The 576,716-nt window shown below is 39.6% G+C and overlaps 3 protein-coding genes and 2 pseudogenes across 11 annotated transcripts; 4 read left to right on the forward strand and 1 right to left on the reverse strand.

Annotated features, from left to right (window-relative positions):
• The first annotated feature begins 14,688 nt into the window (after nt 1-14,688).
• On the forward strand, nt 14,689-292,461 carry RAPGEF4 (Rap guanine nucleotide exchange factor 4). 3 transcript variants are annotated; one of them, XM_019727445.3, is made up of 31 exons: nt 14,689-14,969; nt 65,792-65,934; nt 68,527-68,615; nt 83,557-83,703; nt 170,390-170,462; nt 174,728-174,747; nt 208,782-208,835; nt 209,128-209,234; nt 213,148-213,269; nt 215,139-215,322; nt 230,202-230,286; nt 232,099-232,159; nt 233,857-233,933; nt 234,350-234,496; nt 236,247-236,362; nt 241,668-241,756; nt 245,516-245,594; nt 257,421-257,571; nt 258,859-258,947; nt 259,702-259,732; nt 259,953-260,031; nt 261,197-261,343; nt 263,360-263,457; nt 268,462-268,587; nt 268,994-269,172; nt 272,123-272,213; nt 275,764-275,814; nt 276,572-276,659; nt 277,314-277,378; nt 288,167-288,221; nt 291,177-292,461. In XM_019727445.3, the coding sequence occupies exons 1-31, from the start codon at nt 14,905-14,907 to the stop codon at nt 291,302-291,304; spliced, it is 3,036 nt and encodes a 1,011-aa protein (XP_019583004.3). In that variant the 5' UTR covers nt 14,689-14,904; the 3' UTR covers nt 291,305-292,461. The 3 variants fall into 3 exon arrangements, with proteins under 3 accessions (XP_019583004.3, XP_019583005.3, XP_019583012.3); XM_019727446.3 differs by lacking the exon at nt 208,782-208,835 and having other exon boundaries at nt 14,690-14,969; XM_019727453.3 differs by lacking the exons at nt 14,689-14,969; nt 65,792-65,934; nt 68,527-68,615; ... (1 more) ...; nt 170,390-170,462; nt 174,728-174,747 and adding an exon at nt 179,335-179,451.
• LOC109445227 (DNA sliding clamp PCNA pseudogene) lies at nt 58,213-58,987 on the forward strand (annotated as a pseudogene).
• Nucleotides 292,462-309,426: 16,965 nt separating the features above from the next.
• On the forward strand, nt 309,427-473,772 carry MAP3K20 (mitogen-activated protein kinase kinase kinase 20). 4 transcript variants are annotated; one of them, XM_019727457.3, is made up of 20 exons: nt 309,427-309,691; nt 321,769-321,961; nt 387,031-387,118; nt 392,108-392,209; nt 396,757-396,822; nt 400,274-400,302; nt 400,420-400,557; nt 407,758-407,844; nt 414,036-414,110; nt 418,997-419,103; nt 425,965-426,100; nt 437,704-437,748; nt 439,695-439,725; nt 439,819-439,958; nt 443,986-444,048; nt 444,988-445,080; nt 462,495-462,611; nt 465,240-465,314; nt 467,995-468,145; nt 471,809-473,772. In XM_019727457.3, exons 2-20 carry the CDS (start codon nt 321,803-321,805, stop codon nt 472,507-472,509), a joined length of 2,403 nt encoding a protein of 800 aa, XP_019583016.3. In that variant the 5' UTR covers nt 309,427-309,691; nt 321,769-321,802; the 3' UTR covers nt 472,510-473,772. The 4 variants fall into 4 exon arrangements, with proteins under 4 accessions (XP_019583016.3, XP_019583014.1, XP_074194266.2 ...); XM_074338165.2 differs by lacking the exon at nt 309,427-309,691 and adding an exon at nt 321,391-321,607; XM_019727455.3 differs by lacking the exons at nt 437,704-437,748; nt 439,695-439,725; nt 439,819-439,958; ... (4 more) ...; nt 467,995-468,145; nt 471,809-473,772 and adding an exon at nt 429,653-435,168 and having other exon boundaries at nt 309,441-309,691.
• Nucleotides 456,758-465,231, reverse strand: LOC109445248 (transcription factor BTF3 pseudogene; annotated as a pseudogene). Its single transcript, XR_016019743.1, has 3 exons — nt 462,920-465,231; nt 459,942-460,704; nt 456,758-458,033 (listed from the first exon to the last, which is right to left on the reverse strand). The product of XR_016019743.1 is annotated as a transcription factor BTF3 pseudogene (transcript).
• A 39,019-nt stretch (nt 473,773-512,791) lies between the features above and the next one.
• CDCA7 (cell division cycle associated 7) lies at nt 512,792-524,411 on the forward strand. 3 transcript variants are annotated; one of them, XM_019727458.3, is made up of 10 exons: nt 512,792-512,966; nt 515,900-516,025; nt 516,444-516,680; nt 519,277-519,513; nt 519,849-519,926; nt 520,797-520,994; nt 521,376-521,513; nt 522,078-522,227; nt 522,652-522,788; nt 523,134-524,411. In XM_019727458.3, exons 1-10 carry the CDS (start codon nt 512,946-512,948, stop codon nt 523,162-523,164), a joined length of 1,353 nt encoding a protein of 450 aa, XP_019583017.2. In that variant the 5' UTR covers nt 512,792-512,945; the 3' UTR covers nt 523,165-524,411. The 3 variants fall into 3 exon arrangements, with proteins under 3 accessions (XP_019583017.2, XP_019583020.2, XP_088650333.1); XM_088794207.1 differs by lacking the exon at nt 512,792-512,966 and adding an exon at nt 513,920-514,333; XM_019727461.3 differs by lacking the exon at nt 516,444-516,680 and having other exon boundaries at nt 512,803-512,966.
• The last annotated feature ends 52,305 nt before the right edge of the window (nt 524,412-576,716 follow it).

Genomic DNA, 576,716 nt, shown 5'->3' on the forward strand with positions numbered 1-576,716 from the left:
GCGTGTGAACACCCAGTCTGAGGAAGACCAGGAGGAGCAGCTGCCGGAGACCTGGACCCCCGTGGAGGGGTGGGAGGACGTGGACGGTTCTCCCACCAGCACAGGAAAAGCCATGCAGCTGCTGGAGAGATGGAGCCCCGTGGAGAGGTGGAAAGATGTGGACGGTTCCCCAACCAGCACAGGCCGGAGAAAGCGAAGGTCGTTGCAGCCCTGTGGGCCGGGAAGTTCCTGCTCAGGCAGCCCGGATGCAGGACTTATAGTCCCAGGAGGTAACGCTTGCTGAGTCCTCCACGGGAGATGTGGGTGAGGTCACGGTCGTCCCTCACTCCCAGGACAGCCCTGGTGAATGACTATGGACTATGGGGAATTGCCTTCCATCCCTAATTTAATGGACCGCTTGACTGTTTGTTTGGGAACTGTTGTTAGTGGAACTGGGGGATATTTGCTTTTGTCTCTTGACTGGCCGCCATTGAGAATATGTAAGCACCTTGATTGTGAGTCGCTGTTGTTCCAGCAGGGTACCCTGAGAGGCACAGAGAGAGTGGCAGTGCCCTGAGAGCCCTGGCTGAGTCCAGGAAGTATGGCTGAGCCCTGAAGATACCCTGGCTGTACCCAGGAAGTCGGGCTGTTCCCAGAGAGAGTGGCAGTGCCCTGAGAGCCCTGGCTGTGTCCAGGAAGTGTGGCTGTGCCCACAGAGAGTGGCAGTGCCCTGAGAGCCCTGGCTGTGTCCAGGAAGTGTGGCTGTGCCCACAGAGAGTGGCAGTGCCCTGAGAGCCCTGGCTGAGTCCAGGAAGTCTGGCTGAGCCCTGAAGATACCCTGGCTGTGCCCAGGAAGTCGGGCTGTTCCCAGAGAGAGTGGCAGTGCCCTGAGAAATCCTAGCTGTGCCCGGGGAAACTAGTGGTACCCTAAGAAGTCCAGGAAGTCTGGCCGTGCCCAGAAGCACTGGTGGTGCCCTGAGAAACCCTGGCTGTGCCCAGAGAGCCTGGCTGTGTCCAGGATATTGCATTCACCCCCAGGCTCCTTGCACAGGTCCCCTCGCGGAAGACGCTTGTCGCGTAGATTGTGAGGCGAGAGCCTGTAGGGGTGGAGTGTGGGGGCAGAGCCCCAGAAAGAAGTTTCCAGGCTCTTGGCCTCACATAGAAAGGTGTTGGCTCAGGTAGTAAATGGCCAACTGTGATTGCATGGCCATCAGCTGTGGCTAGTTGGCCGTCAGCTGTAACCAGTGAGCCATTGGCCACTAATATAACTGCTGTGGCTGTGCTAGCAGAGAGAGAGGAGAGAGGAAGAATGGGGGCTAGCAAGAAGATGGCGGCTGGGCTGGCAAACGTGGATGGCGGTTTGCGGACAGTGTGAATCCAGCCTCCAGTGAGAGTATAGTGCCGCCAGAGAGAATATAGTGGTATGACTCCCCCATCTATGGCTCCGTGGGTGTTCCTTTTTGGCCTCACCATATCCTGCGTTCTTGTGTGGGGAGCGGGAGCAGAGACCCCGCAGGCCGCCCCGCACGACACTGACCCTTAGAGATTATGTGAGATAATGGTTTATTATTTGTAGGGAATTTGTTAGGCAGCAATAGAAAACTAATACTACCTAATGAGACGTGGCCTTAACAAAAACATAAAATGTGGACAAAAGACTTGAGCAAGTACGGTAGTACCTCGGTTTTTGAACGTCTCCGTTGACGAACATTTTGGTTTATGAACGCCATAAACCCAGAAGTAAATGCTTCAGTTTTCGACCATGACTGAGAAGTCGAACATGTCACATGGCTTCTGCTGAGTGCAAGACCCTGAGGCCTCGCTGTCGGCTGTTTTCGAACGTTTCAGGACTTGTGGATTACATTCGAAAACTGACATACCTCTGTACTTCATAAAAGTAGATATTTAGGTGATTAGTGAGCATATGAAAAGGAGCTCATAATTAGTCATCTGGAAAATGCATATTAAAACCACAGTGAAATACCACTTCACATACACCAGAAAAGCTAAAATGAAAATGACTGACAATTCCAAGTGTTAGTAAGGATGTTGAGTAACTGGCACACTCATACATGGCTGACAGGAGTATAAAACGGTGCAACCATTTTGAAAAACTAAGTTAACATAAACCTACCCCTTGACCCAGAGAGCACACGACTAGGGCTATACCAAGGGAAATGATTACACATGTACAAAAAGAAGCGCAGACAAACGTTCTTAGTAGCTTTGTTCATTATAGGCCTAAATGACTAATAACCCAAATATTCATCAGTAGGAGCATGGATAAAAAAATTGTGGTATATACAGGAAATGGAATACTATGCAGCAATAAAAATACATGAAGTATATATACACAGCAACTTGGGTGAATCTCAAAAGTGTTATTTCACATAAGCAGTATATAATATATGGTTCCATTTACATGATGTTCAAAAAGAGGTGAAACAAATCTGTGGTGGTAAAAGTGAGAGTAGCAGTTACCTCAGGGTTGGTAAATTGTATTGATTGGAAGATGGGAGGGAATTCTCTGGGGTGATGGAAATGTTCCATCTGTGATCTGGATGGTGGGCTATACATATGTGTCTTAGTCCATTTGGACTCTATAAGAAAATACCAGAGACTGGGTAGCTTACAAAGAAGAGAAATTTATTTTTCGTCGTTTTGGAGGCTGGGCCTCTGAGATCAGGGTACCAGCATGGTGAGGGCCCACTTCTGGATCACAGCCTTCTTGTTGTAGCCTCACATGGCAGAAGAGGGCAGGGGAGCTCTTTGGGGCCTCTTTTATAATGGCCCATCCTCATGACTAATCATCTCCCCGAAGCCCCACCTCCTAATACCATCACCTTAGGGGTAGGGGTTAGGTTTTAACATATGAATTCTGGGGTACACATTCAGACCATAGCAATATTTAAAAAAAATTTCATAAAACCATATCCTTAAGAGTTGTTCATTTTACTACTATATGTAAATTATATCTCAATAATGTATCGTTAGAAAAACCCAAAGTCCTTTATGTGGTCTTTAAGGCCCTAGGGATGGTAGCTTTGGCTCCTTTGACTTCACCTCTTGACGCTCTTCCCCTTGTTCAAGTTCCCTGATTTCTGACCTGTTTCTCTAACACATCAATCCTGTTGCCGCCTCAGGCAGGGCCTTTACACTGACTCTTCCCTCTGCCTGTAATCTCTGTCCTCAAAAGCCCCACCTCCTAATACCTACTACCTTCTTTACTTTATTCAGGTCTGTGGTTGTCACAGTCACTGTTCTCTGGAAAACGGAGCCCCAGGCAGGGACTATTAGTGCCTTCTTTGGGAGGTCAATCCAACACAGCTGGTCACTGAGTGTATTAGTTTCCCAGGGCTGTAGTAACAAAGTACCACAAACTGGGTTGTGTAAAACAATAGGAATTTATTGTCTCACAGTTCTGGAGGCTAGAATTACGAAATCAAGATGTTGGCAGGGCCACATGCCCTCTGAAATCTGTAGGGGGATCCTTTCTTGCCTCTTCCAGCTTCTGGAGTTGGCTGGACGTCCTTAGTGTCCCTTGGCTGGTAGATGCACCACTCCAATCTCTCTCTGTCATCACATGGCCATCTTCTCCTTGTGTGTCTCTGCCTTTTCTTATTTTTATAAGGACACCAGTCATATGGGATTAGCGCCCACCCTCATGACCTCATTTTAACTTGATTACATGTGCAAAGATCCTATTTCCAAATAAGGCCACGTTTACAGGTACCAGGATTAAGACTTCAACATATCTTTTTGGGGAACACAATCCAATCCATAACGCTCAGTGAGCACACAGGCTTGGTCACACAGGTCGACTCCACGCAAGCCGTATGGAGAAACTGTGTACTGGGACAGTACATCGGAGGGAAAAAGGGAGAGGAAGTTTATCTGCCCAGTATTCTCCAATCTCCTCCAATGACCAGTCTCCCACTGATCAAAGTTCATTCAGGGGAATTAAATTCTCTGCATTTCTGAATTGCATCATTCAGCCCCACTCGCAGTTGCTCGGGAAACAAGGCCCTGCAGTTTGGCATTTGAGCTGAGTTTGGGGAGAGGAGTGGGGAAAGGAGCCAGATATCCTAGACCTATGGCAGGCAATTGCAAGGGGCGGCATGGAGCCTGTTAGCAGCCCAGGAGGAACACGAGACTCAGGATGAGACAGGTGGTGTGTAGATGGGTCCCATGCTCTGCTCAAATGTCACCTGATCGGGAGGCCTTTTCTCACTACTTCATACCAAATAGAAGCCCCTTCTCTATCTCTGTGTTCTCTTAATTGGCTTAATTGTTCTTCATAGCATTGATCCTCACTGGACATATGATATATGTATGAGCTTGTTTGCTTACCTTTCATGTTACCCACCACAACAACATTCCATGTGAGTGGGAAATCTGTCTCTTTGTTCTCTGCTCCTTCTTCCGTGCCTAGTACAGTGCCTGGCCCATGGTAGGAGCTCAATAAACATTTATTGAATTGCATGACTAGATGAATTAATTTGGGTGTAAGCAATGAAAAAGTCTGAATCTCCACAGTCTGTTGGGGGCGGGGGGGGGGGGGGGCATGCGTAGCTGAGTGGAGGGCAGTGGAGTTACCTTCAGCACAGACCAGCCTAACATAAGCAGGTCAGAGCCCAGGCTCTCCTGAAGGGAAGGCTCCATTTCCAGGGTTTAAATTGTGCAGCAACCAGAGGAGGTGAGGAACTGCCAGAATCAGGGCGGTGAGGCCTCTGGGTCATCAGGCAGAGAGGAAAGAGCGGACAGAAGAGGAATCTCACGTGAATGTGGAGGGCTGAGGGGTGTGGTACCCCTTGTGCTCTTGAGTCTTTGTTAGTGACCTCTTCCTAAACCTCCAGAGTTATTTTCTGCCTCTGGAACCCAACTAGTTCTTTTAATCCAGAAATGCCAGTAAATGTATCTGCTTTAGTAGTGTGGCACCACCATATTTTTTTATGTGAAAATTGGTGCCACCTAAGTAAAAGACTGCAACTCCTTTTTGTTTTATTGCCCAGCCAAGATTTTTATGTCGGTCTCACTTTAAATGACAATTCTGTTTTACTTCCTTCAACTTCGGCATGCTCTTCGCTTAACATCAATAAGATTTTTAGTCACATTCTCTTTTTTCTGGGCTTATTTTTCACTGTGGAATCCACTACATAAAGTAATCTATTTTTGAAATACGTAGGAGACAATATTGGGTTAGAGTTGAAAAGGACATTGTAACAAATGCTAGGTGACTGTCATTTACTCAAAATTGTTTTTTATGGCAATCTTCTCTATTAATGTGAAAATGTGTGTAATAACATAGCTAGAGAGTTTGAGTTGAGTAATATACTATGCTACTCTGACACAATATTAAAAAAGCAATGGCAGCTTGTTGTTTCACCAAAATAGATACACTCTAGGAGAAAACAGGCCTAAGACAGTGGTGATCCAGTGACATTTACCTCATCCCAAATTATTTACCTAAGTTCATTACTGTCACTTTATCAACTTGAAGAGGTGGCAGACAGAACACTTTCACATGTGGAGCAGACTTCCTTTGGGTAAGGAAGACTTTGGCACGGGTGGAGGGTAGAGTGTTGAACTTGGTTCACACCTACTTTGGATCAGAGTGATTTGCATATCAGTGATTTTCACCACTCTTGGTTCCCCGGAGGAATTATTCCTTCTGGAAAGGTGACCAACCAGGTGAAGCATTTAAGCTCTTTCATAGCCAACTCCCTGCTGCGCAGGGAGTTCATATGTTGCATGAACTAACACAAATAACTACCAGTTTTCTTTATAGAGGTCAGTATGCTTCTCTAGAATACAATTTTATTTCTGGAGCAAAAGAATTTTCTTTTCTTTTAGGATGTGTTTCCATAAGTTAAGTCATAAATTTTAACTCTGAGTAATTTTTGAGGAGGGAGAAGTTTCGTTTTCACTATGCCTCTTGACTGTTTAATTTACTTTTCTGTAAACTATAATTGCAAATAGCCTCTTTACAGGAAGTATAAAAACTGACAACGTAAACTTTTACATTATTCCTTTGTGAATGTGGAAATTGGAAGGCAGTCATTAGATAACCCCAAACCTATTTCTTTCTTGTTTCATGATGTTTTGTTGTTTGTTTTAGTTCCAGTGCCCCAAATTGAATATACCGTGTTTCCCCGAAAATACAACCTAGCCGGACAATCAGCTCTAATGCGTCTTTTGGAGCAAAGATTAATATAAGACCCAGTCTTTATAACATAACATGACATGACATGACATGACATGACATGACATGACATGACATGACATGACATAACAATATAACATAACACCGGGTCTTATAGTAAAATAAGACTGGGTATAATATAATACAATGTAACACCGAGTCTTATATTATAGTAAAATAAGACCAGGTCTTATATTAATTTTTGCTCCAAAAGATGCATTAGAGCTGACTGTCCAGCTAGGTCTTATTTTCGGGGAAACACGGTAGCTAAAGTACAATTAAAACTACATAGCTAATTCCTCTCTAATTGATTTTTCCATTCCATCATGATACAAATATCAAGACAGACAATTCTGCTTCTAAAACTCACAGAGAAATGTAATAATACCTAATTTAGTAATGTAAGTATTGGAGTTCTAAATATGGGTCACTTGTGACTTTGTCTTACTGATAAAATGTTAAAAAATTTGTTATTGTAAACAAAATTTTAGCTTTCCTATCTCCACTTTTTGTTGTTCTAAGATTTTAATCTAAATATAGTCTCCGCAAGTTGACACGTATTCAAAGTATTAAATCAAAACCGCAAGATTTTTTTTTAATTATAACCCACAAATTGAGCTTCTTCTGATCGGGTTTTTTAATTATGCATTTCTTCTTTAGAAAGCTCAAGGGACCACGTGAGCTCTAGTACTTTCCTAATGATTGTGGTAGTATTCCTTACAACTCCCAGGCGAATAGCCCTGTCTGGTATGGCAGTTGTCTTGGTTGAATAAAAATTAATGCCGAGGGTATGGCAAAGGAAGTGGACTTGACTCAGTGTTCATGAGCCTATCACAGATGCTAAATTGCAAGTTTCATCTGAGGCACCAAAATAATAGATACGAAATTCCAAAATGAGGTGCCAAGATGCAGACTTTCAACCAAAATACCAAAGACCAATTTTGTGAGTCTATCACTCCTCACCCAACAGAGGAAATAAAAGTGTCTAGAAATGGACACCGAGGGAGGATTTTGTGAGGAGTATTTTCTCGGTGAGAGCTGTGCTATGATTCTGCCCACCAAAGGTAGGGAAGGGAAGGCTTCAGTTGGTCACTCAGAATGGTACCTATGGTCGGGGCACATGGGATTGATTTCTGATTCCAGCCCTGGAAATCTAAAGATTAGGAGAGAGGGAATGGTGAGCTTCTCTGGCAACGGGAAGAAGTGCTGTTATTAAGACTGGTCTGCACTCACGTTTATTGGAGCAAAGTGGGCATGAGTGTTTCTATGGACTAGGTGTGGACACACAAGAGAGAATCTTCCTGAAGCCCTTTTAGGTCCTGCTGGAGAAGACAGCTGGGTATGTGGGTAGAGGAAAACATGGGATTCCTACAAAAAGGCAGTTTGGAGGGGACCTCAGGAAAGCCACGTCTGAATGGAAAGCAGGTAGTCAAAAGAGTAGCACTTGCCTATGTTAGAGGGCCTGCAGGGAGGCTGCCCAAGAATCCTTGAAAGCACCCATGAGAGAAAGAGCTGATTTGACACCTTTACCAGGCCTGGGAACTTTGATGCCATCTTACAATTGTCCCAGTCAAAAAAGATCTTTCCCGCCTTCCTTTTCTCTGCCTTCCTTCCCTGCTCCTCTGATCCTAGAAGGATAAAAACCAGCAGGTATTGAGCAGGGGCAGAGATGAGCAAAGAAAAGAGAAGCTGACAACATCCTTTTTTTCTAAAGGCTGGAAACCTGCCTCTGACCAGCTCTAGATGGGGGAGGAGGAGAGAATTCTTACCTTTGAATAAAGATTAAAGTATTTGGTAATATATTGGTTTGGACATTCTAATAAAAAGACTCTAGTGCTTTCTATTACCTATAAGTGACCAAAAAATCTATATCCAGTTGCAGGGGTAGAATTAACTCCACTGAGCAAGTTTGAAGAAACAGTGAGAGAAAACATTAAAATTGCTTTTATAATTTTACCCCGGAAGTACTGCTTCATCAATGAATTGGTTATATCACCAGTGGGAGCGATGGATGTGCTTTTATACCCTGCTTTCCAGTGAGGTACCTAAAACATGGTGAAGAATTCTCCCCCCACGCAGATAGGAGTAAATGCCCAGTCTATGACAGAATTCCCAGGGATGGAGAAATGTAGGGGCCTATCCTGCTTCTGTCACTGTGCTGTTTGTCTATATATTGTAATAACTACCCAGTAGTGTGTGCTTGTAGCTCTCACATGAAGCATGACAGAGCTAGACATATAGTGAATGGAGAAAAGATTATGAGAGCAAGTCTAAAATAGTCCTTGGAAAGCTTTAGTGTTTCTCAGGGAGGCAGACCCATCCCTTGTATCCTACACAGTCAAAATTTTCAATTTACAAATGCCAAGGCCCTGTAGTGTAAGTGATCTAGATGGTCACTAGGTCTCTACGACATGCAGAAGGCAGATACTATTTATCTGCATTGTGCAGAGAATAATAATAACAATAGCTAAGAGTTACCATGCACACACTATATATCTGGCACTTATGCTAAATGTCCTACCAACATCATATTCATGTGTAATGCCATTAATTTCTCCACTTGACAGGTGATGAAACAGGGTCGTAGGCTAAGTAACTCATTTAAAGTCAAACAGGAGAAGATGAAGCTGCAATTTGAATTCTGCTGTCTGTCTCCAAATGCTGAACTTTGAGACTCTGCTCTGGTGAACAAAATGGAACTTGGACATTAAGGAACTCATTCAAGACTCTACAGCCAGTAATAATGGACATTAACAGCCCTGGGTCTTGTAACTTCTCATCTTCACCTCATTGGAGATCTTCAGTGGAGATCTTTAGCTCTCTCATAGAGCAAGAATACACTAAACTAGAGAAGGGGCTTAAGCAGAAATATTTTTGACAATGAGAAAAATAAGCCTCAAAAGATAGTTTACTATAGTTAATGATACTGTATTGCATGTTTGAAAGTCATTAAGAGAGTAGATCTTAAAGGTTCTCATCATAAGAAGAAAAATTCGTAACTATATGTGGTGACAGATGTTAACTACACTTATTGTGGTGATCATTTCACTATATACACAAATGAATATGTTGTACACCTCAAATTAATATAACATTATACGTCAATCATTTCTTAATAAGATAGTTTAAGTAAATTTTATCCATACCTTATAATATTTTGTAGCCAGTAAAAGTTTTAGTTAGGATTTTTAAACACATAAAGCATTTTTTCCCTCCCAGGTAGAAAAGTATTAAAATATTAATGTATTAAAGTCTATGAATATAGTAGTCCCTCCTTATCCATGGGGTATAATTCCAAGACCCCACTGGATGCTTGAAACCACAACCACAGATAGTGCTGACCCCCCTATATATACTGCTTTTTCCTATACATACGTATCTATCATGAAGTTGAATTTATAAATTAGGCACAGTAAGAGATGAACAATAATAACTAATAATAAAACAGAACAATTATAACAATATACTGTAATAAAAGTTATGTGAATGTGGTCTCTCCCTCTTTCAATATCTCACTGTACTGTACTCGTCCTTTTTGTGATGATGTGATATGATAAAATGTCTATGTGATGTGTTTGCAGTTTGAGGTGTGACAGCAAAACTAGCACAAATTTCTTTTTCCTTCTTCACCATTTCATGGGTTGAAGATTTGTTCTTACTGTAGATCTTACCAACTTCAGCATACAATCTTTTTTTTTTTTTTTTAAGTCAAGAACTTTCACCTTTCCACTTTAAAGGAAGCACTTTATGGCTTCTCTTTGGCGGATCTGAATTGCCTTCATCTGCATCCCTACTCTTGTACTTTGGAGCCATTTTAAAGTAAAATACAGGTTATTTGAACACACGCACTGTGCTACCTCAAGCACTCTAGTGCTTTCTATTACCTATAGAAACCAACATGGTTACTAAGAGACTAATGGATGGCAGCGCGGATACACTTGACAAAGGAATGATCTACATCCTGGGCAGCATGAATCCAGACATTTCATCGTGCCACTCAGAATGGTGTGCACTTTTTTCTGGAGTTTTTTTTTTTTTTAAGTGTAATTACTCAGCTATGTCTAGTTTTTCAATTTTTTAAATTAGTTTCAGGTGTACAAAACAACATAGTGATTAGACATTTACACACCTCACAAAGTGATGACCTCAACAAGTCTACTATCCATCTGACACTGTATAGCTATTGCAATACTATTGGCTATATTCCCTATACTGTACTTTACATCTTGTGACTATATTTTTAAAATTATAGTTGACATTCAATATTACTTTATATTAGTTTCAGGTGTACAGCATAGTGGTTAGGCATAATCACTTAATTTAATAAGAGATCCACTGGTAAGTCTAGTACCCATCTGACACCGTACATAGTTTTTACAATATTATTGACTATATTTCTCATCCTGTATTTCACATCCCTGTTACTATTTTGCAACTACCAGTTTGTACTTCCTAATCCCTTCACCTCTCTCATCCACTCCCCCAAACCCCTCCTCCCTTCTAGCAACCATCAGTTCTCTGTACCTATGAGTCTATTTCTGTTTTGCGTGTTCGTATATTGTGTTCTTTAGATTCCAAATATAAGTGAGATCATATGGTATTTGTCTTTCTCAGTCTGACTTATTTCATCTAGCATAATACCCTATAGGTCCATCTATATTGTTGCTAATGATAAAGTTTCATTCTTTTTTATGGCAGAGTAGTACTCCATTGTATAAATGTACCACAATTTCTTTATTTGTCTATTGATGGGCATTTTGGTAGTTTCCATATCTTGGCTATTGTGAATAGCGCTGCAGTAAACATAGGGGTGTAGATATCTTTTTGAATTAGTGTTTTGGATTTCTTTGGATAAATACCCAGGAGTGGAATTGCTAGGTCATAAGGTAGTTCTATTTTTAATTTTTTGGTGCACCTCCATACTGTTTTCCATAGTGGCTGTACCAGTTTGCAATCCCACCAACAGTGCACAAGTGTTCCTTTTTCTCCACATCCTTGCCAGCACTTGCTGTTTGTTGATTTATTGATGATGATTTATTGATTCTGACATGTGCGAGGTGATAATCTCACTGTGGTTTTTATCTGCATTTCTCTGATGATTAATGATGTTGAGCATCTTTTCATATATCTATTGGCCATCTTTATGTCCTTTGCCCATTTTTTTATTGGATTGTTTGTTTTTTTGGTGTTGAGTTGTATGAGTTCTTAATTTTGGATATTAACCCCTTATCAGTTGTATCATTAGCAAATATCTTCTCCCATTCATTAGAATGTCTGTTTGTTTTGTTGATGATTTTCTTTGCTGTGAAAAAACATTTTAGTTTGAGGCAGTCCCATTTGTTTATTTTTTCTTTTGTTTCTCTTGCCTGAGGAGATATATCAGTGAAAGCATTACTAAGGGTAATGTCTATTTCTGGAATTTCCATTTAATATTTTCAGTCTGTGGTTGACCCTGGGAAAGAAACTGCAGAGAGAAAAACAGCAGATAAAAGGGAACTATTGTACATGTTTCTATACACATCTATACAGAACTGAATGTAAGTAGTTAGTTATATACACGTGTTTATGGGTTTATGTGTGATTGTATCTTTTTAAAATAGAAAATTTAGAATGAAATGCACTAATATATTAGCAGTGATATGTCTAGGTGGTAGAACTATGGATAATTTTCACTTTTTCCTTTATTTCTCCCCAAATGATCAATACATGTTCTTTGTTTCCCCATGATAGGTTTATTCTTCTTTTTAATTATTATTTACTTTTGACAGTTTTATTGAGATGTGGTTTGCACACCACAAAATTCACTCATGTTTAAATATGACATTTGATGATTGTTGTTAAATTTAGAGTCGTGCACCATATCACCACAATCCAATTTTGGTACATTTGCATCACCCCAGATATATTTTTTAGGCTCCTTTGCAGTCACTTCTCATTCCCACCCCTCCAGAGCTAGCCAATCCCTAATTAACTTTCTGTGTCTATAGACTTGCCTTTTCTGGACATTTTATATAAACGGAATCATTCGATATGTGATCTTTTTTGGTCCAGCTTGATTTAAGTTCTTTTAAAGAAAGTGAAAGTATAAATATTCTTTGGTTCTTTGCCTTTCCCTTCAAAACCAAACAAAATCCCTCATTTTCTTTTTTTTTCATCATAAGATTATCATTAACAGCTTCTCCTTTTCTTCTGTATTTCCTGACCAACAATGAAATCCCTTTCAGGCCACAAGAATAATTTGTACAACAGTGTAGCTATTCCTGATATTTCAAGGATCCCATCTATCCTTATTCCTTTCAAGTTTTCCTATTTTTACATAAAAAAGTTATAACCGTTTTGTCCTTATCATCTGGGCAGGCATTTTTGGCATGCCTTCTACTTTCATTCTATTGATCAAACCAGTGGAGTTGCAAGGACTTTGGACTCAGACCCGAATCGGGTTCAATACCCCTCCACCCCTACCCAGCTCCAGTAGCTGGGGTCTTGTGAGCAAGGTGTCAATCTTTCCTGAGGCTTGGTGTCCTGGTGAATATATTGGAGTTACTAGAAGCTACTTCCAGGGCTCGATGGACACATGTATGGGCTCTGGGTGAGCTAATGATCATTGGTGCTCTTTCAAAAGGATATTCTTTAAATAATTTTTCAACTTCTATTTAGAGGAACGGCAGGATCACCACACAGCAATACAAAAATAAAAAACCCTTGCAGTTCATTAGACCTACGCTTCTTAAAATACACATTGGACAATTTGGGGTCTTGCTCCCACTCCGAGTAGCTCATCAGAATCTTCTTTCCAACGCAATCAACACTCCTCTGAATGTAATGATAAACATAATTTTCTCTATTCCATTACATTTTCAGAGATATTTGTCCCTTCTTGTGGAGTAGTGCCCTGAATATCTATCCTATTGGCTCTTTTTCATAGACAGTTTTGAAGAGTAAATGAGATAACATATGCAGAGAACTCTGCATAGTGTCTGACACTCAGCTGATGTTCAATAGTTGGTGACTATTATTAGCATCATGGCCAAAAAACTATGGGCAACTCGGAGCCTCTGGTAGTGACAGGTCATATGCAGTCCCCTTTTCCTCTAGCTCCTTACCTAGAAGCATTCTCTGAGTAAAGGCATTTTGAGAAAGCATTTGGTGACCTTGAAACATTCTCTGATGGTCTTTGATGTCTTTCTACATTAATTTTAACAAATATGTGAGACTCATTTCCTCCTTCATACCTCTATCATAAAAAGCAACAACATAAATGCTTTTGATAATCTTTATATAGTGTAACATTTCAAACATTATTTATCTTAAACATGATGCAAATGAACTGGATAGAGGGCAACTGGGGGACAAGCACTGAGCAGGGAGGTATTTGTTGCTGAGGGAATGATGGCAGGTCTTAAACCAGATCCTGGCTATGGAGCAGAGGGAAAATGGCAAATTCTTTGGAGGAGTTTTATTAGTGTACAAGCATGCCAGAATGCACATGCTGTTTCTTTCACTCCAGTCTCCTTGAACCTCCTGTAAACAGGGGAGTGAGAGAAGGGTAGGAGAGGGGAAAAAAAAAAAGTGAAGAAAGAATGCTATGTCTCTTTCTCCATTGTATATCCCCAAATGCACACCATAAATACCAAAACAGTGCTTGGTAGTAGTCCAAACAATTTAGCTTGTCCCCAAATTTCCAAACAACCATCAGAGCCTAATTTGATTTTTGGCAGAGTATAACGAAACAACTTCTTGGCATAGCATTTGTTGTGCACACCTAGTAGAGGCAGACAGTAGATAGACCATTCAATACTCAAGTCATGGAAAGAATGGCACATAGGGCCAAACATCCAAGTTAACCCAAGTCCCTTGGAATCCTAAACCTGTTTGGTTTGTGGCTCTACTACTCCCCATTCCTTTGTGTTTCTTTTCATCATGCAGGTGATGGAAGCCCCAGCAGGTCCACGGCTCAAGGCCTGAGACCAGTCTGTCATCCCCTCACTCAGCAGCAGTCACGATTCTGGCCCACTGGCCAACCTTTCCTGTTTCCATCCATGCCTGGGCTGTGGGTCCATTCCATCCCAGCCCTTCCTCACCCTTCAGGAGAAGTCCCCTGGATTCCACATTCAGAGACCACTGTGGGTATTTCCATCCCAAGCTATCATAGCCTTCCTCTCCATCCCCTTTTAAAGGGGAAACAGGAAAGGTGAGCAAGAAACCACCAGCAAGTTTTGACAGCTGCTGAGGAAGACTAATGGATTTCTAAGGAAGCAGAGGCAGCAGCCATTTTAGTGGCATTTGCTGTATGAAAAATATATAGACACTGACATCTTCCCCACCACCCTCCCATCCTCGGCGTCTTGTCTCCCTTCACACTTCAGAGGCCCGAGGCGAGGGGTGGGGCTCAGGTTTCCGAGATGCAGCGGCCACCTGTCGCAGGTGGCCAGCCACTCAGTCACCACCTAGCCCCCTCCCCGCGGTAGGCGGGACCGCTGGATTCCCCACCCCCGGGCTCCGCAGTGCAGCGGCAGGAGGCGAGGGCCCTCCCTGTCCCCACGTCCCGCCCCTCTGGTCCCCTCCTTCCACCCAGCTCTGCAGGCCCCGAGCCGGCTGTTGCAGCCGCACGGGTTGCGGGTTGCGAGGCGGGCCGGGAGGAGCGGTCCGCGCGGCGGGCGAGGCAGAGGCAGAGCGAACGCGGGAGGTCGCTGCGGCCAGGGACACGCATACTGCTGCCCAACATGGTCGCTGCGCACGCTGCCCATTCTTCCTCCTCCGCCGAGTGGATCGCCTGCCTGGATAAAAGGTAGCTCGGGGAGGGCCCCCACTGGGCTGGGGCCCTGCGGTGCCACCCCTGCCGGGAGACCGCCGTGGGGACGGTCACCCAGAGCCGCAGCCCCATACCTGGGCGCAGCCTGCCTGGCTGCGGGGAAGAGGGTCCCCCAGGGGGGAGGGGGCTGAGGGGCCTCGTCCGGGATGTACGGGGACTAAGATCCCTCCTTCTCGTGGGGCATCACCTGCACGAAATTTTTACGTGAGGTGGAGAAAATGTAGTGCAGTGCGGGCGTGGGTGGGGGGGAGAGCGCCAGCCTCTCCAGCCCCCCGCCCCTCCCTCAGCTGTTCCTGCCTCCCCCTACCCACCGCCCTGAAACTCCAGGCTCAGCTTTCCGCTGGGGGTTATTTTCTCTTGGGATCAGCGGACAGAAGAATAGATTCATACCTTCGTCTAACTGTTCAGACCACTAGGAGTAAATGAAATTTAAGTTTTAAGGCGGGGTGGGGGGAAAGGCAGGTGCAAAGTAACATTCCTTTTTTGTTCCTGAAAGCAAAGTGTGAGGGACCCAGTGCTGTCAGGTGCCTTCTCAGCCTGTGCCCCCGCAATCACTTTTTCAAGGTCTGTGTTAGGAAGGTCACTCTGGAGACTGCTTTCCTCTTATTACTTGCTTCTCAGGAAAAGACCCTTACTCTAAAAAATCAAAACCATAAAGCATTTTAACTTCCCATGACAGCTCTATATAAGGAGGTGCTGTGTGTTACAACAGACTGTAAATGTTTCCAGGCTCTGGCAGCATAATTTTCTGTTAGTCCAGATTGTGGGTTTAGCGGTAAACATTACATACCGTAGTATGTTAGCAATTATAGTTCATTACCCTAATTAGAAGGTGATACATCTGAACTTTTAAGAACTGAGCAAGAAATCTTGCACAGTGAACTGCCTCTGCATTTCCGAGTTTGATGCAGCAGGGCAATGATTCATAGCTTGCGGTTATCTGCATGATATCTCTATATGCATTTGTGGGGAATATTTTGCACTCTGCCATATTGAGATTTTTACAATCAGCAGATTCGTAGCCAGATCAAACTTGAAAATCTTAAGTATGATGTGCTCTGCATACTCTACTATTATAAGCCTTTGTTGAAAAAAAATTAATTTGAGAAAAGCTAAATGTGGCTCATTTGAATAACTTTATATATCTGAAAATAATCTTTACTTTCAGTTATCACACAGTAGCAAGATTTTTTGGCAGGCAGTGCCCTATTTATGTCTAAAATGATATATACTAATATTAGAAGAGTTACGTGCAAGAAATAGTAAGAGAATTGAAGTGATGGTTAAATCATACAGAATGACGTATAAGGGAAGAGCCTGCTAATGTCATAAGTAATCTAAATTTAATAGTTTAGGAAAGGTGAATTATAAAAGAAGAGAAAATCAAGCCTCTTGTACTTAACCTATAAATAATAGTACTTCCTCATGAGTGAATTTTTAAGATAATAGATTCCATATTTCTATTTCCAGAAGTGCATGGCAGGCCATATTTGGAACAATCAGTAATTCACTAGAAACCCTTTAGTCAATAAGTACTCATAGCAAAATCATAGAGCAATAATAACACAAGTGGGCATGTTTGACTCCATCTTTTCATAATGTGTATCTGCCCAAATGGTTTTGTTTGGAGTGAATTTTTAGAACATAGTGCCACAATCTAATACCACCATTCATAATGGGGAGAAACTCTACCAGGGGACAAGAAACAACCCTCCACAAATACTGAGCCTACCATTCGTGGAGTGCAGGAGAATGGACAAATCAATAAGTTAAAGTTTTCAGGCCCAGAACTGTCACCAACTCTGACATGTTACTTTTATTTCCTGAGTGTCTGAAAAGCAAGATTAGAGCTGTCTGTCTTACTAAGGATTAGTGGATTGAATAGGGAAAAAAATGATGAAAGTTCTTTGAAACGCGTTAGGTGTCATGTAGGTATTGGTGTTGAGAACCTTGCATTTTCCATAGCATTGAAGCTAGAATTCAGTTTAGGACTGGCAATGTCATTGTAAGAGGGACTTGTTTTGAAGTTGCATTTTCACTTACATTATCTGTTAACTTTTTAGAGAAGGGTGAAGATTAAGGGTGCTGATGGGCTGGGAAAGCCCCCTGAAGTCCCTCCTTAGAAGTACACTGCCCTTAATATTTCTGAGAAATGCAATCTTGATGCCCTATTCCAGGCACTGTGTTGGGCCTTGGGGATGCAAGAAAAGAAAAAAAAAAAGATGAGAGTTGCTTATTGACTTGGGGGGTGAGTGAGGGTGGGTCAGCTACATAAACAACTAACCACAATGCAATAAGTGCTTTAATGGAGATGTATGAAGTGCTTTGGGAATGCAGAGGAAACAGTTGGCAGCTCTGCCAGGGATGCTTCCCACAAGTTCTTGCCTGGACCTTGGAGTTTGAGGGGAATTTTATCAGGTGGGGAATTTTATCAGGAAGGGAATTTGGGGAGGTCACACAAGGCAGAGGGAGCATTGTGAACAAAGACACACAGGAGTGGCATATAAATGCGCTAACGTCTTCCCAACCAACAGTCCTCTTGTGACCAAATCTAGAGTATAGGAAAATATGCTCTATTTTTCTAAACTTTTAATTATGGACATTTCCAGGCATACACAAAAAAAGAGGGAATGGTACATCGAACCCCTATGCATGACTTGGAGATATGATGCTGGGACCTTTTCCATAGCTGGGAAATGTAGTTTAGATAGATGCATCATACAGGTAGCAACTGTTGGAGACAGCTAGAAAAAGAGGGCCCAGAGGTTGGATTTAAGGAGATTTAAGGTAGAACAGCTGCAGGAGTAAAGAAGTATGCAATTAAAGAAACAAACAAAATGAGAAAAATAAAGCCTTAGAAGTGATTGTCAGGCGTGCCAGGAAAGTTATCATAGACAGGACAAATACTATATAAACTTGCATGTGGGAAAGGGGGTTGAAAAACATGTAGATACCTGGATTAGGATGAAGAAAGAAAATCCAAAGCTGCTTATGTATCAGGCATCCAAGTTCTTGGACGATGGTAGGGTTGAGGAGACAAGAGTGTACAACTACTAATCTTAGAAAGGCATTGAACAATTGGATAGATAAAAAGATTGAAAAAAAGTCTCAGCAGACATATTGCTAAAGCAAAACAAACCTACCACTATCTTATAGATCTTAAAATTCTTCCTGAGCAGGGATGGTAACTAGAAATGTATTACATAGTAGCCACTATTTCAGATTTAAGATATGTAAAATGTCTTTTGTTTATTTATTTATTTTTTTGGTGTGTTTACCATTGTTAATTTTTTTTTTTTTTTTTTCCCTTACCCGCCCACCTCACCTCTAACCAAGATGGCCAGAAACTGAGAAAAAACATAAACAGGGATGGCCACACAGGAAACATATGAAACACCTCCTGAAACTCAAAGATGTCTTTCAGGATCCCAACCCTATCACCAGAAACTTCTCTCATAGACCTGTAAGCTGTCAGTATATTGGCAAGAGCGTTGCACTGTTTGGGTCCAGTCAGGAGACAGAAACCACACAATAACATGCATAGAGAAAGTTTAAGAGAAATTATTAAGTCTAACAAGGAATTTGATTAATGAAAGTGTATTAGTCAGTGTTCTCCAGAGAAACAGAATATATAGGATAGAGAGAGGAAGACACTGGAAGATTTATTTTAAAGAATTGGCTCATCAGATTGTGGGGAGTACCATATACAAAATCTGTAGGGCTAGCCCATAGGCTGGAGATTCTGGTAAAGAGTTGACGTTGCAGTTTTGAATCTGAAGACTGACAACTCAGGCAGAATTCCTTCTTCTTCAGGAAAACCGACCATTGTTTAAGTTTAGTGAAAATGTTTTTACCATAGATTTTTGCCACCTGTGAATTTAAGAACCATTTATAAGTAATAATTCTTATGGTTGGTAAGGGAGTATTATAAAGGGACCACACATATTCACATATGAAGTGTGGTCAAACAATATGGTGAATGTTTAAATTAAAAAAAAAAAAATTTATTACAGTGAAAGACAGATTGCCATTAATCCCCCTCAAAATACTCACTCTTGCTTCGAACACACTTACCGTATCATTCTTGCCACTTTCTGAAGCAGTTCTGGAAGTCCTGTTTCATGAGTGTCTTTAGTTGCATTGTCATGGCTGCCTCGATGTCCTGACTCATTTTAACTTTGGGGAAGAGCCAGAAGTCGCACGGTACCAGATCCAGTGAATAAGGTGGATGAGGACACACCGTAATGTTTTTATTTGACAGAAATTGCCATACCAAAAGCTTTGTGTGACACAGAGCGTTGTCATGACGGAGGATGATTGACGGCACACTTTAAAACACACCTTCTGTCAACTGTGGCTCACACCTCACTGACCACACCGAACAAGTTGAAACTTGTCACACACTGTTACTAAGGTTCGATGTGCCGCTTCCCATATTGAAGATCCCTGCCTTTCCGTTGGATGGCACTGGGCGGCAGAATTCACCATATTTTGTGATCACAACGGGAAAGGCTCTGTGTCACACATCACTTTGGGTATACGGCAATTTCTGTCAAATAAAAACATCATGGTGTGTCCTCATCCACCCTATTCACCAGATCTGGCACCATGCGATTTCTGGCTCTTCCCCAAAGTCAAAATGACGAAAGGTAAACATTTTGAATCGATTTAGGACCTCAAGGCAGCCACGACAGTGCAACTAAAGACACTCATGAAAGAGGACTCCCAGACTGCTTCAGAAAGTGGCAAGAACAATGGGATAAGTGTGTTTGAAGTGGGGGTGGGGGGGTCTGTTTTGAGGGGGATTAATGGCAATGTGCCTTTTACTGTAATATATTTTTTAAAAATTTAAATAGTCACTGTATTTTTTTGTCACACCTCATATGCATAGTGAATGATCATCAATATTCATGAGTATGAAGCAAGAGATGGCAAATTATAGCCATGGGCCAGATCTGACAGTGTGTCTCCTGAGCTAAGAATGCTTTTTACATTTCTGAATGATTGGACATAAACCCAAAGACAATGAATATTTCAGGATTCAGTGTCCATAAGCAAAGTTTTATTGGAATATAGCTACACTCATTTTGGTTACATATTGTCTACAGCTACTTTCATGCTACCGTGGCAGGGTGGAGTAGCTGTAACCAGCAGAGACTGAGTGGTGATTACAAAGCTCCATAAGGATTTACTATGTGGATCTTTGAAGAAAAGTTTGCCGTCCCGTTTTATAGATGAAAGAATTACCTAAGTGACTGACAGAGAAACCACTGGAAATGAAAGAAATTGTCTTCATTTAGGAAGGAGTGCACAGTGTTTGGTTTCTTGTTTTTCCATAGCTGAGAGGGAGGTCCTCAGTTGATTAGCTCATTTGAGGACCACTTGTGATCACAGGCCAAAGCAGAAAATGAGGTTAACACGCTATGGATATGTTAAAAAAAAAATAAAAAAAAAATTGGTTGACGTCTTTCGAAACACCTGAGGAATTTTAAAAATTATTAATGTTTCATTTTAAAAATGCCCCTAACAGTGTCCTTGCATTTGACTTAATCCCCAAATAAATGTTGAGTTAGCTATTTTGATGTGATTGGCAGAGAGTGAAAGAAATCAAGGAACAAATTTGTTAAAAACCAAAATGCTTTGTAGCAGACATGGTGAGAGAGAATGACTAAGACATCAAAGAAGCATCAGACATGATCCCACCCCTGAGGAACAGAGAAGATCAAAGAAGCATGCAGAGCAGAAGATAGGCTGGGGAAGGCTGGCGTGTCCCCAGGCAAGTCCCAAGGGATGACATTACTCTGGTGAATTCTCAGCATTCAGGTCTGGTCTTGTAAGCTCTGAATCCTGATTTGTCAGCACATCAAGAATTAATACATTGTTCAGGGACAGATACATAGGCAGTAAACTCTCAGAGACTGTAAACATCAGAAAGACAGTTCATGAATTTGAAAATAATGTCAGAGAAGTGGACACACGTACTTTGGCTAATGCATTCCTTCTAGGCAAGCTGTATGGGAAACCCAGTTATTATGAGAAGTCCGTATTGTGCATTTACAATGAGAAGCAAAGCTGCCAGGAGATGAGGACACTTACAACTTTTGGCCAGCTCATTCTCTTCCTAGAGCGACAGAGCCCAGGAATTGAATTATAATTAGAAGATAGTTCTGGGAACACTTTCGGACACCTTGGCTGTTGCCTTTTCCAATTAGATGACCACTACATGTACTCCTATAGCACACTTTGCCCAACACCATCACCACACAAGTCAGACTCCATTGCAATTACTGATTTACTTTTTATTTTTGCATCACTCGATGTCAGTCCCTGTATTTTATTCATCCTTTAATCGCCAGCTTCAGTGCAATGCCCTGACATAGAAGGTGCTCATGGAATCAGGGTGAGAGCCAGATGCATCTTCCTCCTCACGGATGGAGTGGCATCTGCAACCTTGTAGGCATGTCCTTTCACTTGTCCCCTTTCCTATGGAAAGTGTGGGAGTGGGCACTGTCAACATCTGCCTCTGCTGTTCCTTCTGTGTGAATACTAATTTTTTTAAAAATGACATTGCATGCCTCTATTCTAATCTATCATTTAAAAATACTTTTATTACGGAAAATTTCAATATGTACAAAAATAAGAGAGACCAGTGTGATAATTCTGTTGTACCTCCCCCTCCTCCCTCCAACAATCATCAACTTGTAGCCAATCTTGTTCTATTCATACCCCAGTCACCTCCCACTACCCCCAGGATTATTTTGATGTAAATCACAGTCATAGTATTATTTTATCTGTAAATATTTCATTATATATCTCTAAAATGAGTCTAAAGGAGTCTTTATAAAGAAAACAGTATTGTTTTCACATATTAAAAATTTGACATTAGTTCCCTAATATAATTAAATATCCAGTCAGTGTTCAAATTTCTCCATTTATCTCATAACTTTCTTCTTTGTAGTTTGTAGCAGGATCCAAATCATGTCTTTAAGTCTTTAAAAAAATCTCTGTGTTCTCCTATCGCTCTCTTTTTCTTCCTTATAACAAGTTTGTTGAAGAAACACATATTTTTTTTTACAATCTGAATTTTAATTATACCCCATGGTGTCTTTTAATATGTCTGTTTGTCTCCCATATTTCCTGTAAATTTGTATTTGGATTTAGAGTTTGATCAGATTTAGATATGATTTTTTTGGTAACAATACTTCCCAGAAGTGGTATATACTTTCATCACGAGGCATGTAACATCAAGCGATCTCTTTTTGTGATGTTACCAATATATTTTTTAACAGATTTTATTTTTCAATTAAAATTGACATATAGTGTTATATTAGTTTCAGGTGTACAACACAGTGATTAGACATTTATATAATTTGAGAAGTGATCACCCCAATAAATCCAGTACCCATCTGACACCATACATAGTTATAATACTACTATATTTCCCAGGCTATACTGTACATCTTCATGACTACCAATTTGTACCTCTTAATCCCCTTCCCCCTTTCACCCTCCCCCCCAAACCCCCATCTAGCAACCATCAAAATGCTCTTTATATCTATGAGCTTGTTTCTGTTTGTTCATTTATCCTGTTCTCTAGATTCCACATATAAGTGAAATCATATATTTGTCTTTCTCTGTCTGACTTACTTCACACTGCACAATACTCTCTAGGTCCATCCATGTTGTTGCAGATGGCAGGTCATTCTTTTTTATTTTTTCATGCTTTTTTATGGCTGAGTAATATTCCATTATATATATATGTACCACCTCTTTATCCATTTATCCGTTGATGGGCACCCAAATTGCCTCCATATCTTAGCTATTGTAAACAATGCTGCAGTGAACATAAGGATGCACATGTTCCTCCAAAGTAGTGTTTTGGGTTTCCTCAGATAAATACACAGAAGTGGGACTACTGGGTCCTTCTTTGTCTCTTGTTATAGACTTCGTTTTAAAGTCCATTTTGTCTGGTATAAGTATTGCTACTACAGATTTTTTTTCCTTCCATTTTCATGAAATATCTTTTCCACCCTTTACTTTCAGTTTATATGTATCTTTTGATCTGAAGTGAGTCTCTTGTAGGCAGCATAAGTAAGGGTTTTGGTTTCTTATCCATTCATCAAATGCTTTTGTTTGAAGCATTTAATCCATTTGTATTGAAAGTAATTGTTGATAGATATGTAGTTATTGCCATTTTATTCATATTTTTGATCTTTTATTTTTCTTGAAGAAGTCCCTTCAACTGGTTTGGTAGTTATGAGCTCCTTTAGTTTTTTTCTTGTCTGGAAAGCTCTTTATCTCTCCTTCAATTTTAAATGATAGCTTTGCTGGGTAGAGTAATTTTGGTTGTAGTCCTTGCTTTTCATCACTTTGAATATTTTGTGCCAATCCCTTCTGGCCTGCCAAGTTTCTGTTGAGAAATCTGCTGACAGTCTTATGGGAGCTCCCTTGTAGATAACTGCTTTTCTCTTGTTCTTTTTAAAATTCTATCTTGTCTTAACTTTTGACATTTTAATTATGATATGTCTTGGTGTGGGCCTCTTTGGGTTCATCTTGTATGAGACTCTGCACTTCCTGTGCTTCTATGTCTATTTCCTTTGCCAGGTTAGGGAAGTTTTCTGTCATTATTCCTTCAAACAGGTTTTCAATTTCTTGCTCTCTTCTCCTTCTGGTACCCCTGTGTTGAAACACTTGATGTTGTCCCAAAGGCCCCTTAAACTATCCTCATTATTTTGGATCCTTTTTTCTTTTTACTGTTCTGATTGGGTGTTTTCTGCTATCTTATCTTCTAAATTGCTGATTCAATCCTCTGCTTCATCTAATCTACTATTGATTACCTCTAATGTATTTTTCATTTCCATTATTGTATTCTTTATTTCTGACTGGTTCTTTTTTATGTTTTTTTTTTAATCTCCATTTTAATGCTTCCTACCTCTTTGTTAACGTTCTCACTGAGATCACTGAGCACCCTTATAACCCATGCTTTGAACTCTGCATCTGGTAGATTGTTTATCTCCATTTTGTTTAGTTCTTTTTCTGGAGCTTTGTTCTTTTCTTTCATTTGGAACATGTTTCTTTGTCTTCCCATTTTGGCTATATCCCTGTGTTTGTTTCTATATATTAGACAGAGCTGCTATATCTCTCAGTCTTGGTAGAGTGGTCTTATGTACCGTGTTTCCCCGAAAATAAGACCTAGCCTGACAATCAGCTCTACTGCGTCTTTTGGAGAAAAAATTAATATAAGACCCGGTCTTATTTTACTATAATATAAGACCGGGTCTTATATAATATAATTAATATAATATAATATAATACAGGGTCTTATATTGATTTTTTGCTCCAAAAGACGCATTAAATCTGATTGTCTGGCTAGGTCTTATTTTCAGGGAAACACGGTAGTAGGTGTCCCATGGGACCAGTGACACAGTCTTCCTGGTCACCTGAGCTGGGTGCTTTAGGTGTGTCCCTTGTGTGGGTTGTGTGTGCCCTCCTGTTGTAGTTGAGCCTTCGTTGCTGTTAACATGTGAATGGAAGGGACTGACCTTCAGGCTGATTGATTGTGAGGACTGGCCATGACTGCAGTGGAGGAGCTGTTGTTCAGGGGGTTGATCCTATGGAGCAGGATTCACTTTAGCAGGGCTCTGGTTCCTGCCCAGTGTGTCTTTTTGGTGTGTCATTTGTGGAGGTGATTAGATGGTGTTCTGGTGTGGTCTGAAGCTGGCCACTGGGTGTGTTGGTTCTGGAGTCTCTTAGGAGGGGCTCTGTTTCAGGCCAAGGTTGGCTGCTGCCTGTGCCCTGCCTGGGGCTATTTGGTATGAGCTATAAAGTGATCTGCAGATGATTGCTACTTGTGCTGTGTGTGCTTAGAGGTTCCTGGGAGAGGCTAAACTGTGAACCAAGGCTAGCTGCCTCTAGTGCCAGACTTGGGACTGCTTAGCATGTGGTATGTGACATGCCAGGCCAGATGCTGCTTGTTTGGGGTTTGTGAACCTTTGAGAGACTTTTAGGAAATTAGCAATATTTTTAAAGTTTAATGCTTGGCAACTATCTTATCTGCAATTTCTTGGGAGACATCATACTATATCCCTGAATACATGGCAGCACATAGCATATATTTGTGGAGCAATTAGAGGACAACATAACCTAATATATAATCAGACTTAAATTTCGTGGTGCTGATTCTACCTGCCCTAGGATTTTTAGGACAGGCAAGTTTCAGCCAGGCTGGAATCCCTCAGATGGGAGGCACATGGAGGGGGGTGTACCCATGGAGCAATGGGCCAGAGAGAAGGGTGACTGGTCCACTACATGCTTTTCCCTGCAACATGGTCTCCTAAACACAGCCCTGGAACATGAAAGAGTCTTTAGATGAAAAATAGTCCTTAGCAAAGGAGATTTTGCCTGCTTGTATTACTTTGGGTTCCCCTAAATGGACCTCTGGCTCCTCCAATGAGGGTGGACTGGCAGATCCCTTTCAGTTCCAATTTCCTAGGAATTTATAAGATTTCATAGCCCCTTCCATAGTAGCTGCTTATTCTCCCAGACCACCTTCCCAGATCCAGGGCAGCTAGGTTTTCTTTAGTCAGATTTAAAACTATCTTCATGCATTTTGGACAGTGGATGTGAAGAGTGAGCTTTCCCTCCAGTATCTTCAATTCTCAGACAGATAGGAGACCACCTTGGGAGTACTAAAATACTGAGGAAAGAGAAAGAGGATAGAAATAACTGGGTGGGGAGGATGATGGAGAAAGTCTCAGCCAAACAGATGAAATCACACAAGCTGACTGGTTAGAATGGAGGCACCGGGGTACTGTGTTTACTCAGCTGAATCCATGTGCTTCCGCTGCAGAATAAGAAAAACAAAGTGCTGTTACTATCCTCCTTTCTCTTCACACGTGCTCTTTCTTGGAGCACCCATCCATTTTCTGTGCTTTAATTAAGCAGATTACTTAAACTCTGTATCTTTGGTTTATCTTTTAGACCAGATGCATTTTTGTCTCTGTTGGATATTTCCACATCAATGTCCCAATAATATTATGGAGCAGATATTGTTTTCCTTCACCTACCGCTGCTATAGAGGTTGGGAAAAAACTCTTGAGGCTAGGTGTCCATGTAACACAATTCTGCCCAATGAGACATAGCAGAAGTCTACTAGAGGCTTCCGGCAAAGTTTTTGCTTTACTAATAAAAGACACATGTATTTGATACCCACTTCTCTTATTTCTGCTTGGAATTACTACCCGAGACCTGGGCCTATGGTCACCATATTGTAATCTCACAAGGAAGGGCTGGGAAATACACAGACTCCTGTTCTGACTTTGTGCAGCTGCTGAATTTAGATCAATAGATGCCTACCTTCAGATTTTTTGTTTTGTGGAGAAAAAAACACACTCAAAGACACTACTCTTTGCTAGATTTTCTATCATTTGCTGTCAAAACTATGCGTAATCCAACAAGTCAATACTCAAGTTGTCGAAAACTGACTTTAACTCTCCTCTCCATTAGTTTCTCCTCTTTATTTTTCTATTTTATTAATGACTCTGCTACCCTCATTCTCAAAACTTTGATATTACCTGTGTCTTCCCTGTCCTGTGTTCCTTTTTATACCTAACCCGTCACCAAGTCTTCTCTTGGCCTTTATATTTTACTGCTTTATTTCAGGGCTTTATTTATCTGGATCTGGATCTTCTCATTGTTTTCTGCTTCCAATCTGGAATACATGGTGTCTGAAAGATCAGCTTTGTTTTCGGGTCAGCCAGATCTGGATTCAGATTCTGTTACCTCCACCCCTTAGCCATGTGACTTGACAAAGTTAAGTCACCTTAACTTCGAACCTCTCTTTCCAAATCGTCTGATGAGGCTCCAAGGACCTACTGTAATGGCTGTGTTCGTGGGCTAACGCAAGTATAGCTACATCTTCTTTAAGCAGAGAGCCTAGTATAGGGGTTAAGAGTTTGGGAGCCAGACTGTTCTAGTTTTGATTTTATTAATGGTGTAACTTTGGGCAAGTTATTCAGTTCTCATAGTTGTTTGGTCGATTCCTCAGGATTTTCTATATAGCGATCTTGTCTGTGAATACTAGAAGTTTTACTTATTCTTTTGGATCTTGATGTCTTTTCTTTTTCTTTTTCTTGCTTTATTGTATTGGCTAGAATTTCCAGAACAACGTTGAACAGAAGGAGTGAGAATAACTTCCTTGAATCAGAAAACTTTTTTTCCCCTCTATTTTTAAATTTCCTTTATTTTTAAAAAAGCTATGTGATGTTGATGTTATTTAAAAACAAACAAATACTTTTTGTAGCTATCATCTGGTGAGGAGTTTTCTTCGTGGGAAGTTTTTTGATGACAAATCCAATCTCTTTAGTAGATAGAGGATTACTCAGATTTTCTATTTCTTGTGTCAGTTCTGATAAGTTGTCTTACGGAGTTTTATCCATTTCATCTAAGTTATCAAGTTTGTTGGCATAGAGTTGTTCATAGTATTCATTCCCTATTATCCTTTTAATGTCTTTAGGATATGTAGTGATGTTCTCCTTCATACCTCATATTAGTAATTTGTATCTGCTCTGTTTTCTTCATCAGTCTTGTTAGGAGCTTCTCAATTTTGTTAATCTTTGAAAAGAATCAACTTTTAGTTGATTTTCTTTATGGTTTGAGAAATTCATTGATATCTGCTTCCCCCTTCCTGCTCTCCCTTATTGTACTTACTTTGGGTTTAACTCGCTCTTCTTTTTCTGGCTTCTTAAAATGGAAATTTAGATAATCAATTTTTTTTCTCTTTTCTAATATGAGCATTAATGCTATGATTTCTTAGAAGGAAGAAATCCTTAAGAAGGAAGCACAGTTATTCAGTATTCAGTGTTTACAAACAAAAGCTATTTTTTCCAGAGAAGAATAATTAAGCTGATACTGGGATCTGTTAGCCTCATGGAGAAGATACTGTGCAAGTGACGAACCATATCTCAACAGTGAATTCAGGAATGGGTTTCATAGGACTCTCAATATATCTTAATAGCATAATGCTAAAGAGACATTAAAGGAGAGTATTTCTCCAAGGGGGCCAACATGATGGAAAGTTTTCTGATTGAATCCCAGGGTATATTTTAGGGTATTTTAGAATTGGATGGATTACTTTTATTTCAAGAAAACCTTCATAAATATTGTTTTCCACATGTGAGCTATTAATAATTATTAAAATTGGGCAGCAATGACTTTCAAGTAATATTTTCCAATAGATACGTGGAGTGCTGCTATTCTGTGTTGTTGGCTAAATAAAGAGTAATGTGACTTTGGACTCAGCCAAACTGGGGGGAAATTACATCCTCATTTGATAACCAGAGATGTATGTTTTAATGGTGGTCCAGCCTTTCTCTGTGAGGATGTGGGGGCAAGGATTTATTCTGAAGAAGGAGTGTTGGTGCCACTCTAACAAATGGTGATCAAGAGTCCATAGGTTATGTCACAGAGCATGGCCCCTATAATTGTTACCAAGGTAACCAAGAAATGTGTGTCAGTTGTACCTAAGCAACCTTAAAATGTTTAGCTTTGAGTAATATAATTTTCTGAAAAACCTTTCATGGAATAAAATTGTAAAATGTAAGCTTATCAGGTAGGATGACTTGATCAATAGGATTATTACGTGTAAATTGGTCAAAAGTTCAAGAATCTCTCATTTATTTAAATAAACGGGGAAATAATATTTAAAGGCCCTTAGAAAAGACTTAATTTTTAGACATGTTGAAAACAAGTAGAAAAGACCTTTGATGGGAAGCAGACATTACTTGGAACTTAAAATTTTGATTCTTGATTTTGTACATTAAATTTTAATTCTGTTAAAACCCCAAATGAAGGCATAAATGTCTTGCCTGGTGTTCAGGCTCTGCAGCCTTATTCTTCTAGTCATTGATTAGTTACTTATTGAGCATGTTGCAGAAAAAGTTGAGTTCTTGAATCTTACACGTTTTCTTTATCAACTCTTTAAACAAACTTTTGGGATATAAGAAAGTTCTACCTTCAGCGTCCCTTGCCTCTCCTTTACTCACTCTACTCTCGTCTCTTTCTCCCTGCCTCATGCTCTTTTCCTCCATCCTCAGCCTAGACATCTGTAGGAAAAGGATCAGATCTTGGTCATCTACTTTCCTTCAGTTTGTTCGTTCATTCATTCATTCATTCACTCATTTATTCAGAGATTTTACTCTCTGTTTTCTATGTGCCAGACACTTTTGGTCGGGAAGGTTAGTGTGAAGAACTGAAAAGGCCCCTAACCTCATGAATTTAAATGCTAGTTGGGAAGACATAAATTATTTCAGTTAGTCCTTCAAAAACTACTTATTGAGTAACTACTATTCCATGTGGTAAGGAATACGGTGGGGAACAAAACAGGAAATGTTAGGTGGTAATAAATGCTAGGAGGCCAAAAGTAGAAGGATGTGCACTGATGGAGTAGGGGGACAGACAAATCCATACTACAGTGTCAGAGAGTGATAAGACCAATGCAAGAAAACAAAGTGGAAAAAAGGAGAAGAAACTGAAGGGTGGTCTTATTTTAGAGAACGTGTCTAAATCTTTCTGCAGAAGTAACATTTGATCAAAGTCCTTAAGTGAACTGAGAGGTATGAATTTAAATCAGTGTTATTCACACTTTTCTAAATCGGCAGATGAGATATTTTAGAGAACATGGGGGGCTGGTGCCTGCTGTGAGGACATGGGCTGAATAAATAGGGTACCATCCTTTTGTTTGTTTAGCCAGGTTAGTGTTTATCGATGATGAATTTGGCACGACTGTGGGGCAGTGTTCTTTAATACAGCCATCTCAAATAAATGTGCCAAAGCAAGAAAATGGTCCAGGATACCTAGAAACTCCAACAAGTCCTCACTTTGAGCATTTGTTCATTATCTTTGACAAAATTTTTCTATTATTACTTCACCATCTGCCTTTTGATAATGTTTTTATATTGAATTCATATTCTCCTCATCAACTCATTAAATGATATGGCAATGTGTTTATAAATTTTTTCATGTCAAAAATTGAAGACAATTTGAGAACAGTTAAGTCTCTGTGGAGATGTTACTGTACCATGCATGCAGCAGACTCATTGTGAATATTCCCTGGTGGAATTTAAAGATCGGACTTGGAGAGTTAGAGCTATTCTAGTCAGTAACCAGGTTTTACATTTTATTTACCGAAAACAGTTTAAATATGTAGACCAGGAGTCCCCGTTTCATTATCCAGGTCATCAGAGCATAAATAGGGGGGCTCTTTATTGATACAAAAGGATGCAATTACAGAAAATACCAATGGGATTGTATAATAAGGCAGCTTGCTATAGAAGGCAGATCTCCGAAGCGTGGCCACACTTGGGTGGCATCTGGTTGACTGGGAATACAATTTTATTGTATTCCCATCTCATGGGAATAATGCACACCTCATCTCCTTGTGCATTATCAGTCTGTGACTGCACCTTATCTGTTCCTTGATTGAATTTTATGTTATCTCTGTTGCTTTGCTTCTTACCTTTTTAGCACTTCATTGGGTATTTACCAGAACACTTTTAGAGGTTCATTTTAGAATTCAACACTCAACAGATTATGGATATTAAAGTAAAAGTCATTAGAAAAACCTTTGTGTTTAGATGATTAATTTTTTTGTTTGTTTCTATCATTAGGAGGCCTAACCCTAAATATCCAAATTGCCCAAGTGAGCAAGAAAACTGCTCCTCAGAGGAACTTACAGAAATCAAGTGAACATTACTTAGGCCTGGTATCTGTTGTTTTGGGTTATCTGAAATAGAATCATAAAGTAGTCAATTGCAAAATTGAAGTAATTTTAAAATATGTATATTTTATTCAACACCTTTTAAAGAAAGAGTGTAAGTACTGGGGAGAACAGAGAGTGGACAGTTATAAAATAAACCATAAGATGGAATGATTTAAAAAGTGCTGGAAAATTGTCTGAAAGGGAGCTTCTCTTTTTTCCATTTTAGTTGAGCTAAACTTGAGTTTTTTCTTTTATTCATTGATGTTTCTTTTATTTATCACCTACTATTGATTTTTGTCTGTCTGTAAAGAGTTTTGCAGTCAAATTCTGCCATGTAAGAATGCCTCTCCAAATAGGATAGCATTTGAATCTATTTCTTTTGTGTCTGGGCAGGCTGCACAGGCATAAAATTGATTTTATGTGCTGAAATCTACTTATTTCTCTAATTATATAGCAGGAACTTTATTGATGGGAGTTTTACCTCAGAATTTATTTTGAAGGAATTTAAAACAATTTTTAAAAATGAGTAATAAAGGAAATTATAGGGGAAAAGAAAAACATTTTTAAAAAAGCTCACTGATGTTTAGATGCTAAAACAGTTATTGGAGACAGCAGCACGACTCTTGGAAGTGACACATGACATAGTAGCTACCACCGCAACCCTTCCTCATCTCTTGGGTTGTGAGAGCTCTTGCTGGCTTGCAGCTGAGAGCTGACAATGTCACACCCCCTACTTCCTTCTGAGAGTGTTACAAGTAGACATGTATTTACATGTCTTTCTCCTCCCCAGAAGGAAATGATAGGAGCTTGTGAAAAATAATGGACTATGATGTAAACTTTATTTTAATTGGGACCAAACCAAAGAATTTCTGGCTTATGCTTGCTGTATTCCTACAAACCCTGTCACTGGGAATAAATGGCCATAAAATTTTAGTGTGTTTTCTTACAGTATTTTTTTCTCCTATTTGAGTTCATACTTTAAGACTTCATGTCTCTTAAAATTAACATTGTAGGATAATCATTTTCCTAGGTTATTAAAAATTATTTGTAAATTTTTTTTTTTTTGGCTGAAATCATTTGGCTCCTATGGGTTAAGTTTTTCCTTGTTGTTGGACAATTAAGACATTTAAAAATGATTGTTGCTGTTACCGATACTGCTATAAACTTTTATATTAAGTTTTTCCTGTTTTAGTTTACTTCCTTTAGGATAGAGATATCTATAGAACTAAAATTAGTTCATGTGTGTGAAGAGATTTAAGATTTTGGCACACATCTTCAAATAACTTTTCATCAAGACAGTAAGACAGCTGCTGTTATTTATGTTTTTCAAATGAGGAAACAAGTTTGAAAAAGTTAAATTATTGGTCCAGGGTCACACAGCTTGTAAGTGCCAGGCACCAAAATGGGATAAACCCCATTCCTTTTTCACTATAACAGTGTTTCAAGTATGTTCCTTGGAATATTAAGGGAAAAAAAGGCTCATAAAAAATTGGGGAAATGTCAAGTTAAAATTAAGTGAAATCTTTCTCAAAAGTCCTCAGAGCCCTGGACGTCACCACAAAGACGATCTGTGGCTGTAGACCACAGGAGAACTGTGTGCTCCAGTCCCCCTCCCGCAGCCCTCTGCTGTCTTACTTCCCTCCACCCCTCCTCCCTGCACACTGTTTGGATACTCAAGTGCCCCAGGGTTGCCAGCATGGCGGTCTCCTCTGACTCTCACCCTTAACACTGCACTTCCCACTCTGAGTGAGCTTCTAGGGGCCGTTGTAAGGAGCCATTGTCAACCCACTTGATTTGGCCAGGTATCCCTATGGTTGTGTCTAGTCTCCCTCTCTGTCCAGTCTCTTTGGGTTGATGTTTCTTCCCTGAACACTGCCTTGTACTTGTCTCAGAGGCCAGTCTCCTAAAGAGGACAGGTAGGACAGACACGTTGGCCCACACCTGGTAGGGCACTGCCCGATACTTCTCTATCTTGCATCTGTTTCTTCAGAGCCTCACAGTCACAAACTTCCTCACCATTGATAAAGTATCTTGAGCTAATGTGTTAAAGTTTAATGTGCTGTGCCTGACGGAAATGTTTGTGTTTTAATAAAGGACTCCTAGAGGTGTCAAAGCCTTAACCCAAAGGAAAGCAGGATGAAACTTACACAATAAGAATATCTGCCTGGTGGCTCTTTCGAGTCACATGGTACAGATGTGTGCCTTCTAACCAAGCCCTAATCCTACTACACCTACCTAGGACATACCGCTTCTAAGCATTTTGACCAAGTCAAGAGTGTCTTTGTACATAGTTTCTAAATTATAAGCACATCAAGTTACCTAGAATGCTGAAAACATGCTGAAACCTTTCATTTGATCATGCGACTCTGTTTTAGAATACAAGACTAATTTCTGGATACACAACAATAAACAAATGGCTGAAAGCCGAACTGTATAGTTATGTACATGACTCTAGTTATCCAACATCATAGAGAAGTTAAATTCATACAAATATATCCCAATTAATCCTCCAAACTTGATGTAATTTAATAATTCTGGTAGAAATGGTATTTATAAAGCACACTGAGTATCATTTTCCTTTTACTTTGTGATTGAGGCTCAGTGTATTGAACATAAAGTAATATCCTGGGTTATAATATGGTAATTTTGAAGTATGTGGATGATCTGTTTCAACACCAAATGACCTCGGTATTGCTTTTTTTTTTTAAAGTTCTGCTTATTTTTGTTTTATTTGCCTGACTCTTCTCTACTGCCCAGAAGCTGTCGCTCCTAGCTTGCTGCCCTCTAAATGTCTGTCCTGTCTGTTTCTCTTGCATGAACATAGTGTCTGCTTCTAATCCTTTGGACTTAGAATCCAGGTTAACCAAGTTTATTGCAGCTGTGTGTGTAATATGACTGCATGCATTTTGTCCCTGAGGATTCCTCTTCTGATTAAAGTGTATGAATTTCAGTTTTAGTATATTAAGGCCTTCCTTTTGGTCATACAAAGCCTTGTAAACTTAATTGCTACATTATCTTACTTCTATGATTTTTTTTCTTAATAACTGAGATTTCCAGATAAATATCCTCTGAATAGTTGAGGCATTACTGTAATAAGATTAATTCCTTTTTTGAAAAATATTTACCGAGCACTTAGGAAACACTTTCTGATGATTAAAATTCTTCACTGAGTAAAACAGAAAATTCCTGCTCTCCTAGAGTTTACAGTCTAACAGAGGAAATAGATAAAAGATAATAGACATATAAAGAAATGTTACATGTTATGTTTGAAAGTAATATGTGTTGTGGTGGGGGGGACCCAACCAAAACAAGTAGAGTCCAGTAAAATATTAGGGGTGCCAATGGTCGTGGTAAAGACTGTAATATTAAATAAGTCGGTCAGAATATGGTTCCTTGGGGAAGTGTGATTTAAGCAGAGAGGTGAGGGACTTAACCAAGCATAGATTTAGGATAGGAATATCCTGGCACAGGAACAGCCAGTGCAAAGACCCTGGAGTTTTTGCATGTATGGATTGCTCAAGGGGCAAGATTGTGCCTAGAATGAAGTGACAATGGAAAGATTAGGAAAGGAAGTCAGACAGAGAATGAGGGCAAACCCATATTAGGGACCTGGCGACTGTTATAAAGGCCTTGGCTTTTACTCTGAGTGAAATAGGAAGCCACTAAAAGGTTTTAAGCAGAGGAATGGCATCGCCTGACTTATGTTTTTACAAGATCACTATGATAGCCATGTTGAGAAGATGCTGTGGGGAAGGGACGCATGTGGGGAAGGGAGACCAAGTAGGAAGCTATTGTAATGACAGGTGAAAGACGATGGTGGCTTGGATCAGAGTGACAGCAGGGGAGATGGTGAGAAGAAGTAGAATACATTTTGGAGGTAGAATCAATAGGACTTGCTGGTGAATTGCATGTGGGAATGTGTGAGAAAGAGTAGTCAAGGATAATTCTAAGGGTTTTGGGCCTGGGCAATTGGAAAGGTCATGAGGCCATTTGTTTTGATGGGGAAGGCTAGAGATAGGACATGTCTGAAGGGAATGAGTTCAATTTTGGACATGCTGAGTTTGAGATTAGACATTCAATTAGAGATGTTGAGTAGAAAATTGGATATGTGACTCTGAAGTTTGGAAGAACAGGCTGAGTTGGAGATATAAGTTTGGGAATTCTATACATAGATGATATTTAAAACCATGAGGTTAGAGAGCATCAAGGAAGTGAGTGTGAAAGAGAACCAAGGATTGAGCTCTGCCATCCTTCAACAGGAGTTCAGGGGGAGGAGGTGTAACTAGCAAGAGAAGCTATGTAGGAGTGACCAGTGACATAGGAGGAAAACAAGGGAATGTGGAACATGTCTTGAAAGGCAAATGAAGATGTTTCTAAATATTCAGATCATATCATGTTGACAAAACTTCAGGAAGAAGACCACAATCTGGGTTTGCATTTGAAGTTTTATATCTTACAGATGCCATAGCTAATAGGTCTACTTTTCCATCCTGGTTAGCTGTTAGGTGGGTTGTAGACTCTGTTCTACATCTTGGAATGCTATGAGGAAGACAGCAGGACTGAAAACAAAAAGAAATATTTCACATACAAGGTGCAGGGCAATGCATAACCTGTGGCTTTAAACTAGAATGAGATCATCCACCTAAAATGTGTGTAAATGGGAAAGTCCAGGTATAGAAAAATGGAAAATCAAGGTATTGAGGTGCAGAGGGCAAGAGGTGGGATGAATGAATACAATTATGGAAACATAGGGTGTTATTTCTCCATAACAGATGGAGAGAAGAACAGGGAGTCAACATCACCGTGATAAATACTGAACAGCAAGGAAGCAAACTATCACAGCTGAAGCATGAGGGCTGCTGTGAAACTCAGAAGTGATATTATCAATAAAGTCAGAGTTGGCAAGTGATTAACAAATAAACAACATATGGCTCGTTGGTTGCCATGTCCCTGGAAACATCTCTCAGGAAATAATGTGCCTCTGTAAATGAGTTTCTGGTTGGTGCACATTTGCTTTTGATACATATGGCAGTTGTGAAATTGTAACTACCCAGTTTACCTAAGGAAAAATGCTGCTAAAAAGACAACTGTAGACTTCTGGTTTTGGACAAATGGAGTTAATTCTCCCCATTTCTCCTACTAAATACAACTATGAACCCTGGACATTACATATGAAACAAACAGAAAAAAAATTCTGAAAGGTGGAGAGAAGTAGACAGATTGGCTTGGGATTTCTCTCTGAAGAGTGACATAGCAGTGAGTTCCTTTAGTTTTCTTTTTGCTTTATATATCCCAGACTGGATGCTGGGATGCATAGCAACCCAGAAATTGCAATGGGCACAAACAAACAAAATGCCTCAAGAAAAGCCTGCTCTCTTGAGGACAAGCAAAGAGGCAGCCTAGCAAGGTGGAAAACTTTGAGATAATAACTGCTCTATTTTATCCAAACACCACAGAGAACACGACCAGCTCAATTCTACCTCCATCAGCAAAGACTGAGTATAGAGCCTAAAATTTCCCCCTTGCCTCATTGTAATGAAGCAACCCTTTCCACCTAGATTTTAACTCAGCTATCATAAAATTGCTTCAGTGAACAATTATGAACATACTTGAAACAAAGGGAAAAAAAATAGAATATCTAAGCAAAAAATAGAAAGCCTTAGCAAGGAAATACAAGAAATAAACAAGAACCAAAGGGAAATTTAAAAACTGAAAAATAAAATAACTAAAATTAAAATCTCAGTGGATGGCTGAACAACAGAATGGACATGATAGAGGAGAGAATCAGTGAACTTGAAGATAAAACAATAGAAATTACCCAGTTTGAACACAGAGAAAATAGACTGAAGAAAAGGAACAGAGACATGGGGCCTGTGGGACTATAACAAAAGATCTAATAATACTCATGTCCATTGGAGTCCTGGAAGGTGAGGAGAAAGAGAGTGGTGCAGAAAAAGTACTAGAAGAAATGATGGCTGAAAATTCACCAAATTTGGCAAAAGAAACCTACAGCCTGCAAGCAGCTGAACCCTAAACAGGATAAACCCAAAGAAATACATGCCATGATAATCAAACTTCTGAAAATTAAAGACAAAGAAAAAATACTTATAAGCAGCAAGAGAAAAATGGTACATCACCTATAAGGTAAAAACAATTAGAATGACAGTGGATTTCTCATCAGAAACCATGAAGCCCAGAATGAAGTGGAACAACATTTTTCAAGCACTGAAAAAAAACTGTCAACACAGAGTTCTATACCCAGTGAAAACAGCCTTCAGGAATGAAGGGGGAAATTAAGATATTCTGAGATAAAGGAAAACAAAGAGGATTTGTCATTAGCTGATCTACTCTAAAAGAATGGCTAAAGGAAGCTGAGAAAAGAAGAAATCTTAGACTATCAGGAAGGAAGAAGGAACAATGTAAATAGTAAAAATATGAAGCAGAGGAGAGAAAGGAGATTGAATTAAAGTGCATAGCCTGCAAAACAGAAGTGCTCAAGGAGATCAGTGAATATTAGGATTATACCTCTCAATGCAGTTGCCCTCTTGTTTCCACCATCTTTGCAAAGCACACGGCTTTCTCCTATGAGCCAGAACTCCATCTTTTAACTGCCATCTCAAAATGCTCTTGCACTATCCACTTGGGGTACAAGAATGATGTTAAATGATGAGTTTGTATAGCCTTTTCTGTTTCCTGTCTTGTATCCAGCAGTTCTCCCTCTTCAGTAATCCAGCCACTCCACACATAAGCTCACCTATTGAGTTATAGACTGCCCTCACCTGGGCCCCGCTGTTTCTTCTCCCAGACTGTGAGGAAGGTCACACCTTCATCACTGTGAACTACATTCTTCATGGAATCCAAAAAGTGGTTAAAAAAATATCTTTGGCCAAGGGACATCCCTTCCATTCAGCCCTTTCTCACTCTGCCACTTCTGCTGGTAATTATTAATTATCTGGGATTTTTGGAATCTGAGAGGCTGAATTTGTCTATATAAAGAGGCCTTCTATCTGAGACTGGGGCTCCCCTTAGAGACAGAGGATTGAAGAAGAGGTAGCCAACAATGGACACTCCCAGCTGGTGACAACACCATCTTCCCCTGGCTTCAGGCTTCCCATATCCCTATCTTGCATTTGGACTCTATCACTGTTTGACACAAGGTCATAGATGGGAATCACATGATGTAAATTGGAGAGTGGACATCTTTGCATGTGCATGGATCCCGTCTTTGTTGATGTGCAGATAGAGAAGGGAGAAGTGAAGCAGTTACACAACATTAGTCTAGACCTGGGAACCTCTGCTCTGAATGGGATATATTACGAGATAGCAATGTACCTGTGGGACTATGGAGGACAGTACACTGTTATGCAAGTGGAATGTCAGAATTGCCTTCTGGTTATTAAAGAAGGAAAAGCTTTAATGTATTTATTTGAAGCCAAGATTGCCCATATAACTGTGTGAATGGCAAGGTAAACCTTTTTCTAATTGATCGAGCCAATCAGTTGAAGAGATCCTGGAAGAAAACGAAGGCCTCAAATCCCAGAACCTCACTTTTTCCTTGTACCTTCTTCAGTAATGTACACCCTTTTCTGCACCATCATTTCACTATCCAAACCATTTTCCGTGTCTTCATTCACGTAGAAATAAGGAAATCGTTTGTAAAACAATCCTTTATAAAACCTTCATGCATGCACATGCGTATTAATCCACTAACCTTACATCAAGCAATGTGCTAAGTGTGACGCTGATGCTGGGACTCATTGCTGAGGAGGAAACAGAGAGCATGCCATTATGGAACACAGACCCTGATCGAGTAACCAGCGGAGTGCTTAATATATTTTCATAGGTGCTCTGAAGGACCAGGTCAGGTTATGAGAACACATGCACAGGGGGTTCTGAGTTTGGGAGATGAGGTCAGATTTCCCTGTGAAAGAAGTAAACAGAAGCAGGAGAAGGGGAGAGAACAGCAGAGGGTCATATATAGTCAATACATTTGATTATTATCTCATCCAGATGATGAATTTCTTGCTCTTCAGAAGCCCTCATTTATCCAGGAATGCATAAATGGTGAATTGATTATTTTGACTTAGTGGTATATGGATTAGGAAAAAGTGACCCATAAATTTCTATGGCTAGATAATACAAGCAGATCTTTTGTTATAAATAATTTGTTATAAATAATTAATGTTGACTTTTCCACTTTTCTGTAAGGAAAATATTATCTAGTTTGTCCTTAAAAAACCTTTGTATGTTGGTATATGTTAATAAAGTTTTAATGTGTACACATTCATTCTTCCTATTTTGGTAGTTTCTGGTCAATGCTAATGAAGAAACTACACAAATTAATGGAAATACTACTCAACTTATGAAAAGTAGTACCAGCTGCCATTTCATGATTCAAATTTTTCTTGTTCACCAGTAAACACATTTTATCTCCTTATATACTTCTACACAAAGTAGGTGCCAAGTAAAATTTTATTTGATAGTTGAATAGACATGGAACTTGCAGAAGCACCATCCCCAAATCCTGTAGTCCTACATAGGTTGGTGAATTCCCTGCCTTTATTTTGTTTGGCTTTTCAATGGGATTCAGATGAGATGGGTGTGGCAGGATGTGGGTGGATGATGTGATCTCACCTGGCCAATAGAAGGGCAGCGTGGGTCCAGATCCTGTCAGATGCAGTTGGGACTCTTCTGTGGAAAGGACCTTAATTTAGAGCATCCGTGGCTGAACTCTGGAAAGCACTGACCTGCCCCTTTTGTGGGGACTCCTTTGGAGAGCCATACTCTATGATGTGTGGATGTAGCACATCTGTCTAAGGTCGTAGAGACTGACAAAAGGCTTATTTGTCCAGAAAGCTTTTCAGTGTCGGGGAAGAAGAAAATCCATGAAAACCTGGCACTCGGTAATTTGGTCAGCATTATTAAAGAGCTGGAGCCAGCACTGAACAGGGGCCTGTGAATTTGCCCTGGAATTTGACCTGAATTTCTATGTGACCATGTATTAGTAGTTTCCTACAGCTGTGGTAACAAATTGCCACAAACTAGGTGATTTAAAACAGCAGAAATGTATTGTCTCACAGTTCTGAAGTTTAGTTGTCCAAAATCAAGGTGTCAGCAGGGCCATGCTTCCTATGAAGACTCCAGGGGAAGATCCTTCCTTGCTTCTTTCTAGCTTCTGGTTGCTGGCAATCTTTGGCATTCCTTGGCTTGCACTGTGTCTCTCTAATCTCTGCCTCCATCACATCATACATGGCCTTCTTGCCTCTGTGTCTCTTTCTGTGTGTCCTTTCCTCTTCTTACAGGGACACCAATCATTGGGTTTAGAGCCCACCCTAATCCACTATGACCTCATCGTAACTAATTACATCTGCAAAAACACCATTTCCAAATAAGGTCACATTCTACGTTCCAGGTGGACACGACTTTTTGAGAGATACTGTTCAACCCAGTACAGACAGTGATAGAAAACTCAGAAAAAAGTTTACCTGTTCTATTTACCTGAACTATTTTGAAGACCTCTGTTTAAAATTCTGCAAATCTAACTTCTGCTTCATTTGTCTCAGGAGAGAGAGAATTAGGAGGGTCTTTTTGTCCCCATTACCCTGTCACCTCAGGTACAGAGGATCCAGAGCAACATGGCCCTGAGGACGCTGGTGGCTGAGATGAAAATGTTTATGCCAGTGCTGAATATGCAGGGCTGGATGTTCCAGTTCGATGTGTATATGAGTCTGGGTCCAGCTACAGCCAATGACTTGCTCATATTTTCTAATGACCCGAGGAGCGTTAGATGTGGGCATGTCTACATAGCAGTGTTGTCCAGGGAACCCAGAGATACTCGTCTTTACTGCTTGTGGACTGGGTTCCCTTCTCGTTGGTTCTGGCTGCCACTGTTAGGAGGTGGAAGTGGTAGAGACAGCTGAATGAGCCGTGGGTGTATGCAGAAAATCTGCATATTGGTCAGGAACTTTCCCTGTATCTTTCGAACGTGGGTTCTGGGTTGTGAGCCTTGCCGTCAGTTCTGAAGCCCGGGTGTAGCCAGCCTTGTGGAAGGTGGGGATTTTCCTGGACTGTAACCTGAACACCATTTTGTTTTTCAGTGTCGTATGTGAATTAGAGTTCTTGTCCTTTCATAGTGGGCTTATCATTTCTAATTAAACAAGATATTTTGTAAATTTGTTATGTCGAATAATATTTTTAGTTCAATTGAGGAACTGAATTTTTACTTTTATTTTATATGTTTATCAAAAACAGCTTTATTGAGAACATTCCCATCACCCCTAAATTCTCTAGCTCCCCTTTACGGTCTCAGCCTCTGGCCCATCCACACCCCCTCTCACCCCTAAGCAACAACTGATCTGCCTTTGTCACTACAGATTAGTTTGCATTTTCTAGAATTTCACAGTAAGTGGAATCATTCAATAGAAAGAAAAGTCTTTTGTGATGGCTCCTTTCACTCAGCATAATTGTTTTGAGATTTACCAGTGTTGCTGTATGTATCAACAGCTCGTATCTTTTCATTTCTGAGTAGTATGTCGTTCCATGGATATACAGAATCGGTTTATCCAAGCACCTGTTGATGGACATTTAGAGTCTTTGCAGTTTTTGGCTGGAAACTACTAGAACATTCATGTAAAAAGATGTAATAGACAAACTATACCATAGAGAGGTGCAAAAATAAAATACGTACATCTAAGAACCTATCCTATTCCACTTTTCCAGAAAAGCTGTTTTGGCAAAGGTTACCTGTGAGCTGGTTATTGTTAAATCCAGGCAACATTTTTAGGTCCTTCTGTTACGTGACCTCTGTAGCATTTGACCTGTTGACTCAGCTCTTGCAGACTCATGCGCAGCGTCCATCACTTTGTTTCTTCTAACTCTTCTCTGGGCAATACCAATTCATCCCACCTTCATGCTAGTGCCTTTATGGTGTGTGTTCCCTTTTTTAAATTTTATTTTAATAATTTCCTTCTTTAGTGTTTCAAACTTCTTCTCACTTATTATTGTATTCTCTTTCTCTTTTTCCCAGTTTGTGTTTGAAATTCATTGATAGCTGACTTTGAAATAAAATTTTAGAAATGCTTGCACTTTCCATGTATATGGACATGTATTTCTAAGGTTAAAAACTAAAAAAAATGGGAAAGTTGGCAACATGACCACTTGTCTTTGTTTTCTGACAAAGCGAAAAGAAAAAAGTGTCCATGGAGTTCTATTTTCAGCTTGTTTTTCTGATCAGGCAACTTTCCCTCTCTGAACAATCTCGTCTTCCTCATGGACTCAACTGGCGGGTAGGTGTCTGTTGATGACTCCTGAATTTGAATCTCCAGCCCAGCTCTGCTGGCCTTCATGCTTCCTGATAGTTCTGGTATCTTTTGTTAAGATGTATGCTATTTGAAATTCATAGCCAAGTTTTATTTGTTCATTCATGTATTTGTGTTTAACCCTCAGTCACTGTCCATTTGAATGTGTTTACTCTATACCATTATAAGTATTTGGGGGAAATCATTTATGTTCCTGATTTTATTCAACTGCTTGATAGAGTCATTTTAACCTCTGTCTTTCAGCCAATTCAGACATGCTTTTTTTGAGCACAGTACAATTTGTTTGATGGAATTGTTTGACAGGAGTATCTTTTCAGCCTGTCTGCCTCTTGTTGGCCAAAGAAAAAAGATTTGGACATAGCTATTGGGCAGTGTTTTTACCACATTTTCTTCTGAGTTTCACCTTCCATGACAATTCTAAAACCATCTTCCAGGAAAGCTCTAAGCGATTTCTGCATTTCCCATCTTAAAAAAAAAAAAATTGTCCTGCTTTTGCCAAGTCTGCTGTCTTTAGCTACAAAAGAAATTCTGGCAACTTTACTTCAAAATGTGCATAATTGGCTTTTGATATTGTTATAAGAGTCGTAGTTTTGTATAGTTGTAGCTCAGGATTTTCCCATTCAGGATATAAAGTGGTTTGGGCTCGTTTGTAGCTGCAAATCGATAAAACCTCTATCTGAAATAAACATATAAACACCTTCCTGTGCTTTTTCGATGTACTTTGTGCGTACCACCAAATAACTGTCTGTGGTTGGGGTCTGCCAGCATCTTCTCCATTGAGTTCATTGTGGGAAAATTAAACGGTGCCGCTAGGTGCCAGTCTTTAGTGATTCGTGTTTTGATGCATGAGTTTTTTTATTAACTGAGACAAAATGTATGCACTGCCTGTGCACAGACAGGTCCAAATCTCTACCTGGTGAAGTCTTGGATGCTGTTAAAGTCAGGGAGCTCAGGGTCATTGAAAGAATGAATTCACTAACAGACAGTTACCCATACAAGAAATGCATTGCTATTTTAAAATGTAGAAAGGAAAAATACATCTATCATTTAAAAACTCTTAATTTGGATTGGTGTTATGTTATAGGGACTTTCCCTAAAACAGAGAATGGAGCTATTGATAGTCTCGTGCTTGTAAACAAAACATATGACGTATCACATTTTTTTTTTTTAGCAATGCCAGTAGGACATTGCACTAGTTTGTGGGAGCCAGTAGATTTTTTGCAGCTAAAAGGGGGGGGGGGAGAAAGCTTCTATGGATTCATCAAGAAATCACACTTCCTGGCGTGAACACTCAGGCGGGAGAGTGCCAGCTGGCTGCGCTGGTGACGTTAGCACCACTAGTTCTTGCCAAACATGTTGGCACTGTCCGGCGCTGCGGTGCTGATGCTGGGAATTCCCACAGAACTCCAGAGAACCAAATGTGAAGTGTTTTCACACATCTGAAAATACGTATGGCCTCCTGTTTTGTATGAAAAAACCTGACTTGGACCAAGATGGAAAACCAGAGAGCAACTGTGTATCCATGTGATAAATTCTTCTGAAAATTCAAGAACGCAAGACTTCTTTTCTCAGAAATCTTTCTGTAAAATTGGTGCTCTGGGTGGAAGCATCCTGTTCACACCACAGCTCTCCTTGCCCTCTCACAGTCGTGAATACCACTGGGAAGGCACACGCATAGCGGTGAAGGACACGGGCTTTGGCTCACCGTTTCCGTTTCCTGTGTGTAAATATAGAACAAATCTTGGTATTGTGAATCAGGTATAACCTGAGCTGTGCTGAAAGGTGACAGTTGTCTTGGGCACCAATGTATAAGAGGTTCCAAAACATCAACAGAAAGAAGAGATGGAGAAAATTGGCCTCCCCTTGGTTTCTCAGATAAAATACAAGACACACAATTAAACTTGAATTTCAGATAAAGGACAGACCATTTTAAAATATAATTATGTCCTGATGATTGCAATGGGACATACTTATACTTGGCCCTTTACTTGAAATTCGAATGAATTTGTATTTGCAAAATCTGGCACCTCTAGGTTTACCACACTCTTCATACAACGAATGCTCTTTAGCGATGGGAGGTCTGCTTGAATACAGTGCTCTGAGCGTGGGTTTATAAGGCGCTCATGACTAACCACATGTAGTTTAAGTCCCTTCTCAAGAGGGTGGCACTAAATAAATGCAAGCTTGGTTTCTTTGGCGTTGGTGGTGGGGTGTGCATGCACAGCCACTTTTGTTTGTTGAGCAGGGTCTGCAAATCTGCACCGTGGCTGAGCTGCTTGATGGAATGGAGGAGCAGCTGAGGGTTGCCACTGGCTGGTCCTCCTCTGCTTTCCCTACTCTGTGCTCAGTCTCTCTGCTAAGTAAACAGTGAACCAGTAGTCAGAGAGCGTTCAGATGGCTCCCAGTTATCAGCCTGCCTGGCGCCTGGGGTACACACAGATCTCTGGCGGCCCTGATTAGAAATATGGTGGGTGAGAGTCTGGTTCTGGGCTACCCCCACTGACTGTGAGATTGGGGGACTTAGTAAAGCTCCGTTTTTCCATCTGGATGATAATAAAATACCTACCTTATAACGCTATTTTGAGGAGTAAATGACTTCATATATGTAAAGCAAGTACATTGATTGTCCCCTAATAAGAACAGAATAAATGCAGCTGCTATTTTTTTTTTTTACTATAATTTCCCAAAACATAGTGCAGCCAGGTTGTTATGGTTGTTTACCGAAGGGTCTTTCTTGTTTGAATGTACACAGTTTGGAGAGAGGGAATACCTCCTGTTCACGTACCTACAGCGTATGACATGCTGACATTCAGGAGGCGCTGCACTGGATGAGTAAGTTGAAGAATGTTGACATCTGTTGTCCCGTGGATTTAGGAAATAACGTCCTCTGGTTGGGCCCTGAGCAGTCACACTTACAGAACTGTTCTCTGGGTCAGAACTCCCCAACTGAAGCGCAGCATTGGGAAGCCTGAGCGAATGAGTCCCTCCGCCTTTGGCGAGGCCTGAGCTTCAGTGGCGGCTTGGGCACCTGTGTCAGTTTAGCCTAGTCATTTTCTACAAGTGTCATGACCTGAAAAAGGGTTGGGAGGCGCTGTTGTAGGTGGAAATGTAAAACAGTTCAGTTGTTACAAAATAATACATATAGTTTGGTACCATTTTTGCAAAATTAAATAAGTTTTAGCTAGGTGAAGAGTGGTAAAATGAGTGTATATGAGGAGGTTGTGATTGTGGCTGATTTTTTTGCCCAAATGTTTTCCCCAAATGCATTCTTTAATTAAGAGAGGATAAACCCTCATAAGTATTATTTCAAAAAAACCCACAACACTTTTAATGTTATTTTTAAAATGTTAATTTATATGCACCTATAAGCTTAACAAAAATGTAAAGTAGATACAGTTGTTAGGTTGTGAACAATAAGCAGATTTCTGTGAAGGTTAAATAAAAATCCACGTTTAATTCATGAAGAAAAATGTCTGTTTCTCAAGAAAAATAAAAAGATATCCATCTAGTAGAAAGTAGTAACTGTTGAAATTTGGACACTAATACAAAGATTATTTTTGAATTCAGAAAATAAAAACAAACAAATTTAAAATGGAGCAAAAAAGTTATTTTAAAGTTCATTTATGAAACAAATTTAGTGAATCAATGATTCATTAAATGCTTCATATGTTTGTTGAATGAATATGTGAATAACTAAGCACCTACTAGGTGCCAGGCACTGAGCTAGGCATCCAAAGTGTCAGGTGCAGTCCCTGAGCTAAAGTTGCTCATGGCCTGGGAGAAGAAGAGTCAAGTTTATTTTCTGATCAAACATTTTGTGTTCTTAATTTTTTTTTCACTGGTTGTGTTACTAATTCACCTTAAGCTCCTGCTGTCTGAATCTGTTCAGCATCCATCCAGGTCTTCCAGGAAAAGTCAGTAACCGCTTTTCGATCTCTTTTCTTGCATTTAAATTCATTAGGCTGATTTTCATCCTAGTGGGTGATTGTTCTCCCTTTCATTTAGTAATTTTGGCCCACTCAGAAGCGCAGTGCCACTTTTTGTACATTTACGTTGGTTTTTAAAGATCATTCCTGTTGGCTTGGCATTTTCTTTCCCACAAATGTTCATAGGTGCCTGAAAAATCTAGATCTTTACTGTATAAGATGATTTGTTAATATTAACAGGAATCAGTAATGTAAACAAGTGATCACGCCACGTGAGTAACAGATGATAATTATTCACATCTATAGAGTGTTTACTATTATAATTAAATAAAGCTATAATAAAACTGATCTGGCACCTTCCATGATTTACATATTTGTTCTGGGACAGCATTATAATTAGGGACAAATGGTTCCCATGATGTTCAAATAAATGACTGTAATTAATATTGCTTTCATACAGTCCAGCCACATTGTGAGTTTTCTTGCTTCCATGTACCGTTGCATCATCTTCACACACCCACTGATGCTTGCAGGTGAGAAAAGACAAAGGTCCTGGCCCTTGTCCTCCATCTCTCCCTGCCCTAGTCTTGAGGGTCCCTGTGCCCTCTCCCTGTGTCTCCTCTGCCATCCCAGCCCCGCTCTCCCAACACCAGCACCTTTTCAGATGGAGCTGCCTCCTGCTATGCCCCACTGTTCTGGAGCTGGGGAAAAAGACGCTCTAAAGTCAGAACAATGGGGACTACCTAGGTGACTTGGAGAGGGAGACAAATTGACTGCATAATCTCCACATGGTGTGTGGCGAGTGAGGGGAAAGGGCTGCAAACTATACAAATTGGCTCTGCACCCGATATCTAGGAGAGCGCCTGCAGAGAGGTGGAAGGAGAAAGGTTATCTAAGTAAGGTACGTGTGTAATTTATCATCCAAAGCAGGAGAACGAATGGCAGCACTATTAATAATGTCACTGGCAATGTAGGATAAGCTATGACTCCTGGGAAGCACTGGACTCAGTGTCACACCACTTCTCAGTGGGCATTGGAGAGAGAAGAAGAGAGTTACAGTTTTTGTCACACCTGTGGATGAGATTGTGGATGTTTTTGTAAGTGGCACGGAAGTGAAAGCTGCATGATATTGTGAAAAGTATGACCTCTGGAGCCCTAAAGCTCTGTCCCAATTAGTCACCTTTTGCCCCTTTCTCCTGTGTTTCATTTCCTGCTAGAAGACTAATTTTCCAAAATGATGGCTCTGATTTTTTTCAGTCTCCTTAAAATTTTTGCTGACCCCCATCCCATGATTAGCAGAAGATAGTCTGTCTCCGCACTGGCTCGCATGCCAGCCCTGCCCTCATGGGGTCCCAATCTTATTTCTCAGTTTTCCTCTTTGAGAAACCACCGGAATGGAACTTTGAACCATGGGAACTGCTGACTCCTCCCTCCACCCCTGTGCTCAGGCTCTAGGACCTTGTTGCCTGGGAACCTGCTACCCTCCCTTTGTGCTCATACAATTGCTGCCACCTCTCCATGACCTGGTTCAAATTGCAGCCAAAATGCTGTGTAAAGCTGAGCACTGGAAGAAGAAAGTTCTCTGTGAAACCTCTACTCATTCACGCCTCCTCTACCTCTGAATCCCCAGGAGTTTCTATTTAGATGTCTGTAGACCTTTATATGGACCCATATAACTGCTTTCATCCTCGCATTATCATTTAGATAGAAGTCTTAGATCCCCTTATTGATCAAAAGTTGTTTTAGGGCAGAATCAAAGTCCTTTTCATCCTGTGACTCTGAAAGAATTTTTCATTGTACATTGTACTTGGTAGACAAACAACAGATTTGTTGAATGACAGAGGTAGAGACTGAAATTAAGCATTGTGGTGCCCTTTTGTCTCTGCTTGGGTGAAGACAAGCTGTGGGACGAAGGTATTTCCTGTTTCGCTTCCTGGGAGACTTGGGCCTGATACGTGTGTGAGCATCTGTTTCTTGGCCCCAAGGAGAGGCTTCCTGTTCCTCCCAGGAGGACTAAAGGGTGGATCTGCTTCTGGCATTTAGGAAGTCTGTTACAATCTCTGAAGCTAGAGCTGTGTCTTTGACGTGGGTGGAGAGTCACACTATTTATTTAAATGGACCTCACATGACTATGGCAAGGTCCCTTTCTGATACTGGCTTTGGCCAGCTACTGGCCCTTGGGGAACTTTGTCTCTAAGCCTTTTATTGCTTAGGTAGTCAGAGCTGATGGATGTAATAATTCAAACCTTGCCTGACATTATATGCAAGGCCAGCATTCTTTTTATTAAATCAGCATTCTATGGACCAGCCTACCTAGCCTGGTTTGTTAATTCTGATCACTGTGCAAACCAAAATGACTAACAATAAAAGGAAAGACTGTCAAATTGAATCTCCATCCCTAACTAATCATAATCCCTGCCATATGTCCTTGGCACAGATCATGTTGCTGCCTGGGGCGTTTCATTCTCTGCAGTGAGGCGTGCTGGAAATTTGTGTCGGTGAAGACTACTCTTGCCATTTTACACCCTGAAGGGATACCAGAATGAAATTCTTAGCAGCTGTTTCCCATGGCATTTGCAGTGTTGGAACTATAGAAATGAGGTGTCTTAGTAGGTGGGCATGACAACAGGTTTTAGTGTGACAAAAATTTATGAAAAATCACATTTGATATTTTCTCTACTAGCCGACTCTAGTTTTATTTAACAGTCTACTCACTAGTAAAGCCTGAGCATTGTGAAAGAAACGAGAATTTGACAATATCTTAGAAATGTATCCTACAGTGCCTCAAATAATCATTCGTTTATCAATAATCTTTAGCTGATAGGACCTTATACTGTGTAGTTTTAACTTATAGGCCATAGTCATTTATACCGTACAGAGAACATTGTTCCAACCAAATTCCCAAGTGTATTTTCACTTAGCAATATAGATCTGGAAGGTCCTGGCTCATTTCAGTTAAGATAGTCGGGTTTTGAATTGCTAAATAATGATAAGGTAAGACTTTGACATAGCATCCTGATTTATTTTTATTTATTCCTTGGCTCAGTGTTTAATTCCTCTTAGAACTTAAGCTTTTCTAAAGATGGACAGGATCTCAAAGAAGATTTAACCCCACTGCTCCCTTTTGGATATAAGGCAGCCAATGCCCAAGGCGGATAAGGAAGGCAATGCAGCTTGTTAGTAGTAGTGCCAAACGTAAATCACATAGTATCACGTGACCCACATTCTGTGGTTCACAGGGCTAGCCTAGATTCATGATGAGGGGAAATAAATCTCACTTCTTGATGGAGATAGTGACAAAGCATTTGTGGCCATTTTTAATCCACTATAGTCAAAGCAGAAAATTTTGTTTCATAACATTTTAGACTCTTTGGGGTATTTACTGCCTTTTAGTTAGAAAAATTTTAGCCACTTATTCTTCAAATATTTTTTCTTCCTCATGTTCTTTCTTGTCTCCTTCTGAGACTTCAATTGTATGTAGATTAAACTCTCTTGATACAGTCACTGAGTCTCTGTTCATTATTTTATTTAACTTTTCTTCTCTCCATGGTTTAGTTTGGATACTTTTTACTGACTGCCTTTAGGTTCATTGATCTTTTTTTCTGTACTGCCGCGTCTACTCTTAAGTCCACCCAGTGAATTTTGTTCTTTTCGTATTTTTTAGTTTTCAGTTTTAGAATTTCCATTTGCTTCCTTTTTTAGTATCTATTTCTCTACTGATACTCCCCATCTGTTCACAGATTATGCTAATCTTTTCTTTTAAAATCCGTAAACATATTTATAATAGCTGTTTTAAAGTCCCTGTTTTATATTTTTGACATCTATCATGTCTGGGTCTGTTTCTATGAACTTTTTTTCTGGTTATGGGCCACATTTTCCTATTTCTTTGCCTATGTAGTAATTTCTGATTATGTGATGCTATGATATTGAGACTCTGGATTTTGTTCTTTCTTTAAACAATGTCAGCTTCTGTTTCATAGGCAGTTCACTTACTGGCTAATCAGCTGGTTTGTATTGAGGCTTATTTTTAAGCCTTGTTGGGACTGGTCTAGGTCTTGGGCTAGCATGGCCTTTTTGGAGTCTCAGGTGAATGTCCAGGATGATCAGTGAGGTCTGTCTACTCTGGCTGTCAGAGATACTCTATACTGTGTGACCTCTAGAATTTCCATTCAGCTTACACTGCCCAAGAACTGTTGTTTGCCAGGCCTCTTCATGAGTATTGGCCTGCACATTTGCAGCCAATGACTAAGAAGGCCCCTATGCTCAATTTGAGGCTCTTTCTATGAACAGTTCCTTCTGTCTGGTTCACTTTGCTGCAAATTCCAACCACTTCAGCATCCCTGACTTCTAATCACTGCCACACCAGCCCAGTGAGATTGTCATGCTCTGCTTGGGTTCTCCATCCCTACTTGTGTTTCAGAAAGTATCTTCAGGCAAAACACCAAGGCTATTATGTGGAACAACTCTTGTGTTTCCCTTCTTTCTGGGACCCTAGTCCCGTGTTATCCTGTTATCCAATTCTGAAGGCAGTTGCTTCATGTATTTTGTTCAACTGTAAAATTTTTTACTGCGGAGGGTTGTTCCGGCACTAGTTACTCCATCATAGCCAGAAGTGGAATTGCTCCATCTTTTATAATGAAACAATAGATATTTTTAATAAATAGAAATTTCTTAAATTAAAAAAACAACAAAAACAAATTGCCATTCTACATAGTACTTAAGTGACTGATGTGGAGCATTAAATAGAGACACGATTTTGCTAGTGAACTAAAGTCGCCTATAGGGCTTTTTTGACACTTGGCTAATATGTGTTGTTTAATAACACGTTATGAGCTGTTGAAATAAATTCTACTTGAAAGCTCTTGGTTCTCATCCAAATGATGCCTATTTTGACCTACCAAGTTCTTTGTTCTGTCCTCTCTTGGGTTCTTTGCTAGAAGTTCTCTTCCATTATTTAGTTCTTCTGCTTGAGTTCCACTTCCTCATGTGGACTGAACACTCGAACTTCCATAATCTCATCCCTAACCTAGAGACCTGTCTTCATCCAATGCGTCTACATACCACGATTGCTGTTCCTATCTGTTAGTTATCAACTAAGATAAAATTGAGGCCCATCTCCCTACCCCCATTTAAATATATTTACACCCATTACAAGTAATTTGGTTCAGGAGAGATTAGTTGCCACAGGAACATCCTAATTATCTCCACACAAGAATAATAACCCCCCTTGTAGTTGCTAGTGCTATATTATATATTCTAATTTAGAACCATTTTCAATTTGGGCCTAGTTTAATAGATTTCTTTGAGTACATCTCTTGAAAAAAAAAAAAGGTACCCGTCCCTTCCTGTTTCTGGGATATAGTTTTAGAGCTGCCTGGTTCCATTTCTCATACGGTTTTTACCTTCAGAAAAGGCTTAATACATAAATAGTATGATATCACACATTTTTTAATATTTAGATTTGCTAAATTAGTCATGAAAATTAGCATGGCCTAACAGGCTCATGTGAGGGAAAATATAAATGGATCCTACAAGAAATCTTACTATATAAATAAGCTGTTATAAAAAAAAATGATTCATTGTGCGTTTTTTCACTGAGAACATGAGTAGCCTGAGGAATCATTACTGCTCTGGTTTTGTAAGGGTGGTAGAAAACAGCAAAAATTTTGCTGTTTCTTAATGAAAAAACATCAAATTTTCTTTGAAATATTAACTTTTAATGGTAATACATTCTCGTGTACAAATGCAAAAGGCACAAAGGTATATCTATTCTTTTATCAATATTCATTGGGCACCTACTATATGCCAGATACTGTTCAAGGTACTGGAGATATAGCAGTAATTTGAACAAAACACCTGCCTTCATAGAGCTTCCATTCTAGTGCAGGCAATCGTCATCATAAATCACTTATTATTGTAAGTATTATGTGAGGAAGAGTTAAGTGCAATGGAAAAGAAGAATGCTGGGTAAAAGTGGCTTAGGTGCTGCTAGGAGGACTGTGGTTTTAAGTAGGGAAGTCAGGGCAGGCGTCCCTGAGAAGAGAATTTGTGCTCAGCCTTGCAGTAGGTGAGGGGGTGAGTCTTGCAGATACCGGGGGAAAGAGCATCACTGGCAGAAGGAATAGTGATTGCAAGGGCTCTGAGGTGGGGCAGGGGCCTCAAGATGCAGCAAAGACACCTGTGTGTCTCGACAAGAGGGAGTAAGAGGTAAATAGCAGAAGACAAGGTTCTGAAGAAATTGGTGACTGGAGTGGGGCGTGGGGTTCAGATGTGGGAACTTGGGGTTTACTCTGAATGCAGTGGGGAGCCACTGGAGACTTTAGAGCAATGACATGGCGTGATCTGGCTTCAATCAGGAAACGATCACTCTGGATCCTGCAAGGAGTGAGTCTAAGAGGCCACAAGGGTGGAGGCAGGCACTGCTGCTGCGAGACCGTCGCAGTAGTCGGGGAGTGATGGTGGTGGTGTGGCCAGGAAGAGTACAAATAAGTGTCTGGATTCCGGAAATATTTGTGTGTGTGTATTCATTCTAGGTAAATAGGAAAAATAAAAATATATGCATATATTTCTTCTCTCTGCCATATGTCAGAGACAGCACATTATATACACTCTTCTAAGCCCTGTTTTCTACTGAATGATACCTTGGATTTTTTCATATCCATAGAGCATCCTCATTCTTTCTAAAGTTTGCATACTATTCCATTGTGTGGATTTATCATTAATATTCATATATAAATATATTTTATATCACATCCTTATACATACAATTTTACATATGTGCAAAAATTTCTGCAGGAGTCCTATAATTGGAATTATTGCATTAAAATATTTTTAGATACCTCCATACTGATTTCCATAGTGGCTGCACCAATCTGCAATCCCACCAACAGTGCACGAGGGATCCCTTTCCTCCACATCTAGAGAACATTATGCTAAATGAAATAAGTCAGACAGAGAAAGACAAATACCGTATGATCTCACTTGTATGTGGAATCTAAAGAATAGAATAAATGAATAAACTCATCAGAGATAGTCCCAGAGATATAGAGAAAAAACTGAGGGTTGCTAGATGGGAGGGGGGTGGGGATCAAAGAGAAGGGGAGGGGATTAGAAAGCACAAATCAGTAACCACAACATTGCCACGGGGATATGAAAGACAGTTTGGGGAATAAATCAATAATGTTGTAAATTTTGTAGGGTATCTGATGGACGTTTGTCTTATTAGGGAGACCACTTCAGGGATGGTGTAGATGCCTGACCACTGCACTGTACACCTGAAGCTGAAGCTGAACAATAATGAATGTCAACTGTAAATATATATATATTTCATATTTCATTTCATTATTGACATTCAATAATGAATGTCAACTATAAATATATATATATATATATATATATATATATATATATATATATATATATATATATATGGAGAGAGAGAGAAAGAGAGAGAGAAAGTCACAGGATGTGGAGTACAGCATAAAGAATAGAGTCAGTGGAATTGTAACAGCTATATATGATGTCAGAAGGGTAGTACATTGGGGGAGGGGGTTATCACTTTGTGAGGGGTATAAATGTCTAACTATTACATTGTTTTGTACACCTGAAAATAATAAAAAATATTCTAATTTGTGGTAGATACTATCAAATTGCCCTCCTTCGGTTTATACCGTGTTTCCTCGAAAGTAAGACTGGGTCTTATATTAATTTTTGCTCCAAAAGATGCATTAGGGCTTATGTTCGGGGGATGTCATCCTGAAAAATCATGCTAGGGCTTATTTTCTGGTTAGGTCTTATTTTGGGGGAAACATGGTACCAATATTTACTTCTACATGCTATGTAGTTCTACACTTTAAAAACATGTAACTTCTTCCAATTCATAGCATCTATTGAAATTGACACTATTCATTCACAGGGTGAATTCCTCTAATGACCAAAGACATCTTAGGGAAGAAATGAGACTCTTCACCCAGTTATGTGTTGAAACCCATCAGTGTTTTAGTACTATTTCAGTATTGTATATTGCAACATATTTTTAAAGTGTTTTGCAATCTTCACTTCTTCCAAAAAGCCCATTGAGCTGGTCAGTGTTCTTAGAAAAATGCCATCGAATTGGGCCTGGCTCCTTGTAAATGTTTAGTAAATATTTGTTGAGTGAATGAATCAATGAATGAAAATGTGTATTTGATTCCTAAGGAGGCTTTTACTAGGGACACTTTCTAGATCACACAGCAACTTAATGTTAGTGACAGGAATAAGTGTCACCATTCCTGACTTCTAATAGGCACTCTTTGTTTAAACTGTAATAAGAATATCAGCATGATATCTGCCCTCTTGATACATGTTTAAGTGCCCAATACAGTATTGCTGACTAGAGGCATGAGGTAGTACAGCAGATCTCTAGAGTATATTCATCTTGTGTAGTTGAAACTTTATGTCCATTGAACAGTAACTCCCCATTTCCACCTCTCCCCAGCCCCTGGCAACCACTATTCTACTCTGTTTTTATGAGTTTGACTAATCATGTAGTATTTGTCCTCTAGTGACTGGCTTATTCCACTTAGTATAATGTCCTCCAGGTTCATCCATGTTGTCACATATGGCAGGATTTCCCTCTTTTTTAAGACTGAGAAGTATTTCATTGTATGTATATACCACATTTTCTTTACCTGTTGATGGATATTTATGTTGTTTCCACATCTTGGCTATTGTGAACAATCTAACCAGCGCTCTTTTCAATGCTATACTTACATACTACTATCAAACCAAGTCCCTGACAGCGTGTTTATGCACTTATTCTGTGGTTTCCTCAAGTTGTCCCCAGCAGGGGCTCCAACAGCAGAGACTGAGGTAGAGGACAGAGGGGATGAGGGGAGAGGGACAGGGGAAAACCTGGACATGCAGCAAGATGCAAGAGGTCTTCCATGAATAGCTGGGTTTAAAATAAACAAGTAAAGAAACAAGTGATTTATGAACCACTTCCTTCTCTCTTTTTAAAACTAGATTTGATTTTTCAGAGTAGTTTTAGGTTCACAGAAAAATTGAGTGGAAAGTCAGGGAATCCCCTTATGTCCCCTGCCCTCACACATGCACAGCCTTCCCCACCAGGGTGGTACCTTTGTCACAACTGATGAACCGACACTGACACGTCATCATCACCCTAAGTCCATCGTTTACATTAAGGCTCACTCTTGGTGTTCTACATTCCTTGGGTTTGGACAAATACATAATGACATGTGTCTGCCATTACAGTGTCATTCTCACTTCTCTTTGAAAGCCAGAGATTTTCAACCAGCGGATCCAGAGAAGGGAAGGCGTTTACAAAACTCCCTGCTAAAATGTACTTCTGTCTGCTGCTGCTCATGGGTGTGTATCCTGTGCCTCAGGTGGGTTGGGATGATTAAAAGACTGAGAATCCCTGTTCTAGGTAATGTCCTCGCCACCTCTCCCCTTCATCCTCAGTATTCTTCCTTTTTTCCACTTTCTGTCTCCTTCAAGGGCCTCTTTTTTGTTGCCCAGGAATAGGGAATGCTAAGAATGAAAATTATCAGAAGACTCTAACTCAAGAGGTTTTTATTCTCTAATCCTCACAACCTAAAGGCCCTTAGGGGGTTCCAAAAATTTAGCTATAGCAGTGGCAGTTTTTTTTTTTAAACAGAGTCATCTCAAATCTGAGTATAGCCCTAAGAACTGTGGAATGATTTTTGAGATCCTCTGCTTATTATGGTGAAAATTGCATAGAGAAAAAAACACACCTGATGTTCAAACTAACCTTGAAAGCATTTTAAAGTTATCTGAGTCATCCCAGAAGCCATTCTAAAATTGTAAGGAGCCAGAAGAAATTAGTTTTAACTTAGTGCTGGTAGAACAAGTGCATCACCTAGGGAAAACCATGACAGAGTTCTATTTTATGTGCTGGTTGCGCTCCGGTACGCATCCCATTTTGGCTGGGGCCTGGGGGAGGGTTGTGGTGAGACTTATGTCCATCCGGCCTGATGACCCTGCACTGAGTTTAGACACTTGTGATCAGTCAGAGAAGATTTTTGAAAACGCTCTGTTAAAATTGGGCAAGGTTGTACTTTGATTTTGTATTTTCATTTTAATTGTACTGAGACAAATGGCAACCCACTGAGCCGGATCAAAAAGGTTTTCCTCTCTCTGTCTATTCACAAACAAATGCAGGGTCAAGCATTATTTAGCTATTAGCAGGGCTGTTCTGGCCCTCTGCCTGAAGGTCAGTGTTTTCAACTGTCCAAATAGCCCTGGGTTCCAGAGCTGGTATCTCTCTGCCATGGGACAAATGACAGAGTGGTTGTGTGCGAAAGGGAGGTGGAGGTATTCTGATCCCTTCTGTTGTTCTGTTTAGGGCCAAAATGGAGGTCCACAGTGACCTGCAGTCACGACTCTCTGATCTCATTTGGGACCCTGAGGGGCAGTTTTCTCCTTCACTCTTTTGTAGAGACAACAGCAAGCAGGCATGATTTCTAAATAGGGAGGCATTAGGCCAGGAATTTGCAGACTTCACGGGTTGTGCTCCCTGATGGCAGGGGTGCAGGCGTGCGTGGAAAGGGTCACCAAGGTCTTGGTGTGTCTTGTGACAGTCAGTCTTAGCTGTGAGGATAAAAAGCTGCAGTTACGCTGGGGGTCTCAGGATCCAGCAGGGGGATTCTTTTGAATCTCTCTGAACACAAGCAGAATCAAGAACTGAGAGAGAATTTTGGCAGTTGATTGAGTTGTGGGATGTGTGTGTGCATGTGTGTATATGTACGAGTATGTGTGTATTTATGTGTGTGTGCATTTCTGTATGTGTGTGTGTATATGTGTGTCTGTGTATCTTTGTGTGTGTGTGTGTGAGTCTGTGTGGTGGTGGGGGTTTAGCAGGTAGGAAACTCAGGGAAAAGAGTCAGCAGAACAGGGGCCATAGTGATACACATTTTTAGGACTAAATGACCAAACAATGGTGTTATTAGTCATAAAAAGAGAAATGAGAAAGGACTGATTTTAGGGAGAATTACAATAATGCCTTTACGAAGTCTTTGTAGAACTTTCATCTGTAAGTGATGTCTGCTCTGAATTCTTACTCCCCTTAATTGTGCTTCTTACCACATTTCAGCTTGATAATTGCTGAATGTGTACAAATATCCTTAATTCAATTTTAACTTCCTGTGTGCTGGAACCATCCTCTTTGTATCACTCAAGGGCTTTATTTTCCTCATGAAGACACTCAGTAAATATTTGCAGATTAAATAAATACATTTTCAACACCTTCTTTCTGAATTTGGTTGACATTATTGAGAAAATTTGTAATTAGTCAAGAGTAAACATTTCAGTATTCTAAGTGGTTAATAATCGTATAATTACAATGGTAACATGATAAGTGGTAAGCATCTTGAGTTACAAAGACTTTTGATAGCTCCATGTCATCATTGGCGTTATAAATACACATGATTTTAGCGTACTAATACATAACCTCTGTGTCAAATGTTTTTGCGTGTAAAATGGGGTTCATGAAACCTGCTTCATTTAACAGGGCTGTGATGATCAAAATTTTCAAAGCCCTTGAAAAGTTACTAGTGTTACAAAAAGGCCAAGACTGTCAAGTATATAGTGTTTGAGATCTTACTGTTGTTATAATAGAGAAAAACATACATGCACACCTATCTATAAAACCTTCAAAAGGCACATGAGGACTCTGTTTTTAAGCACTTTATTCATTGCTTTCATTCCGTACGTCTTTTAAAAGGTCTTTGTGGCTAATGGTGATGGTGATGGAGATGGTGGTTCTAGTAATAATTTCTCTAGCCTTTTATAAACTATAGAGCTCCCATGTGTTATTTTGGATCTAACAGTTCATGAGGGGAGGGGACTAGCCTTTTTAACACTAAGATATGGGTAAAACAAAATGAACAAACTGCAAAGTCATTTTAATGCAGATGTTTTAGTTAACATTATACCTAATGTTCTGAAATATATTACTGATCTTCAAAAGACATCTGGAAATTTAAAAAATCACACCTGAAATTATTATAATATTGTCTGTCAACTATAATTGAAAATATATTAAAAATAACAAAAAAAACCAAGTGAAGTGAACTTCCTCGGTCTCCGGCTCTTACTGCTGTGTTCGCCCGCTTGCTCTCATCATCCTGTGAAGACTAAGCCAGCTACACCTTCCTCCTTCCCTTAGCTTGTAGCCACATTGTTGCGACACCGCCACCATGTTGGAGGTGCTCGTGGTCTAGGGCTCCATCCTGAAGAAGGTGCTGGAGGCACTTAAGGACCTCATCAGCGAGGCCTGCTGGAACATCAGCTCCAGCCGGTGAACTTGCAGAGTATGGACATGTCCCATGTCTCCTTAGTGAAGCTCACCCTGCACTCCAAGGGCTTTGACACGTGTCGCTGCAACTGGCCCTGGGTGTGAGCTTCACTAGCATGTCCCAAATATTCAAGTGTGCAGCATCGAAGACATCATTACACGAAGGGCTGAAATAATGCGGACACCTTGGCACTGGTGTTTGAAGCTCCAAATCAAATAAGGTTTCAGACTATGAAATGAAGTTCATGGATTTAGATGTTGAACAACTTGGGATTCCAGAATAAGAGTGTAGCTGTGTAGCAAAGATGCCTTCTGGTGAATTTGCACGTATATGCTGAGATCTCAGTCATATTGGAGAAGCTGTTGTAATTTCCTGTGCAAAGGATGGAGTGAAATTTTCTGCAAGTGGGGAACTTGGAAATGGAAATATTAAGTTGTCACAAGCAAGTAATGTCTATATAGAAGAAGAAGCTGTTGCCATAGAGATGAAAGAGCCATTTCAGCTAACTTTTGCACTGAGATACCTGAACTTCTTTACAAAAGCCACTCCACTCTTTCTTACAGTAACACTCAGTATGTCTGCAGATGTACCCCTTGTTGTAGAGTATAAAATTGCTGATATGGGACATTTAAAATACTATCTGGCTCCCACCATCAAGGATGAAGAAGGATCTTAGGTGGTCTTAAAATCTAAGAAAATAAAACTAAGCTCTTTGAGAACTGCTTCAGAGATTCCAGCATGTCCTTAAGTCTCCTGTCACCAAATTTGTACCTCTGAGTACATAGGTAGATAATGTTTTCTGTAAATAACCTATTATTTTTTTCTCCATTATTTTTTTAAAATAAATTTTGTTGGGGAATATTGGGGAACACTGTGTTTCTCCAGGGCCCATCAGCTCCAAGTCATTGTCCTTCAGTCCAGTTGTGCAGGGCGCAGCTCAGCTCCAAGTCCAGTCGCCGTTTTCAATCTTTAGTTGCAGGGCGTGCAGCTCACTATTCTATGTGGGAATTGAACCAGCAACCTTGTTGTTGAGAGCTCGTGCTCTACCCAGCTGCCCCTCCGGAAACTCAGTGGCAGCTCATTGTCTTCACTCTAAGTGTGAAGGGTGCAGCTCACTCACTGGCCCAGGTGGGAATCGAACCGGCAACCCTGTTGTTCAGAGCTCACGCTCTAACCAACTGAGCCATCTGTCCGCCCTGTCCATTCTTTACAGTTTGTTAAAAGGATAAAGTCCTAAGTCAAATCTGGTCTTGTTAACCTAGAACTACTTCTGACTTATATAGAAATACTCCTTAGGATTTTCGTATAACAAAGAGTTTTGACTATTAATGCAGTTTTAAGAATTGTTTTCAATTTAAATAAAAGTTATTTGAATTTAAAAAGATACAAGTGAAGTAGTTGAGCAAATTAAGCATTACATACATTCCCATGCGAAGACAGTGCCATTAAGTCTGTTGCTGCCCACTTCTTGGCTGACTTTATGGTCATGAAAAGGCAGCTGGGCAGAGAGCAGTCCTGCCTTCCCCTTTCCCTTCCCCTCCTCACCTACTTCCTGCACCCCCACAGCTCTGACTTAGGGTGTTGGAGTCCATTGTCCCATGAGGTCCCCCAGAGCTTCTGTAGGAGTTAGCACTAAACAATAACAGAGCACAAAATAATAACACATAAGCATTTGTGGGAAAACATGTACAATAACCATAAAATCAGCAGAAATCTCTCCCCTTAGGTGACCTGTTGTTGGGTATATGATATCAATATTTGTAAGCCCTTTCCTTGGGGAGGGCCACACACTCATTGGTCAGCTGAGTGAAATAGCTGAACCATGAAAAGAAAAAAACTGCTCTTGAATCAAGTCCTTGACTTAGCATCTTTATCCACTTATTCTGTGGTTTCCTCAATTTGTTCGCAGCAGGGGCTCCAACAGCAGATAGTGAGGTAGAGGGCAGAGGGGATGAGGGGAGAGGGACAGGGGAAAACCTGGACATGCAGCAAGATGCAAGAGGTCTTCCATGAATAGCTGGGTTTAAAATAAACAAGTAAAAGACCCCAAGATTTATAGTCATATAAAGCAGGAAAACACACTGATTCAGTGGTTCATAAAAAAATAAGACCCAAATAGTATATACTGACTGAATGAACAGATGAATGACAGTATCTCCAAGAAGACGAAATTTACATGCATGAAATGTGAAATAATAAAAATAATGAGATTAGATGCAAAAATAAAATGTTACCGATTGGATTTCAGAGAAGAGAGAGAAGGTTGTAAGGAAAAGCTCCATGAGGGAAGTGACCCCTAAGCTGGTCACAAGGAAATGAATTCATGTGAGAAAATAACTTCATGTCTGTGTTAGTTTTCTAGTGCCGTGTAACAAATTACCCCAAACTCAGTGGCCCAGAACAGCATACCTTCTCTCGCCTTTCCATGGGGCAGGAGCCTGAGCATGGCTAATCTGAATTCTCTGCTCAGGGTTTTAAAGGCTGAGATCAAGGTGCTGATTAGGCTGTGTTTCTTTCTGGAGCTCGGGGACCTCCTCCAAGCGCACAAGACTTTTGGTAGAATTCAGTTCCTTGAAGTTGTAGGTCTGAGGTCCCTGTTTTCTTACTAGCTGCCAGCCAGGTGCCTCACATGTTCCTTGCTACATGGCCCTCTTACAACATGGCAGCTTCCTTCTTCAAGGCCAGCAAAAGAATCTCCCACTTCTACCCTCTTTTAAAGGATGCACTTGATTAGGTTAGGCCCACCTGGAGGGTCCCCCTTTTGATTAATTTAAAGTCAACTGATTAGGGATCTTAGTTACATCTGCAAAATTTCTTTACCTTTGCCGTGTTCCAACATAATCATGGGAGTGATGGCGTTCCTTTGCCATGTTCTACTAACTACAAGCAAATTACAGCTCCGGTCCACACTCAGGGGGATTGTTATACAGGGAGTAGGTCACCTTAGACACCTGTCTACCACCGTGCCTTCTTTTATGAATGATTCTTTTTTGTGGTTGTTTTAAAAGTGAAGTTTTTGAAAAAGTGATTTAAAAAATGGGCGCTGGGTGTCAGATGCTTGGCTAGGGAAAATAACTCTGACTTGGAACTTTGACTTACTTTAACTTAGGAGACCAGCTCTGTGTAGTTATTAAGGGAGTGGAAAGGAGTCAGTTATAATTAGAGAAACTCACCTCATCATTTTGATAAGCTGCAGCAGCTTCCTAGCCAGCCTCTTGGCAGCCAGTCTTGACTCTCTCCCATCTGCCTCTACTTGCAGTCAAGGTGATCTTTCCAAACTGTGCATCCAATCACGTCACTACCCTGCTTAAAATACTTCTGCTGACTATGAGATGATACCCAAGGAAAGGACTGCCATGCTGTTCAGCTTCATGTCTTAACACACCTTCGTGTGCCCTCGTTGACAGTCAGCTGAGCCAGTGCCAGTTAAGAGGAGGGGATGGATTTGAGAGACACTGAGCAGGTAGAATTACCTGGATATGATGAGGGAGGACGAGCCTGCTTCCTGCACGGAAAGAGAGAGTACAGGTGCAGGGGCAGATGTGGGAGAGCAGGTGAGTTTAGTTTGAGGTCACAGTAGCACATCACACCCAGGGACTTGTTGTGTGCTTGGCCCTCTACTGTGTACTTGGGAGTCTATAAGGGAAGTGCTGGGTATGACCTCTACATAGATGAGAATCTATGTAGCATGGAAATTATAGATTCATGAGAAGTGGGGCAACAGAGTGATTGTCACCAGTAGTAGATTGCAGTGGTGGGATGGTCAAGATGTCAGGTAATAGCTGAGTGGAATTTTCCCCACTCAGTGAAGTAACCAATGACAGATAAACTGTTTCATTGTTTTTGTGGCTTAAATGTTTAAACAATGGGAGACATTATTAGGACCTAATTTGGGGCGCCCAAAGAAAATATCAGGAAGAGGGGTTCCAAATGTGTCCTGGTTATCTCAAATTAACTTTGTCTTTCCAAGTATCTGTACTTGGCCTCATACAGTCTGGTTACGAATCTTGGAAGTTCTTTTGTGCTTGTTTCAGACGGTATGGAAGTAGGAAAGTTTTTCTGCTACAGCTTTCTGTTTCTCCTGGAATCCAGTTTCTTCTGGACTATGGTTTCTTCTGGAGAGTGTTGGGCCCTGCATGTTTTTAAGCTGCCCTGGTCTTCCTTCCTAATAGGGGAGAAGCTCTAGGTAGAATAAACAAATGGGATGCTGCTTTCCTTCTTGATGGGAGATAGATTCTAATCTCTCTTCCTGTGTAGCTAAGTAGTATCCACTGTATCAATGTCCAGTCAATTTCCTGCTCATGTGGTCCTTGTCATTCCTCCTGTGGTCACCTAAATGTTGCCCTTGCTTTTGGTCGGCAGGTGAGTGCCAGGGTGGCTATGGCAGCGACTCATGGAGTTCACGTCGCTGCTTGCTGAGGCTGGTGTGATCCCCCGCTGGTGCCAACACTGCTTTCCACAGAGTGTGCCCTGCTGGCTTGGCTTCTCACCGAGAGGCACCTATGCCAGCTTTCCCACTGGGCACACAAAGACTCATTGAAAGTTGTCTACACCCCTTTATTAACTGCTCAAGATCCAGCCCCTCTTTCAAAGCCCCGTAACTTCTGGTAGGGAGTTTATAAAGCCCTTCCAAAGGGCCAAAAGGTAGAGTGGGCACTGATACTGATGAGCTGTACCTTCCTTGGTGAAGCCTGCACACCTCTCAGCTCTTTTGGTCATCTCGTAAACTGGGCACCAATGCAGCAGGATTTCCCTACCCCCTCTCCAGGAAGTAGAGTCCAAGCCCTTTCAGTAGAGATTAGTTGAGAGACTACCCGAGGTTGTGGGCATATTCTCTGAGTCTAGTTTTCTGAAAGTGTGATGGGGGCAGGCGAAGAGCCTCCCACCAAAACTCAGGAAAGCACGTGTCTTAGGTCTTCCCCTAAGTGGCAAGTCATTTGTGCACATCCTCCAAAAATGTTCATCTCCGTGGTGGGACCTGTCTTCCTCTGACAACGTCCCAAGTGCCTTGGAACTGTGGCACATCTGGTCCTGACCTCAGTATTAGTCTACGTGATGATGTGGTACTTCCTACCCCCAAATCCCAGTAGCTTCACACAATGGAGGTTTATTTGTCACTTACACAAAGTCTCCATCTTGTGGCTATGGCATCGGAAACACATGCCTGCTGTATTAGTTTCACAGGGTTGCCCAAACAAGATACCACAAACTCTGTGGTTTAAAATAACAGAAATTTATTCTCTCATGGTTCTAGAGGCCGGAAGTCTGAAGTCAGCAGGGCCATGTTCTCCTGAAGGCTCTGGGGCAAGAGCCTTATTTACCTCTTTCTAGCTTATGGTGGTTGTCAGCAATCCTTGGCATTCCTGGGCTTGTAGATGCATCACTCCAATCTCTGCCTCCACCTTCACACGGTCATCTTCCCAGTGTCTCTGGATCCAAATTTCCCTCTTCTTATAAGGACACACCATTCGTTGGAGTAATCTCTATGACTTCATCTTAACTTGATTACATCAGCAAAGACTATTTCCACATATGGTCACACTCACAGGTACCAGGTGTTAATACTTCAATATATATTTTGGGAAGGACACACTGCAACCCGTAACATCCTTCAAAGTTGTGGGGAGGAAGGCAGAGATGGAGGAGACACAGCCTGGCTCCTAACAGTCTCACCTCAGAAGTGATACATGCTAGTTTTGTTCACAGACTACTGGCCGGAGCATGGCTTCAACATAACTGCACGGGAGGCTGGGAAATTCAGGGGAGCACAGGGCCTCAGTGAGAACTACTTACCTCAGTCACATCCTTGCGCCGCTCATTTCTTCTGACCCCAGAATGCTCTAGAGCACACACAGGGTAGTTTCTATTTAATGTGAAATATCTATCAAGGAACATCATATGATCCGGCAAAGCACATTGAAAGCATAGACTTGGAAAACTGCTAAAAGAAAGAACAATTTTTCTATTATCTATAAAACTATCCAATTTTTATTTGATTATTTGGTTCCTCTTAATCCAGAGAATACGAATGGTGGTTAACAAATTGGATCCAGTCCATAGATATTTTGTGCGGGCCACGGAATGTTTAAGAAACGTGATCTGGATATCTATCTTTCCTTGAACAATGATAAGATCTAACATCTGGGCCAGTTTCCACAGAAAACCAGTAACTGAATAAAAGCTACTCCCTGTAGATGCTCCCACCTCTGCAGTTTGCTGTGGTTCCCACCATTCCCTATACTGTTCTCAACACAGGCTGAGTAGCACTTCTCTGTGTCTTCATGCTTTCACCATTGTTTTCTTATAGCAGAGATTCCCCCCCCTTATATTTGGTTCTTTTTACTTATATACCTAGCTGATTGGTCCCTGCAGGCATTTGTGTGCGACCTCCATTTTAAGTAAAATCTGTGTTTTCTTATATGTTATCATATCCTGGTGCTTTTAAAAGATTAAACACTACCCAAAAGTATCACTTTGAAGTCCTGGTTCTGAAGTTGATTCTTGCTATAGCACCTGCAAAGGGAAAACTCACTCCCTTTGTGTTTCCTTTACTCTCACACTACTACCATAGTCCAGACACTTCTGACAGCAGAGGAGCGACTCTCAGACACCAGCTAAGTGTCCTGCAATTCAACCCAACTCAATTCAATTCTGACTCTATCAATCTGAAGATAGTATCAGGTCCCATAGGTTAAGGGTTCAGTCCCACAAGCAGGCCCCCTAACCCCCCTTCAGATGCCAACCACAAGTCCAGGTTGTCACCTGTGCTATAAATGGCCTATGGGCTATAAAATCAGAAAGGTTTCTACCATTTCCTCCTTAGGTTTGACTAATTTGCTAGAGTGGCTCACAGAACTCAGGAAAACAGTTTACTTAGTAGATTGTCAGTTTTTAAATAAAAGGATATAATTCAGGAAAAGCCAGATGGAAGAGAGGCACAGGGCAAAGTATGGGAAAGGGCACGGAGCTTCCAACCCTCTAATCATTTGGTGGTTTCCCTGGCAACCAGTCACCATCCTTAGATTACTAGGGGCTTTCCAAAAAAATCACCTCATTAACATAAACTCAGTTGTAGTTGAAAGGGGCTTGTTAAGAATAATGAGACATCATTTCACCTTCATGGTTCTGAAGCATTTCAGTGACTGAGGACAAAACACCAAATATAACAAAAGATGTCCTTATGGTTCTTACATAGGAATTTACAAGTTGTAGGAGCTGTGTGCCAGAAAAAGTAGACAAAGACCAAATACATATTTCTTATTACAAATCACAATATCACACCATCTGTAATAGTCATGATTTAAGGTGAATAGCAGACAAAAGCTTGGAAACTCCTGTGATGGGGATAGGTAGATAAACGTTTACAACAAAAACTTGCAATGGGATAGTTGCACAAACTTGAATGTAACCAGAATAATGCATGTTGACTCAAGGAAATCCTTATTGATACAGCTTTTTGTGCCTTTTTTCCCCTTTACAGACCATTGGAACGATCCAGTGAAGATGTGGATATAATCTTCACACGACTGAAAGAAGTTAAAGCTTTTGAGAAATTTCACCCAAATCTCCTTCATCAGATCTGTTTATGTGGTTATTATGAGAATCTGGAAAAAGGAATAACACGTAAGAAATGCAACTCCAGTGGTATACTGCCATGTATGGTTTGTGCTTATTTGTGGTTGTCCTGTGGAATAGATAGCACGTGGGGTATTTATGTGCCAAATATTTGAGCTTCAACTGAAGGTATTAGGTTGACACATCCCTATGCTTTGTTTCTTCAGTTCTGTGTAGGCATTTCCTTAACATCTTTGTTCACAGCACGTAAAATGGTCCCTCCACGGCAGCCTACTTTCCAGGTGGAGCTGGAAGGATGTACTGAATCATATACTCAGCTGTATCCTTAGAAATTCAAATAATTATTTTCTCTGACCCAAGAAATATGTTAGCCAGTAGGATATTAAAGATAAAGGTCTCTTAACTAATGCAAATAGTAATGTTTTGAATTAATTTCAGTGGTATCATCTATTCCGGGTAGGACTAAGGGGAAGGGAGAATAAAATGAAAGGGTCATAGCTGCATTTAAAACAAGTACTTGCTCATTAAAAAATAATGCTTTTCTACCAGTTGGGATGCTTTGTGCTGAAGTCACAGAAAAATTCCTTCCAACTGGCTTGAATAATCAATTATTCATACTAGAGGAAAAATCAATTACTCATATACCAGAAGTCTCGAGGTAGGATGGCTTCAGGGTTGGTTAATTAAGTGGTCAGTGACATTATTTAGGTCCCAGGTCCACCTGTCTTTTCTGTTTTTCTTTTTTTGATATGCATTCTCAGGTGTTGGCTTTTTTCCTCAGACTTGTCCCAAATAATTCTTAGACAGCTATAGCAGTTGGAGACATTACATGCCATTACAAACACGTCCTGCCAAGGACTATTTCTTCTTGTGTCTGTTTTTCAGAAGTCCCCCAGCAGACTTCCTATCTTGTTTTATTGGCCAGAATTGTATCACATGTCCATGTGTAAACCAATCACTGGCAAAGAAAATGGGATCACTGTGATTGAATTAAACCAATCATGACTACCACAGTGATGCCAGGAAAGAAATTCATATGCTCAGAGCACTTGGCCCTTGAAGGAGCATGGAAATTTGTATATAATCCTTGTATGTATAATGTTCAGTTAGATAAGAAGGAGGGAGGGCATGATTCTGGATGGGAAACCAACAGGGTCTATCACACATTATAGAAAATTTAGAAGACAAACAAAATCAAAATGACCTGCAATCCCCAAACCCAGAGATTACTGTTAACACTGTGTGTGTATCCTTCAAGATGTTTTCTGACGTGTACACACTCACAGTCACACATCTATTTAAAAAATTATCCATACACTACTGTTTTCAAGCTAATACTTTCATTATTGCTATTGCAAACTTCATTCTCTTGGGAATGAGACTCCATTTTCTGTTTCTTAAAGCCATTTTCAGAATGGATCTATCATATGTAATATGAAATTGACTGGCAAATGGTAACGTCTTTCGGGGCCAGAAAGTTCGCAAAAGGCAAAGCTCTGACTCTAACCTAAGTCACTTCCAAAGGCTGGGAACAGCAGTGACTGGAGAGGCCAACTACAAACTCATCAATCCCCCATCCTAAGCTTATCATTGCACTTGGCAGGGCGCCATTGTCATTCTTCGCTTTTCCACTGCACGTCTTAGTCGGGGAGTTTAGAGCAGCTTGTAGTCATTAATTGTGGCTCCCAGAGGCTTGCTCTGATGCAGTGAGCAGTAGCCTGGCCGGAATTCAGCTGTCCCACTGGGTTGTCATGTAATTTCTCATTGAATCCCTACAACTCTGACTCTAACTGAAAAGAATGTTAAAATGTCAGATCCTTCCATCTAGTTATTTAGCTAGGATATTGAAAAGGATTGTTGGGTTTGCATGAGATTTTTGAACCAGTGTTTCAGAATGACTTTCCCAAGTACTGCTCTTAATGTGATAAGGGAACTGAGGTCCTATCTAACTGTATTTCTCTCTGAGATTACAAAAGTAAAGCAAAACGATGTTCAGAAACTTCTGATGAGAGCCATTTCCAAAGAGCAGTTAACTCCTAAAACCTAAAAGCAGGGAATTTATAAACCAAACAAGAAAATGGGCATGATAGTACGAGAGTTCAAACTTTTAAAGCAGATTTTGTTTTTCTTAATCCTTCATTGGTTAGCTTAAAAGGAGATGCTCTAGCCTAGAAAACACATTGCTTTTAATGTAGATAGACATAGGAAATTGGGGTAGTGGTCTGGTTTTATTGAGTCAAACCTTGTTAATATGTACCCCATCTAGAGTAATAACATTCCAGGAATCACAACACAATGAAGTGTGCGAGTATTTAAGATAAATTACATAGAACATCACTCAGTTTTTCTCAAATTTAAAGGTTCCTATAGTATTTTGGGTTACCGTCCTTTATTACTGCTCTGTAAATTTGAAAGAGTTCTGTTTCATAGAGTTCCAGTTCGTACAATGTTGAATAAATAGGATGTAGCTTTGTTGATAGATGAGGAAAAGAAAAATGGTTTTTGTGGGAACAGGTAAAGGCAGAGTGGTGAGCTTAGCTCGGTCCAAGTCATGCTTATAATACCAGTGAGAAACTTATCTGAGCATGCGGTAAAACCAGCTTATGTTTGGCTTTGTTTACATTCCTGTTTCTTTTTCAGTATTTCGTCAAGGTGATATTGGAACAAACTGGTATGCTGTCCTGGCAGGGTCTTTGGATGTTAAAGTATCTGAGACCAGCAGTCACCAAGTAAGATACCTTATTCTTTTTTTAAGTACGATTTATTATTTTCCTTTTTAAAAATACACCTTATGTCTTTTATGCCATAAAAATTACATTTTTTCAAACCCACTTCCTCTTTCCCATCGTAAGGAGTTCAAGTGTTTGATGAATTCCTTTATGAAGTTACTCAAGAAATATAGGTATTGAATGTTTCCTGTGATTTGAGTATGGTGCCAGCTGTTGGAACACGAAATGCAAGAGCACATTGCCTGCCTTCCAGGAGCTTGCTATCTATTGGGAAATGCAAACAATTCATTTGCACTATAATTAATGGCTGTTCATAAGGTGAAACATGAGCAAAGGGGGATGGAGAAGGAAGTCTCCCAAGGTTTCCCCTGAAATCCATCCTCCATCTGGTTTCCTGACTTTTCTGTGTCCTAGAAGTGATCCCCTATAGCCTGATGAAAAGGCAAAGAAACAGTTACAGGGACAAATAACGTACAGCCAAGTACCATGTGTAAGACAGTGCTTCTGAGCCTTTTTCATAGGTAGCACCCTTCAAATGTGAGAAACGTCCAGGATGTACAAAATTTGAGATTTAAGTTTTGTAGGAGCTTATGTGAATACTGGAGTTGTGGGCAGTTACTGTCTAAAAACGTAGAACTGTCCCAAACGATTGTTGGTAAGGTGGACATTTGGAGTTTGGAATATAATTGTGTGTGTTATACCCATTGTTATAGATGGTTAGAGTCTCAGGCTAGTGAGAAGTCCTACTTAACCCATAGTATACTTTTTGTATGTATCAACACATCGAAAGTTCCATTAGAAACTGCCTGGAACCTCCTAGTCTTGATGATCCTGTCCCATCTCTCACAGAGCCAGATTTCTCTTGGATTTCAGAGAGGGCCAAGGAGGGAGGTGGGTTTTGATTCTTGTAAGCTGCCTTAGTTTCCCAATGGGACTGAGAACAGCTAACATTTCTCAGATATCTGCCATGTGCTAGGTAGTGTTCTAAGCACTTAACAGGTGTTTCCTTACTCCTTTCCTCCTCACAATAACCCTATGAGGTAGGTCATATTACTGTTTTCATCTTATAGAGGAGGAAATGAAGGCTCCAAGTAGTTAAATAATCTGCCACAAGTAATGTTTCTCAAATTAGGGGAGCTAAGATTAACACCCTAGCAGTGAGGCACCTGATCATATGCTCTTAGCCACTGCTCTGTACTATTTGACTCAAAAGAAACATGATGAAGCTTGCAACGTCCCTCTCTCTCTGCCGTCTGTCATCCTTTCAGATTACCCCCGTCTCTCATCTCTGCACACCTTCTACCTGTAGACTGCTGTCCTGGTGGGTACTCTCGGGGCCCTTTTGCTCAGGGCTGCTCCTCTTGCTTACCTCAATTGGGTCTCGCTGGCATGGGTGTGCAGAGGGGACAGGGCCTAGAAAAGAATGATTCTCCTCATTCTCCAGGTGGTCCTGAATGAATAATGATGGAGGAAGGGGAGAAGCTGAAAAGAGAAAGATGAGGAAAGACAAGAAGGGAAGGAAGATGAGAATTAAGGAAGAGAAAGGAAAGGGAAGAGAGCTGAGGAAAGAATAATAATAAAAAAAGGCAGAGCAGACATAGCTAAGGAATGATAAATCACAGCAGCAGTGATGTGCTGACACGTCAGATGTTTAAAGCTAGTGTGAGATTTGGATGGTATTAAAATAGTATTTGACTTCGGGCTGTTGGAATATTGCCCTGGACTAATTATCTCTCCCCATGGGGTCCTAGCACAGAATAGCTGAGTAACACTTTGTTACTAGCCATGGGTTTTTAAAAATTTTAATAAACTTTTAACTGTATGTTTTAGCTGTGGTTTTGACCTCAAACCTAACGCAGAGAAGTTTCCTAAGCTGGGCTTGGTCTTCTCTTGAGTTGTTAGGAATTATTAGCTTTATAGCAAAGATGGCTTCCTGCCTCCTCTGTGTACTTCACCCCACCATGTGCAACCAGGGCTTTCTGGATTGATGAGTATAGTCACTAGGATATAAGGCTGAGAAAGCACATTGCCCTCTGTATCCTCCAACGCTTCAGGTAGTAGTCTGAGCTGCACAGAGGGCCCAGCCGTCCAGCGTGCTGTGACGGACTGGCCATGGTTCCAGCCATATGGGACGAAGACAGTGAGGAAGAGCAAGATGGCTGAGCCACCTTCCGTGGCCAATTGCTAGAAAGGGAATCAATAGCAAAAAAGCCATTTCTACTGCACTGGCTTTCTAATGGGCTCTAGGTCTCTGCTCACTAGTGATGTGGGCAAATCGGGGTTAGCCAGTCAGAGTAGTGCCCTATATAAGTCAGGGGTCACCAGAGAAACAGAACCAATAGGAAAAGATAGGTGGATAGAGATTTACTTGAAGGAATTGGTTTATGTGACTGTGGGGGCTGGCAGATTCAAAATTGGTAGGCAAGCTGGCAGGCAGATGTGAAAGTTGATGCCTCAGTCTTGAGTCCCAAAACTGGAAAGTCAGGCAGAATTTCTGTGTTGCAATCTGGAAGCAGAATTACTTCTTCTTTGGGAAACCTCCAGGGAAATCTGTTTGCTCTTCAGACCTTCAACTGATTGGATGAGGCCCACGCACGTTATGCAGAGTTATCTGTGTTATGTAAAGCCTGCTGATTATAAATGGTCGTCACATCCAAAAAAATACTTTTATAGCAAAATATAGACTAATGTTTGACTAAGGAACTGGTCACCATAGTCTAGCCAAGTTGACATATAAAATTAACCACCATATACTCCAGTGGGGAGCAAAATGGGGTTGAGTGATGGGCCATGGGAGGAGAAGGAAGGAAAGACTTGGAATTCCTACCCCAAGAGACCAGCAACAGCATTGCTAAGTGCCTTCACTGTGTCACACTGTGCTAAGGGTTCCACGTACATTAACTGACTTCATTTTTAGGCATTCATGTCCTATTTTACAACTGAGCTTGAAAACAAAGCACAGTGACATTAAGTACAACTTTCCTTAGGGCCAGACAAACGTACGTGGCGAAACTAACATTTGGATTCAGGTCTGACATACTGCAAAATTCATATTCTTCCTGCTACTCACATAGGAAAAAAGGTTCATAAGGGGCAGTAAAAGAAAAAGAAGAAAGTTAAAAGAGACTAAGAGAGAATTAGGGAAAGAGCAAAGAGGTAACAATACAAACAGAGTTAAATCATTAAAAGTGGGTAGTGAAGAGTTTCTTGTTAGCCTACCCCTCCATCTTTGTTCCTCAAGTCTTTCCCTGCCCTGTGTGCCTGTTTTCTCATCCGAGAGTCAGAGGAGATGGTGGTGATAAATTTCCAAACTTACCAGTTGCAGGCCCTCAGTGGAGTGGTAGCTGAGCCAGAGTGGTGAGGTACGTGAGAGCAGAGATAGCGCCCACTACAGGCAGCTAATGTGCAAAGCACTTTCCTGACTCATTATTTCACTGGTCCTCATTACACTGCCCTCCCCCATTTAGTGCTGTTATTAGTCTCATTTTACAGGTGAGATGCCATATAACTTGCCCAAGGTCACACAGCCATTAGGTATCAGAGACAGTTCTTTGTGATCCTACAGCTCAAGTTCTTGACCACTGTGCTTGTACAGTGGCCATCCAGGAGGAATAATGAATATGGGGAGAAGCAGTGTTTCCCTTGTAGCTCCTGCAACCACCCTGCTGCATTTCTATTTCCAGCTCAGAGTGCCACACCTCTTCACCTCTAAACTCACCACACAGGTGCTTGCTCCACTTGAGGCATGCAGGTGGGAAAGGCCCACTTCTCACACGCTACTGGGCTGCCCCTGAAATGCGGGCCCTCTTTCTGCCACCACCCCTTTAGATCGGGAGGTACACAGTTAAATGAGCATGACCCCATCCTTTCAAAAGGCTTCTAAGTTAGAGTGTGGGATAGATAAGTGTGGGTGATCAGGGAGGGAGATTGAGGTATAGTATATACCAGGTGGAGGTGAAATAGTTAGACTAGGTGTGGACGGGATGTGTGGGGGGTTGAGAGAAAGGGAGGATTCTGACTTAAATGAAGAGGTGGGTGGGTGGTGATGCCACTAATTGAAATGCATAATGAAGAAAACCCTTCACAGGTTCTGGTATACTATTTTTATATCATACATTTGTTAGGTATTATTGATTTCATGGAATTTTTTTCTGAAAAAAATCACCCTATTTCTTTTATATGGTGATAGGAAAATATAACTGTATATGACTTTCAAGAATACATAGGGCATAGATATTTTATTTGGCGCATAAACTCATAGGCCCTTCTTGCCTGTTTCAATACAATGCTACTTTTTCTCCCTTCCCTTCATTCCCTTATAGTTTTTTTTTTTGGTCACTAGGCTAAGAAAACACAGCTTCTTGCCCTCTGTATGATTGGGTTGGCTTTTGAATTCTTTGGACCCCAGGTTGAGGGGCATGCTTATTTCTCATTGATGAGATCCTACGAGCATAGCAGGAGTAACCCTCTCATCCTTTACAGAGCATTTCACTTGGCCTTCTTTCATTTGACTCACCCTAGTAGGTGGACCTAACTGTGTTGTATCTTGCTCAAGTCACAGGTCAGCGAGTGGTCTGCTCAAGATGGCATAGTGGTGACCCGTAGAGCTAGAAATCACCATGATTTCCTTACCCAATCCAGTGCCCTGCCATCCTTAGCGGTAACCAGCATGTGCAGCCATTTCCCTGGGGTGCCCGTAAGGGGTCTAGAAAGGGAGCTCCTGTAAGGGGTCTACGAAGCGTGCTTGCTCCCAACTGGTGTGTGGACCCTCCTTTGCCCCCTTGGATCACTGATGCTGTTGACTCCACATTTGGGAGAAGTATTAAATATAAACTCTGGTGAGTGGTAACATAAACTGCAGGCCCTTTCCTGGGCAGGGAGGATAGAGAAGAAAGCTGTTGGGCTGTGGGGAGCGAGAGGGCTCACCTCCAGTTTTGCTTGGGGTCAGCCCACCCGCTCAGTTTAGAAACACAAGTCTGCCAGCTGGGGAGGCATGACCTGGCAGGCTGACTGCCTCACCCTGTGGGTCTGTCTCTGGCTCAGGACACATCAGACAGTCGTACAAAATCCTGCTGAGTGCTATTTAGAACCTGCTTCTCTCCCTTTCATAGGCCAACACTCTGTTCTGCTTCCCTGCCTTCCCTGCGGCCTAGTTCCCCAAATCCCAGGCTTTCAGCGTGGACTAGAGTGGGGAAATCAAAGCCTCTGGAGGAAGAGGTGGATAATGGGCCCTGCCTCTCGGAGAGCCTGCCCAAGAAGCTGGTGCTAGGTTGCTTTCATTTATTTAGTTACAGCCTTGAACCATGTGTGTGCTAAGAATTCTGGGAAGTTATAAAGAGGCTATTCTGTTCCTGTGATTTTGACGAAATTTTAGAGACCGCTATCCTTACAAATATCTTCCTAGAAATTGTATTGATGCCACTACTCCATAAAACAAAACCGACTTCAGAAACGTTCTTATCCCATGTCCCTGTGTAATTAATTGACAGATGCACTTCTCCCAGCTTCCCAGACGTTTCTCCTGCCTCTTTGTCTTACTCCATGAAACTTAGCCCAGCAAGTGGACCTGCTCACAGACGACTTCCCCATCGCAGTGTCCCCAGCCTTACTCCCGTGCTCACGTAGACTGGCACTTGGCAGCACAGATCCTATCCAGGATTAATCCTTCCAGATCCCAATGACGCCGGTCCCCACACTCAGTCTCTTACCTAAGCCTAACCAGGACACGTACACCTTCCAGTGCCCGCAGCTGAAGTCTTGTGTTCAAGGACCTGTCTGTGTTGGGTGCCTGTTTAACTCAATGGGCTAAAAGTCAGAAATTTTACCTTCCCACTAGAATGAACAATACCATGGGTGTACTCTCTTCTCATTAATATTTGAATGGATTTAGGGTGAGAAGTGAAGCTTAGAACAAATAGTAAACAATAAACTTAAAAATATAAATTGGCTTATAATCCTCACTATATCAATAATACCCAACTCTGTGCGTATGTGTGTATGTTTCAGACAGAAAGAGAGAGAAAGGGTCCTGCTTTTCTCTGCAAATTTTATAGGTGAGGGGCCTTTTTGGCATGGTAAATATTTAAGTCATAGAAATATGTAAGATTTTAAATTAATCTTTGCACCAAAAAAATACAGTATTTCTCTAATCATAGCAAAGGAGAATTTCTGATTGCTGCTTAGTGAATAGAGGTTCGTGCTGCAAAATAGAGAATGGGATGGTGTATTAATTCATTAAAACTTCTACCGTGTTTCACTGAAAATAAGACCTAGCTGGACAATTAGCTCTAATGCGTCTCTTGGAGCAAAAATTAATATTAGACCCGATACTATGTTATATTAAAGTAAAATAAGACCAGGTCTTATATTAATTTTTGCTTCAAGAGACACTTTAGAGCTGACTGTCTGGCTAGGTCTTATTTTTGGGGAAACCACTATCCTTACAAATATCTTCAACAGATGTTTATTTAAAGTGTTAGTAAATATCTAATGCAATGCGTACTGGTTAAAAGCAGACCTCTTTTGAAATCCTCTCTGCCACTTAATTACTGTGTGACATTAGGCAAGTTAGGTTACCTATTAGTTGGGGATAATAGTTCCTACCTTAAATGAGTTAACATATGTAAAGCAATTAGTACAAAGCTTGGCACAGAGCAGGATTTCTGAAGCTTTTTTCTCACCATTTCCGGAAAGAAAAGTTGGTTGCCTAGAGTGGAATGCTGTTGGTTGCAGCTCCAGCAATGCTATCATTTTATCACAAGAGGGCAGTGCTAGCATAGAAAAAGCAGGAAATGTACTTCATGTTGGAAGCGGCAAGAAGTTTAACAATATTGTTCAGCCATTTCATGGGATCACGGAATCCAGGCTGCAGTTGGCCTTGGTCATCATTTTGTCCATCCTCTTGTCTGTCTCTGTGAAATTCTCTGGTAATTTTTAGCCCAATTTTGGAAAAGGATCTCTTTTTGGTTCTCCCCCAAAGTAAAATGTGCTTTTATTTACCCTCTCTTTGTCTCTATCTCAAAGATGTTTTTAAGCATTAAATGTTGTTTATAAAACGTAAAGGCTGAGCGTGTTTCTCCAGCATGTGGATCTCTCGTTCTCTGCCTTTGGCTGTCTGGTTCTTTCATTCACTTTCATTTCACCCCATTATTTTCAGACCGAGAACATCACCATCATCACAACACATTTTCTGAACACGTTTATTGAGCCCATAAAACGTGAAAGGTGCCAAGTCCACAGCGATTGTTTGTAATCTCTTAATACTTATCTGTGCTCAGGTCATGTCGTATGTTAGGAACTGATCTGGAGTTTATTTAGCATCTTGCATGAGGCATCACATACTGTATTTGGTTTCGTTGTCATGTAATTCTTTGGGTGGATGGAAGACTGAGCCATAGTGTAGAACAAACTGTTTCTCCCCTGAAATGGGGCTGGCCTCCCAGATTCAGTGATGAGAATGCTGATTCTCGCTCATTCTGACGGAAACTGCCTGCAGCCAGCTTGCCCGGTCTCCTTAAGCTGCATCTAGCACTCTGATTCCGGAGAAGTGCTCTAAAAGTAAAAAGTCTTGTCTATGTGTGTGTTAGGAAAAACACATTTGACTTAGAACTATTTTGCTTTTGTGCTTAACAATAAATCCTTTAGACAGCACAAACAGCTGAGTGTCTTGGCAAATTCAGCGATTAGGTTCCACTAAATTTCTAGGTATTTTTGGTTTGTTTTTTAATTGAGAAATATTGGGGAACAATGTGTTTCTCCAGGGTTGCTCAGCTCCAAGTCCAGTTGCCGTTTTCAATCTTAGTTTCAGGGGGCGCAGCCCACCATCCCATGCAGGAATCGAACTGGCAACCCTGTTGTTAAGAGCTCACACTCTAACCAACTGAGCTATCTGGCCACCTTAAATTTTTAGTTTTTAAAAGGACTTGGAGCATTGAATTAATTCCAGTACTAAATTCACGCTCATGGAACAAAGGCACTATCAAACTTAATGGCAAGTATTGCCTACAGTAAATATTTGCTTCGTAAGAATTTATGTTTTAGGGTCTATACACTTGAAGGACCAATTTGTTCCTTGATGTTAACCTAATGTGTATCCAAAACAATAAATATGCCGTGAGACAATTAACTATTCTTGATACATGTATATGCAAGTGAGGTAGGTATTCATAATTGCCTGGCAAAGAAACCATCAACAAAGTGAAAAGACAACCTGTGGAATGGGAAAAAAATATTTACAAACCGTATATCTGATAAGGGGTTAATATCCAAAATATAGAAAGAATGCATACAACTCAGTAATAAAAAAAACAAATAACCCAATTAAAAAATGGGCAAATGACCTGAATAGACATTTCTCCAAAGAAGATATATGAAAGGTCAGAAGGTACATGAAAAGAGGCTCAACATCACTAGTCATTAGGGGAATGCAAATTAAAACCACAATGAAATACCACCTCACACTTGATAGAATGCTCATCATCAAAAAAGATGAGATGACAAATGCTGGCATGCATGTGAAGAAAAGAGAACCCTTGTGCACTGTTGGTGGGATTGTAAATTGGTGCCACCACTATGGAAAACAGTATAAAGGATCCTCAAAAAATTAAAAATAGAACTGCCATGTGAATTCACTTCTGGGAATGTATCCAAAGGCAATGAAAACTAAATCAAAATGATGTCTGCACCCCCATGTTCATAGCAGCATTATTTACAATAGTCAAGACATAGAAACAACCTAAGTGTCCATCAATGGGTGAATGGATAAAGAAGATGTGGTATATATACCATGGAATACTACTCAGCCATAACAAACAGGGAACTCCTTCCATTTGGAACAACATGGATGGACATTGAAGGCATTATACTCAGTGAAATAAGTCAGACAGCGAAAGACAAATACTGTGTTTTCACTTATATGTGGAATCTTTAAAAATGCATAATAAAAAGATCTGATCCCCCTTGAAGTTACAGGACAGTTTTTTAAAAATCCTGATGCACTTACCAGAGAGAATTCTTATGTCTAATTTATTGAGTGTTAGTTATTTTAAATTTCATCAGACTATAGCTTGTGCAAGTTGGATTTCAGTGGCTGCTTATAGACATTATTTGCAAGGTACATGTTTATTGTCTTGGGTATCAGTGGCACATAACCATCGGCTTTCTTAACACCATTCCCATTTCCATACTATAGCGATGATTATAAGGAAACAAACAAATAAAATGCCGCATATGAGAATGCCTACTTTAAGAAAACCCGTATATCATAATACAAAGCACGTAAATGAAGGGGTGATTCGTAGCAGAAAGAAAGGATTCTTTGATTTCCAGCAGGATGTTTCAGAAGGGTCCCTTTGAATACAAGCTCCCCCAGAGAGCGGAAGTGTTTTGCAGATCATTCAAACCACTGACATCCAGACTGGGGGACAGAGAAGCTTGGAATCTGGAGTTCAGAAGCCATCATTAATTGGAGACTAACACGAAATGAATATAGAAATTCTCTGTTATTTAAATAATGAAAAATATAATTTGATTTTTAGAAACATACATGACCTATGGATGTAGGTAAATATACCTGAGTCAGAATAGTATTTTCCATTATTTATTGAGTACCTACTGTGTGCCAGGAACCACACAGAACTCTGTGTCTGTATTATTTATACCAAACCCTGCTAATAATCTTAGGAGAGAGATTGTGACCGTTTCGCCAGTGAGGATACTGAGGCTCCCGAGAGTGTTCTACCCAAAGCCACAGGGTTAGTAATTGGCAGAGAAGGGTTTTGAATCCAGGTCTGAAGGCCTGTGCGTCTCACTGTGCTGCCTCGGGGGGATTTTGCCCACTAGGCATGAAGTATGCTAACGCTGGTGCCTGCAGGTGTGTGACTTTGGCTGATGCTCCCTGCCTTCCATCAGGGCAGCTTTGTTGACATCTTTGTTCACTCATCCAATACTAACTTTTATGAACGGAGATAACCAGACCCTGCCTATCCCACCTAAACACATACCGTGGCAAAATTTGTCCATGACTTCAAGTTGGTGCCTCGCTGGGCAGAGGAGAACCTGGAAAATGGGGGCCGTCCAGAGGCATGTTCAGGCGGTGCTGGGAAGGACATGGAGAGGAAGCTGAATGTTGGAGACACACAGACCCTGGGTTTGTAGGGCGAAGGGCAGAGGCAGGTCTAGCAAGTGGTGACGTGATGGGGTGTGGCTTAGTAATGGGCAAGGAGTCAGAAAGCAGCCCCAGTGATGGAGTGGGCAGACAGGTGGGCTGACAAAGAGGCCTGGCAACAGCAGGAAGCCAGAGAGGACCTGGGGCCCAGGGAGGGCTGCCAGAGCAAGACCGTTGGCCACGTTGAGAAGAACTGGGATACCAGGCAGCTCATCAAAGCAGAAACACAGAAAGACAGAAACTTAGTGTCTCCAGCTGAGGTAGGAACTCTGTGATTAGAACTGGGGCGCAGGATCAGAGCAAGAAAAGCAGAAATACTGATATGATTCTTAGTGTCTGGCTTATGGTTGCTTAAATTTCTCTGAATGACTGAGAGGATTGGTGTCCCAGCCTGGAATGGATTTGATCTTCTAGGTGACGGTCAAGGGGGCCCCAATATTGCAGTACCAGGTGTTTTATATTTTTTCGGTGATTTGAACTTATTAGGTATTCAGTACATGTATAGATTGGCTGATTGAAAAAAGAACCTGTATAGATTAAATTAATACTTTAATTGATTTTCCTATTAAGCCTTGGCAAGAGGTGCTTAAACTTCATGACAATTTAAGAAGCATATGGGAGGTAATTAGATTGCCAAGTTTCTAGTCTCAGCTCTACCACTTGCTGGCCATGCTTTTGGGCAAATTACTGAGTATCTTTGAGCCTCATTTTTCTCAACCTATAAAATAGCGAGATATATATATATATATATATATATATACATACATATATATATATATATATCCAATGTTATTTTAATACTACCATCAATAAGAATACCCACAATTTATTAAGCATTTCTTTTGACTCAGGCACTATGTGAAGCCTTTAAATACATTATATTATTTGACTGTTGTGAGGAATAAATGAGGCGTCATAGCCAAGACACCTGGCCCAGGGCATGCCACGCAGTATGCCACTCCCACATGTGGAGATCTGCGTGCATACAGTAGGATATGTACTATGAAGGGGAAGTGGGGGAATTACGTGTGTTAGAGGGTGGGAGAAGGCGTGATCAAGTGGACTGAGATGAGAGAGAGCTGGATTAGATCGGAGGAAGAAAAACGTTGTATCAGTGACGTGCCATAGGCAATTCTTTTCTTGAGAGCCCATCACCCGTAGTTGTATAGTAGAATTGGCCACAGTGACCCAATATGCTTTATTAGCATAGTGCAGTCTTCCCCTGTGTCACCCAAGGGATATGGCACTTATGATGTATCTGATGCAAAGCAGTAAGCGACGAGCTGGTCTCCATCCCTGTTACAGAAGTCCCTTTGGGAATGCTGGTTTGGCTCAGTACCTCCCAGAGGTCTCGGTGGAAATTAGGACTCATCGCCATGGTTGAGTAACCCCCTCTCTGTTTCGGATTTTCCCAGAAGCCAGCCTGGAGTTAAGGATTTGGCTGCGAGTGATTTTTTTTGGAGATGACCCCAGGACGTGTTGTAAGGGAGTGGGGAAGTGAGACAAAGAATGAAGGAAAAGCCAACAAAAGTGTGTTGGTAAGAGAATTTCTACTGTGGGCAACTGCGCACACTCCTCCAGGAGAAACTGTGTAGGGTAAGAAAGCCAGGGTACTTAATCCTCCTACTCTCACGCCTCTGTGATGGAGGTTATACCTTACAGGCATTGACTGGCCAACACTCTGCCCTCAGGTGGAGCAGTGAAGAAGCACAGGGGTGCATGGCACAGTTGCTAAATGACTTGGGGGAGGAAAGGGGCTCGTAAGGGGGAGGGGGAAGCTGGCAGGACTCCAGCAGCCTCTGCTCAACTCACCTTCTTGTTTACTGAACACATTCAAGTCCTTAAATCTTCATTTCATATTTGGAAGTCCTTAAAATAAGTGGCCGTCTTCTCCCCAAACAGGGCATTCCTTCACTGTAGTTAGTCTTGTATATTCTCTGAGTGGGTACTGACTGCTTTCTTCAGTCTCTATGTCACTCTAAATATTTTCTTTCAGGTGGCCTTTCTGAACATTAATCTGCAAATGAGCACAGAATACAAGACTGAATAGTCTCTATTAAATAAGTATTGAGGCATAAGCAGATCTCTAGAGTATGTGTAAGCTTAAGAGAAATAGTAATATTACACTCAGAAATTGACCCTTTTCAGCCATAGGCAAAGGCGTGCTTTAAGCACATCTACAGAGTTTCAGGCTTTGAATTCTGACCAATAGGGACCTGGTTAGATTTCTGTTACCTTTCAAGGTACATACTGAGCAAAATATATTGGCTGTGATAAATGAAAGGACATTTGAATGTAAATTTCCTTATTTGATAATTATTTTCTAAGCACCATGCATGGCCCGGTCTGGAATTTAAATGCAAATAAGGCCTAATACTCATGGGCTATAAAGACAGTGATTAGTGTTTGGACTAAAAATGTTCTTCCTAGGACCTTCTACTTCCCCGGGCCCAGTTGTCCCAGTGCCCAATCCATACCTCCAAAATCCATTCAGATTTCTAAGTAAATTTGTCCTAAATACACTGAGTCTGCTGAAATGGTTGACCTTGTATGTAATACTCCTTTCAGGTGAGGTTTACAGTCCTAATTTCAAGATCATATCTTGTATTTGTGACTCCCTGTCCTTAAATTTCAGTGGATGAATTACGAAGGAGGAAATCTAGGGAGGATGGACCTACACTCAGTTCTGGTAGGAGAGTGCGGGTTCCTGGAAATGAGCTGGGTGCTTGACCAGGGCCGGGTGCCTCTCCTTACAGAGGTCCTGACACCGGGAGCTTCACTGAGCAGTGCCGTTGGCAACACGAGCATGACTATATTTTGTTATATGTGATAAGACATGGGTAACGTGAAACTCTCCAGGGGAAATCCAAGAGTAATTTTAATCTTTTGTCTATATCATAAGGGCTGTTCACTAACAAGGAGATGGGCTCATGTGACTTTCACAGCCTCTGTGTCTTTCTTTGCATACCTTTTGGTGACAAACTACATATATCAAGGGTAGGAGATGAGAAAGCAGAAGACTGTTCAAGCCGTAAAAATCTACAACTAGCTCAGGAATAATAGCTCTTCATTGTTCTTTTGCATTATATTTTGCATGTAACTTTAGTTATTTAAACTATGTGGATAGTGGCAGGAGTAATATTTATGATCCATCCCTCTCAAGTTTTAAAATAAAATTTAACACTAGAAAGTATAAATTAGGTAAAAGGATCCTTCTGAAGGGTTCCAGTGATAAAAAATACAAATGAAGTAAGCTCGTGGAATTCTCAAGGGAACCTGACATGCTAGAGCATTTGTGAAAGTCTGTGATGTATCATAATCCATCTTGTGTTTTTACTAGAATTTGAAAATTATTCCGAGGTACTTGTGACTGAGTTTTGATATTTCAGTTCTTGGAATGTGTTTCTGTCTGAATCTGTTTGCAACTGACTTTCTGGAAAATTTATTATTAATAGCAGACTGTTCTTAAATGCTCCCCTAATCTTTCATTCTTTTCTGAGATATTATTGATTTCATTTTCGTGAAGGAAATGTTATATGGTAATATCTGTGCAGAAGTAATTTGTTATGGTTCAAGGAACTGGATTCTTCTGGGCATTTGTCTTAGTAATGTGATTACAGAGTCACTAACTTGATCTTAATAACATTTGCCTATTATTGTGTATTAGATGCATGAAAGGAAAACTGTGCTTTCTGAGTCAGGATTGCCCTTGTGTATCTCTTTTAGTTGATAATGCCTGGCAGAATTAATGTCCAGGTGATTTTGAGTGGCTATTTGCATTATTTGAAACTAGTTAGGATTAAATCCAAATATTATCACCAATGTTGCATGCAGAGAGGAAATTACTTTTTTAGTACACCTTAAGAAACTTTTAAATCATTGATTCATGACATTTTATAAACTAGCCCTCTTGCACTTCATCAGATGCTGTTTTTACTCTGCTGTGGCTGCAGGAGGCAGCATGGTGCAAAAAGCTCAGACTATAGTCAGAGAGCTGTGCTTGGAATCTGACTGCATTACTTGTTATCTATGTGAACTAGGGCTGTGTGAATCAACCACTCTGACCTTCAGTTTCCTCATCTCTTCATGACAGACTGAAATAACAGCATCCCTATTCCCATTTTCTATTGAAATATTGTAACTGCACCTCCTCACTAAAAATCTCAGTACGTTTTTAAAAAGATTCCCCCTTTTTTTCTTAAAGCTGATAGCAGTCCTATAAAAAGATAACCCTGTCCACAAAAAGACTTGCATGAGATTACTAGTAGCTTTATTCATAAAGTCCCCAAACTAGAAACTACCCAAATGTTCAGCAATAGGAGAATGGACAAGCAAATTGTGGCATAGCCACGCAATGGACTATCGTCAGTAAAAGGGAAAAAAACCCGACTGATCCATGAACAACTTGGATAAGTCTTGTAGACATCATGTTGAGCAAAAGAAGCCAGGCACCAAAGAGGGCATATTGTCAGATTCCTTCCACATGAGGTGGTGAAACTGGCAAAACTCCTTTATGGTGATAGAAATAAATCGATTACCTCTGAAAGGAGGGTCTTGATGGAAAGAGGCAAGAGAGAACTTTCAGGTGTGGTAGAAATGTTCTGTCTTGATTTGGGTAGTGATGGCAGGGGTGTATGTGTTTGTCAAAACTTGTCAAACTGTGCAATTAAATCGAGTGTTTTATTGTGTACAAATTATACTTCAATTCAAAGAAAAGACAACTCATTCACCCGTTCAATGCTTAATTTTCTAATGGCCGGTTTTTGGGATTCTCAGGATGCAGTGACCATCTGCACTCTGGGAATTGGAACAGCCTTTGGAGAGTCCATTCTGGACAACACACCCCGCCATGCGACCATCGTTACCAGGGAGAGCAGTGAACTGCTTCGCATCGAGCAGAAGGACTTCAAGACTCTGTGGGAGGTGAGCCCCAAGGCTTCTTTGTCAATTAATGTGGTTGCAGAAAAGAAAAGGAGCTGCCACATGGATAATGGCATTACAGTCAGGCCTTAATGTGCTCTGTTCTGAGCCAGTGGATGAAATTTAATTTTCAAAACTTGTTTTTGAAATGAGTGAGTGAAAAAGCCATTTTGACACAAGACATCTTTAAAAAAAAAAAAAAAAATTAGTGCTTGCTCCGTTTTCTGTGGTTTGACGTACCTTATAATTATTTCTTGAATGACCATAGAGTGTTTTTACGTATTTCTTCCCTCCTATTGCACATATGTATTCTTAACCGGGGAACAAAAAACTTTGACATTTTCTTTTGCATTTGAAAAATCATCATTGCCTTGTTCCCTGGTAAAGTGGACGGAATGGGGTTAACATTTGCTTCATTTAAATGCTTTTAAAAATGATGTACCCTATAATAAAGTATGGGAAATGAGGGACATCAAGATGTCTGGTTACTTGCCAAGTTCAAAATGCATAGGTGCACAGCAGTGGATGGATGCAACTGGTCCTGGTGGCTTTTGCATTTACCGCTGCTTACCAGCGCCCCTTAGAGTACTGCACTCATTTACAAGAAGTACGGAGAATAAATCATCTTACATGCAGTAATGGCAAATGGAGCACTTGGAAAGGCCCAGCTAAGCCTTGCATCTTTCACGTGCATTCCTTTTCAGTTCTTCAAGCTTCTGATTTTAACCTGTGGTTGTTCCTTATCTTTGTCTGTGGCTCAGTATGTCCAAGTGTTAACCCATCGAGCTGGCAGTCTTCGCCACTTGTCCCAGTGTGGCTAAGATTTTAAACTTGATCTAAAAAGAATTTTGTGTAATCAAATAGTTTCCTCCAGAGCCAAACAAATGACAGATGCATTAAGGGAGCAAACCTGCCGGTGAATGAGTGATGCTTTGCCTTAAAAGTCCTTGGAGGGCCCTGGTGGTGAAACCTGTTACTTTTATTCTTGGCAGTGGTGAATAAATTGCGGGGTTACTTGTTTGAAATGTTTCTCTTAGAAAATATTAAAGAGCTCCAACTGCTCTGTAAAGTTCAGAGACAAAAGCTACTTTTAGGAAGGCAAAGCTAAAGTAGGTTTGCATGAGGTGTGTATGGAGAGGTTTCTGTCAATTAAAAGGAACCAAGCTTGAGGCAAATAAGCCGTTTTTTGGATCTTTCATTTTAAAAGGTAAATGGAAAAAGTCTTTTCTGAAAAGGAAATTTAGAAATCTAGTTTAAGAACAAAAAAAGATTCCTACCTGTGGTGTGTGTCATTATAGCTGCTTTTGTCTGTGATGACTGATTCAAGTTGCTGATAGAGGATGATTTGTGGACATATTAAAAACTTATTTTAATTAGGTGTTCTCAGTGCTATGAAGGAAGTTCCTGAGAAGTTGCTACCTGTGAATCATTTAAAAAATTATTATAAAAAAATTTCAATCATACTGAAAATCAAAATAATACAATGAATACCCATACCCCTGTACTTAGTTTAGCAGTTGTTAATATACAGGCATATTTGCTGCTTCTTTGTTTTTGTTTTTGTTTTATTATTTTTTATTTTTTGAAACCACTTTAATGTAAATGACAGACATCATGATATTTCATTCTAAATATTCGATATATAGCTCTGAAAAATTAGACTATTCTGCTATCTACCTATAATACCATTATTTCATCTACAAAACTAACGATAATATCCTAATATCATATGATACCCAGTCTATGGTTTAAATTTCCCCAATTCCCTAAGTATCTTTTATAGCTGTTTTGTTGTTGTTGTTGTTGTTTCAAATCAGTCTCAAAGAACCATGTATTACATTTGAATGTTACATCTGTCAGTCTCTCTGCCTCTCTCCCTCTTTTCTACCCTCCTTTCCTCCTCTCCCTGCCCTTCTCTTTTTCTCTCCATGGCACTGACTTGTTGAAAAGGCCAGGTCAGTTTCTCCCAAATTCAAGATTTGTCTGGTTGTTTTTCCTGGTGTCTCTTATGTACCCCTAGCCCCAAGTTTCCTATGAATGGAAATTAGGGCTAAAGACTTGATTAAATCAAGCCAAACATTTTTGGCACGAAAACACCAAAGGTGACACCTAGTACCTCAGGAGGCTCGTAATGTCTGGTTGCCTCATTATTAGTGACGCTAAATTTGATCCCCTGGTCAGATTGTATCTGAGTACATTTTAGGTCTAATTTTCCACAGGTATATCCCTTAGAGGAAAATTATCAAATGGGGGTATTGATATTGAGGGTGGTCCTTGGTATCCCAAACCTTGCCACATGATTTTGCAGCTCAGTGGATATAACCCCTTATCTGTGACTTCAGAGCATGATTTCCGATCTCCCCTGCCTGTGACTTAAGTGAGCTGAAAAGGATGGGTAGAGGTTTAGTCTGACCTCTTCTTTTATTCGTGGGGGACGGGAGTCTCATTGTGAGTAAGAGATCAGTCAGATACTTCATTGTATTTGCCTGTTCATGCAACTAAGTGCAGAGTTCAAATTAGGTGGTCAGTCAATGTTTTAACTGGCTAAAATGAAAATGCAAGGAACTCCATTATCTAGTAATCTACATTAATCAAAACTTTATTAATAGGCACACTTGTGCATATGCAGTGCATGATAATCCTAAGAAATTGTAAAATTCTATAGTACCTTTAGAACAGAAAAGATTGCCAGAGTTCCTGTTCTCCGGGTGGGAGTATCTGTTCTACTTTGAGGAGACAGAAAATCAACTAGCAAGTCAATAACATTATTTCAGAGTACAATATATTATTTTCATCAAATAAATCTTATTTCTCTTCTTTGAATGTGGGCGACCCACTGATGGCATGTGTAGTACTAATCTGCTAACAAAATATCTGATAACTAGAACCCCTATGCATTGATTATGTCAGATAATAGAGTTTATAATTCAGCCATTCATTCCGCTGGTAAATAATATCTGTTAGCAACATTAAAACCCAAGTTCATACTGTCAGTTGAAATCTAAATTAGATCTGTCAGCCAAATATCGAAAGGGAAAGATTATGAAGGGAGGGATTACATAACTTCAGGATTCAGGTAGAAGCCTCACTGAACCAAGCGATGGCAGGAAGCAGGCAGCAGAAAGGTAAGCTGGATGATGCCTCTCTCGTCAGCAAGGGAAGGAGAGCTCAGTGTTAGGCCATAGGTTCCGAATAGTGAAAATTAGATAACGTGAGTCATGGGTCTGAATGTGCCTGGGTCTATATTCACCTCATTTGACTATTTCCTTTTCAGGAATGCCATGGTGGGTGCACTGTATGACAAGCACCCTTATATTTGGCTTTGTCTCCTTATCTATGCCCTTGATGTCACTGCAGGGGGCTGAAGGGTAAATATAAGGGCCAGGATTCTGAGTTACTTCTTCTAACTCTGAAAATTATCAGTAGTCACTAACTGGTAGCACAGTCTAAAAATAGCTCTTTGACAGGCTAAGCAAATAGTCTATTTTAAATCTTACACGTGGACTTTAGTGGCGACACAAAATTAGGGAATCCTGCTTCCTTTCCTGATCTAAGGTAAATTTCCTGGCTCTCTGCAGGTAGATAACACACTCAGAGAACTACATGTGAGATTTAAAGAAAATTTTTAAAAATTTTTATTGGGGAACAGTGTGTTTTTCCAGGACCCATCAGCTCCATGTCAAATCGTTGTTTTCAACCTAGTTGTGGGGGACGCAGCTCACTGGCCTGTGTATGACTCTCACTGGTCACCTTGGTGTTATGAGCACCACACTCTAACCACTGAGTAAACTGGCCACCCACCCGAGGCTCAGCTCCAAGCTCAAACTGTTGTTTTCAATCTAGTTGTGCAGGGTTCAGCTCACTGGCCCATGTGGGAATGGAACCGGCAACCCTGTTGTTAAGAGTTCATGCTCTAACCAACTGAGCCATCTGGCTCCCCAGAGATTTTGAATGCTATTCAGTTTCATCCCAGATACATCTTGGTTTATGTTATCTATTATAAGTCAAATTGGTAGCACCTAAAGTATTAAAAAAATTGTTGTCATAAATGTGACCAGAAGAATTATTCAATAGTCTCTAGAAATACACCAAATAAAATAAATACTCCCGAAAATATAACTGAGGTAGCAGCTTAATGCTTTTCTTTGTATCCTATATCTTTCCTAATGAAAACTACTTTCTTTCCTCCTCCCTTTCCATGTTTCAGTTGCCAATTTACAGTCAGGTTTGAGGGCGCTGGGTTGCTGCTCCGTCTCAAGGTTAGGTCGTATTTTCCTAGTTTACGCAAATTACGGTAAATTTACTCAGAGTTGATCAATAACACTTCCCTCTTTTCATACTTCTTTGATATTAGCACTTAATAAAATATGTTATTCAGGGTTTGAAACATCTCATTTTTCAATAGCATCGAGAGAGAGAGAGAGAGAGAGAGAGAGAGAGAGAGAGAGAGAGAGAGAGAGATCATTATGTTTCTGGATTTCATTCAGAAGAAAATTAATTTAAAAGTCCTGGAATACCATTTTTAGTTCTTGAGACAATTATAATTTAAACTCTTTGACACTAGTGGCATTGTACACCCTCAGTAAGGAAGTTAAATGGCAAAATAATTAAGTGTAGGCTTGGGAGTTTTAAACCAGTTATTAATATTTGATCCAAGATTATGGGTATTTATGATTGTTAGTGGCTCTTGGAATAAATAAAGGGCTGATTTACTGTCCAATTCCATTAATTTCTTCTCAGCACATATAATATAAGAAGGTTGCCAGTGGTTGGAATGATAAACAAGGGTTTTTGGTTTTCTTCCTGACTTTCTATCTAATGTTGTGTCTGTATGAAGATGCTTTGACATCTTTATGTAAAATATTCCAAATACACGACATTGAATGAGGAGATGAGTCCAGTGTGTTCAGAGAAGTAGATTAGAGAGGCACTCTCAAACAAATCCATAAAAGATGCTACCGAGAGGTCTTTGCCCCAGTGGTCTACCAGCTGCCTACCTGTGTTTCAATTGCATGCACATCATTCCAGACAAAAACTTCCCTTTATCATGAGTCATGTTTGAGCATGTTGAAAGTAATAATACAAATTTGTGAATAAATTGTTTGAAAATTTAAAGATAGCAATAAAGCTGTAGTCTTTAAAAATAAAAACAACGTTTTATTTATTTTTTTGAAGTTTGCAGGTTTATTTATTTTTAACTGCATTTTTTTTATTATTGTTACTGTTCAATGATAGTTGATATTCAGTATTATTTTATATTGATTTCAGGCATAGTGATTAGACGTTTATACAATTTAAGAAGTGACCCTCCCAATAAGTCTAGTACCCACCTGGCACCATATGTAGTTATTACAGTGTCATTGACTATATTCCCTAGGCTGTACTTTCCATCCCCGTGACTATTTGGTAACTAGCAATTTGTACTTCTTAACTCCTCCTCCTTTTTCACCCAGCTCCCAAACCCCCTTCTATCTGGCAACCATCAGTTTGTTCTCTGTTATCTATGAGTCTGTTTCTGTTTTGTTTGTTTATTTTGTTTTTCAGTTTCCATATATAAGTGAGATCATATAGTATTTGTCTTTCTCTGTCTGATTTATTTCACTTAGCATAATACCCTCTAAGTCTATCCATGTTGTCGCAAATGGTACAATTTCATTTAAAAGCAATATTTTGAATTTGTAGTTTGACCCGTGTTACAATAAAAGTGATTTTTTAGCTGTAATTCTTACAAGATACTTGCACAGTCTTGTGATTTTATTTTAACCAGTGCATTGTCACAGAGAACCATTGCTCAGATGTAACGATTTTTAATTATTATTGTCTGTAAATAATTGACATATGACATTATATTAGTTTCAGGTGTACAATATAATGATTTGGTATTTGTATATATTGTAAAATGGTTACCACAATGAGTCCAGTTAACATCCATCACCACAGATCTTTACAAATTTTTTTCTTGTGATGAGTACTTTTAAGATTTACTTTCTTAGCAATTTTCAATATGCAATACAGTATTAACTATGATCACCATGCTGTACATTATACCTCAGGACTTATTTATTTTATAACTGAAAGTTTTTTCCTTTGACGCCCTTCACCCATGTCGCCCACCCCCACCCTCTGCCTCTGCCAACCACCAATCTGTTCTCTGTAATGGATTTAATGACTGATAAAGTAAGTTTATTCTCCAAGTGTGTCTGTGGCCTCAGTAAATATTGTCAACTGACTGAAAATCTATTTCATGCTGTATGGGATATAAAGCTGAATGATAAAAATAAGAAATAAATGCATGTTTCTGTCTTAGGAAAAGAAAGCAATTTGTAAGTAGGGATATTTCTAAGATTAATGAATATTCTTGAAAAAATATTTTTACATTTATCTCTATTCCTTAAATTTCAGAGTGCTTTATTGTCTCAGTTCTGCCAGATTGTGGGCAGTTGTGGCACTGAAAAGCTTTTTAGTTATTTCTGTTTACTGCCTGTTTTGGACTATTTAGGGAGAGAAAAAGCCCCTTTCCATTAATAATCTTTCCAGCCACTATAAGAATAGGAATTATTGAAATGACAGCAGCTTAGTTTTTTCTGGTATGCTTTAAAGACCGTATTAGAATAATGTACTTTTCAGAGGCATCTGCTCCTGTTTGAATAGACTTGATGTTCCTGTCTGTTCTGAGATGGGCTGTCAGAAAAATTAAAGCCAAATACTTAAAGCATAGTATTTCAGAACATAAAATACTCAGAGGTCCTTTGGGTGGCTTTTGTTACTTTATTTGGCATGTAAACAATGTCAGGTTGTTTCACTTTTACATCACTGGTAGGCTTTCCGGGTGGACCGGCACTGCAGGTGCATGTTTAGTGGTCCTGGGACCTCTGGTAGGACAGTGGGACCCATCCTCAGACAGGCAAGGCAGTCCCCTTGCCTGCCTGTGAATGCACAGGGAGGCTTTCCGAGAGCCTAAAAGTTGAGTGGCCTGCTCTCTCCGAAGTCAGAAGCCTGTGCTTACTTTTGGCAACTTTGGAACTTGTACTGTAGTGTTCCTTCCCAGACCAGAAATTTGCATCAAAAGGCTAAGAAAAATATATCCAAAAATAAACATGAAAGCCAAGACTTCATGCCAGGAACTCCAGCCACACACATCCTGTTGGCTGCTTCTTTTGCCTCTCTCCTCACAGTTCTGATTCTTTTAAACCAAGCGGAAGCCTGCTTCGATGAGTTGGACCTGATGTCTGCGCCAGGTCTTACTCCTCTGTCCTCAAGCTTTTCCGTGGAGTGACAAAGTGATTCAAATCCTGAAAGGAAGGGAGTGAAGTGATTAAGAGAGAACTAAAGTTGAAAAAAATATATATATATATAAACACATATAGGAAGTCTTTTCCTATTGCCTTTGACTGCCTGAGCTTTCCTGGACAACCACCCGCCCAGTTTCCTCTCTGTGGTCTGAGATCCTCTTAATAGATATGTACAGGGAATTATCGGCGATGAAGGTGCGTTTTGCTGTCCAAATAAAGGACAGATATTCACTGGATGTCTGAGAACTCTGAGAGACAGAAAAAGAAGGACGTATGCCCTACAAGGTCAGAACGGATCTTTTTTTAATTCTTTAGTGGGAAAATATTATGTTTGCATTTTGATCTGAGGAATTATACTCTAAGGCATCTCTGGCTTTTCTAATTATGTTCTACCAGATCTAAATATGTACCATGGCACTGACATTATTTGATTTCATCTTTATTTGTGGTCTGTGTGGTGTGTGTGTGGCTGAGTGGCAGCTCATCTTTGTCTGATTGTGAAGGATATGTTTGTTTAGCCTGATGATCTTAAATATGTTTCTAGAAAGTAAACAAAGATAGTTGTTCATAACTAGGCAGAGTTACATTCATCACATTAACATTAAATATATGTATCTGGTGACATACTTGAATAGAGTATATTAAAAATGAATTTGGGGCAGGAAAACAGATTGAGAGTGGTGATATTTCACCCTCTGGGCACCCAGTACCATGTTTCCCCGAAAATAAGACCTAGCTGGACCATCAGCTCTAATGCGTCTTTTGGAGCAAAAATTAATATAAGACCCGGTCTTACTTTACTATAATATAAGACCAGTTCTAATATAATATAATATAATATAATGACTGGGTCTTATATTAATTTTTGCTCCAAAAGATGCATTAGAATTGATTGTCTGGCTAGGTCTTATTTTCGGGGAAACAGGGTAGGTATCTTGCCTGAAGCTTTCAGACTATATGAAGTCCGTAGTGTTTGTGGGAATTCTGTTACATTATTGATGACTTGACGTCCTACCAGCTCTGCGAGCTATGATCTCACTATTTCTCAGAAGATGATCGGGGGTCTGAACAGATCAAGGCTTGGCTGGCAGGTGCCAGCAATGCCCAGATGCTGACGTTGGCAGGGTGCTGTAAGCAGTAGTCGTTCATTCCGCGCTGGTGCTCCTGGCTGTTCATTTCAGGAGTGTGCAGTGGATACTCAGGTCTTTTAGGAGTTGCTGTTAATAGGTTCTGAAATTCCTCCTGTCGCTGTGCATTTGCCAGTATGCTGTTGACCCCTCACCCCTATCCTCTCCCCTGCTTTTATCTTGACCCTCTTCCCTCTCTCAGCTAACCTACTGAGTTGCTTACTGCTTGGCTCAGTGTTAATTGATGCCACCGTGAAAATTTCATCTCTAAGAAGCTTCTGTCATGTTCAACAAATATATACTTGGCACCATGTGGAGGTGCAAAATGCTCCATGTCTGTCTTCCTGTGTTAAAATCTAGTGTAGAAGACAGACAAGCATAAACACAAATCACCCTGATCTACGAGTAAGACAAACTAAAAAGCACTGTAAGAGAGATCAGTGTGCTGAAGGACATATGGGGGCAAGCAGGGAGATAGCCAGGGTGTCATTTCATCCAACAACAAGGAGATTCTCAGTTCTTGTGTGGCTAACAAGGCTGTTTTTCAGCTTCCCTGAAGGATTGGGGTCAGTTAACCAAATTACAGCGTTTGAGGCAGCCTCATCCCAAGGGACTAACCACACAGAAGAGGCATGGCTTTCTCACTCTGCATTCTGCCTTCTCCTCATGGGGCGCCCCTGGTGGGTTCAGTTAGGCGTCCGTCCGCCTGCCCTCTGACAGTGTCATGTGTCTTATTTCCAGATGCCCGGCTTTGTGTTTTCTTTGTTGTTCAGTCATCATCTGGAGAAATCTGCGCTGAGGTTTAATGGGTCCCCCAGGCATAAGCAGTTCTAGTTGGGAAAATTTTAAGAACTTGAGACTTTCAGAAGGAACTCGTGGTGTGGACTGGGGATATTGTTAAGCTCTTTATGTGTAGGAAGCTCTGTGGTCATGGGACTTTCCTGCTCTCATTGGGCCAAATTCCACCCCTGCGAGGTCTCCAGGCTGCCACGGAGAGGTTAGGGGACAGCCACTGGGCAGGGCGTCTGACACCGAGGAAGAGGCAGCAGGAAATCCTGTCACAAAGTCGGCAGCTCCACATTCCTGCAGTCTTGCCGGGGTTATCTCACTGACCTCAATGTTTAGCGCTGTCTGGCCCAAACCAATAAATGGGAGGCAAACTTTCTAAAGGCTATTGATGTGGTCAGTGGTCTGGCCTGAAATTCCGATCTATTCCTGGTTTAACCCAACTTTGCTGGATAACTGTTTGGAAAGCTCTTCAGCTTCCTGGGCCATCTATTTGTAAAATAACGATGCTTTTATTTAAGACCTGCTTGTTTGACAGCAGTGATCCAAGTTAATGTTGATCAATTACTTAGATGCCTTATAAGTTGAAAAATTCAGTGTCCCCACCCTTGCTTTGCAGATTCAAGAAGGCAGAGCCACAAATTATGTGAATGGAAAGGATAAAGTGTAGGGCAACAGTTCATATTGTATCAAAATATATTATTTGAAAGACCAGAACTTTTTGGTATCTTTCATCATTTATAGTTGTAGTTCTTAAAACTAGTTCCATATTAGAATTACCTGGGGAGCTATTTTAAAAATTCTCATGTGTGGGCCTTCCCTAGACGAATGAAACCAGAATGAGGCCTGGGCATCAGTAGCTGCTGCTTCTTTCCTTTTAAATTTATTTTCCAATTATAATTGACATATATTATCAGTTTCAAGTGTACAACATAGTGATTACGCATTTATATACCTTACAAAGTGATCACCCCTAAATTTATATGGAACCACAAAAGACCCTGAATAGCCAAAGCAATACCAAGAAAGAAAAACAAAGTTGGAGGTGCCATGCTACCTGATATCAAACTATACTACAAGGCTATAGTAATCAAAACAGCATGGTACTGGCATAAAAAACAAACACACAGATCAGTGGAATAGAATAGAGAGCCCAGAAATAAACCCACATCTATATGGTCAATTAATCTATGACAAAAGAGGCAAGAATATACAATGGGGTAACGACTGTCTCTTCAATAAATGGTGTTGGGAAAACTGGACAGATACATGCAAAAAAATGAAACTAGACCACTTTCTTACACCATATACAAAAATGAACTCAAAATGGATTAGACTTAAATGTAAGCCCTGAAGGCATAAAACTCCCAGAAGAAAAGAGGCAGTAAACTCTGACACTGCTCTGAGCAATACTTTTTTTTTGGCTATGTCTTATCAGTAGCTTGTTAAAGCATCCCAGATGGGTCTACTGGGCAGCCAGGCCTGAGAACCTGTCTTTCAGCAGAGGGCTTTGGTCATCCTCTGTGCCCCTTTGCAATGGCTGCTTCTGCATATACGTAAGTCGGCATCTGGTCGAAGAATATGTCTATTCCTTACTAGTCTGTATTAAATTTCCCAGTGTGATTTTTCCTTCTCTCATGTAGACATTCTATCCCCAAATTGGGGTCTCTGCCAGATTTAAGTGACAATAGCAATTAGTACTTTAGAGATGGAGTGGGGTTTATTTGAGGCTTTGTGTTCAGAGGTTACCTATGTGGTCTCGTTATTGAAAGTGTGAGAATAAGGTGCAAAACCACCCCCCAATTCTGCCATCCTACAAGCACACATTTTCTTAGCTGTCAGAGCAATGGTAGCTCCTGGAAAATTCCACTGTACCCTTGTGAGAGAATAAGAGTGAAAACGGAGAGTAATATATGAGTGTTGTAGTAAAAAGAGTTTGAACTCATGGACCCTCTGGGAAAGTGGAGAGCCCCCAGCTGCCCCTGTACTATCCTTTGAGAATGACTTCTCTAGGTTAAATTCCCAGTAAAAGAATTACAAGTTTGAAGAGTATAAAAAATTTTATGACTCTTGATAAATATGATCACGTTTATATTCAATGGCTTTTATTCAGCCATCAAGAGTATATTAGCGTTATATGCAGCCTTGGCCAGCATAATCATTATGTGGTTGTTTTTCATTATAATAGGCACTGTTATTTTTATTGTGTTTTTTTGTCTACTGCTGGGATAATTGAGATTTTGTTACATATTTCTTTACTGATTATATTTCCTCTTTCTGATTATATTACTCATATACATACATTGGTATTTATCAATTAGTGTGAATGCTTTATTTGATCAAGACATTAACCCTTTCTTATAATTTCTGTAAATATTTTTATGTTGGTCTGTTTACTTCCCATTTTTTTATGGTATTTAATGTACATAAATTCTAAATGCATTAACTTCACCATAAATCTGGCTATTTTGTGGTTTAAAATTTTTTAAAGTTTGTTAAGACATTATCTTACTTTCACTCATAGTGGATTCAAAAAATAACATGATATAAGTGATAATGTGCCCTGTAATAATAGAATAACTAAGTAAGTTATTCTTAGTTATATATATTCTCAGGGCACAGGCTGGCAGGTCTGTGTGTAGAGTGCCAGAAAAGAGGACTGGTCCACGACAGGTGCTTCTAATCTGGGTTTCCTGAGTCTGGAGAGTTCATGGATGAGCTACCAAGAAACCCGCAAACCTCTGATATATTTATATGTGTGTGCATTTTTCTGAAAAGAGGGCCCATAGCTTTCCTCCTCACCTGAAAGGAGTCTGTTACCCCTAAAATGTTGAGGACCATTTTCTATAGCATCAAAAAGATACAGACCAGATTCTATAGCCTGTTTCCCCCTTCATGTGGGAGAATACTGAACATTTACTCTGAGTTTAACACATCTTTACAGAATTTGTGATGGTCAGAATGGAGACAGAAAACAATTTTCGTTGTGGGTTTAAGGCTTTGACGTTAGTATCCAGCACCCTTTTCGTAATAAAAAAGAAAGCGTTAGGGAAAATATCCAAGTCCCAGGCTCAAAACAAATGCTTTGCAGTAAGAGATTCTACCAAAGCTTGTTTTAAAATAGGTATTTCTAACTTATGTATCCATTGCCCCTCTAAATAGGACACATTTTAGTATATTGTACCCAGTTCCAAAAATGATTGGATTTTAATAACATGTTTTCATGGGAGTGTGGTTGTTTTGTATTCTCAGTTCCATATCCCTCCAAAAGTCCACATTTAATTATGCCCATAAAACTAACTGGACAACTTCAGACAATGTTACTTTTGAAAATTAGCTATAGAATGGCTCATCGTGAGGAGAAAGAATTGTCTTTGTCTTTTACTTTAAAGAAATTTAATTTATTGAGACTAGGTAATGCATGCATTTGGTAAAAAAAAAATAAAAAAATTAAATGCAACTGGGTGTATATATAATGAAAAGTATGCTTTTTTCCCACTCCTGCCCCCTAAAACCAGCTCCCCTCAATCCACTGTTATTGGCTTCTTCTGTAGAATGTGTTATGCACGTATTCTGTTTGATTGGTTATTAGGCAAGACTTCCAGAACTTGCATTGACTTTTCTTCTCAATCTTTCGAAAAAGAAGAAAAAAATTTTAATTTATAAAAGAATCACAATCTTCACACAAATTGACCCCAAGAGACCTATCAGAGTTTCGTTTACTTTCTCCTCTTGCTTTACTGGTTCATTAAATTCCAGCAACTTGAATCTCCTATTAGCATTATCTGATGTTTTAAATCTAAGAAACATTATTGCAAAATGTGACTATGGTTCAAATAGAAAATTCTAATTAATTAATATTAATTTTCAGTTATTACGAACTAATAAGTTTGTTTGAAAATTGAAAGTAATGTGCACAATTAGTAATATTAAAAGTAGAAGAGGTAAATATAAAACTCCTTCAATTTGAATAGAGATATTTAGTCATTGTAGCTATGCGATATCATGTGGATAACATGCTAGTTAATAAAACATGGGGGATTCTTTTGGCATTAATTTTCCAAGCAGTTATCCCTGTAAATAACGTCTACAATTCTTCCACATTTCCTGAATTGATGTATACGTACCCAGTCAAGGCAAACATCCCTTTGTGGTGTAGATGACCTTGCATCCATGGCCCTTGAGAGTATAAATATTTATGTTGACAGTGCAGCTGTCATGAATTGAGTTCATAAAATTGGATTTGGGCTTTTTAATCTGACATATTATTCTTGCTTAATTTCATTGTGCTGACTATGGTTCTAGTGCTATAAATCAGGGAGAATGTTTACCCACAAAAGAAAAAGAGAGCAGGAATAATAATATGAAATATTGCCTTTGTTTATTGAAAGTGTTTTTTCATTTGGGTTCCTGTCTTTTTTCAGCTGTTAATTCCCTGGACCTTATCATTATTTTTTCATAAGTTATGTTTTTAGCAGATCTATGATGATTTAAGGTAAGGGATAGCATAAAGCTCATAAAACTTAAAGGTGAAATAAAAGAGTGAGGGAATAGGGTAAAAAGAAACCTATCTTTCTAATACATAAAAGTAGAACATATATATATATATATATATATATATATATATATATATATATATATACATACACACACACATACATGTATATATATGTATGTATGTATGTGTGTGCATATATATATATATATATATATATATATATATATATATATATATTTATACATAAATTGAAACAGTACAGACAATGCCAACTACATAATTTGTGGGGCCCAGTGAAAAATGAAAATATGAGGTCCCTTGTTTTCCCCAGAGGAAAAAAAAAGTGTTATCAACAGTACTAAAATGTAAAGCATTTTTCTTTTTTCTCTTTTCTCTCTTTCAACTCATCATTTCTTATTTGATATTTAATATCATTCTAAGTGGGAAAGTACAAAAAATTAAATTAGCATAAATTTACTGTTTATCTTTCTATGGTACAATGTTAGTTTTACATGCAAATAAAACATTTAACTCATGTGGAATCAATGAAATGACATAATTTGTATTTCCTAGCTCCATACGTGTACATGTATTTCATTCTTAACAGAACAGTAGAAACTGTGCACAAAACTAATTCAACTGTCCATATTTTAGTTCTTGATGCACACACTGTCTACCTACACTGTATACCTTTGGTTCACAGCTGAGTAAGGAAAGACTGAAGGGAAAAGAACTATGGGTTGCCCTAGCCTTCTTTTTCCTTTATGTTGTTATTTTCAATGTAAGTGGTTAACTAATACAGGGAAGTAACATGAATAAGAAAGGATATGATAAAGTTCCTTCATCAATACCATTGCTTTCTTTCTGTGTTCAGGGTGTTCTGGTGAGAATAGAATATGGGGTCGCTGGGGCTGCCAGCCCTGAGTTTTCTCATTGGAAGATGTAGTGTGCTTACCTTGTACTTTGAGTCATGCTGAACTCCCATGCGTCATGAGTCCACCAGAATTCCGTCCTCCTGAGGTGTGAACACTGTATGTAAATGGGGCATCAGGGAAAGGTGGACATGCCTGTTTTCCTGTCTCATCTGCTCACACACACTCGATGCCCTATATGGATTTCACTTAAAAAACACAAGTAAATAAAAAATTAATTGAGAATTTCAAGATGATGACAGCAGAGCATTAAACTGAGTGCCTGGGCCTTCCTGAGCGTGGAGCCCTATGTGACTGCACCGGTCTCGTGCTCACGAAGCCAGCCCTGAGTACAGCAGCGCATGTGATGTAGTCCAGTCGTTTCACCCATATCAGCTGAAGCCCCAGAGAAGTGAGTCCATCTAGCCCCAACCAACCTCCCAGATGACGTGCAGCTGCCTAGGTAAGCCCAGGTGCTACCAACAGAGAACTGACCAGGAAACCCATAGAACTGTGAGAAATAATAAATAATCATTGTTTTAGGCCACTGAGTTTTGGGGTGGTTTGTAATGAGCAATAATGATGTAATCATATATATTAAAACATTTCATTTATGTAATTTCATAATTAAAATTACATTATTCATGTTGTCCGCATCTTGGTTTTTTTTTTCTCATTTAGTGTCTTAGAGAGCCTTCTGTCTCATTCCATTCAGATTAACTACACAATGCTACAGTGTTTTCCATTGGCTGGGTTACAATAATTTATTTGACCTATTTCCCTATTTGACAGACAATTGTTTTTTGTTCTTATCAAGAGTGCTGCAATGGACCTTCTTGTATACATATCTTTTCTTTAATAATTTTTAATTTTTCAATTACAGTTGACATACAATATATTAGTTTCAGGTGTACAACATAGGGATTAGACATTTATATAACTTATGAAGTGATCACCCAATAAATCTAGTATCCATCTGACACCATACATTATTATTACAGTATTATTGACTATATTCCTTATGCTATACTTTACGTCCCTGTGACTATTTTGTAACTACCAATTTGTACTTCTTAGTCCCGTCTCTGTTTTCACCCACTCCCCAACCCCCCTCCCATCTGGCAACCATTAAAATTTTCTCTGTATCTATGTGTTTGTTTCTGTTTTGTTTGTTCATTTATTCTGTTTTTCAGATTCCACATATAATTGAAATCATACGGTATTTGTCTTTCTCTGACTGACTATTTCACTTAGTATAATACCCCTGAGGTCCATCCATGTTGTTACAGATGGCAAGATTTCATTCTTTTTTATGCCTGACTAATATTTCATTGTATATATGTACCACTTCTTTATCCATTCATCTATTGATAGACAAATAGGTTGCTTCCATATGTTGGCTATTGTAAATAATGCTGCAATGAACATATGGATGTACATGTCTTTTCATATTAGTGTTTTGGGTTTCTTTGGATAAACACCCAGAAGTGGGATTACTGGGTCCTTCTTTGTCTCATAGCCTTTGTTTTAAAGTCTGTTTTGTCTGGTATAAATATTGCTACCCCAGCTTCCCCCGCCCATTTCCATTTTCATTAAATAACTTTTCCCATTCCTTTACTTTAAGTCTGTGTGTCTTTCAATCTAAGGTGAGTCTCTTGTAGGCAGCGTAAGTAAGGATCTTGTTTTCTTATCCATTCAGCCACCCTATGTCTTTTGATTGGAGCATTTAACCATTTACATTTAAAATAATTGTTGATAGATATGTAGTTATTGTCATTTTATTTAGTCCATTTAACTTTTCTTATAATAATGGTTTGGTGGTAATGAACTTCTTTAGCTTTTTCTTGTCTGGGAAGCTTTTTATCTCTTCGATTTTAAATGATAGCTTTGCTGGGTAGAGTAATTTTGGTTGTAGGTCCTTACTTTTCGTCATTTTGAATATTTCATGCCAATCCCTTCTGACCTGCAAAGTTTCTGTTGAGAAATCAGCTGGCAGTCTCATGGGACCTCCCTTGTAGGTAACTAACTGCTTTTCTCTTGCTGCCTTTAAAATTCTCTTTATCTTTAACATTTGGCATTTTAATTATGATATGTCTTGGTGTGGGCCTCTTTGGGTTCATCTTGTTTGGGTCTCTCTACAGTTCCTGGGATAGTATATCTATTTCCTTTGCCAGATTAGGGAAGTTTTTATTATTATTTCTTCAGATAGGTTTTCAATTCCTTGCTTTCTCCTTTCTCTTTCTAGTAACCCTATGATGTGAATGTTGTTACACTTGATGTTGTCCCAGAGGTCCCTTAAACTATTCTCATTTTTTAAAAAATTCTTTTTGCCGTTCTGATTGGGTATTTTCTGCTACCTTATCTTCCAAATCACTGATTTGATCCTCTGCTTCGTCTAACCTACTGTGGATTCCCTCTAATGTATTCTTTATTTCAGTTATTGTTTTCATTTCTGACTGTTTGATCGCTATTTTCTATCTCCATTTTTATGTTTCCGCTCTCTCTGTTGAACTTCTCACTGAGATCATTGAGCTTCCTTGTAACTCATACATATATCTTGATATACTTTTTTAAAAAAAAATTTTATTGGGGAATATTGGGGAACAGTGTGTTTTCCCAGAACCCATCAGCATCATGTCAAGTCATTGTTTTTAATCTAGTTGTGGGGGGTGCAGCTCAGCTCCAAGTCAAGTCATTATCTTCAATCTAGTTGTGGAGGGCGCAGCTCACTGGCCCATGTGGGAATCAAACTGGCGACCTTGGTGTTATGAGCAATGTGCTCTAACCAACTGAGCCAACCGGCCGCCCTTATTTTGATGTACTTTTGTGGAGTTCTTACCTATGGAATTATATGGACATTATGTGAAATTTAAAATTTGATAAATATTTTCTAATTGCACTCCAGAAAGTCTGTACCTATTTGCATTGCCCCAATAGTGTATGAGTGTACTTGTTTTGGCATTTCTTTAACAGTGGGTAATTTCAAACTTTGAAAATTTTGCCAGAAAGAAAAGCATTTTATTGTTATTTTGTTTCCATAATCATGAGTGAGGTTAAACATCTTTTAGAATATTTCTTGGCAGCTGTATTATTTATTTCTTTTTTTTCACCTTTGAATGGCTGGTTCATATCCTTTGTTCAGTGGTCTATTAGGTTGAGTCTACCATTTATAAAATTTTAAGAGCTTTTTGTAAATTAGAGAAACATTCAAGTTTTGCCATATGTAGTAAAAACATCTTATCCAAGCTTTTTTCTGAGATGTATTTTGTGATCAGGCACTTAGGACTGGAGAAACATTTCCTGACTTGCCTTATGGTTTACTTTTCAAGACATTTTATTCATTAACTTTTTTTCTCTAATCTCTTTCCCTTGAACTATGCCCCAGTTACAAATCCATAAAGACATACGAATATTACTATAAAGCAAAACTTTTTAAAGACATTTTGTTGTCTACTATTTCTCCTAGTAATTATTTTAATTTATCCATTTAATGTTGTTTTTATCCTTTTGCTACTGGAGAGATGCTACTTCAGGAGGCTAGTCCCAAGTTAGTGAGTTTCTGGATCTATTGGTTACAAAATACAGTTCCCAGCAATAATTCATCCTTATCTATTTGGGGGAAACTAAAAGGGAGAATGCATTTTAAAATATAGCACATGCTGTTTTTCTTGGCCAGATCAATGGTTACCCATTCAGTACTTGGTCCCTCATTCTCTTTAGAGATAAGATACTTGTAGTGAGACCGCCTTGCAGAGTTGAAGCTAAAGAATCCTGGATGCAGAGATGCAGTAATTCCACTTTTGTGTCTGGATCTAATCATTCCCAGGTGTTCAATGCATTGCCTTTCAGTGGTTTTGGAAATCAGGATATAACCATGTGTGGAACAAAGCAGAAGCAGCTTCCAAAACTTCAATGGAAGGAGATCGAAAGGAATGTCTAAGACTGAGTGTATACCATGTGTCCCCGAAAATAAGACCTCACCGGAAAATAAGCCCTAGCATGATTTTTCAGGATGACATCCCCTGAACATAAGCCCTCATGCGTCTTTTGGAGCAAAAAATTAATGTAAGATCTGGTCTTATTTTCAGGGAAACACGGTATATGAAGATAGAGGACGAGAACTACTCTTAATTTAAAACAATTTGGAGACTAATGCTAAAATAGTGGTGAAAGGTGCTGGTAAACAACAAAACAGAATTAGTGAGATCCTCTTCCAGAAAACTCTTTACACTTCTTTAAATATACAACATTCCCCTTCTAAATAGGTGTTTATTTGTAAAAAATAAAACACCAAACAAACAGCTTTTAACCTCTATGAGAAATGAGAAGCTCTTCAAAAGATTTGGTTTTCAATAAAGGGAAATATTCTTCCTTTAAACATCAAAATATTTTTGGAAGAAATTTTTAGAAATTATTTTATGTTCACCTGCTTTTTCTTAGGTAGAATATTAAATTTTGTTTTCCTCTAACATGACGACTGTGTATCCTTATGTGTTTATGATTTTATTCTGTGCTTCAGTTAGCTGATGCCCTTGGAGGCTGCAGAGCTGAGTAGTTTTTTGCCCTCATACTAAATGGCACCAATATGTTACAGAATTCTGTAGCTTTTCTGTTTTCCCTCTTGCTCCTAATTACCAGTTCTGACTTTTCACTGAAGTCAATATTCTTTCTCCAGAAACTTTTTTTTTTTTTGGCCTCCCTCTCGTGCTTTTTCTCTGTTAAAGCTTGGGAAACAATATGGATACCCTTTTTAACATGGTGTCCCTGAAGAAGTGAGTTGTGCACTTCTGTGGCAGTGTCATCTACCAGGTGTGGTGTGTGAAATAAATGTCACATTTATAATGGTGGCTTAGATGACTTATTTGCAGCTCTTAATTGTGTTCAGATTGATTAGGAGATCTGCACAAGAGGCCTCTGGATTAAGAGTATATTGCTGAAGGGATTTAAATCTTTATAAAACATTATTTCTAAATTGTTCATCAAGCTGAAAACATATCCTATAATTTGCAAGTTCATTAATAAATAGAGGGGACAGTTTCTAGAATGGAAAGTATACGGCCTGGGTGACAGACAGGCTTGAGTCAAAATGAGATTTTACTGCTTCCTTGCTGTGTTACATTGGACCAGAGGTTTGTACCCCACTCTTTTCACCTGTAAAATAAGATAAACTATAGCTTGTGTGGTTGTAGAGTATCCAAATGTCTAGCACATAGGTGAACATTGAGGGAAAGAATTTCATTAAATGATAACCATTTTAGATGGATATATATATATATATATATATATATATATATATATAAAACTTGATATTAACGTAAACATGTATTATAAATATAAATCATTAGAATACATTCTCAATATTTATGATAAATTTATCTCTTACCCTTATTGATACATAAATAAATATACAATTATAAATTACTAAAAAACCTCCATATAATTGTATAATAATAAAATCTCTTCATTATCCATTTCTAATTCAGAAGTCAAATTCTCAGTGGCAGTGGAAGATTGGGGTAATGAAAGAGCTAAGGCTACCCAGTTTTCATTCCTATACAATTTTCATTTTCAGATTGGAGTGTGAGTTTAGGGCTGGAGAGGATGACATTGAGCATCACTTTTCCAAACTCTCCCTGACCTTGAGTTAGGGTGATATTTCTGGCAACTTCAGACATTCTGAATATAAGTGGGAGGTGAGGTAATTCTTGACCCATTGTAATGGAAATATACCCTCTGTGCAATAAAAGATGTCACATCTTGGTGTAGACTCAGGCTTATTTTGAAAAAATGCAGGTTGATAAATAGCAAAGAATCTTGGCAACAAAGAGTTTCACAGTAGCATCCCTTGGGTGCCCCAAACTTCGCTTGTATGGACGTGTATGCCTACATAACTATGTGTAAAACACACCCACTTCTGTTGACCTACATGTGGTTCTATGTCAGTGAATATCATTTCCAAGAGAGATGCCAGAATAAACTGAAGGGGCTTAGGTCTCTGTGCTTTGAGGTTAGAGGTTTGGTCAATTGGGTATGGAATTGGTGGAACAGGGTCTTGGTTTTAGCTCTTTATCCCATGCAGTCTCAGATGTGAAACACTAGTGTAAACTCACAGCCCCGACCTTCCTTTCTGAGGGTGTGATTAAACATACTCTGTTTGGGTGTTGCCAGGTAGATGAGAATAATAACACTGCTTGGGTAAGAACGGTATTGTCCCGAGGTGTGGTGTCCTTTTGACTTCCTCCCTCAAATGGAGCACTTCCTGCTTTCCAGCTGAATGGTGAGTCATGTGAAGAGACTTGAGGATATGACACAGGAGATTAGTCAGGCCATAATTATTTGAGTGGCATGGATGACAAATCTGCATTCTGTGCATATCCTCCTAGCCAGGTAAAGCCAGAAAATGCAAGAAGGGCTGGAAATAGCTCATGGCTACGAGCAGCCTTTTGGATGCTCATGCTTTAGTGCTTTCAACATCCAAAAGTGCCACATCAAAGTAGTAATGTTTACCAGCTTTCTCATTGCAAATCAGAACATTCTGATGCATATTTCTATTTCTTGTGATTTCTGGAAACTGGGAAGCATTTTTAGAGTTAATTCTGAGTGAGAGATTCAGATATATGCCTGAGATAGGCCTATGTATGGCACATGGAAACATGTGACAGGGAAAACATCCTTCAAGAAATCTCCTTGGGGTGTGTAGGGGAGATGGCTCACATTGGGTGTTATATTGTGTACTTATAGAACATGAGCATTATTAGTATTTATTATATATCAAGAGCCATGTTAAGTACTTATTTTTGCTATTTTGTTTGTTACTATGACTCTATGAGGTAATAATAATAAACATAAAATTAGCTATATGCCTAATGCTTACTGTGGGGCTTGTCATTATGTTAAGTAGGCACTGTATGTACATTGTCTTATTTAATCTTACTAACAACCCGGACTAATAGGGACTATTATCCCATTTAATAGGTAAGAACACTGAGACCTGGAGAGACTAAGGAACTTGCCCAAGGTTGGATGGCTAGAAAAGTGAAGTAGTTAGGATCGAAATTAGACTTGCCTGACTTCAAACATCATGATTTGTACCATATTATTTCTTTCTCTCTCTCTTTATTTTTTTTAATTAAAATTTATTGGGGGTGACAATGGTTACTAAAATTACATAGGTGTTAAGTGTACAAGTCTGTAATACATCATCTATATATCACACTGTGTGATCAAGCAATGTCAGCATAAACCAGCCAACCAACCAAATAAACGTTGGTTTGATCATACAGTGTGATATATAGACAAATAAACCAACAGCAAAAAAACCAGTTTCAGCCTCCCTAACGGAATGTATGTGAGAAAAATTATTATAGTCACTTGGAGTGCAATAGCTTCGATAGGGAGCAGTGCTCCATTCTCACTAACACTTATGAAGAAATTGGAATCTATGACACTGAGTTAAATTCAACAGACATGGAGTACCGGCTGCATTAGTCATGCTTCTTATGACACTCTGAGGTGAAAATCAAGAGATACTTAAGAAAAGAATAGCCTCTTACATAAGAAAGCTGCTGTTCTTATTTTAGCCCCTCATGCTATTACATATAATTTCTTATAAGAGGTGACCTGTTGGAGGGCCTTCCTCTGGTTTCCCGAGAGATGAGATGTATTTAGATCTCTGTATGTATGATGACCTGAAAGAACATCCTAAAAAATGTCTTCCCCAAAATTAGTCTCAGCATACTTCACAGGGAGATCAAAGGCGTGGTAATGGCCCCTTATACCAAGATGATCAAATAATCCGACATCTAAGTGCACTGGGAAATCAAGGTGAAAGATAATCTACCATTTCCCACCTTTGTCTTCCCTGCAATTTGTTTTCATTCTAAAGTCAATGACTTAGGAAAAATGAAGTAAGATAATATATGAGTCAGCTCTTGGATATTTGACTTATGACCAATAGGAAAGAAGAATCCCGAGGTAGCTTTGTCTAAGGAAATCTCATGCATGGTAGAAAGTGAATATTTTAAATAAACTAGAGATCTTTCTTAGCATGCTGGTGAGGAGTTCCATGTTTAGCTCTTTTTACCACCTAGATGTGTTATTTATTGTGGGATCTCTCTTGGTCTGGAGGTGATTCTAGAAAACTATGTAATTTGAAGATAATCGTGCACCCCGGCACGTCTGCTGCTGTGGGCATTCTGTTTGCACATGTGCACATTTATCTCAAGTCGAGAATGGCATGACACATTCACAATGTATCAGCTATGCCATCAGGGAGAGGTCAGGAGGAAGAATTTCATGAAACGTATTTAGGAGAAAACCAAACCCCATTTACGTGTATCATATGTTTTTCTTTAGTGCATTTATTTTTTCTTAAGAACTACAGATTAATTTAGCCACAATTTCCAAATGTGGGTAATAAATAATTTTGCCTCCTAACCCTTCCCCGCTCTCTATATACCAAGGAGAGACTGGACACCTCCTTATATAGGTCTCCATGCCCCCACACCCAAATTATTAGCAACAAACTGAGGCTCTCCATTTACACTCTTACTTTTAATGAAAGAAATACACTGTGGATGTTAATTATGGTGAATTAGAAGAAATTTTTCAGCTTCCTTATAAAGCGAGGTCATTAGCTTTACCAGGTCATTAGGCTTTAAGGAGAAACTTTGATTTTTCATTCATATAATATTTATTGAATATTTAGTGGGGTACATCATCATTCAAATGACATCCAAAAAAATATAATATGTGGGCCTTGGGCTCAAGGAGGTGACTATATAATTCAAGAGATAAGTCATATGTGAGATGAAACAATTAAGTTTGCAAACTCATCCTAGAAAAAGTGCTACTTACCTCGTTGCTAAATATCACTATGGTCACCTTTGAAGGACTCCCCTTGGGAAGCTATGCACTGATGCCAGTGCCTAGTCCACCCTTCAAAGCGATTTTGGAACTCTTTCTGGAATGGCCTTCAGAGCTGTCCTGGTATTACCCTTAATGTCCTGAATGTCATTAAAATCTCTTCCTTTCAATATTCCCATTATCTTCGGGTAAAGAAAGAAGTCATTGGGGGCCAGATCAGGTGAGTGGGGAGGGTGTTCCAACACAGTTATTTGTTTACTGGCTAAAAACTCCCTCACAGACAGTGCCGTGTGAGCTGGAGCATTGTCATGATGCAAGAGCCATGAATTGTTGGCAAAAAGTTCAGGTCATCTAACTTTTCCACGCAGCCTTTTCAGCACTTCCAAATAGTAAACTTGGTTAACTGTTTGTCCAGTTGGTACAAATTCATAATGAATAATCCCTCTGATATCAAAAAACGTTAGCAACATCGTTGCAACAAGTTCGCGAACTAAATTGTCTGAACTTGTACATATGAAAGATTGAGGATTAATGTAAAAGTTTAAAAATACTACCATTAATGGGTACATTAATAGGCCAAGGAATGACGAAATGATCATTGTCATATTTTCTGTCCCCTTAAGTGCTGAAAACCCGTTTTCTCTTTAGTGCTTTGTCTTGTGTTTCTTCTCTAATTCAATGCTTTTGTAGTGTTTCACTTCCTCTATTGAAATCTTTCAGCATGAAGAGAATTAGGGTCAGCTTATCCTTGGGTCCAAATTATTCAGTCTGTGTCTTCTTTTCCATTAAGCATCTGTGTTTTCTTTTTGTTTGTTTATGTCTCTGTTCCTATGAGAGCTAGTTCAGAGGTTCTGAGCTACTCACATGTCTTTAAAGAAAGCTTTCCTCTAGGGAGGGAAGCTGTTCTCTTAGCTGAGCATGCCATTCTGGATGACAAAGGAGCAGTGGACGCCCACCTAATAGGACAGGTCAGCAAATCAACCTGGGTATCAGTGAAGTACCATATTTCTCCTCGATCACCTGCTCGACCCCTGTTCCACGCACTTCATGGTGAATCCCTTATTCTTTGGTCCTCTGTGCTGTTCTCTTAGTTTTTGATATTTTTACTGTCCATACCTCCCAACATTATGTGCAGTTTGGGGCTGCACTACTCAGTAAGGGGCAGGTGTGTAAGGCCTGAGTGGAAAGTTCATGATCAGTGACTGTCACTTTGCAGCCACTCAATATCTATTAAATAAACAATGGTAAACACTTAGATATAGATTTTAACCAAAGATAATGTTATTATTCTCTTCCAGGAAAGAAATATGGTGAAAAAACACCAAGTGAGGTAGCCCTCTCTTTCCTCTTTAGGGCCCTTCTCAGGAAAACTGTCCTGAGATGGCTTGGCCAGCCTGTCTCTGACACATGCTAGTATTTTTGCCACTGAATTGTAAATCCTTTCAAGGCAGGGTGAGTGTAGTATCTGTGTTATTTGCTTTACACATAGAAGAAGCTTAATCTTTGAGCTTCTTTGCATGCAATTGATATGCATAGATGTAATAGGTAAGGCAAAAACTCTCTTTTGTACATACCCCACATTAGGCTGTATTTTATGATTGGTCAGTACACACCGCCGGGTAACGCTGTGTGCTCTGTCTGTGTCCAGTTCCCTGGGAGACTTGGAGTGGGCACAGTCTCCTAAGGGCAGAATGGCTCTGGCCTCACCCTGTCCTCTCTTAGAAACCTCATGTCAACTTCCTAAGCTGGGTCTACAAGACCCGGGGCACAGGCCAGCATTAGGTGTCTAATGTCTATTGATGGTTTTCAGGTGCCACATGGGAGCATGGCCCTGGTGAGCAAGGCCCTCAGAAAATAAGGACACACTTTCATCTTGGACTTTTCTACTGTGAAGGCAGGCTCTGCTTTTCAGGAAAGAAAGTGTCTTCTGGACTTTTTGCCTCCTTCCTCTCCTGCACCCCACAGTGGATTAACTGTATGCTCTCAAGCATGAGATTCAATTACTTTTATTGTGAGCCATGGCTATGATTGTCTTTAATAGTCAGAAAATTGTCCAGCATCTAAAAAACACAATTAAAAAATTCAGCCACAGTGTGTCCCTGTGATTTTTGACTGGCAGTAGAGAAGTGTTTCCCTCTGAGGAGTTCTTTTTAGACATTTGGCATTTGGTACTTGCTCTCCAAATTTTAGTTCACAAATGGAAACCTGAGGGTTTTTTTTTTTTTAGTCTAGTCAATATCAGTCATATTTTAAGCAGTCTCAACATGCAAGTGTCAGTCAGTTTAATGTCCTCTTTGAAGTAGAAGCTATTTTATAGGCGATCATCCTTACTTTCCATGTGTCACATCCATCACGTATGTAAACACGGAGCATGTTCAGACACAGGTTCTAGCCCTAAAGAGATGGACATCCTTCGGCAACATACTAAATTCTTTAGCAACTTGTCTTCTTTTGGGGAGGCAGGAAAGAATATTTTAACCCATCTTAAACATTGTGTGACAGGAACACTGATGCAAATGATGTTGCTGACAACAAGTACTCCGGGAATCATCACTGATAGTGGCAACCTTGGACGTTTGCAATAGGGATCACGTGGAAGTGACTCCAGGCCAGGCTGGAGCTGCTTTGGATTACATGGAAAGAGGGAGTCCCAACGCTTTGTTGGCCGAAAGTATTTCTGACTGAGCAGCAAGTGTTTCATAATGTGCCATGGCTAAATACATGACAGGAGAAGTCGCTGCCTCCTACACTGTCAGGGAGCCAGAAAGCCACAGTAGCAACACTTAATGAGATGGCCTGACAGCTCAGGGAATGTCCCAGCGTGTGTTGTTTTGAAGGATGCCAGCCAGTTTCAAGTGGGCAGGATTAAAATGCAAACCAAGCCCAGATTTAAAAAAAAAAAAAAAAAGGATATCTAATGTTTGGCAATCGGGGGAAGGTGATAGAGCATAGCCCACAGATTGCTTCGAGCTATGTTGTTGCCTAGACCAAGACATCCTGACATGAGATGGCTGGGGACAGCAGGTAGCCTTTAAGTAGACTTAAAAACATTGTGGTAAAATACACATAACATGAAATATACCATTTAAACCATTTTAAGTGTATAATTCAGTGGCATTAAGTACATTCATAATGTTTTGCCATCATTACCACTATCTAGTTCCAGAATTTTTTCATCACCAGATAATGAAACCACATACCCACTGAGCAGTCACTTGCATTCCCCCTCAGCCCTGGCAACCAGTAATCTGCTCTCTGTCCACAAGCAAACTTTATGGGAGGGGGAATAGAAGGCACTGAGGTTGAGAATTAGGACGTGGGGGGAGGGTGTCTTTTCGAATATGGGCTCCTGCCTTTGTTTTTTTCTACAACATAGCAGCCCTCCGTATAGCAGCATGAAGGCAGGCCTGTAACTGTGACTCCTTTTGCAAAACTTTTAAACAACTTTATTGGTGTGTATTTTATGTGTTATAAAATTTACCCATTTCAAGTGTGCAACTCAGCGAGTATCTTTATAAGGTGGTGCAACTATTACCACAGCTCAGTTTGAGGAGTTTCATCCTCCCAATAAGATCCCTCATGCCTGTGTACAGTTCATCCCATTCTACCCCCAGACCCAGGCAGCCACTGGTTTGCTTTCTGTCTCTATTAATTTGCCTTTTCTGAACATTACTATCAATGCAATCATATGATATATGGTCCCTGTGTCTGGCTCCTTTCACTGAGCATGTTTTTGAAATTCTTCCACAGTGCAGTATATGTCAGTTGGTATTTGTTTTTAGTTTTAATTGCCAAGTAGGACTCCACTGACTGGATATACCACATTTTATCTATGCATTCGCCTGCAAACATTTTGCAGACCCAGCACACTTCCTCTGCGCAATGCTGTTACTCTGTGCAAACATTTTAGAAGTTTCTTTGTAAATTCTAGAGGGTTGGATTGTTGGGTGACTTCTAAGATCCTCACGCTCTAAGATTCTGCCCAAATAAAGTCTCAGAGGCAGACCCGAATTCTTAGGTCATTCATTTATTCAGCAAATATTTGTTGGGCCCTCATGGCACACTAAGCTCTGTGCTAGACACAGGGGATATGGTCCAGCACTCTTGGAATTTCTGCACTAATGCCAGAGAAAATGCTCTTTTCACACTGTGCACAGCCCCCCTTCCGGTGGGTCAAAAGAGTAGACACATTCTAATGGGACTGATATTCAATCACAGGCAGCTTTCTCTGTTCCCTCCCCCTTCTCACTCCACACATGCTCTATGTTTGTTTCCCACACATTGTTTTTTTGTAATTGCTTGTTTGCACATCTCTCCTGTCTCTGGAATATAAGCAACTTGAGGACAGAATGGTGTCTATTTCTATGCCCTGCGTTTAGTACAGGGTAAGGCATGTTGAACATGCCCCTTGGTCATTTGATGAATGGATGAATGAGTCCCACTCTGGCAGAGGTCAAGAGCAAATGGAAGAATTAGGGACGTCCTGGCCTCTTCCGGTCTCTTGAGTTCTAGACACACTTGTTCTTCTGTCTGTAGTTACAGCCAGCAGTTGCATGGTTGTCTCTCCAGAAGGAAGGCATAAGGACAGATGAAAAAATACAGTCATCTGAAGTTCTCTCTGCTCCTTGGAACACAGGCTTGACACAGACTTCTTACCACTGTCATTAGTATTTGCATGGTGTCCCTAAGGTCACTCTGAGGACAAACTATTTAGAGAAACAATATGGAAATGGTCTTGCGTGGCAGGGTGACAGGCCCAGATGCCAGAGGTAGTGACAGAATGGCTTCTCCAGCCTGTTTCTAGGCCCCTCCCTCCTGCATTCTGCCACCACCCGGCTCTGTTCTTAGCGTCCTCCTTGACTCTTGCCCTCGGTCATTCTGCCTGACCAGAAAGCCCAGAGCCGACGGGACAGGGCGTATCGTGGGTATTTCTGTGGGACACTGGGCTGAAGGTGGAAAACAGAAGACCCAGGAGGCTAAAACAGGAAAGGCGCTTCATGTGGAGAAGAAAACAGGTGGTTCTGAGGGCTTTACTGCTTTCCAGTGCTAGTGGCTGGGGTCTAATCAGAGTCCCATTAAAATGACTGGGACCAAAATTTTAAAAAGGAAGGGACATGGACATGTCCAGACTCAGAGATTACTTGAAACTTTCAAAATAGACTGTAATTATTTTTAAGATTATGTTATTCTGTAGGACAAAATATATATGTGTGACCTATTTTAATAAGACCATGTTTTAGCCTTGTCCATCTCAGGACAACTCTGGAGATTTTTCTCCTTCCATGGGCACCTTTATTTTTATGGTCATTGATTGGGGCCCATTGGTTTGATCTATCATACACATGTAGGTCATAGGTAATTGGCAGTCTTCTCCTGTGGAGGGTCTACTATGAATCACCATGTCCCCCTCCTATCCCCTGAAGAAGGACTCTTAGTCCCTGGGTGGGCATCAGCTTGCTGGTTTCCGTTTCTTTCTTTTGCCCCTTTGTTACTTAATGGTAGAGAAAGATTGAGATGCGAGTTGAAGAGAAATTATCTTGGGTTTGGGTTGATTCTATTTTCCCTTAGCATCTTTATCATTTAAAATGTGCTCATGCTTGAGGCACCCCAAATACATTCTATCAATTCCAAATTCATACACAGAGGTGCTTCTCTGTGAGCCAAGGTCCAATGAAAGTACAGTGACTCCTGGTCCTAATCTTGTGAATCAAAAGTCAGAGTGTATATTCTTTTTTCTCCTTCTTGACACTGCCTTTTAATTCACGCTGGATCTCCTCTGTTGAATTAGTAGTTTCATTTTTAGTGTGGAAATCAAGTTTAATTAAAGCTTACTTGCTATTTAAAGTAATAATTTGTTTGACTTAGCATTCTTAATTACCTTGAGTAAATTGCCTATAAAGGCTCACCTAATTCATTTGTTTGTTCAAATTATTACTGTCATTTGCATATTTTGAACGACACCACTTTAATGAAACACTGGGGTGGAGTCAGGGCAGATGATACTTGGTGTGGCAAATGCTAAGGAGATGGTCTCTCCGCCCTAATCTGTTTGTTCAGCTGGAAGGTTTTAATCATCCTACTGAGTTTTCACAAAAGATCAAAGTTTTTAAAAACCCTCAGTATTGGAAATTCATTAATAATGAAGTATTCGGGAGGGAGACATGTAATAAATGTGAGCAGCGTTCATATCTAGCCAGGGCCTGCCACTTATGTGCCCCCTTTAGTTTCTTATCATGAATGTAGGTACGCCTCTCCTTAACCCCAAGATGTACTCCTTGAGGGTATATGTGACGAGATCACATTTCTAATGTTATGTGAGGAACTTAACAATAATTTATTGGAAGGCTTGTCTGTTATTAGTGGAAAGTGTGATGTTGAATAAAGGCAATGATTTTATTATTCTGAGTGTATTATAATCATTAATTAGTGTTACTAAATAATCACCTATAGGAGAGTGCTTTAGAGAACTTATATTGATAAATAGGTAAGAATGATTACTTATTTGTGTATCAGTTATAGGTTTTACATATGGATTTGAGCTTAGAATCTTGAGGAGTGCTATCTTGATTGTTCTTTGGGAGCTTCTCTGTTTTAAGCAGAGAGGAATGAATGATTTCTTTGTGGTTCTGGTCAAGTTTGCAGGACAACTTGATTGAATCAGTGTTCGATTTATTGATTTTAAGTCATTGCAGAGCCTAATCATTGGTTTACCTCTTCAACTTTATAAACGGATTCATATTCTCCCTATAAAAAATAGGGAAGAGCATAATAGAACACATTGCATTAATTTAAATATCTCCAGTTTTACTATAATCAAAATGTGGAAAACATTCTACCAAGAGCCCTTCATTAGTTTTAGTTATATACTAAAAGCATCTCTGAATGATGTGGCCAGAAGGCATATCTCAAATAGGAAACATTCTCTGTTCTATACTAATGGATTATTTGTAGAGAAAGTGTGTATGCATCTTGTGGAACACTAGTAATGAAAGCAAATGAACAACAGAGTGAGTTTTTGATGTTTGCACTCCAGGTCGGGGCTCGATGATAAAGGCAGGAAGATTGCTCCCTTCCACGCCCGGTTGAGCCTGCATCCGCACGTAATCTCTTTGTTCACGAAGGCACAGCCCTGGTCCAGCATCAAGAATGCAGGCCCTTTTAGACTCTCTTTGTCGTGATGGAAAGGATGCTATTCTGAGACTCAAGAGACTTGCTGTGGTCACTTAATAATCCTGTGACCTTGGGCACGTTACTTCTCCAGACTTCATTTCCTTACCTGGAAAGTGTTGGTCTGAATTAGACATTTTCTAAGGTCATTCTAATTAAAATTATGTGCTTCTAGTGGTAATGAATTGTCTCTGGTTGATATTCCTCGTGGTGGTCTCCATCCATCCAGGAATGGAATTTGGGGAAACCTGGAGTCAAGGTGCAGTCAGAAGGTGTGAATTAGAGGGAAGGTGGGGACATCCAGCCCTCTGTCTCGTCAGAGCTCTGGGTTCTGAGCAGCCTAAGGCTGGTGATAGACTGAACCTTGCCTGACTGTGGGTTTTTAATTCTCCCCACTCCCTCTTGGGGTAGGAGGATGTGTGGGTGCTGGGAAGGGTCTTAGAGGCAAAAATATCCAGAACATGCCTTTGATGTCTAAAATAAAACTCTACCTTTGTTTAAAGAACACAAAGGAGGAATTCATTTCATCTTATTTAACTTAGAAAAAGACTATAAACATTATGATTTTTAAATGCTGATATAGTTTTTACATTAGTATGGGGTTTTCATTTTTCAATTAAAATGTAAAAATGTTAATAAATATTAAAAATTCAAACTATATACAAGAGATATTAACTGAAAAAAAAAGTTCTCTCCACTGTGACTATCTAGGGCTGTCTGCTATTAACACTTTTATTCATATATTTCCAGAAATTTTTCTATGCACATATCAACTCAATTATTATATATGCATGTCTTTTTTTGCCTTAAAAATTGAAATTATACTGTAAATTCAATTATGCCAACTGTTGTTGTTTTTTTAACATGTCTTTCATGGCTATTCTGCTGTGAGAATATTTATAGCTCACAGCAAGGTACGTGTTCATTAAAAACGACAACTGGATTTGTTTATGTAATTGTATAGACATTCGATCATAATCATATATAAAATATAGCTCTGTAGATAGTGTCATACTGTAACACATTTCATCATTCTGGTTTAGGAATGTTAGTGAGAACTGGCCATTCTCTAGGCATCCCAGTGTTACTTGCCCTGAACTCTTGCATAATCTGGGTCTCAGAATGAAGATAATTTTATTCGCTAAGGTAGCTCTCTATTAACTATTCTGACTAATGAACCTATACTCACTGTCAACAAGCTAATCTGTAACCCTTGCAGATTTTATATTTAGATGTATTTTTTTAATTTTACTTAATACTTATATAATGCTTACAGTATATCAAGCACAGTTCTAAACACATTTCAACTTTAAGCTCGTTTGATCCTTGTAACAACTATATGAGGTAGATACTATTATTATCCCATTTAGATTCCTGATGATTTTTCGATAAAAACTATCTTGTCACCTGCAAATAATGGGAGTCTTATTTGTTTCTTTCTAATCTTTATGCCCTTTATTTATTTTTCCTGTCTTGTAGAAGTATTGAGAGTGGACATTCTTTCCTTGTTACCGATCTTAGGGGGAAAAGATTCAATATGTCACCATTAATATGATTTTAACTGTAGACTGAGGAAATCTTCTATTTTTAATTCGCTGAGAGTTTTTTTTTTTTTTTATCATGAATTGGTATTGAATGTTGTCAGATGCTTTTTCTGCATGTGTTAAAATTCTACATGGCTTTTCTCTTTTATTCTGGTAATATGGTAAATTATAATGATTGATTTTTAAATGTTGAAGCTGTGTTACATTCCTGAGATAAACTCTACCTGGTCATAATATGAAAAGGATGATTATCTTCTTTATATAAAACTAGACTTTTTTGGCTAATATTTGTTAAAGATTTTTGTGCCTATACTAGCATTGGTTTTTCCTTAAATAATTAACAGAATTCACAACGAAACCATCTGTTCTGGGGTTTTCTTTATGGGAAGGATTTTGATAGTATATTTAATAACTTTAATAGATATTGAGTTATTAAGATTTTAATTTCATTTTTTGTCTAGTTTGGTAAATTCTATTTTTCAAGAAATTTGTCCATTATAGTTACTTATCACCCTTTCAATGTATTTGGATTTCTAGAGATATCTTCTTTATCATTCCTGATACTAGTCATATGTATTCCCTCTTTCAGATTTTTCTTGATCAGTCTAGCTAAGAATTTATCAATTTTGTTGCTATTTCAAAGAACCAATCTTTAGTTTTCTTAATTTTCTCTTGTTTTCCTGTTTCACTGATTTTTCCTTTCTTTCTTTTTTTTTTTTAAATTATTAAAACACATAGCTAACATACAACGTTTATCAATTCAGGTGTACACCACAGTTCTTCAACATTTATATACTTAAAGAAGTGATCACCATAAGTCCAGTAAACATCTGACACCACACCACACTATCACAATATTATTGATTATATTCCCCATGCGGTACACTACATCCCCATGATTTCTTTGTTTTATACCTGGAAATTTGGATCTATTATTCCCCTTCACCTTGCCCCCAATTAAAAAATTTTCAATTACACTTAACATTCAGTATTATTTTATATTAATTTCAAGTGTGCAGCTTAGTGGTTAGACATTTGTATAATTTAGGAAGTGATCCCCCTGACTAGTCTAGCACCCACCTGGCACTATACATGGTTATTACCATATTATTGACTATATTCCCTATGCTTTGCTTTACATCCCCATGACTATTTTGTAACTACCAATTGTACTTCTTAATCCCCCTTTTCACCCTGCCCTGCAACCTCCTCCTATCTATCACCCCAACAAATCTAGTACCCATCTGACACCATACATAGTTTACACAATATTATTGACTGTATTCCTTATGCTACACTCTACATCCCCATAACTACTTTGTAACAACCAATTTGTACTTCTTAATCCCTTCCCATTTTTTACCCACTCCCAAGCCCCCTCCCACCTGGCAATCATCAAAATGTTTTCTGCATCTATGAGTTTGTTTCTGTTTTGTTTGTTGTTGGTTGGTTGGTTGGTTTTGTTCTTTAGATTCTATATACATATGAAATCACATTGCATTTATCTTTCTGTGTCTGACTCTCCACTCAGCACAATACCCTCCAGGTCCATCCATGTTGCCACAGATGGCAAGGATCCATTCCCTTCCATGGCCGAGCAATATTCCATTGTATATATGTACCACCTCCTCTTTATCCATTCTTCCATCAACAGACAAACAGGCTGCCTTCACATCTTGGCCATTGTAAACAGTGCTGCAATGACATAAATGCACATGTCCCCTCAAAGTAGCATTTTGGGTTTCTTCAGATAAATACCCAGAAGTGGGACTACTGGGTCCTTCTTTGTCTCTTCTTATAGTCTTTGCTTTAAAGTCTGTTTTGTCTGATACAAATATTGCTATCCCAGCTTTTTCCCCCCCATTTCCATTTTCATGAAATGACTTTCTCCATCATTTTACTTTTAGTCTGTTTGTGTCTTTCAATCTGAAGTGAGTCTCTTGTAGACAGCATATGTAAGGGTTTTGTTTTCTTATGCATTCATCCACCCCATGTATTTTGATTGGGGCATTTAATCCATTTACATTGAAAGTAATTGTTGATAGATATGTAGTTATTGCCATTTTATTATTCATATTTTTATCTGTTTTTTTTTTTTTTTTCATCTTGAAGTCTCTCTAACATTCCTTATAATACTGGTTTGGTGGTGATGACCTCTTTTAGCTTCTTCTTGTCTGGGGAGCTCTTTATCTGTCTTTCGATTTTAAATGACAGCCTTGCTGGGTAGAAGTAGTCTTGTTTGTAGGTCCTAGCTTTTCATCACTTTGAATATTTACTGCCAGTCCCTCTGGCCTGCAAAGTTTCTGTTGAGAAATCAGCTGACAGATTTATGTGAGCTCCCTTTAAAGTTACTAGTTGCCTTTCTCTTGATGTTTTTAGGATTCTCTCTTTTGTCTTTAACTTTTGGCATTTTAATTATGATGTGTCTTGGTGTGGGCCTGTTTGGGTTCATCTTGTTTGGGACTGTCTGCACTTCCTGGGCTTATATGTCTACAAGTATTTCCTTTGCCAAGTTAAGAAAGTTTTCAGTCATTATTTCTTAAAATAAGTTCTCAATCCCTTGTTTTCTCTTTTCTCCCTCTGGTCCCCTATGATGTGAATGTTGTTACATTTGATGTTGTCCCAGAGGTCTCTTAAACTATCCTAATTTTTTTAAGTTCTTTTTTCCTTTTGCTGTTCTGATTGGGTGTTTTCTGCTACGTTGTCTTCCAAATCACTGATTCAATCCTCTGCTTCATTTAGTGCGCTGGTGATTCTCTCTAGTGCTTCTTCATTTCAGTTATTATCTTATTCACTTCTGTTTTTTTTTTTGTTTTTTTATGGTTTCTATGTCCTTGTTTATGTTTGCTATCTCTTTGTTGAATTCTCACTAAGTTCTTTGAGCATCCTTATAACCAATGTTTTGAACTCTGTCCCTGGTAGTTTGTTTGTCTCCATTTCATTTGGTTCTATTTCTGGAGTTTTCCCCTGTTCTTTCATTTGGGATGTATTTATTTGTTTCCTCATTTTGACTGCCTCTCTGTGTTTGCCTCTGTGTATTTGGTAGATCTGCTACGTCTCCCAGTCTTGCCAGGTGGCCTTGTTTAGTAAGTGCCCTGCGGGGCCCAGTGGCACAGTCTCCCTGGTCACCTGTGCAGGGTGCTCCAGGAGTGTCCCTTGTGTGGGTTGTGTGTGCCCTCCTGTTGTATTTGAGCCTTGGTTTGTGTTGGCATGTCAGTGGGTGAGATTGACCCTAAGGCTGACTGGCTGTGGTGTTTGGCCATGTCCTGCTGTGCAGAGGCTTACCACATGGAGTGGGATTGGCCCCAGCAATCTCTGGTGCCTGTTGAGACTGTTCTTTGGGTGTGCCACTTTTGGGGCTAATTGGGCGGGTGGTACTCTGCTGTGGTCTGCAGCCAACCTCCAAGTATGATGGTTCTGGGGGCTCTTGGGAGGCGTTCCAGTGCAGGCCCATGGCTGGCCCACTGTCTGTGACTAGTCAGGGACTGTCTGATAGGAGTTACAAAGTGACCCACTGTTGGTTGCTGCCTGTGCTACACCTGGAGGCACGTGCAAGAGGCCATACTGTGAACCGAGGACGGCTGCCACTGGGTCTGGGGTAGCTCCGCAAAAAGCCAGGACACACCAAGGCCTGCTGCCGGTTGCTGACTCCCGTGAGGTTCCCATAAAGCTTTAGTGCTGAAAATTTTCAGGACAATGGCGAAAAGTATAAGAAACACTCTGGGACCTGGGGGCCATATGGTGTCAATTCCTTATGTACTGGACCAGTCTTAAGATCTCATTACTCAGTGGATATTTCATACGCCTTTGGGTATTTACGTTATTTTATGTCCAAGTTTATATAAAAGTTGCATGAAAAGATTGTATTGCTCTTGGTTAACAGCAAGGTAGATCTTTAGTTTTGGGGGAAAAAAACACCCTTATTTTAAGGGTTCTGTAATATTGGGCTCCTTGGGCTATCTTACTTAGAAACTGGTGAAGTTTATCATGTGATTCTTTTAGTGATTAAAATAAAGAGAACTTTTGAAGAAAAGTGATATTACTCTTCTTTAAAAGTTCTCCTTATTTTAATATTAAAATGAATGCATAAGAGTTATTTACTGAAGAAACTCACAGCCATAATTATGAGACAGAGAGTTGCCTTTAAGAAATATAAGTCTAGGATTAATTTAGCTAATGTGAATAATAAACCTTGGACGCATAACAATAGGACCAAGCTTGAGCAATACTTGTTTTTAGAGTTTCTGCTCTTTCTTGAATGTTTTCCTTTTTATCCTCTAGCTTAAGTCCGTTTTAGTTAACATTCATCAAATGATTAATTTCATCTCATTCTTCCTACCCTGTGATTTTATCTTCAGTTTGCATTTTCGAGTCTGGCTTGCTTCATATTGATTTTGTCATAGTTCGTAAGCTGACTTGCAAAGTACTGAAATTTCTTCATGTGTGTTACTTTCAAAATAAAGGAAAAGGCCTATGTATTTGCTTTTGGAATTCTCTCAGCATACCACACCAGTGCTCAGATACCATACTCGAACTGACTGGCCAGTAAAGAGCAGGGGTTCAATACTTGATTGATTGATGATTTTGAATTCCAGCCAGTCATTTCTCGGAAGGTGGGCTTATCTTCCAAGTGAAATAAAACTGAGTCCTTGAAGGCCATCATAAAGATTTTGGCTTTCATCCTAAGAATAACGGGAAGCTATGCAGAGTTTTAACAGCTGAGTGACAAACCCAGATTTACATTTTTCAAATAATTACTCTGGATATTTGTGGAGCAGTTCAGTATAACCAAGTTCTATAGTATAGAAATTAACATTCAAACATTTCAAGTTTAACCTAGGGATACAATCTAGGAGGACTGATACCCTGGATAGTTTTCAAGTAGCCCTTCTGAGTATTATTTGTCCTGATTGCAATTTTGAAAAAAGTTGAGAATCAGAAAGTTTGATATTGATTTTTTGTTGTTCATTTCAAGGGTCTGGAATGTGAATATTTTGCATTTCTGATAAGAGAAATTTTATTTTTATAGTGAAACCTTGGAACAATATAAATACCAAGGAATTAGAGAATTGAATATTGTAAAGTACTAAAAATGGCAAGTATATATTTTATGCCTATATGGAAATGGATGTCATCATTTGTTAATTTTCAAAAGCAAAATTTAAAATGCAGTATACATGTTTAAAATTATTAAAACAATCATGTTTTCTCTTAACAAAAATACATAAAAATAGAGATGAAACTTGTTATACTTTATTACCCACCAAATTCTGTTGCTTAACAGCTATTAAAAAGTTTTGTTGCTAAAAGTGAGGAAACAGACCTGATATTATTTCAGTAATCACTGGCAATCTGAGTTAAAAGCATTGAGATACTGCTAAGACAGCAATATTTTCAAGAGATTACAAACTTTCATATGAAAGTACACTGATGTTTCCTTTTCTCAAATATTTGCGGAGATGGAGAAAATTGTAAACGTGTCTTTAAGAAAGGAGTTGACAACTCCTGAATTAAATAAATCCTTTTGCTCTTCCTTCAGCTGCTGTTTGTTGATAGGTTACAACAAGGTTAATAATGATTTGTTTGATTGATTCCCCCCAATTTTTACAAGAATGGGATTTTGTGCTTCTTCTTCGCAACTTGCTAAAAATCATAGCACTCATAGTTCTCATCAAAATAAACATTTAAGCTCGCGTAGGCAAAATGAACCTGGGTAGACAAAGGAATAGATTTCTCAGAAAAAAATGCTACTGAAAGGTACACTGCACCCAGAGCAGTAAGTGGAATATCAAGTTACTCTGTTTTTGTAAATAGTGTCAATTCTGTATTCTGGGCTGCAAAACTGTCAAATGACAGCTCTCTCTAGTATTTCCTGAGGCCAACTGTACCGTTTTAGAGAATAAATCATAAATAGACCTTTGAACTAAGACAGTCTCGCTGGACCTATCCTTTGGCGACTGACTTCCAGTCTCAATGGGATATTGAAGGGGAGGCTCACTAGAATAAACAGTGGAATCCTTGTCTGGGAATGACTGCCTGGCAATTGTTTCATGGAAAACAGGGAGGGGTGGGGGACAACAACCCTGCTCTGTTCACTGGCTCTTTAATTTAGATTACCAATGATAAAGCCGGAGCTACAGCTAAAGAAAGGTAGGATGCATACGCAGAAACATTAGTGCTAATATGCTGCAGAAAGACAAGATAAATCAGCCCAGCTCTCATACATCACTGAGGGAGAAGCTGATTGCAACTTGACCATGTGCCTGAGTAGTCCCATCAGTGAGAAGAGCAGAACATGGATTAAAAAACACTAGAATGTACCTTTAGGGCTACTGCCGTGCTGGACCTGGGAGAAGTGTCTGGTGTAAGTTTCAGCTTATTTTATCCACATATTTACCAGTGTGTTCCCACGCTGGGAGCTCGTTTCTCTTTCTGTGTTTTCATGGAAGCTTCAAGCATGTTTATTTACAGTCGTAGACTTCATTTTGTATAAATGTAATATCAACCTACTAAAAGTTCTTAACAGAAGACAGTTTAACTCAGTGTTTATCCAGGAGAGAAATGTGGAAAAGTGATGGTTCTCATTAATGTCTGTAGGACTGGCTGTGGGTGAGTTTTGTTTTTCTGTTTTTTGTTTTGTGGGGAGGTGAGGGATAGAAAGGTAGATTTTAAACTAAAAACTCCATTTTTTAGTTTTTATTTTTATTTTTGCCATTCATTAAAAAAAAATGTATTGGTAACCCAGCATTTCACTCCTCCTGTGGTCTTTTGTTTTGAAACACTGTTTGAATATGTAAGCCAGACTGCTTGAAACGCATTATATTTTATGACTGGGATGTTTGTATTGTTTCATATCTGTTATTAGACAAAATAATCATAAAGGATGTTTTCTAGGGACCTTTTTATATTCCAAAATTAAGTACAGATGGTAATTCCCAGCAGTTTTAAAATTTTGTCAATTATTTAATTTAGCATCACTTAAGCATCTGCACTGGGAGAAAGCTGAGATGGTACAGAAACTGAATAAGCATTGATTGCTCGTCTGAATTGCATCTTTAAAGTTTTTTGCCTCAAATCTCTGGTTTCACAGTTTATTTTTACCAAATTAGATTATCATATTTCATTACCAAGACTGTGAATGGGATGGGTGGAACTCTCTGAGATATCCTGCATTTCCAGTTAGAACAGCGCGCAAAGCGCCTGCTGACTGTGACTCTGGGGGAAATTCTCATGCCGGCTCCTGGAGAAGATTGCTTAAATAATGCATGGACAAGAGCTTGGCAAGATGGAATTTATGGTCCAGACACTGAGTTCAGGCTTTTGTTCAGAGGAGAGACTACATAAGGGTGAGCCCGTAACATACTCCAAGGCTCCAGAGAAAGGGCCATAACTGAGTGAAATTAGCGGCCACCTGGTGCTGTCTACATGTTATTTCAAAGGAGCCTTAAAACAGTCCAGTGAGCCTATCGTGTGGTGTGAGGGAGGGAAGAAGGGGACACTTGAAGTGTTCACTGCAAATAGAATCCCCCGACTGAAAATTCCAGGGGACAGACACAGGAAGTGAATGTTTCACAGGGAGCAAGGTGGCCCTAGAGAGAGCGGATGTTTGACTGATGCAAAGAAGCATGGCAGTCTTATTAGGAAAGGCTAAACCTTGACCAAATTGCAGCATTCTATGTACTATGTCTTCCATCTTGTCCTAATTAGAGGACGATGTCTGCTGAATCCTAATCTCTTTAATTGTTGATAGAGCAGGCATGCGATCTGCTATAAATACACATGAACATTCATTTCTGAAATAATGGCTGTTGCCAAATATATTAGACCGACAGGAGTGCTGGACTAGGGAAGGCTGTGCTGAATAGTTGCGTTTTGGAGGTAATGGACCAGTTGAAAATCATTGCACAGCTGGGCCAGCAGCTGCACCCAGTGCTCTGTCAAGTTTGGCCTCTAATTTCCTTGAACTTGTCCTTGTTTACCAAAATGATGAACATAGCAAGAACTTGTTTCGAATGAGCCCATTGCAAGCAAAAAAAGGACCCTTTCCAAGGAGTCTTTGTTGAGGTATTTAGTAAACAGAGCAGTGCCAAATGAGGTATTGATCCGTCAATGAGAAGTTTGAATAATCATAAAAATAAAAACCAAAGACAAAGTTGTAGAATGAGGTAAGCTGTCATGAGACCAGAGTACATTAAAAGGCTGCATTGGGTCATCACTCTCCTAACTAAAGGACATATGGAAAAATCCCATAATAATATCTAGCAATAATTATCTGGTAGTTAGGAAAAAATAAATAGGCCTGTGGGTTGGAAGGCAGCCCAGTAATCTCAACATCTTTTTTTCCTAGCAGTGTATTGTTCTGATAGTCTTTGGGACTGGGTCAGGAGGAAGTGCAAGAGAGAGCATTTTATATTAAGAAGTGTCCTATGACTTAACAATGCAATTAGTGGCAAGCCAAAATGAGAGCGTAGCAAGGACTCTTCTTCTATTCCCTGGTCCTGGCTTGAGCAAGTATTTATTTAGCACATAATCCACATCCAGCATGTTCTGGATACATACTCTAATCAACTAGATTATGAACTCTTTGAGAGCAGACACTTGAATTCGTACTTCCCTTGTATAAATCCCATGTCTTGAAAATCATTGCCCTTGATATGGTAATAATTGTAAGTCTGTCTAGTTCCTTGATTTTAAGGAGATTAAATATCGATTCTTTTTTATACAAATGCTTTATTTTCTCTTCTCTTTTCAGATCTGAGGTCCAGTGACTTAAACACTTACAAGTTAGGGGATTTGGGAAAAAATACTTAACCTCTGGCAGGGTTAGTTTCCTCATGTGTGAACTGAAGAAAAGTAACACTCATCATGTAGCATTGTGAGAATTAAGGGAGACATGCCTAATGCATGGGAGGTGCTTTCCTGCCCACACAGGAGATAAGCAGGATAATTTACTATAGGATTGAGTGTGTTATAAGGCTTGGGGGTTGAGAGTGGGGAGAGAATGAGCAGGGGTGGCAGGAAAGCTGACCAGAAGGGGGTAACAGAACCGTCAGTGAGAATGTGACGTGAGACAGACTGGTGCCAGTGGGAACATGGAGGAAAGGGTGAATCTGAAATAATGCTTTAAAGGGAAAATTGACAGACTGTGGCAACTGATTCTATTAAAGTAGGGTGAAGAAGAGGGAGATTATAAAGAAGAAATAGTCATGGTGCTGAGAGAAAAGATTATGAGTTTAATAATAGCAAGGTATGGTGTGTGTGTGTGTATGTGTGTGTGTGTGTGTGTGTGTATGTGTGTGAGGTGTGTTCTCCAAAACCTAAAAAGTTAAAACAATACAGTCCTTCAGAGACTTATAAACTAAGAAAGCATAAGAAGAGAGAAGAGGAAGTTGGAGTACCTAGTTAACTTATGTAAAGGGAAAGAAAAAAAATCAATAATAAACCAATAATATAAGACTATTGTTGACAATAGAGTGAGAATTCAAAGGAATTGCTTAAAATGGCAAATCTATGTTTGGATTTTTTCCCAGACAAGACCCACAATCATCAAATAATAAGGCTCTTTTGCAATCTTGGAGGTTATTTAAGTTTTCCTGAGTTAAAAAAAAAAAAATGCCACTGAAGGGATACAAATAGTGTCAGGGTTGGGAAGGAAAAGAGCATGAGGAATACAAATGCTCAAAATAGCTTGGTTTTAAAGAGGAGATGGGAGCCAAAGATGATTGGTTGACCTTTCAGAACTTAACTATTCATTATGACTTGTCAGAAAGTTTGGCAACTGTTATTCCTTAAATAACTTATTGGGATTTTTCAGGAAATTCAAGCAGGAATCAAAACTATATCAAACCCCCAACTGACAAATAGGTTGTGGTTCAGAAGCTCATTTGCATATCCTTTATAGAAACAATGTTGTAAACATCTTTGAGCTACTATTTAAAAGTCTACTCAACTCATCCTGTAGCAGAAAGCATGTACATTGGCAATAAAAATTTCATAGCAAAAGGCCTTTCTATGTTCATAATTAAAATATAAGCGTTAACCACAAGAATGGAAAATGTTTTGAATGCTAATGCTTGGGGAAATGCAGGTTAATTATAGGACGGTATGGGCTGTGGCTATTTTAAAATTTGTGTCCACTTTCACTGACTTTATGAGACTTTTTTTTTTTTTTTTGGAAATGTATGGATTTCCTTATCCTTATTTCAGGCATATCATGAGTTTTACCTTTAATGATATCTGCCATGACCAGGATTGTTTTCAGAAATTAAAAAGAAAAGGGAATGAGGATGAGAGAAAAGTGAGAGAGAGAGAGAGAGACCGAGACCTATCTGGGGCAAAAGTCAAAAGCGCGAAGGGAAAGCGCAGGTTTAAAGAATGAGTGAGAAGGATATTTCATGAAGGGAAATTACAGGAATTCTGAACATTGAACAGAGGAATATGTAAGACTGTGCATGCTGCTCTTGAGTAAGAAATAAGATGGAAGGATATGGGCCTAATAGCTCCCTGGATGAGCCCATATCCTTATAAACTAAGAAAGCAGAGGTGCTTAAGACTCAGAGAAATTGACTCTTGAGTAGGTGATGCTGCTCCCGTGACTGGTAGGCCTGGGTCATCTACTCGGAACCTTTGGTCCCCTTTAGCTTCCCCCAGTAGCCCCCCTCTTATCTTCATTTTCTTCCCTTATACAGTTTGGATACCACGGACTATCACTTCAACCACTCTCTCTTCAGTTCTCCCAGTTATCTATTCAATAAAGATTTATTGAGTGATTCTTATTTTCAGGCATTATTGTTTTGGGTATTTAGAAATGAACAAAGCAGACCTATACCTGCTCTTGGCTCCTACCAAGCCAAATACCAACCCTTACTCAGTCTAATTGTATGCTTTCTCCTGTCTCCGACTAGCCTGCTAAGCATGGCTAGAGAAAGTCATTCCACTGTCCAGGTTGATGCTGTGATAGATTTGTGACCTCCAGTCTCAACTGGACTCTCAGTATAGCTCAGCAATCCTTATGTTTTCCTAATATACTTCTGCCAGTCTCCCCAAAACCTATATGAAGACTTTCCCACTTTCCTCAAATCTTTGACCAAATCACCTCCCTTCTTACCTTCAGCAGACGCCCTTACCTCTTACCATGCAAGATTTCAGCTTCCTGCCACCAAATCTGTTATCCGTATAACCCGAATAAAACCAATTGCCTTGAGGACAGTTCAACATAGTCAAAGTCAAATCTGAGTCCCGAAAGCTTTTACTGAAAGGTTCTTGAGGAGTCAACCAAGACCAAGAAGGGAACTAATCTAATAACACATAGCCAAGTTTCCTAAAAATCGTCTTCCCACACCTTTCTCTCCGAAGTCTGGCTCTTCATGGCAGCTCTCAGTTTATTCTCTTTCTCTATCCTCCTCCCCTGCCCCCATGCTATTCACTTTTTCTTCTTACCTCTGTCTTCTTTCGCTCCTTCCTAGATAGAGCAAACTAGTCCACCTTAGTGTCTGCCTTTTTCTCCCAGCACTTACCTCAGGGAGCACAAGTCAGCAAGCAAATGGTCCTTTTTTTGAATAAAAGGAGGAAGGCGTTGCAAATATTGGTGATTTAATATATAATATTCCATCTAAATTAAATAAAATTAAATCTAATTTAAAAGCTAAATACAAATTTTAAATATATGTGTGTATATGTGTGTGTGTGTGTGTGTGTGTGTGTGTGTGTGTATGTTATATATTTTTTGTTGTTGTTGTTGTTGTGGTTAATTGGCCATTTGTGTTCATCCATTCCATCTTTGCTCAGGTTAAAATAGAAGAGGTTTTCTTCTTCTGATTCCTTCAGCTGTGTTCTGCACCCCATTCACTCCCATCTTCTTGGGGTGCCTGCTTTATGCACAGTTTCCTCTATTTCCTTTATCTTTCAGCTTTTTATTTCTAGTGGATTTTTCTCATCAGAGTGTAAATGGGCTCCAACCACTCTGATCTTTAAAAAATAGGACAAACCAAAACCTTCATCTTCCTCACTTTTATCTACTGTTCTAACTTGCTCTCCACTTTTATAGCCAAACTTCTAAAAGTTTGCTGAATTGCTCTTCTTTCCCGGAAACCCTCCTTCAAACAGTGTCCCTCTCCACTCCTCATTCTGTTGTACTGGTCTGTTGGGGGCTGAAACACTGACTCTTAAGCCTTCTACATTCTTCCTTACTCTACTGTGTATAGCATGAACTTCAAGGAATTTGCCCTTCTAATGAAACCAAAGATTTGAAACTCAAAAGCCTTTTCTGTCCCAAAGCTGGTTATTAGTAAATGGTTTGACTTTCTGTGCTTTGGATTAAAAAATGTCTATTTAGACACTCCATTGACTTCTTTGTTTCCTTCAGGCATTTTTGCATCCTTGGGGCAATTGAATGATCCTGAGGTAATGTGGGGGAAAGGGGTGGAGTATAAGGTCAACAACTTAGTTTTACTTGTGAGCCAATGAATCTTCCAAAGAGAAAAGAGTCTTGATCCTAAACACGAAGGTCCACAATAACTTCTTCGCTTATTGAAACATACTTTATCACCTGAAATATGCCTATATCACTTTAAAAGTAGAAATGATTGGAAAATTCTAATTTTTCAGTACTTTGAGTAAAATGGATTTATGAGTGAGGGTATGGCTATTTGTTGGGTCTTCATAATAAATTGTGGTGAGAGAACTAAATCTATTGGCATTGTCCAGTTGCATCCTGATCAAGTAGGCACGAACTAATGTTCCTCCAGGCCAATCTATAAAAGTGAAGGGGGTAGCATTTAAGAAATTGTTTTGAACCTTTGAGCTCCAGGTACATTTTGGAAAGGTTTCATGTGACACGGAAAAAATCTAGTAATTTCAGTCAGAAAATTGCTTACTTAACATCCTTAAAGCCATTTTTTGTTGGGGAATATGGAGACTATTTGAACTTTCAAGAGAAAAATGCAGTGGAATATGTTTCATATATTCAAATCATGTCATACTTAAGTTAATCCAAATTTTAACTATTAATCAATGACAGAGAAACTAGAGAATGTGTGACATGCTTCAGTTGTTGAGCTCTTATCATCCAGGCACGCAATTACATTTTGAACAGATTGGAATCAAATGAACAGATGATTGGACCACCTAACAAAACAACACCCCAGTAATCAATTTCTGGAATAATAAAAGCATGAATTAAATTTTTTTGATCAATATTATTCACACAACTCATATGCTTAATGATAGTGCTTAACTGAACAAAAGGCCTTTGCTTCAAGGTTCATTTGCAATCCACAGAGAACTTGAAATTTGTTTTGACATCCCAGTGCTTCTGGAAAACACAAGTCTTATATTTCTTTGTGTGGAATTAGAGTGGACTGCATAATAATGTGCTCTTATGTAGCACAGACCATCTCTACTTTTTATTTATTTATTTTTATTTATTTATTTAATTTATTTTTAAAATTTATTGGGGTGACAATTGTTAGTAAAATTACATAGATTTCAGGTGTACAATTCTGTATTACATCATCTATAAATCCCATTGTGTGTTCACCACCCAGAGTCAGTTCTCCTTCCATCACCATATATTTGATCCCCCTTACCCTCATCTCCCACCCCCCACCCCCCTTACCCTCTGGTAACCACTAAACTATTGTCTGTGTCTATGAATTTCTGTTTCTCATTTGTGTGTAAGTTTTAATAAGAGAAAACATAGGGATCGGAAAGGAACCTCCGGAATGGGGGAAGAACCTTGTGTATAATTCTCTCTCATTAACTATGCTCGCGCCTTCTTTCAAAGTGTGCCTCTTGCACAGATATCCAAATAAGGGACGCAGCTACTTGTCTGAAGCTGACCCTTCCCTGTTAATTCAGAGGACAGTTATAGTTCCAGCTTCTTCTTAATTAAATCAGGTTCTGCAGTTTTTCTTCTAGGAGAATGTTGAAAGTGCTTTGAACTCTTAAATGAAACCTGAAATTCTAAAATTCAGTGGTGGAACAATTAGAAGTTTCTATTAAGTCATATTTGGAGTACTGTAGAAGGAAAGATCCCTTGACATGGTCTTTCCAAAATACTATGTCAAGGCAAATCCATCAGCAGCCTCAGCTCTCTCTGCAGTAGAGTGACATGTGGCACTACCAAGATAAGCAACTTGTCTCCACCACTTACTGTTTCCAGCAAAACTTTGCAAGGTTGCAAAATGAGTCCTGTGGTATTCAGTCCACGCTAGGCTTCTGGTAAGGATGGCAATTCTTCTGGAGATCTGAGCAATGCTATAATCATTTACGTATGTCATTTTGCCTTTAGAACTAACTGTGACCCTCCACAGGAGTTTCTGATGTTTGTTCAGAAATCGGAAGGTAGATGGCTGGGGAACCATGTTGCCAAATCCATACAACAGTTTAGAGCCAGTCCTAAGTTTGAATAAGAGAGGCTCTTATCCTGCACTTAGTCAATCATATTTCATGGCATAAAACTGAAATCTTTCTTTTGTTTTGTGATTTTTGAGGCATAGCAAACTTAGTGTTCCCCAGCTCATAATATTAGCCAACTAATTTATTTCAAGTGTAAAGAGGGGTTATAGAATCTTTGTTCTTTGAGATAATCCTCAGTCTCGGAAGGATCGGCTTCAGTTACCTTGTATACCTTTAAGTTTTATTCATTTGCTTGTTTCCATTCACTCATTCATTCGTTCATTGACTCCTGCTGTGTGCCAGGCATTATTCTAGGCACAATCTTTAGAGCAGTGAGCAAGACAGATTTTTTTTTTTTTAAAGATTTTATTGGGGAAGGGGAATAGGACTTTATTGGGGAACAGTGTGTACTTCTAGGACTTTTTTTTCCAAGTCAAGTTGTTGTCCTTTCAATCTTAGTTGTGGAAGGTGCTGTTCAGCTTCAAGTTGTTGTCCTTTCAGTCTTAGTTGTGGAAGGCGTAGCTCAGCTCCAGGTCCAGTTGCCGTTGCTAGTTGCAGGGGGCGGAGCCCACCACCCCTTGCGGGACTCGAGGAATTGAACTGGCAACCTTGTGGTTGAGAGCCCACTGGCCCATGTGGGAATTGAACCGGCAGCCTTCGGAGTTAGGAGCATGGAGCTCTAACCGCCTGAGCCACCGGGCTGGCCCCAAGACAGATTTTTGATGATGTAAAGTGTACACCCAAGAAAGCCTCTTCAAAAGGCACTTTCATTAACACAAGAGCTCAATATTGTCATTTTGTATTGTCCATAGCTTTTGTGGGAAAAGTTTTTCTTTGCTTGAGTCGTGTACCATATAAGGAACAGGAGGTTTTGGATCCTTTGTTTATAAAATCCCCAAAATGCCTCTTCAACGTGGGGCTATGCAGGACATTTAAGTGGCACAACCTAGACCTCATCTGTCATTCTTTTCCATGAATGACACTTGGAAGAACTTAAAGTAGAGTGGCCTACATGACAAGGGACAGTTCTTTAGATAATTTTTTTTTACAAGCAGAGGTATCTGCTTTTGACCCAAATGAATATCATGACTCCTAAGTTTTTGCATACTTTAGAAAAGCTTGACTTCCTGATAAGTGTTTGCCAAAAGATAAAAAGTAACACAAGGAAAAACACCCAAGCAAGAGCCTGGAATCTTGTGGGTGCTTCATACGTGCTGTGGTACAGAATCTGAAGCCAACCAGAATCTTAATCAGAATCCAAAGTTTAAGTTAAAAAACAAAACTGGCTTTCCTCCCCTTTGAGTGAATCTCTAGAACGTTCATTTCCTTGTCTGTAAAATATGAATACTCATCCTTACCTCATGGGGTTGTTAGGGGGGTTAACATGGGAAAATTCTTCATAAACAAATTCTATTCACATAGAAAGTTTATCATGGGAAAAAAAACCTGAGGCATGATAAATTCTTATGTATCATGTTCTTGCTGAATAGCGACTCATTTTTTAAGGGGAAAAAAATATCTAATGCATACTATTTTGAACTTCTCAAATGAAAATTTTGAAGATCTTTTTGTTAAAAGTTCTTTCCCTGTGAGTAATTTTATACCTGTGTTTTTTGAGGAAAATAGTGGAAAGCAAAGGAAATCCAACATCTTGAATAGGATTAATGCTAGATTTTGTGTATTGCGAATCATAGAAAATTGGTTTCTGATATTTAGGTATCTTCACTAATGTTGTTCTGTGTGGAATATGAGGGTAGGAAGTGTATTCAAAACAACTTGACTTGATCTTCAGGTTTTCAGCCCAATCTCTAAGCCATTTAGCCTTTCACAGCATTTTGGTGATTTTTATTAAGTTGCACCATACAGAATTGCTGATCTTTAGCCACTTTTGACCTATAAAAATGGCAGTTTCGTACGTTCAGCCTAATATAATTATATTTCTATTACTGAACAGGCATTCACTTGTTCTTCTGCTCAGTCTGATATAGACATCTGGAGGGCAAGCATTGTACCTGCTATCTAAGCTGAAGTCCAGAAGCCTGAGCTCAGACAATGTAAAATACGAAATGGACATGTAAAATGTCTTCTCCTGTGAGCCACAGATGCTGTTACTGACACTCTCCATGGAGACAATGCAGTGGAAATCAGAGGTGCCTAGTAGTGGGGGATACCCTAAAGGTGAACTCCCCACTCCCAAGGAGTGTTCAACTCAAACTAGGTGCAATGCTGGCACCCCTGGCATCCTGGGTGTGCTGCATCGCCCGAGCTACCTCCTCATGCCTTAATCCCACTTCCCTCTCTCATTGCCTCACTTCCCTCTGCTGTTGGCACTGCTGTACAGTTACTGCAGCTTTTGCCTGCAGCTTGCCCAGCTGAGGGATTTAGGGGATTAAGTGCACTGCTTTCCAAGCCTTTTTTATGGTAACCCATAGTAGGAATGTATTTCACGTCATCACCCTGTACACTATACTGTATTACATATAGATGATGTATATATAGACATATAAGATATATACATATTTTATACAAGATATGAGATATATGTATAAGATATTATATACTGTGTTATATATGATATATACATATGACATATACATATTTTATACTATATATATAAAACATATACTTATTTTATACATCTACAAGATATGATATACAGGTATATATCCGTCAGACAATTAAGTTCGCAAACTCATCCTAGAAAAAGTGCTACATACCTCATTCCTGAATATCACTAGGTCACCTTCGAAGTACTCCCCTTGGGAAGCTATGCACTGATGCCAGTGCCTAGTCCACCCTTCAAAGCAATTTTGGAACTCTTTTTCTGGAATGGCGATCAGAGCTGTCGACGTAGTGCACTTGATGTCCTGAATGTCATCAAAATGTCTTTCTTTCAATATTTCCTTTATCTTTGAGTAAAGAAAGGAGTCATTGGGGACCAGATCAGGTGAGTAGGGAGGGTGTTCAAACACAGTTATTTGTTTACTGATTAAAAACTCCCTCACAGACAGTACCTTATGAGCCAGTGCATTGTTATGATGCAAGAGCCATGAACTGTTGTTGAAAAGTTCAGGTCATCTAACTTTTTCATGCAGCCTTTTTAGCCCTTTCAAATAGTAACTTGGTTAACTGTTTGTCCAGTTGGTACAAATTCATAATGAATAATCCCTTTGATATCAAAAAAAGGTTAGTGACATTGGAGCAACAAGTTTGCGAACTTTATTGACAGACCTCATATGTATGTATGATATGCATTGTATTATATATGATATATATGATATATACATATATGATATACACATATACGATATATAGATATCTTATGCATCTACCTATATAGTCAGGCCAATTCCCAGTTTTGAGAAGTTGTCCACCATGTCTTTTTCAGGAATGAGGGTCCAGTTAAACTTGTGGAGACTTTTATGCTTCGTGGGAGAGAGAAATAATGCCAGCTCAACCCTTAAGCCTTTTATCCCTCTTAAGCAGCTGTGGCCTGTATCCTTTTATGTCAGGATTTGTTTTTCTATTCCTGTTTGTGAGAGGCCACAACGTTGCAGACGAGCCCCAAGATGGAGCTATGGCTTCGGTAACAAAGTTCTTCTGAAGCCCATATAATTAATTCTAGGTGGTAATGGCTCGTTTCAGCTGCTATGAACTGTCTTAGAATGATCATGAATATCACCAGCTGCCATATGCGTGGATATAGCCGGGTGAGGAGATGTACCTTTATGCCTATTTCTTATTCCTAAAATGCCTTAATGATTTCATTCTATCTATAAATTGAGATTTAAGTTTATCAAAAATCCTATGTAAAGCTATCTGACTGACTGTAGACCAGCAATTATGCTAACGAAATCAGCAGCTTGGGATTATTTAGGTTTTGATCAAAATTTTTGAAATGTTTTGAAAAGATGTATAATACGCACCTTTTACTCAATTTTAAAATTTGGTATAAAACTTTTATATTCATTTCTATTAGAATTAAGAAAATTTAATACCACTTGCCTGCTTAAAGATTCAGATAACCTACTTAAGTGTGGCTTTTCTAATAGCCCACTGCTTTTAATTCAGTCACACATATTTTCTAGCAGGGGAAAAAAGAGACAGTTACTTCTCCCTATGGGGCTTCATCATTATCCAACTAGACTGTATGATATCTGAAACCTTGCTAATCAGGCAGGAATGAGAGGCATGAATATCAAGACTTTCTTATTCAGGTGACTTCAGAATGGGTTCAGAAAGTTGCTCAAAAGGGAAACTTGGGAATTCACTCGCCTTCCATTTCCCCTGATTTTTGAGGTGCAGAGGCTCTCAGCAGAGTGTTTTGATGGCTGTTGGCATGCTGTCTACTGATGAGAGAGCTGACTCAAGTGAAATGTGGCAATCATAGAAAATTTCTTTTCAAGACTCAGAGAAATGCCTCCTAGAGTCCAGGGTGAGGTGGAATGTAGTGGAGGGCAAGGCACAAGCCTAGATGATTTAGCTCAGCTTCTGACCCATTTTACATCCTTGAGTAAATCACTTAACCCCTCCGTGCCTGTGCTTTCAGTAAAGTGGAAATAAGGTCCCCATTTCCTAGACCTCACTAAAAGGGATAGGTATGCATTTTGACAAAAAGAAGAAACTAATAGTTTTTGGTATTGAAGGTAATTGTGAAGGGGAGTTGTGACAGTGTTTTGAGATGACAGTATTATCATAAGCAGATGAACATTCAAGGCAAATATATGTTAAAAATAGGGTAAGTCCTTCAGGTTCAAAAAAACATTCATTGAGAAGCTAGTATATTTTAGGCACTTTCCAATTTACTCTTACATTTAAGAGTAAGAGTACATTAAGATTATTTAATCTTTCCAGTAGTGCTAGGTGGCAGTTGGTTATTGTCCATTTATGATTTTGTGAATAAAAAAGCCAAGGTTCAGAGCAAAGAACCAACTTGCTTCAAGTCACACAGCAAGGAAGTAGCAGAGCCCAGGTTCAGATCTTCTCACGCTGGGTCCAGCATTCTTCTCATGATATATCACCTGCTTTTGATGTGGTATTAAAAGATAATAGACAACAAACAAACATAAAAACTCATAGACACAGGCAACAGTGTAGTGGTTATCGGAGGGAAAGGGTGGAAGAGGGGAGGTAGAAAAAGGTAAAGAGTGTCAAATGTATGGTGATGGAAGGTGATTTAACTTTGGGTGGTGAACACACAATGCAATATACAGATAATGTATTATAGAATTATACATTTGAAACCTATATAATTGTATTAACCAATGTCACCCCAATAAATTTAATAAAAAAAGAAAATTAGAACTATAAAATGAAATCAAATACAAGCTGCTAAAAAAATAAAGAACGATTTTGGTCTTAAAAAATATATATAGTAGAACTTCTCTATCTAAGTCCCATTTCTGAGAAAACTGGATAATGAGAGTACCTATTATTGTATTTCAGTTTCCAAACTTACTTCATTCTCTCCTGGAGTCAGCTCTTTCTCTTTAATGTATAGAGTATCATATTGTTTCAACCTTATTCTTTCTATCCAATGCATTTGTTAATGGTTTTTGGGTTTTTTTGTTAATGGTTTTTACTGGTACTTTCAGCACCTATTAACAAAACTCTCCAGAGGCTTCTATGTGCAATAGTCGTATTGTTTTTCAAAACATATGACTGACTGACTTCTGGTGAGTAGTATAGCAGCATTGTTATGCCTATTTTTATAATTTACAACGTTCAGGATAAGGAATGTTTGAAGCCAACTGGATAGCCTGCCAGTTGCGAAGCTCTGGTTGCATTTACTATTGAATACTTACGCTCGGGTTCTGGTGCCGCCATACTGTCACGCACCAACTCATAAAAGCTGTTAATTCACCAAACATGTCCTCCCTCCTCCATGAGTTAGATGCTGTATTTTTGAAATCTTGTCTGAGAGGATGAAAAGCTGAGCAAATACTTTTCCCTCCAACTTCACAAGCAGCAGTGGTGTTGCAAACCTCACCTCACTCAGGCTCTCTTTTGTCTATGAACAGTTCAGACTGACTGGAACACATTTATTGAATGCACATTACTAGGGTACCTTAGTCAAATGCAATTGATTGCTATAATACACCACTGGCTCAGGCGAGGTAATTGGGCTCTTTAATTGATGATGCTACTTTAAATCACTGAGTACCAATTCCAACAATTTCTCACAGTGAATACAATGTGTCTATGATTGCATCCTCTACAGCCAGACGAAAGAAAGATGGCTGATATTTAAGAATGGACATTGGGAAAGTCCTAAGAACCCTTTCCAAGGTTCATCCTATTTTCATCTTGTCTTGAAGTATTCTCATATTTCCTACTGAAACCTTGGTTCAGAGGGCTACCACTGTGTATGTACATACATGTGCCTATAAGATTACAATTAAAATATATTAGCGTTTATTATAGACTACTTTGGAAGCCAAGACTTCTCAATGGTCATTTATTTGTTACAACCTTGGCATAGCCTTGAGACTATCTTTGTAGAACATATCAGAACAGCTCCAACTCTCTCCTCCTTGACCCTTCAGCTGCTGCCCTCTCTTTCCTAATCCAACAGTAACATATCATCATTTAGCACAAACTAAAGATATGTACAAAGGCAGTGATTTAGACAAAGATTCCCTTGTTGTTGCCACTGAGCTTTTAGAAAGAGTTTCAAGTCCAGCCTACGACCTGCATGATGAGCTGTTCCCTGCTCCAGCCAAGCCTTGTTCTTCCAGGCTTCTTTTCACACCTTGCTGGGCAATGGCACCAACCAGACCCAACCCCTCACACACCTGGGACTGACCTCTCAGGTAAAAGAAACTCTCCCTCCTGCCCTCCCTGCCTGCACGCTGGGAAGCCCCCAGCCAAGCACTGGTCAGAAACCCGTTTCTTCATTACTGCTCTTAAGCCTCTGGACGGGATTAGACATGAGGGACCTTCTGCCTTGAGAGAGCAGTGTATATAATTACTTGAAAAGATGGTGCTGTGTGATTCCAAACATACTAAGAGTCTGCACTATGAGTAGATCCTCATTAATTTTTGTTCTCTCTAAGATGAGTCCTAAAAATAGAGGCAGATAGACTCTAAGAAACTTTGCCTGTGACCCCTCCGTGACTCAGCCAGCATTACTAATTTGCTGTGGGAGTCAGGCTTTGAATCTGTTAGAACAGATTACTGAAGTTAGTGCTCTTTGCATTAGAATCTGTACTTCAGTGAATTAGTTCTACACCCACCTCGTGTGGAAAACAAAGCCTAAGGATAGAGAGGCGGTAACACAAAGCTAGAGATTGGGAAGTGACGGTGGGGCTATTTTTCCTCTGTCATGTTTGTCTAGGTCCTTCCTGCCCAAACTCCTTTATTTGGACAAGGTTTCCTCCCCCAATCATTTTCTTTTCTCTTTGTCCCACTCACCCACAAAGTGTAATGATAATGGTTGTTGATGAACTCATTCACATTTTTCACCTTTTTCCTTACCTCCCAAGGTTGTATCCAGAAGGGTTCTGTATGCGCCAACTGCGGGAGACCTATTTCTAGTCTGTTCATTTTTAGGAAGGACTAAAACTGCAGCTGGGGCACGTGGCAACTTTCCAGATCACAGTATGTTTATACCTGTGGTTGACATCCAAATTTGTGTCACTGGATGAGAAGTCTTACACATTACATTCTCCTCTAAAATAAGAAAATCAAGAATCTCGTCAATCCACAAGAAAAGGCCACTAGCTAGAAAAATGGGCAAACTATATGTACAGGTAATTGACAAAAGAAGAAACAATAGACGGTGAATAAATATGTAAATATCACAGTCAGAAAAACATAAATTGAAACAACAATTAGATAGACTGTCTTTACCCATCAGATTTCCCAAAAAATGGCAATAATTAATCAATATCCAGTGTTGAGGAGGCTGTGGGGAACCAGATATTCTCATACTCTGTTGGCCGAGGTGCAAATATGAATCATATTTTACAGCTGACTTGGTAGTATTTATACAAATTTAAAATACACACACCATTTGGAACAGAGATATCCAGGTCTAGATAGTTATCCTCTGAAATACTGGCACATGTTCACAAAGACGTGTGTAAGAGTCTTCTGTTCAGTGTTGTTTGTCACAGAAAATCATTGGGAAAATCCTAACTGTTCATCAGTAGAGGACTGGTTTAATAAATTATAATTCATCCATAACTCAAAATCCTATGGAGCTGTTTCAAAAGCTAAGGGAGATCTGTATGTAGTGATATGGAAAGATCTCTGAGCCACGTTAATTCAAAAACAGGGAGCTGCAGGACAATACATATTGATATGATTCCATTTATTTTTAAAAATGAAACTAAAGCTGTGGATTCATATAGATACTTAGATATGCAAGTAAATGCACAAGGTTCTGGAATTACATATACCAAACTATTAACAGTGGAGAAGGGAGATAAATCGGAGTGAGGAGGTAAAGTGGAACTATTACTTTTTACTCTGCATACTGATACTCTTTGGACATTTTATAATGAGAGTGTATTATTTGTATAATTCATTAAACATATATAAAAATAGGAAAGTTACAGCTAAGCTTTCTGGGAAAAGCACCCTGACTTGCTTCCCAAAGAGACTGTTCAGGAAACCAAAGGTGGATGTAATGGAAGTTTTTCCTTTTTTTAGTTGGGTAGTGGTTGGTCTATTTATATAATGAGGCAGGAGAGAGGTTTTTTCCATATACTTTTCAGGAAACATACCTGCATAGCCTGCAGATGAGGTGGGCGTTATACACGACCTGCCGTGGCAGCCACTTACCAGCAGATTGGAGAGCGCGGAGGACGCGCATACCCACTACTGGCTGGAATTGAATTGTCCATCATTAAAGATGGGTAAACACAAAATGTTACTTAGGTCCTGTTGTCCACATCCCTCCCTGCTGACCCCAGAGCTTTGGTGGACTTAGAGCTCAGGGAGCTTAGGGAGGCTCAGGGATCAGGGTTTTTAATAGTTTTATTAGAGCTCACACTCTATAAAAGGCACTTCTCTAGGCTTTCAACCACCAGACATGACATCGCACCTCCCTTGACACCAGGGTTACCTTCCATAAGTGCACACTGTACAGCAGTTAATCGTTGATATGTCAGCCTCCCGTTTTTACCCTATCAGCTACTTCAGGGCAGGAGTTGGGTCTTGTTCATCTCTCTATCCCCAGCATCCAATACAGTGCCTGACACACAGCTGACACTCAAGAAATGACCTTTGCAGGAATGGTGTAAAGTCAAAACTCCAAACAACTGATTTATAAAGAAACTTGAAAACTGGGGTTTGCCTGTGGTGGGATATAAGAGAAAGACCCAGAAGCACAACAGTTATGAACTGGTACAGTTAAATCTTAGCTATATGGCTGATTGGTTCAGTGTTTTGGCTTTGGAGGGAACAGCTTATGTGCGAATCCTGACACCTTCACTTACTAGCTGGTGACTTTGACAAGTTCCTTGACCTCCCTGTGCCTCAATTCCCTCTTCTATAAAATGGAGATACCCAAATTATCTGCCTGATGGGTGGCTTGTTAGGATATAGTGGGATAATTAACGCAAAGCTTTAACAACAGGATCTGACATATAGACACGTTCATTCATTGGTTATTATTAGCAATTACTATTATCCAGGACCTTCAAGACATGAGTCAGTCTCGTTTTTCCAGTTTTCTGAATACCCCTTTCGACACCAAAGTGTTTCTTATTTAACTAATTTTGTAATATATCTTTTAAAATCGGATTCTATTTCCTGAAACAATATAATGAGCATTTTAATTTTTAACTCAGGAACATTATCATGAGCAGCCGTTGTTATCCTGTGCTTAACCTGGAAATACTGCCCGAGCTTGTAGACATGTGTGCGGTTGTCATGCTTCCCAGCTGCTCTGCTCTTTGCTGTCATCTCTCTGACTTTCCTAAATGATCAGCTGTCGTCTCTTACTACCCTCAATGGCCTGCTTTTGGTACCTTCACTTACCTTTATAATTTTCTAGTATGCGGTCCTCTTGGGAATCAGACAACCAAGCAGCTTTTAATTGTGTGTAAATGAGAGTGACTTGATGAGGCTCTTAATAGGCTCACACATGAATACAGTGTATAACTTTTTGCTATTTCTGTATTGGTTGAATTATCTCCTATTTGACATCAATAGTCCATATTTGTAAGACAGATTAATTCTTGCTATACACAAGGAAGTTTTATTCTATTTTCTGTTCTACAGTTTTAACTGGAATTCAACATCCTGCCCTTGGACTGGGCTGGAGCTTTTTAGCACTTCCTCTGAACAGGAGGCAGCCTGTGCTAGTGGGTTCCAGTCCCAGATTAGCTATTCAGTTTCTTCTTCGCTAACAAGGAAAATAAGATCGGCTCTCCACTGTCAGCAGGGCTTCCATGCGACAGTATATTTTAATATAAGTGGAAGTGCTGTGTTGTTATAAAGGGCTAACATTTTACTATCAGCATTAGTATTACTCCAACACATGTTTGTAGGTTTTTGGGGTTTTTTTTTTTTTTGTACTTCCTTGAATTTGATATAAGAGAGAATACTATGCGTGCCTTACCAGAGAAATTCATCAGTGGCCTTTAAATGAAGTATATAAAAAAGTAATGTTTTATATAAAACATATAAAACTGTTGAGAAGTTGCTGTCTGATGAGTAATGGAGGAAGATGAGGGAATGGGTAATAAAAAATGCCATTCTTTGGTATCAATGAGCTAAGACGGGGAGAAATCCCTTTTCCTAACAGATTTTGCCAGTCTACATGCAGATGGGAAAGCATTAAATGCAAAAGTGGTGTGTTCATGGGTTTTAATAGGAGCTATTGATAATTAAGTAGATCAAGTATTTTTCTTCTAAATTTATATTAAATTTCCAAATACATTAAATTTATTTCTGGATTGACTTTCTGCCCTGGTGTGCACAATATGAAATAAGAGATTATTTAACTAATGTTCTTTTTCTCAATTTTGAATTTGTTTTAACTACCACTTATTGTCTCCCTCATATTCGCTACCTAATTTCCTTAAACCTCTACGGGTATCCACCTGACATGAATTCCTCTTTGCAGTCCTATGTCCTCTGGGGCTAGCTAACATCATGAATTCCTTGAGTATGGACCCAGTTTTGCCTTCATTATACAGTGAATGGGCCCCACTTACGTCCTGTTTAACTCTGCTGTTTAATGGAGTCCAGGAACTTCAGAGGGATGTCTAGGACTAAGATTCATGTATCTGAAAGAGAAGGAGGGTTAGCTTCAGCCAGATTGTTCAAAATTCACTATGAGAAGCTGCCAGAAGAGGCGGAAGGAAGAGGTCATGTGATAGAAGGGAAGCATATGGAATCTAGAATCTCAAGGTCTGTGTTTATATCTCGGTCCTGCAATTTACAGCTGTGTGAGTCACTTAGTGTCGTGCAAGTCACCTCGTCGCTGAGACTCAGTTTCTTCATTGAGAAAGTAAGGATAACAGGGCTAGCTGTATCGTAAGGCTGAGTAAACTTTAAGATAATATGTGAAATGCTTTACAAATTGTAAGATGCTAGCAAATGTTACCATCATCACCATCAGCATCACCATCACCATCAGCATCACCATCGTCACCATCATCATCATTATCATCATCATTATCATTGTAGCTGTTATGAGACACAGTAGAGCCAAGGATTCTGAAGTGCTGGCTACTTGGAGCATCAGGCTGTTTTCCTGCTTTTAGTTGCTCTGAGTCAAATTGTTGCTCATGTTATATCATTAAATTTTAAACTCGTTAACATCTGATTATCCACAGATTTGGAAGGATAGAGTGGGGGCAGGATAGCAGATGACCAAACACATGGTGAGACCAGGACTAGGCCAGTTTTAAAGCAGTGTGGTTAATATGTCAACAGCATGTTTACCATGCATAAAAAATGAAGCTGACCCAAACCTGAGAACCTGAAGGATATACCTGCTTGCCCAGAGGTCAAAAACACTCATGTCAGAAATGGATGAAGACTTTTAAAGGAAAGACCAGCTCATTGGTCACACATCTGACAGAAGAAGGAAAGCAGGGCCTGACATTAAAAAAAAGTCTGCTGGGTATATACCTGGTGAAGTTTACCCAGAAGATGGTTTTACTTTCCTAGGAGATGTTTTCAGAAAAGGTGGGTTTGTTTGGAAACTTACTCCAGTTAACAGTGTCTGAGTGAGGACTAAAGCCGCAGAATAGCCTCAAGTGTGTTTCCCAGGACCACAGAAAGCCCAACCCAAATGAACTTAAGATAGTGTAAAAATGAGATGCAAAATACAGTGTGGTAGAAGGCCAGAGTATCAAGTTCTTCCTTAACTTATATTTAGGTTAGTGAAAAGAACCAACCATGGATAAGAGTTGTTTTTTAGTAGACAAGGGGAATGATATATATGTGTAGTCAGTGAAATAATTTGGACTCATGGAGTTGGGACAGCAGCTGTGGTACCAGACCAATTTTTGTCTGTATCGATTAGACTTCTTCTAGTAACTAAACTGCCACCACAGCAATTTTGTGACAACAGTGACCTGTGATCACAATGTTTAAATTCTACTATACCCATGTAACTCTACCCCATAACCAGGGAGCCAGCAGTGAGCTGTTAAAATGTCTGAAACCGTTCCTTGCTGGGAAACCACTCTGACAGCGGTGTCTCCAAGTTGGAAGCCGTGAAAATGATTTGAAATATTTTACCTTCAGATACAAGACCTTAATCTCACGTGGACCTTGGACTGTAATTTGGATAACCAGCACTTTTGTTGCCCATTTGCAGCAGGGAGGTAGATTGGTTAAAAAACCTGTGTTTGCAGTCAGTACATAGTCTCCATGCATTGGAACCTACATACCTGTCCTGGATTAAAGTTTGCAATGTCAGTGCTGAGTTTGCCCAGAAGATACACTCTTCCTTGAAGGAACTCACCTGAGATTGCCTCTAGCTGTCTCATGCCATGTCAGGTGGTACTTTCTTATTCGTGTTTTGTCTAGCTGTAGATATTGAAATGTTCCTCCTTACGTGGAACTTCTGTGCTTGCATTTAAGCCATGCCTGCTCCCTCCCAGCCATACTCCAGGAGCATGTTTAGAAACTCTGGCCGAGCTGGTGTTCAGCGTGTCCACCCCTGTATGCCCTGAAAAAGTTCTTAAGGTCAAGGTCCATTCCGAATGGGCAGTGCCTTTGCTGTTTCATTTGTTAAATATTTTGAACATGGCATGAGTTTGCCAGGTAAACTATAGATGAAACAGACTTCAGCTTAGCAGTCTTCAATCTTTGATAAAAAGGGAGAAATACAGAAATTTTGACAGAATTGGAAAACAAACCGTTTGTGTTTTTCTTGATTTATCTACTTTCTAATGAAACTGAAAAGTTATTAGTAGCAAACCCTGTGGGTACCCAATTCTGTAGACCCTTGGCCCATTTCTGAATTCTTTTGTAGCTGCAATGACCTGTTCCCTGCCGCTGGACATCTTCCCACCTCAAACACCTGTGTCTCTACTGCTGTCTGAGAGTTTTCTTTGATGCTGAGGGATCTTCACAACCAATGAGCAAGCTAGCTCAGAAGTGTCAGGGATTCAAAGCTCCTGGGCAACATTCAACCAATGAGGGGCAAGGTTGGTGGAGAAACATCCCAGCCCTCAGCATCCCTCCTAACATGTGGAGGTGCATTCTCCTCATTTCCTCAGTGGATGCCCAGCAGGACAGAGCCCCAGTTGCCCACAGCAGTAATCCATTCATTAATATGCCCATAATTGGCTTTTCTCTCTCTTCCCTGCCTCACTTTCCCCACTTCTTTATACAAGGTGTGATCAAAAGATATGGTGAACGTTTAAATTTAAAAAAATTGTATTACAGTTAAAGACATATTGCCATTAATCCCCCTAAAAATACTCCCCCTCACTTTGAACACACTTATCCCATCATTCTTGCCACTTTCTGAAGCAGTTCTGGAAGTCCCCTTTCGTGAGTGTCTTTACTTCCTCCTCTATCATGACAACACTCCGTGTCACACGTCGCTTCTGGTATACGGCGATTTCTGTCAAATAAAAACATTGCAGTGTGTCCTCATCCACCTTATTCACTGGATCTGGTTCTTCCCCAAAGTCAAAAGGACCATGAAAGGAAAACGATTTGAATCGATTCAGGACATTGAGGCAGCCATAGCAGCGCAACTAAAGACACTCACGAAAGAGGACTTCCAGAACTGCTTCAGAAAGTGGCAAGGACGTTGGAATGAGTGTATTTGAAGCGAGGGGGAGTATTTTGAGGGGATTGATGGCAATGTGTCTTTTACTGTAATAATTTATTTATTTATGTAGACATTCACCATATTTTTTTTTTTATCACATTTCTGTATGTGCTTCCTGAGATCACCTCCCAAATATTCTCTCTGAACCCAAGACCTTGTCTCAGGGTCTGTTTCCAGTGGAAGCCAAATTAAGGTAGGATTTTCACCTGACCTGTCAGTTTAGGTTCCCAGCTGCTCTCCCTACATGGCCTCCTGCCACCAACACCTCTAAATCTGTTAGAAATGCAAATCAGCCAAGTCCTGCTGAGCTCCAAACCTTAAGTGGTTTCCTCTTACCTTAGAATAGAATCAAAGATCCCTGCATCAGCTTAGCGCCTGCGCCTGTGAGTGGCTGGCTGCTTCTGCATTTCAGCTGCATCTGAGATGTACTATGCAAAGTGTTTTCCAGATGCTTCCACTGGGGCTTCTCTTCATTCTCCATCCCCCACCCCCTTGTCTCTGCTTCCCTACTTCCTCTGTCTGGGTTGTTCTTTCTCATTCTCTTTTTACCCACACTCGTCCTCACCCCCAGCCTCCCAGGAGCCTTCTTGGACCTTTCCAGCTTAGGCCAGTCATGCAAACATGTGGTTCTTAGACTGTACTTTTCCTTCATAGAGCTGTGATTATTTGCAATGACGTAACTTATTTTCAATGATGTATTTAATGTCTCTCTTTCTCTAGACTAGGGATCTGCAAACAATTACAGTTTTAGTGGAGCATGGCCATTGGTTTATGTATCATCTATGACTGCTCTACAACCAGAGTTGAGTATTTGCAACAGAGACCATACAGATCGCAAAGTCTCAAATATTTGCTATTAATAGATCTTTACAAAAAACTTTTCCAACCCTTCCTCTAGACTGTGAACTAACTCTTGGAGAGCAAAATTTCTTGCTCACTCTTGTGACCTGGCATCCAACACAATCCCTGACAAAAACAGCCATAATATAAAAAATTTTTTGCTGTCTGACTTGGAACAAAGTTTCTGCAAATGTTGCCCTTCGTCCTTTCTTATTATTTGCCCCTTGCGTTGTGAATTTTGCATGTGTGTGTGTGGCAGTGCTATTCATAGCGAGTAACACCTTCCCAGACTTGTAGATGAGTATGTAGTCCCACCTCCTTATAGCTCTTTATCAGACAGAAGTCACATTCCTACTTCCATTGTAATGTTTCCTAGCTTTATAGGCAGTGCTTTTACTAAAGATATAAAGGTTTTACTATATTTTGGCTAGGTGTTTTAGACCAAGCAGGACATGATGTACTGTGTAAAGTATTTTCTAGATGATTAGAAAGGTCCCACTTTTATATTTTCTTGGGAAAGCATGCCTTAGCTAGATTTAATTTTAGGGAATCAGAGTATAGTGAAGTAAAGAAAGATAATTCCTTTTATTTTCATAATACAGGGTGTGAAAATATACATATTCCATGCTGCTATCGTTTTAAGTGTACAGACTTTATCATTTCACTCTTTTACTTAAAAAAAAAAAAAAAGTAATAGTTCCCTAAGTATCTCTGTGATGCCCAGAGGAACTTCTGTGATATGGTTGCTAATTTGCCCTATAATCTTATACCTTTATGCCCCTATGTTCTGGGATAGGGACCGTAAAACTACGACCTGTGCACCAAACCCAGACTGCTGCCTGCTTTTGTAAATAAAGTTTTATTAGAACATAGCCACACTCATTTATTTACATATTGTTTATGGCTGCTTTTGTGTTATAATGGCAGAAGTGAGTAGCTGTGATGAGACTGTATAGGCTGCCAGAGAAAATAAATGCTGGTTCCTGCTCTAGGAACCCCTTTTATTAACCTTGACCAATCGCTTTCACCATTTCCTTTGCTTGCCGAACTATTCATGCCTCTGAGCTTTTGTACATACTGTTCCCTCTGCCTGGAAAAATCGCTCTCCCCTTGCCTGCTTAGAAAACTCATTCAAGCTATCAAGGCCCTGCTTGGTTTTCATCTCCTTTGCAAAACTTCTGAATTCCCCCAAATGTATTTTTTTCCTCTCCTGAGCTCCCATGGCACTTTGAACAGATGCGTATGAAAGCACTTACCAATGCTAATTGTATCATAATTCCTGGTTTTATGTTTATCTCCTACCACAGTATGAGCTGAAGAAGAGGGGGTTCTAGATCTTTATTTAATTTTGTGTCTTCAGTGCATTCCCCCCAGGCACCTGGCACCAAGGAGATCCCACGAAACGACTGATGAATGTTTGAGTGTTGCGCGTTACTAGCCAGTGCATAGGGAAGGTGATTAACCAGAGATACTTGCAGCAGTTGGAGGAATTATAGCATTTTTAACTGTAAAGTATTTGGGGATTATTTTTGTCCTACCTTTTCCCTGTCCTGCCCTTACGGATGGAAAAACGAAAGGTTGAAGCTGTAAAAGGGGACTTGCCCAGGCTGCCTGAGCGCCCCCAAATCTCAATCCATCGCTCTTTTTATTTGTGTGGCACCACCTCACAGAAACTCTTTGGTGGTTTTCACTAGAAATTGTATGCTAATCAGAGCGTTTACTGCTTAGTGAAATCGTTAAGACTTATTTCCATGGTGAAGGAAGCAGGGTCTTTATTGGTGGACTGACCTCCAGTTATAGGAAGCAGATTTGGAGAATTTTAGTTATTAGTTGTGTCTTTCATTTGCAGACAAATACGTTGATTTTCTATCTCCCTTAATTTTTTCCCTTTTGGAAAACAAGGGTAATTCTCAGTCCCTGATATTGTCTTGACCTTTTCTGAAAATGTTGATTGTTTTTAAAACTGCTTTGAATCCATAATGGCCTTGCCTATAGCAGCTATATGACCTGGCTTGTTACGGCCAACTTAATGTTTTTCTCCTTTTCCATGAAAGACCAAACTCCAAATGGAAAGCAGTGTTTTTCAAGAGTTTCCCATATTTATCCGATGGTGATGTCATGTTGCTAGAGCCAGGTAACTGCTAAGTGCTCCATATTCTCCAGCTGCTTAATGAGGGGAATTTGATCTGGCAAAGAGCCCAGCTATCTGTCTTCCTGGGCCAGTAACCACTTACGGGGTAATAAGGATGAGTTTTAATCGACTTCCTAGACACCTCTTCACCGAGGGAAAGAGGAGAGGAAAGGAAAGAGTGAGTGCTGACAAGCAATTCTGAGATTGATCGACAGTTTGGACCGAATTTTAAATACCAGGAAAATCGTATTTGCCATGTCCGAGGTCTATTTGAATGAAGACTCACAAACTAGAACCTCTGTTTTAATATTTATAAAGTCATGATTTAAGAGTTGTAGCACTCATTTTTCTTTCTTTACTGCTTAGCTTGAAGAGGTCACATGATCCTGTTCACTTTCAAGTTAATGGGCTTTTAACATCTTTTGGGTAATGTTTTATAACAAAAGAAATCCATTTTTGCTGGATTTCCATTGTTCAAGCTTTGGCAATAATACTTATGTATAGCAATAATGTCAGAAAGGAGGTCTTATTTGCTTACAGACAGATTTCAACTGTTGAGAGACCAAATTATGTCATGTTGCTAGAAACATGGGCAGTATTTGGTCTCTGTTCATCGAGCTACTTTGTAATTAGGATCGCATCCAAATAACAAGTGCCTCTTCTCTCATGGAGGTCATTTCAACTTGCAATTTCCACTGACAGAACAGGGTTTCACAAGAGGACATGTCTATACACAAGGTTGAGCTTTAATCAAATATATATATTTGATACACACACACACACACACACACACACACACACACACACGTATTCAGGCTAACCAGATAACCAGAGACTCAGGGCATCTCTGATTGTGTCTGGCTTATTGCTTTTTAATGTCAGTCAGCAAGGAAAAATTTCAAAATATGGATAAACATTGTATAAAATGAAGATCAAAGCCAATATTTAAACTTCTAGATAATACATGGATTCTCTTAGCAGATTTTGCACAGGAAAATGTACTAAAGCATGTATAGCTCTTTACGTTTGGTCTATATATCTGGGGTTATAGCCACCAGTTTTGGGGAATACCCCACGGTGAACTGGGTATTTTTCTGTAGCCCTAGGGAAAAGAAGAAGATATGCCTTAGTATTTTACAGCTGTTAAGCTAAAAAGCCATTAGGGCCAATTCCTGCAGGACTGAAAGCAAGACTTGACCAAACATAATGGTAAACAGTGAGCTGAGAACATGTAAGGAAGGAAGGTCCAACATGAACTGAAAGTAATTTAGAGGGTATTTATTTTGGCAGCTGAGGTTCTGACGCCAAATCCCTGATTTTGTCCTAGGAAAGCTGGTGGTGACATTTGGAATGGCTCTATTTAAGGAGAGGAAGTTTGATGACTGATAAGACCCAAGGCACAGAGTCAGAAGTTGGATGAGTGGTGACAGCCATTTCCACAGTTGTCCTTGGGGACCATTGGGAGACCTTTTGTTGCCACTCCTGCCCTTTTTTAGCAAAGTAGATTTCTAATCAGGCTGTATGACAGGACATTCTTGAAGCATTTTCTTCACAGTGAATTTAGGCTTTCTGTAAGTGAATCTTATTTTGAAGAGTGATCACTGGTTGTTTTGAGGTATTATTCCCCCAATTCTGCAAATAAGGAAACCAGTGAAGAGGGTTTAGACTCTCATCCATTTAGAACTTCATCCATAAGACTCCTTGCTCTCAGCACGAATCAACCAGGGTACTGATTCCCTCCTGCATCTCCTCTACCCCCCGTGTCAGTTCACTGGGTGCATGTGACAAGGCACATGGAAGTCTTACATTCCTAGTGTGCTCAAACCCAAAGACACCACTGAGCACGAGTCCATTAGACGCAGGGACAGAGTGCTTTGAGACTCCCTGCGATACTTCCTTGCTATGCTTCAGCCTGCAAAGGAACGCTCTCACAGTTCCCATTCTTTTATGCAGGACTGGATACCTAATTTGTGGGGATCCAGTACAAAATGAAAACATGGGGCCTTTGTTTAAAAATTGAGAATTTCAATATGGCAACAGCAGAGCATTATACTAAGTGCAGGACACTTCTGAACACGGGGCCTTGTGTGACTGCACAGACGGCACACCCACGAAGCTAGCCCTGATTTTGTTTCTTTTTTATTTTCCTTACTTAAGATCTTAACGTGAGCTTAACAAATATTGCCCTATGACATTTGACGGATATTAAATTTCAGGCATGTGTCCCAGTGCTTTCTGATTTCTCTCAATCTCTTGATGTATATTTTGTCTCCTTTCCCTCCTATTTCTTTTCCTCCTCCTTTCCCTCAATATATACACACACACACATAATGTATGTATGTATATATATGTATATGAATATATATGTATATGAATACACACACACACACACACACACACACACACATATACATGTATGGTCCTTTTTCCTGTATATATATACATACATTTCATTTCTTTTCCTTTCTTAGAGCAGTTTTAGTTGCACAGAAGAATTGAGGGGAAGGTACAGAGGTTTCCCATATACCCCCTGTCCCCACATGTACAGACTCCCCCACTATCACCATCCCCGACCAGAGTGGCACCTTTGTCTAAACTGATGAACCTACACTGACACATCGTCGTCACCCAGAGTCCATAGATTACATTAGGGTTCACTCTTGGTGTTGTACAATCCATGACTTTGGACAAATGTATAATGACCTGTATCCACTATAATGACATGTCTCCACTTTCACTGCCCTGAGCATTCTCTGTGCTGCTCCTTCTAAAAAGACGTTTTCTTTAGAAACCAGCTTTGATTTCTGCTTTCCTGTCCCTTTTCATAATCTCACTGCTATGACATCTGTTTATCTCAAAATTCTGGGCCAGTATTAAGCTAAAAGGCTCATGTTGGCCAAGTGAGACTGATTGCAAGAAACAAAGGGCCAAATTCATTGACAGTTGTTCTGTGTGGTGGGAGCAGAAGCAGATGGGATGCGTCAATGGAGGGTGCACGTGCATCGAGGAGCGATGGGCCGCGTGCTTGACGTCGTTCTTACTATAGAAACTGTGTAATACTGTGCTTCAGGTAAAAGATAACACAGGCACTGCAGTTGGTTGGTCCTTTTTCCAAAGGGCATAGCAAATTCTGGTGACAATGAATACAAAGAGCTTTATCCAATATACTTGGAGAAAGCTAGTAGTATAAGTTGCTGTTATTTGTAGTAAGTTCCCCTTACATGTAAGGTTGATAGGAATTCTTTCTTATCAGAGCTCAAGACAGGAGAGGGCAAGCTATCTTTAAATGATTGGATTTACTCAAATCAATAAGCCTCTCCTCCTCTCCTCTTTGCTGCTCTCTTCATTCATTTTTATAAAATGACCATCAAGACCAGTTTACTTGGTGAAAAGAACTCACAGTGAGTGCGAAAGGCTGTATGGCAATTCTCGGCCCCTTGTTTGCCCTGTGAATGGCAGGGGATGGACGGAAAGGTAGAGGATGGGAGTCAGGGCTGGTTGGGGTGGGGGGAGATGTATGCATCTTGGATATTACTGAGCATCAGCTGGCAAAGTCACCTGTTCTCCTGGGAAGTCTATCCCCCAGGTCCAACTAGGACATACTTCCTTATGGCCCCCATTAAGCAGTTTCTTTTCATTGATTAATGGATTATATTTTGGAAACAAGTTTTTTATTTGGCTGCATAATCCAGGAAGATAGGACATACGACCTGAACTTTTTACTCGTGTGGCCCTTTTCTTAGCAATAATTCAACGTGTGCCGTGGCCGACCTTCCCTTTCAGCTGCAGCTGTGATGGACAGTTCCCCGGCATTTCAGTGCCCCACCTCTACCATTCTCAGCCTCTTTCTACCATTCTCCGCCTCACAGGATGGCGCACAGCCCACACTCAAAACAGTTGGGAAGTTGGGAGGGAGTCTGTGCCCTCAAATAACAGGGGATGGGAGTCTGCAGATCAATGCCCCAGCCTCCTATGCTTTGGAGACAGAATTCTGAGATGCATTCCACAAGGGTCCCCAGTGGGATAACCAACTCAGTGACACAGCCTTTATCGTCATTTCCTCTTTCCTTGTCTCAGTTTTCCTGCCCTTCTCTCCTGCTTCCTGGGATCACCTTCCAAATGAGCTGCATCCAAGTCCTAGTTTCAAGCTGTGCTTTCAGAGGAGTACAAATGAAGAGGTACCCATAAAATGAATAGGATGCAGAGTTGGCCGAGCTGACGTGTATGTATGCCAGCCTTCCATATGACTTGGTTCATCTATGGCATTCTTTGCAAGTCTTCAAACTTTCAACGGATAGCTAAAAGAGTAAAATTGGAAAATTAAAATATTCTTATGTTGCAAATGTTCCTGTATATCAATAGCATCTCATTATATAACATCTATGAAGTCACCTTTTGAGGCCCCACGCGTTGTCAGGCGCCCTGCTACAGGCTGGTGCCAGAAGGAGGAATAAGGTACGGGTACTGCCAGTGGAGTGTATGGTCTGTCAGAGAGAGAAGGTGCTAGAAATCTGCCCAGGGTATAGTGAGGGCACAATAGCCATGGTCAGTTGTGCGTCCATCCATGGTGAGGAGATGTGAAAGTTGAGCAGTGAAAGCCAGCGGTACAGACCCAGCAAGAGCAGGACAAGGCAGCAGGAAGCCCAGACAAAGGCACACGCTTGATCCTGGGGGAGAACTGCGAGCAGCAGTTTGAGGTTCACTTAGAATCAAGTGGTGAAAGCATCAACCTGATGTCCAGTGTGAATGACGACGGAAGTCGGGGAGGCTAAGGAGTGTTCCTGAAACACCACGACGCAGTAGCAGCTGCACGCCTGTGGCAGGCTGCACTTTGCAAAGTAGCTCCACACACTGCTCCCCCGACACAGAGGCCTTGAGCACAAGGTTTTCGACAGGATTGTAGGCTCTTTTTCTTTTTCTTTTTTTTTTTTCATGTTATGACAACTTCACTTCTATTTTTTCAAAATGAATTTTTTGATTTAGTGAGGGTCTCTGGGGCATAGGGTGTTAACCACTGTCATATTTAATATGATGCATTTATTTGGGGCAAATCTTAATGTTCTGTGGCTTCTTCAGAAGAAAGGGCTCCAGGAATGCCTAAAAGGCTGGAAGAAATGTGACGCTAATGCATCTTGATGGAAACTTGATTCCTTTCGGGTGGCGTTGCCAGGTTCCCTGCCACCACCAGTATGCTTTTCACCTCCAAATGCACCTGCAATGTTAGCCCCACTCGTTGGAATATTGATGATTATAGTGCCAAGCCAGTGGAAGATTCTGCCCACATCCTTGGTAAAAATGCTGTTTTACTTCTTCATGCAAAGACCTCTTCTTTGTTCTTGAATTGAAAGCAAAGGATCAGAGAAAACATTTCTGTGTGTCCAAAAGATGCATGTGGGCAAGACATGTCACACTGGTCATTTCCACATAATTTCTGGGGTGATCCAGCCTTGCCCCCATAAACCCTTATGCCACCTTCTTTCTTCACTTTTCCCAGTGTTCCAAGGAACATGCTCAGTGCTTGTTCTGTGTGGGGTGGCCTGTAGAGAACATTAGAGGCTGAAGGGTTCCTTACACCGATCTGTGCATAGGTCTTTGTAAGTTCATTTGTACCTTTATCATGGATGTTTTTATGTGAAAATTGTCACCTCATGGCAATGCATGTCTGCCCAGAGATTCTAGGCTCTTTGCACTATGCAATATTGCTTTTCTGTAATGACTTCCAAATTTAAAACTTCCTTATACTGCAAGACTTACAGTAGAAAATCAGGGCTAAGCTTAATAAAAGTTCCAATTCTAGTTCTTATACTTTCTTTTTAATTCCAGAGGAAAGGATTTAGTGGGAGAGAGTAGAAGAGTTATTTTGTAAAATTCAATCAATAAAATTAAGATTTATTTTGGAATCACATATAAGTGACTCTGTCCAGAGCAGGAGGGAAAAAATGATACCCTTATTTTAATCTGAAGAGGAATAATTTTGTCTGCCATGAGCTTTCAGACTGACTGCAAGAATAAGGATTTAATGAGAAGAGAAAACTCGTCTGTGATTTTGTAAGAAGTGGGTGCTGAATCTGTCTTTGCTCTGAGGGGGCATTTCAGAGAAGCCCAAAATAATGGTATTGATGTCTTGCCATCTGTTTTCTTATTCCAGTTTGTCCAACCTCTTAAAAGATTCTCATACTTCCACAGGCATCTGCACACACTTTTTGGCCTTTGAAGTGGGCGGTGGACATTGCGTAATAATTATCGCAAAATTGGACTTGAACTGTCTTGAACTTTCTGCATGTTCGTTGGGTGATGGGTGCTTTGTACATTGAGCATCTTCAAAGAATACCAAACAGAGGAACTGTTTTTTGAATTTTCTTTGGAAGGCTCCCTATAGCTTCTGGTATGTGGGAGAAGGTGGTAGGGAGAGGAGCTATTTGTTGTTACTTTCTGGGTCTGTTTTAAATGCTCCCTTGGCAGCAACCCTTCAACCCTTCGCTTTAATGTTTTCTGCTCTTCTTTGTTTTTAATCTTTTCAAGACAACAGCTGGATTCTGCTTTTAGTACTTACTTCTGTTTCCCGTCCTGTTGTGAGCCATTCTGGTGGGCTTTTTTAAAAAGGCATGTGGCATCCTACTTTTCGATAGTATTTAATTAAAAGTTTGGCTTTTTGGAACTTATCATTGACAACTGCTAGAAAATGGAGCCAGTTTGTATACCCAAGGAGTCTGAGACACTCTTTTCCCCCTGCAGTCTCCCCATCCAAGGTTGAGTGCTTCTTGCCAACTCCCTGCTTTTGGGGAGAGTTCACAGGGTACCCTTTACCCGAGATAAATTACATGTTTTGATTTGTAACTTACATGAACATGCCCAAAAAGACATATTTCCTGAGTTATTGTTCACAGTTTTCTGTGATCTTATTTGCTATTCAAATGGTTTAATTTTATATACAGCTGATCTACTTCTAACTTGGTTCTCTGAGACTGTCAGTTCTGAATTTTATGCCAACGTAATTTGTCCCCAAAATATATATGCTCGGATCACCAAGGGCATTCAGAGATGAATATCTCATTTTTGTATATGGGAAGGAGGGAGTTGGGGAGGCGAGGGATAAAAATAACATGTTCTCAAAAACAAAACAAAACAAAACAAAAACCCAGCAAGTAATTGCCAAAGCCATTCAGAATAATTGGCTTGTTCAGATTATGAATTTTTGGATGAGCTATACATTTATGACAGTTTAAAAAATTAACCCACTTTTGATCAGATTTCTCACACTTTCCATTTCCTGGTTTCCCTTTTTCACAGTTTTAGTTAGAAAAATTATAGTGAAAATTGAGCCTTTTCTGGGAAATAACTCAGCAGTGAGAAAGAAATATCATGAAGACATTTTCTGAGAAATCAAAGTTTTAAACATTTTTTAAAAATCCAGTTTTTGTATCAGATTATATGAACTGCTGAACTTCACAAAGAACTTAAGATACAATAACAAAACAGAACCTATTAAAGCTTTTACAATTTATTAACCTTCCTTTTGGTGGCTTTGATTTGAAATGTCCTTTTTGAGATCAGAAAGAATGAAATTAGGCGGCGAATAAAGCATTTTAGGATTTCTGAGAAAAGTTATCTGAATCAGTTTTTAATCCCTTTTTTGAGATAACATAATTTTCATGATAAACCATTATAGCACACTGAATTATAATCTCCAAATTAGAATATAATTGTGCAATTTGTGTTTAATTCTCTTGCTCACATTTTATATTAGGCTTATTTCTTTGCAGACTTACAGTATTGTGAGATTTTCATAAACAGCTATTTAAAGCCATTCATATAATCAAAGTAATATTTATAGATATTCAGAAAATGATAAATGTTAGGATTGTGGCAAAGCAGAAAACGTTAGTGTGTGGGTTTGTCACCTCCCCCCAACAAAAATTCGAGTTTTGGTTAAGTTCCCTGAATGTGCGTAGTGAAAATTAGTTTCTTTTGGAATGATCATACAATTGAAAGACTAATTTAAATTAGGAGGGCACACTGGGCTTGGCAGAGGGCATTGCAAGAAAGCAAAGCATAATTTTCCTCCAAACAAAGACAAGCTTGTTGGAGAGCATGCTTTATTGCTTGGAAATTCTATATATATGCAAAGTTGCTCATCAGTTCACTCTTGGGTTTTATGTGCTTGGTTTCTCCTTTTGTTTGGAAAAATCAAATGCTGAGAAAAAGGAGGCGTAGCTCTGCATGCTATAGGCACCGAGAGACCTACACATGCCAGTTCTCCTGGTGTGCAGTGCTCTCGTGGAGGGAGCTGCCTGCAGGAGGGATGCCCAGACTTGGGCTCCATGCAGGTAAAAGCAGGTGTGTGCTTCAGCAGAGTCCACCCAGAATGTCCGGAAAAGGCCTTTCCTGCATCTTTTTCTGGTCCCTCCCTCTGCCAGCCAGGTGGATACACTGAATCAGGCAGGTTCACATCCAGACGTCCATTCAGTGTTTTCTCTCTTTTTAAGCAGCTTTATTGAGACATACTACACATACCATACAATTTGCTCACTTAAAATGTACCACTCAGTAGCTTTTAGGATGTCGTACAACTATCACTGTGGTCAATTTCAGAACATTTTTATTACTCCGAAAGACAGGCCACATCCCTGTTAGTATTCTCTGGAGACCCAGATTTAGATAAATCAATTCAGTAAAGGGAAGGAACATTCTCTAGACTGCTTTTATTTAGTTTTTAATTAAAATTTTTGGAGGTAACATTGGTTAGTGACATTATATAAGTTTCAGGTGTACAATTCTATGATACCTCATGTGTATATTGCATTGTACGCTCACCACCCAAAGTCTAGCCTTTTTCCGCCACCATGTATTTGGCCCCCTTTACTCTATTCGTCCTCCCCCCTCCCCCTTCCCCTCTAGTAACCGCCATACTGTTGTCTGTGTCTGAGTTTGTTTGTTTGTTTTGTTTGTCCATTTGTTGCTTTCTGTTTTATATTCCATATATGGCTTTTGTCTTTTTTCTGACTTATTTCACTTATCACGATACTCTGAAGCTCCATTTGTGTTGTCGCAAATGGCAATATTTCATCATTTTTTAAATGGCTGAGTAATATTCCATTGTGTATATACATCACATCTTCTTTACCTAGTCAGCTGTTGAAGGACACATAGGTTGTTTCCATGTCTTGGCCACCATGAACAATGCTTCAGATAACACAGAGGTACATATATATTTACAAATAAATGTTTTCAAATTGTGGGTGTAGATATCCAGAAGAGGGATTGTTGAGTCGTATGGGAATTCTATTCTTAATTTTTTGAGGAACCTCCATACTGTTTTCCATAGAGGTTGTACCAATTTACATTGCCACCAGCAGTGTACGAGGGTTCCCTTTTCCCCACATCCTCCCTAACACTTGTTATTTCTTGTCTTCTTGACAATGGCCATCCTAACTGGTGTGAGGTGGTATGTCATTGTGATTTTGATTTGCATTTTCCTAATAGCTAGTAAAGTTGAGCATCTTTTCATGTATCTGTTGGCTGTTTGCATGTCTTCTTGGAAAAAGTGTTCAGGTCTTCTGCCCATTTGTTAATTAGATTGTTTTTTGTTGTTGTTATTGAGTTGTATGAGTTCTTTATATATTTTGGATATTAGCCCCTTTGCAGAGGTACCATTTGCAAATATCTTCTCCTGTTCAGTTGGTTTCTAGGCTGTTTTTAAATGGAGTTCTCATCTTTGGAATTGCCTTCTTCACTCTGTGTCTTTGTTTCATGGCATAGCAACTACATTCAATACTCAGAATGGCATGTGTACAGCATTTTACAACATACAAAGCACTTTCTGTCAAACTGCAGCTAAGAGGCTCGGCTGGCAGCATGACAAGATTGGGGTGAGAGGTTCCCAGGAGCCCCGCCTGGAGGAGAGGAACCTGTTATTTGGCAATATCAGAGGGGGGTACCTGCAGGCTGGAACCCAGACATTTGAGTGACTGGCACACAACCGTGTGGGATCTGATCTGTGGCAGGGACAGCAGGAGAGCCTGTGGCCAGAAGGGGATCCAAGATGAGCAGAGGGGTGTGAGTGTCAAGAGGATTTCCTTACAGGAGGCTGTGGGCTTGGGGGTGACACATCACTATGGAAGGTTCTCAAATCAGGGGACAAAGATCTGAAAGAGAGGTAGACATCCAGGTGGGGGAGCGATCCTCACCAGAGGAAGAGGAGCTGGAGCGGGTGCAGGAGAGCCCAAAGGAAGTCTGGAGGGCTGCTGGATGCTGCACCATATGAATGAATCTCACCTGCCCACACGGCATAACTCCTCAGGCTCAGTGCCAGACCACGTCCTCTTCACTCTATCTGAGTAGCTCTGGTCCTTGCTTTTTTCTCTCCAACTGCTCTTCCCTGCAGCCCGTAACTTTCCCCAGGCCCACCTCCCTCTGTGTGCCCATTTGGACAGCTCTTCCTGTCAGCATTCTCTCTCAGACTCAAATCCCTCTTTGGCCAGCCCCTTACACCCATAGCTGAGGAGAAAAGTACTTGGACAGGCGTCTTAGCTCCCTGGGATGGAGATGGTTTGGACCAGCCATTTCCACTGAAGAAGAGAGCAGAGAAGGAACCAGAATGTCATCATATGGGGTGGGGGGGGGGGGTTGGGGTGAGTGGAGAAGGTTCAGACAAGATTTCCCCTGGGTCCCGGGGTCTAGATTCAGAGTTCCTCACCTGGCTACCCTCCTCCTGGGCTGTCCCCACATCTGTCCTTGAAAGTATAATTTTCAGCTTGACACTTTCCTGGAAGCAAGGAGAATCCTTTTTGTCCAGATTAGCTGTGTACTGTGTGGGAACGTAGTTGGCAATATTTCCTCTCCCAGTGAGGTCGCTATGGAATTTTTAATAAGGCACTCTTCTACCCCGTAACGTTTTCTCCTCCCCAGATTGTTCTAACTCCCTGATGCAAGGTGCTTTAATTCCCCCCCCCCCAAAATTAAATATACTTCACTGTATTCAATAGATGTTATTTTAAAACTATACATGTAGATATACAACTTTCACTCTCTATATATATTATGTATGTTGAATTGGACAAATATTATTTTGGGTGATATTATTTTGAAAACATCAGGAATTTTATTCAAACTTGCAATAAAATCAAGAATACCTGTATGTTACAAATATTGGAATACACGCATTCATGTTTTATACTTTGCGTTTTCACAAGCATAGCACGCCTGTATTATGTTGTTTAGATGTTTGTGTTGACTGCCACAAAGGTTGTTTCTCTCTTTCCAGCACTATAGAGATAATTTATAGGAAAGCCCAATGGAGCTATTTTTGAGCAGGGAATTGACATTTGAAGTTGAGTTTCTAGATTGCCACAGAAATGTGTTTTCGTTTGTGATCAAAGGTTAATCTGTGTGGGACAGTTAGACTCTTCAGCTCTGTTAACATTGGAGATGGGACATCTGCTGTCCTTGGGCCTCAAGGCAATACAGTGTGGAAACTGCAAGGAAGCCAGAGTGCACTTCCCAGAAAACCCAGTTAAAAAGCTGTAAGTCTGACCCCCGAGGGCAGTGGCCAACAATCAAAATGACAGTGCTAGCAGAGCCCAGAAAGTTCTGATTTGATACAGGACGGCACTGAGACCAAGGAGATCCTCTGGTCTGGTTGGGTGGGGCCTGGAGGAAAGGTTTGCCACCAGTGACAGAACAGAAAATCAGACCAAGTGATCGCATTGTGCTTTTGGGTCATCTGTAAAGGGTGGGTGGTATTTCCGGCTAGAACTAGAAGGATAAAGGACAAGAACGGCCCGCTAGGGAAGAGGGGCAGGCAAGGGCAAGACAGGCTGTGGAATGTGTTGAAGGCTGGGCTGTAGTTCCAGCAGCAAATGGACACACAGGAGTAAAGGCTAAAGCCCGGAAATGGGGGCCGAGTACATGAGGTGGGATTAGGGAAAAGCTCTGGCTTTGTAATCCTTTGCACTCCTGCACCCCTCCTCACATGCTGGATACCTGGGCACAGGGCACCTGGGGGAAACTTTGGCCCTTCCCTGCTGGTGGGGGCAGAATGCCCACTCCAATCAGGACTTGCTGGAAAGGCAGAGGCAGCTGGACCTACAAAATGGGGAGAGCTTGTCATTGAGCCGAGTTGGGAAAAGCAGATGTTGACAGAATAAATGAATTGAGAGAAATCATTCAAAGTTTCAACTCTGACTCCTTTTCATTTCTTGGCAACTTTTCATTTTGATACAGTTTTAAATATATTCAGAAAAGTTGCAAGACTAGTATAAATAATTCCCCTAGACTGTTTACTCTGATTCTACCGACTGTTTACATTTTGCCTCATTTGCTTTTTCCGTCTCTCTTATATTTTTCTGAATCATTTGTAAGTTGAGATATTTTTCTCCTTTACTGCTAAATATTAAATATTTCAGTGCATATTTCCTTAGAACAAGGACATTTTCTTATATAACCACAAGGCAGTTATCAAAATCAGTAAATCGGCTCCTTTTAACACTCATGGTATTCAAACACCATCCATAATGTTTTATAATTTCTGTTCTATTATTTTTGAACTGTCAGAGATTGAAATTAAATTTCTTTTTTCTTCTGATAGTGTTGGGGAAGAGAACACACACAATATTGTTTCCTCAAATGTATTACATGAGAAGCCTTTGCCAAGTTTATAGAAATATAGTTGGCAGTCACTGGAGTTACAACATAATGACACCAATTAGATAGAGCCATCAAAGAGATCAAAAAACTTTTCTGAGTAATACACTTGCATATTTGTTTGCCTTGGAATTAAATTTTTACAATGCTATCTCATTTTCAAGAATAACACTGAAATCACCCCTTGATAAAACCCACGTATGTGATCTTTATCTTTTTGCCTTAAACTCAGGGAAGATCTTTTGATGAGTAAATTCAATATATTTTCCAGATTTCTCTCAATTGTGTTAAATGGGAATATAGTAAAAAAAAAAAAAAAAATGAGGTGTCTAACAAGAAAGCAACAGTGAAATGTGCTCTGATAGCCAAAGCTGTCCAAGATATATTATTAAGGAGAGATTGAAAAAAAAGAGGATAAAGTATTGTATACCATACTATCCCATTGGTTTAAAACCAGTTGAAATTGTATGTTGGTGTGTGCATAGAAACATTTTGGACGTCACAGAGAAATGAGTTTTGGCAATGAGACTGGGTAGGTCAGTAGATGGAGGGTAGTGGAGGGAAACAATTTTCTTTTTTCATTTTATAAACTTGTAGTTTAAATTTGTTATCACATGTTTGTTTTATAGTAATGAAAATTGTTATTTTCATTACTATAATTGTTATTTTCATTGCTAAAAAATATAATTACTATAATTTTTCATTACTAAAATTGTAAGGGGGGGAGAGTGGAGGGTGGGAGGGGAGAGGGAAAGGGAACAAGATGGAGGGAAGGAGTTGGGGGGAGAGAATAGTACGTAGTTAGAACAAAACCATAAAGCAGTCATCAAAGATGACGTGGCTTAGAAAGGAGCAGCAATAGGCGGAATTATGAAAAAATAAGCCAGGTATGTAAAATGAATCATTTTCTACCTTCAACTATTTATATATGACTGCCAGTTTTTTTCAGCAAAATTCATGTATGGGTCTTTTTAAATGAAATTCTCACTAATGAGTGTGTTTCCGTGGTAATTCTGGTGGAGCAGATTGGCTGCTCTATTACTCTGTACTTCCTTTTAAATTAGAAAATTGATTAGTATTCAGTTTTGTAATTTAAATAGATTTTGATGTGTCAGATTTAGGTTTTGTTTTTATCAGCATCAAGTGATCTTCATGCTTCTCCTGTCCCTTCTCTGAAAGCAAGAGGCTTATTTATAAAGAGTGAACAAACATCACAGAGATATTTAACCATGTACATCATATGATTTCAATAGCTTCTTTCATCATATCTCCAAATCATTAGATTACTTTTTGTAGATTTTCATGCATTAGGCTTATTTTTCTTTCAAGCATTAGTTTTTTAAATGGAAATGTGCCCTGCGGCAGATTCGGCCTGAGAAGACATGATATGGAGGGAATGGGAACCAATATACCTTGCGTGCCAGGGTTGTGAAGAGCTGTGCATGGATTATTTCATTCAGTTCTCCCATCAACCATGATTGGGACGTGGTAATATTTCTGGTTTATTATTGAAGAACCCGAACCTCAGAGTGCTTAGGAAATTCTTTCATTTATTCATTCACTCAACAGTCACTGAAAGTCGGCTATGGCCCAGCCCTGTGCGAGGTTTTAGGTATGCAGTGGGAGAATGTCCTGTTAGCCTGTAATGGAGCAGAGGAGAAAGGCTTTGAACCAGCTCACACTCACATACGGTACATACCCACACGTCGCCTGGGCACGCTGATGGCAAACACTGATGACTCAGGCGTGATGCTGAGAGAGAGAATAAAAGAAACTCATATCAAGTGTGGCTCAGGGAAGGCCACTCCGAGGAAGTCATGTAGAAGTGCAGAAGTGTGGGAATTAGCGAGGCCAGTGGTGGGACGTACGTTCCAGGCAGCAGAAAGGACTGCAGGGGAAAGCTGAGTGCACTCAAGGGGGCCAGTGTGGTTGGAGACAAGTGACCCAGGGGCGAGTGTGAGAACTGTAGCTGTGGCAGCAAGAAGAGGGCAGCTCATGGGAAGGCTCGAAAGGCTTGTTAGCACCAGCAGATGTTTGCAGAACTGGATGGAACTCACATTTGCCTGGATCTTAAAGCTTTCTTTCATCCTTGCCCTCTCTCACGCCCCACCCCCTCTGACACACGGCACTGTGCAGTTCTCTTCTACACTTATTTCCCGGATGGCTAATGCACCACTTTCATTATTGACACCTCTTAGCGTTCATGCTGGGAGAAGAGGGGCCTAATCTGTTATTCGATGTTATGGAGGGGAGTTAGAAAGTACGGGGCATGAGTGAGGCCTCTAAGAACACACCATAGGGAAGACATACTACACTTCATGTTGTCTAGAGTAGAGAGATGGTAAAGACCAGGAACCACTCAAAGGATTCAAGGGGTGCAGTGTCCCACAATGACCAGGAGCTTCCCAAACCACACAGAGCTCCTGTACTGTGATTATCCAGTTGGTATGGATCTTGGAACAGAAATAATAGAAAGGATGATAATGAAGGGAGAGGAAGAAAGCAGGCACAAACAATGTGTGTGGGCAGAAAAGCTGCAGGAGTTTAGAATGAATTGAAGTAGAAAGTCTCCATAAGTCGAGAATAGTTGAAGCTAAGCAGTAGCTTACTGCAGGCTGTGGAGTTCCATTGATGTACAAAACACATAAAAGCCACTGCCCTTGTATAGTTTCCATTCTAGCGTCCAATGTGCATGACTATGGAGAAAGCTGGGGTCCTGAATGCCCACTGGGGGTTACAGGGTAGGATTGGAGTTAAGGCAGCAGGACAGGTGACTTATATGGATGCTTCTACAGAAACCTGGCCTGAAAATAACCAGAGACATGCATAGTATCTCTGGCCCAGTGGTTTCAGAGTTTGGGGGACAAAGCCAGAAACTAAAGGAACGTCTCTAAAGTGGGAAATTCAGATACCTGGTTGGGCCAGTAAAGTCTTCCTATCCCCCTGCCTTAGTCCGCGTGGGCTACTATAACAGAATCCCACAGACTGCGTGGCTTATCAACGACAGAAATTTACTTCTTACAGTTCTGGAGGCTGAGATCAGGCTGCCACCATGGTCAGGTAAAGGCCCCTTTCCAGATCCCACAGGGCAGAAGGGGCTAGGGAGCTCTGTGGGGTCTCTGCTAAGAGCCCTGATCCCATTCACAGGGGGTCCACCCTCAGGACCCAATCACCTCCCTAAGGCCCCACCTCCTAACACCATCACCTTGGGGGTTAGGATTTCAACCTATGAGTGGGGGAGGGGACACACTCAGATTATAGCAGCCCGTAAATCACTCCTCTGTCCACCGTCCGATCTGCCTACTACCCTTTGTGCAGCACATTGTAGAGCAAGAAAGCAAAAACAAAATGTTGGTAGATTTGCACTAATAAGCTATTACTTCCTGTGAAATGATCCTTTATTTAGCTTTTTAAATGATCCCTGCATCCTAATTCTGTCTTATCAGTATTTAGCACTTTTTTTGGAACTTGCATGTTTCCATTATATGTATTACTGACATTCCTATTAGTTTTCCAAGAGCTGGGTTTGAGCATTTTAATGCACAATAACTATACTTAATACCTATCACCCTTTGAAGACTGATATGGTTAAATTAAATGTCAATCAAGTTTTTTTTCTGTCAACAAGGAGGCAGTGGCTATTTTTTTCGATCTTCGTAGTCACATTTATTTGTTAGATGGACTGTAGTAGGGTCAAGCTTAGCAAAAAGAGAAGTATGACGACTTATTATGCAATAACAGCTCCAGAGGAAATTATTTTATGACTCTCAATTAAATCGCATTGACCTACTGTGTGTGTGTCTTGTTCTCAATTTGAGTTTCCCTAAGAGGAGCTCATAGCTAATTTAATTAGTCAAATATACAGAGTGTGCACTAACTTAAATTTTAATCATTTCAGTTAGCTCCTTGAAATCTCCGAACCTTTTAGTCCTATTAAAAGTACAGATGTGTTGAGTGTGCTTCAACGAGAAATCCGAGTCTTTAATATCATTACCTGTAAGTAGTTTGGCCTCTAGGAGTGAAGTGTTTTTACCACCCCCTCTTCCTCTTCCCCGGTTCAGGCTTCTTTGAGGGGCCACATCCAGGCCTGCCCTCCCCGTAAGGGTGTATGCCTTCCTTTTTTCCCCTTCAAAACCATTCTCCACTCATCAGCCAGAATGATCCTTTAAAAACACCTATCCGTTCTTGTCACTTCTCCCCTTAAACTGCTTCCCGTGATACTTAGATAGTGTTTAAACTCATCATCACGGCCTGCGACCTGCATGCAAGGTGTCACCTGTCAGGCCCCTGCACTGCTCGGGCCTCCCCACCTTCTCTCACCCACCTCGTCCTGACGCTCCTGCCAGACTGGTTGTGTCTCTTCACACCACATGTGTTCCCTCTCTTGCTGGAAGCCTTGTTCTTCCTTCCCCTGCCCCTCACGCCCAAGCCTCCTCAGCCTCAGATTCCATGTCAGCACCCTGACTCCCAAATCTGAATTTGTCCCACTTTCTACCACGCAGCCACATTTTCAGTACGCACTGTACTGTTTTCCTTTCAAGCCTCTGGCTCAAGTATGCTGAGATGATTGTTTGTATGGTCATGTGGGAAGGGCTGTCCCCCTCACTCGATGCAAGGTCTGTGAGGACCCCACTGGGCCACCCTTGTCACCTTGACTAAGCAAATGCATATATATTTATTCTCCTGTTCCTTCAGGGTTAACCTGACTAACCTCTATTATAAGTCTGACTGAATGAGAACTGGCTACACTTTTGCTCCTCACAGTAAATAAGTCTGCTCTCGCTTGAGGGTACATTAGGAACCCTACATCTTCACAAGCCAGTAGGACAGAGAATTTCAAACAGGTGCCTTTTTCAGAGAGACTTTATTTGCTCACTTGCAGCGTCATCCCACTCGGGCTTTAGTCTAGGATTCTTGGACAATTTGGGTTTGGAAACTTCCTCCATTAGCTACAGTTGTGATTATCACACTCCAAATTATAGCTCTTGCAGGTTGGTCATGAATTAAAAATGGCCAGGAGTTGGCAAGCAGAATTTTGCCTCCATTTAGAAATATCTACAATCGAGCCAACGGATGTAATTAAACATCATTGAAGAAGAAGTGTTGATGGAAGTGCTTGGTGCCCCATTATGCCAATGCTATAAAAATCAAGAAACAAAGAAACAGAATACTTTGGCATAAGGAGTGAACCCAGTCCAGCCAGTGATTTGCTGCGAGAAAAGCAGTCCATAGGGCTTTAAAGGGTAAACAGAAAAATTCCACTCGAAGGTTTCCATTTACAACTGCTTTGCTTTCCTCCTCTTTTCTACTCTTCCCATATTTCATATCTCTAGCTCTCTGAGATTTTAGAGCAATGTGTCATGTCCCTTTTCACATCATACATTATATAGCGTACAGAAGTTGTGAAAGAACTCTTGCCAAGAAACAGAAAAAAAAGGACCTAGACTTTATACCCCTATTCCAAGCTATTCCACCACATAATTATGATGCTTTCACAGAGAGTACAGGCGAACTGTTTGCCATTACGTTTTATGAACTCAGCTTTAATACTCTGGGAGAACGTAGTAAAGATGTAGTGAATGGGACATTATGAGACGACGGAGCCCCACACCCCTGGAACGGCCCTGTCAAGTCTTCCCCACTCTGGACACTGCCCACCCTGGGCTGTCATTAGTTGTCCCTGGACTGAGCACGTGCCCCTCCCCACAGGTGTTCACACCAGGGCCTCATCCGCGTGGCTTCCTGTTTTTAATGCTTCTCTAGTGCTGACATCCCAGCCTAAGGATACTGTTTATGTTTTCCCTGCAACCTGATCATCTCCTAGGCCCCAGGGACGGAAGGCGGGGGTACAGTTGCTGGGAAGGGGTGTGCCCAAAGCTCCGATTTCCGCCCTGCTGCTGCTGGCTGGGCAGGGATGTGGTCACCGCCATGTGCCACACTGGCCTCTCTCAGGGAGGCTCCTGCTGGTAGCTTGGGTGGACCTTGGCAGCAGGCAGCAGCTTGGAGAACATCCAGAAAAGGTTTCACAGTGTGTCAGCAACACGGTGACCTCCCGGGTGAGGAGTCCTGCCCCACTGAGACCCCTTCTTCTCTTATCATACAGGGTCCAGCTAGGGTTCAAGCTGCCAGCTTTCCTTTATTCTCTGCAAGTCCTGCTTTACAAACTGACATTGGCCTTTCAGAGTGTGGCATGTCTCTAGTATGCCTCCTCTCCCAGCAGATACCACCCAAATACTGTATTCTATCTCCTAGCCCACACAGAGCCTTTGTGCAAATTAGGGAGAGGTACCCCTGCTCTAAGGGGGAGCAGCCCCAGGCCAGGGCTTAAGGCTGTGGAGCAGATCTAGATTTTGCCCCAGCACCCGTTGGCCTGGTAGTTGCTCTACCCGCCTTCCTGCCAGCCTTTCTCAGTGGTTTGGTGGGGGCAATGGATTGGACAGGAGATGGGCTAGGTTTTAACCTTTCTGAGACTGTCATCTTTTGTCCCTTCTCAGAAAATATTAGTGTACCTGGTAGCACATTATCACCTCAGTTTAGGGACCCACATCTGGTCTCCTGAGCCCGAAGACATCTTCCTTCCCCTCTACTCTAACCCCCCACCCCCCATCCACCTTCCCTCCTCCCTCTGTTCTGAGCCACAGGAACTGACTTTACTTTACAAACTGGCCAACTGTCATTTACAGATTCACTTGTTTTTAAAGGATCCCGTTAATAAAAACAGTTCTGATGGCTAAAAGGCATTACTTACTTTTGTTAAATTATTTCTGACCTTGCTCTCTTGTGCTCTTCTTTTCTCCTTGGACTGTTTTGCATGTGAATATAAAAATAGGCAGTTTACTATAAAACTATTTAAGAAAGTCTGTTATTTAAATTCTTATTTCTCTGCAGCCCCATTTAACAGACAGGTCAGTAGATGCATTGTGAGTGTTTATACTGAGTGTGTATCCACAGCCTCAGTAATGAAGTTGTCATGTAGGGAATGTTCTTTCCTAAAACTGCTTGGGAAATATCATCAAATATTCTGTGGTAGCTTGATTGTCCTTCACTCATTATTTCTATTATTATTATTATTATTATTATTATTATTATTATTATCAGCAACCATTTATTAAGTGCCTGATATGCGCTTGGCACTTTCACAGATTTTATTTCTCATCCTCCCACTGGTCCTGAAAGACGGGTGTCATTCTCCCAGGTTCCTTAGCTAGAACACTGCGGTAGGTCACTTACTCAAGTTCACACACAGGTAGCATGGGGTGGAATTAGAATTAAGACCCCTTTCTTGGGTGATTGCAATGTCTGCCGCTTTCCATAACATCAGACGTTCTTAGTTTTTTTCCATTGAAGTTCCCCGAATGCAGACGAAATCAATATATTATGCCCTGGATCTAGACCCTTTGTAGCGAGACATAGCCAGCAGCAAGCTCACAATTTCTTTGAAGTCTCATGCTTTTAATCTTTAAAATGTATGCAAATTTAGCTTTCTACTCCATGTTAAAAAGTATAAAAATAATCCTCTACACTACTTGGCATGGAATAAAATTTAAGCTCCAGGAAGAGCTCCCATGAGCCCCTCTCACATGCCGGCCTGCCCTGCAGGATGCCACACTGGGGGTCTGCACTGTTCAGTTTGAGAAGGTCAGCCTTGCACTGTGGTGCATCTCAGATAAATTCTTAGTACCCGTTTTTTAAATAAACCTGTCAGGTGTGGAGCCACCTGTCTCTTGGCCAATCCACAACCACAGAAGTCTTCCTAACATAGTAGGGTCCCTAATACTTCCTAGATAAGTCCTCAATTGACCTTTGTTGCTTCTTCATGGATTTCTTTGAGTGACCTCTGTCTGGCTGGAAGTTTAGAGATTATTTAATTTGGGGGTTTGTAAACTTTTATTTTTTAGATGCAAATGCCATCTTTCACATGAAATTGGTCTTAGAACTCTAATTTATAAAACAGATAAAAGTGAAGACACTCTAGTTGCCATAGGGGCTGAGGGCTCTGTTTGCACAATGCCCTTGTCCGAGGGAACTCAGGGTTCTGCAGAATAAAATTTAAGAACCCTGGATCAAATTCAGAGCACCCATTTTACAGATGAAGAGACTGAAGCCAGAGATCTCGAAGGATGTGTTTGAGGTAACCCAGCTGCTTAGTGACCAAGCCAGGAGTAGACCCTAAGAACAAAGTGTACCAAACTCTTCTAAGACCCCTGAAGGCCCTTGTGGTTTTCTGGTCCTATGAATAACTGATTTCCTAACTGTCCTCATCGTTCCTGGAGGACTGGAGGGGGAAGGTTGAGGAGTCCTCCAGCCAGGGGCCGTCCACAGTGTGGGTCAGGGTGTGGGGCAGTTAAAGCTATAGCTCTGCCCAGTGCATATGGTGATTTAAAAATGATTGAGTGAAGCCATTTAAGTTACTGAGGTATCAGAGTATGTTGGGGTCCTGACAAAGGCTTTGCAGGGAGAGGTCCACCACGGCTCCCAAGAGGACGTTGTCAAGGGACACAGCCAGGCTACTGCACAGCCCTGCAGCTGGGGTGTGGGACGAATGTAAAGGTGACAGTAACCACCATAAAAATGTGCTGGGTCGCTTCTGAAAAACTGCTGACCTCAGGTTTAAGCTGGCCTTTGCTGACTTTTCATGTGGGGGGCTCGTTAACCGTGGCCTGGTGAATTGGTTAATTCCCTTTTGTTTTCTGTTTCTCAGAAAGCTTGAAGTGGCCTTTAAGTTTCTATGAAGACATGCACTGCGTCACAATCTAGAGTCACTAATAGAGTCACCTCTCACCTTTCAGGTCGCCCCTTCAGTGCCAATAAGCCCCTTATAAGGTAGCCCCATCCCTGCCTGCTCTCTCTGCGCCTGTTTAGTTCTGAGTCCAGCATAATGTCCTGCCGAGAAATGTGTTTCATCAACGCGTTCTCGTGAGGAAGAAGAGTACAGGGTGTCATCAGAAAGAAGTGAATCGGAAGTGGGAAGTTATCAAAGGAACTGTCAGGAATTCAGGGTGACAGATTGGTCCTGTGGGGATGTTTGAGTGATTAGTTCACTCAGAAGCGAGAAAATCATGATTTTTAATGTTTGCGTGCAGGTGTTAGTATAGTTGCCTCAGAATGAGAACACGAAAGGATTAAAAAATAAAAGCTAGTCACATCTTGATTAGAAGAAGGCTCTTTTGAGAAATCGTCAATGTTACATTACAAACACCATTCAAATCTACCAAATGGGCCAGATGGTTGCTCAAATATTACACGTTGCCAGCTGCCCATTGCTACAGATGAAGTCTTTTCTGCTGACGTTTGTGTATCCCACAAGCACATTCCAGAGTGTTGATTCTTTTGATGCTGTTTAATATTTATGTGTCATCATAATTATAAACCATAAATATACATGACACCATGCAATAAATAAAATTTCCCAGCTTTCATTCTGAAAGGGGAGGAGGCTATATTTATTACCTGAGAAGAGAGGATTCTCATATTCATTTTCCATTCTTTGTAAATGCCACTCCTCTCTTGCTGGAGGCTCTAGATTGCTTTATGCTCACCAAGCCTTATCCCTTCAAAACAGCACGGACTCCAGGGGCTAGTATATATTGCTGAGCTCCAGGTTTTAGAGCATTCCTGGACCAAAAGTCAGGGGGATACAATTCAGGGGAATCCAAATAGTTCTAAAGGAAGCCAACCCCTTCTATTTGACAACATACCAAAAGTTCTTTGCAAGTCACATATGGGCAGGTGTATAATGTAAAAGGAAGTAAGTAAATGGAAGCAAATCAGCTTCTTTCAAAACAGACATTTTCCAGAGATGTATTGCTTTGAAAGAAAGCTGATTCAGTGCCATTCACCTATTTATTTGTATCTGCATCTATAAAAACCAAGTGTCTTTTCCCTCTACAAAAACCTGAGCATTTGTTTGCGGGAGTGAGAAGCTGGGCAAGATGTGGAGGGAGGGTAAAAGCCCACACAATTCGGGTAATCAGTCACAAGTACACAAATGAACTGGCTGAGATAGAACCCCCTCCCTGGGCGGAGAAAACATTCAGTCTTATTCAGGAAGACCTCTTTAGAACACAGCATCTTTATTTTAGACCACAGATCCCAGACAGCACGTTTCATGGCTCTATAAATACAAGACTCAGATGCTTCCTGACACCCAACGTTTCTGCTTTTTAACGTGTAAATAAATGAATGCTCCAAGTGAGTAAATATCTGTGCATTGAGTTTACAATCTTGTCTTTCAGAAATATCGACAGTACATGGCAGGACTTCTGGCTCCTCCTTATGGTGTTATGGAAACGGGAACTAACAATGACAGTAAGTGAAAAATGTGAACATTTTGTATCTAAAAATTTGTCGTGTGGTGTGTGTTTTCATGTGACAAAAAAAATATGTCCTACACCAGCTTGACAGAATAAGTTTCCAGACTCCTTTGTGGATAAACAGACCTGACAGCCCACATGGGTAATTTGAAAAATTGTTAACACAGTATTATTTTGTGGTTTTAGCTGATGGAGGGAGGTATGCTTTGGTGCCAGCTGGAACTTCAGCATACTTAGGAAGCTCTCTGGGGATCTCTTCATTTTATAGTGAAATCCAGTGTTATTTCTGTGCTCTTTAAAAAAATGGAATTCATGAACTGTGTTTGTCCCAGTCAAGTCGAGACACCTGAGAGCTCCACCTCTTGCTTATTTTGATGTTATTGATGAAAGAGAGAAGCAGCACGTGTCACTATTCTTCTTAAATCACGGCCTCTCCAAACTCCGGGCCTTTTATAAGAGACCAGTCTCCGTCTGATCATAAAAGAAAGGGAGTTTTTCTCTTGTGATACTCTTTTCTAGTGAGTGCCCACTAGGCTCAAAGAAATCCTGTGTCCTGAGTCTATCTGTGTGTGCATGTTGGAAGCACCTATTTAGCACTGGTTACTATCCCTGGGCGATGCTCGGTGCATTGCTGAGTCCCCTTATGGCTCTTGCACATTTACATGTGACAAGGTACCAAGTACTGGGGTTTTTGAAGCGGTGGCACTTCAGCTAGACGCAGTGACGCAGCAGGCAGCACTTCCACTCGGAACATCTTCAGAGCCAGAGAGTCACCCTTCAAATCCTCCTCCTGTCTCCTTTCTAGCTCCTCTTTCTAGCTTCCTATCCACTGTTACTCCCAGACCTGTCACTCTCTGTAGGTGATTGTCCTCCCCACTTGACCACGATCTTAAGTGAGCTTCCTCACTTTCCTTCCCCTTGGGTGCACTATTTCTGTGTAGGCCCTGCCCTCTCTCTCTCCCTCTGTTTCTCTTCTGTCCTGCGGGAGGAGGGCAGATCTTTCTTTCCTTTCCTTTCTGCCCCTATTCTTGATTTTTCTCTCCTGGCTGATCTAGGGCTCACTGGCTCATGAGAAGTACCTGAGGTGAAATCCCAGCTGTGCTGTCTCCTAGCTGTGTGACCCTAGGCAAGGCACTTAGTCTCTCTGTGCCTTGGTTTCCTCACAGAATTATTGTGAAGATTAAATGAAGCAAAACGCGTCAAGTGTTTAGAAGGGTTCCAAGCATATAATGAACACCCAGATGACGTTTGTTATGATTTCCTCTTTAACCCCTCAAAGGCTGGCTTCTGCCCCATACTTCTTGACTGAAACCACCCTGCAGCTTCCAGTGACCAACCAATAACCAGACTCAGTTGTTACTGTTTCCCATTCTTTCTGAATTGAATAAGACTTTGGGTGCCCAGGCTCCACTCTCCCCTGATTCCCTGGCTCCACTGCGTTCTCCTTGTTTTCTTGGGTCTCGCTGGCCATTGTCTTTTTCACAGGTACTTCTTCCTCTCATTCAAAAGTCTAGGTGTCACCCAAACTGCCTTGGCTGTTTTTCTCTATACTTTCCTCTTGACCATTGCATCATTTCTTGCTATTAATATAAATACTTCCTGAACCAATACCTCTGATTCCTCCAAAGGGCAGCCTAGCTTTGCAAATGACTGCGGGTTCTCTTTCCTCCAGGGTGTCCTGCTGGCTTCTTAAACTCAAAATATCAGTAGCAGGGGTGGCCAGTTTGCTCAGTTGGTTAGAGCATGGTGCTAAGAACCCCAAGGTTGCCGGTTCGATCCCTGCATGGGCCACTGTGAGCTGCGCCCTCCTTAAAAAAAAAAGAAAAAATCAGTATCAGAACACATCCCAACCCCCACAAAACTGATCCTCTGTCCTGAAAGCTCATTTGCATTCTTAACTCCACTGTTCTGCTCCCATCTACCAGGCTCTAAACCCTAACCATTGCGGAGTCATCCTTTCTCTCACCTCTACCCACCGGAGTTAATCACTTGTCCATTCCTTGCTTCTTCCTTGGTCACGTTCATATTCTTTCATTTCTGTTTCCTCCACAGCCACCTGCTGAGGGCCTCGTCACTCTTGACCTGAGGGCAAAAATGACTCTGCTGGCTCTGAACCTTCAGTGTCTCACCCTTGGTCTACCCTACAGCTAACTTACACAGAATTGTTTTTTTGATTAAAGTTTATTGGGGTGACAATTGTTAGTAAAGTTACATAGATTTCAGGTGTACAGTTCTGTATTACATCATCTATAAATCCCAGTGTGAGAACTTTTTTTTATTTACTTTTTATTGTGAAAATTTTCGAACATACAGAATGATACAGTTAACACCCATGTTTTCATCACTTTGATGAAATTAATCTTAATGTCTAAATAGGATTTGTTTATGAACTTAGTGTGTATTGTAAAATTAATAATCCCATGCTTCTTTCTTTTGATCATATATACATACACTTCCCCCCAAAATACTTCAGCGGGTATTTTTGAAAATAAAAACTTTTCCATGCGTAACCACTGCGTCCTTAGCACATCTAGTAACTGGCGTGGTTTTCCTTACTAATATCTCCCACCGTGTTCATATTCAGATTTCCCCAACTGAATATGTTTATAGCTCATTGCTCAAACTGGAATTCAATCGAGGACCATGCCATTGCGTCTGGTTTCTATGTCCTAAATGTCTATTAATTATGAACGGTCCCTTCCCTCCTATTTCCTGATCGTATCACTCTGTTGCTCAAAACCTTTTAATATTTGTGCATGGCCTGCCATGGAAGGCACAATTCCAAGGCTGCCAATGCCTTAGCCCAACTTTCAAGTTCCTGCCTGGCCCCAAATCACCTTTTCAGTACTATTTCTCTAGAGAAACCTTAATTTCCAGCCACTGAGTTACGGTGATTTGTGCAACTGTGTATTTATCTTAAACCTAGAAAATAAGCTTTTGTTACGCCCCTGTATCTCCTCATTCAACCAACTCTAGTCCTTTCAAATGGTGGTTGATTGGGTGGATGGATAGATGAGTGGAGGGAGGGAGGGAGGGAGGGAAGGAGGGAGGGAGAGAGGGAGGCAGGGAGGGATAGATGGATGCAAAATGAGTTTCTGAGTGCTAACATTAGGCCACCCTTAGTCTTTCTGACAGATCTGGGAAGTGGTGGCAATCATGCCCATTAGTACTCTCTGTTTGAGAGAACAACCTTTTCTATCCCCCCGTTTCTTGCCTGAGATTTTATACCCTGTTGCTATCTAAGTTTGGAGCCAAAGTTTGATTAGGGAATGTTTCCAAATAGTCTCTTCCATTCTTATCCCTCCCGTGCACTGCACTGCTGCCTATTAGGATGTGCACTCAGTTCTTTTAATGCCAATATTGTAAATCATTGTAGCCCCTTATTAAACGCAGAATTTGGATATACTATATTTTTATAAACCACCTCACACTGCCTCAGTGGTTCAAAGCTGGGTGCAAGCCACAGATAAGAACCACTCGTGCTTTCATGTCTCCTCAGTATAAGGCTACTTATGCCCACTGCACAGGGAGCGTTAAGCTCTGCTAGGGCTCTGGGGCTTCCTGGATGGCCACCTTTACCCTGTCTATCAGAGTAGCAGCCCCAAAGGAAGTGCAAAGGACCAGGACATGCCTGTAGTAGGTGCTCATGAAATGTGTAAATGAATGCATAGATGGATGAATGTTTAATTTTTTTGCTGAGAAAACTAATATATCCCTGGAAACAGCCACTGCCCTGATCAGACCTGACTTGGAGGCAGCAAACGAAAGCCGTATTCTAGTGGGTTTTATGCGCAATGTGCCCCTAGGTTCCAATCCCTGTAGCAGTATGAGTTGGTTTGAAATGTAAAAATATATTATGTGCAACTTTTGTTGCTGATGTGTCTGTCTCAAATTTTCAGTGCTCTGGTGGCCAAGACAGAAGAATTAGCTGCTCACGTGGTATAAATGAACCAGGGATAGATTTTTATCTCTGGGAAGGTAAAGCATATGGTAGAAAATCTAAGTTGGCATGAAGTGTTGTCTGGCACACAGCCCTACTCCTGATTCATTGATTTATTTATGCTACAGATTTTGATAGATGCTGCTATTTTTCTCTAGATAGCATTGTGCAGGTTTTCTTTGTTTTGTTTTTTTGAAAACACCTCACACTGCCTCAGTGTTTTAGTTGGTTTGATTCAGGAAAGGATTTCAGTTCCATTTTACAGGTTGATCTTACAATTCATGGTCTCTCTCTCTCTCTCTCTCCTTTTCCTCTTCTAGGGATTCCTGACAAGGAGAACGTGAGTAGCTATTCTCTCTGCCTAGCTTCTAAAAACTGTCAAAAGGTAAAAAATAATTATGGTTACCTTGCCAGCAAAGAGAGTTCTTTATCCACACTCAACAGAGCAATAAATATCTTTCTAATCTTATTCTGGCATCTCTGGTGGTTCACTTTGAAACATAAAGGGCAGAAGGCTGATTGCTCTGACACGGTCCTCACATGTCCTTGACGTTAAGTAGTCTAAAGAATGGTTACGCTAGGGGGAAGCAGCACAGTTGCTAAGTGTTTTCTTTTTCCCCCTGATGTATCCACGGCAGTACAACAAGTCATTAGTTCAGCAACCTATAGAAAATTTGTGGTTTTTCCTTGGCAGGAATACAAAATACGCAATTCAGGGTCAAATGATGAATTTGCCTAGTTGTATCCCAGTGCGTTAAAGTCAATCTTTCTCTTTGGAAGCCAAAAATAATGAATTACTATAGTTGTTTAGGGAAAACAGGTGAGAGAGTGGAAAGCTTAGGATCAACCTTTCCTAAGAAATAGGATCAAGCATGTATTCTAAGAATGGGAGTGGTTTGTGACATTATCTTTGATGTCATAAACATGATGTAAATAATAATGATACCAGTTATATTAACTGGAATCTAAATTTAGACAACGTCATGGAAGGGTTACTGATGGAAGCACATAGTGATGAGTCTGAAGCGGTGCTTGGTGGCTCTCAGATGTGTCACATTGCTGTACCCAGGTGGCAATGTCACCCTTTTCTTTCTCTGCTTTTGGTCCTGTGTCTGTGGACTGAGATATCGTCTTAATTAAATTCAGGTTATTTTTCTGTTCCTTCTCGGCAATCTGACTCTAGCTTTCTTTAGGTCTTCCTCTTTTCATAATCTTGGTTTTAAAGGGCTGGTTGGGAATTCTCACCCACTGCTGTACTGCTACAAATTTGGGTCCAAGACCTAGCAACGTCACTTCAAATGTCACACCCAAATTTTACTTGGCTTGGTTCCGCAAAGGATTTTAGTTCCTCCTTGTGGGGCCTTGCGCAAGCTACCTGACTTCTCTAAGCCCCCCTCCCTCATCTTCAAAATGTGGCCACTAATCCTGACAACCCTAAAAGGCTGTTATGAATATTAAATGAGATAAGCTGTGGAAAGCATAGAGAGATACTACAATAGAGCTCAGTAAATGTTAGGACTATTATTGTAATTATTATTTTCTCAAGCCTTGTATCATTTTCTAGCTATCTTTGCTCTGAAAAGTGTTCTGCCTTTTAGTAGGTTGGCGCAAAAGAAATTGAGGTTGAAAAGGTTAAAAAAAAAATGCAAAAACCGCAATTACTTTTGCACCAACCTAATATAGAGTAACTATTCTTTTGCCTTTGTGATTCTTCTTAAAATACCTTTCTTCAGCAAACCTTTCCCTTGGTCTTTTGCTATTAAAAAATATTTTTGTTGTTGAGTAAAGCTCTAGCTAATGAGGTTCATGGAGAGTCTAAAGCCATGGCCTTTAGACTCTGAAGTGAACAAACTGATCCTGCCACCGTTTGGACACGGATGTCCCAAAGCACGCTACCACAGAAAATACACAGGGCATTAGCCAAATAAAGAAGATGAAAGAGCTCCTTGTGAAGGGCCTATCAGTGATGTGGAGAGCGCACACAGAATGGCCAAACCCTGGGGGGTCTAACATGTTCTAAGCTTCAAAAGGAAGCTCTGACTCTCTGAGGCCCCCAGTGACCTTTAGATTGGACCTCCCTGCCGTGGGACGCCAGCCACATCGTTCTAAGCAGAGAGTCTACCAGCTGTCATCATGTAGCTCACTTTGTGACAAAATAGGAATTGGAAGTTTGCAGAAAGTTGGATACAAGGAACCCTTCACACCACGTGGCCCTGAAGGATTTGGGGGGCTGGCCAGGCTGTCTCCCCAGTATTAGATGTCGTGTATGCTTATTTGCATTTGTTGGAGCCATTCTATGTCAAATGCTCTAGCAAACAGAAAAGCACACTTTTTCTCTATCAACAGATAGAGTGGATGTAATGTCACACTGTGCTATTAGGAACCCTCTCCAGTGCCATCAGTCTGAGTAAAGCAAATGAGATGAAAGACATTCATGAGCAGAGTTGAAGCTCCAGAAAGATAAAAAGAAGCCTAAGAGCCTTAAAGTGGTGTTAATTGAAGTTTTTCCTTTATAATAGACCAGTTGCGTTATGGTGATTTCTTTTATTCTTTACCTTCTTTAACTACATGCTGGATGATATTATATTCTCTTTATGTTTCTAAATAGCAATAATATGCCTGTGACTGAAATAAAAGCACTTAGACTATTGTTTCAGTGTCCAAACAGAGTCTTTGTGGAAAGAATATATTCTCCTTTCCAGCTCCTACTCTTGATTTTGTTAATCACCGTGTTTAACTTTTAATCAAGTATGCAGCTGTCAGTAAGTGGTGTTTTTATCTGCCTTGCCAGCTACATTTTATTTCCAGACCCAGGCTTACCTTACATAAAACGAACTTTCTTTTCATAAATTGCACTTGCGTAGAAACAAATGGGCTGGCCGTTAACTTGCTGGATTATTTTGCCTACTACTTACTGTAATTGGTAGAGACATCGTTTAACGTTAGGTACCACAGGACATTGGAACCTATAAAATAACTGATGAAAATATTAGAAAAATGACCATTGAGCCAATAAAGCAAGTAGACTATTTTGGTAGGGTTGCAGTTGTTTGGGGCTTTTGATTTTATGTAGAAGTTCTTCTCTTTGACCTGTGTTAAGTTGTATTTTTTCTGTCTTCTATATGTGCCATACCTGACTGACCATGTTTTTAACATAGAAGCTAAAGATCATAAGTAAAAGAAAGCTTTATAGTTGAACAGTACCGTTGCCCTTTGAAAGTATGAGCTTGTCTATAATATTTTTGCTACTTACGTAGGTTTTGTTGCTTATTCTGCTCCATCCTTTTGAGAGGCAACTGCTATGGAGTTTTATAGTTTTAGGAGTTTATACTTTTCTTCCTCAGTGTGGAGGAAGCCAGAAAATAGATTCAAGAAGAAACTACAAAATAATCCCATTGCCTGATTCACAAACACCTTGTTTCCAACAGGATCATTAGAGGTCTTCAGTTTTCAGGCCATTGTGATTAGCAAGCTTGATAGTGTGCTTAGCAAGCTTCTTGCTAAATATGAAAGAGTACTTTCCCAGGATAAAACACAATCGACGCAGAGGTCAAAGTTTCCCGAGCACTGCAAGAACTGATGCCACCAGTTAATACCGTGTTTCCCCGAAAATGAGACCTAGCTGGACCATCAGCTCTAATGCGCCTTTTGGAGCAAAAATTAATATAAGGCGTGGTCTTATTTTACTATAATATAAGACCGGGTCTTTAATATAATCTAACGTAATGTAACATAACATAACATAATATAATGACCGGGTCTTATATTAATTTTTGCTCCAAAAGACGCCTTAGAGCTGATGGTCCTGCTAGGTCTTATTTTCAGGGAAACACGGTAATGAGCAAGCTTTGGGGTCTTGGAAAACTATTTGATACGTCTCATTTTAAGAAGACGACTTCAATTTTCTCAAACTTTTAAAAATCACAGGTCATTTATAGGAAGACTAATTTTCAGAAATTATTATAAAGACAAGATTTTAAATGGCAAATGATAAGAAAATAATTTACACAGTTTGTGAAAATTCTCATTAAAAAGAGGGCAATAGAATAATAATAAGCAAGAAACTATTAGGTTCAAAGGTTAGGAATTATTAGAGACTATAATGACATTTATCTCTGTTGTTGCTCTTTTTCAAGGTTAGAGAACACAAATTAGAATATTTCCCACCAATTAAATGATGACATCTTATTTTACCATTATAGACTGGCTATTATTCTGGCCAGATAAAGAAAAAGGAAATTGTGTATCCTGATACAAACATAAAATATATTAAAAAAAACCTTAGATAATCCCATTAAACCCTGTAAAACCTTTCAACTCCAGCTTTAGAACACCTCCTGAATTCAAACCAACAGTTTTCTGCAGAACACAATTTTAAAATCTTGCTTTAAAACATGCCCAATGCTCATCCAGAGCTTATCAAGACATCTTGACCAAAGTTCACGGATTGACCCGGCAGCCATTTCCCTCTGTTCTGGGCTGAGAATGGTTTCACCAGTGCTGTCACCACCCAGAAACAACACGCATGTGATTGGCTGAAGGTGCAAAGCTCTCCACAGGAGAGCAAACCAATCAAATGCTAAAGACTTAGAAAATACTGAGCCTGCTTGTTTTGATTTTGAAGGACAAATTGCTTATCGTCCAAGAGAAGATTAGATGCAAGCTGTTGCTGGCCCCATTCTGTGCGTTGTGTAGTGTGTAAATACTCATTTCTTTAGCTGGCCTATTGGAACGTGTAGCTCAGTGAGCCAAGACTTACTTTGCCCCACCTCCTGGAGAGCCCCAGTGACTTCATGGCGAAGGTGCCAAGGGCAACTTCAGCTCTCGGGTCTCTGAAGACATGTTTGTTTTTGTGTTTGTGAGTTATGCACTTTATGGGGCAGAGTGCCCTTGCTGAATTCCTTTCTGCTTTTTATTCCGTCTGTTCCTCTAATCGCTTGTGAAAGCTGACTGTACCGTCTTCCACTCCAGCTTCCAGTTTTCGCTTCCAATTTTAAGATGATGTGTAGTTGTCCTTCATCTAAATAGTGACTGGTAAATGCAGGTAACACTCTAAAAACCTGATCTTCTGTTGTCCACTGGGCCAGGTGTTTGTTGCCTCTGCGTGTTCTCGGCCATGTTCACAGGACCTGCTCGCCGTGAGTTTGCTTGGAGAAAGGGCACATACTGGGGTATATTTGGGTGGTGACTTTGTTACTATATTTTAGAGTTATGTTTATAATATTAGGAATTACATTCAGTGATTGTTTTAATGTTCTAATGTTGGTGTCTCTACACTTTAAAAATTTCTTTGATGGAATAGAACTTTCTAATGTTGCTGCCCGGATGATGGTTTTCTAGGCGTGCCACCGAGTTATACCATGTAACCCTGCTCTGAATAGGTTCTTAATCTTTTCTGTAACTAGAATGTGACTTGGCCACATATCACAGAGAACCTGGGCAGCGTTTAATAGTTAACACTGATAACAAAAGAAGCAATGAGATTCCCCAGGCTCTCTAGCCAACAGCTTCTCTCTGCTCTCACTTTAAGAAATAGCGCAGGCCTGAGGTGAGGCTGCTCCGTACAGGCTGTGCTGCTGAGAATCAGTTACACCACCAGCAGGGACAAGGAACGTAAAGTCGTGTTGATAGTAAGGTACTAACTGCTGAGTCCAAAGTTAGGGGAGAGTGTATTGCTGTCTTCAGAAATATTTCATCCTGTGCTGCAGGTAATACGTTCATCACCTGTAACTCTGGGCTGCTAGCATGTTATCTCAACTGAGCGTGAGAATAAAATATGTAGTGTCCTTTATGTATTTGAATTTTTAATTTTCTTGTTTTGAGAAATTGAAACCAGACTATTTGCAAAATACGTCTCATGTTTCAGAGAGCAAAGTGTAGCAATCTCAGATAGGATAAATTAATCTGGGGATAACATGTCATTTAATATTTGGATTCTTTTCTTATAACAGTTGTGTATCAGACAGGCTCCCTTGAATCTACTGATGTTAAAATATTCTGTAGTCATTTTCCTTACCTATAGGTAAAATTACATTGAAGAGAGAGAGAGATGATAGATATTATCTATCTCTGATGTACATACACACACACACACATCTACATATATAGACACATACATATGTATGTATGTATAAATATATATTTAGCTATTTTCATTCTTTAAATTTTCCAGAAAAGAAAATTGTAAAATCATCTTTAGTAGTTCTGGTATAGTTCAGAATTCATATTGCCAGTTTTTAAAATTGTTTAAGTTCTCTGCACTTCAACTTTGCTTTATTTTCTATTTTCCTTCAGTCAAAGAATGATTCAGAAATGCCCATAAAATGTGCCATCTATTTGCTTGAAAACTTTCATTTAACACATGCGTATTGATTGATCCCAGGCCCCATGGAGGACTATGAAAACAAATGAAGCAGTTTATCTTCAGGGAGCTGTAATCAGTGGATAGAGGCAGACATGTGAACACATTAGTGCAAGGAAGTGTCGTGGACACATGTGGGCAGAAAGCGTGGCATGAGGATGTGGCCTAGGAGCTCGTCAGGCTTGAGTTAAAGCCCAGCTCTGCTACTTGCTACCCATGAGAAGGGTGGACAAGTCAGCTCCCCTCCTTAGTCCTCTGTTTCCTCATATACGGATCAGGAATAAGAACAGTGTCCTACCCCAGGGTGCTTCCAGGAGGATTAATGAGGTGCTGCATGCCAAGTGCTTAGCCAGGGCTGGCACCCACTCTGTACCAGGACACAAGGGGGCAGTGTGCAGTTCTCAGGGAGAAGGGAAGGGGCTCGGAGCAGGCCTCCCGGAGGAGGAAATGCCTGCATGCACTCTTGATGGAAAGTAGACGTTACCCAGGTAGAAGAGAAAGGAGGACATTGCATGAACCAAGGAACAGAGCCCCAGAACTTTATCTCTTGGGGCTAATTTCCTCAGGTCGAAAATGAAAAACTGTTCAGTATTTTGGGCATTCTGCTTTCTAGAAACCTTGTTAAAGTTGTCAAAATCTGGCTTCCCAGCTTCAGGCATTTCCAGGTCCCAGCAAAACATCATGTTTTACCCTTAAGCTTGATCTGTTTTGAATGTAGGTGAGGAATTAGCTTGCATTTTGCCCTGTATCATGCCTCCCCATAGCATGCCTTCTTTTTTAAAAGGACAGATCTAGATTGCTGAGGCCTCTGAAGCCGATTGTTCACTCTGATCCCCAGATCCTTTTCTGCTGCAATTGCCGACGAGTCAGTGCTCCCTCATTTCTGTTGTTCTCCTTTGTTTTTCCCCCCATTCTCTAGAATGAATCACTCTGCAAAGCTTTGTATTGAATTTTCCCCTCTTTTTCCTTTTCCATTTGCCGAGGTCATTTTAAATTTCATTCTAGTTCTCCGAGGTGCCAGCCACCCCCTCCCAATTGGGTGTCATTGTCACATTCAATAAGAATGCTTTTGATTCCATATTCAAAGCATTAGTCCACATGTTAAATCTAACAGCAGTCAGCAGGCAACCTAACCTTGTGGAAATTATTTGTTTGTGCTAATTTATTTGTATACATGGTAAAATTACCCCACCCAGACATGAACAAGAAACTTAAGGAAGCATGTCATGAGAATACTGGGTAAAAAAAGTGCTACATCGTTAAACTCACTTCATCACACTTGGCACTCACTTGTAATTTGGAAGCAAAGGAAGATGGTAATTTTCTATCTCAGAAGACATTAGTATAATGTCTTATAGTTCAACACTCATTCATTGTTATAGTTCAAGTCCCCCAAAATGCATCAATTTCTGTCCCTGACATTTAATAGTCAGCAGCACTGAGCAAGTCACAACCTCCAGAAGTTTCAGTTTCCTCATTGATAAGATAGTGATTCCTGAACTACCACAATGAAAGGACTGCTGGGAGATCAAATAAGGTAAAGCATGGGGAAAATTCTGAAACTTGACACTGCTCTCGAAAAACATTGTATTACGCTCAGTTCTAAATAGGGTCATTCCTTGGTGTGCAGCCTCAGCCCATGGATATGTTTCTAACCTGAGGGATCACTGAGGTTTGCCGGCGGGGTCTGGTTCACATGGTGATTGGGTCTGGGAAGGTTTATAAAGGTGCTCTTGCATCCTGTTAGGATTTGGTCCAGTTCTAAATTCTGGGAAGACTTCAGGATGCCAAATGGAAAGTCATTCATCTTAATGTCCATATGACTTGGCTTAGCCAGGAGAATGAAAAATTCCCAAGTCACACCAAGTGCTCACTCGGTGCTGTAATTTGATAACTGCATCCCAAACAAAGTGAGGAAACCACACCCAAAGTTGATTACAAGGATGGACCAGGATAGAGTCAGAGTAGGAACATGAAGATAAGCTGGAGAAGGCGCCTGCTTTGTCTGGGGGCCCCGCAGCAAGCCATGGATGCCATCACAGCAGTCCACCCTGGACCTCCTAGTTTTAGGGTATGTGAGGTTTTAATATTATGTTTAACCAATTCTCCTCTTAAAAGTGTCAAAGTATTGCAATGTACAACTGCCTAGTAAACAAATTTGTACCATAAATGCAAAAAATGGCTCTGTTGTCCCACAAGCTATTCTTATAAGTGAACGAAACAGGTCATGGTCCCTCCCCCTACCTACCCCTATGCTCCCACTTCCCCAGCTTTATATGTTGTACTGGTTTTCTTTTTCTCTTTGGTGTCTGGTATATTCAGAAAAACACTTGGGCTCCCTCTGGTGGCCACTCCAGGGTTTCTGCATGTCTAACCTTAAAGCTGAAGTTTTAGTTACATGGCACAAAAATGTTTGGATGAAAGTGGAAATGTTAATAGTAAATGTTATTTTCTTTTGTGAGATGCCTGGTACTTGGGAACCTCCACGTTAACCAAAATATCCAGTTCATTCCCTCATTCATTTTCATTACTTCATTCATATGCCTTTCGATCTAATATGTTATTGATGTTTGGCTTTCCTAAATGAAGGAGTACTTTTGGTCTGCCAGTCCATAGAAAGATATTTAGTTCCAATTCTTTAAGTCAGACAAATTTTCCAAAGAAGTGATTCTATTAATTAGCAAATTTTTATAGAATGCTTACTGTGTATTAGACCAGAGTCAGGCATTACGGGAAACAATTTGTTACTTACTGTTTTAAAAATATATGAACATCTCTGCTTTAAGTGTTCGCAATGTTACATTATTTCTTTTTTTCCTTTAAATCATAGTCCCATCCTATTTCCGCCATATAATTTTATTCCCTGCAATGATTTTGTTTCCAGGCCTGATTACTTTTTTAATTGTATCAATGTATTAGTATATACAGATTCAGCTACAATAACAAAGACCCAAACATAGCAGTCTCTTAAGTAAAATAGAAGATAATTTTCCTTCATATTACTTGTCCAAATGTGAACTGTCCAGGGTTAATCTTGCACCTCCAAGTTGTAATGTATTTTTATGATTGAAAGTGTCTTCTTGATCACCCTATTCTTATACTTTCATGTATCAAAAATGAGTATGTACGTTTAAATCTTAACATTATAAAATTTCTTGTGACCATGGGTCCCTATCAAATATTTTCTTCTGGATTGAATTATGACAGTTAGTAGGAATGCATAGTTGACAAACAAAATAAGTATTTTATAGATTTTTTAAAAATAATTATTAAATATTAAAGCAAATTATCATTAGAAATGCATCACTGAGTGACTTGGGTGCTTTTTAAAAATGAATTTGTTATCTATATGCAACAGGGGTTTAGTATCAATTCTATTCCTCTTCTTGGTTTTTAGGTATGTAAGTACTAGGAAAGCTCATTCACATAAATAAGCACATGAGAATGGAAATAGTTTTAAATAGCACTGTCACTAATGTCCTCGGCTCCTGGGCAGCTAGTGTGGTACCTCATGGAGAGACACAGAAGACGGCACAGTGGCAGTGGTGGTGGTGGGAAGTGGTACGTTCTCGGTGGATTTGAAAATGGAGCTCATAGGATTTTCTCATGGACGAAATGTGAGGGGAGAGAAAGGAAGGAGTCAGGAGGGCTTCAGGGTTTGGGGCCTGACCACGTGGAAGGGTACAGCTGGCAATAACTAAGAAAGGGAATGCTGACGATAAAGTGAATTTGGAGACGGAGTTTGAAGGTCGTTCTCGGCAATAGCCAGGAATAAGGTGTGATGAGACTTTTGTGCTGTGACTCCTCGATCCAGTCAATAGTTAATGATAATCAACATTAGAGAGTGATAATGAGATTGGATGTTGGGTTTTCAGACTAAGTAGCATGTGCCTGGGGCATGAATAAAATTGGAAAGTGTCTGAAAGAAATAAAAATAATGAAGCAAAAATCAGCAAGAATTTTATTATGTTTATCTCCTCTCTCTGTTATATTTTGTAGATTTTAAGAGAATTTATGTTTGTAAGTAAACTGTATGTAGAACTGCAAATGTCACCTTTTGAAATGGTAAAAGGTTGTTTTGTGGATATTTCAAGTACAAATAGTAAATGAATCAAGCTAACAAAGTGTTGCTTAATAAACATCCTCAGGGACCTAATTTAATGAATAGGTATAGGGGTATTATTTGTAACTTAGCCCACAGATTATTTCTATATGAGTCAGTGATTTTAAATAGCGATGGCCTACTTGAAACAATTTATTTTCTTAATTAGTTTAATCATTTTCTTTATGGTTTCTTGTACTACTAAATAGGATAATAACACCCTTTTTCTTAAATAAATTAATTTTTCTAGCCTAGTCACAAATTTCCAATTAATAAAGTTTGAAGGAGTGAAGTGATTCTGTAATAGGAAAAATGATCGTATTTTATTTAATCCTTTTTAAATCAACTAACATTGATTAAGTGGCCACTACGTGCCATGTAGGCATATACTTTGGCTCTTGAGATGCAAAGTCCAGTAAAACTAAGTCTTCAAAGACCAAACAACCTTACACCCTAAATAATCTAGCAGAGAGATAGATAAATGGATAATTATATCAGAATGTGCTACTGAGAAATGGTGCCGAAATACCTCACACATTGTAAGAGCCACATAACTTGAACCAAAGGATTTCTGAGAAAGGAATGTTTCATTACTCACACATACCCCAACATTCTCCCTCTTCACAAGATTGCAGAGTTACTAAGTTATTGTATAACTTCAGACTCTACTCTGTAGATACAGATGGCAGAAACTCATATCAAGCCACCTCAAAAGTAAACAAGACTGTAAGTTGGGGACTCATAGACCCAGTCCACAGGAAGAACAGGTGTGGAGTTGGCCTTTAGCTACTAGAAGCCAAGGGCTCTACTTTCTACTTCCCCCCAAGCCAGCAAACATGGCCACCAAAATGGCAGCTACAGTTAGAAAACCTTGCAGAAGTATACTTACTGATCTAGTGTGGGTCCTGTGGTCCCTCCACCCCAACTCTGAGCCAGTGTGGGCTCAGTTCTGAAGAGGAGGAGCAGGTCTATGCCCAGGAAAAGGGGGGACAGGAAATGGTAGATGTTTACTCTTCCTCCCCAGTGAGGCACATTTGGCTGACTGCTAACAAATCAGTCCCTTTCCTGTGGAGTACTCAGATAACATCATAATGCAATCAATATCTCATTTGGGGTTAGTCTTCATCCCTTGTTTATGAAGCAGTAGCACAGAAGCACTTAGGAGAATTATGTTGACATCACATTTTGCAATAGCTCTGATTGCAATAAGCATTGTGCTTTAGAAATTCCATGCGTTCCAATTCAATCAGAATCATAATTTCTTTTTCACTGTCTTAACATGTATGATGTGGAAATTAACAAGATTTGATCTTGTTAAGTCTTTTGAGCTCCTTAGATGTGGGTTCTGAATCAGTAGATGACATAAGCAATCCTATTTGTCCTAGAATACTATAGGAATGTCTTCTTTTTTATCTATTTGATTTTAAGTCTTTAAAGTCTAAGAGCCAAATTTACATTCAGATGAGTCATTGAAGCTTATATTGTGCGCCTAAGAGGAAATGTTTGTGCCAAGAGTCTAAAATGAAGTCTAGTAAGACAGTGGATTTTTTTAAACAATGGTTATCTTTTCTGCATCATAAATTTAATAGTGCTTGTGTTGAATATTTGGAAACATGAAACTATTTTAAACATCTCCCAAAATACCACCACCCAGAGCTCTGTGTATTTCTATATTTAATATATAGAAACACATTTAGTTCTCTTTCTATATATAGTTTCATAGCCTACTTTTTTCAATTAAGTTTTTAAAGGACTTTTTAAATTATTTAATATTGTTTCAACCATATTGGAGAATGAATTTCTTCTGCAATAGTTTTTTTTCAAACAGCAATCTATATATTGTAAAAGTTAGTTTTCACACCACCCCCTTCCCATTTTTAAAATTATTTTCAGCTACACTGCTGTTGTTCTTCCTTTATTTCTGACGTTCTAAGTTTCCCTCTGGTACCATTTCCCTTCTGTCTGAAGAACTTCCTTTAAAAGCTCTTATAAAACAGGTCTGCTGGCTATGAATTCCCCTAAATTTTCCTTCATTGGGAATATCTTTACCTTCATTCCTAGAGGGTATTTTCATTGGATAGAGAGTTATGGGTTGACAGTTTTTATCTTTCACCATTTTTTATGAACCACTACTGATATGTTATCATTAACCAAAGTCCATTCTTTATTCAGATTTCCTTTGTTTTTACGTGATGTCCTTTTTCTGTTCCAGCATCCCATCTAGGATATCACTTTACAGTTCTTGGTCCTGGCTCCTCAAGCTCTTAGGTTTCTCAAACTTTCCTTGTTGTTGAGGACTGACAGATTTGAGGGATGCTGGTCAGGTATTTAGGAAACTGTCCCTCAGTTTTGAGTCGACTGATGTTTTTTTTTCAAGACTAGACTTAGATTATGGGTTTTTGGGGAAAGACCATAGAAATAATGTACCATTTTTATCACATCATACTAAGATACTTACTATCAATATGATTTATCATTGTTGATGTTGACCTTAATTACCTGGGTAAGTGAGGTAGTATTTGCCCAGTTTCCCATTGTAAATCACTCTTCCTCACCAGCTTTTCCCTACTGAATCCGGAAGGAAGTTACTATGTATGCACCGCCCACACTTTAGTAGGGAGTTATGCTTCACCTCCTTGATAGTGAACATCTGCATAAATTATTTGCAATTCTTCTTCGTGAACAATTTGTCTCCTTCTGCCTTATTTATTTATTCATTTTAAAGCATTTGTTTATATCAGTATGGACTCATGGGTATTTATTGTATACTTTGGGTTATCATCTAATACAACTATATTTATTTTGTTGCTCAACTTGTTCCAGCTGTGGCCATTGGGAGCTCTTTTATTTCTCTCCTGTGTTTCTTTTTCACACCCCCATCATTGTATTTGGACACTTCCTCACTTTCTGACACAACCAGATGCTTGTACATTCCCTGTTCCTGTCTTAGCCACTGCCACTTTGCCAAGGATCCTTGGTTCCTTTTACTGAAGAATGGTGTGAGAAACCAAGATCCAGGTGGCAGGTGTGCTTGTTTCTACTGGGATGTTATTGCTTCTAAGCCCTTTCAGCTGAGAGAGCAAGGAAATATACATACAAGCATACTAATTTGAGCATATAAACATATGTATAAATGTTTGTTTATATATACTATCTGTATCTCTATTTAGCTAAATATGAGTTCAGACTGATTTTTATTTTTATAACTCTAATCCATTACCACATGGTTCACTCTAGCGTTTTCTCCATGTTTGTCTGTAACTTCCCACCCCGACAGTGAGAAATTTGACTCGTACCATCTGCCATCTATTTACTTGTCTTATTCAGTATATATGTATGGTGGTTTTAGATTTATTACCAGAACCCCCTTGAGAAACAAACTTTATCTACTAGAACAGCGTGCTTATGTACAGTGTTTTTTTGCCTTTAGTCTTACAGACTCCATTCATTTCTGAAATTAAGTCGACACCTTTCCCACCTCCCTCACCATACTCCCTTCAGTGAGATCATTTGATACGTTTGTAACATCGTCAAATTATCTTGTCACAAGCTGCATTCCATCCTGGGATCCCTAACCTCCTAAATGATCTTTTTAATCTGCATATATTGTTTCACTCTTTGTGCTGTACAGTTCTATGGGTTTTGACAAATGTATAGTGTCATATATCTGCATTTACAGTATCATACAAAATAGTTTTTTACTGCCCTAAAAAACTTCCTGTGCTTTGCCTATCCATTCTTCCTCCATATCAGTAACTCTGGCAATCACTAATTTGTTTGTTCTCTCTATAATTTCATTTTTTTCAGATGTCACAAATGACATGATACCATATGTAGCCTTTTCAGACTGGTTTCTTTCACTTAGCAATATCCATTTAAGATAAAATATTTTTGCATGGCTTGGTCATTCTTTTATTGCTGAATAGTGTTCCATTGTATAGATGTGCCACAGTTTGTTTATTCATTTTCCTATTTAAGGACATCTTGGTTGCTTCCGTTTTTGGGAATTAAAATAAAACTGTTATAAACATTTGTGGGCATATTTTGTGTGGACATAAGTTTTCAAATCAGTTGGATAAATACTTAGGGGTATAATTGCTAGACTGTATGATAAAACTATATTTAGTTTTGTAAGAAACTGCTAAACTGTCTTCCAAAGTAGCCATACCATTTTGCATCCCCACCAATAATGAATGATGGTTACTTTATTCTGCATCTTCACTAACAATTGGTATTATCTGTTTTCAGTATTTTTCTGTATTTTAGCCATTCTAATAGGTATGTAGTGGTATCTCATTCTTGTTTTGATTTTTGTTTCCCTACTGACAAATAATGTCAAATATCTTTTCATATCCTATTTGCCATCTGTATCTCTTCTTTGTAGAAGTATCTGTTAAGGTCTTTTGCCCATTTTTAAATTGGGTTATTTTTATTGTGTTAAGATGTCTTTGTATATTTTGGATATGTCCTTTGAGAGATATGTGTTTTGCAAATATTTTCTCCCAGTCTGTGGCATGTATTTTCATCTTCTTAATAGCATGCACACAGCGAAAGTTTTTAATTTCAATAAAGTTCAACATCAATATTTTCTTTTATTGATCATACTTTTGGTATTGTATGTAAGAACTCATCACCAAACTAAAGGTCATTTAGATTTTTTTCTGTTTTCTTCCAAAAGTTTTATAGATTTGCTTCTTATATTTAGGCGTATGATCCGTTTTGAGGGATTTTGTTATTGTTTGTTTGTTTGTTTGTGAGTGAAAGCTATATGGTCAATGCTTATGTTCATTTATTTATTTATTTATTTATTTTTTGGCATACAGGCATCTAATTTTTCCAGTTCTGTTTGTTGAAAAGACTGTCTTTGCTCCATTGAATTGCCTTTGCTCCTTTGTAGATCAGTTGACTATAGTGTATAGGTCTTCTTATGTATTGTGTTGGTTAATGTAGGTACTTTTCCTTTCCATAAATTATAGAAACAGTTTGTCAGTATCTACAAAGTAGCTTGCTGTGATTTTGATTGGATTACACTGGATCTACAGATCAAGTTGGGGAAAATTGACATCTTAACAATATTGAGTCTTCCAATCCTTAAACTTGGAATATTTCTCCATTTATTTAGATTTTCTTTGATTTCTTTCACCAGTATTTTGTAGTTTTCTACATATGTATCCTGTAGATATTTTGTTAGATTTATACCTAAGCATTTCATGATTTTTCTTGATAGTTTTGCAACAGGTATTGTTTTATAAATTTCAAAAATCCAATTGTTTGTTGCTGGTATATAGAAAGACAACTGGTTTTTTGTTGTTGTTGTTTGGTTTTTGTTTTGTTTTGGGGTTTTTTGTTTTTGTTTTTGTTTTTAATGACCTTATATCCTATGACCTTGCTATACTTGCTTATTGGTTCCAAAACTTCTTTTGTAGATTCTTTGGGGTTTTCTCCATAGACAATCATGTCATCTGCAAATAAAGACAGTTTTATTTCTTCCTCTCCAATCTGTGTACATTTTATTTATTTTTTCTTGATTCACTAGCTAGGACTTCCAGTATGATGTTGAATAAGAGTGATGAGAAAAGACATTCTTGCTGTTAGGTTTTTAGTGTAATCATTCTTACCATATATTTTAACTCTTCCATGAAACATTATTTGTAATGGTTGAAAAATGTCCTCTAATTTTTAATGGATCATCAGTTATTTTTAACCATTTGTATAGTGTTGCATATCTTAGTTGTTTCTAATTTCTCTATCTTTAGTTTTTTTGTCTTTGCAATAGAGAAGAAAAACATTCACCTCATGAAGTTAGAGTGAAAAATAAATAAAATAATCTGTGGAAAGTTCTTATTGCATGTCTGATGAAAAAAGTAAGCACTTGATTAAATGCTTACCTACTTCCTATTGTTAAGGCTTGTAAAAACTAAATGATTGGGGAATAAGGGTAGAGCCTGTTTCTGGGCAGAGATATCTCTTTATACAGTAGTCCCCTCACCCCCCCATCCACAGTTTCACTTTCCATGGTTTCAGTTATCTGGGGTCACCCACAGTCCAAAAATATTACATGGAAAGTTCTAGAAATAAACAATTCATAAGTTTTAAATTGTGCACCATTCTGAGTAACATGATGAAATCTTTCTCCATCCTGCTCTGTTCCTCCTGGGACGTGAATCATCCCTTGTCATGGGTATATGTATATAGGAAAAACCTATATACCTAGTATATATAGAGTTCAGTACTATCCACAGTTTCAGGCATCCACTGGGAGTCTTGGGAAGTATTCCCTGCAGATAAAGGGGGACTACTGTACATCTGTGCAAGCTGTATAACGGCAATATGCCATAGGAGTAATGTAGCTATGCCGCAGGAATAAACCAGCGAGGAGGCTGGGGCCACACTGCTTGAGTTCACATGTTGGCTTTGCTACTTCTTAGTTATATGGCCTTGAGCAGTTACTTACCGTCTCTAAGACTCAAGTTCATTCTCTAAAAATGAGTTGGTAACAATAATACCTACTTCCTGCATTTGTTGTGAGGATTAGATAAGAATCTATACGTATAAAGTTCACATAGTGTGCATGCAACAAATACTATATCGTTTTGATTATAAACAAGTGAAAGTTGATTTGCCTCACTTATATCTCTAGTAATATATTTTCAAATTCTCTTAGCCCAAACTCATAGGCACCATCTCCTTTCTTCCTTTCTCAAATCAAGATTTAAGGACCACATTCACATTTTGTGCTAAAGGAGATAGTGTTTTTGCTACTCTTCTTTTTCCAACTGGTCCCCACCTTTCATTAGCTTTCATTATTTCAACAATTCAATTTAGCCATGCCATGCCAGGCACTGTCCTCAGCACTGGAGCACCAGCGGGGATAAAACAGACACCACCCTCCCTCCTAGATCTTAGTCTGGTAAAAAGTCAGATAGTAAACAAGTAACTACAACTGGAATGTGTGTTACCAAAAGGAAGTGCAGGGTGCCTAAAGCAGCACTGTCCAACAGAAATGTAACACGAGGCACATGTGTAATTTAAATTTTTCTAGCAGCCACATTTTAAAAAGTAGAAAGAAAAAGATAAAATTAATTTTCATAATATATTTTATTTAACCCAGTGTATCTAAAATATTCCCATTTCAACATGTAACCAATATAAGACATGATTACCAATATATTTTACTTTATTTTTTTCTTGTACTTAGTCTTCCAACGCCACTGTGTATTTCACACTCAGGTCTCAGTTGAGACAGGCCACTTTTCAAGTGTTCAATGGTCACTTCTAGCTAGTGGCTATGATATCGGACATTGCAGCTCTAGAAGCATATAATAGAGGGCCTGGCACATTTGGCTGAGACTAGAAGGATAAGGAAGTCGGGAAAAGGGAGGGGAACGCATGTTATAGGCAGAGGGAGCAGAATGGGCAAAACCTCCAAAACAAAAGAGTCTGGCATATATGAGGGGCTGGAAAAACATTCTGAGCAATTGCACAAGCGGGCAATGGTAGAAAATGAGGCTGGAGAGGTAGGCAGAGGTGAAATTATGAAGAGTCTTTGTTTGTTTGTTTGTTTGTTTATTCAACAGATATTTGTTGAAAACTTATTATGTGTCAGTCCTATGGATGCAGTAGGCCTATTACAATGCTGACATAACACAATTACTAAGCTAATATCATACATTTTAAAATGAGTAGTGACAATATTTTGTTCACCCTAAGACATTTTTTCATGACATAGTATAATTCACATTATTTTAAAAATTAAATTTATTGGGGTAATGTTGGTTAATGCAATTACATAGATTTCAAGTGTACAATTCTGTAATACATCATCTGTATATTACATTGTGAACTCACCACCCAGAGTCAGTTCTCCTTCCATCACTATATATTTGACCTCCTTTACTTTCTTCTACCTCACCCCCATCCCCCTTACTTTCTGGTAACCACTAAACAATTGTCTGTGTCTGTGAGTTTTGGGTTGTTTGCCTTGTTTGTTTATTGCTTTCAGTTTTATACCCCACATATGAGCGAAGTCATATGGTTCTCAACTTTTTCTATCTGACTTATTTCGCTTAGCATGATAATCTCAAGATTCATCCATGTTGTCCCAAATGGCGGTATTTCATCTTATGACTGAGTAATATTACATTGTGCATATGTACCACATCTTCTTTATGTAATCATCTAGTGAAGAGCCTTTTAAATAATGTTCAGAAGTTTGGATTTGTTCCCAGAGGAATGGGGAACCATTAAAGAGTTAAATAGAAAATTAAATAGAATACCATTAAATAGAAAAGTGACTCGATCAAATTGGCTCTTTTAAAAAAATCACCCTTCCTTCAGAGGGAAGATGGGCAAGGGCATTTTCCATAGAAGGCCGTGTAGGGTAATGGTCGTAGTGGTTAATCAGAGGGTTCATGTGCCAGAGCTGCCACCTGTCAGCTATATGACCTGGGACAAAGGACTTAACCGCCCTTAGCCTCAGTTTCCTCATCTGTGAAATGGAAATAACAAAACTGCATACATCAAGGGGTTGTTGTAAGTATTAAATAAGATAATTCATGTGAAGAGCTTAGCAAAGAGCACTTAATACACATAAACGTTTGTTCTTATCCTCTCCAGATCCTGGAATAGTATCTAATAGGATGAATCCACAAACCTTCCTTCCTTCTTCCCCTTCTTTCCTGGACCTGTTGTGAGCACCCTAAACAGATGAGATGAGAAAGAAATGAACAGCTTCCCATAACTCCCCAACCCAAAATCAGACATGAAAACCACTTTCACTGCCTTGCTCTTCCCCACTCGTTTTTGTTTCCATATGTGTTTGCTTTTCATATCCTGAGAGTTTTTATGTGAACTATATAGTCTCAGAGTTTTCTCTATTCTATATATTCATAAAGATTCCAACTTGCTCCTTCTTTTAAATGTGGTAAAGTTACTTAGGTTTAAGCTCCTAATGATAATTAGAGAGAGAGAGTTCTCAAAATGGCTGCTTAAAGTAAGAGTAAAGCAATAGAAGTACCAACTAGTAATTGACCAATTATTTGTGGTGTTTCAGGCATAGTGACTCACCCAGGGCATTTTCTTTGTGTAATTTTGAAATAAAATAATTTAATACTAAGATTAAATCACATGGAGAGTGTTTCCCTCACCGATAACCCAAATATGTGAACTTCCGAGGCTGTCTCCTTCCTTCCCTCCTGTTCCTGGTAATATACCCTCATCTGCATTCTGGAGAAAACCCCATTGTGTAACAGAATGAAATTTTTAGTTCTCAAAATTTATTTTACAATACCATTGACTATCTTCACTTAAAAAAAAAACAAAAACTCTTTTAGGTTTAAGTGGTAAGACAGTAACATATTACAAGTTCAGTCTTTATTTGGAAAAGAGATTTACTTTAAAATGCGGCCTAGCATTTCTTTCATTTTAAGCTGCACTGAGCAGAGGTTTGTAGTGTTTCCAATGCCAGGTAGAGGCAGAGTCAGAAAACAGGAAAGCAGTGGGGTCCCTTCTTCTTAACTCAGGTACTGGGTGCCCAGAGTGAGCCTCTGTCACCACTGCAAGTCGTGACAACCTTCCCACAGTTAGGCTATTTCTGTTTCATGGCTGCAAAAGCCAATCCTTCCAGAATCTGGAGCCTCCTGTAAAAGCAGATGGGAACAAGATCCTTGGTGCTTTTTCTGAAAACAGCCAGTTCATCACCAAATCTTTTTTTTTTTTTTTAGGTTTGAATTTTATTTTCAAATATCAGCAATTGTGCTTTAAAGTATTCTTAATTACATAAGTGTACCATAAGCTGATAAACTATATCGGGTAGTTGTCATATAAGGAGTTCATTTAAAATTGTGAAATATACACAGTTTTTTTTTTTTGTTTTTTTTTTAAATTAAATTTATTGCGGTGACAATTGTCAGTAAAATTACATAGATTTCAGGTGTACAATTCTGCATCACATCATCTATAAATCCCATTGTGTGTTCTTCACCCAGATTCAGTTCTCCTTCCATCACCATATATTCGATCCCCCCCATCCTCATATCCCACCCCCCACCCCCCACCCCCGTTACCCTCTGGCAACCACCAAACTATTGTCCGTGTCCACGAGTTTCTCTTTCCCATTTGTTTGTCCTGTTCCCTTGCTGCCTTTGGTTTATATACCAAATCTTATAATGATTAGCCCCAGTCTGACTGAGAGCTTCAGTCAAGGGGCTGTTGTTGCTTTGTTATATGCAGCTGAACATGTCTCCTTTCTCAAAGAGATACTGTGAAAACCTGTCCTTAGGGTGAGCTGTAATCTTCATCTTACTTCCAAAAAAAATTATGTCCACAGTTAAAGTTTCTCATCAATAAAAGAATACAGTAACATTTGATTCCTTCTCTTTGTGCTTGCAGACGTTTCAAGTAGTTCTACAGCCTTTCAAATTACTTTGAATCAAAATAGTGCAACCCTGAGGTAGAATGCCATCCATCAGTGTATTATTCCTCCAGTAATAGTAAGGCTTTAAAAAATTGGTGGTTTTTCTTCTTACGCACACTCTAGAAAATTAGAAAAGTACAGAAAGGGAAAGAAAGAAAAATATGAATGCAATCAAAATTTAAAAGTGTACTATATCACACTACTTACTTCTTCAGCTTTTTAAAACAGTTGGCACATCTAACAGAAACCATTGTCTGCTCTAGTGCAATTTGATGGTTAAAAAAAAAAAAAGATTGTGTTTAGGGAACTTGGCCTATGAGCCAGATGTGTCTTGTGTAGTATGCTACTTTTCTGCCTTGTTTTCATGTTTTATATGATATGCCTTTTAGGATTTTCATCATTTTTGTTTTGATGAGCTTTGTTAAGGCTTAAAAGATTTCTTGAAAACATTAATAGGATTTTGCTATTCCTGGTATTTTGAATAATATAGGTTAAATATACTACTGCTCTCAGGTTCCTGAGTCCTTAAAAGCTAGCAAAGTCATTTGTTTGAATGGTTTTGTCCTGTATTGGTACTAAAATTGTATTTATTTCTGCTTTCGTGTACCAGGTTGTCTGAGGCAGAAAAAAAAAGTCTTTTAAATTTTTCAATCAATACGGACAAATACACCTACATGCAGAAGTCTGAACAAAAGTCAATTGAGTGCATGGTTTTCAATTCAAAGTGCAGGACAAAGATTTTTTTTTTCATGGTAATTATTTTACCTTTCCCAACTGGGAGTTACTATGCTATTAAAATAATGGCTTAGGGCATTTTGCAAAGCATGCATTTAAAAGCTAGGAAAATGTATTTGTGTTTTTCTCTTGGAAATTTTTGTCTTATGATTAATTTGTTCCACATTAATATTTATTAGTCTTAATATAGAAACCAATGGCTACATTCAAGAGGCCAAAGATAGACCATTTTTCGAAGAGTTTATCCAGAGGAAATGGTCTATCGAAATTGCCTTCAATGTAGGCTTCATAATTTATCAATATATATCAATAACCTGGACCCATGACCTGGGCGTTCTACTTCCAGGAATCGATTCTGAGAAGATAACTCCAAATATGGGTGGGGAGAACTTTTGCCTAAACTCACAGCATATTTATACTAGTAAATTATTAAAAACAACTTAAAGGTGCAACCACAGAACCATTAAATTATGGTTATCTACATTTAATGGAATTTTTACATGAGGGTTACAAAGAATTTGTAGTAATATGTGAAATTGTTTATGATTTAGTGTTATGTAAAAAGGGAAGATACAAAATTTTACCTAGAGTATTATCACACTTCCGTTAAAAATAAAATGAAATCCACACTTACACAAAAGGGATTAATATTAATACTCTAAAATACTAATCATAGTTATCTTTGAGTGGTGGTTTATATGATTGAATATGTTCATACTTTCTAATGAGCGTGCATTATTTTGTCATGAAAAAGAAGATGAAAAGGTAAAAACCAATAACTCAGTACGAGGTTTGACAATTAACTTCGTGAACTTGTTGCACCAATGTTGCTAACCTTTTTTAACATCAGAGGGATTATTCACTATGTATTTGTACCCATTGGACAAACAGTGAACATTGGAAGTGCTGTAAAGGCTGTGTGAAAAAGTTAGACGACCTGAACTTTTCGCCAATAATTCATGGCTCTTGCATCACAACAATGCTCCAGCTCACACGACTCTGTCTGTGAGGGAGGTTTTAGCCAGTAAACAAATAACTGTATTGGAACATCCTCCCTACTCACCTGAGCTGGCCCCCAATGACTTCTTTCTTTACCCAAAGATAGAAGAAATATTGAAAGGAAGACATTTTGATGACATTCAGGACATCAAGGGTAATATGACGACAGCTCTGATGGCCATTTCAGTAAAAGAGTTCCAAAATTGCCTTGAAGGGTGGACTAGGCGCTGGCGTCAGTGCATAGCTTCCCAAGGGGAGTACTTCAAAGGTGACCTAGTGATATTCAGCAGTGAGGTATGTAGCACTCTCTCTAGGATGAGTTTGCAAATGTAATCGTCAGGCCGCATATATGCCTTTAATACAATCTGACTTTCTGATGTCTTCTTAACAAGGCTGAACCTGTAATATCTTCACAAGTAGCATCTTCCTGCACATTTCCCCACCTTTTCCAACTCCAGCTCTATGCTACAGCCAGACTAGAAGACTCAGAATGCTTTAAATCCCCACCTCTGTGATTTGGGCTCTAGCCTACACTACACTGCAGCCTTTAGGTGGTTCGTCCTGAAGACTCGGGTCAAATGTCACCTCCTCTGGGAAGGCTTCCTTGAGCCAACCTAGACAACTGCTGCTATCCCTTCTCCCCTTCTCCTTGTGCCTCTATAAAATACTTGTGATGTGTATATAGGATTCAGCTAGATGGGACTTGCATTTGTTCCCCACCAAGGACAGCATGGGGTATAACTCTGACCTTGTGAAACCCACCTGCTGAGGTATTAATGCTGACACTAACAGGTGACAAATGGGTAAGGATGCCTACAAATCATATGCGTTTTCTGATTGTCCGTTACCTTAACTTAAAAAAGTCAGTTGAAGAACTTCCACAACATATAACATTAAATACGTGTCACTTACTTTGAATTTAACACGTTACCTAAAAGTACTTGTGAAACTTTCTGAGACTTTTGACAGATACAACATATATCTTCAGAAACTTATAGTTGGCTATAGATAACTACTTGTCACTTTCTCGAGAGTCAAATCATGGGGCTTCTTAAGCATAATATCTGAGGAGAATGTAATCATATTGTGTTTACAATGGAATATATGAATAAATAACATCCATTGATATTTTATTAATACTATGATCTGCTAGAAAAAGGTATCCTTTGCCAGATATAGCTAATATTTAAATCAAATATAGTAGCTATAAAACATTTACTTATACACTGACTTTAATGCTCTTTATATTTTAATTTTTCATGTATTTATATACCTTTGTGAGTTTTATTGGTATAGTAAGCAAGAGATGCATAACATTTGTAATCAGTATTCTAAAATTTTCCAGAATTACTAAATGAATGAAAATGTCTAAAAATGCTAGATGGTCAACTAGACTCACTCTCTTGCCCAGTGTCCTACTCCTGAAGCCCACGCTCTGGGGGGGTTGTTGGTAGTAACATTTTTGCTGGGTGTCTTTCATGCATACAGACATATATGCATGAGTCACCCTCAAAGGAAAATTGAAGGGTACAAATTGCCGCCTGTTGGGCTCTATGTCAGGATCACATACGACTAGGTGCCACTCAAATGTTAAGTTTCAAAACCCCAAGGTCTCCTTTACTTTTTTCTATGTATAATGAGGGTTAGTAAATAGCTTCTTAATATTTTTTTGATAAGGAGATTAAGTTAATTTATAAAATAGGTTTTTTTCTTTTAACTTTTTATTAAAGCCTAGCATACACATGTAAAAAAAAAAAAAGTTCATGTCATTTGTGTGAATTCATTTTCACAAGCACACTCATGTAAACAACACCCAAATCAAGACATAGAATGTCACTACCACTCCAGAAGGAAACTCCTTCTAGCTACTACTCCAACTAAAGGTAACCTGTTTTTATACTTTAGATAAATGCAATCGCCCAGTACATACCTCCTGTATATAGCTGCTTTCCTTCATTATTATGTTTGTGAACTTTATCCACATTGTGGTATGCAGTTATAAATTGTTTCTCTCATTCCACTATGGGAATATACCACAATCTATTGTCCATTCTGTTGGGGGTGGACTATTGTGAATAGCTGTTCTCTTAACATTCTAGTATATGTCTTTTGGTGAATGTATGTACATATTTCTGTTGGGCTTTTATCTAGCAGTGGATTTCTGAGATGCTACGGATATACATGTTTATTTTTAGGATCTGTGTATGGACTTCTGGAAGTCTGTTAATTATAAGCAGAATTTTTGGATGCATGTATGTATGTGCATTTTTAAGGTTCCATCACATGTATGAGAATTCTCATGTATGAATTCACATGTATGAATTCTCAAAAATGTCCAAAAAACATTCAGAGCACCAAAAACAGTGAAAACTCAAAACTGATCTCATGTCTGTCCAGGGAAAAACAAGAGGAACTCATATGATGAAGAGGGATGGTTTCATGTCTTTGGGACAATCTATTTTTGAGAACTTTCTTGATCTAAAGGAATAAAAAGGCATCAACTTTAATGTTTCTCCCTTGCAACCTCCAAACACTTTATTACAGATATGAACTGAAGGGAAATGTTATTCCCAGGAAGAGAGAAGTGAAAGTAAAATAATCTATAAATTATTTGCCAACATCCAATAAACTGAGCCTCTCCATATCTAACCAACAAGAGCAAAACTGGAATCTCAGAAATGAAAAGAGGAAAAATTCTTTCCATTCTTTTTATACCACTGCCAGGTAAAAGCTCCTCAGAGATTTTGCCACATATTAATCAAATAAATATTTAATGAATAATCTCTGTGAGCCAAACACCACAGGGATTCCGAGATAACAAGAACACAGTTTTTTATTTTTTTTTATTTTAAGGCATTCATATACTTGAAGAAAAAGAAAGGTAAATAGCTACGGCATAAGCAGGGAAATATTTGCAGTAATTGAGATTCAGGAAATGCAGAGGGGCCCAAAGGCAACTCAGGACACAATTGACGTCTATTGACATCTATTCCCTAGATCTCTCAAAAATAAGAAATCCAGGACTATCCTTACCTGATAACCAATCTCCCCAAAAGGTTCTTTGAACTGTTTCATCTAATGCATTGATTATGAATCTTTGAAGCAACAAGGATGAGAAAAATCACCTGGAGTGGGCTATTTTTTTTTTTTTTTTTAAAGCAGTTTCTATAGCTTCTCAGATGGGGCAGAGAGTGTGTCCCTAATGGGGCCAATCTCGTTTTAAACATTTTGTTGCCCAAACCAAGTATCTTAACCCAAATGTAGCATAATTTACCAGTGTAATCCCCTTTGAATTCTAGTGAATCAGCTTTAGCACAGCACAGAGAATATCCATGGAATAAGTTGATATTTACCCGTTTTTATTCAAGCTAGAATTATATAACATGATAATTCATTCTATTATGTTATATAGTATGTTATTATAACATGTTATGTTGGATAATTTTACATTTAGGTCTGTGATCCATTTTGAGTTACTATCTGTGTTTGGTGTAAGGTCCATATCCAGATTCATTTTTTTGCATGTGAATGTCCAGTCGTTCCAGCACCATTTGTTGAGAAGACTAACTTCACTCCATTGTAGTGCCTTTGCTCCTTGATCAAAGATCAGTTGACTATATTTATGTGGCTCTATTTCTGGGCTCTCTATTCTGTTCTATTTCTCTATTTTCTTCCAAAACCACACTGTCTTGATTACTGTAGCTTTCTAGTAAGTCTTGAAGTAGAATAGCGTCAATCCTCCAACTTTGTTCTTCTTCTGTATTGAGTCGGCTCTTCTGGGTCTTTTGCTTCTCTATATAAACTTTAGAATCGATTTGTTAATATCTACAAAATAACTTGTGAAATCCATTTTTTTAAATTTCTAGCTTTTGTTGGAGTGGAATCTCTGAAGAGACTGGGCTGCTCGTTCCAGCAGTGGGTAGAGGGTCATGGTCTGCTTTCTTCTACTCCCGCCCAGTTTCTGCCCTTCCTTCTCTGTTGTTGGTCTATGGAGGAAGGAGAGGGAAGGAAGACATTTCTTTCTTAGAGTTTCTCTCTCTCTGCTTACATTGCTCAATATATTCTTGCATATTGTCTACTTTTTTATTAGTATTATTAATGGAATACTCTTCCCTAGTTAACATATTAATCATAGGTCATTTAAATTTCCTGTCTGACAATTTCAAAATCTGTGTCATATCTGAGTCTGGCTCTGATGTTTACTTTGTCTCTTCAGACTCTGTTTTTTCTTGCCTTTAGCGCATCTTGTAACTTTTGGTGGAAAACCAGACATGATGTATTGTGTAAAAGGAACTGGTAGAAATGAGCCTTTCGTGTGAGGTTTTACGCTAATTGGGCTAGGAGCTGGGCTGGGCTGTATGTGGCTGCTGTAGCTGTAGATGCCAGAGGCTTCAAATTCCTCTGATGTCCTTGTTTTTGTCCCCTGGGTTGTGTTTGGGCTTTCCTACGAACCCCTCCTTGCAGTCTGCGTCTGGCAGCTGTAACCCACTATTTTTACACTGGCATGGTTGGAGGATTGTAGGGGAAGGAAAGTATCCTATAATCTTATGACTAAATCTCTGTCATTTAGTGGGCCTGTGTCCCTGCACTGTGACCCCCCCATGACTATTTTTTAGCTTCTTTTTCCTCCCTTAGGTGAGACAGGAAGGCTAGAGGGGACTAGAGTCAGAGAAATGCCCTTACCCCAGATGGGATAATACCTAGTAAAGTCTTTTCCCTGGAGAATAGGCCTTTGTCACGGAGAATGCTCTGGGTGTATTTCACAATGCCTCTTCCCCTCCCCCTGCCAGAGCCACCAGGAGATCTTTTTTGGCTCTTCATCAACAGAACCTGGTGGGGTTCCAGGATGCAACATCCACAAAAGTGTGGGGACCCACCCAAGACTGTCCTCCCACGGGAGTTTGTCACTCTCAAGCTACTCCACATTTAGCCACCAGCAATTCATCAAAATTACTATTGTTAAAAGATAAACTGAGGCATGTTAAAAATGTTAAGAGCTTATGTGAGCATAAATTGATTAAAATCTGGCAGCACCTCACTGCAAGTGGTTCAGAGCGAACAGGAGCTCAGGGAGATACTTTTATAGAGAAAAGGTAGGAGCAAAGTAAGGAAATTTTTGACTGGCAATAGCTTCCAGCCTAGTTGGCTATTTGTGATTGGTTGTTCTTGGGTTTCAATTTCATAACCGTGGGACATTTACAGGTTAGATTTTGGTTTGCTTACACCAGTCACCATCGCACGAGAGCCTCATCAGTGCAATGGCCTCCTTGTTTAATTCATTATAGCCATTTGAGTGTTCCTACCAGCTTGTGTCTTCTGCTCGTGGTAGGCTCCAGATCCCTCGTCTCTCCATATTTTGGGGAGGTAGTTTGCTCTGCACCCTCAGTTCTCTGACAGGCCCAAGAGAAGTCCTTGTTTTCACTTTGTTCAGCATTTTCTAGTTGTAAGGATGGGAGTGACAACTTTCAGTCTCCTACACGTGGAAGCTGAAACTGGACCTTTACAAGCCAAGTTTGACTTGGAAAACTTAAAAAAAAAAAAAAAAAAGCCTGCAGATGGAAGCCGAAGAGGTCAATAGATGATTTTTCCATTATTTAATAAATGGAAAACCTTACATAGTTATTTCAGAGTGGTGAAATCTGTCTATGAGTCTGACTCAGTCTTTAATTTCATCCAGTCAACCAAAGAGTGATGACATTGATGATAACTTTTACAAGAATGAGGCACACATTTCTAAGACCTTAGTTGTATTATCCCCAAATGCCAAAATAAGTGAATGTCACTCCTAAGAGTATATCATTTTCACTAAAAAACATTGAATAGTATTCTCCCTACCTCTTAAGGATTTCCTCACCTGAAATGAAAAAGGGGGAGTTCGAAATTCAGAATGTTGTTGCTTTTCTTTGTGGATTCATATTGTCTCACTAATGGTTTAACCCATGGAAGTTTTGCTTTCCCAATATGCTCAAGAGCTCGTTTAGACTGGGCACTTTATCAGCATGTTCTACTTTCGCCTAACACGTTGCTCTGCACATGATATGCCTTTATTAAATAGTTGAATTAAATTGGATGTGGACTTATATGACTTTTTACTGCACTGTGTTGCCAGAGTTCTGTCGTGAGCTTTGTGTCCCAATCCAGCTTGTTATTCTTATCTCTTGGCTTAAAATGTGGTGCCTTGCAAAAAGGCTTCTGCGAGCAAATACTTGAGTAAAAAGAATTATCTGCTTTCAAAAGGGCCTAAATATGGCTTTTCATGAAGCCTATTACAGTTCCTTATACCTTAATATAATCTACTGGGGAGTTATTGTGCATCTTGTAATGGAGGATAAATTCATTATTTTTCATCACCTGATTAGTATTTCTGAATTGGCTCTGGTGCCAAAAGGAATATTTCTCCTTACTGTGTCTCCTTTTCAGTAGTAATAGAAACATAATAAAAAGCAGTAGAATGCCTCCTCTCTCCAGAAACAAACAAACAAAAAACCAATTACGGTCAATCCTAAGGGAAGTCTTCAGTGGAGAACGCCAAGAAAAGCAGAGAGAAAGCTGAATACCTCTGCCCTTATCTGTTCTCTCTGCCTAGCTTTTTAGGATCATATTTTCCTAGCCCAATTTGGATTCTTTCATGCCCAGGTTGGGAGAAAGAATTTTTATCCTCCACACATGATTGACATGTTGAAATGTATGAAATTTAATTGGAGAAGAGTCCATTCCTTTTAGGGCCCACTTACGATATGTATTTTCTGGCTATAGGTCAAAACATAGGGCCACCCTAGGACACACACCAAGGCAGCATTAATGACGTCTCCTCTGTGCTCAGCTGCTGTCCTCATTCGTTGTCTGTAGCCCAACGGGGACAGTGCCTTGAGGGGGTATGGCATAGCGAGAGGGTGAGAGGGCTGAGAGGTAGATGCTAGACGCAGCAGCCCTGCCCCACTCTGTGTGCAGCCACCCTGCTCTGCCGTTCCTGGGCCTGTTTGTCCTCAGAGCAATTCTTTGCAAATTCCTGTGCTCTCCTGTGCCTCGCAAGGAGGCTGACTCCTGTCGAGTGTTTCCCAGGCTCATCTGACCTTGGTTTTGCTCTTAGAGCTGGTTTTCTAGCTTTGATCATCTCGCTAATATCACCATACTACTTCTTTTCCTCTTCTGTTTAAACCTAAGCATTTATAAAATTAAATTATTTTCCTTATTTCTCTGGCTTCTGGCTGGAGGGACATTGGATGTGGGAGGGTCTTGCCCCCCTCTCAGCATGGGAGGGAGGGTAGCATCTCCCCCAGGGGCCCTGTCGTTAGCACCTGGAGGCTCCCCGAGGTTCCAGCTTCCCCCGGGACACCTGGCTCAGGCTCTGGGAATGCCTCCTTTTCCCCTCTCCGTCCACCTGAGGCTTCTTACTTTGCTAACGTCTGGGTTACCTCCCGGTCGCCTGTTTGGCTTAGCTCTCCTACCACCCGCAAAGCAAGTTCCAGCATTAAACTCCCTCTGTGGGAAATTCTGAGTGGTTGGCATTTTCCTGCTCAGACTTTGACTGCTACCCATGTCCCTGGTGTATTTGTCTTACCCCTAGGAGGGCAGTTCCTCAGTACCAAATGTTTTATTGTCACAACGTTGCTTTTTAAAAAGTTAATTTATCCATTCATCCATTGATGGGTATTTGGGTTGTTTCCATATCTTGACTATTGCTGAGATAAACATGGGAATTAAAAAAATGTGTATATAATGTAGTACTTACTCAGCCATGAGAAAGGAGGATATCCTGCCATTCGTGACAACATGGATGGACCTGAGCATATTATGATAAGTGAGATAAAGTCAGACAAAGAAAGACAAAAGCTGTATGATATCACTTTTATGTGGAATGTGAAAAAGTTAAATCCATAGAAATCAGAGAGTAAAATGGAATTTACCAGAAGGTGGTGGGGAGGAACAAGAGGGTACAAACTTTTAATGAGTACTAAATAAACCGTAGGGATCTAACGCACAGTGTAATGAATATAGACAATAATATTGTACTATAACTATAAAAGGTGATAAATATGCTATACCAGCCATCATATAATATATAAATGTATCAAAGTAACAGTGCTGTGCACCTTAAACTTACACAGTGTTGCATGTCAAATTTACTCAAGTACAAAAATTAGTTAATTCAGACCAAGCAAGACACATGATGCTTTCATCTCCGTAGGTCACTGAATTTATTGCTGGAAACTCTTAAGGTCAAGTCTGATACCTGATAACCTAGAAGGGCTTAAATGCTTTTTTCTCAGTGAACTTGAGCCAAACAGAACACAAACTCTTCCAAAGGGTGAGCAAAGAGGCCTGTAAAAGAAAAGAGCACGTGGGATGGGGTCATTGTTTCTGCAGCTCAGGCACGGGGCTGGATCCAGCTCCCAGCTCTTCCAGTTATTAGCTGGGAGCTCGGTTCCCACCTGTCTCTGGCCTTAGTTTTCTCAATAAAAAACGAAAGTCATACTAAAATAAGGAGATGACACGTAGAAGGGCACATGTGCGGACAACATGTGTGGACAACATGTGTAAAGGTTCTGTTACAGGAAATGCTTGGTCCTGCCTTTAGGGCTGCTTTTCTTGTCTTGATTCTCACTAATATCACCATGCCGCTTCTTTCCCTGTGCTATTATTTGACCTAATCATTTATAAAATGAAATTCTTCTCCTTATTCTGTAAAGCAGAGCTACAGTGGTATTCTCAACTGTACGTGAAAGCCAAGGGAAACCAAAAAGTAAATACAAAAGCAATCAACTCATAAATGGAGGGGTCCCTGAAGAGGCATTAGCCAATGACTGTTTCCCACAACATATGGCTGCTACGCACCAACGTAGCTCTTAGAACACAGGAGTTTGCCTAACTGAATATAGCGTTCCCTACAAAGACAGATTTTTACTCCCCCAAAATAAAACTTTCCCTACTTTCACCCTGCATATGTTCCCTGGAGATTTTACTTAAATAAAGGGACTGTCTCCTTCTCAAAGCATCCATTCATTATGTTGTCCGCAAACTACAACCATTGAGTCAGGGAAGGGTCTAAGAATGCTGCCTTTCACAGATTCAACAGCATCCTGGTCCTGGAGCTGGTACGAGGATTATCTAGCTAAACGCCAACCTTGTGTACATTTTGCCCCTTTACTTGCAAATCAAAAGAACTATTCTGGTTGAAGCCTCATGCTTCCCCTGCTCTTATAATACTTTCTTTTCAGGTGCCAAGGGACCAAAAAAAGGAACTATACAGCAAAATAAACCAACCTCGGCACCACTTGTTAGCATTTTGTTAAAATGTTGACATTTCTGTGAAACAAAAAGATGGAATTTTCAAATAACGTTTTTTTGCACCTACTGAAGAATAAAACATTCATCAGTAATCCTCAAGCGTGGGCATCTTCTTGACCTGTGGCTCAGCCAGCCTCTCAAAGGCAACTGCAAAGGAAAGCAGCTTTTTAAAATAGGAAATCAAAGATTGTCTCAGAATCCCACATCCATCTACTCTGCACCACTTATACCTGCACCTCTTTCTTCCAAGACAAGAAAAAGAAACGGGTTTCTACTATTATTTTCAAGCATAACCAGAGGCTTCTAAATTTGGATACATAACCAGGCACCATCCTAGACATACAAACCCACCTGTGGAACGTAGAGAGACAGGATGCATGAGTCCTGGGGATTCACATACTCAGAAATAATCAGTGTGTTTTAGCTGCACACATTTCCAGGACCCTGGTGCGTGCTGGTCTGGTGCTTTCGAACATTTTTCTTTTTTTTAAGGGGATTCAGCATCACAGAATTCTGTCTTCTTTGAGGAGGTAATACAAGCACTGGGACTCCATGAGCTCATGGTCCTTCTTCCACCGAAAGGTCTAACAGAAGGGAGCATGGGCTATTTCTGGGCAAAGCTGTTTAAAGCTACTGTTGAATTGGACCAGGCTGAAATTCTTTGGTCTATGCTGATTGTAAACAGTATGCTGCTAAAATACTATAATATTGCTTGACAATTGTGCTCTAGTGATTTCAAGAGGAAATAAAAAAAACAAGGTGATAAAAATGTTTAAGCAAGTTCAGTGAGATTTCAGTCACGCCAAAATGTCTCATGTATTCTTTTCTTAAAGCTTAGGATTCTTTTCACTTTTTCCTTAATGCTATTATGATATGAAAAGCATCAACCCACCTGAAATTTATCATTGATAAAAAGGAAGGCATATGTTTACACATGTATATTTGTATTTAGGTACCCAAAGTATTTTAAATTAATATTGATGTTTATTTTCCCACTGATTATATATTTTTTTTAATTAGGACTAGAGGGAAAATCTGCCAATTTATTTTCAATGTAATGGCTTCTATTTGCAAAAAGTAGGGTTTTTAGTATGAAGTATAATAATCTCTGTATTAGTTTTCTGTCACTGCTATGACAAATTGCCACAAGCCTAGTGGCTTAAAACAACAGAAATTAATAACGTTAGAGTGCTGTAGTTTAGAAGTCTAAAATGGGTCTCACTGGGCTAAAATCAAGATGTCGGCAGGTCAGTTCCTTCTGGAGGCTCTGGGGAAAGCTCATATGTTGTTTTGCCTTTCCATCTTCTAGACAATGCCCTCATTCCTTGGCTCTTGGCTTCTTCCATATCAAAGCCAGCAAAATCAGGCTGAGTCCTATGCTCTCTGCTATTTCTTTGGCTCTAATAACTCTTCGGCCTCCCTCCTCCATCTTTTAAGGACCCATATGATTACATTGGAAGCACTAGAAAATCTCCCACTTTGATCCTTATTAATCACATCTACAGAGTCCCTTTCACCACAAAATCTAATATATTCATGGGCCCTGGGGATAAGGAAGGACATGGACATCTTTGGGGGAGCATTATTCTGCCTACCGCAATCTCATAAATACACCTGCCATCATTTCTTACCTTCTGGAAATGATATAAAGAGTGTAGTCTTGGTGGTTCGACCACCACCTTTGACTGAATCTAGCTCCTCTGTTGGAGAATGCCTCTACCAGATATTTCAGAGAAATAGAAAGGATTTTGGTAGGACTAGGGGACTCGACTGTGTAGCTGTGTAGCAAATCATTTCCCTGGGATTTCACTTCAGCACCTTCATCTGAAGAATAGGGATAGCGACAGAAGCTTTATCTAGATCCTAGAGCTGTTCTGACAGTCCCAGAATCCTGAAAACTGTACACCACCTTGCAAATGCAAGAGAAGGTACACAGCTGCACCATTGGGTTCTAGGAACTTGAATGCATACAACCACCAAAAAGCATCATGTAAAAATTAAAACTTTCTTTTTAAAAATGCAAATTGCAGAAAAAGAAAAAGAATCTTCACTATGTGAGGGAGGATGAAATTGCTCATTTCCATCCTAAATCATTGCTTTCTCCCTATCCCCTGAAGTAGGTCATTTTAACCTCTATTCATGTTTATCTTGTTTTGCTTTTTCCTCTGCTCTGATGTTTGTTATGCTTTGAGTAGATATCAATTCTCTTCTCATTAAGCCTACAAACATCTAATCATTCCTATCTGTTTTTTATTTCATTTTTAGTAATTTATATTTAAATTTTGGCAAACAGAATGTTTTAATTTTGCCCTTTGAATGCCTGTGCATTCAAGTCTATAGGCGGATTTTATGTCTTGTTTTTTAAATTCTATTTTGAGTTTTATAAAAATGGATGTTGTATTATCCCCCAACCCATAATTTTCTTTAGTGAACTTTTTGTTTAATTTTCTTTTGCTTTAACATTTTATTTTTCAGACACCTCTCATTGAACCTCACGTTCCTCTTCGTGCTGCTAACACCATTACCAAGGTAATGGGATGTAGGTGGGTTGATGATCCATCAGTAACCCCTGGAGGTAGTTCCTATGTCAGAGCATCACATCAGGCAACCTCACATACATTTTCTAGAGATGATAAATATTCAGTGTTACTCAGTTCTCAACAAAAACAGTGACATGTCACACAAGTGAACAATGTAAATGTCTGAGTTGTATTTTTCAAGCCAGAGTCAGATTGGAAAGTGGTTTAAGGATTCACCTGGTTTGTTTCCCTTCTATAAACTCTCCTTTCTCTTCCCCTCCTTCCACCTGATTAAAATCCAGGTCCCTTCAGAGAAGATCCTCAGGGCTGGAAAAATTTTACGAAATGCCATTCTCTCTCGGGCACCTCACATGATACGAGATAGAAAATACCACCTGAAAACATACAGGTATGTGCAGTAATTCCAAAGGGTGTGGCCCCCTGAGGTTCATGTTCAGTGAAATCGGAACAAACTTGCATTTCTCTGTTTTCCATCCATGGCCAGCATGTTTTATAATCTTCCAGGTTTTGGAAGATCTAAGCTTGTCTTGGATACCGCTTAACTTTAATTCCCCTCAATATTCTCAGTAGTTACACCTAAACTAATTTGCTTGGACATTGGTTTAATTGTGATGAACAAAGAAAAGAAAACTTCTGTATTTCTGTGTGTTTGCTAGTGTTTTTTAGGAAAACTATATTTAGATGAGAGTTAACTAACATGCTGAGCATTTATTTATGCTTGAAGCCCTGTACCAGGTCAGTTTCTATATGTTATCTCTTTTAATCCTCACCACACCCTGCTAGGTAGGTGTATGACCATTTTTCAGATGATAAAACAGGCTCAGGGAGATTAAATAATTTCCCTTGTCCAAGAAAATATATCTAGTGAGTGGCAGAGCAAGGATTTAAACCAAGGTTGGTTAATTTCCAAGTTCAGTTGATCTTTTCACTCATTCTATCATTTATTCACTCCACAAATTTATTAAGCACCTACTGGTCACCAGATACTATTGTGTTCCAAGCTCTAAGTACAGGAGTGAAAAAAGTATACGATGTCCTTTACAGAGTTTACCTTCTAATGTACATTTTATTCTGTTATGCGTATGGTAAATGTACAGCACCACGTCATACCTATAATTATATGGAATTAAGGATTCATTATAGCTGTTACAATTTAAAAAAGTGATAAAGACTGGAGCTGCACAATTTAGTTGAAGCTTTTGGGGTGACTGAACTATAGTGTGTGAACTATGAATTCATGTCTAATCTTTAATTTTTGATTTTATCAACTCAATAAGGGTTTAGGAACTAGAATGGCTTGTATATGGCACACCATTCAGTCTCACAGCCCTCTTTCAACAATCAGCCAGACACCCTTTCCCATTGAGCCTAGACATGACCTCAGAACCCATCAGACTTGGCATGAGTCAAAGCCCATTTGATTCACATGAACCAAGTTCATAAGACACAGTGAAAAGCTGAAACACACGTTTTAAAGTTACCGTGAAGGAGATATATATATATATATATATATATATATATATATATATATATATATATATACACATATCTCTTTTTAAATTCTTTTTTGTTGTTTATTTGGTTTGTTGTTGTTGTTTTAAAGAATATATATTTTTCTAGTGACTACCAACCTGTAAAATTACACCTGGCCCACCCTACAGCAAACCTTTGAGTATTTGTGCCTCAAGATCCAGTCTCTTGTCCAAGAACAGAGATGGAAAGACAAAGCAAATTCTTCCTCTTGGGATCACTTTTTCTGCACTCCACGCAAAGTAACCCTTTTCTGCTTGCATTTGTCATGAATATGTTTATAAGACCAAAATTGACAGTTTATTTGTTACTTTTCAGTTGGGCTCTTCTTGACAGAGTTTTGGAAATTAGGTGGGATTTGAGAAACACGTCATTGTTATCGGGAACACACTCCTCTTAGTACACAGTCCATCTCTGAGGCTGGATTGTGCATCAAGGCCTTTCAATGTTGGTATTTACTAGCCAGCGTCTTGGATGATTGCCATCCTCTCCTCACACCCTGGAAGCTCGTTCTTTTTGGAGTCTGTGGTCCCTACGCACTGCTATAATTTTAAGGGGAGTAAAGGTTTAAAAAAAATGTGATCACATGTCCCAGAGAGAGTTCAACTTCTTTAACTCATTAAGTGGATTTCAAAATCTCTTATGGCTAAAGGACCTTTCTCTTTTTAAAATGTTTTTATTATTTTTCCCCTTAATTTAAGATGTGATTATGCTTTTCCAAGTGTTCTTACATTAGGGAAATTCCATTAAAATCTGTCATCTTTGCTGACAGATAATGGAAACTAGAAGTGAGAAACCGTAATCTCTTTCTTGCTCCATAGTACTAAGATTCTAAACCCCTGAAATGTAGGTGTTATGTCTGTTCCACACCCTATGACACAAATTAATGATCTGTTGGTAATGACCCATGGACTCAACTGGAAGCCAGAGGGCATGATTTGTTTTTTCTGCGGTGCAGTTTGAGTTTCTTCTCCCGGGTCTTGTTCCCCATTCCATCCTCATCCTCCCTGCTGCTCCTCACCCCCCATTGTACCATTGCTGTCGTACTAGGGGATTCAAGTCTCCCCGTGGCACTGTCCTCCCCAGGGATCACTACACTAGAGATCTGCTGTCAATTGCAAAGTGGCTAAGGATCACTGACAGAGAAGAAACCTAGTGATTCCGTCAGCTGCAAGTGGGCAGCTGTGTGCTTTGGTTCTGTATTCTGACTGCAGGGTCCTTACACCCTGCACCAGGGCCCAGATGATCTGAGATCATCTCCATTCCATGTGCTCTGTTTAATAAAGGTAATCATTGGATTAAAAACCACATGGGATTTTTTTTTTTTAATACTTGACAAGACCTTCCCCATTAAGAAATTCTCACATTAGAAGAGGAATATTTTGACAGGTCATACGTTTGGTTCAGAATGGGTAGTACCTGGGTGCCTCTTTGCCCCTTGCAGCTCTCACGTGTGGGTATAGGCTGTAATCAGAGCAGTCCTGGGAATGGAGGGCTCCTCAGTACAGCCTCCTTGTGGAATAGTCTAGGGTCAGACCTGAATCAGGGCGTCCCAGGAGCGCTGATAGATGTCAGAGGTCCTAGACTGTTAGAACTGGAAATGGCCTGAGCGACCAGCTTTTCCTCCTCCTCTCTTTTACGGATGAGAACACTGAGAACCGGCGAGTTGAAACAGCCTGGCCAAAGTCACCTAGCTAATAGGTCGCGGATCTGGTGCTGTACCTCATGACTCCCCCCAGGCTAAGCCTCCTCCTAAAGGGCCACAGTACCAGGAATCTCCTTGTTTTACACTAGCGAGGAGCTCCCTGGTCTTGGCGCAGCCTCAGCCTGTGCCCCAGAGCTAGTGGCATCCTTAGCCTGGGAGGGAGCCTGCCAGTGACTCAGAGCCAGCTGTGAGCAACCCGCTGCTCTGTGACTTCCTGCCTGTCACACTGTCCCTTGGGATTCATCCCTAGGACTTAAAGTTCCATTTCCTCCCTTGAACCATCATGCCATGGACACATACCCTTCTCTCTCACCCCACTGAAGCTTTTAGTGTTTCCTAATGTGTGTGTATAATTACATGTTTCCTAACTAATGCATGTAGTTTGCCCATCCTGAGCAACTTACCACAGAGGGGCATCGCAGGGATGACAGTGTGACTACACAGAAAGCATTTGGAGCTCTGCAGATGACAGCCTCTGTAGAAGTGCTGTTGCTCATTACATAGACCTTATTTCTCAGAGATTTGCATCGCTAATTGCTTGTTGCTCCCAACACCCCTCCAAGGAACATCAGTAGTATTACTTGAAAATATAAAGTGCTATATAATTTTGCACTTATACAGCGGCTTTCATGGAGCACCACCGAGTGACTCACAAACATTAACTCATTCCTCACAAAGCTCAGGTGAAGGAATTTTGCTTTGCCCTCTTTGTACACTGAGACTTTTCTGGGACAGGCACAAAATGAAAGACTTTCTGGCCCCATGATCTTCAGCTTGCCTGATAATGCTCACTGTCTAGTGGTCCTTGGGTCTCCCCTGGTGCTGCAACTTGTAATGCTCTTTTGTTGAGTCAGCTTTGCTTAGAAGCTTCTCTCCTGAGTGGAATGATTTTATTGGTTCGTACAAGAGTTTGAGAACCCGAGGCCACACCATGTGGTGCTTTGTTCGCAGTGAGACTTCTTACGGTGGAAGAGCGCTAAGCTCTTTTGGAGGATCTCCTCTCAAAAGAGACCTCTTCATCGGCAAGGGGGTGATTTCTCATCCTTTGTGTCCCACCTCCCCTTAGACAATGCTGTGTGGGAACCGAGCTGGTGGACTGGATGCTGCAGCAGACTCCGTGTGTTCACTCCCGAACGCAAGCTGTTGGCATGTGGCAAGTCCTGGTAGAAGACGGTGTTCTCAACCACGGTAAGATGAGCCACAGTCCCTGGAAAACCCTCAAGAAATGCTACCTTGTTTCCCCCAAAATAAGGCCTAGCCAGACAATCAGCTCTAATATGTCTTTTGGAGCAAAAATTAATATAAGACCCAGTATTATAGCTATATTTTAATTATATTATATCATATCATATCATATCATATCATATCATATCATATCATATCATATCATATCATATCATATCATATCATATTATATTATAGACCTGATCTTATATTATAGTAAAATAAGACCAGGTCTTATGTTAATTTTTGCTTCAAAAGATGCATTAGAGCTGATTGTCCGGCTAGGTCTTATTTTCGGGGAAACACAGTAAGTGCGTTTCCCTTGGTAAGTTGTTACTGAACTCCCAAAGGGGCAAGAAAGAATTATGCTCCCTTTAGGGACTCTGTGCTAGCATCTTCATTTAGCAGTGCAGCGAGTGGATGCTATCGATTGCTGTGTTCCACCATTGTACCTCCCTAACTTGGAAGACTGTTATGAAGGGAAAATGAAATTGCAACCCGAGTGCATCAGTTCCAATTATGTTTATTAGTTTGCATTCACGGTTCATTGATAGTGTGATTATACTCTGAGCACTGCATAGCAACCCTAATGCAGGAGCAAGATGAAGAGCCGTGAGATGGGGGGCTGGGCTGATGACATGAAAGAAAGTAATGAATTCAGAAGCTGCCTTTTAACCATGGCGTTATCTGGGAGAGCCAATTTGTATACCCACAAGAGGACCATATTTAAAATCAGGAATGTGCTGCCGTTGCGGCCTCTGATATTCACAGGGGCTGCACTTGAGCAGAGTAGCTATTCAGGACTGGAGTGTCTCTGTGGTCGAATTGCTCACGCCATTTGCGTGAAGACCACTTTTCCAAACTGCCAAACCATTAAAATCATTCATTGAATTTACCAACACCTGGGAATGTGTGGATGGTTTTGTCAGTGTTTCTCAGACTTTATTGTGCACAAATCACCTGGGGCTCTTGTTAAAATTCAGATTCTGATTCAGCAGAACTGACCCGGGTCCTCAGGCTCTGCAATTCCAACATGCTCCCAGGTACTGCTGTTCTGGGATCACATTTTGAGTAGCAAGGATTTACCACCTCTCTTTACCTTTTGGCAGTGTTGATATTCCAACCTGAAAAGGGGCTTCAAAGCTTTAAGACATTTAGATGAAGGGTTCTGAGCCGAGTTTCCTGACTTTGTCCTTCTGAAATCGAGATCTTTTTGTTTAGAGGGAACAAGAGAGAAAACTTTTCAAAAACAGAACTGGAAGGAAATTACCTTAGATCCTCTTAGGGATCTTCTGACCTAGAAGCTTGATCTAGTCAGCTTTGTTCAAACAATTTTATTCTAACTTTTTTGAAGTGCAGACTGGCATGTTTATAACCAGTACATAGAGAAATAAAAGCATGAATTCTGATCCTGACAAAGTAGCGTTGTTGTTTTTTTAAGTCTGTACTTTCAAAAACCCTTATACAGCATGAGCTGGCAGTTAGTTATTTCCCAGTTTGGGACCTATGTTCAACATGCTAGAAAATGTCACCAAGGCAATTTTTGCTGGTCAAAGTGCTCCTGTCAGACAAGTTGGCAGGTTGTCATAAGAGAGTCCTGGGGCGGCCCAGGAGGGGGGCGGGTCAGAGAGAGCTGTGAGGTGTGTGACTGCAGCCGGGACGTCAATGTCTTCCAGCTGCACAGCCCTGGGCGAGGCAGAGCGAGAATGATGAGGAGTCTCACCACTCGGCTGCCACTTGACTCTCTTGCCCGACACCATCCGTTTGTTTCTGGTAACCGGGGCTGAGAGGCAGAGGTGCCACCGCTGACACTCGCCTCCATGTTTCCTGTAGTGGACCAGGAGCATCATTTCCAAGACAAATATTTATTTTATCGATTTTTGGACGACGAGCACGAGGATGCCTCACTGCCTACTGAGGAGGAGAAGAAGGAATGTGATGAGGAGCTCCAGGACACCCTGCTACTGCTGTCGCAGATGGGCCCTGATGCCCACATGAGGATGATCCTCCGGAAACTGTGAGTGAGGGCGCGCGGCCCGCCTGCGTGGTCGCCGGGGCCGTATGTGTCTGGGCGGGGAGATGAGAGGCTGCTTTCAAAAGGCCTGGCCTCACCTGGGGCCAAAGGAGAGACTGAAGGGTGACACAGCAGTGTTTGTCTCTTTTCTGTTTTATTTTTGAGCCAGATAACTCCATTTCCATTTTGCATGAGTTAAAACAGAGAATTTTTTTTCGTGGTTGGCTCAGGATGTCAAAACTGAGTTCATACGTGAAATGATCTTTGGTCAATGACAAACAAGCTGCTCTGTTTCTATGCCAGATTGCCACAGCTCTTTTGGTCCTTATGTAATCAAAGAGGTTGTCAGAACCGTAGACTTATGCCTGTGTATGTATTCATTCATTCATTCATTCATTCATTCATTCATTCATTCATTCATTCATTCAGTACACCTTTTCACTTCATTCTGAACCTTGTGCTCTTTAGATTAAAGACACATACTTAAGAGAACACCACTGCTCCGTTAATGCTTCAAGGCCTCCATTCAGCCGGTGAGACGCTCTCTCCCTTCCATCTCAGCGGAAACCCGCCTTACCTTCAGTAGTAGCACAGCAGCTGAAGTTGAGGACTCTGAACTCTTTAATCAGATCAATTCAGAAAGAAGGGCTTGAGCCCCTCTTTTTTGGGGGGAGCTCTACTAACTGTTATGAGGCATACAAAGAAGCGTATGTCATGGTCCCAATCTCAGGGAAACCTTTTCAATAAGGGATGACTTGACACTTGGTTATGAAACCACCCCACACGGGCTTATGTTTTTCCGCTGGAAATGAAAGCACCCTCCACCCTGCAGCCAGTGCCAGCCAGCTGTGGATGCCAACTCTGAGTCACTAGCTTGGCTGGCCTCCATTTTTTGGTGGGTCTCAACAAGAGTGTTAAATTTTACATGTCTTCTGTGACCACTGGGCACTTTCCAAAAATGAGGTGCCCTCAGACCAGTTACCCCAGTGTCTGCCCCTCACACCAACTCGCAACAGGCTCTCAGGGCACCTTTGTTTCCTTTCCACAGGATTCTTCTCCTTTCACTTACCCTCACTCAGTGCTGCAAAAGGCTTTTCAACATATTTCATTTTCTTTTCACACCAGTCCCCTTTGGCAAAACTTTCTCTTGGGTCTTAATGTCCCCCACCATTGGTTTAAAGGTCTTCCCCCATCCCAGTTGGCACCATCAACCTTAACCCTAGAACCATGGTTTTCAGCTCCTTTCGCCTCAAACAAAAAACTATTTTTGTGGTTTTTTTTGCCTCACACCAAAATTTTCTAGAAAACCTCAGATATCAAATGGAAAGCCAGAGCTTTGCTGACCTAATCATGAGTAGCATCCAAGAAATCTTCCCAGGCAATTTATGCTTTATCTGCCCTGAAGGATCATTGGGTGGGTGGCTAAGGGGACACCAGAGAATCCCCCGGGCTTGGGGAACTCCAATGAGCAGCACCATTCTAAGCCAGACGTTGTTTCCTGTCAGACTGCTTCCCCTCTCTTTTCCACACCATTTTTTTTCCCATTGTCCATTGTTTTTACTTCGTCATTTCCCGGATCTGTCCCCTTTTTGCTGTTCTTGCTGTCCCTTTCATTCAAGCCAACACTGTGCCACGCTTCTGAATAAGAGGTGGGGCAGCCCCCTCAGGAGAATTTGGAAATATGGAAGATGTTTTGGCTGTGCCAATGCATTAGGGGGCACACTGCTGGCATTCACTGGGCAGTGGCTAAGCCCAAGGGATTCCAAACACACCCCAATACTTACAACCCTACAAAATAAGGAGCTGTCCTGGAAACAATCACCTTGTTGAGAAACATTGCTGTAAACTGTGAGTTTCTTAAAGGCAAAAATATATTTCATTTTACTTCATTCATTCAGGCATTCAGTTAGCCAATGTTTATTGAACACTGTCTCGCTCTAGATACTATGTTCGTTGCTAAGACTGCAGCTTGCACCTCCTTCATGGAGCTTTCTTCTAGTGCAGGAGACAGACCATAAACAACTGGTTATGCGAGCAATCATTTTACCGCAGCTGCAGTATGTGCTACAAAGGAAAAGGTAGTCTGTGTTAATAGAATATAACATGAAGAGGAGACTTTAACCTGGTGCGGAAGTCAGAAAAGGCCGCATCTCTAGCTCTGTGCATTACACCAAGTAGACCATCAATAAATCTTTGTTGGGTGAATGAACAGATGAATATACGAGGTGTGATAAAAAAATATAGTGAATGTTTAAATTTTAAAAAATTATTACAGTAAAAGACACATTGCCATTGATACCCCCCAAAATACTCCCCCTCACTTCGAACACACTTATCCCATCGTTCTTGCCACTTCCAATTCTGGAAGTCCTCTTTCGTGAGTGTCTTTAGTTGTGCTGTCATGGCTGCCTTGATGTCCTGAATCGATTCAAAACATTTTTCTCTCATGGTCATTTTGACTCTGGGGAAGAGCTAGAAGTTGCACGGTACCAGATCCAGTGAATAAGGTAGGTGAAGACACACTATAATGTTTTTATGTGACAGAAATTGCCGTATACCAGATGCGATGTGTGACATGGGACATTGTTATGATGGAGGATAAGTAAAGACACTCACGAAAGAGGACTTCCAGAACTGCTTCAGAAAGTGGCAAGAATGATGGGAGAAGTGTATTTGAAGCGAGGGGGAGTATTTTGAGGGGGATTAATGGTAGTGTGTCTTTTACTGTAATACATTTTTTTATTTAAACATTCACTGTATCTTTTGATCACACCTCATATAGCCTCTGCTAATGTTCCTTCAGCTTTTAGTTGCTTCAGGGGAGGCAGATGCCATTCTATGCACAAAGATTTTTGAACATGTACCAAAGAGCTTTAAAAATAATAATAAAATGGTTCCTGCCTTTGGGGGAGTTTATAATCCAAAGGGAGAGGCACCCCCAAATTAGAGTCAGATACAACCACCATTTACTGAGTGCCTGCTGTGTGCTAGGCACCATTCTAGGAACATTCATGCTAATTGTTTCATTCACCCTCACAAGGAAGTGCCTGAGACACGGTTTCCTGAGTCACCCTTAGGAATGGGATTCTGTGCTTGCGCTTCTTTTTTCTCTCTTACCTAGCACTGAATTGCATGATCCTGGGCATCCAAAGATTCTTCAGAGAAAAGTACATTCCAAAGATTGGACTTTTCTAGCCTATCACTGGCTGGTAAAGTACAAGTTTCACCAGAATTATTTTGGGTGCCTTTGTGATTTTCCCGTCTTTCTAGGTTTTATGAAATTACAAACATTGGAACTGGGTTGGTAGTTCCTCTTTTGAGTCTGTACTCTTAGGTTTTCTTTATATTGGAATGACAATCCCCAAGTGATGGGAAAGTGAAAAAGAAGGAGTCTAATTTTATGAGACAGATTTTCAAATTACACACACACACATACACACACGCACATGCACCATTGTTTTGATCTGATAATAATTTTTGGAGCTTCTACTTTATTTATATGGAAGGAAAATAAGCTTAGTGGATCAAGAATTGACAGTATCACTGCTGTCCTTGAAGAGACCAGCTGAGCACTTTTCTCCTGGAAACCTGAGGTCATGTTGAAAAGTCCAAGAAATGTTGACCTTCAACTGCCAAATCTCTAAGAAATGTGGAGGTATGAGATGCATTGGCTCCATATCGACTAGGGCAGGACACCCCCAGTTTTTTCAACTCAGCACAGCTGCGTTTTATAACAGTCACCACTGCCAGAGAGGTTGCAGAACTCTGATAATTACTGGGAAAGAAATAACACAATATTCTTTGATGAGAAGATTACTTTGAGAATTTGATTGTATAATGAAGATGTTGCTTTGAAAGGTACTTCCTATTGTTCTGAATCTGAGACTCGCTAGCAAAAAAAAAAAGTGTCACTTGTTTTGACAGGCTACTTAGAAAAATTCTCTGTTTATTACATTAACTGCGGCATTTTAACTGTCAAACTATGAAAGAATGTTCTGTAGTTTAAAAAACAGAATAGAGCTTCGGGGGAAATTTTTTGGCACACTCTTGTTGCTATTGGTATTGGGGAAAAAACATACATTCTGAATGAGAAATTAGCTTTTTATGTGGTGGCAGGCAGAGTGACTCACAATGGCCAACGTGGTTTCACAGGTGCAGACCTAGCTGGCATTTGGGGTCAAGTGCTATAGAACAATGACAGTTTGACGCACTGTTATTGCAGCTAGTAGACAGGGCCATCAAACCTAAACTGAGCTCTCAGAGCTTATTGTTTTGATTTTGCTTTGTTTATAAGCCTAAAAACAAGAGGTTACCCAACAGCAAAAAGATACAACATCGACCCTTACCACTAGAAATGTCCGTTCTGTCTACCTTTGAGCAGATACTTTGGATACTTTTTGCCATGGGCAAAAAGATGTGAAATGACCAGGTCAGCAGAATGTTATAAACTTGAGGCCAGCTAGATAAAAAGAGGCTCTAGGAGACAAAGAAGGCTCTTGCCATACAATCCTCCCAATCTCTTTTTCCAAGTAAAGTGAGATATTGATGTTCCACTGTTTAGAATGGTCTATGAGAAACCAGCCTAAAGGTCGGAGGGAAATGAGGTAGATGCCATTTCCCAAATCTGGTTCCGGGAGGTCTGCAATTCTGAAATTCCCTAAAAGCTTACAAGCTTAAATAGTTGAGAAAGTGATAAGTCAGTTGGGCCTGAGCAGAAGGAAAGAGAGAGAGAGAGGGAGAGAGAGAGCGAGAGAGAAAGAATTATTGGCAGGTTCTGGAGTCTTTCAAATGGATTCAGAAACTTAAATTCATTTATTTCATGTAATAAATTAATGTTTTCTAACATATGCTATGGTGCATCAGGTTGAAAGGAAACAATTTAAGACGGCCAAGTAACATGAAAAGATACGTGGGGGAAGGGCAGGTGTTTTTTACCAGTCAGTTGGCAGTTAGGACAGCTGTTCCACACACTTGCTATAGAGGGCACTTGAGAGGCTGTGGTTTTCTCTTAATTAGCAGAGCCTGTGGTAATAGGGTATTTATTTGTCCAAGCAGTTTTTCAGGGTGTGAAATGTGAAATCCTGATAATTATAGGGAACTATGCTTCCTCAGTGGAACCCAGGTTAGGAAGCCTAAAATCAGTGGTGCCTAGGCTTTTGATTTTGGTTGGGATATGCCAAGAGTATGTTCAAAGTATGAAATCCATTCTCAAATGTAAATTGGAGGAAAAGAGAAGCATGACTGAAAGAGCCTACTCTTTATGAAAGATGAAATTCACTGTGAATGTTTCCCTTCACGGCATGACAAACTTTGCCATTGTTTTTCCTGGAAAGATTGCTGTGCCCTCAGTGAAAGCTTGTAGAATTTACCTGAAGCAATGATTGAATTAAGTGGGCCATTTCTTGGGGTTGGATTTGCCTCACCCCTGTAAAAGCAATTTACCACTTATCCTTTATGGTTACATGACCAAGAAACCAACCACTAGCTTGCTGCCATGTGGATTCAGATTTGGGAGAGGGGAAGATGATGTCACTGCCCATTTACCGCTTCGGGTTTATTATAAGATTCCCTCAAGACTTAATGACTTTATTGTTAAAGTCAATCTGTTCATTGTGGAAGTTTTGGAAACTACTGAGAAGAGCTAAAGAAGGATAAATAACACCTGTGCTCCATCTCCCTGAAATAATTATTATTAACATTTTGGTGCCTATTCCTGTGGTTATATTTCAATTCCTAACTTTTTACACTTCATAATATATCACGGCATTCTCCCTTAACCTTAAATATTCTTTAAGGATGGGGTTTTTAATAGGTACATAGTAGTCTGTCCTCTGAATGTTCCTTAATGCAATCAGTTTGTCATTGTTGGATGTTTAGGTTGATTCTCAAGCTCTTTCTTCTTAACAGCAGCAAAATATAATATTTTAGTGCTCTTTTTCTCAGAACAAAGAAACAACTCCTAGCCTGGCAGGGGAGCAGGGATGGGGGTGGGCCCAGAAAGATGTCAGGAAAGTTCCAGCAGGGAACAATAGTTGTTTCACACTGAAGGAGCGCCCAGACGGGAAGTGCTAGTAAATGTGGCTGGAGAGTCTGGCTGAGGTCAGGTTGAAGGGCATCTTCTATGCCCTTTATGTACCTTAGATATTTTTTTATGGCCATTTGGGACACCATTGAAGAGTTTTAAAGGGAGGTATGGTTGGTCGGCTTTGTGGTAGGTGTCTCTGCTCCCTGTGGAGAATGGTTGAAGGGACTGAGACTAAAGACAGATGCCAGATATTGAGTTTTATGAGATAAAAATTAATTATATTTTGAGAATTTAATAACAGCATTTGAGATACATCCATTCGACCCAAGAGTCTGCTAAATAAAATTGAACGTAATACTCAGCACAACAGCCCTGGATCCTAGTCTTAGCAATTTACCAATAAGTCACCCAGCAATTCCAGATTACAAACCTTTTATGCTATCACATGAGTTTAATCATGCCTGCTTATGTATGCTCTCCCAGCTTCACAAGGGGATTGTAAAAAACAAATGCAATTATATTTAATCACAGCCAAGATTGATTGAGCACATGTGTGCTAGGCACCGTGTTCAACAAGTATCTAATTCAGTTTTTTTTCAACAGAACTATTAGGTAGTTATTAATAGCATCTCCCATTTTATGGATTGGGAAACGCTTAGGTTAAGTCACTTGCCTGCATTTATCCTGAAAGTGGTGGACTCAGGATTGGCCCAGGTCTGCCTGACTCTGGCGCCTATCTTCTCTACTGTGGACCACCTGTTCTGGGCCAAAAAGGATTCCAAATGGCCTCCTGGGTTTGGTCTTTGAGCACTGGGAAAGAAAGATGTCATGGAAATCTGATTTAAAAATAATTGTTACAGACAGACCTCATCTCATTTAATTATTGCCACATAGACCTGAATGGAGTACAAGTGTACCATCCACTGTAGAAAAACTTCACATCAACCCACTAGCCGGAATTGCAAACAAAACTAACATATGCGTCACATTGTCTAGTTTATATAGTGACCTTCCATTCATCACCTCTTTGAACCTCAAAGTAACTCTGTGAACTGAGTAGGACTTGTGTTGTTATCCACAATTTATAGATGAAGAAATTAAGCCTAGTAGATGTCGCGTGTCTTCCTTACCATCACACAGTAAATATTCGTGGCGGAAGGAGGAACGGAGCCTGAGTCTGCTTACTCCAAATCCAATTTCATTTTGTCTTCATGGATAATATTCTTTCCTTCACACTAGGTTGCCTTAACTGTGTCCTTTCTGGTGGATTTACTGGACAAACAATGAAATCCAAAGGAATATGGATAATCCATCTGTCCCTGATTAAGAATTAATTTTTACAGGGAAAAGTCCACATAGCATCTCCTCAAAAAACGTTTGCGTTTTCTATCTGACATACATATGCCTCATACACAAAGGCGGGTAGCTATACTATTAATATCTGATTCCATCCAAATTTGTGTTTTTTTTTCAACTTGCTGCTAAGGTGTTTTAAAGGAAAATGTTTATAGTTGCACCTTTAAAAGGTTTAATGTTAAATGTCTATAATGTGTCCTCACAGTAAACACTTTTGCTGGAAGAATGTTGTTTCTAAACATGAAAAACCTCAAATCACATTGTCCCAAAAACATTTAGTACTCAGAGGCCCTGAATTATGGACCGCTTACCCCATGTCCTAATGGGGCTGACTTCAATTCTCACAAATATTCATGAAGCATTTGCCGTTTACTGCAGCTGTAAACTATTCATTTCTAACTTCGCAAAGAAGGAAAGAATTCCCATCTACACAGAACTACAAAATGCCTAAAAGCATCTGATAAACTTAAAATGCCCTTTTCTGGGTTAAAGATAAGGTGAAGGGGTGGTGTAGTGGCAGGGAGGTGAGCAGACATAGCTGGGCAGGACACTTTAAATGGCCAGTCACCAGGCTCCTGGAATGTTTCTAACACTTAAGGTCTCACTCTTAAGAAGCAAGGGTCCTGGAAGATAAAGAAAAGAAACACGTTTTGCTGGTTTGTTAGACAACGGTGGGAAACCACAGCAAACTTTTCTATAGGGGAAGTGGAAGAGGTGATACTTAAAGGTGTTGGAAAATGATCCAAGTTGGAGAAGTGACTTGTAAGCAGGAGAATCAGGTCCACTGAGGTGGAGTGTTTGCAACAAATAGAAAGCATTCTTACCACCACCACCTGCCCCCACAAAAAAGTAATAAAGCACTTTCCTGATTTTGAAGCTTGACTATGATTTATGGCGCTATTTATAGTGTTGACTTTTCTGGGTATTTTCTCCATGCACCACGGAGTAGCTCTACTAGGTGACGGGCCTAGAAGAACTGGGTTATCTCCTTTCTCACCTACATGTTTTACCACCGGCCATGCCATTGTACTGCTTGGTAGCTGGACAAATCCCTCATTTTAGCCACGTTCCAATAACTGAGGAGCTCCGTCTCTGACCTTGATAAATTCCGTGATAAAACTATATTTACCAGCAGCTTCCAATATCACCTGAGTCCGCCCATCCTTTAATGTATAAACTGCTTCTCCATCCATCCCCATTTATTATCTTGTCTGTAACTAGACATTGCTGCCAGAATGCATCCCCTGCAGAAAGTAGGCCTTTCCACAGCGGGATCCGACAAATCCACATCAATGTGGCACCACGCAGATTTGTGAAGAAGCAGGGATGCCTAATATCTCTCCCTGTGTGTGACATCTGGAGAAGGACAAGTAAAGACCAGGTACATTCACCGGCTGCCACTCATAGCAGCCAGAGAGTCAATTCACTTCCCCATCCTGTAGGTTACTCTGTGAAGGTGCTCGGGGGACAGTGTTCCCTTGACTCTTGAAAGCCACACTGTCTTCAGTCCTTGGGACTCTTTCATTAGTGTTTGAACAGGCTGGGGGCTGATTTGCAGAATCTCTTCTCCACTTTTTCCCTTTCACCCCCGTAAAGACCAAAGCACCAAAGGTGCTTAATGCCACTGTTTGCCACGAGAAACCCGCTTTTATAAAGTACCTTTGTTCAGTGAGTGTTATGGTGAAAGCTTAGTTTTAGATGTTATCAGGTGCTCTTTGAAGGGGTGGGGTAGATGAAGAGGACAATCTTTGTCAGATTCAAGAGTAGAGAGGTGAGTCTTCTCTGTGACACTAGATGGCACAGCTGCTCTGAGCTGGTGGCCTTGGAAGAGGCTGGGCTTGTTCTCTGGTCGCTGCTGCCACAGCCGTGAAGACCCACCTGGGGTGGGAGAGGGGCTTGCATTTTGATTCTTTCTGGTGGGTACAGGTTGCTCCATCTGGCGTCCTCCCCGGGACTTCCCTCAGCTTTCAATCCTAATGACATAATGAGGCCCCGGGCAACAGTGAGTTTGCTGGTAGCAAACCGCTCAGGAATGCTTTTGTTGCTTTGCTATCTATGAATATACTCATGTTTTAAAGTAAGTCTCTTCACACCTTGCAGTCCTGACTTCTCTCACCTCATTAAAAAGGTGCTGTAAACAGGACCAAAAAGTTCCGGGCTACCTGGGTGGATTGGCGAGTGATAGTGGCCTGCTCTATGATTATTTGACCACTTTAGACCTGACAGTTGGTTCTTTTTCTTTCTTTCTTTCCCCTTTTATTTTGAATGTTATTTAGGACTCAGACTAAACTGTTTTTAGGCTTTGTTCTGTTCTGTTTCAAATGGCTGCCATGGGTTTCTCCACAGGATCCAGCGAGTCCCTGTGGAATTCTTTATTTCTCCATCGTGGTTGTTGATGCATGGAGGACCAGGGAGTAGAATAAGCTGCCACAAGGGTCTCTAGACAGGTGTGGTGGTCACACCCCCAACAGAGCCTCCCCGAAGGCAGTAGGGGCCATGTTTTCATGCAGGCATTGCTGTATGAGAGGCATGAGGGGGTGCAGGCAGGCTGAAGTCCCACCGCCCCCTTCCTCTCACTAGTTGCCAAACTAAGGAGGATTTCCCAGGAATGGAGCCTTTCTGAGTATTTCCCTCCTGGGGGAACTGCCACTCCTTTTCCTCCTGTGGGTCTGGCGGGAGAGCCAACGCTTTCACATGCTCTGTTCTGCTTCTCTCTCAGGCTCCTCACTGGGCATTTGTCTTAGACAGCAGGTCTCAAGTTTTAGCCTGGCAGTAAACTCTGCCACTGCCTGTTGCTCAGTGTGGGGTGGGGGAGAGGGGGCCCAACTGCCCACTGACCTGAGAGGAGCCGTCATGTGACTAACCACTTGGACCCTCTCCTGCCCTTATCTTATCAGCAGTCGACCTCCTCCCATGGTGGTTTTCTTCTGTGAGTGTCAAGCTGTGGCTACTTCCAGTCATTTCTCAGACATTTTATTCCTATAAGTTTTCTGTCATTCAAGAAATCCTAGAACTCTCTGGTCAGCTGATAATACTATTTTGTGGTTTGTGGTGATGGTGGTACTTATTTGTTTTCAGTGCAGTCTTGGATTTTAAAATGTCTTTTCCATCAGATCTTGAGCATGGCAGACAAAAATCCAGCCAATAAAAGGGCCCCACCCAACAGGTGCTGCTTGGTCTTTGATGGTCATCTCTGTCCAGGCCCTCTCTGATCTTGATTGACTTAGTCTGAGTAACTTTGGCTGGTCTAAGATGGAATTTCTTCCTCACAACTAGATGAAGAAATCAATAATCCTTCAGAAAATACATCTTTTCCATCATTTTACAGGATTTGGGGTAAGAGGTGAGGTCCACCATTTTCATCCTATCGCCTCCCTCCATTAATAATTGATTTTTGCCATTACACAAATGTCTGCTGTATCAAAAGTGAGTAGTGTCATGGGCACCTTGTCTTACTTGACCTTTAATACCATGTTTCCCTGTCATGTCCCACGTGACGAGGGTCGTTGGCCCCGCTTCACCCTATTCATTGCTACTCTCTTTTCTTAAGCCTGCGCCACCCTCCTCGCTCCCTACGACCCTCATCACATGAGACGCGACATTTCCCCCAAAATAAGACCGAGTCATATTAATTTTTGCTCCAAAAGATGCATGAGGGCTTATGTTCAGGGGATGTCATCCTGAAAAATCATGCTAGGGCTTATTTTCCAGTTAGGTCTTATTTTGGGGGAAACACAGTAGGAAGGATAACAGAGCATAAGCCCTGTATGTCTCAGGCCACAAAACAAGAACTGGTCCATGGTATTGCTACCATCTCCCTTGGGAAGACCCTGAATTCAGCATGAATTGTGAGGATTCATCTGATGAGCCATATTAAACATCCACGCCGATAGTAATGCCATGCTACATTTGTGCCGTATTTCCGCTGTTTCAGTGTTCCATGGGTATTAACTCATTTGGTCTTTACAACAGTTCTGTTTATTACTTCCCTTTTATAGATGCAGAAACAAGGCATTAAAGCAACCAGGCACCTAGGAAGCTCATGATTTAGGTCTGAAATCCAGTTTCTGCCTCTAATCCAGTGCCCTTTGCACTAGCATACGCTGCATCTCTTGAGAAGAGCAGTCTAGAGTTATGGATGTGTAAGCAAATAACATTCTTCACAGTATATTGTAATTACCACAGCAGTAGGACCGTGTCCCATGAAGAATAAAGGTTGGAGAACTAGTATTACCCAAGAGAGATGACATCTGAGCTGGGCGTGAAGCAGAAAAAAATAATCAAGGCAAAGAGAAGAAGCATGTGAAAAGTCTTGGAGGCATGAAAAAGCCTAGCATGTTTGAGGAATGGAGAGATGTCTGGCATAGCTGGAGAGAGATCAGAGCTATGAAGGAAGGTGTGAAGAGAGGGAAGACAGATGAGTCTGGGAAAGCAAATTAAGATCTGCTTTTGAAGAGTCTTGTGTGATGACGAGGGAGTACTCCTAGACAGATTGAGTTTGTGTACTTAGGGGTTGTCTTGGAAGAAATGGCCAGGAAGCTCTTGGAACTCAGGAAAAGGATCTGTCTGAAGATAAAGATTTAGGTCTCAGCATAATATAAATGAAATTTGGGGATTTTTCCCAGGGAGAGAAGGCAGAACAAAGTGGAAACAGGGAAGGCAGAACCTTGGGGCACAGCACAATTCAGGAGGTGAACAAAAGAACAAGACCAAAAGAGACATTGGAAGAAATGTTTAGGAAAGCAGGAAGAGAGGCCAGGAGGGCAGCAGGATATGGGGAGAAGAGCATCAGGCAGTGCTCAGGGGTGTGGGGCAGTGCGAAGTTGAGTAGGTTTCCAAAACAGCTCGACTATTGCCGTCTTTGCCTCTGTTTCCCACACTTGGGTGCACGTCCTGAGACTGCCTATAATGGCTCAAAGCAGCCTTGAACCCCTACGTACAATTTTTAATATGCTGCATTGAGGATCTGACTGAGTTCTTTATCATGTGTTAACTCTTGGACAATATATAATCATTTTTTTAATATAATGAGATTTGTAGATTCTAAAGGCAGCACTCTTTTTAATCTGTAAGAGTTGATCAGTATGGATTTCATATTGATGTTATTATGTAAACACCCTCCCTAAACTCATAGAGATCTGCTCCCAGAATTCCAACTTTGAATCTGTTGAGATTTGAGAGCTAATTCTACCCTTCTTTTTTTTCTCCTCCCTCCGTAACAGCCTATCCCATGGAGGTGAGAAAGAGACTTGGCGACTGTTTTCTCTTTAGCCAGGCTTCTATGAGGGTCCATGCTATTCGCAGCTGATGTCAAGTGGCAAGAACAGCAGGGCAGCTCCTTGTGCTGAAGAGCCGTAATCCTATTACGCCTACCTGAGCCTTTCACCTCAGCTGCCTCTATTGTAGTAGATGGACTGAGGTGACTCAATTGACTTTTAAATCCCCAAGGATCCTCCTTCCAAACTCCCCATGTCTAAGTCAAGTAGTAGATTAGGCCCCTTGCTGAGAAAGCCTGGCTCCTTCAGAGCCCTGTGGCCACAGCTTTTGCTTCGGTCCGTGTCTTTTGGGGCCCATACTTTCTAGTTCCACCATTTAGCACTGGATTGACGCACAGTTGTATCCTTCTGTGGTGATCCTTGGCAGGAGGTAACCCTGGTTGGCATCTCCTTGGGTTATGGTCCAAGATTTAGTATCTGTCTTTGTATAGTCAAGACTAGGAAATATATCCTCCATTGATGCTATAAGAAAAGAATAGCTTTTGTTCATCTTAAAACTATCCTTGAGAAGGTAATGTGAAGGTGTACAAAGAGCTTCCTTCCTCCGATTAGCCCCCACTTGATCTGTCATCTCCCCCGAATTATAACATGGTTGCAAAATTATTTAATTACCTATTTTAGAATATTTACAATTCAGTTTTGATTGCTCAGAGTACTTATCTGAGTAATTAAGTAAGTTTCAGATGCAATTTGCTGGCCCAGATGTACTTTATTTGTGCAAGGGTTTGAGTTTTGAATATCACTTTGCTGGATTTTTTTTGTAACTTACGTGAATAAATATGCAAGTACTTTCACATTTGTTGCTTCCTTTAGCTCTCAGATCTCTCTCAGGAAGGTACTGACCTCAGTTTACAGATGAGACTACAGCTCTGATGTCACACAGGAGGTTTGAAACGAGAACCCTTGGGTATTTAAAAGTCAGTTGAGTCACCTCAGTCCGTCTCCCAGGGAGGGGTGGCACGAAGGTTAAAACTGCTTCGTCTTGAGACTCAAAATCCAGTGCCTTGTCAGTGCATCAACACTCCCTGAATTTATTTGACCAACACTTTTTAAATATAATTAAGGATGGAACACCATCAGTAGCTCATTAAGGTTTAAATGTTTAATATACAGTCTCATTGCATAAGACGATAAATTGTTGACATATTAGGACGAAATGCATAAAATAGAGTGGTGTGTATGTAATAGGTAACATATGCAGCTGCAACAATTAGCTGCCCATCTATCAACATGGAGATTGACTTCCTAGTACTCTAAGAATTAATAGCCAATTTGTTTGTTTTTAAGTTTCAATAACAGATTAGTCAGGGTTTCTGATATTGCAAAGAGATACAGAAAAATCTAAATTACTGACCAATCATATCTATTATGACTGATCTATAATTAAACACTATTAGTGATTACGGACTAATTATAGACATGAAAGATGATTAGGAATCCCCTCTGTCCTCCCATGCCAAAATGCTCATAACACCCCCATACCCCATCCTTGAGGACAGATTATCGGATACCAGTTTTATAATAAATTACAGAAAAGAAAACTTAACTAGTACACTGATTTACAGCTCATGGAACAGTATTCATCCATGGAGGAGAATTTGGAAATATAAGTGTATACCTCCCTTCCTACCCCTTCTTCCTAATCCCAGACACTGTTATTCCTAATCCCAGACACATGCCCTCACCTCCTCGGGAATAGGTAAGAAAATGTTGAGTCTGTACACATCCTTTATTTGAGTCCTGTGGTACAAGCATTTTACATAACCCAAAACATAGTGACAACAGCATTATTACCCTATTAGGCTAAGCTATCACGGAAAATCTCAAGGAATTTGGATCAATCATCCAGTAATGAAACCAATTGTTCCTAGTTGTGTTAAAAGATAAGTTTTGTTGTTATTAAGATGTTAATGAAAAGCAATTTTTTGGAGCAATTGTCAACAGAGTGAGAGATAAATTAGCCAACTACCGTGTGAGCGGAGTTCTTCCCTCTGAGGTTGGAAGGGAAGGGGACTGTGCACAATCTTCCATTAAGGAACACATTCATTTCAAAACTTCCTTCAGGGATTATAATGGCATAATCTCCCCTCTCTGCCAAGATCTTTTACTAGAGATTTCTCCTACGAAATCTGTGAACACGTTACTGACCCTTGAATCTATTTCTATATTGCAAGCTTTAGTGATGAGTTTTTCTCATTATTTCTTTGTTACCTTTTTCTTTGTAGACCTGGCCAGAGGACTGTGGACGATCTAGAGATTATCTATGAAGAGCTCCTTCACATTAAAGCCTTATCCCATCTTTCTACCACAGTAAGTGGTCTCTTACCGACCATGGTCAGAGGGACTTGGATTTAAATGCACTGTTGGGACTGGAGGAGAGTATTATGGCATGGGACAGGGGCAGGAATATCTGAATTCTACCTCACAAATCACCCCTACTCTTCCTCATGCGATGCTAAGGAAGTTATATCCGAGAACAATCACCAAAAAGGAATCAAGTATTGTCATATTATTAGTAGTTGCCCGTGAGCAAACCCCAAAGCAGTACAATGTGAGTAGGGGTAGCACATGCAATTCGTCCGTCCAAATCTGCATCTTGGAACCTGCACACTTAGGCAAGAGAGCCAGTCCTTAAAAGGGGCTCTGAAACCCTTCCATGAAATACAGAGCCAGAGGGAGGACGGAGAGAAATGAAGATGACCTGTCCTGGCCCAAGTGGCCAGTTTTGCCCAGGTTTGCTGCCCTATTGAGAAAGGAAGCAGAAGGTTCAGGGGAGCATTACTTTAGATACATTAGGACACATAGCAGTACCCACTAGTGAAAAATGGCCCAATAACTGTATCTGACTCTGAACTTTTATGTGATTAAGATATTTAGGAAGGCAGTGGACAGAAATTTGGCTTCTGAATAGGGACAGAAGCACCTTTTCCCAAAGAAGGAAAACAGGAATAGGATGTCCAGGCAACATAAGTCTCCTATATGCTAATAGTTCAATAATAACAATAAAATATTGTTTCAATAGTAACAATAAAAAATGTTCACAGATTATATACTGGGGCCCCTCAGCAATATCTACATTCCTAACTTGCCTTTCGTCCCCAGATGACTGGGTGATGTTATGCTCTCACCTGGTAGCAGTGTCTGTGATCCGGCTCTGCGGGGTGGGGTTCAGGTCTCTGCTGAGAACAGTAGGCATTTGCCACAGCCCCAAGCAGAAGGGTTCTGAACCCTTCAACCCACCAGAGCTGCCTTCACATTCCTCCCTGTGCACTGCTGGGAAGCTTGCTCACCTCCGTGGAGGGGTGTGGCCCAGCCCAGCCTCCCTGGCCGCCCACCCCTGCCCTGGCATCCTCACTCCATCCATGGTGGGGTATGTGTGGGGGGCGGTGGGGGCGGGGGGTCCTTGTGCCTGAGAGCCTCACCTGGGGGTGGGGGGAGCCCCTGAGTATATAGTCCCCACGAGCTCACACAGTAGAGGAAAGTGAGGAAAGACCCTTTTGCCTACCTGTGCTCCAGCTCCCAGCATGCCCCTGTTCAGATTTTCCCAGGTGGAACTGAGAGGACTGTAATAGTCTCCTCTTCTCCCTTCAACTCCAGGCATCAGGCACTGGGGAGAATTCTCAGGTTACTTGCTTCTTAGGGAGCTAGAGCCATATTTGGGACCATAATTTGGAATTAAATTTTTTTTTTTTTTTTTTTTTTAGCTATTTAGCAATATAAATCTGCTCACACATTTAAGCTTAATTATCCACCCTCAACATATCGAATTTTGTTGTGGCGTTACATAGGAAGAGCCTCTGATAGCAATAGAGTCATATGATGGCGTAGATGTTCTCACCCAAGACGGAAGTTGGCTGGTTATACATGTGAAACCATATTTTAAATAGTCTCTAGGGATGTTGTCTTGTCTGAATTAGCTTATAAGATAGCTTTTGTAAGAGCTTTAAGAATCTAGTGACAAATCCAGTGCAAGTGGTTCTAGATGAGAGTAGCAGCAAGCAGAGTCGGAGGTGGCTGTGTGGAAAGAAGGGCACAGTTAGGGTTAGGACTGTTCAGAAAGGGAGTGTGCCTTCCCCACCCCAAATCTTGCCTTTTCTCTTTCTTTCTCCTTTTTTTTTCTAGGTGAAACGGGAGTTAGCAGGCGTTCTCATTTTTGAGTCTCATGCCAAAGGAGGGACCGTGTGTAAGTGAAAGCTGTCATAGGACATTTCTATGATGACACGGGAGCCTGCTGGAAATGCTCCCGTCTCTTAGGCCTGGGTCAGACTTCGCAGGACATCCTGTGGCACTTTTGTTTTTGGGGACCTGTGATCACTCCCAGCACATGTTGTTATTCTGCAACATGGTGGTTTTCTGGTACCAACCTGGGAGCAGTTACCAGCCTGAGTCTCCACTGGCTCCTTACCTACCGGCTCAGGCAGTGTTTAAAGGGGGCGGGACGAAACTGCTGCCCTTCAGGCAGGGTCCTAGGCAGGACCCTTTCACAATGACCTCACTTCAGTTTGTGGCTTTGGTAGAACTAAGCCATCTCTGGAGATTGTTAGTTAGAATCATAAACTATCCTGTTTTCTTTTTCTTCTTCCACTTCCACCATCAGCTCCAAGCCTGAGAGAATTTCTTTGACCCAAATACTTATAAAGTACTAATATATAGGATCTCTCCAGAATCCAGGTTGTAGTTTAGTTCTATGCTCAAATCTGGAAGGAAGAAACTGAAACCTGATATTAATAAATGTGAACAAAATTATGTAGGTTAGCATTTCCCACTAATCTGCAAAGTCCTTGAAAGGCAGAGTTAGTTGTCTACTGAGGTCAGGAAATGCCACCTTCTCTAATCTTCCTTGGAGAACCATAAGATGCATCAGCGTGCTAAGGTTCTCAGTTCTGCAATGAAGACAAATGTTCATTCCATTTCAAGTGACACTTCCTATACCTAGTGAAACTTAGAACACTTTTTTAATGGACACCTGCTAACATTTCAAAAGACATTCTCTGGAAAGTCTTGCTCTTTCTTCAAACTGAGTTGTTCGTCAAATACTTAGGGAGCATGAATTGTAAAAGCAAAACCAGCTATAAAAATTATATTTCAAAACATTTTTCAGTCATCAAAAATGGTATTTCTAACATTGATATTTATTTTAATAAAAATTTCCTTCCTTGCAATGTTATAGGTTAATTTTTTTTATGATCACAACTTGTCTTTTATTCTTTTCATTTAAACTTACTGATAGTTTTCATTTTATTATGAAATATTTAAGTATTTCAAACAAATAATAGAGATTATGACAAGCACCTTTTTCATCTTTATTGAACACTAACATTATACCACTTTTTTCATATTTTCTAAAGAATGAAATTATAGCTACAGTTCAAAACCCCTTGTTCCCTCCTTTATCTTATTCTTCTCTTTTCCTCCCCTAGGTAACTCCTACCCCATATGTAGTGGTTATCATTCCAATCCACTTTTTAAAAAATATGTAGATATGCAATGCATAAACAATATGTAGTGCTGGTTTGCATGTTTTCAAACTTCCATTACTAATTAGATTACTTTTAAAACCTATTTTCTATAGCATAATAAGCTTTTTATGAATTGTGGGGGAAAGTGTATTGCTTAATGAAATGGATTGCTGGTGAATTGATATCTAGTGAAAATGGATCTTTCCAGGCCTAGCAAGTAGAGTAGTGTTTCTGTTCCTTTCATGTTCTATAGAAAAGGAAATAATATTCCACCTGAATAAGTTAGTATTTGCCAGTTATTTCTTTCCCTCTGGAATAAATGCGTAATTCTGGAAACTTAAAAATGGTGATTTGATAAGCTGTAATTTATATTGATGTGCTTCTATTCTTGTCATAAGTCTTTTTATCTTTTTGTATCTAGTGTTTAACCAGGGAGAAGAAGGTACCTCCTGGTACATTATTCTAAAAGGATCAGTGAATGTAGTCATTTATGGCAAGGTATATATGTCTTTTTCTTCTTGAAATTTTATTATGCTCCATTTACTAGTGTGGCCCTAAGTATCAACAATGTAGTGCTACAATTAGCCTTGCAACAACATTGTTACTCATTGTAGAAAAGACATTATAGCATCTGTAATCATAAATTATCTAAATTAGAATACTCAGAGTACTATTGAACTTTCTGGGGCTTATCTCCTTATAGATTATAATGTGTACATTTAAGTTAGGTCATAGCCTCTATTATCTAATGAAAGAAAACCAAAACATTATAATTTTAATTATGTAACTCCTATTAAGCATCCCTGGGTATAGCCCATTTGTATACACAGTGTTCAGTGACAAAGGGGTATGAGGTGGGTGGGTGTTTGCTCCGTTTCAGGACCATCCCCATCTGACTGTTCTGCTTTCTCCAGGGTGTGGTCTGTACCCTGCATGAGGGAGATGACTTTGGTAAGTTAGCACTAGTGAATGATGCCCCAAGAGCTGCCTCTATCGTCTTGCGAGAAGATAATTGCCATTTCTTAAGAGTAGACAAGGAGGATTTCAACCGGATCCTGAGGGTAAGTCTAAGGCAAAGTGACACGGGGGGGGGGGGGGGGGGGGGATCTCGTTTTTTGCTTTTGCCAGATAAGCAAAGAGTTGGGTGTCATGTTAATTGAGCAATGCTGTGAATAATGAATGCTCTGGGACTAAAGAGCCTTGGTCACAGACTTAGGATGTTCCACGTGCTGGAGTGCCTTCTGGGGTCCAGAGGGGTATTCCAGCAACTGTGACGTGCTATGCCAGAGCAAACAACTCTGCACATACCTTAGCCGGTCCATGAGAATTAAAGACAAAGAGGAACTGCCTTGGCAAATGTCAGTGTGAGACGTTTCTCTTTGCAACCCTAGGCTTCCACTTCTGTGTCGTTTCCCATTCATGTATTTCTCTATCCTAAACCGTCTTAGTCTCTACGTCCGATCTCCTCCCAAATCCAAACCTTTCTCATATCATCAGTCTCTTGATTTATTAAGTGATTACATTTTAGTGGGAATTAACATCAATTGTGGTTACTCCAACCAAGCATTTTCATTACAAGTGCTTTATGTCAAAATTGGTTCACACTCAACGAATTTCAGACTTCAGTAAGTAGATAAAGAATAATTGGGGTGGCAGAGGAAGCCATGAAATTGCACTTAAAGTTGGCTCTGCAGATGGGCCTGATCCAAGCTTGTTAAGGTACTTGTGAGAGTAGGTGATGTTTAGAAGAGATGGTCCCTGGTCTTTCCCCACCATGTGCTCTGTTGCCTTCCCTGCTGGCTCACAGAACAGACTCCCTTCTCTGCCTCCCCCAGTCTGAGCATCTTTCTCTAGCCTACCTGAAAGTCCTAAATGCAGCTTCTGTGCTTTCAGATATATTTGACATTATTTAATGATTATGTACAACATCATTTTCCATTCTTCTTGTAGGGACACCTATCCCTACACAGCCTTACGTATTTGCCTTCAGTGGCAAAATTTCTGACACCCAAGTTTGTCTGAGGAATGCATTCTCTTAAAGTAAAGAAAGTTAAATTAAAAGCTATACCATTGAATAATACAGGAAAAAAGTATCACATGGAATTTAACTTTGTTCTCATCTAATCTCTTTTAAAATGGTGACCAAATGATGAGAAAAGACACATTAAATTTTTACAATTATTTATTTAAGATGACACTGAAATTTAGAGGGAAACTTTAACCCTTTAAAGTTTACACACATGGAGTTTACACTCAGCCAAAACACAGTCTTTGAAAGAATCACATTATGTCCACTATCACTGACATAATTTATAAAATTATTCAAAATAACTGAAAAATGTTTTAATTCATTTCAAACTGATTTTTTAAAAACTAAAGTCTTTTGATTAGAGAGAAAAAGTGCCACTCCTGACAAAATTAAATACCCTCAGAAGAAAATCAGAATGAAAGTACTTGGCTGACACTTATAAAAATATTTGCCACATATTTTTATAAAGAGCAAATGCACCGCTCCTTTTTCTTCCTGCTATACCACCCTCCCACAGAGGTTTCTCAGAGCACAACCACACTCCTCTCCACTCTGCTGATTTTTTTGAATCTGGGGTAAAAATCAGAGCTTTGAAACCACACACCTCAAACCTCATCTGGTCCTCTCTCTGGCCGTTCCAGCCCATGACTTTGAAAATGACTTAATTTGTAGACACAACAATTAGCATCACAAGTCCCAAATGAGTTTCTGAAGCATTTGAAATGTTTTCCATTGTCTGAGAAAGCAGCAGCATCTGTATGTGGTGTAATTTGTGTTTGCAGGACGTGGAGGCGAACACAGTCCGACTGAAAGAACATGACCAGGACGTCCTGGTGCTGGAGAAGGTCCCAGCAGGGAACAGGGCTCCTAATCAAGGGAACTCACAGCCTCAGCAAAAGTAGGTTTGCATCCAACACTGCCATTGCCAGACTGTGATTAACCTTTTCACGTGGTATCATCATTTCTACAATAGCATGTTCTCCCTTTGTAGTGGAAGATGGCCGTGTGTGTGTGTGACCTTTTTCTCTCTATTGACTAATCCCACATTTTGCGGAGTATAATGTATCCATTTCTGGCACTGTGTAGAGCTTCATGCTGCCTAGCGTAATTCAGGGGAGAATGTTCCCCTACTCTAAAAGTGCTCTCTGTATACAGTGTTCAACTGTAATAGCTTTGGAACAGAAGGCATCAGAGAGAACGGTGGAAGTCAGAATGCCTAGCAGCTCAAAGGATACATTGGCCCCTAGAAGATGAGAACCTTTGGTATTTGAATTTCATATGTAGGATTTCTCAAGAAGTGTTTTCATCTTGGTATGAGAATAAGGATCTTTGACAGAAACCCAGGTTTCAAATATAAGACAGTCTGTTGACTGTAGCCCGGAAGCATCCATTTGGCCTGATCCACACTTATTCCTGCTAATGTCAAAAGGGTACTTGCTTCACATTTCTCAGGTCCCTGTTTAACTTGGGTCTTTACCGTCTATGTTCAGTTCCACCTTTTGCTGCAGCTTCCTACGTGAGACGTTTTTGTCAAATGTACCAACATTTGAATGGTAGGACAGGAGAATTGGGAAGGTAACTCTAAGACATTGCAGAAAGTTACAGCATCTCGCTTTTAAAATAAAGGTTAATTTTTCAATCTTAGAATAATAAAAACACCAATTCTGTAGCTAAAGAAATGTCACCAAATAACATGTTGAAAAAGAATGCATCCCAAGTCATTTTTGTTTATTCTCCACGTAAATGGGGTATTCCCTCTAATCAGAACACTCACTGTAACTGATGATTTTTTCTTGTTTAGGCTAAAAGCCTGAGGCTCAAACATTTTCGTCTGGATGAATCCACATATTTACAAAGAAGATGGGAAGACATATGATATTATTGACTGGCCATAGTAGATTTTGCATATTTTATGTACTCCTTTATTACACCCCTTTTAACAGACAGAAAAATTTAGATTCAGAGAAGCAAGTTACTTGCCCAAGATTACAAAGCATGTAATGGTAGAGCTGGGATTCAAGTCCAGCTTGACCAGCTTCAATGCCTTTTCTCCTTTAGCCTCGCAGATTACAATAGCAAAATATGCTAGATAAATACTGTCACCTCAACACTATCTAGTAAGCATTTCAAACCAATGTATTTCAAAAGAAACGGCATAAAATGGACTATATAAAAACTATCCTTTTATTTACAAACCGACCAAATGACCACCTAGAATTCTTTATTATTTTCTTATTTTTCACTCCTATCCATTTGTGAAAATGTTCTTGCTCAAATGTTTTTAATAGTCCTTCCAGCCTACAGAGGACAAGAATGAAAACATTTTTATCTGAAGGTTGGGACTATCCCCAGTGATTTTTCTTTAGTGCTTTTAAATGTAAGTAGACCATTTCATAGTGGTAATCTGCATTCTTTAATAATGCCTCAGATGTCTCAGGAAAAATTGGCCTCCTGAAAAATGAAACCTTGAAAATTCTCCTTCACCTTGAAACATTTGACCAAGGTCCCCTGGAGGCCCCTTCCTTCAGCTCTTCATAGCATGTCAGAATGATCAAAAGCATTTGCTTGTTACAACATCTTCCATTCAGAGCACCTTCCAAATATAGATTTTTTTTTTTTTTTTTTTTTTTTTTTTATGAAATCATACTAAAGGGAACAGAAAAGGAGAGGCCATGTGTATTAAACTTCTTTTAGGCCTGGATCTGATTTCTGTTATATCTTCTTATTTGTGTCTTTGTAAGCCAATCCAAAGTTCTTATATAATTAAAAAACTTGTGTGTGTTCACAGCACACCATTTAAGAAGTATTGTTGAGTACAAAATAATATATGCAAAATCAATTTCCTGAAGAATAAAATCCCACTCTCTCAAGGGGTATTTTCCATGTTGCGTTTTCCCAAGCCAGACCAGAGTTGAAAAGGCGAGGCCATGTAAGTGAATTTTGGCCTGATATTCTGGATAACTTCGATAAAATGGCAACAGTCATGTCTCTGCATGGACTTAAAATTTAGGAACCTTTAGGGCCTCTGTCTCCTCAGAAATTGTCCTCTTTGAGCTCAAAGAGGGTCGCTGTTGGCTGATAATAATGTTATTTTTCTAATTCATTTTTCCCCTGAGAAATCCAGAATAGTTTCAAAATTGCCTGATTCTGCCCAAGCCACTCAACTCTGAGGGTGATATTAAAATGTCAACAGCAGGGCAGTCTTTCTCGTGATGTGTAAACTATACGGAACCCTCAAAAATTTACCATGTTGGTTATCTTCTGCTCTGTGGTTTTGTGGTTTTAGTAAGAAAGACAGAATTTGAAATGACTATTCCTGTTTTCGTTACTGTGTTACTTTTTCTTTGGACTATCAAACCACCCTGTTGTTCAACTCCATCCTGTTTGCAAAAAAAATAATCTCTTTTCAGGCCTCTCCACCACCACCTCTTTTTTTGTCCTTATTTCCAGACTTGGTGTCAGGAAGAGATTTTCTGTCATAAGCTTATAATCTCACAGCTTGGCTAATGTAACCAGTTGGGGTTCTCTTTAACTTGGACTAGAGTAGCTCCTTCATGCAATAAACTGAAAAGAGCCATGCTGTCTGGTCTTCAAGTCCCTCATTTAAACAGAGGTCAAGCAGGAGGCGCCTGGCAGTGTCCAGCCTGAAACAAAGCAATAACGTGATGTTTCAGCCAGACCCAGAGCTGCAAGATCACAGACGGCTATGTCTGGCCAGAGGCTCCCTGGCCTTCCCTCTTAAAGAGTTCCCTGCCGTAAAAGAATGTCAACACCTGAACAGCCTTCTGTGGAGTTTAGCGAGCGGGAGAGAATGGGTAAGGCAGCCACAGCTGCTGTACCAGCAGAGGGAGCCTTTGGTAGAGAAAGAAGGATCCCCGGTGTCTGCGATTGACCAGATGGGCAGAGTTTAGAGGGACCACCTCTCTCTAGTGCTGTGATAGGATACCTGGCTTGCCACTGTGGTCTTTATTCTTTTTGGCCAGACATAATAACCTAGCTAAAGGATGGCCCAACAAAGAACGTCAGACTGTGAAGCCAACCTTCTATCAGAATTAAACTTTTGACGAGAGAACAAATTTCAAACTGATGTATCAGTTGCCCAATGCCACAGTAAATAACAAGGAACTGCTTTTTTATGTAATATATTTATACTCTCATTTAGCTAAAACTCGTTTTCAGTAACGAGCAAACAAGTTCTACTCAGAGGGGTTTTTCACTGCACAGCACACTTCCTGTCAGAATGACCTCAGGGGACCTAGATGTGGTGTCCACCAGAGAACCTTTTGCCGGGCAGAGCAGCACCATGAGATGCACTTGGGCTCCGAAGCCAGACCTGGGCTTGCAGCGGAGAGCTCACATTTACTAACTGTGTGACCGGGGGCCTGAAGCCTCCCCTTGCAGAGCAGTTTCTCCACCTGCAGAATAAAGATAATATTTAACCAGCAGAAATAAACATGAGGACAGTGTTCAGTGCCCACCTCATTGTCTGGGGCATAGTAAACATTTGGCAGATGCTAAGTGCCCTTTCCAACCCCAGTTCCTTATTATGTGGCCAAAGGCTGCTCCCCTTCCAGCTCATCTAAGCACTATCAAAGAATCATATATTTCAGGAATTACTGAATGAACTCAGCAATTTTCTCCGTTTAAGTGTCGTAGGTTATTTATAGATATGCCCTCTCCTTTCCTCAAATAGCTGTCGTCTACAAAAGGAAAAATCATTGTCTTCTACCTTATTTACTTTGAGAAAGGGGTCCTGCTTTTGAGATTAAAGTATGTATTTTTTCTATTCTCCCTTTCCTTTTCTAGTTTCTAAGGCCAGGTTTCCTCAGAGATTTAACTCTTCAGCTTCCTTTGGTCTTGTGTGTGCACATACAGAGAGAGGGAGAGAGAGAGAGAGAGAGAGAGAGAGAGAGAGAGAGAGAGAGAGAGAGAGATTGAGAGAGAGAGAGAGAGAGAGAGAGAGAGAGAGAGAGAGGTTTTAGCTAATGGTGCCTTCTAGGTAAACTGCATCTGTTACCTCGTTCATCACCGAGGTTGCTTCCTTACTCCATTTTCACATGCACAGGGTCACATGTTGAATTGCCTCGTCTTCACTCCCTCAGGCAGAAGGTTAAGACCTGGGGATTTAACGTGTTAGGGACATTCTTGGGACCTGCACACACTTCCTCCAAGGTCTGAAACAGGCAAGGAAAGGATGTTGGTGAGGAAGCAGAGAAATCTGGATTCTCCTGGAGCTGAATTCTACTAGTGCTTTCTGCTCATAAGAGAATTTTCTTTTCATTGCTGGTTTTCTTCCCTGTCACTTTGGCTTTATGTGAGATGCCAAGTAGAAAGGTAAAGTCTGAGTTTTGGAATAGGAGCCCCAGATCATCTTAATGTATTTTGCATATATTTTTAATAAACTGTCTTTTTGCCATCTTGAATATGACTTTTAAATAACCCACATTCAATCTGAAAAATAAATCTTTCTGTGTTGATTGAAGAGCTCCATGGACAGAGCTTCTGGAATAAAGACAGCCCCCCTCCTGCCAAATACTTGATATTTGACACTGAAATTAATTATGTGAATTTTTTTTATTGCTGGTTGATTTGCTATTCAGATGCTACTGGGGTTTGCTTGTTTGCCCATTGGTGTTTGGGTTTTGTTTTGTTTTCTTTTATTTTATTCTTAGCTATATTTCCAAAGCACATACCAGTGTACAGTTGGGAAAGACAGAGCATTCCAGAAATAGGCAGGGAAATCCAGTAAGGGACTGAAATCAGGCTACAAGTAACCCATATATGGATAATCTAGTTTACAGTCACTTCCCCTCATCCCCTAACCAGCTCCCCTTGCCTGACCTGAACTGCCCTGGGATTCACATGTGCCTTTGCATTCCCCGCGGAACAAGGCTGGAGTTGCTCAGTTCCCAGCCTGCTGGAGCCACTCTCCAAGAAGTTTACTTTAGTCCCATGTAGGGAAAAAAGAGTTACATTTTTAGTAATTACTTCAGTTTGCAGTTTTCCCATTATCTTCCTGTGTGACTTTGGCAAGGTACATGGTCTCTCTTACCATAAGGAGAATATGGTCCATAAGTCGATATGGTTCCCTGGGATCTCAAAAAAAAAAAAAAAAAAAAAAAGAGATCTTAGATATATGAAAGGTTATTTATTAATGGTTTGACCACTTTTGAAAAGTTAATAATGTTTTGTTTCTTATCCAGGTATACTGTGATGTCAGGAACACCTGAAAAAATTTTAGAGCATTTTCTAGAAACAATACGCCTTGAGCCAGCTTTAAATGAAGCAACAGGTAAATACCTAGAACAGTTTTGTGTGTCCATTTCAATGCAGAATATTGTAAAACCAAAATTCTGGATTTATTGTCAGTGTGTGTAGCCGAAGCAGTTTTAGAAGGGGAGTATGTGTAACAACTTGAGAAGAGCGTCCCTATGTGGCCCAAGCGGGGAGTAATCTTTCTGACCATCCTCTGACCGTCCTCTGACCATCTTCTGCCCGCTCCCATCCTGGTGATTCTTTGTGAATGGCTCAGTCTCATTCATACATATTAGGGTTGCCTTCCATAGGCATCTCTTCAGTTATCATTTAAATTCACCTTCCATAAGCATCTAGTAGGTTATAATTTAAATTCTACCTATTCCCGTAAAGGATTTGCTGCTGCTTACACAAAAGGCACAACCTTGCTCCAACTGGGAGTGAAATGGTTCTGTCTACAGTTGTAGATTCTTGGGCTGTCCCAGAGTGTAACTAAACACAACCATATTAGTTACCTAGGGCTGCTGTAACAAAGTACCACAAACTAGGCTGCTTAAACAACGGAAATGTATTGTCTCACAGTTCTGTAGGCTAGAAGGCTGAGGTCAAGGTGATGGCAGGGTCAGTTTCTTTTGAGGGCTGTGAGGGAGAATATATTCCATGCCTCTCCTGACCTCTGGTGGTTTGCTGGTAATCTGTGGTGTTCCTTGGCTTGTAGACGCATCACCCTGATCTCTGCTTTCACCCTCACATGTTTTTTTCTGTGTCTCTTCACATAGTCTTCCTTCTGTGATCTGTCTCCGTGCCCAAATGTCCCCTTTTTAAGGACACCAGTCATATCGGATTCATGACCTTAACTTGACAATACCTGCAAAGACCCTATTTCCAAATAAGGCCACGTTCTGAGGTTCTGGGGGTTAGGACTTAAACATTCTTTTGGAGGTGACAAAATCCAGCTTATAATACTGCCTTACAGTGCACCAGTCTTATTAAGTAAGACACAGATATTTGAGGTGAATCTCGCCAGTGAACTAAGTTATGATTCCGTTCTCCCCTTTGGGGGAACCATCTCGTACATGACTTTGGAACAGCTCACATTCAGCTTAAAAAAGAAAAAAATCCTATACTACTGACCTGTGTCTCAGAATAATGGGTTAATATTTTAAGTACTCTGAGCTCCACAGAAGAAGATTTTTCTAAGAGAAGTTCAAAGATTTATCTAAAAAACCTAGTGATAGTTCAAAGTCCATTTCCATCATCTTTGCAATATACTCAAGGTAGAGTTATTATTATTATTATTATTATTATTATTATTTATATACCTCCTGAAAGTATTTTAGCACTGATTTACTTCTTATTTCATCTCCTCATTCTAGTTTCTCATTTTATAAATAGATCATCTGAGATATTTCTTTATGTAGCAAATTAATTAGGGAGTAGTTGATATAAAAGCCAGGATCTCTGGCTCCAGGGCAATTCATTTTGGTTCCATATTTGCTGAGACTTATGTCGTCAGGCAAGCACTAAGCTGGATGCTGTAGTCTAGGCCGTGTGAACAAGAAAGCACCCTCCTAGCCTCAGAATTTTATAACCTACTAGAGGATGTAAAGGAATCTGCAAATAGCTGGAACATAAGGAAGAACATGATTTAGGAGCACCGGCTGAGGGCACTAGGCAAAGTTTCAGGGAGAATATAGCCTTTGAAGTGGCCCTGAAGGAAGGCTGGTGTCTAGTAACTAGCGACTGTGGACAAAGCTCTCCCGTTCTGAGGTACAACATTAATAATGACCTAGAAATGGGTAAGGAAGATCAAGCAGTCTGGGTCTGCTGGACTAGCGTATACATCAGTTAGTCTAATTTCCTGGACGTTTTACTTCTGTGACCAGCATGAATAATCAAGGGACTTGGGAAACCATCTTCTAGCAGGAAGTGATTTTTTAAAATAATCAGTTCTCACAAATATTTAGGAAGAGTTACTGCATATGAGTAGAGAACAAAAAAGCCATGGTGAAATGTGGGTGCTGGGTAGTTACCATGCTAAGTGACCAGCTCCCCAGAGGGAAGTACCCTCCTGAAATCTCCAGCTTAGCAAAATGTAAAGTGTTCTACAGCACAGACCTTCTGGGAGCCTTAGAAGCAAGCATCACCTCAGAGACTACTTGAAACATATAAAGGTGACCCTGGATGGTAGTAACTCAGACAAGCCAAAGTCCTTTTGTACTTAAGAAAAAAAGTTCCATACAACTTCTGTCTGGTACCTTCTCTGCATTTTCTCAGGTTCAGTGTAATGGTACTGAAACGACCGGGGACACTGAGTGATGACAGTTTGAGATTATATTCATCCCTTATATTTAAATGAGTATAATCGTATTAAGTGATATGATACCACAGTGGTAATCATGTAATATATAAATGTATTAAATCAATAAATACATCGTATACCTTAAACTTACATAATATGATATGTCAATTATACTCGTATCTCTGTTTTTTTTAAATGAATATAATTTTTCAACCTTTATAAAGTCACTGATTCCAATATTGCCAACATAAGTTAATTTAAAACAGACATTAATATTTATCTAATTTATACAGTTAAATTTTTCATATTTCTCACCATTTTCTATTTGAAACATTACATGAATTTCACAGATCTCAGCCAGTGTAGTTCACTTTTTAATTGAAAATCCCCATAGCATCTTGAATTCCAAGTTTCACCCTGCACACTCCAAGGCTTTCTGGTTTGTCTTCAGTGATTTCCTACCGACGCTGACTGGATAGCGGTGTCTTTGCAATGAAGAACTAGCATGAATTCAAAATGAAGCAAATGAAGCTTATCTTTGGGACTTGCCTTATTTCCCTTACCATCTCCCTGCTTACCTACCTAAAAAATATCTTCAAATATAGGACGTTCACCATTTTAATCTACTGGAGAGCTTTGTTTTGCTTCAGCTGCTGCTCAGAGCTTTTATCTTTTCTTTTTTCCTGCTTTTGTTTCCCTCACCAATTCTCTATTCTTATCACCTCCTTTGAGGGTAAGAATAATTCCATCATCCTCTCATCCTTCATTGCTCCCTCTGGACAAAGGAGGTGAAAAGGAGATAAAGAAAAAGCAATATTGACAAAAAAGATATGGTGTAAAGTTGACCAAAAAATGACCACATTTTAATTCTGCACACATGGTACTACCCATTGGTGGCTCTTTAAAAAAATCTATCTATCTATCTATCTATCTATCTATCTATCTATCTATCTATCTATCTATCTATCTATCTAGATATACTGGGGGTGCCAAAAAAATGTATACAAGTGGACACTTTGGTCAGCGTTGCTCAAGCAGTAGTTCACCATAATCAGAAGTGACTGGACGCTGATGGTAACCACTTTGAGCACCTCTTGTAATTGCAGGAGTCAAACGTGACTTGTATTCATCTTTTGTTATCGGTATATATTGAATGTTACATGTTTAATAGTTTTTTTCCTTTCTTAAAATGTGTGTACGTTTTTTTGGCAGCCACTGTGTGTATGTATGTATGTATATGTGTGTGTGTGTGTGTGTGTGTGTGTGTGTGTGTGTGTGTGTGTATATATGTATATATGTGTGTGTGTATTTTTATATATATATATATAAAATTATTTTTATATGCAGTGCTTTTATGTACAGTAAAACTACAATACTCTAAGCCAACGTGTGAAAACCTTTGGTTAAGAACTAATAAATAGATACTCTTACTTTCCTAAATATTTCTACAAGAACCTAATTTCCTGTTCTGCTTTGCATTTTTTCCCCTTCCAGATTCTGTTTTAAATGACTTTGTTATGATGCACTGTGTTTTTATGCCAAATACCCAGCTTTGCCCAGCCCTGGTCGCCCAATATCCTTTTCCTGTGAAGAGTCTCTATTCCCTTGAAGACACACTACAGGTACAAGGCCATTACCTCATCCCATTCTCTGAAGGTAAGTCACGCGCCAGGCTGAGTTATGCGTCCCACCCTGGTCTAACTCTAAATGTCAGCAGTTTTCCCCAGCGTTGACTCCAGCTCTCCCTGGCATGGTTTTGCCATGCCATATTTGAGGATTTCTTCCTCATTACCTGTGTAGAGAAATGTGAGCCAAGTTACCTCAGGAAGGTGATACCGGTTAGGAATATACATATGTGGGAGGTAGGCTAGAGAAAGTTATGGAGAAGAATCTGGGAGTATTATTAGGGATAGTTCCCTAACCTGGGAGGCAGGCTGTGTACCTCTGTCAGGACCTGGCAGGTGGGTTGTGGTCTGCTTGAGTTCTTCCTTCAAGCTGTAGTATTCATCAGACCACTAACCTGGCGACATAAAGACAAGTTATCACTGTAGGTAGCTTTTCTTTTACATTCGTCCTAGTCCATCCTCTCCCCTACGTAGATTCCAAAATTTATTCCTTTGCTACTATTATTATCATCACATTCACTTAAATAAAAAATACAAAACTAAAAATTCAAATGGCAGTTCTTCTAGGTAGCTTGAAAGCTGAGTTTGTTTGGGGCAGCTTTTCATTACTCTATTGAATTGACCAATGGGTATACAGTGTCTGGCACAGAAGGAACATTTGGAAAATGTAAGTTGAATAAAAGAAGTAAATATTATTGAGTCACACCCTCAAATTTGAGGGGCATGTAAAAGTATATTTTCTCATTCTGCTTTATTTTTCAAGCAACAAGAATTTAGACCCCAAAACACTTTGGCCTTTTGTGAGCAGTTAAATATATTGAAGGAGAATAGCTTTCTTTTTTCTGAGCAATCCAATCAATGTTGGCATGTTTTCCCTTTTCAGAATTATAATTGCCCTACCTTACTCTCATTTTTTTTGTTCACCCATAATTCTCTTTGAAGTCAACAGACTGTGAGGATAGGAGATTTGAGTTGAATGTGTTATTCAGAGGGAGCTGCAAGAGTGAGATTTCGGTGTTTATTTGCCTGGTAAATATCTTTCCAACTAAAGACAGCTTAATGAGACTTACATATATTATATATTCTTTCTGGCTCATATTCAGTCAAGTAAAATTAACACATTCAGGATCTCTGTGTCCTTTTTTAACTCCATTTATGGTAATCATTACTAGACGTTTGAGATTTGTTGGAAGGAAAAATAAAAACACCATTGAGTTTAAGACTTATTTTTTTCCACAGCACGTAGATAAGCTTAAGGCAAACAAAACCAAAAGAAGAGGGAGAATGAGTATGGTGAACCAAGTCATATCATCTTTACAACTCAAACCCCAAATACTAAGCTTCTATTTTTTTGCAAATTCTGATTTCTTCATTTATTAGCTTGTTCTCCTTCAGCGTTGATTAAGAACATCTGTATCACTGACCTCTGTTCTTAAAATAGAAGCTCCTAGAGTGATGTCCATGCCATCCCAGGAAAGGACATGTGGCAGTAATGACGTTGGTAGAGAAGAAGTCAGGTCTTAGTCTTTTCTCAGGAGATGGAGGGAATCCAGGATGGCCAGGTGTCATCCACACCACCCACTGCCCTCAGACCACCTTCTTCACTCCTGGCCCTGTGGGAACCTAGATTCTCTCCACTTTTCTATTTGGAATCAATTCTCTATGCCTCAGTCACCATGCTAAGAGCATTGGCCTTTATTATACCACTTACTTTACAGGAGTCTGTTGGGTTAGTATTAGCTTTGTTTCATTGTTGAGAATTTTGAAGTTCAAAAAAAATGGATTGACACGCCCAAAGCCAGTGACAGAGCCATGACTCATCCAGTTCTCAGGATTCCAAGGTGGGAGTGTGTCAGTTTTCTTCTTTACAACTTATTTCTTTAAAAGCTTATCCTTTAATTACAGTTTAAGAACATTTCTTGACAATGTATTGCACGATTCAGGTGGCTAAAACCAAAGTAGGCATAGTTTGTTGAAACCAAATAAATGAAGTCTCCAATGGCACATTTAGCAATGATAGAAATATTCTGTATCTGTGCTAGTCCAGTAGCCACTAGGCTTAAAGTTGGCTACTATGACGGAGGAACTGAATGTTTCATTTTATTTCATTTTCATTACCTTTAATAGCCACATGTGGCTAGTGGCCACCATCTTGGACAGCATAAATCTGGTTCTTAGGTACTGGGAATAAGAGCCTCAAACAAGAATTATTGTTCTGTCATGCTTAGGGAGGGTGTGCCAGAGAGGCTGGGAGCTTATCCTGTTAAAGCAAGCAAACGGAAAGGGCTCTATTCCTGAAGGTCACATGTGTGTAAGTGCTTCTATATTAAAATGACTCAATTATTAGGCCCTTTCCTTCCAGGGAGATGTTATATTGGCTTCTTATATAAGCTGTTGTTTTGATCATAAGTAACATAAAGCAGCTGTGACTGTCTTAAGGAATAAAGGAATTTATCAGAAGGATGTAGGGTAACTCAGAGAATTGAAGGAATCCTTGAAGAGCCCAGGCCTTAGAAAGGGGACTTGGGCGGGGGACTGGAGACTCTGCTATTGGGGTAAATCTGCTCCAACCGTCCTGGGCCTTCACCTCATTCCCACATCCCCAGGAAGAAGGGTCTAGTTGGCTTAGTCTGGGTCGCTGCTGCATCTTGGTCAAGGAAAGGCAAAGTACTTTATTGGACAGAGAGTTCCTCAAAGGAAAAGCACAGAAAGTGGAGAAATAGATGATGGGCAAGTAGAAACAACAGATACACATAAACTGCATAACACCACATATACAGGCAACAGGGAGATATAATATAAAACTGAATAAGCGGGTTCACCCCCATGTTTTTAACATGGATGTAGAGATATTAAAATACTTAGCCACGTTCCATTAAAGCACCCCCATTGAAGTGAGTTGCTTTGGCTGAGCATTTTCAAAGTACTTAAATGTGACTTTTCACTGTAGCTATATGAAGAAGTCAGTATTTTCACTGCTCTTTTTCCAAATCAATAAACTAGGATAATGAAAAATTATGATTTGCTCAGAGAAAGATAATTACTAGTACAGAAAAGATTTGAGCACCGAGCCACTGACACCTATTTCTGTCCTTAATCCACACTGTATGTCTCCTCCAATTTTGCAAGGTGGTAGAACTCTGTTTAACATTAATATTTCAGGCCTTTTATGTGCTAATGAGAGAGACTCTTTATTCATTAGATATGCTTGGGACATGATTTGACCTGATGAACACAAGTGCTTTATAATAAGTTTTTCAAATTATATTTGTTCAATTTCTGTGCTTTTCACTTCTGGTTTCTTTAGTCTTTTTTAAATCTGAACTTAAAATTCAGTTCAATCTCCCATTAGTCTTTAAAAAGAAAATTAAAACCACTTATAACCCTACCAGGCAGTGCTGTTGTTAACACATTAGTATGTATCCTTCCAGTCTTTTTTGTATACATATAGATTTATGCTGTTAAATATAATAATGGTATCATAGTATAAAAAATGTTATATCCTTTGTCACTAAACAATATTTTATGAATATTTTCCTCTGCCATTAAATACTTTTCCACACCATTTTTCTAAATGTAGATAGCTTTGTCATCCTTAAAAATAAAACATTCTTCTTGTAAAAGAAATTCAATTTACAGAAAAAGAGAAAAGAGCAAAATGTATCTGGTACTTCACCACTGTTTTATGAAAAACCTTCCAGAAATTTTATATAAATGTTAAATGTGATCGTGTTATATGTGGTTTTTAAATAATACATTCATTTCTTTTAATAATATGTTGTGGCTATCTCTTCAAACCAATATGTATAAATAAAACTACATCTTTTTTTTTTTCATGTAATCCCACAAACATTTATTGAACATCTACAATGTGTCATATGGCGCTAGGTAACAAGGTGACAAAGATGTGTGAGGAAAAACACATTATAATTTTTATTTTTTATTTTTTAGCTTTAGGAAGCGTATTAGCTTTTTTTTTTTTTTCTTTAGTTTCAGGTGTTAATGACTCAGAATATTACATGGCAGATATGTCATAATTTATTTTCTTAGCCTCTTCCTTTTGGATATTTAGATTATATCCACATTTTTCCCCAGAACAAACACAATAGGATGAATCAACATCCTTCCAGCTAAATCTTTGCCCATTTAGATGATAATTTCCTTACTTTAAATGTCTAAAAGTAGCAAAGAATATGTAATATTTTAATACCTTTGGTGTTCATTACCAAATTGCTCTCCTATTGTCTTAATTTTATGATTTATTAAAATCTGCCATGTTTTGTGTGTACAAATACAGGCAGACCTTCAATTCAGTAAGTGACCACAACTAAGTTCACATTATTTTGAATTTTAATAACTGCATCCTTGATTCAGAGCATTTTCACACCATTTGCTGTAACATTCCAACACCTAGCCCCTACGGGTGAGGTTAAAAAAGGACTGGTATGATATTTATTTTCCTTTATATGTAGGAGAAATTAAGGCACATGGAATCCAAATAACTACCTAAGATTCCACATTTACTGCCAGATGCTTGAAAAACTCCTGCATAGCACTAATGTGACTCTAGTTGCAGTGGACAATGTCGTTGATTCCCCAGCATCAATGTGGTTTCAGTTGGTCAGTCTTGCTACTTATAGTAATTGGCTTCCCTTGACCATGATTGGTTCTCAAGGCCCAAGGTAGACTGGGACAGTGAAATTCAAAGAGAGGCTTCCCGGGGCTTCTGGGTAGAAAGCCTATAATCCAATTGCCAGTGACAGCTCTTCTGCAACTGTTAGGGGAATGAGTCCTATGACAAACCTGAAATAAGTTGAGAGTGAGGAAAAAATGGAGTCTATGATGATATAGTTAGCACTTGAACCAATCCTGAAGCTTACCCTACTAATAAATTCTCTGTATGTCAACAAACACAGGTCTCTGTTGTTTATGACAGATTGTTCCTGCAGCTGAAAGACTATTCAGTGATATATGGCTCAAATTTAAATTTATAAAAATGTAAATACAGCAATAATTTTGGTCAAATATTTTCTCTTGCTATCCTAAATTCAATACAAACTCTGTGGTTTTGGCATGGAAAAAAATTTTGTTTAGTTTCTTGAATTAAGAAATAGAATATAGATTTTTCCACTAAGTTTTAACCAAAATTTCCTTTACATGTATTGTATCCTTTATAGGGAAACAAAATACAACAACATCCCTTACTGACAAGGTAGGGTCTCCATTGTTTATTACTCTGTGAAATTGACCTGACTTGGGGATGTTCCCTTTATAAGTCGACTTGGGTTCTCTAAAAGGAACATTTTTCAAAGTTTGCTTTTCCTGTTAATGAAACATTTACAAAACAGCAGCAGGTTCTTATTCTCTAGATGAAGCCAGATTTTTAGGAATATTCTTTAGATTTCTAAAGCAAATTGTCAGCTTAAATTTTGTTGAAGCCCAATTTTACCATTGCAGTCCCCAGTTGGTTCTGAAAATTGTTTGATCCATATGTAACTATAAGAGCAATTTACTTCTATAGCTATGTAATTTGAGAGTTCATTTCCAATAAGGAAGACTTGGTTTGATGATGAGATGAACATGATGTGCTCTTTACACACACACAAAAAAGACTATATTATCAGATATTCTACAAGTATTTTATGTACATTTTCTCAGCCTCATATCAACACTAGGTAAGAAGTGAGACTGAGCAGCTAAGTAATTTGCCCCAACTTACATAGCTGGTAGGTGTTAGAACAAGATTTGAACCCAGTGGGGGAAAAAAATATCCTGAGCAAGAAAATGGGAGGCATCTAATGAAACTGACAGCACAGAAAGTGCTTCTGTGAGCTCAAAGTTGATAGGAACCCACAAACACAGGAGCAACTATGTTAATCGGAATAGCATCACAGCGTTAAACCCAGAAATGCCAGGTCTTATGAAAAATTCCAAAACCGATCATTTAAGAGGTTTTAAATGATTCCCAGAGGTGGATCTATAATAATGATGGTAGCCAACTATTACTGAGCACTTACTATGTCTCAGATACTGTTCCACATGGCTTACCAATATTGTCTCATCCCATCCTTAACCGCAGTCCGATGCAGTTTACAGACGAAGAGACTGAGGCTCTAAATGGTTAAGTAACTGACCAAGGGTCTCACAGTGTATAAGTGGGGAAGCTGAGGTATGAACCCAGGTGATCTCATTCCAGAACTTGCCTTCCCAAGGGCATGCTGCATCAAAAAACAGACTCCATGCTTAGGATGTTGGGACTCTCCACCAAGGCAAGCAGGGTAGTGAGGAGGCCCCATAATATAGTGGGAAAAGCAAGAGCTCTGAAGTCAGAAGACCTGTGTTAAGACCTGCATCTCATAAGCCATATTACTTGGCAATTATCTTTAACCTCTCTGAACCCCATCTATATAACGGGGGTAGTTATACCACCCCACCAAGTTGTTGTGAAGATCAAATGAGGCTATGTGTGTGAAAGTACATTATAAACCTTAAAGCCCCATATAAATATTGCCTCATATAAATTAATATACCATTATGAGAGGAATATGGTGTGACGTAAAATATATACAAAAAGCTATGTCTAGTCAGAGGGCAGATGACCCCCAAAGTTTGTTTTCAGCTGCAAGCAGAGATCTTGTATGCAAAGCAGGGCTTTAAAAAACAACAACATTGAAGAGTATCAGTTTGAATGTTGATAAGTGTTTTATAAATAGCTGCATAATTAGCATGTACTTACTGCAAAAAGTATACATAATATTTTATTCCCTGTTGTAGGCTGTAATGAATCTGCTGCCTCTACAACCTAGGAGGTTTTCACTTACTTTCCCCATGATAATTTTAATATGTGGAACCATTATTAGCTGAATTAAGAATAAGTAAATGAGCAGTAAAAAAAATACAGAAAAATTACAGGTGCCTGTGGTGAGTAAGATAATAGCTAGGTAAAAATATATGAAATAATTACAGTGTTTGAACGGCAGAGCCGGCGTGAGGAAAATGACTCGATGGAATATTAAGCTTGCTGTTGGCGGGGTAGAAAGGCCGTAGCCTGCACTGTAGCCTTTACCTCCTCTGACTCTCAGCCCTAATAACTTACTGAAAACAGATCCAATCTGTCCTCAGCCACATTCATCTACATGATGCTCAAGGAGCTGGTCCAATTCAATGAAGATTTAGTCACTCTGAAAGTCTGTGGTCCTATAGATTCAATACCCGAAAACTAAATGATTCCATTTAAAAGATGTACCAGACGTTTTGGTGTTGGTGTAGACTTAGTCAACCTGGGTACATTGAGTATGAACTTGTTTAGAATGTATCTACAGTCTGTATTTCACATCTCGACAAGACAGAATTTCAGATAATTTAGACCCATGTTTTAACGAGCTGTGGCAATTAAGGTAAAACCTTTTTTTTTTTTTTTTAAGAAAATTGCATTATACACGTAGCACTCCAACCAAAGTGATTGAATTGTTTAAGGTAACCAGTCAATCAACAAACACTTGCAGCTTTTTATGTTTCCATATGGCCAGTCCTTAACTAGAAAATGTAGAGATTCACAATGAGTTTAAGACATCATCCTTGCTGTGAAGGATTCTGATTTAATTCTCCCAGATGGTGAGAAATCTTATTACCATAACAAGAGAAACCTCAAGTTAGGATTTGAATGGTCAGTAAATTTAAGAATGTTTGGTTAGTAGTGGTGAGCTGCTGCTTTCTAAATCAGCAGATACTAGACAAGAGAAACAGGTTGAAACTATAGCAGAGAGGATCTGTTTCAAACATTCGAGTGTCTGTGCCTCCCTCACATCACATCAGATTGTCAAAGCTGCAACAATTAAGTATTGATTTCCTGTATGTGCTTTGTGGTCTTTGAGAATTTGAGGAGATCAATTTCTACATTTCAGATTTCTCTGTTATCCAACCTAATTCTGCTGTATAATATATGTTAGCATAAAAGAATATTAATGTCAGACAAAACACAATGGCATAAACAGGTAAACAGAGTACTGAGGAGGGAGATAAGAGAACTGAGTTCTAGTCCCAAGAATTCCGTTGATGGATTTGGGAATATTGTTTCACTTCGTTCTACCTCAGTTTCCTTACCTCTGAAATGGTGGCGTTGAAGGAGCTATAATCAAAGGGGTTTTGCAATTCACAGATTCTATGATTCTGTGAATCATCTGAAATAAACTCAGTGTGTCACTGATAAGTTTGGCCACTTCAACTATTATGGCATTTTTAAAATTGTTTAAAATAACAATCCAGTGAATAATTCTAGAATCTCTTACAGACTTTTAACTAGCACTTTATGAGATGCCAGAACCATGTTATCTTTCTGTGTCTCCTTTCCCCCAGGAATTCAAGTAGCCATATTATTTCTTAACTGAATTCAACTGTCATGATATCAGGAGTCATGACCTTACTCAATGCAAGTATTTCCTGATTATTTGAAAAAAAATCATTGAATTATTATATATTTTATTTTCTCTACTAATCTACTCTTAACATAGACATTATCAAAGTATGTGTTTCAGATAGTATTCTTCAGACGTTAAAAATGTCTTATGTGTGGTGCTCATTGATAATCCTATCTAAATTATTATTCATCCTGGAAGAGTTAGATTTTTATTCACATAAGACATTCTCCATCAAATGGCTAATGCATTATTCCAGGTTTAGCCAGAGAAGCTAATGGTCTCTGCAGTCTTTCTGATGTTTTTAAATTTATGAACATGCTACATTTGAAATGTGACTCTTTATAGGTTGCATTTTTGACATCATACTGAGATAAGGGACCTGGTGGAATGTTCTTTATTCTTTGGCTGCTCTCTGAAGGGAATATAGTTTTTCCTCTTTCCCCACCTTTTTCTGTAGGAGTTTAATAAAATCTAAAAAAAATCACATAAATCTCCCAAAAGCATGAGAAGATTGTTATGGGAATAAATAGAAGCCCCAGCACCTCACCTGTAACCATTTCAGGTATAATCAATTACATATAAAGTCTTCTTTGTGTCCCTTAAACATGTGATTCGCAGACTGCTCAGGATTGGAACGCTACGTTGCCTAGGAAGGGGCCCAGTCCTTGAGCACATGCCTGGATTCAGCTATGAAAGTGGTATTAACCCCACCTCCATTTTAGTAAATAAACATCTATCTGTAAGGGGAAAGGCAAGACTTTGTGAAACAAATCAGTGCTTCCTTTTGTTTTTCCAGAGGCAAAAATGCTTAACTTTCATGAGAAAGGAGAAAGCCTCTTCCCCCAAATTCGGTCCATTCTAGCTCCCAGGAGGCTGCGGAGTTAGTTACTCACAAAGAGCAGCGGGCGCTTGCCCAGCCTTGGTTTAAGTACACAACACTCTGAGTCAGCTCCAGGAAACTTGAAGCTTCAGCCAAAAAAAATTTCCGTGAGGATTTTTGCTTCCCAGCTGCAATTATTCTTAATTTCATGAACGCAAGCATTAATGTCTTGTCATTATAACCACTGTTTGGGGCTGTAGGAGTGGCGATAATGGAAAGAGCCCTGTCTGGATTTGTAAGCCCTACCGTTTGCTCACTAAACAACGCCAGGCAGAACTCTTCTCTCTGACCCTCAGTTTCCTCATCTGTAAATATTTCCCCTTCAGGTGGGTAGAAAGCATTGTATGATCATGTGAGCACTTGAGCATATTTCCTATAAATAAAAACTGTCAAGCTCTACACACATTTGAAGTGTTATCATGCTCGTCCTTCCACTCAGGTGTTCTATCTCTCATTGTCAACAAAAGTCAGATTTCGCCAGCAGGGAAGAGGGTAAGAAAAAGCTTCGTCCTGACCTGCAAAGACAGTGTCGATTTAGTTATTCTGTAGGAGGGCCCTAGAGAATAGCCACAGGTGTGCACCTGATATCTCTGTATCCAACCCACAGGCATTGGCATTGCTTCCTAGAGTACAGATAGCTGGAAAGTTAGAATTCTAGCCACTTATTATCAACTTGGTATTTCAAACCGTTTCAGCCTCATACAAGTAGGAAAGACTCTCTCTTTCTCTCTCACTGACTCTTGGGTGAACTAGTACGTTTTTTGTTTTTTTTTTAATCTGTCAGGAATTACTCATTTGGTGCCCACCATGTGCTGACTATGCTATTTAGGTACCATAAATAATGGTTATAAAATATAGTGCCCAGCTTTGCAATTCTTTGGAAAGAAAAACCGAGTTATATGTACATACAAGCAAGAGACCAAAGGGTTAATCAGAAAAGAAATAATTTTCACATGAAGTGATCTTTCTTCCCCCCTTTTTTTTATTGTAAGTTCAGAGAGAATTGTAGCAATACAGGTTGAGCAATTTTCTTTTTTATGAATCCCGTGCTCAATTTATGAAAGCCATTTTGCAACCCATTTACATGCAGTAAACCTTTGCTTTAAGGTTCTGTCATTTACCTTGATCATGATTATTTATAGTCCCTTTAGAAAAGGCCCTTTACTGGTGAAGCTCTCAAGCACAGCCCTTCCACGAGGCAGACTTCTGCAGCGCCTTTTAAGTCATGGTTGAAAGCTAAGGCGCGGCCAGTCTTGTAGGCAGCTCTGGGGCACGGGAGTGTTGCGTAATGGGGAAGAAAACTGGTTGAAATTAGGAACCTTGGATTCAAAACCAACTCTGCAGCCTTGCTGTGTAATCCTGACCATTTATGCTCCTTTACTGTCAGTTTGCTCACTTGTAGAAAGGGAACGATACTTTCATCACAAGACTATAAAGTAGAACGTAACTGAGGAACTCTATGTGTGAGTTTCAGTGTCAGTTATAATGGGGAAATTGTTCTGTGAACTAATTGTCTGTAATACGAACTACTACAAATCACTGAAAAAGGAACAGCATGTCTAATTTAAAATCTTTCTTAACCACACACTATATTTTCCCTACTGTAAGCCACATGAAAATGTAAACTGAAAGCAAGAACCTTTACCTGACACACACAGTAGGTAATCAATTAAGTATTTGTTGTATTGATAAATAAACAAAATATCTAGATAAAAATCACTGTGCTAGGCATACAGAATATGAGACAAATAATCTATCACCCCAAGCCTCAAGGAGCTCAGAGTTTAATTAAGATGGCTAGCCATAAATTCACAAAAAGCCAGTATGAATTAAGTTGTGGTTCTAGACAAGAAAAGAAGAAATGGTATAAAAACTATGCCTGAGTCCCTCACAGGACGATCAATACAATAGGAACCTTTCCTCTTCCTAACACTGGGTGAGTTTATCTTCCTCCAGCTCACTTTCCATACCCGCACCCTTGCTCTCTGTATCAGTCACAGTTCTGGCATTACTAGATGTCCATTTGCAAGAGTTTGACTAAAATGCATATAATGAGTTATAGAGATGTGTGCAGAATTATGAGAACCAACAAGAAATGGCAAGGCACCCAAAGACAAGCAACAGTAGGAAACATTTCCGCCCCTAGAGGTGAAGGGCAAGGTGGAGGACAGGCAGGGAACGTGACGACAGCCTAATGAGAGCTGGAGCTAGGCACAGGCATCCTTGTCAACACAAGTCCAAGTGGAGCCATGCAAGTCTAATTCCTTGGGCAACTATCAGGTGAAAGACAACAGGTGTTACAAAGGTTTACATGCATTCGGTCCAGAACTTTTTTATGGGTGGGGCTTTTCTTGAGGCCCCAAAGGAAGATGTGAATCCATCCAAAAAACTGGCTGTCTGAATCTGGACTCTCTCACTCTCTACCTTTGCAAGTAACACAGTGAAATGGTTAAATGTCTTCCTTGACTCCTCGGCACTTACCACGCACAGCCTTCGCAAGGTACAGAACAGGAGAAAATGGATTATGCCCTCAATAATAAGAGGAGAGTCATCCGCTTGGTTCTACAGTGGGCCGCCATGTATGGAGACGTCCTACAAGAGGATGACGTGGCTGTGGCCTTCCTGGAGGTATGTGAGGTCCCCCTTCCCAGGATACGTCTCTGTCCTATAATGCAGGGACTACCCATAGGCACGGCAGCTTCCCTGGAGAGATTGTAATTGCAAATTCTAGACTTTCTTAACATGTTCATTCCTCAGAAAGGTACTATAAGTAAAGAAAAACATCACCCATTGTCCTGCCCCTCTAATTCAATAGCTGGTAGCATTTTAATGTGTTTTCATTTGGCCTCTTTTTCTTTGTCTGTTTTCCGTAGTTGTCATTACATGGGTTCACCACCCTTCTGTGCAAGGCAAAACACAATGTGGCGTCTATTTCAAACTTTATCAGTCTGTATTTTCAAGAATGAATTATACAAAAGAAACATACTGCTCTCCTTTTTAATCGTATCATTTGTCAGGCAGAGAAAAGTGAGGCTGGGAGGAAAGGTGCACCATGAGCGTCCCTTAAGGCTGTGGAATGACATCTTTTGAAATTGTAAAGGAATAATAGTAGCTTGGGGCCATAACTTGACTCGTGGCCTCTACCCATGGCGTAAAGGACCATTTCACAGATGAACCAAAGTGGTGGTGAAGCTGGCACTGCCACAGCTCTCCTCTTTTGCGGGGAGGCCACGGCCCCTGAACACAGCAGGGACTTTGTCCTTGTGTCCCTGCCGCTGCTCTGTGCTCAGCCCAGTTCCCAGAACCTCGGTAGAGAGATCCGAGTCCGTGACACAAACTCAGCATAAATTCAGTACAGTACTGAAGACCCTGCCTGCATTTTTACCACCAACAATTCACTACAACTAGTGGTAAATATTCATATACAACAAATACTAAAATGGTATCAAAAAAATATTAAAATTCTCCTGAAAAAAATATTGAAGTGAAAAAAAGTACTCTTAAAAGGTAGATTATGGAATTACTCCAAAACACTACATTACATCGCCTTTCATATAAACATCATATAAACAATTCATTTGCAATTAAAATTTTTAAAAAATTTTTTGTCGTAAAATATACCCAACATAAAATTTGCCATTTTAGCCATTTTTAAGTGTACAATTCAGTGGCATTAATCACATACACGATGTTATGCAGCCATCCCCTCTTACCCATTTATCCAAAATTTGTTCTCACTTGCAGTTTTGAATTTAGGCATATTGTAACATTTTCCTTTTTGTCTCTAGTCCCTGAAACCATGGTCTGGAGATACTAGCAAAACAGATAATGCAGGGACACATCTTTATTGCTCTTTACAGAATTGTGTGCCTTTTGTGGTTCTTGTTAAAAGCCTGTGACCTTTGCCAATTACAGGAGTTTTATGTGTCTGTATCAGATGATGCCCGGATGATCGCTGCTCTCAAGGAACAACTGCCCGAGTTGGAGAAGATTGTCAAGCAAATGTAAGGAAGGGCTTGGCTTTGGGGTGTGCTTCCATTATGGAAATGCCTGCTCTCACTAAAAGCATCTTCTATAAAGCCCTTTGCCCCCCAAAAGGTGCAAGCTAGATTTTCAATAGCTACAAAGTGTTCTGAGTCGAGTAGAATGGATCTCTGGTGTAGATGGTGCTGTAAGGCTACATGAACAAAAGGACTAAGATTTTGCTCGGCCACCTCTTAGGCTGGACAGCTGCCAAAAGAAAGCCTGGAAAGGCAGAATCCTCCTTTGGGGCATCTAATTCAATAAACTTGGGTCCCTGTGGTTCAAAGCAGTGAATCCAGCAATAAAATGGTCAGGGCATTTAAAGAAAGTTTCAGGGAGATTGCTCATGTGGAAAATTCACTTTCTGCTGCCAAAGCTGTTGATGGTGAATATTTGTGTCCTCTCAGTGAAAACAGAAGGTTTTCACGTGCTGTCCCTTGAGCCATAGATTAAATACTGGAGAGAACGCATGCTACTAGATAGACTTTGAAAGCTAGAAACCCTGGCTTTTAACATCAGTTCCGCCAGGGATCTGTCTGTGACAAGAATTAATCTCTTTGGTGTGTCCTCCATGCTTTCGTCCCTTAGTATTAAGGTGAGGAGGCTCCTACGGCCTCCTGAAGCATTGCTGTGATTTCATTTTCTAACATAAGTTTAAAGCTATACATAAATGAAGCAATTTCAAATAAATAGTACCAACGGTATTAAATAGTGTGCTTTCTCTGTTTCTCGTAGTTCAGAAGATGCAAAGAATCCACAAAAGAAGGTAAGTGGTGATGGATTAGGCTTCTCTAATTATCTGTGCCCTGCAGAATGATGGTTCTCCAGAAATATTATATTGCAATATATAAAAGTGATGTTTTTGTCACTACAACATGTTTTCTTCATTTCTTGACTCCGACTGCTTCTCAGGTATGTTTCCTCTGACTTGCAAAAGTCCATTAGTCATTCTCCCTTTAAGGCTGTGGCTGTTCTTATTTTCACAGCACAAAGTTCTGTTGCAACAGTTCAACACAGGCGATGAGAGAGCCCAGAAGCGCCAGCCTATCCGTGGCTCTGATGAAGGTGAGAACTCTCTTCCAATTTGGGATTGTTTAGATGGCTCGAAGTCAGAATAAAATCTCCCCCAGAGAATCATCACCTTGGACCCACAGAATAGCTTTCCTTGGGGTCCCCCTTTGCTCTCCAGATGATTCACTTGGAGGCACCCTTTTGCGTTCCAGTTATATTTGTGCCTGAACTCTGTGCCTGGAACTGACGTGCTCATCCACACTTCCCTGATTCTACCTCTCCTGCGCTAACCATCTGTCCTTGAAGGAAAGAAAGGTTATCTCAGGGACCGGTGGTCGAAGTTTTCCCCCCTCTGGGAAGACTTGGCAGGAAGGTGGCTGGCCCTTTGCAGATGCCCAGCAGAGGTGGGGTGCCAGTGTCATCTGCAGAGCAGGGCTCCTGCCAGGGAGTACTCTGACCCTGAGCACAGCCTCGTTAGCAGCCCTCAGGGAGGTACAGAGGCTGGCTATTACTGTTTGCTTGTTTAAGATTGCTCCAAAGACCCCCCCAAAAAATTAATAACAATGATAAAAATTTTATTTTAAGCCACAAATGAATCTTGTAATTTAGAAGTGCTTCTAAACCCAAGAATTACAGTAGCTGGAATTGCTTCCAGGTTTTGTGTGTTCAGAGGTGAGCCTGTGGGCGCACCCCCTACATGTCTGCTGACCTAAATGCTGCCCAAGCTATGTGGTCAGGCCCTGAAGTACACTAACCAGTAAACAAGAGAGCAGGAATGGCAACACATATTTGCTGCCCCAGGCAGAAGCACTGTTTACAGAGGTGCTAATGTTGGTTCCCCACGGCCACTCCAGGCAGCTGTCATCTAGTCATCAGCCTGCAATACAGCACGCCTGTATCATAGAAAAAGAAAGGCTCGCAAACAAGGGCAGACCCAGAAAATTGACCGAACCATGTTTCTCATTTGTGGGATTTTCACAACTATCTCTTGTTTTTTTAACTGGGGCCGACAGCCATGTGTGCACCTATTCTTAGATCAGTGCCGAGGTCAGGGGTTTTAGAAGGGCGGGCATTGGCATAGATGAGTGCAAATAAATACAATAGTAAGAATAGCAGGATGATGCCAGTACTGGAAGATATGCCATCATTTTGCACAGCTTATGGTTTTCTTAAGAACTCCCAAGACCAACTGACCACATTGTTGCTGCCTTCCCAATAGTTCTGTTTAAGGTCTATTGTATGGACCACACCTACACAACCATTCGGGTGCCGGTGGCCGCCTCGGTAAAGGAAGTCATCAGCGCAGTTGCAGACAAACTGGGCTCTGGGGAAGGCCTGATCATAGTCAAGATGAGTTCCGGAGGAGGTAAGAGCCTTACTTAGTCCTTTGGGCTTCTGCAAAATGGGATATCCCATCCAAAGAGCAGCTCCATCAAGAGTTAGCGTGTCCCTTCCAAGCCGATACAAATGGATAAATTAGGGCTGTGTGTCCTCCCATAAATAACAAATAATATGATTAGAAGTGAGCTGGGTAGGTGTCTGATATCCCCTGCCCTGTAGGTACCCACTCTAAAGCAGAAAGAGGTGAAGTGATCGACCTGAGGCAGCTGAAACTGAGAACTCTGGTGTGGATGTCAGCCTGGAGTTCTTTCCATAGAAACCCTTTAACTAAATAAAATAAAAAGCTTAAGGCTTCGGATCTCTGAGAAACATGGACACCAACAGAGCCTCTAACATGATAAGCCAAAGGCTGCAGTTGGAGGTGGTCATAAGCTAGTTCTCTTCAGCCAATGATGGTCCCCGTCCTTACCCAATGGAGAGTGCAGGAACCCAGCTCATTGAGCAAAATGAGGAGTATTTTCCCCACAGATCACTTGATGGCTCTGTGCTTTCCTGAAATGTCATTTATTCATTCATCATATATTTGCTGGCCACTTAGTGTGGCTCTGACCAAAGAGGACGAGTTGGACACAGCCCGCACCCTCACGTTGCTCCTAGGCATCTCGGTGAGGAGGAAGACAGTAAATAAACAATTACAATCCCTGCCAGCAAGAATTTAGAAACCGTCAGCACGTGTGGCAGGGAGAGCCAGGAGGAAGGAGGCAGTAAGGTTAATTTATCCAATAATGAATTGATAGCTATTTGGGGAATCTCTCAAGATCGGGTGAGCCATTTCTGCCATGTTTGAAGACAAATGATTCCTCTAACGTAGGATTTTAAAGTGTGTGTTGGACTCCCAAGACTTCTTCCACTTCTGTCCCTGTCGCACAGAACCCAGGATGTCTGCCCCTGCCGATCCCTCGGGCACATTCTTCCCATAGCTGTCCCGGGTCCCTCCCTCACTTCCTTCAGGTCTGAACCCAAATGGCAGTGTCTCACTGAGAACCTCCTACCTTTCCTTGATTGCCTTTCTAAAATTGTAACTGCTCCCCCTTAAACAAACTTGCTAGCCTCCTTCCCTGCTCTCATCCTTTCTCACTGTCCAATGTATTTATCTTAGTCACTGCAACCCTCTCCATGAGGTAAGCTCTTTTTGGACTGGGACTTAACTTTCTGTATCTTTCCCTTCTGTATCCTCAATGCCTAGAGCAGGGGTGTCAAAACTGCGGCCCATGGGCCAACTGCGGTCCGCAATCCATTGTTAATTGGCCCGCAAATTATATTTATATAATATAAAAAAATATATTTAGTTTACTTAAATAAACCATGTGAGGCAATACGTACTTTACCTCGAGTGAGTGGCCCGGCTGTTTGTGTATTTTACCGCATATGGCCCTTGGTAAAAAACCTTGAAAAAAGTTTTGATACCCCTGGCCTAGAGCAATGTCTAGCACGTAGTAAACGCTAAATAAATATGTATTGAATGAATTCATTTTTAAAATGGAGAAGGCTTTATCTAGGTAATGTAATTGCCCTCCAAATTAGGGAATAAGTGAAAAAATAATAAATTTTGCAACTAAAGTTATAGGGGATCTCAGAACCACCCCCCACCCTCTATCCTCCCACCCCCAAGTTTTCTAAAAGTGATCTTTCCATCTCCAAAGTGCTGGGCATGATTACCATCTGGAAAGATAACTTGTTATATAAATAGCAACTATGGCTTTTGTATATAATTACAGTTGCAGCACAGAACTGGGTGAATCGACCCTCGGGCCTTTCCAGACCTGTTTTGTGGTCATTTCTGATGGCATCCTGAGTGTCCTATGCCTGTATGAATGCTATGTCTTTTTTTATTCAGTGGGTCCCTTCAGTGCTGTATTTTATGCAGTCGCTCTGCGTGTTCCAGTAATTCACCAAGCTGGCAATTTGTTGGTGTGATTAGGGCAGTGCAGCAAATCTCAGATGCATTTAATAGGCAATCTCATGCTTTTTATGTTCACAGAAAAGGTGGTGCTCAAACCTAATGATGTTTCAGTATTTACGACGCTTACCATTAATGGACGCCTGTTTGCTTGCCCACGAGAGCAATTCGATTCACTGGTAGGTGTGCGTTGCCTCCTCGGAGCAGTGTCTGCAATCAGAAAAACTTGTCTGGAGCTTAATTTTGCAGTCATGTTGAACCCGGTTGCTAAAAACTCTCGAATGCTACTTGGCTTTTTCCTTTTCTGCGGTCTATTAGGTAAGCCTCAGGTGTTCATTTGAGACGCTCTGAGCTTTAGATTTTCTTTTGTGGAATTAGCCAAGTAGCACCATTACTGGGGCATAATTCAGCTTTCAGAACTCTTTGCTGGAATTCACCTCCTTGAAATGTCCCCAGTTCAAATATTAACATTAAAAATCTGAAAACTCAGACCAGGATGGAAATCATGTTAGGACCAGATATTCCCATTTATCATACTCCTTGGGGAGAAGTAGAAATGTGCTATGGCAAAGCATCTCTCCAGTCTGTGACAAATGCTGTTCCCTGAAAGCGTTCTGTCTTGTGTAGGAAATACCAGGAGCCAGCAGTCTTCCCTAAGTCTCCAAAATGCTTGTTCCCAGCCACACAGAGCTCTCTGTGAAGAAAGGACTAATCAGCCCATGCTAATGATGATTGAGTAGCCTACTCTCTTTTATGCAGGTGGTAGGGTTCATTTCTATTTATCCTATAAAAATTAGGCACAGAAGTGAGGAGCTATTAAAGTATCTTAGAAAGCCTGTGGGGCCAGTTCAGAAAATAGAGAACTTGTTTTTTTCCTCTTTGGACACACAGGGCTTCTTCACTAAGAAAAATGCAACACAGGAGCTGGAGGTGAACTGCATTGCATCTTGTGGGGAGAGTTTAACTGCTTAAGTGCTGCATGAGTATGTTCAAGTTTTATCAAAGTAGACATGATATGTAAATCAAGATTCCTCTCCTTGGACTTTCAGAACTTGTTTTAGCATCATCATAATTCCGATTTTCCGGTTTGGGGAGAGCCATTTTGTGCACCCTAGCACAATGAATTGGATGTTTGCAATGTCTTGAATTCACCCGGAGAGGCCCTTAGCAGATGCAGGATAGTTCTCTTACTACTCTCACCCATCATGGCCTACAAGCACCCCTGCCCTTCCTCAACCCTCAGTGCTGTAAGATCTAAGTCTGCTCACTGTAGTTTTCATATACTTTTTAGTCATCTACAGACATTGCTTTCTAAAAAGTGACTATTTCCCAGCATGGGGGGTTTAGGGAAAAAATAATGTCATAAATGAGTCTTGCTCCTCTCTCGTGGAAATGACAGCCATCAAAAGCACATTTCGTGCAGCCCGATTGAAGGTGCTGCGTGATGTGTTTGCCACGTGGTACTCAGGCTTCTCCTGCCAGCTGGTCTTGGCCACAGGGTGCAATTCCATGGTGTGTAGATGGAGAGTGTGGCCTGGCTCCAGCTCCCTGAGGGGCAGACACTGACTTTCTAAGCCTCTGTTTATTTGCACATCGTCTTGCAGCCTTACAAGTTCTTCGTCCTTGCCAGTCTTCCTTTTTAAGGCCTGAGTAATTGAAAGGAATTTACATGAACTTGTTTAACTGCTTCCCTCTCGGTGTTCTGCTGTTCACTGGGCTGTGAGTTGTTATGTCGTCATACTAAGGAGTGGTCCAACCACACCTGCCTCACGGAGCTGTAGACATGGAGCTCCTTTTCCAGTTTCCTAAAGATTTCTTTGAGGACAGTCCTTCTAGGAAGAGTCACACACAGGATGACTCTGCAGTAGAGAATGTTGATCCATCGGCACCTACTTATGAAGTGTCTGCTTTGAGCTCAGTGCTGTGCTAGCTTCTGTGTGACGCTAGACTGGCGTCCCTTACGACAATTACGGTCGAGTTGGGGAAACGAGACTAACACAAACAGCCTGGAACAGAACAAATTGTGGTGCTAAATTGTGTTGTTTAGAATTCGTAGAGTGTCAGCAACTTATCCTCGTTGCTTAAGGGCTTGGATTCTGGAGCTTTAAATGCTCTTGGCATAAATGTTAGTACAGAGCGAATTTCAACAAAATCCCATTGTACTGTGATTTGGTTCTACTTTTATCCGCTCATTGGTTCGTTCATCTTCTATTTGGTGCCTACTACATCGTTCCAGGCATTGTGGTTGGTTCCGGCTCTGGGATGGCCTTGCAGATGAATCCACCATGGTCTTTGTGCCTTGAGGACCGCAAAGTATAGTAAGGGACACCAGAGTGTAATGAGAATCCAATGTGACAAATGCCATTGCAGAGCTAGTGTCACACAGAAATTAGCACAGTGTTGTGGGAACACGAGGAAAGAAGGACGCTGGGGCAGCATCTCTTTGTCACTGACATTCAACACATCTTTTTTATGTCTTAGTTTCCTCATCTGGAAAATGGGAGGGTAACAGTGCTTTCCTCCTGATCACCACCATCCAAGCTTCACAAAGAAATCAGCTCCCCAGAAAGAACAGAGAGTCTATGGGGGTTCTGTCCCTGTATGTAGGCAGTTTTCTGATCTGTCTGTGCAGTGCAGACTCTATATAAACTCTGTTGTGCCTCATCTGTAGGAAGTTTCCACAGGGATATCTGTGAGAAAATGGCCCAAGTAGATTCCTCTATGGTGTCCTGGGTCAGCATGTATGTTCCCCACGTCAGACCCGTGGCTGCTCAGTTTGCCTCTTCAGAGGTTCCTGGAGGAAGTGGGTCTGCCTGCCCTTTGCCAAGGAGGGAGGAGACTGGGTGAGCTCTGCCCACTCAAAAAAAAGCAGAGGTTCAGTAGGGCTTTCTGTTAGTCTCGTAGAAGGGATGCAGGAATGAGAGACAAGCAACCACAAGTAAAATAATTTTAAGTATTTCTTAATATTAGCATCATTCCTGTAGTTGTTGGGTTAACTTCTCCCCTCTCTGAAAAGCCCTAAGGCCTCAAGGAAAAAAGATAGGCAGCTAGGTAGGCTGAGGGGAGAGCAAACCCACAGAATAGAGGGGAGGGCATTCCACAGAAGGGCAGAGGGCTCTGTTCACAGTAGCAGCTGCAAGAAGGAAGTGGGAATGTGGAGAGCCAGTCTGAGCCAGAGAGGGGTCCTCAGACGTAGCATTTAAAAACTTTCCCGCTTTTCTACCTAAGACCTATCCTGCTGGTAACCCTTCTCCTTATTGGCTTCCATAAGCTGTCCCATCGGCTTCAGGTGGGTTCCCTAAGTCTCAAAACTTTGGCATCATTGTTTTTATCCCTGCTCGCTGTCCCTGTCTAGAGTGAATCAGAAGCAACAGTATTTCGCTCGTACACCCAGGTGTCGTACTGACCACACGCTCCTGTGCCTTTGCATTGCTAGAAAGGGAACTCATTTAGCGGGAGGGGAGGATAGGGAACTCCTCTGTGCGAGGGCCTGTGCTTATGTGTACACTTAAATTATTAGCGTTCAATCCTCTTAACAAGCCTAGGTACTAGGTACCGTGACCGCATCTTACCAAAGCCGGAAACAGACACTCAGGAGAGTAGGGAATCGATCCCAGTCTGTACTCAGAGTGCGATATAGATTTAGTGCCATTGCGCTCTAAAGTGGGCACTAACCCGGTCTATTACAGAACCCCAATTCCTCACCCCGTACTCAAAGGCTTTCTAAAAGCTGGTCAAGCTGTCCATTTGGTTCCCCTGAGCTCTCTATTTCTGCCAAGCAAGTGTCATGACAGCTTCCCCACTTTCATGCTTCTCTTGCCGTCTTTCAACCTACAATGGACGGTCCTGGATGCTCAGGGAAATCCTTGCTGTTCTAACCCATCCAGAGTTTGTCTGCTTCATCTTTTAAAGCCCAGCTTCTTTCTCCGAGGAACTCTTCAGGCCATGCATTCATTCCAAATACCCACTGACTCTCCAAAAGCCCATTCATATTCTCACACCCGTTTATCTGTGTACCCTGGAGTCAGATATGTGTTGATGCCTCTGTCTGTCCCTTTATACATGCAAACGAGTGCTAGCAGCTGACTTCAGCCTTGTGCAGTGTGGTACTTGGTGGTCAGGGCTGACTCCTCGCAGACTGCAAACATTCGAATACAGGGACCGCCTACATTCTGAACGTGTGATTTCTTTAGAATGCAGTGGGCATTTATTTTATAGAACATAACAGTTGAGAGTGATGATTGTAATGATGATAGAACTTGCACAATATTAGTACTTCCAACCTAAATATTGAATATCCAAGTATGATATGCATGATATTAGGGAAATTCTCATTCAACTCATGTGACTTTCATCACTTTGTACAGATATTGTAGATCCATAGGTATTAATATTTTAGACATAAGTTTCCAATGTATGCAAATCATTCATCTTACTAAGGAAAGCACTATAAATCATTTCTCATAAATAAAATGAAATAAAATAAAATAAGCACATTGAATGGAAAGTTCTGACTGAGGGTCTTCCAGAGAGTAGCAGAGTTTGGTTTTCCAATGCCTGGGCCAAAACACCATGACTTTGTAAATATCATCCTTAGCACAACATCTCCCGGAGAGTGGAAGAACCAGACATCACATGTCATCTCAGTAGACAGAGTCTTCTGTCACCTAGTAATCCCAGGCAATGTGTTACAAGATAGCAGCCACTTTACCACCGTCACTAGCCCCTGCAGTAGTAGTAAGCAGTAATTAGCACTGTGACTAAATGTCCACAACTGCCATGCCGGTACCTGCTTTAGAACAGCTTCACTGGGAAATAAGAGGGAAAAAGTCTCCAAGAACTTCTGACGTCTTTACCAGGGAAAAGGAATGGATTCCAGGGAACTTCCAGACCCACGCAGAAGACAACCTCCACAGGTCACTCTCCTCTGAATCTTATTTGTCACGGTCACGTTTTTCAGTCAGTGGAATTGATTCTAGTGACGATGATGGCTATAAAGATGGCACCGAAGCAAGTGAGCTCATTTAGAGGAAAGGCATCTTTCTCCTCTGGGTAAAATCAAAGTTGCGACATATTCCTGAGCCTTTCCAGAATCCTTTCCCCTCAGCTACTCCTTAAAGCATTCAGCATTAAGTACTTGTCTCTTCTGAGATTCTGATATATTTTTGCATGATTATTCATAGACTCCCTTGCCAGAACAGGAAGGCCCAACTGTTGGAACAGTGGGAACTTTTGAACTGATGAGCTCGAAAGATTTAGCATACCAGATGACGATTTATGATTGGGAACTCTTCAACTGCGTGCATGAGGTAAGCTGCTTGATTGAGAGCATTAGTAGGTACCACAGCGATTCTTGCGTTGCTCAACTGCAAATGTTAGTATGCGCTGCAATATGGAAGCCACATGATCATTTTTTAAATACTGAGTTTATTAACAAAGCTTGTCACAGTCTTTGAGTGTTAAAGAAAAATCTCGATGATTTACAGTAAGCTGTATCTTCCTGAGCACATTTAGCCAACGGCACCTAGTTTATCGTTATATATCTAACAAGCCTCATTGAAGCCCTTCACATCTGTAGGGTAAGTCGACTCCTGGTCAGCGATTGCGTTCACCTTTGCTGACCCATGTCAATTTGTCGTGACCAAAATAAAGAAGGCTTGCTGGTGTTTTGATTGAAAAACAAAGAAGTAAAATTGTTTTCCTTTTCTTTTCTAGCTGGAGCTAATCTATCACACATTTGGAAGGCATAATTTTAAAAAGACCACAGCAAACTTGGATTTGTTCCTGAGGAGATTTAATGAAATTCAGTTTTGGGTTGTCACTGAGATTTGCCTTTGTTCCCAGCCCAGCAAACGTGTTCAGCTCTTAAAAAAATTTATTAAGATAGCAGCCCAGTAAGTATCATTAGCTTGGGAAAGGAAAGGGGTTTGAGCTGCATTTTCATTTTGTTCTCAGGCACCCCTTAGAAAGGAAAGCAAGACATAGATTCTTCCTTGTGCAGAAGGGGCTTAAGAATAACCAAACTCTTGGAAAAGATGAATTATGTCAATTCTACCTCTTGTAATATATGGCATCAGTATATAAATTACCATCTTACAGCACTGATGCTGAAGTCAAAATCTTGACTTCTTTTTGCTCTGAACTCCTCAGACTTTGTGTCTCCTTCAGTGTAAAGTGTCCTTCAGCAAAGTTCTGTTGCAGAAAGTTCTAAGAGGCTCTTCAAGTCGATAGCCAACATGACACGTTCTCGCCAGTAGAGGGCAGTGGGCACATATCCAACTCAGCCAGAATAAAATCAGTAATCTACGTAAAGGCAAGCCAGCCTGGTCCATGAAAATCATTTCCATAAACATCAGAAAAAGCAAGCATCTTATACATATTCCGTTTAACAGAACTTCATGGGAAACAATTTATTTACTGCAGGGACCAGTTAGATTTCTCCCTGACATGAATTTAATCTTCTCCTGCTACTTAGATATGCCTGACAACCTCCTGTTTACATCCGTGTTTTTGATATCACTACACTGCTAAAAATAAATGGCTAAATGCGGCCGTGGCTGGGAGACTTCTTTCCTTTCTAAATGCAGGGAGCTCGAGCACTGGAAGATGGGGAACACAAGTGACCTCAACTAGGCAATTTTCTTGAGCCAAACAGTTTAGATCACATACAGAGTCTGATTTCCAGACCTAAACAAAGAAGTAAATGCTGCTTGACATTTTATACCTATAGGCTTGCCAAATGCTTTGCGTTACTTTGCCAAAAATTTTAGGGTTCCACACGATATCCAAATCCTTTTGATTCAAATGTGGGTATCTCTTCATTTGGAAAAGCTGCCCTTTTGGAGAAAGATTTGGTAAAATGTTGCTTAGGAATTTCTGGTTCTGAGTATAGCCACTTCCCCGAGGAGCCTGAAGAGTCCCATTGCAAGGAACAAATGCCTTCACATATTTAGAAGGCGATGGTTATGGAAACTGTGACAATATGTGCTTTCCCATTATGAGGAGCACATTCTCTCTTCACCTCAGCCTGGCAGTGCCAAGTACAACAAGGGGATGAGAGAGGCAGGCTGCACACAAACATGAGAGATCAGAAAACCTGTGGGCCTAATCCTGTTATTTACCGAGGCAACATAGGAGAGGCTCTCAGAAACTGGAATTTTAAAAAAATGTTTTTGCCTTTCTTAATCTCTCTTCCTTCTGGTTATGTGAATGTGTAGGTGGATTGGGTTTCAGTATTAATTGGTTTATATTATTCAGGCATTATTAAGCCATGCTGTCCCATAGTGGCGCTGTTTGCACAGCCCAGCTGGAGAAGGTTGTGGACTTTCATGAACCAAGATCTATAAGAATGAGATCTAAACCTAGTGGCAGTCGCATGCTTTGTGTGGTATTTTCAGAGAAATTCAACATATTCTCTTTAAGCTCTTTGACTTGCCCAGAGCTTTGTGAAGTTGGAGCTCCAAATGTTATTGTCCCCTTTTACAGATGAACACACTGAGGCACAGAGAAATGTTGTGACTTACTTAGGGTGATAAAGTTAGCTGGTAACACGGACCAGAGCAGTGACCACAAAGGCAGGTCTGCGGTCCTGCATGTTTTCTTTTGAGATCACAGAGACAGGACAAAGGCAAACATGGGTACATGATCATACCCCCTGCCTTCAAGCCCCGGGGGTGTCTCTGAAATTGTTTTGAGCCCTTGTTCTGTGAGTCACTGTCCTTACACAGGAGAGGCCTCGCTTGCTTTCTCATGGGTGGGACCAGATACTATATAGCTTCTCAGAAATCTGTTTTCCCATTTCCACATAAACCATTTAAGAATTACTCATTGCTACCTTTGCAAGGAAAACACAGGCAGCAGATGCAATAATTTAATTAGTCTTTTACAAAAATGTTAATCCAAATAGGATTTAATTATGATATAGTCATCTTACATAACCACATTGATTTGGGGTAAAGGATTTGCGCTTATTGCAAAATGAATTCTTTCCCTTTTCAAGGAACTCGTATGAAGTTGGGTTTTCTCTCTCTCTCTCTCTCTCTCTCTCTCTCTCTCTCTCTCTCGTTAATCCAAGTACCTCGGCTAAATATTGCCGTTCTATTAAGAATCTTTGGAAAAAAAAAAAAAAAAAGAATCTTTGGTCTTGTTCCACAGTATTATTATTCCCAAATATATATTTATAAAAGCTAATAGTGGCATAAGTACAGATTCAAAATGATCAGCTTCGAAAACATCAGTGAAACACAGAGAAAATAAGGGTTTTTGTGGGGGATTTTTTGATCAGCTGCTTAGATTTTTTTTCTCAACTTTAAAACTCCTTGAGCCCAAAGGGATCATGACCTGTCGATTGTTATTTTTCAGCAGATTAGAAGCATTTGCATGGCAGGTAGAAGTCATGGTGGCTTCAGCAGTATGATTTCCATAGTTCCCTCTCAAGCTGCTAGAGGAGGTACCCAGCGTCAGGCTAAAATCTGGACGTCTTCAAGGACATTTTACTTTCTCTCTTCCCTTCCCATGAGAGATTTCCCTCCAGGCCCAACAAGGCTTTTAGCAAGCTTTGGGGGGGTCATAATAACAATCCCTGGGGTAGGTATCTTTCAATTCATTCTCAAAACCTGGACTTAGCTGGCCCAAACCATCACCTTTCTCAAATTACAGTGAGAAATCAAACAGCAGAACGTGGTCACCCAAGTGGAACTTACACAGTGCATTAAATCTGTCATTGCCCGTTCTTATAAAGGAGTCCTGACGAATATTAATGACTATCAGAAAATAGAACTCTAATGTGTTTTAATCTCACTCAAAAGTGGCGTTTTACTCAAACATGTGCCTCTTGTGTTTCAGCTGTAAGGAGTACAAAAATCTGAATTCCTTCTTTGCCATCGTCATGGGACTAAGCAATGTTGCTGTGAGCCGCTTGGCACTAACGTGGGAGGTAAGCTTCGGCTGAGATCCAGCTGTGACTTTTGCCTTAAGAATAAAAACACAGACTCACCAGTGAGCTTTTTGTATAGAAATATCACTCACACTAGTGTAACAATGGAAAAGGTGGGACACCTTGAGGGAGGTGACCTGTCTCCTTTTCCTAGTTGCCTCAGAGGGTGAATTTACAAAAGCATTGGCCTTTTGTTATATGGGGGAAGGAGGGAGCCTCACCTTCTTGGTCTATGCATTGTAAATAATAACAAGTCTAGTTCCTAGGTATAAGTGGGTCAACAACATTGCTTGGATACCTTCAAAGGTTTTGCTCATTGATTCTATTGTTCTCTGGAATGTCTGCTTATTGCTTTTGCAATGAGCTTTATCTATAATTAAGAAAGGATGGAAGATCCATTTTTATCCAAGTAGTCATTTTGCTCCTGGGAGAATAAGCCAGAAGGCCAACTGTTTGGCCCAGCCGAGTACTAAGTATCTCTTAATCTCCTGGCAGACTTCTCTGTGTGTGGAGGAATAGCAGTTGGCTAATATTCCATTGGAGGCAAAAGTTGTGCAGGTGTCTTGTGAATTTCTGTAACAAATATGATTAATAGCTTGTTAATAGTCAGTCATTCGTGCTGGAGAACATCTTCATTTTTCATTAGCTAAGTACTAAAAGTGCGCCTAACCCCTTACATGTGGTATATAGTCAAAGAAATACTAACCTCTAATAGAACATACACACCAAAATAGACTCTTACTAAAAATAAAAAAGTGTGTGTAAGTGGAACACAAAAAGAGGGCAAGAAGTAGATAACAGAGACTTAATTTGCCATGGCACTCCAAGGCAGCTGTTTACGTCTCTGAGTGTTTTCTGTGTAACATTTTCTTCCCCCATTTCCCTGCTGGAACTGTTTCCTTCAACAGAAACACAGTTTATAGGACAGGTCCTCACAAGTCCTTCTGTCTTGGTTTTTCTCTTAAAATTCTAGGCAGATACAGCACACAGCAGCTCATCCCCTGAGTATAGGAATGAGGGAAGTGGTGAGGCCCGTGTGCCATGCAGCTGTATCATCTTCCACCTACTAAAAGGACAGAGTTAGTGCTGCCAGTAACTGAGCACTGGAGCCATAGTACAGACTCACCTGTCCTGTCGCCCACAGCTCTTGGAATCTCTGGAGACCTAGGGTGTCCTCTCAGATAGTCTGCTTTCTGCAACCTGTTTCCAGTTTCTGATCTGCAACCCCTTCCCCCCGCCGCCCCCACACACAGAGTCCAAATGAGATGGCTGGGACAATCAAAGAAGTATGAAGCCTCATAAGGGTCCAGGAAGGCCCAGTGTAGGTACCACATGACAGCAGCCAAAAATTAAGGCTATAGCATGTGGGAAACACTATTGGAGTCCCCTCTCCTGGTTTAAAGAGAAAAATTGAGACTGCGTGGGGGTGGGGTACAGTCAGCAAAGGGAGAGCATTAACTGGCCAATCCTTCAGTCTTACATGGAATAGAAAAGCATCCATCATTCTGTGAGCTTCTGGTGACATCATTGCATGTTGCCGATAAAAGAAGATTAAGCTTTAATCATTCATAAGCCTTCATTTTTAAAGGTGAAATATAATTACATCATTCGGTAGGTGTAGCTTTCATTCATAAGATCTTTGATTTTGGTTTATCTACCTGTACTTGCTGAGTACCTCCCAAGGGCTTCGCTTCAACTCCAGTGAGAACCATGATGGCTGCATGAGCGGTGTGGGAAATAGTGCCTCACCTCCAGGAACTATAGAACCATGTGAAACTGTCCATGAAAATGGATCAAAATAGAAGGGAAAGACCAAGCTGAGATAGAGCAAATGGGAACGGTAACCTGGCTCGGGTTCTGAACCCCAGCAGTATTGGCAGTGTTGACATTTTGGACAGGATAATTCTTTGTGGTGGGGACTGTCCTGTGCATTATGGGTACTTAGCAGCATCCCTGGGCTCTACCTACCGTGTACCAGCAGCCCCTGTCACCTCATCCCACCCCAGTTGTGACAACAAAAACTGTATGCCCCGGGGGTACCGGGGGGTTGCAAATTTGCCCCCATTTGAGAACCAGCGCTCTGGAAGCGTGGGGTGTGGATATATAACAGTATTAGGACCCACGACGTTTTCTTTTTATTATAGTAGGCCCACTTGCTTTTGACCCAGCTAAGTCAAGAAAGAGACAGATCTAACCAAAACTGTAATTCACTCCTAATTTTCAAAATAGTCTATGTTCACGGAAAGTTATCACCTAACATGGTAATGTGGATACTCCATGTGAGATTAGATCCTTGCCTCTCTGATGCCCATCCCAGTTTTTACCCCTTTAAACACTCCCTCCAAGCAAGGACATTGGATTTCCCTGAAGCCTAACTTGAAAATAGGTGCTAGGAAAATAAGTTTGGCTTCCTATAAACAAAATAAGATATTTTACAGTGTTGACATGGGAGTATTTAAAGTGATTCATATCTGAGGGGCAAAGGAGGGGGGGGCTTTTCTGTGGTTGGCAGAGGTCTGATGGGTGAAGCAGTTGTTGACAGGACTTCACTGTTTGAGGCCGAGCTGAGCTGGGGAACTCGGAGGCCCGGGACTCCATCAGGATGGGAACCGTATCACGCTGCTCTGTCTTGGAGCAGCCCCGTCTGAAGAGAGAAGTTCAGCATTACTAAACGCTTAGGACCTAAGCAAAGTGAGACCAGTAGATTGAAAGATGTCTCAATATTGACCTATTGGTATAGATACATGGGTACGGTCAGTGGTGTTGAATCGTGTGCCAAAATATAAACACAAGAAATTACTAAATTGATGGAACTATCAATTTTTTGTTTTATAGCAGGGCAGAGAAATCCTGTGGGAGAAATGCTTGTGTAGAAAAGCACAGAGCACATAAGGAGAGGCAGTAGGAAAGGAGGCAGGTGATGTGGATGACAGAGACTGTGACCGTCATCAGCTGTGTGACTCTGGGTGTGTCACTTAAACTGTGAGACTTAATTGTTTCCATCTCTAAAACACAAGTTGAATCCATTCAAATAAATAGGAATTGAGCACCTACTATGTCCCTGACACTCTTTTAGGTACTAAGGCTAAAGCAATACACAAAACTGATGAAAATCCCTTTTCTCGTGTAGCTTGCATTGTAAGGGAGAAGAAGAAGGGTTGAAATACGAAATTTCTAAAACTTAATCCTAATATTCTCTGAGCTACATTCCTCATTGTGGGAATCAGAGAGTTTAAGATGGTTCCAAAACATTTGTAATCTGGCAGTGTCGTCTTCTTAGGAATAACCATTTCAGAACACATGATAAAAGCAGTGAGACCAAAGAATCCATCATTACTTTGGGTTCAACTACGTTAAGACTCTTAAAAGGTGAGTCCTCTAGAGTCCAAAGATTGTCCTCAAATGGCAGGACAGATGACAGTCTGGCCTGTCCTCGAGATGTCTGAGTAAGAGCAAAAAGAAATACGTTTCCCCTAGAAATGGTCACACGTGAAACCTCTCTAGATATTGAATCTGACATACGAGTGTGGCATTTTCATTTCATTAACAGAAACTTCCAAGCAAGTTCAAGAAGTTCTATGCGGAGTTTGAAAGTTTAATGGTAAGTGACAGTGGCTTTTTTATTCTGTTCACTGTCTGCATTAATCCAATTTCTGATGAGCTGAATTGAAGTTCTCATTTCAGAAATTTTATCTGTCCTTGTATGACTTTAAGAAGTTTATGATCCCGTTTTAGTGCTGCTAAAACAAGCATGTCTGACTAATGAATGGCACCCTCAGGAACTAACTTAAAGAGGACTTATGTCCCACATAAGGTCAATTTGTGTAACTAAGAAAAGCAGCGTAATAGATTCTTTTCCATCTAGCACGGGTTGGCTACGGATTGCAAGCTGCATTTTTCTTGGCTGGCCAAAATTATTTTTCCACCCTGGCTGGGAGGTGTTCACAGACAGAAAGGAGTGAGTGGGACTTGGCAGGAGCGATGGGATGGTTTCAGGTAGGGCAAGTTGAGACTGGCTGTGCGAGGCAGGAGGAGGGTGATCCGGCTCGCGACTCCTGTGGGTAGGGCTTGTTGTACACCTTTCCTATTTGCCGTCAAAGCAGTCTCAGGCCTCCATCCCTATTTGCAAAGCTCCCTTTCAAACGAGAAAGGAAACAAAAAGCAAATTGTTTCCATGTCACACAGGAAGTTGTTTTAAAACACATATCAATTTGTTCAACTAAGTCCTACCTTTGTTTTGTGGCCACACTTGATTCCAAACGACCTGGGGGTGGGATGACAGGGCTGGGTGTGTTAGGGGGTCAAGGGGGCGCTGTATGTGTCGTTAATTGTGAATCATTCTCTCTGTTTCTCTGAAGGATCCTTCACGGAACCACAGGGCCTACAGGCTGACGGTCGCTAAGTTGGAACCTCCTCTCATCCCTTTTATGCCTTTGCTCATTAAAGGTAAATCAGAAACAGTTTTGGAAACATGGAGGAAAAACAGAGGGTTGCTAGAGGGGCGGGGGGGTGGGGATAAGGGGAAGGTGAGAGGTTTTGGGAACGTACAGAGGGATAGTGGATGGGGGGAGGGGGGTTCACACAGTGTGAGGGATATAAATGATAAACGTCTAAGTTTTGCTTTGTCTTGTGCACCTGAAACTAATTTAAAAAATAAATAAATAAATAAATAAATAAATAAATAAATAAATAAATAAAAAAGGTAAATGTAAGGAAATGCGCAGATCGCCCGTGATGAGTGTGTGTGGGGGGGGTGAACAAGAGCCTACTCAGATCTGTCTCGTTGGGAAGAGTGAACCCATCCTTCCACCTTCTCCATCATCTCCTCTCAGCCCTGACTTCTCAGAGGGTTGGGAACATTAGTGGAAGAGCGGGAATCCATGATTGGGAAGACTTGAAAGTGAAACAGAGGGTTAGTTGGAAAATTGCACTAATCTCAGGTAAAGTGCTTTAGAAAGTTAAAGCGCTAACATAAAGGGAACTATTATCAGCTTTTTTTAACTGCAGTGTTATGCAAATCCTCCATCATAACCTAACGGTGCTATTGTGGTTTCTTAGTGTGACATTACTGATTAGGATGTGACTTTTATTTTTTTGCAGATATGACATTTACTCATGAGGGGAACAAGACTTTCATTGACAATCTAGTAAACTTCGAAAAAATGGTGCGTACAGTATTATAACCTTAACCATAATGTTTTTTAAAAATAAAATTTACATTTGTGCTATAAAGGAAATAATTTCCATATATGCTGCCATGTTAAAAAGGTAGTTCCACATAAAGGAGTTTGGAAATATTTGGTTCAAATTGGCTACCTATTTTAGTCTGTCAGTTCTCTTTTGTGAGGTTGAATAGTATTTGTGCCACGGCTCACAGCAGCAGCTAGCTTTTATGCTCTGCGTTTCGTCCCTGGCTGCCTGTTGCTAAAATGCACGAAAGCTCCAGAGCGACATCCATGATGTTATTTTGTTGTAAGGTTTGTGGAGCTAGACGGCCCCAGGATGCCTTTGAAATGTTTGTCTACTGAGCCTGACTTCGGTGCATGTAGGTAAAAAGCAACTCCATAGCTGATTTTTACTATGGTGTATTCATCTAAATGTGTATTGTTTATTCCAATAAAGTTCACCCAAGTTCAGAGGGGGAACTTGAAAAAAGATTCTTTTAAATAGCAGATGTGGAATGGGCACATATTCACAATTTTCCAGTGGTTTCCCCCACACCCCCCCTCCCAAAAGAGCTGTGTTTACCTGGCATTAGTTTCTTTGCTGTTTATTTTCTTATCTTCTGTGAAGCCGTAAAGCAGGTCCTGCCAAAACCTTTCTTTGGCTACATAGTGCATGTTCATGGAATGCCCCATTGTGTTTAATCATTTGGCTGCCCCGTGGATGAATGGGGTGTCACAGTGTCACCTCGGTGGGTGAGCATCCACCCGGCTGTGGTTGGTAGTGAATGTGGCACTTGCAGGAGACGCTCCGGACTTGGAGTTCAGTAGACACGAGGTTTAGTTCTCAGCGTCATCACGTTGCAGGTCCCTTAACTTCTCTGCAGGTCAGTTTCCCCAACAAAAAATGAGGTCATGCCTGCTCCATCCATCTCTGGAGATTGTTGGTGGTTCCAGAGTATATGAGTATTCCTATAAACCATATAGTGCTATAGAAGTCCTATCAGAAAACTGTGCTTCTGTTTGTTTCTTGAAATCCAGATAGTACATATGACTGCAGGAGAATTTGAAACATTCTGCAGTAATCCTATGAGGCTCACACCACTTAGGTTTGGGAATGAGCTTATTGCAAAGCCCAGCCTGATAAAGACGTACAGCAGTTGTTGGGTGCTAGGTTCCCATGTCTTAAGCTTCTGAAGAAATAGCACATGAGTCCGCATTCCTCAAAGACACTCTATACTAGAGGGCAAGTATTAGCGGCCCTAAAACCAAGGGTAGTGTAGGAACATCTCTAGTGGCATGTTAGTTTAATAATTCTTTGATCAAAGTAAAAAAAAACAAAAAAACATTCTTTGCTCACTTGTTAGTGTGGAGAATTAAACATATTTCCCTGATTTTTTTTTAAAAAAACCTGTTTTCCAGACATGAAAATTTTAGCAAATAGGCATAAAACCTTCTGGATCACTTATGTAGAAATGCAGACTGAGGGGTAGCTAAGCCAACCATTGGACTATAAAATATACATGTGCACAGACACATCAAAGTCATGTTTTCCTAAGGAGTTGACTGAGCTTTAGAACTTTTGATCATTAAAGTTAACTAAACAGAACAAACAAGAATCTCAAAAATACCCGTTGAGGATGAAAGTTGTTTCATCTGGGTTTTTAGATCTTCATGTCACACCCATAACCTGCAAAGGAAAAGTCAGGATTCAGTGTACAAGATTCAGTGTTCAGTGGACATTAAGAGGGTTCCCCTTCGCCATTTCTGCATTTCATGCCCACAGCAGTGGACTCTTATATGCCTCGCAGGGAGGACAGAGTCCCTTCACACCCTGCTCTCAAACAGAGTCCACTTTTGCTTGAAAGCTACAGGAACAGCTAAGATTGCAATTCAGCTACAATAACGGAAACCCAAATTTATGGTGGGTTAAGCAAGATAAATGTATTTCTATCTCACTTAAAGGTCCAAACGAGTATGGTAGCTCTGCTTCAGGAAGTGATCAAGGTTCCAGGCTTTTCTCTTGCCATTTCACCATCCACATGATCCAACATGGAGAATCACCAAGACCCCATTCCAGCCAGAGAGAAGGGGAAAGGGAAAAGGCGAAGACACTCTTCTTCCCTGTGAGGATATGACCTGAGGTTGCACTTACCACTTGGCTCACATTTGATTGGTCAGAAATGTAGTCATATGAAAGAAAAGTTAGAATATGTAGCCTTTATTTTGGGTATCCATGTGCCCCACTAAAAATTAGGGGGTTCTATTACTATGAAAGAGAAGGGGAGAAAGGATACTGATAAAAATACTGTTCTCTGCTCCAACTACTATACATTTTATTTCATTTGATAAATCAATCATACCATGAAAAAGATTAATTTTATAATTGCCCTGGCATAAGTTAGAAGTTACTGGAAAATGAAATAGAATTTCAAAACAGTTTGGTTATGTTTTTTAAACCTGGCTTTGACCAACCTGGCACTTATTGTCAACTGTCCAACCCCTTCTCCCCATAAACTAGCCCACCCCGTCCCCGTAGCACCACCACTACCACTTACAACTCCCACTCGTGGCTGCTGTTCTTACTGTGTGTCCTGAGGAAAGATACAGTTCCCTTTTCAGGTTCATGGCCATGCTGCTTCCCAGTCAATCATTGGCAAGGCTCAGGTGATGAGCAGAGCTGGCAGCCTTTGTGGGGCTGCTAGGCTGGATCCCCAGAGGGAGCCCTAGCCAGGGGCAAAAGTCACCAGGGTAGCCAGGAACACAGATGCCTTTTCTTGGTGGCAGCATTGCACAGTCACAGCAAACTACCACGCCAACCCTAAGTATTTTTATTTTGAACCTCTTTACCCTTGAGGTATGAAACCAGGATTAGAGAATTTGTTGCATATTGGTATTGGTTTTCAGGATGTATGAGTATGAATCAAAGAGAATTTACACACTGATCCTTATGGAAACAAACAAAAAAAAAAACCAGACATTCTTTCATTTGGGGGGAACATAAAGGAGTATTCAAAAAAATGTTTGAATAAAGCCCTTTGTAGTTTTCTATGGCATACATGAATATTTATAACATTTCGGAGGTAGACTAGCAATGGATTAGAAGATAATATGCTGGCCGGCTGCCACTACCCCAGGCTGCATAAAGCATGCTGATAGCCACAGTTGCTACTGTATTAGGAGGTTGGTTCTATTTCAGACATACCCATATTTAGGTGTATTTGTTTATGAATGTTATTTTAAGGTAGTCATTTTATTTGGAATGAGAAGCATGCTGCGAACTTCTGTACTTCTGGAAACATTAACAGAAGCTAATTCATTAAGAAAGAGAAATATTTTGAATCCTTTTATTTTTATATTATGGAGGAAGAGAAAATTCCCTTCCCCTCTTGATTCTTATGGGGGGGGGGTAGAATAATTAAAATGACAATCTTAAGAGGAGAAAATCAAATTTAATATGTACGTACGGGAATTCACATAAGCATGCCGAATTCCAAAGACAGTAAGGCACAATGAGGTGTACATGTCATTCTGGACTAAGGAGAAGGAGGTAGGGACCTCAAAGAGAAGTAAAACAGTTCACAGGGAGATGGAAAAAGTTCATGTTTAGCAAACAAATGTTTGCTGGTACCTCTAGAGACAGTGAGACACCAAGAGGTCTTCGATCAAACAGGCCTTGCTGGGTTTCTCCCTGTCTATCACACCTAGTTCAGATTAAACTGTACCGTTGACCCTTGAACAACACGGATTTGAACTGCATGGGTCCACTTATATGTGGATTTTTTTTTCAATAAACAGTCAACCCTCCGTATCTCTGGATTTCAATCAGTAGATTCAACCAACCACAGTTGAAACAGTATTTTTGATCTGTGGTTGGGAATCCATGGATGTGGAGGGCCAACTGTATGCATTGTTCTATATTATTTTATATAAGGGACTTCAGCGTCCATGGATTTTGGTATCTATGGAGGCCGTGGAACCAATCCCCTATTGATACCAAGGGCCAACTGTAGTTAAGTTTTGGGGGTTTCAAAAGTTATATGCAGATATTCAACTGCATGGGGGTCAACTCCTAACCGCCATGTTGTTTAAGGGGCAGCTGTGCTTATCCATGATAATAACTCCTTTCTGTAACAGGCTTTCTATCATAAACTCTTTTAGTCAGTTGGAGGGAAAGTCAAAGTTTCTTTCTGAGCCTTCTGGGCCTTAAAAATAACCAGCCTAAAATAATCAATATCCCAAAGAATCATATATTGGGGTTAGAAACTCTGTTCCCCTTCAGTGTACCTAATATGCCATTGCACAATTAGGAACAATATGTTTTCTGTCACCAACAATACTATTACAAGTTCATAGAGAGAGCATTGGACTTATATCAAGCTATGGAAAAAAAGAATCTCCAAATAAAAATCTAAATGTTGAAATCAATCTAATTCCCAGACCTTTCTAACACAATAGAAATCTACAAGAGGACTTTGAAAGTTTACTTCTTCATATAGAATTCACAGACTGGGCTGAATGAGAATTTTTCAAAGGGTATGTTTCAAAGCAATACAATATGTGTAAAGTGTTCAGGCAAAGAATTTGGCAGGAAGTATAAAGAAATCCCAAAAGTGATCCTTGGCCTTCAGGAGATTGTTGCAGTTGAGAAGATAAAACATAAAGATGTGAAATACTAAAAATCAACAAAAGATATAAAAATGAGTTCACAGTAATAATAAAAAAGATGTCAAAAAGCAAAATGGAAAGAGATAATTTCATACAGAGGAAAATAAAACCATGTTAAATACCACAACATACCATAATCAAATCCAGACCTCTTACCCTGAGCACCTATCCAGCCTCATCACATACGTCATCTTCTCTGTACTCAGTTCAAGTTGACAATAGCAACCTTCTTTCTTTTCCTTCCTGCCTCAGGGCCTTTGCACTAGCCATTACCTTTTCCTGTAACTGTCTTCCCATAGTCTTCACCTGTCTGGCTCCTTCTCATCATTCAGATCTTCACTCGTGTGTCCCCTCCTCCATGTGGGCTTCCCTGACCACCCTTCAGACATTCCTCTACCCTCCACACCCAGCACTCTCAGACAGATAACCTTGCCTTGACAGCTGGTTTCCCAATCTGAGATGATCTTCTTTATTTGCCTCTTAATTGTCTGCCTTCCCCACTAGAATGTAAACATCCTAGACCAGGTACCGTGTTTCCCTGAAAATAAGACCTAATCAGAAAATAAGCCTTAGCATGATTTTTCAGGATGACAGCCCCTGAACATAAGCCCTAATGCGTCTTTTGGAGCAAAAATTAATGTAAGATCTGGCCTTATTTTCGGGGAGACACGGTATCTTATCAGTTTTGTTCACTGATATTTCTCCAGCACCCAAAAAATGTGCCTGGCACATCAAAAATATGCAAGAAATATTTGTTGAATAAAAGAATAACCCAATCATATGCCAGTGCCCGACTTAGTGAGATAGGACAGTGCACTAAAGCATTTTTAGAGGATTCTATGTAACAAAGATTTAATCCCAAACTATTTTCTATTTTATTAGAAAATTTGATAAGGCCGAATGTCCCAAGCATTTTACATTACTGATGCTTTATGCAAGATGACCCCTTAGCCATCTGTTCCTAAGCACATTCTGTCTCCCATCTGCCCTGACGTGCTAACAGTGTCCATCCTTCAGCGTCCTTCCCTACATGCAGACATGCACAATACTCTTCATGTGCCTGGACACACCTGGAACTGCCACATCTCGTGGTCACATGTATGATATACCATCATGCGTGTTACACATCTGTATCTGTGTGTCACACACCTCTCGGGTATTAGAGCACCCTGGCCAGGGGACAGGGTGCAGGGTTCTTCCTCCATGACACAGATAGTGAAGGCTGGCTCAGCTCCGGGCCTTGTTATCTTTCCTCACTGGTCCTTCCTGTGTACTTATTAACACGTGGTGGCTATCATGGACACAGTCTTTCTGGTGAGAGACTATATATTTCTAGATCTTGTTGTGGAAAAAACCATGTATATCCCAAATAGGTGAAGGTCTGAGTGAAATCATCAGCTAGTGTAAAGGTGGTTTTGCACCTGCTAAGCCAGGAATCACTGACTGAAATTGTGCAGTTGATAGGCATACAGACGGAAGGCAGAGTCAAACCAGTCGGCGCAGAAATAAGAAAAGAGAGGGAATCTGGCCAACAGTGAGAACAAGGGTGGTAAAGATCTCAAAGGGCAACAGAAGGAAAGACATTGAGAGCAGGAAAACTGTTGAGAGCAGACGTTCAGAGGAGGCTAAAGTTGGGTGCAGCTCCCTGAGAGACCCAGCAGAGAGGCGGCACAGCCTAAGAAGAGGGGGTTTTGTGGTGTCTGCCTGTGAGTGGGAGGTCGAGAGAGTTTAACAGTGCAAGGTGGCCATGCCTGGAGGGCCTGCTGGTCTGAACTTGAAAAACCGACAGAAAGGTGTGCTCCTCCACTTCTGTGACGGAATAGCTAAGGCAGAGTTTGGATGGGGGACAAAAGTCAGTACAGAGCTGGCCAGAAAAGCTCGAGACAGCTGTAAAGCCCTGGTAGGTTATCAGCTCATCTGGATCGGAGTGAAGGTATAACTTGACCAGACCACTCCTGAAGGGAAGGTGCCACCGGAAGCTAAATGGGGAGGCCTGAGAAAAGGCCCCTCTGACACCTCATTGGATTTAAGTGGAGTTACTTGCATCAGAGCTGGAGGAAAATTTGTGTTTGGGATGGGAGCCTCAGTTTCTCTTGCCTGTGCCAGGCTGGGGTGCACACAGTTGGTCTCCCCTTCTTCTGGACGGCATCTTTGTTCCGGTCACTCTGCAACTCAGGCCCCACGGAGAACGTCAGCTTCTGAATCCCTCCGTTTTCAGCTAGATAAAGCACTAAATACATGAGGGTAGTTACAGAGTCTTGCATTTGCTGCCTCATTTTTCCTCTCTGAGCTTCCCTCTGTGAGTTCACGTCCTGAGGGAAATTCATCAGCCTTCAGTCAGGCCCATTTCTCAGCTCTGTGGGTGAGGAACTGTATGAACATACTAATTTTTGCAAGTAAGCTTTGAAGACCTATACTTAGAATTAGTCCCGAGAAAAAGTGATGGCTGTGTGAAATTTGAAATGTGGACCTCCCAAGGGGAGCCCTGGCCTTCTGACTATGGACTATTTTCTTGGTTAGAATCCTTGAGGACAGTCTGATGAGCAGACCCTCAGGTGGTGATTCTCTACAGGGGGTGGGGGTATATCTGAATCAATTCCGATGTGGAGAGGAGTTTCATGCTGTCCACCTTTATGATTCAGAGCGCCTTCTAAAGCATGTTCTCCGCACTTTGCCCCTGAATTACAAATCACTGTTTTAATAAGCCCATTTCTAATGGGAGTGTGTCATAAATTTCAGGTTTGCTTGGGTGGAAAAAAAAAAAAAAAAAAGAGGAGAAGTTCTGCTTTGGAGTAATCAGGTATTTTCCCACTGGCATTACAGGCAAGGTGCCTGGCCTGCTCCGGGCAAGCCAACCTGCTCTGACACGACCATGAGGCCCAGGTTATAATCTTTGGCTTTGTCCCCGCTGTGGCAGTTGGAAAAAATAAAGCCTATGTCTCTTCAACCTTAGTTTCTGCCAACCTTAACTGAGAACACTAATGAATCATGTGGGAGGTGTAAGTCTGCAAAAGGATAGAAAGACTCCAACTAGATGGCTTTCAGTGGCGGTAAATGCAAAAATCATCTGCTTTGTCACAAGAAATTAAACTGCACATCTACAGAGAAGGAAGCTGAGTCCACACAGCAGCTCCATGAAGTAATAGGAGAGGTTGAATTCACTATTAGTTCAACAGATCTCAGTAACGTGACTTTTTAAAAATTGTGGACTGAGAAGTGTAGCATCGTCTAGATCAAGGAAAGAAAACAGTATTTCTTCTGCAGTCTGTGATTTGCTCAGTCTGGGACACCACTCTAGAGACTGCCCAGAAGAGACCCAAACCGGCTTATGAAAAATGGTGGGAAAAGATTGGCAATATTTAGGCCGACCAGAAAAGACTCAGGGGTGGAGAGATGTCCATGATTGTTGTCTTCAAGTATTTGAAGAACTGTCTTGTTGAAAAGGAACTAAACATGCCTTGTTGTGGCTCCAGAGCTCAGAACTATAATCATTGGGTGAAAAGCAAAGGGGGAAAGATTTTGACTCAAAATGATAAAGAAATTGCTAATAAAAAAGTGTAAGAACAAAAGCAACCGTCCTTGGAGGTGATGAGTTCCTTCTTGCTGGTTGCATTTAAGGACAGAGAAGCCTCATGGTTGTAGGCAAGTTATAAAACGCATTATGTACCCTGGAGATTGTTGGGGACTTCTGAAGCCTCTTTCTGTAACTCGGGAAAGTGCCTTGTAGTTGGGTATAATTGTCGGTAGCCTATTAAATGCCGCATGTGGCAGTGGGTGCAACAGAAGGTGGAGTTAACCCTTCTTTGGCCTTGTAAAAACATTCTGTAGCTCTGCATTGACCAGCCATGCTAGTGGGGCAGACACACGGTTTCTGAGGGTTGTCATAGTACAACACATGGTGCCAGCAGACCTCACAAAGAAAAGAATGGACCTCGTTGCAAAGCCAGATTTAGATTTCAAAGTTAAACTGAAGTTATCTCTGAGTACAATTAAAAAGGATATGTCAAAATTAAAGCCATTGTTAAAATTAATCAAAGATTTGGAAAGGTAGAATGAACTCCAGAGCTGGAAATTACTGATTTAAACAATTGTTCTCACATTTTAAACTACATAATGAGCTAAAAATTATGAAGCCTCAGAGTATAGCTGTAAAGAGTAGTCTAAAACCAAAGTCAGAATGAAATGTTTTAGCTTTCAAAACTAAAAAGCAGAACAATTACTCCCTGCAAAATGGTATAGGAAGAGGTTTCTGACCCCTACTAATTGTTTTATTATTCTTCAGAGGGGCATACTGGCAGCATTTCCCAGGGTTCTCAGTAATTACACTCCATTCAATATCTGAAGAATTACAATAATTCTACATGGAATATACTTGTGCCCTTCGGATGCAAAGCCTTTAGAGAAATGAAAAAACAACTTAAAGTAAATTAGCAGGAAAATTATCATAGTAACTGTTTATTTCAGGGCTCCATATATCAGAGGCTAATTATACATTGTATGTCACAGTTTCTTGGAGTTATTTGTAATATATTTTTCATGCTGATCAACAGACGTGATGGTTTTTAGGATCCGTTATGAACGTGAAGTTTGAACGTTTTCAATTGCCTCTTTGTGTATGAGAAATTATCCAATGTAGACACGTGTCACTTAATGCTTCCCAGTCCGCAAAGATGGAGTATTCAGTGAGGTGTTATGAATGTTCACATACACGTATATATATTTCTAAAGCTTTGACTCTTCTAGGATTTTTGTCCTTCCAAATAAGTTGACATCGTTTTAATACTACATAAGCTTTCTCAAAATCGTTTTCTACCCTTTGGCAAGCCAAGGGTGCATGAGAGAAGAAAGTAAGGACTGGATTTATGTAGCCATTCAGAGATTAGAAAGTCTCTTTTCCAGGATGGAGCTTTAATAATTTTCTACTAGTGTTAGAATTAATCCACCATCTTTGCAGGACCCCCTTTCAAGTCTGAGCAGCAAAGCTGTCCTGAGACAATACACAGAGACTTGGATCCAGCTACTGTTAAAATAGCGTGAGCAAGAAATGTACATCTGGCTAAGAAATGGTGCTGAGATCTCACTGATGTTTTTTTCCTCATGTGTCTGTGCTGCACTTTTTTCTCCTCTCCTGTTTTGCTTTTAACTAAGTTGAGTGCTGTACAAAATGCTTCCTCGTAAGTCTTTATGGCAACCAAAATTTTATAAAGAAATTAAGAAGATTACTTAATGACAAAATTCAAAAAGTTGAATTAATTATGATCCATCAATATGATTGAATACTTACTCTCATTTAAAAAATGTTTTAAAGTGCAAATGGAAAGTAGTCACAATACCTACACAAAGAAAAGAATTCAAATCAAAAAAATATATAACTTCAATTTTTTGAAAAATATCCTGTTACTATTTAGTTGTAAAGGTTTAGAAAGAAATGTACCAAAATATTAGTGAAGTAAAAAAAATTAATGAAGTTACTCTGTTAAGTGATATTCTAAATGATTTTCTTTGCTCTTAACATTTTCTGTGTTTTCTGATTTTTTTTAAATGTGTGTATGTTAGTGCTATAGTCAGAAAGGAGGAGGGAATCAAATAATGATGATTAACATTAAAACACACACTTTTTCTGGACAATTAGAAAGGTCAGTAATACACAGTGTACAGAAAAATTTATAGGTAGAACTTTTTGACTGTGACTATTCTGTCAATAGAATCTAATAACTCATTACTGAGTCCTATTTACTGTGAGGAACTTGACAAACTACCCCTTCTCCAAATCTAGGATAGTTACAAGCTGTCTTACAAAACCACAGTGAAAGCTAGTCCTGAGGAATAAAGTACAGTCTCAGGCACAGCAGACTGCTTTTTATGTCCTGAGGAACAAGCGAACAATTAGACGGCAGTTACACCCTTAGTCTTCCTCACCTGAGAAATGCCTTGTGTGTGTGAGTGTGGGTGCCTCTTTGAAGTAATTCAATAGGTTCTACATCAACCAGTTGCTTCCAGATAGTCAATGCTTCAGAACAGGGTACCCGGTATTGCTAAAATAAACAGTGGTTTGTTTTCCTCTTGGGATATGCTCCAAGCTTACTTGCATTTCAGTCTTTCTCTTTTCTTTATTCTTTTCAGCGTATGATTGCAAACACTGCCAGAACAGTGAGATACTGCAGAAGCCAACCTTTCAGTAAGTTAACTGCCACTGCATGCTGCAATATGGATCTTGGTGATTGAGTCCTTTTTAATGAGGCTACTGAGACATTGTAGAAGTCTGGACAACATTTACTTGTGTCAAAGACACTTTGTACCATGAAATCCATGGGATAGGAGCCTTAAGTTTAACAACTAGTAAATCCTTAAAGTAACCAACCATAGGAATATTATTTTATGAATGAACTTAAAGAGAATGAATTTGCTTTTTCCAATGTGGCCAGAGACGACTAAGGCATGAGTGCCAACAAATCCTGCCTCAAACCAACTCTCTTTATGACTCACTGCATGATGTTGAGAAACTCACATCAACTCCTGATGACTCAGTCCTGTCATTTATAAACTGGGAAAGATAATATTTGTTGGAGTGTTGCAAGAATGCATTAATGTGTATAGCACATTTGTAAAAGGTCCCATAGCTGGGATTTATGTTATATTGCTAGTACTCCCCGGTAAATTTAAGGTGCTTTTCTTACATTTCAACTTATAGCACAATAACTGGTATACTACTATGCTTTCATATAAAACTATTGCCACAAATAAATAGGAATTTTAAACTGTTGGGAGTTAGGTTGCCTCATAGCACCAGATCAGCATGCCACACCAGTGCTACTGTCTCCTCTGGGCGGGGACTTTGGGCGGAGGTGGGGCTTTGGCTCCCTCAAGCTGGGCTGGGAATGAGAAGGTGGCCCCTGGGAAGTTTGGCTCATTAATTCAACACGATAATTTGACACAATCTTGACTGTGAGGCTACTAGTACCATCCCTCCAATAAACCTATTGCTAAGAGACTGAAAAGTTCTCGTTTTATTAATCAGGGCTATCTTTGCTGGCCCAAAGCAAGGGTTTGCTAACATGGCATGTCAGAACTGCTAAATGTTCGTTTTTTAAAATGAACAATGGAAAAAAAATCTTGGAAAAATAATTTTGGTTTGGGGAACAAGTAGACCTTTAAAAAATTGATTCAGATGATTGTGCCTTCTCGTCCTTCCAAAGTGAGAATAGTCTTGCACATGATCAACCATTCCTGTGCGGATTCTGCCAGAATTAAAGTGTCTCATATCTCTTCATAGTAATTTATGACATGTATAAAGACATGGTCATAAAGCAGTTACGTAAGTGAACATGAGAATATATAAGTGGTGCTAGTCTGCAATGAGGTTTTATAATCTAAAATCTGTGGCCCTTTGAAGGGGAGGGGGTCCAGGAAATTCCTGAAATTAAATGCCAAATTTTACATGCCTGACAGGGTTCGCAGCCTTGAGAAAGTTCTCAATGAGGTCCAAAGGTCCAAGAACCATGATAGAATATGTTTTGTTCCATAAGACTTTTTGGAAGTAAATCTACCTTCACCTACATCTTCTCCTAGAGCTCTGGGGGGAGGAAATTACATATATATATATATATATATATATATATATATATATATATATATATATATATATATATAAAACTCTCCACTGCATTTGTTGAAGTTATCAGTAACTACTGGTAAACAACAGCTGCTCAGCGCTGAAGTCAACAATCTATAGATAAAGCTATAGGAATAGATTCATAAACATTGCGGGAATATGTACAATGTAATTACAGTATATTGTATATGTAGAGTACACTGCCAGTGAGAAGCGAGGAAATGAAACACTGTGGTATTATTTATATGTGATAATTATACTGATGAGTTTCTCCTTAGAATGAGTAAAGGCCTTTGTATCTTCTCTCTGCTGTTCTGTGTTCAGACCTGCAACACTCCCCTTCACCCCTTAGGCAGATGGCATTCTAATTGTCTTTGGGAGTGGGCTGTGGATCTAAGAAGCATATATGGCCTGCAGACGATACTTGCTGTGGCAGAAAGGACACTGGTCTGGAGTCCAGACTCTGGCCCAGTCACTCCCTGTGTCCTACTAGACAAGAGCCCCACGCAGGTGATCCTCGGGCAGAGGTGGCCCAAGGACAACGACGGAGGTGTTGGGTCTAAGCCAAGCATTTTTTTCACCTTTTATTTAAAAATAATGTCACCATTTAAATTCCCAGGGAATTTCTCATCTCTCTAGAGAAACAGGGAGATCTGGCACTGGGGGCGCAGATGCCCACGTGGCAGCAGCATGCAGACGAGGAGTGGTCACTTCCGAAGGGACGTGTCCTTCCAGCTCGCCACTATCAAACTGGCCTTCCTCATTCATGTGTATTCCTTGCATAGGGCTGGGGGCATTTGATTCTTCTTTCAGCTTGGTTTTAGGGAAATAAGTCAATTCGGGTAGCTCCATGGCTCACGTGCTTGGGAGAGAGCAGGAGAAGAGAATAGTAGCTAGGATTTTAGCACTCATAGCATCAGAGAATCAAAGGTCTGACAGAAATGACTTCAGCCCATGAGTTGTGTTTTTTGCTGAATATGGACAGTCTTCTAAGAACACACAATCTATGCAGTAATTAATAGTGTATATTATATGCAAGTAAAAAGAGGAGTCAGACTTACTAGACTTACTGGCTGGCTTCAGTTCAGCCCAGGTTTTAAGTGCATTTTGTTAGGAGCTAATGACAACTGTCTTTTGCCATTAGTCTTCATCTGGGTCAGAGGGGTCAGAAATCAGAGTGTGAGAAACAGATGCGATGGTAAGGGGAAACAGTTCTAATGCATAACCAGGGACTATCACGCGATGCTGTCACTTTTTTTGGTGCCTTTTTGCTTTCTTTTTTTCCCCCTAAGAACATGCAATGCAAAGGAAAATTATCAAAATAGGTGATTCCAAGAAAGAAAAGGGTGGGAGGGAGGAGATGGACCATCCAAGTGGAAACATTTAAATGAATATGGATGTTGATGAAAGGTCTTGATAGAACCCAGGAATCTATGATAAATGTAATAAACAGTTGGAGAAAATGAAGCGGTGTCTTACATGCATATATTACGCAGTGCCAATTCTGCTCTTTTCCAACAGATCCTGATGCAGCTCAAGCTAATAAGAACCATCAGGATGTCCGGAGTTACGTACGGCAATTAAATGTGATTGACAACCAGAGAACTTTATCACAGATGTCACACAGATTAGAGCCTCGTCGACCATAGACATTTAAAGTACCCAGAACAATGGTTTGCCTCCAGTCCGCAGTCTTTCAAAAATGGCATTTATGCTACTACTGACTGTATTATCACTAGAGAATTCTACAAAACAAGCAAAAACACGTCCTGAGATACCTCAGGGCTGCATTCAGCTTACCAGCTTCATGACAAGAGAAGAAATGATTTGATTTGCATAAAGCTTGCACTCTCTAGCTTAGGAATCCCAAGTTTGTAGTCACCCAATTTCATTTCCAATTGTGCCATCTTTGCTGAAACATAAAATAAGACCCACCATGAAGAGTTTGGTAGAAATACCATTGTCAAGAGAAATATCAATCCCCTGACATCTTTTCTAAGAATGTTTACAGGGTGAGATGTGCAACAAATGGGTTTTATTTGGATACATCAGTGATCATCTAGTTTCATAATTTTGAATTCAACATCTTGATTTGGAGCATGGGGTTTGGGGAAGGTATTGAGGAATTCGTGTAAATCCAAATTTTAGGTTGTATTCGTCCATCTTCATGGTCTTACCTCTGAAGGAATTGAACCTGACCTTATCACTATAAAACATTATGGCTATTTATGTAATTTAGGGAGGACCAGTATGTGATTTCTGAATGATATATAGAATAATATTTATGTTTACAATGTAACTTTTTTAAACTTACAAATCAGGAGTACATACATAAGAATTCCACTAAGAAACTCCAAGGTTCTTAAAATTGCCAGCATTGAGATAAAAAAATAATAATAATAACATTTCAGAAGAGCACAATATGCACAAAACATTTTTCAGAATTAAAATATTTTCCTGGGCATTAAAAACCTTTACTATTGGCTAATTATTGTTACTGATTAAAAAACATATTTTCTGGACTTAAATGTTATTACAAATACCTTAATTTTCAGCAATTGTTTTGCACTTTCAAATAGATTGTAAATAGTTCATTCAATCAATGATATAGTTATTTATTTGCTGCATAATAGATATTGTGCCAAATAATTACTTTTTATTTATTTTATTTAGTATGTAATTTTGGAGTACATTTTTTTCCTGTTTTCACAATTAGGCTACATTTAATGTGTAGGAATTGTATGTATGTATATCTTCTGTAAATAACAGCTAGTTATCTTCATTAAATATAATTGTTGACAAGAAATGGCTGTGTTCTCAATTCCTATAATATGGAAGGGATAACCATTTAGTATGGTGGGGTCCTGGATTTTTAAAAATTGAAGTAAAATTCATATACTATAAAAGTCACCCTTTTAAAGTGTACAATTCAGTGGTATTTAGTGTATCCACAGGTTGTACAATTGTCATCACATTCTAATTCCAGAATGTTCTCCTCATCCCTTAAAAGAAACCCTGTACCCATCAGCAGTCTCTTCTTATTCTCCTCTCCTCTCCACCCCTGAAAACTACTAATCTGCTTTCTGTCTCTGGACTTACCTATTTAGGACATTTTGTAAAAATGGAATCATATCATATGTGGTCTTTTGTGTCTGATTTCGTTCAATTACCATAATGTTTTCAAACTTCATACATGTTGTAGCCTGTATCAGTACTTCATTACTTTTATGGCTAAATAGTATTCCATTATATGACTACACCATCTTTTGTTTGTCCATTTATCAGTTGATGGAGACCTGGCTTGTTTCTACTTTTTGGCTATTAGGAATATTGTTGCTATGAAGGATTTTAGAGCTGCCAGGTATGGGACGTCCTACCATTTCTCAGTGATTTAAGCATCTCGTAAATATTTGATGAAGAGATTTCCAAAATTCTTTAAGTTCCAGACATCTCTATTCCATAATGTATACATTATCCAGAGTATGTTCCAAGCTATACTAGTCTCACAAGTTCACACTCCATTCATCCAAAACCAGACACATACTGCAAAGCAAAAAACATAACCACGATGGTATCGTCAAATAAATTTGGGAACTACTGTGTAATAACACCCCATTCTTAGAAATGATTCCTAGCATTCATTAACATATTGAGAGATCCCACTCTAAACCTTTTTAACGTCCCACAGTCAAGCCCATTTTGAGAAATGCTAAAGCAGGCAAATGCTTTTTTATGTCAATTACGTAATAGTCCGAGGTCCTCTGGAGCAAGGATTTTATTTCATACAGTGTTTGCTTCCTACCCGAGTAAAGCACAATGCTAGGAATTTACTAGAGAAAAAAAAAAGTCACTGAATAAATTTTCTTGAAGTCATTATTGTTCAGCATTTCCCTATCTCATAGACCTCAATACCAGCTGTAAGGTTTCCACTTGTATATTTTCCCTTTTCTGGATCATTTTTTAAAATGACAAATGAAGCTGCAAGCCTATCCCTTGGGCATCCTTGCTCTTGTTTTACTCTACTTCTACCTCACTCAAAAGCTGGTATCCTATGTCTGACAGCTCCTTTCCCCCAATCCCATGGTGGCTGACATCGTATGACCTTATTTTAATTTAGTTTCCACATTATTCAAAATTAATACATATTCTCCCATGTATATTCCCCTTGGCCTTCCAAATGAGAATAACTATTGCTGTACTTAATAAAGATAAGAGATTTTTAATTATGTCTGGCTTCTTTGAAAATGCATTACACTCCATTATCCAAGGTAGCAATGTGAAGTAAAAGAATTCACACTCTAAAAATGGAGAGTAGTAGCCAAGCAACCCTTCCGGAAGCAGGAGCTGCAGTTAATATTTTCAAACTTGCAAACAAGCCAAAAGAAAATGAGATGCCTACGGGGTCACAAGAAGGATAATGAGGTTTGCTGGAAGACGTGAAAAAGAAGAAAGAATGTTTTTACCAAAAGCGCCTGTAGAAAATTATACATTTAAGTGTTTAACATACCTGCTTAGCAAGGTCATTTGTACAGTGTACAGGAGCTAAGCTTTTCCAGCAATTTTTGAATACCATGCAGGTTAAATAGATTTCTCCTGAATTCAATGGCATTTCCTCTAAAATGTGAATGCAGATCAATGACTACTAGTATGAAAAAATTAAAAGAAGTGTCATTCTGGTTTCAAACTGTGCTTATAATTTTTTTAAAAAACTCAGCGTAGAATATGCAGTGCAGTAAAATGAACCCCGAGCTTGAATAGCTCTTTTTTACTGTCAATCTAAAATGTGTTACATCTCTTACTTCAAAATAATCTTACTTTTCTCTATTTGTCTTACATGGAGAAGAGCGTGGTGTTAGGTGAGCCAGTCACAGCATCTCCGGAGAAGAAACTTTAATTAGTATTTGTTATCTTTCTATCCATTCATTCATTCACTAGCAAATCATGGTTGAGGAGCTTACTGAGTGCCAGGCCCTCTGAGCTCAGGATTCAATGGTGAGAAAAACTTGAGGGTCCCTGTTCTCCTGGAGCTTATCACTCGGTGGGAGAGACAGAAGATTAATCAAATAATTAAACAAACAAACACAAAAATACTTCCAAGAAATATATGGTGTCGCAAGAACATGTAATAAGAGGATTTAACTTGATCTGAGGTGAGGAAATGTTTCCTGTGGACACAACAGTTGCTCTGAACACTGCAGGATCAAAATGCTAACTCAGCAGAGAGAGGAGAAGAATATGTTCTAAGCAAGAAATAACCTTGACAGTGTGAAGGATGGAAAGCTCCCTGTGACTGCGCAGCGAGAATGGGGTGAGTGTACTCCAAAATGTGCTGGGAACTTAACACTGGCTCAGAGCATGCGAGGCCCACAGGCGTTTTTAAGGAGCTTCACCTTTCACCCAAGAGCAGTGGGAAGCCACAGGGGTTGAGTTTCTAATGGTAGCGCTTGGAGGCCAAGGTCATTGCTTTATTTTTGTTTGTTGCTTTTTGTTTGTTTGGGAGGAGTGTTTAATGGTGCATTTTTTTAAAATTTATTTTTAATTATAGTTGATATACAATACTATATTAGTTTCAGGTGTACGATATAGTGATTCAACATGTATATACCTTACGAAGTGATCACCACAGTAAGTCTCGTCACCATCTGTCGCTGTACAGTTATTATGATATTCCCGACTCTGTCCCTTATGCTGTGCATTGCATCCCTGCGAAGGCCCTTGCTTAGGATACCACACAGCAGATGACACGCGGTGTCATCCCCAATTCCTTAGTTATTTTATTTTGCAGGCTTCAAGGACAGGAAAACTGTGGGTAATGGCAAATATTAAAAAGCATATTAAGTTTAAATATTAAAAGTGCTGGGTCCAGATACCCCCCGCTCCCCAGAGTCAAACACCTTCCTTCCTGGTATATCAGGGACTTAGTCCACACTGGGCCACTTTTTAATTTTGTGTGGTGGTAAAATATACATAACATAAAATTTACCATTTTAAACCTTTTTGAGCATGGCATGAAGTACATTCACGTTGTTGTACAACTGCTATCCATCCCCACAACTGTTGCATCTTCCCAGACTGAAACTACCCATTGTACAATCACCCCACTTCTCCCTACACCCAGCCCCTGGTAACACAATTCTACCTTCTGTAGGTTTAGAGGTTACCTCATATAAATGGAATCATACAATATTTGACCCATTGTTTCCCGTAGCATAATGTTTTCAAGGTGTATCCATGTTGTAGCACGTATTAGAAGTCCCTTCCTGTTTAAGATGGAAAAATATTGCATTTCATGTATATGCCACATTTTGTGTATCCATTTATCCATCATTTGGTTTGTTTCCCCCTTTCAGCAGTGTGAATAATGCTACTGTGAACATGGGTGTACAAATACCTGTTCGTGTCTCAGCTTTCAATTCTCTGGATGTGTACCTAGAAGTGGAATTGCTGAATTGTATGGTGATTCTAGGTTTTGGAGGAACCGCCACACTGTCTTCCACAGTTGCCGCTCCATTTTATGGGCAACATTTGACATTTGACATGGCCCATGCTTACCTATGTCATCTTCTTGGAGACTGAAGGTGCCAGTGGATTGGATGGCTGCTGGAAAAAAGCAGTTGCTAACGGACCCAGGGCTCAGTGTGTGCAGGGAGCACGGAGCAGGAAGCCTCTATTTAAGCCACGTGCCCTCCTTTAAGCCATGACGGCACATGGGCAGTCACAGCCCCAGAACCGTGGTCTGTCCTTGCTGCTCTGTTGGTTAATGTATCAAACTACTATTGCCTGTTGCCTGACACTTAAGGCTGGGAGGGCTGGAGGAAATGCCACTAACCCTCAGAGAATAAGGGCGTGGGAATGGGAAAGCGCCTGCCTTGCTTTGACTCCTTTGCCTGTGCTAGTCTGGCAGCTAGGGAAGGCCAAGGGTGATGCAACAGGAAGCCAGGATCTTTGTTCTTGGGTAATTTAAATTTGGAAACATCGGGGCCAAAGCCCTGCTATAAAGGGAAGTTAGCATAAGTCATTGTGAGCTCGTGGGTGCTGACATGGGAGCACCCCCAGACTTGAGGAAGAGAGAGAGGCTAGGGCCAGGGCATGTGAAAGCTGCCCAATTCTGCAATAGTCTCCTCACTCAGCACCTGCAGGCAGGGGGAGGATTCAGACTCTTCCTATCAGGGAGAGTCAAGAAGAGAGGAATTCTACAATAGGAGGACCAACACAAGAGAATAATTGGAGCAAAAGTTGGCATAAAATTCTTCAAAACAGGTTTTTGCAGCACCTGACAATAAAAGTGAATTGGAAGACCCTCACGAGGTCCCCATCCACTTAGCCAGAGACCGGTGGCAAGAGTTGTAGCATGTAACAACAAGGGCCAGGCAGGAACGGAAGAGAACTGGTGGTTTCAGGAGGAGTCCTGCCAGTTTAGGGCAGAGGGATAGACTCTAATGGTTCAGCCTCCCCAGTAGGGAGAGGGGCTCAAAGTGAGGAGACATAGCAGCTCTGGGGGCAGTTCTGCACCAGCCAAGGTGCAGCAGCTTGAGAAGGAGGAAGAAAGAAGTGGCTCTGTGGAAAGATAAACCATTCGGCAAGTATGTCAGTGACTGTGTGTCTTAAACAGGCTTCTCCAGAGAAACAGCACCAATAGAATGTGTATAAATACTGAGGGAGATTTATTATGAGGTGTTAGCTCACAGTTATGGGGGCTGCAGAGTCGCAAATCTGCAGTGTGGGCTAGCAGGGGGGAGACACAGGAGGCCTGATGGTGCAGGTGAAATCCAAATCAGTCTGCCAGAGAATCTCCTCCTGCTTGAGGTCAGTCTTTTTGTTCTATTTGGGTCTTCGACTGGTTAGATGAGCCCCCCCAATCATGGAGGGCAGTCTGCTACTCAAAGTTCACCAATTTCAATGTTACTCTCATCTAAAACCACCCTCCAAGTTAACACAGAAAAGTAAAAGTAACCATCATGCTGTGTAACAAACCACCCCCCAAATTAGTGCCATAAAGAACAACAATGAATCTATGGGTCAACTGGGCAGTGCGGCCAATCTGGGCCAGGCTTGGTGGATTGGGGTTGGGCTCAGTCATGCATCTGCAGTCAGTTGGTATAGGGTGGCCTCCGATGGAATGGTTCATCTCTGCGTCCATGTCGTCTCTCATCCTCCTGCAGGCTAGCTTGGGCTTATCTACGTGTGGGCTGAGAAGGGTTCCCAGGCAGCAAGTGGATAAGCAAGAACTCTTGAGGCCCAGGCTCGGAACAGGCGTGTCATCACTTCTGCAGCACTCTGCTGGCCAAAGTGGGTCAAGAGGACAGCCATGATTCAAAGGGTAGAGAAATAACTCTATGTCGCAGGTGCAGAGCTTCAAAGTCACACGGCCAAGATTGTGGATACAAGGAAAGGAAAATTGCTGTCATTTTTGCAGTGTGCTAGTGACAGTAGCACAAAATGTGAGTGGCAGGAAGGTACACTGCTCTTGTTTGGGGGGCCTGGTGCTGCCAGGTGTTTAGAATGCTTCTCCAGGGTGAATCTAGCAGCTTTTGAGGAAAGAACTTGTAATAGCAGAAAGATAACAGGTTTTAAAATCAGACAGATCTGGGCATGACACTATCAGAGCCACCTTCAGTCTATACAGCTCCTTCATGTGTATTAAGAGAAAAGGGAACCCTTCTCTCCAGCTGGCACTGCCCCACTGGAAAGCTCCCCCTCAACCAGGCTTCCTTATGTGTGTATGAGGTGGTACCCAGGCCGCACCACTGCGTGGAGTGGCCCTCAAATGTGAACACTGGCCAATGTAGCTCACCACTGAGCTTTCATTTTCACATCTGCTGATGGGAATTACAATACCTCCTTCCCCAAGGCTGAGGATTCAATGAGTTAAGGTATATAAAATGCCTAGCACACCCAGTGCTTGGCAATCAAGAAATATTAGTGCCTCTCCTGCCTCGCTGCTAGGAGAGGCCACAGGAAAGAGTACTTTAGAGCGGTCAGGGATGCCTGAGAGTCTCCAGTCAAACCAGTTATGAAAGGATGGAAATGAAACCTATATGGGGGCTCTGAGGTATTTAAATTGACTTGGGATGGAGGAATATTGGGATAGTCCTGTCCTTTACCCTCATCCTTAAGTTTGTACCACAAACTTACACCAATTGTGCAAAGCTTTTGCTGCAGTAATTGAAACAGGATGTCATTATCTTATATAGATCCAACATAAAAGTTATTTACAGTGAAATAAGAAAGCATTTCAAATTACTGAATGAAAGAGAGGAGAGGTGAAAATAGAACAAAAGACTCATGCTTCTAACCGACAGATAAAATGTTCATATATAAAAGAGTAGATCAGAAATTAAACCAAAGTGTAACACAAGTCACACACACGTACATAGATCACACTAAAAGTTAGATTTCCACTTAACCTGGGTGTTCATTTACATGTCAGTCCATATAGCCTAGGAACAATTATGCACTGTTAGGAGATTCCTCCTAAGAAAGTAGCTCTTCATTACTAGTTCTAATCTTCTCTCACATGATGCTCAGAGGCCATTATAAAATCCATTTATATAGCTGGCTTCAGAAATTAAATTGAAGGTCTGAGCCAAAGTGTACATTAAATTAGGGATTATTGCCTGTGGCACTCTATGTGAGCCAGGTGACGCGGGGCCATTTTAATTAAGAATTCTTTTTCAATAACAACACAAGAAAATGAATAACATTATGTCAACATTGAAACAGTTGCAGGTGGGGGGATTAAGGGAATAAGTGAGATATGCAGTTGTATTTTATATTTAATGTGCAGAGTTCACTTATGCATTAGAAAAAAAAAGCATCTTTGGAGCAACTGAATAAAGTTGTAACAGAGCATGGAAATCTTTTGAGCACCAAGAGAAGATGACTGCAAGGGGTAAAAAGAGGAAATTCTATACTTCTATTTAAAATTAGAAGAAAGGCAAGGACACAAAGGAATACAGAGTGTTAAGTACAAAGTTTTCTTAATGTTGACTTTGGAAGAGAATTTTCTGGGATATACTGGTTCGATCATCAATGCTTTTCGCCTGTCAGTTCACCTACCTACTATGTGCCAGATTCATATATATGGTGTTTATTCTAAATACCTAAGAGATGAATAGTGTCACTATTTACTGATGGAGAAACAATGAGAGAAATTGTCTTGCTCAAGGTCCCATGCTTAGATTATGGCAGAGTTGGGGTTCCAAGCCAGGTATTTCTAATTCCAAAGCATATGTTGTAACTACAAGACCGCACTGTCTGCATCTCTTTTTGTCCCCAAGAGCACTGATTATTTAAGCTTTTGATGCCACAAACTAAAGATAACAGAGAAAAAGTTGGGGAACCAAAGCATCAGATTAATTTTGCCAAAATATTGCAAGTGACGTTTAGGCAAGAGATTTGGGGGTATTTTCTCTAAAGTTTTGTCTTTAAAATAGAAGTGTATGTGGGTGTGCCCCTTCATAAATGTCCCATATATATGTCATGAGAAACCTATATTTTTACAAGATATAACATTTCTCTGCCTTCATCATAAAGAATCCATTTATCTTCAGGAAGGGGTTTCCATTGTGTATAAGACACTTTATCTCTTAAGCTGAGTGGTTGTTTTCATATTATTCTCTATGCCTTATTTCATTAAAAATTGACTCCACTAAAATCAAAGCATTATTGAACTAGGTAGATTTACTGATTATTTTGTAGGAAAGATGGAGAAGGGGTTTTCATTACAGAACCCCACAGTATTTCTTTAAAAAAAATCCTCATTGGACATATCTTGTGTTCCAAATCTGTCTTCTTTGCTGCCAACCATATGGTCTCCTCTTTGACTCCCAATTCTCCCCACCTCCTCTAGTTTGCAGATCATCCTTGTGGACCCTAAGTCATGTTTTCTTTTTTATGCAAATCAACTTAATTTTCTCATAGCTGTAGCTCCAAACTAGCAAATCTCCCCTCTGTGTGAGGATGAAGATATTGCTTGTCCTGGGCAAACAGAAGGCCCTCCTCTTACCAGGGTCATTCTCTTAGGTGGATAATATAAATGACAAAAAAAAAAAAAAAAAAAAAAAAAAAGAAAGAAAGAAAAGAAAAGAAAAAAGAAAAGAAACCCACAAAAATTGTTATTATAGAAAATAGGAAAAATAGTCTTATTTAAAACCAAAACTGGCTACATCTCCTTCTGTCCCCTAAGGGTGGGGACATAATCCATATCAGGGAATGTAAATGTCTCTCCTCTTTTCATTTCAGTGAGGAAACAAAGAATGAAAGACTGACACTTTGAAGCCTCCCCTAGTTTTGCTGTCACTTAGCACACTTTCAGCGTGAAGATGCATTCACGGGAATAGGAGCCTAACCAAGTCGTCACTTTTCCATGTGGAGATAAATTCCCAGAATACACACTAATATCCCTCTTCCTTTCTCTTAAAATCCCCAAAGACATGTTAAGCTTAGAGGGTAGTTGTTTTCCCCTGCTATTTTTGACAAATCCTGAGAGACTGCAGTGATATTTTGAATGCCCTTCATAATATCAATGGACTTCTACGAATTCCTAATTTTTTCCTGATCTTTTACCTTCTTGAAAATTGGCCTCTCAAGTTGTAGCAAAGCTTTGATTTAACTATCCAGGTGGCTACTCTTCCTGGGTACTTATTTTTTTTTGGTCACCGCCAGCACTCGTTCACATTTTTTCATTAGCCATTATGCATTAACTTCCCAAAAGGAGAAAGAAAAAGTCCAAGGCATGATAACACTAATTCTGCTGTATTGGCTGAGTCAACCATGAAAGTATGTATGTAAGCTAACTGCATCCTACAGCAAGCCTGCTGGTCAGCTTATCTCTCCATGTACTTGAAGTTCCCATTGAGTCTTCCTATTCAGGAAAGTGTCTTATCGGAGAAAAATCTACTTCACAACAGCAGAGAAAATCTATTCCCGCTACTTAAAACAGTGAGCATAATGCTTCATTCTTAAATATAAAGAATATGATCACCAGAAATGTCTGAGACAACTAGTACTATAAAAGAGGAAAATAAAAGAAAATAAGGAGAAAAACTGACTCCAGAGGAAACAGAAATAATTCAGGTGACTGAATAATAATTATAATAGCAAATACTTAGCATGAGAAACATGACCAGTAATAACAATAATAATATGTAGTATTACTGAACACTAACGCTGAGCCAGATCCTGTTTTAAATACTGTACATACATTAACTTATTTAATGCAAACAAAAATTCTATTATGTTACCCATTTTACAGATAAAGAAACTGAGGCTCAGGCTGAGGAAAATGCCCAAAGTCACACAGCTCATGAGCTCAGTTCAGGTCTATCTAAGTCCAAAGCCCATGTGCTTAGTCTCTATGCCATATTGCACTGAGAGGCTTCATCTTTGAGTTTTAGACACTTTAAAGTCCTCATTAACATTTATCTCAAGGGATCCATCAAGTTATCAAGTTTTCATGTAATAAGACCATTCAAGTTCTATCCTGACTTGCCTAAGAGTCTGGGAAAGGGTAAAAGCTTGAATTTGGTTGCCATCTACATACACTTTGGGAGATAAGACTACTAAAATCAGGCCACCCACTTCAAGAATCCCTACGAACTTGATTCTATTATATAACAGGATGTCAACAATAAAACCTGTGGCATCCATATCTTTCATGACCAGAAATAATGTGAAAGACATCTAGAGATACTTCCTCCAGAGGCTGGGGGATGTTGGTCACAGATAGCATGCTGTGTAATCTGAAACACTGAAACTTGTTGGAGAGGTTTATGTAATTAATTTGCATGGCAAAATGATCCAGATAAACTGGTTGTCTAGTAAGACCAAGGTTGACTAAGTGAGGCTGGATTTTGATTACTCAGTATTTTGCAAATCTGACTTATAATTATTTTGAAATGTCTACCACAAAAATTTGGTAAGGTTTGGTTTATATTAAAGAAGTGAAACAATAAGACAATTATCCAGTTATTTCAACTCTTTTACTTTTTCCTGATGTCTGGTGGTAAGAAGAATTTTGATAAAGATATTTAAATAATTGAGCAAAATGTGTTTTTATATATGTGTGGGGGGAGGTTCTAGATATGTGAAGATGCTAGGTAATTATCTCTGCTCCCTACTTAGATAGCACATCTCTTCCCTTTGAAGTACTTCTGTATTAGTCATCTCTGACTGCCATAACGAAATACCACAGACTTGGTGGCTTAAACAACAGAAACTTATTTTCTCACAGTTCTGAAGCCTGGAAGTCTGAGATCAGGGTGCCAGTCTGAGATCAGTCTGATTGGGTTCTGATGAAGTCTCTCGTCCTGGCTTGCAGACTGCTGCCTTCTTGCTGTACCCTCACATGACCTTTCCTCAGTACACACAAGTGAAGAGAGGGATTTTTCCCCTTCCTCTTCTTATAAAGCCACCAATGCTACAGAAGTAGGACCCTACCCTTATGACCTCATTTAATCTTAATTACCCCCTAAAAGCCCTACCTCCAATCCAGTCACACTGGGGGTTACAGAGTCAATGAATTGTAGGGGGATACATCAGTCCACAGCAACCTTCTACCGTGCACTTATGTATATATCACTCTGATACTACTACATTCCTTCCATTGAAATACTTCCTCTCAGGTACCTGTAAGTGTTTGATTTTTCACTCCCCATCAGGGAAAAAAATCCATTATATCATTGTTGGAGATTAAGACCATTTCTAAAAGAAAAGTTGAAAGTGGGGAGAATGATATGGAGATTTATTCATTAAACATGATTGTTAATGAAAAGGATGGAATGTGTCAGGAGGATGAATTAGTGACAGGAGGAACTAGCAAAATGTCCTTCTCAAGAATGAACTCTCATAGAATCGCCAAAAATTTACATAAGACTAATTGCTCAGGATGGAAAATTAAATTAACAAATAAACCAATTAATGTTTTTGGTCAAAGTTCAACTCTGTGAGACTTTTTTTTTTTTTTTTTTTAACTCTGTAAGACTTTAAAAGTAAGAAAAAAGAATGAAAATGAGTTTCCTATAGGAAAACAAATTTTACTTGGCTTTTTTTGGTATCTTGTCTTTTTTAATTCAGAGGTCCACTGTGCAGTTATTTGTGAACCTGTAATATAAATTTGTATGTTGTTTAGTTAAGGAAATTCTAAAGTGCAAATGATATTTTCTCTTCAAATCTTAGATTTAATACTCAATTACAATGAAAGCGAATTATTAAAGGATAGCATGTCTTTTGCTATCCTGTAATGTCCATGAAAATGGACATTTACTGAAAGTTCAACAAGGAAAATCTTCTGGAAATACAGGTTTTATTTCTCAGTGAAAATAATATCCTGTATTTGCATTTATTATGTTTCAAGAAAAAAATAACTTTTATTTGCTTTTATATCACTTATAAAACACTTTGGCATAAATGATCTCATTTGAACTTGACAACAATCCTCTGAGATGGATAGGTAAGTTATGAGGGGACAATGCACAGATGGGAAAACTGAGATTTAGAGGTTAAATTTCTCAATGTGGAAAAGAAAGTTTACCAAGGGCATATACTCAGTTAACATTATAGGGGGGAAAAGAGATAGAGGTATTGATAATGAGGGGAAAGAAAATACAGTTCCTGGAAATATTATGTAGAAACATGAAGACTAACCTCATGCAAAATGATTTAAAAATGCAATCTATGAACATAAGTATAGAAATAAGTGGCATGTAAGAAGGCTCATCTCATTGAAAATGAAAACTGGCACTATAGAGGCCTGATAAGTAGGATGATATGTGACATAAAGTGAAGCAATGGCTTAATGAATTTCATTCTCTGTTTTGAAGGTGGCATGTCTAAGTCTAGTATAAAGAAACAAAGTCACCCCAGATTCTCTAGGAGTCAGGGAGTCGGTGAGCAGATTTGTTAGAAAACAAAATGCACAATAAAAATATAATATATTTATATAGAATATATAAATGTAATATACATATTACATTTACTTGCTTTAAAAAAGATCTAGGGCCGGCCTGATGGCTCAGGTGGTTGGAACGCCGTGTTCCTAACGCTGAGTTCACTGGTTCAATTCCCACATGGGCCAGTGAGCTGCGCCCTCTACAGCTAAGATTGTGAACAACAGCTCTCCCTGGAGTTGGGCAGCTGTGGACTGCTGTGGGCTGCTGTGGACTGCTGGGGGCTGCTGGGGGCTGCTGGGGGCTACCCTGTGCTGGCGAGAGCCCGCTGGCAGCCGGCATGAGCTGCTGTGAGCAGCCCACTGATCACTGGCAACTGACTGCCTGGGGGAGAGGGTGAGTGCAAGGCTCATACCAGCCTGGGCCAGGGAGCTGTGTCCTACACAACTAGACAGAAACAACGGCTTGAACTGGAGGGGGGGGCGGGGGGAGGTGGAAGAAGGGGACAAAAAAAAGATCTAAAATCTATTTCTGTTTAGAACACTGAGACCGTGCATAGGCAAATCAAATATTATCATTATAAAATAATTTTAATGTAAAATATTTCTTATATCAGTGGAAGAATAGCCACTGAGAAAAAAGACTTGATTTCCTTTTATAAATAACTATGGATTAGAGTACAACAATAGTTCTAACTCTGCTATTGCTGTGCATTTAAAGCCAAGATGATGACTGTATTGAAAAAGTGGGAAGAGAAAATCAATAGATTATTGCTTCAATGGAGCTCACAACAGTGCTGATTAGAGAACACAAATGGATTGCATAATAGTAAAATAACTGTAAACTGGGTATGGATTTAAGCCTATGTTAAGACCATTCTTAACTGCATTGTATCTTTAGAAAACATGCATTGAAATTACAACAACAAATTAAATCTGTTCGACCGCAAAATTTAATACATAAGAAATAGCATTTATTAATGATCTGGAAGAGGGAGTAAATAGCATGTTAATGAAATTTGCAGATGATACTAAATTGGAAGGTGTTACAAACAACAATGCAGACAGCAGCTTAATACAAACGAACCTTAAAAAGTTAGGGAAAAGCCAATGGTAGCAAAATATAAAAAAGCAAATAGAACTTATACAAGTATTCATTGGAAAAATTTCAACTTGAGTAAGAATAATACAAAAGAAGTATGGCTAGAAAAGTGACTTTGAAATTTGATCAGGATTTTCTAACTATTATGGACTCTTGAGAGGGCCTGGGCCAGCTACTGGGAAGTAGTCACTCCTTTACTCTGCTATCCCCTCTCTAGATGGACCAGAAGAACTGTATCTATAACTATAGCTTAGTTGTAGACATTTTGGAGACAAGCAGAATGAAAAAAACATAGAAATAAGGCATATCAGTTAACAAAACAAACAAACAAACAAGCAACATACCGAAGAGAAAGGAATGACTAATAAAGACACGCAATTATGTAGTGGCATAATCTAATGGAGTGTTTATAATAAAGAGGGACCTTGAGTGTAAAATTCTTAGCTCAGTGCATGGCACCTGAGTTCTCAGTAAACATTAACAATCACTATTAGTAGTAGTAACATTATTATTATTGTTGCTGCTGCTGTTACTACCACCCTGAGAATTATTACTCCCTCCTGGCAACGTCTTTACTCAGATGTTGAAGGGATTTATGCCTTGAACCTGTTAAATGCTCTTGGGCCTTTGTACTTCCTGTTCTTGCAGCAATACTTTTCCCTCCTTTTTGTCTAGCCAAATTCTCTTCATTCTTCTCCCAGGGACTTGGAAGTTCTTTGTCTTGGAAGCCTTCATTGACCTCCCAAAACTTTTAGGTGCCCTGGTGTAAGCCCCCATTTTGCCGCTTTCAGAGTACATTGGAGTATAATTGTGCGTGTCTTTTCTGGCTTTCCCATTACACTCTGAAAACTCCGTGACAGTAAGGACCCATCTGGGTCACTGTTACAATCACAAAGCTCAGCACCGCGCCTGCCATTCAGTAAATGTCTGTTGAATAAAGTTTACAAAAGTCCCCAATTTCTCTTCTTGCCCCACTGCTCCTTTCGTGCCCTACAACACCTAAGCAAATTTGGTACCCAAAATATTGTTGTGAATTCTTCAGTCCTCAAGTTAGATGTGAAAACTAAGCTCAAACAATGGCATGGGCTTCATTTGTGATTTTAAGGTAATGGCTACATATCTCAACTGATGTTTGATTGTGTGCTTTAATTTCCCAGGGATTCAGAGTTGTGCAGGAGGTAAAGCACCAACCTTTGTATAAAAGGTGGTTAATTCTTAGATATGATCCAGACACAGACTACTCACAATCTAAGATCGAGGAATGAGATGGCTGGAGAAAATGCTCCTGGATACCAGCTCTCACCATAGTTCTTATCACTGTAAGGTGGGGGAAGGATACTCAGAATGCTTGCTTCCTTTTAAGTTGCCTTTCCTTCTATCCTTAATAGAATTTACGTCTGCACTTCTCTGATCCACTGATAGCTGGTGGCAGTTCCAGAATTTCTATTTAAGAGGAGCTTAAGGACAACAATCTAATTGAATGGGAGACTAGGAGACTTTTTCTTTAAGTTAAATTTGTACAGAAAATACACTGTTTTTACCCTCATTGCATGTTCATTTTGGAGGGTGCGCTTGGATATACGTGGATGCTAAGGACTCCCCAGCCATCCCGCTCCTGAGAGTGTATCTATCTTTAGTGTAGAGACATTTGAAATAAAGGAATAGGAAGGCTTGATAAGAAAAGTTTGACTAGATCTCTTTTCCTATTGCTATTTACATTTGTCAACTATACAGGTTAGAATTAATCAATATGCTTTAAAAAAGATTTGAGTTTGAAAAAGCAGAGTCAGCCATGGGAATAAGCACTAGGCTATAGCATTAGGTCTGGGGCCTGAGATCAGTGTAGTCATAAGGAAACAGGCAGCTTGACCAAGGAAGAGTCATACTTGAGGTAACCAATGTATCACACAATTATTTATTTCAGCTGTGGACAGATACAGTGGCATATAAGATAACCTCAAGGAGTATGCAGCATAATTGGGAAGGCAAGAAAATGCCTACCAGGCTATCATTTAAGCATATTTGTGAGACTCCTCTTTGGTGTTCAATGTTCCTGATGGTTATTCTCTTAGCCAAATTATGAGGGGAAAATAGAATGAAGAAAAAAATGCATGGGAAGGGAGGGGCATGTAGCTAAAAATATTGACTCTTAAGGGATGTGCTCCAAATTTAAAGTAATACATTCATAGTTTTAAAGCTGGAACTGTAGGTAACGTCTAATTGGGGCCTCTTATTTTGCAGAGGAGACAACTGAGGCCTGTTTAGCAAAGTACCCAGCTCATGAGCAGCAGGATTAGGGCCACAAGCCAGGTCCTCTGACCACCAGTCCAGTGTCCTTTCTATTACAATGTAGTGTCTTTGAAGGTGAGGTAAAACTATCTGAGTCACCTTATGCCTAGGTCTATGTTAAAGAACCTTAGTTTTCCCTTTAATGTTTAAATGGTTTTTAGAATTATGGGTTACCCACATCAGGAAATTTTTTAGCATGACAGTTTTCATTTATCCTAATTTCTCTGTTACCAAAATAGAATCTATCAATGCTAAAATTGCTAGTCCTTATCAAAGGGAAAATTCAATAATTAATCTGAATAACAAACTAGAAAGCTGGTTTTTTTTTTTACCTGTATTCACCCATCCCTCCACTCTCATATCTTTAACTGTATGAATGATTTACAATTATATTTCCCTCCCAACCTCTTTTCTGAACCTCTGTTTCATATTTCAACTGCTGCATCTCTACCTGTTTTTCCTCCCATGACCTCACCTCAACAGGAAGCTGACTTCCACTCCATATGTCCCTATTTCTGTCAATGACCGCATCGTTCTTTCAGTCATCCCGGTATGAAATCTTGGCAGCATCTGGGACTCTTTCCTTCTTGTCTTTCACGTCTAATAGGTTACCAATTTCCTGGCTTCCTGAAACATGTCTTTCAATTCAGTTCCTTCTTTTCTAATTCTATTTTGTACACTCTAATTCAAGGCCTCACAATCTCATTTCTAGGTAGTGACAATATTTACCACTCATGCTGCTTCCCAGTTTTGCCCTGGCAACCATCCTACAACCGTGTGGACTGCGCGCTCTCTCTCTAAATAACCATTAAAATAAAAACGCAAAGACCTATTTGATCCCTTTGGTTCTCGCTTTCCACGTTTCCCCAGCATCCATAGATGACAAAATCCAAACTCAACCTCCTGAATAATGTTGCCCATACCTTTGCAACCTCATCTCACTTTTCCTCCACAGAACCATCCCTTCCAATCAACAATTACTTTTCTTCTCAATACCTAGTTCCATCTTTTGCTCACACGTGGAATGAATATTCTAGTGTCCTCATCTGAACTCAGCTTTGTTAAAATCAACAACCAAGGCAGCAGACCCTCCTCAAATTCCCTAGGTATCTACTGATGGTTCCCCTGAGGCAGCCTTCAGCCCTATATCCTCAGAAATATCTTTACAGGTCTGTCCCCTTCCTAACTAGATAATTAAGTCCCGCAAGGCCACAAAGCAGCCTCCTATCCCTTGTATTCCCAGCGCCTATTTCACAGGAAATGTTTCTTGATAAGGACTGAGTTGACGGGATAGATGGTGGTAACTTGTTAAAAAGATGTTAAGGTACAAAGGGTTGCAGAGGCACAGGTCCCCCTCCGCGTGCCCCACACAATAGGGCAGGTGGCTCCCGCTGAGCGACCACCGGCGGCCTGACGGGTTCCAGGGCGTTGGGACGAACGGTGCCCCTCAGGGTGCAGGCCGGGGAGTCCCAAGCGCCGCCCCACGCCCGGCTCGCCCGCGCGTCTGAGCTGCGGCCAGGCCACGGGCGTACAGGCAGGCCCGGTCGTTCCGCGCTCGGAGGTAGGTGGTGCTGTTGCCGTGACTGTCTTCCTCATTGGCGCGGGACGGAGAGGCGGAATGTTCAACTCCTGACTCTGGCGGAAGCGTGGAAGCTGCGCGAGCCGCTGTCCTCTCGACCCCCAGTCGCCGCTCCTGCCCTCGCCGCGCGCGGGGCCTCTGCGCCCCCGGCTGCTTCTCGCGCCCGGCCCGGGAGCCAGGTAAGGGCCGGCCGGAGGCCGCGGAGGGAGAGGCTGCGAGGGAGGCCCGCCGCGCTTGCGAGTCGTCCGGGCGTCTCGGGGCCGAGGCCCAGCTGGGGTCGGGGCCCGGCAGCCCAGCCGGCCGTCCAGAGCCACATGGGTTCCCCTTCCCGAACTGGGGCCCGCCCGGGCGGCGGCGGCTGGAGCGAGCGTTCCGGGCTCCCACGGGTTTGGCGCCTGATCTGAGCCGAGGCTCGGCCACGAGCGGCTCGGGAAGTTCGGGCCGGTCCCACGCAGAAGTTGGCACCAGAAAGAGCGGGGCGCAGCCTGGAGCGTCTCCGGCTTTCTCAGCCCTGGGAGCGCGGCGCAGGCTTGGGGCGCCTCCCGGACCGGCGCTTCCCCCACCCAAAGCCCCCGCCCACCGAGCCCACCACCCCAGGAGAGCAGCTCCGGAGCGCCGGCCTCGCAGTGGGTGACCGGGCCACTTTTCAGGAGGCAAACGCCAGTCTCGCAAATCAGGGCAGGGTGCAGGGTACTTCCCAGCAGAGGTCTGTGCATGCGAGGGGGACTGTGAACTTCTGCTTTTCTGCGGGGCCGGGCGCGATGGCTCCCACCCTGCCCTGGTCATCGGGGAGCTCGCGCCCACCCGCACCCCCAGCGTCCCCTTTTTCCTGCCACGGGAGCCGAGGGTCACCCCTTTGCGGACCCTGTGGCGTCCATGGGCTCGTGGGCTCTGAGACCAGCAACAGGCCCGGAGGGAAATGCCAAGGCCGCCGCCTCGCCTCGCTTGCTCCTGACAGCTTGCAGAAAAACTTTAATGCAAAACTGGCGAGATGGTATCTAATTGCCAAAAAAAAAAAAAGAGGGGGACAATCATTGTTAGAGTGCTGAAAGTGTATGTTTCTGATGCGGCTGATGCGCCTTGAGACCGTCTTCAAAAGCACTGTTTATGGAGAACTTAATTACTATTTTTGTTAGTTTCTTTAATAATGAAAGCAACACCATTTAGTGGCTCATTCCAAGTGATACTGCAGTAAGCAGCTTTCTCAACAATAATGTTGTATTAGAATCGACTTACAATTAATTCGAGGATATTTGAGCTAAGATGATTGTTAAAGTATATTCATATTTTAAACCTAAAGCTGTTTTAGGCGAGCCTTCTTGCTTTTCTGAACTCGGTTGAATTGAACAGCCAGGATTCATGGATCCAAATCTACAAATACATTTAAAGACAAAAATAAACAGGTGATTCAAGACAATTAACGTCTTCTTTGTAATAGGCCCATCTCCGGAGTGAAATTTCATGGTTTTTGATTTTCAAAAAAATAATGTGATGGCTGCATTTTAATTATGATTTTGGTCATTTGTAGAGCCTTTGTTTTAAATTCCTGCTACAATAGTGAGGGATTTGGGAGATTGTAAATGCATATGAATTTAGTTTGTTTGGAAAGAGGGAATTAAGATAAAGAAAAATGGTCTTTTAGAGCAACGTGTATTGTTTATTTTACTCTTAAACAACTTAATTCCTACTATAACTTTCTGGGAGTTTTTTTTTTAAATTGGAAAATACTATTTAAATCAAAGTTTTAGTGCTAATAATTCTAGTTTTTTCTTGTCCAGGAAAGCAAATTGGTGGTTGATCTCTTTTTTCTTAATCTTTTAGGGAACACGTAAGGACATATTAAAGGGGGGGGGGGGGAGAGAGAGAGAGAGAGAGAGAGAGAGAGAGAGAGAGAGAGAGAGAGAGAGAGAGAGAGAACCAAATATTAAGCACAAGGATTTGGATCTAAAAATGGATGGTTAAAGATCTTGGGAACCAAGGGACCTTCTTGCCAAATAAGGAAACTTGGCAAGCTGCACTGTGTATTTTAAGTTAGCACAAGAGTGAGTGTTATTGGCAATATATTGGCTGAGTGCCTATCTGGAATGAGCAGTGAAACTGACTGATAGGGCTACAAAATTACAAGCAGAGTTATGAGGGGCGTGGAGTGAATAACCTAGTCATCAGAGAAAACACTGGAGAAATTACAATGATGTTTCATGGAAAGAGGTCAGATGCAGAATGAAGTTATTAGTGTGGATTGAAAGAGAAAAATGGACAGTTGATTTTTAAAAAATTAATAGATTCGGAGAAAAGAGGAGAGAATCAATGAGTTTTTTAAAAAAGAAAACCAGGAAAAGGTGTTTGTGGCGATATAATACTTCTGGAATAAGATAGCCTTGTATCTGTATCCAGAGATGTTGGAAATGAAAATGAATTTGGATCATTTGTTTTCCATTTTATTTTACCCAGGACAGATTGATAGGGAGGGTGTCTTTTCCATCTAAATAATAGGAACCGCTTAGGCACCTTTTGGTCTTACTGCAGGGAAGATGTAGGTTACTTCTTTTGTGGCTATTAACCTTGGCCCGCTACATACAAATAAGCAGAGTTCCAGCTGTGACCAGAAGTACCTGTGAAGGAAAGAGAGCTATAAATGCTAGAGTTTAGATTGGTTTGACTGATACATGGGTGCTTTTGTGTCAGACCCTCCTACGGACAGCTGAAGCATCGATTATGCCCTGATAGCAGTTAAATAATCCCAACAAAGTAGAAGATTCTGTGAGAACAAAGTAGCCACACGTTTGACACCCTAACCCAGCATCACAATTGCTGATAGGAAATGAACGCCTCAGATTGAACTTCAGGTGGTTGGTAAGGAATCCAGTAATTACTGTAATATTAACAACAACAAAAAAAGAGTCTGTTTAAAGGGAATAAAAGGCACATTAGAAGGAGGAAGAAGAATTATGATATGGTGGAAAAAATGATATGACTTTGAAGTCAGATCTGAGTTTGAATCCCATTTGTGTCACTTACAAGTTAGGTAGTTGGCTTGGGCTACTTTCATGCCCTTTATCCTCAGTTTCCTTACATGTAAATTGGGGATAGTAAAACCTGCTTTATAAGCATGAGACAGCACATGGAAATGATTGGACCAGTGCCTGAAACTTCAGCTGCCATAACTGAATAATAGAGAAGGGTGTTTTTCCACTTTCTCAAGTTATACACAGAGAAAGCTGCCTGGCTCACCTATACCCAGCTAAGGCTTGCCCTTGGTAGCCTGCCCTCTTCCCAGATCATGCTTCCAGGTGGATGTCGGGCTAGGAGGTTTTCATGGCTACTTACCCTGCTTTGAGTATAAGGATTTCCTAAAGTAGCTTTGTGTACCTCTGTGTTTCTAGACAGCTTTGTAATGTTTTCAGGGGAGAATCTGAAAATTAATGCATTTAAATATCTATATGAGAAGTTTGAAGAATTGAGGATTTGCATGAATAGGGGAAGATTATGACCTAGAGACGAAAACCAAAATCATTTTTACAGCTGATTTTGAGCACAGCTTATCTCCAGGGACCAACATCCTTCTTTCTGGATTTCTCTGGATTTCCATATAGGAAAACCAAAGAGAGAAGGCAAGAATTGCTGTCTAAAAGTCATGGAGTAAAACATTGCTTATTAAACTTTTCTACCAAAGTAGGGGACCTGTAAATAGAGCCATAAATACCCCCCATGTAAGAAAGCACTTTCTTTAAAATGCTTTATTGAATCCTGAAAATTCATGTGAATTTTACATTCTCTTCTGTACTGTTTGACTTTATTGAACAAACCAATACAAATAGTTACCAAGCATATTTATTCTCCCAGATCTTAAAATCAGTGCTGTAGGACGTGTGTTTATTCATATACCTGCACAGTGCAGAAGTGGGTACTCCTATGGGAATATGTTTGAGGAGTGTGGGCCTGCTTCTGATAAATGGTACTGCACCATTAAGCTTCCCAGCCCAGCCCACTGCATGGGGTAATGCAATTCCTGAGACTCGTAAGACAAACTGAAAGAAATGAAAAGAAGAGCTTTCATTTCCTGTGGTTTTCAAGGTGAAAAGACCTCTTTGCCTTGCCTTCGAAGGAGAGGAGAGGGGAGAGGATAGTTGTAGGATAGAAATCTGGGATGTGGCTATCACCTTTCCAGCCAGTTTGGGAGGAGAAATTTGGGAGGATGACCCAGTCATCTCTGATATTTCCATCACTGGTGTTAATCATTGTGCTCTTCTATGAGATCTAGCGGCTCCTCTTAGTGTCAGGTTCGTGACTGTACCCCTAAGAAGAGAAGGGAGACTATCCGTACTTTATAGTAGGTTAATTAGTCATAGTTTTCTCAAAAGGTTGGAGTGGATCTTAAACAACATTCGTTCTGTTGTCTTAGCTGATCCAGGAGTCTCCTACTGCACATGCCTACTTCCCGTTGAACACCTTCGGTGATGGGGAACTCACTGCTCAACAGGGTGGCATATTTTCTTGGTAGGCAACTCAAATAACCAGGAATTCTTTCTGTAGCTTCCATTCACAGATGGCTTTTGCTCTGGATCAGTGATGCATAATTTACAGTCTTCGTTTGGTCTTCTCTAGTTTTAATATCCCCATTCCCTTCCATCTTACATCAAAGTCACCAGTTTTAACTCTCATATTGACCCTTCTCAGGGAACATTCATTCTAGGTAATTAGTCCAAAATTATACCTGTTTGTTAGCAGCCAGAATGGTCAGATACTTTCTGTTTGATAGGAAACAGTTCAAGGGGAGAAATAGGAGATGAGTAGCAGCAAGATCTAGGGATGTGGGGGCCTGCTGACTGAAGTAAGCCTTGTTTACTCATGAGCAACTGCTTTCTCCCCCACCCCCACCCCCAAACCCCTGTGGATTCCTCTTCTAGCCAATCCATAGAAATATGTCCTATCAGGGCTTCTGTATTTTATTCAAACGCTGAATTTCTGTTCCTCCTGCCTCTCGTCATTCAACACAAGCAGTCAGTGGTATGGATTGTGCCTACTTCTCATTGCCTGGTTGGGCTTCTGTTTGCGCAGACATATTTCCACAGTATTTCTGTGGCGTAAGTGTCCCTTCCCACTATGTTCCTGTTCTTCCTATATTTTGCCCCTGGCAAGGAAGTGTGTCATGGAAGTCTAGTTTGCATTAATTGAAATATTAAAGTATGACTAAGAATATTTCATTTAACTAGTTCATTTTTATTTTAACCCTTGCTTTACTAGGGAGTTGTGCTACTTGTATGGTAAAGCATAGAGAAAAAAATGAAACAATGGCCACTCTATCGTTTTAGACTTTTAAAGTCGGCTTCTCTCCAGTATCTGGGACCGAAGATCCTATTCACTGAGCCCAACCTATTCTATACAAAATGTGCTATTTTTCTCTGGTGGCAGCCTTCGAGGAAGGAAGATCTATAGTAGACACTACAGATGTCAGTACCAGTTAGTTAGTTCAATTCACATACCTCGTCTCCTCTAGCTAGTTGGATAGATCTTATCTTTTTCAGTGATATAAAAACAAAAACATAGTAGAACAACTGTCCTGTTCAGGAATAGAATCTTTGCATCTTTGACCTTGGTATTATGAACACCAAACCAGAGCTTTCCCCATTTTTTTTGAAAATAAGACTTGTAGGGAAAAAAACCTACACAACCGTAATCCAAGTGGAATTGTTTTAATACACATGATTATAAAGTACATTTTTATTAGTTGATTCACTCATCTATGTTAAGGACACTAAAATAATACCAGTATAAATTAAGTATTAGGGCAGCAAGCTTAGCAAAAGAATCTGAGGACTGTTTTCTAAAAGTTTTTTTTTTTTTTTTGTCATGCTCAGGTCCTGGTAAAATTAATTTTTATTTCTATGCTGCATTAAAAATAAACGTGTAACTTAGTTTTGTGAAGAAGGGAAAGGGGAAAGTGTAAATTAGGTTTATAAAAATAGGAAGGATCTGAATTCAGAAATAATAGGCTCCTATAAATCTGAAAGATAGAAAAATCCAGAAAAAAATCCCAAAGGCCTATGTTTCTAGTAAAGTGAATCCTTTTATAAAGTACTTTTAATTTTTTAAACTTATGATTGCAGTACTTAATGAAGCTGGTTGCAGTTTCCTGAGTCCATTTGCTGTGCAGTAGATAAGATCTAAAAGATGACAGTGGCCACCACAGGAAGTAGGTATCCTCGGGGTCCCTGCCAAAGTGAGTGCCATCATTGAAGAAATAGGTCCTAGAAACTCTAGTATCTAAAACGTGCACAAAAAAAAAGTATTGTCTTTTAATAATTTAAATATTATCCTTAGGGGAAAAAAATGTTTAAAAGAAAATTATAATTACTAGTAAGATAGATCTGGCAAAAATGGCCAAAACTACCCTGTTTCCCCGAAAATAAGACCTAGCCAGACCATCAGCTCTAATGCGTCTTTGGAGCAAAAATTAATGTAAGACCCGGACTTATTTTACTATAATATAAGACCCGGTCTTATAGTTAGATGAGACCGGGTCTAATATTAATTGTTGCTCCAAAAGATGCGTTAGAGCTGATGGTCCGGCTAGGTGTTATGTTCCGGGAAACACGGTAATAGCAGAAGAGTGAGAAAAAATACAGAAAGAAACACAGATAAAAAGTATTTAGGAATCAGTAGTACAGTTATCTATTAAGTGCTCTGCAAAACTAATGGAGATATAATATAAAGCCATTCTGAAAACAGGAGAGGAAAACTGTTGAAGAAATCCTACCCGACTACAAAGGCTAAAGAAGTAGATGGCTGCATGTGGTATTAAGACTTATGAAAGTAATTAGACAGCCCTAATCTCCATTTATGGAGTGTTCTATACTATGTGCTGGGCACTAGGCAAACCCCTTTCACAGCATCAACTATGCACAGTGGGTATTATTGCCACTGAGAAAACAGGTCAGAGAAGCGCAGTGGCTTGTCCAAGTTCTAACAGCTGGTAAGTTCAGATTTGCTATTACATCTCTCCACCTGGGGCCTTTCCCTAGGTCCATGCTGCTTCTGTGTTGAAATATCTGTTATTTGGAAGTAAGATTTATCAACAAAAAAAAACTAAATAAAATAAAAAAAAGATTTCTCAAAGAAGCCAAATAATACTGTGCAAACTTGATAACTTTTGGACTATCAATTTTGAGACATTTGACACAGAAGGAAAAGGATTTATAATTTTTTATTTACTGGTTCTGGAAATGCCATGATCTGAGAAAAAGTGATTGGTTCAAGGTTACTGAGAGGTAGACGCAGAAACTCACGTCTGTCTAATTCTAAACCTTGGTTTTTGTTGTTCTTTGTGTTTGAACTTTGGCGGGCTGTTTTTTGTTTTATTTTGTTTTTAATTCAGGGCAAAAGTCCATTTTTTTTGGACTGGAAACCTATGCTTTCAGCAATTTAGTTAATAGTTCATTCTGTTTTAATTTTAAGAAAATTAAAAACATTTGTTTTTAGTTTGTCTTGCTGGTCAGGTACTCAAATGATTGGATCCAACCACCAAGTTAGTTATTTTCAACATTTTCAGAGTTGTTATACACTATTAGGCTTTCATTTTTGTGATATCCCTGTTCTAACTTACCCTTCAGTGTTGTGTGGTAGATACTTATTAATATTTAAAACAGCTTTAAGAGTGTATAAAACAAAAGTTAGAATACTACAAAATTAGGCCTAGGAATTGTTGCATAGAGAAAAATTGCCTTGTGTAGAAGCAATTATTTTAACATGGTGGTATGGGAACATCATTTGATCGAGGATACTATGTAAATACATTTATATAGATGACGCTTATTATTAAATTCTGGTGTATTCACTGGAAAACATTGAAACAATAAACATACTTTGCTCATGTAGCAGTCTTCCCCAAGATGCTCTAAGTATGATTAATCAGCAACTCAGATTTTTCATCCTTCTGGTCATAGGTTGATCCTCTTAGAATAACTATTTTAAAGTTAAAGGAGAGAAAGCTCAAAGGGAAAAATAAATATATGTGGTCTGACACTCATGCAAATGGCAATGGGAAGCTCACTCAGGCTTTATAGCTAAACCCATGATGCTTTGCCTGGCTCACAGGAGTTAAAACCTGTACTTTTATACCCAGAATTGTTAGTCTCTTTGGTAATTGGATGGGACTTCATTTTTTGTATGGTCTCAATAAAACGTTCCCGTAATTACATTAGTAGTTCCATTCATACGCGGCCAGGTTCCAAATGGCAGGATGTATCACAAAATGAGTAACAGTGATTCTGGGAAGAACGTGACGAGTTGTCTCATCTGAAAGGATAAGATCCTGTGCTTTCAGAGGCCCGCCTTCCTCTGGCACCGTAGGCCAGTTTCAAATGTGGTGGATCCTACGACTCATCCGTATTCCCTGGACCTACTCCACCCCAGAGGGTCTTTTCGATTTATTCGTACTGATCTCATCTTGGCTCAGATTTCTTCATTGGTTTTGGAAAGGATTTCCCCACCTCCTCGCCTCCTCTTTTTCCTCCTCTCCTTTGGACTCCAAGACACCCAATCCTGGTCGTCCCAAACACACTCTTTTCAGTCTTCCAAGAAGCCTCGGCAGCAGTTTCCAAATCAGGGTTTGCTTTACAGTCTTCTTGGGGGCACGTGTGAAAACTATAGATCTCAGATTTTACTTAATCTGATTGGACTCTTTCCAACTGCAAAAGGTATAATGGACAAGTAGCCAGAAACTATATATTCATTTATTTGTTCATTCGACAAATATTTTTGAATGGAAAAGTGTGCCTGGCTGTGTCCTAGGTGCTGAAGAACCAGATGAAAATAGAAATGACTTTTGCCTTTAGGGAATTGATAGTCCAGTGGGAACTAAGTGGAAAAGATGAATGGATGAAGAAAGGTATTATGGCACAGAAGGAGAATTTAATTCTGCTCATCAGACTCAAAGGAGCTGGTCCTAGACAGGAGTTTGTTTCAGCAAAACAGGACTTTTTCTAAGCCTGTGCAAAGCAGAGGTATGGAGATAGGAGAGAGATCAGCATGGACTGGGAACTGCCCGTAGTTCCTCGTGTGTGTACGGGGAATGAGAAAACAAGAAGTAAAAGTGGCTGTACGTGGTAAAGGGAGAACACAAGAGAATGTCCCAGAATTAAAAGACGTGCGTAACCGAGTTCCCTACCAATGAATGAAAAAGACTCACCCCCAAGTAAATGCTTTTAATTTCAAGATTCCAGGAATGAATACAAGATCCTAAAAGCTTTCAGAAAGGAAACGATATGTAAAAAGGATTAGTAAGTAACCAGAGTAGCATCAGACTGCTCTACAGCCACATTAGGAACTAGAAGACTAGGAAGTAATACTTTCACAATTCTAAGGAAAATTATTGCCTACCTAGCATTGCACACCCAGCCAGGCTACCAATCAAGACATTTTAAGAGACACAGATTCTCCAAAAAAAAAAAAAAATTTATTCTGGGTACTCTCGTCAGGTAGCTAATGGGAGATGTGCACTGTCAACATACGAAAGGAAACCAAGAGATAGAAGCTGGAAGATCCAAGGGCGGGAGTTCTCACAGAGGACCATGTGGAGGGAGCTCTTAGGACGATGGGGAAGAGAACTCCCAGTGCAAGGCAGGCTTAGAGAGCAGCCCTCCAGCCAGAGTGAGTCAAGATGAAGGGTATAGGAGGACTGTCTCCAAGAAAAGAATAGAACCCCTCCCTCCAAAAAGTTCCCTGATTTTTTGCTTTATGAAAGTAGTTTTGTGGTTCTTGGGAGAGTTTGGTGAGGTTAATAAGTATTAGGTGTGTAAAAAGCTAAGCAAATAACAACAACTAGAACAGAGCAACTACTAATAACTAGGAGAAACAGAAAGTTATCTAAGAAAGGAAACATCATGGACTCCTACGGAGCACTCCTGTAGATAATATTACTTTGTTAGACTGTAAAGCCTGAATATTAGCTGTCACAGTATAGTTGGAAGCTGGGGGGATTTGGCAAGTGTGACATATTTGTATGTAAGGAGGTAAAGGGTGGTATATGAAAACCAAATCCTTATCTTCCACAGGGAGAAGTTAATAGATAATATCTAAAATGGAACAATCAAGGAATAGCAATATAAACACATTTTTTAGAACTATGGAGGTAAATACCAGAAGAAAATGCTAAAGGAGTTGAAATTAGTTCCCTCTAGAGAGAGAATTGGGTAGGGGAGCGGTGGGGCAGGGGAGTTCCAGTTTTTCTTATAAGCCTGTAGTTCTATTTTTTTATATTTTGATAAAAATAATGATTAATAAAAATATACAACTAGTATCTGTAACATGGAGCGAATCTTGCAAGTGGTGTTTTGCATTTTGTTTGACAAAATTTTTAGCTTGCATACCTACCTTTGACCTTTGGCGCAGTCCTAAATTTTAGCTGCACTTTCTTCTTTTCTATGATTACCTGAATAAGAATTGAAGCAAAAGTTAGTAAGGTAAATTGTTGACTCAAATATGTGTTTGCTCCATATTTGGATACTATGGTGTTTCACCACCACCCCCCCACCCCCCCACTGATTTTTTTGGTAGACTCTAAGCTACCTCACTGTCCTATCTCTTGCCTTCTCCTCAAAGTAGGGCAGAGTTTGGTTTCACATAAGAAATCTTCAGTGACCTGATGTTCCTAAAATGAGATTGCTCGTCAGCTGCACGGTACGATCTCTGCACTGACTGTTTGCATCACTCAGAAAAGCTTCGAGTTGTTTATAAAGAAATTTTGTCAATTTACATAGATACAAACTGTCCCTCAGTCTTTTTATTTTGAAAACAATCGAACCCCACAGAAAAGTGAGAAGAGTCCTAAAACGCCTATGTAACTTTCACTGAGATTTGTCAGTTTTTAACATTTTGCAACATTTGCTTTCTCTCTACACACACACACTTTTTGAGGGTGAGGGGAATTTGAACCATTTTACATTAATTTGTAGATACCATACTTGAATGTGTCTCCCCATATGTCTCTCAAGAACAGGGCATCCTCATAAAAAACCAAAATACCATTATTTGCTGTGGATAATTTCATGTTAGCTAACATATAGTTAATATTCAGATTTTCCTAAAATCCCAATAATACCTTCTATAGATTCTTTTTGATGCAGAATCCAGTCGGTAACCATGCATTGCATTTAGTCATATTTCTTTAAATCCTCCTCATACTGGAAGTTTTCCTGCTTTTTAAAAAATCGTTCATGACATTAACAATTATAAGGAACCTAGGTCAGTTGTTTTGGAGAACGTCCTATATATAGTTAGGAATTTGTCTCTTTGCTCCCTCATCATAAGATTCCGGTTTACAATTATGGCAAGAATATGTGTATAGACATTTTTTATCCACCTGCTTTTTTATGGTGGTTCAAAATTTTAGTCTGTTTTCTTGTTTCTGTGTTTTTGTTGTGTTTTTCCTGCTAATCTGTGGTTTGCCATGGGGTATGAAGGATGTCCACTTACCTGGGGAATAGTAAAGCACCTTAGACTGCAGAAAATATCTCTATAATAATCTCTGGAAGGGAAATCTGTTCCTCTGGAAACAAGCATAATATTTTTTAAAAAAATATTCCTGGCAGAGTCCTTTGGATGACTTAACATATTGTAATCAAGGGCAAATTTTCTACTCTTTAATTAAGTTTCTGCTACAGTATACAGTCCAGGGAACCACTTCAGAGAACTCTTGGCCCGTTTTTCTATCATCCCTAAACTGAACCTTTTTTCCTTTTGGAATCTAAATGCTGAATGTGTGTTTAGTTTGCGGCATTTTGGCTCTCTCGCGCCAAGATGCTCGGTTGCTTAGGTTATGTATATTTTGTGTGAAGTGAGCACAACGTGGGGAGGTGGCGTGCCTCAGATGCCAGAAGAGCTATGCAAGCTTGCTGTTGAAAGCATGCTTCCCGTTTGTCAGGGCTTCATGATAGCAGACCTGGTGACACAGTAGCCTTTAGGCAGAGCTCCTCTGGATGTGTGCAGGCTGTGCTGCTACAGGTTTTGTCGCGGGGGAAATCTGAGCCATTTCTCTGTGGACAGCTGTGTTTCAGAGTCTGGGCAAGTTGCTGTTGAATTTTGCACGGGCTGCCAGGGTAAGTGTTTTCATTTTGATTTGTTTATAGTCGTGGTTTTCCTTTCCCTGAGTCATCGAGGTTCTTTCTGGAAGTTTCACAGGACTCGCTATACGTTGTCTAAAGTGGGATTCAATCTAACATATTTGTAATCCAACTTTTCTTTTTCTTTCTGTCTGCAGATTTTGTGGAAGTATACTACTTTGTCATTATGCAATGTCGTCTCTCGGCACCTCCTTTGTGCAAATTAAATTTGATGACTTGCAGTTTTTTGAAAACTGCGGTGGAGGAAGTTTCGGGAGTGTTTATCGAGCCAAATGGATATCACAGGACAAGGAGGTGGCTGTGAAGAAGCTACTCAAAATAGAGAAAGAGGTAAGGTCTGTCCCCACTCTCAGAAATGGTCACAATAGCACTTATGTAAGCTTTTCAATCCCAAGTCAGAGGTCACAGGCTGCCAGGGACCTAGCAGTGCCTTTGGGGCTGATGCACAAGGCCCTTTCCCACTTTCCACGCCAGGAGCCCCATAAATAGAAATTATGGCCATGTGTGCTTTAGAGTTGAAGTCTACTAGGGGTCATCCGAACTGAGAGGATTCCTTTCCATGGCATGAAAGACCGAACGTTCTGTGAGCTCTCCTCTAGGGGTAAGATTTCAGACCTTTCCTTTTCCCTAGGTCAGCCAAAAGGGGTCAGCAAAGAGTACTGTGTCAAGTTTTCATCCTCTTTCCAGTTTTCTGTCCGTGAATTCGTGGTCATTAGGAGTTGTCTTTTAAAAAATAAAAAGCAATTCCTACTGAACTATAAGGAATACCAGCTTCTTGGATTTCACTTGCGTTTGAAGCCAAAAATGATGGACTTTGTTTAATAAAGAATGAACAGATGCCAGACTGAATAGCCCTGCTGGCAAAGTCAGAAAAGGGTGTTTGTTAGCTTTCAGCCTGGGATTTGTGCTGGTCTTAGTCAAGTGCAAAACTCATAGGCCCTCCTTTTTCTTAGGAATGTGATACAACATCACCCCCAAGTTCAGTTTGGTGCCTGGCAAATAAAGCTAATTGTGGAGCTGACCTGCTGGGGCTCAGTGGCATTGATAACTTTTAATAGCTCCCCTCTGGAGCTTGTTTTGGTCATTTCTAGTTATGTCCTGTTTTTGGCTAATTATTGTTCTTTTCAGTATCTTTTTAAAGTGAACTTTTCCATAAATATCTTCTAATCTCTTTGAACGATTTCAGTTTTTTCATTAATTGCTGCTGGTGAACGACAGCAATTGATTAGAGAAGGAAACCCAATGGTAACCCTTCGTGGCATCTCCTGCCAGCAGTGCTGTGCAATTGTGTCATCACCAGCTGTGTTTCCAGTTGTTGAAGTCAGGTCAGAGGACTGAGATACCTCTCGGCCTTGGAGTGTCTGTAGGTTGTGGAAAGCTTAGGAAGTAATAGCTTTTAAAGCCAATATGTGCACAAAACAGAAGGGTACTATACAGAGAAAGTTTCCTCCTCATTTCTTAATCAACACATTTTAATAATAGCCAAATAGTAAAACAATTTCTTACTTTGGACTGAACCTGCTTCTTTTATCTAGCAATCTCTTAAAGCCTTTATAGGCAAGCAATATTATATCCTTTGTACAAAGAGAAATAGAGCTTTGAGAAATTTTTGAGCCTGCCCTAGGAAGGGCAAGGGAAATCCAGGATATCAGACACTCTGTTCTTCTTCTTCTTTTTTTTTTTTTTTTCAACTCTGAGACCTCTGGTTGACCAGGTAAGAATAGAAAATAAACCAATTCCATCATATTTTAGCTAAAGAAGTATGTGCTAATATTTTTAAATATTAGGTCATGCAACTTCAGTACAATGAACATGTTCTTATATGATTGTTGGATGTGAGACTATGAAACATGAAACATATTTTGCTAAGAAAACAATAATTGCAACCCTTTCACTCTACCCCCACCCACACTTAATACCTTTTTTACCGTCTTTGAGAGCCAGGAAAATGACATAGGAAAGCAGAGGGGTGAAAGCAGGAGTAGGCATTTAACCTGAGTGGGTATGGTTCAGAAATTGAGTTGATTATAGTAAACTGCAGGAGCATAAGTCGTAAATTTGTAAGTAGAAAAAGCAGAAACTTCGTTTCCGCTTTGGGGCTTCATTTAGTCAGTGATTGTTACTGATAGAGACATGGTAAATCACTACAAAGCAATATTGCATCCCCATACTTACTGAATCAACATGAGTTTAAGATGTAGGAAATTTTGGCTAGGGCTTGGCAGTTATTGGAAAGGAAATAAGCGTTTCTTGTATAAATTTTTGTTGTACTTTATGAACTGTGTATTGGCTTGCTGGCTAGGTGTTTTCCAAGTGGTAAGATAAAGGTGACAAGTTCTGGATTCTCTTTTAATTTATAGATTCAATCCTATGTCATTTGGTCATTTTTGCCAATGAGTTTTAGAAACAGTGGGGCATTTAATATGTTTGTAGATCATTCATGTAAGTCTTTAAGAATGATCTGATTAAATAAATAAAATAAAATTAAAATAAAAATAATAAATCTAATTAAATATATGTTTTATAAACTTAGTGAAAGATAAAATATATACCAAACTCTTTAACTTTGCTTGTATGAGAGGATAGAGGAAGACTATTTATTTTCACCTTATTTGTAGCCTCTAGTTGAGTTAGTATGTGTTACTTTCCTCTGCTTTAGTGAGTATATATTACTTGTCTAATTTAGAAAAAAATAAAGACAATGGCATTTATTTAAAATCTTGATAGTTCTTATAAACTTTATTTTTAAAAATCTTTTACACCCAGGGAAAAACTGTAAGAACAGTACCATGAACTCTAATATATCCTTTCCCTAAAATCACCACTTATTAACATTTTGCAACCTCCGCTTTCTCTCTGTATAGTATGTTTTTGATTTATATGTATTCATATGTATTTTATTATTTTTGCTGAACCATGAGAGTAAATTGCGTGTGCTGTGTATCTTTATTCTTAAATACTTTAGCATCTTCCAAGAATACAATCACAGTACAACTATTAAATTCAGAAAATTTAACATTGATCCAGTAATAGTACCTGTTGTACAGTCTATATTCAAATTTTGCTAGTTGTTCCAACGATGGCTTTTTATGGCAGTTTTTTCCCAGCCCAGGATCTAATCCAGGATCACATATTGCATTTAGTAGGTATATCTGTTTAGTCTGCTTTAATCTGTAACAGTTTCTCTGCCTTTCTTTGTCTTTTAAACTTTGGAAGGCAGCTATGCTCACCACTATACCACCAACGCATCTTTTAAACTTTGACATTTTTAAAGAGTGCAGGAAAGTTTTGTAGAATGTCCCTCATTTGGGGTTCATCTGATTCTCCCTCCTTCTTGCCTAGTTTAAGGTTATGTAGTTTTGGTAGGAATTCTGCATAGGTCATGTGTCCTTGGTGTATTTTAATGAGACACCCACGTTGTCAATTTGTCCCATATTTGTGATATTAATTTTCAACACTTTAAGGGGGCTCACCCAATTTGTTCACAGTGAAAATCTACTTTCCCGTAGTAATTAATAATTAAGCTGTTGGTAAACACTTTGAAATTATGTAACTATCTTCCCTCAACAAATATTACCCAATATTATTAGCATCCATTGGTGATTCTTGTTTGAATCAAATGTTATTATGACAGTTACTGTGTAGAAAGCAAGAAGTTCTAGCATAAGTGAGCCTTCCTTTCTTCGTTCCTTCCTTTACTTATTTATTTATCCATTTATTCATTTATTATTTCATTGTAGACTAATGGATTCCTTTTCATTCATAATGTTATGGTCCACTTGATATTTTCCGGCTTTTTAATTTTTGACAATCTGGTGAAAATAAATTGTATTTAACCATGGGGGGAAAAATGTTATGGTCCAGTATTATTGGTTTTCACTTTCATGCTTAAATTGCCCCTAGTTTAACAAGTAAAAACACCTTCAAGTTGGCTCCTGTGTCCTTTTGATATGTCTTCATCATTATTTTTTAGCCTTTCCTTTCTGGCACAAAAATCTGTTCCAGGACCATCTAGTTGCTGCCCCACTCCTGGAGTCAGTCATTTATTTAAGAAGCCCTGATTCAGGGTACATGATTTGGGAATGTGATGTTTAGAAACCAAGATTAGGATATGAGGTTTGCTTACTGTAGTCTTTAAGAAAAAAAAAAGAGCCTTTGTTCTTTTGAGAGAAAGAATGGGTGTGGATAAATTTTATTTATGGAAGCATTTAATTTAAAATTTAATATCATACATCTGGTCCTGTTAGGAATGTAAATTGGTAAACGTTTTGGAGAAGAGTTGAGCAAAATGTATAAAAAATCTTAAATATTTACTTTCTTTGAGTCAGAAATTTTACTTCTGGGACTTTATCGTAGGAAGTAGGAAATAATCAGAGATGTGTGGAAAGATGGATATAATAGACTTTTCATCTTAGGTGTATAGTGGTGAAGAATTAGAAACAACCCAAGTGTGCTACAGCAAATTATCTTTTAAATTATGGTACATCACACACACACACACACACACACACACACACACACACCACCATATTGGGAGGTGATGGATGTGTTAATTCACTCAATAGTGAGAATCCTTTCGCAACATATACATATTTTAAAATCATCGTGTTATATACTCTAAATATGTTACAATTTTATTTGTCAATTATACCTCAATAAAGCTGAAAAAATTATGCTACATTTGTGTAACGGAATTCCATTGCATTTGGAAGAATATTTAAAGAGCTAGGAAAATACTCCCAATATACTCTTAAGTGGTAAAAACAATTTACAAAACATTTTAATATGATCGTAAGTGTCTGCTTGGTGTCTATATGGTATTTTTCTTTTTCTTATATTTTCCATATTTTTCAATGATGAGCTCATATTTCTTTTTTTCCCCAACATTTTATTATGAAAATTTTCAAAACTGAAAAAAAGTTGAAAGGATTTTATAGTGAACATCTGTATATCTACAATATAGAGTCTGTCATTAACGTAAATACTTGCTTTAGCACATATCTATCCAGCTCTGTATCCTTCTATCTCCATCAATCCACGTTGATGCATTTCAGACTAAATTACAGGTATCAATACATTTCCCATTAAATTTCCTTAAAGTATGCATATTCTTATCAGAGTTCAGTATGTGTTTACAGTTTTTTTTCTTTTGCCATACAATGAAATGCACAGATCACTAAGTTTTGACAAATGTGAACACTGTGTGACCTATATATTTATTTATATAATGAGAAAAAACTCAATTAAAAAAATTATAGCTCCAGTAATCTATGGCACTTTCTAAGGATGTTCAAGTGAGTTGAGTTTTATAAACCTCTTTAGTATATCACAAATCACTAATTTTCCAGTCTCACTATGTGCCTCTAAAATGTTTAGTTTTCCATTGCTTTTCCATAGCATTGTGCTATAGAATTTTCAGTGCTGTAGAATTTTCAGTGGTAATTTAGCTTGTTTGTGTTAATTGCAGTTACTTACAGTGCACTACTTATTTTTGTTTAAAAACAAAAGTTTTCAACAGGGAAATAAGTAGGATCTTAAGGAGGTGTAGGTAAGAGAAGAAACCATTATGGCGTCCAGTTGAGCTGAGATCCAACCTAATTGCGTAGGCAGAAATTGAAGCCAGGGGTGGGGCGGACAAGCAAGGACCTTGTGGATCAGTGTCCTCTATCCAGTTCCTACGGACTCAGAGGAGAACGCCCCCACACAACAAGGGGTTCATCAGCTTCACAACGTGGTTTTTAGAAAGGGTTGATCAGAACAGTTGCATTTCACTCTTACAGTATATTTCATGATGTGTTGAACGAGACGTGTCTGTCTGTACGTGGTGTTTTTTTCTGTCTGAGAGATGGAAACCTGGAAGCATTTGTGTTAACATGAGATTTGTTGATAGTCAACTGATAATAGGAAACCAGGTTTAAGTACAAGATATGAAAGAAAGACGATTCCTTTTTATTTCCCTGAAAAGAATGGAAAAGAAGCAGAATCCTCAAGAGGTGAAATGAGACCTTTTCTTCCCTTGCCTTGCCTTTTTCAAGGCACCATTCCCTTTATTTCAGAAAAAGTTTTTTCCTTCCAAATTTGACTGTTGTAGAAATGTTGAAAACCATAGAAATTCAAGTTTCAGAACTGTCTCACATTGTAAATATTTATAGATAAAGAGAGAAGAACAAAAGATCAAAAGGGGTCATAAGAACAGGAGCTATCGAGGGGAAAGCAGTGGACAAGTTAGAGCAAATAAAAATAACTTCTGAGTCCACCTTTACATTTCCCCCTTTACTGATTCTAGAATATTCATTCACAAAATGTTCTTTGAAGAGCCATCTTAAATATTTCGACAGCCCTTAGACTTTTAACTTCTCTAAATGATATTTGTATTTGCAAACAGTTGTATGATAATTATATAACCAATTCTATGTTAAATTTATCACTTTAATCTTTCATTTAATCATCTTTCATATTGTAAATATAGATTTTTATTTAATGATGTTTCCCTTTTTTAGATCATTCTGTTACTTTTACTCTTTTTTGAAAGAATTATTCTATTCGCATTAGTTTGATTAAAAGTGATTTTAAAAGTATGTAATCAGATAACTAAAAAAGAACAGAAGCTATCAATAATTTTTTTATAAAGGGGGAATATCCATGTTAAATAAAAAATACAGTCTTAATATTGACACAGAACTCAAAGAACTAAAAATAAAAGTTTTTATTATACAGTGTTTATCAACATGACAGCATTTAGTGCTTCATAGAAGGCGAGGTAATGTTATCACTTTATTAGTTCATAGGAGACCCTTTTTCCTCTTCTTTGTTCTTTGTTCTATAACTTACTTTTTATTAATGAATTATTTGCATTTGCTTTAATTGCAGGAATGCTCTTTTAATATTTTCCCCCTCCCTGAGCATACTAAAGACGAATAATACCACATTTACTTTCTTTATAAATCCTCTTAGTCTTTAAATACATTGGTGGGACCAGTACAAATAAAAATGAAATATCTTGGATACTTGATAGCTGCCATTGAATTCTGGCATAGTTTCTGTGATAATTTTTCCCAAGTGGTACTCAAGAATGACCACTTGGTATGTTTAAGCATCAAGGGGGTGGACTTAAGTCTAATACAGCTGACATTTTAAGTGTCCTTTCAAATGTCCATGCTATACTCTTATTGCCTAACTAGTTTGTAACAGCATCTCCACATACCTAGTCCCTTCCCCTTTGCTCAGGAGTCCCTTCATGAGTTATATAGGACAACCCCATTCAAAATTGTTCTCTCTGCAATCAGAATTTACCCATTCTGGATTCTATTCTTTTAGGTCAGTGGTCCTCCAGGTGTGGCCCCTGGACCAGTAGCCTCAAGCATCACGTGGGAACTTGTTAAGCACGCAGATTGTTGTGCCTCACCCTGCATCTTCTGAGTCTGAAACTCTGGTGTGTGGGGCCTAGCAATCTGTGCTGTGACAAGCTTTCCAGATGTTTCTGATGGCCCCTAGAGTTTGAGGACCACAGCTTTAGGTCATACCTAGCCGATCATGTGTCAAATACAGGTGGTCACTATGTTAACTTCAGTTTGGAATTTGAGGTACCTTGTCATGCTGGTGGTGGCGAGAGTATTGTTAGAGGCTTTGTAGACCCTTAAATTCACCGTATTCAGGTGGCCACTTGTGCATAGCCCTGCCTGCCAGTGTCACTGAGCGTGAAGAACTAAAGGTTGATTTGTGAATGGCAAACATACACGAAGCCTCAGGCAAATGCTTTCCAATCCCAAGCCTTCCTTCCCAACTCTGGTCGTTATCTGTCTTTCGTTTTCTGATCCGAATTCCCCACTCCTGTTCAACTGCTCTTCTGCCCTGCTTTCCCATTTCTGTAACCTTGTTCACATTCTTTCCTTCACCTGTGACACCTTTGTCGTCTCTGCCCAGGCAGATCCCACTCTGTCTTCAGCTTTAACTTCTTCCTTCTCTGTGAAACATTTTTAGTTCCCACAAGCATAATGGTTCTCCTTTTCTTTCTGAATTTATACCAATTATCACCCATACCCCTAATTTGATGTGTGATGAAAACTGCCTCGTGACTCTAGCATTACTGTAAGCTATTGCCACTTAAGTTTGCATGGGAATGTGACTTCTCCTCTGGAAAGTGGGGCTAATAACAGTACCTGCATCACAGGATTGTTGAGGAGATTAAATGAAATAACGTGTAAAACAGCTAGAGAAGTGCTTGACACATAGAAAAGACTTGGATAACAACTAACTGTCAGTTGTAGCTTCCCAACCACACTCTAAAGTCAGGGCAGCATACTGGTGTCACGTTTTGTAAAAACTTCAATTTGTTGGTTCCTAGAACCTTATGTTGAGAAGGGGTCAGAGGCCACATTTGCCGTCTAGGAAAGAGGCACGGCAAGGCTCGGCGTGAATGTGGAAGGACACGTACGTAGGTGGTGTGTTCAAAATCACTGTGAGCTCTCTGCGGGTGAGGACGGCCACTGCCTGTGTGGCTGATGCTGTCACGTCTCAGTCGTCATCACTGTACCAAGTACAGCCACCACTGTGAGCTGGTCACTTGGTCAGGGGCTTTCCATTACTGCCGTCTTCATCTGCATAGTCATGTTACAAGACTATAATCTCCACTTGACAGATGAGAAGTAAGGCTCAGAGAGGCTAAGCAACCTGGCTAATACAAACAGCACCCTTCCTGGCCTGCCTCCCAGCACCCAGGACTGTGCCAAGTAAAGCGTTTATTCCTTGATACATACCATGTCATCATGCCTTCCATGTCAGCCTCATCTAGGTACTTCAAAGTTACCTGTAGTGAAGTACCTATGTTTTCTTCATTGACTCTCTTGAGCTGTGAAGAGGATAGAACACATTTGTTCTGCGTGTATCACTGGTGGTGACTTGCCTTCAGCTACGTAGTAACAGAACTCTTAGTTATTACCTTTGCTTTACCTGCTGTGTGGTTTTCATAAGTGCCTTTGCTTTTGTGCCTCTTAGACTGACATGCCATTTCTGCTTAAGGAATTTTAAACCTTTTCCTGTGTCATGCTACATATATAAATCATTGCTTTGAATTAGAAAATAAGTAATTATAAAAGAATTATTTTCTATGATAGTTAATGTAGGCACCATCCAGAAGTCTATGTTAAACAGCTATCCATCACTCAGCTCTTTTCTACAAAATATTTCTATTACTGGGAGCTTACAATCTAAGACACTCCAAAATGAACTACTATAAAGAAATATAGAAAATTGGACACATCTTGAACAAACACGTAAATTAAAGGAGTAAGCTTGTATTCCTGATATTTCTGAAGGTAACACAAACCTTATGGGAGAGGTAACCTTACAGTGAGGAAAAGTTATAGGAATTATTCCTACTGGGACCAAGAGGACTTTAGAAAATTACCTGAATTACAAATAAAGTTCTTGTCATGTTATGTGAAATGCAGTTACATTAAGACAAACATAACTGTGATATGTTTCAGATCATTGATGTGGTCATAAAAATGTCTTATTTGCAAGAGAAAGCCTCAGTCCTTCTTATTTTAGTCATTTAAAAATTTTTAAATCCTTTCAAAACTTTGTTAGGTTACTTATCTACTTGCATGTGGAGGTTATTTTTTATTTGTCACATGAAGAACTTTATTGCAACTGTTATTTCAGTTTTTCCTGAAAGTAGTATTGATCTCGATATATTAAGTAATAAACAGTAAATATTTGTTCTCCAGCCATGCTCTAAATATTGTTCTGATAGCAAACCAATGAATGTATTCCAAAAAGACACCTATCCTGATTGATAGGTGTCATTCAAAGCCAGGCTCTTGCTGCCAGAAGAAAAATAGTATGAGGCACGAATGCAATTTCTGAGAAACTCAAAGCCTAATATAGAGACAACAATTGAAAAATTGAAGGAAGGAAAGAGCCACCCAAACTTCAGATAGTTTCAAAATAGGTATGACTGGCTCTCAGTCTTCAGAAGAGAATTGTCTCACTTGGGTATTAAAAAGGTGCCTAGAATTTTCTTCTCTGCTTTCTAGTGTTGGCAGGAAGGCACTGACAGGAAATATCCAAGATAGAGACCATCTTACCAATTTTTCTTCATTTTTCTCATGCTTGATCCCTACCCCTGGTTAAGACATCTACTTTCTGTTTGAACACAGCCATGGATGCAGGCTGTTCAGTTTTAGAACAGTTTAATTCCTTGAAAGTGCTTCATAATGTAACTTTCAGCCACTGGTACTGGTCTCTGTCTCCTGGGCCACACAGAAGAAATCTCACCCTCTTCCGTGTGTCAGCTTGTTGAGCACAGGATCTCTATCTTACTGAACTTTGTAAATACAGTCTGAGCTCTGCGTAGTACCTGGCCCACCATAAGCAATTCATAAATGCATAGGGCATAATAAATATAGTGATCACATCTCAACTTTCTCTTTTTTTGTGAGATTTGCAGACAGGTTTTGTTCTTCCTGAATCTACAGAAAATAGGTTGGCATTCCTAGTCTACTTCAGAGCCTTCTCTTCTCCATGTTTGGCTGACTTTTTGAGTTCTTAATAAATTAGTTTGTCTCTGAATGAAAGGTTCTGTTCCATAGCAGCTGGGAAGGATTTTCCTGGCCATGGTGTTTAATCTGGTTTGTTTTTTAAACGTTGTTTCCAAAAAAGGAATCCAAAATGCTTTTTCTTAGCTCTGTTAATATCAGATGTTCGCTGATTCATGACCTGAGAAAAATTAAGGTGTCCCTAAATGAAATGAGACTGCCGGAATTTTAATGACTTGAAAATGTGACTCCTATCCCTGGTACTGTTATTCAGGAAACAGGGCTTCATAAAATTAGCTGCATTCAAGCAGCTGCACTGATAAGGATGAAAATGTCTGGGGAGTGTTTATGCAGGGGGTGGAAAGAAGGAGGGGGCTCTATGGCTGCCGTGCTTTTGAAGAGAGATTATATTAAGCAATTAGTGTACAAAATCAGCTTAACTCACTAACTTTTAAAAACATGCAGAACAATGCTTCCTTTAGTAAAACTGAATTGCTTCTGTTATTGGAACTGTATAGAGTCTACCTTAAGAAATATGTATTCATTTTTATTTCAACCATTGGATGGGTATGTAAAATATAATACATAGTTTAGTTAGCATGTAAAGTAACGTCTCCAAAACTATGTAGCTGCTGATCAAATTTTACAGTTGTGAAAGTGGAGAACTTTTTCCCCTTAAATTTTCTTAACCACAAAATAAGGCCCCTAAGTGTAACCTACATTCTTCCTTGGGAAAAACATTATACTCAAAGAAACCTAAAATTGTGGCTAAGACTAGGGTGCCTCTGTCAGAACATTCAGCGTATGTGGGAAATTCTGATTTTAGGTAGACTTACCAAGAGTACTGATCAGACCGAGAACAGATTTTAATAAGAGATCAAAATATTAATATTAACTGGATTTGGGGTATGAAGTGTTAAAATTTTATACTCTTCTGGTTTTGAAAGCAATTTAAAATTGTTAGTAGACTAAGTATTTTTTTGAGGTTTCAGGTAAAGCCCTCTGTACCCCCTAAAATCTCTCTCACTTCGATGTAGGGTAAGGAAATAGAAGAAAATTTAACTTTTTTTTTTTAGTTCCTGTTATTTATAGCCACTATTCTAAGCAGTTTACATATATTCTCTATTTACTTCTATTGCTAATGCTTCAAATTTTAGCATTGTAATTTCATTCTTTTTTTTTTTTTAAAGTTTATTGGAGTAACAGTGGTTAGTAAGGTTACATTGGTTTCAGGTGTACAATTCTGTAATACATCATCAATATATCACATAGTGTGTTCACAATGTGTGTAATTTCATTCTTTAAGATAGTTTCTTCTAATAAAACTGCTAATACTACTGAGAAAGGTAACGCTACGTGTTAGTAATAGCTCCGAGTGAATGACATATGTGACTTTTTTCCTGAGCACATAGTTTTCTAGGTGGGGAGATGCATACTTGTTGCTATAGGAGACGATGACCTGAACAGGTTATAAGGAGACTTCCTTTTCTGTATTCTGTAATTCAACAAATATTGAGTGTTTATTACATACTAGGCACTATTCTAGATACTGGAGCTACATCCGTAAATAAAACAGACAAAAATCCACATCCTTTTCGAGTTGACCTACAGATGTGGGCAATAAAAAATTAGTTAAATGACATGTTGACACATTATAAAGACTCCTACCTGCCTTAAATGTGGGCTGAATTTAGTGACTCGCTTCTAAAGCTTATAGATAAGGAAAAATTAGTAACTCCACAGCAGATTAATTTGGCAGACCCGGCCTTGACCAAGTGAGCAGGGTTAATTAACATCGCTAGTGATGAGTCATGTGACGACCTCTGTCCCTAATACAATGTGATCAGAAAAGCAGCTCATCTTTGTGGTCTTCTTCCCCAAACCCATCACCTCAGTCTAGTCATGAGGATAACATCATATGAACCCAAAGTGATGGACATGCTACAGAATACCTGCCAGCACTCCTCAGAGCTGGCACAGTCTTGAGAAACAAAGAAAGACTGAGAATCTGTGACAGTACAGAAGAGATTAAAGAGACATGGCGACCCAGCACAATGTGTTCTAGAATCTGGAATTGGATTCTAGAACAGAAAAAAAGGACTGTGGTGGAAAAAAATGGTGAAATCCAAATAAAGTCTGGAGTTTAGTGAATATTCACATACTGAAGATGGTCTTGGTTTTGACAAACCTACCCTGGTGACGCAACATATTAATTAGGGGAAACAGGGTGAGACCAACTATCTGTAAATCTAAAATTACTCCAGAATAAAAAGTTTGCATTTAAAATGTAAGGAAAAACATACAGCAGAGTAAAGGAGATCAGGTGTGCCAGAATGGAGCTTGGATTGCAAGTTTAAATTGGTTCGTCAGTGTAGGCCTCATTGAGAAGGTGACATTTGGGTAAGAACTTGAAAGAAGAGAGGGAGCCACGTGCCTATATGGGGGCAAAACATTCCAGGAAGAGGGGACAGGCCATTGCCAGGTGGGAGCATGTCTGGTGTGTTGGAGAAACAGCAGGAGGCCACTTTGGCTGGAGTGGAGTGCGTGAGGGGAGGAAGAACAGACAATGGGTCCAGACCAAATGACATAGGGCTTTGTAGGCAATTGTAAGAGCTTCTCATTTAAATTGGGAGGCAGTGGAGAGCAATCAAATACTTTGGAGTAGATAAGTGAAATTATTTAACTTATGTCTTAATACGACCACTCTGGACACTCTGTTGAGAAAAGACTAAATGGGGCAGAGACAGGGGCAGAAAAACCAGTTAGGAATAGAATCCAGAGGAGATGTTTGTGGGTGGAGCTAGGGAGGTTGCAGTGGAGGCAGTAAGAAGTGAGTGAATTTGGGGTGTATTTTAAAGGTAGAGCTAACTAGGTTTGCTCACTGATTGGACATGCATGGGGAAAGTAAAATCAAGGAAGTCTCAAAAGTTTTGCCCTGGGGAGATGGAATGATGTGTTTGCCATCCTGTGAGATGAGGAAGAGCATGGGTGGGCAGGTGTGTGAGAGCAGAGCAAGAGTTCATCTTTGATATAAGCAAGGAACAATTGGAATTAACCATGTAAATAATTACCATTTACAATGCAATAAAAATATGAAATAGTTGGAAACAACCCAAATGTCCATCAGCAGATGAATGGATAAACAAAATATGGTATATGCTTATAATGGAATAATATTCATTCATTAAAAAGGATTGAAATTCTGATACATGCTAAAATATAAATGAATCTTGAAAACAGTATATGTGACAGAAACCAAACACAAAAGGGCAAATATGGTATGATATTACTATATGAGGTACCTAGAATAGGCAAGTTCAGATACAGAAAGTATAGTGGTGGTTGTCAGGACTGGGAGGAGTAGGGAGTTACTGTTTAATAGGTACAGAGTTTCTGTTTGCAATAATGAACAGATTCTGGAAATAGATAGTGGTGATGTTTGCACAACAATGTAAATGTACTTAATGCATTGTACACTTCAAGTGGTTTAAATGGTAAGTTGTTTAATATGTACCACAAGTAAAATATACATTTTTATTAAAAAATTTTTAAGGGATAAATTTAACAACTCAACTATATAAGACCTTGACACTGAAAACTACAAAACACTGCTGAGAGAAATTAAAGAAGGCATTAAAGACATACAGAGAGATATACTATGTTCATGGGTCAGAATATATGCTATAAAGATGTCAGTTCTCCTGAAATTGATTTGTAGATTCACTACAATAACAATGATAACACCAGCCAATTTTGGTAGGAATTGACAAGCAGATTGTAAAACAGATATTGAGGAACAAAGAACCTGGAATACCCAATATGATTTTGAAAAAGAAGAGCGATATTGGAGGGCTCATACTGCCTTATTTCATTACTGACTGTAAAGCTACAGTTACGAAGATCATGTCATATTCATGTACACGTAGACCAGTGGAACAGAACAGAGTCCAGAAATAGACCTACACGTATTTGGTCAATAGAATTTTTTTTTTTAAAGATTTTATTGGGGAAAGGGAACAGGACTTTATTGGGGAACAGTGTGTACTTCCAGGACTTTTTTCCAAGTCAAGTTGTTCTCCTTTCAGTCTTAGTTGTGGAGGGCGCAGCTCAGCTCCAGGTCCAGTTGCCGTTGCTAGTTGTAGGGGGCGCAGCCCATCATCCCTTGCGGGAGTAGAACCAGCAACCTTGTGGTTGAGAGGACGCACTCCAACTGAGCCATCTGGGAGCTCAGCGGCAGCTCAGCTCAAGGTGCCATGTTCAATTTTAGTTGCAGGGGGCACAGCCCAGCATCCCTTATGGGAGTCAAGGAATCAAATCGGCAACCTTGTTGTAGAGAGCCCACTGGCCCATGTGGGAATCAAACCAGCAGCCTTCAGAGTTAGGAGCACGGAGCTCCAATCTCCTGAGCCACCGGGCCGGTCCTGGTCAATAGATTTTTGACAAAAGCACCAAAGTACTTCAGTGAGCAAAAGGTACTCTTTTCAACAAATGGTGCTGGAACAAGTAGTCTCTGTGTGCGAAAATGAGGACCAATGGAGTAGGGGAATGTAGTATGGTAGCTGAGCAGCAATAATGGTGTGTGTTTTCTCCAGCCATGTTCAGGTGCAGGAGTGGAGTAGACAGAGAATTGGATTTATGCAGGGTTGTGGTTTTCCGGAGTACAGTGAAGTAAAAGCAAAACAAAGGAGATGAAGATGGAATGATGCAAAGGAAGGATGCTACGATTTGCCATGGAAGTTAAGCTAAGTGAAAAGGAAAGGAGAGACATCAGGGAAGGATGTAGCGCTGAATAGGCATAGGTCATTACAGGTTGAGGGATTGTTGAAATTCAGGTGCTAGACGGAGGGAGCTGGAAATAGAGGAGTTGGTGGTCGGCAAGTGGGATGGATGGATTTGGGATTAAGGAGGGTGCACTTTATTCGTAATGCAGGGTCTGGGCTGTGTCTAAGGAATGTACGACTGAGGGGTGTGGTGAAGGATTAGATCCTCGCAGAGACTTCACGGACTTGAGAGGACACGTGTCAGGCTCATTTATGTGCATGCAAACATTCCTGCAACGAAACAGGAATAGTAATTGGAGAAAATGACAGAGCTAGAAGCTAAAATCACCAAGAAATGAAGGGGAGCTATCTGGAACTGGGATATGTTGGCAGCAATGAAGGTTGTTAATGGATGACACAACCTAATGACATAAAATTCCAGCTTTTAGGCGGAGGGAGCACTGTCTAGAAGTGGTAACGAGGAGCAAGGAGGACAGCTTGCTCACCTCCAGGCCCGGTGGAGCAAGTGCTAAAAGAGAACAAAGCTGCCCTTGACTGGATTGCAGAGGACAGCTAGCTGCTGTCAGAGAAGATGAGAGGAAGTTGAGGGAAGAGGTTCAGGATAGAAAGGTCTAGTTGATGACGTGAGGACAGAGTGGAAGGGTTTCAGGAGTGGGGAAAAGTGTGAAATAGGGTGCAGCTGGAATATGTGCAGTCACACGGGTTAGCACGTGAGAGATGAGGGGGGCTGCCTGAGGCCTGGGCTGTCGTGTGTTGGTGACGAGAACAGGGATAATGGGCACAGCGAGATTAGTCCTGCAGTTCTCGAGGCAGATTGCCAGGCTGTGGGGGCAGGAAGGGGTGGGGGTGAGGGCTCCCCTGACCTCAGGAGTCGGACATAAGAGACCTGGGAGGAGCATATTGACTGAAAATCCGTTTAACGACAAAAGAGATTTTCCCTAACTTCAGGTTGTGTGATTTGTGTGATCTGGAAATTTGTCAGTGACTCTCTGAGCAGATAACTGTCTGAGAACAAGGCCATTGTAGAGAAACTAGGAAACCTAAACCCAGGAAAAACTTCTTGCCAGCATGTCCTTAAAAGGAAATCAATCTACTGGCAAAGATAGCAGTCAAAATATTTATGAACACTATAGGATGAATTTTCATTTGCAGGTTTTGAACAAAGTCTCTGTCTTTTCTTGAAAATAGAGGCATTAATTCCTGGAAGCTGTATAGCTTAGTGTTTAAGAGCTAGCACTCTGGAGTCAGACAGTGTAGATTAAAATGCTGGCTCCACGACTCATTAGCTGTATGGACAAGTTACTTACCTACGTCTCAGTTTCCTCTCCTATAAATGTAGATAATAATAGGGCCTGCTGCATGAGGATGTCGTGAGGACCAAATGAGGTAAGCATGTAAGTGCACTTAGCATACTTCCTGGCACCCAGTCAGCTTTCAATATTTGTGACTGTGGTTATTACTGTTATTTCAGCAACTTGTAGTCAGAACACACCCAATATTTATACTCTCCTCTGTGGCTTGTTGGCACATATTACAGCATAGCTTTCCTTTTTAAGACCTGGAGATAACTAGCTACTTACATCATTCTATAGTATAACGTTTCCCAATCTTTTAAGATCTATGTTTTCTCATCCTATTATTTTATCTTCTCACCAGCCAACGATACGTTGTCATTAATTTACTGTATCTTGTGTTATGAATTAGGATATTGTAACCTTTTTTTAGCTAACATGTTCCCTCCCCTTTCCCTGTCCTGCTCAAGAATCCCTGTCACATAGGATCCTGACGGTCGTATAATGGAACAATATGGCGATCTTTCCCCACGTATCAGATTGGTGGAGGTGAAAAGCAATGACACACTTAGTGCTGGTGAGGGTGTGGGATAATGGGCACGCATACTCTTTCAGTCTGTGGTGGCAACAACGAAGGACAATGAGTACTGCAGTCTAATGACATGAGAGTTCGTACTTAAGGAGGAGGGAAGGAGAGCTGTGTGGAAGTGAGAATGAGGAGCAAGGGGGACAGCTTGCTCACCTCCAGGCCCAGTGGAGCAAGTAAGTGCTAAAAGAGACGATAGACAGGCTGCCCTTAAGAGGGCTGCAGAGGAGAGCCAGCTTCTGTCAGAGAAGATGAGGGAAAGTTTAGGGAAGTTTAGATGTTTGATGGAAGTCTAAAATGGCACAGGCCTTCTGGGGGGCAGTTTAGGAGATTGACAGAAGCCTTAAAATGGAATGCTACAGTATTTGACCTATCACCCTCATACTTAAGAATTTGTTCTAAGAAGATAATTGGGAAAATGCACATACATATGTATTAGGAGTTGTGTATGGCCGTGAAAAATTGAAAACAGTGAGCATATGTTACCTTTATTATCAGAAAAAACAACAGAGCTAACCAAATGCATGGAATCTTACTTATGGCATGTAAACGGGAAAACCATCTTTATAATTAGTCTATTTTGTATACATAGGCAATTCACCCTCTGTTCAGTTTTGAATCATGCAAAGTACCTTGAAAGTATATTCATACGCTTTTGATATTTTCTGCTTCAACTCTCCTAGAATGTCATTGATGGCCCAGAATTTTAATCTCCTTATTTAATCTCTTTATTCTTTCCCCAGTTTCTTTGCTGTCATGAAGCTCTGCATACATGTGGTATAAAGTAAACATGAATTCTACTTAACAGTTTCTCCAGGTCTCAGTTGATAGCCAAAGAAACACTGCAGACAATTTAACTTAAATGTAATTTGCATTTATCTGAGCACGGGGGCCCCTTCTTTTAGTATTCTTTGGGAGTACAAAGAGAACATTTGGTTACCAACCAATAAGGCTTTAGAATTTTGCCTTTGTTTTTAGCTTGCTCCAGATCTGGTCATTGTAAGGGTGAGAAATCTGTGTTTACTCTGTAGGTGCAAACATAAAGAACACATAACCCAGTCCTTGGGTGGTATTTGAAATGTGTCTTTTCCTTTATTTTGTTGTATTATTTTTCCTTTTTATTTTAGCAAACCCATAAAGGTTCTGGAATGTTTACTCACAGCCATTTTTCAGGATGAGTGAGGAAGAAATTTTCCTTTTTAAGAACTGTATATAAACAGAGTAAAACATTTCACACCTGTTTATCTTAACAGGGCCTGCAGAGAGGGGGAGGTAGATTCTCCATTTAGAGGAGTTTAGAGAAGAGAGGACCTTGTCAACTTTGGATCAGAGCTCAGAGCTAGAGGGGGGTGTCCCAAAATTTGTATCTACAAGTAAAACCCTTCCCTATATTTCTCATTTCTCTTTTTGAGCCCATCTGTTTTCAGCTCATCTAGCTAAACTGTCTATGTTCATAAGATACTTTCATAATACATTTTCAGAAACACACTTTAGGGTTTACAATTTTTTCTTTAATGAAAACTACCTTTCAGTTTTGGGCCCCATTTGATACAGATATATCTCACTCATCCTAGTATATTAGGGAATCTAGTTGACGGGTGGGATGTCATTTATCTGTCTCCTCCAAAGGAATGTTTGATGATCTTCTTCCTTTTAAGATATTAATTCAGTTCAGTAATAAGTAAGATGAGGTAAGTAAAAATGTCTTTTTAACTTTAAAAAGCAATACAGTTTTTTTTTACACAACTTCTAAATCAAAATAAATGGTGTCCTCTTTGACCGAATCAGTTCATAAGCCATACAGCAAAGTATTTTCTGTTTGCTACCACCCCTTATCATGAACTTTCTTTTCACGCAGCTACTTAAACCACTGGCTACACCCTCACATCTTCATCTTGGAAATATTCCCACCTTCCTTGATTTCAGTACTTGCCTCGGTTGTGGTCTCCATCCTGTCTTTGACCATCGTCCTGAGTGAATTTGGTGTCCATTTAAGGACTTCTGAGCGACTGCAGACTTGTTCACTACCATTTCTATGACTTTCAGCTCCATTTCCCTTCAGCCCCTTCTGGGTAAAACCTTCAACATCTCATAGCTCAGAGATGCTCTTCCTTCAAAATAGCAAGCCTGAGCATCCCTTCTCTGCAAATCATTTATCTTACCCAGTCTGCCAACAGCTCTGCTTTTCTTCATCCTTATGGCATCTAGCTTTTCTTCTCCAAACCCAGCATTCGCTGTTGGATGTACTTGTGTCCAAGCCTGCAGGGTTCCCCCCGCGCACTCATTTCAAATCCTGTCAAATCCCTTTTTGCTTGCCTCCTTCATCGTCTAGGCCTAGAAAGTGGTTTTGTGCATCTGTGCTCACCTGGCTCAGTGTTCATTGTTTTCTTAATGGGTAAATGAATGTTAACATATCCATGCGTCGGTTTAGTTTTAATAACTTTTGAGTGTGTCAGAAATTAAACATACCATCAGAGGACAGATGTTTACAACACTGAGGAACCCAACTAATGGAATTACAGGGCCTGTGGTTTTAAATCAGGCCTGCAAACTCCAGAGTCTGTATACAGTGATCTAAAAGGGTAAAGCCACGCATCACACAGTGGGAAGTGGTGAGAGCTGTAGGGAAGGGAAGAGGGCAGCCTCCACTGGGTATAGCTGTGTGCTAGTCCAGCAGGGTTGTCATTGTTCAATACATGTTACAGACTGGTGGCTCATGGGTGTCTGTCCTGCAGATACGTTCAATTTGGCCCACGCAGTATTTTAATGTTTAAAAAGTTGTCATCATGTAAAACTTAAATGATTTTACATGAAAATTCAGATTTCTAGCTTCCTTCAAAAAGAAGCAAACCGAATCCCTGTTGTTGAGTGGTGATATTGGCGACTTCATTGATGAGAGCAAAGCTCGTTTGGAAGTATCAGTTCTAAGAGGTTTAGTAAAGATCGGTACAGTTGTTTTATAATTATGTCTCATACTAATACGAATTTTCATTAGTATTTAACAATGCAATTAATAAAACAAAAGAATTGGTCTTTTAAAAATATTGTTTGTGATGTATATTTGAAAGACAAGGAATATTAAGCTGAATCTCTTAAAAATGCTAAAAGAGTTCCTTTTATGAAGTAGGGTTATGTTCCTGTAAATTTTTTTTTCCGCTCAAAAGCTAATATGTATTTTTAAATAACCCATTATAAACAAAGTAAATAAACACACTTGGAAAATAGTATCAGTGCATAAGGCAAAGGATAAATTTTCTTGATAACCGCAGAGGTCTTTCAGGTCAATAGTAAGAAAATTAACAATTCTACTGAAAACAGGCAAAGGACATGGAAAGTTGCCTTGTAGAGAAAGGCGTACATAGTCATGAAAGAACCTGCAAGCACACAACAGTAAGACAGCATTTCGACAGTCAAAGTCTTCGAGGCTCGATGCATCCAATAGGATCCCCGTGAGAAGGAGGAAACAGCTGTCTGGAATCGGGCTGCCTGGAGTCCCAGCCGTGGCTCTGCCATGTTTAGCTGTATTCCTGTAGCCTTTAAACTTCTTCATTTATTATTATTTTTAATAGAATGTACTGTAATTCTTGGAATGGACTTTTGGCACAAAAATTATAAGTAGCAACACAAAAACAAAATGTAAAAAAACACGAGCTGGAATGTATGTGTAAGCAGGAAGCAGCTTTCCAAACTACAAATATCATGTCCATACTTCCTGAATTATTTCTGATTTGATAGAATATAATTCAGGAAGTTATTCCTTACCTCCGTTCGTTTTCCCAAACTACAGACATAGATAATTACTTTTATGTGCTAAAGTGTCAATGCACTGGTTCTTTTCTTTCATTCCTGCAGTGACCATAAAAGAATGAGACAAAAACCAAGAATGGTGATAATGAAAAGATCACTTGTCTCTTTTTCATTTTCTTTTTCCACATAAAGGTCTCTCTTCTGTCCCCGATTTTCTCTGTGAGGAAAGCTACTCTAGAAAAAAAAAAAAATCTTTCTTTGAAAATTCTAGAATGATCAGGCTGTGCTTGTTCCTCTTGTTTTTACCTTATTTGCTTCTGTGATAGTGAAAGGTATAAAATAAATAACATTTAATACGTAGTAGACTATTTCATTAGCAGACTTTTCCATTCCACTTAAACACTTCTCCTACCCCCCACCTCTTTTGGAGGTTTTTCCAAAAATACAGAGTGTTAAGTGCATTGGTACATTTAACTTTTTGTTTCATTGAAGAGAGAATTTTTTTTTGAATAATAAAGTTTGTAACAATGAAAAGATAAAATTTTATGAATTAGCTCCTCAATGATTTACCCATAAATGAAAATAATACCAAGGCTCTTATATACCTCATCTATTTTAATATTTTTCTTAATAATATTTCACTCTTTGGATTGTTACCTAAATATCCTTAATTGCACAAGAATTGGTTAATAATTTCCAAGATGACACAACACAGACTAGAACAAATGTTAGGATACTTTAAAGGAGTGCTCATCTAGAAATTGCATCTGAATGAGGCAAACAGACATAAATAATTTTTGGCTACAGAAATTTTTGTTAATCTCTTCTGGCACCTAATACCAGAAACACTCCTCATTCCTCCTAAGTAGGTAGAAAACTACCTAAGTTATATAAAGGCCTTCTCTGTTCAGTTAGAGGTCTGTACCTGCCATTTGTCAGGGTAGGGAAGGTAGGAAGAGGGTGGAGGATGCTTGAGGGAGTAAATGGAGAGATGTGACAAGAGTACAGTATCTAAACCTCTGGGATGGCAGAAGACTTAGCCCAAGGGGTTTTATGCTCTATATACAGTTATAACCAGGAAAATTTGGACCTGAAAGCACTTTATCTGAGGCCAGCTATTTTTCCTCTCATTGTTTTACAAATGGAGAAATCTAGCCATTTAGAAGACCTTCAGATTAATATGTTTCATGTCTAATTCCATTTTCCTCCCATCAAGGCAGAATATGTCTTAGTTTATTTTATTGTCTACATTTAAGGAGATAAAATAATTCTTTAAATACATGTGCCCGAAAGAATGAGATCTGAAGTTAGTAACATTAATGAGTCTAGTTGGGAGGCGGAGGGGGGGTGGGGGGCAAGAACTAACCACAGAGTTTTATGGACCTATTAATTTTTTGAAATTATTCCCAAATTCTTATCTCTGTGTTATGGGTTTGTGGTAAGGGAGCAATTGAGAAAAGCAGCAGGAAAAACATAACATATAAATATTTTATGTGTTGGTTACTTGGATTGACTGTGTGTTTAATTTTGATCCCTGTGGACACGAACACTCAGGAGCCACAAGCAGACACATATGTACACAAACACACCCACACACTTTCCCCTGTAGGTTTTCACAAGACGTTGTTCTGGATTCAGTGATTTTACAGTGGAAAGTTTGGAATGGAGAATGCATTTGACAAAGAGAGTTACTGGATTCCTGGGAGGTGAGAGAGAGCCCTCCATGGCAAGCCTGCCTTATAAGTTGGTAGTAATTATGTCAGTTCACTACCATTTGTTGCATCTACATCATCATGGCATATTGGACTTGACTTCAAACTATCTCCTTTCATTCTAATGACAGTTTATTCTTGTTATTTACTAAAGTATTATGAAAATAATGATTTTAGAAGTAACTGTGGTTAAGTTTTAAAGTTGTACAGTTTGTACCATTAGAAAATCCTGTTCAGTGGGTAATACCATGATATAGAAGATGCTTCAGTACGAAACAGTAGATTATATCAGTCAGGGTCCATTCAGGAGACAGAAACCACATCAGTAATTTGAACACTGAAAATTCAATATAAAAATTACTAACTAGCAAAAGGTCAACTACCATTAACTAGCAAAAGCCTCTAAAGAATATAGTAACAGCAAGCGGAGGGGTCAGCTGCCACCTTTAGAGCTTAGGGAGAGTACCAAAGGAAGGAACAGACTTGGAAGAGGGCCCCCAGCCCCCAGGCTGAAATTTAGACCTCACTGGAGAGCATGTGGCTGTAGCCTCCTGGATCACGGGTTTGCTGTGGTGGCACAGACTAGAGAGCTGGTTACAAGAAGCCATATGCTGGGGTTCCAGTGAAGTTCTCAGGGGGTGCCATGGTTTGGTGCTGGTATGTAGGAAGCCACCAGCTGGGATGCTGTCAGACTAAAGCTGGTCCAAAAGAACCTCCCCACTGACGTACCAATAACACACTGAGGGTGAGTAACATTAGGTGTCACACATGCTGCTGGCAGCCACAGCCGCTGGGGAGAAAATCACACAGGAAACGGAGAAGCCGCCTCCTTGGCTTTGCCTAACAGTGTCCCTCCAGTGCCCTTTGTTGACACAGCCTACCACGGTGCCAGCTGGCAAAGGAACAATGTTTATAGAGCTTAGCTCCAGTTCACAGGGCAGGGCATAAAACAATAGATATGGTGCTGAGGGGCAACAACTTGTTAACTGGCACAGTTCATCCCTTTGGCTTCTCAGCATCTGTATACACCCTCTACACACATTTTTGAATAGTTCCATTTTTGAACTATTAACGAAACAACTCTGTGCTTTAACCAATCGAGATCATACAAGTGAAGAAATTCTCATCCATTCCCCTAAATAAGGAGACAAATAGTCCCAACAATCATTGTATCTATTGCTGGCTTTCTTAAGTTCTCCTCAAATTCTATCACAGCCCCACTGACTATTCTGTTACGTAAAGACTGAATCATAACGTTAACCTCTAACGACTTGTATATAAAATATGGGGAAAATAGACATTTTTCCAAAGAAGACATACCAATAGCCAACAGGTATATGAAATCAGGGAAGTGCAAATCATAAACCACAATTATCTCTCACCTGTTAGGATGTCTATTAAAAAGTCATAAGATCTACTACCCCAATGGATAAAACTCTCATTTGTTTTTTAACTTAAAAAAAAAAAGTCACAAGATAACACGTTTTGGCAAGGATATAGAGACAAGCGAACCCTTAATACACTGTTGTTGGCAATGCGAATTGGTGCAGCCACTATGGAAAACAGTACGGGAGTTTCTCAAAAAATTAATACTAGAACTACCATATGATCCAACAATCCCACCTCTGGCTCTATAGCCAAAGGAAATAAAATCACTATCTTGAATAGATACCAGCACTCCCATGTTTATTGCAGCATTATTCACAGTAGCTAAGATGTGGAAACAGCCTACGTGTCCTAGGATAAAGAAAATGTGTGTAAGGTACAAATTTATAATAATGTGAAATTTGCTAACAGAGTAGATCCCAAGTGTTCTCATCACACACACAAAGAGGGAATTATGTGAGGTGATAAATATGTTAATTACATGATGGTGGTAATCATTTCATAATGTGTACGTATATCAAAATACTATGTACACCTTAAATATATACAATTTTTATTTGTTAATTGCACCTCAGTAAAGCTAGAAAAATACTAGCAAGGGGAAGGAAAGAAAAGAAAGAAATAGTCAATGTATAGTAATAAATGTTGTGTATACAGAGGGTGCCAAAAAATGTATATACATGTTAAGAAAGGAAAACTATATTAAAATTGTAATACTCAATATATACCGATAACAAAAGATGAATTCAAGTCACGCTTGATTTCTGCAGTTACAAGATGTGCTCAAAGTAGTTACCATCAGCATCCAGACAGTTCTGATTACGGCGAACTACTGCTTGAGCAGCGTTGACCAAAGTGTCCACTTCTTTACATATTTTTGGCACCCCCGGTACATATATAATATAGATAAAGATATATAGCAATTAAACAAAGGAAAAAAATACACAGACCTACTACCATCCTCATTTATAGTCCTCATTTTTGTAATTAGTCATGATCACTGGCTTTCTTCTTCCACTTCTCATTCCATATTTTTTTTTCCCTCGGCCGAAACCTCAGCTGGTCAGGGGTCTTCACCTAGTGGGGTGACCTGAACTTTCAGTCCTGCAGGTTCCAAATCTTCAGTAGTCCCGCCTGTTGTTGGTTGTCAGAGTGTTTCATTCACTTTTATTATTGGGCATAGAAGTACTAGGAGTCACCCCACAGAATCCTCTGGGTTACAGATGCAGACTTCCTTACCTCCAGTGAGTGACAACAGCCCAGTTTGCCGTTGGTAATTGGGATCCATTGCTCAGTCAGTAGAGGAACCTCTTTTTCTGCTGGTTCAGTGGCATAAAATAGCCCAATGCCAGTCTCATATTCCAGTTCAATGAAATCATTATTGTGCCCCTGGTGGAAAAACTTCCGTCGTTGGGAACTAAGACCTCCAAACCAATGAAACTCCAAGTTTCTGGGATGGGGGGCAAAAAATTCTTGAATGGATTAATAGGAGCTGTCCCATTTCTGTCTGCTGATTCCCAGATCCATGTATTCTTTTATAGGGAGAGAGTGGCCTCTGAATCAGAGCATAAACTTCATCCTCTAAGTCAGAAATGCTTTTAGGATGTCTCTCAACTGACGACATAACAGACTTCAGTAAGCCATTCCACCTGTCTGTTAGGACAGCTGCCTCTTAGAGAAGGGATGGGTGGTGAGACTAGTTAATTCCATCGGTCTGAGCCCATTGCTGCCCTTCCTTTGCTGTGAAATGGTTTCCTTCATCAGAAGCAGTGCCGTGTGGCATCCTGTAAAGATGAAGAAGGCACGCCATGAGGCAGCTGCTGAAGACGCTGTCAGAAACATTACAGGCATTACCGCTACTCAGCAGCCGCAGCAGATAGTTCAGCCTTGATAAGGTGAGGCCCATGTTGCTGAGTCTCCTTCCCGGCCACCCCGGCCACTTTGTTCACGAGCCCCTTGAGCTAGCATTGTGCTTGCTGGGAAAGAGGCTCAATGACATCTACAGAGCATATAATTTCGTTCATCTGATTATTATCATCCACCTCCCTCTGGTAGGATACCCTGTGGTGAGCATTCTGGGGGACCTGGTCTGTGCCCAATCCGAGGTTCATCCACATGCCTCTCCACCAGAATTCTTTCTCATCAGTCTCTTAGCCTGTTGCGTTCATGTCACTCATGATCCAGCCAAACTGTAAGCAATCACCCATGGATTAGTGTACATTCATACTTCTGGCCATCTGTCATTCCAGACAATGTAGCACTGCATGTACTGCTGAAGTTCTGCCTACTGGGGGGATTTCCCTTGAAAGCTCTTCTTTGGGGATCACCCCTGACTGGAGCTGCAGACACCTACTTTTAGTTTGTACCAACATATCCTACAGAACCACTTATAAATTGAACTTGTGTTTTTTCTTTCTCAGTTGTAGAGAACTTGGCATTGATTCAGAGCTAGTGTTCAGTCATCCCTGAAATACTGGGTGCTTCCTTTGTCCCAGGTACTGTCCACCTAGTAAATGGCAGCAGTTCCCTCTGGTGAACTCTTGGAGGGGATCAGTAAGGGAGCCTCATAATGACTTTGGGATTTGAAATGATCGGTTTCGTCTGGAATCGAGTCAGATGTAACCCTATCCAGGTTTCTTTTCCAATTAATGCACTTTCACATGAGATATTTGGTGAGGTTGTGACTTCAACTGATGTTGGCACTCAGCACCATCCACAATCAATTTTGGTTTTGATTCCTGGAAATATTAGCCCGGTGGCGATAGGACATAAGCTATCCTTTTAGAGCTGCGGTGGAAGCTCGCAGGTCCTTAGACTGTGACTTGGGCTGGCGATGAAAAGACCTGAACTTGTCCTTTTCTTTTGGCACATACCTCACTGCACTCAAAAGAGTCCACCCCACCCTGCAATCCTTCTATTCATCATTACTGCCATCGTGGTCAAGGACAGCAACCGTGTTCACTGCTAAGCCTCCTTTCAGTTAGCACTTCACAGAAATTAGTCACAGATGATAACGTGATACCACGTTATGCCATGGGTTACTAGCATCCCATTTCCCATTGACAGGGAACGTAGCACTGCAGTTCAGTCCAAGCTCATGACCAAAGAAACCCTAACATCCTATTTTTGAGGGTCTGTAACCTGGGAGCATGCCTGGTACCAATTCTGTATCAGTCCGGAAATTTCATATAGAGAATTACTAACTAGTAAAAGACGGTTAACTAGTAGTAAGCAGGCTAAAAGAGACTGATGCTAGGAGTAACAAGTAAAGGGAACAGCTTGTACCCATGTAGCTGAGGAAGAGTATTCAAAACAGGAACAGACGTGGAAAGGGCCCGGCCCCAGGCTGGGACTGAGACGCGTGGTAGAGGCTACAGCTCTGAATGGATGGCAGAAAAGTTTATTGTGGTTCTATAGGCTGGAGCTGGTTCACAAGAAATCACCTGCTGGGGTGCTGGTAAAGTTTGACATGGTACCATAGGCTGGAGTCGTTCTACAAGCAGACACTGTCTGGGTTACCTGTGGGCCAGAACTGCTGAACGTAAAGCTGGTGGCCATTACACAGACCGGAAGCTGGCAGGCAGGAAGCTGTCCAAGCGGGCATGGCATGCCAGAGCTTGTTCACCAGAGCTTGTCCAGCTGCTGGGGTGCAGAGAAACTTGCTGAAAGATGAGTCTCACTGGATGTCCTGCACACTGCTGGCAGCCATGTTGTAAAAAGAAGAAAAAGCACCAAGAAACAAAAAAACACTCTGCCTTGCAGTGACTCTCCAGTGCCTCTGTTAACAACGCCTAAAATTACACCCACTGACTAAGGAGAAATGTTTACAGGGTCCCACTCAAGAATTACAAAGGAGGACAAAGTGGAGGAGCAAAACTGAGAGGCAGTCAATTCATAACTGACACATATTTATAAAGTACTAGATCATTCTAAGAAGTGGATGTACCATTTTTTTTCTTCCTGCATTGAAAATCAACTGCCTCATCATCAGTTTATATATTTTGTGGTAGATGTGTATGTTCAATTCGCATTAAATATATCCCTTGTAGAATCTCCTGTATATTACCTCCTAAAAGAAAGCACTTTCTCAGTGCAATAAATTCTTGCCCATGTACTTCAGTCTTCAGATCACTAACATATCCATGCGTCCTGGGACTACAGCTAAAGAACACATATTGTTTCATGGCTTTTTGGCATAGTGAGAGATCTCCTCACAGCAAAACAAGGATCTCAAATTACCTTTATAGCAACCTCACTTATTTGTGTTTCTCTGCCTACAAGCCTCTACCTCATAGTTTGAAAATAGAAAGTGAAGTTAAATTTCAGATATGTTCTTTGAAAAAAGAACCTTACATTAGTAAGGTTCGCCTACCACTAAAAATGTCAGCAGACTGGGGCATAGAAGAGAAGATTCGTTTCATTCCAGAGAGGAGTTTTCTCAGAAACAGAAAAAAAGGCTTTCTGTTTTTTATTTCCGTTTAATTTCCTAAATTGAGGTATGTATACTTTCCAATTCTCTTTTGCAGTAGTCTGTACATTTATAAATGAGCAGAAAATTATACCATTAGAATGATTAAAAACAAACACTTTGAAGCAATATAGTTAAATTTCTTTAAGGGAACTTTAATATGTTTAATCCAAAGAATGAGACATATTCTCTCTCTTTCTCTCTCTCTCTCTCTCTCTCTCTCTCTCTCTCTCTCTCTCTCTCTCTCTCTCTATCTCAATCTCTATATATATACATATACATCTATATATCTATATCTATATAGATACATAGATATTTTTGCCCATGGCAAAAAAATCACGAAGAGCGATAGATAGATAGATAGAGCGATAGATGATAGATAGATAGATAGATAGATAGATAGATAGATAGATAGATAGGCAGGCAGACAGATAGCTATAGATAGCTATATCTATCTGTCTGTCTGTCTGTCTGTCTGCCTGCCTATCTATCTATCTATCTATCTATCTATCTATCTATCTATCTATCGCTCTTCGTGATTTTTTTTGCCCATGGCACTTACATATGAATTAAAGTGGGTACAGAATTTTGGGTTTCCTACTATATAGTTGGGGCAGCGATAAGAATGGCCTGCATAAAGTAAGACAGACAAATGCCGCAGTACTGCAGTGGTGGGATGGGGGGGGGGGGTGATGTCTGAAGTAATAAAGCATGCTTCTATACAAAGAGAATATTCATTTCCTGTTTTTATTGTCACTCCAGAGGGAAGGGGGTAAGAACTGCTGAAATTGCAGCATGCTCTTACAGACTATTCAGGGCAGTAAGGTTTGCTTAGAAAAGCAGAATCAGCATTCAGCCAGGCTGCATCCACACGTTTAACTCCGATGATGGCCACTGCAACAAGTAAGAGGTTTGTGTTTTCTGGATTTTAGAAAGTGAAATGGAGCTTGCAAGTATTGTTCACTTGTGTGACAGCATGCGGTTTTGGAATGGACATTTATTTTCTCGCCAAACCACAATCCTATCGAGGTTGGTTTTGTGGTTTTATGCAAACATGCAAGAGGAAGTAGGGACTAGCATTATGGCCAGTCAGTAAACATCAGGATTTTGATCGCAAAATGAATAAAACAGGAATACGAACGCCAATTTCCACCACAGAGGACTGCCCCCTAGTCATTTCCCTCTAATTATCTCAGTGAGTTTAAAAAAGAACAGGAAGATGGATGGATGGATGGATGGATGGATGGATGGATGGATGGATGGATGGATATTCACTAACTATAAAATCTCCAGATGTTAGGTTCCCATTCCCCCATTCTATTTCCTACCTCATTTAAACCTTCTGTTAATATTTAAATAACCATTTACTACTCTCTAACCCTTCTCTTATGACTTGTTCTGCTTTCGTAATGGAAAGAGATGGAAAATATTAGGCCGGTGTAAAAGTAATTGCGGTTTTTGCAATTTTTTTTTTTAACCTTTTAAACCGCACTTACTTTTACACCAACCTAATACTTTTATAGATAATTTGTTTACAAACAGAAATTTGGCTTTTCTCAGGATTCTGTTTAAAAAGGTGACTGCTAGAATTAGCAGCAGCTTTCAAATTTAACATGTTGACGTTTTGGAACGTTTTTGACAGGGAAGAAAGACGATGGGAACTGGTATGAGATAGGAGAAAAAAGCTGAAATGTACAATTTTAGTAAACAGTGCAGACCTTTCTTTTTAAAAAATTGCTTAATTCCTAAATGAGATGGGCGTAGGGATGGGGAGGAAGGGGCTAACCCCAGAAATGGATATGTTGGTTTGGAATATCACATTAGTACAATGTATCCTAAATTATTGCAAAAGAAGTAAGAGATGAAGTCAGAAGCCCCATAATTTACGCATGTCAACTAGTAATAATATTTGCAATTCTTTATTGAACTCTTCTGTGTGCCAGTGCTTTGTGTGCATAGGTAACACCCCAATGAGTTAGGTATTTATTGCCAATACACAGTGGAAAGCATGCAGAGAAGTTAACTTACCTGCCTAAGGACACATAGTTGGTCAATGTTAGATCCAGAACTTGAATCCAGGCTCCCAGGAAAAAATTCAGCTGTGCCTCTGCTAACTGAAGTGCACCGAGTTGAAGCCTTCCCACTCCTAGTTAAAAATTTCTTTTTGAGTCTAACAAGGAAAATAAAATGAATTCATTTTGAGGCAAAAAATAAACTGTGAAATGATTAAAATAACAGTAGAAAGAACATTATTCTTCCCTCTAATACTAGGTTGGTCTCACGCTCCTTGATGCCTTCTCCAGTATTTCTCATGGTCGTTTTCTAATTACAACTCCCAAGAAGCCGCGTTGGTTTGAGTTTATGCATCTGAGAAAGATCCCGTGGCAGAGCAGCAGATGGAAGACATTATGGTTACATGGACTTTAATTAAAAGTTTCCATGCTGTTCTTGGCATTATTTCTCCCATAGCTATATGGAGACTTTGCTTAAGATGATTTTAGGATTTTATTGAGCTGATTCTTTCCTGGAATTACAAAGTAATACATCACTTCTCACTCAAATAGAATTTCCTTTAAATTCCATTAAACAAGAAACTGGTTTTTTGGTCCCCATTGTCAAAAAGTATTTTTATTAGTTCCCTTTCTTATAGTTATTGTATCTTTACTTGCGGGGTGTGTGTGTGTGTGTGTGTGTGTGTGTGTGTGTGTATCCAACATTTATACAAAAAAATAAAAGAGCAACCTCCATTCAATTTTTCAGCAATTCAAAATGTGACAGTTCACCTGGAAGTTTCCAGTTTGGGTTTGTGTGGGGTGAGAAGGCTCTTGCTTCTTTTCCATACCTCCCTGATTGGTTCTTAGAAAGGTTTCAGAAGGCAGGAAAGCATTTCCACTGGACACTTGTGCATGGGCTTTCCTGGAGCTTTGCTGGAGGAAGGGTCTTCATCCTTTCTTTGTTTCTCCTATCTGTTTTATATATGAACCCGTGGGTTTTGCGTTTCTGTTCCTGGCAGGCTGTTTAGTAAGTAAAATGAGGTTAGCAGTGAGAGGGAGGGCGAGTGAGGCTGATGATTCTTACTGCTACTGCAATATCACATCAGTGTAAAACAAAAACTTTAACTGCACCAGGATTCAGTTTGACAGAAATTTAGAACCTGCCCGACTTCTACTGAGACATGTGGCTATGACTGAAACAAGATGCTTTCAAAGACAAATTTTGACTTTTCTATCTGCATCTTGGAAAACTGTGCATGTGATTTCTTAGGGATTAGAATTACTTCACATAGTAGTGGCATTTGTGCAGAGTTTTTGTCTGCCTGGATGAAACCCTTGGCTATCTCTTCTTACTTGGTGAACATAGCAGAGCCGGCAGCCGCCCGAAGAGCCAAAATCATCCTTGTGCAGACACTCATTTTGTTGATCTACTCTGGCTTTTATCCACTGGAGGGTAATGCACTGTCTCCAGGGAATTCAGAGACTATCCCGTGTGCCTACAGAATGGAAAGGTGGTTAAGTAATACACACACACATATAAAGTTACATGTATAGTAATTGACATTAGGGGCTCCATTAAACAATGCCATGGCACAGTGTACCAGTTCTTCAGGACATGTTGCCATGGATACCCAGTGTGATGGAGATGGGGAAAGAGTTGCTTAGGAATTCAACGATTTCATTCTGAGGTGGAGAGAAAAATAAACTGTCCAGAGAAAGGAACCATTAAACCAGTCACATATACAGATAGTTGTTTTCAAAATTGTCAGTTAAAAAGAAAACGTGTTTCAAAATGAATACCAATTAATGACAGTTATTTCATATTGTCTGTTATTTTGTAAGCCAAAAGGCTGGGCAGAATTCTTCATTTCAGCTAGACATTTATGTGGCATATGGATAGTGTTCGGAGAAAATTTTTTTAATCAAAGATGAATACACGTACAACTGAAAAAATCAAGTGTAAAAATACAGAAGGATAGCAGCAAGTAGGATCGTTGGAAAGTTCTCCTAGGATCTGCTCACGTCACTCAATATCGTGAACCATAAGGTCGTCTTTGGATTGATTACAAAGCAAAGATTTGGGAACGGAGCAAGTTTTAAGAACTAATAGGATGTGACGGAAGCAGTAGTAAGGATGACAGCTAACTAGTTTGATGTGATTTCATGTCCTCCCCTGTGTCTAGGAGTAATTTGCAACCGGGACGAATTCTAAGTCTTCAATTTCCTGGAGATATCCCTGATCGCACCCCTAACACTCCCCAATGGAATTCTCATCTCTAATCAAATGGATTCCAAAACAAGGTCCCTGAAATGAAAGAATAAGGCTCCATTCCTAAGTCAATGGGTGTTCATCTAGTTAGATTCTCAGCCATATAAATTTGGGTGACAATAGAAAGATATTTTAGAATTAGTTATCCCTTCTCTCCATGTCTGCTTCCCTTAAATTCAAGTCATCATTATCTCTCCTTCCACACCTGGCTTTTTCCCCTTTCGGATCCATCTGTCATCTGAACACCAACTTAAAAAAGAAAAAACAAATCAGATCATATCATTTCTACACCAGAAACGTTTGATGATTTTCCATTACCTATAGAATAAATTCGAACCTCTAAGGAGGCATTAGACCCTTTAAACAAATTTACTCTCAACAAGAGCTTTCAGCCTCTTCTCCTGCTATCTTCCCCTCCTGCAGGCTGTCTATCAGCTTCATGAGAGGACTGAACACTCTCCAGATGGGCTGTGCTTTCCTGTCTCCAGCGGAAATGCATTTCTTCAGCCCCAACCGGTCAGAAGACTGCTGTCCTTAAAATATCTCCCCTTAAAAGCTCTTCTGGCCCTCTTCCCCTCCACCCCCCCCCGCCCCTGCAGTTCAATTTTCCCTCCCTGTTTTCTTAGAACTCTATTTATACTTCTATCAAGCCTGTGCCTTAGGCTGCTTTTAAGACTTGTCCCTAGTCATCAGGATGTATATAGTGCAATGGTTAGGAGTACACGCTCAGCGCAGTGTAAGAAGCATTTAACAGTGCCAAGCGCATGGTAAGTGTTAAGCAAATTGTAAAAATATACACTGAGTATATCTTTTTATCTCTTCCACTTCCCAGCTCCCAGTGGTGCTTTACATACAGTAGATACTCAAAAATGTTTATTGATTAAAAACTGTGGCTCATTTCTGGAGAGTACTCAGTGTTTATTAAAGCAGGTGATGGAGATATGTAAAATTTAGGGAGCAATATTTTTAAATGCTTTACCCAAGTTTTCATGTATTTTAAGAGGGGAAGTGTGGTGAAGAATACATATTTTATATGTAAGTACTACATTTTAGAAGACCATATAGTTGCAACGCAATGTAAACATCTAAGAGTCCTTTACCAGAGAGCAGATGTCATTGTTTTTATCAATGGTAATAAAAGTGGATATGATCTGAAAACAGACTGGGTACCATGTAGAGAGATGACGCACAATTTGGAAGAGGCTCTCTCACAATAACTAACAAAAAGGACTGAGAGGAGTTTGATATAGAGAGTGAGTCATTCAGGAACTGTAGCGTCTATAGGACTTTAAAATTTTAAATACGGTCATAAAAATGAGACAGTTGAGAGCACACGGTCATAAAATTATAGGAACTTCAGGTTGAAAAGGACCTCACAAGTCCCATTTTCTGAATTTTGCCTGCACATCAGAATGACCTGGTGGGCTTGTTAAAGAGAACTTGGCCCTGCTTCCAAAGATCCTGATGTAGTGGTTCCAAAATAGAATCTAGGCACATGTGTGCACACATGTGTGCATGTATTTAACAAAACAAAACATTTATCCCTGACGTAGCAGGTCAGTGGACTGGCATTTAGGAGCCACTGATGTACCTAACCAGAGATTCTCGCTGTGGCATTCCTCTCTACATCATCTGGTCATCTGAACACTTCCGATACCTCTGATCTCAGGAACCTTATATTAAGACACTCTTTCTTTTGCATCGCTTTCTTTTAAAGGCCTTAGTTGGTTTTACTTAGAATTTTCTAACCTTTGACTCCCCTGTCCATTGGTTCTAGTACTACCCGCTGGAGCCACATAAATTGCGTTTGATACCTCTTCCATCTGGCATCTTTCAGATATTCGGAAATAGCTATGATGCCCTTTTTAACCTTCTTTTATTTAGACTGTAGAGCCCGCTCCATCCTGATTATGCTGTGGTTTCAACTTAATTCAGAAGCCGTTTGTTAAGTACTTCATATATGCCAGAACCGTGCTGAAAGTTGGAGGACCCACAGGGATCTTACAGTTGAACCGGGAGAGACAAACTTGTAAATAGCTTTGGTCCAGAGGCGGTGCTCTACCGGGTGGGTTCTGGACTTCGACCTGTATTGGGTGCCCTAGGCCAGGTACTTGACTCGCTTAGTCTTTAGGCAAGTTCTTTGTGCCCTAACCTCCTCATTTCTAAGGTGAAGATACTAATAGGACCTACTTCAGAGTAGCTTGGGGGGAATTAAAGGTTATCAGTACAGTGCTTGGTATGTAGTAAATGCTCAATACATTTGGGCTAAAAAAGTATGTCGAGGGTTATAATAGTGATAGGAACAAAGAGGAGGGGTTACTATTTGGAAGGCACAGTTTAGTATTAATATGAAAATACTTAAATACAGTTTTCATGTACAAATTAGGAAAATTTGTATGCACTTTCACAAGTGCATAAAGAACACAGTCTTTGTGAAATTAAATAATTTTACTCGTGTCCTATTCAACACATATTAATGATTTAGGTAGCATCTGATTCAGTTAATATGAGAATAGGAAAAGTAGTTGACATGTTAAAAGGTGTAATAAGAACAAGAACCTGAAATGATTTCGACAGATTAGAGCAATGAACCAACAGATGAAAATGGAAAATCTTATCCATAGACTCTGGAAAGCTGAATGTAGGTAAAAAATGAGGAAGACGTGGCTTAACAGAAGGACGGTTTGCATTTGGCTCATTCTGAGTGAAAACGTGATATCCATATTTGCCAGAAAAGCTAATGTGATTCTCATAGTGTGATAAGAGAAATGTGGGCTCCTGAATGATGTAGACCATGCCCTGTTCTTCTCTGTTTAAAGTTCTAGATCTGTCCTGCTTTACTCTTATTAACTGGGCTGCTGGGCAAGTCAGCTACCTTCTCTGGAACTCAGTTTTTTCACCTATAAAATGGGGATAGTTTCTGCCTAGTCGTATTTCCCTGGAATGGTAAAGATCAAGTATAATGAATACAAGTGGTATTATTGTCACTTTGGAGAACTTGGTCATGTTTTATTCATGTGGCTCAAAATCCTTGTTTCTTGATATGACTGACAATATCACTGGTTTTTATTCACCACCCAGAATTTTAATTACTAACTGAAATTTAAATGAACTAAAATCTTAGAGATTGTAGCATGTACATTATTGTTTGTCTTGCTTTATATTCAGTACAAATATAGGCATTAATCAGACTGGTTGGTAAATGGTAAATTACTTAGTTTGTATATTCACTGACCAATCTAATGAGCGGCTAAACTGACCAAGGCATTTCAGAGTAATTCGTACTGAATACCTTCACAGGATCCGTGCTAAGATCAGCTGTAGCAAAAGCAGCATGAACCACCTCATGGAATAAGCTGGTGTTCCACTTTTAGGGAAAAAGGATACTCCAGGACTACAGGAAAAGAACAGAGTGGTAGTTTCTTTTAAGTTGTTTGCTACTGGTGGCTTGTGCTTTTCGGGAGAGGGGGGAAGGAAGGGGGCTCCTTTTTCCAGTCCCCTCTGTCTGTCTCTCTATAATTCAACTGTACTAACAACAAAAATGCATAACGTGGGGATCAAGATCCTGCAGATTACAATTCTTCCTAAATATGTTTTAAAACCAAACATGAAAATTAGAATCCTTTTACACACAATATAACAGTTTTCCATCATCCTTAAATTGGCATTTTGGAATGTGTCCTCTGTAGCTACTGAAGAGCCTGGATAGAGAAGGAAAGAGACGGAGGGTGAGAGAGAAAGGAAGATTCTAAATGACAGTCTTTTGAATAGTGTAAGTTCAATCCCTAAAACAAAAAGCAAGATCTTTTTTTCCCCTAAATAATGTGCTCTCCAGCTTCACCTCTCATCCTGAGAAACATGAAAGAGAAAGTAAAAGAGGTGACCCAAATCACAGAGTGCCTTTGATAGGAGAAATTCAGCTGTTTTGAACACTTACAATCAAAGGAAGTGGTTTCCCTAATTACATGAACTATGTGAAATCTCTCAGAATAGCTCTTCCACCCCAGGATTCCTTGCACTTTAGAAGTTTGCATAAAAGCTCACAGGGAGAATCAGATGCAAAGTGTTTGATTCAGATTTTATTAGGCAGAAGAGTGCCCACATCCATCCTGCAGTCCGCCAGCTGCTTAGGTGAAGACCACTGTACCTGGTTTTGATGTGGGTGTCTTTCAGACCTGCAATATTAAGATCTTTGTTCTGTCTCGTTCTCTCAAGAGCCACCACTGTTCAGGAGCAGTAGCTATGAAAATATTCAGAAGATTGGTCTTCCCAATTTCTCTCTCAACCTAGAAGGGATCCATGGCCGTGTTTGTGGCCTTTGCTTGGGAAAAACACGATTCGCTGTGTTTGTTGTAGAGAATGTTAAAGTGTTGGATTTTTGCTAAGCTCGTCATTAAATTTTTTATGTTTTAAACATAATAACGATTTACCATAAAACGTATATGCAAAGTTCCCCTTGTACTATCAGAATCTAGATGAGGAATCTTGGCCTAAAGAATAGTAGTGATTATGGCTGTGTTAAATCTTTTGTACTTTGCTAGTCACCTTGTTACTGAGGCATCCGGGGAGGTGCAGGTGTGTAAAGAAGAGAATGATAAATATCCTAAGTTCTCTGGGGAGGCAGACATCAGAGTGAAGGCACAAGAAGACAGACACTTCCATTTTAATTACAATGGCATCTTGAGAAGATTCTTTGGGGGACGAGTAATTTTACATGTAAGGGAGATTGCCTAGTAATGATATATAGCAGTAAAAAGGCGTGTGTTTTCTTTTGTCTCTTTGCTTTCTTTCAGAGAATAAGTACCTTGTTATTACTGTATTTTATATTCTGTTGGAGATTTGTGGGTCCTAAGAAAGATATAGGAGTCCATGAGCAGAAACAGAAGGAAATTTTATTTGGTCTACTATTAAAGTACCGACTAAAACTGTAAGCTACATAAAATACTGGGACTCCTGGCTCTTGGGCAGCAAGATACAAGTAAATGAAAATACAAGTGCTCCTCAGGCAGCCAGCCTACAAAGGTCTATTGAAACAATTACCTAGCAATTTTTTTCTACTTTAACAGTCCTCATTTATTCCAGATAAATAGCTTATTTGAAAATACACGTAGATTAATAAATACCTACTTATAATTTTAGAGAGAATATTTAAAATCTGAAAATGTTCGTGATTATGAAGTATGGGACTTTTCCTTCTTTGTGCGTGTTGTGAACTAATTATGGATGGGTCAAGAGTTGACTTATTTTGTACATAGTCACATTGCTATAATAAGAGAAAAGATATTTGAAAGACGATGAAGAATTGATACTGTGGTGGGTGACTTGCTTAACAGATAGGTTTGCACAGAATTATAAAAAGATCTGTTATTTTAGAAATCTCATACAATACTCAAACTGAAACTTTAATCGCTATTTTAGTCCAACAACCCAAAGCCCCCATTTTAAACATCAGGAATTTGAAATTCAGAACAGCTCTGGTTGGGTAGCAGTAAATTCAGTAGTAGGGCCCACATCTCTGGTTTGCCATTTTGGAGCTTTTGTCAGGAGCACACTGTCAAGTTCCTACTGTGCCTGTTATTTTTGAAATGACATTGACTGCCTACCCTATGCTTGTTACAAGAGAGAAGGTTAAATATGCTTGAATTATAGGCATTTGATAACACTTTAACATTAACAGGAAAAGATCATTTTGCTTTTTCTTCTTCATAGTATTTCTAACAACTAGGGATAGATATAGTGCCACATAAATCATAATTCAGCTTCTTGATGTAGATCAAGTTTGTGTCTAAATGATCCCTAGGTACTGAGAATTGTATATCTCTGAAAATTCCACAGCCTCTCTGGAAAAATGGGTTCCATAATCCTTACTATTCAGAAGTCTGCTTAATAGCTGGCTTAAATAAATTCTGTTAAAGTTTTAACCCAATATCCCTTGAATTATCCTCAAGTTATAATAAATAATATTATTCAGATAGTGCTTTTACCATTAACAAAGCACTGTTACTTACAGTATTTCCTTTACAAATGATGAAACAGGTTCAGTATGATTCTCAAAATTATCCTGGAGAACCAGAACTTAATCTTAGGTTTTCTGGCTGTGGATCCAGTGCTTTTTTACCCATTATAGAACCTCAGCTCTGGAAAAGACCTTAATGGACATATTTCTGATGCTGAATCTCCTTAGCAACATTCCTGCCACAAATGGGCAATTAGCTTCTGTTTGGATTCTGATTGCTAATGATGGGGAACTCACTAACCTGGGACAATCCATTTCATCTTTGAAAACTGATCATAAGAAAGTTCTTCTGTGAGTTATTCTGAGTCTATACCACATGCCAACAGTACATCTTTGGCCAAACATAAAAGGAATAATGTAATACTATAATGTGATGTTAAAAAACAACATTAAAATTATACTCAGAAAACTCTTAGCAAATGTTATTTGTTAAGTGCCTAATTGTCCACTCTTACCCTATTTATAAGTAATATAACTCCATTTATTGTAGCTTTTTAGTTTTCTGTGAATTTTTAAAAGTTTTTTTCAGGCTTTTTGGAATCCGTCTTAGTATTAAAAGTAACCAGTTCTTACTTAAGTAAAGAAACCCGATTTGGATATAGTATACTAATAACAAAAAAGTAAATTCCTAGATTTTATTGTATATACTTAAGTATTATGCTTTTTTAAGCTTCTGCTTTTATGCACTTGTTTACTCTGACCCTGCTATACTTAAAATAGGATATTTCCATGTTGTTTTTATTTTTCAGATTTTATTCTTTATATTAAAAAAGTGATAAACTTGTTCATTGTAAAAAACAAACAACAGTATATAAAGTAAAAAATTCAAAACTTTTCTCCTTTCTGCAATCCTATGAGTATACTCTAAAACTTACCAATTTGTGAATAACTTTCCACATTGATTTTTCTCTGCATTTAAAACTAAACTAATACTTTTCCCCCCATAAAAAATGGATCATATGAAAAGCGTAGCATGATGGAAATTTGTGATAGAACTGTCTTTATCATGACTGTGGTGATGGTCACTTGAATACACATATGATAAAATTGTGTTGAACTAAACACACATACACAAGCTCATGTAAAACTGGTGAAATCTGAATGAGGTTTGTGATTGTATCAGTGTCGATTTCCTGGTTATAATATTGTACTATAGTTATGCATGATGTACCATTAAGGTAAACTGGGTAAAGAGTATATATATCGGATCTCTGTGTCATTTCTTGTAGCTGCATGTGAGTCTATAATTATCTAAAAATAGAAAGTTAAAAAATTGGACCATGCTATTACATATAATAGCATATTATATATATATTACATATACATACACATATATATATATATATACACATATGTATACACACACACACACACACACACACACATACATACATATATACTTATATACTATCTTGCAAGTTGGGTTTTTAGCTTAGCATATCGAGGCACCATCTAACTACATATACAGCTACCTCATTCCTTTTAATGACTTTTATATGTTGTGTTTAAATAATATTTGTTTATTTACCTTTATGTTATTATGCTGAGTTATATTATTTGCCAGCGTATGGTAAAATAAATACTAGACATGTAAAGAAACATGAAAATGTTTCAGTGTAAACAGTGAGATGACCCAGATGTAATTAGCAAAGACTTTAAAGCCGCTTTTATAAATATGTTCAAGAACTTAAAGGGAAACATGGCCGTAATGAGAAGACAGAAATCAGCAGAGAGATGGAAACTAAAAATTTTAAACCTGCAAAAATACAAACTCTGAAATGTAAATTATTTTAGATAGGGCTTAACAGCAGATTGAAGGAGGGAAAAGGAAGAGTTAGTGTATGTGAAGAAAGATTAATAGAATTTATCAAATCTGAAGAACACAAGGAAAAAAAGGCTGAAAATATTGAACACTCTATAATATGAAATAATATCAATCTAATACACAATTATATATGGATTAGATTTATGTATAATTGGAGTTCCAGAAGAAAAAGAGAGAGAGGAGATGACTATGTACAAAATAACTCCCCCCCCCAAAAAAAATTTGAAGATGATGACTTAAAATTCCCCAACTTTGATGAAAAACAGCGTATACTTATGGCTCCAAGAAGCTCAGCAAACCCCACACAGGATAAATTAAAAACAAGAATCAAAAACAAAAACACTACACCCAGTTGTATCGCAGCTAAATGATACTGAGAAAAGTCAAAGGTAAAGAGAAAAATAACAAAAATAGAGAAAATAACACGTTATATTAATAGGAACAACAATACACATTTCTGATAACTTATCAGAAAAAAATGGATGCCAGAGGCATTTTTTTAATTCAAGTTTATTGGGGTGACAATTGTTAGTAAAGTTACATAGATTTCAGGTGTACAATTCTGTATTACATCATCTGTATCTCAGATTGTGTGTTCACCACCCAGAGTCAGTTCTCTTTCTATCACCATATATTGGTTCCCCTTTACCCTCATCTACCCCCAACCCCCCTTACACTCTTGTAACCACTAAACTATTGTCTATGTCTATAAGTTTTTGTTTTCTTCATTTGTTTGTTCTTTGTTGTTTACAGTTTTATATACCACACAGCAGTGAAATCATATGGTTCTCGACTTTTTCTGTCTGACTTATTTCACTTAGCATTATAATCTCAAGATCCATCCATGTTGTCACAAATGGTACTATTTCATCTTTTGTTATAGCCAAAAATAGTATTCCATTGTGTATATATACCACAACTTCTTTATCTGTTCATCTACTGAAGGACACTTTGGTTGTTTCCATGTCTTGGCCACTGTAAATAAAGCTGCAATGAACATTGGAGCACATGTGTCTTTATGGATAAGTGTTGGGGTAGATCCCCAGGAGAGGGATTGCTGGGTCATATGGTAATTCTATTCTTAATTTTTTGAGGAACCTCCACCCTGCCTTCCATAATGGCTGCACCAGTCTGCATTCCCACCAAAAGTGTATGAGGGTTCCTTTTTTCCACAGCCTCTCAAACACTTGTTACTGTTTGTCTTGATGATAGCCATTCTAACTGGGGTGAGGTTATATCTCATTGTGGTTTTTATTTGCATTTCTCTGATGATTTGTGATGTTGAGCATTTTTTCATATGTCTATTGGCAATTTGTATGTCCTCTTTGGAGAAATGTCTCTTCAGGTCCTCTGCCCATTTTTTAATTGGATTGTTTGTTTTTTTGTTGAGTTGTATGAATTCCTTGTACATTTTGGGTATTAGCCCCTTATCGGAGGCATTGTTTGCAAAAATCTTCTCCCATTCGGTTGTTTGCCTCTTTATTTTGTTGATAATTTCCTTTGCTGTGCAGAAGCTTTTTAGTTTGATATAGTCCCATTCATTTATTTTAACTTTTACTTCTCTTGCCTTTGGAGTCAAATTCATAAAATGCTCTTTGAACCCAAGGTCCATAGGTTTAGTAGCTATGTTTTCTTGAAGTTTATTGTTTCAGGTTTTATGTTTAGGTCTTTGATCCATTTTGAATTAATTTTGGTACAGGGTGACAGATAGCAGTACAGTTTCATTCTTTTGCACGTGGCTTTTCAATTCTCTCAGCACCATTTATTGAAGAGGCTGTCTTTACTCCATTGTATGTTTTTGGCTTCTTTGTCAAAAATTATCTGTCCATATTTATGTGGGTTTATTTCTGGGTTCTCAATTCTATTCCATTGGTCTGTGTGTCTGTTTTTCTGCCAATACCATTTCTGCCAATACTGTTTTGATCATTGTTGCCCTTCTAGTAAAAGCTAAAGTCAGGGAGTGTGATACCTCCAGCATTGTTCTTTTTTCTTAGGATTGCTTTGGCTATTCGGGGTCTTTTGTCTTTTGTGGTTCCATACAAATCTGATCATTTTTTGTTCTGTTTCTTTAAAAAATGCCACTGGGATTTTGATGGGGATTTCGTTAAATTTGTATATTGCTTTGGGTAATATGGCCATTTTAACTGTGTTGATTCTTCCAATCCATGAACGTGGAATGTCTTTCCATTTCTTTGAGTCTTCTTCAGTTTCTTTTAAAAATGTTTTATAGTTTTCAGTATATAGGTCTTTCACATCCTTGGTTAAGTTTATTCCTAGGTATTTTATTCTTTTTGTTGCAATTGCAAAAGGAATTGTTTTTTTTATTTCTTTTTCTGAGATTTCACTGTTAGTATAGCAGAATGCAATGGACTTTTGTATGTTGATTTTGTAGCCAGCAACTTGACTGTATTTGTTTATTGTTTCTAATAGCTTTTTGGTACAGTCTTTATGGTTTTCTATATATAGCATCATGTCATCTGCAAAGAGTGACAATTTAACTCCTTCCTTCCCTATTTGGATGCCTTTTATTTCTTTCTCTTGCTTGATTGCTCTGGCTAGGACTTCCAATACTATATTGAAAAGCAGAGGTGTTAGGGGACATCCCTGTCGTGTACCTGAACATAGAGCAAAGGGCTTCAGTTTTGCACCGTTAATTATGATTATAGCTGACAGTTTTTCATATATGGCCTTTATTATGTAGAGGTGTTTTCATTCTATACCCATATTATGAAGTATTTTAATCATAAATGGATGTTGTATCTTGTCAAATGCTTTTTCTGTACCTATTGATATAATCATATGATTCTTGTTCTTTATTTTGTTTATGTAATGTATCACATTGATTTATTTGCATATATTGAACCATCCATGTGCCCCTGGGATGAACCCCACTTGGTCGTGATGAATAATCTTTTTAATGCATTGTTGCATTCGATTTGCTAGAATTTTGTTTAGGATTTTTGCATCGGTATTCATCAGAGATATTGGTCTGTAGTTTTCTTTTTTTGTGTTATCCTTACCAGGTTTTGGTATCAGGGTAATGTTGGCCTCATAAAATGAGTTAGGGAGTATTGCCTCTTCTTCAGTTTTTTGGAAGAGTTTGAGTAGGACAGGTATTAGATCCTCTTTGAATGTTTGGTAGAATTCACTAGTGAAGCCATCTGGTCCTGGAGTTTTGTTTTTGGGAAGGTTTCAGATGACTGATTCAATTTCCTTACTGGTGATTGGTCTATTTAGATTTTCCAATTCTTCCTGATTCAGCCTAGGAAGGCTACATGTTCCTAAGAACTTGTCCATTTCTTCTAGGTTATCGAATTTGGTGAAATACTGTCCTTCATAGTATTCTTGGACGATCCTTTGTATTTCTGTGGCATCCGTGATAACTTCCCTTCTTTCATTTCTGATTTATTTATTTGTGTCTTTTCTCTTTTTATCTTAGTGAGTTTAGCCAAGGGTTTGTCAATTTTATTAATCTTTTCAAAGAAACAGCTCTTTGTCGCATTATTTTTTTTCTATTTTTTTTCTCTATTTCATTTAGTTCTGCTCTGATTTTTATTATTTCCTTCCTTCTGCTGACTTTGGGTTTCGTTTGTTCTTCTTTTTGTGGTTCTTTAAGGTGTAATGTGAGGTTATTTATCTGGGATTTTTCTTGTTTGAGGGATAAGCCTGTAAGATATAAATTTCCCTCTTAAAACTGCTTTCGCTGCATCCCAAAAATTTTGGTAGGATGTATTTTTGTTGTCATTTGTTTCTATGTATCTTTTGATCTCTCCTCTTATTTTTTCTTTGACCCAGTCGTTCTTTAAAAGTATGTTGTTTAATCTCCACGTAGCTGTGGTTTTTCCTGCTTTCTTTTGCAGTTGATATCCAATTTCAAAGCCTTGTGATCAGAGAATATGCTTGGTGTGATTTCAGTCTTCTTAAATTTGTGAGACTAGCTTTATGTCCCAATATATGGTCTATCCTTGAGAATGTTCATGTATACTAGAAAAGAATGTGTAGTCTGATGGTCTAGGATGAAGTGCTCTATAAATGTCATTTATGTCCATTTCATCTAATGTGTCATTTAGGGCTGATATTTCTTTCTTTATTTTCTGTGTGGATGATCTATCCATAGCTGTCAATGATGTATTTAGGTCCCCTAGTATAATTGTGTTTTGGTCAATTTCTCCCTTTAGTTCTGTTAGTAGTTGCTTGGTGTATTTCGGTGCTCCCTGATTGGGGGCATAAATATTGATGACTGTTATATCTTCTTGTTGTACAGTCCCCTTTATCATTATGATATGTCCATTTTTGTCTCTTGTTACCTTTTTTATCCTGAAGTCTGTTTCATCTGATATCAGTATGGCTGCACCTGGTTTTCTGTGGACATCATTTGCTTGGAGTGTCAATTTCTACCCTTTCACTTTGAGTCTATATTTGTCCTTGTAGCTGAGATGTGTCTCTTGGAGGCAACATATGGTTGGGTTTAGTTTTTTGATCCAGTCTGCTACTCTGTGCCTTTTTATTGGTGAGTTCAGTCCCAGAGGCATTTTTAAAGTGCTTTAAAAAAGAACTTTTGACTTAGAATTCTATATTTAGTTAAAATATTTGTTAAACCTAAGGTGAAATAGAGACATATTTAGATAAATAAAAATTGAGACAATTAGTTGCCAGTAGATCTACACTGTAAGAAATGATAAAATAATGGTTAATGTGAGGGTAAATATAAAAGACCATCTTATTATTCTGTTAATTTCTTCAAAAGTTAACTATTTAAAGGAAATGTTGTAATGTTATGGATTTTATAATGTATGTACATTAAAATATATAATACAATGGAACAAAGGATGAGGGGCATAAGCAGACTAATTATATTTTATATGTGGCACAAAATTAAACCTAAGTAGATGATAATAAAGGTTCATATTGAATTCGTAGAGTAACACTGGGGAGGGGGGGAAGAGATATAGCTAAAAAGCCAATGGAGAAATTAAAATGAAACACTGAAAAATAATAATTATATGTATATCTCAAAATGAAGACAGGGAAGGAAAAAAAGAGGACCAAGACACAAGTGAAACAAATGGAAAAAAATAAGATAGTAAATTTAAACCTGACAGCATATGTAGTAAGATTAAGTATGAAAGAATTAAGCACCCAATTAAATGAGGTTGTCAGACTGGATCAAAAAGCAAGACCAAACTATTTGCTATCTATAAGAGAGATGTTTTATTTTATTTTATTTTATTAGTTTCAGGTGTACAAAACAATGTAATAGTTAGACATTTGTCATTCATATCCTTCACACAGTGATAAGCCCCCTCCCCGCATCTACTACCCCTCTGACATTGCATACAGCAAGAGAGGTATTTTAAATATAAGACACAGATCTGTTGAAAGTAAAAGAAGGGAAAAAGATATCTTATACAACTAGAAGGCTTAATAGGTGCTGTGGTTATATTAATATCAGACAAAGAATAAACTTTAAAAACCATCATTATTACCTGAGATAAAGATATTGATTTAATAATGATAAAAAGGTCATTTGCTTAAATGATTTAATAATGATATAAAGGTCATTTGCTTAAATGATTTAACAGTCATAAATTAGTATGTAACAAATAACCGGGCTTTAGATATGTGAAAAATAATCAACAGAACTGAAATGGACAAATACATTATTATATTTATAAATTTTAAACCTCCCCCTCTGAGCAACTGAGAACATTAAAATAACTACAGGATAATACATTCTCTTCTGAAGCATATGGAACGTTTTCCAAGATAAACCATATGCTTAGCCATAAAATAAGTTTCAGTAATTTTCAGTCTCATAAAGGAATTCTACCAAAAAACCTACAGCTAACATCATAACTCAACAGTGAAATATTAAATGTTTTTCTCCCTAAGATCAGGAATAAGGCCAGGATGTCTACTTTTACCCTTTCTGTTCAATGTTGTATTGGAGGGTCTTGTCAGAGCAGTAAGACCAGAAAAAAAACCAAAAGGCATAAAGATTGGAAAGGAAGAAGTAAAACTACCTTTATTTGCAGAGGAAATAGTTATGTACATAGAAAGTCTTAAGAACTCTTCAATACAACTACTAGAACTGATAAATTAATTTAGCAAAGTTACAGGAAACAAGCTGATTACATTTCCATATACTATTAGCAAACAATTAAAAAACAGAATTTAGAAAACAATGCTATTTACAATACCATCAAACACACACACCAAAAAAATACCTAGGAATAAATTTAATGAAAGATATGGAAAAAAACCTCTATGCTGGAAGCTAAAAAACATTGCTGAAAGAAATTGAAGATCTGAATAATGGAGAACTGTATCATGTCCATGGATTGTAAGACACACTATTGTTATGATGTCATTTTCTCTAAAAGATTGATTATTAGAGAAGAACATAGTTGGAGGAGTCACACTACTGGATTTCAAGACTTATTACAAAGGTCCAGTAATCTAGATAGTGTGGTATTGGCATAAATACAGAAATAGAGATCAGTGCAACAGAATTTCAGATTTCGATCCAGACATACTATAGTCAATTGAATTTCAGCAAATGTGCCAATGCAATTAAATGCAGAAAGGGAAATGTTTTTAATAAACAGTCTGGACTCAGCCATTAAAAAAAAAAGAAAAAGAAATCTTACCATTTGCAACAACATGGATGGACCTAGAGGGTATTATGTTAAGTGAAATAAGTCAGACAGAAAAAAACAAATACCATATGATCTCACTTATATGTGGACTCTAAAGAACCATATAAATAACAACAAAATTCAGAAACAGACTGATAAATACAGAGAACAAACTGATGGTTACCAGACGGGAGGGGGGTCGGGGGGGTGCAAAAGGTGAAGGGATTAAGAAGCACAAATTGGTAGTTACAAAATAGTCACAGGGATGTAAAGTACAGCATAGGGAATATAGTCAGTAATGTTGTAATAACTATGTACGGTGCCAGGTAAGTACTAGACTTATGGGGGGGATCACTTCATAAATTATATAAATGTCTAGCCACTACTCTGTATACCTGAAACTAATATAAAATATTGAATGTCAACTGTAATTGAAAAAAATAGTCTGGAACAGTATGATATATGTATAAAAAATTTAACCTTGACTTCTACTTGACACCATATACAAAAATTACTTTAAGATCCATTAAACTTGAATGTAAAAGTTAAAACTATAAAGCTTCTATAAGAAAACAAAGGGAATATTCTATAACCTTACAGTAGCCAAATATTTCTTAGGGAAACCCAAAGAGTACTAACAATAAAAGTAAAAATTGATAACTGGAGCTTCACCAAATTTAAAATTTCTACTCATGAAAAGAAATAGTTTAATAAAATAAAGAACCAGGCCATAGACTGGGGAAAAATATTTATAATAGCTGTATCTGTCAAAGGACTTGTATCCAGAATATTTAAAGAACTCCTACAAATTAAAGTGACAAATAACATTTTTAAAGAAAAGTCATCTCACAAAAGAAGACATATGGGGATAATCAATAAGCATGGGTGAAAGTGCTCGACTGCATTAGTCGGTAAGGAAATGGAAATTAAAACCACAGTGAGGTCCATTTCATACCCACTAGAATAGCTAAAATTTTAAAATTTTAACAAATGTTGGCGAGAATCTGAATGAGTACATTCTCATACGTTGTTTAGGGGAGTGTGAAACTGTGCAACCACTTTGGGATGTTTTTTAGCTGTTTCTTCAAAAATTAATAAACATCTACCCTATGATCTAGCAACTCAACTTATAGGCATTTACCCAAGTGGAATGAAAACATATGTTCAAAAAAGACTGATGTAAGAATATTTATAGCAGCTTTATTCATAACAGCCCAAAATTCGGAACGACCCAGATGTTCATAAAAAGAAAATAGATGCGTAAACAAATGGTATTATATTGATAAAATGGAATACTAATTAACAATAAAAAGAATGAAGAATTAACTACTGATAAAAGCAACAATGTAGATGAATCTCAAAAATATAATCTTGAGTAAAAAAATCATACATACAGTGTGATTACATCTATGTGAAGTTCAAGAAAAGGCAGAACTAAATCTATCATAATAGAAAGCAGAACAGTGCCTCTGAGGAATGGTAGTGACAGGAGGATGCATAGAAAGTTGGAAATGTTCTACATCTTCATTGGCATGATACACAGATGCATATATTTATCAAAACTCTTTATATTATTCACTTAAGATGTTTATTTTATGGCATATATATTTTACCTCAGTTAGAAAACAAAGTTCAGGTTTTTAAAAAAAGCAAAGGAACAAGCCAGCCAAGTCTGTTTCCTTTTAAAGGGCTTCTTCCAAAGCACCAATCAATAATTTCATATGTACATATGAATATATACATGTATATTCATATATGTAAAATTGAATGTGAAATCAAATATAATTCACATACCATATAATTCATCCATTTCAAGTGTACAATTAAATGGTTTTTAATACATTCACAGTTACGCAACTGTCACCACAATCACTTCCAAAATATTTTCATCCCTCCAGAAAGAAATCCATATCCATTTGCAATCATTTCTGTTTTCCAACAACTCCCTCCCACCCTAGCCTTAAGCAATCCTAATCGACTTTCTTTCTCTGTGGATTTGCCTTTCCTGGACATTTCACATAAATAGAATATGGCCTTTTGTGACTGGCTTCTTTCACTTAGTATATTTTCGGGGTTCATCCATGTTATAACATGTATTTACTTAAATGGGTTCCTGGACCCAATTCCAACATGGGGAGGGGGTTTCCCACACATGCAACAAGCAATTCTCAGACACTAACAAGGTGTCCTATAATTCACCTCAATTCTGACACTACCTACCTAGAGATGACATCAGATTCCACAGGTAAAGGGTTCAGTGTACAAGACTGCCCCACCCAGACACTTCAGATGCCAGTTGAAAGTCCAGGTGGTTACCTGTACTGACCAACCAGTTATAAGTTGGAGGGTCCTGCCACCCACTCCTTGGGTTTGATTAATTTGTTACAGGGGCTTATAGAACTCAGAGAAATGCTTTTACTTACTAAATCACCAGTTTATTATAAACAATATAACTCAAGAATAGCCAGATGGAAGCGATACACAGGACAGGGTCTGTGGGAAGGGGTGCCGAGCTTCTGTGCCCTGTCTGGATGTGCTGCTGCCCCAGCACCGCCGTGTGTGCGCCAGCCCAGAACATGTCCAAACCCAGCCCCTTTGGGTTTTTATGGAGGCTTCATAGCACAGGCACAATTGATGAAATCATTGGCCATTGGCAGTTGAGTCAACTCTCCAGAGGTCAGGGAGATGGGACACTGGAAGTTCCAAGCCTCTGATCACAGGGTTGGTTCTCCTGGCAGCCAGCCCCCACCCTTAGGTGCTTTCCCAAAGTCATCTCATTGCCATAACAAAAGATACCATTATTGTTCTCATCACTTAGGAAATTCCAAGGGTTTTAGGAGTCCTGTGACAGAAACAGAGACAAAGACCAAGTATGTATTTCTTAGAAATCACAATATCACTCACTTTATTCCTTTTTATTGTCAAGTATTCCATTGTATGTATATACTACTTGTTCTTTGTCCATTTATCAGTGGATGGACATTGGGATTGTTTCTAGTTTTTGGCTATTATGAATAATGCTATTATGAACATTTGTGTACAGACATATGTTTTCTTGGGTGTATACCTAGGAGTAGAATTGCTGAATCATGTGGAATTCTATGTTTAATGTTTGAGTAACTGTCGGACTATTTTCCAAAGTGACTGTACCATTTTACATTCCCACCAAAAGGGTATAAGGGTTCTAATTTCTCCACCTTCTCACCAATACTTGTTATGATTCTGTCTTTTTAGAATCATTATTATAGCCATCTCACTGGGTGTGACATGGCATTTCATTATGGCTTTGATTTGCATTTTCCTAATGAGTAATGATGCTGAGCATCTATTCATGTGCTTATTGGCCATTTGTTTGTCTTCTTTGGAGAACCGCTATTCAGTTCTTTGCTTATTTTTAACTGCGTTATTTGTCATTTTATTACTAACTTGTAAGAGTTTTTAAGTATGCTAGATACAAGTCCCTTATCAGATATCTGATTTAGAAATATATTCTCCCATTCTGTGAGTTGTCTTTTAATTTTCTTTATGGTGCCTGTTGAAGTACAAACATTTTTAATTTTGACAAAGTCCAATTCATGTCTTTTTCTTTGGTTACTTGTACTCCTAGTGTCATATCTAAGAAGGCTTTGCCTAACCCAAGATCAATAAGATGTATTCCTATATTTTCTTCTAGTAAGAGTTTTATGGTTGAACTCATCATTTATGTCTGTGATCCATTTTGAGTTAATTTTTATATATGTGAAGAAGGGATCCGACTTAATTTTGTCTTGCATGTGAATAAATTCTTTCATGTTAATAACCAGAATTGTGTCATATGGCCACATTTAGCTACAAGGAGGGGTTGGGGGATGAAAGTTTTGGTTGGGGACATTGCTACCCTAAACAAAACAGAATGCAGCCAGGAGCCACTGCCACAGCACACTGCTTTTACTGACTTAGTTGGTTAGAGCAAAGTGTTTTTGAAGATTTGGTCAAGGGCTAACTCGATAAAGCTGACTTCTTACAGAGAACATAAAATCTATACTCATAGAGGATTTCTGAACCCCAAGCAACTGTTGAAGACATGTAGACTTGGTCATAATATAGGGCAGCTGTAAGTATTTGTAATGCTAATGCTCATAACCAATATTTGGAGCTTAGTACGTTCCAAGTAGTTTTCTTGGGGCTTTATATGCAGGAACTCATTTAATGCATAACAACGGTAAATTATATGGTAACGTTCCTTTACATTTTATAAAACGTTTTCACATGTATTTGATTCTTATCAAAACCCTGTGATATGAGTTCAGGGAAAACTCAGGAGACACGACCACTAAATGGGATGTGGTACCTGGTGTCGATCCGAGGACACAAAGAGGACGTCAGTGGAGAAACTGGTGAAGTCCAGACGAAGTCTGGAATTTAGCTAATAGTAATGTACTATAGTAATATAAGGTGTTAGCTGGGTGAGGGCTATACAGGGGCTCTCCTCTCTTCTCCCTGAATCTAAATGCAGTCTAAAACAGCTTTTCTTTGAATCTAAAAATTATTCCAAAATAATTATTCCAAAAGTTTATTTTTTTAAGATTATTTAATAGTTCTTATTATCCCCCATTCCACCGATTTCTAATGTTTGAAGGCTAAGTAACTTGCTGGGTAGCATGCAGGAGACTTGGTGAAAAGCCACCACTACAACCGAGCCCTGGTCTCCCTCGTTCAGTGTCTGTATTCAGTGCTGCCTCCTAAGAACACACTGCTTTCCATGTCCTCCTCCCAGCAGCCTTTGGAGAGCCGGGAGATAATATCCTCATTTCACAGGTAATATCATGGCAGTCCGTGTTCACTACTGGAAAAATAACTCAAAAATGTTTTCCCATTGACTTCGAGTCAGTAGTCCTTCCGTATTTGAATGGAGAATACAGTACCTATTTGGGGGCTCATTTGATTAAACCAATACAACAGAAACTTCATTATGATGAATGATAGTCAGGGCCAAAGAGAGTTAGTTTCGAAAAAGAATGGTGGTATGGTGTGGTCTTCTGTGACTTCTGACACAGGAATCTGAGAACACAAGAACTGTCCCATGGAATTCAGATTCCCCATCAAATGCAGTCGTTGTGAGGCTAATGATGGTAAGCCAGATTCTTTACCCTGTAAGTGGAAAAGAGAAGTAATATTCACTTTATTTCATCTTGGCACTTGATTTTAAAAATAGTGGGGCCCTTTAAGAGATTTGTTTAGAAGTTTGAAGAACCAGGCTTAACAACTTGCAGTCATCTTGGTATATTTTGGTCTTTGAATTTAGAGATTCGTCCACCAGCCGTGGTCCTTACCACATGAGTATGCACGACGCCAGGTGACATAAGTCTTTTCTGATGCTGCATTCACTAGACTCTCTCTGGTCTATGGTCGTGTCCTGGCCTGTTCTCTCCTTTATGAGTGTCACTGTGCTCTTGCTGTCAGTCTTTGGATCTGTTTTTTGGCAATTCATAGTTCTGGTTATCTGAATCCAGTTCCCTGCACCTTTAAAAAATTTTTTTCTTTGTTCATTCTTAGGTACAATTTCTAGCAGCTACCCTTTATTGAGGAAAACCATGTGCCTAGCATGTACTTTCCCTGTAAATTTAGTTTTAAGCTGTCTTAAGCAGGTATTTTTTTAACTTATTTTACAGATGAAGAGCGAGTGAGCTCAGTGACGCTGAAACTTGCAGGCCACACAGCTCATTCGTGATAGAGCTGAAATCGAGCTCTATCCGCAGCTCTGTCTCGGCTACAATTCAGCTTGCCGCAGAACCACGCTAGACCAGTGGGTCTGAATCCGGGCTGCCCAGCATATTCTCCTGGGAAGCTTCTAAGAAGTACCCATGCCTGCGCCACACCCCATACCACGTAAATCAGATTTAGGGCAGAACGTTAGAGTTGAAGAGACTTTAGAATTTAGAAGATCGTTCATTCTTCCCTTTTTACCTCCGCATTTTACATTTTATCAGTAGGTAAGCTGAAGCCCCATATCTCGCAGCCGTTAATTGTCAGAACCAGGACTAGAATGTAGGTCTCTTGATTCTGATTCTAGAATTCTTTCCATACTGAGATCAAATGAATACATTCGAGTATATGCTATGTTCAAAGTCCAAGGTATATGTCCAGTCACAGATGAGTTCGTGTACCCAGGTGTAATATATAGAAAAGTATTGTACATCCGTGTACATGTATAGACATGGATGCCTACGTGATTTTACAAACTGATATTCATTTGTGAGAGAGACGTGTTGCGTCATGGTTAAAATCATAGGTTTTAACCAGACTGCCTGGTTTGAATCTTAGCTTCACTGCTTCTTAGCTATCTGATCATGGGCAAATGACTTACCCTCTCTGTTCTTTAGTTTCTTAGAGATGAACTGGGGATAATAATAGTACTTACTTCATGGATTAAATGAGTTAATGTATGTAAGGTATCGCCACAGAGGAAACCCTCTGTAGGTATTAGGTAATGTATGAGTGGGGAGTACTCAGCTCACAACTTCTGAAGCCCAATAGTTATGACAGTCAGTGATTGCAAAAGAATGGTAATGATAATATTTATGTGATCCGGTTCATCTGTATCCCTTTCTACCAGCCTTAAAGAAATGTGTAGACCTCTCTGTATGCTCTTAACAGGCTCCATACTCTCATGCCCACAATCTTTTGTCTGTCTCCTAAAAAACATGCTGATGTTCTCATGTATTTTCTTCTTTATCTCTGGCCTCACTGTTACTACCTCTCAGCTATATTCAGCAATGATTTTCTGTGTTTTGTCAATAAATGTCTGGGTTGCCAGAAGTGTTGCTCTGATGCAGATTGGTACATGGCATGAGTCGTCTCCAGGTTTATATTTGTTTACATGCAAAATGATTCCTGTCTCTTGAGGGTCACAGGCAGTTGATAAGCAGTATTATATAGAAGATCTTGAATCATTTTCTCTGGGAGTTTTAGTGATGATAATTGTTGCATGAGAGGAGTTCCACCTACAGAACTCAAAGTATAAACTGAGGCCTGTCTCTGATCTCTCCAGCATTCTAAGCATTGTTGTAGGAAATAAAAAGAATCTGTTACATGAACACTAATCCAGTCAACAGGCAGGGAGGAATGGATCCAGTTACAGTGTCATTAAATACCATTTATCCTGCCTTTAAAGGGGCTTTTTTTCTTTCCTTCTACTCAGCGGCATTAAAGTGTTAAGTAGAGTCACAGTCAGATTAAGGACACCCACCCACTCATTCTCCAAGCAAAGAGAAAACTCGGAATTTGGGGTCAGGCAGTGTTTGGAAATGAGATAAAAATCTGAGCTAAAATGGGTATAGCAAACCAGATCAAGTCAGGAACACAGGAAGTTACATAGGTCAACTCTAGTAATTTGAGACAATAGAATAGGCTATCTTGAAAAGTAGTTTCCTACTATAGGAGGTCTACCGCTCGCAATGATACAATGACGGCACCCCCTAGGGGAAGCTCTGGTAGCTGCCCAAGTAGATCCCTAGTATGGTAGCTTCTGCTTCGTGTGTTCAGAAATTTCATCGTAAGAGTTCAGAGTCGAGTGAACTCAGGATGTTAAATCATACTAAGATATTTGACTTGAGACTGAAGAATAAAATCAATTTGGTAATTTAAAATTTTTCTATCTGTAGGTGAATTATATGGGAAACAACCTTAAAAAGAGATCGTTTCATGAGTATAGATTCAGAACTAGAGGAGTTAGTAATGGGATTTGAATATGTTCTGATACTACATTCTGCTGATAGTTCGATTAGTCTGCCCTTCCACAGGGGGACCCACCTAACCGGGGAAGTTACGCCCTGCAACTCCCCTCCCCACCTCTTCTCCCGGCCAGTGCTTATTATCTCTTTAACTTTTGTTCTAGGCCATTATAGCTTACCATCCCTAACTGCCACTAAATACACACGTGTGCATGTGCGGTGTGTGCGTGTGTGTGCATACAGACACACACACACACACACACACACACCTTTATTAATGATGTTCATACCTTTGATCAAGTTATCTTCCATCCTCCAGATTATTTTTACTACATATTTGCCAAAGTTTGGTACTTCTTTCCTTAATCAAGAGTCTGGCAGATGTCACACACATGCCTTTGTCATTAATTATTGTTTGAGTATGCTGACGGAACCCAGAAATAGTAGGATCATTAATTTAGCTGAAGAATCCAGGTATTTAAGATACCGTCTAATTGGCGTCTACACGATGTTAAAGGACTTTTCAGACTATTTTAAAATTAAATTTGCCTGGATTCTTCTAACTCATTTTGCAGATTTCCATAATACATGTGGCAAACATTTCTCTTATGGGATGTAAATAATCAAACTCTGTTGCTCTGTAGAGTAATATTATAAAGCACTTAGCTAATCAGATTGTGAGAGTCGCTCAAAATTCCTAACCATGTAATTTTTGCATAGAGAGAGGGTGCCTCATGCTGTGCAATTAACTGGTTTTATTAGCCATAAATTTGGTTGTTGCCAGCTGGCCTGATAGCTTGTGCCTGTGGAGAAGTACATCTTGGTTCTTGACTTGATCATGTACAGTCGAGTGTTAGGAAGGCACAGAAACCTCGTAGTGGGGGCAGCGGCTGAGGCCTTAAGAGGGAGGTGATGAGTTGTTTCTCACACCTCCATGACTGACTAAAGAGAGCTTTGGAATTTTCTAGGCCTGTCGTAATTTTTGGATGTTCTATAAACTACCATTCCATTCTGTATGCAAATTAGGTTTGTAAAGGAAAGTGGGATGGGTTAGTGATTATAAGCAGGGCTTTGACATCAGACTACCTGTATTTAACACGTGGCTTTGCCATTTACTGTGTGTGCCCTTGGGCAAGTTTTTACAGTTCTCTGTGCCTAGGTTTCTTCCCCTGTGAAAGGGAGATAATAGTAGGCCCAAGTCCGTGGTTTGCTCTGAGGATTTAAAGGTTTGATCTCCATGAAGTGCTTAGCCTAGCTCATAGTAGGCACTCAATAAATATTAGCTGTTGTTATAGAGGAGTCTGCAGATTGGAATATCTTTGAGCAAGGGCAGCTTTTAATTTTAAAAAAGTTTAGATAAAAGGACTCATATTTTTCTTGGACTTTTCTTTTAAAGAGAGAGCGTTGGGAAAGAGGCAGAGGTAGGAGACCTAAACTGAAATTTTTTTACTGACATTTACTAGGCTCCTGGAAAGTAAGCTTGAACAAGTCAAATCAAAGACCTAGTTTTCTTAACTCTTAAATCCGATAAAATGTCTAACTTTTTTGTGAGAGTCAAATAAGATAAGTGCTTTGGAAATGTTAAAGTGCTACATTTAGGTAAAAACATAGATAAACATGGAAGGTCAAATATAATTAATACATAAAGGTAACTAAAACAAGCAACATATGTAGGAAAATGGAATCCACTCTTGGAAGAGATCTGAATTTGCCCACAAGCTTGATTTGACTCTGAATGATAAACTGGTTACAAAGGAAGGGGTAAGCTCTCAGAGAAAGGGCTTAGAATTGGCTGACCACTGGGCATTTGCTGGGCACTGGGTAGGATTACCATCCCCCTTTTACAAATAAGGACACTGAGGCCCAGAGAAGTTGAATAAGTTCCTCAGAGTCACCTGTCTCGTAAGTGGCAGAGCCGAGACTCAGGCCTGCTCAATCCTGTCCTACTGCACCGTGCTTAATTACCGCAGTTCGGCTCATCAAATATTTATTGAGTTCCCACTCTCTGTAAAGTACTCTTAATAATACAGTAATTTTGGGTTTTTTACAAAAATGGATAGAAATTTAAAGCTTGAAAGAATCTGAAAGAGAATTTTTGTCCATCAAGTCATTTTCTAGGAAAACAAGATCCAGGGTTTAGGGCTGTCCATTTTGGAGCTAGAATTTAAATTTCCATTTACGTAGTGGAAATTCCAATCATGTGTTTGATTAAGTTATATTGCTATTCAGTTTTTTTAAAGCATAATTCTTTGTTAGTTCATACTTCAGGGCTAATTTACAGGCTTTCTCCCCCCACCTTTTATTCTGCCTCCCCCCCCAACTCTGGTTCAAGCCATTGTTTCTCAGTCTAGTTGTGTAGGACACAGCCCCCTGGTATTATGAGCCTTGCACTCCACGCCCCCCCCCACCCTTGAGGCAGTCAGTCTCCACTCATGGATTGGCCGCTCACAGCAGTTCATCGCAGCTCTCACCGGCTGCCGGCCGCTCATGGCTGCACACGGTAGCCCGCGGCAGCACACAGCAGCACACGCCAACCTTGGGCTGCTCACTGCAGCCCAGCGCCAGGGAGAGCTGTTGTTCACAATCTTAGCTGTAGAGGGCGCAGCTCACTGACCCATGTGGGAATCCAACCGGTGACCTCGGCGTCAGGAACATGGCGCTTCAATCACCTGAGCCACCGGGTCTTCCCTACAGGCTTTGTTTGGGGAAGTTTTCTGTGTAATTTTAGCACCAAGTTATCTCTTTGACCAAGTTAACGTACGTTGTCTAGGGAAAGCTGGTTTTTTTTATATTTTCTCACCCAAACTGAATATAGCTTGTTTACAATATATTTGATTTTTTTCATGTCATCTCAGGGACATTCTGTTGTGAGCACTAAGAATGTAAAATCTCTTAGCTTTTTTATGATTTGGCAATCTCTCTCAAGTCCCTGTTTTTGAACCTTCACTATTTGTTTCATTCAGTTTGAGCCACCCTTTCCTGCTGCCAGGTTAGTCTGCCCTTAGTTGGGTATGTACTTTTCTGGACAGCAGCCTGGATTCCTGGAGGGGAGCCCAGGCTGCTCTCCGGGTGACCACACGTGGTAGTCTGCTGCAACCCACCAGGAAAACCATTGAGCAATAGAGACTTCCCAGCACTGGGGATGTTTGTAATAAACCTCACGTGGCTCTGTCTCAGTTGTTCATGAAGAATGAGCAGAATGACTGGTTTATTTTTTTCTTCTTAGTTCTTCTAGCCATATTTCTTCCCAAGAAAAGCCTTCGTGATATCAGACATCAGTAGGAATATAAGCTGTATTGTATTAGGGAACCCGAATTCAGCTCATTTACCCTGCTTTATTTCCCTGAATACCTAACGGGCAGCATTTGAAAGAGCACCTACAGAGCTGTGAGGTTTGCTGCTTGCCATATGCCTGTGGTACTGAATGGGTCTCGTTCAGCCTAACGTGACTCAGAGAGCAAGACCTGTGTATGACACTCTCGTGATTAAATACAGGATTGAAAAATCATCCATGCCTACTTTTTAAGTTGTTGTTGTAGCACTGCATTTTCAGGAGGAGAGGGACTGGTTTTCCATCTTGTCATACAGGTAAGAATAAAGTTTTTATCTTAGGAAAATACCCCTAGCCACGATACTTAAAAATGCAATGAATTAAATAGCATTTTCTTGTTTTTGACCCTGGTTTTGGTGATCTGCTGCGTATAAATCTTCTGATTCCTGACATTAAGCATGCTGCCTCAGTTACCTTTATAATCAGAGCGTGAAACAGAAGTGAAGTTCTACCCCCATCTTGCCTGAAAGAACTAGATGTTTTGACCTTAAAGATTTGTTAACACTGGTTTAGTTCTTAAATCAAGCTAAATGCAGTCGTTCTGGTGATAAAGATAAGAGGTATGCTGTAGTGAGAAGACCAGTGGCATTGTCTTTTCAAATCTGCCCTGTTCATAAAAGGCCTGGGTCAGTTGCTGTGGACTTGTACGATACTGGCCTGTCCCAGGAAAAGAACTGCCTGAGTCCACTTGGGCCGCTGTAGCAGAATACTGACGACGGGGGTGGAGCGGGGCTGGCTTATAAACAACAGACTTTTATTCCCCACAGTACTGGAGGCTGGGAAATCTAAGATTGAGGCAGTAGCAGATTCTGTTTCTCGTGAGAACCCCCTTCCAGGTTCATAGATGGCTATCCTCTTGCTATTTTCTCACATGGTGGAAGGGGTAAGAGCAATCTGGGGTCTCTTTAGTAAGGGCACTAATCCCATTCATGAGGGCCCCACCCTCATGACCTGTCTACCTCCCAAAGGCCCCACCTGCAAACACAGTCACATTGGGGGTTAGATTTCAACATATGAATTTTAGGGGAACACATTCAGTCTACAGCAGGGAGCCTGCTTGAAATGCAGCCCTGCTACTGAGAATCAGGGCTCCATTTCTCAGTGTGTGGTATAGGAGTATCTGCCATAGTGTGTGGGAAAGTGCAGATTTGACAAAAGGCTATCTTACCTGCAGAGGTGATTTTGGAAATATATGGTAAGACATATTGGGTAGAAAATTGGAAATGGAATGTTTAAGGCTAAGCAATCCTCAGCATTCTGAATCTGAAAAGTACAATGCTGAGCCAAGGGAGAATAGCCAAAGCAGGAAAAGGCTCTCAGGAAATGGTGCTCATTTGATTGCCAGAGCCTGCAAGAGACAGTGTAGGTATCCAGTCTTTATTGTGAAAGTTTAAATCAACAATGAGCTGGTGAACACAAATTTCAAATATATCTTCTACTGTGGTTATGTAATTGATTGACTGTCATTCTTAGGAAATAATAGCCTTAGTAACCCTTATGCGTGTAAAAGAACAGAACGAATACTGAAGCAATTCCACACCCACTGTCATTTTACTTTTCTCACTGTACTGTTCAGAGTAAACATTTGTTAACGTGAACTCTCAATAGCAATTATTTAAACACTAAGTATCATTATCATCAAATGCTATTTGTATGTTCATCCTTCAAATACTATTGAGTGCTTCCTGTACATAAAGCATCTGACCTTTTTCCCTCATGTTGTGTTATCCTAGACATTCTGCAAATGACCAAAGTAGGAAAGGCTTCCCTAAAGGGCAACAGGGAGGGGGATGTCATTGAATAAAACACTGAGTAGGTTGAAATCAATCTAGAGTGCACTCAGTTTCCAGCACCCACAGGTTTGGACTCTGTCCCCTGAGAACGTGTGGCCTTCTTCAAGAATAGCCCAGTTGAATACTAATTTGTTCCGAAGCCATGTCAGGAGAAATTCCTAGATCAGAGGTTAACTAAACCAGTTTTTATATGCCCAGGGTAGTTATGGGAAGGTATGGAAAGAGTTTTACTTCTTCTTGATTCAGTACTAGGGAAATCAAAATTTCCATACAAATAAATATTTTTAATTTTATATTTACATGTCCTAGTCATATATATTACATATGACATGCATGTATTACTTTTTCTGACTAAAAATGATGTCGGCTTATTATAAAGACTTCGGGAATATATAAACATTTAAACTCACTTAACGATCTTTCTGCTACCTAAAGATAAGCACAATTAATATTTTGTTTTGTTTCTTCCCAGTCTCTCTTCTATATGTGTAATTTTTATTTTTTATTTTTTAAATATTATCCTCTCTTATCTTCTTGAACTTTGGGGGAATATACTGACCCTGGATCTTGTTGATATTTTAGAGAAAGAGCTGTCTTTGGAAAGAGCCTTTGACCTTGAATGCACAGTGCAATAACGAGACTGCTTCCTCTGACTGATTGGATGAGCCACTTTTCTTTGCTGTACTATTATATTCTGATGGAAACATAGAATCTTGGAATTGGTGAGGACCTCGGAGATCAGGGTCCATGGAATAGTGTTTTCAATACCGTGCACACCAAGGGCCAAAGAGGAACAGTTCATACTCGTGGGCAGTACAAGTGTACTGTGGGTCTTTACACCTGCTGTCTTGGTTGTCAGTACCACATTACAGGCAGAAGGATGGACCCTGGGAGACGCAATCTGCAATGCAGAGGCTAATAGCTGCTGACAACCAGGGAGAAAAGTCTGTTCCTAATATAAGATATAAATGGAGCCTGCCAGCCTAATGAAATGGGTCTTCATAAACTATTGCTTTCATTCCATAGTGATCAGTAGAGTGCTGTCAGTATCTTTATTTCACAAAAGGGAGTGAACTCAATTTTATTTTTAATAAATTTATCACGTAAATAATCTAGGCTCTCAGTAGAATATTAAAAAATGTAAGACAAGCTTTAAAAACACAGAATCTTCAAGGATTCTATGGCAACTCTCCAATGTTAAAGAAACATATAGATTTGGGATTAGGTTGAAAAAAGTTTCGAATTGAGGGTAAGGGATTGCTCTGAGGATGAAGATACTAATTTTCTTTCCCATGCGGGGATCGAACCGGCAACCTTGGTGTTATTAGCACCACATGCTAACCAACTGAGGTAACCGGCCACCCCCGATACTACTTAATTTTAAATCTTATAAAATTGTTGAAAGTACTTTAAAAAAAAAGGGAATTAAAACTTTTCTTAAACTTAAATTTAATTAAATTATGATACTTGATAAATTTAGCTAAATTTAATTTAGTAAAATTATGATATTTAACTTCTCTTATTCTCGCTGATTGAATCAGCCATTTGGAACCTGTGTGCTGGTTGACTTCTGGAAACAGCCAACCAAATTAATGGCTCCTCTCCCCATGTAAATCAATAGAGATGCCAGATAAAATAAAACAACAAATACCTCCTCCTCAAACCCTTGTAATTTTTCTATAAAGAAAGAAGAAAACAGGGAGGAGGAAAGACAGGGAGGAAGAAAGCAGCCTTGGCTGGAAACAACAGGAGCAGTCATATATTTACTGCAAACACAATATCTGTGTAGACATTTTTGTGCTCTGATAAGGATATTGCTATTAGACATTTTTATGGGTAGACCTGTGGTTACTCCACTTGTATCTCACATTGGGATGCTTTATTTTATGGAACATCCTTGAGCCCAAGTTAAAATTATTCTAGTCTGTCCCAGTCTTTCGTTAGATCCTCAAGTCCTAATCTGGAAAACTGCACGCGTGCACACACACACACACACACACACACACACACACACACACAATTACTGTTCATTTCTGCAGAAGTCTAGAATAGCATTTTTAAAACTTTGTTGCAATAAAATATATATATATATATATATATATATATATATATATATATACATATATAAAATAAAATTTGCCACTTTAACCATATCTAAATGTACAATTCAGTGGCATTAATTACATTCAGTGTTGTACAACCATCACCACTGTCTATTTCCAGAATTTTTCATCACTGCAAACAGAAACTCTATGTATTAAGCAATAGTTCCCTATTCCTTCCTCCCCTCAGCTCTGGGTAACCTCTAATCTACTTCCTTTATCTCTGAATTTGCCAATTCAAGATATGTCACGTAAGTGGAATCATACAATATTTGCCTTTTGTGTCTGGCTTATTCACTTGGCATGATGTGTTTAAGGTTCATCTGTGCTGTAGCATGTGCCAGAACTTAATTCTTTTTTATGGCTGAATTTATTCCTTTGTACTTATGTACCACGTTGTGTTAGTGTGTTCATCAACTGATGAACACTTGGGTTGTTTCCATCCATTGGTTATTGTAAAAATGCTGCTCTGAATGTTGGCATACAAGTATCTGTTTGAGTCCCTAGAATAGCATTTTGCAAATGAGAAATGTAGGAAAATTAAGTCATCTAGATTTCCAGTATTGACTAAAATTATTTCAGTGTAACATTAGTATATACAAACATAAAACTAAGAATTAACTCTTCATGCTTTTAGCTGTTGTAAAATCAAAACCAATTTTTCAATTAAATAAAAATAAAACTATAAAATCAATACAACTAAAACAAACAATTTTTATCAAATAATATTTACTGAAAGTAAATGGCTTTTGTTGATTTTAGCAGTGTAAAAAGATATATTTACTTTTTTGGACACAATGGACCATTATTTTAGTCTTAGTTATTATTATGTTTCCTTTTTAACAGTGAACTTTTTTAAAGCCACTAAACTATTATTTTGATGGGCAGCCTATTTTCTAGAGTATCCCAGAATTTGTCGGGAAAACAACAATTTAAGGAAAAATTATTTGTTGCATATTTACTACAACAGTTTTATTAATGAACATTTGGCAAACAAGTGCCCGTAAAAGCAAATCTACATAATACATCCATTTGCTATCAGGTACTGACTGCTGCAGAACAGGTTTTAGAAACTCAGTTAATCCCAGTTATTTCTGGTGGAGTTTGTTTGAATTGCTAACTTCATGGCATTACCTTTATTTGCTGCAAATACCACTTATTTATTCATTCTACCTCTGTTTATTATTAGCCCATATCCATGAAACTAGTACAACAGTACTCTAAAGTAGTATGTTGTTTTCATGATGCTAATCAAATTCTTAGTTCATTAAATTAGAACTTAAAGTCTTACTCCATAAAAATGTCTTTTACTTGCAGAACATACTGCAAGAGTATAGTTTTTCATAACTGAAAAACTGAAATATGAACATTACAATGAGGCACAAGATAATGGTTGTTATTTTGATGTTAGCATATTCCAACTCAAGAGCTATTAGACATCCTTACCAGTACTTGAAAAGATAAATTCTGTCTCTAAGGTATCACATGGCAATCTTAAATATAAACATAAAAACTAGCTGGAACACCGAAAATCTTATGTCATGGTAAATCATCATCCAGGATTCAGAATATTCTTATATTTACTCTTTATTGATAAAAACATTTTTAGTGGTCACAGAATTTAGATACCCCAAAGATATACCAAAACATACCAAAGGATAACACTCCCCTATTTTGACAAATAATGGTCCAAAATGCTAATGGTTTACTCACAAAGAGTTGATCTGCCCCTTAGAAATGTGGAAGTTAGGATTTCCAAACTTTACGTGAACTCTTTTTACAACAAAGTTCATTTACCATTTCTTAATGAGAAATAGAATTGCCATATGAAAGAATAATTATATTGCCCAATTAATGCCTGTTTTTCCTACCTGGAAATCTATGAGAAGAAGGTTGCCTGATGAACACAGAACCTTTACATATGAGTACACGAGGCACTCAGTGAGTGTTAAAGAATCGTTTTGATAGCACCCTTCAGCATCTATATTACTAAAAGAAAAACATTGTCAAATCAACCTTGATAAGTGTCTCATCCAATGATAATTTTCCTTTCTCTCAATTCCATATTGACCCCACATCAACATTTAAATTTGTTTTCTACCTAGCTATACTGCCTTCAAAACAAGTTTTCCAGTGTTTTTAATAAAATCTCAACTCTTAACCTATGAAAAAAAGTATAACAAATAACACTAATTCAGTGTTCAGATTCCCAAAAGGGAATCCCCTTTCTGGCCAAGCCTTCTCCACTTTCATTAACTCATGACATTCTTCTCAATCCCCTTTCTGGAGTGGAGACTTATAAATCTCCTATTTACTTACTGCCAATAACATGCCTTTCATTTAAACGTGTTAAACATTTTCTATATTTAACTTACATGAATTTGTACTTAATTGTATTTACAATTCTTGATTAGCCATATTTTATCTCCACAAAAGAAATAAAATTTTAATGACTACATGTGATTTTGTTAATCTAGAGAACATCCTTCTGTAGATGTTAGCAGAAATACACTGTGCTATCTCTGTTTTTTCACTTCAAAAATTAAGTTTAATAAACGTAATTTATTTTTTACCATGTCACTCCGCATTATAGTTTTTGGGTAGGTAATAATACATTTCAAAGTGGAAAGTATGGCTTCTCTATCAAGTCACCATTGAAGGTCAAGAATCTAGCTTTATATCCTTTACAGTACCTTTTGCATACAGTAGAAGAGAAATAACATATTTTTAATGAGGATTCGGTAAATAACATACATGGGTACTACCTGAATCTATTCCATTAATAGTTAAAAACCCCTGCCTTAGCTTTATCATGACTACTCATGTAACCGATAGAAGTTCAGTCTTGCTGTAGCATCCCAGAAGAAGTATTATGCAGAAAAAAATATATTTGACTATCAGGAAGAGGACTTTTACTGTAAATAAATGTGGTCTCTCCCTCTTTAGTCATCCTCCTCCACTATCAATGGAGCAAGCACCTCTTTTGTTGCCACTTCAACCCCATTTCATTTTTAAACGTTCAGAAAGCTTCAGTAGAAAGTCTTAAACTTTCAAGAATACTGGTAAAGGCTGAGTTTCTGTCAGCATCACATATTGTTGAGCACATATGTATCTCTGTACATGTGTGTAAAAGAAAAATTGGAAGCCTATTTTATTAGACTTTCATACATGTGAAATTTTACACAGTTTCGTCTTTGATTTTTCTCCAGGCAGAAATACTCAGCGTCCTCAGTCACAGAAACATCATCCAGTTCTATGGAGTCATTCTTGAACCTCCCAACTATGGTATTGTCACAGGTAGGAACTCATTATTTGACTTCTTTCTTTCTTCAATTACGTAGCTTTAGATTCCTTAATATGCTAAAATGTTTAATATTAGGTTCAGTCATGAATTGTGTGCTACTGTCAGATGTCACTTTTGTTGCTATAAAGCATTAATAAAACTGATTATATCAATATAATTAAGAATGGTGTTTCCACTTCTACCCATGTTTAATTGTGCTAATTATATCTGCGTAAATGCTATTTAAATGCACTCGCAGCTGCAATACCAATATTTAAAGGTGCCATTTAACTAAAATTTCATTTAATTAGTTGAAATGAGCGATGTTTTTTGTAACTCTGTGACCTTTTACAAATTAAGATTTCTTGAGCTGTTCATGTTGTAATTCTTTGCAAGGCATTTTAATCCCTTTAGAGCATTCTTTCTTCAAGGTCTCTGACATGAGAACAATATTTTTCAGGTTTGGTCATCTGGGTTGGTAATGACCTTGATCTAAATTATCACATAATTTGGAACTGCAGTTTATAACTGGTAGAAATATTCTTTCCAAAAAGTAGCACATAGAAAATTTTGCCATATAGAAACACAGAAACATACATATTTTTAATACTTTATACTCATATTTCTGCAATCCAATGAGCAACTTTAAGTGTATAATAAGTATAATGTCCAATTTTATAATAATGTGTCATGGCAGTTCTTTGATTAAAACAAAACAGACAAGAAAACCTTAAAATATTAGCCCTGTCTGTTGCTGTAGTGGTTAAGAACTTAGATTGTCTTCATAGAAAATAACAACTAAACACTCTCAATTAAAATGATTGGATTATATACTTTCTCATAAATTATTTCATCTAATACTTAACAATAACTATGAGATAGGTAAAATAATTTCTCTTTTGCAGATAAGAAAATTACAACTCTAACTTAAGTAACTTTCCTAAGGTCACCCACCTGGTGCTGGAAGCAGAGTGGTAGACATTTCTCTGAGTCTGTGCAGCAGCTCCTTCTTGCGTGCAAGCCCTGAGCACACTGGTTCTTAAGCTCAAACAGACATGGTTGCTGTTACTTCCATCTTCTGATGGCAGGCATTTTAACATGTTTTTATTCTGATAAATAACATTTTTACCAAAGTTCGTAAGTTGAGGGTGTTTTATCCTCAATTAATTATCTTTAGATTTATGCCTAAAATGAGGTATATGGCAGTTTTTATCTTGAGCCCATATATTTCCTATTAACTTGAATACCCAAGAATTGGTTATATTGTTAGAGTATAAACCATGCTTAACCTTTAGGTCAGATTTCTGATTTAATTAAAGTTAAGCCCTGTCTTTGAGCCACTTATCATATTGCTCTTTGTTTCCTAATCCATTATATTTACTTTTTATTGGTTATGTTTACCTTATAAATCCGAATCCAGTTGTCTGATCTTCATTTGTGTCTTAAGTTATTCTTATCTAGTAGATGAAAGTGTGATACTCTAAAGAGATTAAAAACTCTGCCTCTTGTTTTGTATGCTTTATGTTTAATGCTTTTGAGGGGGAAGATTTAGCTTTAACTAACAAAATGGACCGTTCATGAAGTTTTCTAGTTTCTTGAGGTGAGTACAAAGAGTAGAAAAGGGACTTAAGTTATGGCGTGAATCCTTTTTCCATAAGTTTTCTGTCCATCCCAAAGAGGATGTGGAACACATTCTTATTCATATTCAACCTGGGTCTTCTAATCCAAAAGAGAAAGAAAGAATCCAAGTAGTTAGATGAGTAAGTTTGATTTTATTTAGTTTTTTTATAGACTAGACAGTCCTTTATTTTATGCACAACTTTGGCATTCCCAGCTCATACCTATACCTACCCAAAATCTTTGGTTATCATTGATTAGTTCTTTTTAGATTTAGATTTATTTCCCAATAGCGCCCATAAGTAAGCAACTGTTACCATTAAACATTTCTGTGTAACACAAATTTCAGAATTTGAGGTATTGGTAAGTTGTGTATTGATAACTCTTTTATTAACCTATAAGGTTGATTATTCAAGACACCTCTTAGCCAAGTTTTGATGTTTTAAAATGTATTAATTTTATAAGATTGTCTTTGTTCCTAAAGATGCTAGTTTTAATTAAGTGTTTGTTTACAAGTATCTACCAAATAAAGATGTGAACTTTTCAGCTAACCTTCTGCAGCATTAATATCATGCCGTGGCCTAGCAGCACATAGGACAACTGAGCCAAGTTTGGGAGATCAGATGGATTGGAAATGATAGCACATATCTTGCCTCTTCAAATAAACACATTGGATTTAGCATGCAATGATATCAAAACATCAGTATGTTCAGAGAACAAAAAGAAACTGTTTAAAGAATTAAAGGAAAGTATGAAAATAATGAATCAACCAAATGAGAATCTCATCTAATAGATAGAAATTATTATTTTTTTTAAAGGACCCAGTGGAAATTCTGGAGTTGAAAAAGACAATAATTGAATTTAAAAATTCTCTCTAGAGTTGACTTAACAGCATATTTGAGATAGCATTAAAAAAAATCAGTTAACTTAAAACTAGGCCAATAGAAATTATCCAATCTGAAAAAGAAAACCTTTGAAGAAAAATTAACAGAACCTCAGAAACCTATGGGACAACATCAAGTATACCAACTAATGTATAATCGAAAGGAGAGGAGAAGAGATGTAGAAAGTATAAAAATAGGAAAATATTTGAAGAAATAGTGGCTTAAAAAACTTCCCGAATTTGCCAAAATACATTCATCTACATAGTTGAAAACCTTAATGAATTCCAAGTAGGATAAAGTCAAAAAAAATGCACACCTAGACACGTCCTAGTCAAATTGTTGCTAAAGACAAAGTGAAAATTCTTGAAAGCAGCAAGAGAAAAACTCATATACAAGGCAACAACAATATTATTGATGGCTGGCTTCTCACCTACAACAATAGAGCCCAAAGGAAATAGACATTTAAAGTACTAAAATAAAAAACTGTATCCAGCAAAATTATCTTTCAAAAATGAAAGCAAAGTAAAGACAGTTTTGGGAAAAGGATAAGACAATCGGTTGCTAGCAGTCCTGCCGTACAAGAAATACTAAAGGAAGTCCTTCAGCCTGAGGGGGGAAAAAAATGACAACAGTAGTAATTCAAATCCATAGGAAGAAACAAAGGGTACTGGAAATATAAAATATATGGGTAAATATAAAAGACTGCATAAATATATTTATTCTCATTTCTTTTAATATCTTTAAAAACATAAGACTGTATAAAGCAATAATTATAACATTGTTGACTGTAAAGTATATGTACATGTATATATTACAGTAATAGCATAAGGGATAAAGGAGAGAATGGAGCTAATTTGAAGGAAAGTTTCTATACTTTACTATAATTAAGAGTATTAATCTGAAGTAGATTGTGCTAAATTAAGATGCATTTTATAGTCCCTTGAGCCACAACTAAGGAAGTCCACTCAAATATAGTAAAACATTCTCCAAGGAATTAAAATGATAAATTAAAAATACACAAAAGAGGGCAATAAAGAAGGAATAGAGGACTGAGAAGGACAGAAGATACGTAGAAAACAAGATGGCAAATGTAAATCCAACCATATCAATAATTACATTAAATGTGAATAGTCTAAGTAACCCGATCAATAGACAGAGATTGTCACACTGGATAAAAGAAAGGGGAGAAGGGGGGAAAAAGAAATAAAGATTAGAGTAGAACTCAGTAATAATGGAAAAATAACAGAGTAAATCAGTGAAAGTACAAATTTGGTCTTTGAAAAGATGAACAAAATAAATAGAGAGAAGATACAAATTAGCAATATCAGGAATGAAAGAGGACAACACTATTGCCCCTACAGAAGTTTAAAAGGATTTGTAAGGGGATGTTATGACCAACTTTATGTAACAAACTAGACAATTTAGATGCAATGAATGAATTCCTAAAAAGATACAAATTATCAAAACTGATTCAAGAAGAAACAAAATCTGAATAGGCCTATAACCAATAAATTAATTTGAATTAGTAGTTTAAATATGTCCATAATAAAAAACCCAGACCCAGAAGATTTCACTGGTGAATTCTGTCAAATGTTTATAGACAGTTTCTTAAAAAGCTAAACATAAATTTACTATATGACCTAGCAAGTTCACTCCTAAGAATGAGAACATTCCTCTCCAAGACAAATGAAAACATATGTCCACACAAAGGCATGTGTACAAATATTCATGGCAGCATTTTTCATAGTAGCCAAAAACTGGAAACAATTCAAATGTCTATCAACTGGTAATGAGCAAAGCAAATGTGGTAAAGCCATACAGTGGAATATTATTCACTAGTAACAAGGAATGAACTACTGATACCACAATCACTACCACAATCCAATTTCAGAACCTTTTCACCGTCCCAAACAGTGCCCTGTTCTCATTTACAGTCAACCATCACTCTCAACTCTATAAATTTATTAAAGAGCATCAAGTTGTACACTTACAGTGGGTGAATTTTATGGTATGTAATTTATACCTCAAAGCCATTTTTAAAGGAATTTCCTCTTGGCTTTTTTGTGCTAAATTTTGAGGACTCCTTGAAATTCTGATGTAACAAGGTAGATTTGTTAACATTGTCACATAAACTCTCTGACTTGTGTTTATCTCATCTTCTATCTCAAAAGAATAACAATTTTTTAAAGCAATACGTATGTACATGCCTGCCTTTGTTTCTAATACATTCTTCCAACACATCTTTATGTTTCTCAGTTCATCCAAATGGCTTTTTATTTTACCTTTGGCTGAAGTCTATTTGTTCTCTTAATGGTCTTGTCTTTAATAGATTTCTTTCCAGGATAATATTAACTTTTAGAAACCACAGCATGGAACAATTTTTATATACTTTTGATGTCATTTGTTAAGTTTTTAAATACATCTTCCCAATGAAAACATGAAGTCTTATATATGAAATGCACCTTGGTTTTAATCAGATGCTTATCTTTCTGTTAAAAATAGAATATGCTTCTCTGGGATCACTGTATGATTACATTAACAGTAACAGAAGTGAAGAGATGGACATGGATCACATTATGACCTGGGCCACTGATGTAGCCAAAGGTAACAATGCTTCGTGTATTCTTGAAGAATTGGTGGGGAGCATTTTCCCATCCTAATGAGGTGACTTAAGTCAAAAGATTTATTGTTCTGTGTCTTTAGGTGTTCTTTTTCCAGACCAAAGGTAGCAAGAATTCTGCAACTTACTGTACAGATAATATTTTAGGTCAATACCTTTTCATTCCTGAACTCCGTTTCTCTTTCCTTCCTTTACTTTTGTTCCTGAAAACCAAATTCCAACAAAATCAGTGGCTACAAGGCAGCCATTTTTTGCCACATTTTGCGTCATTGTAATTGACCAGTTTGCTTGACACATTAAGTGGAAAGATCATAATTCTGCTGTTGTTCTGCAAGTCTCTACTTAGACTCAGTATCCAAAAAGTGTGATTTATTGTAGGATTACTTCTACTCATTTTGTATACATAATATGCTAAAAACAGTAACCACTTGCAAAAAAAATTTTATTTGTCCTGCTATGTACAAGCAGTTCAGATTTTATTTTATATTTAATGTAAACTTTGAAATCAAGTATTTTTAATACAAAAAAAAAAAATCCTTAAACAAGGTGCCCAGTTCTTATTCCCTTATAAATCCCTACATAGACTAATGCTTTCTAAAGCAATTTAAATTCCATTTATTTTTATCTTTTTTTTCCATTTTCCAAACTGAACATTTCTGAGTTTTATTTATAACTGTCAAAGTTGCTTTGGAAACAATGTAATCTAAATAATGAACACTGACAGTTACATTTGTATTCTAGCAACCCGTAGAAAGCAAGTGTGTCCACATTTTACTGGAGGCAATTAACTCACTTGCGTTTTGTTACTTGAGACTCTACAAGCATCTTTACAAAGCAAATAAAAAGATATTTAACACTCAATAAGGAGGGCATCTCCTACTTTGTTTTCACTGGGAAGTCACACAGTGACTGCCAAAAGTGATAGTCTTTCCTTTGGGGAATTATCTTGTCTATTTGACATTTCATCATCACCTGCCAAATTCTTCAAATAGGGAAAGTGAAAAATGTTTTTTGAAGGTTCATGCTACATACTGCTGTTCAATGATAAGAATAATAAGAATACCTTATAAGAGTAATAAGCTCTATACTTAGGATGGTAAGGCTTGGCTGTGTTAACTTAATTGTGTATTCATGCATCTGGCATCTCAAATCATCCTTAAAATTTCACATTCTTTAAGATAGTTTCATTTGACATCATAGCCATCTCCCTGCGTGTCAGTAATACACAGGGACCACCTGTTTGTAAGCAGGGTGATGTGCTATTATTGGAACTGCCTAAAAAATTGTGGGAATACACTTACATAAATGTAAATATACGTACTACGAGGTGTGATAAAAAAATATGGTGAATGTTTAAATAAAAAAATTTATTACAGTAAAAGACACATTGCCACCAGTTCCCCTCAAAATACTCCCCCTCGCTTCAAACACAGTTATCCCATCATTCTTGCCACTTTCTGAAGCAGTTCTGGAAGTCTTCTTTCTTGTCTTTACTTCATTCTCCGTCATGACAACGCTCCATGTCACACATCACTTCTGGTGTACAACAATTTCTATCGAATAAAAACATCACGGTGTGTCCTCATCCACCTTATTCACTGGATCTGGCACCATGCATCTTCTGGCTCTTCCCCAAAGGCAAAATGACCATGAAAGAAAAACATTTCAAATCGATTCAGGACATTGAGGCAGCCACGACAGCACAACTAAAGACACTCACGAAAGACGACTTCCAGAATTGCTTCAGAAAATGGCAAGAGCGATAGGATACATGTGTTTGAAGTGAGGGAGAGTATTTTGAGGGGAATTAATGGCAATGTGTCTTTCACTATAATAAATTTTTTAAATTTAAATATTCACTATATTTCTCGATCATACCTCATACAAGCAGTCCTTGACTTAAAGCACATCACCTTACAGACATTTGCATTTAGGGTGCTCTGCAGTCACACCTATTTATTACTTAATGGCACAGAGGCTGGTATACGGCAAACAAACCACCTGACATGAGACACACAGGTTCCTGCTGTGCACACTCTACTTAAGCTTCCCCGGCCCCCAGCCTATAAACCTTGTCCCTCCTGGTCCCTTACCCTGTGTGAGGGGTGAGTCCCTTAGCTCCAAATCAGCTCCATCGTTCCTAGGGTTTCTCAAGACTGTATCAGGAGGATGAGAAGAAACAGGACTAAATAGCAACTAGAACCAGAGGTAAAGAATAGGGATGGAGAGAATGGGAGTGAACCATGGGACAGAGTCCAGAACCACAAAGTAATAAGATCACGTGTCTGTGGCTGGTGAATTGATCTGAATGGCAGGTTCTCATGTGTTTGGCCTCAGGTAAACAGAGGGAGGCAGAGAAGAGACTTGTTTGTTTATAGTTACAAGTAGTACTTAATATTTAAAATGGCCCATACAAGGAATAAGAAATCAGTGCTGTCGGAATGACTTCAACCTTCTCTGAAAAAGCCATGTGGAGACCCTGGAGACTCAAGAGGAAGGCTTGATTGTTGTTGATCCCGTTTCAAACTCAGCCGTGTACCTCTCGGTGTGACCATGATGGAAGCCACTGTAGCAATAAGATGTTGAGAAATCAAAGAATGAATAGTTCGTTTCAAACAAGAGTTGGTTTGTGCATTTTGAACTAGACACTGCTTACTATCACTGCTGAAAGAATACCTCCTCAAGGCCAGAAAGATTCTCTTCTTTCTGGGTGGAGAGAGGAGTGGAGGGCGGACCAGCAGGCATAGCGGAAATTGCGACAAGTCAGTCAACAGTGTGTAAAAGGAACAATTAAACCAGATACACTTGCACCCAGTCCCAAAATGGTCGTCCTTGATGCCAGATCTCTCACAAATGACAAATCTTTTTTTAGGAAACCCTGAATCTTAAAACTGATGAAGGTATTTTTCAGCCTTTTTCATTATTTGCAATTAAAAAAAAAAGCAGCATTATAGATGGCTCTATATAAACAAATGAAGTAGAATTTTATATGATTGTGATTACTACTTAGTGTTTATGTACACTAAATATTCTATAAAATTGTATATTATACAGAAATAATTTATGGTGCCTCTCATAATTTCTGCCATGAGGAGAAAAGTGCTGAGAAAAAGCTTTTGTAGCTGAGTGTTGTTTTTCGAAATCCTTACTTGTCACAAGTATAGACACTATCTAGCTCTACCTAAAATAGTAATTAAACAAATTGTACCTGAAAAATAATTCAGGAATTTGATACTTAAAGCAAGAGCATGGTAACTATGAAATTCAGTCATGAAAATTATTAAGTTGCCCAAGTTGCTATTGAATTTTCACATTTTGTGGTATGCAGAAGCTCATATTCGAAGATTTCCTTATTCCAGTTATGTCTTGTTTAAATCATTTTAATTGCTAAGACTTATGTTAAGTTGACTCTTTTCAGGAATATCTTCATATGGCAGGCGTTTACGTTTTTTATTTTCTTTGTTCTTTCATGATTCTTCAATAATCAGAATAGCAGGAGAATAATAGATTATTTCAAAAACTAACCTTTATAAAATTGAAAATTTCTTTGTACTTAAAAGAAGAACCAAAGCCTAGTTATTAAATTATGTTTAACAGATAATTCATTTAAAAAAAGAGCCTGTCTGATATTGGGGGCAGGGAGACTATTTCTTCCATTAGTTAGAAAAGACAACTGGAGAAAGGGATGGGAAATTTTCAGTAGAAAGTGTTTTTTCTCTATTCTAAAAGAGTAGACCGTATATAAATACAAAAAAAAGTCAAACACTGCTAAGGGGGTAACTGAAGTACACATCTTCCAAAGTATATGTTTTTTATTCAAAACAATAAAATTCTACTTAGTTTATATATATATATATATCCAATTTACTGAAGTAACTGTATTTACAGTCTAAATATGTTGGAGATAATTTTGGTGTGCATTTCAATATAGACTATCTCAAAGATTTATCCTTGTAAAAAGAATAAAATATTTTCTAACTTCTATATATTTTTGTATCTGAGGATCATAAAATCCTTTACGAACCACAACTAATGAGTCCAGCTAGTTCTTCCCACCCCCCACCCCACCCCCACTCCCAGGGGCTTATTGGAATGAGCACTGAGAAAGTAAACCAAGCTGTAGACATCCTAATGAAAACTGAAAACCTTGGTCAGCATTTACTGACTTAGTAGGCAGTTGGGAGTGGAATACCTTAGTCACTGGAGCCCTCCTTCTTGTTGTAGGTTCCAGATTCCAGAAAATTAAAGTTTTCTTATTGGGTATTGTAAGAAGCTAGCTTTACCCACAATCAAATTCCAACTTCTAAGAGATTAAAGCATATAATTTCTTTAGCATATAAATTTTCCTAAGGTAGACATAGCTTGTTTCTGTTTTACCAATCATGTAAAAACAGAACACATGAATTTAGTTTCTGCTATTGAATCCTTTGCAAAAATATGAAAGATAATACTGATGTTTAAAATAGAAAGATAATACTAATACAGTTGAAAAATGATATTAATAGGCCTTTCTTTCTTCTTGTATAAAAAGGAATGCATTATTTACACATGGAGGCTCCAGTCAAGGTGATTCACAGAGATCTAAAATCAAGAAACGGTAAAGTAATCATATGTTTTTATTTTACCCATTTTATTACAAAACACATGCACCTGTGTATAGAAATAAGGATCATGTTTTTCATATCTCTTGTAACCTGTTTTGACTCACCAGTGATACCATGAAAGTCTTTTCACTGTTAAGAAATACCAAAATTCTCCATATTATTTCAAGAGGCTGCATAGTATTCCACTGTATGAATAGCACAGAGAGTGGACATTGAGTTGTTTACATTTTTTTCTGTGATAAAAAATGTTGAGCTCAGTACTTCTCAGCAAAGTTTTTTAACACATCTTCAATTATGTCTTTAGAATAATTTTCTGAAAGAGGTATTACTGGATCAAAGCACATGGTCATGTATTTCTAGTCTCCTATTTTTAGATGGTTCTCTGTACTAAGAGTTTCGAGTTTTGCTCTTGTTACTTCTGAGTTATTTGGTGTGAATTTTTTATGGCAGTCCTATTACCTGGAGTAGTGCCCGAAAATGATCAGCACATTTAAGAGTTTGGAAATTAAAGCTTTTGTTTTTTTCCTCTCTTCTGTAACTTTCGAAAGTTTGTTTATGAACCTGTATTATTAATTTGGAGAGAGAGCATTTTAAAATGACTTGCAGGATTCCCTTCAAGTAGGAGTGGTAACAGAATACTTCTTCCATGACATCACTTGAAAGTTAACAGAGAAAGGCAGTAGGGTTATTTCAATAGCCAGCACTAGCTGAAGTAAACATCAGAATTTGCTACTTAAAAAAAAAAAAAATCTGGCTATCAATTCAGTTGCATGCATTAACTTAATTATTTACGTGTTTTCTAATTGATTCCTCTAAGTGAGGAGAACTGTTTCTTTTTAGAAAATCTTTAAATCACTGCAGTTAAAATGGTTATATGCTAGGAGCAGGATCTTTAGAACAGGGAGTCAGGTAAGTGAAGGAAGAGGAGCAGGGAACTGACCGGCTGCCCTTGCTCATATTCCAAGACTGTGAGGTTTGTTGGGGTGGAGAAAGGAAAGTTGTTGGCAGCCGCCGTTCATCAGTGGTCCAGGCTGGATCACCAGCTTGACCTTGCCAGTTGGCGTTGACTGATTGTTCTGTCCTTTTTCTAGGTCATCACTTGTCCGTTGGCTCTTCTTAGACATAAGCCTCCTGGAGCTAAATGCTTGATGTGATATATAGTTGGCTCACAGGAAATCATTAGAAAATAATCTAGAATCTAGTAGGAAGTTTATCAGAGTTTTATGACTTTGTACATTTTCAGTTCATGCTCAGAATTTCAATCTAACCAAGTTATTTGACTTCTGTGCTTTTAATCTGCTTTATCAGTATTTCCTAAATATTTCTCTATGGGAGAATGATTAAATTACGGGTATATCCATGCTGTCATTATGAAAACTAAATGACAGTGAAGACTGTCCCCATTTTTAAAAATTGTAATTTGTGTAGTTACTTATGGGAGAACACATAGACACTGAAACACTATAGACCTAAATTTTAGCAGGTTTTTTTTTTTTTTTCTAGGAGAAGAAAAAATAAGACTCTTATTTTCCATGTTATATATTTTTATAATCTTAGATTTTTTTAAATGAGCACTTGTTAATCTTATAAGGAGAAAAAAGTAGTGGAGGTATTTGTAAAATAACTGAATATAGTATTAACAGTATTTATATTTTTATTTGAAAAAGTCTATAGCTTATACATCGTATCACATTTACCCTTAGGTTACTTTAAATGTATATTAGATCACGCAGAGATTATCTTCCCGACTTACTAAAGTCATTAATAAAAAGTACTGATCATCAACCGTGTTCAAGGCAGTGTGTGACTCACAAGAGAAATGCCAGAAACAGTTCTTTTGGGGCCCTTGTCCTCCTCTTAAGCTCTTATGTTCCCTCTCCCATAAAAGCCCCATCTACATATTAACCCTCCCAAACAGTTCTCAACTTCAAAACTATCTGTCTGCTTATTGGACATGGCCACATAGTACTGTGTGTCCAAATTGATCTTTTCATCTTCTCTTTACCCCCTAAAAAATTATTCCTATGTTCTCTTTCTCAAGGAGTGGCAATACCAATTGCCTACACCAGAAATTACATAAAAAGAAACTCCAGGTTGATTCCAGAGCTCCTAAGCAGGATGCTGTATTGCCTCCTTATTGGATTTCATCCCTGCATCCTCCTTCTTCCCCATATCCAGCTATTCAAGTGCAGTCGATTCTGCCTCCTAAGTATTTCTTGACTTGGTCCCTTTCTCTCCCGCCCTTTGCCGCTGCCTTACCATAGGCACCTCATCTCCCTTGGACTGCAACAATAGGCTCAGACAATGGTCTCCTTCCTCCAGTTCTGTTCTTCTCTAATAGACTCTCCCCTTGCTCGTCTGTCCATGCATTTCTTCACTAACAGTCATTCACTGGCATTCCATTTCTCACAGAGGCTCTTCGGGACCTGGCCCCTGTCTTCCAAAATTGCGTGCCTTTTCCTCTGCTGACCTTTTTGCAAGGCTCTTTCTTCGGCCTAGAAAACTTTTTCTCCCACAGTTCTCCAATTTCTCGTTCCTCCCAGTTTGTTCTTCAGGTCTTAATCTAAGCCCCATTCCTTCTGAGAAGCTTCCTCTGACCACTTTAGACTTAGATGTCCCTGCTTTTTAGTTCCATGGCAGTCTCCATGGCTCTCATCATGGAACTTATCCCACTTACTTAGAGATGTGTTTTATTGTCTTGCCTGTTAGACTGTACACTCCATGAGAGCAGAAACAACCCCAGTCTTCCCCGTTCTCTTCCAGAACATAGAATGTATGGCACAGCCTCACCCGTAGTAGGTGCTCAGCAAATATCTGTTAAATAAATGAGTGTGCGAATGAATGAATGAATCAATATTGTCCCTGACTTCAAAAAAATTCCTCTTCAATTGGGAGGGAAAACCATGAAATAATAATGCTGATGACGTCCTCAGTATGGGGTTGGCAGTCTAATGGTAGAACCCAGGTAAAAATTTGGTTCTCCTGACTAGTACTAATCTATGCTTTTTTACTGGATAGTGCTGCATTTGATTTAAGCAAATGTCTTGAAAGCCTTTTTTTTTTTTTTTTTTTTTTTTGCCATCTTTGGCTATTGTGCCACTTTCTTTTTTGTTGTTGTTTTTGTTTTTGTTTAGTTTCAGGTGTACAAAGCAACATAATGGTCGGACATTTACACCCCTCACAAAGTGATAACCCCCCACCCCCAAGCTACTACCCCTCTGACATCGTATATAGCTGTTTGAAAGCCTTTTTAATCAGAACCTCATGGAATTAGTTTCTTTTTGTTTTGTTTTAATGTCAGCTCCTTTTTTCAAAATCTTCAATGTAGTAACAACTTTGGTTTTACCTTTCGTAATGCCAATGAGAGATAGAAATAGAAGTTTATGATTTTTTTCAGTATAACTCAAATTAATGATTATCATAATTTGTTTTATTTTTTTTTAGTTGTTATAACTATTGATGGCGTATTGAAGGTAAGACTATTTCTTTTCTTTAAAAAAAAAATCTGTTGATTTCAGACATAAGATTTTGTGACTGTGTTTTTTATTAGTCAATAAGTAGAAAGTTGATACTTGTTTCTCATTTTTCAGATCTGTGATTTTGGTGCCTCTCGGTTCCATAACCATACAACACACATGTCCTTGGTTGGAACTTTCCCATGGATGGCTCCAGAAGTTATCCAAAGTCTCCCTGTGTCTGAAACTTGTGACACATATTCCTATGGTGTGGTAAGTTCATTTCTCATTTTGGGTTGCTAAAGGAAATACAGAAAGCAAACAACCTGCAGAAGTGGGATGCAGCATTCTGGTAGAATGCCTGGAGCAGTGACAGCAGAGAGAACACTGTGCAATTACTAGACTGCTTACTTGATCACTTTAATGAATCTGAGTTCTTTTGTCCTATGTGAGAAGAAACAAATGCCACTTCTAAGAAGCAAATTAGATGGGACCTAAACTGGTGTTGGGCCTGATGCCATCCGATGAAGAGTGCTTTCCTGGGAAGACATACGACTGTAGAATATCTCTGTAAATCAGTAGAAATGTGGATCATTTGGAATAGGACTTCACTGTAACGAGCTTCTCACAAACCACCAATAGATCTGCCAAATGAGTCCGTTAACAGGAAATTTTTGAGTGTCAACTATTAAACTGATTAGTGAGTTTCTGGAAAGTACAGAAGAAAGTGTACTTAGCCTTTAGCACATGGTCTGGCCCATGTCTGCTGCAAATCTTATAAAGTAGTAAACATGAATCTAAAATATCATATAAGAATAACAACCGAGCAACATAGTTCCAGGAATAGAATAATGGAACTAGTCCTTGAGAACCCGTCCTCCAGGACTGAGAATCAGTGAAGGAGCAAACACTTCGGGAGTTTTGAGATGGATCATTCTTGAGGAATAACTTATATCTGAATTAGCAGAAAGAAAGAAGGGGGAAATAGGGGAAGCAGGTGAGGTGGGAGGGGAAGATGGGCAGGGCAGTTCTTTGATGGTAGAAGAAATTCATTTGTTGCCCATTTTTGAGGGTAAATTTTTATCTCTAAAAATGCTGTCTATCCTTTAAAAAGACCAAAACAGTATTTGGAACTCCCTGTCTTCACTTCTCATCTCCCAATTATACTGCCTTCTCAATTTAAACTATTACTTCTTAAAAGGATGTTTTCATAATGAGAAAAGAAGCAGACTAATTTTGGCCCAAATCAACATGCCTCTTCTTCCTGAGCTGTGTTTTCAACTGAGGGTGACATCTGATGGCACAAGAGGCAACCGGCATTGTCAAACCCGTTCCTTTTACTTTAGAGTTCATCAGTCTCTAGGTATTTATGTAAGTTTTAGGCTTTTTTCAATTGGCTAGCTTTTTCTAAATCATAATACATGTTATGTATCCAAATTAACTTAATATAATAGAGCTCAGTTTTGTTGGCGATTGGAAAAAATCATTTCAAGAATGAAATACATTATTTTGGGCAAAGGGCTGGAATTTTAGAGTTGGAAGACAGTAGCATTAGGCTACATATCTAATTTCTCTTAATTCTGTGTGTTTCTAAGAATGAAGGCTATAAACTATTATAGACAGTGATCAAATAATTCTCATTGAAAGAAGGGTGGGGTGGGACTATAATTCCATAAAGAGACTAGATCTAAAACTGGTCCACTATGTCAAAATTTACTACATTCTCATTACGCTAAGTGAAATAAGTCAGTCGGAGAAAGACAAATACCATATGATCTCATTTATGTGTGGAATCTAAAGAACTGAATAAATGAACAAAGTAAACAGAAATAGTCTCAGAGCCATAGAGGGATGGGAAGGGGTAGAGATGAGGGAGAAGGGGAAGGAATTAGAAAACATAAATTCGTAACTACAGTCCTGCTATGGGGATATGAAAGACAGTTTGGGGAATACAATCAATAACATTGTAAAGATTTTGTAAGGGGCCAGATGCTCACTTGTCTTATTAGGGAGACCACCTCAGGGATGATGTAGATGCCTGATCACTGCGCTGTACACCTGAAGCTGAAGCTGAATAATATTGAATGTCAACTATAAATTAACATATATATAGTCACAGGATATGGAGTACAGTATAGTGGAATTATAATAGATATATACGAAGCCAGAGGGGCAATAGATTGGGGAAGGGGAGTTATCACTTTGTGAGGTGTGAAATGTCTAACTATTACATTGTTTTGTACACCTGAAGCTAATAAAAAAAAAAGTTACTACGGTCTGACCATCCTACAAATCATCTGCTTAGGGAGTCTAAACAGGGGAATTTGCAATTTAAGACTTTTTTGATATTATTTCCTCTTATGAAATTACGTTTCTTCATTGGTAAGCAAAAATCTATTTACTGTGTCAGGCACCGTGATAGACATCAACTTAAGGTCATTTAAATTTGACTTTGCCGGCCCGTTGGGACCAGTGTCTCCTTTTATCCCGTGGAGCAGGCGCCATCAAACTTTTTCAACAAAGATCCAGATAGTAAATATTTCAGACTTTGAGGGCCACTTATAGTCTGTGCTGCATTTTTTTCCAACCCTTTAAATATGCTAAAACCACTTCGCATCCTGCAGCAAGCCATGGTTTGCAGACCCCTCTGTGGAATAAGCGGGTTTGGAAGATAAGCAGCATGGCTGAAGAATCACAGTAATTCTACAAGAGACCACCGTTCTCATTCCTCTCACCTGCATGTGTACATAAATATATATAAACATATTTAGATGGTTATGTTTTTTCATTATTTTGCATATGTATATGAATTAGAAGACACTTGAGGTTCATTTTAGCACTCCACAAGTTCTCGTACAGTGCTTTTACTTTTAAAATTCTGCCCAAGTCTTAGAATTTCCCAATCTCAGACATGACTATGAATTATGTAGAGAGTGAACTTGCAGTTTCAGTATTATTTCATTTATGAAAACAAACTTCACACTGCTGTCTTCTAAACAGTTCCAGTTGCCAGGGACTTCGGTGTGAAATGCACCTACCTGCTTTTCCTTAAGTAGAATCTTAGTTCCAGTAACCAAGAGCAAATTCCTTTTCACACATGTCAACCATAAAAGATGTTAAGAGGTGACTTGTATTTGTGGAGCTTAGGATTTTTTCCCTATATCTTTTAAAAATCCCTTTCACTCATTCCACATTGACCCGCCCCCCCGCCCCCCCCCCCGCCATGTTAAAACACAGTTTGAATCAACCTTTCTGAGGCTGCAAATGTTCTGTTTATCTTGTTAAAAAGCTTTCCTTCAAATGACTGCACTGCTTTTCAGTAGATGGGCCTGAACATTTTTCTTTGCGAATTAGGGTTTCTAATTGTTTACTGACCCTACCTTTGTTTTGTGCTGAGGGATTTAACAAATGCATAACAAATCATTCTGTCAAGTAATTTAACTTACGCCAGCAGACTTTACAGCCAGTCACACTGAACGTTTCCAATGTCGCTCTGTATTTTCACACCAGACGTTGCTGTCCCAAACCTGGTTGTTCTAGTCACGTGCTTTTGAATATCAATTTTACATTCATGTTAGAGTTTTCTTTTAACTGGTGAAAACAAAAATGCCTTTTCAGTGAATCTGTTTTAAAACAGCTTCTACTATTTATTGCATTATTGAAAAGAGAGGTTTACCTAGAATGCTACTTACCCAGAATGCATAGCTGTGTCAGCAGAATTCCATTCAGAAAAGTACATATATGCTAATTTAATTATAACTGAGAATTCAGGATTTTATTTCAATTCTGACCCATTCCCATTCTGTTCTAGATAAACACCATCAGTGAAAGAAAAAGTGAAAACTCATACTTTCCAGAGTCTTTTTGTTTAAACAATCACAATTTAAAAAAAAAATGAAGAAAGTATTGCATGTTCAGAGTGGGTATTACTAAAAGAGCAGGTGAGAACAGTTGTTAAGGTAGGGGCCGTGTGAGTTTTAGAAGACTGTAGTCCGTAAACTTTGAAAATCATACCTAGCTAGGAAAGTATGTGGTTATTTAGAATTTTTGATGTCCTTTCAAAAATAGGTGAGTAGCCAGAATTCATTTGTCATTAGGAGCATCGCTTTGCATAAATCATCCCATAGTTTGTTAAAACTCTATTCTGTGCATCGAGCCCCCACACACATCGCAGTCACATACAAATGAAGGAGACCATTAAAAAAATTGTTGTTTTTGGAAACCCATCAAAAACTCAATATATTTTTTCTTTTTCTTGTTTTTCTTTTTTCAGATTCGCTGTAAGAATTTACTCCCTAATATTATCAAAGTCCCGAGCCCTCCCCAGCTTGCTAATCCTGTGTTGGTTCTTCACACATGGCAAAACTAACCAGCCTTATACAGCCTTAAAATAAATGTGCTGCAAAGAATTGCTTTTTACAATTCTTCCTTCTAAGCTGGTAAACTTTGTTAGGATGACAATTGTTTTTCTCTGTTTTGTAAGACAAGAAGTTTTTCTTCCCCCTTATGGTGACTTCTCTTGAAGGACCAAACCAGGGGAGTGTTTAGTATGTTACCCACAAAAGAAAAGAAAAAAAGACTTCAAAGCAGAAGTCATTGAAAGAATAAGCCTTCTGAAAACACAAGGCCTCGCCAACTCTTTAAATACAAAGCTCTCCTAATGCCAACGCAGGAAGGATTACCTCCTTGGAAGCTTCTCAGCCAAAACCAGGTTTGAAAATAGAGTTGAGAGAGAACATTACTGCCTTACTTGTCTGCGAGCCCTGTTCCAGAACAGGCCCAGCTCAGGTAATGGCTTCCCATTGTTTGTAAAAGAAAAGGCAGGAAAAGTACAGAACCTTGTCCAAGGACATGTCTCTTCTGTAAACTGAAAAGAGAACATGTCCTTGTGAGCAGTTTAAACGTAAGGGTGCCTCAATATAAAATGAATTGGAAAATATTTTTAAGGTTGAAAGATCACAATGTTTGACCTGCAGCCCCATAACTTGATATTTTCGGGCATAGTTTATTTTTAGACCTCCAAGTGACTTCCTTAACAAGGTTACTTTTTTGCGCCAAATGTCATTGTGTTTAGAAAAAGCTGTTGTCCCACCTCATACCATCTACTTTTTGATACATTCCTGAACGTTATGAATTAATAATAGGAAACCATGAGATGGGCTGATACTGGAATTAAACTAAAGACCTCATTTGGGCCTCAGAACCCAGCAGCTACTAGTGACGCCATCCGCGGCCGTTTTACATCCATCAAGTGGCTCCCTCGGCTGTAGTAGCTCTTTAGAGACACAGAGAGGGAGTAAAATGAAACTGTCTGACTTTTCCAGAGTTAGAACTCTTAGAGAAATATAACTAGGACCTTATTCGATTTTGGACATTTTCCAACTGAATATTTTGGAATAAAGAATGACATAAATCTTTCTCTGGTGTTATTCCCTGAGCTCTTGGTTTTGTATTTCACCTCACAAAAAATCCAGGGGTCAGTCTTAGTGTGTGGGCGTGCGCAATATATTGTGCCTGCGGCCAAACTCTGAAAGGAGGGGGTGCAAGGCTGCTCTTCCGACCGGCTAGGAGTCTGGTGCGTTTGATTTACGTGATGCTGATTTGCTATTCCCCTTCTCCTTAGGTATGCCAAACCCATTAATTTACTTCTTCTTTATATCCCTTCCCCTCCCCAACCCCAACCAGGGGAGTGGTAATTGCAACAAATTGAGGGGCTTCATTTCCTGCTCAGCCTCTCCCTGCCGCCCTCCCCACTTTCCTGAGCAGGCCGTGTGTCAGGTGTGATTGCCTACCTGTTCTCATTCCTCCTTTACTCATGGTGTTCGCTAGAATCCTCCCCTTCTGGGATGCCCGGTACCTTTTCCTAATCACTTCTGTGACTCAAATAGAATTATTCAGTAGCTCTTGGAAAGAAGTACCTTATATACTTGATTAAAAGCCCAAAGAGGCTTCAGTGGGTTTTTTTTCTCCCGCTTGAGCAGCATCTGCCAATTTCCATGATTTTCCTGCTAATTAACCAGAATTCACTGACCATGTTACGGCTCGAAAGAGACTGAGCACTGACCCAGGAAATAGTGGATAGAGAGTTACAGGTTATAGGATTTGCTTGAATAGAGTGTATGTCCTCAGTTGGCATTCTTATTTAGAAATCGTTTTTTGCTTTTAGAACAAGAGAACTCTAAATTAAAACTGCTGAATTCATTGCTTCGGCCATGGCTCCATACCTAAAATGTGGCTTGTCACATTCTCTCTTGTACTTCCAGCTTTTCCTTCTGTAGAGCTGCCTGGGGTTAAGAGCTTGACCTTCAGGGGGAGACAGCCAGCTCATATTCTAGCTCTGCCACTTGATAACTGAGTGCCCTTGTTTTCCTTAAGCCTTAGTTTCCTCATCAATAAAATAAAGATAATATCTACCCAGTGGGATTGATATTAACCATGATAACATATGCAAAGGCTTTAACAGAGTACCTGGAACATAACCAATAAATGATAGTGGTTGTTATGATTATTGATAAAATCATAATTGTTTTTGCATTTCACTAAGTATTGATAGACTCAAATTTAGATGCTTATTTGCATAAATAGAGAAAGTGAGTGTAAGAATCTCTGTTATTAAGTATTTAAAGAGAAACCAAAATCATTGGCTGTTTTCAGCCTTCCCAGAATCAGTTTACTTTCTTTGGATCCTCAGGTGCAGATTTATTAATCATACTGACCTCAAGGGTTGCAGAGAGATGAACTCATACATAAATTTCTCTCTCTCTCTCTCTCTCTCTCTCTCGTTCTTTCTCGTTTTCTGTCTTTCACACACACACACTCACACACACTCAGCCTTATATATGTACATAAAGTGCTTACTACATCTTAGAATCCAGTATAATAAATTATTTTGTATATAGGTGGATGAAAATTAATCCCTTAGACTGACTCATTTTGAGAGAGTTCTCTAAAACACAAAATCTAAATGTTATAATTTTGCAAGTACCTACCATATGGGGTAAGTGGTTTAGCCAGTGATTTAAATTTGGCGCTTGATTTTTTTTTTTATGATAAGACCATTATTAACCCTTTAAAAATATGGTTGAATTCCCTGTTATTATGAAGAAATTTTATCAGAGATAGAAGGTGGAAAGAGTTTTGACTAATAAAATATAAAATCTGACTTACGGGAATACGTGAGAATTCTAATAACTTACAAGATAAAGTTAAAATCACTTAAGCCCATTGGTTTCATAAAATTTTAAGTCTGGCTCTAGATGGTCTAATTTCTAAACCAGAATTTTTTACTTAAAAAAAAAGTATATGATATATGGAAGGAGTCCTATGCATGAATATATACGTTTTGCTTAAGTTTCTACAGATGGGGTTGGTTGTATCTGGTAATTGGCTACAGTTTAATGTTAGATAAAGTTTCAGTAATATGCCAAAAATATAAAGTACAAGAATAAAAATTCCATTTTCTTTTTGTTCCAGGTTCTCTGGGAGATGCTAACAAGGGAGGTCCCCTTTAAAGGTTTGGAAGGATTACAAGTAGCTTGGCTTGTAGTGGAAAAAAACGAGGTAAGACTACGATTCTCCATTCAGGTACATAGATCAGAAAACAGTATTGGGGTTTTGCAAAAGACTTTTTCATCTTCTTCAAATTGAAAGTAAGTTCACGCTTATGGAAAGATTAGCAGTAGGAGCTAACACAAAGGGTCAAAGTGATGTTATTCCTCATGAATGGACCCTTTACATCTAATTGTTGCAGCTTCACGTCGTGATGCTGTAGATCAAAAATTGTACAAGTACTGTACTAGTTTCTCAGTCTCAATTGTAAAACCTAGGGGTTTGTTCTTAGTGATGAAAGAAGCCATTGCGTCTAAGGTAGGGGAACAGTTTAACTCCATCTCCTGCGTTTAGGACATCTTTTTACTGGCCGGGAGTTGATATATCTGTAAGAGACCTTCAGCTACTTCAACTTACCTCTCCCAGCAGGAGTCACTATAGTACAAGAAACTGTCGCTTAGATGAGAATTTCAAAAATAAAAGAAGAAAAAATAGTTTCAAAAAAGGGAAAAATTACAGTTTTGCCACCTACGTTGAACACTACATTGAAGATGAGCTCCTCACTGGAATTGGCGAGGCAGTGGCATAACTGTTCGCTTCTTCATGCAGAGCCTTTCCATTTCAAAAGAACTTCAGTGGCGTAAACACCGTTTGTGCTGTGTCCCCAGCTTCGCTTTTCTTCTTCCCACAAATTGAGGCTTTCAGTTAGTTGGACCTATGAGCCTACATCAGAGAACATGGTACATTCATATCAAAGAGAGCAACTACATTTTGAAAGGTTTAAAATTGTGACTGAAACGCACAGTCATGGAAATTTTCAGCATAAGGATGAAGCATCCAATATCAAGGTATTATGAGAACTTAGATCATGTAATGGAAGCATGCAGTTGTCTTTGCAATGCAAAACAACTTTATTTCACAAAACTTCTTCATTTCCAAACCTTGTCTCTGCCCTCCACAAAGGGTAAGAGTGCAACCTGAGGATAAAATAATTTGCAAAAGGTGAATATAGAGAGAGAGTTATTTTTTAATGCTTTAAAAGAATTAGATTGATCTGCTCCCCATGTGAGTGCTGGAACAAACTAAATTTAAATCAAAAAGCTGCTATTGGCTAAGAAAAACCAAGTCTCCATATTTTAGATCACAGAATCCAGAATTACCTTATTAATTTGTCCTCCTGAGCCATTGAGAATGGATGAAATGTTCATGATAGCCAAACTTAAGAGGGGAGAGCTGCCAATTTATGAAAAATGAAAAGGAGTTATATTCAAGAATGTGTCTGCTCATTGTTTCACAGGAGCTGCTCTGTTTTAATTAAATGTGATAGTAATTCCTGGTGTATTATTAAATCAGACCTCACACACAGGATAACTGATGTTTTCCTGATATGAGAACCCACTCGTTTCTGTTCTGTTTGGGGGTTGTTGTTTTTCTTTTGCCAGTGAGATGATTAGATATTTGGTTCTGGGTTTATAAATAAGAGCGAACAAAATTATTGACCTTCTGTTGACTTTGGAGCAGAGCACTCTACATCATTTCAAAATAAACTAGAAGAAAGCTTTTTTTAAAGCTCACTGGACCCTTCAAATATGTATAAGAGAGAATAATTAATATTTTAAAATAATATTTCATCGAAAGGATGGCAAAATAAGTATGAACCTAAAGCCCTTTCAAAACATTGGCATATCCATCAATGAATTTTTAAGCTGAAGAAAAAAAGGAATTTAGAAGCTGCCTTTGGATAGTTGACTTGCGGGTTGGGAATCATCCATAACTAACCTTCAGAACCTCCTCAACAAGTACATGATCTCCCCCTTTCTCCCCAGGGGTCCCCTAAAGTAGAGTGCACTGTCTTATCCATGATGTCAGCTGATAACTGATGGAGACTACTCAAATACCTCCTTTACTGTATTTATTACATATAAGTTGAAAGAAACCCATATGGTGAAATAAGTTTTCTCAACTTCCTAATGAATTTAAGGAAAATTGGGGTTACAAGGATATTTATCTGTCTATTTTCATTCTGCACAATATTTATTTGTCAAAAATAGGGACATTAAGTTTATATGTAGTTTCCATTGTCGTCATTCAAGAAGGTGTCTTAGTTTCACCTCTTAAGTGGAGACACTTATTACAAGAAGAAATTCTGTTGACATAGCATTAAAATAATTCCCAAGGATTTATTTCATTTCATAATAAAATTGAGAATTTGAGTTAAATATAATTTACAAAATCACCTTAACTTTTAATTATTTTATTTATTTTTGCTTTGGAATACTTTGGGTTATTCAGTTGAAAAGAGAAAGCTGTATTTTTTTTTTTAAACAGGCCTCATTTAAACAAAAATCGATGTGTTTAAACTTTCAGGGAGACATTTCAAATGTGAATTAGTACCTATAGCCAAATATTAGGGTTACCTTTACTTTTTAGCATTTTATTCTGAAATAATTAAAAACTCACAAGTTGCAAAAATATTACAAAGAATTCTGTGTACCCTTCACTCACCTTCCCCTGCTAGTGACATATAGGTATATAACATCAAAATCTAGAAATTGGCATTGATACATTACTTAGTTTTAATTAAAAACTTTTTTTCAATTACAGTAGACATTCAATGTTGTATTAGTTGCAGGGGTACAGCATAGTGGTTAGACATTTATTTAACTTGCGAAGTGATTTCTCCCCCCCCATAAGTCTAGTACCCACATGGCAACACACATAATTATTATAATATTATTGACTATATTCCCTATGCTGTACTGGTACATTACTCTTAACTAGAGTATGGACCTTATTCAGTTTCACTTTTAAGATTGATTTTTGCATCTATAGGAAGATCAATATATTCTAAAAATCGTATCTAAAGGTTTCTGCTTCTAAACCCTTAATAATGAAATAAGGTCTTGAAACAATAATTTTTCCTCATATTAAATCCTATTAAAACTAGGTAGATCCATAAAGCACCGTTAAACTTTACAAAGCAAGCAATGAACCCTTAGAGAAGGCATGGAATTTAGAGGTCGTTACTAATAAATTTTAAAAATATAACAGATACGTATATTTGCCTTTGTAATTGTCAGAAATCTCAGTTAGTGGTCATTCAGAATGTTCTGACAGCATAGTTTTTTGTTTTTTTGTTTTTTAAAAAGGGGAACAGGACTTTATTGAGGAACAGCGTGTACTTCCACGCCTTTTTTCCAAGTCAAGTTGCTGTCCTTTCAATCTTAGTTGTGAAGGGTGCCGTTCAGCTTCAAGTTGTTGTCCTTTCAGTCTTAGTTGTGGAGGGCGCAGCTCAGCTCCAGGTCCAGTTGCCACTGCTAGTTGCAGGGGGCACAGCCCACCATCCCTTACGGGAGTAGAACCGGCAACCTTGTGTTGAGAGGACGCGCTCCAACCAACTGAGCCATCCGGGAGCTCGGCAGCAGCTCAGCTCAAGGTGCCATGTTCAATGTTAGTTGCAGGGGGCGCTGCCCACCATCCCTTGCGGGACTCGAGGAATTGAATTGGCAACCTTGTGGTTGAGAGCCTGTGCTCCAACCAACTGAGCCATCCGGGAGGAAGCTCAGCTTAAGGTGCCATGTTCAATCTTAGTTGCAGGGGGTGCTGCCCACCTCCCTTGCGGGACTCGAGGAGTTGAACCAACAACCTTGTGGTTGAGAGCCCAGTGGCCCATGTGGGAATCGAACCAGCAGCCTTTGGAGTTAGGAGCATGGAGCTCTAACCGCCTGAGCCACCAGGCCGGCCCTGGCAGCATAGTTTTTATGTTTATAAATACTTAGGTTCTTATGTAAAATATGTTTTGTTCTAAGTAGCAAACTATTGATTAACATAGAAATCCTCAAAAAACTTATTAATTCATTGTTTTTGACTGTACTTTAGAAAAAGATAATAAACTTGTCTTAAAAAATAATTTTTGCATCTTGCATAGAAAATGGTGCATAAAAGAATATGATCTTAAATGTCATGCCTAATTTTGTAGTTGGGAAATATTTTAATTTTAAATTTGAAACTGTTTTTATTTTTGAATATTTAAGTTTTAAGTAGTATTGCAAACCTGGTGCTAATATCTGATTATTTCAAAATGTTTTAATGCATTCAGAGTACCCACAGTTATCTAATCAGGACTTAAATATTTTGAATTTTATTTTAAAGTACTTTTTAATGTACCAAAATAATCCCTTACATAAAGTGTCTGAGTCTAGATTTAACTGATATTTGACCATGTCAGATAATTTAAAATACTTATATCTCCTTGTATATAATGTCATAGATCTGATATCTAAAAAGTTTGTCAGTGAGAAAAGATGATAGAAATGATGAACATCCATATCCATCCAGTTCACATTTTAGTTCTTGGAAAAAACACTGAGAATAAAATTGTGTAGAAAATGTCACCCTTTATGAAAAATTATTTTTCGTTACACATGGGGTACGTTCAGTTGCATAATTACAGTTACTGTCTGTTTTTATTAGTTGCCACTGCCAACCATCTTTTTTTTTTTTTTTTTAAATATCTGGTTTTCCTTTTGACCTTCATCGAAAGGTTTCCAGTTCACATTACAGTAAAATAATAATACAGTTTATTATTAAAACATCGTGCTCTATTTTACAAAATCACAAGGCTAGAAGTTAAAAAATGCTTAGCATAGCCTCTAACTTGGAGTGGGTTGTTTGGTTTTAATATTTTTTTTTTCACTTTGTTTTATTTTGATTTTAAGGTTATCTGTAATTCCAAATATAGATTGTTTTCTTGCCAACGCAACTATTTTTCTAGTTTTACACATAGCCTCTCCCAAGTCCAACTAAGTTCAGTTTTAAGTTTTTTATTTGCAAAACTTCTTTGGCAAACAATACTGCAGAATAAATCTCAGTACTTCGCACAGTAGTTCTCAGCTCCATCAGTAGTGCTCTTTCTATAACTGCTGTGTTAATGCCCCTTCTACTTGCCTGAAATGAAAGTCAGAGGTAATACAACCTACCTACATGTTATCTTTTATGTCAATATAATGTCCTAACTGTACTATAAAGAGGAAATTAACAAACTGTGGATTGCAATGTGGAGACGCTCAGGCACGAGCACAGTAGATAGAAGAGATCGTGAAGCAGGTTTTGATGCTTAAAGCTATGGAGAAATAGACTTCAGCAGCTGCAAATGCAGAGCAGAGTTGAGTTAGTGACTCCAGTACCATGAACAATGCTGACATTTTCCAAAAAATTTAGGTTAAGTTATGAATAATGCAAAAACCAGTCTGCCCTTCATTTATTGTATTTGGTAGTTGCATTCTTAGAAAGTTCAGTGCATTTAAAAACTGTTCAGAAAATACTTGCCATTTATTTGTAAGTGAGAGATTCTAGGCTCAGAAACTTGTCAGCATCACTGTGGACTTGTTTTACTTCTATGAATACACATGAGGCCTTGGAAGACTGATGGAATGCAAGTGTTCTTAACCATGTCGGACTTCACAGCATATTGAAGGATGGCATCCTTGACCTGCTCCACATGCAGCCCTCCCGTCTTTAAAACAAACAACAATGCCTCTGTAGATTTCTAAACAGCCTCAGAGCCACTACTCTAGAATGTTAGAGTAGGACTGACGTTCACCTCGTAATCTTTGTTGTAACAGGTCCTACAGTTTATGGGTTTGACCACACCTAAGCCACAATGAGTCATGCATTCAGAATGTCTTATTTAGCAATGGGAAAATGAGCACTTCTTCAGAATTATCTCTGTGACTGTCTATACTGAAAATGTTTTCAGAGTTGTGTATCTACTGCCAAAGCTGAACTGGCGGCGTCTGAGTTGTCCAGCCTGTTCGCATTACTTCATAGTTGCCTGTAAAGCAGTGATAGATTTGTGGTTTTAGATTTAGCGTTTACATTCCAACTTGCCCCCCTCCTACTGCCATTCCTTTTGGACTTTGATTCTGAACTTAAAGCATTTGTTGTGCGGAACCTGAGTCTCTAGCCACTGTGATTCCTCTGTAGAGGAAAAGTGTAAGTGTCTTTAGAGATTAGGTTATGAATCTAAACATAAATTCTCACCTGTCATCTATTAATCAAGGGAAGATGTAAATTTAATGTCTTGTTCATGCTCTTAAATTAACTCCTTTATTTCTCTTCAATTAGTATTTACTTTCCTCAATGAGTAAGTCCTTGTGTTTTATTGTCTTTTGTTTTGTTTTGTTTTTACTTTCTCTTTGTAGAGATTAACCATTCCAAGCAGTTGCCCTAGAAGTTTTGCTGAACTGTTACATCAGTGTTGGGAAGCTGATGCCAAGGTATGTGTGTGTGTGTGTACATACATATTTTGTTGTTGTTGTTGTTATTGTTGTTCAGAATTCTGAAATTTCCCTTGTTTGTTTGATTTGAGTTTTTAAAATGTGGTAATAAAATCCATTACACAGCAAAGCTAGACTGCAGTTTCTGTTCCCTGTATTCACTACTAAGGCTTTTTGTTGACATCTGCTTATCTTGATCCCTGGAAACTCGTTATTAGCTCTTTCTTACAGCACACAGGCATCCTTGACTCACTAAAGAGAAATTTGTTCCTTTCTTTTTAATCTTTAATAATAACTATTGCACCTTCGTGTTATAAAGGTGGCTAGCAAACAGTGCTCATTCTGTGTCAGGCACTGTTCCAAGTACTTTATGTATATTAACTCATTTATTCCTTTGTGAAATAGGTACTGTTGTTGTCTTCATTTTATAGATGAAGAATCAAGGCACACAGAAGTTAAGTAATAAGCTCAAGGCCACACAACTAGTAAGGGGTGGGGCTGGATGTGAACCCAGGCAGGCTGCCATGGGTCCCTGCTCTTCACCACTGCACTGTATTGCCTGCCTTTCTAACCAAAGACCAGGCAAGGTAGCACTGTCACAGAACCTTGATACGCATTTCCTGTCCAGTTGCAGGGATGTTTTTTAGGCTACCACAATAGAGTTGGAGAAATTCCAAAACTACACTTTCATGTGGTTATCACATTTGAGCATGAATGGCCCATTTCCTTTCCCTTCAAAGATGATTTTAAAAGACTATCACACACATACAGAAATATTTATAGATAAAATGGTAAGCTTATCTTGGATTTGCTTCAAAATGAAGTAAAGGGAAATGGATGGCAGTATAGATGAAATAAGATTTACCATCATAATTTTTGAAGCTGAGTAATAAGAAATGGAGGTTCATTATATTGTCCTTTCTACTGCTCTGTATGTTTGGAATTTTCCATAATAAAAAGTTAAGAAATTAAAAAAAAAAAAAGATTCTCACCGATTAAACATTACAATGAGAGAGAATTATACTGAAGAAAGGAACGAACATTTTATCATTCTCATTTGTCCAGTTTTTCACGGAAATAGATATATAACTGAACTTTTAAATAGAGATCTAAAAAGAAAGCTTTAAGCATGGAATTTCTTCCTTAAGCTAAACCCAAGTCCAGTCTGACCCTCAGGAGGAATGCGTGATGATGACATATACAGTGCTCTCCTACATGTTTCTCCAGGGGAATAACTCACACACAGTTGGTGAGTATGGGAACTGGGTTAGCACAGCGCAGACTTCCCAGTGAATCCTGTGTAGTTTCCCAGCACATTGCTCCACACCACGTGAGAACAGCCACACGTCAGGCACCAGGGGGCACGGAGCTGCAAGGCCCTCGCTACGTGCTCCTGTGGCTGGACTGGCCAGAGCTGGGTCTTGCAAGGGTTTCGGGCTGGTTCTCCATGGCCTGGAGCATTTTGCCTTTCCCCTCATAACCAGCAGCCTTAATCTTTGCTTTCACGCCTATTCATCAAACGACCTTCACTCTTTCTTAGAGTCCAGTATCAGTACGTTTTTATTAAAGAATTGGACGTATTTGTTTTAACTGTGTTCGTATTTTTATTTTGGAGAGCTGCTGTTTTTATTAGTATGCTATGAGACAGTTGCATAGGTTTTGAGTGGTCAGTCCTGCCTCTGTTTAGGCCCTGTCATTTCAGTGTGTGATTTTGCAGACTATGGGGATTTTTAAGCATTAAGAGAGATGCCTAGACTTTGTGACTCATCCAGTAGAAACTATAAATGGCTATTTGCAAGCTGCTCTAGAACACATATTTTATACTGTTAAAATGGCATCACCCTTTTCATATTTCTCTGCCAGTTAATTGTCCATTGTGGCACATACGGTAATTTTGTCAGTGTTTTCCTCTCTGACATTTAAATAGAAATTTCACCTGAAATTATTTGCATTGAATTAGATAAGTGCAGCTAGATCTCTATAATTGTAATTATATTTCAGTATGCAAAGCAGGTTTTGAATTTCTTAATCAGGAACTCTGTACCATATTAATTAAAATTCTAAGAATATACATTTAGGGTGCATTAATTAAATGATACTGTAAGCACCTCACACAGCACGGACGTTACGCCCAGTGTTGAGGCCGTGGAGTTGCCATGCCTTTAACATGTCGTAAGCTGGCCCTTCTTTAGGACCATAGGAATCTCGGGTTCTAGCCATGTGAAGTATAAACGTTAGATTGATTTTTATTTCCTAAATTCATGACTTTTTATTCTGGTAAGGTTAATACGTGGCCACTGTATTGGATGCGGTTATACAGCCAGCAGCAGCCCACACCCCCAGTTCTCTCTTTGCTGACCCGCTCCAGACACCGCCCACATACCTTCATTCCCTGAGCATGTTCTCCCTTCGTTCCTTTTCTCCCTGATTACTTCATCATCAAGCTTCCCTGGTTATTCTGTGGAATGCCAGGCCATCATTAGTATTCCTTTTCCTAAATCACAGTTTGGGCTAAGGCCTTACCTTGTACTGTTGGGGGGGGGGGGGGGGGGTTTGTTGGGTTTTTTTTGTTGTTGTTAAATATCTTTTCTTCCTAAATAGATTGCAGGCTAAGGGAATAGGGCTGGTTTTCTTAATATATGCTTCCCTATAGCACCTTATATAAATTGAGTAAGTAGATGCCCAATTTGTGGTTGACTGAAGTAGCCAACCAAGACTTATTTCCTGAGAAGCACATTTTAGTTCTCTGGCTTAGAAGTTGGTGCCAGGCCTGTGCACATACATAGAGTAATGGTTAATTTTTTTTTTTTTTCAGTCCTTAGATGTATTAACACATAGATTAAACTATTCATCTTACCTATAAAAGTACATTCTTTTGCAATGAGGAGGGGGGAAATGTATACAAGAGAAAGTTGATATTAGGTAAATCTCAGGTCATTCCAATGGTTTACCCCAGGTGCTCAAACCATTTTATCAAAGAAAAGAAGGAAATAAAGAGAGGTATTGGTTCAAGTTCTAAAGTGATATTTCTAACTAAGAAACAAAATGATAAAGTCCTGAGTTTGATAGGAAGTAATATCTTACTCTCAGGTGATAAAACATTTTGAAGGGTTTAAGTGCATGGTTCCTGGTTCTGTGACTTGCTTCCTGTGTGATACTAGCTGGGCATTTCATACTTTTCTGAGATTGATTCTCCTTATCTATAAAATGAAGATACAATTAAAGCAGTGCTATATGCAGATGTTCAATAAATGGTCCTAGTTGTGACTTTTAAGTAAACAAAGCCTACATACTACTTAAGAGGAGACTAAGTCCCTTCAGAGGAACTTACATAAGATCCTAGACCAAATGTTGTATTCTGTAAACAGAATACTCATAAAACGTTACCACAAAATTCTACATTGTTGCTTTTTAAATGATGGCTTTGATAATTTCCATCTGAGAGCATATTCTAATAGTAAAATTATGATTTTTCTAGGGATACTTGTCATCCAGTTACCAAAGAATTTTACATTATTTCAAGAATGATTAAATGTAGGGGAAAATATTATCCTTTAAGAATTCATTAGCTCTTCCTGCTGTTTTTTCATGCAAAATAAAAATTTGTATTTGTTATATAACTAGTTCTTGTGCAAATAATTAAGGCGTTTTTTTTTTCCTTTTGCAACCTGACACATAGTGGGAGAAATTAAAGTGGAAACAAAGTCAAAAGAAGACAAACAGAATATTTTTCAAATTTCCTACTTAAAGCATTTTCCTTTTGGCTTATTAGAAGGTTTAACATATATCAATGACATTTTGCTACTTATACCCTCTTCATAAAAGCAAAAAATACACACAGGTACACACACACACACACTCTCTCTCTTAAAAGAATATAATAGTGGCAGAACTCAGAATAAATATCTCAGCTTTATATTCCTGAGAAATGGAAAAATTGCCTTTCTAAATGTAAGACATGCTCAAGTCCTGAGAGCAAGCCCCCTCAACATTGTTCCTTCTTGTTTTTGTGCTCCTAAATTAAAATGCATGTTTTAATTGCTGCAACTGTAATTTGTTCCGAAATGGTATAATTATGAGGCGTGATGAAGAGAGAATGTGCATCATCCTTTTATTATCTCTCTGCATTTTTGTTTTAACCTTTTGTCTCAACCTTGGCTTAGAACCTAAAGAGATATACTAGCATAGTGACTGCTAGCTAAAGAAATACACCTAGCCACTGCTTTTTCAATTTCTAGTAAATAGTACCTCTGTATTTCCCAGCACCAAAGCTAGATATAACGTGGAATAAACATTGAGTGTAACGAAGTTATGATGGCTTTAAAATTGGAGGATTTAAAAAAAAAAAAAATTGGAGGATTTTTCTGAGCAACTGGTTTAGGAAATTTTGTTAGTTCTAATAGATTGGTAAGTTGATTTTTGCCCAACATTTTACTGTAAAATTTTCAAACATATGGAAAAGCTCCGAGAATTATACAGTGAACACTAGTCTACCTATTGCCTAGACTCAACTTTTCCATGCTTCTTTATCACACAGATAGATTTTTTAAAAGACTTAAATGTCGCCTTTTAGGAGTGCTTAATCATACCCAAAAGAGAGAATTAGTACTTTCCTTACCTGGAGAAAAACTGTAATTACTCCAGCCTCAGGCCACAAGATAGAATAATGATATCTGAGTCTGTTATTATGAATAATTGATCGAAAATAAGGAATATAGTTCCTTAAACCTGTCTGGTCTGATGGTTATAAAATAACTAAGTCAAGACATTACATCATATTTTATTTTGTTATGATAAGTTGAGCTTATTACTACTAGTGGATTTTCACTTAAAGATACACTTTCTTAATTCCCAACAAGTGATTATTTATTTTTTTTCTTCTTCAGAAACGGCCATCTTTCAAGCAGATCATTGCAATTCTGGACTCCATGTCAAATGACACTAACCTTCCTGACCAGTGTAACTCATTCCTGCACAACAAGGCGGAGTGGAGGTAGGTAGGCCTGGTTCTGCAGTCATAGCCTCTGGCTGTAAAAGGACCATGTCTAGCTTCAGTGAAGAAGAGAACCAAAAAACTCAACCACAGTCTGATTTCTAAGTATAGCTTAGACATTCGGGCTTTTTCTTTTGTTTATTGTGTTAAAATTTTTGGAGATCTAATAAGCCCTCCATTTCACATGTAAGCAAAAGAGAGTGTTCCTCTTGTTGCCTTATCATATGTGTGAAGGTTGGAAAGAATATTGAAGTCATATCTTCCGAGACAAAAGACAGTTACCAGACATTTCTCTGTATACACTCTGTTAGGCAGCTTTGGCCTCTGTTCAGTGAGAAATGAAAATACCCTTTGCCTGGAAATTTGCAGAGCACTACATCTGTTGATGGAGGAGGTAGGGAGACTATAAAAACACTTCTAAAAGGAAATTTTCGATGTTATAAATCCTGTTGAATTTTGTCAAGTGTAAAACAAATTTAGTAATGAGAAAATTGTATTGTGTGAGTGGAAGAAGTAAGCCTGGCATGAGCCATTTGAGCCAGGTCACATGATGCATGAATATAAATAGCCTGTTTGGGAGCTGACATTACTCCTCCCTGACTCAGCAGAGATTTAAGTAACTGTGGCATTGCTCCTGAGACCCAAGGCAGTAATGTGACACCTTACGCCACCTGCTGTTGCCAAATGAATACTGCATGTACTTTGCAAACGATGCAGTTGTTTGCTCCTGTTATTAGACATGTCTTTGGGCCTTCTGTTTAGTTGGTGTTTTCCAATAACCTTATTTATTTTTATTCTTTTGAAATCTCTATCAAAGGCCAGTGAGTTAGGTGAATTTTTATTTATGGTGCAAAAGTAAAACTGTCTGTTCTAGTCTAGATATGAGGGACTTTGTTCTGGGCTGAACTGACAAAATAAAACGTGTAAGGAAGATTTATTTCCTACAGTAAGAGTTCAGTGCAAATCTAATCAGATCTCGCCTTTTATACGGATCTAGAGTTCCCATTACTCAAGTACAGAGGCCAAAATTCTGAACAGGATTCGTGAGACCCGCTGTGCTCTGGCCCCAGCAGCCTCATCTTAAGAGCGTCATTCTGGCCTCTAGTTCTGGCTTTGAGTCCCTCCACAGATATGCGTCTACCTCATTTAGAGTTCTTGCAAAATGTAGTTTCTGCTGTTTGAAACTCTTCCCTGTTGAAAACACCACCCCTGATGCCCACACCTAACTTGGCTCCTGTTCATTATTCCAAGAGCAGCTGAAATAACATGTCTTCCAGAAGTGTTTCCTGGCTCCTGACTAGATGAGATTCCCTCCACTTCATGTGCTCCTAGAGCACCTCCTTCATAGCCCATTACTGCTACTGAAATTACTAAGTAATTCTGCAGTTTGTTTAACGTGTGTCTCACTGGCTAAAAGGGAAGAGAGTCAGGTAGTCTCTTCCGTTCATCACTGGACCTACAACTTCTAGAACATGCCTTGAACATAGCAGAACATACTTTGCTCAATAAATATTTGAGGAAGGGAATACCATGGTCACAATTATATAAAAAGACAGTATGGTGTTACACAAGAGAATATAAATATGTAAGTGAATTTATTTGCCAGCCAATGTGTTTTTACATTTGTTCATTCAAATATTCATTGAACGTCTGCTGGGACAAGGTGCCCTTCTAAGTGTTGGGGGTTTGGTGATGAGCAGAACAGCCCCAGTGCACATGGAAAGTCCAGTATTAAACTACTAAATATAAATATACAAAGAATTATTTCATTACTATTTTGAGAAGTATTATGTCAGTGAAGTACTGGATATCTGAGAGTGTTTAACCATGAAATTTAATCTAGTCTGAGAATATAATTAAACCATTCCTTGAGGAAATGCTGCTTGATCTGTTAGCCACAGGATTTGTATGATTTTAATACTATTAATACCCTTGAGATAGGGAGTCTTTTAAAGTGTGTCACAAAATCAGAAAAGAGGGAAAGCTGGTAAGTTTTCTATATAAGAATGTAAAACCTCCATATGTCCAAAAGCAATATCCCTCATCAGTAAATTTCCAAATCAAATGCCAGACTGTTACAACTTTATTTTTCCTGTGTAACAGATCAGTAGTTCTAAAAGTTTTTGGTCTCAGGACTCCTTACATTTTGAAAAATTATTGAGGACTCCCAAGAGCTTTTGTTTAAATGAGTTACATGTGTCAATAGTTATCACATTCACAATTAGAACTGAGAAAAATGTAAACAATGTATTTATTGATTCATTTTTAAAATAATAACAAATCCTGCTTCTGCATCAAGCCTATGGCACTATCACATGTCATGAAGCCTCTGGAAAAGTCTGTACACTTGTGAGAGAATGAGAGTAGGAAAAGGTATCAAGTCTTAATGTTCCTCTGAAAACCAGTTTAACCTCTAGAATCCTTTGAAAAGCTCTCATGGGTCCCTAGAGCACACTTTGAAAACCACCGTCATAGACAGTTATAGTCATTAAATAATAACATTTTAATTAAAATATCATACTAAAGAACGTGAAAAGGCATTTCACAAAAGGAGAAACCCAGTAACCAAGAAACATATGAAACATAGTCAACCTCATTTAGCAATCAGATAAATATAAGGGAACATAATTCATTTATCAGATTGGCAAAAATTTATATTATGAAAATATCCAGTGTTATAAACTGTCTCATACATTGCTAGTGGGAAAATACTACCTTTCTAAAGAAAGATATTCCTAAAAAAAATAAATGAGAAGATTGTGCAAGAATGTATGGATGCCTATTTATTAGTGTCATTAGAATTGTAAAACTGGGAATGGTATAAAGTAAAATAAAAGATTTATTTGGGATGGATTTTTATAGTTTTTAAAAATTATTATATCTCTATTCACAGAATAGTAGCGAGCCATTCATGATAATACAGATCTGATAAATTATTTTAAAATAAGGGCTAAAGTCCATTATGTTTAGAACGGCTCCATATTTTTTAAATAAACATATTTATGGGTATATGTATGTCTACCTAGAGAAAGGTATCAACAGGTCAGTGTTATCATTGGGTAATGAGATTATGGAAAATTGTTTTCTATTTGTATATCTTTATTTTCTACAATAAACCTGGATTAGTTGAATAATACATTTAATTTTTTATATGTTTCAAGATAAAAAGATGAGAGGAATACAATTTGTAATACACTAATGTATTTTAGTAAAAGGTGAATAGTTGCTTAGGGGGCCGCCTCATTGCTCTCTTTCAGGAACTAGTCAATCCAGAGAGCTGAGAGAGTATAGATCGGTGCCTGAACCACTATACCACAGTTGACAAGCAGCAGGTCTGCTTTAACTACACTTGGCTGCTGGTTAAAAACATGGGGAATAATACTGTTAACTAGAATAACAATAATAAACACAGCTGTATTACATTTTTATCAGATATTTGTACTTCATTTGGATTATCATTTTTAGCCCACATAGCAACCCTAACACATTACAGATGCAAAAACCAAGACCTGGCCAGGGTGGGTAACCTGCCCAAGATCACGTCATATACACAGAGCCAGGAGTGGAACGCGGGCGGTCTGATCCCACAGGCCTAAGTGACACTTCCGCTGTGCAGTGCTCTTCCTGGACTTGTGGCCGTGGTTATGCCATCCACTCATTAGCATGCAGCATTCACTCGACTAGATCCCCTTGTAGCAAAGAGAAATATTACCAGGCATGATCAGTTCCGGTTATGATTATGATAAAACAACTGTCTCATTCAATATAGCAAGTGCTGAAAAGGATTAAATATCATCAGATCATTTGGATATTTCAAAAGACAACGCATTCAGACCACTCCTCTCTTTTTCCCGTTTGGTCTGGAGTCTGAAACCATGTGACTGTTGTCCAGCATGTGTGTTTTATATTAAAAGTCACAGGGAAGGGGGATTGTAGTCCTGTGCTTGTGTTTTGGCAAATGTTGTTTTCTGGTAGAGGCTCCTCTAAACAAAGACCAGATGGAACATCTCGTTTCAGAAAATTAAATGATTATTCTGGAAATTCTTTTTAAAACTGGGTTATTAAAAACCACCTAAGCTATGTTCTTTCCTTCCACCTAATAAATGATAGGGAAGAAATCTAGTGTCAGACATTTCCTCCTTCATCACCTCTTCAGTTTGTTTCTCCTCCTATTGATTTGTTAGCAGTTATGGAAATGAGCATTAAGCACAGAAAATCATGTCATCCTGTTTCAGTTTTCATTACCCCGTGTGACTGTGATTTGTTGGTTGTATTCTTCCTTGGTGATCAAAATACTCTCACTGGGGCACGCCTTCTTAGAAACGAAAAACAGGGATCCAAAAAATTTAATATTTGCAATTTGGATATTAGACCAAATCATTTAATACATAATGCTAAATTTAATATGCACGTTATATATTTATCATATAATATATATTTATAAAATAAAACTGTTTTTACAAATTGATCTTTTATTTCAAAGTAAGTTTCTGTCTAATAGAAGAAGGTAATTGTAGTTCATTGTCTGTTTTGGGCATATGGAAAATTGGTACTAGTTGAAGTCAACCTTTGTTAGATTTGGTTTAACAGTAAAACCATAATTTTCATCAGTTAAAACACTGCAACTGTATTTTTAGAACAGAAAGGTTATATAAATGCATCAACAGATGCTTTTGATGTAAAACAATGCATAAAAAAACAGAAGGGCAAGGAGAGCAGCTGTCTGTACGTTGCCCTGGAGTTTGAGTTAATCTTTATGGCCTGTAACTTGAAACAGTACTGTCAGGCCCCAGGGCATCTGTGGGAGCAGTGTTGGGAAGCTAGGCCTGAGGAGACAGATTGAAGAAGAGTATTTCCTCAGTTAGTGTTTGTTTTTCTGTGTCACAGCTTTCAGTTGATCTAGTTTCCAGAAGGGCTCAAAAATCACTGTGGGCTCCCAGGGCTGGAACTTAAGATGAGTCCTTGGTTTAAATTACAAGTGAAATAAAATGTGCTTGGCCATTTTATTTTCCCTGATCAAAAAACATCAGTGAGATCAGTTTCCCTGGCGGGAGAGCTGGGACTGGCTTGGCGGAAGCACTGAACAGACAGCAACCCAGGCCACTGCCATCTTCCCATCAAGTGCACCCAGCTCTGCTGCCTCCTTTTGTCACCCTCGTACCCTCTCATTTACTGAAGATGCCTCATTTTTTCTTTTTTTATTACAAAAATTTAAGGTTTTCCATATTTTTTCCTCAGTCCTCTATTTGAAAAATAAAAACAAACTTATTTATGAATGGGTATAATATTTATGTCTGAAATATCAGAAATAAAATTTGGATTTATGATACAGTCATATTTCTGAAAGATTGCTGATTCAGTTTCTTTCTTTAGGGATTACCGTGTGTCTTTACTATTCGTTTTTATAATTTTCAAGTGGCACCCCAAAAAAGGTGCCTCTTGATAGCTGATGCTTTTATACTTACGTGCTACCTCCCTTGCTCTGAGGTACCTTCCAGACAACCAGGGAAGGAAAGTGTCAGGCACAAATCCAGACCCACCTCAGTAGCTGTTCCTTGAGTTGCGTTTCGCCCATTAACACCCAGAGCCTTTTTGTTTTAATTCATTTAGTTCTCATCTACAAGGGCATTGTAATAAGTCGTCCACTTATTCTGATTTTCCCTGGAAATAAAAAAGCATATTATGGTTGCATATAGTCATTAACTTAGATCTGGGGGCTTCAACCTTCCATAGTCAAGGTCTCAACCAGAATTACACATTCTGTCATGCAGGTTTGTCTTAGTGACACCTGGAAGCAGCTGTTGGCAGCACTCAAGTGTTATCTCCAACAGTTACCTATTTCCGTCCTCTTCCTTCTTCTGCATCCTGCTCGTGTGCCTTCTCCATGCCTTCTTCCTGGCATTCTCCCTCTTCTCCCCATTCTTTCCTCCTCTCCCTCTTCTTCCTCCCCCCATCACTCTCTTCTTCTTCTTTCTCTCATTTTTTCATTACTGTTGCTTTTCTCACAGCATAAATTTAGACTTAAACATTACGATAGACCTAGAGAAGAAAACAATTTGCACTGAGCCATCTTGCCAGTTTCGATGCCTGTAAAGGACAGGTTTCTATAACTGGACATAATGCTCTATGTGGTAAGGTTGATCAGCCTATAGAGACTAAGGCGGGAACTTACTTTTTAAATTATTAGACTTAAAAAGAATCTTAGTGTTCATCTGGCGCAGAATATCCCACACTTGCCTGATTGTAAAAATTACCTGGGTCTTTATTAAATAATGGAAATTCCTAGGCCCCACTCAGCCCTACTGAATCATGAGCTCTAAGGAAGGGTCCTAGGAATCTGTGTTTTATTGTATGTTTTCTTTTTAACAAGCTGCCCAAGGTTTTTATTAGGATCAGGCAAATTGGGGGGCCCTGATATAACTGATGAAACTGAGTCAGCTCCATGAGTTGATTGCTTGAGTTACTCGCCCAGTGACTAGGCTAACGCGAATTTACTAATAGTGTGATACTGATCACCTAGCTTGAGTATCACTTTTCCATATCTCTCTACCGTGTTTCCCCAACAATAAGACCTAACCGGACAATAAAGCCTGAGCATGATTTTTCAGGAGGACATTCCCTGAACATAAGCCCTCATGCGTCTTTTGGAGCAAAAATTAATATAAGACCCGGTCTTATTTTCGGGGAAACACGGTATATGAGATTAGCACCTGTTTCTTGGGGCTATTATGAGGATAAGCTATATCACCCTTTATAAATTGTAAAGAGTCTTACCTTGATTAAGCATTCTGATGGACCCACTAAGCATTTAATAATACCTCTTGGGCAAAGTGGAGACTTAAACCAGTGATCCCTACACAGGTGCGAAATTGAAGCAACTCTTGAGAGGCTGAAGAAACTAGAACGTGATCTCAGCTTTAAAGAACAGGAGCTCAAAGAACGAGAAAGACGTCTGAAGATGTGGGAGCAAAAGCTGACGGAGCAGTCCAACACCCCGGTGAGTGTTCCCTACAGAGCTAAGCTACCCTCTACTTAGAAGATGTGGCTGAGCATGGCAGCATGGCAGCTCTCCGCCTCCCCTCCCTCTCGCCGTCCCTCGCCACCTCCTCACTTCCTGCCTAACGCCTGTATGTTCAAGGGCCCACATTTATACTCAAGTAGTGCTCATGTCTCATTTCAATGAACAAAATGCCAGAAATTTAGAAGAAAAGCTTATCCTATTTCTGGCTCTTTCCCTAAGAACTGTTATATTGTCAGCGTGTTTGTATATTAGAATTACAAAAAAAATATCCAATGTATTTTCATACCATCTGTTAGATCTCCAGAACACGTGCCTTAATGCTGCCTTAACTCTTCAGCGTTCATCAGTAATTAATAAATACGACACCAAGGCAGCTCGTTGTCTAAGAAAGTCTTTGATGTGTCAGAACTTATCCAAGTTTTTCTTCTAAAAGAGAGCTCCCTTAATGACATATAAAAGATAACTCAATTTAGCATCATGATATGGGCAGTAAAAGATTGGAAAAAGATCTCTTGGGACAAGCTGTCCATATTTACTACACCTAGGAAATATCTTGGTTTTTTTCCCAAGTCTTGTATTTAGAGGAAAATAAAAATTTGTTTTAAGGGTTTCACTATTTTTATACACTTACCGTGAGCTTATATGTTTACATGATATATTAAAATCTAATCAAATTTCAGCATTCTTTCCTACTTTAAATGATTTATTATTTGGGGAATTAAGTATAAATTTATCATTGGTTTTTCCAGGGTTTTTAATGGGTCATATTTGTCCACATTAAAATCACAAGTAATAGCAAGATTAAAAGTACATTTGTTATGTATTTTTAATTTATTTCTGATAGTTGCTATGGCAATTATACCAAAAAAATAGTTAAGTGCGCTTTGCTTTGTGATCTTCAAAAAGCTTTCCTATTTTTAAGTCTTAATCTCCACTAAGCAGCCAATGACAAATGGCAAAGTATTTTCCTGGGTCTAAAGTATAAATAGTTTGCCTCCTTTTCTAATTTATGTGGAGAAACAACCTGATATCCAAAAAAGGGAAAATACAATGAAGGTAAATGTTTATATCAGATTTAACTTTTTCAAAAATGACAGGTTACCCAAAGAATCCCAAAGTAAGAACTGAATTACTATACATAAGACTATCATGCACATTAAAAAGGTACCACATTTTATAAGGTCAGTGAATTTAACTTGGCTCCCAAGAAAGAAGTCAAGGGAAGTTTTCTGTTCTGGTTGAATTGCTACCAACAGGCAGACTCAGAAAGCATTAACCTGAGGATCCGCAAGGAAGCTTTGCTTCTCCCAGCTCTGATGAGAGGCAAAAAGATGGCCATCTTCTTTACAGTTGTCATTTTTAAGTACATCGAAATCTTAAGCTACAAAGTATTGCATGGCTTAACTCTAAATGTAGCATTGTAGGAAAAACCTTTAAACCACCTATGAGAGTATGCTTTAGAACCTTTCTTTGGTTTATTGGTATTAGTTTTGCTGAGAAATTATGGGCTGCCTTGCATACATTATTGCTATTAGTAACGTAGTTGCGTAATAAATGTTGAAACACTATGAGTGCTCAGTAGGTTGAATGCTGCATTTTCACTCCAGAAAACTTTCTGTAAAGGAACTGCTTTGAGGTCTCCCATCTAACAGTGGACAGCATGAAGCACCACCTCCATAAGATTTTCTTACCTTCTTTTACTTATGAGGGCTAAGTTTTCGTTCTTTACATTCCTGCTTTTAATGTCTCTTCTGCTTAGAGCTGATATTTCTGAAGGAAAGAAAGTTTGTGCTCAGGTATTTTATAAGTAGGTATTTTCTTTTATCCTCACATTAGTTTTCTAGTTGACTTTAAGTGAGGTATCTGAGAAAAAGATGAAATAAGCCTTAAGGAAGAAGTGGCTGGAGGTTCGGGTTTCCTATAGATAGCCTCATCTTAATTATAAAAGTTTAACATTGACATAACATCATTTCAAATTGTATTATTGGATTTATTTCGAGAAAGGCACTATGGTTTTTTTCCTGAAATTAAAACATTAAAGATGTTTGGGAAGATGAATTCTCCATATATAAATATGGACAATGTTTATTTTTAAATTATTTTTGTAGCTTGATGTAAAAAAACGTATTTCTTTTAAGAGTAAAAACTCATTTGAGAGACATTGAGATCTTAAACTGTAAGAAAGGACCCATGAAATAATAAAATAAATAAGCAACAAAGAGTTTCCTGAGAGCACATAACAATTGAAAACAAATTTGCGAAGCTGGGAAATTTGATTACAAGGAAAATAATATCCTCTCTCCAGTGTTAAAGAATCTAAAGCATTTTTTCTTCCATATAACTGGTACTTTTAGCTGAATTATATGAAATTCTTGAACTAACCACTTCAGAAATATTTTCCTAATAGAGAAGGATATTTTTTAAAAACTCAACTTCAACTTCAATTTGTAATTTAGGAAATTGGCCCTAAAAAAATACCTCTACACCCAGAATCACCTCTGAGGTAAAGGTCACCTCAGAGTTACATTATTTGTACATTGTTTGTCATAAATTTACCCATATTTAAACAACACCAAAAATAAAAGCCTTAATTTGCTTATTTCTCAAAAGAAGAGTCAGTGACACTTTTCAGATACAAGTAGTTTTACCCCTGAAATGAATATGACCAATGTTTATAGGGATAGGTTGGCTGTTCAAAATAATTACATAAAGTAGAAAATAATTGTCTGTATTCACTGTGAGAAGGACAATTTATGGAAAAAAGGTTTTGCTAAAAGAAGGAAACTTATGTAATAGAGAATAGAGAAAAAAGTAAAAATTGAAATTAATAGTAATCATCTTTACTCCCAATTTTCACATGTATTTATGTATAATATTTATAACATAAATGTTACAGACAGAATCTAGAATTTGTTCCCAAGTGAGTTATTTCATAAATTGAATAACTAGTATTATATCTGGCTATAATAAATAATAAATGGAAACAAGTAAATTCTAGACTCATTTTAAATTCACAGTTGGATACTAATCTAGCAAAAAGGGTGATTAATGACCCAAGTTTCCCTAGAACTGTATTGACTGCTAAACTGTTTGCATGCTTCCTCTAAGCTTTTCTTCTTTTAATTTTTACTTTATATTTCATCTCTACGTGATTTCTTTTTAAATATAATAACTAATGTTTCTGTGTGAAAGTGAAATTGGGAAAAATTAAGAGAAATCCTAAAACCTATTTTGTTTTAAGCAAAACGAGGATTTAAAACTTACAACTTCTTTCCCATTTGAAATTTGGCTTGCGTCAGTGCCTTGCAAACTTTTGGTTGTGATTTATTCTGTCATTTATAAATTATGGCAAATACCCTTGAACCAAACCTGCCGTTAAGTAAATTCTCACATAATTCCCTACATTCACTTACTTCACTAATCATTTACCTTCTGTGCAGTGCCCACTAATTTTGTGGTATCTGTTTCCTTTATTTAAATTGGTCCTAATTTCTCTTTTTACTTCTGTCCTTTCTTCCCTTGTGATAGCTTCTCTTGCCTCTTGCTGCAAGAATGTCTGAGGAGTCTTACTTTGAATCTAAGACAGAGGAGTCAAACAGTGCAGAGATGTCATGTCAGATCACAGCAACAAGTAACGGGGAGGGCCATGGCATGAACCCGAGTCTGCAGGCCATGATGCTGATGGGCTTTGGGGATATCTTCTCAATGAACAAAGCAGGAGCTGTGCTGCATTCTGGGATGCAGATAAACATGCAAGCCAAGCAGAATTCTTCCAAAACCACATCTAAAAGAAAGGGGAAGAAGGTCAACATGGCCCTGGGGTTCAGTGATTTTGACTTGTCAGAAGGTGATGATGATGATGATGATGATGATGACGGTGATGAGGAGGATAATGACATGGAGAATAATAGTGAATGACAGCAGAAAGCAAAGTGATAAAATTGAAGATGTTAAAAAAAAACAAAAGAAACTTGTTATCTCAGTCTGTACAAAAACCAGTAAGGAGGTAGAAAACCAAGTATTGCATTTATAGGCCAATTACATTTATATGACCATCATTTCTTTATCAGTTTTACTTTAGATTTGTTTTTGCTTACAGCAGAATAGGGGGTGGGGAGGAAATTAAGCCAAAAAAGGTGTATTTAATGAATCAACAAATGTGGTACCTGATTATAGAAATTTATGATTCCATATACAATATAGTATTTTTTAACTAATGGTATTCTGGCTTTTTTAATGAACACTTTATAGTTTGTATTTGGTTTAATTTGATTTCAGTTATTTGGTAGCTAAAAAAATCTTACGTTTTGAACAAGCATTCTTAATTCCTAATTCTTCTTTGACACTTGATTTTCTTGTAACATACTACATTTTTTTTTCTTACAGCAATACACTGTACTTGTCAGAAATAATTGATAGTGACTATAAAATCTAACCATAAAAAAACCGAGATGAAAGAAGGTTATAACAAATACTTCTTCAGAAATACCTAAATGCCGAGAATTCTCAATACTTAATAGCGCAACTATTCAAAGTAAGAACTGAGAGATGTTCTCAATAGTACATTTGAAGGAGAAATACACTAATTTGAAAACAGCAGTCACAGGCTTTTATACCAGCACTAGCCCTGGAAGCTTCTCAACAACACACTGTCATCTAAGGCTTAGCTTGTGTTTTATACAGAGAGAAAGATACAGTCTTAGAGGGATACTTCCAGGAAGAATGAGTGTTGATATAAACCTTCTCTGCACTTTCATTAAGGGTCTGTTTTCCAAAGGGGCCTGATTATCCTGGATTTTAAATATATGTATAGATTTTTTTTTTAAGAAGAAACTAAATATTATTCAAAGAACGTCAAAGATAAGTTTTCCTTACTCAGGCAAAAGTGCAAGCTGAAGGGTTCTTTTTATATCAAATCTAGCCTTTGTCTAGAGTTATCTTTTTTGAATCTTGATTCAGGGATGCTTGCGTTGAGGAGAAGTCGACGCAGGTACTGCTCTAAAAACCTGGCTAGCCAGAGAGAGATTCTCAGAATGTTATCACAGATGTGTTAAAACTTGTTTAAACTATAAAACACTCTTTAAAAAACAACAACTACAGAACATTTGTAGTTATATAAAAAGAAAGGCAAAAGAGCGGAGAGATTTTTTCCAGCCTAAATTAGAAAGCAGTACCATCAAGTAGTCAAATTAGGGTATTAAACCGGAGTACTTTTGGTGATTCTTTTTTATGGAAGATTTAAGAAAGGATATCATCATAGATATTATCTAATACTATTTCCAAGTATTATTGGATCATAAAAAGCCTCTTGGAATTTGAAGCATGACACGCTTCTAATCCCCATTAAGAGCTGAAAAATTACACAAAATGATTGGTACACCGTGCCAGCTTTATTTGGAGAAAAATAACTAATAAAATGTTCTGGGTGTAATATGTAGAACAGCCATATAAGTAGAGATAGAGGGATCTGGAGTCAGATAGTGGTATAAAACCCTGCGTCTGCTTGCTGTACAATCTTGGGCAAATGATTTAACCTCTGAGTGTCTGGTTTGCTCATCTTGAGCATGGGAATGATAATAGTACTTATTTCAAAGGATTGTTGTGAGGATTAAATGAAATAAAATATGTAAAGCACATCAGTACCAAGCCCATGGTAAATGGTCAGTTAATGTTAGCTTCTGTAATTATGCCAGTGAACAGACACTGAAAAATAAGTGGTTTCAGTAACCTGGAAAACTGAACTATCAATTTCAAGTGATATTTGCTGAATAGTATGAGAGGAAATTAAAAGTGGATTGCTTTCAGGAAAGATCAAGAGTATATTCATAGAATGTGAGCTACACAGATTTGTCCTGTTGCTCTTTGAAGACTGTGCACTCTGCTACCACCCACAGACCAAGTAAACACAGGAAAAATAGGTAAGCTTTTCACCTGGAAACTGGGTTCCCCACATACCCAATGTGATACAGTTCTTATGTCTATGCAAACATAGATTCTGATACATGCTCACCACAGTAGAGTGCTGGTGACAAATAGGCACACACACATAAATGAGCATCCCTTCTGTGCTCAGACATAGAGAAGTACTCCCTGACTCAAGCCAAGCCACTCAAGCAGAAAATCTTGGAGTGGAGCAGAGAGACAGTTTTCAATTCTTGACTTCCCAGCATGCCCTGGGGCACGGTGGCTTAGTAATCTGAAGGAGAGAGCCAAAGAGGGCAATTTAAAAGCCTCTTGCACATTCTACCAGGCCAAGATAATGTCATTTATTCCACAAATATTCATGGAGTCTCTTCTCTGTGCCAGGTATTATTCTAGGGAACAGCTAGACAAAAATCTTTGCACTTGTGGAGCTTACATGCTAGAGGGTAGAGATCAACCATAAACAAAACCAATGTATCATATAGTATATAAACATTTGATAAGTTCATGCTCAAAAATGAAGCCAGGAAGGAGGATAAGGCACATGGGAAGTTTTGCCGTTTTTAAAGTGGGTCAGGAAAGGCTTCACTGATAAGGAAATCTATGGGCTATTTTGGGGTTCAGTGCACTTTCTGTAAGAATGTAAACCTTGCCTGTCATTTAAGAATATCAGCAGTAAATTTAGAACACATGGACTGAATGAAACTGACATTTTTCTTTACGTATAAATCTATTATGATTATACATAAAGTTTTGCTGCATTAATAAAAATAGCCAAGTAGGTCCAAAAGAGAAAGGTAATAGGGCTCTGTACCCAGACCTAGGTTTACCATTAATTAGGTAATATTTCTCTAATCTTTCTGTTTTTGCCATTTCCTAGAAACTGTAAGGATTTAAGATACAGAAAATTGATACCCTCAGTGATAAGCTTGAAACTGTTTCCACCTAGAATTAGGCTATAGTTAGTTACCATATGGCACTGGCTAATTCACTTTCTGTTCCAAATCAGTGTCTTTCTAGGGTTTTGAACATCCCTGAAATATGAATCATATAAACGGAATTTTAAAGTGGTCTCGCTCTGTGAAAATTAGAAGACTTTAGACTCTATTCGTTTTCTTAATTTGGAAAAGGAATGGTTATTAAATATATGCAGAAAATCTAATACTGATGTTACTTGTGTAGCGTTTAATTCACTTTTCAGATAAGTTTTTGAAATGGCAAGTTATTGGTACTGAATTTGTTTCCAATTATTTGACTTACAAAAGTGTACATTTACAAAGAGTTTGAAAAAAAACACAGAAATTTGAAGATTCAAAATGAGAATTGAAACTGTAAATTGTAGTACTTGTCAGAGCCATACAGCTGAAAATAGAACTGCTCTTTCATCTTTTTTCCTTCACTCATCAAGTTGATCATGTACAATTTGATGACACCCTACTGTTGGTTCTCAACCCGAGTAGTACTGTTACCTAATGGTGTTTGGGAGAGCTGGGCTGTATTTTGGGTTGTCATGGTGACTGATGGTGTATTTAGCGCCCAATGCCAAAAATGGTAACATCCCGCATGCCAGGGACAGTAGCACCCAATAAAGAACTTCATCCAAAATACCCATGATGTCGTCCCTTCCTCTATTGAGAAACTTGGTAAACTAGAGTTCCACATCAAATTTTTATTCCCCAAACAAAATTACTCAAGTTAAAAGACACATTTTCACAATTACAACTACTACACAATCTGAATTTTGTCGTTTTGTGGCATTTATCTTACATCCCCACTTGTGGAAATGGTTTCTTTCCCCATAAGAATGCTGCTGGAAACTTTGTGAAGCAGCTAAATTTACTCTCCTGTTATACTGATGCCACAATAAATAAAAAAGAAAAATAGCATTCAGGTAGCTACAATTCTGCAAAGTAGCCAGGTTAATTTAAAAGGGGCCTTTTCCTAACATTTTTTTTTTTAAGCAAAATCACAATTTAATATTTTACACAAATAATCAGTGGGAAGAGGTTGGAGGCACGTAGCACACTTATTTTCGATGCTCTGGAACCGGTGAGGGCTGGTTTTGAGCCAGTGATTTTTAACATGCAGCAGATTTGTTAGACATTAACACCAACTGAGGAATTCAAACTTTATCCCCATTAAAACCAAGGAATTGGAGGTGAGGGGTGGTTTGGGAGAGAGCCAAAATGACTCTGTAGCACTATGGTGTATATAACTTTATTTTCAGAGTTTTCATTGGAGTGGTAAGAATTTCATGAAAGATCATTTTAAAACTTACTCTGAGTTAAATATTGATACTTAAAAAAAATTTTGGATGCTCTAGACTTGCTGCAGCCTTTTGAAATTAGCCATCTCACCATACCACATATATAATAGAGCCGACATTTTTCTATAATCAGGTACCTTTTGCTGTTTTTGAGTAAGACTGTTTTCCTGCTTACAGTTTAAGCATTGCCAGAGAGAAGAATCTGTTCTGTTCTTTTGACTGTAGCATAGCCTGACAGCTCTAGATGCAGCATTTTTCTAATGAAAAATTAGTGTCTACCAGGAAATCCGGAGGACTCGCTATGTTTCCTCGGATTCCAACTTAGTTTGCGCTCTGTTTCCTGCGAGGAGCTTTCTGGCATGTGATTATTTACTTCAAACTAGAGTTTCAAGCACCTACATTAATTATTTTATATCGTGTGCAAAATGATATCCTTTAATGTCAGATACAGTACACTGCACATACTGCTTTTGCACTGTTTTAAAATTTTTGTACTAAGTAATAGAAAATATTTTTATTCATGAGTGTGAGCTTTGAGTAGATGGCATTATCACTTCATTGTGTTTTGTTTTGTTTTGTTTTTTTGACAAAATTTTTTTCTCAATTACCCTATTGCAATGTTATTCTGAGCAAGTCCTATGCCAAAATCTTGTATAATGTTTGTATGGAAGATTAAATTTTACTCTTGTGTGGTGAGACTACTCAGTTATTGCCTTCATAGTTGGAATTTGAAGCACAAAGTCCACAATGTGTTCAGAAATCTAAGTTGGTGTCATACATTTCATTTTGATGTGAACTTTTCTTTGCTTTCCTTTGTTTTAAGACTCCATTTTACAATAAACGTTTTGACAGTAAATCCCTTTGTTATGTGTTGCTGTGCGTATCACATCTTTGTTAGAATTGATTCCCAACATCCTTTGAAGGAATCATTGTCACATGCATGCACGTGAGCAGCAGCTTTTCTCTCCTGAAATCAGTCGGAGTGTAAATAATGAATTTGTAAAGTGACGGGGCAGTCACGAGGTGAATTTTTTTTTTATCCCTAAAGAGAGACAGAAAGGCTTAGAACTCACCCTACAGCAGATACATTGATATGTTAACAAGTGACCGAAAACATAAAGGAATCGGTAAGCCACTTTGTGGCTGGAGGTCATTAACTCTTATCCCCTGTCCTGCCAAATTCAAACCGGCTTGAAGCAGTGCCTTCCTCTCCCTGATCTTTGCCAGCATCATGCAAGAATCCCGCTGGCGCAAGTATCACACTCACCCTAGTGCTTTCCCTTGGCGTCCTCTTGATGAGCCATCCTCAGAGCACGAGCGTTCTCCTTGCCTTTGGGCATTAACTCCATAGATTTTGGTTTTGACTAGTAGTTTTCATTTACAGCCTTTATTCTTTTCAAGAAATATTTATCAGTTTTGTTTTGCACTACATTTGGGAATGGTGTAAGAATCAAAACACTGCAAATCCCTCTACTCCCTATAAAAGCCAGCCCTGATGCAGGGAAATATTTCTGTAACTTAGTCTGTTGTTTCTTGATCAAATCAAAAAACTGCCTTACTTCCCGTTTGTTTCCGTGATGGGAAAAAGGAAATGACATGTTTCTGCAGCTGTACCCAGCTGCCCTGTGAAGACGTAAAACCATAATGTATTTTCTTTGATTGAGTTCAGTTTCAGACCCTCGTCCTCCCATCATTTTCCTTTCTGCGTTTATTAAGGCAGGTGAGCGCCTGTGACCACGATTCCTACAAATGTCAGGTATTTCAGAGGAGGGAAGGGGCAGTCCCGAAAAAACTGGAGGACAGGGGGGTAATGGAGGACATAGAGAGTAGTAGCCAGTTATGCCCTTGCAACTTACCTGTAATAGTCAAACTCTACAAGTTCATAGTCATTGTACCCAGTGGGTTTACAAAATTCTGCCTGCCCCCCCCCCCCCCAGAGTTGGCCTCATTTCCCCTTTATCCGTGGACACGCACAGGTGCACCTGGGGCTCCGGTCGGCCACGGAGCATGTCCGTCCTGCCTTCTCTCCCCGCGCCCACCACTGCCAGTGTTTTGGCCTTTCTTCTCCTTACCTGCAGTCACCACTCTTCTCCTTGCCCTGCAGCGCCGGGCTCAACCCAGTATGCCTTCCTTTCCCGTCTTAGTCTGTGAACCCCTCCCTTTTCCTGGTTACACCCATAGCCTGAACTCTATACCACAGAGTTTAACATTCTTAGGAAATGCACCGTTCAATTTTATTCACTCAACAAACTGTTCAACAAAAATTTACCGGGTATTGTATGCCAGGCAGTCTTCTGGGCACCGAGTAAGCCAAGATGAAGGTGGCACTGAACTCCTCCATGTGTAATTCACACCTATTCCCCCCGCATTTAAATTAAAGGCTCCTTGAAGGCAGAGGCATGCTTTTCCTAGCAAGTTGAGTTCAAAATACCTGTCGATTAAAAGAATTAACTCACCCACCCTCTGATTTTACACTAATAGTAAAAGGAGCCAAATTCAGCTTTTTGCAACTCACCCATAAAAGGATATTATTTGTAACAGAGGTTGAATGACACTTTGCCACATTATCTCATGAGCAATTCAACCATGTTGACAAGTTAATTAAAGCTAATGGCTATAGCAAACTAATTCAAGTCACAGAAGACACAGATTTTTTCAAATTAGGTATTTATTATTTAGTCAGTGGCCATGGGGCATACATTGAAGGGAGTAGCCCTTTGGCTCTGAACATGGTGTGCCCTCTTGCAAAGTCATATGTCATGTTTGTGCACCTGACAGGGCGGGAGTTTAGTGTCATGTTCATTAGAGCAACTCTGTAACCTGGGTTTCTTAGAATAGTTCCCATTTCACTTGTCCTCCTTCATCCGTGGGTCCTAATATTTGTGTTTAAAAATGGAATGCAAGTGAGACATGAGTTAAACACTTGCAAATTCTCTGGTAAGAATAAGCATGAGTCATCTCGTTTCCAAATGGTTGCTTTGGAATTTTCATTAATGATCAGATGATCCTCCTGTTGACTGAACATTCCGAGGAAGGCTCTGGTTATTTGACAAATGTCAGAAATGTCTTGCCTGCCAAGCCCTGTCGTGGGATATGAAAGGACTCTTGGTATGCCAAGTACCAAGAGAGGAAACTCTCAAGATATACAGAGTCCAGCTGCAGCGGCTGTTTCTGAAAGGTTGATGCACATGACTGGCTTCCGTGGGCAGCACCCCTGGAGCACTGAGAAATTCCTCGTAAGGCCAGGAAACTTGTTCTCCGTTCAACCTCACCTGCGGGAGGAACCAAGCCAGAGCAGCAGCCGAGAGCTAAAATAGCCAAACAACAGGATAAACCAAAATGACAATGATAAAATTACTTTCTTTTTATTTCATTCATATGTCCCATGCAGCTGCTGCCTTCCTTTGAGATTGGCTCATGGACCGAAGATGATGTGGTAAGCTGCTTCCACTAATGCCTCTTGTGACCTGGGCAGGAGTTTCATAAATTTGTTAAATAAAGTTAATTTGTTCCATAAAGTTAAAAACGGAGCTAAAGGGGCTTGGGCCTTAGGACATTCTAACTCAAAGTTGAAAAATTCCACGTTTTGCTATTTTTAATGCAGTAATGATTAAAATAAGGCCTCAAGACTAAAGCAAGTATCTCTTCAAATCTTACAAGAGGATTCCACCTCCCTATTTGCTCGGAAAGATATTCGATAATACAATAATGAATACCAATGACAAAACTAAAGGGCTGATCCACGATATCAAATATACCTGAAAAAAAAAGATCTTAAAATTTCCTAAATGCCAGGGATGGACTTGACCACAGTGCAGAAAGAGCTGGCAAAGGCAGTGCGGGACTGCATGCGATTCTGCTGAGCTGGGTTTCCTGCCCGCTGTAGGCCAATTCAAAAGTGACAGGTTCCTATTGCCATCTTTACTCTGACCTTCCCAAGCAAAAACAGACACGAGCTCCAGGACAGTCTCTGCAGGTAGAGCCAGAGAAGCCCATGTCTTTGAGAAGATGTGGACAGACTGTTTGAGTCCAAAGCAAGTCCTCCACCCTACACTGGGGAGAGATTCTGAGGAACAGTCCTACTTAGCATGTTGCATTTCTGTATCTGTTTCCTTAGTGAAAAACAGGTCTGAGAATTATTGATCAAAGACCTCAGAGGCTTATGCATGTCCAGGTCCATTTTATATGCTCAAGGTATCATTAAATGGGGTGCTGGTTAGCTCCGTAGGTTAGAGCACAGTGCTGATAACACCAAGATTGCCAGTTTGATTCCCACGTGGGCCACTGTGAGCTGTGCCCTCCTTAACAAAACAACAAAAAAGTATCATTAAATGAAAAAGAAAAAAGAAAAAAAAAAAGCTGTAATGCCAGCCTTAGCAGGCCCCAACCCCAGGAAATAGACCGGGCGCTGCATGGTACAAACTGGGAAAGTCTGTTTACCTAACTCAACCTGGTTTCTGGGCCAAGGCATTTCCCTCCTTTCACCTTCTGGTGAACTAAAACTTTCAACATTAGCTGACCTCTGGCTTCTGTGAGGTAAGGAAACTTGGCACCAGTTGCCTCTACTTCATGCCATTCGCTGAGTGCTGGCCACTCAAAGGTTCCTGCCAGTCCTGCGTAACAGGCAAAAAAGACTTACGATCGATCTCCTGTATTCAGAGGCCTGGATATAATCCTTTACCCCAGCTGCAGAATTGGCCCATCTCATTTGAGAAGAAATTTTTTTAAAGGCACTGATCTCTAACAGCTATTTTTAGTCTTTGCTCTGAGGTTGCATGGTTTTCAAACCATTTAAATAAAATTCCAGGGTCAAGGGCTCCCCAGAGAATTGGTAGGACCGGATCTGGCCTCACTTCTATCTCCTTTCACCCAAGTAATGTGAGAAGCTCCCAGTCAACATGTGCAGAGTGAAATTCAAGGACTGGGGTCCCTGGGTCCAACTTCATTCTGTACATGAAGCTCCGTGCTGTCACTTGTCTTGGGCCACATAGCTTCTTCATGACCAGGCCTAGACCAGGAGTATTTCTCGGCCCACTGCTGTATGGCCCCTGTTACTCATACAATTGCTGGGTAAACCAGTGCCCCTCAACAACCCAGGGACATAAATGGAAAATTATAAGTAAGAACCTTCTTCAAAGGATTTCTAAATATTTCCCAAATAAGGATGAAAACCAATAGTCCCCCAAGTAAGACCTCTCTCCCCCCAGCCCCCCAAAGACAGGGATAGCTTGAATTATAAAGAGAAAATCTTCTGTTTTACCTCTGTGGCTGAGCCAAGAATTAAAGCTATTTTAATCTATTGAGAACCATGTGTTTTACTGTTAAGTCTGCCCAGTGACCACTTATGAATCTTCAAAACCATATATGTCCTCTCTTTCACAGTATTCTTGGGTTCAGCAACTCGTCAGAAAAGGCAAGTGAAGTAATTTACCTTCTTATTGGAGTTAACTTTGCTTTGGACATGATTTAGTCTAATTTTATTCTGCCTTCCAATCACTTCCTTCAGGTGACTCTTCAGCAGAGATGAGTGTATACGCAACCTTGTTTAAGGAAAACAACATTACAGGAAAACGACTGCTGCTTCTTGAGGAAGAAGACTTGAAAGACATGGGCATTGTCTCCAAGGGGCATATCATTCATTTAAAGGTACCTCAGAAAGGGAGAGCATTCAGCCAACAGATCTTTACTGAGCCCCTACTATGTAGCAGATCACGTGTTGTGTTAGAGGCTGAGGACAGAAACATGGCTGCTGGTTGGTTAGTGCTGCAATTCTTCCAGTTGATAAGTAGCTGTGGCCCCCAAGGAACCCTTACTTCCTCCTGATAATCCAACAGCAAAAGCGTTAATACCTGGCACAGAAGTCCCCTAGGTGATACCTGAATATCACCCCCATGTCCTCAGGAAGTCTCTACTCTAGTGGAGAAGATAGGTGTTATTCATGCAATAAGGATAAAATGGCAAAATGACAGACGTAAGAAATGCCACAAAGGAGAGATGAGGTTGGGATGACGAAAGGCTTCTGTGAAACAGTTATGAAGGAGCTAAGAGCTGAAGGATAAGTAGGTGTTAACCAGGTGAAGGGGAGAGAGGAAGAGGTGCTGGGGAGAGGGGAAGAGGTGTTGGGGAGAGTGGAAGAAGAGGTGTTGGGGGGAGGGCAAAGGGCATGCCTGTGGAAAGGCCCTGGTGTGGGAGAAAGCTTAGTGTGCCAGAAGACCTGAAAATAAGCCAGTGTGGTGCCTGCAGAACTAGTAGCCCCTCCCCACCCCACCCCCACCCCGGAATAGCCAGAGGCAACTTTGTTTAAGATCAGAGAGGCTAAATATCCATTAGGAATCCCTAAGGATTTCAGAATGTTTGCTGGAGCTGCGTAAAACTTTAGCCACTGTGATACCAAAAAATCATGGGGATGTGTGTTCAGTTTTCAGTCTTCAGAATTTTGACCTACAACAGACACCACCATGTATGTATTCTAGTCCCTCATTTTCTCAGGAAAGCCTAACATTGCCCCCCAAAACTTCAGTCTTGAACAGTTTCGAAGCTAAAGCTCTGTTGTTGTTGTTGTTGTTGCTTTTTTTGTAGTTTAGCAACCAGATCTGTCTGTCTGTTCATTTTATTTTGTTTTTTAGTCACTCAAACCAGGTAAGAATTGCTGGCACTTGTGTGGGATTTTTATTAATCACAGGTCTGTTTTAGGAGAGATCTTAGGAGAACATAAAATTTGCTCCCAACCTCCTCAACCGCGGTGTGGGTGGATGGAGGGGTAGGCACAGTTAGAAAGAAGAGAAATAGAGAAGGAAATATAGAAAAGCAGCTTCCCATGCAAATCCACGTCTTCACAAAGGCTCTGCCAACATGCCCACTGCTTCTCTCTTTACCTCATTAGAGCTGCTGACACTGGTCTTTCCAGGGAAATCCACCCCTACTCCCCGCCCAGGGTCCATAGAGCCTAATCCACTTCCATTACACGGGCCCTGGATCCCTGGAAGGAACATCCTGACAGCCCTCAGCGCCCCTGGGATGATGGTTCAGCCTTCACCTCACCATCTTTCCTTTCTCAGAAGATGAGCAGGAAACCTCATGCAGAAACATACACCCCAAAGGCTGGCAAATAAATTAATCTCAACCTCTGAGTGTGGTTAAGTCCATCCCAAAAAATCTGTGCTGGCTTAGGTGGGCTACAGTAGGAAAACTTATTTTCTCTAGTACAGAGAAGTTTCAGAGTTCCGAGAGAGAAATTATGCAAAGCTTGTACTATTTGGCAGCTGTGACCACCTCCCCGCCCCCTCTGCTATCTGAAAAAGGGCTAACATTCCTTAAGGAGCCGTCAGAAGGAAATGGAGTGGCAAGCTGTGACACCTCACGGAAAGCCATAGTGATTTAAATGTTCCGAGACCTGGCCTAGGAGAGCCATCCGTGCCCCTCCATTGCCAGTTGGTATCATTAAGGCAAGCAAGGTCCAGACTTACTGATTATGGTTAAATTCTGTGAATGCTACTCATTGCAAGACTGGGCCTGAAAAGACACAAAGAAGAATCCTCCCCTTAAGGAATTTATGTCCCAGAGAAGAGCTAAAACATGTACATACAACTTCTCATAATATATGGTCTGAGCAGTTTGGAGAACAGGAGCTATTTCATTACCTCCGCTTCAGAGGGACAGTGGGCAAGTCAGAAAGGAAAAACGTCCTGGAGTGGGTGGCCCTTAAGATGGATCTGGAAGGAAGGACAGAATTTGGAATGTAAACTGGAGCAGGAAAGAAAAGAACATTAATCTAGAAAATAAAGAGTTCAGAGAGAGAGAAGCCGAGGAGAATGTAAAGGAACAGAAAAAACACTGATTGAACAGTGAGTGAGTGTCTCTGCCCGATGGAAGCTTGGTGTGGAGAATTCATGATACATAAAGCGAAAGGGAGGTGGGGCCAGATCCTGGGCCACTTAAGACTTCAGGCCGTGGATCTGGGATTTGATCAGCTCTGGGGAGTATTGGAAGTTTTAAGAATTGACATGTTCAAACCTTTGCTTCTGGAAGTTGTAAAGTGGATTAAAGGAGAGGCTGGATTTTGAAAGACCAATTCAGAGGTTATAATATAGAGAAGAAGGCCTCACTAGTGTAGTAAAATGCGACTGGAGGATACCACAGGTTGAAGAGCTATTCTCAGGTAGCAAGTAGGACAGGAAGGAGAGAATGGGGTCACAAAAGCTGAAGATTGAGGAAGCTTTATAAAAGCAGGGCCGGATCCTGCAGAGAAGCCAAGAAACAAACGCATAGAGAAAAAGCCCTCGTTGGAAGATGCCAGATAGGGGCGTCAGTGCAATGTCCTCTGCTCCTGACAGAGTGCCTGCCTGGCGCTCCAAAAGAGGGGTGTAGCCAGCATCTCTGGGGGGGACTCAAGACTCCCCTCAAGCTCCCAGATGAATCTGTATGTGCACATAAAGATAGTTGGTTCTCAGAAGGGTGAGTCACAATCGTCAGGCATGTGAACCCTCCACCTAACTGCCAGAGCCAGTGGCCACCCAGTGGGGTTTGGCCAACATGTGACACTCCATTAAACTCAGCTGGGTAGTGGGTAATTCTGACGAATAAGCTTATATGCCAGAGAAAGGTTAAGGGAAAAGGGTCATGGAAACTTGCTCTGGGAGGGTGCTGTGTACACTTTTGGGGTACTGGGGATAAACAGGGCTTCAAGCTGGTCCTTTTCGGATGGGACATCAGATGAGTATCTCCAGACTAGAGGATCCCTCCTGGTACCTGTCAGAAGTTGTTACACACACGCGCGCGCGCGCGCGCACACACACGCACACACACGACTGCACACACACACTCCCTGATGGTGAGAATGGGCCCTCCATTCTCTGCTCTTCCACTGAGGCAGACAGAAGCATTATTGTGTACCTTCTCGAAGAATCTCTCTGCCTTTAAGCGGTAGGTCATAAAACTAGCCACTTCCGCTACTAGGCTGTCCCTTTCATCCTGTCTTGGCTCCCTTCTCCCCCATGCACAAGGAATAGAGCTGAACAACCAATAAGTGTTCATTACGTTGTCAAGTGTCAACAGCTTGCATTGCACTTTATAAAATGCATCTAATTTTTCTCACACTGGCACTTTTTTGCTCTCTACGTGATATGCTCAGTTCACAGAAAAGCTGGATTATACCTGATGAGTATAAAAAAGAATCATAATTTAAATTGTCCTCCTTTCCTTTAAGAGTTCTCTGCGCTTCATTGGGGAAGGGAGTGTTGGATGCATACCCATGGAAAAGCCCTTCCAATGCAGCAAACCCTTTAGAGAGGTTTCAGCCTTAATGAAAGTCTCTGGTGATGCATCCATGTTCTTTGTTGTTTTTCCCACAGTTACTCAGGGTGACAACTGCATTCTATACACTAGTACATTGACTTGTCACCACTGTACTGGTGTTTAAAGAATGGTTTTATTTATTGTTTAATATGAGATTTAACATCTTAAATATCTTCCTGTTCCATTAAATAATTACAAACTGCATATAATACTTTGAACAATCAGGTTTATTCTCCATAGATGTTGGATATTAACGTCCCCAAGATACTTTATGAACTACATAAATAAAGAATGCCTTTGTATGTGCACAATAATTTTAATCCTCTCTTGGCATTATCAGATCGTTAATAAAAGTCATGTGATTTTTTGTTTTTTACAGTCGGCCATTGAGAAATTAACCCATGATTACCTAAACTTGTTTCACTTCCCACCACTAATTAAGGTAAGTAAGGTTTTTTTTCTTACTGAGAATATGCTGCTTTTATTGACATACACACCTGCCACCTCCACACCTAGATTTGCCAATGTCGGGAACTGTTGTTTGAAGTGAAATTTAATCATGGCCTGTCCAACAAAAGGCCCTTTGAGTGAAGCTTAGGATGTGCCTAAATTGAACAACCTGGTTCCCTGCAAGTTGTAATATTAACAGTACTTTCCTGATAAGCACCTTAGTGGCGAGGGAATGGAAGTGCTAACATTGTGTGTAGGTGAGGGTCTCTGACCTTTCTCCTGGCTCTGGAGACGTCTGTTTCACTCAGAAGTCACTGAAGGAATTCACACACTGCAGCCCTAGATTTTCACTTGCACTTTGGGACGGGAGGTTTATTATTTGAACAACATATTAGTATATTTAACATATTACTTTGAATGTAGTCTAAAGGTATACAGCACATTTTGTCATAAAATTAGTAGATACTTGCACTTAACACACAGAATTCTTCTCATTCACTAACAGTTATGGTTTTCTATCTCTAAGCCCTAGAAGGTTCATTTGTTCCTCTGCTGGCTCTTCCATGCACATATGCCCTCAGAACTGGGAATAGCTTGTACATCTTTTAAGTGTTGTGAGACTCTCAAGGTAACATCAGTGCATTTCTAGGGTAAAATTGCACAATGCAAGATGCGCTGTGAAAAATGTGCAATGTGGACATTCAATCTGTCATGCGTGAAAGAAATCATTTGGGAAAGTTCTCAAAGACGTAAGATGTCATTTCTCTTGCTTTCAATAATTGTAATTTGTAGCTTAATCCAAAAATAACCGAAAGTTAAACAGCATACTAGAATGGAAAAACTAGAGCTAAGAAATCATCTCCTTTACGTGAGAAGTAAAAGGAAAAGCACTACCTAGAATAAATCGGTGCTTGGTTTTTTTCTTATTCAGGACTCAGTGGGTGAACCTGAAGAAAATGAGGAAAAAATAGTGAACCTTGAACTTGTTTTTGGTTTTCACTTGAAACCAGGAACTGGCCCACAGGTAAGTCACATTTTAAATCTTTTTGGATAAATTCCAACCTAATGTGCTCTTTTTTTCTCTCCTGGAACTCTGTGGTTTTATACATCCCCCTACCAGCTGGTGACTTGACTCTCGGTAAATCTATAGATTTTATAAAATAGAATTTAGTGGAAAGGCTGCCAGCTGCCTCTGTAATCCAGTGTAGGAATCTTACTCTCTCATTCAGCTGAAGAGTCCTATCTGAGGTCACCCAAACCCTCCAAGAAACTCACAGCAAAGTGTGGATAGGAAGTGGGGTGGTGAATGCCAGAGTGAGTGTTGATGCCGTTGGCATCACAGCTTCCTGTTTCCTGTTTCTTAAGGGGAATCAGTTTTTCATAGGGAGAGTAAAACAACACCAAGAATGGAACAGTAGGCAATGTGCAAACTCAAATTATCAGCTCTAAATAGGACAGCGGGACATTTGACCAAGACTCATTCAGGCAGGCTTTCACTTTAGAGTCTTGAAAAACTATATGGCCTAGGTGGCATATGAATTGAAATCAAATAGGATTGTGTTCATTTTGATTACCATAAATAGCTAGTTATAATGATAACTTCTATTCATTGAGCACTTACGGGATTCCAGGCCAACAGTGTTGAGGTATAGGTGTTATTTTCCCCCGTTTACATGTGAGGAAACCAAGGCTCTGAAAGGTTAAATAACTTTCCCAAGGGTTACTGCTAGGGTTTCTGTTCTTGGGAATTTTTTTTGGTTCTCCATTCCTGAATCCCGAAAAAAGTTGGTCAGGAAATCGGGAAAATCGGCTCCTTGAACCCAGTAATACCCACAGTGGGAAATAAATGTACTACTGACAATGTATCTCTTAGACATTTTTCCTACTTATCGCTATCTAAAGTTACATTGTGTTACAATGTTACATGCCACCAGACATGCGCAGGACACCAGAATCAGATATCACATGACCAGCTAATTTCAGTTCTTGTACATTGAGCACATTTGATCATGGAGAACAGAAAACAGTTTGTATTTACACAGAGAAATATTTATTTTCACAACCCAGGATTTGACTGCAAAGTCATCTTCAGATGAACTAACTAAGGTAGTTTACCTTAATATGACATTGTAGTCAAATCCTGGGTTGTGAAAATAAATATTTCTCTGTGTAAATACAAACTGTTTTCTGTTCTCCACGATGAATCGTTTCCACAAAGTGGCAGCCGATACTACCAACCACGTTCGATCAGTTTGTTTGCGGCTCACGATTTTGATGTATGTGCGTGTTCTTGGCTCTCTCAGCTGCTGTGAGTAAGTCAGTCTATTTAAAAACAACTTGCACTGCACTAATATTTTATTCCAATATTACAATAATTTCCAATCTCATACCATAATGTTTTGTGGCACTTTTTAGCTATAATATTTGGTGCACAAACAATATAGGTCTTCCTTAATTTTTTCTTAATGCTTTTAAAGGAAATAAAATTTGAATTGATTAAATGTAGAAATAGAGATCTTGTGCCTCTCACAAAGTACTTGAGCAAAGTTAGTTGTCTACGTGAGATAGAAGAGGATGAATTTTTTGCCTTGTCAAGTAAGAATGAAGTTGCACGATTGGCAAAGTCATTAATGGAAAGACTTTTTAAAGGAACATTTACAGCAGAAGTTCCAAGAGAAGAAATAACGAATGTCCTTACAGAGAGTTCTGACATTAAATCAGAATCCGATCTGAAGTGTGAATTGACTAAAGCATTATCAATTTCAACATCAAAGCCTAGCCCTATGCATGCAGACAAAATATTTGCTTTTCTAAGGAAGGAAATGAGCTTATATGAAGCAACGCATTCTCTCACTCCCAACTTGAAGGTTCTTTTAGATGTACTCATAACAAATCAACCAATGTCTGCAGAAAATGAAAGAAATTTTTCCACATCAAGTATATTTGTTACAAAGCGATGATCACGATTGTCTGATCGGGCAATTAATGCTCTATGTTTCTTAAAGGTTCATTTAAAAAATGATAAATAAAAACTATTTGAAGTATTTTTTAAATTTTCAAACAAATAATATTTGCTTCTGTTTTCTATTAATGTTTAATTTAATAAAAAATATTTAAATGAGATTGGGAATGTTAATACATTGTGTGATATATGTAAAAACTCACTGTATACTGTAAGGTTTGGTTAAATAAAGTTTGTATTAATTACATTGTTTATATTTTGAGAAAACCTGAAATATAACAGAAACCTAGCCAAAATGATACCATAGTGACCCTTGTTTAGCGCTCAGGGCAAGAGATGCACTAGTCCTGAAATTCCGGTCGACCTCCATTTAGGAAATTTTATTTACTCAAGTTTTGCATTGACCTTTTACATAAAAGAGTGTCTCAAAACCTCTGAAAGACTGTGCCCAGGGCCACAAACCCTGGTTGCCCCACCGTCTCTATGGCTTTTCTGTTTATTAACATTTACTGTTACAGCCATTATTACAAATGATCAATGAAAATTAAATAAAAAAGATCATTTCAGAATTCTCGAGAATTCTCGGGAAATACGATTTCCCATTCTCGATTTCCGAAGGTTCCAAAATGTTGGGAATTTGGAAACCCTAGTTACTGCAACTTTTGATATTCTGCTGATCCTGGTTGGCCATGCAGAATAATAATTTCATCCATTCATTCAGCACACATTTATTGAGGACCTCCTGTGTGCCTGGCTGTATGCTAAATACTCACAGTACAAAGTCAAAAGGTACAGTTGCAGCTTCCAAGGAACCCCTAGCTTATCAGGAGAAATAGACAAAATCAGTGAATGGTTACAATACAGAATGATACCTTTTTACACCATCATGCACGTCGTTCAATGAAAGCACCCTGGTTGAGCCCTGAAAGCAGATGCAGAAAGGGATCAGAAGATCTTGAAGTCCCCTTGGTAGAAGTGATGCTTGAACTCAAATTTGAAAACCATTAGGAATTATTAGGTGGAGAGAAGACCCTGCAGGCGAAAGGAACAGCACGTGCACAAGCGCAGAAGCATGAAACCAGGAGGCAAACACAGGGAGCTCTTCTTTGGACTAATTTCTCACACCTCAACTCAAGCATCACTCTCCCTGGGATGACTTAGCATGGAGCAGGTGGAGTAATGTCGTAAGAGTTAAGGCCAGAGAGGTGGCTGGAGACCTGAAAAAGAACGGTCTTATGTGCTAAGCTAAGGAGTGTGAAGAGTTTTAGGCGGGGGGTTAGATAGGATCAGATTTATTTTTTTTTTCTTTTTTTTTTTAAATTAAATTTATTGGGGTGACAATTGTTAGTAAAATTACATAGATTTCAGGTGTACAATTCTGTATTACATCATCTATAAATCCCATTGTGAGTTCATCACCCAGAGTCAGTTCTCCTTCCATCACCATATATTCGATCCCCCTTACCCTCATCTCCCACCCCCCACCCCCCGCCCCCCTTACCCTCTGGCAACCAGATTTATATTTTTAAAAGCTCTGTCAAAAGCACGTAAGAGGATGAATTGGAAAGGGGCCAGTCTAGCGTGAGGAAGACCTGTGAGCAGGAAATGCAGACACCTGGGAGTAAAGGGATGCGGAGCTGGGCTGTGGCAGTGCCATGGCAGTGCCACGGGTCCAAGGACACTCTGAGAGGGATGTGATCAGACTGTGTCACTCTCTGGAGATGAATGAGAGGGAGGAGCCAGGATGGTGCCGAGTTTTCTAGTATGGCAGCAGGATAGATGATATTATAATGTACTAGGTCAAAAAAGTGAAATGTATACAATGTGGATGTAATGCCAAAGTGCTAAAAGTATAAAGAAGTGACTGGAATGGGTGAGTTCAACCAGGAAACACTTTTTTGGAAGGGATGAATTTTGAAACAGGGCTTAAAGGGGGTTCATCGTCATTTGCAAATAATTTCCTGAATATAATGTTTAAAGTTTATGCTTAGAGAGTCCTTTCTGAAGAGCTCAGGTTATTTCATAAATGTCATCTCATTTATCCCCTTGGCATTTCTGTGAGATGCATAAGGCAGAGTATTGTCATCACCGATTAAAAAACCAGTAGCAAGAGAAAGTGTGTTACCAGCCTACGCTGAGGGGAGGACAGAGCTGAGACCAGAAATTATATGTTTATTATTGCCTTTGTATTAAACATGCGCTCGCCTCATACCTGACCCAAGATTGTTGAGGCATCTGTAAACTTTCATAAAATAATCCTAGAATAAATTACTGTCCAGTTCTAAACTACCCAGCTATGCCAGTCTGGACTGGCATATGAAATATGAAATATTTTCTCCTAAATGTGCCTTAAATTGAAATTCCAATTCCCCACATGAAAACCTTGTTACTTTGTCCCTTAAAGGTAGACCCCAAGAAGCAAAATACATCCTCAAAATCCCAGTTAACTGAGTTCTCATAGACCCATCTTCATGATAAAGGTAAAGCCTTTAGCCCTGTCTCCATGACTAGAATAAGTTCCAAGAGGACATTGGAGCTTTGGAAGTTCTCTCCAAACCTGAGTGTGCATATCAGGGGGATTTGCTTGACCATGTCACCTTTTCTCTTACAAATAAAATGAAAGCTGTGTTCTAATGGCAACCTTGGGAATAATGTGTAATAGTGACTCCATCATGAAAATAGTAGCTACCTTTTCCCATTGCATCTGAGAAGGACCACCAGCCAAATACTACTTAAAATTGGTGTATTGGTTCAGTAACTGACCTACTACTGTGTTTCCCTGGAAATAACACCTAGCCGGACCATCAGCTCTACTGTGTCTTTTGGAGCAAAAATTAGTATAAGACCTGGTCTTATTTTAATATAATATAAGACCCGGTCTTTAATATAATATAATATAATATAATATAATATAATATAATATAATATAATATAATATAATATAATACTAAGTCATATTAATTTTTGCTCCAAAATACACATTAGAGCTGATGGTCCGGCTACGTCTTATTTTCGGGGCAACACGGTAAGAGAAAACAATGAAAATATGACCTTAGACACACATATATGTAGAGGGAAAAGTCTTTCATTGTAAGACCTGTCAACATTTTGGTCTAAGAATTCAAATTAAGTTCCTTATTTTAGCCTCATTTTACAACCAAATGGATTATGGCACAAAAGTGAGGTTGGTTCACCCAACCGAGCAAAGCCATTCACACCTGAGAGCCTGTGGTTGGTACAGTGGTCAAGAGCCACTATGTGACATCCTGCCTGTGATCTGAGTCCTTAGTGCCACACCATTCCGGAGAACCAGGCCCTCACGAGGCCTTACCACCATGTACACTTCAAGAATCCTTCCACAAATGAAATGTCCTCCTTCGCTTCCATTTTTGAGACAACTTGGCAGAGAAAATGATTGAACCAAAGACTTCACTGTCAATTTAAATTAATAAGTGAGAATGAGTTTAACCCATGTACTTGACCTATTTCTAAAGAGTCCAATTAATTATTAATTTAAATAGCACTGTTTGTTGAGGCAGCCTTGAAGTTACGACAGTGAAGTTGGCAGAAATTGGGTCTTTCTCAGCTCAAGTGTCCTGTGTTGGGTGCTTGAAATGCTTACGATAATTATTATCATTTTGTACCTCTGCCAGACACTGTGGCATAGACTTTGCACACATTTTTCTCATATAATTGTTACAACGCATCACCATAGGGAGCATTATCCCTGTATCATCCCTAGAAGGAAACTGAAGAGGGGAGAGGTCAAGTTCTTTACCTAGAGTTCCTACCTAGTAAGGGGCATATCCAGTGCAAGGGTTCAACCATACTGTCATAATACCTCTTTTTGAAAAGTATCACTGTCCCCCAAAATAAGTATATTGGTAATAAAAAAGCAATTTTTTCCATCAATTAATACCAAATTGCCACTATTTTTGTTTTGCGTGGGAAGTGCCTTGTGTTTTGTAATCTAAGGCCTTTGACTTGGCACAAAGGACAGGGGTTCCCGGAATCCCAGGCAGTTTCCATACACTCCCCAGGGTGGCAACCACTCTTTTTTATTGAAATATTCAGCTGTATAGAGTTTATTATTCTATCGAATCAATTCACCAGTCAGGAATACTGATTCTCAAATTGCCGGGGAATAAACTATCAAATTGCCGGGGAATAAACTATCAAATCACCCAGCAGTTTTCTTGCTAAGATCTTTTTGAGATTTTGTGTCGTAAAAATTCAAAAGTAGAGCTATGAAGGAACTGTTTGGGTGGCCATCCATTCCTTGTGAGTGCTGGACGGTCACATACTTTGTCCTCGCGACCTTATTCCAGCCTCTCCGCAGTCTGGCAAGGAAATCAGACTGAGGCTGGGCTCCTGTGGGTGGTTGATTAGCTGCCATACAGTAGAGACTGGGGTTAGGGGAAAAGCCTGGAAAACAACACCCTTTCTCTCCCAACACCCAGGCGACAGTGAGCCCTTAAACAGAGATAGGCTTCCTGGCTCCAGTACCTCCCACCAGAAGACGGTCACTTCCGATTTCCTTTTGGGAGGTATTTGAAGGGGCAAGTGAACCAGGAAGAGAACCTAAGAGGGACGTTTGGAAGAGGTGGAAGCAGAACTAACTGCCTCCGTTAGAGCAGGCTTTTCCAGTCCACCTTTTCCCTCGTCCTCCCCCTAACAGTCATTGTTCTCTTCTGTCACTCTCAACACACAAAAATTCAGTCAATAGTTCTGTTTCTCCCGTTGTTTCATCTATAGGTTAAAAATGCTGCTTTTCACAAATACTTTCCACTTACTATTGTGCTTTTAGGTCTTTATTAGATTGCTTATAAAATGTTGCAGTTAGTAAATTTAATTGAATCTCCAGGCCCTTTTTCAGAGCACTATATATATATATCAAAAAAAATGGTCAAATAGAGCTTTTTTTCCTATTGTGTAATTTTTATAAATGGATAGATAAACATGAATAAAATAATAGGGGAACAAAGAAAAGGATTTTGTAAGGAAGTAAAAAGCCAACACCTTTTGTAAATTTCAGAACAGCTAAAAGCAGTGCTTTTCTTACTTTGCTATATCTTGCATTTATTAACATTTCAGTGTAGGGAAATTTATTTTCCATAGTGAGCTGTTTTGGGGGGCGGAATATGTGTATAGCACATAAGCTTGCAGTGGTAGGGTTCTATAAGAAATACAAGTTCTCACTGGCAGTGAAGGAGCAAATACAGTTCAGAACGTTACTACATGACTTGCTGCTGATTTCTAATTAAAGCATGGTGATGGAGTTCAAACTGGTCAGGCAGCTACTTATAGAACCAGAGCCGAACTGGAAATGGTAGGTACTTGCGGCTGATTGGTAGTCATGTGTAGAAATGATGTGGCAGGAAATGTCTAACAACTGGAGAGAACATCCCTGACTAGTAGTGTTTTGCAGATTTCCATGGTGTAAATTCTCCCACCGTGGCCAATTTCAAGTCTCCAATCTGACATCACTGAAGTTAGAAAACGACGTGAGCCGTCAGCCCCTGAGAGCTGGCTCCATCCAGCACACTGCTGGATCACTCTTAGTTTTCTTCATCAGGATTACGAATTTCTTTTAAAATAGCTAACAGCAAGGAGGTAAACATGGTAAGACCTAGGTCTGAATAAATTACAAACATGTCATTGCTGGTTTCCAGCTATAATAACGTGTAACTCACTCAAAGAGAGCGCTAGTCTCCCAGTGAATCCGTTGTTGGCTTAGGTCTCTTCGCATTGCCATTGGCTCATATAGAAACACTGATCATATTGTATGGATCAAAGATTGGCATTGGAGTTTGTAAAGAGAAAGAATATACTGTGGAAACAGAAACTAAATTTGTGTTGTCTTTTAAAAATGTTGGGACAGTCATACTTGTTGACTTTCTGACAACAGGCACAGTTGATAATAAGAGAGGAGACCTCTGTTTGGAGAAGCAGGTTTTCCTAAGCCTCAGGGGATCGCTGTAAGTTCTGCAGAGAAAAAACCTCGGTAACTCACAGTGACTTGTGTTTTCCAAACCAAAAATTAGGTCTTGAGAATAATCAGCTATTGAAGGGGACAGAGGACTTGAAGTGAGATTAAAAGCATGATGCTGGAAAAGCAAAGATGTGTGTGTGACAACCGTATCCATTAGGGACATTAGGATTTGGACAGAGAATAGCTCAACTGGTAAATAATGTCTATCAATTAGGCCAGTGCTTTTCAAAAATCATATTTGTTGGAGTCACTTCTGGGGTCGTGAGAGGTAGGAGGAGAATGTAGTACGTAGAAGAGCTGTTTTTATATTCTGAGAGTCTTGGGTAAAAGTTTATTTACAGCCCATTTCTCAGTATTAAAAAAAAAAGGAAGCAGTAATTAGGTAAGCCGGACTACCTTCTATATGGATTAAGAAACAGTCTGAGACAGAGTAGATGCTTAATTACTCAAAAATCAATAGCAAGACTTACTATTCTTTTTTTCCAAGATGAATACCTACTACCTTTCAATTTCCAATACAGTTTTTAAAAAATGAAAAAAGCCCTTTTCAAAATATCAACTAACATCTGAACCATTTCACATAGTCAAGTGTGTGATACATCACATGAAAGTATATCTCACTTGGTTTGTTTCACTTTATTTTAACATCATTCCTAAAGCCCCTTTTTCATACATAACTCAAATAACAACCCCCAAAATGCAATATAACAACCGTATCTCCACTGGTGTCTAGTTGGCACCAATCTGCCCTGACCTTAGACACAAGCCATTGTTAAGGGTATAACGCATTTACATATTTTGCAATAAAACATCAGTTATTTGCATTACTGTGTCAAGTTTTATTTGATTCTTTCACCTAAAAATGACTCATTTTCCTTTCTTGTATTTTAAAAACCAACTACTCTAAGCTTGTTTGAGAATAATCAAAAATTGCCCATTTAGCTAGAAGTCATTTTCTTTTCAAAAGGCAAATGTTATTTAATCTTTCAGCTGTTCATTGTGCCATCATAAATACTTTCTTTTCAGCACAGTTGTGGGGACTGAAATGAGCCCACTAATTGCCTCCCATTTCGACTGACATGTGGTGGTTTAGTGGAAAGAGAACACAGCAGGGAGAAGGAAATAGGAGGCTGAGAAAATGAGAGCTAATTATTTTCACTGCCTCATGTCAGGCTCTGTGTCAGCCTTGTTTTTACAAACTGGAAGGTTTAGCACTAAATAAAACAAACTGGCGTCATGTTTTTATATACTGGCAGTGTCATGGAAGCAGCTGCACATCTCAAAGACAATATAATGCCTGCGTTCGCATGGACACCATCTGACAGACACTGTGAGCCACGGCTAATGAGGACATCACAGTGCTGCCAAGTGAAAGGTGCTGAATTATGTATGATTCTTCATCAGTACAGCAATAGTCCTGTACATCATTATGAGACATTGTTTTGCTGAAGAGATTAAAACATTCTGAGTTCCAGACCCTGCAACCTATACGCGCTGAAAGAGGTTATTAATGGAATTTTTAGGGAGAGTTTCTTGTGGATTTCTTTTTGGTTGAAAAACAAATCTCATGGGACAAAGCCGTGATGGGTCACGACACTGTATAGATAAAGAAGAGAAGCAAATTAACCATACTTGCATTATCTTCCTTTTAAAGGCAGCATAATAAAATAGAGTGTAGCGGGGTGATACATAATGATAAATAACCCAGGTGCTATCGCGGGATGTTCCATTCTCCTGCCTTTAAAACAGCGGGTTTCAGCAGCTGAGCTAGATAATAGCAACGCATGTAAAGACGCCTTCGGAGGCCTAAATCATCAACATCTTACCACTTTTAATACTGGCATGACCAACATTTTTATCGTATTTTTATTTCATCTTGCATTACTTCTTCTATTTCACAACAGTCAGTTGCCTGCTATAAGATTGTCTCCCTTTTCCCTCCTCTTGAATCTTAAAAAGTTTTTTCTGACCTCGGTGTTGCATATATTTTTAAATGTTTCCTCAGGACAGGCCTTTTTAAGGTGGAGCATCCTCTTTGCTAGGATCCTGAGGGCTCTCTTGTGGTTTTACTTTTTCTCTGTTCATGGTGGGGCGGGTGTGGTGGTGATGGGGCTCTCTACCATTGGACTGGGAATGCCCAGGCTTAGATTCCTGTCCCAGAGCAGTGAACTTGCTGCAGATCTCTACATTTTCTGAGCCGCCGTCTACTCATTTGTAAAATGGGGACAATGCTATTTGGAACAGAGTAAGGCTGTGCGGGTTAAATAACATGGCTACATCTCAAAAACATTATGCCAAGTGAATGACGCTGGACACACAGTACAGTGCATACTGTAAATTCTAGTTCTGTGAAGTTCTGGAGCAGGCAAAATTAACCTATGGTGCTAAAAACTGGAGTGGTGTGTGCCTCTCATGCAGGGGGGATCAACTGGGGAAATAACTTGCTTGTTTGAGTGGTTACACTGGTGTATACATCTGTTAAAATTCACTAAACTATGCACTTAGAAATCTGTGCATTGTATTGTATGCAAATTATATCTAAAAAAAAGTACATCAAAATTTTGATAACCTTTAGGTAGAGGTAATCTGTAGGAGCCTGAAAGCCTAATTTGGGGTCTGTTTCTTTCGGAAATCTCCTGAATAATCTTGGCTCTATGTTTTTTAAGATTTATCTATAGTGTTCATATTTGCAATAAAATTTTGGTAGGAAAAAAAATGTAGAGAGAGAGATTGTTGTCTCTGAATTGTCCAGAATTTAAAACAATATTTATAATTTTTGTGCTACCTTCAATCCCTTTTCCTATTTGAAAAATTTACCTCTGTCTTGATTATTTATTTTTATTCCCTCCCTCCCTCCCTGCCTCCCTCCCTTCCTTCCTTCTCTTCTTCTTCTTTTTTTTTTTTTTTTTTTGTGTGTGTGTGTGTGTGTGGTAGGAAGAAAGGATGTGTATGTTTGGCATCACTTGTACTAGCTTGGAACTCTAAAGCATTTTAAAACAGCTTGCAAAGAATATAATAGTGATTTCCCAGTAAGAGATACTTAATTCAGCATTAACTGAGTGTTGTTTAGGATTATATCTTCACAGTGTTAAGAGTTTCTGTTTTACTTGGCCAGTAATCTTAATTCAGAAAAATATTTAACATAATTGGCAATAGTGAAGTGGTTCAAAGGAAATTCTTTCTCATCCTTCGTTAACCACGCACTTGCTCCTGAAGTTAACCAGGTATTTCAGCAGCTGCCTAGATAAATGGTACATATCCTGGGCACCCAAGAGAATTGTCAGTTTTTCATTAGTTTCAAATGCAAAAATTCCCTTCTCTCCAACAGAATTCCATGTTTCTTGTAGATTTTGCACTGAGAGGCAGATTATCTATTAGAAAGGTTTGGATAACTGTTTCTTGCAATTCAAAGTCCTAACAAAGGACTTTCCACTGCTCAGCTCTGCTGCTATCGTCAGTGCCTTTCCCCTATTGATTAGTAGTTAGCGCTCCCTAGAAATGTGCATCAAGATAAAAATTTGAACAGTGAGACTGTCCTCTTGAATGGGAATCTAGTTATGATATGAAAAACCCATGGTCGTGAGGATCCGTCCCAAGATCCACCTGCACAGCTTGACAGGAGTGGTTGTTTCTGGTTGGGAAGGTCGAAGTCATGTCTAGCCTCAAAGCCGGGGGCCTGGAGGCAAGTGTCTGTGATTCCACATACTGGCTACATCGATTAAGAAAGGAGACATACAGACAGTGGCATGGCACCATATGCACTTTTTTTTTACTAGGCAAAGAACTTCATTAACCTTTGTTTCAAACTTAATTCCCAAGTTTCTTTACCTAATTACCTGCAAAGAATGATTTGCATATAAGCAAACACTGAAAAGAGCTGCAATGTCCATGGAGCTTGGGTTTAAAAATGATTAGAGATGGAGATTTTTGTGAGATCCATGAACAAAATTATAAAAAGCAGTCATAATATAAAATAGGTGCTCCCAGTAACTTCAAGTTTTATCTTCATTAGAAGTGGACTCAGTTCAGTTGCTTCACTCTTGGAAGCCTCATCCAAATTCTCCACAAGAGCTGAAACTTTATCATCATCATCCTCTCCAGTAGCAAGTGGTGCTTTCCATCCACAGATGGTTTGGGCACAGCTTCGGCCAGTCTCCTTGAACTAGTCAGATTGTCTGCACCGAGCTGGTTTAAGATGCCGGGTTGCGTTTCTGTCAGCCGCTTGGCCTCAGCGTGGCCTGTGATGGTGAGAGCGTTCGCTGCCAGAGAGCCCTGAGTGTCAGGGTTGTTCAAGTGGATCCCTGTTCCTTGGTTTGTGAACATAACCCCCTCTTCAATACCAGAGATATTATTTACCCCTAACTGCTTTAAGGAGAACTGAAGTTTTTTATCATCTGCTGCAGCTGTTCTGTAAACCACCTTCTTCTTTCTGCGAGCAGTTCCTTTCCAACCAATGCACAATTGGGCCTACAGTTTGGTGAGTTCCTCCTCGTTCATGATAGTTTCTTTCATCTTGTTGGAGAGGAAACAGGGCCACACAGGGAACTAGGTTTGACTCTCAGAGGGTCTTGGACAGACCAGCTGAGAATAAGCACACACACACGGCGGCACTGTTTTCAACAGTGGAGGAAAACATTGGCTCTGTTAGACTTATTCGAGACTCAGTATTTCTGTCTCTGCCATGGAGCCCTATAAAGGAACTCACCAAGATACTCTGGCCTGTTTGTTGACTTTGGAAGATGGAATTCCTCTGTACTGTAATTCTTACCTTTGTTAACCCATAAGAAGGATAGTTTAGGATTCAGACAAGACTGAGGGAACACCTGCTCTCATACCACCGATAGGCTACTTTGATTCCATTCTGAACTCCACCACTTGCTATCTGTAACCTTGGTCACATTACCCCGTCTTGCCATGCGTCAGTGTCCACATCTGAGATAAGGCTCTCTGGTTGTCAATCACTTTTCATAGCCATTGCCCCTGCAGATGTTTGGTGCTCCTGCTGGTGGGGCTGCCTCAGGATCTGTTGACACAGGAAAAGGCAGAATGAGTGTTACATAATCCAACTGTGTAAGAAGATAAAAGTTTCTTCCTTGTATTTGTTTCATGAAACCAGTCGTTGTTATGTTGCCACCTGGCTGCACCTCCTGATCATTCCATCTGATCGTTTGCAACCCTGATCACTCCCTGGCACCAGAGGTATTGATTCCGTGCCCTCCGTATCCCCAAACTCCTGCCCGAGGAGGATGCTGTGACCCAGGCTGCCGCATCTGGCCAGATCCCTATTCGTTACCGTCCTGCCTACGAAATCTCACCTACCTTCTGGCCCATTCCCTTAACTCGCTGCTAGGTGACAGGTCAAGCTGGTCCAATAACAAATTGGAGTTTTGTTGGTGACCAACATGGGTAACAATAATAATCACTCCTGTTTAAGCTCCTAATTTACTCTGGCATGGTGCTGGGTATTTTGTTTACATTATTTTATTTAATCCTCATACAACACAAAGACCCACTTGTGAATAAAGAGCACTGAGGTTCAGACACGTTATCTAACTTGGCGAAAGTTGGCAGTGTGGGTCCCGAGTGACAAAACGGGGATTCCAGCTCAGGAGGTTGGACTTTAAACTTGCGATCTTTCACCTCCCCAGTTCACCTCCCCACCAGGCTGCTCCCCCGTTATGGCCTGGTATATAATCCTTTTCTATATTGTTTCCATTTTAGCAGGACTCCTCAACACTGTAAGCCAAATGAGTGAATAACAGGGCCATTTCGGACCGCCAGAGGTGAAATGGTTTTGGAAAAGGAGTCCCTTGAGGCCCCATGGGCTCTCTCAGAATACAGAGTTGTCTGCTTTTGATTTCTGCCTGTCAGGATTGAGAGTCATTCGCAGACGTCCAAAGTGACTCTTGAATGTTTCCGATTCAAAAATCAATACCCACATTTCTGTCACTCACATCAAGCCAAAATCAATAGTTAGCCCTGGTAAAAAATGGTTTGGAAAATAGAGCCCACGTTTCCATTACCTGGTCCCTACCACCACCAAGAAACTGTAAAGGAGCAATTGTGCGTGTAAAATCCTATATTAGGCTCATAATTATGTGGAATTGTTACTTTTAGTGATATTACTGATGCTAAAGATTTCTCATTGACACCTAATGACTCACTGGGTACCAAAAATGCCAGGCATACCTTAGCATAATTTGAAATTGAGCAGAATTTAAAGAATTTCATTAATTTGTGGGTTATTTTTCTTAACTAGATAACAATTTAATCATAGATGCCCTGAAAATATCTAAGAGTTACGGCCGAGTAGTGGCAGATTAAGTTAATCATTCAGGTGAATGCTGCGTATTCTCTTTGTTTCTCACCCAGCTTTGTAACAAGCAGTCCCTGCTTTTTCATGAATGGATCTTGCCCCCTCCGCCTTGTCTTATAACTCCTTTGATTATAGTTTTATTGCTTCAGTAGCAACCTTCTTTTATGGTTCAGGTAAAAGGCTTTCTTTCAGCTAAGAGAAAAGGAGAATTTAGAAAGTAACCCTAATATGTAGATCTTTGTGTCTCCAAGTTGGACTTTGGGGAACAAAGAATTAGTTGCCACAGGGGGAGACCAGTGACCACTTGCTTTTTTGATTGTATTAAAAAATATTCTCTGGTCCTTCCCCGTTAGTATCTCCTCCTACTTTGGAGCCAGGCCACCTGGTGCTCTTATGATCCCACCTGCACCACTTACTGGCCAGGAAAGCCTGGGAAAATTCTTTAATCTGTCTCTGAGCCCCATTTTTCTCACCCACCTAATAGGAAAAGAAACCTATGTTGCAGGGTTATTATGGATAGCAGATAAAAGAGCGCAGTGTAAGTACCCAGCAACATGCCTAGAGCATAGCAAGCCTTCCACAGTTGTGAGTTCCCTCTGGCCAGCCCCTTCTCACCGCAGAGCTCTGAGCGTGTGCGCTTTAGGACCTCAGGTCATGGAAGAGTACTCCGGTGGGAGGTGGGACAGCGCAGCAGAGAGAATCGGGCATTTGCACACAGGTCCAGGTCTTCTAACTGTGCTTTTGACTAACTTCGTTCCAAAACTGACAGGCAAAAAGAAACAGAATTAAGTAAACTCATCTTTTCTAAGGCTTTTTATTCCAGCCAGTGCCTTGAGGAAGCCCTGGCTGTTTCAGGGAAGAGCAATCTTGACTCCAAAGAGTCATTATCCTGCCGGGTTATCTCCGGGCCCATGTTGCCCGGGTAGCAGTGGTTCCAAAACAAAGAAATACTGAGAGATTTGTCAATTCTGAGTGACTAATTTGACTTACGTTAGCCAAGAGCTAGGTTTTCACGTTATTAAGTAGACCTTTTCCTTCACTAATTGGCTCTATCTTGTGAGTGTGGCTGGGCAGAGAGGGGCACTCCCCTCAGGCCTGGGCCCTGTTTGGCTCTGCAGTTTGTCTAGAAACTTTCCTAAAACATCAGGCTCCCCAGCTTCCTGTGGAAGCCAACAGGTTTTCAACAGCCTCTTTGTGAAAGCTCTTCCATAATGATGTTGTCTGGGCTTGTTCAGGAAACAGTCCAGGTCTATTGCTATGACGGCATTTTCTAGTTGCAGCATGGAAAGTGCTCGGGACATTATCCTTAATCTTTCAGAATCCTTCATTCTTCAAAGAATATAAGAGAGAAGGTGAATTTATGGTCCAGGGGTCAAATCTGAAACAAACACATGAGTTTATTTTTCCTTGTAATTCCATACATAGTGTTTAATCCCCCAACATCTTCATTATTATATTTTTCACACAGCAAAGTTGAAAAACTGTTACAGTGAGCACTCGTATACTCACTTCCACGATTCAGCCATTCGCATTTTACTCTGCTTGCCTTATCACATATCTGTCCATCTAGCTATCCATTTAGCCATCTGTCAATCCTTATGTTTTATGCATTTCAAAGGAACTTACAGAAGTCAGTATACTTCCTCCTAAATATTTCAGTATGCTAGAGTTCAATAAAAAATACACACATCGTAGGTATATGTTTGCTGAGTTTTGACAAATGTATACACCTATATAAGCCAAGCTCCTATCAAGAGAGCATTAGCACCCCCAGAAAGTCCCCTCAAGCCCCATCCCAGTCAATCCCTATCTGCAGAAGCAACCACTCTTCTGTATTTTTTCCATTGTAAATTGGTTTTGTCTGTTCTAGAAAGCCATATAAGTAGAATTCTTAGGATGTTCTTAGTAAGACTTTCACTCATTATAATGGTTTTGCAATTTATCCATGTTTTTGCATGCATCAGTAATTTGTTCCTTTGTATTGCTGAGTAATATTCCATTCTATGAATATAACATAGTTTATTCCTCTCCTATTGCTAAGCACTGGCCTAGTTCCAGTGTTTTGGGCTACTATGAGAAAGCTGCTCAGAACAGCTTTGAGAATAGCGTACAAGTCTTTTTTCATTTCTCTTGGATAAATACCTAGGAGTAGAATTTCTGGGTCATAGAATTTCTGGGTACATGTTTAGTTTTATAATAAATCGCCAAACTTTTCCCAAAGTGGTTATACAATTTACACGCCCATCAAAAATCTGGTAGCTCCAAATCCTGGCCACCATTTGTTATTATCAGTCTTAGCCATCTGGTGGGTGTGTAGTGGTATCTCACTGTGGTTTTAATTTACATTCCCCTGGTTACTAATGGTGTAGAACACGTTTTCATTACATGGTGCTTTTACTGAAAATTTAATTAGCATACCATCCATTAAAAAATCAAGAAGCTTCATATAAGAATCCAGATATCCAACTTTTTGTGAAACATTAAAGGACCTAGCAAGACTGGGCTCATATTCCCACATGGGGACAATCAACAAATGCTGAATGGTGGCTGTCCCTTTAGAGCAGTTGCCTTTAGTTTCCCAGAGTCCCTTACCCTCCCTATAATTCCCCAGTACGTAGGCCAATTATCAATTGCCATGTATTATCCATTTGCAGTATTGTTTTTCTTCCTGTTAAGAGGAAAGTGAGCTCTTTCTTGGACCCATGTCATTATTAGTACTGGAAAAGTGAAAGGTAGATCAAGAAGGTCTTATATTTCAAAAAAAGTGGGAAGATCACATCTCTTTGTGTCAATAAAAAAATATTCCTACAATATTTAATATGTAAATTGAATGGGTGAATTTTGTAAGATTATAATTTAAGGCTCTATAATGACACTGCCTGGCTTTACTCATTTTTATTATCTGCCCGGCCCCTTTAGGATTTTGAGTTTGCAACTCCTATAATAGAACACTTAAATTGATAAATTATTTCTGAAGACTGCCGTAAATGGGGATTATTTAGCTATATAAAGAGATCTAATTTCATGTCCTTTTATTGAAAAAGGGGGAAAAATAAACCTCCAATAATACTTCATTTAGAATACTTCATGTGTTATAAAACATTGAGACTAAAAAAATGTGTTTCACTTTCTCAAATTCTATAATTTTGCTTTTGCTTTTAATTCCAGGATTGTAAGTGGAAAATGTATATGGAGATGGATGGGGATGAAATTGCAATAACCTACATCAAAGATGTGACATTCAACACTAACCTACCTGATGCAGAGATTTTAAAGATGACAAAGGTAGGGTTCTATTTACAGCTTAAAAGCTTTTTGGAATTCACAGATATCAAACAAAGACATTAAAATACCCCAGCAGTGTGCTTTTGTGCTGTCAATGCTCATTCGTATCAGCTCAGCCTCAAGCTGGCTGTTGAAAGCACATTTTATTTAGCAGATTGAGATCATAATAGTTTTTTGTTAAAATTCCACTTATGCTGTGTGAACTAAAAAGTACTACAGAAAGTGTCATTTAATTTTTTTCTACATTTCTTTATGTTTATTCTGTCATTCACTAAAGGAAAGAAAATGCTAACGATGAAAATATTTACCTTGAATTTTGAGTCATTCTAAACTTTGAAAAACTTGTAAGGAGGAAGACATTTTGGGTTGTGTTCAGTTTCTTGAAGGACGGCGATGAGGTTATGTGTCAGACATGCGTTGAAGTCTTCGCGGCTTCCTGGAATTCACACCTATGAGTTCCTGGAGTGGCCAGAGAGCACGTTCCTACTTTGGGGTCAGTGGTAGAAGTAAGCCCATTAAAACACTGAATAAAGACTTAGAGAAATACTTAGCTTCTCCTCAAAAAGGAAAAAAAATCCAGTTCAGTCCCAATCACACTGAAAAAATACATATGAGACTTGAATTGTAAAAAAGTCAACCACTTCAGGTAACTAACCATGATATCAATAGAAATCACCCCGAACTTCACGTGAGCCATTGCCTCTCATACACTATTAACCGTGTATTTCGTTTCAGTGAAGAAAACGGGATTGGTAGCAAAGGAGAACCAGGGTACAAACACAACCCCAAAGTGAAAAGAGTCTTCAAACCACAGCTTTAGACTTGCAAATGTGTTCCCTTCCCAGGCATAAAATTGCTAAACACCCAAGTTCTTTTAATATACAAGTATGTTCATCAAGTAGATTGATTCGATATTCGTTGTTAGATTTCTCTGAGTAACCGAGTTATTTCAGTGGTGTTATTTTATCTGTAAAGGTTATAATCTGGTTTGAACTTTCCCTTATTTTGTTGGGATAAATCGGTTTGATGTCTTCAAGACTGGACAGGTACGTCTTCTTTCCTCCTACCTGTGCCATCTCTGGTTGAAGCAATGTAGCACATTGCTTCAGTGTCATTTAGAAGCAAGATCGAAGCCATTGCCTGCTAACAGAAGGAAGTTGCTTACAGCAGAAATAACAGGGTGCAGCTGGAAGAATGAATACAGGTGTTTCTGCCATAATGCCATATATGCATTCCTGAGGAAGCACATCTTCTGTAAAATTACACACCAACATGAACAGACTTATAGGAAAAATCAGATTGGGGCAGACATTCAAAATATGTAGAACTTTTTAACACCAACAGAAACAATAACAGTCTTAATTTAAACAAACAAGCAAAAACAGCCTAGTTACAAAAAGAGTGTCTATTAAAAGACAAGTACTATATGATTCCACTTACATGAGATGCCTACAGTAGTTGACCTCATAGAGACAGAAAGTAGAATGGTGGTTACGAGGAGCTGGGGGGAGCGCATAATGGGTAGTTGTTGTTTAATGGGTACAAAGTTTTACTTTCGCAAGATGAAAAGAGTTCTGGAGATGGATGGTGGTGGTGATGGTTGCACAGTGATATGAATGTACTTAATTATACAACTGAACTGTACACCTAAAAATGGTTGTGATGGTAAAGTTCATATGTATTTTACCACAATAAAAAAATTAAGGAAAAAAGTATGTAAAAAAAAAAAAAAACAAACACAAAAATGAAAAACAGCCCAGTTAAATCTCAGCCACATTTGCTGTACCCAGCTCACAACCAGTCAGTCATTTGCACCCTTTAACCTGGAATGAGGGAAGGGACAAGTTCGGGGGAGAAGAGTGGAGATTCATTTCTAGTAATGACCACTTTCATCAGAATTAAAATAGGGGGAGGCCGGTTAGCTCAGTTGGTTAGAGCACAGTGCTCGTAATACCAACATCTCTGGTTCGATTCCCACATGGGCCAGTGAGCTGCGCCCTCTACAACTAGATTGAAAACAACAACCTGACTTGGAGCTGATGGGTCCTGGAAAAACTGTTCCCAAATATTCCCCAATTAAAATTTTTAAAAAAGAATTAAAATAGGGTCCCAGTCATAGGCTTTTTCATTGAGCCTTTGTTTTAATATAGTAGGAAAATGTCTCCAGTCCCATTTGCATGCATGGCTTTGCCAGATAGTCCAACATAGTGGAAAGCAGTGTGGTTGCTGAAATCACTGAACTAGCCAGTGCTTGCACTCAAGGAAGCCACTTCTGGGCCTTCTTATATTGCTAAGGCTTTCTCTTCAGTGTAAGAAAGTTTCTGCTGATGTTTCTAGACATTAACACGAATTAATGACCGATTGAGTGATACATCAGAAAAGAAAATATTGTGGGAGACCAAGACTAGCTGTTTACAAATATATGAAAGGATGTCTGATGAAAACCAAAACCCCAAATATTAGCATGTTGTGAGTAATTACATGGGAACCAACATGACTTCCGTGATAATCTGACATTATGCCCTATCTGGCAATTGTGTACGGCACAGCTGGCCTCAAAGAAACATACGCTGTAAGGGCAGGCTGTATTATTTATGGCATTACACCATCCTAACTTTTGTTTTTCAGCCCCCATTTGTGATGGAGAAATGGATTGTAGGAATAAGAGAAAATCAGACTGTAGAGTGTACTGTCACATATGAGGTAAGCTTGGGGCGGGGCGGGGTGGAGGGGCTGGTGGCTTTACCATCAGTTTCTTGATAGGGATTTATTGGCTCCCTCAGAGTGCTTAAAATATATTGGAAGAGAAACTATTTAAACAACATGAATATAAGAAGATCAATGTAATTACTCTAACAAAGTGTTGGGAAGAAAAGAGAACAGGCTACACTTCCCTACATAGAGACTGAGGTAGTAATGCATTCACTCGTCAGTTAATGATTAAGCACCTTCTGCATGCCAGGTCGTCGTTGGGTACCGGAAATCCCCAGCAGTGACCAAAACAGAGCTTTAAGTTGGTGCTTAGAGTTTAGGGATGAGGGTGGAACCGTGGTTCTTTACAAGGACAGACACATCTTCTATTACCACCTGGCACAGGGGTCTATTATCCAAAACAGATTCCATAGATTTTATACACGGATAATTACAAAAACTTACACTTTACAAAAATATGCTACTAAAATTTAAATTCATGCATTTAGCAAGTACCTACTGACAGGTACTTGTAGTTAGGATAGACTAAATCTATACTCCTTGAGGCTTATATTCCAGTGTGGGGCGGGGAGGGGATAGATAATAAAAAGGTAACTAATAATGTCGGAGAGTGGTAAGTGCTAACCAGGAAATAGTGAGACTTGAGCCTGAGAGTGGGTGACCAGGGAAGGCCTCTCCTCTGAGGAGGAAGCAGCAAGAAACAGCAGAGCAAAGGAAAGTGCAAGTTCCCGAGGCTCAGAGGACAATGAGAAGGCTAGAGAGGTGGGCAAGGCTGGAGCATAGAGCCTCATTGCCCAGGTGAGGAGTTTGGGTTTACTGTAAGCACAGTGGGAGCCAACAGGGTGTTTTAAACAGCCTACTGCTTTAAATAATCTAATTATGTTTTGAAAATGGTGCCCGGATCTTCATGGCTGGTGAGACATACAAGGTAGAGAAACCCTGTGGGAACGGGGCAGAGGGGAACACAGAGTCTTGGCCCACGTGGAGATATTAGGATGCATTTACCATCAACAGGACATGCATTTCATTCATTCACTCAAGGATTTACCTTGACCTAGGCGCTGGAAGAGGAGCTTACACCTATTTTTACCTCATTAACCTTGTGTAAGTACTGAAAGATAGGTAACATTATCTTCATTTGGCAGCTGGGGAAATGGGCTCAGAGAGATGAAACAAAGTCCCCCAGTTTGGGGTAGTATGTGACATTTTTGGTGGAGTCCCACCCAGGTCCTCTGAATATAAATATAGTTTCCACTCTTCCTTGGCTGTCCTATCTGTTCCCTTCCTAGCACTGAGATGTAGGAAGTCAGCCTTGGACTTCAGGCACTGCTGCTGTGCGATGGTTTCTGAGCCACCAGGGTTTCGCTTTTCAGCATCAGAATGCAAACCCTGGCCTGTCTGCTTCCCCAGGGTGACCCGATGCTGGCAGCCAATGGTGTGACAGCAGTTATTTATCCTCCCCAGCCACGGTGCACAGCGGATCCGAGATGAGGCACCTCAGAAACAGCATTAATTGTGAAAGTCTCTCTTGCAGGTCACAAATCCTAAATCAAAGAGGTTGATTGGTCTTCAGGAACTTGGAATCTGGACTATTCTGGAGCCTGTTGCCCAGTCCCCACTACCCAGGCAAAGCCCTCTTCTTACTAACTGAACTGTGACAACAGCCAGATTTCATCTCTGCCTGCCTTCGTCATTCTGGAGACACAGCACATTCTTTCCCTCTCTCCCCTTCCTCTTTCTTCTTCTTCTCAGACTCCATGGTGATGTGCCACTGGTGTCTGTAACTGTCACTTCAAGACTTTTTGAAAATCGTTTCATCACCTATTGAATCCTGAGAGGCTCCTTAAATTGTGACACCTGATGATTAAGGAAGTTTCAGGAGAAGAAAGTGGTGTGTCTTTATCTGGTGTCCTGTTCTTTTTCAAATCCTTATCCTTAACTCTCCATCCTGCCTCACTTTTGCCTCTGCTGCCCTGTACCCTCCCTGGGGGATAATTGGTCCCACCCAGCTCCCCACCCTCACCCCGTGACTCTGATGAGCAGAGGCACTCTTAGGCAAAATGTGCTCAGATTTTTATTTATTCAACAAAATATGTTTTCAAGTACCATACACAGAAGAAATTGTTTTTCATTTTTTAGTTATATAAGGAGGTTGAGATTCGCCAAATATAATAAATTCTGAGAGAAGACAAATACATTTTTAATGACTGTAATCCACTAAGGAATAAAGTGCTATAATCTCGAATAAAGTGGTTAAATTATTCCTTTTAATAAAATTATCATACCCTGTTTCCCCGAAAATAAGACCTAGTCAGACAATCAGCTCTAATGCGTCTTTTGGAGCAAAAATTAATGTAAGATCCGGCATTATGTTATATTATGTTGTATTATATTATATTTATTATATTATAAGACCCGGTCTTATAGAAAAATAAGACCGGGTCTTATATTAATTTTTGCTCCAAAAGACGCATTAGAGTGGATTGTCTGGCTAGGTCTTATTTTCAGGGAAGCACGGTATGTATGCAAACTGTACAAATATTTCACCTAATGTATTATGAGAGTGTTCTAAGGAGTTAAATTGAAGTGATATGAAAATCCAATTTTCTTTCCTTTCTAGCTTATAAACACGTATGTATGGCTGTGGGTTTATCTTTTTTTTTTTTTACAGAGCGATGTGAGAGCGCCAAAAAGCACCAAACATGTTCATTCGATTCAGTGGAATAGAACGAAACCTCAGGATGAAGTGAAAGCCATCCAACTTGCCATTCAGACATTATTCGTCAACTCAGAGGGCAACCCCAGAAGCAGGTCCGACTCAAGTAAGTTAGATGTGCACTAGACTAGGTTCCAAACAGTAAACTTGTCTCATACTAGGACAAGCGCCTATCTGTGACTAGCTATAACTTGAATATAATACTTCCTTGTTCTATTTTTAGAATATTGGTTCTATAAACAGAGTATATGGAAACTAGTATTTATGGACTTAGAACTATGAGAATATTATAATAAATTTCAATATTTGAATAACTATGATAAAAGATGAAAATGAATGTTATATTGGTAAGTAAAACTATGTATGTGTTTATACATATATATTTAGTTTCCAAATTTGTAGATAAAGATATGAATCTTCTTCGATTCATATAATGCCTGTAAAGTCACTGCTGTCACTGGGGCAACTTCTTGAGTGCTGAATACCATGGATACATCAAAGCGCAGGAATAACATGGGGAGGGAGGGGCGTGGAGGGATGGGAAAAATCGAGGTAAGGGAGCACAGAGATAGAGAAAACATAAAATGCAGATGATGGATAGTAGTGATAGTAATTACAGGTGATATAAAGAAACAACTGAGAAATAACATGGAGGAAGGTCAGCTGACTTGCTAGTAAATTGGTCATCATTTGGTAGATTCGGGGAAGAGGTTCTGACCTTCACCTTTGTAGGTCCAGAAACTCTAATACAACCCAGAGTTAGGCTCCGTGGGACTGTGACAAGGGAACAGTCACATGGGAGATGGATGTATAAATCCCCATGCAATTCACTTTTTACCATGAGAAATATACCTGCCAAACAAACCAGAAATATGTGTTTCCTTATCCGTGTATTGTTTTCCCAAGAAGAATATATACCTGAGAAGCCATATGGAAAACAAAATACCCCAATGTCTCATGTCACTGACTTATGAGAGCCGAGCTTACGTGTCCTCCACTGTAAGGACTGGCTTGCCAAGCAGACTAAATATTTTTAAATGTCCCCCAGCCAGAGGGCCCAGAATCCTGGGCAGTACTCCAAACTCACCAACAAATTCTCTGACAGCATGCTGGACCTGCCTTCCTCTGTCAACACAGTTGATTTGGGCTCTTTTCTTTCATAATTAATCACAAGAAGATATTCTGACCACCGTGGTTGGGCTTGAGTTTTTACCAGGGCTTCGCAGCCACAAACACATTTTCAGACATGTCTTACGGTGTGTTGTCTCTACACATGATTAACCCATATGGTGCTAGGTGGTGATCCTCACTAGCTTGTCTCTCAGAAGGCACTCTGTTTCTAAGTTCTTTATTTGCTAATTCAACAACCTTGTGTCGCATGCCTACTCTCATGCCATTAAGGACTTCTTCCTATATAATTTTTCCCCTCCCAAATAATTAATATTTATAAGGCACATTTTACTTCTGTAGGGCTTTCATAGCCATGATCCTATTTGATCCGTACAGCACCTTTGATCCGTACAGTAACCCACCCTTGAAATCTGTGGGGGTCTTCTCTTTCCACCTCTGCTGTACTTTTCTCTTTTACGTAAAGCTGGTGTTCTATATCCAAATCCACATGACACAAAATAGCTGCCAACTGCTTCCAAGTTTTACAGAGTTCAAATCCCACCACTTTGAGATTCACCAAAGAGATACTCTATCAGTCCCAATTCCAGATTCCCTGGAGAAGACTTACTGGTGCAATTGTTTTGAAGCAGCCTCCTCTGGACCAATTAACTGTGTCAACAGTGGGAGGTGGTGGGGGTGTGGTGAGGACACACTGTGCAAGATATTGTAACCCTGTGGGGGAACACAGGATAGAGACAGTCCCAAAAGACGGCAATGGGCAGACATCTAATGTGTCCCCTGCTTCTCATAAATCTAAATACTTTGGGAGAAAGTAAATTATTTCTCTAAGCATGTATACAAGAATAGTCAGTACCCTTCAATCTCCCAGTGGAATGGCTTTGGATAAACCTTTTCCTCTAATTATTAACTGCAGAGATTGTAGGGTAAAACAAGGGCTTGACCTCTCTTTGACTTACTCCAGTTTTAGGTAATTTGCCTCCCTTCCTTCCTCCTTGTATTTCTTTTTCCCTTTTGATGTGAAAGCTCAGAAGATATCCCCTGAATCAGTTAGAATATGTTTTTCAGCTGCAAGTAACAAGAAATCCAACTTCCACTGGCTCCTTCCCAACGGACCAAAGTGTGGTCCCTGGACCAGCAGCCTCAGGATCAATGGGAACTTGTTAGAAATGCAAATTTTCAAGTCCACCCTGACCTGCCAATCAGAAACTAGGGGTGGGGACCAGCAGTCTGCACTTTCATAAAGCCTCCAGGTAATTGAGAGGCAGTCTAAAGTTCTTAAACCCTGGGTTTTCACAAGAATGAAATTTATTATCTTCCATTAACAAGAAGTACAAAGGTAGGCTGGGCTCCAGGAGCAGGAAGGTAAGCTGGCTCAAGCACAGTAAGGATGAGGAACAAATCTTTCCTTCTTTCCCCTCTGTCATCAGAAGACTTCAGCGCCTTCCCTGTTCTCACGGTTAGGAGTGAGAAAGATTTGCCAAGAAACCCCCAGCAGACTACCCCACAGGTGGCCTTGGCCAGAACTGAGCATTCCTGAACATGACATCGCTTCATCTGGCTTGGACTAATCAAAGTCTGTCACTAGAGCCAGAATGTGGTCAGCTTCCCCCAGGCTCCATGGAGGGGGATGGACACCCAACATAGTCAGGGCTCTGTTAGGAGCTAAAATTCAGAGAAGTCAAGGTGAAGGAAAGACATTGTGGTTAGATGAAGGCTGTGAAGAGTGTCTGGACACAAGAGGTCACCTGTGTGTGGACAAATCAATTTACTGCACAGGTGTGGGTCACCTGTACAGAGCAGTGAGGGAGGCTCCTTGCTGCCACAGAAGTGAGCAGGCTCTGATCTCCAGAAGCTCCATCTGACAGGCTCAGCGAGGACCACCAGGGAACTCAAAAGCGTGGGTGACATACTTCAGAGCCTGGGGAAGGCAGAAGCGATCCTGGGTGTGAGGAACTTGCTCATTCACTGGAATATATTAAGCCTACTAAATGTTTCTTGTCAATTGACCATTTTTATTTTTTATTTTTTTTTATCCTTCTTCCTGCTTGCCATGAAGTTTTTATTTTTTTCATAAGAAAAAAAAAATTTCTTAATCCTGAACCTCAGGAATCTCGCTCTCCTCTGGAGATCTGAACTTTCTTCCAAGCAATCCCTAGCTGTCTCGATTGTTGGGACCCAATTTCTTTTTTCTGCCTTTGGGGTTCTTGCCCCTGCCATCCAAACACACTTAAACAGCAATTTCTAGAAGTGACAACGCGGCTAGGTAAGAAGATTTAGATGCAGAAGGACCTAGAACTATTAGCTGAGTGACTTGGGGCCAATTACTTGACCTCCAAACTTCAGTCTCTTTGTTGCTAGACTAAGATTATTGGTATTAATCTGTGAAGATTATTGGGAAGATTAAATGAGATAATGTCAAGCATATAGCATATCTCAGTAAGTATAAATGCCCTTATTTTTTTTTTTTTAAAGTATTTATAATAATAAAGGAAATGTCCTTATACCTAGCCTAGAATTTCTATGAATGGTAAAGCTGAGAGCATCCCAAACAGGCTTGAATTTCCGGGAGTCAGGCTTATGAATTAGGCATGCAGCTTTGCTGGGGCTTAAAAGACACTCGTTTCCATTTCTTCTGCAGGTGCTGAGTGCCAGTGGTTAGACACTCTGAGGATGCGACAGATTGCGTCCAACACTTCTTTGCAGCGTTCCCAGAGCAATCCTATTCTGGGGTCACAATTCTACCCATATTTCAACGACCAGGATTCCTATGCTGCTGCTGTGAGGCGGACCCAGGTGCCCGTTAAGTACCAACAGATCACACCTATCAGCCAGTCCAGAAGCTGCTCTCCTACCCAGTACGGACTGACCAAAAACTTCTCTTCTCTACAGCTCAACTCCAGAGACAGTGGTTTTTCCAGTGTTACTACTGACAACTCGTCAGAGAGCGCTCGATACTCAGGTAGAAGTAGGAACAAATACGATCGCGGTAGTGTATCCCTCGGTTCTTCTCCTCGAGGAAGGTACAGTGGAAAGAATCAGCATTCCACTCCTTCAAGAGAGAGATATTCTGGAAAATTCTACAGAATTAATCAGTCAGCACTCACGACGCATCAGTCACCTGACTTCAAGCGAAGCCCAAATGACCGCCATGAACCCAGGACGATACCAGGGATGCCTCTGCACCCTGAGACTGACTCAGGAGCCAGCGAAGAGGAGAACAAAGTCAGCGAAGGAGGATGGACAAAGGTGAAATACCGGAAGAAGCCCCACAGGCCCTCTCCTGCCAAGACTAACAGAGAAAGGGCCAGAGGAAACTACCGTGGGAGGAGAACCTTTTGATGAATTGAATTAGATGAGTATTCCTAAGCAGTATTTTTTTTGTTAAGTAATGTAATGGATTTTGATAATATAATGTCTTCAGACAATTAAGGAAAAGACAACATTTCCATTTTCAGATTTAGGGAATATCTTCTAATTGAGACACCGCCAGACCAGGGCTAAAATTATGGATGTTGGTTGATCAATGATAGTAACTAGACTTAGTCATAACTATACATATTTCCCCCCTGATTTAACATTTTTACAGGAGGGAATATACCATCGTATTACCCTAACCACTGCCAGTCTGGTTAGCAGGGCCTGAACTAGGGGGAAGTTAAGTGGGGCACTCATCTTGGGTACAGAATTTAAGGGGGTAGCCAAAAGCTCATTAATCAAAATAAACGATATTTTAATGCAATATTTAAATAAATGAAAATTAATGCAAAAAATCAAAAATCAAAATCCTAGATAAACACAGGATCAATATTACTGATTTTTCTTTTTGTGTAAAGCTCTGATAGAGCTTAGCAAGGCAAGCCTGTTTTATGTAAAATTCTGATATTTTGTTCACCATGAATTTTTTGCATTCATTTTCTTTTTAAAAAATATTGCATTAAAATATCATCTATTTGGATTCCTGAGGTGTTTTTTGTTCTGATGCCCCCTTAAATTTTGTGGCCAATGCAAACACGTCACTTGCCTTACCTTAGTCTCAACACTGTTGGTTAGTATTTATTTTAGTAACACATTTGGGTTTTTATCATGGTCAGAGCTGAACTAATTTTTAGACAATAAAAAACGTTATTGAACTTCATATTGATTATGAGGCATATCTCATTCATTAAGACTTATCAGAAACCAAATTGCCTCCAAGATTTTGGAGACTGCTTTTGAATATCATTTCGTACATGTTACCAAAGGAGGAGCACAGAGGGGAAAACAACCATCCATAAAGACATCTTGGGATGTCAGAAATCTAAAATCTGTAAGAAAACAGACACAGAGCGGGATAATAATATAATAATGTCACAAGTTAAAAGCCAGACAAATTTAAAATTACCAACATCCTTGTTCCAGCAAGACAGTAAATACTATCCTTGCAGCAAGAAAGCTGTAAGCAGCTGGGGGTAAAGAAGTAAACAGTGTGGGTGGGAGGAAAGTGCCTGCAGTTGAGGAAAGGAATTGTGGGATCCAACTTGTGAAATTCTTCGTGTTTTAGGAATCAAAAAGTCAGGTGGCAACAAACGTATTATATGTCAAATAAACAAATGTTACTTTCAATATATTTTGCAATTCTGTTCAACAATCAGTTACCCTAAATAGCAAGTGTCTTTTGCCCTGCATAGGATTCTCCTTGCTCCACAGAAATCCAAATGACACATCGGTAATTCTGTGGGGTTGAGACCTCTTTTAACAGAAACCAGTCATCAAGTACAGGTGTATGTTCCCAGAGTGGCTGCCCTGCTCTAATACAGTACTTGGGCCCAGTAGGGAAATCTGTATGTGGGTAGCGTTGAAGTCAAGGTCATAGGAAATGGCCTTTATTTACAAGGGAAGCTGTGATCTAAACGTTGATGCAACAGCTCAGTTTTGTAAGTCGTGTTGTTTTCCATCTGCATTTAGAAGCAAAAGCAATGGGAAATGGTGAAATCGGATAGGGAGATACTCTTTTTCCATCATGGATAACTTCTCCATGGTTTTAAGCTCCACGGTGATCCCTTCTCACCATGCTTATATCAACCACAGTCTGTTTTCAATTATTTTTTTCCTCTTGTCCTTTGTTCGTGTTTAAATGTAAAGAAAAGTGGACTAATACAAAGTATGCTATCTTGCATGCTGCTTCCAAATAAGCAACCGAATGTTTTCTTTGATTAGAATTTTTGGATAAGTGGCTGAACACAGGGTCTTAACTGAGTCACTCTGAAAGGAACACAAAATATGGCTTTAATTATTAAACAAAATGTGCATTCTGGAGAATTATTGAAGACTCTGCTTTAAAAAATGCTATGTAAACAATCACTTGTTTCATGCTGTTTTTCCCTACTTACTTTCTTGGTCCATGGGTTAGAGAATCCAAGCTGGTAGTAAGGTGACTTAATGACCTCAGCCCTGTTTAGTGCAGTAAGCCATCACAAAGAGGTTATTCCAACAGTCCACAAAACTGACCAGTTTTTAATATCTCATGGAAAAATACTTGTTAGCATCAGTGCTCCCAGTCAAAACCAAAATAAGATCATCTAGAGTCTGCTTCTTGGTTGTAAAAAAATAGTAAGAGTTGGATGTTCTTTCTTTTTTTTTTCCTGATGATTATTCATCAAAAGTTGCTTGCCGGGTTGAAAGGTGAATGTAAATCAAGAACAAAGCAACAATTTTTTTTTTTTTTTAAAGAACAAAGCAACAATTAAAAAACAAAATCAAAGCAACAATTAACCGGATTTCTTTTCCATCAAACGAAATAATTTGCCAGCAAGAGAAACTATATTAAACTTGCACGAGGCTGAGGTTAATTACTCCTCCCCCAAAAAAGGATATTTTAAGAAAAAAATATAGTAAGAACAAATAAAGAAGTATATCTTGGATTGGGTACTTCTAAATGTGGGGATTTGGTGGTCCCCAAATATGCGTCTGATCAAGTCTGGAACTGCTAAGTCTATATCACTTGCTACCTTAGAGACAGTCATTGTTCCAGACATAGCCCAGACAAAGCAGGATGTTTTGCTCTTTGCACAATGTCACTCGTTAGTTCTATAGAACTAACCTGAATAATCACCTAATCCCATATATGTAAAGGAGCACTGGAGATTATTTATCAATGATTACTTTAGAAATAAATATAAAATGGCGATTGTTTTTAACCAATTCATGAATTTAGTTCATAAAAATAATAAAAATTAAACTGCAATGTTTAAAACTATTCATAGTAAAGTTTACAACTGGAAAACCTGACATGGGAAGATCAGGTTAAAAAACAAATGGCCAAAAAGGAAAACTCACAATAGCACAAAAGATAATTGGTAAAATTTGGTATGAACAGAAGAAAATTTGGATATATAAAATTTTCATTGTAAATTTTAAATTAAAAAGAACTGATCTCATGGGAAGAAAATCAATATAATGAAAAATTTAATGAAAAAATGGGGAAACAATTTTATGTTGGGTAGAAAATCAGGAAATTAAATTGACATAATGACATTCACTCTGAAATTTTTTTGACAAAAGCATTTCTCAATAATTACATAGTTTTTATCAAAATATTTTATCCATAGATAAAGAGACAGTGTCCTAGGGTCAAAACAGCAAGATCAGACTATCCAGTAATTCATGTTGGCCACAGCTCAGGGCATTCTGACTTAACTGCAACTGTTTCAGTTCAGAAGCACCAAATATTTTATAAGCCTTGTAAGAGCCGTCTCTATAATTTACCATTTCACCTCAACAAGTTGGTACAGACAGGGCATGCTTCTGAATCTCGGACTCTCGGGAACTGCTCAGTCATGAGATGCCGTGATGGTGCTTGTGCCAGTTTGTTTAGGGCGCAGCATCATTGAAATTTTAAATTATTATTAAATGCAGACACGGTATTCAGGAGGCTTATAAAATCTCTTGCCATCGTTGGATTTGAGAAGCGACAGTTAAGTCAGTATGCTTTGGGGAAGCCAGAGCACGAGGCCAGGGCCCAGCTCTGTCTGCTATTGCTAGAACTGGGTTTATGAGATTGCGGAGGCAAAAAAAGTGCCAAATCCACAGTCAAAATTTTGAAGGCTTTTGTGTAGCAGGCACCACTCAATTGCTCTTTCCCTTTGAGTAATCAGCTGGCCAAATAATGCATGACCAATTAAGAGAGTTAAAAAATGAAGACGACTTATAACCTCATTTTTCATTCAAAACTAAAATCAAGATGTACTCTCCATAACCAATGTTCCATTTACTCGACTGTCCCAAAGAATTTCCTTCCCTACCACGTAGATGAAGGTCCAGCTGACAGCCTCCTTGCATAGTTCCAGCCACTTTTTCCATTCTGTACTCCTTTTGGGGACCTTTTATCACACACACTCTTGCACCATTGCAGTCCCACTCTCCTGAAGGGGCTCTGTGAGAACAATGCAGTGATGCCCACAGAAGTGACAATAAGGGAAATAAGACTAACTCCTGGTACTAATTGATGGAATGGCCACAACACAACAATACCTCCAAGTCCTGAAAAACATGTTTGTAAATCAGAAGGGAGGTACGAAGCAATCCAAAGAGAGCATGAGTCTTTCAGAGGCAGTGGGAGGAAGGTTACGGGTGGGTTTGGGGACAGCCAGAAGTGGTCAGCCTTGGAAGCCCAGAATAAAGTGATCCGTGAAGGAAAAGTTGAGCTGTACTCTCCAGCCAAGTCTTCATGCAGGACACAGTCTGCCCAATCCCTCGTGGAGGCCCATAAGCAGAGCCCCTCCCAAACTGCCTGGAGAACCTACCCAGTTGGAGAGACAGAAACCCTTTGTGGAGATGGTCATATGTTCCAGCTCCCGCTTACTTTGCATGGCCATTCGCCTCCCCACAGCAATCAAACACCACACTACAGCCACACTGAATTAGCTGCCACGCTCTCTCTGTCTTCACTCCCTCCATCTAGCTTCCCCTGCATTGTCTGGCTAAGTCATCCTTCAGCTCTCTATTCAGACATCACTACCTCCAGGAAACTCTCCCTGAGTCCCATGCCTGGGTCAGGCCCTTATGTGTCCACATATTGGCTACTCACTCATATATAATCCTCCTTGTTATAATTGTCCCAAAATTTGCTCATCTGTATTTCTCACTAGACTATAAACCCTATCAATGCAGGGGCCATGCCTATCTTGATCACCATTGTATCTCTACATAAATAAATAACTGGTACTCAGTCTATTTGCTGAATGAATGTATTAATTGATTAATTTATTAATCAAGCTAACAAACCATCAAATCATCTAAATTGTTGTTCTAATCCATGCTCATTAAGTGACCTTAACAGGACTCTCTAATCTACTTTATAGTTATATTTCTAGTGTTAAAATAATTGCCATTCTGATTTTATACATCAGTCTCTTGTGAGTTTTGCCAATGTAAGTTGGCCCATGAGCACAACTCTGAGACACAGATTAAGCTTTGGGGCTTATCCCTGAGAGTTGATTGTGGGTATGCCAAAGCCCCCAAGGGAGAGGCCAGCTTGTTTTTCCCAAGAAACAGCCCCTAGCGTCATAGGGAATTTCTATACCTAGTATAGCACTATAAATGCAGGCTCTCAATAAACATTCATCGCAGGAATAAAAAAGAATAGAAATACTATGTATATTCAAGAAATTCACACATAGACATTGTGTGAATTTTAGATATAGATATAGAATCTCACTGTATAGCTTTCCTTTCCAGATGCATAAAGTTCTGTCTTTTAATGAATATATTGGGGAGAAAAAGTAATTTACCTCTAATCTACCCTTCTAGGTTTTCAGCTGACACCCCACCCCACCCCCATAATAAATAAATAAAACACAGATTAACAGGAGAAAAACAATCAGAAGTTTGATAACATGTGTACCTCCTGTATACAATGGGAAAGAGCCAGGAAGGCTGATTTTCCCCCAGAATGGCCCAAGCCATCACCTTAAATACCGTCTCCAACTAAAGACAAAAGATGTTGGTGGGTCGGGGAGCCAATTCTGGGAAGTGACCAGGGAAAGCACAATAAACAAGGGTAAGGCTGTTACACAGATTTAAAGCACTGCCTTCTCCCTTGATGCGAGTTCCTAGAGATGGGTCATCTGGCTGTTCCTGGTACAGAGAGGGAGACACCTTTACAGAGGGAACTTCCCTTATACGTGTAAATGTCTCTTACACAAGGGTAACTTCTACTCACTTTCAGAGCTTCTCTTGGGTCTTCAATTTCTTAAAAGTAATCAGCCTAAAATAATCCTTATGCCAAAGAGGCATATTTTGGGGTGGCAAATTCTGCCTCCCTTCACATATCAATCGCTCCTCTTCCTAATGCCCTCTAGTCCGGTGTGACTGCTTCCTAAAGTACCTAAAGCTTGACTGCAAGTCGACCTGGCAGTTTTCCCTTCTTGTACCCGGAACAGCAGGCACACTCCTGATGCCAGATGATGTCTGTCTGGCTGAGACTGGGGAAGACGTAGGGCTGGTGCAGGGACGATTCAAGATTTGTCAGCTGGTTGTGGACAATTATCAAGATGTCCAAACTGGCTCCTTTGCTATGGGTAAGCAATTTACTGTTGTGCCTAATTTTAATCTGCAGTGTACTGTTTGTCCGCATCTGCTGTGTTAAGCATTCATTAGCATTCAAAGGGGGAGCTGATGGTATTGATCACTCTTATTAAAACCCAAAACAATCATGTGGCATTCTCTTCAACCACTGAAGTCACAGCCAAAGTTCATGTACTCAGAACACCGGCAGAAAGAGAAAATGCGACATTAAAGCAGGGATATCAAAGTGGCATCTGTTACAAGCATTTATAGTTTGGCACCTCTAATCCTGGCCCCAGCTTCCCAGATTATGAGGTTCTTGAAGACAGGAAACTTTTTTGTCCCCCTGAATTTCTACTAGGACCTGGCTCAGTGCCTGGCACGAAAACGTTCTCAATAAATTTTCTGATGAGTGAATAAATAAGGAGTGAAGGTGAAATAACCAGTGCTTGTTATACAAACACTGTAAGAACAACTACATTTCTCTAATACACACTGTAACAGCTATGTATTGCTACCGTGTTTCGTGAAAATAAGACCTAGCCGGACCATCAGCTCTAATGTGGCTTTTGGAGCAAAAATTAATATAAGACCGGGTCTATAAGATAAGATGAGATGGGATGGGATGGGATGGGATGGGATGGGATGGGATGGGATGGGATGGGATGGGATGGGATAAGATGATGAGATGATAAGATAAGATTAGATAAGATGATAAGATAAGATCAGATAAGATACGATAAGATAATAATATAATACTGGGTCTTATATTAATTTTTGCTCCAAAAGACACACTAGAGCTGATGGTCCAGCTTGGTCTTATTTCCGGGGAAGCACGGTATATAACAAAATTTAGCAGCTTAACATAAGCATAAACATTTGTTAGCTCACACAGTTTCAGTGGTTCAGGAATTCAGGGATGGCGTAACTGGCTGATCCTGGCTTGGGTTTCTGATGAAGTGCAGTGAGGTGTTCACTGAAGCTCCATTCATCGGAAGCCTTGTCTGGCCCGGGAGGGTCTGCTTCCAAGACAGTTCTCTCTCATGGTGCTGGTTGTTCGCAAGAGTCCATAGTTCCTCCTCATGTAGATCTTTCCACAGCTTAAGTATCTTCAGGACTTGATGGCTGGATTCCTCCATAGTGATCCAAGAGGGCAAGGTGAAAGTCACAACGTCTTTTAGGACCTCACTTAAAAAGTCACACTTGGTTGTTTCTGTAATAGCCTACTGTCTAAACGTGTCAGCCTCTTCAATATGGGAGGGGACTACGCAAGGGTGTGAATACCAGGAGGCAAGAATCACTAGGTTTGGGGGGTCATCTTGGAGGCTGGCTGCCACAGACACCATTAATATCTCTGTACTGCCCAATTGTAATTTGAGGTCTTCTTTCCTGAGCTTTGCATTTTCTGCTTGTTTTACATTTTCCCACCACCTAAATTTTGAACTTGAGCATACTTCCATTGCGTGTTTGAGCCAGAAGGCATCTTAAAGACGATCTCCAGAAGTTCAATGTCCTCATTGAACAGCCAAAGAAACCAATCTGTAGGAGTAAAATTCCTGCCCAGTCACTCAGCCAATTACTCAGGCAGAGGCAGAGCTCAAGGCCACTCAGGCTGGGCTCTTCCCTACACGGTTCTCATGGAAGCCTATGCTTTGTGAAATGTTTAATCACATGTGCAATCAGTGTTCGTGAGGTCCGGCAGCTGTAAGTTAATACTTATTTTATTTTGGTACAATTGAGCGTTCTTGGATTTCCATGGAGACTGGGAGAGTCTTTGTGGGTTAGTCGGTGTGACAAAATGCTTCTAAAAACAAAACATTAAGGCAATAATATTTCCTGTTTCTTTCATCAGACCTGTGTTGGTTTCTCGGGATTTTGTGGTGCTTTAGAAAGAATATTTTTACAGAACAAGCATTTCTAACAAAGTTGTCTGTAAAGTACATTTTAATGCTCAATTCAGGCAAACATTTGCTGAGCTCCTACCGTGTGTTAGGCACTGGCCCTTCCTTCCCTCTGATTTCCATTGTTAATTCAGAAACAAGTCTCAGAGGGAGAGGGAATTATTTCCCTGTAGACCAAATTAGAAACTTGGAAAGAAAGAGGTGGAAACATAAAATGGAAAAAGAAAAATCATTTATTTTGTGGGACAGAAATAATTCTTCCCCGATTCCTTTGCCAGTTCTTTGGTCCTTCTGCATACCACCCCACTCCCTTCCTTTCCCCTGACTGTATGCATTTTATTCTTGCCTGTGGCTTTGAACTTGAAGTTCTCAGGACTTAGCTAACCCAATTATTCTTTGTCTTTCTCTAAAAAATGTCTGAAAATCACTAGTTCCTGCATTTAATGTAACACACTCATACTCTTTCCTTAAATTTGAACCATTCTAGCAAATCCCGGTCTTAATTTATCAAAGAATCAAAATGAGTTTACTAAAAATGAGAGACCCAATGCTAGATGGTCAATTTTCAGAAATCCAATACTTCTCATCAACACAGATGAAGTTCCAAGGAGACTCAAAAGGAAAATTACGACGCTTGTTTGACTGAAGCTTAACTATAAGAAACAGTCCCATGGCAGCTAGTTCAAACACAGTTAAATTTATTGTAATGTAATATAAACTATATCATGGAAGAAATAATTACGGTTAGAGTTAAGATTTATTCAGTGATCACTATGTGCCAAGCCCGGTTCTGAACCTTTCCCTCACTTAATCTTCACAATCACCCCTATGAGGTAGGTCCTATTATGATCTCCATTTTATCTCCTTAAGGAAACGGAGGCATGGAGAGCTTGGCTCTTTGCTGAAGGTAATTTGAGAAGTGGCACCAGGGCTGAGTAGACCCTCAGAAGGACTGAAGCTGGAGGGCTGCTCAGACCTCACAGTGGGTCCAGAGGCCTTGCAGGTTCGCTGGATCGTTACCTTCATGCTCTGCCGTTAATGTGACGCAGCCACCTCCATGTGGATGCTGCTTTCCATGCCACTAACATCTGATGTTTGCTGCTCTCCCATATGTTAACTTCCATCCACAGGGCTTCCCATCCCTGAGGCTACCTCATGAACCAGCAGCAGCTCCTACCTTTAACCAGCAAATTCCTTCCATGTTTCTTGTTTCAAAGTCCCAAAAGAGAGAGAATTTGCTTGGCCCAGCTCATATTTTTGAGACAAACCAGAGAAGTCACAGGTTGCTCAGCAGACCGTAGGTTGGGTAGGTGCTTTCCCTGGTCTTGTAGCCGATGAAGAGAGAAGTGTGAGGATGGCAGATGTAGAAAGCATGGCCATCGAGGCTGCACAGGCTTGCAGCTGCAATCCTTTCTCTCAGAATAGGATATAGGCATAATTGTCCAGCACATTTTTATCCTCTAATATCTAATCTACACTATTTGCTAGAAGGGCATAATGGAACAAATTTGCTGAATTTAATAAGTATTTTTATGTAGCATTTATAAGAATTGTACCCCCAAAATTATGCAGATAAAAATGTCTGCTTTTTAAAAAAGATTGGATTGTGAGCAGGAAACCTACACTCCTCCTGTGTTTCTCCTTTACTATTACACTCATAACATTTCTGACATCAGATGTGTGGGTCTTTTTGTTTCCCCACACCAAGCAATTCTGTGACACCAGTTTGGTGTCCTACAATTTAACTGAATTCTGACACTATCTACCTGGAAATAGTGCCATACTGTAAGACTGCTCCCCACCCACCCACCTACACACACACACACACACACACACACACACACACACACACACACACATGCCAATTGCAAGTTCAGGTTGTCCCTGCACTGTAATTATTCTTCATTTCCATTAGTGCATCCTTTATTTCTGACTCATTCTTTTTTATGGTTTTCATCTCCATTTTTTTGTTTCCTATCTCTCTGTTGAAGTTCTCCCTGAGATCATTGAGCATTCTTATAACCAGTGTTTGGAACTCTGCATCTGATAGGTTGCTTATCTCCGTTTTGCTTAGTTCTTTTTCTGGAGCTTTGTTCTGTTCTTTTATTTAGGACATGTTTCTTTGTTTCCCCATTTTGGCTACTTCCCTGTGTTTGTTTCTATGTATTAGGTAGGGCTGCTATGTCTTCCGGACTTAGTAGAATGGCCTTATGTAGTAGGTGTGCTGTGGGGTTCAGTGACAGTCTTTCTGGTCACCTGAGCCATGCACTCCAGGTGTGTCCCTTTTGTGGGTTGTGTGTGCCCTCCTCTTGTAGTTGCACCTTGGTTGATAATTGCATATCAATGTGAGGGACTGACCCTTGCGCTCACTGGTTGTGAAGACTGTCTGTGACTACAGTGGAGTTGTGGTGCAGGGGTTGACCCTACAGAGCAGGAAGTGCCTCAGCAGGGCTCTGGTGCCTGCCCAGTCCGTCCCTTGGATGTGTCGTACTTGGAGGCAGCTGGATGGTGCTCCAGCTCATTTTCATGTTGGCCACTGGGGGTGCCAGCCCCAGGACCACCTTGGAGGGGATCCACTGTAGGTCAAGTTCAGCCACAGCCAATCCCTTCCTCTTCCCCACCCCCTACCCCCCGCCCCAGTGGGAGCCAGAAAGAAATCCACAGATGGCTGCCACCTCTGCTGTGCTTGGAAGCGCCTTTGAGAGGCCAAGCCACGAACCAAGGCCAGCTGCTGCTAGTGCCAGCTTAGGGCTGCTCAGCCAGAAGCACAGGACACACTCCAGCCAGATGCTGCTTGTCTGGGTTCCACGAACCTTTGAGAGTCTAGGAAAGTCTGCAGCTTGAGCCAAGGCAAGGTGATCTGTACATAAAAGCCACTGAAAGCAACCTGGGTGTGCTCGAAAGTTGGGCGGGGCCAGGTCTCAAATCGCCAGGGTGGGGCAAACGAAAGGTGGAGACTCAGAAATGGTGGCCACCTGTGTTTGTATGCTGGGAAGGGGGAGGGAGGGCTCAACAAAGAAACAATGGCCTCCACCAGCTTTCCTGTCCAGGAGAAGGCTGCTTCTCCAGCCCCCGTCCCAAGCCAGACAACTCAATTCCCCACCATGTGTCCCTGCTGCCTTTCTAGCTGCTGCCCCACCGCTGGAACTCAGCGTGAGTGATTCCACTGGTGGGTAAGTCTTCGCAGGGATCACCTGTGAGTGCAGCTGCGTTCAGTCTCACCTAGTCAAAATCTCCACTAGTTTTCACAACCAAAAATTATGGGGACTTCTCTCCTTGGCACTGGAGCCCTGGGATGGAGTGGGGCTTGAATCTCTCATCCTTCTAGGGGATGGGGAAAGACCCCCACAGCTAAACTACCCCTCTCACTCTTTAATGGTCATACGCGGGTGTGGGACCAGCCCGTTCCACATCTCTGACCTTCCTGCCAGACTACAGGTGGCTTCTTCTGCACGTCCTTAGTTGAAAGGCTTCAGTTCAGCTTGATTTTAGGCAATTCTCAATAATGGTTGTTTTGTAGATTAGTAATTTTGATGTGGTTGTGTGAGAAGGTAAGCACAGTGTTTACCTACTGTGCCGTCTTGGTTGTTCTAATTATTAAAGTATATTTTGGATAATCTGTATGGGCACCTCAAACTTACTGCCATGCCACTTCAGTGTGTGAGTCTGTGTTTTTGTTGATGCTAAATAGCATCAACATGAATTTTGGTGGGCTAATGATAAAAGAGGAAAACTTAATATTATTGTGGAGGCTCAGAACAAGTGTCCCCAGAATGTGCCACCCCTGGCATGTGGATTATTTTGAGCTAAAGACAATTGAGGCCCAAACAGTTCAGGAAGAGCTTTTTACCTCCCCCTTAACTACCTAAAAGAATTCAGATAGAGTGGCTCTTCCAGGAAGAAGAGTTATCACCAGAGATAACTACAAAGAATATGGGATAATTGTGTTGGGGGGAACCTGCCAGGGCTTGCAGACCTAAGTCCCCTCTATGTCCCATTGTCCCTGAGTGGCCCAGCAAACATGTTTACCAAACACATGTTTTTCTGTCTTGAATTGTCTTCCTCCCCTTTGAAGTCCCAAACTCCTACCCCTTTTCCTTAGTTCAGAACTGCCTGACTTCCTGTTCTTATAGAGCCTTTGTTTGTCTTTCTCTGTGTGACCCCCTCACTTAGCATAATGTTCTCAAGTTCCATCCATGTTGCAAATGGCAGGATTTCCTTCTTTCTCATGGCTGAATATTATTCCATTTTATATATATATTACATCTTCCTATCCATTCATCCAGGCACTTAGGCTGTTTCCATATCTTGGCTATTGGGAATAATGCTGTAACAAACATGGGCATGCATATACTTCTTCAATATCCTGTTTTCATTACCTCTTGTGATATACGCAGAAGGGGAATTGGTGGATCATATGGTAGATCTATTTTTACTTTTTTGAGAAACCTCATTATTGTTTTCTAAAGTCTTCCGACTTTTCCCACCTTTCTTCTCCCATTGTCAGTTACAATAATTGTAACTACAGTTTAACTGTAGCTTGTTATATGCCCAGTACTTTATAGATATTATCTTGTTCAATAATGTTTAATTTGATTCCTCAAGTCATGAATTGTCTTCAGTTTTGTTTTGTTTACCATTTTGTTTCCCACGTCTTTGTCTTGTTGAAGAAGGTTCTTTAGCTAGGCAGCATTTCAAGATGAATGGCTGCTGAGAGTTCCTGAAGGGTGACACTTTCAGCCTGAATCAGGCTATTGTCTATTACTAGAATCATGAATTAATGATACTTGTCCAGTCATTATCTTGAGAGCTTTTTGTTGGCCTTAAAGAGAGATAATTCATTTTGCTTGGGATATGACTGTGGTGATTTGGTCCTCAACAAAAGACAGTTTACATGCTAGTAGAGACCTTTGTATTTTTGAGTGTTCTGCTGTGAGCTGCTTTCCTTAGCCAAGTTCCCTGAAAGAAAACACCCTTCCTCTTCTCTCAATCCATCATTTTTACATAGACAGGTTTCACAAACACAGACAGGAAAAGTATCAAATGTAACAATGCTCTTCCTTTATGCAGGGCTTAACAGCCAAGCCACAAACGTTGGGCCCCATAGCCTGGTGACACCACTGTGTTGAATACCCTTATCTCTGTTTTACAGAGGTGAAAAAGATTTCCCTGGTGGTATTAGAAAAATCTAGAGAGCTGTCCAAATTGGAATGCAGAAGAACTTAAGTTTAGTCCTTAATGCAGATCATTGTGGCCCCATTCACAATACTGTCATTGCAAGACTGATGCTAATCATAGCTAGAGAAAAAAAGAATGAACATTGTAGGGAGGAAAACGTTTTCCTGAACCCTGCGAGGGTCTCTGGCTGGGTCTGAAATACGGACACAGACAGAGTAACAGGAGAAAAGTATGCAATTTATAATAATGTAAAAATTTTCCTCTTTAATTTTATGCATATCTTTAAAAACAGTATCTCAGAAGATAGCTATTCCCCCATTCCCATTGCCTATCACTCTATTATACGGGATGGGTATATCAAATTTTGTTAACGAGTTATTTACTAAATAAAGTCTAGGCGTATCTAAAAGCTATATTTGTTCAGCAGCTCCCTAGCATACATGTTATATCAAGATTGAAAAGAGTCACACGGATTCTAGATTAAAAACAAATGATTAAGAACACAAAAACAAAAATAAAGCAGTGGTTATCAACACACACTCTCTCTTTTTCAAATCTTCATTCCTGAGCTTGCTGATTGCAGCATTTGAAAAGCAAAACATTACCACTAACAAGCAAGGCAAGGAAAACAAATCCCATCACAACAGCCCTTCCAGGGTTCGACCTTTAACACCAGGCAAGTATGTAAATGTGCCAACGTCAAGCTCGGTTGAGAGAAAGGAGCAGCCCACTTAGCTCAGCTGGTTGTTGGATCCACCACTGAAAGTAGTGATTCGTTTACCAAACTAAACAGAACTGAGAAGACTAAAACCAAACAAAAGAAAGGCGTCTGAGTTTTTTTAAAAAGGTCATTCTGAGGATGTTTTTTCTTCTGACTGAAGGGTAACCCAATGTGCCACCCCCAAAATATGCATCTTTGGGATAAGGATTATTTTGAGCTAATTCTTTTTAAGAAACTGCAGATGCAGGAGAAGCTCTGAAAACAGAATAAAAATTACCGTTTGTAAGGGAACTCTACATTTATAAGGAAAACTTGCATTAGAAACGGGCCTGTACCAGGAAGAGAGCTGTTCCCAGATGACTTTTTCACCTGAGCAACTTAGCAACCTTTGCTTACCAAATATTCCTCTTCTCACCTCCCCCTGAATTGCTTCCGCCTGTGAAGTCCCAGCTCCTTTCCCTATTCTTAGCTCAGGATGGTGTATATATGTCTCAATCCTCTGGCCACTTTCTGAGTCTCATTTCTTTGTTGGGTACAAGGTAAGTAATTAAAATTGTTTTATTTTTCTCGTTTAATCTGTATTTTATTATGGGGAGGAGAGTCTCAGCTAAGAACTCAGAAGGGTAGAGGAAAAATTATTTTTCCTCCCTTACATCATTTTTAAGGAAAACTCTTCTTTCACTAATATTACTACAAAATAAGAGTGAAGTAAGTACCTTTAAAAGATAAAAGGTACAAAAGTACTCCGTTTACACCTGGCTCCTGCGATGGGCTCAATAAGTTATACATTTTATCATTGTTGTTATTAGTATTTTATTAGATTCTAAAACTCAAATTAATATGGCCAGGCCTGAGGTAGAAACGGTGTAAAGCTCTACTCTGCTATCACCCAGGTAAGCACTTAACAATTGTTTCTGTCGTTTTGTTAATCTTTTTTGTTTAAATCATTCTCCCTAGTCCTTTTCTTTTTTGTTTTGTTTTTATGCTGTTTTACAGATACTGTGTTACTAGAGGATCAATTTTTAAAATTTTATCATCTAGTCAGCTTCCCCTCCCAAAATAAATACACCTGTTGTCTCCAGGCCCAGGCTATCTTAAAGGGGTTTTTGTATATCAGGGACTTGGTTGTACAACTTTGTATTTTCCTAAACACTAAATACCATGGTGGCTTGGTAAATTGGATAAGATTGTGTCAATTTTTAATGGATCCCCAAGATTCCAATCTGATATTACATAAAAAATTCCACTTTAAATAAACAAAACAGAGAGAGAGAGAGAGAGAGAGAGAGAGAGAGAGAGAGAGAGAGAGAGAGAGAGAGAGAGAGAGGAACAGTCTGGAAAGATACAATAAAATATTAACTTTGTTTATTTCTGGGTGGTGGGATACCAAGTGCTTTGTATTTTTTCCTTGTTTTGCTTATTTGCTTAATACCTTAGAAATGAAGGTGAGTTATTTGTATCTTTTTCAGTTAGTTGAAAATGTACTTATGTAAATATTATAATCCAGTATCTTTAGATAAACTTACTAGAGAGAGCTTTCTATCTCCTCAGCCCTGTGGGTCCTTTTCATATCTCAAAAGGCTCTGAAGGAATCACACCACTTATCCACGACGGGCCCAGTTTGCTGTCTGCACTCTTAATTCTAGCCAGGCATGTTCAAGGGAGAACCAACAAATCTCAGCACAATTCCATACCTCTTCCACTGAAACAGATCTCTGAACTCTTGTTTTATCAGATGTAGGTGCTGACAGTTTCATCTTTGGGAGTAAGACAGCCCTAAATTCTGATCCGTCTCTTAGGAGCTGTATCGTGTTGGATACACATTCCCCATCTATAAAATGGGTACAAGGGTACCGACTTCACAGGAGAGTGTTGAGTATTAGGGATGAGTGTAAAACTTCAAACAAAGTGCCTGGCAAGAGCCAGCATGCAACACATGGTAGCCGTGCTTATACTTCGTCTCTATAGGTAAAATGGTCATTTCCACCGCCTCCTACCGTAAGTATGAACGTCTTTGAAGGGAAGGGCCTCCTTCTGCAGAGCCTTGTCAGTGAGCAGGAACCAGCCTGCACTCCTTTGATATTGAAATGATGAAGATGCACGTCCCTCTTAAGAGAACACTATGCAGAATACTGTTATATAGAGTCTATACACTCGTATGCCTTACACACAGATACATACTAGATACCTAGAGTATATATTCAGTTCAGCTGCCTATAGTGATTTAGCAGCTGATGACATGTTAATTTAAATCATGTTACTCCTAATCCTAGAGTAATTCTGCTCTTGTCCTGCTTACCCTGCTAATGTACTAACCACCTATATTCTTAGAGAGATTCTCCCTCTCTAAATAATTGAGAAAATACTTCTTGAGCAATGTTCATTTTCAGATACCTCAAGACTTCTGAATCTTTTTTTTTTTTTTTTAACAATTACCTTCTAAGTCTGTATTTCTCAAACTCTCATGGCTAAATAAAGCCAGAGGTCTCTCAAATCAGACTACCTCAGCTAGAATTCCAGTCACCATTTCAAACTGTGTCAAGTTACTTAACCCATTGATTCAGTTTCCTCAACAGTATAGTACCTGTCCTGTCTAATAAGGTAACGTGCACAGAATGGTGAGAGCCCAGCAGATAGTAAGTAGCTATCATTATATATGGCCAATATTATAAAAGTGAAATAGACTCCACGAACATTTGCAACTCCGTCAGTCCATCAGAATGGCAAACTGCCTATATGTGTGATTGTTTCAAATGACAACCATTGTCAGAAAATCATTAAATGTGCATACAATTGTCAGAGCTAAGAGAACACAAGATACATAGACAGTCCCTAGAGTAATTTCTGCATGACAGATGTTACTGGAAGTTGAGTGGCAGGACATTATTTCTCTCCCATGGAGAAACTTGGTTTGGGGGTTTCCAATAAACTGCACTATTAACTAGTTGGCCCTGCCACCAGTCAAGTTCAGTCATCTCAGATGTGTTTGAATGCTGAGTCCCTTATTATTTGTTTCATCCCTGGTTTCCTCTCCTTTATTCTGGCATCCCCCAGTAGACGTCCCCATGCATGTGGAAGGACTTCAGGAAGACCAGCAGAAGCATACCCCACAAGGGGACACATCAAAACTGTCCTCTGACCATTAGCTAGAAACTGGCTGAGCTGATTGAAGGGCGCAGTTTCTCAGACATTCTTTGTTCCTCCTGCCCCTGTGTGCGATCACTCAAAACAAGGACATCTGTGTGCGAGCACCAGTGACCATTCTGTTACCAGGTTTAAGCAATATCACTGAGGATCAAGTGTTTTCCTTTTAAGCTTACATTGTCCACAAACCCAACTCCCAAGGATACTGAGGATGTGCTTCAAAGATACTCATTTGAATTTTTACTTCCAGAGTGAAATGCCCCTGACCTAATTACTACTATTACTCTGAGCCAGAAAAGACAAGTTGCTTTATTTGGTAATTGAGAGGAAAAAACCCGAGCCAGAAAGACCTCTTAACTTTTCATATCAACAAATCAGAAGAAAATAACCATACTCCTCTGAAAAAAAAAACAACATTAGAGATCAGCAGAAATATTTGGTGATGCGCTGCATGCAATATGGAAGCATTTTGTCTAAGTTTAAACTTCCAGAGCTCTGAGAATCACATCGTTGGTTGTGACAGGTTGGAGGTTATGTAGGAGGAGTTTTAATATGTCTAAAGTTAATAACAGTCTGTGGATTATATTTAACCATGTGGAAACATCTTGATGTGGAAAAACAGAATAGGCCCAATGTTAGACCCAGCTGGAAAGTTCCAGAACAATTTAGTTGAAGACCACAGGGGCAGTCCAATGTCCATTTGCCTCTCTTCTGTAAATTACCAGAGTAGTTGATTTTCCCCAAGTGATTTATGGCCTTCTCTGAATATCCAGACTCACAAAGAATTTGATTTTCCTTTCTCAAAATTCCTATACTGCTTATGGTCTGATATATACATTCTAACACTTGATTTTAATACAGACTATGTAATAAAATGTTAAAATAATCTAATTGTTTCTGTAGATTCATCTTTTCTCATTATACAGTAGCTCTCTCCTCATCAGGGTCATTGATAAATCCTTGGAACATCTAGTAACTCCACAAAATTAATAGGCACAGAGCAACTGACACTATCAGTTTGACTGACAGGACGATGAATTCAGATAACACCAGTGTTCAGATGTCTCACCAGGTCAGCCTACTCTTTCTTACCACATGTCAAAAGGCAAACAAAACATGTTTCATAAAACAAAATACACTTAAATATTTAGATATTTAGGCATTATTCAGGTATTGTAGCCAGGTGATCTGGTTTATAATACCAGCTCTGCAAATTATCTGTGTGACCTTGGGCAAATTACTTAACCTCTCTGTGTTATAGTCATTAGTTCAGTGAGTCACTCATTTAACAAATCTTTCATTATTATTTTATTTGTGCAGAATGTGGTGCTAGAAAGGAACACAAAGGTGAATATAGTTTTCTTAAATCTATCTTCTGACACATTATTGAGGTTTTCATTTCTACAATTTTATTTATTTTGTAAAACTTTCCTTTTGTTGTTCTTTGAATATTCCTCTGTTCTTGTTTAATATCTTCTCATCTCTCTTGGATATTAATGTCATTGTTAAAAAGTGTTTATTTTTCCCTGCAGAGTCTCTTTTTGCCAAGTTGCTTTTCTCTATTTTTTTTGTTTGTTTGTTTTCTGTCTCTGTCTTTCATATTACATGCTTTCTTCCAATGTCATCTTTTACAGTGAGGGAGAAAAGCTGATTGGAAGATCTGAATACATGAATGTAGCTTGTCAACTGTGACCTCACCATAGAGCAGTGGCTTTCAAAATGTTTTGACCGAGTAAACAGTAAGAAATGCACTGTACATAATAACCCTGTGTATGCAAATGTGTGTGTGTGTCTTAAAAGTTTCACAATACTGCAGCAATACTTCATTATATGTGATACATTCTCATAGTTTCTGTTTTATGGATACAACCATACAAAATTGATTTCATGGTGCAGTACTGGGTTTTCACCATAGACTGAAAAGCACTGGTAGAGGGGATCTAGTTTTCTTGGGGAATCCTGGGTCAGCCTTCTCTCTTGGAATTACCAAACAAGTACCCAGTAGACACTTGTCCCTTTCCCTGTTTGGAGAGCTCATGTTTGGTGGCTTAACCTCTGGGAGCCAAATAGGGGTACAAGCTGGGGGCCTCCTTTGACATGTGAATTGTCATTAATCACCTGTTGTTAGGTGGAGTCCCTCACTTCAGAGGCCCTTTGTATTACCCTCTGCAGATGATAAACCCCAGTCTCAGGGGACAGCCACCGAGTGGCTGCAGTGGGGGAGGGCCGCAGGGCTCCTGCTCCTTACACTGAATTTCAATCCTTCCTCCTGTTTGTAGCTCACCTCTACCCCTGTTCAGAAAGGAATATAATGTTGCCAATTCCTGAGTCTTTTGGAAATTCTGCCCTGTGTAGGGGTTCAGAACAAGTCACCCCAAGATGTGCCTTTGTGGTATGTGGATTATTTTGAGGTAAAGTAACTAAGACCCCGTGGACTCAAGAGAAACTTCTGCCCCCTCACTCCCTTTAACAACCTGGAAGAATGTGAATTAGGGGCCTTGGCCATAATAAGTGATTATCAGAGATAATCTACCTATGTGGCGGGGCCAACTACTGATTACTGAGTATGTGCTCTCCCTGCAATTGCCTTCCGAAGCCCCAAGACGCATGACTTCATTCCTAGTAAAGAATGTCTCATATACCACCTTTTCCCTTTCTGTCTCTGAACCTCTTGTGCATGTGGGCTCTCTGACCCTCTCATGTACGTAGAGTTCCCATACACATCTAATTATATTTGGTCATTTTCCCTTGCCAAGCTGTCTTATATCTCTTTGACTACTAGATCAGCCAGAAGAACCTGGAGGGTAGAGGAAAGTTTCTTCCTCCCCCACAACTGTAAATGGGTCTGTTTCTTTGGGTCACTCACTGTTGGTTAAGGAATCCATTTTCTCCAACTGATTACCAGTCCATTCTCTATTTTCCAGCATCTAAAATGTTCTTGCATTTGTTTCCTCTCTAATTTATTTGATCTTGTGTTTTTGTTTTAAAAACAAGCACAAAGATAAAGAAAACCCCTGTTACTGTGAATTTGGTGAGGTTTGGAAAGGGAGCACAGCTAATTGCTGGTATTAAAACCAACATTTTAAACCAGTCTTTATATACAATTTCACATTTCCTTTAAAATTTTTTAAATTTAATATTACGACATAATCATTTCCCTGTGTCATTAAAAACTTGATGAACATTTTAATTGCTGCTTATATGGCATTGTCCTTTCTTAATTTATCCCATCATGGACACTAGGCTTGTTTCTAACTTTTCTCAGTTATAAATAATACTGTAATGAACAGTAAGTGTATGAAACTATGTCCTCATTTCAGATTATTTCTTTAGGATAGATTTCCAGAAGGGGAAATATGTGAAAAAAGAGGGGGGAGAAAGATAGATGAAATAACAAGTAAATCCTCACAGGAGGAGGTCTATGCCAGAGATCCTCAAACTCTAATTGCCTCAGAACAGCCTGGAAAGCTTGTTACAGCAGCCTGCAGGGCCCGTCTCTAGAGTGAATGAGTCAGCAGGACTGGGGTGGAGACTGGTAAGAATTTGCATTTTTAATGAGTTCCAAGGCCTCAGCTAAAGCTTTGGGTCAGGAACCACACTTGGAGAACACTGATCTAAACCGAAGACAGAGAAATAGTCTTGAACATAAGAAGGAGGGAAGAACAATAGATGAAACTACAGAGGTGTTTAAGTGGAACCTAGGTGAGAAATTGCATCTTTATTTCCACCTGACCTAGGAGATGGACTCCTCAGCCAAAACAAGAAGGTAAGAGCAGAGGGAACAGTGTGATGAAAAAGGTGAATGGCTGGGGTAAGCCTCCGCGGGATTTAATGAAGGAACTGACCTGGAACCCTATTAAGTTACTGGCAGCATTAAGAATCCAGCTTAAATTTGACATCATAACTTTAGAATGATACTAGTCTTCATGGTCATATGATGTTTACAATAGTGATCAGCTGCCAGAGAAGGCGTAAAGGGTGAGTAGGGCAGCACCACAATGGATGAAGGAGCTGAGGTTGGTGGTGAGAGAGTGGTTGAAGCAATGGACCTCCAGGTCTAGGCTAGAGATGGAAGCTCCAGAAGACAAGGGAGAGCAGTCAAAAGGACAGCAGGTTTTGATAAAAATAGAAAGCAGGCCTTGTGGAAGAAATGCAAGTGAGAAAGCTGGATATAGAACTGGAAAACTGATCTTGAGTCATACTGTCACAGTTGACCATTCTGCAAATGGAGGTGTTCTAAGGTGTGAGAAGAATTAGGAGAGCCTTAGAATCAGATTGAGGGAGTCTGAAGGTAAGCTGTTAGATGAGTCATTTGCATGGGCACTAAAATTCCTGAAGATTTGTCATTACGAATCTTGGTAAGTGAGAGCAGGGCAAGGGGATGGTGGAATTGAAAGCAGCGGTGGTGGGAGCCTCAAAAGCCTTTTGCATCAAAGTTAAAGACTAGTGAACTGAAGTCATCCATGGAGAGCTAGGAGAATCCGTACACCATCTTCTTGTTTATAGTAAGTAGGTGCAGCGTGGGAAGCTAATGGGTGTAGTCTGGAGACTCTGGAGTTGGCCAAGTGGTGCTGATGAGGGGGCCAGGCCTGACAGGAGTTGCATGTGCTGAAAGCTGCTTTAAGAGTCACTCCAACGGGCTGGAGGGTCCCAGGAGTTCTCAGAAAAGCCTGAGGTCTACAGGGTTGTTTCTGGTACACAGGAAACCTAGACATGTCAGCCAGGATGAAGACTCACAGGAGAATGTTGATGCCGTGCTGTGACCATTTGTTCATTACTTCATTCCTAGCAAGCTGGAGTGGGGTGGCTGCCCGTCCTCCTCTGTTTGCCTAGGATCAGCAGCATTCTCAGTGCCCCAGGCAACCACTAACAACCCGCCAGTCTGTTCTCAAAAATGGTACTCCTTGCAGTCGTGCTAGGCATCAGGAATAAGAAGTCCCTATTCTCAAAGATCTTAATGACTGGGGTGAGGACAGCCTAGGGCAGGGGTGTCCAAACTTTTTTCAATGTTTTTCACCAAGGGCCATATGCGGTAAAATACACAAACAGCCAGGCCACTCACTCGAGGTGAAGTACGTATTGCCTCACCTGGTTTATTTAAGTAAACTAAATATATTTTTGGAATTTGCTGCGGGCCAATTAACAATGGATCATGGGCCGCAGTTGGCCCGCGGGCCACAGTTTGGACACCTCTGGTCTGGGGGATGAAACAGTCTTCTTGATGGGGGCTCGGAAAAGGAACCCTAAATGTCACTGTAAGAAATATCCAAACCTGAAGAGAATTTTTATAAGTTTATTTGAGCCAAACTAACGACATACCCTAGAGAGCAAGATCTCAAAAGCTCTGGAGAATAGCAGTTTTGCAGCTTTTTATGCATTTGAAATAAAGGAGGGAATGTAAGGAATATTCTACATAGGTGGAAGAAAGCAAAGTCGGGATTGGATTACTGGATAATTAACAAGATTAAGTGCTCGGGTTGAGGGTGGTTATGGTTTGTTTCAAAAGTGTGTTAACCTTGATGCACAGAAACAATGGGCAGGGCTTGCTTAAGGCAAAGATAAACTTTTTACTGAAACTTACACGCCTGGGGCGTGGCTACCCATCATGACCTACCCAGTTAGGAATTTATGATCAGAGGTTACTTTCCATAGAGCTTCCGTTTTCATCCACACTAATAAATTCTGGAAAGTAAGATAGAAAATGCCCTCTCAGAGGACATTAGTTTGTGACAAGGCAAAAGGTCTTTGAAACAGTTATTTCCTAGCAAGGAAGTCCTCAAAATGCAAATCACTTAAGACAAAGAGTATCTAGTATTTCTCATTGGCTGCTATTTCTGGCCTACTTCCCGAAAAATGGAGTTAGCCTAGGGCTAAGGACGGGTAGCTGAGAGGCAGAGTGACACATTCATTCCTTGCTGGGCTCTAGTCTGTGGGGTTCACTGCAAAGACTTGGATGGGGCCTTTGCAATTAAGTTCTAGGGTGGCCCAGCTTGCAGGGACAGGATATAAACAGTGCACTTGGGTGTCGTTTACCCTCTCTGCCTCTGGAATTATCAGCCTTTCTTTTTAAAAAAATTGTTTTCCAATTACAGTTGACATGCAATATTATATGTTTCAGGTGTACAACAGAGTGATTAGACATTTATATCCTTTACAGAGTGTTCACCCCAGTAAGTCTAGTACCCATCTGATACCGTGCATAGTTGTTACAATATTATTTATTGACTGTATTCCCTATGTTGTACTTTATATTCCCGTGACTGTTTTTGTAACAGGCAATTTGTGTTTCTTAATCCCTTTTAACTTTTTCAGTATAATTTAGGAAGTTGCTGGAGTGTCCAGAGAGATGATAGTGGTTTAGACTAGAACGATGCAGTGAAGATGGAGAGAAGTGGATGGATTTGTGATATACTTGTGGAAGTAGAATTAGCAGTATTTGATAACAGACTGGATATGAGAAATAAGGGACAGAGGAATCAAGAATAATACTTGGGTTCTTGGCTTGAGCAACTGGGTAAATGATAATGGTATTTACTGAGGTGGAAAGATTGGGAGATGATTCTGAGGGAGGAATCGAGATCCATTATTGATATATTCAAAATGTCATCAAGTAGCTAGCTGGTTTACCGTAGGAGTTAAAAGTTCAGAGGAAAAGTCTTGACTGGAGATAAAATATTGGGTAATAGGATGTAATAGCACTGCTCATGGGTTCATATTATCTTTTCCTCAAAAACAGTATGAAAAAGTCTCATCTGTGCTAATTTAAGAACATGTCATCCCTCATGCCATCTTTCAGTTAATCCCCACATTCCACGGGCAATCAATCACTGTTGTGCTTTCTATTGCCATAGTTTCATTTTGCCTGTGGAAATATTGTACTTTCATCATCATCTAGTTCAAAATATTTTTTCCGTTGTGATTTTTTTTCTTTGACTCATGGATTATTTAGATGTATGCTGTTTAATTTCCAAATATTTGAGGCTTTTCCAGATATCCTTTTTTTTAAATAGTTGAAATGAGTTTATTCATTTAGATGGCTAAGGCTTTAAGGTTTTATTTGTCCTTGATAAACAATTTTTAAGGAGCTTGCAGGGGGTGCTACTTGGGTAAAGGAATCTTTTCAGCCACTTGTGTTTTTAAAATGCTTTCTTTCCCAGTTTTTTTTCTTTGGTTTGCTTAGTCTCAGGCAGTTATATTTCTGATTATCTGTTAGGAAGGCCTTAAAGTTGCCGAGGAGGTTTTTAAAAAAACCCTATTAGTGTTCTAATTGTGCCAAATTTCTGATCATAGAGTTATTAAGTTCTTTGAAATATCTTGTCAGGTTTCAGGCAGGAGAAACAGTAAAGAATTTGAAAGCACCCGTTCAGATGGCCAAAGTTTAGCATTCTTTTAGAGAGAAACTTCTGCTTATTAATCAAAGAATGCATCCCATTGTCCCAGAGAGGTTTGGAATCCTCTCTTTATGCAATCTTTTTCTTATGACAACATAACACGCAGAGACAACAAAAGAGCCACTGTAATTAAATAAGTACTCACCAGTCGGGGAACGGCTGCGGAGCTACTCACCTCTCCCCCACCACCACTTCTTACAAGCATGAGCTGGAAATAGTCCCCCTTTTCTAGATACCTTAATGTTATTGATTTCTAATTTAATTCTCTTGTCATCAGGGAACATACTGTGTACAATTACAATTTCTTTTGAAATTTGAGATTTTTTCATGATCTAGAATAAAGTATCTTGTTGAATGTTCCATTTACACTTGAAAAGAACGTGTATTCTGCTACTGTACAATTATTGGATGAAATGTTTAATAAATGTTCATCAATTAGGTAACGTTGTTTGATGGTGTTTTTCAAATTCTTTTTATGTTTGTGTGTATGTGTTTTGTAATTCTATCAATTTTTGAGATGGGATGTTAACAATCTTCAACTGTAATTATAAATTTCTCTATTTCTCCCTTTAGTTTTATCAGATTTTTCTTAATGTTTTTTGAAGTTCTGCCATTAGGTTCATATACATTTAGGATTGATATATAATCCTGGTTAAATAATCCCTTTATCATTATAAAGTATTCCTCTTTATCTCTGGTAATTCACCCTGTTTTGAAGTCTAATTTGTCTCATATTAACATAGCCACTTGTAAAGTGGGTCTCTTTTAGATACTACATAGTTAGATCTTCCTATTTTTATTCAGCATGACAATCCCAGCCTTTTAATTGGGGTGTTAGATTCATTTACATTTGATGTAATTATTGCTATGTTGAATTCAGTTCTACTATTTTTGCTGTCTGTTTTCTGTCTCAACTGTTCTTTGTCCTCTGTTTCTCTTTTCCATCCTTCTGTTTGGTAAACCAAATATTTTTCAGTATTCAATTTTTGTTCCTCTGTTCGCTTTTTAACTCTGGCAACTTGAGCCAATAAGACTGCAGATTTCTGCTTGAATTCTAGCTGCCCCATGCTGCACAGACATGGAGATATCTGTATAAATGTGGATCTCTCAGTGTGTATGGTTCCTTTCTTTTAAGGCTTGAAGTTGTCTCCAGTGTCTGTCTGCTTTTGGCCCCTCTCCAGTGTCTTAAGTAGTTGTTTGGTTACATTTTGTCCAGACTTTATCATTGTTATTTGTGGGAAAGTTATTCTGGTACTCTGCCATTATCCACACCATAACTCAGCTCTCTTTAAATCCTTTAAAAATCTTATATCAAGGGAACAGCCTCAGTCTGACAATAACATTAGACACTTTTTGTTTTATCCAAGAGAGAACAGGTCCCAGACTTTGGAAGACAATAACACCTAATGAGAATTTAATAATCATGTTTTATATATTTTATCCATGTATCATTTTATTGGTGGCTAATTATACTGCTTTTCCCGTAAAGGCCATGTAAACATGAAACAATCTTTTCAATGTGAAGAAAACTAATAAGAACCAATAGTTCAAGGGTTATATATACAGTTACGGCAAAACATAAGACAACAGTGCTGGGATGACTGAAGTTAGAGAAATGCTGTTAAGTAACATCCTTTCTGACCATCAGGCAGTGGTGAATGGCAGTCTAGAGTTAGGAAGAGAAGTCAGGACAGGAAATAGAGATTAGAGAATTCAAAGGTTTAAGACCTTCTGTCCAGTGCCATTGTTAGAATCAGGTTTTATAACTTTAATGTAAAAGTTGTTGAGAATACAGCCATTCTAAGAGGTTCTATCTTTGGATCCCTGAGATGTTTTTATCCTTATAGGTTGTTAAGTTTTGTAAGAATCAATATAACATGTTCAATTCCATTTCTCAGTTATGTTTTCTATTTGATTTTTGCTTTTATTTCCAACCATTGTGAAGGTAGCTTTAAAATACCTCTGTAAGTTCATTTGTTTGAATGTCTCTGATGAAACTTCAATTTCAGGAATATCTATTGTTACCTTTCTTTTTTCTACATTGATCTCGATCCTGAGGAGAGTTATAAAGTTTTCTTTTAAGTCATCTGACTCTAGTCCTGGATCAGGTCAATATCACCTGAAAAGTAACACTTTTGTTATCCAAAGAATATAAAGAAAATAAACCCCCAGGAAGACAGCATTGACTAGAGATTAGAAGAAGGGACTGTCAGGATGATAATCCAATTTAATCAGCTACCCTTTTTCTAAACTCTGCTACCAGTCCTTTCTACCCTAGCTTTTCAAGGGTTGATATGACAACCCAGTGCAAATACTTATTTATATAATGAAGGCACAATTTTATTTTCTTAAGTGACTAGGTTTCAGTCCGTCCACCGGGGAGTAACTGGTTCTTTGATCTATTTTAAAGGATGGGACTGAATAAAAACTTCCCGATAATTCAGTTAAGGGCCTGGTATCACGGACATGTGTTCTTCTGTCTTTTCTGGCTGATAGTATGCTGAAACTGAATCACACTAAAACACAGAGTTTGGAATACTTAAATAACAAATACTTTTGATCAGAAGTCAGTGGTCATTTGTATTGTATTCTGTGTATAGTGTATTTTTGTATTGTTTTTAAGATATTTCTCTTCATCTTCGCTTTTACTGAAGACGTGACAGATGTGGTTTTCTTTGTATTTATCCTGCTTGGGGTTCGCTGAGCTTCTTGAATCTATAAATTTGGGAACTTTTCATCCATTATTCCTTCAAATGTTTTTTTCTGCCACGTTCTCTCCCTGTTTTCCTTCTAGAACTCCAATTACTCATAGGACATAATTTTTCAATTATTCCATAGGTCCCTGTTCAATTCTTTTTCTTTTTTTCTCCCCAATCTTTTTTCCTCTCTGTTCTTCAGACTAAATAATTTCTAATCCTGTATCTTTATGTTTACTTATTCTTACATCATCTCAAATCTGCTGTTAAGCCTATCTATTAGATATTTTGTTTAGGTTATTTTCTTTTTCAGCTCTAGAATATATATAATTTTGATTGCTGTCTCTTATTTGTTTTTTAATTACAAGATATTTTCCTTTATGTCCTTGAGCATAATCATAATAGCTGTTTTACAATCTTTGGTAATTTCAACATCTGGGGAATCTTGAGGTCAGTCCGCACTGATTGCCTGTGAGTCATATTTTTCCCCCGATGTCTAATGATTTTGGATTTTATTCAAGACATTATAAATAAGCATTGTAGAAATTCTGAATTCTGTTCTATTCTTCCAAAGAGTCTTGACTGTTTGTTTTAACAGGAAGTTAACTAAGCCTGCTTCAAACTCCAAACTCAGACTACCCTGCAGTCGGCAGCAGCCGAACTCTCAGCTTAGTTCTTTCAGCCATGGATGAACTTCTTGGATCTGTCCCTCACATGTATCGTTTAGGAATCAGGAAAAGATTTGGGCAGAATTATGTGCAGAACTTGAAAAACTCACACAGAATTATTCCCTTCTTTCAACTCTACAGTTACTGCTTGCCTTTGTTCACTCTCTAGTGCCTTCAGGCAACTGATTTTTATATTTTGGCCAAGAGCATTGGTCCTGTAGGAGCTTCTACACCATTAGTGGAGCAGAACCTCATAAGCACATTTTTTTTTCTTATGCTATTTGATTTAATTTGTCTCTGTTTTTGCAAAAAAATTTAATTGGCCTGCTTTAGGGACAGTATCTTTATTTTAAACCTTTATAGGTAACTTCCATATTGTTATGCTTAACAGCTATATTTTTATTTAAACTTTAGATTTTTAATGTAAATATAGATTCACATGCAGTTGTGAAAAATAATAGAGACCCCATGTACTCTTTACCCAGATTCGCCCAATGGAAACTTCTTGCAAAACTGTAATACGAGGTGTGATCAAATTACTTTTTAAATAAAAAAAAAATTATTACAGTAAAAGACACATTGCCATTATTCCCCCTCAAAATACTCCCCCTTGCTTCAAACACACTTATTCCATCGTCCTTGCCACTTTCTGAAGCAGTTCTGGAAGTCCTCATTCATGAGTGTCTCTAGTTGTGCTGTCGTGGCTGTCTCCATGTCCTGAATCATTTTGACCTTAGGGAAGATCCAGAAGTCACATGGTGCCAGATCCAGTGAATAAGGTGGATGAGGACACACTAATGTTTTTATTTGACAGAAATCGCCGTATACCAGAAGCGATGTGTGACATGGAGTGTTGTCATGATGGAGGATGATTTACGGCGCCCTTTAAAACACACCTTCTCTCAACCGTAGCTCACACCTGACTGCGTCTAACAAGTTGAAAGTTGTCACACTCTGTTACTAAGGTTCGACGTGCTGCTTCCCTTATTGAAGATCTCTGCCCCCGCCTTTCCACTGGATATTCACTGTATTTTGTGATCACAATGGGAAAGACTCTGTGTCACACATTGCTTCTGGTACAGCAATTTCTGTCAAACAAAAACATTATGTTGTGTCCTCATCCACCTTATTCACCAGTATGCGACTGGCTCTTCCCCAAAGTCAAAATGACCATGAACATTTTGAATCAATTCAGGACATCGAGGCAGCCATGACAGCCCAATTAAAGACACTCACAAAACAGGACTTCCAGAACTGCTTCAAAAAGCACCAAGAACGATGGGATAAATGTGTTGAAGTGAGGGGGTTGGTATTTTGAGGAGGATTAATGGCAATGTGTCTTTTACTGTAAAAAATTTTTTAATTTAAACATTCACCATATTTTTTTATCATACAAAAATTATTATAATATTACAATCAGGATACTGGTATTGATACAGTTAAGATACAGAACATTTCCATCACCACAAGGATTCCTCACGTTGCCTTTATATAGCCACACCTACTTCCCTTCTGCTCTCATCCCCTCCTTAACCCCTGGTCACCATTAATCTCTGTTCTTTATATTTACAGTTTTGTTACTTCAAAATGTTATATACATGGAATCATACAGCATGTAACCTTTTGGGATTGGCTTTTTTTCACTCAGCATAATTCTTATAAATTCATCCAGATTGTTGTATGTATCAGTAGTTTGTTCCTTTTTATTGCTGAGTAGTATTCCAAGGTATGGCTATACCATAGGTTGTTTAACCATTCAGCCGTTAAAGGACATCTGATGTCAACTATGCTAGGAAGGAAGGGAGGAAGAGAGGAAAGGAAAGAAAGAAGGAAGGACATCTCGATTTTTTCCAGTTTTTCACTATTATGAATATATAGTTGCTATGAAAATTCATGTACAGGTTTTTGTACGAACAAAAGTCTTCATTTCTCTGGAATACATGCCCAGGAGTACAACTGCTGGGCCATATGGTATCTGTATGTTTTGCTTCTTAAGAAACTGCCAAATTGTTTACCAGAATGGCTGTATCATTTTATATTCCCACTAGCAATATATGAGTGACCTAGTTTCTTTCCATGTTCACCATCATTTTGTCGGATCACTAATTTTTTATTTTAATCATTCTGACAGGTGTATAGTGATAATCCCACTGTGGTTTTAATTTTCATTTCCTAATAGCTAATGATATAAAACATCTTTTCATGTGCTTATTTATCATATGTATATCTTTTTCTGTGAAATGTCTCTTCATGTGTTTTGCACATGTTCAGATTGGATTGTTTGCTTTTTTTACTGTTGAGTTTTGAGTTATTTATATATTTTAGATACCAGTCTTTTCTCAGGTATGCAGTTTATAAATATTTTCTCCCAAACTGCTTTAATTAATTAAGCTTGTCTTAATTCTTTAAATGTTTGGTAGAATCTCCAACGAAACCATGTGAGCCTGGATATGTCTTTCATGGGGAGTTTTAAAATTACGCATTTGAGTTCATTAATAGAGGTGACCAGAGCCTGGGGGTGGGAGGTGGGGGCAGGGGAGAAGGGAATGGGGAATTATTATTTAATGGGTACAGAGTTAGTTTGGGATGGTGAAAAAGTTCTGGAAATGGATAGTGATGATAGTTGGCACAACATTTTGAATGTATCTAATGACACTGAATTAAATTGTACACTTAAAAATGGTTAAAGTGGTAAATATTACGTGTATTTTACCACAATAAAAACAACAACAAAAAGCAGCCCACCAGAAATCTTAATTCCAAAAGGACTCCTGGGGTCAGGTAAAAGGTGGTGGGGGTGAGAAAAAGTACCACACCCCCACTCCAGCCTCCCCCAGATTTCCAGAGAGGAAAAAAAAATGACTGTTGGAAATGTGGAATTATTAATAGCCCATCATAACTCACAGCTCCTTTTCATTATAACAGTGTTTAACAATTACAACTTCAAAACAATCTAAATTAAAATATTTTTCACTATCATGGCATATAATCTCTATCGCCACAACATGTACTCTCACTTCATGGGCTGTCAGAGAGAAATGAGAAGAAACCATCCAGAACTGTCACCTGGCCCAGGGAGATAGAGATCCAGCCTTAGGAGAACTGGCATCGCCATCCTTGGTGAGTGCCACCTAGCGTGAAAGGAAATGACTCTGATAGGAGACTCAGCCTAAATGAAGTATCTCCTGGAACACTTATTTATGGACTTTTGGCCCAAAGGGATGTTTTGGAGTGGGACACAATGATTCCGCTCAAATGGTATCCAGGCAGGCCTGGTAAAACTTGTCTCTCCTGGGTTGTAAGTCAGAATGGGGCTACTCCCTTTGGATTTAATGAAAGAATTGTAAAAGTGGGAATTGTGGGGAGGCCTTCTCTGTCTCAGCAAGACGAGCATCTACAGCTACAAGTCTCAGCAAACATCTGCATTAGTGACTGAGGGGGTGATGCAGTGGGGTAAGCAGTCATAGCAAGACGCTCTGCTTATTAGGACCACCAATCCTGGGAGCAGAAAAGAAACACTGGCAGGTGCATCAGGGATGCTTTGATGGTAACAAAGGAGACTACAGGAACCTCTTGGACTACAATTTAGAAGGCCTAAGGAGTGTGGGTTGTATCCTGAAAGCAATAGGGTTTTCAGCAAAGGAACAGTAACATAAAATTTGCATTTTAGAAAAATCACTCTGGCAGCAGACGAAGAATGTACAGGAAGTGGGCAAGAAAGCTGGCTGCTAGGGAGACAGTTTGGAAGCGATTCCGGCTATCTAGACAAGAAATGATGAGGGCCTAAATTAATATTGTTCAGATGGGATTAGGGGGGTGAGCATAAAACTGGATAAAAGAGATATTTAGGAGGTCAGGGAGAGCAAGAATAACCAGTGGGAGAGGCGTGTAAAATGATAGGATTAAAAAAGATTTAGAGTGCTGTCGTCAAAAGGAAGAGAATCTCATTGGAATCCTCAGAAACAAGCCAAAGAACCATCACATTCATAATGTTACAGAAGTTTGGATATATATGTTTTGAAAACTAAAACCCATGACTCCAATAATCAAAATAAGTTAGAAGTAAAAGTACAACATTGGTCTCCAGTTGAAATCATACAATTACTAGGGTAATAATAACAAAGTATAACAAAGACCTCATGTTAGTGTACTTGCTCTGTCTGTAGATATTCACTGTGTGCTCACTGCTATGCTAACATATATTAACATAAGGCAGGCAGGGAAGCGGGGTCTGGTTTCCTGGGGGCAAGGTTCATAGTAAGCTGAGCTCATCTTACAATTACTTCAATTCTCAGAAATTTATTTTTTAAATTTCTCATTCATTTAATAGATACTTATATACTTAATAATATACTTTAATGCTTTCATATATTTTAATATGCATTTAAATGGTATAATAAATATTTAATAAATATCTAAGGACTATATCAACAATGTTGATGGTTGTTAAAGGTACCACACATTCCGTAGGTTGTAGAAAGGCAAGAACGGATTGTAGCAGAACTAGAGATGGGGTAGGTATCGCCAGGAGGTTGTGATCTCTAAGACTGAGAAGCACCTTTTATATTGGCCGATGGCATCATCTCTAGATCCAGTAGCTAGGTAGAATTTTAGGAGCTTTTTTTGTTTTATAATTAGGAATAGGAACAGGAATATGAGCTTATGATTAGAAAAGTGATATCTGAATCATGTTAGTTTAGGGCATCTTTGGAACTGCAGAATGGGAAAAGTTATGTGCTTATCAGGCTCAGAAATAGCATCTTGAATTTGTGAAAACACCAGCAAATTGTGATAAGTAAGGTATGAGAATGTAATACTTAGAACAAACACTAATAAAGATATACAAAGAGATACACAAAAATATTATAAATAAATCAAAATGGAATTCAAAAAAATATTCAAGTAACCCATAGGAAGGCAGAGAAAATAAAACAAAGAAACAAAAAGCCAAAGGAAAATGAAAATTAAATGGCAGATTAAAGCCCTAATAATAGCCAAAATGTATTGAGCACTTACTATTTGCCAGACATGCACTCATTTAATCCTCACGCCAATCCTACGAGGCAGACTTGATTATCATCTCCATTATAAATCAGAAAATAAAACTGTGACAGAGATTAACTTGCCCAAGGGCATAAAACGTGGTGGTGGCAAAGCTACTATTCCACCTCAGGCCGAGTCCACACTCTTGACCATTATACTGAGCCAGTCAGCATCTGAATACCCTGTCCCAGCTGCTTAAGCGCCACATCTGATATCACTTGATGATGTTCCCCTGCTCCCAGCCACTGACTGAAACCTGACATAGGGTCGGCTGATCCACAATACATTAGTGGCTCCATATACATACACACAAGGTGAACTGAAGCTAATCACTTTCTCTCTTGGATTAATCTCTTGTTAACACCAAGAGATGATGCTGGTCCATGGTAAAATTGAGGGCAGAAGGAGTCAATGTGAGTCAATGTTACGGGGAATTTAATGTTATTAGGAAGTTATTAGGACAGTAATAAGGAGAATTATCCAAAACTTGGAAAAATTAGAAACTGAAAACTGGCTGTTTGGGCTGCTATAACAAATATGCCATAGATTGGGTGGCTTAAACATTTATTTCTCACGGTTCTAGAGGCTGGGACGTCCATGATCAAGGTGCCAGGAGATCTGGTGTCTGGTGAAGGCCTGCTTCCTGATTTGCAGATGCCTTTCCTTGTGTCTTCACACAGTGGAAAGCAGAGAGGACGCGAGCTCTCCTTTCTCTCCTAGTGTCTCTTATAAGGGCACTAATTCCATTGGTGAGGGCTCCACCCTCAAGACCTAATCACTTCCAAAGCTCCCACCGCCCACCCCCAATACCATCTCGTTGGGGATGTGACATCAATACATGAATTTAGGGGGCACACAAACATTCAGTCCGTACGTAGCACTGGCTCCGTAAGTAATGAATACTAGCTGGAAATTGGTAAAGCCTAGTTATTCTAGTTATTGTCTTTCACAGGAAACGTCTGAAAGATCTAGCCTAGTCTGCCACCAGAGTTGTGATGGCATTTCTATCTCCAGGATCACAGTCTGGTCGCGCTGGTTCTGTTTGAACTCTCCTTTTTCATACTTGAGATTGGAAGCCAATGGGGTATTAGTTTCCTGTGGCTGCCATAAAAAATTAAACTTTGGTGGCTTGTGAGTAAAACAATAGAAATTTATTCTCACAGTTCTGGGGACCAGAAGTCTGAAATCAAAGCCTTGGCAGGACTGTGCTCTCTCCAGAAGCTCAAGGAGTAATTCTCTTCCTTGCCTCTTCTAGATTCTGGTGGCTGTCTTCATTCCTTGGCTTGTGGCTGCTCACTCCAATCTCTGCCTCCATCTTCACATGGCCTTCCCCTCTGTCTCTGACTTCTCCTCTTGTGTTTCTTATAAGGACACTTGTCTTTGGGTTTAGCGTCTACTTAAGTAATCCACGAAGGTTTCATCTCAAGATCCTTAATTACATCTGCAAAGACCCTTTTTCCAAATAAGGTAACATTTATTTAGAGTTTGGGTATTAGGACAAGGATATATATTTTGTGGGTGCCATCATTCAACCCACTATAGGTGTCCTGGGCATGGTACCCCTGTTTTTCTGAGGAAAGGTAGAGTAATAAGCTTTCAGGTTTCTGTCAGGATTTCTTTCGTTTAATGACTTCTGGGATACATGGAATCACAGAGTGAGTGGTAGAGCTGTCTGTATGCTTTATATCTGGAGACTGGGGAAAGCTGCTTTTAAAAACAATTGAGATTAGAATGAGCCATTACTATTCACAGAGTTACCTTTGGGGACACCCAGGAAGATAAAGAAAAAGCTGAAATTCTGCCTTTTGACCAGTGGAATTGATGGATCACATGGTAATTCTGTTTAACTTTCTGAGAACTGCTGGTAGATTGATTTTGAATTCTATAGGTCAATGTGCAGATTAGGTTCTTCCCTGGGGCTCCCTCCGATATCTGGAATTTTGTTCACTCCAGAAATTAACCAATCTACAGACAATCCCTAAGTCTCCTTTCATATAAGTTAAAACTTCCTCTCTCTGCACCAATTCTGTTTCCAAACAGCTGCTTAAAAAGAACAGATCTGAAGAAGAAATCAATGACATGGAAACTTCACAACCAGGACAGCTTAGAATAAATTCCGTATGAAAGGAACAGAGATTTTTCACACCTTGTTTTGGTACACCCCAGTTGTTTCCAAAGCAGGAGATGATCAAATGAAAAAACACACCAGAAAGCTCTTGAGTACAAACAAGTATCTTGCCAGGTGCCTACAAATGGCTGAGCAGAGCCTGCTCAGAGCAGCCCCCAGCATGACTGGGAAATAGTTCATAGCTGGCTGCCCCCAACTACAGGCTCCCACTTTCCCTGACCCCATCTTCTGCTCTTGCGCCCTCATCTACCTGCTCCCCCGAATCTTTCATCCTCTCCAGGTCACCCTAACTCATCTCAGCCTCTCTTCCTTTACATTGTTTTTTGTTGTTGTTTTGTTTTATTTTTTAGGACAGGGAGCCACTCTTGTATTTTCTTCCTGTGGTTCTCAAAATCATTTGTGCTCATTCTAGACACTTTGGAAAGATTAGAAAAATGAAAAGAAACAAAAGAAAAATCACCAATAGCATCCCTGAAGAACTCTCTGTTAACATTTTGCCATGTATCTTTCTGGTCTTTTTTTCCTCTTTGCATTGTATTTTTTAAAGTTAACATTACACGGTAATCATCAAAAAGACAAGAGATAACCAGTGTTGGTGAGATACGGAGAAAAGGAAACAGTTGTACACTGTTGAAGGGAATATAAATTTGTGCATCTTCTATGAAAAATATGAAAGTTCCTCAAAAAATTAAAAATAGAGCTGCCATATGATCCAGGAATCCTACTTCTGGGTATATATCCAAAGGAAAACAAAATCACTCTCAAAGTGATTTCTGCACGCCTATTAAAAAAAAAATGTATCAGGTGCAAGTTTTTAAAAATGTTATGGAAGGAACAAAGTTTATCCAGGAAAAAATAAATATTTCCTCTTGTTCAAAATGGCCACATTTACATTCATAATTCCATATTCCTTTCTGTAACCAAGTATCAGATGTCAGCAAACTGACCTAAGACACTTAAGACAGCGCTGACATATGGTTGAAAGCAAACATAACAATGTAGTTTGGAGAGGTTGGATTCCTGCACTGCACTGAACCAGGGTGGTAAGGGGCTGGGCCATCCCACAGCGTGGCTGCAGCAATGGAAGGATGACTTTAGGGTTTTTAGGTTCCTCCCCTGAAAGCAGGCACTGGAGAAATAAATCTATAATTAGGGGTTATTTAAAATAGAGATTTGTGACCTGACAGATGTCAACCTGTCTGTATCCGCAAACACAGTGAAAACTTTCCAACCCTTTGTCTCCTGCTGTGTATGGTCTATTGAAGGGTCCCTAGTTTACAGAGCTGCTTGGGTTCATGTTACACCGCCTGAGAGAAGGACAGGTGTGTGGGATTTAGAGCAGCACATCTCCTGGGACTTGACCTTGCTTTGAAATCACATCTAAAAATAATACATTGTATTATTAGGTTGTTGCATTCTTTATTCTAAAACGAATTATCTTGAGTTCAAGTTGTTACACAAGTGCTGAGTATTCAGAACATCAGGGTCAAGTTTCAAACTTAATAATAGGAAATGGAATTCTTTGCGCCAGGTGAATAGACGCTACAGGACAACACACAGCAATCTGTCAAGTGCTTAATAGCTGAGGAATTCAAGGCTGTTTAACAGAAGACTGGTATTTTAGAATGTTCTTCAGATTTAAAATTCCACCAATCATTTTAGTTGCTAGTATTTATTGAGCACATTTGTATTTACAGCCTTCATATCAGATACTGTCTGTATATGTCAGGTATGTGCTTACGAAATGTCATTCCCTGTTACTTGTTGCTGTGGCCTGGGCCCCCGTCTTTCTCTACACAGTGAATTTCCATTCATATTCACTTTGTGTCTCATTCAAAATGAATATATGTACCAGCATATGATTAACATAGTGACTTAAAACCATTATGAGGTGCCTAAAATTGGAAGATTAATTTGCATTCCCATTTGTAGCACCCTCTAACGGGACTGCATATTTAACTACAAATATATATCTTGATTAACAGGACAAATGTTTCAAAATTTTAAAATATTGAACAAAAACCTTTACTATAAAATGTTTCAGATACAAAAAACCCACACAGGAGAGTAAAAATATAAAAGACACTCATGTACCCACCACTCACATTTAACACTTTGCCATATTGCTTCATACCACTTATTATATATATTTTTAATTTTTTAATTAGAATTTTTATTTGTTTACATTTAGGTACTTATATTTTTAAAGAAAGCATTAATAATAAGAGTCAAAGACCACCTTCCCCTCTTCCATCTTTCCCTCCTCAGAGTTCACCTCTATCCTACTGTGCTAGTCCATGTTTTTATATTTTCACAACTTATGTATGTTTTGTGTTTTTTAAATTTGCATAAAGCTTATACCTTATAGAAACGTTTAAAATTTGATTTTTCATTCAACATGGTTAAGATTTATCTACACCGATGCAAGTAAGCTATGCCATTCATTTAAACTACTGTTCAAATTCCATGGTATGAATATACCACTGTTCAGGTATGCATTTCCCTTCTGAGGGGCATTTAGGTTGTTTGCAGTATTTTACTGATAACACAGCGCTACTGTGAATGAACCATCCCTCTCTCAGATCTAATTACCTCTACCTTCAAAATAATAATCACAAATCTGATCACTTCTCCTATCCCACAACTACCCCAGTACAAGCCATCATTTTCTTCTCCAGGGGCCCCTAAGTGTTTCTAGCTTCAATTCTCTCTTGCTCCCCTCGAGTTGATAGCCCATGGGTTCAGATTGGGTCTTTCCTTTATCAAAATCCTTCCCATCATACCTGGGATAAAATCTAAAGCTCTTCCCATGACCAGGAAGACCCCACATCATCTGCCCCCTCTCCCTCTCTTTCCCTAGCTCTCTATAGTCCAGTGTACTGGGCTTCTTCTGGTCACTGCCATAGAGCCATTGAACCAGCTGTTCACTCTCCCCCAAGGCTGCCATTCTTCATCTTCCTTCCTTACTTTATTTAGGTTACTGACCAGAACACTCCTCAATGAAGCCTTTCCTGTTTCTCTTATCTAAATTGGTACCTCTTTTCATTTCCTATCCCCCTATCCTGCTTTTATATTTCTTCTCAGAAGTTATCACTTGAAATTATTTTGTTTACTTTTGCTTCTTCATTAGCATGTATAAATTCTCTGGCCTTTGTGTCCCCAGTACTCAGAACAGTGCTTGGTGTAATCACCATTGCGCAATCCTTGACTGAATGAATGACTGAGAGAACACCAGCACAAGACTCATTATGCACATTCCCCAGGACAGTACCTTGAGGACTTTGATGGTGAAGCACAACATGAAATACACATTTTATACAGCACACACACAAAAGTGACATAAATGTTTCAGGAAACAATACTCACACTGACTATTCATATATTTTTATTCTATTTCAAAAAGAAAGATAGAAGAAAATATGCTAGTTGCAACCACCGAATTGATTTCACAATTTGCCAATGGATTCTAACCTTCAGTGTGAAAAACTTTGTTATAAGGATATACCTGGAAATGGTTTTGTTTGGGTTTACTAAACATCCATGAATTGCTCTCTGAAGAAAAAAATTTACACTACTAACATTATTGCTGGAATTTCCTCATCTCTTTGGCAACACCTGGTCCTATCAGGCTTTTAAATTTTTGTCAGTCTGAAACTGTATGTCCTTGTTTTATTTTGCATTTGCCTGATTACTAAAAAGACTGATAAACCAGAGATCTGATACTTTAAAAAGTATGTAAACAAAATTATTTCCTAGTGCCCCAGGAAGACTAATAATTTTCCTATCAGAACGTTTCTTGGACAAAGTGACTTAATCTTCCCCTACTTCATGTAGTTCACAACTCCAAATTCTCATATATTTAATTTTAGTGGCACAAGAAAAAAAGACTGTGTTCCCAAGAACACAGCACTAACTACAATTTTAGTTCGTTCACCACTCATAGAGTAGTTTATTTGCTCAACAAATATTTATTGAGGGCCCCACTACTGCCAGGAATTTCGCCAGACAGACCAGCAGCCTCTCCTGGCGCCTACCTTGCAGACCGTGAAGTTCTTTGTCCCTTGCACTGTGTCACTGTGACCATGGGCAGGCGTTTTTAGAAAGGCTGAAGACCCCCGACCAAGCCCCTTCCAAGTCTTCCAATCCATTGTTCTCCTGCATTGTTATGTGCTCACAAGTTTTTGTATTCAATACGTCGGTCCGGAGAGGAACGCAGTATGTTCACGCATGCTCTCTGACTGCAAAGGAATTACTCCAGAGAGAAAAGTTTTGAAGGGGGGAAATGCGAGGGTTTTCATTGCAAGCACTTGTTTCAAATGTAAGATTATAACTAGGGTCTTTTTAAAACAACCCAGTTTGTTTTACTTTTTCTTCTAAAAGCCACTCTGTCGTCCTGCTCTTTCCAAAAAATTTAAAAAGCCTCCCACTTTATTTCGTTGCAATGTCAGATTTGAGTAAAACAAAAAGGGCAATAAAAAGCATCTCACATTCATTCTGATTTAGATAATTCTAAATTCTGACGTGAGAAAGAATCGCCATACCACATTAATACTCTTAAGTTTCTATCCACAACAGTCTAAAGCTTTTATTATCCCATAGGTCTTAACAGCAGTGCCTTTTTTTCTCATTTAAAAACCTCAAGTCTTAGGTAAAACAACGCGGTTTCCGTGCTTTCTGGTAAAAAACAAACAAAACAAAACAGGATTTAACGCATTTTACTGCTTTAGATAATAGCGTGGCTGCCAGATAAGAAGTGTTACACCCCGAGATACCCTGGGACAGTGACTGGGCTAATAAAGGGTGGAGTTCGTGCTTGATTCTTCGATTTTTATTTTTGATAATGTAAACCGCACGTCGCAGTGAAGGTGCTAAGTGCCAAGACTCGCAGGACTCGCGCAGCTCTCCATAACTCCTATCTCTACATTTCTCCTCCCAGCCCCGGAATTCATGCAAATCAGCTTGCTAACCCCGGGGCAATACGAACCACTTTCGCGCCATTCGTTCAGGACCGTGCAGCAACGTAAAGAGAGAAGTCCTGAAGCCCCCAAAGGACCACTTTTCCAAGGCAGATTTTGGGGGACGCCAGGGCTGTCAGTTGAGTTCAGAACATTTTGGGAGTCTCTTTTTTTTCCGGAGCTGCACGGGTCTGGCGCACGGGAGGACCGTTACCACAGCTTGCAGGACCTCGCCCCACCGCGGGAAAGCCGGCCAAAGCCCCGCCCCTCGGGGCCCTGGTCTGCGCGCTCCGCCCGCCCGCCTCGAGGCCTGGGCTCCGGCTCCTGCTGCTCTGTGGGACCGCGGCGCGCGCGTGGCTGTTCGGCTCTAACCTTTCCAAGCGAGGGCCTCGGCTCCCGCCGTCAGCATGGACGCTCGCCGCGTGCCGGTGAGGGCTGGTTGGGGCTAACCTGAGGGACGGGCGCGGTGGGTGCTGGGCGCGGGCTGACTCCCCCCAACTCCGCCAGGGGTGTGCTGCTTATCAACTGGTGGCCCTCTAGGGCGGCGCCCGTTTAGGCAAACCCCAGGTTTTATGCATTTGGGGCGAATCGGGACCTGGAGCCGTCCCCCCGGGTGTGTGCACCGACGCGCGGTCGGTTCAGAGATTTGAGCGGTTTGCAGAATGGTTGGCAGCACTGGGTAGTCCAAGGCCACGTGTGCCTGAGGTGCACGTGCACCCGGCGCTGGACAGCGGCCGGGGTTGGCTGGTCTCCCCATTGTGTCCGCAGGCCCCCCACTGCGGCCGTCCTCCCAAGCCCGGTCACTGGAACCCGGAGGAGCGCCGCCCTCCCGGCTCAATGAGATTTTGCCCTGCAGCCCCCCAGCCATTTCCTGTGTTTAGTCCCAGGCGGGTGGGCGCCTCCACCCGTATGCATTGGAGCGGAACTTGGGCGCGCTTTCCTCCTGCTTTTGCCCCACCAGTGCTTCTTCAACCGCTGAAGGTCGGTGGGTTGAAGTTTAGAGGTCTTGCAAACCGTCTCTTTAGAATTTGGGTTGCACGCATGGGCGGAGGTGTCTAGTCTCAGGCGGTGATTAAGTGCAATTGAAGGACTCAGTGGTCCAAAGTGTTCCGGGCCGTTTGCTTTTTCCCCTACTCCTTCCCCTCCCCGCCTCCCACTCCCCACCCGTCTCCTGCTGCAGTACGTTGCCTGAATAGAACGTTACTTTTTGCTCTAACGGAAACTGGAACAGAGGGTCTGCCCCAGAAGTTAGAAGGTGGGGGTTGGGTGAAAAGGAAGAGCTTGACAGGCCTGAAATATCAGGGGTAAGGCACGCCCAGGGGGTGGCCGGAGTTCTGAGGGGGAGGGGGCGCGTTGAGGGCGTGGTTTCAGAGACAAACTAGGCTTTGGCTTTCGGGATGAAAGCCTTGTGTAACTGGGCTTGGAATCTGACATGCCTAGGTTCAAGTGTGGACCATCGAGTGACGAGTAATCCATTTTACCTTTCTGAACCTCAGTTTCCCCATTTGTTAAGTAGACAAGAAATTAATCATGTGAGAGCATACTTAGTGCCTGGCACAAAAAGCACCTACTAAGTGGTATTAGTTTTTGCCTGCCTGCCAAAAAAGTTCATCTCAACCATGACCATTTGCCATGCTTCTTACGTGTCTTTTATTCCAAACATACATATATCTGGTAATTTAACTCTTGGAATGTGCTGACTGGTTAAAAGCCCTGCATAGATTTCCTTGACAGCTTCCAATAAAATGCCTCCCTTGAGACCATCTTGGGCCTCTGACTGCTTGCAGATAGATTGGTGAGTAAATGGTGATAATTCCTGCGGTAATGCAAGAATACTGCTGTTTTAGGAGATTGCAGACTTGAGTTCTTACAGCCCTATGATTTGGGGCAATCAATTTCACCGCCACGGAGCATTGAATTTCCTCAACTGAAAAAAAGAGGGTTTCTGATATCTCTTTTAATAGTACCTCTACCTATTATCACATTTTCTTGCCTTTCTAAAAGGACAAAAACTTCCTAAGATGATTGAGTGAAGTCTACTTAGGAGCATAGGATGGTTGGGTACTATCATCATGAAAATAATTTTATTTGCAAAAGACTGAAATGAAATGAATAATTTTAGGTTATAGAAGAAAGGTCAAGAGTGTTCTGTTCACCAGAAACCTCACATCTTGATATTTGATGGAACCCATAGCACACCTTGCTCTTTCAAAGTTTTTAGTGTAAGGGGTCTTTTTTTTTTTAAGGGTGTTTTTTCCAGGACCCATCTCCAAGTCAAATAGTAGTTTCAATCTAGTTGTGGAGGGCGCAGCTCACAGTGGCCCATGCAGCAATCCAACCGGCAACCTCGTTAAGAGCACTGCTCTCTAACCAACTGAGCTAACCGGCCACTCCTGTAAGGAGTTATTTTTATTTCATGGCCATATTTAAGAAAAAAAAAAGGGATTAATCAAACCTTTAAGAAATCTCAGTAAATGTTATATGCCAGAAACTGCTATCTTTTTTTACATGAGCTAGATGCCAGTTGCATTTTCTGATGAGCAGTGCCAGGCTGTTAAGTGTTTATGAATGAAGTATTTTCATATCTGCAAGTAATTTGAAAGGACTTCTAAAAACTTAAGATGTGTATAGCAGGGGTCTGCAGAAAGAGCTGAATGTCAGGCCAGGCTAATAGTGCTGAAGTGGAATCAGGCATTCTACCTGGGTTTAGAGTGCTATTGAACCTTTAACTTGGCTCCTAGTACATTTGTTCACTGGGTTGATATATTTGATTTTTAAGGACTTGTGCAGAAATCACTGTACCCCTCCTGGTTGGAACAAGGCCTGTTTGAAAGCCTGCCATCTTGAAGTAGAGGTGCTGCCCAGTTTTTGTAGTTTGGCAAATTAGCATCACAGTACATAGCCCAAAGCTTAACATAAAAAGACCTCATTAGCTTGATTTTGGCTGAAGGAGAGGAATCACTCCACCATTTTGTACTTTTGAAATTTCCGTTTAGAAGTATAGTCTAATTTTTTTTAAGGGCAGAGTTTAGTAGTTTGGCATTAAGTTCCTTAGTAGCTCAGTATAATGCTGAGATTGGGGCCATTTCAGGTGGGTTAGAGGGGTAACTCTACAGATGTTTGAATAAATTAATAAATGTCATTGCAATTTTCTTTACAAAGGATCCGATCCCTTTTTAGGATTTTACCTAGTTTTGAAAAATATTCTGCGCAATTGTAAATCCTCCTTTTTCTGTATGGGGCATAAGAAATGGACATATCTACTCTGTGCTGTTTGAACCTACTAAACTCAAAAATCATGTCTTTAGTTAGAAACTGTAGTGAGCATCCCACTTAATAGGATTGCCATTTCCATTTGCAGCAAAAGGATCGCAGAGTAAAGAAGAACTTTGAGAAATTCAGATATATGAAGTTGATTTCCATGGAAACCTCGTTATCCTCTGATGACAGTTGTGACAGCTTTGCTTCTGATAATTTTGCAAACACGGTAAGTGCTGCCTGAGAATAAACAGCATTGAGTCTGCAGAGCTCAAAATGCCCCAAATGCTTTGTGCATGATTAAAACTGCTTGCTTTTTGCCTACATTTCTATACAGCCGTTAAGAAAATACAGTATGCACTGTAATTTCATTTCACTTTTTGCTGTGGTTCTAGGTAGTAATTGTTGGAGGCAGATTAGCTACTTATTCTATCCTTTGAAATGTCGCCTAACCTAACATGCTTGATGATTTGCCATAACAACTCAGAAATCATTTGTAAACCTCTGAACCATTTTTCTTTGTAACAAAAGCTATTCTCTTGTAGTGCACTTGTAAATGTGATTTGCTCGCTGCACGGTTTATGGAAAATTGGTTCTTGAAAAGGGGGAAAGAAATGCACAACCACATTTATTTATTTATTTTACAGAAACCTAAATTCAGGTCAGATATCAGTGAAGAACTGGCAAATGTTTTTTATGAGGACTCTGATAATGAATCTTTCTGCGGCTTTTCAGAAAGTGAGGTGCAAGATGTGTTAGACCGTTGTGGATTTTTACAGAAACCAAGGCCAGATATCACTAACGAACTGGCCAGTATTTTTCATGCTGACTCTGACGATGAATCCTTTTGCGGTTTCTCAGAGAGTGAGATACAAGATGGAATGGTGAGTTTGAGAATTTCACCAATATCAAGAAGTAAGGTACATTTCAAGGCATGACATACTTGCTTTGAAAAAGTTTTTTCCCTGTAATTTTCATTTTAGTCATGCCAGAATTTATTGATCTTTTTAAAATTTAAGAATATTTTCTTCGTGTCTTAAAGCAGTTTTTACTAATATAGTCTTACTTGTAAAACCTAACATTTCGTAGGCTCTGAAAATCTTGGAAACTGGTAATATAAAATCACCCAACCTCCAGATTTCCATTGACACAGAAATCTAGGAAGGACGTGTTCCTCCAGATTAGCTATATTCGCATTTAAGTTTAGGTACCCAGCCCAGTGCCTGGTATAGAGCAGGCCTTTGGTAAATGTTGTTCCCATCATGGATCTGTGCATCTGGAAAACCTGTGATAACTCATGTGCAGGAGCTTGAGTGCAGATAATGGCAATTAGGGCCCTTCCTGCTTCCACTTTTGCTCCCTGGTCTGCTTTTCCTGTGCAAACTGCCTTTTTAACCTCTGTCCTCCTGCTCAGGCCACTGCTGCTGCTGAGGCACCTGGGTCCCACTCTCCCTGAGCATATTGTTTAGTTCTGCAGACGTTTTCTTATTAGCAAAATGTTCTTGACAAAGGAAGCAGTGTGTTGATTTACAGTCTGGTGTGGGCTCTCCAGCTTATTGTGGTCTGACATGGGTCTACTGCTTGGGCCACACTTCAGTGACACTGGCATAAGTGAGAGTGCCTGACCAAGGAGTGTTTTATCACCATCTAACTTCATGGTAATATACTCTTTCCTTTTAATAAGTGATGTTTGTCTAAATCAGTGCATATTGGAGATATTGCAAGGGGTGGTCTGCAAATCTGGGTATGACCCACACATTGTCTACAGCATGAATCACTTCTGGGCATTTTTTCAAATCTTTGTAGATGCTGATTTTTGCGATTAATAAAATGCCAATCGATTAAAAATCTTAAGAACTCATAAAAGTTTTTTGTCATTTTATAGTCTCTCAGCCCATGCACATTAAAAGTACATGAAGAGTAGCAAAAGCTGTGGGGATTTTAGAAATTTTGCAATTTAGAAGTGGGTCTTCCCTTGCAGGCACTTTATGGGTGATGTTTTTTTCTTGTTTCTGTTTAATTTTTCTCAACCATCACCACAATCAATTTTAGAATATTTCTATCACCCCAAAAAGAAACCCTGTACCCATTAACAGTCACTTTGCATTCTTTCCCAGCATCCTCAGTTCCTGGCAACCACCAATCTATTTTCTATTGTTATAGATTTATCTATTCTGGCTATTTCTTATCAATGGAACCATACAATATGTGGTCTTTTGTGATTGGCTTCTTTCACTTAACACAATGTTTTCAGGGTTTTCCACGTTATGGCAGCTGCTAGTACTTCATCACTTTCTACTGCTGAGTAATACTCCAGCGTGTGAATATGCCATGTTTAGCTTACCCACTCATCAGAAGACGGGTGTTTGGGTTGCTTGTACCTCCTGGCTGTTAGGAATAACACTGCTGTGAACATTCGTGTACAAGTTTTTGTATGGACGTACACTTTTGAGTATATACCTAGGAGTGGAATTGCTGGGGCATTTAGTAACTCTTTGTTTATTTAACCTTTTGAGGAACTGTTTTCCAAAGTGGCTGCATCGTTTTACATTCCAACCAGCAACGTTTATAGGTTCCAGTTTCTCCACATCTTTGCCATACTTGTTATTGATTTAGCTCTACCAGTGGGTATGAAGTGGTATCTTGTGATTCTGATTTGTATTACCCCACTGGCTAATTTTAATACATATTTAATCATGGAAACCTATATTACTTTGAAATACGATTTTAAAAAAAAGTTTAGTCTAATAAATAGGGAATTAGAGCGATACCTAGAGTAGTCAGATTCATAGAAACAGAAAGTAGAATGGTGGTTGCCAGGGCCCTGGTGGAGGGGGGTGGGGAGTTACTGTTTAATGAGTATAGTTTCTGTTTGAGTAACTGAGTATAGAAGATGAAAACATTCTGGAGATGGATGGTGGTAATAGTTGCACAATATGAATTAAATGAATGTATTTAATGCCAGTGAACTGTACACTTAAAATGATTAAAATGGTAAATTTTTTGTATATTTTACCACAATTTTTTAAAAAAGTAAATTAAAGCATTGAGGCATCTTGAATATATTTTAATATTGCCATAAGCATTGAAACCATGTTTATGAGAGCACACATATTTATTACTGTAGGAATTCTTTTAAAAGAATACATAAAGATCTATTTTTTTAAAAAAAGGGAGCTGGTATTTTCGCATTTAAAAAGACGGGGGTCTCAGAACCACTGGCCGAGGGGTTGTGAAGATAATTTAGAACAGTGTGCTCCAGAAGGGCTCCCTGAGTTAAACTGCACTCAGATTGTTGTATTTATTTGTAATCCCTGAGTTTGTTACCCAGAGCTGTCCATTAAAATTGACAGTTAAAGTGGTCAGTTAAAATTTATTTGATGCAAGTGTCTTTTGTTCAGAAGGGATTTTGTAGTCATACTGATGCAGCCTGTTTGACAGTCAGCAAGTCATTAATGAATAACTGTTCTGATTAACTAGAGGCTGCAGTCAGACCACGCAGGCTGTAGGACCCGCAGTCAATGCCGGCGGGCCGGACCTCTCCGGGTGGCCATGAAGTTCCCAACTCGAAATACCAGTGGGGCAGCCAACAAAAGACCAGCACCCTCCAAACCTTCAGAGAATTCTGTGAATGATTCCAGTTCTGATTCAGAAGATGAAAACGGCATGAAGTTTTTGGAGAAAAGGGCTTTGAATATAAAGCAAAACAAAGCAATGGTAGGTATCTGACTTTGAATAACTAGAACTAACTAGTTCTAGTTATTCAAAGAACTAACTTAGAGCTAACTCTTCCCGGCTTTTTCTCCTAGCCACTTGTTGCTTATCTGCGTCAAGAATTATTTTTAGTGTAGCTGTGAAGTCTTTATAATAAGTGCCTTAAAATGTGTTTCTTTCTCTGAACTAACTTTTCTTCTTTTTAATCTATGAAAGTCTTGGTAAACGTGTAGGGAAAATCAGAAACTCTGAGATGTGCTACAGTAATTTCCAGAAGTTGCTCATTTTCAGCAGTTACTATAAACCAATAATTTCTGTTTAATTTCCTTCCTTTTTAGCTTGCAAAACTAATGTCGGAATTAGAAAGCTTCCCTGGCTCATTCCCAGGACGGCGTTGCCTTCCAGGCCCCAGTTCAGTGAGTGCCAATCCTTGTTTGTTCAGTAGTATTTGGGGTGTATCTAAGGTGTTGGGATATTTGGAAATCCAGTTTCTTATTTTGTGTGGTCCTCTAGACCGAGAGGAAATAGAGGAAACCTGGTAGATCTGTGAGAGTTCTTCCTTGCATCCTGGAGCAGGTGTGGCCTCCCCGTGCCATGAAATCCCTCTTGATTGTTTATTTCTCTCCTTCCCAACTAGACTAAGCCTCTCAAGGGCAGGGAATAAAGATTGAAATTTCTTTCCTGTGTCCCAGCTTTAGCACATTCCTCCTGCATGGTAGATACATATATGTAATAGATGTTTTTAACATCTGAGAAGGAAAAAATGATGAGTCATGGCCTAATATATGTGATTATATTCTAAGGAGCTAATCTGGTGCAACTCGGGAATCTGGTGTGTCTGCTGTGGTACAAAAAAATAAAAGACTTGCTTTTCCCCACCTGTCCCTGAGGAGAAAAGGAAGAAGCAAGCAAGGAGTGGAAGAAGGAAAACCATATATAAACATTCTCTCTTGTGCAGTGTAGGAACAGTGAATATGTGTCAGGACTTAAGAGATATCATAGCAGAAAAGGTGTTTTTGGAAAAGGAGATTCGTTCTTACATCTTTATTATGTGGGTGAATAAGTAGATCGTCTCTCAGTTTGAGAGAAACTGGGCTTGGTGTTACACAAGCAAAATTACAATGGCTGTATCGTTTTTTGGGGCCTCATTTTCCGTGCATTATAGAAAGGACAAAGAAAATTAGGAAATGGAGCTCTCTCTTTACTTAAACAAAAGCACATAAAGAGAAGGTGCCACTTCTCTTCGTTCTGGAATAAATGGGTTCTGCCATATGTGTTTTGTTTAGCAGTCAAAGACACCCCGAAGGCGTACCTTCCCAGGTGTTACTTCCAGGAGAAACCCCGACCGGAGAGCTCGTCCTCTTACCAGGTCAAGGTCCCGGATCCTTGGGTCCCTTAGTGCTCTACCCACAGAGGAGGAGGAGGAAGAGGAGGATAAGTACATGTTGGTGAGAAAGAGGAAGGCTGTGGACGGCTACATGAACGTGAGTTCTCACATTTGTGCTGGCTCTTCTGTTTTTCATCTTCGGTAGGCCTAGTGTATACACAGCACAGGTACACACAGCCTCAACACCAAATGATTCGTGTTAAACATTCTTCTCTGACCATTCAGGATTGGTAATGTCCCACAAACTTATTTGATGGTTTGTGTTAGTAAGTGAGTCAAAGGTTTTTTCAGCTTTTCTTAGTTGTAGGAATCATTTCAATGATGTTGTCCTGTTATCCTTAGTAAACTTACGACTTTCTTCCTCTCCATAAGCCTTAAGATTTCCAGGCTGAATTCTCTGTGAAGAAATTATAAATCAAGTGTCTGAGATTCAGAACTGGGAGAGCCAGTAAGAACACTGTTCATGCTTGTTGTGCAGGAAGATGACACACCCAGAGGTCGTCGCCCGGGATCCATGACCCTTCCGCATGTCATTCGCCCAGTGGAAGAAATCACAGAGGATGAGTTGGAGAACATCTGCTGCAATTCCCGAGAGAAGATATACAGTCGTTCATTGGTAAAAGCCTCCACATTCTGTCTGAGAATGTAAACGTCTGTGGGGGAGGAAGAACAGTTTCTATCCTTAGAGTTCTGCTAATGTTCTAAGGATCTTAGCTTATGAGATGTGTGCCTATGTGTTTTTCTCACATAAGAGAATTTTGCAGCATCCTTGGGATTTGGCCCTCTTAAGCCTTCAGCAGCATTAAATCTTCTAATTTTTAACTTGATTCATTGAGCATATTTACTGTGTATCTATTATGTGCGTCTACATAGAGAGGTACTGGGGGTTTGGTGGTGTGCTCAAGATAAATGGGTTTGGGGCAGGATTTGTTTTTTGCACGATAAGATCTTTTAAGGAAAAGTAGTTTTGATAGTATTAATTATTGAGTCTGCCAGGTGAATGAAATCACCCTGCTTAAGGTACTTTTCATGCCCTGGCATATACATGCGTATGTAGATGCAAAATGAGATTCAAAATGTCAGACTACTCAACAAGAAGGACATTTCTTGAAATATGCCGTTTTTCTCTACAAAGAGCAGTGGTTTTTTTCCCTCCTTATTACTTGCTTATTATTTGTAGGGATCTACTTGTCATCAGTGCCGCCAGAAAACTATTGATACCAAAACAAACTGCAGAAACCCAGAGTGCTGGGGTGTTCGAGGCCAGTTCTGCGGTCCCTGCCTGCGAAACCGTTACGGCGAAGAGGTCAAGGACGCTCTGCTGGATCCAGTAAGTGCCTTGAAGGGGTGGTCGGCACGCTCGGAGGTCCGCCATGAGCTGACGGGGCCAGAATGGCATCAGCAGAAGAGCTGACCCCTTAGTGTTGTGGGCATGCGTTTCACGGGAGGCAGATGAGTTCCTGCTGCTGGTGCCAGATTGGTGTGAGCCCCTTCAGAGTGCTCAGGACCCACTGATCGGGGGAATTGGACTCTCCATTCACCCCTGGCAGTTGCTGTGTGACTTACTGTGCTCGATTTCCCAAGGGAATCTTAGGCATGACTAATGGATTTTAACTGTTCAGATTTGTTTTTTAAATAAAAAGAAATATAAAGATTCAAGTGCAATTAATGATACTTACCTTAGAGATTAAATAGAGTCAACTAGATAAGGGGAAATAGGTTTGATTTAATTGTGCCTTTTCACAATTCTGCAGAACTGGCATTGTCCACCTTGTCGAGGAATCTGCAATTGTAGCTTCTGTCGGCAGCGAGATGGGCGGTGTGCAACGGGGGTCCTTGTGTACCTGGCCAAATACCAGGGCTTTGGGAATGTTCATGCTTACTTGAAAAGGTAAGGGTTGGTTTTTCTCTCTTCCACACCCAAATCTTACCTTCATTTGTGTGTCTTAATAAAATGAGGAAAGAAGTCAGAGTTGTGGTTCTCTCTGGGTCGGGGGGCGTGGGTAGTGTTGGAAAGGAGCACAGTCAGCGTCTCTGGGAAACTTTACATCTTCATTTGGGTGGTGGTGACCCGTGTGTGCGCGCCTGTAAAATTCAAGTCGTATACATAAGATGTTATGTTATACATGTATGTTATGACTCAGTAAAAACATTTTTAAGAGAATGGTTAGGCTTTCAAAAGAGAATTCTTAATTTGAAAACAATATCCTGACATGTTCCCTTTTTCTCTTTTCAGTCTGAAACAGGAATTTGAAATGCAAGCATAACATTTAGAAGATCCACTGCCTGCCTTCCACTGCACCAATCTTCCTTGTTAAACTTTCCAATTTTGTCATGTGGTTGAAACCCGAGTTAAGAATTTTGATGGCCAGTCTGTTTCATAGGAAACTCAAATCAAATCAAGTTTATCTCATTAGAAAGGTGTTTCCGAGCATCGTGGAGCATATTGCTAGCCATGCTTTGCCCTGCTATTTCTCCTTTGCTTTCCTCCATCCCTCACCCCACACCACCACCCCCCTTTTTCTTTTAGTTTTTGAATTCTTTTTAAATGACGGTTTTATGAAAGCATGTTTGATTTAATTGGTGTTCAGATAGCCTTGGAATTCACCTATAAAACCAAGCACTTAGAAACACAGTAATAGTGTTAACTAACTACATCTTTTGAATTCTAGAGACCAGCTGTCAAAGTTGTTGACACAAAAACAATGGGTATTGTATTATTCAGCGTTTTGTACTAGTTGACATTTTTAACAGAATCAAGGCACAAAGTTCTTAAAACCATGTGGAAAAATGAGGCGATTGTTGGAAAGTGGAATATGTTACTTTGGATGCCTCTCATGAGAATATTCCGTATTTTGTGCTATTACACAAGTTGTCAGAGCTGAGACTTGGTTGCTACTGTCTACCCCCATGAGATTGGATGGTGCATCAGGCTCTCAGTCCTGACCCAGAAGTTTGCGGGCAGTGCTAGAAGTCATTGCAGAAAAGACATCTAGGGAATTAGGATGATGAGGCTGATTGGAATCTATGGCATAATGGTAGTTTGCCAAATTTATTTCAGTTCATAAATGTAAGGTATTTCAAATAAATTCTTGATTGTTTTTGCTTGGAGAATTGATACTAATACTAGTCTACAGTCCTTTGCAGCGTTTGCTTTCTTGAAGAACTTATAAGCTAGCCACAGGGTTCATGTTCAGGTTTTAAGCACTTTTAGAACAATGAGAAGTGCCTTTTTGGAGATGGGTGACTTTCCAGTTTGTTAACTTGACATCGCTGCCGGTTTAGTTTCTGGGCAGATTGCATGTGTCATCCATATCGCCCTCCCCTGTTTTTTGCATTAAATCGTTTAGTAGAGATGAAATCTTAAGTGTCCGTTTTGCTTTGCATGTGCAGCCTGTTGCTGTGCCCATTCTGGTGCATGATTGGACCTTGAATCAATAATTGTATATAGAGCTTTTGTTCTGTAATGCTTTTATACAAAGTTTTTATTTTAATAATAAAACATTTTATTCTAGCTTGTCTGCTCTTCTATATGTTTAGTGCTCAATCTTACTGCACTGAATTCTAATATTTAAACAACAGACCCTTTCTGCCCTTTCTAGACTCCCTTTTGGTTTAAGTTTCTGAAGGTCGAGAGCCAGCTCTTTTGAACAGGGCCAACCTTGGTCTTGTGACTAATAGCTGTGATCAGAGAATCAACCAAGACAGCTGCATCGCCAGATAGAAAATAATATGTGCTCATGAAGGTTTACACTGTTGTTTTCCTTTACCATTTCCCAACCCAAGAACTGTGAGCAATTTCACAATACCTGCCTTGCTTTTAGCAATCATTGAAATATTTATTAAAGGCACACTGCTTTGAAGTCTGTTCCAGGACTGAGAATCAAAAATACAAAAAAGGCATGGTTTGAAAGCTCCCAATTGTTTAGACCAAGTTAGGAAACTACAGCCTGTGGCCAGATCCTGCTGCAGCCTCTATTCACATGGCACATGAACTACATATGGTTTTTTTTTACACATTTTTAGAGGATAGTAAATGACAGTATGGCCCACAAAGCCTCAAATACCACAATCTGGTACTTTACACAAAATTTGCTGACTCCTACTCTATAGACTTATCTGAGAAACCATGTTTACCACACATAAACTCACCTGGGGAGAAGACCAAGCTAAATGAAGTTTTGCAACATACTCCATAGATACGATATAAATGGGTACTGGATTTTTTTTTTTTTTTTTTTTTTTTTTTTGTTTTTTCCCCCCATAAACTTGGAATTTTAAGGTCCCAGATTACAATTCAACACTTTTAGGTATGAAATTGGGAAGCTTAAATTTTTGGAGTTCTTCAAAATTGGTTGTTTGGAACATTGTGGTGTTACCATGTCTTACTATTATGAAGTGGAATTAATAGTGGTTTTCCCTAAAAATTGAAACTGCTTTTTCAAAAACCTTTAATGCTCAATCTGCAGAAGCCATTCAGCCAGCTTGCTCCACACCCAAGATGACCCCTGTTCTCACTGACGGAACCTGAGAAAAAAGGCCCTTTGCTGTGTTTGACTAGTAGCAGTTGGTTCCCGATGCCATATTCTTAAGGATTTACAATCTAGTTGAGAAACTAAGACAAAAACCTACAAATAACCTCAGTAGGAATGAAGAGAGGGAAAGTAATTGGCATTTTCTCATTACCAAGCATTTTATAGCATTGAGGGTCCCATGGGTTTTGTAATGACTCCCATCTGACAAGGAAACCTTATATCTCTTGCTCCGTCCCAGCCTTGCCTGCGGGGGCCCCAGGCTTTCTCCCATACACCCCGCTGCAAAGCTCTACACAGCATCCTTAGAGCTGAGATGACTCTAGTTTGGACAGACACAAGAAAGCGTAACAGCAGTCACGCTCCAGGAATTGCCTTTGTATCTGTCTCCAACCTGGATTATCCGAGGTTAAGATGGTATCCACCTTTATTTCCACTAGTAAAGGGTTCAGAAATGAAACAAACTATAATGGACTTGAGTAATTTCATAATGAAGATGGGTAAAGGTAGTAGAGGGGGCGACAGGGGGAGTTTGTTTCATTTTTTGCCTCAAAAGTGTTTTATAACTATTTTTATTGAAATATAGCTAACATACAATATTATATCAGTTTCAGGTGTACATCACAGTTATATTCAACAGTGCCCACCTGGCACTATATACAGTTATTACCATATTATTGATTGTATTCCCTATGCTTTACTTTTTACATCACCATGACTATTTTATAACTACCAATTTGTATTTCTTAATTCCTTCACCTTTTTCACCCTCTCCCTCCTGTCTGCAAACCATCAAAATGTTCTTTGTATGAGTTTGTTTCGTTTTTTAAAAGAAATATCCATTTCTTTTTGTTTTTGTTGTTATGTTTTATTGGGGAATATTGGGGAACAGTGTTTTTCCAGGGCCCATCAGCTCCAAGTCAAGTCGTCCTTCAATCTAGTTGTGGAGGGCGCAGCTCAGCTCCAAGTCTAGTCACTGTTTTCAATCTTAGTTGCAGGGTACGCAGCCCACCATTCCATGTGGGAATTGAACCGGAAACCTTGTTGAGAGCTCGCGCTCTTAACCAACAGCTATCCGGCCATGCCTCATTTTTTGTTTATTTTGTTCTTTAGTTTCCACTTGTAAATGAAATCATGACATTTGTCTTTCCCTGTCTGACTTACTACACTCACCACAATACCCTCTAGGTCCATTCATTTCGTTTTTTAGCAGCTGAGTAATATTCCATTGTACGTGTGTATCACTTCTTTATCCATTCATCCATTCAGGGATACAGGTTAACTTCATATTTTGGCTATTGTAAATAATGCTGCAATGAACATATGGATGAGCACGTCCCCTCGAAGTAGCATTTTAGGTTTCTTCAGATAAATACCCAGAAGTGGGATTAGTAGGTCCTTCTTTGTCTCTTGTTATATTTTGTTTTAAAGTCTACTTTGTCTGGTAGAAGTATTGCTACCCCAGAGTTTTGTTTGTTTCCATTTTCATGAAGTATCTTTTCCCATCTCTTTACTTTCAGTCTGTGTGTGTCTTTTAATCTGTAGGCAGCATACGAGTATGTAAGGGTCTTCTTACTCATTCAGCCCTGCTATCTTTTGATTGGCAGATTTAATTCATTTACATTGAAAGTAATTGTTGATAGGTATGTAGTTATTGCCATTTTATTCAAAGTTTTGAGTTTTTTTTTCCATCTTAAATCCCTCTAAGATTCCTTGTAATACTGGTTTGGTGATGACGAACTCCTTTAGCTTTTTCTTATCTGGGAAGCTCCTTATCTGTCCTTTGATTCTAAATGATAGCTTTGCTAGGTAGAGTTATCTTGGTTGTAGGTCCTTACTTTTCATCACTTTGAATATTTTGTGCCAATCCCTCTGGCCTGCAAAGTTTCTGTTGAGAAATCAGCTGACAGTTTTATAGGAGCTCTCTTGCAGGTAACTAACTGTTTTTCTCTTGTTGCTTTTAAGATTCTCTCTTTGTCTTTAACCTTTGACATTTTAATAATGATGTGTCTTAGTATGGGCCTCTTTGGGTTAGTCTTGTTTGGGACTCTGCACTTCCTGGGCTTGTATGTCTATTTCCTTCACCACATTTGGGAAGTTTTCCATCGTTATTTCTTCAAATAAGTTTTCAATTCCTTGCTCTCCTCTCTTTCTGGTACCCCTAGGATGTGAATGTTGGTATGCTTGATGTTGTCCCAGAGGCCCCTTAAACTCGCTTCAATTTTGGGGGTTATTTTTGCTGTTTTGATGGGTGTTTTCGGCTACCTTATCTTCTAAATTGCTGATTTGATCCTCAGCTTCATTTAAACTACTGTTGATTTCTTGTAATGTATTCTTCATTTCCATTATTGTATTCTTTATTTCTGACTGGTTCTTTTTCATGTTTTCTATCTCCATTTTTATGTTTCCTATCTCTTTGTTGAAGTTCTCCCGGAGATCATTGAGCATCCTTATACACAGTGTTTGGAACTTTGCTTGTCTCCATTTTGTTTAGTTCTTTTTATGGAGCTTTGTTCTGTTCTTTTATTTGGGACATGTTTCTTTGTCTCCCCATTTTGGTGCCTCCCTGTGTTTGTTTCTATGTATTAGGGCTGCTATGTCTCCCGGTCTTAGTAGAATGGCCTTATTTAGAGGTGTGCTATGGGGCTCAGTGGCACACTCTTCCTGGTCACCTGAGCTGCAAACTCCAGGTGTGTCTCTTGTGTGGGTTGTGTGTCCCCTCCTTTTGTAGTTGAGCCTTGGTTGCTGTTTGCACATCAGTGGGAGAGATTGACTCTCAGGCTCACTGGTTGTGAGGACTGGCCGTGATTACACTGGAGGAGTTGTGGTACAGGGGCTGACCCTACAGAGCAGGAACTACCTCAGCAGGGCATGGTGCTTGCCCAATCTGCCTCTTGGTATGTTATCCTTGGAAGTTGATGCTCCTCATCTGCTCATTTCGAAGCTGGCTACTGGGTGGGCCAGCCCCAGGGCCACCTCGGAGGGGACCCGCTGTTGGTCAAGTTCAGTCGCAGCCCCTGTCCCACCTGGGGCCTGCCGGCAGGACCCACAAAGCAATCTGCTGATGGCTGCTGCCCACACTGCTTGGAGGTGCCTTAAGAGGCCCAGCTGAGAACCAAGGCCAGCTGCTGCTAGTGCCAGAGGTACTAGGGCTGCTCAGCCAGAGGTATGGGACATGCTCAAACCAGATGCTGCTTGTTTGGGTTCCATGAACCTTTGGAGACCCTAAGAAAGTCTGCAGCATGAGCCAAGGCAGGTGGTTTGCACACAAAAAGCCACTGGAATCGGCATGGGTGTGCCCAAAAGTTGGGTGGGGCGGTGTCTCAGAATCACCAGGGCATGGTGAATGAATGATGTCAGTCAGCTGGGTGGAGACTCAGGTATGGCAGTCACCTGTGTCTGCACGCTGGGAGGGGGAGGGTTCAACAAAGAAAAAATGGCGTCTGCCAGCTCCTCCATCCAGGAGAAAGCTGTTCCTCCAGCCATCGTACTGAAGCCAGACTACTCTGTTCCCCTCCCATATAGCCCTGTCACCTCTCCAGCTGCTTCTATCAATGAGTAAGTCCATGCGCGGTTCCTTTAAGAGAAGCACTTGGGACTCCAGACACCCTCTGTCTCACTCAATTTCAATCTCTGCTGGTTTTCACAACCAGCGTTTATGGTGATTTCTCTCCCAGGCACTGGACCCTGGACTGGGAGCCTTTGTGATGCTGGGACCCCTTGCTCCTTTGGGCAGCGCAGGTGGGGGTGGGGCTGGAGGGGGCGCTGCAGTCGTGACATCCGGCCCGATTTTTAAGGGTCACATGGAGGTGTGCAACCAGCCTGTTCTTCATCTCTGCCCCTCCTACCAGTGTCTAGGTGGCTTCTTCTGTATTTCAGTTGTTGTAGAGCTTAGTTTCAGCAAGACTTCAGGGGATTCTCAATGATGGTTGTTTATGGTTTAGTTGTAATTGTGATGTGATCATGAGAGAAGGTGAGCACAGCGTTTCAGTACTCTGCCATCTTGACCAGAACTCTTGTATTTTATTTTTAGAAGAAAGAAGTGAGGAGGCTTCTGATGGCTCAGGGTCAGATAGAAAATTGGTTTATTTGCAGACCAGAGGAATCGAGTAAGAGTTCAGTTCTTAGAGTGGGGCTGGAGAGTATTAGGTTCTGAAAGGAAGGTGATAGCAAGTCCTGAGGTAATAAAAGGTGAACAAGTTTTATATTAATGTTAACCACACATTTATGGGGTAATATCTCAATGATGAGGAAGTAAATACAGAGAAGTTGAGAAAAATACCCTATGTCACATAGCTAAAGTGGCAGCGCTATACTGGTGTATTCCTGTTTTGTTTTTTAAAATTGATGTTGCCTGCCTTAGGAGTCAGAAAAGTGGAGGAGAGAGTTGTTAACAACTCAGGTTCTGTCAATGAAAACGAGCATTTTGGGTGTGGAGCAAGATGACTGAATGGCTTCTGCAGAAACCCTGTTGAGCAGGGAGACAAGCAGGACTGGGACGGGGCTAAGAGCTGTGTGGTCAGGAGGGATTGGGAGTGGATTAGTAGGAAACCAGGGTATTGGATCGATCATCCAGCATAGATGCTGGGAACACCTTAGGCTTTTAATTGGAGGGCATTATAGTCCCCTGGGTAGGGGAAGACTCCTTAGATTAACTATTACAAGGTGAGGGAAGGAGAAGCATAAGAGGAGGGCAAGAACTTCAAAGGAGGTGTTGCTATGAGACAATGGAGGAGGGACTAAAGCTTGGAGTGGCAGTAGGGAGCTGCAGATCTTTGCTGGGGAATGTGCAAGGAATGGACTCTTGGTTGCAGAGACATTGGCAAGTTCCAAGTAGAGACCCTTATCCATGATAATATTCAGGTGATGGAAGACTTGTTTGTAGGAAAGAGCAAAAAACAAAGGAGACACCACTTAAGGCTAAAACTCACTAACATTTGGGTTTTGCCAATCTCCCTTGTGTTTTGTTTTATATGGTAGCATTCATACTATATGTGCAACTTCTTTAGCACTAAGAATGTCAAAACATTATAAATGGCTGTCCAGTGTTTGTTTAGATGGATGGTCCATAACTTAATTCCAAATCTTAAAGTATCTGGATTATTAACAATCTTTTGTTATTATTAGTGATGCTATAATTAGTATTGTGCCTAAATCTTGGGTTAAAACAGATTTCTAGAAAGTGAAGTAACGCTTAATTACAGGGATGGAGGAAGGTAGAAGACTGGGATTTTGGAGAGTGGGGTTGGTCTATAGACCTAAGCTGCTCAGAATTCTAGGTGACCTCCTTGACTAGTCACCAAAATGGGAGGCATGGCTCACTGTAGGTCAACTCAACCTGTAAAATTGCAAATGTGCGTAGCTGTCTAAATAAGAAACATTGTTTTATATAAGCCTGTGAATTTGCTGGAAGTGTTCATTGTCAGATGAAAGTACCTGCTGATAATACATGATTTCTGCCTCCCCCCCTTTTTTCCACTCCTGCAGTTTAGTGGGAATTTAGAAAGTCGTTTTTCCTGTAGAGTTTCCCACATTTTACGATTTGCAGCCCCATGGTATCATTTAACATGTTCCTCTGTCTTTGTTAGATCTGGAAGCTTAATCTGGTTCAGATGCAGCAACAATACTTTATCCATAGTTTTGTGTACTGACATCAAAAGGCTCTTTCTAGCCTGTTGTTTCTCTTTTTGTATTGTTAGTGGCCACTGAGGACCATTTCTTGTAAATTCTCTTTCCTTCTTCATTAATCAACTGGAAACTTTCCCTCATCAACTATGTAATTATCTTAGGTAGAGTTTGTACAGAAAGGGTGTATTAAGGACTTGATTTTTTTAAACCAGTTTTCAGAATAAAAACTCAGCTCTCTAAGCTCTCTAGTATCCTCTAATGGTGCCTGCCAACGTTTTTGCTTGTTTGGTTGGTTAGTTGGTTGGTTGTTTTTTAAGTATTGTATGAATGCTTGGATTTTTCAAATATTTGATGTGTTTCAGTCCATTGCAGTTATTATTTTTTTTTGAGGCCCAGTTTTGGCCCAATGAGAGCCTCTTCATGTAGTCTCCTGCATCCTTCTGATATGACCTCAGTGGTCTTTGATAATTTCCTTTGTTTTCTGGTAAGACAAAATATTCCAGGCTCACCTTATACATTTTCTGCCCCAAACCTAGAATCAACCATTTCTCCGAAGGGTTTTGTTTTCAAAACATATTGCTTTCATATCTATCTATTATCTATCTGTATATTATATACATATATACACAACTTATGTAAATGTGCTTATGTATAAGCAAATATATAAGTATATTCATAATATTACTATATATACATATATATGGTTTCAGAATAATACTTGTTACTAAAATATTAATGTTATTACTGAAAACAGTTTGTAAGATTTTTTGTTTTGGTCCTTAGCATAAGGTAAAAAATACTGTTGGTAAAAAATACTGTTGGTAAAAAATACTGTTTTTAAAATCATTTCAAACAGTTCCTGTTTACATAGTTAAGTCACCAACTTGATACATTGTTAGGTTCATTTGTTTTATTTTGCTTTTGGTTTTAAAGATTGCTTTTTTAAAAATTAGGATTTAATTTTGTTTTTGTAATGATGTGAAACAGTTACATATTTTCAGCTTCAAGCCCAAAAAATAAAATGTTTTTAAAGAAATCTAGATGTATCCCTGTCCTTCCACCCTGACCCTTCTCTTCCTTTACAGGTAAACGTTATTTAAAAAATGTATGACTTATACTTTGATTTTCAAAAATATAAGCAAATATATATATATATATATATATATATATATATATATATATATATATATATATATATATACCCTCCTCTTGCTTCTCAAATAAATGGCAGCGTTACTACTGTTTTTCCCTGAAAATAAGATCAGGTCTTATATTAATTTTTGCTCCAAAAGACACATTAAGGTGTATTTTCAGGAGATGTCTTATTTTTTCATGTACAACAATCTACATTTATTCAAATACAGTCATGCCATCTTCTTCTAGAACATCGTCATAACGTACTAAATGTTTCTGTCTGGCTGATGATCTTAAATGGGGCTTATTTTCGGGGAAACACGGAATGTACTACATACTTCTTCTATCATGCTATTTTTACTGAACTATATAGGATATGAGAGAGATAAACATAATTAATTTTATTATACAAAGAATATTACACAAAGAATTATGAAGTATATTCACATATATGAACATGGAGCTAAGCTTTGAAGTTTCAGAAGAAAAGATACTGTGAAAAGTGTTTTTCTTTCCTACTCAAACACCCAAGCACACAGAGTGTTCTGTGAGCTTAGGCTAAGGAAGTCGAATTCTCTTTTCTTACATGCTTAGTAGGCGAGCCATATCAAGCAAGAATGAGTATTTCAGTTTTTTCTTATTTTTATTTGATTACACATTCTTTAATAGACTGATCCTCAAGTTTGTCTTTTAAATTGAATAGCTGTAAATGTTTCTCACTTCTTGGAGACCATCCAGTATTGCTTTTAAAAATGTAATAATCACCACTGGAGCTTGCCTGAATTTCCAAGACATGACCATTTTGAGTATCCTAGTGCTTAAGGAGGAAAAATATGTAAATAAAATTCCTTTATGCAAATGCTTCCTGCAACTCTCATTGCCAGCCAAATTCTTGTAAATCATGATAAACAGATGCTACTGAACTAAATGACTAAGTAAAATTATGGAGATAGATTCTATTTATCTTATTTTTCAGTGTTGGGGAGGGAGAAAAGGATATTAACTAAATTTTATCTGTCTGCATGATGATGAGGGCAGACAGCAAGAACTCTATTAATTGATTTCAGCAAGGCCAGATGTGGGACTCTTGAGAATGGGAGAGCTGCCCCTGGTAAGGGAGGGTTTCTATTGCAACTTAGTTTGCATTACCAGAGAACTGGGTTTTGAAAACAATCCAATATCAAGCTTGCTCAGTCTTTGTCTGCTGTTTATCTTTTTTTTCACTTTTTTTCTTAATTAAAAAAATTGAAGTAAAATTCATATAACATAAAATTTACTATTTTAACTTTTTAAAAAGTACAATTTGGTGGCTTCTAGTACATTCACAAAATTGTGCACCCACTGTTACTATGTAGCTCCAGAACATGCTCATCACCCCCAAAAGAAGCCAGGTACTCATACTCATTACATACTCACTCCCCTTCTTCTCTGTCCTACTCATCCCTTGGCAACCCATCTGCTTTCTGTCTCTATGGATTTGCCTATTCTGGACATTTGGGAACATACAATGTGTGGCTTTTTGTGTCTGGTTTCTTTCACTTAACATAATGTTTTCAAGGTTCATCCTTGTAGCATGTATGGCCAAATAATATCTTTTTATGGATGTACCACAATTTATCCATTTAACAGTTGATATCCAGATATTTTGGTTGTTTTCGCCTTTGGCTATTGTGAACAGCACTGCTATGAACATTTGTTTGTAAGTTTTTGTTTGAACACTTTATCTCAGTTTTCTTAGGTATACATCTAGGAGTGAAATTGCTAGGTCATATAGTCACTATTTTTAATTGTTTGCATGACTGCCAGACTGTATTTTCACTTGCTTGACTGAGTTCTTTGATGCACAAAAGTTTTTATTTTAATAGAGTCCAAATTATCTATTTTTCCTTTTGTTGCTTGTGTTTTTGGTATTATACCTAAGAATCCATTGCCAGATCTAACAGGATGAAGATTTATGCCTATGTTTTCTTCTAAGAGTTTTATAGTTTTAGCTCTCACATTCATTTTGAGTTAATTTTTTGCGTATGGTATGAGGTAAGGGTTCAAATTCATTCTTTTGCATAGGGATATCCAATTGTTCCAGCACCACTTGTTGAAAAACCTCTTTTTCCCCCATTAAATGATCTTGGCACATTTATTGAAAGTCAACTAATTATAAAGTATGGGTTTGTTTCTGGGCTCTCAATTCTATTTCATTGATCTTTATGTCTATTCTTGTGCCAGTACCATACTGTTTTGATTACTATAATTTTGTGGTAAGCTGTGAAATTCAGAAGTGTAATCCTTCCACCTTTCTTCTTTTTCAAGGTTGTTTGGACTATTTGTGGTCTTTTGTAATTCCATATGAGTTTTAAGATCAGCTTATCAATTTCTGCAAAAAATGGCAGTTGGAATTTTGATAAGGATTGCATTGAATCAGTAGTTCAATTTGGAGAGTATTACCATATTAATAATATTAAGTCTTCCAATCCATGAACACGGAATGTCTTTCCATTTATTTAGCTCTTCTTTAATTTCTTCCAGCAATGTTTTGTAGTTTCTAGTGTACAAGTCTTACATCTCCCTAAATTTATTTTCAAGTATTTTATTCTAATTGATGCTATTGTAACTGATATTATTTTCTTAATTTTATTTTCAGATTGTTTATTGCTTGAAGTTACTGTTATTTTTAAGGGAACTGTTTTCTTACATCCTTGAGAACTTTTGCTAATTCTTTGGATTTAACAGTCACTCTCTGACCCTCCGTCTTTCCCAAATGCTGAAGGATGTTACAACCCTTCTAACTTTCACTCATCTTGATACGAGCATTTCAATACCTTCTTATTAACAAGAAATTCCTGCTCTTAAAATAACTATAGATAATGGTTGGTTTCATTTGAAAATGCTGACTGAAGTGTTGTGGAGGAGAAACAAAGAGAGGTGGGAAATAAGCTTATATTATATTTTAAAATTTATTCTTATTTTATTTTTATTTGGTATATTTTGATGGTTTTAAAAATATTTTTTGATTACTCATATAAAATTGGAATTTCATGATTAAAATCATCCATAATCCTGCCTTTCACAGGTAACCACAGTTAAGAATTGGGTTACTTATGGGTGTTAAATGTAAATATTGTTAACATTGCTAAGATCATACCCTCCATATAATTTTTATTCTTTTTTTAGCATCTAAATTGTGCCATAATAACTCACTGTTAGGAAACATCAATTTAAATACTCTATAAAAATAAGAAGTAATAGTAATTCCTTTACATCTGTTTGGGACAGCTACCTTTGGCATGTCTTTTTATGGGTCCTTCTTTTTCTTTTTTAAAATTAAAGTAACACATGCGTTTGGTTAAAGCAATCAAAGAGTTCTGAAGGATTCATAATGAAACAGTGCCCTCCCCACTTCACCAGAACCCCAGTCCTACTCTGAGGGGGCAAGCACTGTTTTTTTCATTTAAGACAGGGAATACTTTATTCAAACCCATCAGAGAAATGGACAAGTTGGGTTTGTAACAAAGCGCTGTGTTTTAAAGCATAGGCTAGTCATTGTATAAGAGAGTATACACTGCTACATACAAATTAACTGATCAGACCACAGCTTTTCAATGTTTAAAACAGAATAAACTTCCCTGTAGGGGTAAGCACTTTATATATATATATATTTTTTTTGGGGTGGGGGGGTGGGGGCGGGGGGGTGGGGGGGTGGGTAGGTAAGGGGAATAGGACTTCATCAGGGAACAGTGTGTACTTCCAGGACTTTTTCCAAGTCAAGTTGTTGTCCTTTCAATCTTAGTTGTGGAGGGAGCAGCTCAGCTCTAGGTTCAGTTGCCGTTAGTTGCAGGGGGCGCAGCCCACCATCCCTTGGGGGAGTTGAGGAGTGAAACTGGCAACCTTGTGGTTGAGAGCCCACGCTCCAACCAAATGAGCCATCTGGCCACCCAGGAGCTGAATGGCAGCTCATTGACTTCATTCTAGTTGCGGAGGGCGCAGCTCGCTGGCCCATGTGGGAATCGAACAAACAGCCCCATTGAGCTCTAACCAACTGAGCCACCCATCCGCCCCAGGTGGGTAAGCACTTTTAACTACGTTTTTTTTTATAACTTTCAAGGGATAATCTCCGTGGTCTCGAATAACATTTCTTTCCCGATGTTTCTTGATTTATTAATTTTAGACACTATGCATTGATCTCCTGACCTCTTTTCCCCAGTTCCTCACCATCCTTCAAGGCATGGCCAGAGTAAGCACATTGGCCCTAGGTGTTAAAAGCAACCACAATTTCCTGAGCACTTACTATGTGCCAGGCACTCTGCTCTAAAGTCACCATTTTAATCCTTACAACGACCAAATGAGTCAGTTTACATTACTTTAGTTTAAGGATAAGGAAACAGAGGTTAAGAAACTTGTCCAAGTATGGCAGATAGCATTTTCCAAAATATGGCCACAACAATATTGTGATCCCACCTGCCTTTCCAGAACACTGCCATTCCCCCTTGCCTTGGAGTCTGTTTCCTTTCACCTTGAACCTGGGATGCCTTTGTGACTGGCTTGATGGATAGAATGCTGTGGAAATTTTGCTGCTGCATGACTTACAAGGCTGGGTATTAAAAGGTTCTTACTGTCTCTCTCCCTGTGGGTTCTTGCCCTTGGAACACAACCCCGTGTTGTAAGGAAGCCCAGGATCCATGAAGAGGCCACATGTAGGCTTTCTAGCTAAGAGTGCCAACTTACATCCCATCAAACAGCTAACGTTAGTCACTAGACTTGTGTGAAAACGAGTTTTCAGGTGATTCTAGGCTCTAAGCTGTTGAGTCACTCATTCTTCCAGTCTCTCAGCTGAGGCCCCAGACATTGTAGAACAGAGACAAGTTGCCCTCATTCTGCCCTGTCCAAATTTTTGACCCACAGAATCCATGAATGTGACAAAGTTGTTTTATGCCACTAGATTTTGAGGTAATTTGATACACAGCGATGGATCACCAGAGCATCAAGGCACATGTTAAGTGACAGATCTTGTGTCAGAACCTCCGTCACCTTCAGGATCTATGCTTTTAGCCCCGAGGCTCCACAATCTGTGACGAATACTATATGAGTTTGCTTGGGCTGCCATAACAAAGTACCACGAACTGGGGAGTTTAAACAACAGAAATGTCTTTTCTTAATTCTGGAGACTAGGAATCTGAGATTGAGGTGTTGGCAGGGTTGTTTTCTTCCAAAGCATCTCTCCGTGGCTTGCAGTTGGCTGTCTTCTCCCTGTGTCTTCACATGGTCTTCCTTTAGTGCTTGTCTGTGTCCTAATTTCCTCTTCTAATAAGGACACCAGTCACATTGGATTAGAACAAACTCATATGACCCAGTTTTACCTTAATTGTCTCTTGAAAGACCCTAGCTCTAAATACAGTCATATTTTGAGGTATTGGGAGTTAGGACTTCAATATATGGATTTGGGGAGGACAGTCCAGTCCTTAGTGACTACCCATAGGGCATTCTGGTTATCTCAGGCCTGCAGCTCTGTTTCCTATCTCACTTACTTACCTCCTGCCTTTATTTACTTACCTTCCAGGGTAGTGGCTTTAGACCCTGGCCGCACATTAGAATCATCTAGTGAGTTCAAAAAAGAATAGTTATAGCTAGGCCCTACCACTTAAATCAGACCAATAAAATCAGAATCTGTGGTGCAGGGCCTAGGCAGTGTGTTTTAAAATTTCCTCTGTGATTCTAATGTGCAGCCAGGGTTTGAGGATGACCGCTCTGGGCTAGAAGAGATAGGTCTGATGAGAGCAGTGAGCCAGAAGAAGTGAGGGTCACCCAGGGCAGCAAATTGCTGCTTTGGTTAGAGGAAGAGAAAGAAAAATCACAAGGAATCCCTTCACGTTTACCAATAGCTTAGACATGAAGAGGATGGAGTACTAGGTGGAATAAAAAACAGAATATGTAGGGTAATATCCATCCCACTAGTTAAGAGGTGAAATTCCATTATACAATATTAGAAGCCAAAAAAAAAACACAGAAGAACAGGGAAAAAAAGAAAAAGCAGGAAAGCACAAGTTATTTTGTGGAAGTGAAGAAACACAGATGAATAATTTGTGTTTCGTGTGAGTCTCCTCTATTACAGCCTGATTTTCATGGTTTTCTTTGGAAATTTGTAGCTGAGTAGAATTTAGCGACTCTATTTTACAAAATGCAAAAATCGATTACCAGCATGATTGTTCATCCTGGGAGCTCACTGCTACCCACGCGTCAGGAGTCACAAGTTTGACCTCCGCTCAATGGGAAGCCAGAGCAGCACCAACTCCTTCCAGCCTCGCCTCCCCTTGGCCACAAACCCCAGGAGACCTTTATTCTAGACAGATTTTTCTTTCCTTCTGACTCGCAGCCTTTGCCTTGGGCTGATTTTGGAGCTGTATCTTGCTTGCAAATTGGCACAGGGGCTATTGCCTATTCCTGAAGCCGTTTATATTGGTATTACTACAGTAAATTCTTCGTGAAGTAAAAATCAATAGTCACCGTCATCCTGAGTAGTGAGGAAAATAATTGTTTATGGCACTCAGCTTAAGCTGTTCTGGTAATCACGTTGAAAAATACAATATTTATTCATTAGATCAAATTTAATGAGGCCTCCTGGCAGTAATTATAAAAATTACTGTAGCAGTAAATTACTAATGAGTTGTGATGTGCTTCCTACCTGTGAAGAAGGACTGGGGCTTGAAAAAGCCTGTTACCCAGATGAGGATGCGAGGGAGGGAGCCCCACAGGCTTCGGGCAGCTCTCTCACCCAGGCAGGAAAGGATCAGTGTACCCAGACCACAAAAGCAAACAAGGGAAAAAGACCAAGGACACACAACCATGGGGGGAGTCTTGCAGCCACCAGAACAGGATCAAGATTAGAGCATTCCTTCCCCAAAGGTGAGCATCAGCCCAGCGCCTGGGGGTTGCTGGTGTGCTGGGGTCACAGAGGAGCACTAATCCGATGCCTGCGAAGGACAGAGCTGCTTATTAATGCTGGGAACGGACTCCAGACACACGCCGCCCTTTAAGTCTGGGGGCTCGACTCTGACCGCGGAGGTGCAGGTTCTGTTCTCGCTTTGAAAACCAGCAGCTGAGCATGGCGCCTGCTCTAACACAAGCACAGATGATGGTTTTTCCAAGCTCCTGGGGATTTCTTCCCCCTCTGAAGGCTCAGAACTGGCTAGATTTTTTGCTCTTCTATTTATAGTGTGGAGCTAAGTTATTATTATTTTTTTAAAGATACAAGTAATTAATTTTGATTGAGAGCCTATATGTGAAAAAATTCGGAGAATATATTGATCTGAGCTCAGGCACAGCTTTTAAAAAATATATTCATAGAGTAAAATGGGAACATGAAACCTTACAAGATATGATTCGACACAGCTTTGTACTGCAGTTTTCTGGATTAATATAGACGATGGATGTGAGCCTTATGCCGTAACAGGGCTACTATGTCAGTTCACAACGTAGCCTTTGTTCCCCAGACACAGAATCATGCTCTGCCGATGAGGGGCCAGTCACACCAGGTGAGGCCTCCCACCTACCAGCAGCTGGAATCTGGTCGCCAGCAGAAACGCCCTCTGGAGCCTCAGGATAGCGTCTCCCTCCAAAGCAGTGTGTCTGAATAGCAGGCAGGCTGTCGTCTGAAGTGACAGCTATCTATTCAGGTAGTGGCTGCTATTGTCTTCTCACTTGTAACACCAAGAGGATTTTTGTTTAACTTTAAGAATTCTGACAGCATCTCAGAATGTCATACTCCAAGTGGGTTCAACCCCTCCTCTCGTGGGGAGGGCATGATGACATTGGAGTGTACATTTTTTTTTTCTTTAAATTGCAGATGCCTTAAAATGAGATTGTCAGGTTTGTTGGCTTGTCAGACTAAAGTATCAAGATTGTCACAGTGTATTATATCACTATAATATGATCATTGTACACGAAACTAATGAGTAATATTGTACTTAATGGAGGGACCGAGTCACATTAATGTTAAAAATGGTGAGCAGCCTTGCATTTTACCAGGAGAATCTAGGAAAGATGGCTACCCTGTGGGATGCGAGGCTGGAATTTCATCATCCAGGGAAGGTCAAGAAGCCTGGAGAGGGAGGTGTTGTGGTGGCAAACCGAGGGCTCTGCTAGGGCGACCAGAGCAGAAGGGAGGCCAGGCTCCTCAGGGAGGCTGATTAAAGAAGCATCAATACATGCTCAGAAAACGGTTTTTGAAGGAAGCAGTAAATGACAATTTTGAGTTTTCTTCACAATTAGAATCACATGCGGCTAAACTAGAAGTGATTTGAAGAGGACACAATTGAAGCTGCAGTGTTATTTTCAGTATCTGCCTTGCTTATACCTTCCTTCACCATTCACTCATTTCTTCATTCCTTCATTCATTCATCAGATGTTAATAAGCCCTACTACGTGCCAGGCACGTGCCAAGCTACAGGCCCCCAATGTGAAGTTCACAGTGCATCAGAGCTGACATTGGACAAATACAAGCTAATACCCAGTGTCTGTGTGGCATAAGTGCGGGGGAGGGAGATGCCTAACTTATTTTGAGGAAGTGATATTGAAGGTGAGGATATCAAAGGACGAGGAAGAGTTAGGATGGAAAAGGTGGTGGGGGAGCATTCAAGGCACAGGAAGCAGCATTCCTGGGTGGGAGGGTGCTTAGCGCCCATGGAAACTGAAGGAAGTTCAGAGGGACGGGAGGGAAGTGGTGGCCCCAAAGTCACCGTATAAAGAATGTGGCCTCTGGGGTCAGACAGACCTGAGTTTGAAGTTGGGCCAGTTGACCTCTCTGAGTTGTAATGGACCAAATACCATTGTCTGTAAAGCTCTCAGCACAGGCCCTGGCACATAGCAGAAATTCAGTGCATGGAGGCAGTCATTATCGTTCCCCTGGGGCAGTGAGCTTATTGCTACTGGCAGTGCAAAGACACCCAGTACTTGTCCCGTGGTAGATGAACTTTGGGGGCATAGGGTAGACAAAGGTAAAGGCATGTGAAGGCATGGCACTGCCATTAATACTTGAGTTAGGATGCAGAAGAGACCAGAAGAGCAGGTACTTACATTGACCGAGGATAACAGTATCCCAAAGTGAACATTCATCTACTTTGTTAGCATTGAGCTGCTCTTCCACATGTAGTAGGTTAGCTTGCACTTCACCGTTCGTATACAAACTGCACAACTGTACTAAGAAGGCTTGATTCCCATACACCCTTCTTTGAGTGCCAACAAAGTGGTAAATTTGAAGTTGGTATTTTTTCCCAAGGAGACTACTTTTGTGCCTACTATTCCAGAAAGGTTGTTTCCTAAAACTGATAGGATTTACAGGGCTTAAGTTTTCTAAAAGATGCCTGTACATTCCTCTCACTAATGTGATTGCAAATTGCAGTCATACTTGAAGAAGGAAATGTTCCCACAAGAACCGCAAGAGAAGTTAAAAATGTGTACCCAGGGCCATCCCCGAAGTCAAAGACGTCGATGCTTAGAATATGTAGAGTTGGCTGCTTGCCACCCCTGAACTCCCTTCCCCAACCTTAGGAGCAGCCTGGTAGGATGAAGTGCTAAAGACTTTCCTCAGGGCTCCTGCCCTAACAGTACGTCAAAGGCTGGTTGAGAGTCCTTTTGCGTGGATGGGTTGTGAACACATTTATAAAGAATTAACCTGGACCTGGTATTCCAGGGAAACAATTTGGTTAAACACATATTTTATTCTACTTGCCTTCTCCATTGATACTTTCCCTAGTTATTATTGATGCTCGTCACTGTTATTGAGGGTATCATGTATATCATTAGTGTTCCCGCTTGGTAAGATAAAGCGGTTTCTAACTTGTACCACTGGAAGATGATAAAGCTCTTATTTTCTGAGATATTTTTCTAGAAGAAAAGCATTTTCACCTGTGGGTTGACTGAGCTTTGTAACCAAATGGCTGAACAAATGGGATGTGGGAATGCTAACCTGGCGACGCACTTCAAAAATGCATAAACCAGAGAGTTCTGGGAGGGGAGGATGAGGAAGAAGCAGGAGGAGAGCAGAAGCAGGCTGGAGACTCACCAGTCCTGCCAGGTGTGGCTTTGTTTGGCCCGGACTGTCTGTGGTACGTGAGGGCACACGCACATTCTCACGCAGCTCCACTCTCCCTTGCCTGCAAGCCTGCTGCCCCTGAACTCTTTTTAGAGTGCCAGGTCTGAGTGTGGCTTAAAGAGCCATCTGCAGAGCTGCTACATGCACATGGTCAGCTCTTTGTGGAAGCTGCTTATTGGGGGTACGTTAGAACTCAGCCTCTTTGTCCCACAAACAGCACACTTCTATTGGCTTTTCCCCCCTAAATTGAACCACTCCTGTCCCTAATTGTGTCACTCCTGCTGTCACCTCATAGCCATCAGAGCCTGTAGCATGGGTCTGATTGTGTTGCAATGCGTCCTTGAAGCATTCTCTTTGTTGTGTTCAATGGCTCTCCTTCAGCTCACTACACAGTGGTCGCAATGGTTTCCTAGGGTCACCCATTCTCCACTGATGACCAGCCCAGAAAAGCTCAGTCGTAATGAACGGGGCTTCAGACGGTTAGACACATACACGGGTTTGAGAGCCCTCCTGGCTTTGGCCACTCTAACAAGATTTTGTCATTTATGGCTTTTGCACGTTGGAAAAACTTTCATCTCTGAGTTTCTATGGGCTATAAATACTTGGTAGGTTAAAAAGGAATCATTCAGAACATGAAATAAACATAACCTGGCACGTACACAGCAACACACCTCATCGAAGCCCTTCAACTTGTAGGGCAGAGCTGCAGGAAGCTGAGACAGGGTTTCCTTCATCTCCTCTCTCATTCACTTCCCTCCGGGGCTGGACACTGCTCTGCTTTATGACCTCTTTTGTTTGGATATTTTCCTAATGAGGCAGGAGGATTAGGTCTCCATGTTACTTACACCTTTTAACCATGAAGTGAAAACTGTTGATTTAGTTGAAATTGGGGACAATTTGTACAATGTATGGAAAACATGATGTGGGTGATATACTATATTACCGCAAATCGAGAAATGCATCTGGCAGAGGGACACTCTATTTTGATTCTGAAAAATTATTACAAAACTGCTCTTTACGGCTTTGTTTTCTAAGTAACCACTTAATTTTTTTCAGATTATAAAAGAAATATGTGATTATTATAAAAATTTAAGTAATTGAGAAAGATAGACTAAGAAAAATACAAATCAACCATATTTTCCAAAGATATCATTAATACCTTGGTCCTAGGTCTTTCTTGTTCTTTTTTTCTTTCTTTTCTTTCTTTCTTTCTTTCTTTCTTTCTTTCTTTCTTTCTTTCTTTCTTTCTTTCTTTCTTTCTTTCTTTCTCTCTCTCTCTCTCTCTCTCTCTCTCTCTCTCTCTCTCTCTCTCTTTCTTTCTACATTAAGGTATAAAATACATATAGAATAGTGTGTAAATCATAAGCTCACATTTCAACATAAAAAAATCTTTTAAAATAGTGTACATTCATTCATGTCACCACCTGTTAGGTCAAAACATTTCTCCATAGCAAACTGTGATGTCCCCTCCTAGTCATTACCTTTCCAGAGGTCTCTCCCCCAAGATATATAATATCCATATCACATTTTTATGCTTTGTACTTTCTATAGTACACCTTTTATACTTTGTTTTATGTATAGTTGCCATTTTTACAAAAATGAATTGAACTTTTCACAGAATATTGCAATCTGATCTCCCTTTATATGACAATAAAATGTAAATTTTTTATTATGTAATATTTATATGGTAAATATTTCTATATCACTTTATATAATATCAATAAAATCTCACATTTATATTATACACAAATATATACTGATATAAGTATCACTTTATATAATTATCTTTCTATGTCAATACATATAAAAGTAAATCATTTGTAGTGGCTGCATCCCATAATTTGCATAATTTGTAAAAACTACTTTCTACAGATGGATATTTAGCATTGTTTCCTTGAGATTATAGTTAAAAACTGCCATTTAGGCAACATCTATGAGCAAACTTATTCCAAAGGCACTGCAATCCTAACTGTTGATAAGTATGAGTATTCTTAAATGCTTCTACATTTTTATCTTGTCTATCTTTTGTTCCACATTTGTTCTTTCTCTAGCATGTGCTCATCTCTTAACCCCTCAGCTGAAAGAGTCGGTGTGTGCTGTGTTGTGGTTATGGTCAGAGTCCCTATCCAGCCCAGTCTTGGAGCAGGAGACAAAAAGTATGCTTCAGTCCACACACCAGGTCATGAGGCTTTAAAAGTCGTTTTAGAATTCTCATCAGATTTCAGTTCATTTCTTCACAGATCATTCTATTGTTTCAATTCAAAGGGGCAAAACAAACACAAAACACCCCGCCTACCTGACTCAATTCCTCTGTTGTAGTCTAGTTGTTGTAATGTCACCTTTCCCACTTGACTGGAAAGCATGTCCTTGAAAGTGCACACTGAATCTCTGTCCACTCTAATCCTTGAATATCACTGCCCTTGTTTCTCAGCCCCAATCCCAGGCTTTCTGTGTAATACTCTATGCCTTTTATTAGGAGTTAGATTCCCTTGTACAAAACTCACGTGCTGTGGGTTGGCACGTTTGCTGGATTTTCAAATCAGAGATTCATTTTCCTGGTCAGTTAATTAATTTATTTTTTAAAGACATCTTTTATTTTCAGTTTAAAAGACAAGTAAAAATAATTCTTAGAGACATGTGTTTAAAGTAAAATAAGTTTTTATTAGGATGTTTGTTTATGGCTCTACAGATTTCTTTTTAGTCTGGAAGCCACAGGGGTTATTATTTCTTTGTCATGGAATCCCTAGATCTTTGTGGGAGGCCTAGAAGAACCAGTTTCTCTTCCATTTAAACAAATTCAATTCAATTCACTTACATTGGCAGAGCATAGCCTTCTCAGCCAAGGAGAGCAAAATCTGCCTGGGAGTTTTTTAAACATTTTTTTTAAATCCCATTTTTTTATTTGCCCAGAAAAAACAAGCAAGCAAACAAACAAACAAACAAACAAACTCTCTTCTCCAAAGCAATGAAGGCGAATGAAGTTTCTTTCCTAAAACACTTCCTGGCAAGGAGATTATGTGTGAGTGAAAAAAAATCTTTCTTATTGGCGTAAAAGAAATAGCCAAGCAAATAAGTTATTGTTTTAAAAAATTCAAACAAACATCTGAAAAGTGAAAAGTGGTCTCTCATGGTCTCACTACCTCAGGGTTAATCATTGTTAATAGTTGCTATTTGTATCATGCTTTAAAAATAAACTATGTGATTGAACTATTCATATCATAACACAAAAAGCCACAGAACACAAAGATCTACCTCATTCTTGAATGGCCACAGAAGATTCCATAGTATGAATCCCTATAATTCTTTAACCATTTTCTATCAATGGACATCTAGATTTTCCACAGATTTTTCTTCTTAAAAGCCTATATATTGAATCTAAATGTCTCACAGTCCAGCTATAATTCTAGCTACAGATCCTAGCCAGGCTGTGGACAGTCACAATTGGTGGATGGTGATTGTTTTCCCCCATTTCAAGTCCCAGAAAAGAAGGAATGGGGTAATCCGCAGCCAGTGATTGGCCTGCCTACCCAGGACACAAATGTATAAACATCTTCCCCTTTTCCATCCCAGCCTCCCCCAACTCCGTCTTCCCACATGCCTCTGCCCTTCCTCCACCCATTAGATGGGAAACAAAGGGTTCCAAGAGAAAGTGTGGGGTTTGAACTAAGCGGATGTGTAGAAACTTGTTTGGAGAAATGACTGCATTATATTTGTCTGGCTCCATAGTCCTCATTTTCTCCTACAAGTTCTCTGGATTGTTCTGCATTTGGCAAGTGATGACTGTTGTCCATGAGAGGGTTTCCAGTGGCTGGAAGGTTATGGCTGGTGATGTAGCTTTGTAGCAATTTCACACCAAACCCAGCATTCCTAATTCTAACAAGGTGCTCCTGAGCCAAACGTATGGCATTTTGAGTCTTCAAGTTTGTGCTCCTCCTCCTTCGTCATCGAAAATAACAGAGTACATCAATAAACTGAAAACAGCACAGAGGACAGCTTTCAGACTTGCATGTCAAAGGGGCAGAGTTCTGTGTGTTGTGTTTGCACTGTCAGCCCATGAAAAACAGACAAGATTTAGAAAAAGAAAAAGGAGGCTATTTACTAGAACAAAATACATGATAGTTCACATTACGTATTTTTTGATGGACACAAAGTGACATCCATACTAATTGACTGTCGGCATGTGCCTCTCCTCTGAGCCAGGCTCTCTGTGATGGGTCAGCTGGGACTCAGGCAAGTGTCAGGAAGATTATCAAAAGAAAGAGCTGTCTATAGTTGTTCCCTTTCTGAAGAGATTGACAACTCACCCTAACAAAAGGAAACATTAGTGTGCTATTTGTGTCTCTCCGAAAAGAAACTGTGATAAGATAATGTGATAAATGGTGGGGATGGGGGTGGGAGGGAGGTTGCCATAAAAACACATAAGGTAGTTAAATTGTGAAGTACAGAGAAAACCTTAGCTTCAACAATTGATGAGACTTGTTTATTTTACGAAGGTGAGCTGGTTGGAACCACAAAAGTGCCTGCAGGTACCTTAGATGACAACGTAAGTTTTCTAACTGGTGTCAACAGCTTCAAGAGAAATCTTAAATATTATGTACCTGCCCACCGTTTTGTACCTTTTTCCTGGTTGCTTTTCTATGACCATTGATAGCTTACACTAGTAGACACAGTGTACCATGGAGCAAAAAGGGATTAGGCAAAATCTACTGCTTCCATGAAATCCGGAGTGGGGTCTAGGTCTGGTATAGCCCCAGGAACAGGGGTTTGTATATTGGACCCATTGAGGGCATTTATTATGGTTCTAAAGTGAACTGGATGAACTTGAGTGTATCTAAATAGGAAATTGTCCCCTAGAGAGGCTCTATCCACAACTGCAGTCATTATTTTACCTCTCATTAATTGTGGGTATGGCACCAGTTTCAAGTTTTTAGGTCATTGTGGCAGGCTTGCTTCCAGAGCTAATATGCATATGAGAGTCAATATGCAATGAACTTGCATTTGGGGATGAAAATGCAGTGATAGATGGCTGAAGATCACATGGCACCTGCAGGAAGCAGCTGTTTTTCTCCTTGCTGACCCTGCATCCTCACAGCATTCCCAGCCCCACAAAGTGCCACTGGAGGGTCTCCTGCCCATGGCAAATGGGACAGTATCTATAGCAGATGGGAGGGCTCCCCTGGCTTGAGCAGAGGGGGTTCTGGATCTCGAAGGCCTGCTGCATTTGCTCAGCCTCTCAGGCTGTCTCCTCTGGGTGTTTTCAGGGCCTGGGCCTGGAGCAGGTCCTCAACAAATGCTCGCTGAACTTAGCCAATCCAGAGGAGATGAGGCTCTGCGGAGTTTGGTTCATCTCAAGAACAGAATTTGGACTGAGCCTAGGTCTCTACTTTCTGCTTCAGTCAAGTCTAAGGCTCTCTCCCATGGCTTCCCACTCGCACAAAGTCCCTTCGGCTTTTGGAGTTCATGATGGAGGCTACTCAGTGAATCAAGACAGGTTCTTGTATGTGCAGCTGAAAGGCCAGGTTCTGGCAGGGGTGACAGAGAAGTTGCCTGAGCTTGATGCACTGTCAGCCATGGAAGCACTGACTGGGTGGAAATACCATTCTGTTCACAACTTGGTGCTTGTAGAAAACGTAGTTCATCTCAAATACCAGTAACAGTGGGGAAGTCCGATTTCTTAGAAAGTGTTTCTTCCTGCATTGATGACCTACTTCACTATATTTTAAAAATGCCGTACTTTCTCCTGAAACTTAGAACAGTTTGAATCTTGGTGTGATGAACCTTTAATCCCTGTGTGGCTTACATTGCATTTAAAGCTCTTCTATTAAGGATGACTGGCTGGGGGTTACGGTTACCGTTTCACTCACGGCAATGGGAGGGCTACAATGAACAGTAAGACAAGCTCAGTTAGTGTGTCTTTGCTGGTCAGTGGGAGTGACATGATCTGGGGCTAGTCACTGATTGTGCGCCTTCCAAAACCTTGGTGAGCCCCGGCCCGCAGAAACCTTGGCCCACAGAGGAGGTCAGATACAGATCTGGGTCTCTCCACGTTTATGTTACCTGTGAGAGAAATGGACTCCTCCCTGGGGCCAATCTTTAGCTTGTGAAGGCTTCTTGGACCTCTCTGAACCCCTAGAGAACCCACATCACAATTATAGCTTCGTGTCTTCTCTTGATCTTCCTCTTCTTTGTGACCAAAGACAGTCATGTTCTTTAAATAAAATTCAGCTCTACCTTCTCCACCCTATGCAGCCTCCCGATGCCGTTACAGGTTATGTGTGGGACCCTCTAATCTCTGGGAGTAGTGAGGCAAACCAGGACATTTTTAGGAGGGCCTAGATCTGAAGTGATTGAGGCTAGTTGAGGAAAATGGTGAATAAACAGAAAGTTCAAGAAGGAAACTCTTGCAAGGATGGGGAGAAGGAAGGAGGCGAGCAAGCAACCTACAAAGAGAAATCAGGGACACTGGGAGGAAAAGAGAGAGAAATTGTGTTTGTGTTTGTTAGAGAGAGAGAGAAACAATAAGAAGGCCAAGGAAAGAAATCAAACTACTTTTGAGAAAAACAAACCAACAAACAAAAACTATAACAACTGAAACCAAACAACATCAAAACCCAGAGAACAGAATCCTGCCCCCAATTTTATAAGGTTGGCAACACCCACCAGGTGATCTGACAGTGACACCAGGTGGCTGATGAGACCACAGAGAGGAGTTATCTTAAATTATTTAATTATTTTACCCTGAAAAACTTTGTTTCATAAACAAGTCCTTAAACTGCAACAGAATTATAAGAAACTTAAAAATCATGGAAGTCAGCTTCCTCATTTTACAGCTGAAGACTCTGGGTCCTCAAATTTTCAAAACGAACCGAGTAACCAACCAACCAAACAAACAAAAAATGCAATCCAAGAGTGCAGACATAGCACTTCATTTTAACTAACTCCATGAGTTCAGCTTTTGCTGTTATTAATCTTTAAAAAAAATAAAATCTACCTTTTGGTCAATAATGGGCAACTAATATAAAAACACTGATTGTGACGATCTGGGCATTACATTTGATCAATTCAGATACACACAGACTCTTACCATATAACATTAATTATGAGGAAAAGTCATCACAAACACAGGCACAATACCTCCTGACTTAATACAGATTATTGAAGAGAAAACAACTTGACTAGCATTGTTTCATATTCTGGAAAGTTACAGAGAGCCATCTGCTATTCTAGGAGTAATAGCAGATATAGACCATGTGCTTTTGTCAGTTTTAAAAGAATATTATACAGTAGAATCATTAAATGTAAGAGGAAACAGAAATTCTGAATGTTTTTGGTGTTTTACATAGTAAATTAGAAAGCAGGATCTGTCCTAGTTATGTCTGAATGTGGCTTTGTCTCAATTATACACCAAATGAAGCATTTGGATTAAAAAAAAAAGCCACGTTTAATGTTATAATGTGAATCAGCAAATATTGGGTGTGTTGTGGAATGTTGCCCTGGATCTTTATAAAGCAATTTGATTCTTGGAAAGAAACAAAAAAAATGTATTCTTATAAGAAGGAAAATGAAGAAAATATTTGAGTATTTGAGGATATTTACAACTGATATGCTTTATTGAGAACTAGTTCTCTACCTTAAACAAAATTTTTTACATGGCTAAGTCTTATAAATTATTGAAAATAAAGGAAAAGTCTTTACGATTTCAAAGAGTAGTTTATATAGTTTGATTTGTTTTCTTGGCTAATTTCTAAAGCTGTAAAGCCATTTCATTTTTTGCTTTGATCAATTCAAAGGAAAAGAAAAATCAAGCAAGAAAATAACTATGTTAAGTGAAATCGATGACCATTGTCAATGAACACACAAACTTTGCCACTTTTGTGAACAGTTTTCCATCTCTGAGTGTTTACGACATTTCTCTCTGAGCATCTCTGTGTGTTTAACTGCCGGTGATGTCCCCCCACCAAAAAAGGGCACTCAGACTGTAGGAAGGTTACCCAATGTCGCTGTTAGGGAGTCAGTCTCTACCTGAGGGAACAGGGCGTGAAGCGTCAGGCCCTTCTGAGGTAGACTTTTATCCCTGCACCTAGGTCAGCTCTGGAAACCCCTGTGAGAAGCCACCACAAAACAAGGTGGGGAGGCAAGAACCCGTTGCCTGTACAGCTCCCTGAGCAAAACCCTCATCATTGCTCGCAGTAGGTGCCCTGATCAGATGGATAAGCCAGTGATTCTGTTGTAAGAGTCACGGTGATAATGACCCAACATTTGTAATGCGTCCGTGCACGCCTAAATGAACCCATATCATTAAAACAAAGTGCACAGAACACAATTACGAATTCTTCATTGGCAAGCATTCTAACTGGGCTGCTGCTGGTCTCTGAACCGTCTTTTAGCTGAATTATTATTAAATACAAACATGGCCTTTTTTTTTTAAAGGGGATACACGTTCCCTCTCTAATTTTTGAAGCACTATCTCATGGCAAAACATTATTATTCCATTTGTCCCAAATCAAACAATTTAATATTTTTGAAAAAATACTTTTCCTTATTTAAATGAAAACAAGTAATGTAGTTTGCAAAGTAAAAGGCAGGGTTTCATCTTTTAGACAAAAAAAAAAATTTTTTTAAAGAGAGAAAGAAAGGCATGTATTGTCTATTTAGCAATCAAAACACTCCAATAAAATAAAATAAAATAAAATAAAATAAAATAAAATAAAATAAAACCGTGGTATCATAATAATGAGTACTCTTTCAAATGGTTTGCTCTGAACTAAAATTGTGTTCTTTATGTAATAGAATAACAAATGGTTTAATTCGGTATCAAATATTCATGAGCTGCAAATGTGCTGTATTGCTAGAACGGTTGCAAAATCATAAACAAATACTGTAGCAGAGATGGACAGAGATTTAAGCTAATGGAAGCGGATGTCTGCATTGGTTTTCACCATTCTTGTGGCTTTGCGTCTATGAGAGAGAGAGAGAGAGAGAGAGAGAGAGAGAGAGAGAGAGAGAGAGAGAGAGAGAGAGAGAGAAAAGAAAGAACACTCCTTTTCATAACCATCCTAAAGTGCTGCCGTGGGGAGAATAAAATGGTGAGACAGGAACCTGGATATAGATTCTCATAGCTCCTTCTCAGACCAGAAGACTAAAAGCAGATCAGAGATTAGACCACACAGTGTGACAGAAATTCCCAAACATTTCAAAATGGATCAGGGTAGTATTTATTAGAAAAGACAGTATGTGAACTGATTTTTTTTCCTCTAAGGTTGGAATAGCTAATTATCCCGAATCTAAATTTAAAAAGGAAGTAGATTCTGACCATTCAGGGAACTAGATGAGAGATCATCTTGCATATCATCTACTAGGCCACATTGTTTGCCCTTTACATGGCAGGACTTCATGAAAAGATAGGCCTGTGGAAATAATGGAAATTGCAACTAGAAAATCCAGCTCTGTTTGGAGGCTCTGAGAGTCTTCTTACACCTTCCTGGAACAAATTGATTAATTTAGAATAACCGATTTCTTCTTTTGGTCTCAGGCAAACCCTCTCAGTGCCACACAAGACTCTCTCTCTCCGCCATCCCCTCCCCGCCCCAGCACAGTGCTTTGCCTCACACCAACGGATGGACACCGGTTTAGGAGAGGGGAGTATTTCAGTCATCAAGGACAATGTACAGATTCCCTTTCCCTCACCGGGGGCCAGGCTCCATCATTTCCCAGCTGCTACATTCAGACTTTTCTAGAACTCACAAGTTCAGAAAAGGCTGAGCCCCACCCAGTGTGCGAGGCAATCCACTAGAGGACTTCTGTGACTGCCATCCCCGTAAGCAGTCATTTGGAGTTGCCCAAGAAATCTCGAAGAACTCCACAAAATTGAAATCAACTCTCCCAAATGGCATGAAGAGTTTTCCTAACCCTCTCCTGTTAGCTAAGCTCATTTGTTTTCCCTCCCGAGAGAAGAGCTCTTGCATCTAATCACACCTAATCTTTCTGCAAAGATGTTTTCCTAAAAAACCATGTAAATCAAGTTTTTGTAAATCTAATCATATGTTTTATGCATCAGGGGAACTTGGAATGTAAAGGAATCCCATGGTGCAGCCTTCTGTAAAATGAAGATTTGCTCCCTTATTATTCATTTTTGTAAATCTGAATAATTATTCATTGGGTTGAAGGAAGTATGCCTTTATTTAGGTTTTTGCATTTGGTGTCTTTCTAGTTCTCATTTTCAATGAGCCCCCAAATGGGCACACCTTCCACCTTTAGAGGAAAGAAACACAGCAAACATGCTCTCTGATTCTAAGGTCATCAAGCCTCCAAATGCTGTGCCAATAACGAGTCATCCTCTGACAGAAAAAACCAGCAGAAAACCATGCCCTTATCCCGCACCATAAAGCCAGATATGCCTTTCAGACTGTCCCTTCTTTCTTTCCCTTCATTTTTCCCTTTGGAAAATAGAAAGAGACACAGAGTTCTCAATTTTAAATAGGATGATGTCCATTAAAGCTTTATCTAGCAGGAATTCCCCAAATTGAGGGACATGCAATTACTCAGCCATCAGGGATCCTGAAGAGTCTGAGCTCTGAAGATGACGTTAAAAACGAGGGAAGGTTTACTGTTTATTCTTCTACTTGGTAGAAACCACAGGGTCCTGTAGCAAAGAAAGGCTTAGCAATCAGAGCAGAGTGAAATCAGATTCCCAACGTTTGTGCTGTAGACCTCACTCCAAAGGGAAACTTTCTTCAGGTATTTTTCCACCCTGTTTCCCCTGGGTCCCAATTAAGGGAAGCATTTTTTTTTTTTTTTTTTTAAGATTTTATTGGGGAAGGGAAACAGGACTTTATTGGGGGAACTGTGTATTTCCAGGACTTTATTGGGGAACAGTGTGTTTTTCCCAGGACCCATCAGCTCCAAGTCAAGTTGTTGTCCTTTCAATCTTAGTTGTAGGGGGCACAGCCCACCATCCCTTGTGGGAGTTGAACTGGTAACCTTGTTATTGAGAGCACGTGTTCCAACCAACTGAGCCATCCAGCTGCCCAGGAGCTCAGTGGCAGCTCTGTTGAGTCCATTCTATTTGCGGAGGGCACTCTGGCCCATGTGGGAATTGAACCAGCAGCCCTGTTGCCCAGAACTCACACTCTAACCAACTGAGCCATCTGGCCGCCCTAAGGGAAGCATTTTTTTAGACCTGTCTTTTTTCTCATGATAGAAAAGCAGGGACACTTCCTTCCTCCCTCCCTCTCTCCCCTCCTCCTTTTTTCCATCTAGATGGGCAATGCAAAGGGCCTAATATTCGAGAAATGTAATGTTATTAGTGAGAAACTTGTCCTACAAGGAGCTTCATATTTTAATTTGGGAAATTTCCCAAATCTAAATCCCCAGCCTGGAGGCGTCCACTTCGATCTAGGATGGGCACACAGGAGTATCTTTCAGTTAAGGGGAAATAGCCAAGGGGAAGTACGAATACTAAATGGCTGAAGTGATGTCGGGCTCAAGTGTTTGGAAAGAGCCACTATACGTGTGTGACAAATAAAGTGGCTGACTGAAAGCTCACTCAATCAGAGCCTCACACGCTCTCGCAGGAATAAAATAATTCCGGCAGGGTTACGAGGTGCCTTGGCTGCCAGCAGGAGGAGCTCTAACTCCGGAAACCGTCAGTGGTCAAGGAACGTTGTTTACCGGGCTGTGGTCACAGAGGTCGGTAACAAGACCCACAGGTGATGTCGCTGAACCAGAAACAGGTCTCCCTTGGCACGGCCCCTGGACTAGGAAAGCAGTTAACGCCGTTAGTGAAGCAGAGGCCTCTGGCAGGATAAAAGAAGCATTTTAGGAGTTGGTGATTAAAATCTTCGAAAAACGGGGAACAATCTTCCCTTCTTCCTTTTCTTTTCTTTTCCTCTGCCGCTAGGCACAACTCTGTTTCTCTGTGAGAGACTACGTTCTGACATGACACTTGGAAGATTCGTTTAGCAGGGGGAGCCAGCCCAGGTTGTACAAGCTGCCTGTGGTTGGGATGAACCAGGTTTCTTAATGCCATTAGTCAGCCCCACCTCACTGCTGGGTGCCTGCCGCTCTCACTTTTGGGTTCCCAGGAAGGGGAAAGAGAAAATCCTTAAGCTGGAAATAGTATATCAGGGCCAAGAGACTTCACTTGGCATGCCTTCTGTGCTTGGTGCAGAAGGTTCTGCCAAGAGAGGATGGAAGCCCCACAAAGTGCAGACATATACTATAAAAACCTTTTCACCCGGTGAAGCAGCATGGCTCTGAGCAGCATTTTCCAAACTCTGTTGGATGGAACGTTGCTAGGGAGCTCCCAGGTATTTCAGGGGGCAGAAAAGTCCTGTAGTCACATACTCTGAGAGACTGTACATACACTATCCATGCATGCCCCCCACCCCTCGATGTCAAGAAAGCTTGTTACAAGTCCCAGGAATTCTACAGTTCAAATGAATAAATGCAAAAAAAAAAAAAAAAAAAAAAAAAAAACCATTAGTTTTCTTTTTCTTTTCTCTTTATTGGGGAACAGTGTGTTTCTCCAGGGCCCATCAGCTCCAAGTCGTTGTCCCTCAATCTAGCTGTGGAGGGCGCAGCTCGCTGGCCCATGTAGGAATCCAACCGGCAACGCTGTTGTCCAGAGCTCTCACTCCAACCAGCTGAGCCAGCCATCTGCCCAATTTTCTTTTTCTTAAAAAACAAAAAACAAACAAAAACCCTTAATTTTCTTTAACCTAGCATTTCTACAATGTTTCTGACTGTGAAATATTTTTTCCTCTCCAGAGAGTACCTATGCCCCATTGTGTTCTATGAAGCACACTGAGAAATGCTGAGTATGGATAAAAGCCAAGTTCTAGAGGTGAGGAAACTTGCGCATTTCTGCAGATTGGCTTTGAATCTAACTATTGCTATGACTTTTGACCAGTCACCTAGTTTCTCTGGGTCTCAGTTTCGTCTTCTGTAAAGTGATGACTCCTCCAGTTCTATACATCCATGTGGCTCCTGGCAGGAAGGCGTTCGCCAGATGTTCAAATACATTCAGAGTTCCTAAAACTTGTGCTTCTGAAGATGGAAATTGATCACACATTTATGCTGAAAGTAAGTTGTAGCTTTTGTCTATGAAGAGACGACATGGACCAAATCGTACAATAAGTGGAGGCAGTATTCCTCTCTCTTTGTATTTGGTTTATAAGCCACACTAACCCTGTGGCTACTTCTGTGTCTTAATCTTTTCCTTTTGCTTAATCTACAGAGTACTGCATGCATGGTTTTCTTTGCTGTTCATGTGCAAGATTGCAAGGATTTGTTTTTAATTCATGCAATGAATGAATTTTAAGTGTTGAGGACATTTATCCAGAATTTTAACAGAGATTTCACAGATTGCAAGGACTTACACATTCCTCTGAGCAACAGCCTGAACCAGAGTGCCTGCTTGTGGTAGTGAGGGACTGACATTATTAAAGGGTGCAAGTTGGAAAGTGTACATCTGAAGCTTTATTTCCAAGTAGTTGTAATGGACAGTGGCTGGGGTGATCAGGTTCTCTGTGGTAGAAGGGCCTGTCTGCTCCTTCCCCATGTCTATGCCTCTCCTTTACCTGGGAGTGGAAATGGAATTACCTTGAGTGCCTTTCCTTAGGAATGTCGATAAGGTATATCAAAAGGAAGATAGGGAAATGGGGGAATGGGTTTTGCTCTATGACGTTACTGGATATTCATTTTGCTCATATGCACCTCCATGTTTTTGTTCAGCAACTTTGACCAAATATAACAGATACTGATTGAGGACCTACTATGTGCCAGGCACTTATTCCCATCAAGTGGAAAGTCTTCTCTTCCAAGCTCTGGTTCAAGTTCTGGCTCCTTTCTGGAGACTTCCCTAATATTTCCAGCCTTCACTGATACCTGCCAAATGCTAAACTGTTGGGGTCACACAATTTAGCACTCATTATATCCTGCCTCGTTGCTGGGGTTCATATGCGTCCCTAACTAGGATGTACGCTTCATGAGAGCACGGGCTACATCCTAACACTCTTTTCCTTGTTTGTGGTGCCTCTATAAAAACAATTCACCAAATCTAATCAAATCACAACAGATTCCGGGAAATGCTTCAGACAACAGGTCTCTGCACCTTAGAGTTACAGGATGAGTTTTTGTGCCAGTGGTGTATGTTGTGCAGTATGTGCTTATAGTTATCTGTTATTTCTATTCTCTTTGTGTCAGTTGGTTTCTGTTAGTTTCAGAATTAGAGGGTCTGATTTGGGGTTTGCTTCTCACTATTTGTTATTGATAATGTTGAGTACTAAGATTTGTTGAACTCCATAGAATTAAGTGCCTTTCTGGGTGGTCTGAATTCATTTCCAAAGGCAACTTCAACTGATGTGGTATTTTCTCTGGCTTTCTGTTTTACCAGTTTGTGGCTAATTACGAGGGTTTCAGTCAGTTCGATGTAGCCACAGATGGCACCAACACCCCAGGTGGCCCAGAAGAGGGGCTGTGGGGTCTGGGCTCTGTGAGAGAGACCCGCAGGGAAATGAGCACTGTGGTTGTGGGTGTTCATCTCTGCCCCTCTCACACCTCTCCTCCTGGTTTCTTCGCCCCACCTCTGGAGTCTCTACCTCCACCTGGCCTGGAGTCCATCTTAGGAGTTCCCTGCTACAAGGTTATTGCCTAAGTAAGGTAGGGGCTGATCAGTGTTACAGTGGGACCCCTCCCAAGAGTGTACTTGCATGAAAAACTGATCCTGAATATCCAGAAGTCCTTCACAAAGCCTAACTTGGCTGGTCTCTTCCATTTCTCTCAAATTGTGACCTATACATTTACATTGTAACAACATTTGCAGTTTACGGAATGCTTTCTTGCACGGTGTCATCTGAGCTGTCAAACCACCAGGGGAAGTTGGGGGAGTGCTTGCGGAAGCAGTGGCAGGGCTGGTACCAGTTCTTCTGACTTCCCCGCCCTGTGTTCTGCCTTGTATTGTGGTTATTGCTGGACAAGTCCTTCATCCTCCCAGACTGTAATGTGGTGTAGTGGACGAGTATTCAGTCTGTAAACCTGGGATTGAAACTAGGTCTGTCCCTCCCAAGCAGTAGTAATAATGATAATAAGAGCTTCTATGTATTCGGTACTTGCTATGTATGAGGAAATGCACACATATTATCTCAGTGTCTTACTCCATTCAGCCTATAACAGAATACCACAGACTGGGTCACTTATAAACAGCAGAAATTTATCTCTCACAGTTCTGGAGGCTGGGACGTCCAAGATCAAGGCATTAGTGGATTCTATGTCTGGTGACAGCCTGCTTCCTGGTTCATAGCCATCTTCTCAGTTGTGTCCTGAGGTGGCCAGAAGGACAAGGGATCTCTCTGGGGTCTCTTTTATAAGGGCACCATTCCCATTCATGAGGGTTCCATCCTAATGACCTAATCACCTCCCAAAGGCCCCACCTCCTAATATCATCACAATGGGGGTTAGGTTTCAACATATGAATTTTGTGGGGACACAGTCCGTCAGTCTATAGCACCCATTTAATACTCATGACAACCCCAGAGGCATCTATCATTACTCCATTTTGCAGTGGAGCTTAGAGCAAGGTTTCACAATCACTAATTGATGCCGATTGGGTCGAAAGCCATATATTGTCTGTTTTTAGCCCATGATTATTCAGTTTCTGCATTGAATGTTGAGAGATTTAAATAAGGAAACTTAAGCAAATATCTATCATGGTTCCAGAGGACACATGGTAAGCTGACAATAAATACTAGGTCTTTCTCTTCTTTCCCTTGAATCTAGGGACCTAATATGCCCTCCCCCACATGTCCATATTCCCTATAGCATAGCACTTTGCATAAGTTGGTCCTCAATAACTGTTCATTGAGTTAAATGGAAATCAAAGCTGAGAGTGAGGAAATCAGCCTGCTTTGCTAAACAGGTGGAGGACATAAATGAAGACCCAGGCAGCCATATTGCAAAGATTGCTGGCATCTAGGTTGGAGTACAGTGAAACCAGAATTGTGGCTTTTGTCCCCAACCACTGTCTCCTGGTTCTCCACCCACCTCTCTGGCTGCTCCTGCTTATTCTGCTTTGCAGGCTTTTGTATCTCTGTTCACCTTCATGTTCCCGTGTCTAAGCGTCTGTCTATGCTGATAACTGGCAAATCCCGTTCACGGCACTGACGTCCTTCCTGCTGGCCCATTTATATCCCCAACACCAGCTCAGCTTGGAGCCCTACTCCTCGTATGTAACACATCCTGTACTGACTTCATTATTCCCTCATCCCTTTTATTATAGCTGCTTTTCGTTTTAAACTCATTTGAAACATTTCAAGTAATGATGATTTTATTGTAAGGATGCATACGTGAGAGAACCTGTTAAAGCTGAAAAAACAAAACAAAACAACAACAACAAAAAACAAAAAACAAAAAAACAACGCCAGGCCTCAGGAGAAGAGAAATCATAGTGGTTCAGGAAAAGTGGGACCTCAGAGCAACTCTGGGAACGTTAACAGCAGGGGATAGGGTGCTTTTAGCTGGGTTGCCATTGCTAACCTTACTCAGCTATCCTCCAGGGTCTGCTCTACTTTATTCTTGCTACTGAGCAGCTGTAGGAGAGGTGAGGACCTGGCAGATACCATATCCTCCTTAATTATCTTAATAAATGCCACCACTTTTTACCTGTTTTGCCAAACCCAAACTCTGGAATTCAACCTGACATCCCCACCTCGTTCAGTTCAGAGTTTACCTCGTTCCTTGATTCCAACTATTAGTGTAGTAGTTGGGCCTCAGTGTGCATCAGGCACCCCTCTGTGCTCCAAAAGCATCTCAGACATGAGCCAGGCGCCACTTATTATTCCATATTATAATTGGTGACCTGCTAGCTAGTCTCTGGGGGCCTTTTACCTCCATTCTTAGCACGCTGCCCGATGCTGTAGGTACCTAAGAAGGTTTCTTGCATGGATGGGATGGAATGAGGAGGTGAATGGAAGGAAAGGTCCCATTATCGTCTCTCCCCAGGCTACGGCCTGCTCTTAGAAATCCTGTCAATTACCTGAAATATATGTGCCAATGGGAGAATGAATGAGGAATGGGTGGATTAGTACAGCTCCTCCACTGTTATCCACTGAAGAATTCCAAACGCAAACGATGTTGATGTACTTTAGCCCTTCCTGTCACAGCAGACATCCGGGGTAGCCGCACACTTCCAGGGACTCAGTTTCTGGTCACTGCGATTGGAGTTGAGTGTCTGCTATGCCCTGTGGCATGATACGCTTCTTAGGGTAAGAGCAGACCCCGTTTTTAGCAACACATTTGAGATGTGATGTTTCCAGTCATTTCTGTACCAAGCCCCTTGGCTGAAAGATTTGGGGCCGGGTGGCAAGGCAGGAGGGTGGCAGAAGGAGCAGAAGTGGGGAGAGGAATGGCCTCTCAGAGAACAGCGATTGATTTGAAATATAAAACATCTTATTGATAAAAGCGAAGCCTAGACGGAGGAAGCAGTTTGATATAGCACACTATTTGACAAAAATCATGTGCATCTGTTTAGCACAATATACGACATAATGACAGCAATCTTCCCTGTTTGTATCTATTCATCTGATTATACAGAGTAACAATTCTTTTAGTTACACATTTATTTACCCAGGGATTTTTTTAATGGATAATAAGTTAGTAAATCAGATAGCATGTGTTCTAGATAATACTTTAGTAAACTGTCTACCACACAAGACAGTTGCAATTCACATTTTATATAATATCCAATATTCCGTTAATACCCATAGCACAATGTGAGGCTATGAGCAGCTCTTCAAGAAGGACAAAGCAGATTTTAATGATTATTTAATTCTGTTTGATCTAGACATATATTATGTTGAAAAGCTACAGATTTCAGTCCTGCAATGCACCACAGATGTAACGAGAAATGCAGACTTATTTGAAGTAGAATCCAGTGAGCTTTTCTTTTGATGCAGTTACCATGGCTGTTTGTGCTACAGTTTCCTGTCTTTGACCCAAGGATACAGTATGAGCTTTTTCTAACTGGTGAAAATCCAAACTTGAACTCCAAAGTGTATATATCGTTTCATGGCCAAATAATGAACATTAAAGAAGAGAGGATCGTATTTAACTTAGGCCATTGAAATATGATAAATTTCAAAAATAGAAAGAATTCTCTCCTTCTGAAATGAACACAGAAGTCAACAGAATTCCTGGCCCTTTCCTGAATGTGGAGTGGACCAGGAAGTCTTACTGTTTAGAACTTGAAGATGGAAAAACAGCACCGCTAAGGCGAAGGGCTCGTCACACCTACTCCTGTTACAAGGCGCACAGCATGGAAGGACCACTTTTGACTTATCCAGCGATACCCCTTGCAAACATTCACTTCCTCTGTGCCTCCTCACAAAGCTCACGAGCATCTCCAGATCATTAAGGTGAGATCTGTTGTGGTCCTAAGACCACATTATGTATCTTACTTTAAAGAAAACTTCTTAGGTCAGATTCCCATGGCATGCCAGCCACATTTTAGCAAAGTTAGATTTCTATCAGAGTATTAAAAAAAATTGAAGATATATAGGGAAGGAACCTTGCATTAATGAGTGTTTCCTATTTACCAAGCATTTTCTTTTCTTTTAAAAATATTATTTATTTTTTCAGTTACACTTGACATTCAGTGGTATTTGATATTAGTTTTGGGTGTACAGAATAGTAGTTAGACATTTATATTATACAATTTATGCAGTGATCCCCCAATTAGTCTAGTACCTACCTGGCACTGTGCATAGTTCTTGCAACATTACTGACTATATTGTCTACTCTGTACTTTACATCCCTGTGACTATTTTGTAACTACCAATTTGTACTTCTTAATCCCTTCACCTTTTCCACCCAGTTCCACAAACCCTCTCCTCTATGCATCTGTTTCTATGCGTCTGTTTTGTTTGTTCATTTATTTTGTTCTTTAGGTTCCACATATAAGCGAGTTCAAGCATTTTCTGCATATTTTTTCAGGTAATAGTTACAATGGCCTTATGACGTACTATTTCCCTTTTCCAGACAAGGAAAAGGTATCTATTTTTTATTCCATTATTTATTTATTTTATTAAAGTACAGTTGACATACAATATTATGTTAGTTTCAGGTGTACAGCATAGTGATTTGATATTGATATTCTTTACAATGTGATCAGCACAATAAGTCTAGTGACCACCTGTCACCATACAAAGTTATGATAACAATGACTATTTTCCTTATGCTGTACAGTACATCCCTGTGACTTACTTATTTACTTTTTATAACTGGAAGTTTGTACCTCTGAATCCCCTTCACCCTTTTCACCCTCACCCCACCGCCATACAATTTGGTCTCTATCTATGAGTCTGTTTCTGTTTTGTTTTATTTATTTGTTTGTTTTGTTGGTTTTTTAAAATTTAGATTTTATATATAAGTGAAATCATATAGTATTTGTCTTTCTTTGCCTTATTTCACTTAGCACAATCCCTTGAAGTCCACCTACGTTGCAAAGAATAAGATTTCAGTCTTTTTTATGGCTGAGTAACATTCCGTTGTCTATGTGTACCACTTCTTAATCTATTTGTTTATCGATGGGCACTAAGCTGTCTCCATATCTATTGTGAACAATGCTGCAATAAACATAGGGGAGCATACAGCTTTTCGAATTAGTGTTGTTGTTGTTTCCTATGAATAAATACCCAGAAGTGGAATTGCTGGGTCATATGGTAGATCTATTTTTAATTTTTTGAGCAACCTCCATACCATTTGCCATAGAGGCTGCACCAATTTACGGTTCCAGCAGTGCATGAGGATCCCTTCTCTCCACATCCTCGCCAACACCTGCTATTTGTTACCTTTTTGATAATAGCCATTCTGACAGGTGTGAGGTGATATCTCATTGTGGCTTTGATTTACATTTCTCTGATGATTAGTGATGTTGAGCATCTTTTCATATATCTGTTGGCCATCTGTATGTCTTCTTTGGGGAAATAAGATTTAAATTTGCACAATTAATCAGGGGCCAGGCCGGTCTCTGAACCCAGCAGCAGCTGGCTCCAAAGCCTGTGTAGTTTCTCCGTACCGGTGTGCCTCAGACCTAGCTACACAGTAGTATGCCCTGGGAGTTAAAAACGCATCACTGACTCTATTTCACACCCAGAGACTCTGAAGAAGTTGGTCTGGGCTGGGGCCAGAGAATCAGCATTTTTAAGACACTCACCCAGTGATTCTACCAAGAAGCTAGGGTTAAGAACCATTGGATTATACCATACCACCCAGAAAGTTACAGTCCCACTATAATTCACATACATTTACCTGAACAAATACGACAAATGTCACGTCTGTACTGGGGGACTTACTAGAAAAACTGGATGTCCCTGAGCACAATTATCAATCCTTTCTATGATCTCCTCATACCTTAGGAATTCCACAGGGAGATTTCAGACTGTACTGGTCTCCCCCCACCCCTGCCCCGCAACTCAACAGGCATCTTAAGGTGTTTTAAATAAGTTCATCGAGCTATATTCTGGTAGTGGTTGTATTGTACCAAACCCGTTCAAAGAACTCAAGATAGGAAACGATCAAATGAAGCTGAATCTTTGACCACAGTGTCCAAAATTGGGTTAAAGTTTAAAACTTACACATTTCCAATGGTTAATTTCTTTTATTCATTTTCATTTGTTTCAATAACTAGAATCTAGCTATTTGCTTGGCAAGTTGTTCTGGTGCTACAGAGGTCCATTCTCTAGATGAAAAATGGTAAAACCTAAATGATATTAAATGTGGACTTACACTTGAATCAGAACTAACTTCCTTATGAAACTTTTGGTTTATGGTGCTGTGGGTACTTTCTTTTGACACATTAATACCATTACCTTCCCCCTGGCTATGGGGGTTATTTATAAGACACAAAAACTTCAACGGCCTCTCCCAAAACCCCCCAAAACAACCCTCTCATAACCTACGAGTTAAATGATGTAAGCAATATGGTTGTGGTTAAAACTATCAATGCGTACTGGAGGAAACGCTCCAAAATGCTAACAACGGCTATCCCTGCAGATTAGAGGTACGTGTAAAAAATATCCAAACTAAACCTAAAAATTCTTTTTAGATTTTTCAAACTGTTTATACTTGTGGTCCTATTTATCATTTTCTTTCAAGACAATGGCTCTGGGTCATTTTTAGTAATCGTTTGCTTGCTTGCTTGCTTGCTTTTTCTTTTTAAAACATTTGCATCTTAGTTCAATGACTTGCTCTAATAAAAGCCTTTTATTTTAAACATATGGGAGTTGAGATGAAAAACACTAGCATTTTTGCTGAAAATCCTTTAAAATGAACAAATATGCTTCCAGAGCTTTCTCAGACTTGAATTTCTTTGAACTACTCTGTTTCAATATACATATATTTTTTTAAACCTGATTCTGATTCCAGATTTCATTGAAGAAATAAAAGCTGAAGTATTATGTGTGGTTTAACAAGGAAGAAGATAAGCAAAAATAAGGAGGTTTAATTCCAGCAAAAAGCTTTCAACATCAAGCAGTGTCAGGATTACAGACATTGCAGCCCCAATGCCTGTGGTAGTCCTGGTCATATGACCTGGACTAGTCACTTCCACTCATTTACCTCAATTTCTACATCTGCAAAATGGAACTAATATTTGGTAACTTCCCGATAGAGTTGCTGTGAGGACTAAATAAGATAATATACGTAAAGTACACTTTGGATACTACCTGGCCCATGGACCACATTTTGAATACTTAATACATGATAGCTGCTATTATTATTATTATTATTAATGGAATAATGGCAGAGCTAGTAAAATTGTGCAAAATCGAAGTGGATAGCCTGTGTTTCAAAAAAATATTTTTTCTTTTTTTAATTTAGTTTTTCTAAGCAAGAAAGGAGCTTATAGGGGACAGGCAGTGGGGAGTGGAGAGTAGCAGAGTGACTATTCTTTTTCTTGCTCCAATGCCATAGAAAAACTCAGTTGTTTTGTTTTTATCTCTGGATACTGCCCTGGGAACTTCAACAGACAGTAAAGACAGTTTCAGAATTATGTCCTGGTAACCAGAAGTTTACTCTTCTGGCCAGGACATAGCCTGCATTTTAGCAAGAAGCCATATTCTGAGGCTGGACTTAGAGAATAAAAAGATTTTCTACATAGGGGAACAGAAGTGTTGCAAAACATTATCTTCCCTCTCTTCCTCCCTCACCCCCCATTTCCCCTAATCCCTTCTTTCTTTTCTTTCTCATTCTCTTCTTTTTAAAAAATTATCAATTCTAAAAAATAAAAAAAAAATCCCTTTATATAAACTTATCTGTTTGCCAACTGATCAATGGAAAGCATTGAATAAGAAGAGAATAAGTTACTAAAAAGTAACTAAAAAGTTAATTATGTTGCTAATGTAGCAAATAGCACATATGACTTGCTCAATATTGCTGTTCTGCTGTCTGTATACCAGTTTTGTGGGGGCCTCCCTGGGAGATGTACCCCGGAAACATGCACAAACACAGGATTTGTTTCCCCAGTTTCGTTCTCCTCCTAGTCCTCAGGGAGCCCCCATTCAGTGTTTGCCTAGGGTTTCTGCCCTGTCCCAGCCTGCATGTCTCCTCAGATCCCCTGGCCTTTGAAGGAGTACATTTCTTACATCTCTATCAGCTTTTGCTTAACTACTGCATTAGATTACAACACTCTTTCCAGCAAAATGAAATGTTAGAATAAAAATTATTTCCAAAAATATTCCTCTTGTCTTCTCTTATAACTTGGACCACATTTTGAGTGCACACAGTTAACTACAAGGCATTCTTTCTTTGGCTGTAAGTTCGGATGTCTTGTCTTCATTATAGAGCAGCCCCATGCAAGCCCCAAATTGCTCATATTTCACTTTTATGTCTTTAGATTCACTTAGTATATTATTCTTAAATCATTTATTCAAATTCCTAACTAAATTTCCTTTAATTTTTGCCTCTACACCTTGACATCTCCTCTGCTCTAAGGTTAATACTTGTTTTCTTCTTAAAGAAATGCAATAGGCCTAAATGATTCTGTTTCTGCTTATATTTCCCGCATTATAGATTATTCTTTTAATGACTTTCAGTCTCGGGCTTGCCACCTCCCATAGATAGAGAAACTTACATGTCATGGCCCACGTTTATATAGAGGACTGGTAAATCCAGTTAGTCACAATTAAGTCTTCTCACCAGGAAACAAGAAAAAGAGCTTTAAAATGTTGGGTGAAGCCCTCTATTATTAGAATACAGATTCTTGGGTCTGGATGGATCTCAGAAATAAATTTTTTCTAGATGTTTTTTAGATGAAGAAACCCAAAACCCAGAAAGTTACTTTTCCCCACCAAGTGCCACAAGACTAGTGAGTGGTAAAGTTAGAACTAAAGTCTAAGCCTCCTGACACCTCCGAGTATACAACTTTCATTCATTCATTCATTCATTCATTCATTCATTCATTCATTCATTCTCCTTTCCTCCCTCCCTCCCATGTATTTACTCATGCCTACTTGTTTCATAATAAACAAGGGACCAATAGTATTTATTTTTGGAATTAAAAACCTGGGCAACATATGGTTTGACAAATAGGAGAGTACTAAATAGACACACAGAAACAGAATGTTTGAAATAGTAACTGCCCTGGAAAATCTGATTTGTGTGGTCATTGTCACCAAAGCACACACTCTCACTGTAAGACATGCCACACTACTTTTAGTGTAATAGTACAGAATCCTGCTCCAAAAGAAGGCAAAAAGAGCCAAAGGACAATAAGAAAATACACAGATACTTTCAAACCCATATACAGAGATGGAGCTGCCTCAGAAGTAATTCAGCAGACAATTACTATACTGACATTTTGGCAAAATTTCCAGGCAGTTCCATAAATCCCTTTTAGATTCTTCTTCCTTCAAGCTCAGCAAGATGGTCACATTTTTCTGGGCCTCAGACAAACAATAGTGTGCAAATGATATTTAAGAACAACACTCCGTCCCACCCCATCCCCCCAACGGAGGCTGGAGGCTCAAGCCGGCTGGGAGAAAGGAAGGTCACCACAAGCCCTGTGCTTCTCGTGCGCGGCCTCGACGCCATTTTATAGCCGTCTTTGCCTCTTTCTTTTACTTTGGGAGACAAGGGTTTGACTAAAACACACAAAGGAGATTGAGGATTAAGCCTCATCTTCTCTCTCTCCAACCTGTAACGTCTTTCATTCTAACAAAGGTGGGAGGAGCCGAAGAGAAAGATGGGCTAACAGGAGGAGGTCCAGGAGGAAACCAGGCAGACAGTGGGGGGAAGGGGAGAGAGCGATCTTTTTAAAATTTGCTGTCCCTCTCAACCCTCAGTTTTTCTTCATCACACAGAAGCACCATCTGTTCACAGACTTGATGCGTTTGCATTTGTTTTCCATCCAGTAACAGCTTATATAAGAAGCAGACTATGAAGTGAGCAAATACGCCACCGACTGGATCAGCGACTGTACTTTGTTCGTGCCCCTTAAAACTTTACAGAAGTGAGGTCTGTGCGGGTCCTGACCAGTCCCCAGCTCCGCCCGCGTCCTAGATTAGCAAGCACCACGTGACTTTGATTAGCCCCTTTATGCCAAAGCCTCTCAGCGTGTATGCACTTCATTTATCCTGTATTTTAAAGGACCCTCAAATGATGTTTTCAACCGTTTTTGCTAGTGTGCTAGCTTAACAAGTACATAAACAATTTGAGAACAGGGAATTTACTGTCAATTTCTTGCCACAGTCCCTTTTCTCTGGCTAACCAGAGTCAATTCTATGACACAACGTTTTGGCCACGTTTCCAGGTACTCTGTTAAACATGGAGACTTATTTGATCATGCTTTCAAAATTAACAAGTAAGAATAAATCACAGGAGAAATAGTTAGAGACATCAAAATATCATCTTTTACTGTCTCAGAAAAAGAAAAGATATATTGTCTTTGACTTTTTTAGGTCTCCTTGAAGAAATTATCCAGATCCAATGATCATCACACTGGGCTATGGTGCGTCCAGTTATGTGACTCTGATATGCAAAAAGGGCCACATATCATTTCATTGAGCTGATATACTCAAGATTACATTTCCAAATATCACTGGGCATTTTAGTTATTTAAAAATTTTCAATTGTAAGTAATGCTGGGTCACCATCTTTGAGCATGAAGCTTTTTCTGTTTTTAGAATTGTTTTCTTAGACTACATTGTGAGAAGTGGAATTACAAAATCAAATTAGTGACATTTTGAATTTAATCTTCAAACCCTAGCACTTAACAAAAGTTTACTGATGGAGTAAGGATATGAAAGTCAGGACCACTAATTCATCATTGCGTTTATCTGTTTTCAGCCAAATTTTATGAATAGGCTTGACACATCACTTAACTACAGTTTTCATCTGTCAAAATTTAATGTTTCTTTACTGAAGGTACCCTTAAGATCTAGGAATATAAATTGCTATTCAAGTTATTCCTTATTTTTCTTAGGAATGAACATTTAAACACTCTGGTAGAGATAGAGTGAGCAGGTTAGATACCTTAAATGATAGCTTGAGTGTACTATTCTGGTATTATAATACATAAATTGTACATACCATAAATTGCCCAGGCATCAAATTACAAAAATGCAATGAAGAAATGTCAATCTTTAAACTTTAAATGCCAAGAATTAATAATTATGCACTGATATCTTTAAAGAGCCAAATTTAACTCTAATATAACCTTTGATCCCACTTCATACTTTCCTTGGGAATTTTTACTGCGTTTTTAAAATTTAAATTAAATTGGTGGAGCAGCACACCTCAGAATGTCTATTTTCAGTTGAAATTGTCATGCAGATTTCAAGAGTTTACTATAAGTTGAATTGCTTGCGATACTGAAACTTTTTCTTGGGTTAATGCACCTAATCGCCTTGTGTTAATAACGTACACTCCTTGGATAATAATTTGTCTTTCTTTTAAACTGTAGAGCCTTATTTTTCTTGGGCATAAAGATTGTTTTGTTTGAATGGAGCTTTTATGTTTCACTCAAAATTATCTGCTTGTAAAGTATGAGCACAGAACAACTTCAGTGACGTGTCACAGAGGCCAGGCTTAACCTCAGATACGTGGTCAGTTTCTTTGTGCACTGCTGGCACATGTATACACTGACACTCTTGAAAAGCATAGAAATCCTTCTGACAGAATGGCCTTGGCCATTCCAATGTGAAGCTAATATTCATGCAATAGCTTCCAAATATCAGACTGAAGATGGTCCCTGGGCAAGATTGTGAATTTTCATTAAACCTTGTATTTTTCCACAACTTGACTTTTCTTGGATCTGCTCTCATTTCTTTTGAATTCTGACTGTGTACTAGTGTGCATGACTGAGATAGGGTTACATCGAGCTAGGTGAGTTGGGAGAACAACTTGGAGTATTGTTCACATTGGTTCAGGAAATGTAGACATTTTTCAGCCCTTCTTGCCCAGGGGTTTACAGCACCTAAACATAGGAGATCAGATGTATCCCTAAATTCTCGCCTATATCAGTTCAGAGTGTAAATGCAGTGACACTGGCAGGCTCAGGGTGTTACAGGAGCCCAGAATCACCTCTCGGCATCACTCACACACCCGCAGACTTATTTTCTTAGGTTCGTGCAAAAATAATTGCAGTTTTTGCAATTATTTTTAACCTCTTAAACCGCAATTACTTTTGCACCAACCTAATACTTTTCCAGAAGTCTGGAAAAATAGAAACACTGTTCACTACATCCATCCTGGACTAAAGAGCATTGCTGGGGAGAGTGTGAGTTCCTGCTGCTTATCTTCATGGGCAAAGCATCTCCTCTTCCTTTTGATGATGCCTCAAAGAAGGTATTCCAGACTTTTCTATTCTCCTTAAGACCCCAATCCTGTAGATCTCAGCAGACTACTTCACCGCCTCTTTGCCAACGAAATTGAGGCCAATCAGAAGAAATTCCCACATCTACCCTCCCCTTAGGGGTGTTCTTTCCCTCTAATTATCTCTCATTTTTGCTCACAGTCTCAGACAAACAGCTGTCCATTCACCTCGCCATGGCTAACAAACTTATGCCCTCAGCCTCACTGCCTCCCCTTAAATCTCAGATTCCTTTTTTTCTCAGTTAAGTCTTTTTTCCATTTGTCTTTTTCAGTCTTTTCTTCTCTGGCTCCTTCCCCTCCCCACTTGCCTTTGCCTCCACACACATCATTGTGATTCCCGCTCAGAGTACTAGAGAGTCCAAACACCTTACTTCACTCACTGAATCTTGGTTTTCTCATCTGTGAAGTGCTGACGCCTCACAGTACTATGGTGACTGAAAGAAATGAAATAATAATTAAATGAGCTAATCAGATAATGTGTTATTTACTGATCCTTTACTCTTGAAGCTCTAGAATGTTCCTGTAGTGACGGAAGGGAAATGGCTCCCTACAAAACTCCTTTCTTGGTGGCAAGGGGAGGGAGGAGGGACTGATAAAAAGGAGGGAACCCCAAGTACAAAGCCCCACTCTCCGAATTCCCTCCTCTCCCATGTATCCTTTGTTGTGCTAATGTGTGTGAGATAATGCAAGAGGGCACTTTGAAAACTGTAGAGCCCTATGCACTTACAGGGTCTTGTTGGTAATCCTGTTGCAGGGTAAAGCCCAGTCTCCTCTGACCTGCATGCAAAGCTGTCCATGCTCTAACTCTTGTCACCTTAGCTCACTTCCTCCAACCGTTTCTCAGAAATAATTTTCTACTTCAGCTAAGTTGATGGTCTTCTGTGCACCAACAGGCCTTTTTTCCTTTTATTGGAGAACGCCTTTCACCTCCTGCATTGCCTTCCTATTTAGACCCCTAGGCATGGATAACGGTCCAGTTCCAACAAAAAATGCCTCACAATTCCATTAACTCAGTGTTGTCGCTCTTGCCCTGGGTGTGGCAAATTAAAGATATGGGTACACACACACACAAAATGAAAAATATAAACACATAAACCTTTAAAGGTTTTGGCTGAGATTCATAGAGCCACACTTAGGGCAAGAGTGACTAGAGAGCCAACCAAAAGCCGAGTTGATTCCCTCTCATATCCACACCCCATACACTGATTGAAGCCATGCAGGAGGGTAGTGCTCCAGCCATGCACATGCCAGACAGTCTCAGTAATGCCAACGCTTAGCAGATTCACTAGGCTTTTTCTTTTTTGTGGCAAAGAATGGTGGGTCCAGCTAGTGTGTGTGTGAGTGAGTGTGTGTGTGTGTGTGTGTGTGTTTGTATAGACAGTAGTACCTCAGTTTTCCAGTGTCTCCGTTGACGAACATTTTGGTTTATGAACACCGTAAATTTTATGGATCTACGGTATCATTAGATAGTAAAATTCATGCTAAATTTGCAGTTTTAGGGGTTGATTTTAAAGGTCTGGACGGATTAATCCATTTTGCATTACTTTCTATGGGGAAACCGTGCCTCAGTTTTCGAATGTTTCAGAACTCTAACGGTCTTCCGGAATGGATTACGTTCGAAAACTGAGGTACCACTGTATATATATGTATATATATGTGTATCTATATCATTTCTATCTCTATCTCTATCTCTATCTCTATATCTACATATATTTGTCTCTAAGTGACCTGCCTACGGGGCATAATTTCTTTTATCAGTGGCTAATGTTGTGAAATTATCTCTTTCTGTTGAAAGCCTGCAAAGGAAAGGAAAACAAAGACACTCCTCTGGTCAGATGGCGACTGCCAAGTACTCTGTATATTAGAGAGGCCCATACATACTCATCATTCATGACTATTTTGGGCAGGATACAGCTAATTTATGACTTGAAGAAGTGGTCAATAAACTAGGCTGATATCGTGCAGCGCCTGCTCCTCAGATCAGTGTGTTCAGCCCATTGGCCATGTCAGGCAACTGAGGCTCCAAAGAATTGAAAGACTTGCTTGAGATATAGAGTCAGTGAAAAGTGCTGGTGGGCCTGTCTTTAATGTGCTCCTCTTTCAAATGTACTCAGACATTCGGGCAGTTTTCTCCCTAGGCCTTCAATTAGGCAGTCTTTGAACACATTAACTCCGGTGTTTATATATGAAAGTAAAGCCTTAAATGGGCATATGTATTAATGGCTGGAGCTGCCATAACAAAATGCCACAGATTGGGTGGCTTAAACAATAGAAATATACTTTCTCAGTTCTGGAGGCTGGAAGTCCAAGATATAGGTGTCAAAGAGTTTGTTTTCTTCTGAAACCTCTCTCCATGGCTTGCAGTTGGCCGCATTCTTGCTGTGGCCTTTCCATATACATGTACAAGGTCAGACAATTAAGTTCGCGAACTCATGCTAGAAAAAGTGTTGCTACATACCTCATGGATGAATATCACTATGGTCACCTTCCAAGTACTCCCCTATGGAAACTATGCGCCAATACCAGCACCTAGTCCACCCTTCAAAGCAATTTTGGGACTCTTTTTCTGGAATGGCCATCAGAGCTGTCGTCATATTACCCTTCATGTCCTGAATGTCATCAAAATGTCTTCTTTTCAATATTTCCTTTATCTTCGGGTAAGAAAGAAGTCATTGGGGGGCAGATCAGGTGAGTAGGGAGGGTGTTCCAATACAGTTATTTGTTTATTGGCTAAAAACTCCCTCACAGACAGTGCCCTGTGAGCTGGTGCATTGTCGTGATGCAAGAGCCATGAATTGTTGGTGAAAAGTTCAGGTCGTCTAGTTTTTTCACACAGCCTTTCAGCACTTCCAAATAGTAAACTTGGTTAACTGTTTGTCCAGCTGGTACAAATTCATAATGAATAATCCCTCTGATACAAAAAAGTTTAGCAACATCGTTGCAACAAGTTCACAAACTTAATTGTCAGACCTCGTACATCTCCGGTGTCTGTTCCTCTTCTTATAAAGGCACCACTTATACTGGATGAGGGTCCACCTCATTGTCTTATTTAACCGAATTACCTCCTTAAGGGTCCTAATTTCCAAATACAGTCACATTCTAAGGTACTGAGGGTTAGAACTTCATCATATGAATTTTGGGAGGGACACAATTCAGTCTATCAGGGAGAGTCGGAAATTAAAAATAAAAAGTACTACTCTTCCGACATTCACTGGAGAAACTAAGCAAGAGCAGCGGATGCAATGCATGAAGACAACGGGACAATCTCTGGGGCTAGGAGAATTCTTCAGTTACTTGAGTTAATACATTCCCATTTTCTCCTCATCTGGGTCAGGTTCTCAATCACTCGGAATCAACAGAATCATGACTACCATATTGGAAAAATCCCAAAGGGTTCAGGTTAACTTCCCTACATCTTCTGCCTGACCATCTTTGGAGGGTTACTTCTTCCCTGAAGCTTTTTCTGACTATCCCAAGCACACAAGTAGAATGAACTCGTCCTCCTTCCTTTCTACCATGCAGCTCTCCATTTCTTTATTCTCATCTCTTCTTCTCTCATGGTGCTTGTAATCCTTAGTGTACTTACTGGTTTATACACTTGTCCCCACCTAGAGGGTAGAGCTTTGGTCTTTATTTTATTCCTCTGCATTCCCAGAGTTGGCACATGGGTACTTAGTATTGCATGTTTGTTGATTGAATGAATGGATGGATAAATAGATGGATAAATAAGACCACTATTCAGTGGGTACCTCCATATGTCAATTTTTAAATCAAGATTTCAAAGTTCAGAGAGTCTGTGGGCACTGAATTAATTCTGGGATTTTTGGAGAGGTTTTCAGGAGGTCTGGGGAAATGGGGTTCCCTTGGCACTACTTTGGAGTCACCACAGGGTGACTAGAAGTTGGTTCAAGGCTTCACAGGACACTTGGTGACTATGAACTTCCTTGGTTTGCTCAGGGTACGAAAGGGTAGTGCCTCCTCTGGGGTTTCAGAGACAGTCCGGGGAGCTCCTGCCCAGGTACCATGTGGTCCACAGAGATACCCAACCTTGCCATGGCAGGTTAGACATAGCAGAGATTTGGCTCTCCCTGATTTGGTGTTGAGTTTTCACTCTCCTCCTCCAATTTCCTGGAAAGGGCTGAGGATTTCATTCCCTGGGGTCATTCATGGCCATACTCCCTCTCCTTGAGCGTTTTCTCTCAGCAGAACTATTCTTACTGATAGAAGTCTCCCCCAAACTGCTTCCTTAATCTCAATGTTCTCTCTCTCTCTCTCTCTCTCTCTCTCTCTCTCTCTCTCTCTCTCCTCTCTCTGTCTCTCACCTCATTTGTGGCACTAGCTTCTTTCTGATATTTTTAGTCTTGATTTTTTTAGTCTTTTGCATAGAGATCACATGCTTTTTAAGAGCAAGGGGCATATTTTATTCATCTTTTTACACCCTATGACCCCCAGTATAGGGCCTGGAAGAAGTGTAGTAAAATATTTTTTTTTGAATAAACTCTCTGTTCCCACATTTGGTTTTTCTAGTGTCTTCAATTTAGGTCATTTACACAGGGATTTGTATGGTAAATCATTGATTTCTTCATTTCTAGATAAATTTTATATGTAATAACATTAATGAAAATTGTGAAAAGAAAAGGAATCTATGCATAGTACCATAGTTTTATGTCCAAAGTATGCATCCCCACTCTATGTGGAGAGACACCTATCAAGAAACATCAGTTGGTTGGACAATTCTTCCTTGTGTGGACTGTCCAGCGTATTCCCAATGACAGCAGATCCCTCAGTACTGTGGCAAATAAAAACCGCCAGTATAGTCATGTTTTAAAAATATTAACTACAAGTGAGTCTTCTAGGTTAAAAAAAAACAACTCGCTTCGTGAGGTGCTTATTATTAGTTTACAATTAAAAATGTTTGCCCCTCATTATTATAAAAGTGATCTATGCTCATTATGGAGAAGCCAAAAAAGACAAAAAGAAATAAAAATATCCATTCTTCCAACAGCCCCCTCCCATGGTAACCACTTTAACACCTTAGTGCATATGATTCCACATGTGTATAAACAAAAATAGTGTTGCACTATTCTGTTTTGTAACGAGCATTTTCTCTTAAGAATATATTGTGAACAGCTCTCCATTGTCAATACAGACATTCCTCCAACACTATTTTTAATGCCTGGAAGATTATTTTATCATCTGAATGTACTGTAATTTATTTTCTCAATCCCCTATTGCCAGACATTTTTTTTGCTTCCAATGTTTATAATTATTAACAGTGCTGCAATGAACCTCCTTATCATATCTTCATAATCCGTCATTGTTTTCTTATGATAAGCTCCTGGAGTAGATTGTACATTTTAAAATCTTTTGGCTCATGCTGACAAATGCCCTTCCCCATAGCCTTCAATTTGGCTTGCTTTTATAGCTTTTCTTATAGCCATTATTCAATTAATAGGTGCTACTGATAGACATAAGTGGATGAAATGGAGTTCTTTACTGTGATTCTTCCTCAGAGAGACCTGCTTTGTCATTTAAGGAGCACCCTGAAATAATTGAGGTGCAAAGACACAAAAACGTTTTTTAAAAGTTAGGAAAAGTAGAAAAAGTCACAGAAAGTCTCACAGACATGCCATAAAATCAATGTAGTTGATCATTATGTCTCTTTAAATGCTGCTTTGAAATGCTACTTATTACTACTTAAGAAGTAAATTACTCATCCTACGTTAAAAACTGTGTGGTTGGTGGGCTTCAAACATAATGCCCTGTGTAAGATTTTGAAATACGGGCACCATTGCTATTCGTGTAGGTCCCTTGCTGGTAAGCCTGAAATAGCCAATATAATCAGAAACTGGTTGCACATGTGCCTCCCATGGAAGCTTCCAGAGCACAACTGTGTAAGGCAAGCCTTGAACTCCAAGTCCTTATGCTCAGTTGCCTCACAGCCCTACTTATCTCTACGTGAGGTCAAAACACAAATGCCAAAATTTCACTTTCCTTAATTTTCTATTTTTGCTAATTGCATTTACCTTGCTCTGTTCCTTTATATCCTACATATGTTTGACATTTTAAAAAGGTGTTTTAGCCTCTGAATTTAAGCAAATTGGTTCACAGAACTCCCTAGTGGGTAGCGAATTCTGAGTTAATAGTCACAGTGTCCTAAATGTTAACACCACCGTGAAAGCAGCTTGGTTTTGCCTTGGCTCCAGCTAATTTTAAATTGTATTTACTTGCTTTTTTTCTTTAATGAGTCAGAATATCCAGTTCAATCTGGTCAGCTATTTCACTACTATTCTTTACATAGGACAGTTACATTATAATGTTAATTTTAAGAACAGAGAATCCAAAGTAGGTTTGTTTTAGGACAAGAGAACGATTTCCTGCCGGAAGTGAGGATCTTCTGGGTCTTATGTTCTAGAATGCCTTCTTTGTTAAAGAAGAGCAAACCCATCTCTGGAACTATCCGAGAATGTTCTTCATTTTAGTTTTTAAAAAATGCTTGCTTATTTAATACCCTGCTAACGAGATGGCATAGAGGACTGCCAGCTGAAGTTAAGAGGATTGATCATAAAGTGCATGGCATAATTTTGACTTTAAAGGGATTCTGAAAAACAAGTTCATGATACCTTATCAACACTGAAATAACAAAGGCAGTTATTTCCAACTGTAAGTGGGGTTAAATGACTGTCTTTTACACATTCATGTTTTTCCTTGTCCTTAATCCCTGCTTTGGAATTCCCCCAGCACCCTCAGCAATTCCGACAACCATTTACGTTGTCATTCTTGGCCATGAGGGATAATAGTGAACATTTCTACAGGATGGTATTTTCAATAGGACCACTGCTGTTTCCTCATTTGTCAGAAAAATATATGAGCAATGTCCTGTATTGAATGTGTACGCTAAATGTTCCAGATTCATCACTCCGTTGTTCCTCTTACAATCATCTGGGCCCCATTTTTTAAAACCAGTCTTCTACACATCTCTTCAGTTATTTGTTGCCTAATGCAATTGTCTGGCCCTGAACCACTGCTCTGCTCTTCCCCCATGTCATAGCCAATTTCCTGCTCTGTTGTTTTTCTCTGTCTTGCTTCATCCCGAGTATGGACACAGACCCTTTTTGTAATCCCCCAGTAGAAGTGTAGACCAGGCAGTAACTTTTGGGGGTTAGGGAGCATGGGAAGTCAATTAAATCCCAGAGGCCAGGACTGCAGACAGGGCACTCTTGATGGGTATACCCATCTATCACAGGTATACCCACCTGGGCTCCTTTCTTCTTCGGCTCTGTCAGCAACTATGTTGCAGGACCTAGTTACCTTCCATAAGTGGGAAGCAGTCCCCCTTCCCCCACATAGCATGTTTATGTTTCCCTCACTGGAGTCCAGACACAACCTCTTACAAATCAAGAAAAAGGTTCTTTCTTTAACTAGATTTACCTTCTCTTACCTTGCATAAGAATTGTTCTCTTCCCAAGGTTATGGTTACTTGAATACTCCCTATATTTCTTTTAGAAGCAGCCCCACCTCTATGACCTTGCCTTTCGACATATAAAAGACTTGAGAATTCAATGTTCTGACATCATAT

Source organism: Rhinolophus sinicus, chromosome 17 (genome assembly GCF_057876585.1).
Source record: "Rhinolophus sinicus isolate RSI-liver-muscle chromosome 17, RSI-T2T, whole genome shotgun sequence".
Lineage (NCBI taxonomy): Eukaryota > Metazoa > Chordata > Mammalia > Chiroptera > Rhinolophidae > Rhinolophus > Rhinolophus sinicus.

Bases quoted from the DNA above. Each gene is read 5' to 3' on its own strand.
- RAPGEF4 (XM_019727445.3), top strand. From the start codon at position 14,905: ATGGTCGCTGCGCACGCTGCCCATTCTTCCTCCTCCGCCGAGTGGATC. The intron at 65,935-68,526 runs GTAAGAAATGCA...TTTCTTTTTCAG, and splicing joins TCTGGAAAAAGGAATAACAC to TATTTCGTCAAGGTGATATT. The intron at 232,160-233,856 runs GTAAGTGAAAGC...TTTTGTATCTAG, and splicing joins TGCCAAAGGAGGGACCGTGT to TGTTTAACCAGGGAGAAGAA.
- MAP3K20 (XM_019727457.3), top strand. From the start codon at position 321,803: ATGTCGTCTCTCGGCACCTCCTTTGTGCAAATTAAATTTGATGACTTG. The intron at 387,119-392,107 runs GTAGGAACTCAT...TGTTAAAAATAG, and splicing joins CAACTATGGTATTGTCACAG to AATATGCTTCTCTGGGATCA. The intron at 439,726-439,818 runs GCAAGTGAAGTA...CACTTCCTTCAG, and splicing joins TCAGCAACTCGTCAGAAAAG to GTGACTCTTCAGCAGAGATG.
- CDCA7 (XM_019727458.3), top strand. From the start codon at position 512,946: ATGGACGCTCGCCGCGTGCCG. The intron at 512,967-515,899 runs GTGAGGGCTGGT...TTCCATTTGCAG, and splicing joins TGGACGCTCGCCGCGTGCCG to CAAAAGGATCGCAGAGTAAA. The intron at 519,927-520,796 runs GTGAGTGCCAAT...TGTTTTGTTTAG, and splicing joins GCCTTCCAGGCCCCAGTTCA to CAGTCAAAGACACCCCGAAG.